The 576,716-nt window shown below is 38.3% G+C and overlaps 9 protein-coding genes, 2 long non-coding RNA genes, 3 other non-coding genes and 2 pseudogenes across 33 annotated transcripts; 5 read left to right on the top strand and 11 right to left on the bottom strand.

Moving 5' to 3' along the window:
- Positions 1-9,816, bottom strand: part of LOC137770984 (potassium voltage-gated channel subfamily KQT member 1-like) — a 16,914-nt pseudogene extending 7,098 nt beyond the window's left edge.
- Positions 9,817-42,541: 32,725 nt separating this feature from the next.
- LOC137770511 (pre-mRNA-processing factor 40 homolog A pseudogene) lies at positions 42,542-45,315 on the top strand (annotated as a pseudogene).
- A 29,751-nt stretch (positions 45,316-75,066) lies between these two features.
- On the bottom strand, positions 75,067-103,456 carry ZNF484 (zinc finger protein 484). The gene is made up of 5 exons (XM_068553214.1): positions 103,303-103,456; positions 93,397-93,441; positions 85,191-85,317; positions 84,820-84,915; positions 75,067-78,363 (listed from the first exon to the last, which is right to left on the bottom strand). The coding sequence occupies exons 1-5, from the start codon at positions 103,321-103,323 to the stop codon at positions 76,139-76,141; spliced, it is 2,514 nt and encodes an 837-aa protein (XP_068409315.1). The 5' UTR covers positions 103,324-103,456; the 3' UTR covers positions 75,067-76,138.
- Positions 103,457-154,205: 50,749 nt separating this feature from the next.
- Positions 154,206-154,796, top strand: LOC137770983 (zinc finger protein 883-like). The gene has a single exon (XM_068554010.1). The coding sequence runs from the start codon at positions 154,206-154,208 to the stop codon at positions 154,794-154,796; it is 591 nt and encodes a 196-aa protein (XP_068410111.1).
- Positions 154,797-177,494: 22,698 nt separating this feature from the next.
- IARS1 (isoleucyl-tRNA synthetase 1) lies at positions 177,495-257,267 on the bottom strand. Of its 7 annotated transcripts, none has more exons than XM_068553775.1 (34): positions 257,183-257,267; positions 250,510-250,635; positions 249,802-249,958; positions 249,124-249,243; positions 247,932-248,014; positions 244,409-244,526; positions 240,070-240,217; positions 231,466-231,553; positions 231,137-231,197; positions 228,166-228,261; positions 225,078-225,200; positions 224,468-224,559; positions 223,414-223,512; positions 221,131-221,257; positions 219,805-219,878; positions 219,231-219,425; positions 217,221-217,307; positions 215,426-215,509; positions 214,149-214,293; positions 212,414-212,534; positions 207,667-207,758; positions 206,814-206,891; positions 205,769-205,890; positions 205,221-205,323; positions 204,890-204,973; positions 202,497-202,671; positions 200,056-200,183; positions 198,169-198,264; positions 197,162-197,338; positions 196,287-196,392; positions 188,499-188,624; positions 186,427-186,570; positions 185,548-185,700; positions 177,496-178,064 (listed from the first exon to the last, which is right to left on the bottom strand). In XM_068553775.1, exons 2-34 carry the CDS (start codon positions 250,626-250,628, stop codon positions 177,982-177,984), a joined length of 3,804 nt encoding a protein of 1,267 aa, XP_068409876.1. In that variant the 5' UTR covers positions 250,629-250,635; positions 257,183-257,267; the 3' UTR covers positions 177,496-177,981. The 7 variants fall into 7 exon arrangements, with proteins under 7 accessions (XP_068409880.1, XP_068409876.1, XP_068409875.1 ...); XM_068553774.1 differs by having other exon boundaries at positions 257,088-257,259; XM_068553776.1 differs by having other exon boundaries at positions 257,150-257,259.
- Positions 209,650-209,758, bottom strand: LOC137771075 (small nucleolar RNA SNORA84). Its single transcript, XR_011075291.1, has one exon. It is a non-coding gene; the product is annotated as a small nucleolar RNA SNORA84 (small nucleolar RNA).
- LOC137771073 (small nucleolar RNA SNORA84) lies at positions 254,074-254,206 on the bottom strand. Its single transcript, XR_011075290.1, has one exon. It is a non-coding gene; the product is annotated as a small nucleolar RNA SNORA84 (small nucleolar RNA).
- A 3,171-nt stretch (positions 257,268-260,438) lies between the features above and the next one.
- NOL8 (nucleolar protein 8) lies at positions 260,439-285,418 on the bottom strand. 4 transcript variants are annotated; one of them, XM_068552415.1, is made up of 17 exons: positions 285,224-285,418; positions 284,018-284,241; positions 283,239-283,301; positions 281,778-281,856; positions 280,252-280,387; positions 279,661-279,729; positions 276,153-278,030; positions 274,759-274,872; positions 274,154-274,273; positions 273,777-273,867; positions 270,810-270,948; positions 270,081-270,158; positions 264,918-265,189; positions 263,256-263,382; positions 262,617-262,687; positions 261,406-261,485; positions 260,439-260,933 (listed from the first exon to the last, which is right to left on the bottom strand). In XM_068552415.1, exons 2-17 carry the CDS (start codon positions 284,154-284,156, stop codon positions 260,883-260,885), a joined length of 3,507 nt encoding a protein of 1,168 aa, XP_068408516.1. In that variant the 5' UTR covers positions 284,157-284,241; positions 285,224-285,418; the 3' UTR covers positions 260,439-260,882. The 4 variants fall into 4 exon arrangements, with proteins under 4 accessions (XP_068408516.1, XP_068408517.1, XP_068408515.1 ...); XM_068552416.1 differs by having other exon boundaries at positions 284,018-284,183; XM_068552414.1 differs by having other exon boundaries at positions 284,018-284,183; positions 285,129-285,227.
- Positions 285,419-285,635: 217 nt separating this feature from the next.
- CENPP (centromere protein P) lies at positions 285,636-514,102 on the top strand. 2 transcript variants are annotated; one of them, XM_068553294.1, is made up of 9 exons: positions 285,636-285,988; positions 307,659-307,840; positions 310,431-310,519; positions 326,928-327,016; positions 359,089-359,185; positions 496,439-496,552; positions 512,150-512,229; positions 513,366-513,457; positions 513,804-514,102. In XM_068553294.1, exons 1-9 carry the CDS (start codon positions 285,882-285,884, stop codon positions 513,932-513,934), a joined length of 981 nt encoding a protein of 326 aa, XP_068409395.1. In that variant the 5' UTR covers positions 285,636-285,881; the 3' UTR covers positions 513,935-514,102. The 2 variants fall into 2 exon arrangements, with proteins under 2 accessions (XP_068409395.1, XP_068409396.1); XM_068553295.1 differs by lacking the exon at positions 496,439-496,552 and having other exon boundaries at positions 285,639-285,988; positions 513,804-514,099.
- On the bottom strand, positions 362,299-378,020 carry OGN (osteoglycin). The gene is made up of 7 exons (XM_068553297.1): positions 377,864-378,020; positions 376,599-376,847; positions 375,071-375,167; positions 369,558-369,716; positions 367,328-367,530; positions 364,943-365,038; positions 362,299-364,133 (listed from the first exon to the last, which is right to left on the bottom strand). Exons 2-7 carry the CDS (start codon positions 376,770-376,772, stop codon positions 363,963-363,965), a joined length of 900 nt encoding a protein of 299 aa, XP_068409398.1. The 5' UTR covers positions 376,773-376,847; positions 377,864-378,020; the 3' UTR covers positions 362,299-363,962.
- On the bottom strand, positions 389,120-426,027 carry ASPN (asporin). 5 transcript variants are annotated; one of them, XM_068553291.1, is made up of 9 exons: positions 425,756-426,027; positions 418,615-418,887; positions 415,345-415,457; positions 412,939-413,152; positions 411,770-411,880; positions 408,138-408,231; positions 407,609-407,747; positions 393,318-393,363; positions 389,120-389,255 (listed from the first exon to the last, which is right to left on the bottom strand). In XM_068553291.1, exons 2-9 carry the CDS (start codon positions 418,856-418,858, stop codon positions 389,173-389,175), a joined length of 1,044 nt encoding a protein of 347 aa, XP_068409392.1. In that variant the 5' UTR covers positions 418,859-418,887; positions 425,756-426,027; the 3' UTR covers positions 389,120-389,172. The 5 variants fall into 5 exon arrangements, with proteins under 5 accessions (XP_068409392.1, XP_068409393.1, XP_068409391.1 ...); XM_068553292.1 differs by lacking the exon at positions 389,120-389,255 and adding an exon at positions 392,915-392,988 and having other exon boundaries at positions 425,756-426,026; XM_068553290.1 differs by lacking the exons at positions 389,120-389,255; positions 393,318-393,363 and adding exons at positions 404,054-405,322; positions 422,200-422,249 and having other exon boundaries at positions 425,756-426,023.
- LOC137770550 (uncharacterized) lies at positions 424,241-428,266 on the top strand. The gene is made up of 3 exons (XR_011075189.1): positions 424,241-424,374; positions 425,178-425,272; positions 428,180-428,266. It is a non-coding gene; the product is annotated as an uncharacterized lncRNA (long non-coding RNA).
- On the bottom strand, positions 439,092-475,416 carry ECM2 (extracellular matrix protein 2). 3 transcript variants are annotated; one of them, XM_068553282.1, is made up of 10 exons: positions 475,333-475,416; positions 464,201-464,513; positions 460,318-460,506; positions 457,578-458,147; positions 455,155-455,270; positions 453,368-453,503; positions 447,773-447,930; positions 445,453-445,592; positions 443,771-444,097; positions 439,092-440,154 (listed from the first exon to the last, which is right to left on the bottom strand). In XM_068553282.1, the coding sequence occupies exons 2-10, from the start codon at positions 464,487-464,489 to the stop codon at positions 439,986-439,988; spliced, it is 2,094 nt and encodes a 697-aa protein (XP_068409383.1). In that variant the 5' UTR covers positions 464,490-464,513; positions 475,333-475,416; the 3' UTR covers positions 439,092-439,985. The 3 variants fall into 3 exon arrangements, with proteins under 3 accessions (XP_068409383.1, XP_068409384.1, XP_068409385.1); XM_068553283.1 differs by having other exon boundaries at positions 457,578-458,144; XM_068553284.1 differs by having other exon boundaries at positions 457,578-458,078.
- LOC137771091 (U6 spliceosomal RNA) lies at positions 470,539-470,645 on the bottom strand. The gene has a single exon (XR_011075306.1). It is a non-coding gene; the product is annotated as a U6 spliceosomal RNA (small nuclear RNA).
- A 1,122-nt stretch (positions 514,103-515,224) lies between the features above and the next one.
- Positions 515,225-570,028, bottom strand: IPPK (inositol-pentakisphosphate 2-kinase). 3 transcript variants are annotated; one of them, XM_068553285.1, is made up of 13 exons: positions 569,806-570,028; positions 561,967-562,014; positions 559,754-559,849; positions 556,759-556,825; positions 554,547-554,668; positions 553,073-553,162; positions 544,811-544,869; positions 544,314-544,386; positions 540,549-540,828; positions 538,469-538,619; positions 537,623-537,725; positions 519,100-519,179; positions 515,225-516,690 (listed from the first exon to the last, which is right to left on the bottom strand). In XM_068553285.1, the coding sequence occupies exons 1-13, from the start codon at positions 569,884-569,886 to the stop codon at positions 516,465-516,467; spliced, it is 1,476 nt and encodes a 491-aa protein (XP_068409386.1). In that variant the 5' UTR covers positions 569,887-570,028; the 3' UTR covers positions 515,225-516,464. The 3 variants fall into 3 exon arrangements, with proteins under 3 accessions (XP_068409386.1, XP_068409388.1, XP_068409389.1); XM_068553287.1 differs by having other exon boundaries at positions 538,469-538,557; positions 540,682-540,828; positions 569,806-569,988; XM_068553288.1 differs by lacking the exons at positions 515,225-516,690; positions 519,100-519,179 and adding an exon at positions 535,127-535,212 and having other exon boundaries at positions 569,806-569,988.
- A 180-nt stretch (positions 570,029-570,208) lies between these two features.
- LOC137770744 (uncharacterized) lies at positions 570,209-573,780 on the top strand. 2 transcript variants are annotated; one of them, XR_011075218.1, is made up of 4 exons: positions 570,209-570,312; positions 570,533-570,607; positions 573,244-573,384; positions 573,642-573,780. It is a non-coding gene; the product is annotated as an uncharacterized lncRNA (long non-coding RNA). The 2 variants fall into 2 exon arrangements; XR_011075219.1 differs by having other exon boundaries at positions 570,533-570,731.
- Positions 573,781-576,716: the final 2,936 nt, after the last annotated feature.

Here is a 576,716-nt window from a genome sequence, read left to right as displayed (position 1 = left end):
GCAAAGATCAATAAAACTAAAATCTGTTTCTTTGAGAAGATAAACAAAATTGATAAACCATTAGCCAGACTCATTAAGAAAAAAAGGGAAAGGATGCAAGTCAATAAAATTAGAAATGAAAAAGGAGAAATCACAACTGACACCGCAGAAATAGAAAGGATTACAAGAGACTACTACAAACAACTATATGTCAATAAAATGGACAACCACGAAGAAATGGACAAATTCTTGGAAAGGTACAATTTCCAAGACTGAACCAGGAAGAAGTAGAAACAGACTTATCACACGGAATGAAATTGAAACCGTAATTAAAAACCTTCCAAAAAACAAAAGCCCAGGACCAGATGGCTTCACAGGCAAATTCTATCAAACATTTAGATAAGAGCTAACACCCATCCTTCTCAAACTCTTCCAAAAAATTGTGGAGGAAGGCACACTCCCAAACTCATTCTATGAGGCCACCATCACCCTGATACCAAAACCAGAAAAAGATATCACAAAAAAAGAAAATTATAGACAAATATCACTGATGAACATAGATGCAAAAATCCTGAACAAAATACTAGCAAACAGAATCCAACAACACATTAGAAGGATCATACACCATGATCAAGTGGGATTATCCCAGGGATGCAAGGATTCTTCAATATATGCAAACCAATCAATGTGATACACCACATTAACAAAGTAAGGAATAAACACCATATGATCACCTCAATAGATGCTGAAAAAGCCTTTGACAAAATTCAACACCCATTTATGATAAAAACTCTCAAGAAAGTGGGCATAGAGGGAACCTACCTCAACATAATAAGGGCCATATATGACAAACCTACAGCAAGCATCATACTCAATGGTGAAAAACTGGAAGCATTTCCACTAAGATCAGGAACAAGACAAGGATGTCCACTCTCGCCACTCTCATTCAACATAGTTTTGGAAGTCCTAGCCATGGCAATCAGAGAAGAAAAAGAAATAAAAGGAATCCAAATTGGAAAAGAAGAAGTAAAACTGTCACTGTTTGCAGATGACATGATACTATACACAGATAATGCTAAAGATGCCACCAGAAAACTACTAGAACTAATCAATGAATTTGGTAAAGTTGCAGGATACAAAATTAATGCACAGAAATCTCTGGCATTCTTATACACCAACAAAGAAAAATCAGAAAGAGAAATTAAGGAAACAATCCCATCTACCATCACTACAAAAAGAATAAAATACCCAGGAATAAACCTGCCTAAGGAAGGGAAAGACTTGTACTCAGAAAACTATAAAACCCTGATGAAACAAATCAAAGATGACATAAACAGATGGAGAAATATACCATGTTCTTGGACTGGAAGAATCAATATTATGAAAATGACAATACTACCCAAAGCAATCTACAGATTCAATGCAATCCCTATCAAATTACCAATGGCATTCTTCACAGAATTAGAACAAAAAATTTACAATTCACATGGAAACACAAAAGAGCCCAAATAGCCAAAGAAATCTTGAGAAAGAAAAATGGAGTTGGAGGAATCAGGCTCCCCAACTTCAAACTATACCATAAAGCTACAGTAACCAAGACAGTGTGGTACTGGCACAAAAACAGAAATATAGATCTATGGTAAAGGATAGAATGCCCAGAGATAAACCCACGTATATATGGTCACCTAATTTACAACAAAGGAGGTAAGAACATACAATGGAGAAAAGACCACCTCTCCAATAAGTTGTGCCGGGAAACTGGATACCTACATGTAAAAGAATGAAATTAGAATACTACCTCACACCATACACAAAAATAAACTCCAAATGGATTAAAGACCTAAATGTAAGACCTGACACTATAAAACTCTTAGAGGAAAACATAGGAAAAACACTTTGACATAAACCACAGCAAGATCTTTTTTGACCCACCTCCTAGAGTAATGGAAATAAAAACAAAAATAAACAAATGGGACTTAATTAAACTTAAAAGCTTTTGCACAGCAAAGGAAACCATAAACAAGACAAAAAGACAACCCTCAGAATGGGAGAAAATATTTTCAAATGAAACAACAGACAAAGGATTAATCTCCAAAATATACAAACAGCTCATGGAGCTCAATATCAAAAAAACAAGCAATCCAATCCAAAAATGGGCTGAAGACCTAAATAGACATTTCATTAAGGAAGACATACCGATGGCCAAGAGGCACATGAAAAGATGCTCAACGTCACTAATTATTAGAGAAATGCAAATCAAAAGTACAATGTGGTATCATCTCACACCAGTCAGAATGGCCATTATCAAAAAATCTAGAAACAATAAACGCTGGAAAGGGTGTGGTGAAAAGGGAACCCTCCTGCACTGTTGGTGGGAATGTAAATTGATACAACCACTATGGAAAACAGTATGGAGTTTCCTTAAAAAACTAAAAATAGAACTACCATATTTCCCAGCAATCCCACTACTGGGCATGTTCCCTGAGAAAACCATAATTCAAAAAGAGACATGTACCACAATGTTCATTGCAGCAATATTTACAACAGCCAGGACATGGAACCAACTTAAATGTCCATCAACAGATGAATGGATAAAGAAGATGTGGCACATATATACAATGGAATATTACTCAGCCATAAAAAGAAACGAAATTGAGATTTTTGTAGTAAGGTGGATGGACTTAGAGTCTGTCATACAGAGTGAAGTAAATGAGAAAGAAAAACAAATACCGTATGCTAACACATATATATGGAACCTAAAAAATAAAAAAAATCGTACTGATGAACCTAGTTGCAGGGCAGGAATAAAGATGTAGACATAGAGAATAGATTTGAGGACATGGGGTGGGAGGGGGAAGCTGGGGTGAAGTGAGAGTAGCATCGACATGTATACACTACCAAATACTGAATGTAAAATAGTTAGCTGGTGGGAGGCAGCCTCATAGCACAGGGAGATCAGCTCGGTGTTTTGTGGTGACCTAGAGAGGTGGGATAGGGAGGATGGGAGGGAGGCTTAAGAGGGAGGGGATATGGGGACATATGTATGCACATGGCTGATTCACTTTGGTGTACAACAGAAACTAACACAGTACTATGAGGCCATTATACTCCAATAAATCTGTTAGAAAAAACAAAACCAAACAAACAGAAAAACTGAATTACCAGTTCTTAACCTTTATATTTTAGACATTTAGATTTGCCCAGACTTCTCAAGGTCTTCACAGATGGAAAGCTATTACCTAGTTATCCCATTACATCTCATTAAAAAAACTAGTGGAACAAATCAAAGCTTTCTTACACGCAGACCCATGTGGTGATTCACCACAGCCTTATTAAGCCATAGTTTTGTGAAAGGAGGCTTTAATATTTCCCATGAGGGAATATGCTCTATCTGCATTCCTGACTGAAAACTGGACAAATGAGAGATATCTAATAATCTGTCAACTGGTCACTCAAGGACGGACTGGGGAGAAGAGGACTTAGGGAAGGCAATCATGACAATGGCAGATCTGGGAGTACATTCCTGGAAGACACTCCAGTACCTATTTTCAGGACAAATAATAAAACATAGGAACTGAAAAAATTCAGGAAGTGACAATTCGAACTCACATGAGCCATAGCTTTCAGAATTTCAAGACTGATCTGTCTTTTGGGTGATTGTCCTGAGATGGCAGAGCTGGATAGAAAAAAAGAATTCAGTAGAGACCAGGCTTTCCTCAGAGAAGTCAAAGTATTACAATGACCTGTTCTCCTCATCCCTCCTTCCTTCCACACACATATTAACTGAGGGAGTTCTAAGAAACCACATACACAGCTCCATCCTAAACTCGAAGAACTTGGCTATAGCAGGAATGACAATCTTACTCAGGTGCTTTAGCAAAATGTCTTCATTCTAACCTCCCAAAGGAAGTTTCTTGAACATCCAAGTTCCTAGACCTTTAACTCTGTTTAAAATCCCTCAGTGATTATTTTTATATATTGCCTATAAATTACGGTTGTTTTCACTAACAGGTTGGTCAGAACATCCAAGTACCTCATTACAATATGTGGAAATGCCTTCTTTTGCCTTATTTTTTATTAACTGTGTTATTTTGGAGATCATTTTACATTGATGCATTAAATGCTACTTTATTCTTATTTTAGTTATTGAATTTTCCATCTTGAAAATGACCCATAATTTATTTAACTAGCTGCCTAATAATCAATATTTAGATTATTTCCAAGCAACTGCTATTTATTTTACATTGTATGATCCACAAATGAATCTGTATGATAACATCCATAAGTGGAAATGAAGGGTGTGTGTAATACAAATTTTGACACAAGAACTGCCAAACTGCCAACTATAAAGGCCCTATTATCATTTATTAGTGCTGAGAGTTCAGTGAATTATACCAACTTCTAGTCTACACCCACATTGAGGAAAGTCTTATGGGTTCATCTGGCAGAAGGAAAACAATCCTGGTTGGAAGCATGAGAATGAAGAAAAACATAAAGAGTAAATGATATGAGGGTAAATTTCATTGAGTATTCATCAGGAAAAAATATTCACGTTTAAATATGTGTAGAAATAACATTCATTACAAATAAATACTGGAAAGGATGGGGGAAGAGTAGGAAGCTGGCAAATGGAGTTTAAGACGTTCCAAAGTTCCAATATTGGGAAATAGTAAAAATAATAATTTGTATTAAGTCATAATACATCAAGGATGCATGTTGTAATCTTTAATGTAAACATTAAAATAAACATAAATAAATGTATAACTGACAGAGGAAATGGAAACATAAAAAATTCAATTAATCCAAAATAAGGCAAAAGAGAAGATAAAGCAGATATACTAAATGGAAAACAAATAATAGTAGGATAGACATAAACACAACTATATAAGTAATTGTATTTAATGTAAACTAGGTAATATAAACTAAGAAAAGACTAAAATTGTCAGAGCATATTTTAAAACAAAACCCAACTACATGCTATTTATAAGAGGCACCCTTCAAATATAAGGATAGAGAAAGATTGAAAGTAAAGGATAAAAAAAGACACAGCATGTATATACTAACCAAAAGACAGTAGGTGGAACTAGGGTAATACCAGAAAAAAATAGACTTTATGTCTATTAATTATTCTTGCCGTAAACAGGGATATTTCATTTTTACTATAATGTCAACTCAACAGGCAAGATCACAAAATCCTAAATCTATATGTATTCAATAACATAAAATCAAAATACATAAGACAAAAATTCACAAAAGTAAAAGAAAACTGACAAAATGCAAAGATAGTGAGAGCTTTAACATACCTCTCTCTACAGCTAACATAAGAAATAGAAAAAAAATCAGTAAAGATTAAAGACTATCTTGACTGACATAAATAACAAAGTTGATCTGACATATGTAGAATCAAATGACAGAATTCACATTCTTTTCAAGTGCATTTGAAATACTTACTAAAATTGGCCATATCCTGGGCTATAAAGAAAAGCTTTACAATATTCAACAAGGAAATCATTCAGAGTATATTCACTGACAATATGGAACTAATCTAAAGGTCTAAAAAACCACCAGAAAATCCCCAACTGCCTGGAAGTTAAACAGTGTACTTTAAAATTATCCAAGCATCAAAGAAGAAATCAAAATGCAAATTAGAATATATTATGAATTGAAAAATAGTGATGTATGACATATCAAAACTTGTGTGATGTGCTCAAAGTAGTGCATACAGAAAAATGTACAGCCTTAAAGATGTGTTAAAGAAAATGTATAGTCTTCTTACAGAAAAGAAGGCTAAAAGTTAAGTGTTTAAGCTTCCATCTCAAAAAGCTAGAAAGCAAAGGAAGAGCAAATCAAACCTAATGAAAGAATATAATAATAAAGATAAGACAGGATTATCAATGAAACAGAAATCAAAGGTTCCATCAAGAAAAATCAACAAAATCAAAAGTTGTTCCTTTATAAAGATTAATAACATTGATAAATCCCTAAAAAGGCCAAACAACAAAATAAGAGAAACATAGACAATAAAAGGGATACAAAGTTGTTCCTATAGAACCCACAGATACCAAGAGAATATTATGAACAACCTTAATAAATGTGAAAAATTGGATGTAAATGTACAAGTTTCTCAATTAATGCAACTTATCAATGCTGTCACAAGTAGAAAATAAGAATATTCCATTACATACCAAAGAAATCTGTCATTAAAAATTCCCACAAAGAAAACCAAAGCCCAGATGACTTCACTGATGACTTCTTCCAAACATTTAAGGAAGAAATGACACCAATCTTAAACTCTTTCTATGTGGTCAATATAACCTTGATTCCAAAACCTGACAAGGAAGAAAGAGAAATTACAGACCAATCTCTCTCATGAACAAAGTTGTAAAATCCTAAATAAAGTTGCAGTCATATAAAAAAAAGATAGACATCATACCCAAGGTGAGTTTATTTGAAGAATGTAAGGGATGTTTGACATTTGAAAATCAATGTAATTTACATCATTAATTTTAAAAAGAGAAATTCGTATGACCCTCTTAATAGATGCAGAAAAATCATTTGACAAAATTCAACATTATGATAAAAACTAAGCAAACCAGAAATCAAAGGAAATACCATCATTAACCTGATAAAGCATATCTTAATGTCACCTCAAATATCATAATGCTAATAAACTGAATGCACTCCCCTTAAGATTGCAAAAAGACTCACCACTTCTATTCAACTAGAGGTCCAAGCCAGTACAACAGGGCAACAGAAAAGAAACATGGGGCACAAGTACTGAAAAGGATGAAATTAAATTCATTATTCACAGATGACATGACTGTGTACATAAAAAAATCTAAAAGAACCTACAGATAAACTACTAGAATTGAGTGATTTTTATCAAGGTTGCTGGATACAAGGTTAACTTAAAGAGTCAACTTGATTTCTATAAATCAAGAATTAAATAGAAACAAATATTTTTAACTGATGCACCTTCAATAATATAAAAAGAATCCTCAGAAAACTAAGAATAGAACTACCATATGACCACTTCTGGGTATTTTTCTGAATAAAAACAAAAACACTAAATCAAAAAGATATCCGCACCCCTATGTTTATTGCAGCATTATTTACAATAGCCAAGATATAGAAAAAACCTGAGTGTCCATTGATGGATAGATGGATAAAGAAGATGTGGTATATATACACAATGGAATACCACTCAGCCATACAAAAGAATGAAACCCTGTTATTTGTGACAACACAGATGGACCTTGAAGGTATTATGCTAAGTGAAATAAGCAGACAAAGACAAATATTGTATGATTTCATAGATATAAAAATCAGATTAGGTTTACCAGGGGGAAGGGGGTTGAGGGTTGGGCGAAATGGGTGAATGGGGTCAACTGTATGGTGATGGATGGTAACTAGACTTGGGGTAGTGATCACTTTGTAGTGCATACAGATGGCGAATTATAATGCTATATACCTGATACTTACATAATAAAAAAAGAAAAGAAAAAATATACAAATAAAAAGATAGCTAGGACTGGGGCTTCCCTGGTGGCGCAGTGGTTGAGAATCTGCCTGCCAATGCAGGGGACACGGGTTCGAGCCCTGGTCTGGGAAGATCCCACATGCCGCGGAGCAACTGGGCCCGTGAGCCACAATTACTGAGCCTGCGCATCTGGAGCCTGTGCTCCGCAACAGAGAGGCCGCGATAGTGAGAGGCCCGTGCACCGTGATGAAGAGTGGCCCCCGCTTGCCACAACTAGAGAAAGCCCTCGCATAGAAACGAAGACCCAACACAGCCATAAAATAAAAAATAAATTAATTAATTAATTTAAAAAATTTAAAAAAAAAAGAATCAGAAGAAACATTTAAAAAATAATAATAATAAAAAAATAAAATAAAAAAGATAGCTAGGACTAAATTGAACAAAATAAGTTTAAGACCTCTAAATTTAAAGTGACATAATATTACTAAAAGGACATATAGCAGTAATAGATACACCATGTTCATAGATCAGAAAACTGTATTAGTAGATGTAAATTTTCTCAAAAACTTTGTAGATTCAATACAATTACAGTAAAAAAAAAAAAACAAGCGAATATTTTTATGAAATTGGCAAACTGGTTCTAATATTCTTATAGAAGTGCAAAGGTCCAAGAATAGCCAAGGCAATCTCAAAGGACAACAAAGGTCATCAACGCCTATTGTAAAGTTATGAAATTTAGAGACTATGAAACTGGAATTAGAATAAATTGACCAAGAGCTCAAAATGGAGAATACAGGAAAAGACACACATATGCAGTCACCTGATCTATAACAAAGGTATAATTTCTCTACAGTGAGGAAAGGATGGCTTTTTAATAAATGGTGCTGGGTCAACTTGCTATCCATATGGAAGAAATCAAACTCTAAATATCAGTTCCATATGGTTGCAGATATAAAGGTGAAAAGCAAAATACTAACACTTTTAGAAGAAAACATGATATATTTATGACCTTGGAATGGAAAGATTTTTTAAAATAGGACACAAAAAGCACTACCCATAAAGAAAAATTGATAAAATGGACTGTATTAATATTAAGAATTACTGTGCATCAACAGATACCTCTAAAACAACCTACAAACTGTAATAAGATATTCACTAGAATACATATGTCCAAAAAAGGATTTGTCTCTGGAATACGTTTTTAAATCTCCTAAAATCAATAACAAAAAGACAACCCAATAGAAAAATGGGCAAAAACTTGAACAGACACTTCACAAAAGAGAATACCCAAACAGCCAATAAACATAGGAAAATGTGCTCAACTTTATTAGGCATCAAAGGAATGTACAAACTCCAGAAAGGCTAAAATTAAAAACATGAAAAGTACTAAGCATTAGTGAGAATGTGAAGTAACTGGAACTTTCATACACTGACAGTGGGAGTACAATGAAAACCTGTTTGGAGAAAATCCACTGAAGTTGAACTTTTTTACCCCTTAAGACCCAGCAATTTCACTTCTAGGTATAAACCCAACAGAAATGCACATTTATGTGCATCAAAAAGCACCTATTGAAAAATCCATAGTAGCAGCATTTGTAACAGCACCAAACTAGAAATTGCAACTGCATCAGACAGTGGTATTATGTTAGAGTCACACAATAGAATAGTACAGAACAATAAGAATGGATGAACTGTAACAACAAGCAATAATATGAATCTCACAAATATAAACCTGAGCAAAGGAAGACAGAAAAGAGTACAGTGCGGAGTAAAAATAAAGTAAATATATAATGTTAAAGTCAGGATAACGGTTACTCTTAGCAGTAAGATGACAGGGCAGGGGTGTAGGAGAACTGAAATGCTGGCATTGTCCTTTTTTTCCTCCCTGTCTCAGTGCTGATTATCACCAAGGCCTCTTAGGTTTATAAAAATTCATCAATTTGTATAATCATACATAAGACTTTTTGCAGTATGTATAATGTACAGTACTTGAATGAGGACTACTAAGAATGTAACAAAAATACAAGTATAACAAATTGACAATAATAAAAACTTTGAAAACACCATGTGTTGGAAGAACCACTTTGAAGAACACTTAGGCAGCGTGTAAAAGTGCTTAAGACACTTAGACCTTTTAACACAGGAAACAGAGGTTCAGACCTGTATCAACCCTCAGAAACACATAACGATAGCACTGCAGCCACTCACGATGAAGGCGGGTGGTTACTACAGCTGCAAATCACACCCGCGCGCACACAAATGTGGCACAGCCGCCTGGCCCCTTCCCCTGCGTCCAACCAAGCCCAGCTTAGGCGCACACTCCGCGTGACCAGGACCAGCCAACCCAGCCTCTCCATGCGACTAGGCCCTGCCCCCTCCAGCTACGCCTAACCAAGCCCGCCCCCGGAACTCAGCCCACCACCTTCCCTTCCAGGTGCCAGGCAGTGCCCCGGAGCTAGGCCCCGCCTTCACCCACCAACCAGGGCTCTCGAACGGCGTGTGGCCCCTTTCCCGTGTCCCATCCCCTCATGCACAGTCACGCAAACAGCACATAGCCGCGCAAGCACGTTCACAGCCACTCCCAGACAGACGCACAGTGACCGCCACTATGACACCGTCATCCTCTTTAGCCCAACCCACACGCCAAGTCGAGAGGCAGCGCAAAAGAGTGACCATTCCTCCGGGGCCGAAAGCCTCAGCGCAGAGTCCGGGCGTCAGCCGCCAATCGGTGGCGGGAAGGCAGGCCGGGGCAGAAGCAGCTTCTGGCGCAGGGGTCTCCGGGAAGTGTAGTCCTGGGCGCCGGGGCAGGGACTGCCGGTAAGAAGTGGAGCTGGGCGGTAGGACGATTGGGTCAGTGTGCTGAGTTGCCTCCAGCCTGCGCTTTGCTGAGGGTGATGCACTCTCCAGAGGTGGACAGCCCAACGATGGGACCTGCGCGGAATACGTTGGACCCTTTGGAAACCGAGTCCAGAGCTGAGAAAGCTGTGGGCCCGCCTCCAGGGCGCCCTGATAATTCTCCGGGGGGAGGCCCACAGTGCTGTCCCCACCCAGACGGAATGGCGAAGGTCGCAGATTCCTGATGGTGCTCAAGGCGACTTTCACCTTAGCCTGGGCCTAGGAGGCCTACACTGAGGGAGCCACTTTTCCTGGATTCTGCAGGAGGAAATGTCAGCCCAGGGAAATTGAGGCAGGATTCCCGGCCAGCCCGATGTCTCAGGTCTGTGCGTTGTCCAGTGAGAGAAGCTTAACGAAAGAGGGGATGTTTAAGTTTCAAAGAAATATACAGTTGACCCTTGAACAACACAGTATTGAACTGAGTGGATCCACTTATATGTGTGTGTGTGTGTTTGTTTTTGTTTTGTTTTGTTTTGTTTTGTTTTCCATGCTGCATTACTGCAGGATTCCAGGTTGGTTGAATCCATGGATGGGGAACTTCATATATGGAGAGCAGACTATAGTTATACCGGATCTACTGCACAGAGAGCCAGAGACCCAAACCCCACCCCCACCTCCACCCCCACCCCCACCCTGCTTTGTTCCTCGGTCAACTGCATATGTTAATTTAAAGTACATTTAAAGGAAAAGAAGAAAATAATCATCACTTTTTACCCATAAATCTCACTAACTTCGAGGCAAACACTGTTAAAACTTATAGGCTTAACTTTTCATGTGCATATTTTATATCTAATGTTGTATATTTTCATGCACTCCTACCCACATTTTGAAAGTCTTTCCACTGCCACCCCCCCCCCAACCCCCCAATGTACTGATCCTACCACCTTCTCATAGCCCTCTATCTAGCTGTCTCTCTCCTTTCTTGTTAAATTCCATGGTCAATCTTTATATTCACTGGTATACTCTTGCTTGCTGTTCTCTTGCTTTGGTTAAATACAATACTGGTTATAGAAAAATCTCCTCCTACTTTGCACTTGTACCCATGCAGAGCAGCTGAATGTGACTGGAAAGAAAACACGACCACACTGACAGGTCTCACTTTAAATGAGAGGCCACTCTAGCTATCCTGTCCTACCTAAGGTGTAGGGGTAGTGGGGGAGACTGAGAAGCACATGTGAAGTTCATAGTCCAGAGGCACAGGTTCACTGAAAGACTGAGACCTAATCATAACACTATAGAATGGTTCCCCTCCCCCAGTACCTTACCACCGCATTCCTAAATGCTTATTTACAGCAGTTCCTTTTACTCAGTACATCATAACTGGCTATCAAAAATTTATAAGGCATACTAAAAGGTAAAAACACAGTTTGAAGAGATAGAGAAAGCATCTGTACAAGACTCAGATCTGGCAGGGATGTAGGAATTACGAGACTAAATATTTAAAACAACTATGACTAATATGCTACAGGCTCTAATGGAAAAAATAGAGAGCATGCAAGAATAGGCAGGGCTTCCCTGGTGGCACAGTGGTTAAGAATCCACCTGCCAATGCAGGGGACATGGGTTTGAGCCCTGGTCAGGGAAGATCCCACATGCTGCGGAGCAACTAAGCCTGTGCACCACAACTACTGAGCCTGTGCTGTAGAGCCCAGCCCAAGAGCCACAGCTATTGAAGCCCTCATGACACAACTACTGAAGCCCGAGTGCCTAGAACCCATGCTCTGCAGCAAGAGAGCCACTGCAGTGAGAAGTCCGCGCACCACAATGAAGAGTAGCTCCCGCTTGCCACAACTAGAGAAAGCCTGCACACAGCAATGAAGACCCAACGCAGCCAAAAATTAATTAATTAATTAATTAATTAATTAAAAAACTTATTAAAAAAAGAATAGATAGGCAGAGTTATGGAAATTCTAAGAAAGAACCAAAAAGAAACGCTAGAGATAAAAACACTAACAGAAATGAAGAATGCCTTTGATGGGTTCACTAGTGGACTAGGCATGTTGTGTGGAAAGAATTTCTGAACTTAAGGATATCAATAGAAACAAAAGAAAACAAAGACTGGAAAAAAAAAAACCCCAATATTCAAGTACTGTGAGACATAACAAAAGCAGTAACATACATGTATTGGGAATACCAGAAGGAGAAGAAAGAGAAAAAGGAATAAAAGCAATATGTGAAGCAATAATAATGACTGAGAATTTCTCCCAAATTAATACCAAATACCAAACCACAGATCCAGGAAATTCAGAGAACACCAAGGAGGATGAATGCCCCAAACGCTAAGCCTAGGCATATCATTTTCAAACTACAGAAAAGCAAAGATAACCTCCCCCCAGAATCCTGAAAAAAAAGCCAGAAAAATACCCACCTTACCTGTAGAGAAGCAAAGATAAGAATTACATTCAAATTCTCAGAAACTATGCAAGAAAGAAGAGAGTGGAGTGAAATATTTGAAGTATTGAGAGGAAAAAAACAACCAACCTAGAATTCTGTGAAACCAAGCTATGAAATTATCCTTCAAATGTGTAGGAGAAATAAAGACTAACAGACAAAACAAAAATCGAGGAAATTTGTTACCCGTAGATCTGCCTCAAAGAAATGTTGACGGAAGTTCTTTACAGAGAAAGAAAATGATATAGATTAGCAACTCCAGATCTATGTAAAGAAAGGAAGAGCATCAGAGAAGGAATAAGTGAAGGTAAAATAGAAACTTTTATTTTTCTTAATTGATCTAATGTAACAGTTTGTTCAAAATAATGATGGTGATACTGTATTTGACTGTGTATGCTTGCGTGTGTGTGTGTATGCTTATGTATAAGTGAAACAAATGACAGTATATTAGGGTTCTCCAGAGAAACAGAACCAACAAGATCTATCTCTATAGCTACATCTATATCTATCTATCTATCTACCTATCTATCTATTGAGAGAGATTGATTTACTATAAGGAATTGACTCACGTGATAATGGAGGCTGAGAAGTCTAAGATCTACAGTTTACAAGTTGGAGACCCAGGAGAGCCAAAATAGTTCCAGTCCAAGTCTAAGGGCCTGAAAACCAGAACTGATGATATAAGTTCTAGTCCAAGTTCAAGTCTGAAGCCAAAAGACCAAAATCCCAGCTCGAAGTGAGTCAGACAGAATTATTTCTTACACAGCCTTTTATTCTATTGAGGATTTCAATGGATTGGACAGGCCCACACACATTTGGGAGATCAGTTTGCTTTACTCAGTCTACTTATTCAAATGTTAAATTCATCTAGAAACACCCACACAGGCACACCCAGACATACCGTTCAATGAAATATCTGGGCACCCTGTGGCCCAGTCAAGTTGACACATAAAATTAATTAACCATTATGTATACAATTAATGATCATTAGTTTTATAATATTTGCTATTAAAATGACAGGTAGTTTTTCAGAATAATGTTTTATAAGCAACTGAAACAATTCAGTCTTAAAAAGCCTGTCCGAATGTGTGGAACAAAAATATAACTAAATTATATTAACAGTAGGAAAAATCTTATCTTCTTCCCCTGGAGAGTCAGGAACATCAAGGAGCTGAAATTGTGAAAATTCTGAGGTTTTGTACTCTCTGAGCATGGGTTTCTCCAAGAGCAGATCCTGAGCCAAGGGTTTAAGTTTGCAAGTAGTTTATTTGGCAAGTGGAGAAAACATTAGTAAAGGAGTAAGAAAATGGGACAAGAAGGTATCTCCTAAAGTGTGCATTATCAAGCAAGTTACCACTGTGGGTAATGGGAGTGTAATTCCATTGGGGAATTCTAGAGACAGTGTAGAACACACACCTCAGCATTTTCCCCCTGAGGGGTGAGGGAGCTGGGGTGTCTTCACACAATGCTGCCAGTAATTGGTTGAAGGCTACTGACAGAGGTGTTCATTGCTGGCACTTCCACTGCTGCACACTCAGGCTCTAGTGTAGGGGAACCAAAGTAGAGAGACACAGCTGTTGGCGATTGGCTGTGGGCATTGTGCCCTGGAGTGTTAGGGAATGTGCATGAGGAGACAAGAGTGTCTGCTACACAAGCCCAGTTCAGTAGCACTTTGATGATTAGAACTGACTTTCCTTTTGATCTTACATTTTCTTTCTTTCTAAGCAGCGTTTTATATCTTCCATTAGGACAAGAGTTTAAAGTTTGGAGATAACCCTCTTCTTTGATCAATATATGAGTTTATTTTAGTGACTCTATATTACCTTATGTGGAAGTGGTCAAAAATCTAAATTTGAGGCTGAGTAATATGAAGCTGTGCCAGGCCCTGAAATGTAGATGATTAATGTAATAGTGCCTTCAGGATCTCCCTATCTTCTGAAAGCATGGACAGGGAAAATAATGGTGACAATTGGATGCAGAATTACTATGACAGAATAAAGCTAGGAATCATTCTAGCACTGAGCCCAGAGGTTAACAAACCTCTAGGGTGTGTAATATTATAATCCCAATTTCACAAACGAGGAAATGGCCTCAGAGAGGTAACAAAACTTTCCAAAATGAACCGTCTAGCAAGTGGCTAAAGAAGGGTGTGTAGCAGGACTAGCTAAATTTCAACACCACATATTAAGGTCTATTCGAGCACACCTATGAGAGGAAAAGTGGCTTTTAAAAAAAAATTGTGTTTTCTTTCAGTAACTTCTTTTTACATTTTCACAGAGTAATAATTTTCTATTCTATTTCTTTTTCACTTATAATATACTCATTTTCCCAAATATAAATTCTTCAGAGAACATTTTTTAAATGTCCAGATATTATTTTTTATTGAGATATAATTGACACATATTCAGGTGTATAACATAATGATTTGATATATGTATATATTGCAAAATGATCACCATTATAAGTCTAGCTAACATGCATCACCACACATAGTTACAATTTTTTTCCTTATGATGAGAACTTTAAAGGTGTACTCTTTTAGCAACTTTCAAATATACAATACAGTATTGTTAACTATAGTCACCATGCTATACATTACATCCCCAGGACATTTGTAACTGGAAGTTTGGACTTTTTGATCACCTTCACCCATTTCACCCACCCCTTGCCCCTTGCCTCAGCAACCTCCAACCTCTGTTCTCTGTATCTGTGTGTTTGGTTTGTGTGTGTATGTGTGTGTGTGTGTGTGTGTGTGTGTGTTTCAGATTCCACATATGAGTGAGATCATATAGTATTTGACTTTCTCTCTCTGACTTATTGCACTTAGCACAATACCCTCAAGGTCATCCATGTTGTCACAAACAGGAGTATTTCCTTCTTTTTTAATGACTGAATAATATTCCATTGTATATATATATATACCACATCTTCTTTATCCATTCATCTGTTGATGGACACTTAGGTTGTTCCCATGTCTTGGTTATTGTAGATAATGCTGAAGTGAACATGGGGTTGCAGATATCCTTGAGATAGTGATTTTGTTTTCTTCAGGTAAATACCCAGAAGTGGCATTGCTGAATCATATGGTAGTTCTATTTTAAATTTTTTGAGGAACCTCCATATTATTTTCCATAGTTGCTGTACCAAGTTACATTCTGACCAACAGTACACAAGGGTTTCCTTTTCTCTACATCCTCACCAACATTTGTTTTTTTTTTTTAAATTGGAATATAGTTGCTTTACACTGTTGTGCAGTTTCTCCTGTATAGCAAAGTGAATCAGCCATACATATACATATATCCCGTCTTTTTTGAACATTTGTTATTTCTTGTTTTTTTTTTTATATAATAGCCATTCAAACAGGTGTGAGGTGATATCTCATTGTGGTTTTGATTTGCATTTCCCTGATGGTTAATGATGTTGAGCACCTTTTCATATACCAGTTGGCCATCTGTATGTCTTCTTTGGAAAAATATCTGTTCAGATCCTCTGCCCATTTTTAATTGGGTTGTTGGGGGAAGGGGTTGTTTGTTTTTTGTTTTGCTGTTGTATGATTCTTTATGTATTTTGAATATTAACCCATTATCAGATATATGATTTGCAAATATTTTCTCCCATTCTGTAGATTGCCTTTTTATTTTGTTGATTATTTCCTTTGCTGTATAGAATCTTTTTAGTTTGATGTAGACCCAGTTGCTTATTTTCACTTTTGTTGCCTTTGCTTTCAGTGTCAAATCCAAAAACTCATTGCCAAGACTGATGTCAAGGAGCTTATGCTTTCTTCTAGGAGCTCTATGGTTTCAAGGCTTATGTTCAAATCGTTCATCTATTTTGACTTGATTTTTGTGTGTAGTGTAAGATGGGGATCCACTTTCATCTTTTGCATGTGACTGTCCAGTTTTCCCAGCATCATTTATTGAAGAGACAGTCCTTTCCCTATTGCATATTCTTGACTCCTTTGTCCATATATTAATTAATTAACCCAAAATTAAATTAATTATATGTGTGGGTTTATTCTCCTATTTTGTTCCATTTTGGCTCTCTATTTTGTTCCATTCATCTGTATGTCTGTTTTTATGCCAATACCGTATTATTTTGGTTACTTATAATTTTATAAGATAGTTCAAAAGTAGAAAGCATGGTGTCTCCAGCTTTGTTCTTCTTTCTTAAGATTACCTTGCCTGTTCAGGATCTTCTGTGGTTCCATACAAATTTTAGGATTGTTTTATTTCTGTGAAAAATGTCAATGGAATTTTGATAGGGATCGCATTGAATCTGTAGACTATTTTGGGTAATACAGACATTTTAAACAATATTAATTCTTCTGATCCATGAAATAGAATGTCTTTCATTTATTTGTATCTTCTTCAATTTATTTCATAAATGTGTTATAGTTTTCAGTGTGGAGGTCTTTCACCTCCTTGGTTAAACTTATTCCTAGCTATTTTATTCTTTTTGATGCAGAGAACATTACTTTTAATAGTCATATAACATTACACCTTGCAGAGCACATTATTTTTAACCATTCCTTTACTGTTCGAATTTTAGATTGTGTTCCATTTTTCACTTCACTGAACATCCTTGTGAAAATATTTTTTTCTGCATTTATGATCATTTCCTTAAAAGACATTCCTATATGTGAATATGTTCCAACATACACAAATATATTTTCCTTATCTATTTCCAATCTGATACCGAAAATCATCTACCTTTTCACTTCCACCAGCAAAAAACAAGAGTACTCAGCTGGCACCATGCCCACTAGCACAAAGCATTATTTCTTTTGAACAGTCCTTGCTAATTTGATAAATAAAAATGGGTAGTCCAAAATTGTTGTTTTAAGATATGTGTTTTAGATGTCTAAAGAGGCTTATGCTTAGTAAATATTTGTTGAGGACTTGTCCTTCCTGTCTTTCCAGCCCACATTTATTCATCTCCTGTTCTCCCTCTTCCATTCAAGTGTGGGATGAACCTTCCTGAAGCACCACCTGTACCTGCTTGACCTTGGCTGGCCAAATAAAAATGAGAGAAAGGCATCAGGTCCAGGCTCTTCTCTGAAGAAGCTTACAGTCCAAAAGAGACAATCCAGGAAAAAGGGCACAGGGACCTCAGGGAAGCTTCAGCCAAGGGCCTGCCTAAGCCACATTTTTCAGATAGCTAGTTAATCAGTCAGAGTTGGAGGAGCATTACAGAAGGAAGGAACAGTGTGGAAAAAGTTCCAAGTGGGAAAGGGCCTTTGGAGTGTAGCTGAAACTCAAGAAATGAGTTAACAGCAGGAGTTGAGGCTAAAGAGGTTGGCTGGGGCCTTGAATGCTACGTGAGAACGATGCTTGTCATTGATGAGCCCCTGAGCTCAGAGCTGTTCTCAGGAGATTCTGTATTCTATACTGATATGGAATAGATCCACTATCCTTTTTCTACTTTTTCCAGAGATGCTAGGACACTCAGAGCAAAGTAGTGTTGTATGCTCATAGTGACTTCCCTCAACCTAGTTTTCTGACTCACCAATTGCTCCCTCATCTCCTCACACTTTGCATTTTCTTCCTCTGTCCCCATTTCTCTGTACCCAATTCTGTCAGAACCTTCCTTGAGTCAACTCTGAAAGCTGTGGAAAGTAAAGAAAGAGCACATTTGTGACTTTTCTCAAAGCAGGAAGTTTCTATAGAGACAGACATTGTATCACTTTCATTATAAAGTTGAGGAACCTGGAAATCAGTGGTCTGAGGTGACACAACCTACTATGGCCAAGTTAAATTCACCTTAGGTCTGTATAACTCTTCATCTAACACCTTTCACCTTTCATCATTGTAAATGACTGTCCCCAGAAGACAGAGGGTTGTGGTTATGGGTAGTACTGAAGAGGAGGAGGGCCTCTGCATGGAACTGTAAAGAGGAAGATTCTGGCTCCACTGAGGAATGTCTTCTCAAATCAGAGTGGTCCTCAGGGCTACTATCTGTCTCGCAAGAGAACCTTCTGGTGCAGGAGGAATCCAAACAAAAGCTGGACCACCACTTACCTTGGCTGTAGTAGAAAAATCTCAATTCTCCTGGAGCCTCTTAAGTTTCTGGCTAGTGTACTAGTAGAATACTTTCCTCATTTTGTTGCGTCAGGCTAGCTGCAATGTTGGCTTTCTCGATTGTTTGACACTAAGATCACTATTGTTTTCACCATCAACTCTGTATACTAGTTTTTCCAAGATCAAATCAAATTATCTCCCTTGGCAGGGAGGCTGCTGGTCCACAAGGTCCTGCCCTGACCTGATAGAACCACTGTGTCACAAAGCTGAGGGTGAATGGGAATATTCCCTGGATAAAATGCTGCAGATACCCACTTTTCTTACTAAGTTTTAGTAGTTTTTCTTGAATAAAAGGCTTTCAATTTGTTGTATGTAATTTCCAGGGTCCTAAAATGGTTATTTTGGACTAATTTTTCCAGTTTTATCATTGCTTTTTGGGGAGAGAATTTACTGAGCTCCTTAGCCATTAAAAATTCCCACCTGAAGTCCACCATTTCTGATCACCATGTATTTGTTTACCTTTCTGCTCCCACTTACAGAGGGCGCTCAACACCTTCCCAAGAGAGATTCCAAATTCTTCCTAGTCACTGCTTCAAGCTCAAAACCCAGAATTTCTGGGTGATGGCTACTAGTCTCTATATCAGGTCCAGATGTGACTTCTCATTATCAGGAGGTCTATGAACTAAAAAAAGAAATTGTCTCCTCCCCAAATTCCACCTTTAATCGTTTTAAAAGGAGAAGATAACCTTAATAAACACTCCAATTCAGAAAAGAGGATAATGGGGGTATCCAGAAATTGCTGATATTCTAAAATCCAGTTTGGCATAAGGTTTAACCCTCCTATCCTTAATTGGATTCTGACTGTATTCCCTGGGAACATATCCCCTGTTCATTGTTTTCCTTTATTTTCTTTTAGCATTTCTTAAGGAAAAAAAATATTCCTTTAGATATTGCAGAAGAAGAACAATCTCAAAAAGAACTTAGTCTCTCACCCTAGGAAAAGAAGAGGAAATTAAACACAAAGCAAGCAGAAGGAAAGAAATAATAAAATTAGAAAAGAAATTAATAAAATAGAAAAATAATACAGATGTAACCAAAGTTGTTTTTTTTTTTGAAAAGATCCAAAAATAGGCAAACTTTTAGCTAGATTGAGTAAGAAAAAAATTAACAAAATACAGAGATTAGCTCAAGATGGCAGAGTAGAAGGACGTGCACTCACCCCTTCTTGCGAGAGCACAGGAATCACAACTAACTGCTGAGCAACCATCCATCAATGGAAAAATGCTGGAACCTATCAGAAAAGATACCCTACATCTAAAGACAAAGAAGAGGCCACAGTGCGATAGTAGGAGGGGGACAGTCAAATAGAATCAAATCCCATACCAGCTGGGGGGGGACCCTCAAACAAAAACAATTATACCACAGAAGTTCTTCCACTGGAGTAAAGGTTCTAAGCCCCATGTTGGGCTTCCCAGCCTTGGGGTTCAGCAATGGGAGGAGGAATCCCCAGAGAGTCCAGCTTTGAAGGCCAGCAGGATTTGATTACAGGACTTCCACAGGACTGGGGGAAACAGAAATGCCACTCTTGGAGGGCATACACAAAGTCTTGTGTGCACCAGGACCCAGGGGAAGAAAGCAGTGACCCCGTAAAAGACTGGGCCAGACCTACCTGCTAGTATTGGAGGATCTCTTGCAGTGGTGGGGTGGGCCAGCTGTGACTCACTGCAGGGACAAAGACACTGGCAGCAGCAGTTCTGGGGAGCACTCATTGGCGTGAGCCCTCCCAGAGGCCACTATTAGCCCCACCAAACAGCCTGTAGGCTCCAGTGCTGGGTCACCTCAGGCCAACAAACCAACAGAGAGGGAACACAACTCCATCCATTAGCAGACAAGCAGATTAAAGTTTTATTGAGCACGGCACTGCCCACCAGAGGAACAAGAACCAGCTCTACCCACCACCAGTACCTCACGTCAGGAAGCTTGCACAAGACTCTTAGATAACCTCACTCATCATGGGACAGACAACAGAAATAAGAAGAACTACAGTCCTGCAGCCTGCAGAATGAAAACCACAATCACGGAAAGTTAGATAAAATGAAACAGCAGAGGATTATGTCCCAGATGAAGGAACAAGATAACCCCCGCCCCCAAAACAACTAAGTGAAGTGGAGATAGACAACCTTCTGCAAAAAGAATTCAGAATAATGATAGTGAAGATAATCCAGGATCTCAGAGAAAGAATGAAGGCAAAGATCAGGAAGGTGCAAGTAATGTTCAACAAAGACCTAGAAGAACTAAAGAACAAACAAACAGAGATGAACAATAACTGAAATTAAAAATACACTAGAAGGAATCAATAGCAGAATAACTGAGGCAGAAGAATGGATAAGTGACCTGGAAGACAGAATGGTGGAAATCACTGCCATGGAATAGAATAAAGAAAAAAGAATGAGAAGAAATGAAGACAGCCTAAGAGACCTCTGGGACAACATTAAATGCACCAACATTCTTATTATAGGGGTCCCAGAAGGAGAAGAGAGAGAGAAGAAACCTGAGAAAATAGTTGAAGAGATAATAGCTGAAAACTTCCCTAACATGGGGAAGGAAATAGTCACCCAAGTCCTGCAAGCACAGAGAGTCCCAGGCAGGATAAACCCAAGAAGGAACATGCTGAGACACATAGTAATCAAATTGACAAAAATTAAAGACAAAGAAAAAATATTAAAAGCAACAAGGGAACTCCCATAAGGTTATCAGCTGATTTCTCAGCAAAAGCTCTGCAGGCCAGGAGTGGCATGATATATTTAAAGTGATGAAAGGGAAGAACCTACAACCAAGAATACTCTACCCAGCAAGGCTCTCATTCAGATGTAACAGAGAAATCAAAAGCTTTACAGACAAGCAAAACTTAAGAGAATTCAGCACCACCAGACCAGCTTTGCAACAAATGCTAAAGGAACCCCTCTAGGTGGGGAAGAGATCAGCAACTTAAAACAACTTTGTACATATGTAGACTGCTATATCAAAACCTCATGAGACATCCAAGATGGTGGAGGACATGGAGTTCATCTCTCTCCATGGATGCCTCAGGAATACATCTACAGATGCAACAGTTCTCACAGAACACTGGTTGAACATTAGCGGAAGACCTTGGACACTGGAGGGGACTAAATATCCCCACATAACTGGGTAGGAAGAAAGAAAGAAGGGAGAAGGAGGAGGAGAGGAAGGGGGATGGGACATGCACCCTGGGGCAGGTCAGCTGAAGCAGAGGAGAGACTCCCGCATCTGGGGAAGCCCCCTCTTCAATGGGGAAATCGGTTGGGACAGAAGGGAAGCATTTGAGGCTGTTGGAGGAGGGTGAAGCAGCTGATCTATGGCAGACAGGACAGAGTGAGAACTACACAGACGGTCCATGCTCCAGCACTACATGCCCCGGACTGGGACATGTGTTCACCGGTGTGCAAGGGGTCTGGGAGCTGGAGCGTGGGGATTGGAGAACAGGCCCAGGGCAAGGACTGCTGTTGGCTGTGGGGAGACTGAGGGGACCGGAGGGAGGAAATCTGCAGCAGGAGATGCCTACGGACGAAGACCAGACTGCCATGGAAGCAGGGCACTACTGATGAGTCACACACAGGGGGTGGAGCCAATATTGTAGCCTCTCTCTCCCCACACACTGGTGCCTGCTGATGGGCAATAGAAAAAGCCCTCTCAGGACTGGCCCTCGTGCACCTGCTGCCAGGCAATAGAAAAAGCCCTCCCAGGGCTGGCCCTTGCACGCCTGCCACTTGACTCCAGAAAAGGCATTCACTAGGGCCATATCTCTTGTGCCTGTGGTTGCCAGCTTCCCTGCACATCTGGTGTCGCCAGGCCTCCCTCGATTGAAGCAGTCATACCACCTCCACACCCTGCCCTCGCTGGGGCAGACCCAAGTGCTCCAGGGCAGCCTCAGGACCAGACTCCTGTGGGTGGCCCACACGCAGAGGTGGGGATAAAACCAAAGCTGAACCCCAGGAATGGGGCGAATAAGGAAGAAGATCGAAAATCTCTCCATCAGCTGCACAAGCTGCAGGATAAATCCCCATGATCAGCTAGGTAGACCCTGCATCTATGGAATATCTGAGTAGACAATGAGTGTTCCCACAAAAAACAGTCTGGCTTTGGCAGCTGTGGACTTTGGGGGCAAGTGCACGTGGGAGTTGGGCCATATCAGAGTCTTAGTGGTCCCCACAGTGCCCACAACAGGTCCAGAGACCAGCCCAGAGGCAGTGGAGGACCACTTGGGGCAGCGGAGGTGGGCTGCATCTCACAGTGGGTGAAAGGACACTAACGGTTGAGACCCCAGGGAAAACATTATTATTACTGGTACTTTCCTTTTTTTTTTTATTTATACTTTTGTTTTAACATCTTTATTGGAGTATAATGCTTTACAATGGTGTGTTAGTTTCTGCTGTACAACAAAGTGAATCAGCTGTATGTATACATATATCTCCATATCCCCTCCCTCTTGCGCCTCCCTCCCAACCTCCCTGTCCCACCCCTCTAGGTGGTGAAAACAACACCAAGCTGATCTCCCTGTGCTATGCAGCTGCTTCCCACTAGCTGTCTCTTTTACATTTTGTAGTGTAAATATGTCAGTGCTACTCTCTCACTTCGTCCCAGCTTACCCTTCCCCCTCCCCATGTCCTCAAGTTCATTCTCTATGTCTGCATCTTTATTCCTGTCCTGCCCCTAGGTTCATCAGAACCGTTTTTATTTTAGATTCCATACATATGTGTTAGTATACAGTATTTGTTTTTCTCTTTCTGACTTACATCACTCTGTATGACAGTCTCTAGATTCGTTCCTTTTTATGGCTGAGTAATATTCCATTGTATATATGTACATGTACTTTATCCATTCGTCTGTCAATGGGCATTTAGGTTGCTTCCATGACCTGGCTATTGTAAACAGTGCTGCAATGAACATTGGGGTGCATGTGTCTTTTTGAATTGTGGTTTTCTCTGGGTATATGCCCAGTAGTGGGATTGCTGGATCATATGGTAATGCTATTTTTAGTTTTTTAAGGAAACTCCATACTGTTCTCCATAGTGCCTGTATCACTTTACATCCCCACCAACAGTGCAAGAGGGTTCCCTTTTCTCCACACCCTCTCCAGCATTCATTGTTTGTAGATTTTCTGATGAAACCCATTCTAACTGGTGTGAGGTGATACCTCATTGTAGTTTTGATTTGCATTTCTCTAATAATTAGTGATGTTGAGCAGCTTTTCATGTGCTTCTTGGCCATCTGTATGTCTTCTTTGGAGAAGTGTCTATTTAGGTCTTCTGCCCGTTTTTGTATTGGGTTGTTTGTTTTTTTAATATTGAGCTGCATAAGCTGTTTATATATTTTGGGGATTAATCCTTTGTCTGTTGATTCGTTTGCAAATGTTTTCTCCCATTCTGAGGGTTGTCTTTTCGTCTTGTTTATGGTTTCCTTTGCTGTGCAAAAGCTTTAAAGTTTCATTAGGTCCCATTTGTTTATTTTTGTTTTTACTTCCATTACTCTAGGAGGTGGATCAAAAAAGATCTTGCTGTGATTGATGCCAAAGAGTGTTCTTCCTATGCTTTCCTCTAAGAGTTCTACAGTGTCCAGTCTTACATTTATGTCTCTAATCCATTTTGAGTTTATTTTTGTGTATGGTGTTAGAGAGTGTTCTAATTTCATTCTGTTACATGTAGCTGTCCAGTTTTCCCAGCACCACTTGCTGAAGAGACTGTCTTTTCTCCATTGTATATCCTTGCCTCATTGTCATAATTTAGTTGACCATAAGTGCATGGGTTTACCTCTGGGCCTTCTATCTTGTTCCATTGATCTATGTTTCTGGTTTTGTGCTGGTACCATATTGTCTTGATTACTGTAGTTTTGTAGTATAGTCTGAAATCAGGGAGTCTGATTCCTCCAGCTCCATTTTTTTCCCTCAAGACTGCTTTGGCTATTCGGGGTCTTTTGTGACTCCATACAAATTTTAAGATTTTTTTTTCTAGTTCTGTAAAAAATGCCATTGGTAATTTGATAGGGATTGCACTGAATCTGTAGATTGCTTTGGGTAGTATAGTCATTTTCACAATATTGATTCTTCCAATCCAAGAACACGGTATATCTCTCCATCTGTTGGTATTATCGTTAATTTCTTTCATCAGTGTCTTATAGTTTTCTGCATACAGGTCTTTTGTCTCCCTAGGTAGGTTTATTCCTAGGTATTTTATTCTTTTTGTTGCAATGGTAAATGGGAGTGTTTCCTTAATTTCTCTTTCAGATTTTTCATCATTAGTGTATAGGAATGCAAGAGATTTCTGTGCATTAATTTTGTATCCTGCAACTTTACCAAATTCATTGATTAGCTCTAGTAGTTTTCTGGTGGCATCTTTAGGATTCTCTATGAATAGTATCATGTCATCTGCAAACAGTGACAGTTTTACTTCTTCTTTTCCAATTTGTATTCCTTTTATTTCTTTTTCTTCTCTGATTGCTGTGGCTAGGACTTCCAAAACTATGTTGAATAATAGCGGTGAGAGTGGACATCCTTGTCTTGTTCCTGATCTTAGAGGAAATGTTTTCAGTTTTTCACCATTGAGAATGATGTTTGCTGTGGGTTTGTCATATATGACCTTTATTATGTTGAGGTAGGTTCCCTGTATTCCCACGTTTTGTAGAGTTTTTATCATAAATTGGTGTTGAATTTTGTCAAAAGCTTTTTCTGCATCTATTGAGATGATCATATAGTTTTTATTCTTCAATTTGTTAATATGGTGTATCACATTGATTGATTTGCATATATTGAAGAATCCTTGCATCCCTGGGATAAATCCCATTTGATCGTGGTGTATGATCCTTTTAATGTGTTGTTGGTTTCTGTTTGCTAGTATTTTGTTGAGGACTTTTGCCTCTATATTCATCAGTGATATTGGTCTGTAATTTTCTTTTTTTGTAGCATCTTTGTCTGGTTTTGGTATCAGGGTGATGGTGGCCTCATAGAATGAGTTTGGGAGTGTGCCTTCCTCCACAATTTTTTGGAAGAGTTTGAGAAGGATGGGTGTTAGCTCCTATCTAAATGTTTGATAGAATTCACCTGTGAAGCCCTCTGGTACTGGACTTTTGTTTGTTGGAAGATTTTTAATCACAGTTTGAATTTCATTACTTGTGATTGGTCTGTTCATATTTTCTATTTCTTCCTGGTTCAGTCTTGGAAGGTTATACTTTTCTAAGAATTTGTCCATTTCTTCCAGGTTGTCCATTTTATTGGCAAACTGTTGCTTGTAGTAGTCTCTTAGGATGCTTTGTATTTCTGTGGTGTCGGTTGTAACTTCTTTTTATTTCTAATTTTATTTGTTTGAGTCCTCTCCCTCTTTTTCTTGAGGAGTCTGGCTAATGATTTATCAATTTTGTTTATCTCTTCCAAGAACCAGCTTTTAGTTTTATTAATCTTTGCTATTGTTTTCTTTGTTTCTCTTTCATTTATTTCTGCTCTGACCTTTATGATTTCTTTCCTTCTGCTAACTTTGGGTTTTGTTTGCTCTTCTTTCTCTATTTTCTTTAGGTGTAAGGTTAGATTGTTTATTTGAGATTTTTTTTGCTTCTTGAAGTAGGCTTGTAGAGCTATAAACGTCCCTCTTAGAACTGCTTTTGCTGCATCCCATAGGTTTTGGATTGTCGTGTTTTCATTGTCATTTGTCTCTAAGTATTATTTGATTTCCTCTTTGATTTCTTCAGTGATCTCTTGGTTATTTAGTAACGTAGTGTTTAGCCTCCATGTGTTTATGCTTTTTATGTTTTTTCCCCTGTAATTCATTTCTAATCTCATAGCATTGTGGTCAGAAAAGATGCTTGATATGATTTCAATTTTCTTAAATTTATTGAGGCTTGATTTGTGACCCAAGATGTGATCTATCCTGGAGAATGTTCCATGCGCACTTGAGAAGAAAGTGTAATCTGCTGTTTTTGGATGGAATGTCCCATAAATATCAATTAAATCTATCTGGTCTATTGTGTCATTTAAAGCTTCTGTTTCCTTATTTATTTTCATTTTGGATGATCTGTCCATTGGTGTAAGTGAGGTGTTAAAGTCCCCCACTATGATTGTTTTACTGTCAATTTCCCCTTTTATAGCTGTTAGCAGTTGCCTTATGTATTGAAGTGCTCCTATGTTGGGTGCATATATATTTATAATTGTTATATCTTCTTCTTGGATTGATCCCTTGATCATTATGTAGTGTCCTTCCTTGTGTCTTGTAACATTCTTTATTTTAAGGTCTATTTTATCTGATATGAGCATAGCTACTCCAGCTTTCTTTTGATTTCCATTTGCATGGAATATCTTTTTCCATCCCCTCACTTTCAGTCTGTATGTGTCCCTAGGTCTGAAGTGGGTCTCTTGTAGACAGCATATATATGGGTCTTGTTTTTATATCCATTCAGCAAGCCTGTGTCTTTTGGTTGGAGCATTTAATCCATTCACGTTTAAGGTAATTATCGATATGTATGTCCCTATGACCATTTTCTTAATTGTTTTGGGTTTGTTTTTGTGGGTCCTTTTCTTCTCTTGTGTTTCCCACTTAGAGAAGTTCCTTTAGCATTTGTTGTAGAGCTGGTTTGGTGGTGCTGAATTCTCTTAACTTTTGCTTGTCTGTAAGGCTTTTGACTTCTCCATCGAGTCTGAATGAGATCCTTGCTGGGTAGAGTAATCTTGGTTGTAGGTTCTTCCCTTTCATCACTTTAAGTATATCATGCCACTCCCTCCTGGCTTGCAGAGTTTCTGCTGAGAAATCAGCCGTTAACCTTATGGGAATTCCCTTGTTTGCTATTTGTCATTTTTCCCTTGCTGCTTTCAATAATTTTTCTTTGTCTTTAATTTTTGCCAATTTGATTACTATGTGTCTCAGCGTGTTTCTCCTTGGGTTTATCCTGTATGGGACTCACTGCGCTTCCTGGACATGGGTGGCTATTTCCTCTCCCATGTTAGGGAAGTTTTCAGCTATAATCTCTTCAAATATTTTCTCGGGTTCCTTCTCTCTCTCTTCTCCTTCTAGGACCCCTATAATGCAAATGTTGTTGCGTTTAATGTTGTCCCAGAGGTCTCTTAGGCTGTCTTCATTTCTTTTAATTCTTTTTTCTTAATTTTGTTTGGCAGCAGTGAATTCCACCATTCTGTCTTCCAGGTCACTTATCCGTTCTTCTGCCTCAGTTATTCTGCTATTGATTCCTTCTAGTGTAGTTTTCATTTCAGTTATTGTATTGTTCATCTCTGTTTGTTTGTTCTTTAATTCTTCTAGGTCTTTGTTGAACATTTCTTGCATCTTCTCGATCTTTGCCTCCATTCTTTTTCTGAGGTCCTGCATCATCTTCACTATCATTATTCTGAATTCTTTTTTCTGAAAGGTTGCCTATCTCCACTTCATTTGGTTGTTTTTCTGGGGTTTTATCTTGTTCCTTCATCTGGTACATAGCCCTCTGCCTTTTCATCTTGTCTATCTTTCTGTGAATGTGGTTTTTGTTCCACAGGCTGCAGGATTGTAGTTCTTCTTCCTTCTGCTGTCTGCCCTCTGACCATCACTTTACTTTTAATTTATCTGTGTGTTTAAAATGGATTTCCTCTTGACAACATATTATTTTGTCTTGCTTTTATCCATTCCATCAATCTCTTCTTTTAATTGTTTTATTTAGACTATTCACATTTAATTTGATCATTAATCAAGTTGGTTAATATCTATCATATTCGTAACTGTTTTCTATTCACTGCCCTTGTCCTTTATTTCCTTTTTATGTTCTCCTGTTTTTCTGCCTTCTCTGCTTTTAATTGAGATTTATATTGTTCCATTTACTCTCTTCCCATAGCATACGAATTATAACTCTTAAAAATGCTTTTTTCCATGAGTAGTACAGGTTACTTATAATAGTATTTACAATTTCTCTTGTTACATTGCTGTCATTTGTTTCAGTTACCCAAATGATGGAAACATTCAATACATTTTTATCAGTACATTTGTAAGAGTTATTTATTAAATCAATTAAGAATCAAAAACATGAAACATTTTATTTTAACTTATTTAATGCTCATTTTTAATATAGATCTGAGTTTCTGACCTATATCATTTACCTTCTCTCTGAAAAACTTAAATCCTTTCTTGCAAGGCAGATCTACAGGGAACAAATATCCTCAGATTATATTTGTCTGAGAAAGTCTTTATTTCTCCTTGACATTTTTCATTACAGTAAATACATATAATATAAATTTTACCATTTTTAAATGTACAGTTAATGTTATTAAATACAGTTATAATGATGTGCAATATACTTATGGTATATGTATATACAATCCAGCTCTGTAAATCTTTTCATCTTGTAAAACTGAAACTTTATGTCCATCAAACATTATCCTCCATTTCCCCTATCCCCAAGCAATCACAATTCTATTTTCTGTCTCTATGATTTTGACTACCCTAAGTACCTCAAGTAAGCAGAATTGTATTTGAAGTATTTGTCTGTTTTTAAAATTGCATATAGTATTTTTTTATTAGTTATCTATTTTATACATATTAGTGTGTATATGTCAATCCCAATCTCCCAATTCATCCCACAACCACCACCACCACCACCACCCCTGCTTTCCCCCCTTGGTGTCCATACGTTTGTTCTCTACATCTGTGTCTCTATTTCTGCCTTGCAAACAAGTTCATCTGTACCATTTTTCTGATTCCACATATATGCATTAATATACGATATTAGTTTTTCTCTTCCTGACTTAACTTCACTCTGTATGACAGTCTCTAGGTCTATCCAGGTCTCTACAAATGACCCAATTTCGTTCCTTTTTATGGCTGAGTAATATTCCATTGTATATATGTACCACATTTTCTTTATCCATTCATCTGCTGATGGGCATTTAGGTTGCTTACATGACCTGGCTACTGTAGATAGTGCTGCAATGAACATTGGGGTGCCTGTGTCTTTTCGAATTATGGTTTTCTCTGGGTATATGCCCAGTATTGGGATTGCTAGGTCTTACGGTAATTCTATTTTTAAGGAACCTCCTTACTGTTCTCCATAGTGGTTGTATCAATTTACATTCCTACCAAAAGTGCTAGAGGGTTCCCTTTTGTCCACACCCTCTCCAGCATTTGTTGTTTGTAGATTTTCTGATGATGCCCATTCTAACTGGTGCGAGGTGATACCTCATTGTAGTTTTGATTTGCATTTCTCTAATAATTAGTGATGTTGAGCAGCTTTCCATGTGCCTCTAGGCATCTGTATGTCTTCTTTGGAGAAATGTCTGTTTAGGTCTTCTGCCCATTTTTTGACTGCACTGTTTGTTTTTTTAATATTGAGCTGCATGGGCTGTTTATATATTTTGGAGATTAACCATTTGTCTGTTGATTCGTTTGCAAATATTTTCTCCCATTCTGAGGGTTGTCTTTTCATCTTGTTTATAGTTTCCTTTGCTGTGCAAATGATTTTAAGTTTCATTAGGTCCCATTTCTTTATTTTTGTTTTTATTTCCATTACTCTAGGAGGTGGGTCAAAAAAGATCTTGCTGTGGTTTATGTCAAAGAGTTTTCTTCCTATGTTTTACCCTACGAATTTTATAGTATCCAGTATTACATTTAGGTCTTTAATCCATTTGGAGTTTATTTTTGTGTATGGTGTTAGGAAGTGTTCTAATTTCATTCTTTTTCATGTAACTGCCCATTTTTCCCAGCACAACTTATTGAAGACACTGTCTTTTCTCCATTGTATATCCTTGCCTCCTTTGTCATAGATTAGTTGACCATAGGTGTGTGGGTTTATCTCTAGGTTTTCTATCCTGTTGTATTGATCTACATTTCTGGGTTTTTGTTTTTGTTTTTTTTTTTTTTTGCCTGCATTGGTTCTTTGTTGCTATGCGCGGGCTTTTCTCTAGTTGTGGCGATCAGGGGTTACTCTTTGTTGCGTTGTGTGGGCTTCTCATTGCGGTAGCTTCTCTGTTGCAGAGCATGGGTTCTAGGTGCAAGGGCTTCAGTAGTTGTGGCTCACAGGCTCTAGAGTCCAGACTCAGTAGTTGTGGCACATGGGCTTAGTTGCTTATCAGACCAGGGTTTGAACCTGTGTCCCCTGCATTGGCAGGCAGATTCTTAACCACTGCACCACCAGGGAAGCCCTACATTTCTATTTTTGTGGCAGTACCATATTGTCTTGTTTACTGTAGCTTTGTAGTATAGTCTGAAGTCAGGGAGTCTGATTCCTCCAGCTCTGTTTTTTTTTTTCCCTCAAGATTGCTTCCGCTATTTGGTGTCTGTTGTGTCTGCATACAAATTTTAAGATTTTTTGCTCTAGTTCTGTAAAAAATGCCATTGGTAATTTGATAGGGATTGCATCTGTAGATTGCTTTGGGTAATATAGTCATTTTCACAATATTGATTCTTCCAATCAAAGAACGTGGTATATCGCTCCATCTGTTTGTGTCATCTTTGATTTCTTTCATCAGTGTCTTATAGTTTTCTGAGTACAGGTCTTTTACCTCCTTAGATAGGTTTATTCCTAGGTATTTTTTCTTTTTGTTGCAATGGTGATGGGATTGTTTCTTATGTTTCTGTTTCTGATCTTTCATTGTTAGTGTATATGAATGCAAGAGATTTCTGTGCATTAATTTTGTATCCTGCAACTTTACCAAATTCATTGATTAGCTCTAGTAGTTTTCTGGTGGCATCTTTAGGATTATCTATGTATTGTATCATGTCATGTGCAAGCAGTGACTGTTTTACTTCTTCTTTTCCAATTTGTATTCCTTTTATTTCTTTTTCTCCTCTGATTGCCGTGGCTAGGACTTCCAAAACTATGTTGAATTATAGTGGTGAGAGTGGACATCCTTGTCTTTTTCCTGATCTTAGAGAAAATGTTTCAGTTTTCACCATTGAGAATGATGTTTGCTGTGGGTTTGTCATATATGGCCTTTATTATGTTGACGTAGGTTCCCTGTATTCCCACGTTTTGTAGAGTTTTTATCATAAATTGGTGTTGAATTTTGTCAAAAGCTTTTTCTGCATCTATTGAGATGATCATATGGTTTTTATTCTTCAATTTGTTAATATGGTGTACCACATTGATTGATTTATGTATATTGAAGAATCCTTGCATCCCTGAGGTAAATCCCACTTGATCATGGTGTATGATCCTTTTAATGTGTTGTTGGATTCTGTTTGCTACTATTTTGTTGAGGATTTTTGCATCTATATTCATCAGTGAAATTGGTCTGTAATTTTCTCTTTTTTTGTAGTATCTTTGTCTGGTTTTGGTATCAGGGTGATGGTGGCCTCATAGAATGAGTTTGGGAGTGTTCCTTCCTCTGCAATTTTTTGGAAGAGTTTGAGAAGGATGGGTGTTAGCTCTTCTCTAAATATTTATAGAATTTACCTGGGTAGCCATCTGGTCTTAGACTTTTGTTTGTTGGAAGATTTTTAATCACATTTTCACATTCAGTGCTTGTGACTGGTCTGTTCATGTTTTCTATTTCTTCCTGGTTCAGTCTTGGAAGGTTATACCTTTCTAAGAATTTGTCCATTTCCTCCAGGTTGTCCATTTTATTGGCATAGAGTTGCTGGTAGTAGTCTCTTATGATGCTTTGTATTTCTGGGTGTCTGTTGTAACTTCTGCTTTTTCATTTCTAATTTTATTGATTTGAGTCCTCTCCCTCTTTTTCTTGATGAGTCTGGCTAAAGGTTTATCAATTTTGTTCATGTTCTCAAAGAACCAGATTTTAGTTTATTGATCTTTGCTATCATTTTCTATTTCTCTTTTGTTTATTTCTGCTCTGATCTTTATGATTTCTTTCTTTCTGCTAACTTTGGGTTTTGTTTGTTCTTCTTTCTCTAGTTCCTTTAGGTGTAAGAATAAATTGTTTATTTGAGATTTTTCTTGTTTCTTGAGATAGGTTTGTATTGCTATAAGCTTCTCTCTTAGAACTACTTTTGCTGCATCAGATACGTTTTGGATAGTCGTGTTTTCATTGTCATTTGTCTCTAGGTATTTTTTGATTTCCTCTTTGATTTCTTCAATGATCTCTTGGTTATTTAGTAACGTAGTGTTTAGCCTCCATGTGTTTGTGTTTTTTACGTTTTTTTCCCTGTAATTTATTTCTAATCTCATAGCGTTGTGGTTGGAAAAGATACTTGATATCATTTCAATTTTCTTAAATTTACCCAGGCTTGATTTGTGACCCAAGATGTGATCTACCCTGGAGAATGTTCCGTGTGCACTTGAGAAGAAAGTGTAACCTGCTGTTTTGGGATGGAATGTCCTATAAATATTAATTAAATCTATCTGGTGTATTGTGTCAGTTAAAGCTTGTGTTTCCTTATTAATTTTCTGTCTGGATGATCTGTCCATTTGGTGTAAGTGAGGTGTTAAAGTCCCCCACTATTATTGTGTTACAGTCGTTTTGCTGTTTTATAGCTGTTAGCATTTGCCTTATGTATTGTGGTGCTCCTATGTTGGGTGCATATATATATATGGGTGCAAATATATATAATTGTTACATCTTCTTCTTGGATTGATTCCTTGATCATGATGTAGTGTCCTTCCTAGTCTCTTGTAACATTATTTTAGTCTATTTTATCTGATATGAGTATTGCTACTCCAGCTTTCTTTTGATTTCCATTTTCATGGAATATCTTTTTCCATCCCCTCACTTTCTCTTGTAGACAGCATATATATGGGTCTTGTTTTTGTATCCTTTCAGCAAGCCTGTTTCCTTTGGTTGGAGCATTTAATCCATTCACATTTAACGTAATTATCGAGATGTATGTTCCTATTACCATTTTCTTAATTGTTTTGGGTTTGTTTTTGTAGGCCCTTTTCTTCTGTTGTGTTTCCCACTTAGAGAAGTTCCTTTAGCATTTGTTCTAGAGCTGCTTTGCTGGTGCTGAATTCTCTTAGCTTTTGCTTGTCTGTAAAGCTTTTGATTTCTCTGTCAAAGCTGAATGAGATACTTGTCAGGTAGAGTAATCTTGGTTTTTGGATTCTTCCCTTTCATCACTTTAAATATATTGTGCCACTCCCTTCTGACTTGTAGAGTTGCTGCTGAGAAATCAGCTGTTAACCTTATGGGAGTTCCCTTGTATGTTATTTGTCATTTTTCCCTTGTTACTTTTAATAATTTTTCTTTGCTTTTAATTCTTGTCAATTTGATTACTATGTGTCTCAGCATATTTCTCCTTGGGTTTATCCTGCCTGGGACTCTCTGCACTTCCTGGACTTGTTGGCTATTTCCTTTCTAATTTTAGGGAAGTTCTCAACTATAATCTCTTCAAATATTTTCTCAGCTCTTTTCTCTCTCTCTTCTCCTTCTGGAACCCCTATAATGCGAATGTTGGTGTGTTTATTGTTGTCCCAGAGGTCTCTTAGGCTGTCTTCATTTCTTCTCATTCTTTTTTCTTTATTCTGTTCTGCAGCAGTTTTCCACCATTCTGTCTTCCAGGTCACTTATCCACTCTTCTGCCTCAGTTATTCTGCTATTAATTCCCTCTAGTGTATTTTTCATTTCAGTTATTGTATTGTTATCTCATTGTTTGTTTGTTCTTGAATTCTTCTAGGTGTTTGTTCTTTAATTCTTCTAGGTCTTTGTTAAACATTTCTTACATCTTCTCCATCTTTGCTTCCATTCTTTATTCGAGGTCCTGGATCATCTTCACTACCATTATTCTGAATTCTTTTTCTGGAAGATTGTCTCTACTTCATTTAGTTGTTCTTCTGGTGTTTTATCTTGTTCCTTCATCTGGTATATAGTCCTCTGCCTTTTCAGTTTGTCTATCTTTCTGTGAATGTGGTTTTCGTTCCACAAGCTGCAGGATTGTAGTTTATTTTGCTTCTGCTGTCTTCCCCCTGGTGGATGAGGCTATCTAAGAGGCTTGTGCAAGCATCCTGATGGGAGGAACTGGTGGTGGGTAGAGCTGGGTGTTGCTCTGGTGGGCAGAGCTCAGTAAAACTTTAATACACTTGTCTGCTGATTCGTGGGCTGGGTTCCCTCCCTGTTGGTTGTTTGGCCTGAGGTGACACAGCACTGGAGCCTTCAGTGTCTTTGGTGGGGCTAATGGCCAACTCCAGGAGGGCTCACACCAAGGAGTACTTCCCGAACTTCTGCTGCCAGTGTCCTTGTCCCCGCAGTGAGCCACAGCCACCCCTTGCCTCTGCAGGAGACCCTCCAACACTAGCAGCTAGGTCTGGTTCAGTATCCTATGGGGTCACTGCTCCTTCCCCCTGGGTCCTGGTGCACACACTACTCTGTGTGTGCTCTCCAAGAGTGGAGTCTCTGTTTCCCCAAGTCCTGTCGAAGTCCTGCAGTCAAATCCTGCCAACCTTCAAAGTCTGATTCTCTGGGAATTCCTCCTTCTGTTGCCAGACCCCCAGTTTGGGAAGCCTAATGGGGGGCTCAGAACCTTCACTCCAGTGGTTGGACTTCTGTGGTATAAGTGTTCTCCAGTTTGTGAGTCTCCCACTCAGCGGTTATGGGATTTGATTTTATTGTGATTGCACCCCCTTCTACCATCTCACTGTGGCTTCTCCTTTGTTTTGGATGTGGGGTATCTTTTTTGGTGAGTTCCAGTGTCTTCCTCTCGATGATTGTTCAGCAGTTAGTTGTGATTCCAGTGCTCTCACAAGAGGGAGTGAGCATATGCCCTTCTACTCCACCATCTTGAACCAATCTCTGAAGTATTTGTCTTTTTGTGACTGGTTTACTTCACTTAGCATAATGTCCTCAAGGTTTACCTATGTTGTAGTGTATGTCAGGATTTCCTTCCATTTTAAGGCTGAATAATATTCTGTTTTATATATATATATACACACACATATATATATATATACATTTTGCTTATCTATATGTGTATATATATATAACACATTTTGCTTATCCATTCATCTGTCAGTGGACACTTGCATTACTACCACGTTTTAGCTATTGTAAATAATGCTGCTATAATGTGTCTAGGGTGGGTCTCTTTGAGTTCATTTTACTTGGAGTTTGTTGAGCTTCTTGGATGATTATATTCATATCTTTTATCAAATTTGGGAAGGTTTTGGCCATTATTTCTTCAAATATTTTCTCTGTCCTGTTCTCTCTCTCTTCTTCTGAAGTCCCACAATGGTATGTTGATCTTCTTGATGGTGTCCCATAGGTCCCTCAAGTCTGTTCAATTTGCTTCATTCTTTCATCTTTCTGTTCCTCAGACTTGATAATTTTAAATTCACTGATTCTTTTTTCTGCCAGCTCAAATATGCCTTTGAATCCCTGTAGCATATTTTTAATTTCAGTTATTATACTTTTCAGCTCCAGAATTTCATTTTGGATAATTTTTAGGTTTTCTGTCTTTTTACTGATATTTTCATTTTCTTCACACATCTTTTTCTTGATTTTCTCCATGTCATTATTTATTTCTTTGATCATCATTAAGATAGTTGTTTTAATTTTTTTTCTAGTGGTCCACCGTCAGGTCTTTTTTGGGACAGTTTCTTGGTTTATTTTTTCCTTTGAATGCACCACACTTTTCTTTCTTTATGCCTTGTGATTTTTTTGTTGTTGAAAACTGGATGTTTGGATATAAAAATTTGTTAATTCTGGAGATTCAATTTTCCCCTTTCCCAAGGGTTTGCTGTTTTATTTTTGTTCTGTTGTTATTGTTTTCATTGTTGTAGACTGTCTCTGTGCTAAGGATAAGTCTGAGCTGAAAATTGATCTTCTTGGGTCTTTTCTGAGCTGCACTTTCCCTTGGGCAAACTCCCCTATATATGCAGTTAGTTTTTAATGTCCTGGTCTTTGATGTCTGGCTCCCAAAAGGAGGAGGGAAATGAAGAGGAAAAAAAGGGCGCTAGCTCTTTAAATCTCCAGGAAGCCACTCCAGCTAGAGAAATAGATGCTTATAACAATGGGGGGAGGTTCGATGATAATGGCACCACCTCTTTTTCTGCATCTCTGTTATCAGAAGCAACAATAAGTGATCAGAGCACAGATCCCAATATTTGGAGGACAGCATCCTCTTTGCCTAATCTGGTTCCCACAGGCTATGTGCAAGGCAACCCAAGAACATGTGCACAGCTTGCCTGCCCCAGGGCTGGGAATGAGAAATGGGTAACTGCTACTGTGTTCAGAGGTGAAATTGACGGAAGTTAATTGCAATTTACCATACAAATCTTCCGTTGGAAGTTGCAAACTTTCAGTAGACTCCAGTATAATTACATCTGACAGATTCTGCCATTGTAAATGTTTATGTGGGGAGACAGATTTCTGATATTTTCTACTCTCCCATCTTCCCAATCTTCTCTGCCTGTTTTTGATTACTGTTACAATGATTTATCTTTCTCCATTCTTCTTATTTTTAATATGTGTCAATATTTAAAGTAGGTTCATTTTAGAAAACATGGGTGTTGGTTTTTTATCCACTCTGACAATGTCTATCTTTTAATTGATGTATCTATACCATTGATATTTAAAGTGATTATTGATATATTTGGATTAATATCTAACTTTTTTTTTTTACATTTTCTATTCATTGCTCTTCTTCTTTGGTCTTATTATTGTCCTTCACGTTTTTCTTCACTTTGTGGTTTTAATTGAGCATTGTATATTATTCCATTTTCTCTCCTTTCTTAGGATATGTATTATATATATTTTTAAACTTTTTTGAGTGGTTTCCTTAGAGCTTTCAATATACATTTACAACTAACAAAAGTCGACCTTCAAATAACACTATACTGCTTCACAAGTAGTACAAATACTTATAATAACAAACGTATCTTATGCTCTCTTCCTGTCCCTTGTTTTATTGCTGTTATTTATTTCACTTACACATACAAAATTATACATGACATACATATATTTAAACACATATAAGCATACTTAAGCTATTATTATATTGAACAAACTGTTAGGTTAATTATGGATAAAAAATACAAGATTTTATTTTACTTTTATTTTTCCTTTCTCTAACACTCTCTTTTCTTTATATAGATCTTAGTTCTGAATTTCATTTTCTTTCCTTCTAAAACATTTCTTGCAAGGTAGGTCTACTTGTGACAACTTACCTCAATTTTTGCTTTTCTAAAAACGATTTCTCCTTCACTTTTCAAGGATCATTTCACAGGGTACAGAATTCTAGGTTAGTGGGTCCTCTCAACATTTAAATATTTCACTCTACTCTCTTCTTGTATGATTACTGAAGAGAATTCAGATGAAATTCTCTTCTTTCCTTCTCTATAGGTAAGTTGTCTTCCTCTGACTTTTTAGAAGATTTTCCTTCATATTTGATTTTCTGTAGTTTTAATATGAAATGTTTAGGGGTAGTTTTTTGGCATTTTCCTGCTTGAGGTTCTCTGAGATTCCTGGATCTGTGGTATGATGTCTGACATTAATTTGGGAAAATTCTTGGTCATTATTGCTTCACATATTGCTTCTGTTCTTTTCTCTCTTTTTTCTTTTTCTGGTATTCCCATTACATATATGTTCCTTTTTAGCAGTAGTCACACAGTCCATAGATAGTCTGTTCTTCTTTGTCTCTTTTCTCTATGCTTTTGCATTTTGGAAGTGTCTAATAAGATATCCTCTAGCTCAGAGATTCTTTCCTCCGTCATGTCCAGCCTAGTAATGAGGCCAACAAAAGCAATTTTCATTTCTGTTACTGTGGATTTTAATCTCTAGCATACTTTTTGATTCATAGAATTTCTATATCTCTACTTACATTGCCCATCTGTTCTCTCATGCAGTCTACTTTTTCCATTAGAACCCATGGCATAAGATCATAGTCGTTATATTTTATATTTTTTTAATTTTTTTAACATCTTTATTGGAGTATAATTGCTTTACAATGGTGTGTTAGTTTCTGCTGTATAACAAAATGAATCAGCTATACATATACATATATCCCCATATCTCCTCCCTCTTTCGACTCCCTCCCACCTCCCTATGCCACCCCTCTAGGTGGACACAAAGCACCAAACTGATCTCCCAGTGCTATGCGGCTGCTTCCCACTAGCTATCTATTTTACATTTGGTAGTGTATATAAGTCCATGCCACTCTCTCACTTCGTCCCAGCTTAGCCTTCCCCCTCCATGTGTCCTCAAGTCCATTCTCTATGGCTGAGTCTTTATTCCTGTCCTGCCCCTAGGTTCTTCAGGGCCTTTTTTTTTTTTTTTAGATTCCATATATATGGACTCTTGATGAGTCTGGCTAATGGTTTATCAATTTTGTTTATCTTCTCAAAGTACCGTTTTTAGTTTTATTGATCTTTGCTATCATTTCCTTCATTTCCTTTTCATTTATTTCTGACCTGATCTTTATGATTTCTTTCCTTCTGCTAACTTTGCAGTATTTTTGTTCTTCTTTCTCTAATTTCTTTAGGTGTAAGGTTAGGTTGTTTATTTGAGATGTTTCTTGTTTCTTGAGGTAGGATTGTATTGCTATAAACTTCCCTCTTAGAACTGCTTTTGCTGCATCCCATAGGTTTTAGGTCATCATGTTTTCATTGACATTTGTTTCTAGGTATTTTTTAATTTCCTCTTTGATTTCTTCAGTGATTTCTTGGTTATTTAGTAGTGTATTGTTTAGCCTCCATATGTTTGTATTTTTTACAGATTTTTTCCTGCTGTTGATATCTAGTCTCATAGCACTGCGGTTGGAAAAGATACTTGATGCAATTTCAATTTTCTTATATTTATCCAGGCTTGATTTGTGACCCAAGATATCATCTATCCTGGAGAATGTTCCATGAGCACTTGAGAAGAAAGTATATTCTGTTCTTTTTGGATGGAATGTCCTATGAATATCAATTAAGTCCATCTTGTTTAATGTACCATTTAAAGCTTGTGTTTCCTTCTTTATTTTCATTTTGCATGATCTGTCCATTTGGTGAAAGTGGGGTGTTAAGGTCCCCTACTATTATTTTGTTACTGTCGGCTTCCCCTTTTATGGCTATTAGCATTTGCCTTTGTATTGAGGTGCTCTTATGTTGGGTTCATAAATATTTACAATTGTTAAATCTTCTTCGTGGATTAATGCCTTGATCATTCTTTAGTGTCCTTCTTTGTCTCTTGTAATAGTCTTTATTTTAAAGTCTATTTTGTCTGATATGAGAACTGCTACTCCATCTTTCTTTCGATTTCTATTTGCATGGAGTATGTTTTTTGATCCCCTCACTTTCAGTCTGTATGTGTCCCTAGGTCTGAAGTGGGTTTCTTGGGTCTCCTTTTTGTATCCATTCAGCCAGTCTATTTCTTTTGTTTGGAGCATTTAATCCATTTCATTTAAGGTAATTATTGATATGCATGTTCCTATTACCATTTTCTTAATTGTTTTGGGTTTGTTATTGTAGGTCTTTTCCTTCTCTTGTTTTTTCCTGCCTAGAGAAGTTCCTTTAGGATTTGTAGTAAAGCTGGTTTGGTGGTGCTGAATCCTCTTACCTTTTGCTTGTATTTAAAGGTTTTAATTTCTCCATCGAATCTGAATGAGATCCTTGCCTGGTAGAGTAATCTTGGTTGTAGGTTCTTCCCTTTCATCACTTTAAATATGTCCTTCCACTCACTTCTGGCTTGCAGAGTTTCTGCTGAAAGATCAGCTGTTAACCTTATGGGGATTCCCTCATATGTTATTTATTGCTTTTCCCTTGCTGCTTTTAATTTTTTTTCTTTGTATTTGATTTTTGATAGTTTGATTAATATGTGTCTTGGCATGTTTCTCCTTGGATTTATCCTGTATGGGACTCTCTGCACTTCCTGGACTTGATTGACTATTTCCTTTCCCATATTAGGGAAGTTTTCAACTACAATCTCTTCAAATATTTTCTCAGTCCCTTTCTTTTTCTCTTCATCTCTGACACCTCTATAATTCGAATGTTGGTGCATTTAATGTTGTCCCAGAGGTCTCTGAGACTGTCCTCAATTCTTTTCATTCTTTTTTCTTCTGCTGCTCTGTGGTACTTATTTCCACTATTGTATCTTCCAGGTCACTTATCCATTCTTCTGCATCAGGTATTCTGCTATTGATTCCTCTAGAGAATTTTAAAATTCATTTATTCTGTTGTTCATCACTGTTTGTTTGCTCTTTAGTTCTTCTAGGTCCTTGTTAAACATTTCTTGTATTTTCTGCATTCTATATCCAATATTTTGGATCATCTTTACTATCATTACTCTGAATTCTTTTTCAGGTAGACTGCCTATTTCCTCCTCATTTGTTTGGTCTGATGGGTTTATACTTTGCTCCTTCATCTGCTGTGTATTTCTGTCTTCTCATTTTTTTTAACTTACTGCATTTGGGGTCTCCTTTTTGCAGGCTGCAGGTTCGTAGTTCCCATTGTTTTTGGTGTCTGCCCTCAGTGAGTAAAACTGGTTCAGTGGGTTGTGTAGGCTTCCTGGTGGAGGGGACTGGTGCCTGTCTTCTGGTGGATGAGGGTGTATCTTTTCCTTCTGGTGGGCAGGACCACATCTGGTGGTCTGTTTTGAGGTGTCTGTGAACTTATTATGATTTTAGGCAGCGTCTCTGCTAATGGGTGCTGTTGTGTGCCTGTGTTGCTAGTTGTTTGGCATGGGGTGTCCAGCACTGTAGCTTGCTGGTCGTTGAGTGGAGCTGGGTCTTAGTGTTGAGATGGAGATTTCTGGGAGAGCTTTTGCCATTTGATATTATGGGGGGCCGGGAGGTCTGTGGTGGACCAATGTCCTGAAGTCGGCTCTTCCACCTATCAGGCTCAGGCCTGACACCTGGCTGGAGCACCAAGACCCTGTCAGCCACACGGCTCATAAGAAAAGAGAGGGAAAATAAAAGAAAGAAAAAAGAAATATATAAATAAAATAAAGTTATTAAAATAAAAAATTATTAAAAATTTAAAAATTAGAAAGTAATAAAAAAAAGAAAGAAAGAAAAAAGAGAGTAGCCAAACCAAAAAAACACATACACCAATTATAACAAGTGCTAAAATCTGTACTTAAAAAAAAAAGAAAAACCGGACAGACAGAACCCTAGGAGAAATGGTAAAAGCAAAGCTATACAGACAAAGTCTCTCAGAGAAGCATACACATACACACTCACAAAAAGAGGAAAGGAAATGCAAGCTCGTGCCCCGGCAGCCCCAAAGCCGCACCTCCCCAATGCTCGGTCCTAGCGCCCACCCATGCCCCTCTAATACACATTCCCGAACCTATTTGCTTTCTCCCTTCTTCCCCTCTACGCCTGCACTCGCCCCGGCTTCCCTCATTAACGGCAGCTCAGCTCCCCACGCCCTCGCCTCCCTTAACTGCCCTTTCCTCCTTCCTTGTCGCATTGTTCTCCCTGCCCCTACCACAACTTCCCTCCACGCCGCTCGGCACGCCTCCTACCCCCACCCTGGCACGCGCTCGCCAGCTGGTGCGTACTGAGCTCGAACACGCTCCTCACAACCCCTCCTCTTGCCTTCCCCGCCCCCTCCCTCCACCTCGAGCCCAGCGTGCGCGCATCCAGCCCCGGCCACCGCTAACACTAGAAGCTGCTTACTCCACCCCTATCCCACCCTACCCAACCCTTGGTGGCCTCAGGCGACGCCGAGTGAGGCTGAGACTGGGGGCGAATCGCCGAAGAGCTGTGTGTCGGCAGTGCAGTCTGATTGGACAGCGGGGAAGTCTGTCAGCTTATTGGCCCTGCTGATCCTGCCCCGTAGTGCAGGGCAGCCTTTAACCTTTAGCCCCAGTGGGCGCCAGCCACTCAGATCATTTCTTGTTGGTATATGTAGTGGCAGTGGCTGCCAGTGGAGCAGTCTGAGTCCAACGATGAGGCTGGGGATGGGAGCCGAGCATGGAGGCCTCATGATGGGGCACCCTGGCATGCATTATGTCCCAATGGGAATGCATCCTATGGGTCAGAGAGCGAATATGCCTCCTGTACCTCATGGAATCATGCCGCAAATGATGCCCCCAATGGGAGGACCACCAATGGGGCAAATGCCTGGAATGATGTCTTCAGTAATGCCTGGAATGATGATGTCTCATATGTCTCAGGCTTTCATGCAGCCTGCCTTACCACCAGGAGTAAATAATATGGATGTAGCAGCAGGTACAACATCTGGTGCAAAATCAATGTGGACTGAACATAAATCACCTGATGGAAGGACCTACTACTATAATACTGAAACAAAACAGTCTACTTGGGAGAAACCAGATGATCTTAAAACTCCTGCTGAGCAACTTTTATCTAAATGCCCTTGGAAGGAGTACAAGTCTGACTCTGGAAAGCCTTACTATTACAATTCTCAAACAAAAGAATCCCGCTGGGCGAAACCTAAAGAACTTGAAGATCTTGAAGGATACCAGAATACCATTGTTGCTGGAAGTCTTATTACAAAATCAAACCTGCATGCAATGATCAAAGCTGAAGAAAGCAGTAAACAAGAAGAGTGCACCACATCAACAGCCCCAGTTCCTACAACAGAAATTCCAACCACAATGAGCACCATGGCTGCTGCAGAAGCAGCAGCTGCTGTTGTTGCAGCAGCAGCTGCAGCAGCAGCAGCAGCTGCTGCAGCCAATGCAAGTGCTTCCACCTCTCCTTCTAGTACTGTTGGTGGAACTGTTCCAGTTGTTCCTGAGCCTGAGGTTACTTCGATTGTTGCTACTGTTGTAGATAATGAAAATACAGTAACAATTTCGACTGAAGAACAAGCACAACTTACTAGTACCCCTGCTGTTCAGGATCAAAGTGTTGAAGTGTCTAGTAATACCGGAGAAGAAACATCTAAGCAGGAAACTGTAGCTGATTTTACTCCCAAAAAGGAGGAGGAAGAAAGCCAACCAGCAAAAAAAAACATATACTTGGAATACAAAGGAGGAAACAAAGCAAGCATTTAAAGAATTATTGAAGGAAAAGCGGGTACCATCTAATGCTTCATGGGAGCAAGCTATGAAAATGATCATTAATGATCCACGATACAGTGCTTTAGCAAAGTTGAGTGAAAAAAAGCAGGCCTTTAATGCTTATAAAGTCCAGACAGAGAAAGAAGAAAAAGAAGAAGCAAGATTCAAATACAAAGAGGCTAAGGAATCCTTTCAGCATTTTCTTGAAAATCATGAAAAAATGACTTCCACAACTAGATACAAAAAAGCAGAGCAAATGTTTGGAGAGATGGAAGTCTGGAATGCAATATCAGAACGTGATCGTCTTGAAATCTATGAAGATGTTTTATTCTTTCTTTCAAAAAAAGAAAAGGAGCAAGCAAAGCTGTTGTGAAAGAGAAATTGGGAAGCCTTAAAAAACATACTTGACAACATGGCTAATGTGACATACTCTACTACTTGGTCTGAAGCCCAGCAGTATCTGATGGATAATCCAACTTTTGCAGAAGATGAAGAATTACAGAACATGGATAAAGAAGATGCATTAATTTGCTTTGAAGAACACATTCGGGCTTTAGAAAAGGAAGAAGAAGAAGAAAAACAGAAGAGTTTGCTTCGGGAAAGGAGACAACAGCGTAAAAACAGAGAACATTTTCAGATATTTTTAGATGAACTGCATGAACATGGACAACTGCATTCTATGTCATCTTGGATGGAATTGTATCCAACAATTAGTTCCGACATTAGATTCACTAATATGCTTGGTCAGCCGGCATCAACTGCACTTGACCTTTTCAAGTTTTATGTTGAGGATCTTAAAGCACGTTATCATGATGAGAAGAAGATAATAAAAGACATTCTAAAGGATAAAGGATTTGTAGTTGAAGTAAATACTACTTTTGAAGACTTTGTGGCAATAATCAGTTTGACTAAAAGATCAACCACATTAGATGCAGGAAATATTAAGTTGGCTTTCAATAGTTTACTAGAAAAGGCAGAAGCCCGTGAACGTGAAAGAGAAAAAGAGGAGGCTCAGAAGATGAAATGAAAAGAATCTGCATTTAAGAGTATGTTGAAACAAGCTACTCCTCCAGTAGAATTGGATGCTGTCTGGGAAGATATCTGGGAGAGATTTGTAAAAGAGCCAGCATTTGAGGATATAACTCTAGAGTCTGAAGGAAAACGAATATTTAAAGATTTTATGCATGTGCTTGAGCATGAATGTCAACATCATTATTCAAAGAATAAGAAACACTCTAAGAAATCTAAAAAACATCACAGGAAATGCTCCCGCTCTCGATCAGGGTCAGATTCAGATGATGATGACAGCCATTCAAAGAAAAAAAGACAGCCATCAGAGTCTCGTTCTGCTTCAGAACATTCTTATAGTGCTGAATCTGAGAGAAGTTATAAGAAATCAAAAAAACATAAGAAGAAAAGCAAGAAGAGAAGGCATAAATCTGACTCTCCAGAGTCAGACGCTGAACGGGAGAAGGATAAAAAAGAAAAAGACCAGGAAAGCGAAAAAGACAGAACTAGACAAAGATCAGAGTCAAAACACAAATCACCTAAGAAAAAGACTGGAAAGGATTCTGGTAATTGGGATACTTCTGGCAGTGAACTGAGTGAAGGGGAATTGGAAAAGCGTAGAAGGACCCTTTTGGAGCAACTGGATGATGATCAATAAATTATACCAAATATGCTTACAGTATGATTTAAAGTCTAATTCAGACCAGGGATTCTATTTTAAGTTCAATTGAAATAACACTGGGTTTTAATTATATCACAGGAAAAAAAGTGCATTTAAGTATTGTTATTGTGGACTTTATAAAAAGCAAAGGAAATTGAAAATAACTTTTGATTCTGTATCAAGAATCATATTTTCATACAGTCATAACTGTCTTTCTGTGACCCTTTCATAGGGCACTGCAGAATGGATTAAAGGTGGCAATTTACTGATAACTGCAGGTGTCTCTACTTTGTTCTAAAGTCTAAGTCACGAGGTGATTGATTTGATTTACTTTATAGAAGTTGGATTTTGAAGATATATTGAAAATTTTTTGATATCTAGTAGTACAAAAAAAGCACCAGCAACTGATAAAACTGCTTTTTTGTGCACTATCCAACTGATTGAAGCTGATATGATCTTTTAAGGTGAACTCAGACATAGGTGTTCTTAATGGAAACCTGGTAGACCCTTAACTATAGTGGTGCTATTGAGCACTACTATAATAAAGCCACCATTATTTTTTATGAAACATCTAAATACATTTTAAAAAGGCTATTGTGGGGACATTATTTTGAAGTGATGTTTAAAAAGTTAACATCAAATCAAATTGTAAATTAGCTTAAATATATTGCCTTAAGGACCTACTAAAGAACGTGCCACCAAACTTTAAGTAATGGTTGCAATATCCATGTCTAAAACAAATCAATGTTGACTTAAACGATTTCTTTAACAGTTGTCTTTTTCTTTTTTTTTTTTAATCCGACCTTTCTCTTGGATTTTTTCATTGAGGAAGTCTTTTACCTTCCCTCCTCACTGAGAAGTACTGATTTCGTGGTACACATTATAAAGCATTTCTGATTTGAATATTTTTGTACATTTTTATCAATTATTAAATCTTCTCTTCTAGAAAAAAAAAGAGAAAAGGAAAAATATGTGTATATATATGTATATATATATATGTGTGTGTGTATATATATGTATATATATATATATATACACACATATATATATATAAAGGAAGAGAGCAACCAAATCAATAAACAAATCTGCCAATGATAATAAGCTCTAAATACTAAACTAAGATAAACATAAAACCAGAAACAAATTAGATGCAGAAAGCAAACCCCAAGTCTACAGTTGCTCCCAAAGTCCGCCATCTCAATTTTGGGAAGAAATTTCCCTTTCTCTTCTTTGTTCGCACAGCTCCTGGGTTTCAGCTTTGGATTTGGCCTCGCCTCTGTATGTAAGTCGCCTGAGGGCATCTATTCCCCGCCCAGACAGGACAGGGTTAAAGTAGCAGCTGATTAGGGGGCTCTGGGTCACTCAGGCAAGGGGGAGGAATGGGTATGGAATGCAGGGCGATCCTGCGGCAGCAGAGGCCAGCGTGACGTTGCAACAGCCTGAGGCGCACTGTGTTTTCTCCCAGGGAAGTTGTCCCTGGACCCAGGACCCTGGCCATGGCAGGCTGCACAGGTTCCTGGGAGGGGAAGTGTGGATAGTGACCTGCACTTGCACACAGGCTTCTTGGTGGCTGCAGCAGCAGCTTTAGTGTTTCATGCCGGTATCTAGTGTCCATGCTGATAGCTGCGGCTCATGTCCATCTCTGAAGCTAGTTTAGGCGGTGCTCTGAATCTCCTCTCCTCGCGCACCCTGAAACAATGGTCTCTTGCCTCTCTAGCAGGTCCAGACTTTTCCCCCCACTCCCTCCCGGCTAGCTGTGGCGCACTAGCCCTCTTCAGGCTGTGTTCACACAGACAACCCCAGTCCTCTCCCTGGGATCTGACCTCTGAAGCCCAAGCCTCAGCTCCCAGCCTCCACCCACCCTGGCGGGGGAGCAGACTCTCAGGCTGGTGATTGCTGGTCAGCACTGATCCCCTGTGTGGGAATCTCTCCACTTTTCCCTCTGCACCCCTGTTGCTATGCTGTCCTCCATGGCTCTGAAGCTTCCCCCTGGTCCACCCCCTGTCTCCACCAGTGAAGGGGCTTCCTAGTATGTGGAAACTTTTCATCCTTCACAGCTCCCTCCCAGAGGTGCAGGTCCCGTCCCTATTCTTTTGTCTCTGTTTTTTCTTTTTTCTTTTGCCCTACCCCAGTATGTGGGGGAGTTTCTTGCCTTTGGGGAAGTCTGAGGTTTTCTTCCAGCATTCAATAGGTGTTCTGTAGGAGTTGTTCCACATGTAGATGTATTTTTGTTGTATTTGTAGGGAGGAAGGTGATCTCCACATCTTACTCCTCCACCATCTTGAAGGTCCCCCCGATCATAGTCATTTTAAATTTCAGGTCTGATAGTGCCAACATCCCTGCCACATCTGAGTCTGGTTCTCATGCTTGCTCTTTCTCTTCAAACTGTTTTCTCCCTTTTAGTATAATTTTATACTTTTTTCTTGATAGCTGAACATCATGTACTGAGTAAAAGTAAGTGTGGTAAATAAGCCCTTAATAATGTGGTGGCAACGTATGGGGAATGGAAAGCATTCTGTAGTGTTATAATTAGGTCTCAGTCTTTTAGTGAGCCTGTGCCCTTTGACTGTGAACTTTACAAATGTTTCTCAGTTTTTCCTCCCTTAGATGGGAAAGGATGGCTAGCGTGGACAGGAGTTGGGTATTTTCTTTCCTCATGTGGAAGGGTAGAGAGGGCTAGGGTTGGTATTTCCTATCCCCTGATGTGATTAAGCTCTGAAAAAATACCAGTCATTTAGGCTGTGGTAAGAGTTTCTCTGGAGGGCAGGCCTTGTTAAGAAGAACAAAATGCTCTGGGCAAGTTTCAAAATTGTTCCTTTTCCCCTTCTCCTACTGGAAGTATGAGGGGCTTTTTCTCTGAAATGTACTGTGAGAATTTGGTTAGGTTTCTGGAGATAAACTCACAAGTTTGTGGGAGTTTCCTTTTGACTGAGTCCCACTGGATTTTTTAACTCTCAGACTTGTCCACACTGCATTTCCAGCAATTCATCAATTATAGTTTAGGTTTTCCTACATGTGTACTGGTTCCCATAAAAGTTTCTCCTTGTGGGTTTCTGCTCTGGTAAGTTGTGATAATTTGTTTCTCCAATTGCCTGTCTGTCTCTTCAATTTGGGGGATAATGGTTTGCCCTGTGACCTCATTTCTCTGGAAGATCCAATAATAGTTTTTATTATTAAGTATGTTCAGCTTTTTATTTATTTATTTATTTATTTTTTAAAGGTAATTTTAAATTTATTTATTTATTTATTTATTTTTGGCTGTGTTGGGTCTTCGTTTCTGTGCTAGGGCTTTCTCTAGTTGCGGCAAGTGGGGGCCACTCTTCATCGCGGTGCGCGGGCCTCTCACTATCGCGGCCTCTCTTGTTGCGGAGCACAGGCTCCAGGCGCTCAGGCTCAGTAGTTGTGGCTCACGGGCCCAGTTGCTCCGTGGCATGTGGGATCTTCCCAGACCAGGGCTCGAACCCGTGTCCCCTGTATTGGCAGGCGGATTCTCAACCACTGCGCCACCAGGGAAGCCCGCTTTTTATTTATTGTTAGGACAAAATGACGACTTCCAAACTCTTTACATGCCAGATCAAAAACAGAAAGCTTCTGCTGTTGTTTTTTGTTTGTTCCTATGTACATAAGGTGTCTTTTTTCCTCAGTCAACTTTTCAGATTTTCTATTGTCACTAGTTTTAAGAAATGTAGTTATGATATATCTTGGTATATTTTCTTCTTCTTCAGGTTTGTGAGGTTCTTGAATCTATGGGTATATAGAGTTCATCAAATTGGGGGAAATTTAACCATTATTTCTTTAAATATTTTTGCTTGTCCCCCCTTTGGGCATGCTAAATATTTGTATATTAGGATGCCTGAAACTGTCTTGCTGCTCACTGATGCTCTGGTCTCTATTTTTTCTATCCATTTTCTGAGATTACTTTTGGACAGTTTCCATTGCTATGATTTTTAGTTCAGTATTTCTTCCTCAATGTAATCTAATATTAATCCAATACAGTGTACTTTTGATCTCAGGCATAGTGGTTTTCTTATTATGAAGTTTGAATCATGTCTTTTTTATACCTTCCATATCTATTTAATTCATTTAATTTTCCCTCTATCTCCTTGATCATTTTTAATACAGTTATAACTGTACTTCAATATTCTTGTCTACTAATTCAATCATGTCATTTCTGGGTTTATTTCTAATTCATTTTTCTCCTCCTTCTGGGTTACATTTATCTCTTTATTTTCATGCCTGATAATTTATAATTGTATGCCAGACACTGTGAATGTTACATTGTTGTATGCTGAATATTTTCATGTTTCCACCAATATTTTTGAGATTTGTTCTTAAATGCAGTTTAGTTACTTGGAAACATTTGATCCATTGAGTCTTTCTTCTAAGTTTGTTAGACAGGATCAGAGCAGCATTTGGTATAGGGCTAAATTGCCCCACTAGTGAGGCAAAACTTATCTATCTGAGTACCTTACCCAGTGCCCCACAGATTATGAGACTCCACTGTGGGTGGCCAGAACAGGAACAATTTCCATCCCTGTGCAGTTTGAGTTGTGGTGTGTGTGTGTGTGTGTGCAGCTCTCTCCTGTCTGGTTCTGTGTCCTGGAATGCTAGTCATTTTGACCTCCCTCAGCTCATCTCCCCATGCAACTTTTTAAGTAAACATTTTAGAATCATTTTAGATTTAGCAAAAACTTATGAAAAATAGTACAGAGTTTCCATGTACCCCACACCTAGTACTCTCTACTATTTACATCTTACATTAGTATGGTGTTTGTCACAAGTAATGGATCAATACTGACACATTATTACTAACCTCATTCAGAATCTACTTTTTTGTATGTTCTTTTTTGTGTTCCAGGAGCCCATCCAGGATTACATTTGGTCATCATGTTTCCTTCTGGCTGTGACAGACTTCATTTTTGATTACCTTGACAGGTTTAAGGAATACTAGAGAGGCATTTTGTAGGAGATCCCTGAATTGAGCTTTTTCTAATGTTTTTCTCATGATTAGACTGGTGTTATGTGTTTTGAGGAGGAAGGCCATAGAGGAACGTGCTACTCATTACATCATATCTTTAGTACATATCAACATGACTTATCACTGTTAATGTTAACCTTGATCATATGGCTGAGTCCCCAAGTAACTTAGAATACCATTTTGTGCTGTATGTCCTCTGTTTAGAGACAGGAAGAGCTATAAACAAATACTGAACTATAGTTTCTTATTTTGCAGAAGAGTAGATTAGCCATTCTGTACTTCTTATGTATTCAAGAGAGAGAATATGGAAATATATTGTGGATAATGGGAGCTGTGTTTCTCACTGTCAGAAAAGGGAGTTACAAATGTGGAAAGGGAAGTGAGCATAAACATTTTCATTTTGGATATGAATTGGGGGTATTAAAATGAACTCATATTTTTAAATATATAGATACTGAAACAGATCACATGTGCATGTACATGATATTTTAAGTGTTTATGGGAATGTATGTATAGTTATTCATCTATTAATTAGTTCTTCCCCTGATAGAGATAAGAAATTATATTTCAATAGCAATGTATACACAGCACCCAGATCTTGGTTTCTAATATTATCCTCTTCTATAAATAAAGATGATATTATATTCTTCTATTATATTATCCTCTTCTTCATGTATCCTTTATGACATTGCTAACTTGGGGCTAGGAAAAGGAAAATGATCTTGGAATGCCTTGTGGCAGAAAATAAGAAGTACTCAAAGAATAATGGGAATACATCCAAAGGACATAGGAGTTAGCCTGAAGGGATGCCCACTTGTCTAATATGGGATAATTTGAGCATCAAAATAAATAATGACATTAAGGTGAATAAAATAAGAATCCAGGATTCCTTATGGATATAACAAAAGACTAAATGAAAGCATGGATTAATTAAAAAAATTAAAGACAGAGAAAGGAAATATCTTTCTTATACCAGAAAATCATCTAGAAGAAGTGACATCATCAACATGGCAGGATAAGAGTTTCTACCATCTTCCCCCCAAAAGAAAACATATTTAGACAATTAACAATGGATAAGAGAGCATTTGTGGAAGTCCAGGAGTCCAGGAGGAAAGTTCTAGCACAGCATTGGAACAAAAAAAGAAAAATTTGAGAGTGGATGCATTAAACAGGGAAGATGAACAGTTTCACATTACCTACATCAACCCTCCCCCAAGGCAGTTTAGCTCAGTACCAAGAGGGAATTTCTTGGCCATGATTTCTCCCATGGGGAAAAGCAAGCATATAAATGAGCACCCAGCTTCTCCAGCTGTGCAAGATGCTAAAAAACAGACCTACTTCTTTTTCACCCCACCCAGAATACTGAGGTGTGCAGTGAGATGAGGACAAGGAATGACTGGGAGAAGAGTAACTAGGTCTCTCAGAGGGCATCAAAGAGATGTGGATCCTATTAACTGCATTACAGATTCCATCAGGGAACCCACCCGTGACTGCTGGTAATGCCTTGCCTACAGATTCCCGCAACTGACCCAATGCTTCATGTGCCTCACTCACACATACCCTCACACATTGTGACCATCTCCCTGTGCATTCACCCACCCCAAAATGGTGAGAGTGAGCCTGTGTGGAGGCCTAGTGAGCTTGCATAGGAAGCTGGCATAACTGCAGAATCAGGAGAAACCCCATAAACATAGGCATTCAGCACCACCTTAGGGAAAGCAAAAGGGAGGTTGTCCACACCCAACCTGGCTTTGCAGGATTGATAGAAGGCATACAATCTTATTGTTTCTCCCACAAGAGGCAACAAGAATTGTGGCACCAGCATATCCATAGAAAAAGTCTGAGAAAACCTCAGAATCCCTAACAGGGCTGATGGAAGGTATTTCTCTCCCAAAGCTAGTCAGTAAAGATGGGAAGATGTCACATCCTCTTCAATATAAAGATAGCAATGCAAGACTTCAAGGAACATGAAAAATCAAGGAAACAGGACGTCACTGAAGGAACACAATAATTTTCCAATAACCAAACCAAAAGAAATGGAGATCTGAAATTTGCCTGAGAAAGAATTCAAAATGGTTGTTTTAAGGAAACTCAGTGAGCTACAAGAAAACACAGAAAAACTATTCAACAAAATCAGGAAAACAACACACAAACAAAAACTTTACAGTTTAACAGAGAGATAGAAATCATAAAAAAGAACATCTCGGGCCGAAGAACACAATGCATAAAACAAACAAAAAATAGAGAATCAATAAGAGAGAGGATCAAACAGAAGAAACTGTAAAATAGAAGACAGGTTTCCTGAAGTTATCCAGTCAGAAAACAAAGAAAAAAGAATGAAAAAGAATGAAGAAAGCCTATGTGAACTATGGGATAAAATTAAGAGAAGCAATCTACGAACTACTGGAGTCCCAGAAGGAGGAGACAGGGAGAAAGGGGTAGAAAGCTTATTTAAAGAAGTAATAGCTGAGGGCCTCCCTGGTGGCACAGTGGTTAAGAATCCACCTGCCAATGCAGGGGACATGGGTTTGAGCCCTGGTCCGGGAAGATCCCACATGCCGCAAGGCAACTAAGCCCATGACCACAACTACTGAACCTGCACTCTAGAGCCCACGAGCTACAACTACTGAGCCCATGTGCCACAACTACTGAAGCCTGCGTGCCTAGAGCCTGTGCTCTGCAACAAGAGAAGCCACTGCAATGAGAAGCCTGCACACCACAACAAAGAGTAGCCCCACCTCGACAAAACTAGAGAAAGCATGCAGCAATGAAGACCCAATGCAGCCCAAAATGAATAAATAAATAAATTTATTTTTTAAAAAAAGGTAATAGCCGAGAACTACCCAAATCTGGGGAGAGATTTAGACATCTAAGTTCATGAAGTTCATAGGTCCCTTCAAAATTTAAACCCCAAATGATCTTCTCCAAGACACATTATAACAAAACTGTCTAAAATCAAAGACAAAGAGAGAATTTTAAAAGAAGAGAGAAGAATTTTTTACATACAAGGAAACTTCAGTTAAGCTATCAACTGATTTTTCAGGAGAAACCTTGCAGGCCAGTAGAGTGGGATGATATATTCAACATGCTGAAAGGAAAAAAAAAACTGTCAAAGAATTATACTTTACCTGGAAAAGCTGTCCTTCAGAAATAAAGTAGAGATAAAGACTCTCCCAAACAAACCAAAGCTGAGAGAGCTCATCACCACTAGACCTGCCTTATAGGAAATGTTGGAGCGTTTTTCAATGTGAAATGAAGGGCCCTAATTAGTAACATGAAACCATATTAAAATAAAAGCCACACTGCCAAAGGTAAGTATACATCAAATTCAGAATATTCTAATACTATAATATGGTGGTGTGCTAACCTCTTGGTGCTAGTGTTAAGGTTAAAGACAAAAGCATTAAAACTAACTATAGTTATAACAATTTGTTAATGGATACACAATATAAAAAGAGGTTTAGAAAAAAGAGGTAAATTGTGACATCGAAAGCAAAAAATGTGAAGGGGAGTAAAAGAGCAGAGCTTTTGCGTATTATTGAAGTTAAGTTGTTATCAATGTTAAATAGATGGCTACACGTATACTATGTTTTATGTAAGCCTCATGGTAATGACAAAGCAAAAACATATAGTAGATACACAAAAGATAAAGAGAAGGGAATCAAAGTATATCACTATGGATAATCATCAATACACAAAGGAAGACAATAGAAAGGAAATAAAGAAAAAGCAAACAACAAAAAAAGCCAGAAACAGTAAGATTGCATTAATAGGTGCTTCCCTATGAATAAGTACTTTAAATGTAAATGGCTTAAATTCTCCAATCAAAGCATATAGTGGCTGAATGGATTTAAAAAACAAGAACCAAGGATATGCTGCCTACAACTCATCTCAGTTTTAGGGACATATATAGGCTCAAAGTAAAGGGATGGAAAAAGATATTCTGTGCAAATGGAAACCAAAAGGAAGCAGGGAGTGCTACACTTACATCAGACAAAACAGACTTTAAGCCAAAAACTGTAACAAGAGACAAAGAACGTTATTGTATAATGATAAAGGGGTAAATTTATCAAGAGGATAAACAAATTGTAAATTTAAATGCTCCCAACAACATAGTACCTAAATATATTAAGCAAATACTAACAGATCTGAAGAGAGAAATAGACAATACAATAATAGTTGCAGACTTCAATACCCCACTTTTAACAATGGATAGATCATCCAGAGAGTGGAAGCAGTGGACTTGAATTACACTTTAGACCAAATGGGCCTAACACACATATAACAGAACATTCCATATTACAAAACCAGAATACGCATTGTACTCAAGCATACAAAGAACATTCTCCACAATAGATGATATGTTAGATCACAAAAGATGTCTTAGCAAACTTAAGATGATTGAAATCATACCAAGTATCTTTTCTTACCACAGTGATACAAAACTAGAAATTACTAACAGGAGGAAAACTGTAAAATTCACAAAGATGTGGAAATTAAACAGCCTGCTCCTGAACAACCAATGGGTCAAAGAAGATATCAAAAGGAATCAGAAAATATCTTGAAACAAACAAAACCAAAAATACAACATACCAAAACTTCTGAGATGAAGCATAAGAAATTCTAAGAGGAAAGTTTTAGCCTACATTAAGAAAAAAGAAAGAACTCAAATAAATAACCTAACTTTACACCTCAAAGAACTAGAAAAAGAAGAACAAAGCCCAAATTTAGCAGAAGGAAAGAAATATCAGAGCAGACATAAATGAAGTAGATACCAGAAAAACAATAGAAAAGATCAACAAAACTAAGAGCTAATTTTTGAAAACATACAGAAAATTGATAAACCTTTTAACAAAGGAAAAAGACTATATAAATAATATCAGAAATAAAAGAGGAGACATTACAACTGACAACACAGAAATACAAAGAATCACAAGAGGTTACTCTAACAATTATACATCAACAAATTGGATAACCTAGAGGAAATGGAAAATTCCTAGGAACATACAACCTATCAAGACCGAATCATCAAGAAAGAAAATCTGCATAAACCAATATCAATAACATTGAAGCAATAATTTAAAAACCTCCCAACAAAGAAAAGTCATGAGCAGATGGTGTCACTGGTGAATTGTAATAAACATTTAAAGAAGAATTAATGCCAATTCTTCTCAAACTCTTCCCCCAAAACTGCAGATGAAGAGAACACTCCCAAACTCATTTTACAAAACCAGCATTACTCTGATACCAAAGCCACTACAAGAAAAGAAAACTACATCCCTGGTGAATATAGATGGAAAAAAACTCATGAAAATATTAGAAAATATTAAACCAAATTCAATTGACACATTAAAAGGATCATACACCATGATGAAGAGGGCTATATCCCTGGGTTACAAGGATGATTCAACATACACAATCAATAAATGTGATACATCACATTAATAGAATTAAAGATAAAAATCACACAATCCTCTCAATAGATGCAGAAAAAGCATTTGAAAAATTCAATATCCTTTCATGATAAAGATTCTCAACAAATTGAGTATAAAAAGAATGTACCTCAACATAATAAAGGCCATATATGACGAGCACACAGCTAACATCTTACCCAGTGGTGAAAGGTTGAAAGCTTTTCCTCTAAGATTAGAAATAAGAAAGGCATGCCCACTCTCACCACTCTTATTCAAGAGAGTACTAGATGGCCTAGCCAGAGCAATTATTAGTCAAGAAAAAGAAATAATAGGCATCTAAATCAGAAATAAAGAAGTAAAACTATCTCTGTTTTCAGATGATCTTATATAAAAATAATCCTAAAGACTCTGCTAAAAACTATTAGAACTAATAAATGAATTCAGTAAAGTTTCAGGATAATGTAAAATCAACATACAAAAATCAGTTGCACTTCTATACACTAACAAATGATCAATCTGAAAAAAAAATTTAAAAACGAATCCTATTTACAATAGTATCAAAAACAATATAATACTTAGGAATAAATTTAACCAAGGAGGTGAAAGATCTGTACACTAAAAACTGTAAGACAGGGAATTCCCTGGTGGTCCAGTGGTTAGGACTCTGTGCTTTCACTGCCGTGGGCCCAGGTTTGGTCCCTGGTCAGGGAACTAAGATCCCACAAGTCACACAGTGCAGCCAAAAAAACAAAACCAAACAAACATTGACATTGATGAAAGAAATTGAAGAAGACACAAATAAACAGAAAGATGTCCCATATCCATGGATCAGAAGGATTAATATTGTTTAAATATCCATACTGCCCAATGCCATCTATAGATTCAATGCAATCCCTATAAAAATTCCAGTGGTATTTTTCACAGAAATAGATAAAACAATTCTAAAATTTGCATGGAACCACAAAAGACCCCAGGTAACCAAAGCAATCTTAGGAAAGAACAAAGCTGGAGGCATCATGCTCCCTGATTTCAAACTGTATTTCAAATCCATAGTAATCAAAACAGTATAGTATTGGCATAAAAAATACACATTGATCAATGGAACAAAATAGAAAACCCAGAAATTAACCCATGCATATTAAGTCAAATAATATTTGACAAGGGAGCCAAGAATACTCAATGGAGAGAGAACAGTCTTCAACACATGGTGTTGGGAAAACTATATAACCACATGCAGAAAAATAAAATTGGACCCCTCCCTCACACCACTCACAAAAATTAACTCAAAATGGAACTAAAGACTAAAGATAAGACCTTATATCATAAAACTTCTAGAAAATAACAGAGGGAAGAAGCTCTTGACATAGATGTTGGCAATGATTTTTTTATGACACTAAAATCACAAGCTACAAAAGCAAAAGTCAATAAGTGGCACTACATAAAACTAAAAACTTCTACATAACAACATAAACAATTAACAAAATGAAAAGGAAACCTACAGGATGGGAGAAAATATCTGCTAATCATACCTAGGATAAGGAGTTAACATTCAAAATATAGAAAGAACTCATACAACTCAGTAGCAGAAAAAAGAAACAATCCATTTTAAAAAGTGGGCAGAGAACCTGAATAGACATTTTCCCAAAGAAGATATCCAAATGGCCAACATGTACATGAAAAGATGCTCAACATCACTTATCATAAGGGAAATGCAAATCAAAACCACAAGATATTACCTCACACCTGTTAGAATGGCTATTACAAAAAACAAAAACAAAAACAAAACAAGAGATAACAAGTGTTTTTAAGGATGGGAAGAAAAGGGAACTCTTGTGCACTGTTGGTAGGAATGTAAATTGGTACAGCCACTATGGAAAACAGTAAGAAGGTTCCTCAAAAAAAAACTAAAAATTGAACTACCTTATGATCCAGCAATTCCACTTCTGGGTATTTTTTGAATATAACAAAAACACTAACTCAAAAAGATATATACACACATATGTTCACTCATATGGAGATTCCTCAAAAAATTAAAAATAGAACTAAGATATGACCCAGCAATTCCACTCCTGTGTATATATCCAAAGGTAATGAAATGAGTATCTCAAAGAGATATTTGCACTCTCATGTTCATTGCAGCATTATTCACAATAGCCAAAGTATGGAAACAACCTAAGTGTCCATCAATGATAAAGAAAACATTATACACACATACATACATACACACACACAATAGAATATTATTCACACATAAGAAAGAAGGAAATCCTGCCATTTGAGGCAACGTGGATGGCTCTTTAGGGCATTATCCTAAGTGAAATAAGCCAGACAAAGGCAAATACTGTATGATCTCACTTATATGTGGAATCTAATAAAACCAATCTCATAGAAACAGAGAGAGTATAGTGGTTGTTGCTGGGGCTGGGGGCCAGGGGAAATGAGAGTTTGTCAAAGGATACACACTTATAGTTTAATATTGAATAAGTTCTGGGGATCTAATGTACCTCATGGTAACTATAGTTAACAATACTGTATTATATACTTGAAAGTTGCTAAGAGAGTAGATCTTAAATGTTCTCATCACACAAAAAAAGGTAATTATGTGAGATAATTGAAGTGTTAACTGACCTTATTTTAGTAATCATTTTACAATAAATGTGTATACAATCATCACATTGTACACCTTAAATTTACACATTATGTATCAATTATGTCTCAATGAAGCTGGAAAAATAAAATATGAAGTTTTAAAAATAGAAAGTCATCTAATACACATACAAAAAATATGGAATTAGAAAGTTATCATTTTGCAGCCATCAGAATAATGGATTCATGCAAGAAGCATCAGTAAATGCTAAGTGTAGTGGATGAATCTATGAGGAGTTAAAGGATATTTACATAGTCTCAAAGATTCCCCCCTCCAGGGAACTTATTAATATTAATGGAAAACAGAAACTTGACAGGGGAGAAACCTGGTAGACAGCAACCTTAAATGCTCAAAGTTAATATAACTGGTAATGAAGTAAATCAATATCATATGACTTCTGATATGATGAACTGACAATACAAAGTCATTTCTATGGTTTTTTGAACGAAAATTATCAGAATCTAATTATGAGGAAACATCAGACAAAAACAGAGAGACAGTCTACAAAATAACTAGTCCATACTCTTCATTTAAAAGGTCATGAAGAGGAGGAGCTTCAAGATGGCGGAAGATTAAGACATGGAGATCACCTTCCTCCCCACAATTACATCAGAAATACATCTACATGTGGAACACCCCCTACAGAACACCTACTGAACGCAGGCAGAACACCTCAGACTTCCCAAAAGGCAAGAAATTCCCCACGTACCTGGGTAGGGCAAAAGAAAAATGAAAATACAGAGACAAAAGAATAGGGACGGGACCTGCACCAGTGGGAGGGAGCTGTGAAGGAGGAAAGGTTTCCAGACACTAGGAAGCCCCTTCGCGGGCGGAGAATGCTGGTGGCGGAGGGGGGAAGCTTTGGAGCCACGGAGGAGAGCGCAGAAACGGGTGCGGAGGGCAAAGCGGAGAGATTCCCGCACAGAGGAACGGTGCCGACCAGCACTCACCAGCCCGAGAGGCTTGTCTGCTCACCCGCCGTGGCAGGTGGGGACTGGGAGCTGAGGCTCCGGCTTTGGTAGGATCCCAGGGAGAGGACTGGGGTGGGCTGCGTGAACACAGCCTGAAGGGGGCTAGTGTGCCACAGCTAGCCAAGAGGGAGTCCGGGAAAAAGTCTGGAGCTGCCAAAGAGGCAAGAGACTTTTTCTTGCCCCTTTGTTTCCTGGTGCATGAGGAGAGGGGATTAAGAGCGCCGCTTAAAGGAGCTCCAGAGACAGGCGTGAGCCATGGCTATCAGCGCGAACCCCAGAGACGGGCATGAGACGCTAAGGCTGCTGCTGCAGCCATCAAGAAGCCTGTGTGCAAGCAAAGGTCACTATCCACACCTTCCCTCCCAGGAGCCTGTGCAGCACGCCACTGCCAGGGTTCCATGATCCAGGGACAACTTCCCTGGGAGAACACACGTTGCACTTTAGGCTGGTGCAACATCACGCCTGCCTCTGCCACCACAGGCTCGCCCCAAACTCCATATCCCTCCCTCCCCCCCAGCCTGAGTGAGGCAGAGCCCCCGAATCAGCTGCTCCTTTAACCCCATCCTGTCTGACCGAAGAACAGATGCCCTCAGGCGACCTACACGCAGAGGCAGGGCCAAATCCAAAGCTGAACCCCAGGAGCTGTGTGAACAAAGAAGAGAAAGGGAAATCTCTCCCAGCAGCCTCAGGAGCAGCAGATTAAATCTCCACAATCAACTTGATGGACCGTGCATCTGTGGGATACCTGACTAGAAAACGCATCATCCCAAATTGCGGAGGTGGACTTTGGGAGCAATGATATACATATTTTTTTTGCCTTTTTCTTTTTTTGTGAGTGTGTATATGTACGCTTCTCTCTGTGATTTTGTCTGTATAGCTTTGCATTTACCATTTGTCCTAGGGTTCTGTCTGTCCGTTTTGGGGGTTTCTTTTAGTATAGGTTTTAGCACTGGTTATCATTGGTGGATTTGTGTTTTGGTTTCGTTGCTCTCTTTTTTCTTTCTTTCTTTTTCTTTTTATTACTTTAAAAAAATTTCTTTTTAATAATTATTTTTATTTTTCACTTTAATAACTTTATTTTATTTTATTTTATCTTCTTCTTTGTTTCTTAATTTCTTTTCTCCATTTTATTCTGAGCCATGTGGATGACAGGCTCTTGGTGATCCAGCCAGGCATCAGGACCGTGCCTTTGAGGTGGGAGAGCCAAGTTCAGGACATTGGTCCACAAGAGACCTCCCAGCTCCACGTAATATCAAACGATGAAAATCTCCCAGAGATCTCCATCTCAAGGCCAAGACCCAACTCCACTTGATGACCAGAAAGCTCCAGTGCTGGACACACTATGCCAAACAACTAGCAAGACAGGAACACAACCTCACCCATTAGCAGAGAGGCAGCCTAAAATCATAATAAGGCCACAGACACCCCAAAACACACCACCAGACATGGACCTGCCCACCAGGAAGACAAGATCCAGCCTCATCCACCAGAACACAGGCACCAGTCCCCTCCACCAGGAAGCCTACATAACCCACTGAACCAATTTTACTCACTGGGGGCAAACACCAAAAACAACAGGAACTATGAACCTGCAGCCTGTGAAAAGGAGACCCCAAACACAGTAAGTTAAGCAAAATGAGAAGACAAAGAAACATACAGCAGATGAAGAAGCAAGATAAAACCCACCAGACCTAACAAATGAAGAGGAAATAGGCAGTCTACCTGAAAAAGAATTCAGAATAATGATAGTAAAGATTATCCAAAATCTTGGAAATAGAATGGAGAAAATACAAGAAACGTTTAACATGGGGCTAGAAGAATTAAAGAGCAAACAAACAGTGATGAACAACACAATAAATGAAATTAAAAATTCTCTAGGAGGGATCAATAGCAGAATAACTGAGGCAGAAGAACGGATAAGTGACCTGTAAGATAAAATAGTGGAAATAACTACTGCAGAGCAGAAAAAAGAAAAAAGAATGAAAAGAATTGAGGACACTCTCAGAGGCCTCTGGGACAACATTAAACGCACCAATATTCAAATTATAAGGGTGCCAGAAGAAGAAGAGAAAATGAAAAGGACTGAGAAAATATTTGAAGAGATTACATTGAAAACTTGCCTAATACGGGAAAGGAAATAGTTAATCAAGTCCAGGAAGCACAGAGAGTCCCACATAGGATAAATCCAAGGAGAAACACGCAAGAAACATATTAATCAAACCAACAAAAATTAAATACAAAGAAAAAATATTAAAAGCAGCAAGGGAAAAACAACAAATAACATACAAGGGAATCCCCATAAGGTTAACAGCGGAGTTTTCATCAGAAACTGTGCAAGCCAGAAGGGAGTGGCAGGACATATTTAAAATGATGAAGGGGGAAAACCTACAATCAAGATTACTCTACCCAGCAAGGCTCTCATTCAGATTTGATGCAGAAATTAAAACCTTTACAGACAGGCAAAAGCTAAGAGAATTCAGCACCACCAAACCAGCTTTACAACAAATGCTAAAGGAACTTCTCTAGGCAGGAAACACAAGAGAAGGAAAAGACCTACAATAACAAACCCAAAACAATTAAGAAAAGGATAACAGGAGCATACATATCGATAATTACCTTAAATGTAATTGGATTAAAGCTCCAAGCAAAAGACATAGACTGGCTGAATGGATACAAAAACAAGACCTGTATATATGCTGTCTACAAGAGACCCACTTCAGACCTAGGGACACATCCAGACTGAAAGTGAGGGGATGGAAAAATATATTCCATGCAAATGGAAATCAAAACAAAGCTAGGGTACCAATTTTCATATCAGAGAAAATAGACTTTAAAACAAAGACTATAACTAGAGACAAAGAAGGACACTACATAATGATCAAGGGATCAATCCAAGAAGAAGATATAACAATTGTAAATATTTATGCACCCAACATAGGAGCACCTCAATACATAAGGCAAATACTAACAGCCATAAAAGGGGAAATCGACAGTAACAAAATCATAGTAGGGGACTTAACACCTCACTTTCACCAATGGACAGATCATCCAAAATGAAAATAAAATAAGGAAACACAAGCTTTAAATGACACATTAAACAAGATGGACTTAATTGATATTTATAGGACATTCCATCCAAAAACCAACAGAATACACGTTCTTCTCAACTGCTCATGGAACAGTCTCCAGGATAGATCATATCTTGGGTCACAAATCAAGCCTTGGTAAATTTACAAAAACTGAAATTGTATCAATTATCTTTTCCAACCACAATGCTATGAGACTAGATATCATTTACAGGAAAAAATCTGTAAAAAATACAAGCACATGGAGCCTAACAATACACTACTGAATAACCAAGAGATCACTGAAGAAATCAAAGAGGAAATCAAAAAATACCTAGAAACAAATGACAATGAAAACACGATGGTCCAAAACCTATGGGATGCAGCAAAAGCAGTTCTAAGAGGGAATTTTATAGCAATACAATCCTATGTTAAGAAACAAGAAATATCTCAAATAAACAACCTAACCTTACACCTAAAGCAATTAGAGAAAGAAGAAGAAAAAAACCCCAAAATTGGCAGAAGGAAAGAAATCATAAAGATCAGATCAGAAATAAAAAGATATGAAGGAAACTATAGCAAATATCAATAAAACTACAAGCTGGTTCTTTGAGAAGATAAACAAAATTGATAAACCATTAGCCAGACTCATCACGAAAAAAAGAGAGAAGACTCAAATCAATAGAATTAGAAATGAAAAAAGAGAAGTAACAACTGACACGGCAGAAATACAAAGGATCATGAGAGATTACTACAAGCAAATATATGCCAATAAAATGGACAACCTGGAAGAAATGGACAAATTCTTAGAAATGCACAACCTTCCAAGACTAAACCAGGAAGAAATAGAAAATATGAACAGGCCAATCACAAGCACTGAAAGTGAAACTGTGATTAAAAGTCTTCCAACAAACAAAAGTCCAGGATCAGATGGCTTCACAGGCGAATTCTATCAAACATTTAGAGAAGAGCTAACACCTATCCTTCTCAAACTCTTCCAAAATATAGCAGAGGGAGGAACACTCCCAAACTCATTCCAAGAGGCCACCATCACCCTGATATCAAAACCAGACAAAGATGTCACAAAGAAAGAAAACTACAGGCCAATATCACTGATGAACATAGATGCAGAAATCCTCAACAAAATACTGGTGAACAGAATCCAACAGCACATTAAAAGGATCATACACCATGATCAAGTGAGGTTTATCCCAGGAATGCAAGGATTCTTCGGTATACGCAAATCAATCAATGTGATATACCATATTAACAAATTGAAGGAGAAAAACCACATGATCATCTCAGTAGATGCAGAGAAATCTTTCGACAAAATTCAACACCCATTTATGATAAAAACCCTCCAGAAAGTAGGCATAGAGGGAACTTAGCTCAACATAATACAGGCCATATATGACAAACCCACAGCCAACATTGTCTCAATGGTGAAAAACTGAAACCATTTCCACTAAGATCAGGAACAAAACAAGGTTGCCCACTCTCACCACTATTATTCAACATAGTTTTGGAAGTTTTAGCCACAGCAATCAGAGAAGAAAAAGAAATAAAAGGAATCCAAATCAGAAAACAAGAAGTAAAGCTGTCACTGTTTGCAGATGACATGACACTATACATAGAGAATCCTAAAGATGCTACCAGAAAACTACTAGAGCTAATCAATGAATTTGGTAAAGTAGCAGGATATAAAATTAGTGCACAGAAATCTCTTGCATTCCTATACACTAATGATGAAGAATCTGAAAGTGAAATTAAGGAAACACTCCCATTTACCATTGTAACAAAAAGAATAAGATATCTAGGAATAAACCTACCTAAGGAGACATAAGACCTGTATGCAGAAAATTATAAGACACTGATGAAAGAAATTAAAGATGATACAAATAGATGGAGAGATATACCATGTTCTTGGATTGGAAAAATCAACATTGTGAAAATGACTCTACTACCCAAAGCAATCTACAGATTCAATGCAATCCCTATCAAACTACCACTGGCATTTTTCACAGAAGTAGAACAAAAAATTTCACAATTTGTATGGAAACCCAAAAGACCCCAAATAGCCAAAGCAATGTTGAGAACGAAAAACGGAGCTGGAGGAATCAGGCTCCCTTACTTCAGACTATACTACAAAGCTACAGTAATCAAGACAGTATGGTACTGGCACAAAAACAGAAATATAGATCAATGGAACAGGATAGAAAGCCCAGAGATAAACCCATGCACATATGGTCACCTTATCTTTGATAAAGGAGGCAAGCATATACAGTGGAGAAAAGACAGCCTCTTCAATAAGTGGTGCTGGGAAAACTGGACAGCTACATGTAAAAGAATGAAATTAGAACATTCTTTAACAACATACACAAAAATAAACTCAAAATGGATTAAAGACCTAAATGTAAGGCCAGACACTATTAAACTCTTAGAGGAAAACATAGGCAGAACACTGCATGACATAAATCTCAGCAATATACTTTTTGACCCACCTCCTAGAGAAATGGAAATAAAAACAAAAATAAACAAATGGGATCTAATGAAACTTAAAAGCTTTTGCACAGCAAAGGAAACCATAAACAAGATGACAAGACAACCTCAGAATGGGAGAAAATATTTGCAAACAAAGCAACTGACAAAGGATTAATCTCCAAAATTTACAAGCAGCTCATGCAGCTCAATTTCAAAAAAAGAAACAACCCAATCCAAAAATGGGCAGAAGACCTAAATAGACATTTCTCCAAAGAAGATATACAGATTGCCAACAAACACATGAAGGAATGCTCAACATCACTAATCATTAGAGAAATGCAAATCAAAACTACAATTAGATATCATCTCACACCGGTCAGAATGGCCATCATTAAAAAATCTACAAACAATAAATGCTGGAGAGGGTTTGGAGAAAAGGGAACCCTCTTGCACTGCTGGTGGGAATGTAAATTGATAAGCTACTATGGAGAACAGTATGGAGGTTCCTTAAAAAACTAAAACTAAAACTACCATATGACCCAGCAATCCCGCTACTGGACATATACCCTGAGAAGACCATAATTCAAAAAGAGTCATGTACCACAATGTTCACTGCAGCTCTATTTACAATAGCCAGGACATGGAAGCAACTTAAGTGTCCATCGACAGATGAATGGATAAAGAAGATGTGGCACATATATACAATGGAATATTACTCAGCCATAAAAAGAAACGAAATTGAGTTATTTGTAATGATGTGGATGGACCTAGAGTTTGTCATACAGAGTGAAGTAAGTCAGAAAGAGAAAAACAAATACCGTACGCTAACAAAATTTATATGGAATCTAAAAAAACAAAAAGGTCATGAAGAACCTAGGGGCAGGACAGGAATAAAGACACAGACCTACTAGAGAATGGACTTGAGGACACGGAAAGAGGGAAGGTTAAGCTGAGACAAAGTGAGAGAGTGGCATGGACATAGATACACTACCAAATGTAAAACCAATAGCTAGTGGGAAGCAGCCGCATAGCACAGGGAGTTCAGCTCGGTGCTTTGTGACCCCCTAGAGGGGTGGGAGGGTGGCAGGAGGGAGACGCAAGAGGGAAAAGATATGGGGATATATGTGTATGTATAACTGATTCATTTTGTTATAAAGCAGAAACTAACACACAAGTGTAAAACAATTATACTCCTATAAAAATGTTAAAAAATAATGTCATGAAGAGCACAAAAAGACTGAGGAGCTGTTGTAGATTTAAGGAGACTAAATGGGCAGAAGACCTAAATAGACATTTCTCCAAAGAAGATATACAGATGGCCAACAAACACATGAAAGAATGCTCAACATCATTAATCATTAGAGAAATGCAAATCAAAACTACAATGAGATATCATCTCACACTGGTCAGAATGGCCATCATCAAAAAATCTAGAAACAATGAATGCTGGAGAGGGTGTGGAGAAAAGGGAACCCTCTTGCACTGTTGGTGGGAATGTAAATTGATACAGCCACTATGGAGAACAGTATGGAGGTTCCTTAAAAAACTAAAAATAGAACTACCATACGACCCAGCAATCCCACTACTGGGCATATACCCTGAGAAAACCATAATTCAAAAAGAGTCATGTACCAAAATGTTCATTGCAGCTCTATTTACAATAGCCAGGACATGGAAGCAACCTAAGTGTCCATCATTGGATGAATGCATAAAGAAGATGTGGCACATATATACAATGGAATATTATTCAGCCATAAAAAGAAACGAAATGGAGTTATTTGTAGTGAGGTGGATGGACCTAGAGTCTGTCATACAGAGTGAAGTAAGTCAGAAAGAGAAAATCAAATACAGTAACTGATTCACTTTGTTATAAAGCAGAAACTAACACACCATTGTAAAGCAATTATACTCCAATAAAGATGTTAAAAAAAAAAAGACATGATAACAATGTAAAACATAAACTAGTGTTTGCTTTAGCAATTAAGTATGTTATTTGATGAAGTAGTAAAATCTGAATAAAGTCTGTGGATTAGGTAATAGCATTGAATCCGTATTAATTCCTGTTTTGGTAATTGTGCTGTGGTTATATAAGAGAATGTCCTTGTTTTTAGAAAATAAAAATTGAAAAATTTGGGATAAAGAGGAATGATATCTTCAATATACTCTCAAAGGTTCAAAAAATGACGTGTGTATGTGTGTGTTTGTGGACGTATGCATATTTTAATGGGGAAAGAGTTGAAGTAAAGGTAGTTAAATATTAACATTCAGTGAATCTGGGTAAAGGATATATGAGAATTTTGTAATGTTCTTTCAAATTTTCTTTAAATCTGAAATTATATCAAAATAAAATTTGAAAGAAAAAAACGTATAGCTGAATGTATCACAAGGAAAATCAATAGAGAAATGACAGATTAGTAAGAACCATATGCATGGTATATGACAAAGGGATCATTTCCTAAGTATATAGAACAAACAAAGAAACAATAAGACAGTAAAACAATGGGCAAAGAAAATAAGTAGGCAGTTCATAGTAAAAGAAATAAAATGGCTTCTAAACACACAAAATTCTACCACATTCATATGAAAATATAATTTAAAAATATATATATAGTTACCTGTTTCACTTATCAAACTGTCAGAAAAATTTGACAATCTTTTAAGTTCTATGATGTATAAGTTTAAAATATCCCCAACCTGGAAATTCTCTTCATGAAAAACTATACACTTTCTGACATATAAAAATACTAGATACAAACAAATGCCCATCAGAATGTGATGGGGTAAATAATAATGGTACACCCATTATTAATGTATATATAGGATATATACAAGTAAGATTTTAAAAATAAGTGATACAGATATACGGGTTCTAATATCTAGACTAATTAACAAGCCATGCCTATTTTCTGCTTACATTTTCAAAGATTATAATCGGCAGAGGGATGTGGGGACCATGAAATAGTGGAGGTAGCATTTACCTGCACTTTCTTTTGTAATGTTTTAAATATTTTAGGCTGGTGCATATATTATCAGTAATAAAAAATGAATCACATTTTCTCATAGAATTAAATGCCATGTCTGCTGTTTTAAAACCCTCCTGCCACTAAAATTTATTCTTAATTCTGTTTCCAATGTTTGTATCAATACTTGCATTTTTCATCTTATTTCATACATCATATTTTCTAATAGTATGTTAAACAATAATGGTACCAGTGGAAATCTCTAATTACTGATTTTAATTCAACTATTTCCATTTAAAATATTTGTTGTTGCTATTAGAGAATAACTATATTTAAGTAGTTTTCTACTATGCCTATTAGTAAAGAATGATGAACTAATCACTTTACAGTAAATATTGATATCAACATATTGCTTTTCTCTTTTAATTTAATTACTTATTCTAATTTCTTGATATTCCATCACTGTTGAATTTTAAAATTAAAATAACTACTAGTTTTCATTTTATATACTGCAAGATTCTATTTGCTAAAATGCATGTGTAGTCATACATGACATGAGTCAATAATTATTTTTGTATTGTATTTACTATGATGGTTGTATAGTGATGGCATATTCTTAAACCACAATGGTGCAGTGAAAATAGTAAAATGTACTGGGAAACGCTATCTTTCTCTAGGACTTGGAAGATTTGAATAAAATTATCTTGTCTTTAAACGTGAGCTAAATTCATATGTAAGTCCATCTTTTCATGTTATTTTTTTAAATCAACTTTATTGATATAATTTACATACAATAAACTGCACCCATTGTGTTGAATTCAATGCATTTTGACAGTTGCGTACACCAACACAATAAAAATACAGAACATTTTCATCATCCCCAAAAGATTTCTTGTACCCATTTGCTGGCCATCCCTCCCTCTGCCCCTAGCCCCAGGCAACCACTGATGTGATTTTTGTCACTTCACTATATGTTAGTTTTCATTTCTAGAATTTCGTATAATTGCAACCATTCAGTATACAATACTCATTTGTGTCTGCTTCTTTTACTCAGAATGCCTTTGAAATTCATTTATGTTGTTACGTATATCAGTAGTCCATCCTTTTCATTGCTGAATAGTATTGTAGTATTCATTTATGAATATACCACATTTTGACTATCCATTCACTTGATGATGGACATGTGGGTTATTTCCAGTTTGAAGCTATTATGAATAAAACTGATATCAACATTCATGTACAAGTCTTTGTATGGACATAAGTTTTTATTTCTCTTGGGTTAAATATAGGAATGGGATGGCTCTGTTGTATAGTAGTTGTATGTTTAACTGTTAAGAATTTGCCAAACTATTTTACAGTGTTTGTGTCATTTTATATTCCCATTTGCCATGTATGAGTTCCAGTTGCTCCACATCTTTCAACACATGATGTCAATCCTTTTTAGTGTTTTTAATGAGTGTATAGAGGTGTCTCGTGATTTTAATTTGTATTTCCCTGATGGCTAACGTTGAAAATCCTTTCTTGTCCTTATTGGCTATTTCATATCTTTTTCATGAATGATCTCTATTTGAATTTGCTGCTATTTGTGTGTGGGGGGGTGCGGTTATCTGCCTTTTTACAATTGGGTTGTAAATTTCTTTATATTTTCAGAATACAAATCTTTTGTCAGATGTCTACTGCAAATATTCTCTCCCATTCTGTATCTTGCCATTTCATTTTCTTAACAGTGCCTTTCAAAGGACAAGTTTTTAATTTTGAAAAGTCAAACTTAACATTTTTTCTTTTATAGTTCATTATTTGTGTGTCCTATCTAAGAAGTATTTTCCTATGGTCCCGGTACATTTTAAATGGTTGCTCTATAATGGCATTAACAATTTTTTATGATTATTGACTTTTTTCAGTTTTTTCTTTTTCAATTTTGATCAAGTATGTGTTGCTAGGAAATCATTTACTCTTGGTAGTATTCTCTTCTGGTCCTATTGATTGACCCAGTATCTGTGGTTGTTTTTACTCATTACACATCTTGTTTAATTTTGGTATCTGTCTACTTCATTTTGGTTTCTGTGGGGTATCTAGTTTACTGGGGTTTTAAAAAATCTTTTCTATTTATTTTAATAGAGAAAAGATGGACTACTTTATAAATTTTGATGCCTGAATAAATTCAGGCATAATCTCCCATGCAAGAGAAATCTAAAATAGAATGGTTTATACAAAGCATGTCTATTTTTATCACATAGCAAAAGTCAGAAGGTAACTTGCTGCTAGTGTTGATTAAATATATGTCAGGACATGTCTCTGATTCTTTTGGTCTCTCCCCTATGAGAAAATGTTGCCTCTGCCCCAGGCATCATGTAAAAGGAAGAAAGGGTAAATTGATGACAGCAGCTAAGTCTGTCCTTTTCTTTAGGAAAGCAAAGGTTTTCCCAGAACTACCAGTGTTTTGCTTCTCCTGGCCTGAGTCAGTTCACTTGGCCACTACCAGCTTCAAAAGATGCTAATGGAGTAAGCAGTGAGAGAGGAGTATTGGAATTGCTCAGCAAACCAACAGTGTCTACAACTGTGAAAGTGACTATCCATATCCAAGAAAAAAGATATACAAAGTATACAAAAAAACCTCACAAACACTTAAAAATCTTATAATATGTGAAGCTTAACTAAGACTAGAAATTCAGAAACTGTGGAAGAATAGATGGGCATATTTAAACATGTAAAAAATAAGACGTGAATGGGAAAATAGCATATACAAAGTCAAGAGACAAACAATAGGCTTTTTTTTTTTAAAGGAGTTACTACCTTTAGAACATAAAAAGCTGTTACAAATTGACAAGACAATCCAAAAAGAAAAATTTAGGATGGTTTATAAAGGCAACTTTGCACATTAGCAAAGTGGCCAAGGAACTTTTAAAGAGGTCATGTCAATTAAAATAAAACTATCACTTTGAAATCATAAAACTCCTCAAGGTTAAAGAGTAACAGCTACTTTTAATACAGGGGAACGGCACATTTTTATACTAATGTTAGAAATATGAAACGCTAGTCTTATTCCAGAGAAATCTGGCAACATATATTAAAATAAGAAAACACAATTCAATCCATCAATCTCACTCTTACAGGGGGGAAAAAAAAAGCTCCAGTAGGTAAGGACATGATTATGCTTGTCCACTAACCTATTATGCTATGTCACCTCTTGAAGATGTTTATCAGATCATTTTTCCTAGTGACAAAAATGTCAATAAACGGTGGCAAAGTGGTTGAACAAATTATGGCATGTCTACACCATGGACTCTTCAGCTGGTTAAAAGTACTGTTGAGTGCAAAAGATGCAAAAATGTGTGTATAATCCCATATTAAGACAATTGAAACACACACTCATATATGTGTGCACAGATAGCATATTAATGTGTCTATATATGGTTATGAGTATAAAGAAAAATAAAAGAAGTGCATCAGCATTGCTTATCTGTTGACAGACTGTTGATGGCTGGAGTTGCTGAGAGTGGAGAAAGTACAAAATTCAAGAGATAAAATATAAGTCACATTTATACAAAGTTTTATGTGTGTGCACATATGTGTCTTTAAGTATTTTTTTTAATTAAAAGAAAGGCGATTTTTGGACTGACCTATTTGTCCCCACTGGTTCTAGAGACATGGGCATGAAATTAAAGCAATAAACAAGATGAATCATATTTCTTGAGGAATTTGCTTCTATAGGAAGGCTTCTTCCACTGTATCAAATATATAGTTTCCTCCCACTATGAATTTTGTGACATTTTAAGAAAATGATGTATTCTTAGAAGACTTATTTTTCTCAATTATTTATCTGATGTCCAGTAAGGTGTAACTCATGGACAAAGACTTTTTGACATATAACATACAATATACAATATCATAGGGCCTCTCTGTAGTATGAATAACTTGTAATTAATAATTTATAATTCTGACTTGTGTAAGAATACTTTCTCACTTTTAAGAAATACACAATTTTACTTGTGTATAAATACAGAATACTGAAAACTGATTTCTGAATGAACTTATTCCCATATTTAGTGCATTTTTCTTCCTCTAGCAGAAATTTTCTGATAACTTCCAGGTGTAGTGTTTTCTAGTGACTGCTTTTATAGGTTCTTCTCTCCAAAATGAGTTTCTGTAATGAAGTATGATTTGTGAATGCAGCCCTACCCACATTTAATCAAAGAAGTACTCTCCCCTATGAATTACCTGATGTATAATTAAATACTGGTCCGAGTGACCGTTTTCTTACATTTACTGAATTCACAGAACAAGATTCCTTTTTGAAAAATTAATATAAAGTGCATTTTTAATTTAAAAATTTATATTGTAAAACTGTCTTAAAATAGTTTTGCTCTAAATACAAGTGAACTGTATTATAGTGCTGTCATAAAAATATACAGCTGTAGAGAATGGACTTGAAGACATGAGGAGGGGGAAGGGTAAGCTGGGATGAAGTGAGGGAGTGGCATGGACATATATACACTACCAAAAGTAAAACAGATAGCTAGTGGGAAGCAGCCGCATAGCACAGGGAGATCGGCTCAGTGTTTTGTGTCCACCTAGAGGAGTGGGATAGGGAGTGGGGAGGGAAAGGCAAGAGAGAGGAGATATGGGGATATATGTATATATATAGCTGATTCACTTTGTTATATAGCAGAAACTAACACACCATTGTAAACAATTATACTTCAATAGAGATGTTAAAAAAAAAAAGATATGGCTAACTCACACTACTTTCCCAAGTCAAGTCTATACTCCACATTTCCCCCAATTAATTTATACTGACCTTGGGGTTTACCTACTTAAGATTTAGCTCTCATATTCCACTGATAATTTTCCACCATCCATTCCTCAGTCAAATCCCAAGTATCCCTTGAGATACATGGAGGTCCACAAAACACTCTTCCTTTCTCCTAGAGATTAATTGTGTGTTTACGAAAAGTAAAGTATCTTTTTTTTTTTTTTGGCTTGGTAATGTAGAATTGTATTTTTTTAAATGTACCTGAGAATAAAAAAGTTGAGAATCAAACCGCTGGGCTCTTAACACCAGTTTTCATTAACTTAATTTTCTATTAATTATCCAAAGGGGTGGGGGGGGGCATACTATCAAAGAAGGAATCTGAGAGGCTCTTAGTCAATCTCCTCCTTTTGCTAAAGTTTGGCAGCTACCGTAATAAAATTTCACACTACCAGAAGTAATTTTCTCATATGTATCAAAGTTTATAAAGTGTTTAACAAAAGAGTGAATGCCTTAACTTTTAGCAACAAAAATTGGGAATAAAGTCATGTTGCAAATCAGAGCACTTTCATTTTTTGGAAAGTTTGGAGAGTTTTGGTAATTAAAAAAAATATATTTCTGGACTCTGCATTCCTTAAGTAGCAACAGCTATCTCAGTGAATCGAAAACTTCTGTTAATGGCAATGTAGGTGGTCTGTACCAGTACTCCCTCTGAGAACTAAAAAAGGTGGAAGAAAATATTAAATACGTTTAGCTTTGTGACAGCACCAAGGAAGTGAGAAACTGCAAGAATAAGATTAAAGACATAACCTCTGGAATTTGGAACTATTTATTAAAAAGAGGTGTTTGCTAATTCTTAAAGCAAATACTGGGCAAGAGAAGCTTAAGACAGTTTTTTGACAAACTTATGGGACTAAAGGGACAAATAGTAGAATTAAGTTCCCTCTAAGGAGGAGGGGCCTGATAAATCTCCCAAAGTCCTAAGTCTTGAGGGTATTCCCTAAGAATAAGAGTGATAAAAAATAGACAAGCCTTCACAGGGACTGCAGCCCAGTTTCGAATAATCTCAGTACATGATTGGATGAAGGCAATCAGGGATTGCTCATGTTCCTAGGCTGGTCCCCTGTTAGAAGCAAAGGAAATCCTCTCTGAAAGATATCATCCAGACAATCTAATCATATCTACAATTTTTAATATATAGTGTCTAAGCAGTTCATTTAAAATCACCAGGTATATGAGAAAACAAGACATCACCAAAACTCAAAAGAAACAATAGTCAACAGAAAAATACTATTGGGATCTAGACAATGGGGTCATCACTAGGAGAAGGGGAGGAACATAATGAAGTAAATGCATAATTTGAATAAATAATAGCTAGAAATTTCCCCAAATGTGCAAAAAAAAAAAAAAAACCCAAAGAAAAAAACCATTAAGCTCCAGATTTTAAAAACACTGCAAACCCCAAGCAGGATAAATACATAGAACATCATACCTAAGCATATCACTGTCCAACTGTTGACAGCCTAAGACAAAGACATAGATTTTAAAGGAGTGAGAGAAAAGAAGAATTTTAAAAAGAACATAACCTTCAAAGGACACTGGATTGAAAGCTTACTTTTCAACAAAACAATGAAATACAAATCATAACAAAATATCTCAAAATACTAATAGAAAATAACTGCCAACTTAGAATTCTATACTCAGTAAAAACATCCTTTAAAAATGAAGGCAAAATTAAGACATTTTCCAACAAATGAAAACAATTTGTCACTAGCAAATATACACTAAAAGAAATACTAAAAAGTGTTCTTCAGTCAGAAAAAAAAATGATTCTAGAAGGAAAATTCAAGAGCAAGAAGGGAAAAAAGTAACAAAAAGGGCAAATATATGGATTAATTTAAATGCATATTGACTCTGAAACAGTAATGATTGAGTGTGTCAACTACATTCAGAATTAAAATGCATGCTACCAATACCATATAAGTCAAGAAGGAAATAAAGTTAATGTTCTAACTCTCCACCTTATACAGAAAGTGGTGTACTAATTTACATTAACCTTTAATATGTAAAGTATGCATATTGTACTAATATCTTACATAGTAAATTTTGAGACAAAAAGCACCACTAGAGATAAAAACAGACATTTTATAATGATGAAGTTTCAACTAACCAGAAAGAGTATAACAATTCTAAATATGAATGTATGTAAAGACAAAGACTTAAAATATATAAAACAAAAACTGGTAGCTCTAAAAGAGAGACAAATTCACAATTATTCTGGGAGATTAGTACACACATTCTTTTAGTATCTGATAGAATAAAAGATCAAAAAAAGTTTAAGAATACAGAGGATTTGAAACACAATTGATTAATTTGTAGAGATTGAAAGGAAATAGGAGTACTCCTCCAAATGTGCAACTATCTTCTAAGAATACAAGTTCAAATTCAAGACAATTGCCTCATAATAACCTAGTATGTAATAATAAATATGTAGAGAATGCATTAACAAAATTGGAAGGAAAGAATTCTAGGTTTTAAAACTCATTTTCTTAATTTGTCTCTTTTTCAAACAGAAATCAGTAAAAAGTAGGGGTTTCTGTGGAAGATGCTGAGAATCCAGAGTGCTAAATCTGTGCTACAGATTTAGCAGAGTGCTAAATTCCATGATCTCAGGGCCAGTTCTAGTGTGACAGGTAGTCTATGGGGTGCTGCTTACATCACTGATAACTTTTGGGATATAGGCTGGGAGCACTTTATACCTCTTGGGCATGAGTTATCTGCTGCCATGGCAGGGAATTAGTAAACGAGGGAACATATTGGTTACCTAAAGATGCCTGTGAATATTCAGGTAAGTCTGTGGTTCTGATTTGCCAATCTCAAAGTCAAACTGTAAATTTTAAATTTACTAATCCAAATTTCCACACACTGATAAACATTATAAACAATAAATAATACTGACTTCCCAAAGAAAAAAAAAGTAGAGTCCTTCTTTGTGCCTTTAATGTCAATTTTCACAAAAACTTCTAGCTTTTCTTCATTATAGACCTGAATTGTCTATACTGTTGCCTTGATTTCAGTGTCCTTAGGGTGCTTGGACTATGAAAATTTTTCTTAGAACACTGTTCTAAGAAACTGTTCTAAGAACACTGTTCATTAAGAAATTCCTTTGGTCAACATTGAATATTTTTGCTATGCAGGGCATGAAAAACTCAACAGCCCTGACTTATGAAGCTGCTTATCCAAAATGTAAAACAAGAAAGATTGCCAAGTTATCTCCTTCCATATGTATTATTATTTGCAGGGGCTTGACAATCCCAAGTAACCAAGCATGGCCATTAAACACTGCTTAAACACTTTCTCCAGAGTGTCTCCCCATATGTATAAAACTGGACGTCAGCTATGAGATCCAGATATTCATACTTCTGACTAGATAAAGTGACTTTGGTTACCTCTTGCTTCTTAGTCAAGCTATAGCTCCTCAAAACTTTTATCCCCACACCATGATTGTGGCACTGAGCATTCTACTTCCCCAGTATCAGATTTATGATGTATACTGAGTTGTGCTTTCTAGTTGAAGGCTTTCCTAAAGTCACTACATTTATAGGGTTTCTGTTTAGTATGAATTTTCTGGTGTTTAATAAGATTTGATCTGATGGTGAAGGCCTTTCCACATTCAGCACACATATATGGTTTCTCTCCTGTGTGAATTCGATGATGTTCAAGGAGTTGTGACTTCTTAATAAAGGTCTTCCCACAGTCACTGCATTCATAGGGCTTCTCTCCAGTATGAATTCTCCGATGTCGATTTAAGTGTGACTTCTGGATGAAGGACTTCCCACATTCAGTACAAATATAAGGTTTCTCTCCTGTATGAATTCTCTGATGCATAATTAGTGTTGATTTTCTTGCAAAGGCTTTCCCACATTCACTGCACTCATAATGTCTTTCTCCAGTATGAGACTGCTGATGTATATGGAGGCCTGACTTCCGAGTGAAGGCTTTTCCACAGTCATTACATTTATAGGGTTTCTCACCAGTATGAATTTTCTGGTGTGTAAAGAGATTTGATCTGTCAGTAAAAGCCTTTCCACATTCAGCACATCTGTAGGGTTTCTCTCCTGTGTGAATTTGCTGATGTACATGAAGCTGTGATTTCTTTGTGAAGGATTTCCCACAATCACTGCATTCGTAAGGTTTCTCTCCAGTATGAATTCTCTCATGTGTAATAAAATGTGACTTATGGAAGAAGGCCTTCCCACATTCAGTGCAAACATAGGGTTTTTCTCCTTTATGAATTCTCTGGTGCATACTCAGTGTTGACTTCTGAATAAATGCTTTCCCACATTCACTGCATTCATAATGTCTCTCTCCAGTATGACATTTCTGATGTATCCTGAGTCGTGACTTCCAGGTGAATGATTTTCCACAGTCGCTGCATTTATAGGGTTTCTCTCCAGTATGAATTTTTTGGTGTTTAATGAGATTTGACCTATCAGTAAAGGCCTTCCCACATTCAGTACATATATAGGGTCTCTCACCAGTATGAATTTTCTGGTGTATAATGAGATTTGTCTTGTGGGTGAAGACCTTCCCACATTCTGAACATATAAAGGGATTCTCCCCTGTGTGAATTCGCTGATGCACATGGAGCTGTGACTTCTTTATAAAGGACTTCCCACAGTCACTGCATTCATAAGGTTTCTCTCCGGTATGAATTCTCTCATGTGTAATAAAATGTGACTTCCGGATAAAGGCTTTCCCACATTCAGTACATACATAGGGTTTTTCTCCTGTATGAATTTTCTGATGCATATTTAGTGTTGATTTCCTTGTGAAAGCTTTCCCACATTCAGTACATTCAAAGTGTTTCTCGCCAGTATGAACTTTTTTATGTATATTGAGGTTTGAATTCTGAGAGACATTTTTCCCACATTCATTATAATTATAGGTTTTTTTCCCTCCAGTATGAATTCTCTGGTGTCTGAACAGATCTGACTTTTGGATAAAGGCTTTTCCATGTGGACTGCATTTACAATCAGTGTCCTCAGTGTGAGGAGTTTTCTCATGGTTTGAATTGAGGGAAAAGTCCTTCCCGTATTCAGTGCATATATAGGGTTTCTCTCTTGTATAAACCTGAGGTACAGCAAATTGGGACTTCCGAGTGAAGGCTGTTTCACATTTGCTGCACTCATGATGTTTCTCTTCAGTATAAATCCTTTGATGCACAAAAAGGTGTGACTTATGGGTGGAAAGTTTTACACAATCAGAAAATAAATAGAGGTTCTCCCCATGAAATTTTTGATGTTGAATGAGAGTTTGCTTATGACTCAGAAGTTTCTTACATTGATTATATTCACAAGCATTCATTTCTGTATGAGAATTCATATGAGTAAAGATATCATATCCAATAATCTTATCAAAATTTTCTGTTGCATTGTTTCTATTATAATTACACAGGCTTACAATAGGCTTCAAACTCTTTTGAAATGAGTCATAGTTATGGAGTCTTTTTCTTGAAGGAACAAGGTATGTGTTTACATGAAATATTTTCCTAATGTCTTTATCATATTCACAGTCTCCCTCATTAGTTAGTGTATCCTTGTTGATGAAGGCAACATGACTTAAATATTTGTTCTGGTTTTCCTCACATCTCCCTGTCTGTTCATCATCTTGCCACAATTCTTCTAAAATGGAATACAGGTCATCTCTTGTGAAGAGATTAATTTTCTCAAACTGGATTGAAACTTCTTCAGACATTCCCTGTTGTGACGTTTCAAAACCAATACCCTGATCTAAAAAAAAAAATAAAATAAAACACACAAAGAACAGTTAGCAGAACACAGAAGGGATGATACATAGAGTGGATGCAGGGTGAACACAGAGAAATGAAAGAGGTTTATATAAACATAATAATAAATATAGATAAATATAAAAAATATGAATAAATATATGTGTAGTAATCTCTTTATATATAATAATATGCAATAATAAAATAAGCATTAACATTACATTTACTGTCTGATAAACAATAGCATTTAGATTTGCCAGGCATTTTTCCAAGTTCTAACTCATTTAAACATCATCACAACCTTTTGCTATTGGTGTTATTATTGTCCCTATTTTACAGATGAGGAAACTGAGCCACAGAAGAGTTAAATAGTGTGTCCAAATCAAATGTTTAGTAATTGGGGAAGATGAGATTCAAACTGAAGTATATCAGTTCTGTGCATGTAGCAGAACGACATAATAAGGTGTCAGAGGAACAAAATGACAAACTATGTGGCTAAAAAGAAGTGTTTCTGAGTCTAGATTCTTACTATCCTTCATCTATAAATCCTAATATCCCTGCTTTCTCTTTTCCCTATTAACCACTCTGCCTTAAATACCAACTTATTTATGTTTAGAAAACTATTGTAGCCTCAGTCATCCTGAATTAGCTTTACCATTACAAACAATAAATGTATGTATATGATTCAATTCTTTATGTCCTGTTTGGGGTGCACATACATGCATCTAATAGAAAGAATATAACAGCAAAAAGGGCCAACTCTGAAGCAGAGACTGAAAGTTGTCCATCAAAATCTGTCCCCTTCCTTCAACAGTATTAAGCTTGTAGCCAAGCATGTGTCTACCTCAAAACAATAGGTCTGTAAAGCCTCATTTGTCATTAGGTAAAGCCAAGTAATTCAGTTATCACCAATCAAATGGGAGTAAAAATTATATTTGTTGTAATCAGGCCAAGGTCTTAAGGAAGTGGGTGTGTCTCCCAAAACCCTCTTCTCTTCCCACTGGCTATATTCCAGACTTGCAGCTGGCAATGCGCAAGGCAGAGATCAGAAAACTACAGCCCTCAGGCTAAATCCAGGCCTCTACCCAAAAGCTAAGAAAGGATTTTACAGTTTTGAATGGTTGAAAAACAAAAGAAGAGTAATACTTCATGGTACATGAAAATTATATGAAATTCAAATTTCCATGTCCATAAAGTTCTTATTGGAACACAGCCACATCCATTCATTGATGTACTGTCTATAGATGCTTTGGGGCTTCAAAACAAAATTGAGTAATTATGACAGCAATCACATGCCTCACAAAGCCTGAAATATTTACTTCTGGGCCTTTACAGAAGATGTTTGCTGACCCCTGCTCTAGGAGATGATGGTGCAATGACTTTCTAGAAAGTCTGTCCCTAAATAGTCATTGGAAGCAGAGTGGCCTGGCAGACCTGGACCACTCACTTTGGAACTGTCATGTGATGGGTCAATGTTTATATTCTCTAAGTCACTGTTTCTTGGGGGTCTCTCAGTGACAGGGGCTTAGTTTTACTCCAATATACCATTCTTGCCCAGAATAAGAATCACTAATATTCCAAATTCTGGAATAGTGTGTAAGACATAGTAGATTCTCAGTAAATATTTAAGTAAAAATTAGATTATTCTTGAATATAGACACAGTCTAACCTCATATCCATTTCATTCTATCTCTAGGGCCTTGTAATGTCCCCAGACACATTCTTTAATTTTTATATTACATTTTTGCTCACGCACATTAATGGCTTTCATTAATCCTGAGGACCTCTAATACTGATTTCTAAAAACGGATTTTCATCTTTTGCAACCTTTCACTTTCTTTAGCTTATAAACCCATTGCTACGCCTGACAACATTTACATTATTACCAACAATGTTCAATGTAAAAAATTTGCTCCTGTGGTAAAAAGTTTATCCATAATTCCTCTGTCACACATTGAATTACTCATTCAATAAAATACAGAGTCATAATTCAGGCCAATAAAATGAATGTATGCAAGCTATCTTTCCACCAGTCACTAAAGTCTATTTTATTACTGAATCCAAACATATATTCTGTTCCTTTGCCCCATTAAGCTTCCTTTTTCTGATCCTCTGTTCCTATTCAAAACTCATTTTCTTCATGGATCATTTAGGGTTCTATGCTCTGAAAATGAATCTCAAATCTCAGCACAACTCTAGGAGGGCTCTCTTTTCTTGTAACTTAAAAACAAACACAGATATTTCTGAGCCTTTCATAGTCATATTTAATCGGCATAGATTTGTACAATAACAAATGCTTAATGCTCAAAGCCTGAAATTTTAAACATTTCTTGCAGTTATCTTCCCTTTCTAATTACAATTATTGGCCCTTTGAATTACTCCTAGCAGAAAAATTTTCAAATCCCTCTGAAACAGCACAAAATAACCTCCTCTGCCTATCACATAAATTAAGGAAGTTAATTTCACTAACTATTCTCTAAGGAAACATTTTTAAAATGAGGTAAAAGACTCAAGTTATCACACAAATTAATGTCGTTTTCTCTGAATTTCTGGGGGTTGGAGAATTAGAAAAGGGAAAAAGCAATGTATGCTGTAATAGTTAGGTCCAATTCAAGGAGTAAGTGAAACCTGAGAGCAAAGCATAAGTATGTGGATTATCTGAATAGGCAGATAGGTTAGAAAATAAAGGGTCAGATGCAGGGGGATCATTAAAGAAAATGTTAAAACAAAGTAAACATGATTATGGAAACTAAACAGAGATAAATGTGAATTGCAAACATGAGGCATGTTCTTCCTTTAGTTTATAAACCCATTGAGAGAGGAATTTGTCATATGTTAGATAATATTTTGCACCATATAGCTATGACAAGATAAGCAGAATATTTTAATCAGCATCTAAGAAAAAAAGTTTAAAAAAAAAGGAAACAGCACATCCAAATAGGGTTAGAATAATCCGGGCATAAGTAAATACAGACATGATTTTGGTGATATCACTGGAAAGTAAAAGGAGGAGGGCATCTAACTGATATTTTCTAAAAGAGAAAAATTCGTAGAAAGAGCATAAAGAATTGTTTGAGAAGATGAGTCACAGGGAAAAGCAAAAAGCACAATAAAATATGACAAAATTTTGAAAGGTGCGCCATCTGCTGTCAGCATGCTGCATTGTAACTGCTCTTCCTCCACACAAGCAGCCACCTGATGGGCCCTTATATGTGTAAGGTATCAGTTGTTCCCCTGAAAGCTGTATACAATGGGGGCCAATGCCTCCTTGAGACACACAACCAACAGTGACAGGTTAAGACTTGTTCACGATTCTGGAGTCAGTCATGGCTTATGCCAGAATTGAGACACATGATTCAATCTGAGACACATAGATAGGTCTAGGTCACTTTAAGGAAGGCGTTGTCCTTTACATATGTCCCATAATGCCAATAACTTCCAACTTCAATTGGTTAAAAATATGACAGAGCATTATAATTTATTTATATTGTTTAAAATCTTATGAACACTGCTAAGGTCTGTGTGTACATTATATGTATTTAAACTGTGTTGATAGATTATTTGTTTTTGCTTCTTTCACATAACATTTCATAGTACATTTCTGTATATTAGTACTTCCTATACTTATAATTTTTTTTATAGCTATGGTAGTTTTTTCCTCTGTTTGGACCATTTGGGTTGTTTAGTTTATCCTCATACATAGTGTAGCCATAAACATCTTTGTGTCAACTTCTTGACTTTTCTTTTGCTTACATTCTTGGAGTATGTCCCCAAAGTAGAATTTCCAGGGCAGGAAGCATGTTCAGTTTAATATCACTTATTATATGTTTCCAGAGTTCTTTCCAGAAAGATTTGGCTAAACTTACAGAGCTTTCAGCATTGTACCTGTTTCTCAATGTACCTGCCATCATCGTTTTAATTGTTATTTGTTTTTTGCTGTTTTTATGTTTGTCATTTTTATTTCAATTTCACTTATTGCTAATCAGCCTACAAAATATACATATAAATGTGATTATTTACTCTGATTCTTATTTCCACTTATTAAGTATACTCTGAGAGAATAACTATATCCTCACCCACCCACAGAGAAAAAAAAAATATGACAGAGACTTGTGGGACTCAGCAAATGTAGCATAAAGTAGCACAGCTCAAAGTGTGTACTCACCAGAGAACAGTAAAGCCACAGAACAAGAGAAGAAAGACCCCTTGGTGGTGGTCATCGTCTAAAGATCCTGCTTACTACACCAACTGTGAAGTCACCTGTGGAGGAGGAATGGACTCCCACCCCAAATTTGGTTCAAATGTCAAGAGTAATGATTTGACACACATACCAATAAGGTGTGAAAAGGTTGGGATGTGGGGCTAAGCTGACTGATAGAGTGCAACTTCCCACTAGTACCAAGGGAGAGACCACCTGGGCTTTCTTGTCAGTTTTCCCAGATGTGGGGCAGAAGGTGAAGAGACAGTGGTGAAGTTTAGAAGGTGTCAGCAGTCAAATACCAAAAATGAAGTCAGAATCTACTACAAGGTACATGATAAGATGTTCAAAATATTTTGTTATTAGAGAAACACAAATTAAAACAATAGTTAGAAATTAAAATCCATCAGATTAGCCACCTTATGTGAAATTATTAAAAATATGGGCAGGGATGTGGAGAAACTGATGCCCTTGTATGTTCAGGGGATTGCAGACTAATACATCCAATCTAGAAAACAACATGTTTATACTTAGTGAAATAAAGTATTAGTATACTCAGTAATAAAACAATCCCACTACTCTTCCTCAAGAAATTCTCATTTCCTATAAGAATAGTTCATGAAGAAATTTATTACAGTACTAGTTGTAGTAGCTAGAAAACTGGACAAGTAAATGTGGCATATATACACACTATGGAATGTATGCGTCAATTAGAAGAAATGAACTAGAAAAGCACATTGTAACATGAACCAATTTAGTTCTGAGAGAAAAAAATAAGAAACTGAGTAGGACATACAGCACAGTACCATTTCTATAAATTAAAATGACCAACAATTTAAATTTTATAAATACCCCACAAATTCAAGGATAGATTGCAAACATATCAAATATAATAGAGCAGTTGCCTCTGGGAAGAATAAAAACAAGTAGGGAGTGAGGATTAAAAGGGATAAATAAAGAAATAAAATAAAATAATTTTTTAAATTGTAAAATAGGGAATTCCCTGGCCGTCCAGTGGTTAGGACTCTGAGCTTCCACTGCACGGGGGCACAGTTCGATCCCTGGTCAGAGAACTAAGATCCTGCATGCTGCAGGGTGTGGCAAAAAAAAAAAAAGAAAAAAGTTATGAAAGAAATAAAATAAGAAGGGAAGCTTAAACAGAGTGATGAATATATTGACTACAAACTGAGGACTGTAATTTACTCAATTTCCTGCACACAAGGTACAGAAACTTTTTGTAAAATATCAAAATTAATAAATTAATCAGAAAGACCTAGTGAGTGTTGTGTTACACTAGCCAGGTAGGAAGAAAATGTCAGGAAGCATAATTACTAATGTCACATACAGCAAAAAACTGTCCCCAAATGTAGGTAATGGTACCCTCAAAGTCAACAGTTGGAGGAGAGGCATGGGAGAAGATATAATAAGGCCATCTCTAGATGACAATTCTGAAGCACTAAGGGAAAAGAAAAAAAATGAAAAGAAATCAGCAGGAGTGTGACCCACAGTAATTTTTTAAAAAAACAACTCTATGAGCCCCTGAATATGTAAGAAAAGGATTTAAGACCTTGATGGAGGTAAAAAGAATAAAAAATGCTATAAAAAGGGAGAAAAAGCAAAAAAGCAGTATCCTAAATCCAATGTACCAGTAATTGTAGCACATCCCTCCTAAAAAGTCAAGCAAAGTGGGATGAAGAGAGTGGCATGGACATATATACACTACCAAATGTAAAACAGATAGCTAGTGGGAAGCAGCTGCATAGCACAGGGAGATCAGCTCAGTGCTTTGTGACCACCTAGAGGGGTGGGATAGGGAGGGTGGAAGGGAGACGCAAGAGAGAGGAGATATGGGGATATATGTATATGTATAGCTGATTCACTTTGTTATAAAGCAGAAACTAACACACCATTGTAAAGCAATTATACTCCAATAAAGATGCTTTTTAATTAATTAATTAATTAATTAATTAATTAATTAAATTTAATTAAATAGACAACCAGCAAGGACTTACTGAATAGCACAGGGAACTGTGTTAAAAAAAAAAAAAAAATTCAAGCAACGAAGACACTGATATTGGACGGGGCCTGAAGTGGGGATGGCATTTAGATGTCCAAGGGGAAAATATCAACTCTATCCATGCAGTTCCAAAAGTTCAGAATGTTGAGAAACATCATATTAGTAGCACTTCAAAGTTGTCAGCCTCTGCCAGTACAACTGCAGTTTGGTCGTACTATCTCTTATGCTTTTTGTTCCCTACTCACCTAGATAGCTCTGGCTTGAGATTTCACCATCCAACATACATGGCTCTTCTCCCCGCTCCAAGCTGAAAATGACTTCTGGTTTGGGAACTTGACACCCTAATAACAGGAAATGATAGAATACTTGATTTCAGAGGTCATACAATGAAATATTCCATTTACTTTCCAGAAAAGTTCATGGGGAACAGAAGTATATTCATAATATTGTTAAGAACATAGGACAAAAAATAAGGACAAAACTATTACACACTTCAGATGTCCTGCGGTCTTTAGAAGTCCCACGTACCTCAGAAACATTACAGATTTCAGAAATTCCACTGAGAAAGAAAATACACTCAATTAGGTACAGCCTTACCCAGCAGAGCTGTGCTTACCAACTGAGATCAAGTTGAAATAGTTTTCCAGCATTACATCCCTGTATAGACTTTTCTGAGCAAGGTCCAACTGTTGCCACTCCTCCCTGCTGAAGTCTACAGTTACATCCTTGAAAGACACTGATCCCTGGAAAAACACATGCTTATTCAATGTAAAGGATCAGGATTGCAGGACAGGAACAAGATATTTAGAAACTTGTTTTTAATAATTTTTAACATGATACAACATATAAGATTCCCACTAAACACCTAAATTTTACATTATTATTTCAAGAAAAAAATAAATATTAAAAGTATCATGCCATTCTTTCTATGGTTCTGATAATATTATGGTGTTTTATTTTGTTTTGTTTTTATCTGTGTGCTGGTTACAAAAGAATAAGCTGTGAAAACTCAACAAGCTGCATACATGATTTGTGCATTCTTTTCTATGTATGCCATATTTCATTAACACTTCACTTAGAATATATCTTCTGCTTTTCACTTTGCACTCATCAATCTACTGTCAATTCTTTCTTTAAAAAAGATAAATAAAATAGGCTTTTTTTCCAATTAACTGTGTGGTATTGGCATAAGTATAGACGATAGAATTCAACGGAATGTAACCAAGAATCGAGAAATAAATCCTCATATTTATGGTAAACTGATAATTCAACACAGGAGTCAAAACAATTTAAAAGGGGAAAAACAGTCTTTTCAACAAATGGTGCTAGGACAAGTGGACATCCACATGCAAAAAAATGTGGTTGGACTCCTACCTCATGCCATATTAAAAAAATAAACTTAAAATGGATCAAAACACCTAAATGTTCTTAAGTTTTAGCTAAAAAGGGTATATCTTTGTGACATTGGATTTGGCAATAATTTCTTTTTTTTTTTAATAGATCTTTATTGGAGACTAATTGCTTCACAATACTGTGTTAGTTTCTGTTGTACAACAAAGTGAATCAGCTATATGTATACATATATCCCCATATCCCCTCCCTCTTGAGCCTCCCTCCCACGTTCCCTATCCCACCCCTCTAGGTCATCACAAAGCACCCATATGATCTCCCTGTACTATGCTGCTGCTTCCCACTAGATAAGTATTTTATATTTGGTAGCATATATATGTCGATGCTTAGATATAAAATCAAAAGCACAAGCAACCAAAGAAAAAATTAGGTAAATTGGACTTTATCAAAATTAAAAACTTTGTGTTTAAAAGGATACCATCAAGAAAGTGAAAACACAGGGGGAATTCTCTGGTGGTCCAGTGGTTAGGTCTCTGCGCTTCCACTGCAGGGGACATGGGTTCGATCTCTGGTTGGGGAACTAAGATCTCACATGCCCTGCGGCGCAGCCAAAACAAACAAACATATAAAAGGTGTACTTTAAAAAAAGAGAGTGAAAAGACAACCCAAAGACTGGGAGAAAATGTTTGCAATTATATATCTGATAAGGGACCTGTGTATAGAATAGATAAAGAACTCTTACAACTCAATAAAAAGATAAATGATCCAATTAAAAATGGATCAAGAATCTGAATATACATATCTCCAAAGAAGATATACAAATGGCCAAAAAAGCACATGAGAGTGTCTCAATATCTTTAGTCATAAGGGATATTGAAATTCAAATCAAAGAGATACCCCTTCAAATTCACTAAGATGATTATAATTTTAAAAATGCTCTGTTTGTACCTATTTGTATTTTTATTATTATTTTGTAGCAAAATAATAAATGACATTAAAATTTGCATTCTGACATTTAAAAAACTACTTAAATCATTAGTCATTAGTCATCAGAAAAATGTACCCATTAGGATGGCTATAATAAAAAAAAAAAAAGGACACATAATAACAAGTGTTAGTGAGGAAGTGGAGAAACTGGAACCCTCCTACAGTAAAGGTGGGAATGTAAAATGGTGCAGTCACTTTGTAAAACAGTCTGATACTTCCTCAAAAGGAATAATATGACCCAATGGTTCCACTTCTAGGTACATACCCAATAGAAATAAAAACACTTATCCACATGAAACTTGTACAGGAATGTTCATAGTAGCATTATTCTTAATAGTCAAAAATAGAACCAATGCAATGTCTGTCAACTAATGATGAATTTTAAAATGTGGTATATCCATACAAGAGATTATTCAGCCATAACAAGAAATTAAGTACTGATTTATGCTACAATATGGATGAATCTTGAAAATACTATGCTAAATGAAAGAAGCCAGTCACAAAAGACCACATATTATATGATTCTATTTATATGAGATGTCCAAAACAGGCAAACCTATTGAGACAGAAAGAAGACTACTGGTTGCCCAGAGCTAGGGGGAATGGAAGGAATTGGGGGGTGGGGGGTGGTGACAGCTAAAAGGTATGAGTCGGAGTAGGGAGGGAAAGAAAATGTTCTAAAACTATGAAAAAGGGTGCACAACTCCATGAATATACTAAAACCCATTGAATGCACACTTTAAATGGGCAATACATATGGTATGTGAAGGAGACCTTTTTGAGGCACTGTCATTTCCAGATGGCATACAATAGTTTGTGGCAGTCCAGTGTTTCTTCCAAGAATAATTATAAATGCCAGATGAAATACTGAAATCATCTGTTTGGAAGTACTGGAAGCTTGTTAGGTACTAAGACTCTCAAGAGAACATTGAAGATTTAAGTTGATGTATGCAGCCACTTTTACACTGGGCATATTTACCAATTCTGGGTGTGGCAAAAGGTGAAAATCCAGCTTTGAACAAGTAGAAGGTTACAGTTGGGTGACAGAGAAACCAGAACTCAAACACATGGCCAATTTTCCCCTCAGGACATCTGCCAAATTCTAGGGCTGTATGGGCAGAAGACTAAACACTTAAGCAGAATAGCCTCTGAAAAGCAAAGCAAAATTTTAGTAGTCTGGTAAGAAGACAGAGTTGGCATCTATCAGGAGGAGGGTCCACAGAGGACAAACCGGGCTCTCAGCTGAAAATCCTAGATGGCCAGAGTGAACCAAAGGTAGACTATTATTAGGGCTTCAACTCAGCCTTGATTCAGCATAACATTGTGACTGACTGGATAAAGATGTTCATCTTCTACTCTATCTGCTCAGGGAAAGACGAATCCACTATTGAGAAAGATATCATAATCTAGATCTTCTACAATGCTTTATACATGTTTTGATACAATAAAAGAAATCCTCTGCCTATCAAAAAACAGGGCTGAATATCCAAAACCAGAGGGAAAAAATTCAAAAGAAACAGTCCTACAGCGCTTTGGAGTTAGAAGAAAAGATGGAGAATTTCATTAGAGAAAATGGGACTTATAATAAAGATATCAAATGAAAACTGAAAAATTCAGTATCTAAAATTAAGAACTGAGAGAGGTTTAATAGCAGAGTACAGAATTACTGAAATAGAAGACAAGCAAACAGAAAATATCCAAACCAGACCACAGAGTTTTTTCTAAAATAAAATAAACACAAGTGCATGTGACGTATCACATGTACAACACAGTGAAAAGGAATAACATATTGTAGTCTGAGAAGATAAAGAGGGAGAATATGAGGCAGAAGCAAAATTTGAAAAAGTAATGGTGAATGACAGCAACTCAAAGATTCAAGAACTTTCTCAAATCCCACTTTACAATACTGTAAATACTGACTATGCAAAAACAGTAACAGTAATACCTTGTGAAGTTTAAAATATGTGTAGAATTTAAATGCAGCAAATGGAATTAAGGTGTTTTAGTATCTACTGAGAAGGGGGCAAGGTAATAATGAGTTAAAAATGGATATTGTAATATCTAGGGAAACAAATAAAAGAATGTATAACAAGCAAGTTAACAAAATAAAAATTAAAATTCTGACTAATCTAAAAGAAAGTCAAGAAAGGAATGTAAAAATAATATTAAACAGACAGTTCAAATATAAAACTAATAAAAGTGGATATAGAACTTCCCTGGTGGTGCAGTGATTAAGAATCTGCCTGCCAATGCAGGGGACATGGGTTCAAGCCCTGGTCCGGGAAGATCCCACAAACCACGGAGCAACTAAGCCCTCGAACTACAACTACTGAGCCTGCGTGCCACAACTACTGAAGCCTGTGTGCCTAGAGCCCATGCTCCACAACAAAGAGAAGCCACCACAATGAGAAACCCGGGCACCACAACAAAGAGTAGTCCCCGCTCGCCACAACTAGAGAGAGCCCATGCGCAGAAACGAAGACGCAATGCAGCCAAAATAATTAATTAATTAATTTAAAAAGAAAGAAAGAAAGAAAAAAAACTGGATATAAATTCAAGTATATCAGGAATTGCATTAAATGTAAATAAACTAAACAATCAAATTAACAGCAAAGATTGAGACTTCCAGTTCAAAAAAAAAAAAAATGTTAAATGCATTCCACCCTATTCATCCTGCTAAATGCCTAAATACCTAGGTTTTTTTCTAAAAACCTAGAAAAATATATAAGCATCTATCCACACCCTTGACTTTCTCTCAAGAGCATACTTTCCTACAGTGAAACTAATTTTAGCATCTTTTGGAATCTTGATAGCCCCAAAATTTCCCAAAACATCAAGTATAGTTCCTTTTTGCTCAACAGTTCTTCCTCCAATCTATCTCTTAACATTCATATTTTACTATAAGCAGGAAGAAGAAACCAGGCTACATCTTCAACCTTTTGCTTGAAAATCTCCTCAGAGAAAAATACAAGTTCATCATTGACAAATCTGCTTTTCACATAACTACAGGACAAAATTCAGCTAAGCTTTCTGCCACTGTATAACAGAGATGTCCTTTTCCTCTAGTTTCCAGTAACATGTTCCTCATTTCCTTCTGAGTCTTCAGCAGCAGCACCATTAACACCCATATTTCTATCAATAGTCTGTTTATAATAATTGAAATATTCTCTAAAACAATATAGCTTTTTTCCTAGTGTGCTCCTCACTTCATTCTGAGTCCTCTAGCAGAGTTAACATTCATATTTCTATTATCAGTCTGTTCGAGGAATTCTAGGCTCTTGCTATTATACTCTTCAAAATTTTTACAGTTTCTATCCATTACCAAATTCCAAAGCCATTTGACATTTTTGGGTATTTGTTACAGCATCATTCCACTTCCAGGTACCAAAATCTGTAATGGTTTCCTATTGCTGCTGCAACAAATTGCCACAAACTTAAAACACAAATTTATTATCTTACAGTTCTGGAGGTCAGAAGTTGAAAATAGGTCTTACTGGGCTAAAATCAATGTGTTGGATGTACTCCTTCTGGAGGCTATAAGGGAGAATCCATTTCCTTGTCTTATCTGACTTCTAAGAAGTTCGTGGTCCCTTCCTCTATCTTCAAAGTCAGCAGAGTAGCATCTTCAAATCTCTCCTTGACTCTGACCCTTCTGCCTCCCTCTTTCACTTATAAGGACACTGTGATTACACTGGACCCTCCCAGATAACCCAGAACAATCACCCCATCTCAAAATCCTTAACTTAATCACATCTGCAAAGTCCCTATTGTCATGTGAAGTAACATATTCACGGGTTTCAGGAATTAGGATGTGGATACCTTTGGCGGTTATTATTCTGCCTACTACATCCAGTAAGAAAAGATGGGAGAGTAAAAGTAAAAAGAATGGCTTAAAATTTCTGAGTAAAAATGACTTACAATCTAGAATTAGCTATGAAATTACTGAGGGTAAAATAAAAATATTTCTGGACATGCAAGGTCTCAAAAAATTTACTTTCCACACAATACTTTCTAGAGAGCTACTGGAAAATATTCTCTAAAAATGAAAGCATAAATCAGGAAAGAGCCAGAAAGCAAGAGCTCCAATACTTGAGAGACATGAAAGGAATTCCTAGTATCATGCCAAAGGGAGACCCCCAAGTCAGTGGATGAGTATCAAACAGAGAGCAACTTCAAGCAGGTCAAAGACTCTAAAGGAAGCTTCTTTCAACAGCTGAAATAAATACCTATATTCTGGAGCCAAATTGCTTGGGTTTTACTTCTGGCTTCACCACTTACTAGCAGTGTGACCCAGGGCAAGTTACTTCTCTGTGGATCTGTTTCCTTCTCTGTAAAATGAGGATAATGATTATAGATACCTCAAAGGGGTTATGATTAAATCAGTTAATAGAGAGTGTTTATAGTGCCTAGCATATAGTAAGCACTATATTAATGTTTGTGATTACTGTTATTATCTAATATATTTTAACATATTGAGAAGATATTTATATACCTGGGAAGAATGTGAAGTTGAATTAGTGATCCAAATATGGAAAATGAAACAAATGATTCAACCAAACAATAATAAATTCCAGGTAAAACAAAAAATAGTGCATAAAAGGTAAAATAAATGGTTCAGCTGTGAATATAATTAAAATAATCATAATAATAAATACAGCCTATTGATTTACCCAAAATTATGATATACCTATATTAGAAGGAGGGGAAGAAGAAATGTGCATATAAGTGTTGAAGCCTTAAGTGTCTGAAAGAGAGTTAAATCCCTATTTTCCATTGTGCTAAGTCAGTAGAAACTGCCTAAAGCTGAAAACCAAAAGGTACCAATATAAACATGTTATTTAGACATAAGAACATAAATACTAAAAAAATTAGTTCAGTTGAGTTCAGAGTGATGTGATTACCTTTATGAAGCTGCAATTTGAGGGATAAGAGAGCAGCTAACAGGTGTTTTGTTATTTTTTTAAATGAAGCTTCAAAAAACTATTTGATTGAGTAAACATATCTATAACCTTAATGATACTCAAAATTAAATATTTACTTTTAAAAGTTAAAATGCAAAGAACAAAGAGGTAAAAAAATTGAAAAAAAGAAAGACCATGCTTAATATATAAATAACTCCTCCTTTTAAAAAAAATTCAGTGAACTGACTTCGACCCCTGGAAAAACAGGGTAGATGCACTTGTCCCTATTCACCCACTAAGTACATCTAGTAACCATAGACATTATCCATAAAGCAAACATAAGAAGACTGAAAGCTTAAAGAAAAAAAAGCAAACTGTCTAGGGACCTCAGGAACCAAGGAACTATACAGCATGAGTTTCCTGAAGTCTATTGACTCATACAGCCCTGTCAAGTACTAGAAAAGCCTACAACCCAGAAACACCAACAAGGGCACAACAAAAAAACTCAAAGAAAAGTCTGCTCTCTCTAGCTAAAAGACCAGGAAAGGGGCAATCTAGAAAGACAGAAAACCTTTAGGCAAAACATGCTCCAGCCAAACATAACAAATAAACAGAAAACTCTGGGCCTGATCCCATGCCCATCAGCAAAGACCCAGTGGGTAGCTTAGATTCCCACTCTTGCCTGGCTGAACAGAGGGGCCCCATCACACTCCAATGGAGTGGTATGGAAAAAGAAAAAAACCAAGTGGAGTTTTGGGACTTTCATCCATGCATAGCAGTAATGAAAGAAAAAAATAGAACAATATCCCTCCTAAACATGATACAAAATCCTTAAAAAATATATTAGCAAATACAAATATATAAAAAGAAGTGTATGTCATGACCAAGTGGAAATTATTCAGAGGTTGCAAGGCAGGCTCAATATGTGAAAATCAATCAATGTAATCTACCGCAGCAATTAGCTAAAAAGGAAAATCACCTGACCATGTCAACTGATGCAGAAAAAGCAACTGACAAAATTCAACATCCATTCACTCAAAACTTTGCTTCACAAGGTGGTCCTTGCACCAGCAGCACTAACATCCTGTGGCAATCCCAGTCCTATTAAATCAGAATCTGGAGTCATGTGCAAGTGTGAGAAGCACTGCTTTGTAAGTCACTATAGAAAACCTGTTAGTACACTTCTAACAGGGTTGTTAAAGACACTGTCCTATCTCCATTCATCTGAAGATCTATCAAAAATTTTCTCAAACATCAAGAACCAGGAAATAGTTACTATAGATGAAATAAATTACTTTTCAACAATATAAACCATGTATTTCACTTCCATCATTGCTATGTCTTTCAGGAAGATCAGAGGCAATTTTACAGTTCAAAGTTCATAACTGTGTGAAGCCACACAACTCACATATACCTATAATCCAAGCTTGACTTGGAGTTGATAATCTCTTCTTTACTTTCTCTGATCTTAGTTTTCATTTATTTATACTTACACATTTACTATATGGGTTAATAGATGCCTCCTAAAATCCACTAAAAAATAAAGAAAGCAACAAATAAATACATGAACAAATAAGAACTCACCAGGGACTTGGTCATTTCTGGTTCTTCTGGGAAAGGGGCAGAGATCTGAAAAAACAGATTGACAGAGGGACAGATGAGAGAAGGAAGTGTGTCAATGGCACACATGGACATATACATCATTTAGTGTCCATGCAACTGACCCAAAAACTTATTTCTAGAACTACATCATAAAAAAATCATCCTGTGTTGCACAAAGATTTAAATCCAGTAGTTTTACCACAGCTAATACCAAAAAAGAAAAAAAAAGTTTAGAAACATCTTGATAACAATAATTGTGGACAGCTTTAAATACTTTATAGGGCATCCATAGACATAATGTCATGTAAAATTAAACTACTGTAGAAAAATTATGTTAAAATATTAAGTAAAAATAAAAATATGTACCAAACAGTATGAGTCCATTTTCATTGAACAATATGTGTGTACATACACACATACACACATACATGAATGCATTAATGCACATAGAGAAAATTATCTGGAAGGAAATATATGTTAACAGATATAATATTTGGATAATGGTAAAATTATAAGTAATTTGAATGTTTATATTTTTCTTATTTGTTAGTAAAAAGCAAAGCAACTTTTTAATGATTTTGCTTTGAGCTTCTGTGACCAGCCCATCACAAGTAGTGAGAACATCCATAAGTAAGACCAAAAAAGGGAGACTGCTAGCTTTTTCACTGTTCTTTGCTTACAGTTCTTTTGGGGGGGGGCCACACCCCGCGGCTTGCGGGATCTTAGCTCCCAGAACAGGAATTGAACCTGGACCCAGCAGTGAAAGTGCTGAGTCCTAACCACTGAACCACCAGGGAATTCCCTCTTCCCATTCTTAAAAGGGAACTGTCAATGGAAACTTTGTCTTAACTACAATATAGTAAGTGGATTTGGTTCTAGTTAATAACAAACCTTAAGACCTAAGTCACTTACTGACTGAAGCCACTGTTTTCCAATTTTTTTATTGAGTTTTCTAACATAAAGAGTTGAATTATTAGTACAAGAAATACACATATACCTTCCATCTAGTTTCAACAATTAGTATTTTGCCATACTTGTTTAATCTTTCTATATACACATATAGTTACATGTAAATGCATACATATATATGAGTATACTAGTGTATATACATTTTTTTTTTGGCTGAACTATTTGAAAGTTGCAGATGTCATGACACTTCATGCCTAAATTCATAACATCAGTCTCCTAAAAGATTATTATCATGCCTGAGAAAATTATTAGCAATTCTATAACACTTTAATATTCAGCTCATATTCAAAACTCCCAGTTACTCAAAAAAACCTTTTCTTGTTGTTTTGTTGAAAGCATGTTCCAATCAAGACTCATACATTGGGGACTGTGTCCCTTTTACCCTAGACCTATCCTCCTCAGTATCTTTTTATGATGGACTTTTAAAATTTTTGCTTCTAACGTACACTTTCTAATATAAACAACATTTTGGTTACTTCTTTGCTAATTTTTTTGTGTGGTATAACTTATGTAAAGTACATGAATATTAAGTATACAGCATTTTCCCCTATTTTTCACATCTGCCATCCAGATCAAGAGAGAGAACATTTCTAGCACCTTTGGAAAGTATTAGGGAATCAAACCATTGTTTTTGAAACTTGTCAAAAAGCAAAAGAGTCAGTCAAGCATAACCAAACACTTCATGAATGAATTTCTTTTTCTGCTTATATAATTATTCCAGCCACAAGTTGCCAACTAAAAATTGGCACTTGCCATCTGCCTCTACAAGGGTTAAGCCACTAGCCACTGCAGTTGCTGACCTTCAACACATCCTGAAAGGAGTTCAGGGTGGAGATCAGGAATGAGGCACTTGATGCTCTGGCAAAAACTGGCAGAACAGCCCTGCAGATAGTAAGATATTTTCAGGAGAATATTTTATGAGCCCAAATTCTTGCATCTTCTCATATCTAGAAAGGCATTAAAATCATTAACAGAGACATCTGCTCCTTGTGACTAGCAGCAACCTTCACAGGACTAGCAGCAAGACTTTGCTAAAATGTGTGCTTGACTGTACGTACCACCCCTTTCACCTGAATCATATATAATACTGACCCTCTCTCCTACCTCTCGGAGCAGTTTCTCAGAGCTATATAAAACAGTCTCCTGGGCTATAGTCCTCATTTTGCCCCAAACAAGACAACTCTCAACTCTCACATTATGCATTTTTTTAAGTCGACAAAGTAAAGGAATGGTAGAAATAGAAACGTCCATTTTGCACACATAATGAAATATGGATCTAAGAAACAATCATCAATGGCTGCTCACATCACAAAACAGATAACCAGACATTATGTGCCTCCTGATCAAGTATATCACCTGGGAAGTAGTCTTGCTCCCCAAAAAACAAAAACAAAAAAAGGAATCTGAATTTGATCAAGCCTCTAAATCTTACCAATCCAATCCACATAAAATGATACTTCAAAATGTATTGTAATTTTTTAAGGTGTGATAATAGCACCATGGCTATTTTTATTAAAGGAATTTTACATATTGAAATATTTATGGATAAAATGACAAAATCTTTGAGATTTGCTTCAAAATAATCCAGCAGAAGAGAAGAAATGTTGGAGGAAGGGATAGATGACAAATGACTGGGCATGAGTTGATAATTGTGAAAACTGATGGGTAATTGCGGCGTGAGGGCTTCTCTCTAGTTGTGGCGTGGGGTTTTTCTCTTCTCTAGTTATGGCACGTGGGCTCCAGAGCACATGGGCTTTGTAGTTTGCGGCACATGGGCTCTCTAGTTGAGGCGCACAAGCTCAGTAGCTGTGGTGCACGGGCTTAGTTGCCCCGTGGCATGTGGGATCCTAGTTCCCTGACCAGGGATCGAACCCACATCCCCTGCATCAGAAGGCGGATTCTCTACCACTGGACCACCAGGGAAGTCCCCTAAATGAAGCTTCTTTATACTACTTTCTCTACATTTGTATGTTTTTAATTTTCATAGGAAAAAAGTTTTAAAAAGTCATTTTTTAGATAACATCAGCTGAAAAAAATGCACAACCTAAAAGGTGAAAATTATGTTTTATTCGGCGGACTTGCTGAGAACTAAAGCCCAGGATGCAGCCTCTCAGATAGCTCTGAGGGACTGTTCCGAAAAGGTAAGGGAGGAGCCAGGATATATAGGAGTTTTTACAAAAAAAAAAATAGGTAGTTGGAACATGAAAAGATTACTGTTAAAGAAAATCCACTGTAATGGCCTATATGGGAAAAGAATCTTAAAAAAGTGGATATATGTATATGTATAACTGATTCACTTTGCTGTACACCTGAAACTAACACAACATTGTAAATCAACTATATCCAATAAAAATTTTAAAAAAAGAAAAGAAAAGAAAAGAAAAGAAAAAGAAAATCCAGACATCTCAAGTTAATGAATTTAGCAGTTCTCTATGTATGGGAAGATTCGAGAGTCTGGGCTCATTGAATCATGGCTTTGATATGCACCTTAAATATCTAGGGCCAGTATCCTGGTTTTTTCCATCCTGAATCCCCTCAGGGTGCACAGTTGGGGGCGAGTGCAGTGGCTGATGGATTGTTAACCACAACATCCTTTGTTTACTGATACGGCAGGTGACAACTTTCTTTGTCCACAATAATCACAGAACTCTGACTACAGATTGAATATCAGATGACATTAGGGAGTTACTGTAACTTTTGTTAGGTGAGTAATGGCCTGGGGGTTATGTGGGGGGGGGGGGGGGGGAAGTCTACATCCGTTGGATTTGCATGCTAAAGTATTTGTGGGTGAAATGACATGGTATCCAAGATTTGTTTTAAGATATTCTAACTAAAACAAAGCAAGTGAGAAGAGATAGGTGAAACAACACTGGCAAATAGTTGATAATTATTGAGACTGGGTGATGAGGGCATTTGTAGGTTCATTACAACATTTTCTCTACTTTCCTGTATGTTTGAAATTTTCTATAATAAAAACTTAAAAAAATAAATCCTCTCCCACTACAGGGAACAGCCTTGGAGTACATGACATGAGCCATGCATTGTTCACATTGCAAAGGATCATGCTTTGTTTCAGCAAGTCCACCTCTGAGAAGATTCATACTTCTGGGCTTCCCCCTCCCCACTCACAGGAACTGTCACATTTCTGCCAAGCCAGGATTTGAACTGGATATGGAATCTATGAGACAAGCTCTTTTTGGCTGGCATGTTCACAATGAGCCTCACCTCTGTGTTTTCTTAAAACTCCAGTCTTCCCAGGACCCCTAAGTTGAGTGAGGGTCCAAAGACTGCCAGTGATTATCGGGCCAAGTTGGGCTGGAGTCTGAAAAAATGATCCTGAAGGCTCAACTAAGTGGTCTGACCTCAGGGCTCTGTGGAAACACAAAGGGATCCTGACAGAGAGAGTGCCACTCAGTGACAGCCTCTCAGCTGTCCTCCCAAGAGTGCATCAAACAGCGTGGAACAGGGGAAATATATGAGGTGTGGAGCCAAATCAATGTACATTTGAATCCCAGGTCTTCCACCTTCTAGCTGTGACAATCTGAAGAACTTACTTCAGTCTCAGTTTCCTCATCCTTATAAGATAAACAAACCAATTTTATAACATTTGAAAAGCACTCAGTCCATGTGTGGCACATAAGTGCTTGTTAAATATTAATTACTGCTATTACTACAAAATCAGTAATCCACATAGAATGCAATTACTGTATCAAACATTATCTGACTTCACCAGCCCCTCAAGTCATCACCAACCCTGACACTCAGTTCCTCACTCCCACTCCTCAATCTGCTTACTACAACTGTCAACTGCTGCACACTGACCTCACCCCAGTAGCCATTACTCACACATCAGAATCACTGGTTCCCTTGTCCTGCTTTCCACAGGCCGCAATTGAGGCAGAAGATAGATGGGTTCCAGGCTAGACGTTTACAACTAGCCTCTGTTTATATTTCTTGAGGCAAGAAATAGATGGGCTCCAGGTTAGACATTTACAGCCAGCTTCCTGTTTACACTTCCAGATAGAAATAACACAGGAACAGGGTAAACAGCTGCACTTTGCCTCCAGTGGACACTTTAAGATAACAGTAATGGCAGGGGCAGATAGGAGCTGAGTCCTGCCCAGATAAATGATAAATAGACCACATATTTCTCATGTTTGAGGTCAAGGAGACCTCCCCAACTACACATGCATAGAAAGGCTCCTCAGGGGTCAAAAAAGGGAGGGGGCGCCACCCCATAATAGGTGGTGTCAACCTTCCCACAGGCTTCTGCACTGGAATCCACCTTGGCAAAAAGATGTGCATGCATGTGACGGTGGGACCTAGGATAGGTCAGGTGTGGAAAAAGAAGTGAGATAACTGGTCAAAGATAAGAAAAGATCCAGACGAAATGCCTTATATAAATGATTTAACCACCTCTTTACTTCACTCCTCCTCATTAGGGAGGACGCCCATACTCTTTCTCTCCGGGTGTGTATCTCTGCCTTGCTTCTGTCTTAACTACACAAACTGTTTCTCTGTGTCTCTCCCATATGTTGTGCTGTGTCTCTAATAATAAACTTTGTACCTGTTTTTACGGTTTCTGCCTCCTTGAAACATTCTTGCTTTCAAACGGGGCAAGAGCCAGGGAAACTTTGCCCTTGCTGGTCTAGGGGCTAGGATTCTTGGTTTTCATCCAGGCTACCCAGGTCCAATTCCTGGGCATGGAACTAGGATCTCGCTTCAAGCCACCACTCACTGCTGTCTCCACGAGATCACAGTCACTCATTCTATAGTTCCTGATCACAGAACCTCCAACATCTCTACCTCATGGTCCTGGTTCTACATCAATCATGCCCTGAAAAGGAAAAACTCCTCTTGTGTGTTTTTCCTCTATTCTCAACACTTCTGGCCACCAAGTGTGTGTGTGTGTGTGTGTGTGTGTGTGTGTGTTGTGTGTGTTGGGAGGAGGGGTCCCCAAACCAAGCAATTCTACAACACCAGCTGGGTGTCCTACAATTTAACTCAGTTCTGACACCATCTACTTAAGAGTTAGCACTAGATCACACAGGTTAAGGGCTTAGTCCTATGAGACTGTCCCACCCCAACTTCAGATGCCAATCACAAGTTCAGGTTGTTACTTGTGCTCTGACCAATCGGTTATAATCAGAGGTTCCCATGACCTCCTCCTCAGTCTCCATTAATTTGCTAGAGCAGCTCATAGAACTCAAGAAAATATTTTACTTATTAGATTACCAATTTGTTATAAAAGAATATAACTCAGAAACAGCCAGGTAGAATAGAAGAGATGGTTATGGCAAGATACATCAGAAGCAGTGCATCACTCTCCCAGAATCTCCACATGTTCAATCCAGAAACTCTCCAAAACCCACCCTTTTGGGTTTTTGTGGAGGCTTCACTATGTACAAATGATTGATTAAATAACTGGCCATTAGCGACTGATTCAACCTCCAGCCAGGGAGTGGGTTTCAAGTTCTAAAACTCTAATAATTTGCTTGGTTCCCCTGGCAACCAGCCCCCATCCAGCAATTCACTAGGGGCTTTCCAAACATCACTTCAGGTGTGGTTGAAAGGAACTTTTTATAGCAAAAAACTCCCACTAATTTCACCCTATCCCTTTGGTGCTATTTCAAGACACAGGAACAAAAGAAGCCCCTATAGCCCTTATCACTTAGGAAATTATAAAGGCATTAGGAGCTATATGCTGGGAACTGTGGATGAAAACCAAAATATATATTTCTTATTATATCACAATACCACATGTACCAATAACTGGCCTCCACGCTTTTATCACTACTGTCGACTGAAAAAAAATGCACAGGCTAAAAGGTGAGGATTATTATTTATTCGGCAGACTTACTGAGGACTTAAGCCCAGGATACAGCCCCTCAGATAGCTCTGAGGGACTGTTCCAAAGAGGTAAGGGAGGAGCCAGAATATACATGAGTTTTTGCAAAACAAAACAAAACAAAACCAAAACCATCTAACTGGAACATCAAAAGATTACTGTCAATTAAAGAAAATCCAGACATCTCCAGTTAATGAATTTAGCACTTTCCTATATATGGGAGATGCAAGAGTCTGGGCTCACTGAAATCATTCCTTTGACATGCATCTAACTATCTAGGGCCAATATCCTGCTTTTCCCCATTCTGGATTCCCCTCTGGATGCACAGTTGGGGGTGGCTGCAGTGGCTGATGGCTTGATAGCCACACCATCCTTTGTTTACTGAAATGGCAGGCAGTGTTCTTTGTCCACACTACCCACAATGCATCTCCATCAGTGATCCCAAGACTGCAATTCCAGACATACCTGCACCTGCGATGGACTCTGAGAAATCACCCAAGGACTCCTACCACTATCCACACCATTCACTAGGCCTACACCATTAGCCTTTCCAACAAATTTACATGCAAACACGCACACCAGTTGGAGCTCAATCAGTGAACAAACCTAGGAATATTCTTGAATTTTAAAGGTAAATTTTAAAATCTAAAACACATCTAAATCTAAATCATGTGTGAAAGAACAGATTATTTACAGAAAAAGAATTAAGAAGATCAAGATGCCCCATCTGCAGTAATGAAAGCTAACTAACATCAGAAGTAGCATCTAAAGGACCACTTCTCTGTTAGGGCCAAAGACATTTTCAGAAATAAAACACTTGCAGAATATCTCTTATCATTACCTGAGGAAAATACCCACAAAAGTATTCCAAACAAATGTAAAATAAATCAGATGAGAAACAGCAAATAGAAAAATTGTTCAGCAATAATTTTTGCAAGAGATATATAATTATTAAAAAAAGATGATGACAATGTGATAAGGAGGCCATTAAATGGAAAATTAATAATACTATCCTATGACAAAACATTTCTAACTATCTCAGGAAAAAAACAGGAGTTATCTGGGGTGTAGAATGGAAACAATGAACAGAAATTTCATCAACCCAATAAAAGTATGAAAAAGGAAAAGAAAATGAGTTAAAATAAATAGTAAACATTAAAACAGAAGGTATAAAAATCAGGTAAATCATTATTACACTAAACTGAAAAGGTAAAATTATCCTATTGACAAACAAAGACTAGGTTATAGGTTGGATTTGAGAAAACCAAAATGTATCTATTATAAGTAGTTAACCTAAACAATGAGGCAAATAGAAATATAAAATAAAGCCCTGGGCAAAGGTAAATCATCCAAATGAAATGAACATGAAAGCAGGGATAGCAATATAAATACCAAAGTGAAATTCAAAATTGAAATTGCTTTGTGTTGAAAAGAGGGATCCTATAATAATAGCATCCAATAAATGAAAAAAATGATACAATATGCATTAACCATTAGGTTTATGCACGTCTCTCCCCCAAACACACACAAATAAAGCTAGCAAAAAAGCACATAGAACTACAAAGTGAATTATTAGTGAGAGATTACTATTATACCTTTTTCAGAATGTGATGAATCAAGTAGACCAAAAATAGGAAAGAAAAAAACTTGAAAAATACGAACAGGCTATATTTAATATACATCAAGAGAAGTTTGTACCACACAAACAGAAAACATACTTTCTCCTATAGCCATTGAACAAAGTTCAATGTAACTTGTGTAACTTGTCTTCAAGGAAAATCTTGATAAATTTTTAAAAGTTGAGACTATGTAGTCTACAGTTTATGACAATATAATAAAATTTAAAATAAACAATTAAAACATATCAATAATTTGGGAATGAAGAAACTCCAATAACTCAGGATCAAAGTGGAACATCAAACTGAAATTATACATTTCAAAGATAAAGATGTATATAAAAGAAACTTTATACCTCTAAACGTATCCAGTATAAAACTGGGAAAATAAGGGAAAGAATGACAATTTACATAAAACGGAGATAAAAGAGAAACTATCTAAAAAGAAAAAGATAAAATTAATATAAAAACAGTAGAGAGTATAAACACAATCGGTACTTCAAAATGACCAGTAAAGTAAACCTTGAGATGACTGATAGTAAAAAAGGGAAAGAAAAATGATACATAAATATTATGAATGACACAGTAGCTACTAATCTGGATATGGAAGGGATCAAAATAAGGTAAATTGAAATGCAACCCCATATATTTTTTAAATCTCTAGCAAAGTGTACCATGATAACGATAAAGAAAATTTTCACATATTGAGGTATGGGGAAGTCATTCTGGCTTATACATGATTCTGCCTGAACTTGCGTGAACACACACAGCACATCTGCTTTAACCATTAAAGTAAAGAAGTCTGTTTCGAAGATAAAAATAAATAACTCCCTTCCCATGGCATCCCCTTCCTAGACACCAGGGTCCTGCTGTCTCACTTTATATGTACTAAATCTGGTGCTCTTAAAACCTTGAAGGAATATATCCCTGTCATGTTTGATGTATGATTTTTGTTCTGATAAGGTATAAGACTATGCTGAAAATCATGCTTCAACCCAGCTGTTTCTCAGAGCCTTCTGAGACGCTATCTCCTGGGCTACAGTCCTCAGTTTGGCTCAAATAAAACTCTTTTCTACTCCTATTATGATTATTTATTGATTATTTCCATCGACAACTTTTAAAATATCAGGAATAGAAACAAACCAGTAAGCAGAAAAAAGAGAGGAAATCAATGAAGATCTAGCATCCTTCCCCCTCAGAGCCTTCATTACTCAGGCCCCACAGTTATCCTCCCCACCCCCCACAGACTCCGGGAATCCGTCCAGAGATCCAACATCAAAGATCCCACAGACCCCATCACTCCGCCTGGGAATCCACCACCATAGACCCCATCACTCCCACCCCATGTCTCCGCGGATCCACCATTAAAGACCCCACTATCAATCTGCCGGGAAGCCACCATCAAGACCACACCGACCCCTATTATTCCATCCACTGACCGCCTCCATCACTGACCCGATTGTTCTTCACGGACATCAGAGACACCTCTTCACTCAGCCCTCGGAAACTCCCGGCACTCACCAGCCCCTCACCCACGCTCTTTCAAGACAGTGGTCATTTAATCACTGGAACGGCAACAGCACCCACTTCCTTCTTCTGGATCCCTCCCTGTCCTTGCGGAATTCCTTGGGCGCCTCCTGGGTGTGCGCATGCTCAGTAGCGGCTTCTTTGCCAAAACTTGCCAGTATCCAACATGGCGCTCTGCTGAACCCCGCCCCTCTCTAAATGTCTTAAATTTGAAGTCATTATGGCTGCGCCCCTGTAGTCACTCAGGCCTGTGGGCGGCCATGTTGAAGTGACGTAGACTTGTGTGTAGTTAAAGAGTTGTCAGGAGGAAAGGTGGACCAGAGGTATGTATCCTGGAATTAAACCAGGAACAACCCAGAGTTCTGGGTGACCAGAGTCAGTCACCCCAAGCAGCCCCAGGCCTTTCCCCTACTCCTGTGGCTTCAAACACTGTCAAACAATAATATCTAATCAGCAATTATTAAACACTCCACCCCCAAGCAGTAGAATAAACATTCTATGCAAGCACCTATAGAGCATTTACCAAGGGATACCATAAGCTGGGCTGTAAAACAAATCTTATCAAATTTAATAGAACTGAAATCTTAGAGAGTATTGATGGAAATAATCAGTAAACAGTCTAACACAGGAATATAAAAGAGTTTTATTTGAGCCAAACTGAGAACTGTAGCCCAGGAGACAGCTTCTCAGATAGGTCTGAGGAACCACTCCCCTGAAACATGGTTTTTAGCATAAGCTTAAACCTTAACAGAACAAAGAGCATACATCAAATATGACAGGGGTATATTCCTTCAAGCTTTCAAAAGAGACAGATTTATTACATATACAGCAAGACAGCAGGACCCTGGTGTCTGGAAAGGGAACTTTATCTTCGAGGGAGTGTTAACACTGGATGCTATAGGAAGGGAGTTATTTATCCTTATCTTTGAAACAGACATTCTTTGCCTTAATGGTTAAAGCAGATGCGCTGTGTGTACTTGACAGGCCATGAGTCAGGCTGCTTTAGTTCACCCAAAGTTCAGGCTGAACCATGTATAAGCCAAAATGAATTCTCCATACCTCAGTATGTGAAAATTTTCTCCATCAGGAGTATGTTCCCTGGACACAATAGAATCAAACAAGAAATCAGTAACAGAAAGACAATGGGAAATTAACACTTGTAAATTAAACAACACAATTCTAAATAATCCATGGGTCAAAAGAGAAGACTCAAGGAAATTTTAAAAATATATTGAAATGAATGAAAGTGGGAAAAAAACATATCAAAATTTGTACTTTGCAAGTAAAGTAGTGGTGAGAGGAATTTTATACTGCTAAATGTTTACATTAGAAAAGAAGAAAATTCTCGAATCAATAACCTAAGTTCCCACATTAATAAACTAGAAGAGGAAGAGCAAAATAAAAACAAGAAGGAAGTAAATAATAAAAATATGAGCAAAAAATAATACAATTGAAAAAACAATAAACAATAGAGAAAACAAAACAATAAGCTAGTTCTATGGAAAGTGTGATAAAATTGACAAGCCTCTAGAAGAGATGTAAGTTACCAAAAACAAGAATGAAATATAAGATACCACTGTAGATCCTACAGATAACAAAAGAATAAAAAGAGAATACCAATAGAACTACCATATGACTCAGAAATCCCACTATTGGGCTTATACCCTGAGAAAACCATAACTCAAAAAGAGTCATGTAACACAATGTTCATTGCAGCTCTATTTACAGTAGCCAGGACATGGAAGCAACCTAAGTGTCCATCAACAGATGAATGGATAAAGAAGATGTGGCACATATATACAATGGAATATTACTCAGCCATAAAAAGAAACAAAATTGAGTTATTTGTAGTGAGGTGGATGGACCTAGAGTCTGTCATACAGAGTGAAGTAAATCAGAAAGAGAAAAACAAATACCGTATGCTAACACATATATATGGAATCTAAAAAAAAAAAAAAAAAATGGTCATGAAGAACTTATGGGCAGGATGGGAATAAAGACGCAGACCTACTAGAGAATGGACTTGAGGACATGGGGAAGGGGAAGGGTAAGCTGGGACAAAGTGAGAGAGTGGCATTGACATATATACACTACCAAATGTAAAATCGATAGCTAGTGGGAAGCAGCTGCATAGCACAGGGAGATCAGCTCGGTGCTTTGTGACCACCTAGAGGGGTGGGATAGGGAGGGTGGGAGGGAGATGCAAGAGGGAGGAGATATGGGGATATATGTATATGTATAGCTGATTCACTTTGTTATAAAGCAGAAACTAACACACCATTGTAAAGCAATTATACTCCAATAAAGATGTTAAAAAAAAAGAGGATACCAAAAACCATTCTACACACATAAATTTGACAACTTAGAAAAATACACCAATTGCTCATAAAAGCACAAACTCCAACAACTTTCACAGCAAAAAATAAATATGTTGAGTAGCCCTATAATTGAAGTCAAAATTTAAACATCTGAAAATGAAATCTTCAGACCCAGATGTCTTCATTGGAGATTTCTAACAAACATTTAAACATTAACACATATTCTACACAATCTCTTTCAGAATAAACAATAAAAAGGAACACATTCCAACTAACTTCATGAGGTCAGTATTGCCCTGATACCAAAATGAAAGACAGTACCAAAAAAAACAAAAAAAGAATGCAGATCAATATACTTCATGAATGTTGATAAGGAAAAAATCCTTAACAAAGTATTAGCAAATAGAATTTTTAAATATGTTAAAAATAAAATTCAGCTGAGTAAATTTTAAAGATCTTACTGGCTTTATTCAACGATTCATGAATCTGGCAGCATCCAACCTAGCAGATAGAAAGGAGCTTTCTAGCAGATAGAAAGGAGCTCTGAGAAGCTGTGCAAATGAAATTATTTTATGGGCAGAAGAGAGCAGAAACAAGGAAGTTACATTAGGCAGAAAGCAGATTGGTTATTGCAAGATTACTTTCCTTTAGGGAATGACAGGGATCTATCAGGTAGATTACCTAACAAATGCTGATCAGTTGATTCCGTATTGACTGGCTTAAGATTTTATTTCTTGGAGAGCTGAAACTGTAATTAAGGTATGTGTCAGTTTGGTGACATGAAGTTTAGCATAAGTGACTCCATTTTGGGCCTGTTATTTTGTTTTTAACAAATATATAAAAAATAATCACACACTATTACCAAGTGGTGTTTATTAAGTCATGGAATAAATTAAATCAATGTAATCAATCATTGTAATCCATCATATTAACAGGATAAAATTAAAGATATCACATGATCACATCAATTGATGCAGAAAAGGCATTTGACAAAATTGAACAGTCATTTCTTGTTTTCTTTTAACTGTCAGGAATTAAGAGTAGAGGTGAACTTCCTAACTTCATAAGTTAGGGGGGGAAACTATAGCTAATATCAAATTAAATTATGAAAGACTGAATGCTTTCCCCCTAAGTTTGGGAACAAGGCAAATATGTTTGTTCTCACCACTCTAATTCTACCTAGCCCTGGAAGACACAGCCAGCTCAATAAAATAATTTTGAGACAAAATAAAGTGGAAATCATTCTACTCATTTTTTAGACTTATTATATAGCTACAGTAATCAAGACAGTGTGATATTAGCAAAGAGATAGACAGTTCAAAGAAAAAGAATTGGGAACCCAGAAATAGTACACAAGTACAGCCAACTGATTTTTGACAAAGTTGCAAAAACAATTCAATGGCAGAAGGATAGTCTTTCCAACTGTAACAGAGGAAGAACAGAACTAACACCAAGTTGGAACAGCCTCCCTCATTTTTTAGCTTATACTCTATTACTCTAGTCCTGCACATAAAGAGTTAAATATTAGAGAAATATTGCTTGTGCCCAAATAGCTCATTAAGTTCCCTGAGGAAAGTTTCCATCCCCTGGTCCTGAGATAGTTATGACTACTACTTGTAGATAAGTTCGCTTTCAGCCCAGAAATCTTGCTAATAAGCAGAGATAAGAATGGTAGAGTAAAAATAACTGCTAACAATTTTAAGTTGTTACAGGAGGCTTGTGATCCAGCCTACATGAACAAGCAGAAAGACAACGAAATGTTATGCTTCACTTGAAGGCCAGGTGGCTCCAAGAAGTCTGCACTCCACTTTTACCCTTTAATCCTCCTGCTTCCCCTTTCCCTTAACATAAAAGAAGCCTGAATTCTATTCCAAGTTAAGATGGTTCTTTAGGACATTAGCCAGCCATCTTCTCGATTTTCTGACTTTCCAAATAAAGTCTCTGTTCCTTGCCCCAATACCTTGTCTCTCGACATATTGGCCTGTTGTGGGCAAGCAGTACAAGCTTAGACGTGGTAACACAACAAATGGTTCGGAAGCTGTGATATTGCGATTTATAAAAAGAAATATATATATTTGGTCTTTGGCCCCCCACTCCTGGCACAAAGCTACTAAAACATTTGGAATTTCCTGAGTGATAAGAATGAAAAAGTTGTCTTTTGTTATGTTAATGAGGTGACTTTGGGAAAACACCTAAGGATGGGGGCTAGTTATCAGGGGAGCTAACCAGGGGACCCTGACCTCCTACCTTTCAGTCTCACCCCACTGACCTCCAGAAAGGGGAGAGTCTGAATCAAGCACCAGTGGCCAACAATTTAATCAATCATGCCTATGAAATGACACCTCCATAAAAATCCAAAAAGGTGGGGTTCAGAGAGTTTCTGAATTGGTGAACACATGGAGATTTGGGAAGAGTGACGCTCTCAGAGAGGACATGGAAGTGCAGTGCTTATTCCCCATACCTTGCCTTTTTATAATAAACTGGTAATCTAGTAAGTAAAATGTCTCTCTGAGTTCTGTGAGCCACTCTAGCAAATTAATGGAAACCAAGGAGGAGATCACGGGAACCTCTGATTTATAGCCAGTTTGTCAGAAGTACATGTAACAAAAACTTACTTACCATTGGAATCTAAAGTCTGGGAGGGAGTAGGGGGGCAGCATAGGGGGGAGCACTTAACCTGTGAAATCCACTACTATCTCCAGGTAGAGAGAAAGGTACTCTTTAAACTTACACAATGTTATATATCAATTATTTCTGACAAGGGATTAATATCCAAAATATATAAAGAACTCATACAGCTCAATAGCAAAAAGACATAATTCAATTAAATAATGGGAAAAGGATCTGTATAGACCTTCATATGTATATATAATGGAAAATTATTAATCCATAAAAAGAAGGAAACCCTGCCATTTGCAACATCATGGATGGACCTTGAGGGCATTATGCTAAGTGAAATAAGTCAAACAGAGATAGACAAATACTGTATGATCTCACTTATATTTGAAAATTTTAAAAAGAAAGAAGGAAAAAATTGAACTCAGACAAATTCGTGGTTGTCAGCCATGGGGGTGGGGGTGGTTGAATGAGGTGAAGGGAGTCAAAAGGTACAAACTTCTGGGATTTCCCTCGTGGCACAGTGGTTAAGAATCTGCCTGCCAATGCAGGGGACACGGGTTTGAGCCCTGATCTAGGAAGATCCCACATGCCATGGAGCAACTAAGCCCGTGCACCACAGCTACTGAGCCTGCACTCTAGAGTCCGTGAGCCACAACTACTGAAGCCCACATGCCTAGAGCCCATGCTCCGCAACAAGAGAAGTCACCGCAATGAGAAGCCCATGCACCGCAATGAAGAGTAGCCCCTGCTAGCTACAACTACAGAAAGCCCACGCACAGCAACAAAGATCCAACGCAGCCATAAATACATACCTACATACATACATACACACATACATACATTTATTTTTTAAAAAAGGTACAAACTTCCAATTATAAAATAAATGAGTCCTGGGGACATAACGTACAGTATGGTGAAAATAGTTAATAATAGTGTACTGTATATTTGAGAGTTGCTGATGGTAGATATTAAAAGTTCTCATCACAAGAAAAAAATTGTTACTGTGAGGTAATGGATATTATTAGACTCATAATAGTGATCATTTTGTTATATATATATGCACGTATGTATACATATATATCAAGTCATTATGTTGTACACCTGAAACTGATATGTTATATGTCCATTATATCACGATAAAAAACTGTAATTGTGCGAGATGATGGATGTATTAACTAATCTTGTGTGGTAATCATTTTCTAATATATATGTGTATCAAATCATTACACGGTACAGCTAAAGTTTACATAATGTTATATATTAATTATTTCTAAATAAAGCTGTGGATTCAAACTAAACAAAAAAAAATTTTAAGACACAAATAGATCAAATTAAAGTAACGGAGAAAGATATAGCATGCTAACATAAATAAAATAAAGCTAGAGGTTTTGCACAGCAAAGGAAACCATCAAAAAAAAATGAAAAGAGGGGACTTCCCTGGCGGTCCAGTAGTTAAGACTTTGCCTTCCAGTGCTGGGGTGCAGGTTCGATCTCTGGGCAGGGAGCTAAGATCCCACATGCCTCATGACCAAAACACCAAAACATAAAACAGAAATAATATTGTAACAAATTCAATAAAGACTTTAAAAATGGTCCACATCAAACAAATCTTTTTAAAAAAATTAAAAGACAACCTACTGAATGGGTGAATATATTTGCAAATGCTATTGCTGATAAGGGGTTAATATCTAAAATATATAAAACTCACTATCAAAAAACAAACAAACAAACAACCCAATCTAAAAATGGGCAGAGGGAAATTCCCTGGTAGTCCAGTGGTTAGGACTTGGTGCTTTCACTGCCTTGGGCCAGGGTTCAATCCCTGGTCGGGGAACTAAGATCATGCAAGCCATGTGGCATGGCCAAAAAATAAAAGGGGGTGGGGCAGAAGATCTGAATAGACATTTTTCCAAAGAAGACTTACAGATGGTTAACAGGCACAGGAAAAGATGCTCAACATCATTAACCATCAGAGAAATACAAATCAAAATTGCAATGAGATACCACCTCACACTGTCAGAATGGCTACTATCAAAAAGAACACACAAAAAAAATAAAAAAATAAAAAAAATTTTTAAAAAAGAACACAAATAACAAATGTTGGCAAAGATATGGAGAAAAAAGGAACACTTGTACACTGTTGGTGGGAATGTAAATTGGGGCAGCCACTGAGGAAAACAGTATGGAGGTTCCTCAAAAAACTAAAAATAAAACTACCATATGGGGCTTCCCTGGTGGTGCAGTGGTTAAGAATCCACCTGCCAATGCAGGAGACGCAGGTTCGAGCCCTGGTCTGGGAAGATTCCATGTGCCATGGCACAACTAAGCCAATGGGCCACAACTACTGAGCCTGTGCTCTAGAGCCTGCAAGCCACAACTACTGAGCCCACGCACCACAACTACTGAAGCCCACGCACCTAGAGTCCCTGTTCTGCAACGAAGAGTAGCCCCCGTTCGCCACAATTAGAGAAAGCCTGCACCCAGCAATGAAGACCCAACACAGCCAAAAATAAATAAATTTATTTAAAAAAAAAGCTACCATATGATCCAGCAATTCTACTTCTGGGTATAAATCTGAAGAAAATGAAAAAACTTAATTCAAAAAGATACATGTACCCCAATGTTCATAGCAGCATTATTTACAATAGCCAAGATATGGATGCAACCTAAGTGTCCATCAACAGATTGAATGGATAAAGAAGACGTATGAATATATATTCACACAGATGTATGAATACATATATATATGTTCATACACATATACATACAATGGAATACTACTCAGCCATAAAAAAGAATGGAATCTTGCCGTTTGCAACAACACGGATGGGCCTTGAGGGTATTATGCTAAGTGAAATAAATCAGATAAAGACAAATACTGTATGATTTCACTTATCTGTGGAATCTGAAACAAATGAACAACAACAAAAAGACAAACCAGAAAGACTCATAGATACAGAGAACAAACAGATGGTTGCCAGAGGAGAGGAGGATGGGGGGTTGAGTGAAATAGGTAAAGGAGATTAAGAGGTACAAACTTCTAGTTACAAAATAACTGAGTCATGGGGATGAAATGTACAGCATTAGGAATATAGTCAATAATATTGTAATAACTTTGTATGGTCACCAGTGGTAGCTAGACTTACTGTGGTGATCATTTTGTAATGTACAGAAATATTGAATCACTAAGTTGTGTACCTGGAACTAATATAGTGCTGTAGGTCAATTATACTTCTATTTTTTAAAAGGATATATAATCACAGTATTCTAAAAGGTTCTGCAGTGAACTATATTTACATTGTTATAATGATGCAAACACTAATTATTGATATAATTTAAAGTATGATAAAATTTTTGGATAGAAGATGAGGAATGAGGGGAGGAGGTATTAAATTTTCATCTCATAATATTTATAAATTTAAAGATTGCTTTTTTCTTTTCTATTTATTGTATCTATGTGAGATAATAGATGTTAACTAAACCTTATTGTGGTAATCATTTCACAATATATGTAAATCAAACCACCATACTGTACACCTTAAACTTACTTATACAGTAATGTGTGTCAATTATTTCTCAATGAAACCAGGAAAAAAAAACTGGTAGAACTGAAAAGAGAAATAGTCAAATTCACTGTTACTATTGGAGACTTCAGTATTCCTCTATCACTAATTGAAAGATCCTATAGGCATAAAATCAGGAATGATATATTTGAACTCACCAGCACCATCAATCCACAGGACATAATTGACATTTACAAAATAATTCATCAAACAACAGCAGAATACACATTGAACTCAAGCTCACATGGAACATTCACCAAGATAGATCACATTCTGGGCCATTAAACAGGTCTTAACAAATTTACAGGAATACAAATTAAATAAAGTATGTTCTCAGACAACAGTGGAATTAAACTAGAAATCAGCAACAAAAAAGGAGCTGAAAAATCCCAAAATTTTTGGAGACTTTGCAACACACTGCTAAATAACACATGTATCAAAAAAGTCTTAGGAGAAAATTTGAAAGTATTTTGAAAGTATAATTCATCAAAATTTATGAGATGCAGCAAATTAGTGCTTAAAGGGAAACTTATGATATTAAATGCATAGATTAAGAGAGAAGAAACAGCTAAAATCAATAATCTAAACTTCCACCTTAGGAAGCTGCATGTAAAAAAATGAAACTAGAACATTCTTTAACACCATACAAAAAATAAATTCAAAATGGATTAAACACCTAAAGGAAGACCAAATACTATAAAACTCTTAGAGGAAAACACAGGCAGAACATTCTTTGACATAAATTGCAGCAATATCTTTATGAGCCGTCTCCCAGAGTAATGGAAATAAAAACAAAAGTAAACAAATGGTACCTAATTACACTAAAAAACTTTTGCACAACAAAGGAAACCACAAACAAAGTGAAAAGACAACCCACAGAATGGGAGAAAATATTTGATATGATGTGACCGACAAGGGATTAGTCTCCAAAATTTACAAACAACACATGCTGCCCAATATCAAAAAAACAAACAACCCAATCAAAAAATGGGCAGAAGACCTAAATAGACAATTTTCCAAAGAAGACATACAGATGGCCAAGAGGCACATGAAAAGATGCTCAATATCACTAATTATTAAAGAAATGCAAATCAAAACTACAATGAGATATCACCTCACACCAGTCAGAATGGCCATCATTAAAAAAATCTACAATAAATTGTGAAGAGGGTGTGGAGAAAAGGGAACCTCCTGCACTGTTAGTGGGAATGTAAATTGGTACAGCCACTATGGAGAACAGTATGGAGGTTCCTTAAAAAACTAAAAATAGAGCTACCATATGATCCAGCAATCCCACTCCTGGGCATATATCTGGAGGAAAACATGGTTCAAAAGGAAACATGCACCCCAATGTTCATTGCAGCAATGTGTACAATAGCCAAAACATGGAAACAACCTAAATGTCCATTGACAGATGAATGGATAAAGAAGATGTGGTACATATATACAATGGAATATTACTCAGCCATTAAAAATAATGAAATCATGCCATTTGCAGCAACATGGATGGACCTGGAGATTTTCATACTAAGGGAAATAAGTCAGACAGAGAAAGATAAATATCATATGATATTGCTTATATGCAAAATCACAGAAAAAATGAATACAGATGAACTTATTTACAAAATAGAAACAGACTCACAGACTTAGAGAATGAATTTATGGTTACCAGGAGGGAAGGGGGAGGGGGAGGGATAGATTGGGAGTAAGGGATTGACATGTACACACTGCTATATTTAAAGTAGATAACAAACAAGGACCTACTGTAAAAATAAATAATTAATAAAGTTTAAAAAAAAATAAACTTCCACCTTAGGAAATTAAAGAAAAAGAGCAAGGTAAAACTAAAGCAAGCAGAAGAAAAGAAATAAGAATTAGAGCAAAAATAAATAAAATTGAAAACAGGATATTAATAGAGAAACTCAACAAAACCAAAAGCTGGTTTTTTGAAAAGATCAATGGAATTGATAAGTCTCTAGCTAAGCTAACTAAGAAAAAGAGAGGACAAAATTACTAGTATCAGAAATGAAAGACAGAACATCACTACTGATCCCATGGATATTAAAAGGACAAAAAAGGAATTTTTTAAAAGAATGCCAATTTTTGAGCAGTTTCAGTTTCCTAGCAAAACTGAGAGAAAGCTACAGAGATTTCTCATATATTGCCTGCCCCATACCTGCATAACCTCCGCCATCATCAATATCCTCCACCAGAATTGTACATTTGTTATAACTGAGAAACCTAAATTGACACATCATAATCACTTAAATCCATAGTTTACATTAGGGTTCACTATTGGTGTTGTCCATTATATAAGTTTGGAAGATGTATAATTACATGTATCCATCATTATGATACCCTCTGTGAAAATCCTCTGTGCTCTGCCTATTCACCCATTCCCTTACCCTAACCCCTGGCAACAACTTGTCTTTTTCCTGCCTCCATAGTTTTGCCTTTACTAGAATTTCATATAGTTAGAATCATACAGTATATAGCCTTTGGCTTCTTTCACTTAATAATATGCTTTTTAAATCCCTCCATATCTTTTCATAGCTTAATAGCTCATTTCTCTTTAGTACTGAATAATATTCCATTGCCTGGATGTACCACAGTTTATTTATTCATTCACCTACTGAAGAACATCTTGGTTGCTTCCAAGATTTGCCATTTATAAATAAAGATGCTATAAGCACCCATGTGAGATTTTTGTATGGGCATAAGTTTTCAAGTCCTTTGCGTTGAAAGGAGCACAAATGCTGTCCTATGGTAAAGTGTGTTCAGTTTTGTGAGAAACTGTCAAACTGTCTTCCAAAGTGGCTGTACAATTTTGCATTCCCACCAGCAATGAATGAGAATTCCTTTTGCTCCACATCTGCATGAGCATTTGGTGCTTTCAGTGTTCTGGATTTTAGACATTCCAATAGACGTGTAGTAGTATCTCATTGCTGTTTTATTTTGCATTTCCCTGCTGACATATGATGTGGAGCATCTTTTCATACGCTTATTTAACATCTGTATATCTTCTTTTTTTAAATCATTGAACTGTACATTTATTTATTTATTTATTTTGTTGCACTGGGTCTTAATTGTGTCAGGCGGGCTCCTTAGTTGCAGCATGTGGACTCAAGTTGTGGCATGCAAACTCTTAGTTGTGGCATGCATGTGGGATCTAGTTCCATGACCAGGCAGGTATTGAACCCGAGCCACAGCAGTGAAAGCCTGGAATCCTAACCACTACGCAACCAGGGAACTCCCCCAAATAAAGTTTAGAATCAGTTTGTCAGTATCCACAAAATAACTTGCTGGGATTTTGATTGGGATTACAATGAATTTATAGAGCAAGCTGAGAAGAACTGACATCCTGACAATACTGAGTCTTCCTATCCATAAACATGAAATGTCCCTCCTTTTATTTAGCTCTTCTTTGATTTGATTCATCAGAGTTTTGTAGTTTACCTGGTATAGATCTTATGCATATTTTGTTAGCTTTATACGTAAGTATTTCATTTGGTGGGGGGGGGTGTTAACATAAATGATACTGTATTTTTAATTTAATTTCAAGTTCTGCTTTTTCATTGATGATATATAAGAAAGTGGTTGACTTTTGTATTTTAACCTTGTATTCTGAAACCTTGCTATAATCACATATTAGTAGTAGGAGTTTTTTGGTTGATTCTTTCAGATTTTCTACATAGATTATCATGTCATCTGTGAACAAAGACAGTTTTATTTCTCTTTCCAAATCTGTATAACTTTACTTTTCTTGTCTGATTGCATTAACTATGATTTCTAGTATGATGTTGAAAAGGAGTGGTGAGAGGAGACATCCTTGCACTGTACTTGATCTTAGTGGTAAAGCTTTGAGTTTCTCATGATTAAATATGATGTTAGCATAGGTTTTTAAATAAATATTCTTTATCAACTTGAGAAAGTTCCTCTCTATTCCTAGTTTACTGAGAGTTTTACCATAAGTTTGTGCTGGATTTTGTCAAATTATTTTTCTGTATCTATTAATATAGTCATCTGAATTTTTTAGCCTATTGATATGAAGGATTATATGAATTGATTTTCTAGTGTTGAACCAGCCTTACATATTTGAGATAAATCCCACTTAGTCATGGTGTATAATTCTTTTTATACATTGTTGGACTTAATTGGCTAATGTTTTGTTGAGGAGTTTTGCATCTATATTTATGGAAGATATTGCTCTTTAGTTTTCTTTTCTTGTAAAGTTTTTGTCTGGTTTTTGGTATTAGGACAATCCTGATCTCAAAGAAAGAATTAGGAAATATTCCCTCTGCTCTTATCCTCTGTAAGAGACTGTAAAGAATTGGTATAATTTCTTCTCAGAATAGTTGTTAGAATTTACCAGTGCAACCATCTGGACCTGGTGCTTTTTGATTAGGAAGGTTATTAATTATTGATTCAATTTCTTTAATAGATATAGGCCTATACTTCTTTAAGAGATATAGGCCTATACAGAGAGTCTATTTCTGCTTGTGTGAATTTTATCAGCTTGTGTCTTTCAAGAAGACACATAAAGGAAGGGAAATACCCAACTCCAGTTCCCTCAAGCCTTTCTGACCCACCTAAAGGATAAACAATCTGAGGAGATTGTGTGAAGGTCACAGCCCAGGAGCACAGACTCACTAAAAATGAAACCTAATCAGAGGGATATAGAATGAATACACCCTCACACACCTTTACCACCACATCAATAGCATTTTTGCACAAAAAGGGAGATAAAACCAAGGGCACTAGAGGAAATAGCCTCTGATACATTCAGCTACAGCAAACTCTAAACACAGCTTAATTCCTATCCTCATAAACATAAATCCTCATACTAAAGACCTATTCAGTTACTTTTACCCAGTACATCATGTCCAGCTTTCAAAAAAATCACAAGGCATACTAAAACAACAACAACAAAAAACAGTTTAAAAAGATAGAACCCAAGTGTCAAAACAGACTCAGATATAGCAGAGATGTTGAAAATTTCAGACTAGGAACTTAATACAATTTTGATTAATATGCTAAGGGCTCTAATGGAAAAAGTGGACAACATGCAAGAATAGATGAGTGATGTAAGCAGAGAGATAGAAACTCTTAAGAAAGAATCAAAAGAAAGTGCTAGATATAAAAAACTGTAACAGAGGTAAAGAATTTCTTTCATAGGCTAATCAATAGAGTGAACTCAGTCAAACAAGAATCAGTAAGGTTGAAGATATGTCAATATAAACTTTCCAAAATGAAAAGCAAAGATAAAAAGGAATGGAAAAGGGGTTTCCCTGGTGGCACAGTGGTTGAGAATCTGCCTGCCACTGTAGGGGACACGGGTTCGAGCCCTGATCTGGGAAGATCCCATATGCGCAGAGCAATTAGGCCCATGAGCCACAATTACTGAGCCTGCGTGTCTGGAGCCTGTGCTCCGCAACAAGAGAGGCCACGATAATGAGAGGCCTGCGCACCACGATGAAGAGTGGCCCTCACTTGCCGCAACTAGAGAAAGCCCTCGCACAGAAACGAAGACCCAACACAGCCATAAATTAATTAATTAATTAATTAATTAATTAATTAAAAAAAATATATACCACCCCAAAATACACCTCTTTGGTGTATGAAACATGAGAGAAGCTCTGAAAACTTAGTGTAAGTTACCTTTAAAAAAAAAAAAGGAATGGAAAAGATAGAACATATTATCCAAGAACCAAGGGACAGTTAAAAATGGTGTGATATCTGATTAATGGGAATAAAAGAAGAAGAAAGAGAAAGGAGCTGAAGAAGTAGTATACAGTGAAATTACCTCCAAAAGTAACAAAAATTGAGGGAATTTGTCACCAGAAGACTTGAGTTGCAAGAAATGTTAAAAGAAATTCTTCAGAAAGAATGGAAATTATGTATAGGTCAAAAGCTTGGATCTCATAAAAAAGGAAGAATATTAGAGGAGGAATAAATGAAGGTAAAATAAAATCTTTCATTTTTCTTATTCTTTTTTTTTTTTGACTGTATTATAAGGAATCAGTTTTCATTTTTTAAAAAATTATTTACTTATTTATTTATTTATTTATGGCTGTGTTGGGTCTTCGTTTCTGTGCGAGGGCTTTCTCTAGTTGTGGCAAGCGGGGGCCACTCTTCATCACGGTGCGCGGGCCTCTCATTATCGTGGCCTCTCTTGTTGCGGAGCACAGGCTCCAGACGCGCAGGCTCAGTAGTTGTGGCTCACGGGCCTAGTTGCTCTGTGGCATGTGGGATCTTCCCAGACCAGGGCTCGAACCCATGTCCCCTGCATTGGCAGGCAGATTCTCAACCACTGTGCCACCAGGGAAGCCCTCTTATTCTTAATTGAGGTAAGAGATAATAATTTGTTCAAAATGATAATAGCAACAAAATAATCAGTGACTATAGCCTATGGATAAGTGAAATGAATGACAGCAATGTTGTAAGGGATGAAGAAAGGAATTGGATATATAATACTCCATTATAAGGTAATTGCACTACCTGTGAAGTGGTATTGTGTTATTTCAAAGAGGACTTGGACTAGTCATAAATGTATTTTGCAAACTCAAATCAATCTCTTAAGAAGTCTTTAAAAAGAAATATAATTGACACACTAAGGGAGGAGATAAAATGGAATCATACTAATTGCTCAGTTAAACAAAAGAAGGCTGAAAAAGAGTAAAAAACAAACAAAAAGAAACAAAGAACAAAGGCAACAAATAGAAAGAAAACATATTATTCAACTATATCAATAATCACTTTAAACATCAATGGTTTAAATACACACTGAGTATACATAAAACACAAAAACTGTCCGAGTGGACAAAAAAACAAGACCCAACTATATGTTGTCTACAAGAAACTCACTTTAAATACAAAGACACAGATAGATTAAAAGTAAAATGATGGAGAAAGACACACCATGCTAACACTCACTAATGAAAAGAAAGCTGGAGTAGCTATTTTAATTTAAGACAAAGCAGACTTCAGAGCAAGGAAAATTATCAGGGATAAAGAGAAGCATTACATAATGATAAAAGGGTCAGCTCTCCAAGAAGACATAACAACTTATAACACTAATGGATGTAGACAAAATTGCCCCCAAGAAAAGCCAGCTCTATTTAGCAAAAAGCAAGGAAGAAGGCAGTCCAGCAGGACAGAAACATTTTGACCTGTCTTAGGCTGCTGTAAGAAATACCACAGACTGGGTATCTTATAAACAACAGAAATTTAATGTTTATGGTTCTGGAGGCTGAAAAGTCCAAGATCAAGGTGCCAGCATGTTTGCCTTCTGGTGAGGGCCCTTCCTGGTACATAGCCAGTACCTTCTTGCTGTGTCTTCACATGGTGGACTGTGTCCTCACATGGTGGATGAGGCTAGGGATCTCTCTGGGGCCTCTTTTATAAGGCACTAATTCCACTAATGATAGGTCCATCATCAAGACCTAAGCACCTCCCAAATGCCCACCTCCCAATACTATCATCTTTGGGGGTTAGAATTTTTCTAACTTCTCTTTATTTTATTTATTTTTTTCTTGAGGTATAGTTGATTTACAATATTATATTAGTTTCAGGTGTACACATAGTGATTCATAATTTTTATAGATTATTCTCCATTTAAAGTTATTATAAAATATTGGCTATATTCCCTGTGCTGTACAATATATCCCTGTAGATTATTTATTTTATACATAGTAGTTTGTACCTCTTAATTCCCTACCCCTATCTGGCACATCCCCGCTTCCCTCTCCCCACTGGTAAAAACTAATTTGTTCTCTATATGTGTAAGTCTATTTTTTTCCGTTATATTCATTTGTTTCTTTTTCTTAGATTATTTTTTAGGTTTATTTTTAGATTCTACATATAAGCAATAACACACAGTATTTGTCTTTACCTGTGACTTATTTCACTAAGCATACATAACACTCTCTAGGTCCATCCATGTTGTTGCAAATGGCAAAATTCCATTCTTTGGTCTGGATGAGTAGCATTCCATTGTGTGTATATATACAACATTTTCTTTATCCATTCAACTCTTGATGGACATTGAGGTTGGATTCATATCTTGGCTATTGCAAATAACGCTGCCATGAATATTGGGGTGCATGTATCTTTTTGAATTAGTGTTTTCATTTTCTTCAGATATATACCCAGGAGTTGAATTGCTAGATCATATGGTAGTTCTACTTTTAGTTTAGTTTTGTTTTGATTTTTAATTTTTTTCCCCAATCTTTAGTTTGCCTTTTCATTTTCTTTTTTCTTTCTTTTCTTCTTTTTTTTTTCCCACACCATGTGGCATGCAGGTTCTTAGTGCCTTGACCAGGGGTTGAACCCAAACCCCTGGCAGTGGAAGCATGGAGTATTAACCACTGAACAACCAGGGAATTCCCTATTTTTAGTTTTTAAAGAACCTCCATACTGTTTTCCACAGTGGTTGCACCAACTTACATTCCCACCAACAGTGTACAAGGGTTCCCTTTTCTCCATATCTTCACCAAAATTTGTGTTCTTTTTGATGATAGCCATCCTGACAGGTATGAGGTGATATCTCACTGTGGTTTTGACTTGCATTTTTCTGATGATTAGTGATGTTGAGCATCTTTTCATGTGCTTGTTAGCCATCTGTAAGTCTTCTTTCAAAAAATGTCTATTCAGATCCTCTGCCCATTTTTTAATTGGGTTGTTTGTTTTTTTGGTATTGAGTTGTATGAGCTGTTTATATTTTTTGGATATTAATCCCTTATGATCATTCACTTGCAAATATACTCTCCCATTCAGTAGGTTGTCTTTTTGTTTTGTCAATGGTTTCCTTTGCTGTACAAAAGTTTTTAAGTTTTGCTAAGTCCCATTTGTTTATTTTTGCTTCTGTTTCCTTTGCCTCAGGAGATAGATCTGAAAGAATGTTGCTATAATTTATGTCAAAAAGTGTTCTACCTATGTTTTCTTCTAGGAGTTTTATGGTTTCAGATCTTACATTTAGATATTTTTTTTTGAAATTCACGTTCTTATTTATTGATTTATTGATTGATTGATTGCTGTGTTGGGTCTTCGTTTCTGTGCGAGGGCTTTCTCTAGTTGCAGCAAGCGGGGACCACTCCTCATCGCGTTGCACGGGCCTCTCACTATCGCGGCCTCTCTTGTTGCAGAGCACAGGCTCCAGGTGCGCAGGCTCAGTAATTGTGGCTCATGGGCCCAGTTGCTCCGTGGCATGTGGGATCTTCCCAGACCAGGGCTCGAACCCGTGTCCCCTGCATTGGCAGGCAGATTCCCAACCACTGCACCACCAGGGAAGCCCCCTTACATTTAGATATTTAATCCATTTTGAGTTTATTTTTTGTATGGTGTGAAGGAATGTTCTAATTTTATTCATTTACATGTAGCTGTCCAGTTTTCCCAACACCAACATACTGAAGAGACTTTTTCCACATTGTATATTCTTGCCTCCTTTGCCATAGATTAAATGACCATAAGTGTGTGGGTTCATTTCTGGGCTCTCTATTTTGTGCCAATTATCTGTGTGTCTGCTCTTGTGCCAGTACCATACTCTTTTGATTACTGTAGCTTTGTAGTATAATCTGAAGTCATGGCGCACGATTCCTCCAGCTCTGTTCTTCTTTCTCAAGATTGTTTTTGCTATTCTGGGTCTTTTGTGTTTCCATACAAATTTTAAAATTATTTCTTCCAGTTCTATGAAAAATGCCTTTGGTATTTTAATAAAGGTTGCATTGAATCTGTAGATTGCCTTGGGTAGTATGGGCATTTTAACAAAATTAATTCTTCCAATCTATTAACATGGTATATCTTTCCAACTGTTTGTGTTGTCTTCAGTTTCTTTCATCAGTGTCTCATAGTTTTTCAAGTCCAGCTCTTTTATCTCTTTATGTAGGTTTATCCCTAGGTATTTTATTTTTTTTGATGTGATGGTAAATGGGATTGTTTCTTTAATTTCTCTTTCTGATGGTTTGTTATTATTGTATAGAAATGCAGCAGACTTCTGCATATTAATTTTATATCCTGTGTCTTTACCAAATTCATTCATGAGCTCTATTAGTTTTTTGTTGCTGTCTTTAGGATTTTCTATGTATAGTATCATGTCGTGCAAACAGTGACACTTTTACTTTTTCTTTTCCAATTTGGATTCCTTTTATTTCTTTTTATTGTCTGATCACTGTGGCTAGGACTTCCAATACTATGTTGAATAAAAGTGGCAAAAGTGGGCATACTTGTCTTGTTCCCGATCTTAGAAAGAACTCTTTCAGCTTTTCACTGTTGAGTATGATGTTAGCTGTGGGTGTATCATATATGGCCTTTATTATGTTGAGGTATATTTCCTTTATATCCACTTGATGATGAGGTTTTAATCATAAACAGTTGTTGAATTTTGTCAAAAGATTTTTCTGCATCTGATATTTGTGTGCATCTGATTTCTGCATCTAATTTTGTGTGTGCCCTTTAAGAATGGAGTCTCTATTCCCTACAGCTCTCTTGCTCCTCCAAAAGTAAGCCCCACTGGTCTTCAAAGCCAAATGTTCTGGGGGCTTGTCTTTCCAGTGCAAGACCCCTGAGCTGGAGAGCCTGATATGGGGCTCAGAACACTCACTTATTGGGAAGAAACTCTGCAATCATAAGTATCCTTCCATTTGTGGGTCGCCCACCTTGGGGTATGGGTGTTGACTATACTGTGACTCTGCTCCTCCTACCTGTCTCATTTTAGTCCCTTCTTTATATCTTTAGTTGTAAATCTTTTCTGGTAGATTCCAGTCCTTCTCATCAATAGTTACTCTGTAAATAGTTGTAATTTTGGTGTACCGTAAGAGGAGGTAATCTCAGGGTCTTCTTACTCCACCATCTTGGCCAAGCTCTGTTCCTCATTAGGATTTCAACATATGAATTTTGGGAGGTCGCAGATATCTAGGCCATAGTACTACCCAATTCCAAGTAAACACCACAAAAAAATCTGTGCCCTTCTCCTCATCATGTTCTGAGGCTCCGAGAATATGTGGGGTGCCCTTTATTTCATCCCTGCCCTATAATAACAAGGCAGCATTGAACCCCCTCCCTATTGATGGCCATGGCTACAGAGACATGGGTCACAAGCACCACTCTTACTTTGCATTTCTTATGTGTTTTTTTCAAACTAAAACTGTGCCTTCTGCACACAAAGCACCTACTCTCTTTCTGTTTTCTCACTCTAATGCTAATTCCTAAGTGTACCTTTCTAACGGGCACAATTAGACACCAAGAACATTTTGGAATTACAGTGGTCACTTTTGCAGAACTTGAATATGAACAAGTTGTTCATATGAGAGGTGCCTTAGAACAAGAACAACAAAATATTTTTACTGTTCAACTGTCTGTTTCATATGCGAAGGCTTCAAAATGAAGCTTAGACTCAAAAATTGCCTCCCTATAATATTATATAAATTTAATATGAGAATTATGAGGAAATATGAGAAACTGTTTCCCTAAACAGTAACTTTAGACAATATTCAGAACTAGCTTCAGCTGTTCACATTTCTAATGCTCTTTTGACTTTTTTTCTTGATAACTCAGAGCCAGAAATTGCAAATACGGTATGTAAACAAAAAATTGACTGAAAAATCATCCCATGGCATGAAATTCAACATTTTGCTAAACATTTTAGAGACTTGAGGTAACAACAACAAAAAAAAGGACCTGAGGAAAATATTTGTTCCCTTTGTCTAAAAAAGAGATCATTTTGTTTAATATGAGAGGAACCCCCTACTTCGTTTCCCTAATTGGGGATTAAAATACTGGCTTTAAAAAAATTGAGGTAAAATATACATATGTAAAATTTACCATGTTAACCATTTTTAAGTGTACAGTTCAGTGGCATTAAGTATGCTCACATTATTTTGAAAACATCACCATAATTTATCTCCAGAATTTTTTCATCTTCCCAACTGAAACTGGACCCATTAAACAATAACTGCTATTCTTCCTTAATCTCAATTCTGGCAACAATCATTCTACTTTTTTCTCTATGAATTTGACTACTCTAAGTACATCATATAAGTGGAATCATACAATATGTGTCCTTTTTGGGCCTGGCTAATTTCCCTTAGCATAATGTGTTCACATGTCATCCATGCTGAAGCATGTGTCAGAATTTCCTTCTTTAGGTTGAATAATATGCCACTGTATGTACAGTATATATCACATTTTGTTTATCTATTATATGAATGAACATTTGAATTGTTTCCACCTTTTTGCTGTTAAGAAAAATGCTGCTATGAACATTGGTGTGCAAGTATCTGTTTGAGTCTCTGCTTTCAGTTCTTTGGGATATATACCTAGAAGCGGTATTGATGAATTATATGGTAATGCTATGTTTTACTTTTTGAGGAAGTGTCAAACTGTTTTCCACAGTAGCTCCACTATTTTACTTTCCCACGAGCAATGCAGGAGTGTTCCGATTTCTCCATATCCTCTCCAACAGTTTTGTTTCTTAGTTTTTTGTTTTTAAACAATAGATATACTAATGAATGTTAAGTGTTATCTCACGGTCTTGCTTTTCATTTCCCTAATGATTGGTGATCTTTTCATGTGTTTACTGTCAATTTGTATATCTTCTTTGGAGAAACATCTATTCAATCCTTTGCCAATTTTAATGGCCTTACTTGTTGCTCTTTATGGCATCTGTATTAGGTGCTAATAACTGGGTAGCTCATTTTCTTGGAGTCCTAATTCCACCCTGGGTTTCTGGTGCTGTTATCTCCTTTACCCAGAGGCAGAAACAGGTCAGAGGCGTTGAGTGACTCTTCCAAGGAGGTGCAGGACTCCAAAACAGAAAGGTAATTAAGAGAAGACCCTACTGGAGAGAGTTTGATGGGATCAGAGAGTTAGGAGTGCCAGATTAAATATAGGATGTACTTAGACTACAAGACTGTTCGTGTTTATTGTTATATTTCTTCATATATTCTGAATATCAATCCCTTGTCAGATATATGATTTGCAGACATTTTATCCCATTCCATGATTTACTATTTACTTTGTTAATACAGTCCTTTGATTCACAAAAGTTTCTCATTTTGATGAGGTCCAATTTATTTATTTTTTCTTTGTTGATTGTGTTTTTAGTGTCATAAATGAGAAATCATTGCCAAATGTAATGTCATTAAGCTTTCCCCCCAAGTTTTCTTCTAGGAGGTTTATAGTTTAAGGTCCTATGCTTAGGTTCTTAATCTATTTTTTTCTTTAACATCTTTATTGGAGTATAATTGCTTTACAATTGTGTGTTAGTTTCTGCTGTATAACAAAGTGAATCAGCTATACATAAACATATATCCCCATATCTCTTCCCTCTGTGTCTCCATCCCACCCTCCCTACCCCACCCCTCTAGGAGGACACAAAGCACCGAGATGATCTCCCTGTGCTATATGTGGCTGCTTCCCACTAGCTATCTATTTTATGTTTGGTAGTGTATATATGTCCATGCCATTCTCTCACTTCGACCCAGCTTACCCTTCCCCTTCCCCTTGAAAGTCCTCAAGTCCATTCTCTACGTCTTTATTCCTGTCCTGTCCCTAGGTTCTTCAGAACCTTTTTTTTTTCAGATTCCATATATATGTGTTAGCACACAGTATTTGTTTTTCTCTTTCTGACTTACTTCACTATGTATGACAGACGCTAGGTCCATCCACTTCACTACAAATAACTCAATTTTGTTTCCTTTTATTGGTGAGTAATATTCCATTGTATATATGTGCCACATCTTCTTTATCCATTCATCTGTCGATGGACACTTAGGTTGCTTCCATGTCCTGGCTATTGTAAATAGTGCTGCAATCAACATTGTGGTACATGACTCTTTTTGAATTATGGTTTTCTCAGGACATATGCCCAGTAGTGGGATTCCTGGGTCGTATGGTAGTTCTATTTTTAGTGTTTTAAGGACCCTCCATACTGTTCTCCATAGTGGCTGTATCAATTTACATTCTCACCAACAGTGCAAGAGGGTTCTATTTTCTCCACAACCTCTCCAGTATTTATTGTTTGTAGATTTTTTGATGATGGCCATTCTGACCGGTGTGAGGTGATACCTCATTGTAGTTCTGATTTGCATTTCTCTAATGATTAGTGACGTTGAGCATCTATTCACTTGTTTGTTGCTAATCTGTATATCTTCTTTGGAGAAATGGCCATTTAGATCTTCTGCTCATTTTTGGATTGGGTTGTTTGTTTTTTGATATTGAGCTGCATGAGCTGCCTGTATATTTTGGAGATTAATCCTCTGTCAGTTGCTTTGTTTGCAAATATTTTCTCCCATTCTGAGGGTTGTCTTTTCATCTCGTTTATGGTTTCTTCTGCTGTGCAAAAGCTTTTAAGTTTCATTAGGTCCCATTTGTTTATTTTTCTTTTTATTTCCATTTTTCTAGGAGGTGGGTCAAAAAGGAACTTGCTATGATTTATGTCATAGAGTGTTCTGCCTACGTTTTCCCCTAAGAGTTTTATAGTGTCTGGTCTTACATTTAGGTCTCTAATCCATTTTAAGTTTATTTTTGTGTATGGTGTTAGAGAGTGTTCTAATTTCATTCTTTTACATGTAGCTGTCCAGTTTTCTAGCACCACTTATTGAAGAGGCTGTCTTTTCTCCATTGTATATTCTTGCCTCCTTTATCAAATATAAGGTGACCATATGTACGTGGGTTTATCTCTGGGCTTTCTATCCTGTTCTATTGATCTATATTTCTGTTTTTGTGCCAGTACCATACTGTCTTGATTACTGTAGCTTTGTAGTATAGTCTGAAGTCCAGGAGCCTTCTTCCTCCAGCTCCGTTTTTCTTTCTCAAGATTACATTGGCTATTTGGGATCTTTTGTGTTTCCATACAAGTTGTGAAATTTTTTGTTCTAGTTCTGTGAAAAATGCCGTTGGTAGTTTGATAGGAATTGCATTGAATCTGTGGATTGCTTTGGGGAGTATAGTCATTTTCACAATGTTGATTCTTCCAATCCAAGAACATGGTATATGTCTCCATCTGTTTGTATCATTAATTTCTTTCATCAGTGTTTTATAGTTTTCTGCATACAGGTCTTTTGTCTCCTTAGGTAGGTTTATTCTTAGGTATTCTATTCTTTCTGTTGCAGTGGTAAATGGGAGAGTTTCCTTAATTTCTCTCTCAGATTTTTCATCATTAGTGTATAAGCAATGCAAGAGATTTCTGTGCATTAATTCTGTATCCTGCTACTTTACCGAATTCATTGATTAGCTCTAGTAGTTTTCTGGTAACACCTTTAGGATTCTCTATGTATAGTATCATGTCAGCTGCAGATAGTGACAGCTTTACTTCTTCTTTTCTGATTTGGATTCCTTTTATTTCTTTTTCTTCTCTGATTGCTGTAGCTAAAACTTCCAAACCCATGTTGAATAATAGTGGTGAAAGTGGGCAACCTTGTCTTGTTCCTGATCTTAGAGGAAATGGTTTCAGCTTTTCACTATTGAGAACGATGTTGGCTGTGGGCTTGTCATATATGGCCTTTATTAAGTTGAGGTAGGTTCCCTCTGTGTCCACTTTCTGGAGAGTTTTTATCATAACTGGGTGGTGAATTTTGTCAAAAGTTTTTTCTGCATTTATTGAGCTAATCATATGGTTTTTCTCCTTGAATTTGTTAATATTGTTTATCACATTGATCGATTTGTGTATATTGAAGAATCCTTGCATTCCTAGGATAAACCCCACTTGATCATGGTGTATGATCCTTTTAATGTGCTGTTGGATTCTGTTTGCCAGTATTTTGTTGAGGATTTCTGCATCTATGTTCATCAGTGATATTGGCCTGTAGTTTTCTTTCTTTGTGACATCTTTGTCTGGTTTTGGTATCAGGGTGATGGTGGCCTCATAGAATGAGTTTGGGAGTGTTCCTCCCTCGACTACATGTTGGAAGAGTTTCAGAAGGATAGGTGTTAGCTCTTCTCCAAATGTTTGATAGAATTCGCCTGTGAAGCCATCTGGTCCTGGGCTCTTGTTTGTTGGAAGATTTTTAATCACAGTTTCTATTTCAGTGCTTGTGATTGGTCTGTTCATATTTTCTATTTCTTCTTGGTTGAGTCACTGGAGGTTGTGCTTTTCTAAGAATTTGCCCATTTCTTCCAGATTGTAAATTTTATTGGCATATAGTTGCTTGTAATAATCTCTCAGGATCCTTTGTATTTCTGCAGTGTCAGTTGTTACTTCTCCTTTCTCATTTCTAATTCTATTGATTTGAGTCTTCTCCCTTTCTTTTCTTGATGAGTCTGGCTAGTGGTTTATCAATTTTGTTTATCTTCTCAAAGAACCACCGTTTAGTTTTATTGATCTTAGCTATTGTTTCCTTCATTTCTTTTTCATTTATTTCTGATCTGATCTTTATGACTTCTTTCCTTCTGCTAACTTTGGGGGTTTTTTATTCTTCTTTCTCTAATTGCTTTAGGTGTAAGTTTAGGTTGTTTATTTGAGATGTTTCTTGTTTCTTGAGGTAGGATTGTATTGCTATAAACTTCTCTCTTAGAACTGCTTTTTCTGCATCCCATAGGTTTTGGGTCATCGTGTTTTCATTATCATTTGTTTTTATGTATTTTTTGATTTCCTCTTTAATTTCTTCACTGATCTTTTGATTATTTAGTAGTGTATTGTTTAGCCTCAATGTGTTTGTATTTTTTACAGATTTTTCCTGGAATTGATATCTAGTCTCATAGCATTGTGTTCAGAAAAGATACTTGATACGATTTCAATTTTCTTAAATTTACCAAGGCTTGATTTGTGACCCAAGATATGATCTATCCTGGAGAATGTTCCATGAGGACTTGAGAAGAAAATGTATTCTGTTGTTTTTGATGGAATGTCTTACAAATATCAATTAAGTCCATCTTGTTTAATGTGTCATTTAAAGCTTGTGTTTCCTTATTTATTTTCATTTTGGATGATCTGTCCATTGATGACAGTGGGGTGTTAAAGTCCCCTACTATGATTGTGTTACTGTCGATTTCCCCTTTTATGGCTGTTAGCATGCTTTTGCCTTAAGTACTGAGGTACTCCTATGTTGGGTGTATAAATATTTACATTTGTTATATCCTCTTCTTGAATTGATCCCTTGATCATTATGTAGCGTCCTTTTTTGTCTCTTGCAATATTCTTTATTTTAAAGCCTGTTTTGTCTGATATGAGAATTGCTACTCCAACTTTCTTTTGATTTCCATTTTCATGGAATATCCTTTTTTGATCCCCTCACTTCCAGTCTGTATGTGTCCCTAGGTCTTAAGTGGGTCTCTTGTAGACAGCATATATACGGGTCTTCTTTTTGTATCCATTCAGCTAGTCTATGTCTTTTGGTTGGAGCATTTAATCCATTTACATTTAAGGTAGTTATCAATATGTGTGTTCCTATTACCATTTTCTTAGTTGTTTTGGGTTTGTTATTGTAGGTCTTTTCCTTCTCTTGTTTTTCCTGCCTAGAGAAGTTCCTTTAGGATTTGTTGTAAGGCTGGTTTGGTGGTGTTGAATTCTCTTAGCTTTTGCCTGTCTGTAAAGGTTTTAATTTCTCCATCAAATCTGAATGAGATCCTTGCTGGGTAGAGTAATCTTGGCTGTAGGTTTTTCTCTTTCATCGCTTTAAATATGTCCTGCCACTCCCTTCTGGCTTGCACAGTGTCTGCTGAAAGATCAGCTATTAACCTGATGGGGATTCCCTTATAGATTATTTGTTGCTTTCCCCTTGCTGCTTTTAATATTTTTTCTTTGTATTTAATTTTTGATAGTTTGATTAATATGTGTTTTGACATGTTTCTTCTTGGATTTATCCTGTATGGGACTCTCTGTGCCCTCCTGGACTTGAGTGACTCTTTCCTTTCCCATATTAGGGAAGTTTTCAACTATAATCTCTTCAAATATTTTCTCAGTCCCTTTCTTTTTCTCTTCTTCTTCTGGGACCCTTATAATTCGAATGTTGGTGCGTTTAATGTTGTCCCAGATGTCTCTGAGACTGTCCTCAATTCTTTTCATTCTTTTTTCTTTATTATGTTCTGCAGTAGTTATTTCCACTATTTTATCTTCCAGGTCACTTATCCGTTCTCCTGCATCAGTTATTCTGCTACTGATTCCTTCTAGAGAATTTTAAAGTTCATTTATTGTGTTGTTCATCATTGTTTGCTTGCTCTTTAGTTCTTCTAGGTCCTTGTTGAACGTTTCTTGTATTTTCTCCATTCTTCTTCCAAGATTTTGGATCATCTTTACTAACATTACTCTGAATTCTCTTTCAGGTAGACTGCCTATTTCCTCTTCATTTGTTTGGTCTGGTGGGTTTTTACCTTGCTCCTTCCTCTGCTGCATATTTCTCTGTCTTCTCATTTTGCTTAACTTACTGTGTTTGGGGTCTCCTTTCTGCAGGCTGAAGTTCATAGTTCCCGTTGTTTTTGGTGTCTGTCCCCAGTGGGTAAGTTTGGTTCAGTGGGTTTTGTAGGCTTCCTGGTGGAGGGGACTGTTGCCTGTGTTCTGGTGGGTGAGGCTGGATCTTGTCTTTCTGGTGGGCATGACCATGTGCAGTGGTGTGTTTTGGGGTGTCTGTGAACTTATTATGATTTTAGGTAGCCTCTCTGCTAATGAGTGGGGTTGTGTTCCTGTCTTGTTAGTTGTTTAGCATAGGGTCTCCAGCACTGTAGCTTCCTGGTCGTTGAGTGGAGCTGGATCTTATTGTTGAGATGGAGATCTGAGAGAGCTTTCACCATTTGATATTACGTGGGGCCAGGAGGTCTCTGGTGGACAAATGTCCTGAACTCGGCTGTCCCACCTCCGAGGTTCAGGCCTGACACCCAGCTAGAGCACCAAGTCTGTGATTGTGGAGGTTTGGTGAATCCAAAATCTGATGTAGTAGGCCAGCAGGCCAGAGACTCTGGGAAGAGTTCTCTTAATCCATTTTTAATTAATTTATGTATGTAGTGTAAGTTAAGGGCTCAACTTCTTTGTTTTCATGTGGGTATGCAGTTTTCCCAACAGTATTCATTGAAAAGACTGTCCTTTCTCCCATTCAATTGTCTTGGCACCTTTTTCAAAAATCATTTGCCCTATCTTAGCCTATTTGGGCTGCTATAACAAAACTGCCATAATCTATGTGGTATAAGAACAAACATTTATTTTTGACAGTTCTGGAACCTGAGAAGTCCAAGATCACGGCACTGACAGATTCAGCATCTCGCTTCCACATAGATGGCTGTCTTTTCACTATAACATCACATGGCAGAAAGGGCAAGGGAGGGGACTTCCCTGGTAGTCCAGTGGTTAAGAATCGGCCTTCCAATGCCAGAGATGGCGGTTCGATCCCTGGCCGGGGAAATAAGATCCCACATACCACGGGGCAACTAAGCCCATGCACTGCAACTAGAGAGAAGCCTGCATGCTCTGGAGCCCGTGTGCCACAACTAGAGAGCCCACGCACCACAACTACTGAGCCTGTGCGCTCTGGAGCCCACATGTCACAACTAGAGAAGCCCACACGCTGCAACTACTGAACCCATGCACCACAACTAGAAAAGCTCATGTGCCACAACAAAGAGCCCATGCACCGCAACAAAGACCTAGCTCAGCCAAAATAAAATAAAAATAAATAAATAAACAAATACCTTTTTAAAAAAAAAAAGAAAGAAAGAAAGGACAAGGGAGCTTTCCTGGGTCTCTTTTATTTATTTATTTATTTTTTGCCTCACTGTAGAGTTTGTGGAAATCTTAGTTCCCTGACCAAGGATTGAACCCGGGCCACAGCAGCTGAGTCCTAACCACTGGACCACAAGGGAATTCCCTCTTGAGTCTCTTTTATAAGGGTATTAATTCCATTCATGAGGGCTCCACCTCCCAAAGGTCCTACCTCCTAATAACATCACACTGGGCATTAGGTTTTTAACATATGAATTTTGGGGGAGCATATACATTCAAGCCTTAGCATGAGCATATATTGGAGGGTTTATTTCTGGGCTCTCTATTCTATCCTGTTGGTCTATATGTATGTCTTTATTCCACTACCACAATGTTTTGATTACTACACCTTTAAGGTAAGTGTTGAAATCAGGAAGCGTAAGCCCTGCAGTTTTGTTTTTCTTTTTGAAGATTGTTTTGGCTATTTGGAGTCCCTTGAGGTTCCATGTGAATTTGAGGATAGATTTCTCTATTTTTGCAGAAAACATAATTGGGATTTTGATAAGGATTGCATTGAATTTGTAGATCATTTTGGATAGTATTAACATCTTAACGATGTTGAGTCTTCCAATCCTTGAACATGGGATGTCTACTTATTTGTCTTTGTTAATTTTTTTCAGCACATTTTGTAGTTTTCAAGTCTTTCACCTCCTCAGTTAAGTTTATTCCTAACTATTTTATTCTTTTTGATGATATTGTAAGTGGAATTGTTTTCTTAATTTCCTTTTTAGATTATTCATTGATATTTTGTAGAAATGTTCTGGCTAGAATTTCCATTACTATGATGACCAGATGTAGGGAAAGTCTTGTCTTGTTCCTGATCTTATATGAAATGCTTTCAGTCTTTCAATATTTGAGTATGATGTTAACTGTGGGGTTTTCATACATAACCTTTATTATAGATGGATTATTTTATATATCTGTTAGGTCCAATTGGTTGATAGTGTTGTTCAAGTCCTCTATTTCCTTACTGATATTCTTTCTGGTTTTTCTATTTATTATTGTAAGTGCAGTGTTGAGGTCTTCAAATATTATTGTAGGACTGTATTTCTCCCTTCAATTTTTTCAATGTTTGCTTCATAGCTAGATCTCAATGTTACTACAAGCTGGTCTGATAGTCACAGCCAGGTCATTTTGTTCTCTTGTTGGATATAAACTATCTCACAGAATACTAACTTCAGAGAAGATTACTCTGAGACCATGAAAAATTGAAACAAAAACAAGGACACTTCATAATGTTGTCTAAGCACAGACAAAAACAAGATTGCTTTGCCACTCACAAAATAATTATCAAATTGCCACTTCCGACAGATTCCAATCTAGAGCAAATCCCCCACTCCCTGAGACTCTACCCCAAAATCATTCAAAGCCCAAATCCTATGAGAGGTTCTAACTCCTCTTACTAAGACACCCTATGGTTCCCCATGATGTTCTTCATCCTATATTCATTGTAATTGTTTAACTACAGGTGTGTTCCTAGTGGTCTTTAACTGAAGGGCTGTTAAAGGGTCCCTGGTGAAGAGGTTCCTGAGCACTGAATCAGGCCCTACCTCAGGGCCCTGTACATGATAGGGAGGTCATATCTTTGTATGCAAACACCTGGGGAAAAAATACAGATTAGAAATGTGATCAAGAGAACTAAGACTGAATTTTATATTAACCTCAGATTTAATATGCACCTGCCATTTGGCAAAGGCTCAGCTTCCATGAAAGGAGTGGCTGACCTGAGATTTGGGGGAGTTAAGGAGAGGGGCCTGGGACAAAGAGGGCAGATAGTGGAGCTCATAGGAGGCCATAAGGCATATGCCTCTTGAGAGTTCAGAGTTCAGACAAAGTCTGATTTCCCAGATGCCAAGCTCTTTGCCCCTAGCCCTTACTTATCCAGTTTCCCTCTTTCCCTCTGCTGACTGGAAGCTGTATTTTTCATATAAAGTTGTATTTCTGGTATAAACATATCTCAGCTATTGGTTTTTTTCCCCTATTATTGAAGAAAAAATTATTTGGACACGTTAAAACAACAAGGCAGACTTTATTCTGGACCATAATGATAGGTGCATCATTTACACTGACTACTGCAAAGGGGTTTGCAGTAGGGGAGAGGGATTGGGCTCAACTCTGAATACACCAAGAATAAGAGGGGGATTTATAGCCAAGGAGCAGGATGATGGAAAACTACTAAGGAAATACCAAGCCTAGGGGGAATTCTTCTTCGAGGATGCAACAAGATTCTTGCCCAAAACCAGCCAGGGTGATAAGATATGGAGAGTGAGGATGAGTAATTTGATCAGATATTAAAGGTGATCAGATACCAAGGGTGGGAGGTTTTCGCTCTAGTGTTCTTGCTAATACCAGACTAAGCAGTCCAAGAACAGAGCCCAAGGTTGGGGCCTAGTGGAGAAGAGTGCTCAGAGGAGCCTCATTCAGGTTTGGTCCAGGAGGGACTTTGTCACCATCCTGATGGCTCTGGAAATCCATGAGGGTAATGAATACAACACAGAGGAGAGTTAGCCAGGTGGATTAACTGCTGGGCTTGGAAGCCTTTCTGATAGTCGGTTTTTCTTATGTGAGAAATGAGTCACGTATGGGAAGTGCTGAATACAGTCCCTGTTACCTGGGGCTCCCATCTGGACTGGTCCCCAGGCCCTAGCCTGTGTCCCTACAGAGCCCACCATCCTGCCACAGGTCTGACTTTTCCAGGTGAGAGATTTTCTTTTCCAGATCTTAATCCCAAACTTTCTCCTGAACGATTCTGGACCCGAATCCACCCGCCTCCCATTCTCCTCCCTCCAGAGAGAATCCTTGAGGTCCCCGGGAGACGCCTACTCCGTATGGAAGAATGGCCTTCCCAATATGACTGTCTCAAAGCAAAAACTATGAGTTGGGCGCTGTCGTCTTGTTCCTGGACACGAGCAGCAGAGAAGGAGGGCTGTGGGGGTGCGGGTGGGGGGCATGTTTGTTACTGTTGGCAAGGAGTCCTGCGGTCCCAGTGATCAGTGCACAGCCTCAGGCTCGTTCTGACAGAGGAGAGAGGTTCCAAAAGCGAGGGTCATTTTGGAATTCCGTGTTTGTTATTGCTGGGATCAGTGTAAGCACAGAAATCTGTGGTCCAGAGAGTGTGACGGTAACACTCAGTGATAGTCAGGCAGTGATGGTTGAGTTCGGGAGTCACTGAGGGTGTTCTGTGCTCGCTGATGGGGTGGTAAATTTTGGTTCCAGGCTAACCAATTTGTCTCGGTTAGCCCAGAAAACCCAGGTGGAGCCATGAACGTAGCTAATTCCATGCAAATCAGAATGACTGGTCTCTCTCGTGAGTGCATTGATTGATGGTGTCCAGATCACTGATGCAACACCTGTGAGGTCAATGTAGGCTCACTAAGGATGACTGTGTCTCCAGTGATTCAGGCTTCTGTGATGTGAGTGACAGGGATGTGTGGGCTTGGCGATGTGGGGACACTAATGTGGGGCTTCCTGCTCGCTGATGGCATGGATATCGGGCCAGGAATGTGGGCTCTATGGGATAGTAACACTGGTTTGGGGGCATCAGTGAGGAGAGTCTGTGCAATCAGTGATGGCTTTCACTGAGTTCAGTAATGAGAGATTCGTGGCTGTAATAATTGGGGTCAGGGAAATTTAGTGAGGAGGGTCCATGGGTTCAGTGATGAGGATCAGGTGAGGTCAGTGAATGGCTGACTGATTGGGGGTAGTCATTAACAGGGTCAGTTGGTAGAGACTTTCTTGATACCCTGATCACAAGTATAGATTTTAATAGTTATTAGTACAGTGCATTCATGTGCTTAGTGCTAAGTTATTTGTCTCCCTTTAACTCATCCCCAATTTTTTTCATAATTACCACCTATGAATTTTTTAAAAGTTATTTTTAATTTACATTCAATAAAATCAGCTCTTTTTGGTGTAGTATCCATGCGTTTTGTGTAACCATCACCACATTCAAGTTGCCTCATGAATTTTTTAGATCTTGGCTCCACCCTTTATGACCTTTGTGACCTTGGGCAGTTTTCTTTGACTCTCTGCATCTCCACTGAGAGAATTAAATGAGTTAATACATGTGTATGGCATAGAATAACTGCTCAACAAATGTTAGCTATTAAGCTAATATACCTTGTATTTTATTTTCTTCCTCACAGATGGTAATTTTTGTAACATCATCCACTATTTACTGAACTGAAATGTCAACTTTTATGTTAATTAACTTATGAGAATTTGATCACTTTATTTCCCATGTTGATGACTGAATGGATTATGAGCTGGATCTGCAGCAGAGGGTACATGGCAGCTTCACTTAAGTCAATGAACAGAAATATTTGCCTTCCTTGCAGTCCTTTGCTCAAACTCCTCTATTCAGAAAATATTTATTGTGCACCTATGTGAATCAAGAACCAGTGATCCCTAAAATTCATATGGAACAAAAAGGTACCCCGAATTGCCAAAACAATTTTGACAAAAAAGAAGAAAGCTGAGGTACCATCCTCCCAGACTTCAGACTATACTACAAAGCTACAGTAATCAAAACACCATGGTACTGGCACAAAAACAGACACATAGATCAATGGAACAGAATAGAGAGCACAGAAATCAACCCATGCACCTATGGTCAATTAATCTACATCGAAGGAGACAAGAATATACAATGGAGAAAAGACAGTCTCTTCAACAAGTAGTTCTGGAAAAACTGGACAGCTACATGTAAAACAATGAGATTAGAACATTCCCTCACAACATATACAAAAATAATCTCAAAATGGTTTAGAGATCTAAATGTAAGACCTGAAACCATAAAACTCCTAGAGGTGAACATAGGCAGAACACTCTTTGATATACATTGTAGCAATATTTTTTGGATCTGTCTCCTAAGGCAAAAGAAATAAAAACAAAAATAAACAAATGGGATATAATTAAACTTAAAAGCATTTGCACAGCAAAGGAAGCCATAATCAAAATGAAAAGACAGCCTACAGAATGGGAGAAAATACTTGCAAATGATGTGACTTACAAGTGGTTAATATCCAAAATATATAAACAGCTCATACAACTCAATATCAAAAAAAAAAACCAAACAACCCAATTAAAAAATGGGCAGAAGACCTGAAGAGACATTTTTCCAAAGAAGACTTACAGATGGCTAACAGGCACATGAAAAACATCCTCAACATTGCAAATTATTAGAGAAATGCAAATCAAAGCCACAATGAGATATTACCTCATACATGTCAGAAGGGCTATCATCAAAAAGTCTACAAATAACAAATGTTGGAGAGGACATGGAGAAAAGGAAACCCTTGTACACTGTTGGTAGGAATGTAAATTCATGTAGTCACTATGGAAAACAGTATGGAGGTTCCTCAAAAAACTGAAAATAGAACTACCACATGAGCCAGCAATTCCACTCCTGGGTATATATCTGAAGAAAATGAAAACACTAATTCAAAAAGATACATGCACCCCAATGTTCATAGCAGCACTATTTACAAGAACCAAGACATGGAAGCAACCCAAGTGCCCATCAATAGACGAATGGTTAAAGAAGATGTGAATATATATATATATATATATATATATATATATATATATATATTTAATGGAATATTACTCAGCCATATAAAAGAAGGAAATTCTTCCGTTTGCAACAACATGGATAGACCTAGAGAATATTATGCTTAGTGAAATAAGTCAGGTAGAGAAAGGTTTCTTTTTGAGGTCTGGAGACATGTTTCAACAGTAAAATTTTGTATTTCATTTCATCCCTATGTGCTATCAGCCAGACTTGTGGGAGCCTGTGTTCACATCTCTGCCCTACACATGAGGCAGGGTGGCAGGCCCATCTGGGGCAGGGTCAGGGTTTTGTTTTCACTGAAAGATGTTACATTTGCCTTAATAGGGCTTTAAGTATCAGGAGTGCTGGTTGCATGTTAAGTTATGTGGGTCACCTGTGACATGGACAATCTCTAAGTCAGGCTGTTTGGGGATTAAATGAGGTGCATCATACCCCATCATACAGAGGGTGTGGCCTGTGCCAGATGCTGTGCTGAGGGCCTCACAAGCTCTCACAAGGGCCTTATAAGCTCATCTTCCTGTTCTCCCGGCCTGTAAGTCCTTATCTTCTGGCCTCTCTTGGATCCCATCTGCCTGACTCCAGAATTGATTTGATGGTGTTCTTCTTGTTTAGTGACCTGCAGCATGCCTGCCTCTGTTATGTGATTGTTCCTGCAGAGTACCTGGGTCAGGCACAGCCCCCATGAAGCCTCTTCTCCTTTAGAGTACCAGGGATTCAGCCTGGGTGCTGGTGGCTTCCCTTGTCTCAAGGTCCACAGTAGAGGATCAGATAGGGTAAGGACCAGGGAAAGCCCAGGAAGACACCCTCACTCAGAGGCAAGGACAGTGAGGCCATAGTGCCCACCATTCCTCCAGATTGCAGAGGATGACCCAGACTCAGGTGAGTTAAGCTTTGTGTTTACACATCCACACCTACCACTCTTTGCTTGCCAATGGATTTCAGGAAGTTTTTGCAGTTCCATGCAAGGGAAAGGCAAAAACAGGAGGTCTTGTGATTGGGGAGTAAGTGGTACAGAAAAGGTGTATTTAGAGAACATCAACTCAAAGGAAAGACCAAAATCTCCTAGGAAATTGTGGGGGAAATTTTTTTTTTTTAATAAATTTATTTATTTATTTATTTTTAGCTGTGTTGGGTCTTCGTTTCTGTGCGAGGGCTTTCTCTAGTTGCGGAGAGCGGGGGCCACTCTTCATCGCAGTGCGCGGGCCTCTCACTATCGTGGCCTCTCTTGTTGCGGAGCACAGGCTCCAGACGCGCAGGCTCAGTAATTGTGGCTCACGGGCCCAGCCGCTCCGCGGCATGTGGGATCTTCCCAGACCAGGGCTCGAACCCGTGTCCCCTGCATTGGCAGGCAGATTCTCAACCACTGCGCCACCAGGGAAGCCCGGGGGAAATTTTTTATGAGACTTAATTTTGAAAAATCAACTGGAGATAATGAAACAAAGTTTATCTTTTTAAATAAAATCAGATTGCATTGCAACTTTGCACTAATTCTGAGAAAGGACAGAGAATGAAGGGGCTTGATTGTTCTTTAACTTTGTAATGGAAAATTTCAAACATACACAAAAGTTGAACAGTAACAGGAACCTCTGTGTATCATTATCCATCTTCAACCATTGTCAACTGTGTGATTGTCCTTTACTGGGTACAATTTCCCCCACAAAATTAGATAACCACGTCTGCAGAGGCACATTCAATGGTTTACATTGTTGGCAGTTCCGAGCAGTGAAATAAGGAACTTCCTCATACACATGTCAGGAGGCAAGTAGATTTTATGGTTGTTTCTGGCAGCAAGATTATGGCATTGAAGTGTTTTCAAGATGCCAATGGATATAGTCAACCTGACTTCCCATTAACAGTATGAGAAACTGTGCCTATGATACTAGCCATTGCGTTGAAAGAGGAGTGTTCATATATGCTATTATATACTTGAACTGTCCCTGTCAGAATATATAAGAAAGTGGTAAGAGTAATTGTTCTGATCACAGTTACCAACGAATGGGGCCTAGAGATGGGAGAAACAGCTTACTTTTTTCTGTACCCTTTTCTACTTTGTAAATTTTGTGGGTATGTTTGTGTGTTTGTGTGTTTTACTATGCATATATTATTCAAAAAGATGAATTAATTTCAAGAATTTGGCCAATCTAAAGGGTTATGTCTCATTTTAATTTGTATTTCCTAATGACTTTTGAGTTTGAGCCTGTTTTGTATGTATGTGTTAACCATTTGTATTTTTGTTTCTATTGACTGGATTTTCATGGCCCATTGTTTTGTGTTGTTTATTTTTATTGAGTGCTAAAAGCACTTACATATTTTGAATAGCCACCAGCCCTCCTTATTTTGAATGAGTTCCAGATGTTTTCTCCTTGGTAGTTATTTTATTTTATAGAGAGTTTGAATTTAAGTTGGGTTATCTTTAATCTTTTTCACTATTGTTGGTATACAGAACTCAATGGATTTTTGTATATCAATTTGACATCTAGCAACCTTGCTAAACTCTCTTGTTAAGTGTAATCATCTGTTCACTCTGTGTAGACCTTTATTTCTGTGAATCTTGAGTGTTTATTTCTTCCTTTGCAAACCTTTTTTATTTCTATTTTTTAAAAATCTTACTATGAAGTCTAGCACCTTCAATACCATGTTCTGTAGCCATGGTGATTATGGCTGTCCTTGTCTACTTTCAGATTTTTTGAACATTTCACTGTTAACTGTAATGATGCTGCTATGTTAACTATAATAATGATGATCTTTGCCTACCCAAAGTTTACTAACAAATTATCTTTTTTTTCTCTAGAAGCTTTATACTTTTAAACACACTAGTTTACATCTTGAATTAATTTTTGTATGTGTTATAATTATTTTTTCTTCCAGTTTTATTTAGATATAACTGACATGTATAATTTTAAGCTGTACAGTATAATGATTTGACTTAAATACATCATGAAACAATTATCACAGTAAGTTGTTTATTGAACATCCAACATCTCATATACATTAACATTAAAGAAACAGAAAAAAAATTTTTTTCCTTGTGTTGAGCACTCTTAGGGTTTACTTTCTTAACAACTTTTTATATATAACATACAGAAGTGGTAATTAAATTTATCATGTTGTACATTACATCCATAGTACTTATTTATCTTATAACTGGAAGTTTGTACCTTTGACTACCTTCATTCAATACCCCCTCCCACTACCCCCTGCCTCTGGTATCCATAAATCTGATCTCTTTTTCTATGAGTTTGTTTGTTTATTTATTTTTGAAGTATAATTGACCTACAACACTGTGTTAGTTTCTGGTACACAACATAGTGATTCAATATTTCTATACATTTCAAAATGGTCACCATAATAAGACTAGTTGTCATATGGCACCATACAAGATATTACATAATTATTGACTATATTACCCACACTGTACAGTATTTGTCTTTCTCTGTCTGACTTATTTCACTTAAATATTACCCTCTAAGTCCATCCATGTTGTCATAAATGGCAAGGTTTCATTCTTTTTTATGACTAATATTCCATACAGCATATATATGGGTCTTGTTTATTTTATACATCCAGATACTGTCTTTCAATTGGAGCATTCAGTCCATTTACATTTAATCATTGATAGGTATGTACTTATTGACATTTTATTCTTTGTTTTGGGGTTGTTTTTGTAGGGTTTTTTTTTTGTCCAACTATATATGCAATCACTTTTTTTCAAGTTTTTCAATTGAAGTATAGTTGATTTATCTTTTTTGTTCTTCTTTTGCTCTCTTCACTTATGATTTGATGACTATCTTTAGTGTTATATTTGGATTCCTTTCTCTTTTTTGTGTGTGTATCTTCTATAATTTTTGGTTTGTGGTTACCATGAGGTTTATACATAGCAATCTATACATATACATGATTATTTTAAGTTGCTGAACTTAATTTGAAATGCATTTAACAACCCCGCATTTTTACTCCTCCACCCCACTTTGTTTACTGTTTTTGACATCATATTTTACATCCTTTAGTTTTGTGTATCCCTTAACTATTTACTGCGGAGATAGATGATATCACTACTTTTGTATTTTAGCCTTCCTACTAGCTTTATATGTGGTTGATTGACTACTGTTTTTGCCTTTTCCAATGACATTTTTCCTTTTGAATTCTTCATATTTCTAGTTGTGGCCTTTTCTTTTTCACTTAAAGAAAAGATGTTTTGTGATGCTGAGCTCTTTTAGCTTTTGCTTGCTTGTAAAACTTTTGATCTCTCCTTCAAATCTTAATGAAAGTAGAGTATTCTTGGTTGTAGGCTGGGTAGAGTATTCTTGGTTGTAGACTTTTGCTTTTCATCACTTTAAATATATAGTGCCACTCCCTTCTGGCCTGCAGCGTTTCTGCTGAAAAGTCAATTGATAGCCTTATGGGAGTTCCCTGTACATAACTTGTTGCTTTTCCCTTGCTGCTTTTAATATTCTCTCTTTATCTTTAATTTTTGACATTTTAATTATAATGTGTCTTGGTGTGGTCCTCTCTGGGTTGATCCTATTTGGAACTTTCTGTGCTTCCTGGACCTGGATGTCTGTTTCCTTTCCCAGGTTAGGGAATTTTTCAGCTATTATGTCTTCAGCTATGTCCTATGCCCGTTTCTCTCTCTCTGCTCTTTCTGGTACCCCTATAATGTAAATGTTAGTATGCTTGATGGTGTCTCAGAGGTCTCTTAACTGTCTTCATTTTTAAAAATTCTTTTTTTTGTTCAGCTTCAGTGATTTCCACTACTCTGTCTTTCAGTTCCCTGATCTCTTCCTCTGTATCATCTAATCTACATTGATTTCTTCTAGTGTGTTTTGTATTTCAGTTATTGTATTCTTCACCGCTGTTTGGTTCTTCTTTATATTTTCTAACTCTGTTAAAACATCTAAGTTCTCACTCTGTTTATCCATTCTTCTCCCAAGTTCTTTGAGCATCTTTATTATCATTACCTTAAACTCTTTATTGGGTAGATTACTTGTCTCCATTTCACTTAGTTCTTCTTCTGGGGTTTTATCTTGTTCCTTCATTTGGAACATATTCTTCTGTTGCCTCATTTTGCCTAATTTGCTGTTTTTATTTCTATGTATTTAGTATATTGGTTACATTTTCTGATCTTGGAGAAGTGGGCTTATGTAGGAAACATCCTATGGGATCCACCAGTGCATTCCCCTCTGGTCACCAGAGCTATATGTTCTAGGGATGTCCTCTCTGTGGGCTGTGTGGGCCCTTCTGTTGAGGCAGGCTGACTGCTGTGGGTGTGCTGGTAGGCATGCCTGGCCCATGGTCTGGTTGGTTTCCAGGCTCTGCCTTGTGCAGTGGCTGCTGGCCACTGGTAGATAGGGCCAGGTCATGGCACAGCTGGCTGCATGGCCAACTGCAAAGGAAGAGAGTCCTGATCCTGATGCCAGCCTGCTGGTGGACAGAGCCAGGTCACAAGGTGGTTGGCTACAGAGCCCCAGGGGCTTCAAGGGCTAGTGCTGGCCCACAGGTGGGCAGGGTCAAAACCTGGGGACTCTGGCTGTGGGAGTGGGATCCCAGAGCTGGTGTTGGCCCACAAGTGGGCAGGACCAGTGTCCAGGGGGTTCCTGGGCTGGTACCCATGCCCTGTTGATTGAGGCTGCATCCTAGGGCTGATACCAACATTCCGGTAGTCAGTACTGGGTTCTGAGGTGGGTGAAGACTCAGGAGGTCCTACAGCAGCTTGTCTCCTGGTGTAGGGGAACACCAGGGAACACTCCTGTGTTCCTGCCCAACTAGCTCTTGGTCTGTGGCATCCCAGGACTGGTACCACGGGCTGGTGTGCAGGACTGGGTCCTGGCACTAATAAGTTAGAGGGAGGATGCCAAAATGCAATTGCTAGCACTAGTGTCCACATGGTAGAACAAGCTTCCCAAAATGGCTGCTGCCAGCGTCTGTGTCCTGGAGACTCTCCAGGATCAGCAAGTTGGTCTGACCCAGGCTTCTTTCAGATTACTGCTTCTGTCCTGAGTGCTGGAGTACGTGAGATTGTGTGTGCACCCTTTATGAGTGGAGTCTCTATTTTCCACAGCACTCCCCAAAGTCGCCCCACTGGCCTTCAAAGCCAAGTGTTCTGGGGGCTCATCTTCCCCATGCAGGACCCCTGAGCTGGGGAGTCCAATATGTAGTTCAGACCTCTCATTCCTTGGAGGGAACCTCTGCAATTTTAATTATTTTCCCGTTTGTGGATCTCCTACCCAGGGGTATGGGACTTGACTATACTATGTCTCCACCCCTCCTACCCATCTTGTTGTGGTTCTTTCTTTATATCTTTAGTTCTAGAAAATATTTCCTGCTAGTCTTCAGGTAGTACTCATCGATACTTGCTCTGTAAATAGTTGTAATTTTGGTGCATCATGGGAGAAGGTGAACTCAGGGTCTTCCAACACTGCCATCTTGGCCACCTTCCTCTGTATGTTGACAGTTTGGTTAAACTACTCCATAATATTGCTGTCTTAGCATCCATTTTGTGTGGCCACACAGCCTGCAGAGACCTTGTACTGACACTAGCCCCTCCCTCCAGCACATGTCCTAGAAAACAGCCCACAGAGTTAAATGTAAGTTGATGATAGAACTCCCCAATGGCCCTTGTGATAATCAGTCTCCTCGCCTCCCAGGGCCTTCCCCTTAGATACGAACCTCAAGGAACATACCAAACCTTTGCTCTTTTGGGGGATTGAATTGACCAATCTGGCTTAGTCTGGGAACCTCAAAGCATTTCACCCAAAGACCCTAATAAAGGCATGTACTAGGTAGTGTCAGGCTTTCTCTGCCCACACTCTGCTTTGACCTTGAAGTGTGACCCCTCTGTCATGTGAGTACTTCCTCCAGAACCTGTGAGAAATAAACTTCTGTTTTGATTTCCTTGTCTTTTGTTGAACCACAGCTCACCATCCAGACATCCTGGGGTTCTACTTAACAAATGTTAATTTAATAAAGTCACAATAGTTATATACTAGGAGTTGAGGCTTACATTTTCCCCCCATACTGATATCTAGTTGTTCTGGCATGATATTTTGAGATGGCTTTTCTTTCTCTATTCAATTGCATTGGTGTCTTTTAAAACAATCAATTGATCATATAATTGTGAGTTGATTTCTCTGTTCTATTCCAATAATCTGTTGTTTTGTTATGTCAAAAATTCACTTCCTTAATTACTGTTACTTTATAGTAATGATTTAGATTAATTAGCATAAGTCTTCCAACTTTGTTCCTCTTCAAGATTATTTTAGCTATTCTAAGTCTTTTGAATTTCCATATAAATTTCCAAATTGGCTTTTTTCTTTCAGTTTTATTGAGATATAATTGACATATAGCACTGTAAAAGTTTAAGGTGTACAAAATAATGATTTGACATATAAATTATGAAATGATTATCACAAAAAATTTAGTGACCATCCATCATCACACATAGATACAAAAGTAAAGAAATAAGAAAAAAAGTTTTTTATTCTTGTGGTAAATCCTCTTAGGATTTACTAACTTAACAACTTTCATATATAACATACAGCATTGTTAACTGTACATATGATGTTGTACATTACAACCTTAGCAATTATTTATAACTGGAATTTTGTACATTTTGACTGCTTTCATCCAATTTCCCCTCCCCTGACTCTGCCTCTGTAACCACAAATCTGATCTCTTTTTCTATGAGTTTGTTTTCTAAGAATACAGTAATTGACCTACAACACTATGTTTGTTCCTGTTACACAACATAGTAATTCAATATTTCTATGCATTTCAAAATGATTACCATGATAATTCTAGTTATGATATGTAACCATACAAAGATATTGCAGAGTTACTGACTATATTCCCTATACTGTACATTTCATACCTGTGACATTTATTTTGCAGCTGGAAGTTTGCACCTCTTAACCTCCCTCACCTATTTCTTTCTTCCCCAACCCCCTCCCTTCTGTCAGCCACCTGTTTGTTCTCTGTATCTATAACTCTGTTTCTGTTTTGTTATGTTTGTTCATTTGTTTTGTTTTTCAGATTCCACATATAAGTGAAATCATACAGTATTTGTCTTTCTCTGTCTGCCTTATTTCACTTAGCAAAATCATCTCCAGGTCCATCCATCCATGTTGTGTCAAATGGCAAGATTTCATACTTTTTTATGACTCAGTATACACACACACACACACACACACACACACACACGTATATCTCACATCTTCTTTATTTGTGTATTGATGGACACTTAGGTTGCTTACATATATTAGCTATTGCAAATAATGCTGCAATCAACACGGGGTACATATATCTTTTCTAATTAGTGTTTTTGTTTTCTTTAGATAAATATCCAGAAATGGAATTGCTGGGTCATGTGGTAGTTCTATTTTTAATTTTTCAGGAATCTCCATACTGTTTTTCATAGTGGCTGTATCAATTTACATTCCCACCAACAGTGCACGAAGGTTCTCTTTTCTCCACATCTTCGCCAACACTTGTTATTTGTTGTCTTTTTGATAATAGCCATTCTGATAATTGTGAAGTGATAGCTCATTGTGTTTTTGATTTGCATTTCCCTGATGATTAGTGAGGCTGAGCATCTTTTCATGCACCTGTTGTATGGCTTCTCTGAAAAATGTGTTCAGGTCCTCTGCACATTTTAAATTTTTACTTACTTATTTTTTGGCTGCATTGTGTTTTTGTTGCTGTGCTCGGTCTTTTTCTAGTTACGTCAAGTGAGGGCTACTCTTGGTTGCAGTGCACGGGCTTCTCATTGTGGTGGCTTCTCTTGTTTCAGAGCATGGGCTCTAGGCACGCAGGTTTCAGTAGTTGTGGCACGCAGGCTCAGTAGTGTGGCTTGCGGGCTCTAGAGCACAGGCTCAGTAGTTGTGGTGCACGGGCTTAGTTGCTCCCGTATGTGGGATCTTCCCAGACCAGGGCTCAAACCTGTGTCTGCTGCATGGCAGGTGGATTCTTAATAACTGCATCACCTGGGAAGTCTCATCCTCTGCCCATTTTTTAATCAAGTTGTTTTGATATTATGTTCTATGAATTCTTTATATATTTTGGATATCAACCCCTTAGATATATTGTTTGCAGATATTGTCTCCCATTCAGTACAAAAAGGGTGTTTGGATTTTGATTGAGATTGCATTTTACCTATGGATAAATTTTGGGAGACTTGACTTCAGTGATAATGAGTCTTTAATTCATTAGCTGACATACCTTCTATTTATTTAGGTCTTCTTTAATATATCTTAGTAATTTTTAATTTTCGGTGTGCAGGTTTTTTGTATCTTTGGTTAAGTTTATTTCTCAGTATATCAAAATATTTTTTGATACTTTTCTAAGAAGTATTGCTTTTTAATTTCATTTTAATGGATGTTGGTAGTATATAGAACTATAATCAATTTTTTATATTGACTTTATTCTACAGTCTTGGAAATTTTCTTTGGTAGTTCATTTGTAAATTCTTTTGGATTTTTTTGCATTCACAATTATATCATCTGCAAATAAAGCCAGTTTTATTTCTTCCTTTTTATCTTTACATATTTTATTTATTTTTCTTGCTGTAGTGTAGTAGCTAGGACCTTTGGTAAATGTTGAATTGAGCAGTGAAAGTAGACATGTTGGCCTTGCACCCCACCTTAAGGGATATTTAACCCTTAACTGTGATGTCAAATGCTTTTCTTACGTCTACTGCAATAATTATAAATTTTCTCCATTATTTTCTTAATTTGGTAGATTGTATTGATTGATTGATTTTTTTTGCATTGCTGGGATAAAACCTACTTGGTCGTGGTGTATAATTCTATTTTTTGTACATGGCTGGATCCAAATTGCTACTATTTTGTTAAGAAGTTTTGCATCAATGATCACGAGGTATTTTTGTCTGTACTTTTATTTTAATGCACTTGTCAGATTTTGGTAGGTAATGCTAGCTTCAACATGAATTGGGACGGACTCATTCTTTACTAATTCTTTTAAAAAGTTTGTGTAAGAGTCTCTAAATATTTTAAGGAAATTTACTATTAGGGCATCAGGGCCTGGTATTTTCTTTGTGGGAAAGCTTTTATTCAGATTCTTTTTCTTCAGTAGATATTAGTCACTAAGATTATTTTTGTGTCAGTTTTAGTAACTCAGTAATTTCTTTTAAGAAATTGTTCATTTTCTCTAAATTGTCAAATTTATTGCCAGAAAGTTGTTGGTGATGTCCTTTTATTATTTTTTAATCTGTGTATAATCGTTAGTGGTAATCTTTATTTTTATTTCTATATTTTGTTATTTGTATATTTTTCATTTGTTTAGGTTTGTTCAGGGTTTATCAATTTAATCATTTGAAGGAACCAACTCTTGGCTTTCTTTTAATCGATTGTTCATTTGTTTAAACCTTATTTTCTAATATACGTGTATTCATTTTTTGTTGTTTTTCTCTAACTACTGATTTAGCTGCATCTTATAAACTTCAATACGTTATGTTTTTATTATTCACCTCCAAATATTTCCCTTCCATTTAGAATTTTTTGCTCCATGTGATATATAGAAATGTCTTCTTTAATTTCTAAATATTTTGGTATTTTATAGTTATATTTTCATTGTTGATTTCTGTTATATCTTTATCATTAGAAAACATAGTTTGCATTATTTCAATTCTTTAAAATTTATTGAGACGTATTTTATGATCCAGCATATGGTCTATTTTGGTAAATATTTCATACATTCTGAAAAGAATGTGTATTACCTGAGTATTAGTTGTAATGTTCTATAAATGTCAATTAGGTTAAATTGCTTGATAGTGTTCAATATCTTTACTGACTTTTTGTTTGTTTGATCAAACAGACAAGAGAGTAGTAGGAAAATTTCTAACTGTGATTATAGATTTGCCTATTTTGCTTTTTGTTCTTTCAATTTTGAAGTGACATTTGTTGCATATACATTTAGGATTTTATGTCATCCAGATGACATTATCTTTTTGTCATTTGAAACTTCCCTCTTTGCTAGAAATACTTATGTCTTGATACCTACTTTTTCTCTATTAACATAACCGTACTGGTCTTATAATTAGTGTTTACATGGTATATCTTTTTGCATCCTTTTACTTTCAACATAGCTGTCCTTAAGTTCAAAATATGTTTCTTGTAGTCAGCATACAGTTGAGTCTTTTTAAAAATTGTGGTTAGATACACATAACACAAAATGTTCCATCTTAACCAATTTTAAGTTAAGTGGTAATAGGTACATTGACATTTTTGTGCAACAATTACCACCATTCACCTCTAGAATTCTTTTAATTTCGCAGAACTAAAATTCTGTATCCATTGTAAAATAACGTCTCATTCCCCCTTTTCCCAGCCCCTGGCAACCACCATTCTCCTTTCTGTCTCTATGAATCTGACTATGCTAGATATTTCACATCAGTGGAATCATACAATATTTGTCTTTTTATGATGGCTTATTTCACTTAGCCTAATGTTCTCAAGGTTCATCTGTGTTGTAGCATGTGTCAGAATTTTCTTCTTTTTTAAGACTGAAATACATTCCATTGTAGGTACATACCACATTTTGTTTATGCATTCATCTGTAGATGCACACCTGGGTTGTTTCCACCTTTTGGCTATTGCAAAGAATGCTGCTATGAACATATACAAGTATCTCTTCAAAACCTTGTTGTCAGTTTTTTGTGTATATACCCAGAAGTGGAATTGATATATGGTTATATAATAATTCTATTTTTAATTTTTTGAGGAACTGCCATATTATTTTCCATAGCAGCTGTAACATTTTATATTCTCACCAACGATGTACAAGGGTTTCAATTTCTCTACATCCTCACCAACACTTATTTTCTGTGTTTTTGATAGTAGCTATCCTAAATGGATGTGCGGGGGTATCTAATTGTGGTTTTGATTTGCAGTTCTCTAGTGATTAGTAATATTAAGCATTTTTCGTATCCTTATTGCATTTGTATATCTTTTGGAGAAGTGTCTATTCAAGTCCTTTGCCCATTTTTTAATCAGATGGGTTTTTTTGTTGTTGAATTACATGAGTTCTTTATATATTTTGGATATTAATCCCTTATCAGACATATGATTTGAAGATATTTTTCCCCTTTCATCAGTTGCCTTTTCACTTTGTTTATTGTGTGTTTTGATGCACAAAAGATTTAAATATTTATGTAGGTTTTTAAAAAATGTTGTTTTATAATATCTGTCTTTTAATGGCATTGTTTAATTCATTTTCATTTCATATAATTACTGATATGATTCAAGTCCACCAACTTGCAATCTATGTTCTATTTGTCTGATCTGTTCTTTGTTCCTCTTTTTCTGCTTTCTTTTTCTTAATCAAGCATTGACTTTTCAAGTGGTTCTCCCTTTTGAAAATTGTCTCAGGGAATACAATATGCATCTTTAATTTGTAACAGTCGATATTTAATTAACAACATACTATTTCACAAGCAACATAAAAACCTTCCAATAGTATAATTCCATTTAACCTTCTGATCTTTATGTTGTTTTCAAATATTTTACTTCTATATATACATAATAAACCCCATAATACTGTGTTATTTTTGTTTTAGATAGCCAGCTGTCTTTTATATTTACCCACATTTTAAATTTTTAGAAATTGAGTGTAAGTTACATGCGGTGAAATGTACATGAACATAGTATTTACCGTGTGATTCTCTTTTGTGTTTGGCTTCTTTCACTGCACATAACGTTTTTAACACTTATCCATATTGTTATATACATCAATTATTCTTATCTTAAGAGTAGAATTCCATTTTACTTGTATGCTATAATTTGTTCATTTTGTTGTTGGATATTTCAGATGATTACATTTTTTGATGATTATGAATAAAACTGCTATAAACATTCTTGTTCAAGTCTTTTCGTGGACATAAGATTCCTTTCTCTTGGGAATATAGGAATGGAATTGCTGGAATCATAGGGGAGGCTTATATTTAATATACCAAATCTGCCAGACAGATTTTAAGGTATCTGTGTATGCAACTCCCGCCAGCTATATATGAGCATTCCAGTTGTTCTTACACCATTACCAACACTTGGTTTGTTGATCTTTTTTTAGCTATCCCGGTGGTTGTGCAGTAGAATCTCATGGTGATTTTACTTTGCATTTTCCTGATGACTAAGGTTGAGCATCACTTGATGAGCTTACAGACATTTATATATCTTGGTATGAGTGCTCATTCAAGTCTTTCACAAAATTTTTGGATTATCTTTTTAATTATTTCTGACTTGAAGGAATCAGTTTTATTCTGGATACAAAAAATATTGAGAATATTTTTTCCAGTCTGTGATTTGCCTTTTCATTTAATTAACATTGTGTTTGATGAGTAAAAATTTTTAATTTTGAGGAATCCCATTTATTTTTCTTTCATGACTAATGCTTTTTATGTCCTCATTAATAGATCTGTCCTCTAAGATTGTGAAGATTTTCTTCTAGAAATTTTATAGTTTTAGCTTTCACATTTAGATTTATGTCAATCTTGAATTAATTTTCATATGTACTGTGATGTAGAAACCATTGAGTTTGTTTTAACTTAAAAAAGTTAATACATGTTTAAAGTAGTTGTTCCTTTGTGTGTGTGTGTGTGTGTGTGTGTGATATAAATGAAAGAAACACTTTTTCTGAAGGTCTGAAAGTCAGGGTTTCTTTCTTAGATGGTTTGGAAGAAGTCTGTGCTGGGTTCTATTTATTCTTTTGTTTGCTTAATGTGGCCTTCAAGGTGAGAGTTTGGTGTTTTTCTTTTTAAACAGATATTTAGTTGCTCCAGCATTGTTTATTGAAAATAAAGGTCTTTTGAATTAGGAGCCTATTCAATTTCATTTTCACCTTTGACAAAAATCTGTTGACCTTATTTGCATAGGTCTATTTCTAGATTCTATTATGTTCCATTGTTCTATCTATACTAATGCAACACTATGTAAGATTGCTATATAAATCTTGAAATTTCAAGGCTTGAAATCTGGGGGTATACATCCTACAACTTTCTTCTTCAAAAATTGTTAACTATCACCATAATTTTTGAAGGATATTTTTTCTGCTTATATAATTATAGGTTGACAGTACTATTCTTTCAACATTTCAAAGATGTCATTGTGTTGTGCTCTGGCTCCCACTATCCAGCTATCATTCTCATTGTTGTTTCTCTGAATGTCATATGTCTCACACTCCTACTCCCTGTTTTCTTTAAAAGATTTTTTCTATTCCTTCCTTCTCCCTTCATCCTTCCCTCCCTCTCTTTTCCTCCTTTCCTCTCGTCTTCCTTCTCTTTCTTCCTGCTTACTTTTTAGTAGTTTGACTGTCATGTGTCTCAGTATGCTTTTTTTCATTTTTTTTGTATTTTTCCTGCTTGGAGTTTTTGAACTTAATAGATACCAAATTAGTAAATGAATATTTCAAATGGCTTTTGAATATAGTAACTTGACTGTACATCCTTAGGAGAATATGCTCTCTGGACAAAAAAGAACTTCAAAGAAATATTAAACTTCATTTATTAGGTCCACCATTAGTAATTTGGTACTATAACTCTGAAACTATTATATGTATTTTGTTTAGAAAGCATATAAGAAAATATATTAGTAATATTTGCAGATATGATTTTCAATCTAAGAGGGAAAAAAGACATAAAACATTTGAAAGATTAAGGGGAAAAACTGTGTTAAATTTAAATTGGAACTGTTAATATTTGGAAAATTTAAATTTCTAGCTCCGTTTATTAAAAAAGCCTAGATTCAATGACACATCAGTAACAAAGTTCATACCTAATATGCAGATCTTGGGTTTGTCTTGCAAAGTAAAATGAAAACAACTCCTATGTAATGAATCATGGTGAAAATGAATAAAATTCATTTTTGGTACCTCCCTTTGTCATCACCCAATGCAGACAACCTCAGATTAAAGTGAGTTTTTCTATCACAAGGATCAACGTCTTTCAGGAACGTGATTGTGGGTTTCAGCTGGGAGGAATGGTAGCACCTGACACCCCTGTACAGGACCCTGTACAGGGACACGATGCTTGAGAATTACAGCCACCAAGCATCTGTGGGTGAGTGTCACTGTCCTGTGTAGGCTTGACTGTGCCTCGCTGACTGATGCTTTTGCTTTCTCTTGCTGACACTAAATGGGGGCAAGGGAATAGGGGCAGAGAACTTATGAAGTGTATATTGACTTTGTCCTCAAGTTCTCAATTTCACAGTCTCCCTTTGGATACTGAATTTATATCTCTCTCACTGATAAACTTTTTTTATCTTGCTAACATGCAAAGTGGAAACTTTACTATATGATCCTTAACACCATGTCTGAGGTGGTTTCTCATCAACAGGATCTTCAGTTCTTAAATCATATATGATCTTCAAGTTGGAGCAAGGAGAAGATCCAGGAATGTTTGAAGGGAAAATTCCAAGTGATCTCTGCTCAGATGAGTATGAGTCAGACACATGGAAGACAAAGGAAAGAGAGAAAATGGAGGAAGAAAACTGTTTCAAAATAATTTAAGAAAATTTTCTCACTGAAAGTGTCCATTGAATGATGGCTAGCAAAGTGGATGAAAGTAAACTGACATTAATCCAAATCATAAAATTTCAAAATGCTAATTACAAAAGAATATCTGTAAAGCTTCCTAAGAGGAAGAGAAAAGAACATAAATAAGAGACCTGCAACCAAATTGGCTTTAGACTTCAACAGCAATAATGGAACCTAGAAGATAAAAGAGTAATACCTTCAAAAATTTGTGGGAAAATTATTTCCAACCTAGAATTTTTCTACCATACAAAACTATTAATTATGTTTTGGTATACAATACCAACATTTTCAGACATACATGGTCTCAAAAGAATTTATCTCCTATTCACAATTCTATCAGGAAACTACTGGAAAAAGAAAACATAGAATCAAAGTATCAGGATCCAGCAAACAACATAAGTGAGGGAATCCAAGGCAAGAAGGAGGAGGTAGATCCCGTGGCCACAGTTGTGCAGGAGTTCTAGAGAACTTTCACTGCAGATTGGAGCAGCTCAGAATAAATATCTTCGAGAATATGAAATTGTCAAAATCAGTGTTATTGTTATTGTTAGGAATTCACAGAAAAAAGACCTTTGAAGGTAGTATGAAAAAGTTAGGAAAAATTATTATTTCAGAGCATGGTACACTAATTTCTCTTGGTTACATACCCTCACACACATGTTTTGAATAAGTAGTCAAGAAGAAGAAAAGCAAGCTAAGTGGTGCAGAGAGGCATTTGTATATACACAAACTTGCAATAAACCTGACTTTGTACAGAATAATTAGTATTCTGATCCTACTGGAACAGAATATATTTGTGGGTACTAGTGAAATACTGTAGATAACTGGATTTGTTGGCCTAAGAGTGTTACAGATGGGCTTTGAGCACAGGAATTACGTATATAATTTGAATATTGTGGCAGCACAGTCTAGTTAGGTTATTACTGGTTGATTTGTTTTGTTTGTTTTGAGGAAATGATAATAAAATTTGAGAAAAGCCTAAGTTTATAATAGTCACAGTAAGTGGAAGCGTTAAGTGTCAAGATTTAATATTAGAGTTAAAGGGAAATGTGGTTTCAGAAGCAAGAAAAGAAGTATCTAGGGATGAGGGCAATAGGAGAAGGAAGTAATGATCAATACAAATTCAGAGAACAGGAGCTATAATAGGATAAGATACTGATGTTTTTCACAATTGCTTATTAAACACCAACTATGTGCCAAGCCCCAGACCAGCATTCAGAAGAGTAGTACATCTGATTGTGGGCTGCATAGCTTGGTTTCTGTCTGATTTTATATGTCTTGTTGAGCCAATTTTATCTTCCTTCTCCTTTCAGATGAAGAATTTAGATTTGAAACCACAAAAGTGGGAATATTTGAAGAATATTTCTTCCCTTATGAGAAGTTGGATCATTTCACAAGGGATGCTTTGCTTTGCTCCATTTTAGAAAATTAACAAATTGTAGCAAATCAAGGCAAATTTTAAGTCAACTTAGAGGTAGTAATTCAGAACTTAGTATCCATCGGAGAAATTATACTCAGTTAAAACCTTATGAGTGTTCTCAATGTTTGAAAGCGTTCTCTCAGAAACTCATCTTGTAAGACATCTGTTAATTCATATTGGTGAGAAACCTTACGATAGCAAAATATGTGAGAAAGCCTTCAGAAGTAAGACAACATTCATTATACATCAGAGGGAAATAAATATGGGAGATAAAGCCAATGAATGTACAGAATGTGGAAAAGGCTTTTCTCATAAGGTAGATCTCAAGACACATCAGAAAATTCACACTTGGGAGAAACCCTATGAATGTGCTGAGTGTGGGAAAAACTTCTCATGTAAGCTAGATCTCTGCAAGCCCTGGACAATTCATACTGGAGAGAAACGCTGTGAATGTACCAAATGTAGAAAAGCTTTCTCCCTAAAAGCACCCCTCATCAGGCATCGGAAAATTCATACCGGAGAGAAACCCTGTGAATGTAATGAATGTGGGAAAGCTTTCACATTGAAGCCAGAACTCATCAGACATCAGAAGGTTCATTCTGAGGAGAAAGCCTATGAGAGTACTGTATGTTGGAAAGCCTTCTCCCAGAAAGGACACCTCATTAAGCATCAGTTAATTCATACTGGTGAAAAACCACATGAATGTGAATAGTGTAGAAGACCCTTCAGAAGTAAAACAGAACTTACTATTCATCAGAAGATTCATACTGGGGAGATACCCCATGCATGTGCAGAATGTAGAAAAGCCTTATCTTGTAAGGCAGGTCCCAAGACACATCAGAAAAATCATACTGGGGAGAATCCCCATGAATGTATTGAATATTGGAAAGCCTTCAGCAGGAAATCAAAACTCATCCGATGTCAGAGGATTCATTCTGAAGAGAAACCCCGTGAGTGTAATGAAAGTTGGAAAGCCTTCTCTCAGCAATCATACCTAATTAATTCATAGTGGTGAGAAGCACCATGAATATAATTATGGGAGACACTTCATTAGGAAGGAATAGCTCATTAGACAGAAGAATATTTGTGCTGAAGAAAATCCCTCTGAACATACTGGATGTTGAAAAGTCTTTTCCTGTAATGCACAATTTGTTAAGGATCATTTAATTCATACTAGTGAAAAACCTCATTAAAGCAATTAATATGGAAAAGACTGAAAAGCCAGAACTCATGCATAAGAGGATTCAATGTAGGGAAAACCTGTGCTTAACACAGGATGGCTTTTGCATGGCAGTGAGAGCTAATTACACAATATAGAGCTCCCACAAGGGAGAAAAACCTATAAGTTTACTGAATGTGGAACAGTGAACAATATGGCTGAGGTCTTCTTAAACTAGAAAATTCGTACAAAGAGGAAGCTATTATGTTGATATATTTTAAAAGCAGTTTTATAGAAATTCTTGTTAGGCATGTAATTCCAAAATTTTTATGGAAAACTAAGGAAAGCAATTTAAAATCACAATTGTGTTCACTGTGGAGTATGAAGCTTGGGAAAGTGAAAACAAATGGAACCACACAGTAACCAACTTCATATATGGATGGTTCCAAATAATGTAGTGTTTATGCTGCTGAATACATTATATAAAACTAACTATCATAATGCAGGGAATTTCTTAAGTAAATTTAATGTGATTCTGACAATAAATTTTTTCTTCTCTGGAGTACGTACAATTCTTTTTTTAAATATTAAACCCATTTTATTGATGAGGAAATTAAGGTTATATAACTTACAATGTAATTTGAGAAAGAGGGGAAAAGTCAGCTTGACTTCAAAGCACTTAACCTCTATACTATGATGAGTTGTTTTTGACTTTTAAATTGAGATATAATAAACATATAAAATTGTATTAGTTTTAGGTGTACAACATAATGATTTGATATTTATACATATTGCAAAATGATCACCACAATAAGTCTAGGTAACATCTGTCACCACGCATAGCTACAAAAATTTTTTTCTTGTGATGAGAAATTTTAAGATCTACTCTCTTAGTGACTTTCAAATATACAATAAAGTGTTATTTACTATAGTTACCATGCTGAACACTACATGACATTTATTTTATAACTGGAATTTTGTACCTTATGACATTCTTCACTCATTTCACCCACCCACCTTCTCCTCTGGCAACGACCAATCTGTTCTCTGTATATATGAGTTCCATTTTTTTGTTTGTTTTTAGATTCCAGGTATAAGTGAGATCATACAGTATCTTTCTCCGACTTATTTCACTTAACATAATGCCCTTAGGGTGCATCCTTGTTGCCAAAAAGGGCAGAATTTCTTTCTTTTTATGGCTGAATAATTTTCCATTGTGTATATCACATTTTCTTTATCCCCTCATTATCAGCAGACACGTAGATTTTCTCCACATTTTGGCTATTGTAAATAAATGCTGCAATGAACACAGGGGTGTAGATATCTTTTCAAGTTAGTGTTTAATTTTCTTAGGATAAATACCCAGAAGTGGAATTGCTGGATTACATGGTATTTCTATTTTTAATTTTTTGAGGAAACTCCATGCTGTTCCATAGTGGCTGCAAAAATTTACATTCCCACCAACAGTGCACAAGGATTTTCCTTGAGGATGTGGAGCAAAGGGAATCCCTGTGCACGGTTGGTGGCAATGTAAATAGGTTTAGCCACTACAGATAATACTAGATAGGTTACACAAAAATTTAAAAATAGAACTATCACAGGATCCAGCAATCCCACTTCTGGGTATTTATTTAAAGAAAATGAAAACAGTAATTCAAAGAGATAACTGCACCTCCATGTTCATTGCAGCATTATTCACAATGGCCAAGATATGGAAACAACTTTAGTGGCCGTTAATGGATGAATGAATATATACATATATCTATATCTATATATATCTCAATTTTTCAGCCATAAAAAGAATGAAACCTTGCCATCTGCAACAACATGAATGGACTTCAAGGGCATTATGTTAGGTGAAATAAGTCAGACAGAGAAAGACAAATACCGTATGGTCTCTCTTATATGTAGACTATAAAATAAATAGAAACACACACACACACACACACACACACACACACACACACACAGAGACACACACACCAAACACCAAGCTAATAGATACAGAGAACAAATTGGAGGCAGGGGGTGGGAGGTTTTTTGTTTTTAGCTAAAATAAATTTTATACATAAATGCAATGAATGAACAAACCAATGAATATAGTATTTCTAACTTAATGGTACCTAATAAATACAAATATCTACTATTAAAGTTTAAAAAGCACATTTTCAGCCATCATTTATTAAATTGTCTTTTTTTTAAAAACATCTTTATTGGAGTTTAATTGCTTTACAATGGTGTGTTAGTTTCTGCTTTATAACAAATTGAATCAGCTATACATATACATATATCCCCATATCTCCTCCCTCTTGCGTCTCCCTCCCACCCTCCCTATCCCACCCTTCTAGGTGGTCACAAAGCACGGAGTTGATCTCCCTGTGCTATGTGGCTGCTTCCTACTAGCTATCTATTTTACATTTGGTAGTATATATAAGTCTATGCCACTCTCTCACTTCGTCCCAGCTTACCCTTTCCCCTCCCCATGTTAAATTGTCTTTTTATTTCTCCTCAGCCACAGCACAGCTCACATAGGCTGTCAAACTTCAGCCTCAAATATACATTCTCTGCAGTCTCTTCTCAACTTTGGGCAACACAGAGCATTTGGAAGAATCCTGACCAAAGGGATCCAAGACCACTAAGTTTGGGGCCCCCTCTGTCACATGGCTGGACCTGGGGATCCCTGGAGCACAGTCCCTCCTGGCCAGGTAGAGCATGAGTGAGAGAGCATTCCTGCTTTATTTCTTTGTATTAGTGTATCTAATGCCATGTCTCTCCATTCATTTTGGTGACATATGTACAGGGAAAATAAAAATGTTCTTCTCTCTCAACTTTCACTGTCACTGAATGAATTGTTAAATCTTAATTTAGTATTCAAAATCTTAACTTGAATTTTTAAAGCATTTATGTCTGTTATTACCCATCCGATTGTCATGAATCTGGGTTTTTAAAATCTGAAGCATATATCATTTGGGGTCCTTCTTTCAAGAATCCAGAAATAGGTACGAAATTGAAATATTTAGAAAACCACAAGTTAAACATTTTTAAAAATCACAAAAGCCAACATATGTAGTAACATTTAACTTCCTAAGACATCTAATAGTTGCCACTGTACATTGGCTGCACAATTTTTTCCTTTTTTTAAAAACAACTTTATTGAGGTATTATTTACATGTCATGAAATTTCCCATTTTTAGTATACAGTTCAATGAATTTTAGTAACTATAACAAATTGTGCAGCCATTACCACAATTCAGTTTTAGAACATTTCCATAACCCCAACAAGATCCCCTTGCCCACTTGCAGGTCCTGAAAACAACTAATCTACTTTCTGTCTCAATTGATTTGATGTCCAGACTTTTCATACAAATGCAGTTGTACAATATGTGGGGTCTTCTGTGTCTGGCTTCTTTCACTTATCATAATGTTTTTGAGATTCATCCATGCTTTAGCATGTACCAGTACATCATTCTTTTTAATTACCAAATAATATTCCATTGTATGAATATACCACATTTTCCTTGTCCATTCATTAGTTAATGAACATTTGTGTTGTTTTCACTTATTGACATTTATAAATAATAATACTGTAAACGTTCATGTACAAGTTTTTGTGTGGGTATTTTCATTTATTGCATACAGATACCTAGGAGTGGAATTGTGGGGTCATATGGTAAATTTATTGCATTTATCTTTTAGGGTGTGCCCCACATTCTACTTTCTAGTAGAATTATTTATTCTCTTGTTCTACCTTCTACACCAGTCTGGGAATACCTTGAGAGCAGGAACCAGGCTTCACTCATGATTGTTTCCCCCATTATGCCTTGTTTATTGTTTGGTAAATGAACAATGGGTTCTGTCCAATCACTCTGATGCAGGAAAGAAAACAATGTTACTCAAGCCTGGGCTCTGAAGTGTGAGGCTGAGGCACATAATGGGCCAACAAAAATTGAGGATCAGCAAAAGGAGTATAGGAAACTACGCTCAATTGCATTATTGTTGCCAATTCTTCAACCCTCTCCATATCTCTTCTCTTTGCTGTGTAACTTTCCATATGCTTCCACTGAAGGTACAGTGTATTTCCCTGCCCCACTGATGTTGGGCATGGTCATATGACTTGCTCTTGCCAATGAGGTAGGCACAAGTGACAGTGTACCAGCCCTGAGACTAAGCTTAACAGTCACGTGTTTCTACTGCCCCTCCAGAAGCTTCTGTCATCACTATGATAAGAACTTGTCCTGGGTAGCCCTGTGGTCTAGGGAGGATGAGAGAGACACATGGAAAAGACCTATATGTAATTTGCAGTTGGATCCAGTTGAGCCTGGACCAGCTGACTCCCAGCCAACCTATAGACTTAAGAATGAGAATAAATGATGGTTCTGTTAAGCTACTGAGTTTTGGGGTGTTTCATTATACAGGATTAGTGTGGCAATTGTTGACTGATATAGAAACCAAATAAAGATTATCCTACACAGGTATAAAGCCAGGATACTTCAGACTTGGAATTCTGAATGTAGATCTCATTGGCATAGAAGTGGAAGCTAGAACATATGCCAACAGGAATGGATAAAGACAGAGTGGTTAGGTGAGTGCTTGTCAGTTGAAGAGATTGAGAAGGGTGTGGAAGGCCAATAATAATATTTTATATTAATACATTATATATAATATAAATATTATTATACCAACAGTTATCCTTCATGGATCAAAATGCTAGGCACTGTGGTAGAAACTTTAGCAGACATTTTTCATTTATTCCTTACAATATTCTTGCTATTAGAAAATGAGGGTAAGCGGGAATTCCCTGGCAGTCCAGGCGTTAGGACTCGGTGCTTTCACCGCCGTGGCGCCAGGGTTCAATCCCTGGTTGGGGAATTAAGTTTCTGTAAGCCACACGGTGTAGCCAAAAAAAAAAAAAAAAAAAAGAGGGCAATCAAGCACTGAGAGAGTTATAAATAACTACCTTTGGTCAGATACCTGGCAAGGAGCTGAATTTGAACCCATAAATTTAAACCCAGGTACTCCAAAGCCAGTGGACTGGGCTGTCTCCCTGTGTGTGTGTACACGTAAGGCAAACAGACTAGTTAACACTAGTACTTTAGAATGTGGGGGTACTTCCTGAAATATAGAAGACATAAATTGATATTTACCAGCTCAAGAAGGGAAGAAAGGTTTTGGTAAGTAATAAGTCCTTAATATGTTATGCAAGAAAATGAAGATATCTGAGAAGTTAATTGAGTATTTTTGGTTTAATATCAGTAGAGTCAGGTCTAGGCTGGATAAACTGTCCCATCCATCCATCCATCCTCCACCCATCTGAGTTGTGTTCCCAAGGCGGCTGCCTAACCCTGATTTGCAGTTTTTTGGTTTTGTCAGGCACTGACATTTCCACTTCTCTTGCCTATGCTACAAACTTGTGATATGATTTCTATACTCCCAACTTCACCCCATTATCTTCTACTCTTATCTGCTTTTACAGCCCTCCACAGACCCCTTGATACTTATCCTTGATAGTGTAAAGAGATTATTAAGGTTATTAGGAACAACATTTGGAATTGGGAGACAGGGGCATTTAAAATGGAACCCTGAGGTTCATTAGTAGTTTGGCATCTGCCACCTGGATCTTTCTTTCCTTTGAATCCTCCTCAGGCCAGATCAGCACCTGGAAAATGTTGCTGATGCCTGATACCTGTATTTAGAATATTCTTTTTTCATGTACCTGCTTGGAAGCTTATATTAATGTCATCTTATTCTCCTTAAGGTCTGCTCTTTGGAAGATCCACAGAACTCTCTAGATTGAAAAGTTCTGTTGTGTGCTGGATAGTAGGCATTTATAAACTGCCTAGTGTGTGCAGTGTGCTGTGCTTGGTGCTCTCTGCTTACAGTATAGAAGCTTAAAATCTCTTAGCCTATAGTGTAGAAGCTTTAAATGTCCAGATTCTTGTCATATACTGATGTAAAACAACAGGGAAAAAACCTTTGATCTGTGGAGGCAGCTTGCTCAAATGCACATAAACATGTTTTTCTCTCATGATGGTAATGATAAATGGTGTCTAGTAGTTCATAACGTCCTTTCACAAAGTCACAGCAGGGCTTCTCAACCTTGGCACTATTAATATTTGGGGCCAGATAATTCTTTGTTGTGGGGAGCCATCCTGTGCACTGTAGGATGTTTAGCAGCATCCCTAGCCTCTACTCACTTAGATGTGAGCAGCACCCCCACCAACCAGTTGTGACAATCAAAAAAGTCTCCAGACTTTGCCAAATGCTCCCTTCCCTGGGGGGCATTATCACCTCTAGTTGAGGATCACTGCCTCACATAATTCTCAGAACAATTCTATTTTTCTGGAAAGATGGAGTAGATGTACTTTTTCCCTGTTCATTCCTCTAAGTACAAATAATTCCCTGGAAATTATAAATAAATCAAACATAAGAAGGCTCTGAAATGTGGAGAGAAGAAGGCAGAAAGGCAACGGTTCTTGGGACCTAAGGAGTCTGCACTTACTTTCAGTGTGTGGGAGGTGGGGTTTCCCCACACCATCATGCAATTCTTCCTTTTTTTTGGTAATTAATTAATTAATTAATTTTGGGCTGCGTTGGGTCTTCATTGCTGTGTGCCGGCTTTCTCTAGTTGTGGCAACGGGGGCTACTCTTCATTGCAGTGCGCAGGCTTCTCATTGCGGTGGCTTCTCTTGTTGCGGAGTATGGGCTCTAGGCGCACAGGCTTCAGTAGTTGCAGCATGTGGGCTCAGTAGTTGTGGCTTGCGAGCTCCAGAACGCAGGCTTAGCAGTTGTGGCGCACGGGTTCAGTTGCTCTGTGGCATGTGGGATCTTCCCGGACCAGGGCTTGAACCCGTGTCCCCTGCATGGCAGGTGGATTCGTAACCACTGGGCCACCAGGGAAGTCCCCCATCATGCAATTCTTGGACACCAGCTGGGTGTCCTACAATTCAACTCAATTCTGACACTGTTTACCTGGAGATAGCATTAGATTCCACATGTTAATGGCTCAGATCCACAAGACTGATCCCTTCACTTCAGATGCCAATCTCAAGTCCAAGTTGTCACCTGGGCTTCTGATAGGATATAGATTCCAATGACCCCTTCCTTGGGTTTGATAAATTTGCTAGAGCTGCTCACAGAACTCAAGAGAAACATTTTATTTATTGGATTACCAGGTTATTATAAAAGGATATAATTCAGGAACAGCCAGATGGAAGAGATGCATAGGGCAAGGTATGGGGGACAAATGAGGAGCTTCCATGCCCTCTCTAGGTGTGCCACTCTCCCCACATCTCTGAGTGTTCACCATCCCAGAAGCTCTCTGAACCTGGCCCTTTGGGCTTTTATGGAGGCCTCATTACATGGGCATGATTGATTAAATCACTGGCCACTGGTGATTGAACTCAATCTCCAGCCCCTCTCCACTCCCTGGAAGTTGGGGGGGTGGGGGTGGGACTGAAAATTCCAACCCTCTAATAACATGGTTGGTTCTCCTGGCAACCAGTCCTCATCATTAGTCATTGTCCAAAAGTCACCTTATTAACATAACAAGAGACACCTTTGTCTTTCATTTCAGGAAATTACAAGGATTTTAGGAGCTCTGTGCCAGAAATAGGGACAAAGACTAAATATATGTTCATTATAAATCACAATATCACAGGACCCAAGGAACAAAATGGTGGTCAGTTCTTTGGGTTTTCTTTTTGCCTTGTATATCCTAGACTTAGAGCTGAAGAAGCCAACAATCCAGGAATGCCACAGGGTGCAAAAAAAAAAAAAAAAAAAAAAGCCCCCCCAAAATCTCTAGTCAAAATGCTAGGGGGGAGCTTCAAGATGGTGGAAGAGTAAGACGTGGAGATCACCTTCCTCCCCACAAATACATCAGAAATACATCTACATGTGGAACAACTCCTACAGAACACCTATTGAACGCTGGCAGAAGACCTCAGACCTCCCAAAAGGCAAGAACTCCCCACGTACCAGGATAGGGCAAAAGAAAAAAGAAAAAACAGAGACAAAAGAATAGGGACGGGACCTGCACCAGTGGGAGGGAGCTGGGAAGGAGGAAATGTTTCCACACACTAGAAGCCCCTTCACGGGTGGAGACTGCGGGTGGTGGATGGGGGAGGCTTCAGAGCCACAGAGGAGAGCGCAGCAACAGGGGTACAGAGGGAGAAGCGTAGAGATTCCCACACAGAGGATCGGTGCCGACCAGCACTCACCAGCCCAAGAGGTTGTTTGCTCGCCTGCTGGGGCAGGTGGGGGCTGGGAGCTGAGGCTCGGGCTTCAGAGCTCAGACCCCAGGGAGAGGACTGGGGTTGGCTGGGTGAACACAACCTAAAGGGGGCAAGTGCACCACAGCTAGCTGTAAGGGAGTCCGCAAAAAAGTCTGGAACTGCCGAAGAGGCAAGAGACTTTTCTAGCCTCTTTGTTTCCTGGTGCGCGAGGAGAGGGCCACTTAAAGGAGCTCCAGAGATGGGTGTGAGCTGTGGCTATCAGTGCAGACCCCAAAGACGGGCATGAGATGCTAAGGCTGCTGCTGCCACCACCAAGAAGCCTGTGTGCAAGCACAGGTCGTTATCCACACCTCCCCTCCCAGAGCCTGTGCAGCCCGCCACTGCCAGGGTGCCGTGATCCAGGGACAACTTCCCAGGGAGAACACACGGCGTGCCTGAGGCTGTTGCAATGTTACGCTGGGCTCTGCCACCGCAGGCTCGCCCTGCATTCCGTACCCCTCCCTCCTCTGGCCTGAGTGAGCCAGAGCCCCTGAATCAGCTGCTCCTTTAACCTCGTCCTATCTGAGCAAAGAACAGACACCCTCAGGTGACCTACATGCAGAGGTGGGGCCAAATTCAAAGATGAATCCCAGGAGCTGTGGGAACAAAGAAGAGAAAGGGAAATCTCTCAAAGCAGCCTCAGGAGCAGTGGATTAAATCTCCACAGTCAACTAGATGTACCCTACATCTGTGGAATAACTGAATAGACAATGAATCATCCCAAATTGAAGAAGTGGACTTTGGGAGCAACGATATATATATATATTTCCCTTTTTCTCTTTTTGTGAGTGTGAATGTGTATGATTCTGTGTGTGATTTTGTCTGTATAGCTCTGCTTTTACCATTTGTCCTAGGGTTCTGTCTGTCAGATTTTTGGGTTTTTTTAGTATAGTTTTAGTGCTTGTTATCATTGGTGGATTTGGTTTTTGGTTTGGTTGCTCTCTTCTTTCTTTCTTTTTGTTTTAATTACTTTTAAACATATTTTTAAAAATTATTTTTTAATTTTTATTTTAATAACTTCATTTTATTTTACTTTATTTTATTTTATTTTATCTTCTTCTTTCTTTCTTTCTTTTCTTTTCTCCCTTTGATTCTGAGATGTGTGGATGACAGGCTCTTGGTGCTCCAGCCAGGCGTCAGGGCTGTGCCTCTGAGGTGGGAGAGCCAAGTTCAGAACATTGGTCCACAAGAGACCTCCCAGCTCCATGTAATATCAAACGGCGAAAATCTCCCAGAGATCACCATCTCAATGCCAAGGCCCAGCTCCACTCAATGACCAGCAAGCTACAGTGCTGGACACCCTATGCCAAACAACTAGCAAGACAGGAACACAACCCCACCCATTAGCAGAGAGGCAGCCTAAAATTATAAAAAGGCCACAGACACCCCAAAACACACCACCAGACATGGACCTGCCCACCAGAAAGACAAGATCCAGCCTCACCCACCAAACACAGGCAATAGTCCCCTCCACCAGGAGGCCTACCCAGCCCACTGAACCAACCGTAGCCACTGGGGGCAGACACCAAAAACAACAGGAACTACGAACCTGCAGCCTGCGAAAAGGAGACCGCAAAAACAGTAAGTTAAGCAAAGTGAGAAGACAGAAAAACACACAGCAGATGAAGGAGCAAGGTAAAAAACCACCAGACCTAACAAATGAAGAGGAAATAGGCAGTCTACCTGAAAAAGAATTCAGAATAATGATAGTAAAGATGATCCAAAATCTTGGAAATAGAATGGAGAAAAGACAAGAAACGTTTAACAAGGACCTAAAAGAACTAAAGAGCAAACAAACTGTGATGAACACCACAATAAATGAAATTAAAAATTCTCTACAAGGGATCAATAGCAGAAAAACTGAGGGAGAAGAAAAGAAAAGTGACCTGGAAGATAAAATAGTGGAAATAACTACTGCAGAGCAGAATAAAGAAAAAAAAAAAAGAAAAGAATTGAGGACAGTCGCAGAGACTTCTGGGACAACACTAAACGCACCAACATTCGACTTATAGGGGTCCCAGAAGACGAAGAGAAAAAGAAAGGGACTGAGAAAATATTTGAAGAGATTATAGTTGAAAACTTGCCTAATATGGGAAAGGAAAGAGTTAATCAAATCCAGGAAGCACAGAGAGTCCCATACAGGATAAATCCAAGGAGAAACACGCCAAGACACATATTAATCAAACTATCAGAAATTAAATACAAAGAACAAATATTAAAAGCAGCAAGGGAAAAACAACAAATAACACACAAGGGAATCCCCATAAGGTTAAGAGCTGATCTTTCAGCAGAAACTCTGCAAGCCAGAAGGGAGTAGCAAGACATATTTAAAGTGATGAAAGGGAAAAACCTACAACCAAGATTACTCTACCCAGCAAGGATCTCATTCAGATTTGACAGAGAAATTAAAACCTTTACAGACAAGCAAAAGCTAAGAGAATTCAGCACCACCAAACTAGCTTTACAACAAATGCTAAAGGAACTTCTCCAGGCAGGAAACACAAGAGAAGGAAAAGACCTACAATAACAAACCCAAAACAATTAAGAAAATGGTAATAGGAACATACATATTGATAATTACCATAAATGTAAATGGATTAAATACTCCAACCAAAAGACATAGACTGGCTGAATGGATACAAAAAGAAGACCCGTATATATGCTGTCTACAAGAGACCCACTTCATGCCTACGGACCCATACAGACTGAAAGTGAGGGGAAAGAAAAAGATATTCCATGCCAATGGAAATCAAAAGAAAGCTGGAGTAGCAATTCTCATAACAGACAACATAGACTTTAAAACAAAGACTATTACAAGAGACAAAGAAGGACACTACATAATGATCAAGGGATCAATCCAAGAAGAAGATATAACAATTGTAAATATTTATGCACCCAACATAGAAGCACGTCAATACATAAGGCAAATACTAACAGCCATAAAAGGGGAAATCAACAGTAATACAATCATAGTAGTGGACTTTAACACCCCACATTCACCAATGGACAGATCATCCAAAATGAAAATAAATAAGGAAACACAAGCTTTAAATGATACAATAAACAAGATGGACTTAATTGCTATTTATAGGACATTCCATCCAAAAACAACACAATACAGTTTCTTCTCAAGTGCTCATGGAACATTCTCCAGGATAGATCATATCTTGGGTCACAAATCAAGCCTTGGTAAATTTAGAAAAACTAAAATCATATCAAGTATCTTTTCTGACCACAACACTATGAGACTAGATATCAATTCCAGGAAAAAATCCGTAAAAAATACAAACACATGGAGGCTAAACAATACACTGTGTAATAACCAAGAGATCACTGAAGAAATCAAAGAGGAAATCAAAAACTACCTAGAAACAAATGACAAACACGACGACCCAAATCCTATGAGATGCAGCAAAAGCAGTTGTAAGAGGGAAGTTTATAGCAATACAATCCTACCTTAAGAAACAAGAAACATCTCAAATAAACAACCTAACCTTACACCTAAAGCAATTAGAGAAAGAAGAACAAAAAAACCCCAAAGTTAGCAGAAGGAAAGAAATCATGAAGATCATATCAGAAATAAATGAAAAAGAAATGAAGGAAACGATAGCAAAGATCAATAAAACTAAAAGCTGGTTCTTTGAGAAGATAAACAAAATTGTTAAACCATTAGCCACACTCATCAAGAAAAAAAGGTAGAAGACTCAAATCAATAGAACTAGAAATGAAAATGGAGAAGTAACAACTGACACTGCAGAAATACAAAGGATCATGAGAGACTACTACCAGCAACTATATGCCAAAAAATGGACAACCTGGAAGAAATGCACAAATTCTTAGAAAAGCACAACTTTCTGAGACTGAACCAGGAAGAAATAGAAAATATGAACAGACCAATCACAAGCACTGAAATTGAAACTGTGATTTAAAATCTTCCAACAAACAAAAGCCCAGGACCAGATGGCTTCACAGGCGAATTCTATCAAACATTTAGAGAAGAGCTAACATCTATCCTTCTCAAACTCTTCCAAAATATAGCAGAGGGAGGAACACTCCCAAACTCATTCTGCAAGGCCACCATCACCCTGATACCAAAACCAAAGATGTCACAAAGAAAGAAAACTACAGGCCTATATCACTGATGAACATAGAGGCAAAAATCCTCAACAAAATGCTAGCAAACAGAATCCAAGAGCACATTAAAGGCATCATACACCATGATCAAGTGGGATTTATCCCAGGAATGCAAGGATTCTTCAATATATGCAAATCAATCAATGTGATAAACCATATTAACAAATTCAAGGAGAAAAACCATATGATCATCTCAATAGAAGCAAAGAAAGCTTTCAACAAAATTCAACACCCATTTATGATAAAAACCCTCCAGAAAGTAGGCATAGAGGGAACTTACCTCAACATTAATAAAAGCTATATATGTCAAACCCACAGCCAACATCGTCCTCAATGGTGAAAAACTGAAACCATTTCCACTAAGATCAGGAACAAAACAAGGTTGCCCACTCTCACCACTATTATTCAACATAGTTTTGGAAGTTTTAGCCACAGCAATCAGAGAAGAAAAAGAAATAAAAGGAATCCAAGTCGGAAAAGAAGAAGTAAAGCTGTCATTGTTTGCAGATGACATGATACTATACACAGAGAATCCTAAACATGCTACCAGAAAACTACTAGAGCTAATCAATGAATTTGGTAAAGTAGCAGGATATAAAATTAATGCACAGAAATCTCTTGCATTCCTATACACTAATGATGAAAAATCTGAAAGTGAAATTAAAGAAACACTCCCATTTACCACTGGAACAAAAAGAGTAAAATATCTCGGAATAAACCTACCTAAGGAGACAAAAGACCTGTATGCAGGAAATTATGACACTGATGAAAGAAATTAAAGATGATACCAACAGATGGAGAGATATACCATGTTCTTGGATTGGAAGAATCAACATTGTGAAAATGACTCTACTACCCAAAGCAATCTACAGATTCAATGCAATCCCTATCAAGCTACCAGTGGCATTTTTCACAGAACTAGAACAAAAAATTTCACAATTTGTACAGAAACACAAAAGACCCCGAAGAGCCAAAGCAATCTTTAGAAAGAAAAACGAGTGGGAGGATTCAGGCTCCCTGACTTCAGACTATACTACAAAGCTAAAGTAATCAAGACAGTATGGTACTGGCACAAAAACAGAAATACAGATCAATGGAACAGGAGAGAAAGCCCAGAGATAAACCCATGCACATATGGTCACCTTATCTTTGATAAAGGAGGCAAGAATATAGAGTGGAGAAAAGACAGCCTCTTCAATAAGTGGTGCTGGGAAAACTGGACAGCTACATGTAAAAGAATGAAATTAGAACATTCTTTAACAACATACACAAAAATAAACTCAAAATGGATTAAAGACCTAAATGTAAGGCCAGACACTATTAAACTCTTAGAGGAAAACATAGGCAGAACACTCCATGACATAAATCACAGCAAGATGCTTTTTGACCCACCTCCTACAGAAATGGAAATAAAAACAAAAATAAACAAATGGGACCTAATGACACTTAAAAGCTTATGCACAGCAAAGGAAACCATAAACAAGACGACAAGACAACCCTCAGAATGGGAGAAAATATTTGCAAATGAAGCAACTGACAAAGGATTAATCTCAAAAATTTACAAGCAGCTCATGCAGCTCAATTTCAAAAAAAGAAACAACCCAATCCAAAAATGGGCAGAAGACCTAAATAGACATTTCTCCAAAGAAGATATACAGATTGCCAACAAACACATGAAAGACTGCTCAACATCACTAATCATTAGAGAAATGCAAATCAAAACTACAGTGACATATCTCACACTGGTCAGAATGGCCATCATCAAAAAATCTACAAACAATAAATGCTGGAGAGGGTGTGGAGAAAAGGGAACCCTCTTGCACTGCTGGCGGGAATGTAAATTGATACAGCCACTATGGAGAACAGTATGGACGCCCCTTATTAAACTAAAAATAGAACTACCATATGACCCAGGAAGCCCACTACTGGGCATATACCCTGAGAAAACCATAATTCAAAAGGAGTCATGTACCAAAATGTTCATTGCAGCTCTATTTACAATAGCCAGGACATGGAAGCAACCTAAGTGTCCATCATTGGATGAATGGATAAAGAAGATGTGGCACATATATACAATGGAATATTACTCAGCCATAAAAAGAAATGAAATGGAGGTATCTGTAGTGAGGTGGATGGAGTTAGAGTCTGTTATACAGAGTGAAGTAAGTCAGAAAGAGAAAAACAAATACAGTATGCTAACACATATATATGGAATCTAAGGGAAAATAAAGGTCATGAAGAACCTAGTGGCAAGATGGGAATAAAGACACAGACCTACTAGAGAATGGACTTGAGGATATGGGGAGGGGGAGGGGTAAGATGTGACAGGGTGAGAGAGTGGCATAGACATATATACACTACCAAATGTAAAATAGATAGCTAGTGGGAAGCAACCGCATAGCACAGGGAGATCAGCTCGGTGCTTTGTGACCACCTAGAGCAGTGGGATAGGGAGGGTGGGAGGGAGGGAGATGCAAGAGGGAAGAGATATAGGAACATATGTATATGTATAACTGATTCACTTTGTTATAAAGCAGAAACTAACACACCATTGTAAAGCAATTATACTCCAATAAAGATGTTTAAAAATAAATAAATAAATAAATAAGTTAATTAATTAATTAAATTTAAAAAAATACTGTAGAAGGAATCAATAGCAGAATAACTGAGGCAGAAGAATGGATAAATGATCTGGAAGATAAAATAGTGGAAATAACTGCCATAGAGCAGAATGAAGAAAAAAGAATAAAAAGAATTGAAGACAGTCTCAGAGACCTCTGGGACATTAAATGCACCAACATTCGAATTATAGGGGTCCCAGGAGAAGAAGAGAAAAAGAAAGGGTCTGAGAAAATATTTGAAGAGATTATAGTTGAAAACTTCCCTAACATGGGAAAGGATATAGTCAATCAGGTCCAGGAAGCGCAGAGTCCCATACAGGATAAATCCAAAGAGAAACATGCCAAGATACATATTAATCAAACTATCAAAAATCAAATACAAAGAAAAAATATTAAAAGCAGCAAGGAAAAAGCAATAAATAACATACAAGGGAATCCCCATAAGGTTAACAGCTGATCTTTCAGCAGAAACTCTGCAAGCCAGAAGGGAGTGGTAGGACATATTTAAAGTGATGAAAGGGAAATACCTACAACCAAGATTACTATACCCAGCAAGGATCTCATTCAGGTTTGACAGGGAAATTAAAACCTTTACAGACAGGCAAAAGTTAAGAGAATTCAGCAGCAACAAATGAGCTTCAACAAACGCTAAAGGAACTTCTCTAGGCAGGAAACACAAGAGAAGGAAAAGACCTACAAAACAAACCCAAAACAATTAAGAAAATGGCAATAGGAACATATATATTGATAATTACCTTAAAAGTAAATGGATTCAATGCTCCAACCAAAAGACACAGACTGGCTGAATGGATACAAAAACAAGACCTGTATATATGCTGTGTACAAGAGACCCACTTCAGAGCTAGGGACACACACAGAATGAAAGTGAGGGGATGGAAAAAGATATTCCATGCAAAGGGAAATCAAAAGAAAGCTGGAGTAGCATTTCTCATATCAGACAAGACAGAGTTTAAAATAAAGACTATTACAAGAGAGAAAGAAGGATACTACATAATGATCAAGGGATCGATCCAAGAAGATATAACAATTGAAAATATTTATGCACCCAACTTAGGAGCACCTCAATACATAAGGCAAATGCTAACAGCAAATCGACAGTAACACAATAATAGTGGGGACTTTAACACCCCACTTTCACCAATTAACAGATCATCCAAAATGAAAATAAATAAGGAAACACAAGCTTTAAATGACACATTAAACAAGATGGACTTAATTGATATTTATAGGACGTTCCATCCAGAAACAACAGAACACACTTTCTTCTCAAGTGCTCATGGAACATTCTCCAGGGTAGATCATATCTTGAGTCACAAATCAAGCCTTGGTAAATTTAAGAAAACTAAAATCGTATCAAGTATCTTTGCAGCCCACAATGCTATGAGACTAGATATCAATTACAGAAAAAAACTGTAAAAAATACAAACACATGGAGGCTAAACAATACGCTACTAAATAAACAAGAGATCACTGAAGAAATCAAAGAGTAAATAAAAAAATATCTAGAAACAAATGACAATGAAAACACGATGACTCAAAACCTATGGGATGCAGCAAAAGCAATTCTAAGAGGGAAGTTTATAGCAATACAATCCTACCTCAAGAAACAAGAAAAATCTCAAATAAACAACCTAACCTTACACGTAATTAGAGAAAGAAGAACAAAAAAACCCCCCAAACTTAGCAGAAGGAAAGAATCATAAAGATCAGAGCAGAAATAAATGAAAAAAGAAATGAAGGACACAAAAGCAAAGATCAATGAAACTAATAGCTCGTTCTGTGAGAAGATAAAAGTGATAAACCATTGGCCAGATGCATCAAGAAAAAACGGGAGAAGACTCAAATCAATAGAATTGGAAATGAAAAAGGAGAAATAACAACTGACACTGCAGAAATACAAAGGATCATAAGAAACTACTACCAGCAACTATATGCCAATAAAACGGACAACCTGGAAGAAATAGACAAATTATTAGAAAAGCACAACCTTCCAAGACTGAACCAGGAAGAAATAGAAAATATGAACAGACCAATCACAAGCACTGAAAGTGAAACTTGTGATTAAAAATCTTCCAGCAAACAAAAGCCCAGGACCAGATGGCTTCACAGGTTAATTCTATCAAACATTTAGAGAAGAGCTAACACCTATCCTTCTCAAACTCTTCCAAAATATAGCAGAGGGAGGAATACAAACTCATTCTACGAGGCCACCATCACCCTGATACCAAAACCTGACAAAGAAGTCACAAAAAAAGAAAATTACAGGCCAATATCACTGATGAACATACATGCAAAAATCCTCAACAAAATACTAGCAAACAGAATCCAAGAGCACATTAAAAGGATCATACACCATGATCAAGTGGGGTTTATCCCAGGAATGGAAGGATTCTTCAGTATAGACAATTCAATGAATGTGATACACCATATTAACAAATTGAAGGAGGAAAACCATATGATAGGGGCTTCCTTGGTTGCACAGTGGTTAAGAAGCCTCCTGCCAATGCAGGGGACACGGATTTGAGCCCTGGTCTGGGAAGATCCCACATGCAGCAGAGCAACTAAGCCTGTGCACCACAACTACTGAGCCCACATGCTACAACTACTGAAGCCCGTGCGCCTAGAGCCCGTGCTCTGCAACAAGAGAACCCACCACGATGAGAAGGCCGTGCACCGCAACGAAGAGTAGGCTCTGCTTGCCACAGCTAGAGAAAGCCTGTGCAGCAACTAAGACCCAATGCAGCCAAAAAATAAATAATTTATTTTTTAAAAAAACCCACATGACAATCTCAATAGATGCAGAAAAAGCTTCTGACAAAATTCAACACCCATTTATGATAAAGACTCTCCAGAAAGTGGGCATAGAGGGAAACTACCTCAACATAAAAAAGGCCATATATGACAAACCTACAGCCAACATCGTTCTCAATGGTGAAAAACTGAAACCATCTCCTCAAAAATCAGGAACAAGAAAAGGTTGTGCACTCTCACTACTATTATTCAACATAGTTATGGAAGTCCTAGCCACGGCAATCAGAGAAGAAAAAGAAATAAAAGGAATACAAATTGGAAAAGAAGAAGTAAAACTGTCACTGTTTGCAGATGACATGATAGTATATATAGAGAATCCTAAAGATGCTACCAGAGAACTACTAGAGCTAATCAATGAATTTGGTAAAGTATCAGGATACAAAATTAATGCACAGTAATCTCTTGCATTCTTACACACTAATGATGAAAAACCTGAAAGAAAAATTAAGGAAACACTCCTATTTACCACTGCAACAGAAAGAATAAAATAACTAGTAATAAACCTACCTAAGGAGACAAAAGACCTGTATGCAGAAAACTGTAAGACACTGATGGAAGAAATCTAAGATGATACAAACAGATGGAGAGACATACCATGTTCTTAGATTGGAAGAATCAACACTGTGAAAATGACTATACTACCCAAAGCGACCTACAGATTCAGTGCAACCCCTATCAAACTATCAATGGCATTTTTCACAGAACTAGCACAAATTTTACCATTTGTATGGAAACACAAAAAACCCTGAATAGCCAAAGCAATCTTGAGAAAGAAAAACGGAGCTGGAGGAATCAGGTTCCCGGACTTCAGACTATACTACAAAGCTACAGTAATCAAGACAGTATGGTCCTGGCACAAAAACAGAAATATAGATCAATGGAACAGGATAGAAAGCCCAGAGATAAACCCACACACATACGGTCACCTTATGTTTGATAAAGGAGGCAAGAATATACAATGGAGAAAAGGCAGTCTTTTTAATAAGTGGTGCTAGGAAACTGGACAGGTACATGGAAAAGAATGGAATTAGAACACTTCCTAACACCATACACAAAAATAAACTCAAAATGGATTAAAGACCTAAATTTAAGGCCAGTCACTATAAAACTTAGAGGAAAACATAGGCAGAACACTTTATGACATAAATCATAGCAAGATCCTTTGTGACCCACACCCTAGAGAAATGGAAATAAAAACAAAAATAAACAAATGGGGCCTAAGGAAACTTAAAAGCTTTTGCACAGCAAAGGAAACCATAAAGAAGACGGAAAAACAACCCTCAGAATGGGAGAAAATATTTGCAAATGAAGCAACTGACAAAGGATTAATCTCCAAAATATACAAGCAGCTCATGCAGCCCAATATCAAAAAAACAAACAACCCAATCTAAAAATGGGTGGAAGACTTAAACAGACATTTCTCCAAAGAAGATACAGATTGCCAACAAACATATGAAAGGATGGTCAACATCACTAATCATTAAAGAAATGCAAATCAAAACCACAATGAGGTATCACCTCACAGTGGTTAGAATGGCCATCATCAAAAAATCTACAAACAATAAATGCTGGAGAGGGTGTGGAGATAAGGGAACCCTCTTGCACTGTTGGTGGGAATGTAAATTGATACAACCACTATGGAGAACAGTATGGAGGTTCCTTAAGAAACTAAGAATAGAATTACCATATGACCCAGCAATCCCACTACTGGGTATATTCCCTGAGAAAACCATAATTCAAAGAGAGACATGTACCACAGTGTTCACTGCAGCACTATTTACAATAGCCAGGACATGGATGCAATCTAAGTGTCCACTGACAGATGAATGGATAAAGAAGATGTGGCACATATATACCATGAAATATTACTCAGCCATAAAAAGAAATGAAATTTGAGTTATTTGTAGTGAAGTGGATGGACCTAAAGTTGGTCACACAGAGTGAAGTAAGTCAGAAAGAGGAAAACAAATACCATATGCTAACACACATATATGCAATCTAAAAAAAAAATGGTTCTGATGAACCTAGGGGCAGGACAGGAATAATGACGCAGATGTAGAGAATGGAGCTGGGATGAAGTGAGACAGTAGCACTGACATATATACACTACCAAATGTAAAATGGATAGCTAGTGGGAAGCAGCTGCATAGCACAGGGAGATCAGCTTGGTACTTCATGACCACCTAGAGGGGTGGGATAGGGAGGGTGGGAAGGAGGCGCAAGAGAGCGAGGGGATATGGGGTTATATGTATCCATATAGCTGATTCACTTTGTTATATAGCAGAAACTAACACAACACTGTACAATAAAGATGTTATTAAAAAAAAATGGTCAGAGCACAGGGAACTATATTCAATACCCTGTGACAAACCATAATGGAAAAGAATATGAAAAATAATATATATATAACTGAATCACTTTGCTGTACAGCAGAAATTAACACAACATCGTAAATCAACTACGCATCAATTAAAAAAAAAAAAAAGAGTATATGCTATCATGCCTGATGATGTTAACCTGTCCAAGGTAGTGTTTGTCAGTTTTACTGTGAAGTTACTTTTTGCCCCCTTCACATACTCTACTCTTTCGAAGTAAGTCACAAAGTACAGCCCTCTCTCAAGGTGTGGGGAGTTAAGGTACACCACCTTGTGAAAGAGTATCTATATACATTATTTGGAATTTTATATAGATTTGTCTCACCTCTCTCATTTATTTATTCAATCATTTATATCAGCATGTACTCATGGATATTTATTTTATACTTTGGATTTTAATTCAATACTACATTATATGTTTGTTCAAACTGTTCCAGCTTTGGCCACTGGGAGCTCTTTCAGGTTGGCTTCTGTCCCTCTGACATTCAAAAATTTTTTTTTTTTTTTTAAAGAAATTCACGTTCTTTTATTTATTTATTTATGACTGTGTTGAGTCTTCATTTCTGTGCGAGGGCTTTCTCTAGTTGCGGCAAGTGGGGACCACTCTTCATCGCGGTGCGCGGGCCTCTCACCATCGCGGCCTCTCTTGTTGCGGAGCACAGGCTCCAGACGTGCAGGCTCAGTAATTGTGGCTCACGGGCCCAGTTGCTCCGTGGCATGTGGGATCTTCCCAGACCAGGGCTCGAACCCGTGTCCCCTGCATTGGCAGGCAGATTCTCAACCACTGCGCCACCAGGGAAGCCCCAAAAATTTTTTTTAAATTGTGGTAAAAGATACATAAAATTTACCAACTTAGCTATTTTTAAGGATCAAGTTTAGTATGTTAACTATGTTCACATTTTTGTGCAAAAGACCTCTAGAACTCTTTAAAACTTGCAAAACTAAAACTATTCCCATTGAACAACTCCCCATTTCTCCTTCCCTGCAACACCTGGCAACCACCATTGCATTTTGTTTCAATGAATTTGACTACTTTAGGTACCTCATACAAGTGGAATCACACAGTATTTGTCTTTTTGTGACTGGCTTATTTCACTTTGCTTAATGTCCTCAAGGTTCATCCTTCTTTCTTAAGACTGAATAATATTCAATTGTATGTACAGATTACATTTTCTTTATCCATTTATCCCTCAGTGGACATTTGGGTTGCCCCACCTCTTGGCTGTTGTGAATAATGCTGCAATGAACCTGGGTGTGCAAATATCTTTTCAAGGCCCTGCTTTCAATTCTTTTGGATATGTACACAGAAGTTGACTGTTGGATCATATGGTAGTTCTAATTTTTGAGGAACCTCTATACTGCTTCCCATAGTGACTGCAACATTTTACATTCCCACCAACAGTGCACAAGGGTTCCAGTTTCACTGATCCTTGCCAAAACTTGTTATCTTGTGTGGTTTCCTCCAACTTTGTGGGTATGGATTTGAATGCGTTTATTCTAGCAGCTAGAGATGCACCATTCAGAGCTCCTTTCAGGAGAATCTGATGTAGGGAGTATAGTTGGTTGACAGCTTCTAGCTACTAAATTTTCAGATCAATGGATCCATCTGTGCTGAGGCCATGGTCCCCCTCAGCTGCTCCCAGCCACTGACTGAGCAAGGCATGGGTCCAAAGTCAGGTCATTTCCGCCTGAAGGCTCTCTCTACCTTTGCCTTTACCCTCTCCCCTTTATCTTTCATGTATGCTTCCCCCAATAAATTCTTGCACATCTAATTTTGTCTTGGCATCTGCTTCTTTGACACAGGATTTTGGGAAGAAGTGAAATTAGATATTTAGTCTAGTGTCTTAATATGGAAGTCACTATTAAGTTTTTGTGTTCTTTAAAGATTGCAAATTCCAAGTTTCACTGAACTATGGGAGAATGAATTACTTCTAACATGTTTATTATCTGTGAGAAAGTTTATTGTTCTGATTTACTAAAACTTAAAATATTCCATCAAATTACCCAGGAAAATCCAGGTAGCAAAAATATATAACACTGTCCATTCCTTCAAGAGATTTCAAATAAGTTTTAAAAGGCCATAGAATGATATATATATATATATATATATATATATATATATAGATAGATAGATAGATAGATAGATAGATATATATACAAGTGCGTGCACACACACACACACACACACACTATACCATTTAAACTACTATGTTCTATACTTAAAAATTCAAGTATAGAAATATACTCTGTAGTGCTGAGGTAACACTGTAACTTTTCCTCAACATGACTACATAGGTGTTTACGGTTAAGTGTGACTATTACTGTGAAGTCTCAAGTCACTTGATCAATTCCATTTCAATTTTAGACCAAAAGCAGTATATTATACATGCACCTGAAGGAAATATCAATATGTCTGTGTCCGTGTGTGAGTCCAGGGTTGGAGGGAGGGGAGAAGAGGTATATGCCAGGGAAAGGTTGACTGAACCACACAGATAACTGAATGTTAGAAGTCTCCTGTAGTCGGTAATACAGAAACATACACAGTCTTCGTGTTCAAAGTCTTCATGGGGATTTCTTCTGTAATTTCTAGAATGAAAAGAAGAAGTTTTAAAGAAATCATTTTTCTACCTATTCTGGATGAATATTAAAAATATGTTAACCACCTGGATAGTAAGAAATTCGGCCTCATCTTAAGAGAAACCTAAACTTTGTCCCAGCTACTGGGGGTACTTCTGAAACCCTGGGATTTCCTGAGTAATAGGAGCATCTTTTGTTATTTATTGTAGGCCCCTGAACACACCTGATGGTTTATGCTAATGAGATGACTCAGGGTGGAGCTGGCTACACCAGAAAGACCAACCATATGAGCAATCATATGTATGTAATGAAGCCTCAATACAAACTCTGGACACCAAGGCTCAGGTGAGCTTCCCTGGTTGGTAATACACTGTACGTACTACTGTCATGTATTGAGGCTAGAAGGTAACACTGTCCATGCCTCCTTGCGGAGAGATAATCTGAAGTTACATACTTGGACCCCCTCCCAGATTTGGCCCTGTGCATCTCTTCCCTTTGCCTGGTTCTAGTTTTTATCCTTTCCCTATAATAAATGTAGTCATGAGTACAATAGCTTCCACAAGTTCTGTGAATCCTGCTAGCAAATTATCAGACCTGAGGGTGACTTTTGGAAACCCTCTGAACTTGCAGTTGGTGCCAGAAGTGACAATGGTCTTGTGTGAACTCTTTTGTCTGAGCTTGTAGTTGGAGCCTAACTCCTTATACTTGGGGTTAGAAGTTTTGGGCAGACTTGTGGAGGACTGTGCCCTTAACCTAACTAACTCTGAGTACTGCCCAAGATGTCCCCACACTCCCACCCAGACAATATTTCCTATGTCTTCAGAAAAGGCCTAGAAGCAATGCTAAGCAAGCAGCTCAGATTTGTGGTTCCTAAATATTAACACCCTATAATAGGAAAAACAGCAGTCGTTTCCATGTTTGGGGAAGAAAGAGTATACATGATAAACCTAGGACAGCTTGCAATGTCAGAAAGCAAGAATTTATCAAAGACTCAGGTCAAAAAACACAGGAGCCAATACAGCTAAAGATAAAAAAAATTTGAGCATCCAAAAGTATAACACAAATACTATAGATCAAAACACACTGAATATATTAAAGCTCAGAAAAAGAGTGGGGCACTGGTGGGAGAAGAAGAAGGGAAAGGAAGGAAGGAAGGAAGGGAGGAAGGTAAGAGAAAGGAAAGAAAGAGGGAGGAAGGAAGGAAGGAAGGAGAAAATTTTAAAAAGTTCTCTGCCTACTGTGGGGCATTTTGCTTCTAGCCAGATCTGAATTCAAAGGGAAAGACCAACTTTCTCTAAAAATGGCTCCTGTCCTACCTAACAGGAACCCTGGATAAGAAAATACTCTCAAAAGCTGCCTCCTTAATAGATAACTACAGGAGCTGGAGAAGATATTTAGAATCTAGTGGAACAAGCAAGAAGGCATCAGTGAGTTTCTAAAACTGTAAGCCTTATGAGATCCTTCTAATTTACCAAATTATTAATATTTTATGAAAGATAATCTTGAGAGGAAGACTACAGTGAAAATGAGGCAAGAGATATCAGATTGGGAAAAGATACTGGATTGGAAAGAATACCAGGTTTCTCGATAATCTTGGGTGAATAAGTTAACTTTCAAGCTTTTACCTACTAAACTTGCCCAGTCAACCTTACAGAGCAAAAAGAAGGTAATAAGACATTATAGGTAAGATCTGGTTTGTGAATCATAGGTAGTAGTACTAATATGTAATTCACATGGATATGATTCTATCCTTGATCAGTTTCAACCAGGTACCTACACTTGCATAGAACAAGTAAAAATGACACTTCTTCATTTTCACTGCTCAACTGCACTTGGTGACCAATGGATTTGAGGGCTAAGAAAAAGAAGTTAAGAATGTCTTTGAAGTTTCACACAAGGTTATCAAAACAGGAAGCTACACCTACTTGTTGATGTTGACTACCAAACCATCATGAAAGAGCTAAATGTGTTGGAAGGAGAGTGAAAAAAGCCTTCTGATAGAATGAAAGCTTCATGGACATAACTGGAAAGACAGATAAGGACCAGAACAGGAAGGATTTTATGTGTAAAGCTAAGGATTCTGAAGCATTAGATAATGGTGAGCCTTGGGGGATCCAAGCAGGGGAACATCATCAAGGGAGGAATGTGCATGAAGACAATCTTGGTGGAAGAATATAGCCTGCAGACAGGCTGTCTCATTAGATGATGAGGCCCTAAAACTAGTGAGGGGTAAAGAGACAAAGGAAAGTTATTGAAAATAAATCTCAAGTACAATAAATGTGCTTCATTAAAGAGAGAAATGCAAGTAGAAAAGAAGGCTTTCGTTTTTAATAATGTAGCAGAAAATGTTAAAGTACAATATAAAACATTAATTAAAAAAATTTTTTTTTAAAAATTAAAGAAAAAATAGCTGAGCAAGGGAAGAAAATGAGAGAAATCCACAGAGTCCAAAATATCATGAATCCCAAGAGGTAGCTGAACATTAAGATTTTCTGGTGGGCCTGGAGGCTTAAAGACTTGGCACTAATAGGCTATGAAAGTGAGAGAAGAAAAAGCCTAGGGTCTACACAAACTGGGGAGTCCAATGAAATCCCTCTCAAAAAACTGAGACCTCAAATAAGGAGCCCATGGCAAAAGGGTAAATTTCAAAAAGATCCTTCACCACAGAGAAAAACAGTTAAGAGAACGTTATGGGTTTAATAATGGCCTTCCAAAAGATATGACCATGCTTTAATTCCTGGAAACTGTGACTGTTACCATTTTTGGAAAAAGGAGAAACAGACAGAAGAGGTGGCAATGAGGCAGAGATCAAAGTGAGGTAGCCACAAGGATGCCTGGAACCACCAGTAGCTGGAAGAGGCAAAGAACAAATTCTCCCCTAGAGAATATAGTCCTGCTGACACCCTGATTTCAGACTTCTGGCCTCCAGATCTGTGAGAGAATACATTTCTGTTGTCTCAGGCCACCCAGTTTTTGGTAATTTATTGCACCAGTCACAGTAAACCAATATAGAGACTTGTCCCACTTAGCCTTGGTTTGGGGAGAGATAGACAGAACATGTCCCCATGAAAATTCTGGCCCCTTGCATGACTGGGGCCAGAACTTTCTAAACACTCTCTGTGGCCCAAAATAATTGAGTTTAAAGTGGGCCAGGGTAGACAGTGTCCCCAAAGAATTAAAGAAATGTTCCCTTAAAGTGGACATCAACTGAAACATTACAAAACAGCCAGCCAGAATCAACTTTGTCAGAACTCTAGAAAGCAATCAAACGTTTACAGCAACCAAGTGAATGTTGAATTAAAGAAAAGGCAACTTGAAAATGGCAGGAAAGATCTGTGTTTTTACTTGTGCTTTACCAGCTCCTTCCTAGCTTGGTGGTGGGCTTAAAGACAGTAGCCCGAGTTTCCAGTGTGGGACCCTGGTTCCTAGTTCCAGGAGGAAGAGAGCAAAAGTATTGCGTTTGTTCTAACCTGTCTGGGAGCTACTTGAAGGGCTTACATAAGGTGCTTGTCTCTGTTTTGCCTACTTGGAACTCACTCAGGGTGGAAAAGTGATGGGCACTGCATGAAAACCAAAGGCAAACAAAAAACCCACGGCTGCCTGGGGCAACCCACGGCTGCCTGGGGCAAAAGATTATGGATGAGACAGGCAATGGATTGCTTAAGGCCTGGGAGGAAAAGTTTGGGCAATTAGGGCATTAAAAAGTGCCTCTGTATGCTGAATAATTTAGAAAGCCACATTCATGCCCAGGGCAGTATGCATACACAGAAAGACCTGAGAAGACCCTAAGCATTTGATTCTGATAAAGGTAAAAAGCTTTTTTGGCCAAACGTGGCTGATCTTCAGGGCTCAGTGAAAACAGGAAGAGAAGCCTAAGGCAGAACTGTAAACAGCCTGGCTGAGCTGAAGGAGTGGACCAGAACAGAGCCAATCTTTAAAGACTGGGAGAAGTAGGTATTCTGTTTTTAAATTTTTAGTTCCTGGAGGTCAAGGAAATCTCTTGTCAAAATAATAGCTGAACATAAGCTAAAGGAACAGAGACTTCAGGGACTACATACAACCAGGAATACAGTCTTTGTAAAAATAGTTTGGAAAAGTCATAAACAAACAGAAGACTGTAGCCTTCAACCATCAAACACAGCAAACCCTGGGGAAGAGAACCTGATTTCCAGAGTCACCACATTCAAATATCCAGTTTTCAAAGACAAAAAAAATTACAAGGCATACAAAGATATAGGAAAGTATGGCCCATTCACAGGAATAAATAATTAACAGAATCTGTCCCTGAGGAAGCACAGATACTTGGACTTACTAGACAGACTCTAAATCAACTCTCTTAAATGGAAAATAACTGACTAATGGAAAGGTCAATGGAAACCACATACAAAGAACAAGCCAAGAAAACAATGTATCAACAAAATGAGAATATCAACAGAGAAATTATAAAAGGAACTAAACAGAAATTCTGGAGCTGAAAAGTACGATAACTGAAATTAAGAAGTCACTAGAGAAGCTTAACAGCATAATTTAGCATACAGAAGAAACAGTGAACTCGAAGATAGGACATTTGAAATCATCCAGTCTGAAGGAGAAGAAAGAAAAGAGAATGAAGAAAAGTGGACAGAGCCTAAGAGGCGTCTGAGACACAGGCCAAGTGGACCAACATACACACTATGGGAATTTCAGGAAGAAAAGAATATAAAGAATATTTGAAGAAATAATGACCAAATCTTGAACGCAGCAAGAGAGAAGCAAAATACCAGGATACTCAATAAGATTAAAAGATTAATTTCTAATCAGAAACCATGAGAGCCAGAAGGCAGTGGGACCACATATTTAAAGTGCTGAAAGAAAAAACTATCAACAAAGAATTCTCCATTTTGCAAAACAGATTTTTTTCTTCTTAATTTTTCTTCACAAATTAAGGAGCAATTAAGACATTCCCAAATAAACAGAAAGTTGAGGGAGTTCATTACTGCTAGAACTGCCCTCCAAGAAATGCTAAAGGGATCCTTCAGGTTGTAATGAAAGGATGTTAGACAGTAAGTCAAAGCCATATTGTTGTTGCATTTATTTTTAACTCCACTTTTTGTTTTCTACATGATTTAAAAGTAAATACATAGGGGGCTTCCCTGGTGGCGCAGTGGTTGAGAATCTGCCTGCTAATGCAGGGGACACGGGTTCGAGCCCTGGTCTGAGAAGATCCCACATGCCGCGGAGCAACTAGACCCGTGAGCCACAACTACTGAGCCTGCGTGTCTGGAGCCTGTGCTCCGCAACAGGAGAGGACGCGCTAGTGAGAGGCCCGCACACCGCGATGAAGAGTGGCCCCCGCTTGCCACAACTAGAGAAAGCCCTCACACAGAAACGAAGACCCAACACAGCCAAAAATAAATAAATTAAAAAAAAAAAAGTAAATACATAAAACACAGTTAAGAACTTATGCTTTGGGGAACATAATTATGAAGATATAATTTCTGACAAGAATATAAACGGGGGCAGAGCTATATAGAAGCAGAGTTTTTGTATGTTATTGAAGTCAAACTGGTATCAATTCAAGTTAAATTGTTATAAATTTAGGATGCTAATTGTAATCCCCATGGTAAACACTAATGTCTTAAAAAACACACACACAAAAGGAAGTAAAAAAAGAAAACAGTAAACTGCAAAAAATGAACTGAATACAAAAGGTGGCAGTAATGGAGGAAATGAGGACAAAAAAGGTACAAGGCTTCTAGAAAAAAATTCCCAGTAAAATGGCAGAAGTTCTTCCTCATCAGTAACTATTTTTTTTCTTTTTAACCAAAGCCTAACTGACCCAGGGAAAGGGAAATACCCACCTCTAGCCCCCTTTACCTTCCTTTCTTACCTGAAGAGGAAAAATTTTAAAGCTGAGTAACACCTGTGAGGGTCACAGCCCAGAGGCACAGGTTTACTAAAGACTGAGAACTAATCATAAAATTATAGAACACTTCCCCCACTTCTCCTCCCCCCATACTTTACTACAACATCATATGGGCTCCTGTATGATAATAGGGCATTACAGCTGAAAGAATGGGCAAAGCTCCAACCATATTTAAAAAGGAATCTCTAGGGAAAACATAAGACAACAGAAGGAAATTTGAGCCTCTGGAACCTACAGCAACAGTAAACAATAAACACAGCCTAACTCCTAGCCAGATAAACATAAAACCTTACAATAAAGGCCTATTTACCTCAGTTCCTTTTCCCCAGTACATCATGTACTGCTATCAACCAAATACTACAAGGCGTTCTAAAAAGGAAAAAACACAGTAGGAAGAGACAAAGCAAGCAACACAACCAGACTCAGATATGGTAGAGATTTTGAAATTATCAGATTGGGAATTGAAAATAACTGGGATTAATGTTAAGGACACTAACAGAAAGGGTGGACAACATGCAAGAACAGATGGGTAATGTAAGCAGAAAGATGGAAATTCTAAGAATTAAAAGGAAATGCTAGAAATCAAAACTCTGTAACAGAGATGAATAATGCATTATACCAAAAAATTTATACCCAGGCACAGCATATTCAAACTGCAGAAAATTAAAAGACTAACTTTGGAAAAGATAATGCTTAGCAACTTTCCACCAGTGCTAGGAGACACAAATCTTGACTCAGAAAGTCCAATAAATCCCAGGCTTTAGGCTGAATAAATAAAAGGATGAAATGGTAAAAGGTTTATGAGTTGGGATGACAAGAAGGATGGCTATAAACAGAAAAACCCAGATCCCATCAGGGGAAGCTGTTTGAGGAAATGATTCCAGTGGCAGCAGCATTAAAATGAACACCCATGTGTAATAGGGAATCGAATATAGAACAGAACTCGGGGGAGGGCTAAAATGTCACTAGAGAAGTTGTCAGAACAGCCACAGAAGCTGAAATCACAGTACTGGATGATATAAGTGGGAGAAAGAGAAAACATATCCTCGAAGACACTAGCCTGTGCCTTATCCTGACTCTCTGTTTTCTGAATTATGGAATGGAGAATATGTCAACTAATGACCTAGCTCTTCACATTTTTATGCAGCTCACCGAGAAAAGGTATGCTTTATAAGTTGTAAAGGAGGAAGTACAATGTCAGTTATGTTTCCTTCAAGCTGTTATTTTAAAATACAGTGATCATTTTGATTCTCGGGGAAGAGGACAATTTTAGGACCAGCAAATAAGCTAATTTACCTAGAAGCATGTATTTTAACATACCAATATAATTTTTAGATTATTTCCAAAGCAAAAAAGTAATCATCCTTTTAATTATTTTTTTTCTTATTATCTATTTTATACATATCATCCTTTTAATTATTATTATTTTAACATTTATAGTATGGCAAATTTCTGGAGAAAGAGCAAAAAAAGAAAAAAAGATAATAGTACTATCTCTTACACATATAATTGATGGCATCACAATCTATTTTCAATAAAATAAAAACAAAAATGAAAAACAATTAGCATGTTCTATAATCTCCTCACCTTCTGTTTGAGCCTCATTCAAAAACAGTTTTAGCTTCCTGCTCCGAAGGCCAAACACCTTGGCTGTTTCATACAGAAGACCTTGGTGGGTCAGTCCATTCTGCCCTAGTGGATTTTCAAGCAGAAGAGTGCCTACTGTTCCCATTAAACACTCTACAGAAAAAAAAAAACCCAAAATGGATTAAATCCTGAGAGTTCACCCTCTAGCTAGTGGATCCCTAATGGAGGTAGTGAGTAGACAGTTCTAATGGGTAGAGCTAAAGGCTTTGAAAGCCAGCAGTGGGAACAAGAGCAAGAGTGGGATTAATTGTACAGTCTGCAAAAACAGTCTTAAATATTTCACAGGGGGAAAGGAGAAAGGGAAGAAGAAAAAACAACTAGTATAAAAGCCCAGTAGTTTAGGGAAGAGATATTCAGTAAACAGTCAAATGAAGAGCCTGAAGACAGTAATAAATGTGCACAATGAGGCCCCTAAAATATCAAGGAAAAATAAGTATTGATCTAGTCTGTTGATTAAGACATGGATATGTACAACAGTTCTCAGAACATTTTCCAAGAAAAAAAGAAGGCAAAATTTAAGACTACAATGTTCTGACATTTAAACAGTTCAGCTTCATTTAGCTGTAATTTTTACCTAACCAATTTACCTCATTTCCTGACCATGTCAGATGGAGGGGTGTTTCTACATAAATACACCAAAAGAAACAAGCCGTGAGTATTCCCCAAAGAAGTGTTGGAGTCTACATTTTAAATTACTAAGTTGAAGTTGACTTAAAAAATCCATATAAATCAGAGATACTGAACATTAAAGGAAATCTTAACATCTAGCACACCATAACCTGCCTGCTGAGGGTGTTCACAGCTGGGGGAGGCACGCACCTTGTGGGTCTGCATTCCAGAGCTGTAGGTTGATATATTGACAGAGAAGAGTACTAGGACTGTCGACCACAGAGGGAGTTGATCCTGCAGCCACGCAAAGTGTTTTTCCACTAAGATTCAGTAAGTTGGTTTGGTTTTTTATTTCTAAAAATAACAACAAAACAATCATTCTTTCAGGGGGAAAGTTCAGAGCTGAAGTCATTCACTTTTTCCTATTTAATTATTAAACTATCATGTATCTTTACAGTGATGCTTTCCACTTTATTTCTATTTATCAAAGGATACTGTCTTTTCTACAAAATCAGGCTTTAATGACATGCAAAAAGTAGGAAATCTTAATGTTGCAAAATAGCATAATATTCATAACTTATAAGGCAAATTGTTTTTTCCCCTTTTAGTATTTTTCCTCCATATTATAGCTCCTTTTAAAATTTCCTCCTATATCAGAATCCTAAACTTTACCATGAAAAGAACGCTTATATTAAAAAAAGATAATTATGATCAGAAGATAAGTTGACTAATGAACATATGTGGAAAAGAGCAAGACACACAGAACACACACAATGTAATTTCATTTATATACAATTAAACATTGCTTAGGGTAGAAGATGAGTTACAGCCACTATGCCACTAAAGGTTAAGTAATGCTCAGGCATTACTCAGCTTTCACAGGCTGCCGCATGCTGAGTCAGAGGGGACAATGAGCTAGACATATGTGAGTTCCAGTATGTCCTTGCTTCTTATTCTACAGTGACTTGAGATAGAGATCCAAGCTGTCCACTGACTTACTTACCAGCTCCCCTTGGTGGATCCTGGTCAGAGATTTTTCTCAGAGCCCCCAGTGAACCATCTGTCTTCCAAACCTTAACTTCCTCAGTTTCCCCACATCATGTTTGCTTCCCTTATCCAGCCCTTAACAGATAAAACAGCAAATGGCTGTCCACAGTGTTTCTATCAATTTACAATCCAACAGGGAATGACAGTTCCTATTACATAATATCCCTGACATCTGATACTGTGAAATTTTTCTAGTTTTTGCCAATTCGGTTGCATGTGATAGTACCTCATTGTGGTTTTTCCTATTGAGGTTCAGCAATTTTCCCTTTATTTATTGGCCATTTAGATTTCTTCTTTTAAGCTATTGATATTTAAAAGTTTCTGAAAATGAACATTCAGGTTTGTTGATGGTATTAGTTTCCTTTGTCTAATGTAAGAATCACAAACTGGGGAGGGAGGTGGGGTGGGGTGGGTGGGACGGTTTAAAACAACAGAAATTTATTGTCTCACAGTTCTCTGTAGGTGAGAAGTCCAAAATCAAGGTGTCAGTAGGGCCATGCTCCCTCTGAAGCCTGTAAGGGAATCCTTCTTTTCCCCTTCCTAGTTTCTGGATGTTCCCAGCAATCTTTGGTGTTTCTTGGCTTGCAGGTTTGCCTAATTCCAATTTCTGCCTTTGTCACCACATAGCCTTCTCCCTCTTTGTTTATGTCTTCACATGGCCCTCTTCTTATAAGGACACCAGTCATATTGGAGTAGTGCCCACCCTATTCCAGTATTACCTTAACTAATTATATCTGCAATGAACCTATTTCCAAAGAAGGTCACATTAGATGGTATTGGGGGTAAATATAAGGACTTCAACACATCTTGGGGTAGAGGTGGGGGATTGGGTGGTGATGTCACAATTCAACCCATGACAGTGGGAGGAAATGTACTTATAATTCTTTAAAATTTTATTTAGGCTTGTCTCATTGAGAATCTGGATTTAGCAAGACGCAGACACTATGTTTAATAAAGTTAAAACACAACAGGGAAGTCTCTGAAGCCTAGAATGCATCACATGGCTAACAGGAAAGGGTAGGATTAGAACCTTCATCTCCTAGTAAGTCTAGTGTTCTTTCAGCCATATCACACAAAGAAGGCACAAAGAGACACTTGCAGGCAGGCACTACTGTAGAGGCTGGTCCTGACCCAGAGTCAGGAAAAAGGCAAAGGTTATGTTACCAAATTAAGATCCTCAATGATCAATCTCGTGTCAAAGGACATAGATGAATATCTTTTGACTTTCTACATACCTGTTTCACCATGGAAGACAGCCAGCTCTGTATTTTTTACACCAAAAATGCTAGTAACAACACTCTTCAGCTTTAAAAGGTCCAACCTATTATCTCCTTTTGGATTTTCCAGAAGTAGTACTCCACCTAAAAAGCCAAAAATATAAGTGAAACTGAAGAAAAAAAAAGTTAAATTTGAATAAAAAGTCAAGGGGAACACATCATTTGTATATTTTCTTTGGTAAATGTCTTTTCCCATTTTCTAATTAGATCTAAAAAAAACTGTTGAGTTTTGAGACTTCTTCATATATTCTAGATACATCCTTTGTTGGATATGCAGTTTGCAAAGATCTTCTCCTAGTCTGTAGCTTGTTTTTTCATCCTTTTCACAGGATCTTTCACAAAGCAGAATTTAAAATTTTGAAGAAGTTCAATTTATCAGTTTTACTTTTTATGGATTGGACTTTTGGTATAAAGTCTTAAAAACTCTCTGCCTAATCCTGAATTCTAAAAATTTTCTGTTTTTTCCTAAATGTTTTATGTTTTTTTCTTTTTATACATTTATTTATTTTATTTATTTATTTCTGACTGCATTGGGTCTTCATTGCTGCACGCGGGCTTTCTCTAGTTGCGGGAGTGGGGGCTACTCTTCGTTGCGGTATGCAGGCTTCTCATTGAGGTGGCTTCTCTTGTTGCAGAGCACGGGCTCTAGGTGCGCGGGCTTCAGTAGTTGTGGCGCACAGGCTTAGCTGCTCTGCGGCATGTGGGATCTTCCTGCACCAGGGCTAGAACCCGTGTCCCTTGCATTAGCAGGCGGATTCTTAACCACTGAGCCACCAGGGAAGCAAGTCTGTGATCCCTTTTAAGTTAGTTTTTGTAGAAGGTGTAAGACTTAGGTCTAGGACATTTTTTTGCATGTGGATATCTAACTGCCTAGTACCATATAATGAAGACTACTCAATTAAGTTGCTTTTGCTCCTTTCTCAAAAATCATCTGGCCACATTTTGTGGTCTATTGTGAGTCTATTTCTGTATTCTGTATCTGTGACAATGATTTTTGTGTCTATTCTATGCTCATGCCACACAAGTCTTCAGATAAGTCTTGAAGTTGGGTAGGGTGATTTCTCCCACTATATTCTTATTTTTCCAAAGTGTTTTAACTATTTTATTTTTTTTCTCTTTCAAGAAAATCTGGCTATATCTACAACAAAATATTGCTGAGATCTGACAAGACTGAGTTAAACTTATACATTAACTGGGGGAGAACTGACACGTTTATTATATTGAATTTTCCAACCCATGATTACAGCATGTCTCTCCATTTATTTATTTATTTAAATTTATTTATTTATTTTTGGCTGCATTGGGTCCTCGTTGCTGCACGCAGGCTTTCTCTAGTTGTGGCGAGCGGGGGCTACTCTTCGTTGCAGTGCGCGGGCTTCTCATTGCGGTGACTTCTCTTGTTGCGGAGCACAGGCTCTAGGCACGTGGGCTTCAGTAGTTGTGGCACGTGGGCTCAGTAGTTGTGGCTCATGGGCTCTAGAGGGCAGGCTCAGTAGTTGTGGCGCGTGGGTTTAGTTGCTCCGCGGCATGTGGGATCTTCCCAGACCAGGGCTCGAGCCCGTGTCCCCTGCATTGGCAGGCAGATTCTTAACCACTGCGCCACCAGGGAAGCCCCTCTCCATTTATTCTGATCTTTGGTTTTTTCATCATTATTTTGTAGTTTTTGGCATAAAAGTCCTGTACCTGTTTTATTAGATTTATACCGAAGTATCTCTATTTTGAGCAATTGTAAATGGTATTACATTTTAAATTTCATTCTCCATGTGTTTATTGCTAGAATATAAAAATTAATTTTTGTATGTTTATGTTATATCCTGTGAATTTGATGAAAAACTTTTTCTTTTTATAAGCAATATGATTTTTTAAAAAGTAATATGATTTTATTCAATTACTTTGGAAACAAACCTTCCCAATTAAAGTTTAAACCCAAATGGTATATAAAACTAGCCAAAATACTTTAAAATAATATAAAGATCATTTGTAGATTTTTCCTCATAACATGAATGCTTTCAGTCAGACAGTAAATTACAAACCATATCACATCATGTTGATGTAGATGATAAATTGTGGTTGCATTTGAAATCAATCCTGGGAAAATAATCTTGTTGGAGTTGTGAACTCTTCCTAGTTGTTTGGTCAGTTGGTCCAGAAAGGAGCAGTATTGAAGTCAGCAGATGGGGCAGCTAGGCCCCAACTGTTTTGTCACTGCTCATTCTGCTGGCCTGCTGTGACTAAAGCTGACAAAAAACCCTGGCCCTGTTGACATTTCTTATGCACATCCTCTGTTCCTGCGACTAATTCCTTCCACAGGATCATCTGTCTCCACCTAAGACAGGCAGAATGTTGGCAATGATGGACCAGCTCACAGGCCACACATCACTGAACTTGTGCAGCAGTGTAGAGGACCACGTATTGCCCGAGGTATCATCACAGGTCCAAATGGATACACAAACATCCTGGGAATAGCTGGTAACAGTGCTGGTGGGCAAAGCAATGGAGGGGTCCCAGGATACATCTCAGTCTGTAGATTCCTTGCAATTTTCTATGTAGGCAATCATGCCACCTTCAAATAGAAACAGTTTTATTGCTTCCCTTCTGATCTGCATGCCTTTTCTTTTCTGTTCTTTTTTTTCTTTTCTTGCCTCATTCTACTGGCAAGAACTTCTAATGCAATGCTGAATAAGAGTAATGAGAACAGGTATCCTTGCCTTGGTTCTGATCTTACACAGAAGACATTCAATCTCTTCCAATTAAGTATAATGTTAACTATAGGTTTTTTACATATGCTCATTATCAAGTTGATGAAGTTCCTCTCCCTATTTTTCTGACAGTTTTTTTTTTATCATGAATGAACACTGAATTTTGTCAAATGCTTTTTCTAACTGGTATAATCTTATAAGCTTTTAATCTGTTAACATGGTAGATTATACTGATTGGTTTTTGAATACTGAACCAGCCTTGTAACCTTGGAATAAACCTCATGTGTTATGATACATAATTCTTTGTATATACTGCTATATTCAATGTCATGACTTTTTGGTAAGAATTGTACATTTATATGCATGAGAGATATTAGTAGTTTTCTTTTTTTGGTATTGTTTGTATCTGGTTTTAGTGTCAATACTTTATTATGGAATAAAGTGAGCTAGGGAGTATTCCTTCCTCTTCTATTTTCTGGAAGATCTGTGTAGAACTGGTGTTTATTCTTTTAAAGTCTGGTTGAATTCTCTAGCAAAACCATTTGGATCTGGATTTCTTGAGAGTTTCATTACTTTTTAAAAATTGCCATCTCTTTTATTTTTTTCCTCAGTTTCCCTTCCTCCCTTTCCCAAGACTTATTATGAACTTTGTTTTTCAAGTCCATGTTCTCATATTTCATAATTCTATATGTTCATAAACAATGTGTAATGATGTATTTTTAAAATTTACATGAATGCTCGCTATTGTATATTTAATTGTGAAACTTGCTTTTTTCATTGAAAATGTTTTTTAAATATAGAAAAATTTATACATAGAGATACATTTCATTACTTTTAACTGGTATGAGGAACCGACTTTATGAATATGTCTATGTCCTTTTTGATGGACATCTGTATTGTGCAACACCATCAGTGATGGCATTAAACTCAACTAGAAAATCAAATTTACAATCAAATTTTCTAGGGAGTTTTAAAATTATGAATTCAATCTCCTTAATAGCTATAGGGCTACTGAAATTATCTATTTCATATGAGTGAGTTGAGGCAGTTTGTGCTTTTTGAGAAACTGGTTCATTTCATCCAAGTTGTCAAATTTATGTGTAGAGAGTTATTCACAGTATTTGCTTATCTTTTTGACTTCTGCAGTCTGTATTGATGTCCTATTTTATTCTTTTTTTTTTTTTGATGTACAGTAAACTTTTACTACTTTATTCTTTTTTTAAAAAAAAATTTTATTTATTTATTTAGTTTTGGCTGTGCTGGGTCTTCGTTTCTGTGCTAGGGCTTTCTCTAGTTGCGGCAAGCGGGGGCCACTCTTCATCGCGGTGCGCGGGCCTCTCACTATCGCGGCCTCTCTTATTGCGGAGCACAGGCTCCAGATGCGCAGGCTCAGTAGTTGTGGCTCACGGGCCTAATTGCCCTGCAGCATGTGGGATCTTCCCAGACCAGGGCTCGAACCTGTGTCCCCTGCATTGGCAGGCAGATTCTCAACCACTGCACCACCAGGGAAGCCCACTATTTTATTCTTGATATTGGTAAATAGTGTTTTCTTTGGTTCTATGTCAGTCTCACTAGAGGTTTACTGATTTTATTAATTTTTTCAAAGAACCACATTTTTTGTTTTATTATCTTTATTGTTCTATTTTCAATTGCTTTGATTTCTGCTCTTATTTTTATTTTCCTTCTTTCTGCTTACTTTGTTTTTTTAGATTCTTGAGGTTGGAACTTAGATTATTGATCGAAACTTTCTTCTTTTCTAATGTTAGTCTTCAGAGATACAAATTAGCTGTAATCCACATATTTTGATACTGTATTTTCCTTTTCATTCAGTTTTACGTATTTGTTTTCCCTTAACACTTTTTCCCCGATCATGGATTATTTAGAAGTATGTTTTTTAGCTTTCAAATGTCCTGAGATTTTGCTTTTACCTTTCTGTTATTGATTTGTAGTTTGATTCCATTGTGGTCAGAGAACATACTCTATATGATTTCAACTCTTTAATTTGATTAGGTTTATTTTAAGGCCTAGGCTATAATATACCTTGGTAAATGGGAACTCGAATAGTATGTGTAGTCTGCTGCTGTTAGGTGGGGTGTTCCATAAATGCTGATTAGATTCTGATTTTCTGTCTAACTGTTCTCTCAAACTATAATTAAGGATTTTTCTGTTCTTGTTCAAGGTCTAACAGTTTTTGTTTTACGTATTTAAGCAGCTCTGTTGTTAGGTACATATACCTTTAGGATCATTATATTTTCCTTTGGGTTGACATTGTATCATTATTTAATATCATTGGTAATTTTCTTTGCTATACAGTGTACTCATTGAAATGAACACAGACACCCTGCTTTGAGTAATGCTTGCATGGTATATCCTATTCTAGCCTTTTACTCTCAACCTACCTCTTTTGTTATATTTAAGGACTTTCTTGTACGCAGCAAAAAGCTGGGTAATGTGTTTTTATCACTCTGCCAATCTCTATTAATTGATGTATTTACACCATTTACATTTAGTGTAATTACTGATGTTAAGTATAAGCCTTCCATTTTATTTTCTGCTTTGTATTTGTTCTACTTTCTTTTTCCATGCTTCCTGTGGGATACTTGAACATATTCTAGAATTCCATTTTTATTTGCTTAGTGTTTTTGTATGTATCTTTTAGTGTAGGCTTTTATAGTGGTTGCATTAGGTGGTACACTATATATACATAACCACTGGCGCTGACATTTTACCAGTCTGAGAGAAGTGTAGAAATCTTAACTCCCTTTACATCCCTTTGCTCTTCCCTATTTATAACTATCTTGAATATTCCTTGCATATGCATTTAGAGGTTTTAAGTTTTTGTTGCAACCATCAAACATAATTTTAAAAATTCAAGAAGACAAGTCTGTTGAATTTATCTATATTTTGACTCTTTCAATTTTTTTTCCCTCTGTTCTGATGTCCCTAGATTTCCTTTTATCATTTTCTGTTTTAAGAATTTCCTCTAGCTATTCTTTTAGAGTAAGTCTTGCTAGTAACAAATTCTTTTAGTTTTCCTTCATTTGATAATGTCTTGATTATCCCTTTACCTTGAAAGATATTTTTGCTTGATATAAAATTGTGGGTTGACAATACTCATCTTTTAGCATTTGAGAAATGTTGTCCATTCATCTTCTGACCTCTACTGATTTCTAATGAGAAATCCAGTATGATTCAAATTGTTTTTCCCCTAGAAGTTAGGTATTGCAACATCTCTGTCACTGCTTTCAAGATGTTTTCTTTGCCTTAAGTTTTCAGAAGTTTTACTATGTTATGCCTGATGCAAATTCTTTTGGATTTATCCTGTATGTTGGATTTATCCTGTATGGTGTTTTCTTAGCTTCTTGAATCTGTAGGTTTATGTGTTTTGCCAAATTTAGGAAGTTTTCAGACATTATTTCTTTGAATACTTTTTCAGTCCTGTCCTTTCTTCTCTTCCTTCCAGAATGCAGTGACAAGAATATTAAACTTCTGTTATTATCTCACAGATCCTTCAGGCTCTGTTCATTTTTTTCAGCTTTTCTGTTTTTAACTCTGTTATTCAGAATGGGTAGTTTCTATTGTTATTTCTCCCTGTTTATGGATTCTTTCCTATCTCTTCTATTCTGTTGTTGAGCCCATCCCACTGAGTTTTTGCATTTTAATTATTGTATTTACCAGTTCTAATATTTTAATTCTATTCTTTATATCTTTTACTTGTTTGCTGAGGCTATTTTTCACTTGTTTCTATTGTGTTTGTAATTGCTCTGTGAAGCATTTTTATTATGGCTGCTTTACATTCTGTCAGATAATGTCAACATTTCTGTCATGTTAATGTTCCTATGTATTGACTGACTTTTTAAATTCAGTTTAAGATCTCCCAGTTCTTGGTATAATGAGTAATTTTCAATTAAAACCTGGACATGTTAGGCATTATGAGACTCTGGTTCTTATTTACATCCTCTATTTTAGTTGACTTTGTCTGACATTATACTGGCGAGGGAAAGGGAACACTGCTTCATCACTGCTTAGTGAGAGAAGTCCGGGTTCCCTATTTAGCTTGCATTGACACTGAGGTCTGGACTCCTTGTTACTTCTGGGGCAGGGGTGGGGGGGGTGGTGAGGGGTAAGGTGATGCAAGAAAGGAGTTCCTGCTCTCCTCTAGACCTCCACTAATACCTCCCCTGGCCACAAAGAGTAGGAATGCCTCCTTACTGCTCCCCATGTGGCCTTCACTGACATCTTGACAGGGTGGTGGGATATGTGGCCTCACTACTGCTGGGCAGTGGTGAGGGGAAGGGATGCCTTGTTACTGCCTGATGGGGATAGAAGTTTAAGCTCTCCACGTGGTCTTCAATGACACTACTGGGCAAAAGAGCTTGTTATCACCCAGGTAGGATGAAAGTCCCAGCTCACTGCTTGGTCTTCTTTGACACCACCATGGCAGTGAGGGCTTGAGGGTCCTCAGCCTGGCAAAGGTCTAGGTTCCCCACTTGGCTTTTGCTGGTGTGAATGGTAGTAGAGCCTAGTTTCTTCTGTCTTGCTTGGGTGGAGTAGAGCAGTTACTGTCCGGAAGTTTTTTTGTCTTGCTAGGTTGCCACTCTCCTGGTCCCACCTGCAGAAAGCAGGATTTTGTTGGGGTATTTACATCCATGCCCACTGGCATTTCCAGGTTGCCAGCTTCTTCGGCTCCAAGCCTGGGATACATGAAGCAAAAAGAAAAACCAGGGAACTCTCCACTGTTTTCTTACTTGTCCCCAAGATCCCTAGTTGGTCTGCCTTCTTCCCTCCACCATTAAGAGTCTTCTTATGCTTGTTTTTATATATCATGTCTGGGGTGTTTAGCTGTACTTTGTGGGAGGAATAGGGAAAAGTATGTCTACTCCATCTTTCTAGAAGTGCTAGTTCGATCACTTACTTTTGTGGATTCATTTTGATGACAATTAGAAAGAAAAAGTTATCCAATTTTACCAATTCTCTTGTAATAGCCTTAAAAACATTCATAGGCTTAATTAAAAAATAAAATACAAACAATGGAGTTCACTCTTACCTTGCTCACTGCCATCTGTACAAATGTTAAGATTGACATATGCACAAGCAGGGCCAGGCATGGAAGATCCTCTGGTGAGTGTAATTTCCAGGTCAGACCCTTTTAACTAAGCACATGAGAATATGTGACCAGGTAACTGTAGCATCTGACCACAGTGTCGAATAAGAGCTCTATACAATTCTGAGAGCATATTCAATCTCAACACTAAAACAGTGAAGAGCTACAATTTTTCCCCTCTTTTTCCTTTGTTCCTTAAAAAACATGCAAAATAGAAAATGAATCCATCTTGTAACTTGTGCCACTGAAAGACAGTCACATTCAGGTCCTGCTTTTCTATTCCATTTGTCCCATACAAAGTAGAACAAGACAAGGAACATATATGCCTAAATAAATGACTAACTGATATAGAAAAGAATTTTTATCAGACATACTTCTGAATCACTGACCAATACCTTTCATGTCTTGGTCAGATTTTCAGAGTTACATCTAAAACGTAAGAACAGGAAATGAAATTGTATTTTTATGTATAACCTACTACCATAAAAGTAAACTGCTTTTCAAGTCAATTGCTCTTTATGTTTAACAGTAAGCACCAGAATCCACAATACTGACTTTTATAGTTTTAGATAAAACAGCACCATACAGTCATCTAACCTGGCAATTCTTATGTATATCCTAGTTACCTTCCCAAGGAGAACAGCTCTAATTTCCTTTTTTTCTCTTCTGGACTCTACTCACTATCTCCAGAGCAATACTTCAGGACTGTGTACTATACTAATTGCTACCGGGGGACAGAACATCGAGATATAACTACATAAACTTAACATAAAATCTAATCCTAAATCTCTTAATGTTCAACAGAACTCAGAACTCACCTGCATTTTTTCTTGAATAAGGATTTCATCTGATGTAGGAACTGGATATGGTTTTAAAGGAGACTTTATGGTGGCAAATATGAACTCTGTGTGGCTTTTGATAACATTATTCAGATACTTTCCCTCAGATTTTGCTTTATAATAAACTGTTATTTCATCAGTTGGAACCAGATTGCACTGAAAGCACATGGAGAAAATTTAAAAGGGAAGCACATTTGTCAATTAAAATGTAAGGCGCTGTTAAACAGGGCTGACAATCCCACACTGAATCATTACGGAAGGGTACAGTATCCTGACCAATTCTCTGAAAAAAGGAGTGATCAAGTAACAACTCATAAAGCTCTGAACTGAGACAGAGGTTACAAGTATCCCATTATCTGCTGGAGTGGCCACCTCAGACACTGAACTACAGGTCTCAGAAACCTGGCCAGAGGAGGAGGACTTGTGGGAGTCCTCCTTGGGACAGAAGCTCCCTGGCTCTCTCACCCAGTAGGGGCAGGCAATATGTTCTGTGCACCTGTCCTGGCTCCCAACTTCTGAATGAGGAAGAACCACCTCACTCTGTCCAGATCCAACAATCTCTCCCTGAGCTAGGCGTCCTTCCACACTGACTGCATCTCTGCCCTTCCTCAGAGACACTCGCTGTCAGCTCTGATGACCTTATGTGCCAGTCACGAGGACTATCTATCCAGAAGATGGTTTTGTGGAAGCCCTAAAGAACTGAAAAAGGAGGACAAGGAGCACATGTTAGCTGAAAGCTTCTAATCAGAGAAACAAAAGAGCCACATCCAGCTTGGGAGTGAACAAGGAGAGAAAGGAAGTGGCCTACGTCTCCTAAAGAGTACAATCTGAATGGACCACAGATCAGTAACTAATCATCATTAATGAATTACTATGGCTTATATTACCTGCCTCTCCTCTCCTCCCCTAAAACCAAAACAAATACCAAACAAAAAACCAAAACAAAACTCCCAAACAGTAGCTTGTTCTTAATCTGACAAGCTGACCTTTTTTCGAAGTTTCTGGATACGATTGATGACTTCCCGAGCCACTCCTTCATCCACCATTGACTGGTCAGGGGTGATGTCTAAGAGAACCAAAGCCTGTAGGAATGAATGGTGCACACCATGACAATCAAATATAGAAAAACGGTTCTTTCAAACTCAGCAAAATGGTGTTTAAATTCTCAGAAGTCTATAATGCAGCACTCTTTAGTCACACAACTGAGCCAAAGACAAAATTAACGTAGTTTCTTTATGTTTGGGTCCTCCTTTGTAAACAGCTATTCTTTCATCTCTGGAGAAAGGTGAGACTTTTCATTTTTCTTCTGTAGGGTGCTGCTCACAGGAGATGTCCTGAGACCGACTTTCAAGAGAGTCTCTCATGTAACTCTGCTTTTTGTCTATCTAATGAATCATATCAACTCTTCTAATAAATAAAATCACCAATCATGAAGCTCTTACAGCAGCACAACTTTTCACAATGGATCCACCATAAACAAGTGGACTGAAGAGCTCAAAGCAGCCATCTCTGTTGTTTTCTTTAACCATGACTCTATTCTTTGGTTTGCTGGTGTGATTCAAGACACAATTTCTACAATGGGCCACCATACTTTTTTATATGGTTTAGTTTAAATTGCCACCTTCTTGTCAACTTTATCTACTTTTTTATCTCATTGGTCATAAAGGCTGTCAATGATGATGTGGTAATAATGACAGTGTCCCTTCTATTATAAGAGGGGAATATACGTATAAGTTAGGCATCATCCCCATTTACGTTTTTGAGGACACTCAATCAGAGAAGTTAACAAACTTGCTCCACTTCATGAAGGCACAGGAGGCAAACTGGAAGTGGATAATGTGTCATGGCAGGGCAACCATGGCCCACAATACACAAATCATGTCAAGAAACTCAGAAGCATCACAGACAACACTTCCTTAAGTATAGACGACTTCAGGACTCTCTAATTCGGCTGTAATCAGAAAGGACTGCACCCTCTCACTGTTTACAAATCTCCTTCCCTGGCCCCAATTCCTTCTTTCCTAGTTTCCTCACCTTTGGCTCCTTACCACTGTCTGCCCACATGGAGTTCTGTCTACATCATATTTAAGACTCTGTGTATGGGAATTCCCTGGTGGTCCAGTGGTTAGGACTCGGTGCTTTCACTCCTGGGGATCTGGGTTCAATCCCTGGTCGGGGAATTAAGATCCTGTAAGCCACATGGCACGCCAAAAAAAAAAAAAAAAAACCCTGTGTAAAGGCTCGAGGAGGCTGGCTTGCCTCATACGAGGTACTCCCCATCTTCCCCTATATGTGGCATATTAAGCACAGAGGGACTCCAGCAGGTCCCTCACTCTCACAATGGAGACCTTACAACCTATCTGCCTGGAGAAGACTGGTCAAGAGTGAAGAGAGATGCTATGATCCATTACAACAAAAAAACACAGACCCCAGAATGCAAAACTGCTTGTACATCCTCTTCAAGGGGTGCTCTCTAACCACCCCCACTGCTACCCCAGACTTCAAATAGGAGCACTTATTTCTACTAGATAACTTATCAAGTAGAGTAATAAGAATTGACTTACTTTTCTATCTCCATGACAGACTCATTCCTTGAAGGGTGGGATTACATCTTACTCATTTTTGTATGACCCAACACTTAGGACAACTGCATGCATAAAGTCACAAAATATCTATTTATGTATTCATTAAAGAAATGCATATGTCAAGAAGTTATAATAGAGAAGTTTAATAAGGCCAATCTAAAATAAATAACTCGTTTATTTTACCCTGAGACAAGCTGCCAATACTGTCAGGAGAGGCATAGGTAAATGTTTTCTCCTCTTATGTTCTTATCTTTTGGTAAAGAAATATTCTAGGGAACAGAAAAATACCTGAGCATCTGAGTGTGCTTCAAACTGTGCCGTTCCACCTGTTGCCTGATCAAAGGTGTACATGAGGCGGATATCTTCTTCATGCAATTCATGGCCTTCCACAACAATGGTCCCTATTGGGGAAACAACTGCCACTGTTACTCAATCAGTACCCCACTCCTCAAGCTGCCCTGCTACCAATATATTTTGCCACTCTTTTAATAAAACCTTCATATAATCAAGCTACACAGTCTTCAAGAGATCATGTCCTCTGCACTCATGTCATTGTTGAGGTCAAGGATGAGACAAACTTTCTTTAGACTGCACCAAGCTATCCTGAGGACACTTAAATCACCACTAATATCTACCGTTGTATATAAGCTCCCAGGTCCAAAGACATGTGCCAGAAGGCAACGAATCTCCATCATAAACATGAGCAAGCATGTTTATGATGGAGAAAGCATGCTATAATGAAGAAAGCACAGTCTGTAGAGTCAAACTGGACTTAGGCCTACCACTCACTGGTTGTAGGACCCTGGTGTTCTATTATCTGCCTATCAGAGTGCAGTGAGGGTGAAAAGAGGTAGACAATGTGAAGTTCTGAGCATCATGCCTATTCATGGTAGGCAGAATGTATAAAGAGCTAAGGATGGCAGTTCCCATCTTCAGGAAAGCCTACTATGGTAACTCACAAATGCTCTTCTTGGTCTTTGAGCAACTGGCTGTCATTTTCACTTTATGTCACTGCATTCTGAAAACTACTTTGCTTTCCATCAATGCAGAACAGTCCATTCAGAAACTACAGCTTAGAAACTGTAGGCTTTCCGTTTCAAATAAGGTTTATTTGAGGAATTTTTAATATTTTGACTAACTGGTGAAACAACTTAAGATTTGTGACTTGAAGGCTGATCCTTTGATTAATTTTGTTAATTTAACAAATCAAGTTAAATTAGTACTGACTCAACTTTTAGTTGCTAGCCTCTTATGTTTTATAATTTTTACCTAAAAATTTGGGGAATCTTCGGGACATTTCCCCCAATTTCCATAACTACCCATCTGATTTCTGAATCCTTAAATCTTTCCTCATGACACTTCCATGCTTATGATTTTCATCTTCAGAGGGAACCCTAACAATCAAACAACTCATGCCCTAGGATTGCTATAGGATGTCAAGTGGCCATAATTAGACCACATATGATTCTAATCATGGCAGAGCTGAGAACTCCTGGGCACCAGGAAAAGCTCCCTAAAGATTTCCTTCAGTGTACTTATCAAAACTATGATTATGTCCATAAATCTTTAGTGTCTGCCAGCACCATGAGGGTAAGGACAATGTCTGCCTTACTTAACTCTATGTTCCCAGTGCCAAACAAACAGAAGGACCTTAAAAAATATTTGCTGAATGAATGACTCCAGTCTTGCTCAACTGAGACCAACATAAGTATTCTAGATATTTTAGAGAAACTATGATAAGTTCTGACCCAGTCCTCCTTCGCAAGAAGCCCCAAACCTCAATGTTAAATCCCTTTCTCTAAAAATACATAAGTATTTTAAAATTTAAATTTAAATTTTGAATTAATATTAAAACATAACTTTTTTCTTTTGAATATCTTCCAGTCTTCATTCTGGCACCTCTAAAAAGTCACCATCTTTTTCTCTACAAGCAACATCTGATAACAATAACACTCTATACCACTGGCTGGTGAATCTCAGGGGGTTCTGTTCTCTCACTAGGGTAGATTTTTCTAGGCCCACATTAGCATTTATAGAGTTCAATGGTAACTTAAGGTCTACCCCTCTGACTCAGTAATTTCTATCTAGAAATCTAGCCAAAAGGAATCAATTCCACAAAACACTTACATGTGAAAATATTCACTGAAATATTAGTTATACTATTAAAAGAATGGAAACAACCTAAAGCACCAACAATCAGAGACTGGTTAAAGGCACTATCTGGTATCCACAGGAAGGAAAGTTTTTTCAGCACTTACTGAAACAGCATTTTAAAGACTAATAACACACAGAAATGTTTATAATGTAAAGTGAAAATGCAAAATAAAAATATAAATAAAAACAAAATAACATAAAATGTAAAAATATATGAGTGAAAAATGTGAAATTTAAAATTATAATGTGATTTCCATTTTGTAAAGCTGTAATTATATAAATCAGAATTTTAATAGCACTCCAGCACCTAACATAACAAATACCAGACAGTACGCATTCAATCTACATTAAATGGATGGGTGATCGGTTATGGGTCATTTTTATTCTCTTCACTTTTTTCTAAATTATCAGAATTATTCATAATAAATATTTTTATGAACAGAAGAGAAAAGCTCTTATTTAAGAAAAAGCTGTGACAGTAGAAATCAAAGAGGAGCCTAAGTATGAGAGCTTAAGTATGAGACACCCATCAGGTTGAGGACACAAATGGTGCCCCCAATAAAACAGATACCCACCACTCTCCTGGAACTGCTCTAGCTCCTCACTGCTCAGCTGCTTGATGGATGTCATCACCATCTTGAAGGCTCCCTTCAGACGCTTCCCCAGGACCATGTGATCTGGTTCTGCCCTTAGGCGAATGCCATACTTGTTTTTATCTGTAGATAATGTAACTTTTCGAACATTCAATTCCTATATTTGGTAGACAAGATGAAATAAAAAAGAAATGAAAACATGTCCACAAAAAGTTGCACAAACATTCATAGCAACATTATTCACAACAACCAAAAAGTGGAAATAACCCAAATGCTGATCAACTGTGAATGAATAAACAAAATGTGGTATATCCATATAATGGACTATTATTTAGCAATATAAAGGAATGGAGCACGCATACATGTTATAACATGAATGACCCTTAGTGCTAAGTCACAGAAGCCAGACACACAAGACCACATATTGTATGATTCCATTTATAGAAAATGTCCAGAGTGGGCACACCCAGAGACAGAAAATAGATTTATGTTTGCCAGAGGATGGTGGGATATTGAGGGGAAAATGGTGCGTGAATGCTAATGGATACTGAGTTTCTTTTTGGGACGATGAAAATGCTACAAAACTTTGGTGATGGCTGCACAGCTCTATAAATAATACTAATAAATAATTGTATGGTATGAAAAAAACCTGTCCAGATCAATCAAGTTGAGCCTAACGCAACTAACAAGGACTGTAGCATTAGAAATATGGACTTCATGTTTAAGGGTAACATTTGCTCAAGAAATTTCAAAGCACCACAAATCTAACTATCAATTAACCAGAAGAATCAGTTAATCAAAACATTTCGGGACTTCACTGGTGGTCCAGTGGTTAAGAATCTGCCTTCCAATGCAGGGGACGTGGGTTCAATCCCTGGTTGGGGAACTAAGATCCCACATGCTGCGAGGCAACTAAGCCTGTGAGCCACAACTAGAGAAGCCTGTGCGCCACAATGAAGAGCCCACACACTGCAACAAAAGATCCTGCATGCCACACTGAAGATCCCACGTGCCGAAACTAAGACAGGACGCAGCCAAATAAATAAATAAATAAATAAATATTTTCGGAAAAAATCTTAACCTTTCATGTCTCCATCATACTAGTTAGTTAAGGATTACTAACGTAGCAGGAAATGGTGACTGCACAGTAGGAAATATGAAAATGAGATATCATGGAACTGTCAACTGAAGCAAATTATAGGGAAATTTCTGGTTTTGCCATTATACATTACTATATTATTTGCTCTCAGAGTGATTAAGATATTCTATTTAAATATATTCTTTTATCATCCATATCTTAAGCATTAATTATAGAATTTATAGCTCTTTAGTTTTAAACTCTAAGTTTCTAAACAGTTATAAACTCCTTGGTTTCTAATATTTGTCCGGAATTCTCAGGCAATTCAAAACCAAATATAGAAATTAATTATTTTCTATCATAAAGATTTAAATATTACCTGTGAAAGGAATAAAAATGAAATTTGAAATATATTTCTTTTTAAAACATCACAGGGTAAAAGCTTTTTGGGAGGATAACTGACATGACAGTTTAAAATTCTGACCCCAAAACTCCACTTCCAGGAACCTATCCAACATCCATACTGTGACATATTTGCACATGTACACACGCACACACACCCCTTTTGTTTGTAATCAGAAAGCTAAATTTCCAACAATATAAGAGTAATTAAATAAATTATGATGCAGCCAGGAAGTGAACAAAAAGAATAAATTAGATCTCTATGTTTTGACATGGGATGTTGTTTAAGAAACACTATAAAGTGAAAAAAAAATAAGTTAAAAACTACATATATGATCCTCTCTATTCACAAATAAAACCAGTGATGTGTGCATGTGTGTATATGTATGTACAAATGTGTGTACACGTATGTAAAATGCTAGGAACAACCCAGCAGGAGATAACCTAGTGAACAAGTGGGTGATGAGACACCAGGGAGTGGCCAGGGTAAGAGGAGACTTGCTTTGTACTCGATGCTAGTGCTTATTTACAACCAGTGTGTGTTTACTTGATACTTGTATAATCTGAAGGAACAAAGATTTTTTTGGTGTTAGTTATCAAAAAGTACTTTGGGGAAGAGAAGTGGATGAAAGGACAAATGATCCAACAAAGGTGAAAAATTCATGGACGTTGAAATCACTGTTAAAGAATTACAATTACATTGTAAAAAGTCATGATGAGTCTAAAAGCAAAGTGTAAAATTCCGTGGATGGTTAAATTTATGTACATACTGATATAAAAAGGAAAAGGACAAATGATACACTCAAAGTGTAGTTGACTAAAGAGTACTAACCAAAATAATCTTCCCAAGGAAAGAAGTCTGTTTGGACCAAATCAAACAAATCAACTGTCTTACCTCAATGATATACTTCTCCAATGACTTAATTTCATTAAGAGCTTCTGGATCCTGATGAATAACTACAACTTCTTTCAAAGGATACTAGAAAGAAAATGGAAGGGAAAGTTCATAAGCATCCAGTCCTCTAAACTGCAGAAAAATGAATGTTAAATGTTTTATCTGAATCTCAAGCTCCAGACTAAGCAGGCACAACTAGTACTAAGTCATTCACACCCTTATTGCAGAAAAGAAATTTACACCATTGCTGGCAGCTCTTTATATTAAGAAAATACTCCAAACCATAATTAGCTAGGTATGTGCAATGCAAAACAGAAATAAAATCTCAAACCTTTATCGGAATAGTTTTGCGGTCTCGAATCACTCGCCCGAGTTCAATCACAGACTGCATTCTAGATACTGCACTCTCGGTTTTCTTGTCAATCAATTCCTCTCTGGTTGGTAGAGGTAGGGATTTGAAAGAGATTAGATTCAAAAGGAGAAAATTCCAAAGAATAGGCATGCTTAAGTGAGGAAGAGGGTCAGGCTAGAGATGCGATGGTGTAGCTAGGCTTCCCAGGGAGGCTCTTGGGAAGGACAGCACATGCCTGCCTTTGGGGCACGCGCTGAGAAGCAGGCAGCAAGCTTGAGCCTGCTGCTTAGTGCCTAGCAGCTCCCCAAAGCGATCCCAACAGGCCTACCCACCCCTACCTGCCACAGCTCTACAGGGGATTCCACACTAAGCATCCCTCCTATCCATTCTGTAGCCTGAGGAGCAGCTCAGGGGGGAGGCAGGGCATGGAGGGGCTGGAGCAGGGAGCTGGGGGCCCCACTTGAGAGCATCTCTGGCAACTCTCCTTCCCCTGGCCCAGGAGAGGCTTATGTATATTTGATTCTTACCGAACATGGGGCAGCATGAGATAGTGGATACTGAATGTGTCCTTGTCCTGGACAGAAACAGGGTCAATCAGCGTCTTCAGATTCTGGTACATCAATTCAGTAAGAAAAGGGGTATAGGGGGCCTGTGTAAGGACAGAAGACATCGGGTCATTCATACGTAGCCATCATTAACTGATCTCAGAGTGAGAAGCAACTACATAAACATTTTAAAGAAATGATATGGGAATATGCACAGAAGTGAACATGAGGTTACAAAACATGCCCTATGAAAGAGAAATGACCTCATTTTGAACTTGGCGAGCTAGACACTCATGAAACACAGCAGCAGGACTACAGCCAGAAGTGCCTAAAACATTCTTGAGGATGTCTATAATAAAAACAGGAGTCCCTGACCACATGCAAGTCAAGTCAACATGCAGAGGAATCAATGTCCCTAAACCTCTGTAAACTGGGGAAACACCACCTGCTTCACAGGATGAAGGGGAATGAGGTCAGACATGAGACACCAGGCAGGGGACCTGGTACAAAGCAGGTTTTCATTCCATGTATGTTTAGGAAATAAATAGAAGCCTTATAACATTAAACTGGAATAGCAGAAATAAGATACAGGAAATTAAAACTGGAATTTTTACTTGTATGTCATTTAATTAATATTTCAATTGATAGGAACATGTCTCAAGTAAAATACTGTTTGCAATATATTTTTGTTTGGTTAGCTATTAGTTCAAAAACTTCCCCACTACTCACAGACAATTACAGGAATCTACATTAAGATGAGGTATGTCGCTCTTGAGTCTAGATGCAAGGACCTTGACCTGAAATGTACTGCCAGGAGTGAAAAGAAAGAATCCAGCTTTTAAAGCTAATGTTTTTTAGCCCTTATTTGACATACATAAGCTAAAGAGATTTCTGAAAAGAAACTAGAAATTTAGATTATTTTAACACTTCTGTTCCTATTTTTAGTGGAACAAATACAGAATAGATACAGATGGAGGACAGTGTAGCAACCGGGCACCACAAGCAGCCCACAGGGCTAGCATCTTACCATAAGTCTGCACAGAGAAAGCAAAACACTAAACAAGGTCTCCAGGGCCATGACACAATCCTCTATCCCGTTTTCACCCTAGTGAATAAAAAACACACATTAAACTGTTAAAACCAATAGTTCATTGTAAGAAAAGAAAGATAATAAAAAGGGGAAAACCCAACCATAATTAAGTTACCCAGAGATAACTGCTTTAAACATTTTAGTGTATGTCCTTCTAGATATATGTACATATACACACATACATGTACATGTGTGTTTAATATATTTTAACAAAAACAAAATTATTGTTTTGATACGGGATTTTATCATTAACACATTTGAAGGCAGTACTGATGGACAGTGGTCTGGGCATCCCTCACTCCTTGTTTTCTACCATTGTTGCTTATGTACAGCTTAAGTCCTGGGACAGGATCCATGCTTCACTCATCCTATATCTCCAACAGGCCTAAGGACGAGTCTTGTCAATAAGTAACTGTCCCTCTAGAGGTAGAAGTGAGGAGGTGCCCCTCTCAATATCACAGCTCTACCTAAAAACATCTGCAAAATACCTGCATGAATTTATTTCAGATTTTAAGAGGTCTGCTCAGTACAGTCCTGTTTGGCCTGAGACTTTCCCTCTAATGTGAATGTCCATAATTGTGTTTTGAAAATATGCAAGATGTCTTCTAAACTTATGGGTTCCCCCATCCATCAAATGGCAATACAGTTAATATTCAATTAAAAGGAAAAAGATAGCTTAAAAAAGTGAGAGCATTTGAAAATGCTCTTTTTCCTTTTGGCTGTTCTCATTTTTCCTCAACTCTCATACTTCCTACACTTTCTGCTCTTCCCAACAGCAGCCTGCACTTACCTTTAATCTTCTACGGTTCATCCTGACATACCAATTTGTCAGAACATCCACAAACTTGACCAGGCGAGGAACCACAGTATAGAGTCTGTAAGCTAAAAGTAACAACCAATCAGGCAGTGAGAACACATAAGCATCTTGGGTGCTTAGGACAGGGCTGGATATAAGAGCGAGCAAGCAGCCCCTGCCATCCAAGGGCTGTCACACCTGTTAAGGAGGCAGAAGTACCAAAGTGAAACAATCAAAACTGAGGACGTACTATATAGCTGTCAAGGTGTCTAGGGGCATGCACAAACCACCCTGTGAGCTACATGCAAACTCCCAGTGTCAGTGAGAAAACAGGAAACCCCGTATGTGTGGCTGAGAGGCCGAGGCTGCCCGCCAGATGACTCCACGAGGCACCATTTATCTGGAACTGTATCAGGTGGTAGTACCACAAAAGCCTGACTTCTTCCATTGTGCTACCTTGACCTCAACTAAGACAGACACTTAAAAAGCTCTAATTAGATTCTAAGAGGCATAGCATAGATAAGGGCTTCTCAACCAGAGCAATTTTGCTCTGCAGGAGACACTGACAATGTCTACAGAGACATGCTGGTTGTCAAACTGGGGAGGTAGGCACTCTTGGCATCTGGTGGGTGGACTCCAGGGATGCTGCTCAACAACCTACAATGCACAGGCCAGCCTCCACCACAGAGAATGACCCAGCTCAAACTGTCAGCAGTGCTGCCACTGAGAAACTCAGGCAGGGGCTGTGCATAAAATAGAACGGGGTTTCTAAAGGTTAAAATAGTCAAGGAAAGAAAGCTAAAGGAGGTATTGGAAGGAGAGAAGAACCTTGAAGAATCAGAAAAATTTGAAGGCTCCCCTGAGGAACTCAGAGGGCAAGCAGGAAGTTAAGGGCGTCTAGCCAACTTTGTTTGAGGCCCAGACTTATCTTCAGGATTTTTGCCATTCACCTCCCCTTTAACTGATACTCTTTGTTGCACAAAAACAAACACCAAAAACAAGGAGGGTAAGACCAAAAATCATAAAAAAAACCACAATTTATATTAAGAGTTCAGTGACTGTTAATGAGGTTCCTAGTCTAAGCTAACACAGTGGTTAAGTTGCCAAGGGCAGAGTTGTTCTCTGTTGCAGTTCAAAAAGACTAGCACTGAGGTGCTGCTAGACCAACAACTGGACCCCAGACCAGAGGCACTCGCTGGTCATACATTTCTAGAGAGGCAATTTTTGTGATCAGAGGCCTGTTCTGTAAAGACAGAGGCCCATCTAAGTTATTTCTAGGGTTCACTACACTTTTCACCTTCTAAGAAGCCAGAGTGTTCAAGAGTTTCAACTCTTATAAGGTAAACAAAGCCCATATATAATAAAAGGGAGCAGCAGCTACCACTGAAATCACTAATACCAACTGCAGACTCTTCAAGGATTTAGTTCTCAGAATTCTATTTTGATGAGGGAGGCAAGGGCACTAAGCTGACAGGTTGGTGGAGTGGGAACTGCACTGGGCAATCTGGGTCTGAAACCCCTCTCATCAGTTCAACGTGCACCACCTAGCCTCTTGCACCTGGCCCTTACCACTCGGCTGTGTGCACAACTACTGCCAAACCTCTAGTTCCCAGGCAGAGCAGGTCCCAGCCAGGATATACATTCTCAGGTCACAGCCGCTGCTGTCTAAAGATGGCAAGGGCCCCCAGGCAACAATCCCATTCATTTATATCACTCAGGAGGGAAAACTGGACACAGCTATGAGTAGGTATCCCAGGGAGTGTGGTGAGAACGCAAGTGCCGATGTCTGCTTTGCACGCTCATTTCCATCTTCACTTATGTCAATCTGTCCAACAGTCTGACAGTCATATGACCCTTATTACATATGTTTAATAGAGTGGGTGCAGTCCTTCAGGATGACTGATAAAACATTCAAAATTTCCTGGACTAACCATCCTATTGTGCCAAGCACAGAGGCACCAACTATTCCAGGAAGAGCTTTGTACCAGCTGAGGAAGGGAAGACCCCTGTATGAACCAGATTGCTCTGGCCCCTCGAATCCACTGGAGTGCTGTACCTGAACAACAGCACCTGGTAACCACAGGACGCTGGGGGAGGCTGGTTTATGTCAGGAGGGTGCACACAGGGATGCCATCTTTTCTCCCCTGCCCACAGACTTTATCAGACCCATATACACTCAGACCCATCTCAGGTATCCAGGTTAACAGTTTCTGGAATTTCTCACCTTGACTTACAGTTGTTCCATCTCCAACTTCTAGGAAACCAACATAACCTACTTTTCCAACCTCTGTCTAAAATCAAATTCATTGTTGTTAGGTAAGAGAAATGTGAGGAAATGTCAACTTCATTATTGTTTTTCTGTATTTCCTAATTTTTCCAGGCTGAACAGGGACTACTTATTTAATAAAGTAGACCTAAAAATAAATTAAAAACATATTAATAACAACTACTACTTATTAAGTACCTATTATCTGCTAGCTACTGTATGTACATAATCTCCATCTGAGCCTTATATTTACTTTTTTTTTTTAATTTTTTTTATTTACTTATTTATTTTTTGCTGTGTTGGGTCTTCGTTGCTGCACGTGGGCTTTCTCTAGTTGCGGCGAGCGGGGGCCACTCCTCGCTGCGGTGCGCGGGCCTCTCACTGCAGTGGCCTCTCTCATTGTGAAGCACGGGCTCTAGGCGTGCGGGCTTCAGCAGCTGCGGCACGCGGGCTCAGCAGTTGTGGCTCACGGGCTCTAGAGTACAGGCTCAGTAGTTGTGGCACACGAGCCTAGCTGCTCCGCGGCATGTGGGATCCTCCCGGACCAGGGATCGGACCTGTGTCCCCTGCATCGGCAGGCGGATTCTCAACCACTGCGCCACTGGGGAAGCCCAGCCTTATATTAACTCTTACCAGGCATTTTTCGGAGAAAGAAATTGAGGCTCATAGATTAGGTAACGTTTCCCCCAGGGAACAAGTGGTGCAGTTGGGTTTTGAACTCATGGGCATCCACTACTGAAGCCTGTGATTCCATGGGCCTGTGTGGTATCTGTGGAGGGGTGAGGTCGCTAGACATCCCCCCAAGACAATCTCTAAGGCCTTGGAACAACACATTTCTACAACTAACAAGCCTTAAAATTATATTTGAGAGGTAAAGAGAAATATTTATCTATTTTTCTGTATCTCTCAAAATTTCTATAAAATTTCCTCTATGTTTAGAGTGCCCAGACATAAACCCACACACCTACAGTCAATTAATCTTCCACAAAGGAGGCAAGAATATACAATGGAGAAAAGACAATCTCTTCAGCAAGTAGTGTTGGGAAAGCTGGACAGCCACATGTAAATCAATGAAATTAGAACACTCCTTCACACCATACACAAAAATAAACTGAAAATGGCTTGAAGACTTGTAAGACATGACACCGTAAAACTCCTAGAAGAGAAGATAGGCAAAACATTCTCTGACATAAATCGTACCAATGTTTTCTTAGGTCAGTCTCCCAAGGCAATAGAAATAAAAGCAAAAATAAACAAATGGGACCTAATCAAACATAAGCTTTTGTACAGCAAAGGAAACCATAAACAAAATGAAAAGACAACCTATGGACTAAGAGAAAATATTTGCAAACAATGCGGCTGATAGGGCTTAATTTCCAAAATATGTAAACAGGTCATACAACTCAATACCAAAAAAACAACCCAATCAAAAAATGGGCAGAAAACCTAAATAGACATTTTTCCAAAGAAGACATACAGATGGCCAAGAGGCACATGAAAAGATGTTCAACATCGCTAATTATTAGAGAAATGAAAATCAAAATTACAATGAGGTATCACTCACACCAGTCAGAATGGCCATCATTAAAAAGTCTACAAATAACAAGTGTTGGAGAGGATGTAGAGAAAAGGGAACCCTCCCCTACGCTGTTGGTGGGAATGTAAATTGGTGCAGCCACTATGGAAAACAGTATGGAGGTTCCTTAAAAAACTAAGACTAGAGTTGCCATATGATCCAGCAACCCCACTCCTGGGCATATACCTGGAGAGAACTTGAAAAGATACATGCACCCCAATGTTCACTGCAGCACTATTTACAACAGCTAAGACATGGAAGCAATCTAAATGGCCACTGACAGATGAATAGATAAAGAAAATATGGTATGTACACACACACACACACGTATACATATACAGTGGAATACCACTCAGCCATAAAAAAGAATAATGCCATTTGCAGCAACATGGATGGACCTAGAGATTATCACACTAAGTGAAGTAAGTCAGAAAGAGAAAGACAAATACCATATGATATCACTTATATGTGGAATCTAAAATATGATACAAATGCACTTATTTACAAAACAGAAACAGACTCACAGACATAAAAAAAAAAAACTTATGGTTACCACAGGGGAAAGAGGGTGGGGGAAGGATAAATTAGGAGTTTGGGATTAACAGATGCAAACTACTATAAATAAAATAAACAACAAGGTCCTACTGTATAGCACAGGGAACTATATTCAATATCATATAATAACCTACAGTGGAAAAGAATATGAAAAAATATATATATACACATTTATATTTCTGAATCACTGTGCAGTACACCAAAAACTAACGCAACATTGTAAATCAACTATACTTCAAAAAAAAAATTCCTCTATGTTTATAAAGAAAAACAGTTAAATATCAAAAGGACAGTTATAAAGAGAAGACTCCTTATTCCTGGGAGAAGGCCCAAGAGAGACACACCTGCCATTTCAGTCTCAAAGAACCCAACGAGCGACTGCATAAAGGACAGGACCCACCGGTCTGTGATGTTGGTACTTTCTTTAACCATGTTCTCGTTGTAAAGGAATTCCATTTCTTCCTCCTAGGAAGTGACAATTATTGAAACATTCTGCATGCTTGGGGGAAACTACTGTAGAGAAATGAATTTTTTAAATTATTTAAACTGAAAGTATCCAAACAAATCAAAAAAACACCACAAAAACCCAGACCCTGTTGGCAATCTAAATTTCTGATTCTTAGCAATATTTTCCAAGTAAACTCTAAACTTGGAACATTAAGTCCTCTATTAATGAATTACATTTTTGAGTGAACTAAAGAGAATTTAGGAAAAAATGATTCCTATGCACCAAAGAGTAATTACGAATTAAGAAATATTCCAACATCTTGTCGTTAAGTAGGCGGTTTAGTTACTTTAAACCTGAGGAAGGAAGGACAGCAAAACTGGCTAGGACTGGACAACTGTCTGTAAGTTGAAAATGAGTACTAGGAATTAATGTCTTTGCTTAAATTACTTATTTTACCCAGAATGCTCTATTCCACCCCTGCTTTTTCTTTGCAAATCCTCCTCGATCCTGAAGGCCTACTTTACCTGTCCCTATTCAACGGCATCACCATCAGGATGGCAAGGCAGTGGCCATGCTGACTCTTGCTCTGATGCTGGAGCCTGCATCTTTCTGCCATGCCCAGATGAGCCCCAACTATGAGTGGTTTGACCCAGCCTGTGTTCCTGAATCCCACACCAGAAGAAGCCTGCAAAGTAGACCCACTTTAGGACTGCTGGCCTGAGAGGTGGTGGGATCCAAAAGATAGGAACACTAGGGGTGTTGTTCCCAAAGACCTTGTTCTTCTTGGGAGGGTTCATTAGCAGACTGAGATGAGCCAGAGGCAGCAAGAAGTGAGTGACCAGCCTGCTGGAATGCGATGCTCAAAGCTCAGCTCTCCAACCAGTTTCTCAGGAAGGAATAATATCACATGTTTAGTCAAAAGTAGTTTACTAAGGAATTCTACTTTTAAGGTGTTGGAGATAAAAAGATGAGTGTTACCTGAGCCCTGACCCCAAATGGAGTCTAGGAAGCATGCACAGGCACATGTGCAATGAAGCCTGCTGGCCTGAGAGCAGTTAGTAGAGGTAAGGGAAGGGGCTTCTCAGAGGATGCCTCCCAGGCCAGCAGGTAACTGCTCTGAGGCACTTTCATATATATCACAACCACTATTTTTCATCCCAGCAACCCAATGAAAACTTCTCTCACTTCCAGAGTCTCAGGCCAAATGCACTCAACAAGTGGCCTTCCCTGACCACCCATCTGCAGCAGCCTTTACTAGGCACTCACTCTGATAGTAGCTGACTCTTTACTGGCTCCCCCATCACTAAGTCCCCAGCACCAATTTGGCTGGCTAAATGAATATCCAGTGCAACTCTTCTTCAACAGGTGAGGCTTCTGTGTCTTGCAGAGGTGAGCATCTACCCAAATGGTGAAGTTCCGGTCCTGTGCTCTTGGCCCAGCATGGACCCCAGACACCTGTCACACTTTCATCTATGGCCTCCCCAGTGGCTCTGAGCCCCCACCCACGGGGCCTGTTAGCTCCTGTCTCCCATGGAGCTCTGCTTCACAGCTGACCCGTGACCATCTTTTGCAAACCCAGCTCAACCCAGCTCAGTGGGGCAGACCCTACCCCACAGCACTGCAACCCACACCTTCTGTAGCCTCAGGACGTTCTGGATGAAGAAGCGATAGGCATTGTACCAAGGTAGCAGCACATCCTTCAGGACATCTCGAACACCCTCCTCCTTAAAGCGGAGGTTTTCTGCTCTCACCACAGGGGACTTAATCAGGTATAATCTGGAAGAGGAGAAAAATTACATGGAAAAGGGACGTAGACAGTAAACCAAATATTACTGACATGTTGACAGGGCAATACCCAAATCAGCCCTTTTTCTACAAAAGTGAGGAATTATAAATAAGCTTCTAACAGTCAATTTAAAACCGACAAAATTCTTATTTTGTGTAAGAGACCTAGCAAATTATAAAGGGGAGACCAAAAGTGCCACACCAAAATATGGCACTGAACTAACCTAGAAGCATGCCCTGGGCTGGTCCCAGCACAGGCCTCAGGCAGTATGGCAACACTAAGAGGAAGAAGCCAGGCCCTCTTTACAGGACATATGTGCAGGCATCAGGGATTCACAAGGAACAGCCACATGTGCTCTGCCAGCACAGAGGGACTCAGGGGGCAGAGACCAGGGATGCTGTTAAACATCTTACAGGACAGCCTTCAGCACAAAGAATTAAGAGGCCCAGGTTGTCAGCTATGCCAAGGTGAGTCTAACAGATAACTGGGGGCTGCAGGACACCCCACTAACTGCTCCTGGGCAACATGGCAACCGTGAACGTGCTTGCCCACAGCCCCTGGGTGTGGGTCTCTGTGTTCGTAACAGGAGGATGCTGAATAAGATCTCTGTGGTGCCTTTTAACCTGAGCACTCAACGTTTATGACTACGACTATCTCAAGCAGTATCTCACATTTCTCTAAAAACTTTTCAGTATTTTTATTTGCTCTAGCATAAATTGTACCTCATATGGCTATTTGAGGAGTAAGTGTAAAATTGAAATAAATGATATAAGAGAATTCTAATATCAATAAGACAGGGAACCTACAGAAGGAATGAGGCAAAGGCTCCAGCAACTAGCCTGGGAGTACTTGTGCTGCTTAATAAAATCCAACACAGAGCCTCTTCTTCCAAAAGACCTATAGATATAGAAACATCTTTACTATTTAGAAAACCACCTTGGGGATTTAAAGTCAACACCATACCAATGTAATTCTCCATGTAACAGACGTGCATTTTTTTAAAAAAGCTAATTATAAACCAAATTAATAGAATGATTAATATCACTGAAAACATGATTAACAGAATGTAAGATGCTTAATAAGAAATGACAAATACACACAAGGCAGAACACTGGTTTGTACCTGAGGGCATCAGCACCATATTTATGAATGACTGACAGTGGATCTGGATAATTCTTTTTGCGTTTGCTCATTTTTTGGCCATCACTTGAAAAACAGAAGGGAAACACCAATTAAATAAGTCAACATCACAGTTTATATGTGGTTACAGATTATCTACAAATTGGAATACGTAAGTGCAAATGGGACACAAGCTACTACTAAGGCACAACAATAGGTTGTTTTGTTAATGTCTGTTTAAGCTTCTTTTTGAATACTGCAGCGAGTCAATGGAGAAGTTTTGGGATAAATGGCAGCAGGAAGATGCCAGAGTGTAACAGTGAAAAAACACAGCCTTGGCATTTATCCCAGAGAAGCGAAAACTTATAGTCACACAAAACCTTTATTTTTGGAAGTTCACAGCTTATTCATAGTCAGCAAACACTGGAAACAACCTCAATGTCTTTCAGCAGGTGAAAGGTCAAACTGTGGGTCACCATAGAACACTGCTCAGCAATGAGAAAGAACTATGGATCCATAAACCACCTGAGGTATCTCCAGGGAATTACAGTAAGCAAAAAAAGCCAATCACAAAAGGTTATATATGATATGAATCCATTTATATAACATACTTGAAATGACAAAATTACAGAGATGGGGAATAGATTAATGGTTGCCAGGGGATGGGGATTAGGATTGAAGGCTGAGGTGGGAGGGGTGTGAAGGGGTGGGGTGGGTATGGTTATAAAAGGGCAACAGAGGCATCCTGTGATGTTGAAACAGGCCAAGTATCTTGACTGTGCTGGTGGATACAGAAACCTATATATGAGATAATACTGCATGCAATAGCAAATGAGTAAAACTGGGGAAATTTGAATAAGACTGGTGATTCAATCAACATCCTGATTATGACAATGTGCTACAGTTTCAAAAACGTGACCATTGGGGGAACCAGGCAAAGCACACGAGGGGTCTCTTAATTTTTACAACTATAATTCAGTAAGATTTTCAATTAAAAAAAAAAAAAGTACAGACTATAGAGCCAGACTGCCTGGGTATAGAACTAGAATTTCACACTCTTTTGCTGTATGACCTTAATTTTTCTGCGCTTCAAATTCCTCAAATGTCAAAATGGACAATGAAAGGACCCATTTCAAATAGTTCTGGGGATAAATGAGTGAAGACGTGTAAATGCTCAAAACAGAGCCTGGTACAGTGCCAGGTGTCATCCCCCGCCTTGAACAGCACATGAAGCAAGGTATCTAGGTATAAAAATTTCATTTTCTTCTTTTTATTTGTTTTTACTTTTAATGACTAGAGGCAGTAGAAGCAAAGGAAAAAATAAGACTCCTCTATAATAAGCCTCTAAAACCAACAGCTTCCTCATATATTAAAAACAGGATGACAAAAATCTATACTAAAGGACCAGTGTACAGATTTAATAAGAGCTATAAGCAAAAGTACTTTATAAAATTCTAAATGACAAATGTTATTTTATCACTAGTAGTATCATGGGACACATGTCCTCCCCTCTGTCCTCCTCCATTAGGCTTAGCTCTTAATGCAGTCCTTCTCCTAAGACATAGGAACACGTAGAGACAGAATGTTACAGGTTGAGAAGAGCACAAGACAGGAGTTGGATGAAAAGGGAGAGCAGGAAGAAGTATAAAGGCAGAAGGAAGGAAGAGAATAGGAACAGAGCTGGGGCATTCCTAAATTCCTCTATTCACAAAGAATGGTTAGATCCAACCAGAACATGCTGTAAGAATAAAGGAGATCAGGAACTGCAACTCATTATTACACAAGGGAGTGCACCTGCCTTGCCAGGACGAGCCCATTTACAATCACATTTTTGAATGGCGGCCGTCCAAAGAGAGCTGTGGCCAGCACCAACAGGGTGTAAAACCTGGAAAAAAACCCACAAACAAAGAGTTCAATAAAATAAGAAAAGGAATTCAAGCATAGGAAAAAAAACTGTGTTTACTTATTGGACTGAATTTCTATTTTAGGTAAGTTACACTTCTTGATAATCACAAAGCAATGGTTCTTGATCCTGGATACATCAGAATCATCTGGGGAGTGCTGAAAAATTAGGCACAGGACCCACTGCAGACCAGTCATATTAGAGCTTCTCACTAGAAAAAATAAAATGAACTTTATTTAAAGCAAATAAAGCCCTGGAGTGAGGTACTGACCCCCTGCTGGGGACAGTACTATCACCTTCCTTGGGGAGCTAGTTGGACAGCCACAAGGCAGAGCAGGGCAGCACTGGTGGCCTCTCAGGACCTCCCAGAAATGCCAGGCTGGAAATCCAGAGATGTGTTGCCTTTAGCACAAGGTCATATGGGACAGTCTGATGACAAAAGATGAAAAAAGCACTCTCACCCAAAAGTTAAAAGCTAGTCTATATGAACATAGAAAATGTTTTTATTCTATCAGATATCATGCATGTTTATATGCTAGCTAGCTAGTTCCCTAAAAGAACTCTATCACATCCATGTAAGCTGTCCCAGTAAGTAATGCACTTGTGTCATCTCTGACCTGATTTTGCATCCCAAGAACATCACCAGACACAACTAATGAGGACGGAAATCAGACAGGTCAGGAGGACCCTGGTTCTTATGAGAGGCAGCCCATACCTGACAGAAGGCGAGGGAGGCAATGTGCACATGGGGACCCACGTGAAGGCTTTCAACAGTTGCCAGACATGGCAACTCCTCAGAGAAACAACTTATTTGTGAGTCATCTGGCCCTCCCTAAGAACAGGAGTTTGTATATGGTAGCTGTTTCTATAGAAAAATGGATTGGAAGCTGAAAACATTAAGAACATTAAGGCTGGAATTCCATCAGTTTGTGATGACTACAAGTTGTAAAGACAGAAAATGATACCAACATTCTCTAAACACTCCTGCAGAAACATTACTAATGAAAGTATAATTAGAACCTGGGTCAGCCAAGCTCATGCATGAAGAGAAGGTAATTCATCTTTTTCTAATTAAGAGAATGAGGGTACTGCTTTAGGTAAGGCATCAGATAAAACCAATGCCAAAGTCCTCCCCACCATGCTTTTTTTTTCTTTTTTAAAATTTTAAACCTGGATTTTTTAGAATGTTATGAGGCTAGCCTTAACATCTTAGTACATTTTCAACTAACCCTCCAATTTGTAGCACCCACTCCAGTATCCTGTATGAAATACCCACTAAACACTTGTGTAAATGATTTGAAGTAAACAAACTAAGGACACATTAATTGTTTTGTATCACTTAATCTTTCCATACACCAAAATCTCTGTATTTCAAAATGTCAAAGAAACAATTCAAACTCTAAAACTACAGCCCTAATATAGTGTGAGATTCCTGCTCAAAAGACACTTTTATGGTATGTTTAGTGGTGAGGGGCAGAGGGCAGGAGCAGAGCCTGTCTTGTTTGACACAATCTCCCCAGCACCCAGCTGATGTTAAATGCTCAGTAAAATACCTGTTAAATCAAATCAATAAAACACTTTAAAGAGGGACCTTCCCTGGTGGCACAGTGGTTAAGAATCCGCTTGCCAAGCCTGGGGACACAGGTTCGATCCCTGGCCCCAGGAAGATCTCACATGCCGCAGAGCAACTAAGCCCGTGTGTCACAACTACTGAAGCCTGCGTGCCCAGAGCCCATGCTCCGCAAGAAGAGAAGCCACCGCAATGAGAAGCCCGCACACCGCAATGAATAGTCCCCGCTCGCCACAACTAGAGAAAGACCACGCGCAGCATAAAGACCCAACGCAGCCAAAAATAAATAAATAAATAAATAAATATAAAAACGCTTTAAAGAACAAGAAACATACCATCCTCTGGTTTGGTCAATGCCTTCAGCAATGAAATCTGCAGGAAATGCATCCTCAAACTCCCTCTTGTTTTCAAATGGATAATGAATTTGAGCATAGGGCATGCTGCCACTCTCGAACCAACAGTCAAACACTTCAGAGATGCGATGCAACAATCCCTTCCCACAGCGTGAGGGAATGGTCAGATGGTCAATGCTAGTAAACAAAGAAGTAGCCACTTCTATTAATTTTAAGCAAAACAGAAATTACAGTTTAATTGCCAAGAGGAAACACAATGCCCTCACAGCTCTTTCATACGCATCTGCAAACAGAAATATCGGCAGTTCTCACAGGCTTTCAGAGAGCACCATCAGGGCTCCATCTGGAAGGTTATATACCAAAGTCTCCTGACATCTAACTCAAGGACAAGAGGCCACCTTTCCTTAATATGACATGAATCATCAACAACAAAGTAATTCAGCAAACTAGTGTTTGATTTCTACATGTAGCTCTGTGATCTGATACAGAGACCATGTCTTAACAGGCTACCTAGCCCGATACTGAACTGAAGTGAATCAAACATTCAGAAACTGACCTCTCTCTGTGGAGATCTGAGATCTTTGCTCCTGACAGTTCTCCCAGTTCTGCCATTGACCCAACACACACCACCTGTCAAAACAAAGTTAAAAGACCTCAGAGCCAAAGATCAAACAGAGTTAATTTATGTAACATTCATGTTTAGGTTTAGAAACCTTTGATCTTCATGAGTTATCATCAAGGTGGCTTACCTCATGATAGACTATAGGTCACTGTCTGAATTGGTGAGCAGACTTCACTTCTTTGCTACCTATCCCTATATCAGAGGGATTCCCTACAAGGAGAGAATTTCACAGCCATCATCTCAACGAGTATTTCTTGAGGGTCTACTATGTCCAAATCTCTGCCGAAAATAACCAGCATAAGTGAAATGGCTAGACTGTTACTCTAAGGCATCTTAGTTTGTTCCTGGCACTTGAACTTGGCTCTTTAATCTGAAATCTTCTCAAGTCAAAGCTGGAACTAATTTATTGTGCATGAACTGGACCAAATAGTCAGATTGCAAGACATTAGGATTATACTCGTGTAAGGAGGCTGGGAGATGGGCCCAGCAGGGGCATTCAGAACAGGGTGAGTCATCTAACAGGGGCCGTGTAGCTGGGCTGCACCAGCAGGAGCTGCTGTGGGTTCACACCCAGAAGTCATCTGCTACCTACTGAATACCCACAGCCTCTTTCTCTGCCCTTCCTGCTCAGTCCTGAAAAGTCCTCTGATTCAGCTAATTCACTGTTGCCTTTCAGGTCCCTACTGGAAATTTACTGAGGTCCCTGGGCTGCTGCTGCTGCTCATGACTGTTCTAATGCTGTCAGCATTGGACAGAGGGAATACATCTATATACCTATGTATGTATTTATTTAGACACACACACACACACATTTGATTTTAAATTAAAGGTCTGCAATGCTTTGGTAATTTTTTTCAGTTGTCCTTTTTTATCACTATAAGGCCGTTTTAATATGCTGTGACTTAGTGCAGGGGGTGGAGTCTCTGTTCTGTTCATCAGAAACTCAAAAGGAGAAAAAGAGTTCTGAGCAAACAAGATAAACAATGTGAGGAGTTTCTCGAGAAAAATACAAATTATATTTTTCACTTTTACACAGAGGGAAATTTAAAACTATATTTAATTAAAGTAAAAATAAATTAAAATCTTAAAAACATATTCTTATTTATGTCATAATTCTAGGAAGGAACAAAGAAAAAAAAAACTGATGCAATAAGAAAGGGGCAAAGAAAAAAAGAAACCATATTCTTTTACCCCATACTGAGATGCATGAATGAAGTGCTTTAGCAAAAATCAACACAAGTAAACACTGCCCTGCCTCACCTCCTCGAAGTCATTGCTGACCCACAGTGGGATAGGAGTGCCCCAGTATCTGTTTCTGGAAATTGCCCAGTCACGTGCATCTTTCAGCCAATTTCCAAATCGCTTTTCTCGCACAAACTCTGGGACCCTGCAATAAACAGATCAGATAACCAATCACATAAAAACATTAGTAAGTAAATTTGTAAATTAGATCTGCATAAGCCTTTATGAACCTAACATTCTGGAAATGCTGAGCTCACTCCTAGGAGAATGTCTTCCAAATGGACAGCACGAGAAGACCCACAGAGGCTGTTTCTGCTATGAATCCATCCCAGGAAGATGCTCTGTAATATGAAACCCCACAGCACACAAGCTTCCCTGTCCTGCTCTCCAACTGCAGGACTGCCACAATCCTTTAATCAATCACCATGACGACAGCTAGCCTGATCTTACTTAGATCTAGTCTTCAGGTCATCCATACAATAGCGCTTTTACTGAAACTCATTAGCAAGGGCTCTTAATCACCTACAAAGTAAGAGTCTGAATAGGTGGGGGTTATGTGTAGCTGGTGGGAAGCTGCCTCTCCAGGCTCACCTGCAGTCCCCCTGCCACTGCACTTTAGGCTCTAGCAATAAGGCAAGTTCCTTAGAATGCAGCTTCTTACCTCACTGCCTCTGTCCATGCCATCCCTCCACTTCGATAACATTCACCCCACCACCCTCCTTCCCTCAGCCACTCCCCTACCCAAGGCTCTTATAGCTTCTGACTGGTAAATGACTCCTTATTCTTTAAGGTTCAGCTTTGTAGGAAACGCTGCCAAGCTCAAGGCTGAGTTAGGGCACACCTAGGCTCCAAAACATTCTGTCCTCTCAGGTGCTGCAGTTACCATCCTAGGTCAGTTTACAGGCCTGCACACCTCCCGCCACCACCCCCAATGAGGCAGCCATATGAATATTCTATACTCAGCACTCCACTAGGAAACTAAAGAGCTTCTTAGGTATAAAAATGAAAAAACATTTTGCTCTTGAGAAATTCAGTTTGCTAAGAAATATAGAAAGCTATAGTTTTCTTTTACTGCCCTGAGATTCTTCCCATTCTTCCAAAATCAAATGCACTATTTCTTATTTCCCCAGAGAACACAACTTAAAGTCAAGTTGGATTCTTGGGGAAAATAAGAAATAGTGATTACCCTCAAAACTCTCAGGGAAAAACATTCTTCTGGAATACACAGATTTAGTTTTGTATCATTTTTGCACCTACAGGTTGAAGTACAGTAGTCCCCCCTTATCTGTGGTTTCATTTTACATGGTTTCAGTTACCCACAGTCAACCGTGGTCCAAAAATATTAAAAGGAAAATTCCAGGAGTAAAAAGTTCTTAAGTTTTAAACTGCACACTTCTCTGGGTGGCATGATGAAGTGTTGCGCCCTTGCACTCCGTCCTGCCTGGGAACTGAACTATCCCTTTGTCTAGTGTATCCAGGCTGTATATGTTACCCGCTCATTAGTTACTTAGCAGCCATCTCGGCTACCACGTCAGCTGTTGATTATCTCAGTGCCTGTGTTCAAATAACCCTTTTTACTTAAAAATTGGCCCCAAAGGGCAAAAGCAGTGATGCTGGCAATTTGGATATTCTCTTACCGTGCTTAATTTTTAAATTAAACTTCATCATAGGTATGTAGGTATAGGAAAAACACAGTATATACAGTATAGGGTTTGGTACTATCTGCGTTTTCAGGCATCCACTGGAGGTCCTGGAACATACCCCCTATGGAAAAATGGAGGAACTACTGTAACACCTCTCTGCAGTTTAGATATTAGCTGAGGAGAGAAAGGCTTCTGTCCCTGCAGTGTTTATCCATGAAACCAGTGTACACAAGACATCGCCATATTTTAGGAACTCAACAACTGTCAAAAATAGTAAGTGTAAATGGCTTTTGTAGGTATATCCAAAAATAAATGTATATCCTGAAAATGACTATTATTTAAAGCTAATGGACTCTGAGAGTACAGCCAGTTTTCCAAAGTCATTCCATTCTTTAAATCAAATAAATGGCAACTTCTCATTTCCATTGGGTTTAAAAAAGAAAAATGTTCCCCTATATGTCCTGTCATAAGAGGGCTGTTTCTTCTGTTATATAATATTATCTAAATTATTTTGTGTTCCTGAATAAACAGAAAAATAGCTATTATTACAATATACAATAAAAGATGGCTTTTAAAATTACTATAACTTGAGGGAAGTATAAACCAGTACTAACTACATGACAAAGGACATTATGAAGACACACATCTTATTGCTCACCAGTAACATAGGTCATTGTTCCTCAGCAGCTGGTCTACCATATGCTCCACCCGAACGAACCAGCTAGGCACTGCTTTGTAAATGAGGGGAGTGTCTGACCTGCGGAAGCAAAAATGCAGAACGTGGCTGGGCAGACTGAGGTATGCAGGGGCAAAGGGTAAGACTGACCTTTAGTTTCTTACTGATATCACCACCAACTATTAGGCCTTCTACTGATATTTATTTCTATTGCAAATACTAATGTCTATGTCATCTCCCTCCATCTTTCACAAGAGGGTGAAAGCTAATAAGAGAACAAGAAAAAATATAGTTCTGCTTGTGTGACAGTTGACTAAGAAATGATGTCAACCTCAGCAAAGAGGAAACATGGGAACAAAACGTGATGCCATTGAACATTCCATTTTCACCCACATCTTTATAGTATGATGTTATATTAAAACTTGCATCACAGGGACTTCCCTGATGGCATAGTGGGTAAGAATCCGCCTGCCAATGCAGGGGACACGGGTTCGATCCCTGGTCCTGGAAGATCCCACATGCTGCAGAGTAACTAAGCCCGTGCGCCACAACTACTGAGCCTGTGCTCTAGAACCCATGAGCCACAACTACTGAGCCCACGCACCACAACTACTGAAGCCTGCATGCCTAGAGCCCATGCTCCACAACAAGAGAAGCTACCACAATGAGAAGCCCATGCACAGCAACAAAGACCCAATGCAGCCAAAAAAAAAAAAAAAAAAATTGCACATTATATTTCTCACTAAATTCCATTACAAAATTTTAGAGATATATCTCATCCTAGAGAACTGTGATCCCAACACAATACATATTGGTATATGCCTATGTTTCTTACACCTAAGTAATGAAATAACTATATATATGAATTCATAAAATTCTCCTTAAAACAAGAATGAAGTTTTTTTTTTTTTAAGAATGAAGTTTTCAAACACTAACTCTAAAGGATACAAATGAGATGGGAACCATGAATTGATGGAATGGGCACACATATCAAATGTATCCACAAAGCTGAACCTCGAGCTACATTTCATCTCACCTCCAGCAGAAAGGGTAGCTGTGGGTGAAGGTGCTGGCAACAAGAAGTCGACCTTGTTCCTTTAGGGTCCTGATGATATTTTTGTCAGCATCCTTTAAAAAAAATTTAAAATCTAGCCATTAAAATATCCTACAATACTTAGTAATACAATATAATTAAGTATATTACTAAACTTTGTTATTTTGATACCTTTACTATGAATAAAAGGCACAAATAACAAATGTACTATAAAAATACTTGGTCCACATTTCAGCCACTGGGTAACTTTAAGTACTTTTAAAGTACGTTCCAGACCACTTAAGGTAGTGAAGTTTTCAATCAGCAATGATTACCCCAAGGTCACAAAGCTGTTTCCGGAGTCACAAACCAGAGCCCACTTTTTCTGATTCCTACCTTTGAAATTACAGCATGCTTCCTCTGAAGATACTAGACCCTTGGAATGCAGCTGATAATATGTCTGTTTTTTCTGATTTTATGTGCTCAAACAAAACAAAACAAAATCTACTTCCTCGGGAAAAAAATCCCACATATGGAAGCTATTTAACAAAAAACTGATTAATGAAAGAAGTACGATGAAACTGACACCTTTCTAAGCCATAAAGATACAGACCTTCACATACTGTCCTGCAAAATCTGTCACTTCCCCTGTGAAACAGCCTGAAGCATCCACAGGGCAAATAGGGACAGAGTCTTTCTGAATGATGTTGAAATCCATACAGACCCGATAGTCATCCTGGGGAAAAGGAGAAAGGTAGAAGGGAAGAATAAAACAGTTAAGAGTGGGTGTGGCAAGAGAGGAGCATATGAGGCAATAGATTTATAGGAGAATTTTTCAGTATTCTGACATATAAATGTATCCAACTTTCATTATCCTCTCAACTGAAGTTAACTCAAGGATCATTCAGAGAATCCAGAGCCCTATAGCAGGGTTAGGGGATTAGATCAGTCTTCCCAGCCATTACTCACAAACCCCTAATATAGCTGAGTATCCACTAAGTAAGAAGAAAGATGCCACATATGAATACATTAGAACAAAATCAAATTTGATTTATAACAGCAGCATGTATATACATACATGTATGCACAAAGCAGAAGAACATACACATGTAAGGCATGAACTGTTTAGTACTGCACAATGCCTGATGTGCATATGGATCTGCATCCTGTCAAGGAGTGCCTGAAAGGATGGCAACAGTGATCTAAATCCAAATTATTCATTTTACGGGAATTCCCTGGTGGTCCAGTGGTTAGAACTTGGCGCTTTCACTGCCAGGGCCTGGGATCAAGCCCTTGTCGGTGAACTAAGATCCCGCAAGCCGCGTGGTGTGGCGTGCATAAATAAATTAAAAAAAATAATAAAACAAACAAACAAACAAACAAAAAAACCCCGAACTATTCACTTTACAAATAAGTAATATGGGCCCCAGGCAGGCTGGGTACACCACAATGCTTCAGGAATACATTTTGAGCAATGTTAACAATAATCAGGGCAAACACATACAGTGCTATATCAAACAGTGCTCTGAACATCTGACTACATTACATTAGCTCATTTAACCTTTACAACGATCCTGTGAGGAAGGCAGATAGATGTACTAGGTTTTCATCATGTGTTCCCCTCAGACAAACCAGCAAGTATCTCCATTTTACGGATGAAGAAGCTGAGGCACAAAGAAATAACTCAGCTGCAAAGTGGCAATGCTCACATTCAGAACCAAACAGCCTGGCTCTAGAGTCCAAGGTCTTTACCTCCGTGCTATGCTGTTTGAATCTAAAATTAAAGGGACTGTCTTGGACTAAATAGTGAAACCATACCCTGGTTTGACGCCAAGATAAACTGGAAAGCCAGTATGGCTCCACCTGGGCCTATGTTCAACTCTCGCTATGCTGAGAGGCTGCCTAGTGTGATGCGACATGTGCGTGTGGCACACGACAGCCAAAGGCAATGACAGCCTGGCCATGAAGGAAGACCCTGAAAAAAAAACACTAAGTAACACAGACAGGACAAGCCCCAAAGTCCAGCAATTTGAACCATTTAGTATAGCGCAAACAGCCCTACTCAATTTGACTAGCTAAGAGCAGCATTCCTGAGTGGAGCCAGAATAACAGGTGACGTTCAACATGGTCATGTAGAAGTGCATAGACTCTGTGGAGAGATCACATAGCACATTGTCTGGCAAAGCCGCAACATGGAAGGTCTCTTGGAAAACGTCTACCAAGTGGGGTTAAAGGCTGAAATTTAAAGATCTGATCTTCTATAACATTAACCTGCCTGGCATTCAGGACAGATACATACCAAGAAGTTACCTTTTCATTATTTATTATCAGCGGAACAATGACACCAGTTGACCCTAAAATTACAATGAATAGCTGAAATCTGACTAGTTCCTAAAACTCAATAAATAGTATTATCAAGAATGCTTACTTTCCATCTAATTTGAATACTGACCAGGTATTAGGTGATATTAAGCAACTGTTAATTTTATTGGGTATAATGGCATGGTGGCTATGTTAAAAATAAAAGTCCTTATCAGTCAGAGATGCATACAGAAGTATTTGTAAATGAAAGATATGATGTTGAGGATTTGCTACAAAACCCTCCAGCCAAAATAAAAAAGGTGTTGGGGAAGGGGACAGGGAATGAGACAGATATAACAGAAATTCCAAATTAATAATTAAAGCAGCTGGATAATGTGAACATAAGGAATTATTATATTTTCTTTACTTCTGTGTATGTTTGAAGACTTCCATAATAAAAATCCCTGCAGAGGTTAAGTATAAAAAAAAAAAAAAAGACCAACGGAGACAGACTAGCTTCACTGCCTCTCTCACTGACAAAATGATCAAGCCAAGAGGAATTTGTAGGTCCCCAGTGGGTGCTACACCCCAAGCAGTGACTGTACACACTCTTACAATGGTCAGGCACTGTGCTAAACGCTCTATATGGATGATTCCATTTAATCCTTGTAGTTACCCAGACGGGCAGATACTATCATTCCATGTCACAGAGGAGGAAAAGGAAGTCCAGACAGGCTAAGTAACTTACCCAGGGATGGCCTGTTAGTGGCAGAGCTCTGACCTAAGGTGAGGTCTGGTTCTAAGTGTGTGCCCTTAATCCCTATGCTCTTGTTTTATTCATATACAAATTACATTAAAAAGATTACATTTTTTGAAAAATTACTCTGGGCAAAACTTAAAATTAACCGCACTGCACAGCTTTGAGGAAAGAGGTCAAATTCTCCCTTCTGATCATATAGTATTTATTTAGTCAAGAACACAGCAAAGGTGATGGAACCTTTCAGCGTTTTGATGGTTGTGGTGACTGTATGACTCTATGCCCTTGTCAAAACTCCCAGAACTGCATATCATAAATGGAAAAGCGTATAGCAAGTAAATAGTGAATGAATGAAAACATAGCATGCCTTTTAGAAAGACTAAATGCCCAGCAACACTCAGGATTTAGCACACCATTTTCAAAAATCAGCTCAGGGTGAAGGAATTACAGATGCAAGTTTTATAAGGTATCTCCGGGGGCAGTGAGCCTGAAACGAGGTTAACTCCATAGTGTGAACAACAGTGAGAAACATCTCTCTTCTCTCTCCCTGTCACACACACACACACACACACACACACACACGACTCAGTGGCCACTGACGTTTACTTCTCATAAATGCATTTGCAAGACATATACTACTCACAGCACCAAAGTAAGGAGCTTGGTGTACAACCCCAGTGCCTTCTTCCTCCTTCACATAGTTGTCAACAAGCACAGTAAAAGCACCATTCTCTTTACACTGGAAAAGAAAGGTTATCAGGCTTAAAGAATAAAACAATATCATACCATAATATTAATTTAATAACAGTTTTTGGTAAGAGCCTGAAAAATCTTTTAACGTGCAAAATTATTTTCAGAAATAGAAAAGACAGAATAATTCAGATTGGGAAGAAACATGCTAATTCAATACATCGTTTCCATGAATAACAGTTCATCACTTATAAATGAAATAATTATTTGAAGACTTGCAGAGAAAAATTTCTAACTTCCTTCGCCACAAAACTGTGCTTTTTCATCAGTTCTTCCAACCTCACCCCTGCCCAAGAATGCAGTTTATCGTGAAAATGTCTCAGACAATGTGCTTCCTTAATGATTCGCTTCCTGGTATATTTTCAATCACTGCATATGCTTTGCTGCTCCTTTTCCTTTCAGTCCAGATCAGGTTATTCAGTAATAAAAGGCAAACCTTGGAAGAATCGGGATGGGAGCTGAGTTACAAGTTCTAGTTACAGGTATTCCACCTACTGTAACACTGAAGGGAAATGTTTTCAGTTTGATTTTCTTTGTAACAACAATAAAGTCAGGTTCATACACATAACACTACAGACCTACTTCTTCTACCTTCATCTCTTAATATTTCTTTTCACATACCCTTTGTTTCAGCCAAACTGACCCTTTGCTTTCTTACCTCTCTGCCTTTGCAAAAAGTACTTTCAGAAATTATTTTCACATTTAATCCTATAATCCTGTGAAAAATCCTATAATCCTGCATCAGCAGTCTCATGTTTTAAAAATATTCTGGTTGTATTTGAATTTCACAGATGAACAAACTCTGAACAAAGATGAAATGGTTTGCCCAAATCATACAACTAGTAATGACCTGAAAGAAGGTCTTCTGGTTCCAAACGCAATTTTATTTTCAACTATATCACAACTCTTTAATTCTTTGGCATTCACTTAAAACTAAACTTGAAAAATAACTATGAATTTTTAATTGCTATAACCCAAGTCACCTGGAAATATTTTTGGTGTGGTATGATAGGTGCTAAAAGGTATGTCTTCAATAGTTTAAACATGGAGAGATAATATGTGGGTTCTTAGATGTAAGAATAGGGAATACAAAGGTATCTTACTGTTTCTAACTGTAGAGGGTTTCTAACAAAGAAACCCTGCATTGCATTCCTATCTCTCAAAGTCCAGTTTTAGATCCTTCCCCTGCCAAGGCTGAACTGGGTCAGCATTCACACAGAGAGCTATAGTGCTGTCCTTCAGACAGCATCTACTCTCATAGCTCCCACTTAATATTTCAGAACATGTGTATTTTAGGTATACACCACATGATTTTTGTCTTCAAAGAATTTGCAGCATCTTTCTAAAACTCACCAAACGTTCCAGAAATTTCAGGAAGCTAAATGAATGGATAGTTGTTGTTCTTAAATAACTGAGGTCAGTATGAACTGAGTGCATATTCCAGACAGACTTCTGATTTAACCTAAAGTTCCTATCTATTGTGTCCATGTGCATTTTCTGAGAGGGTTAAACTTTCCTTAGGTTCTCAAAGGGATCTAGTGTAAGAGGTTTTAAGACAAATAAAAACAAATACAAGAAAAAACAAAACATGTTATGATATAGAAGAGAAGAATGCAGGAATGATATTTTTCAGAGGGAGAAACCAAAGAAGCATTTCAAAAAATACTTTTTTTTCAGATGGCACCTGAGTTTAGCCTTGAAGAGTGTCAAGCTGATATGACATTAAAGAAAGGTGAGGGTTTTTTTAAAAAGAGGAGGAAGACAATAAAAACAAAGGCAAAGGCAGGGAGGGAGGAAAAGAAAGGGTCAGTGTGATAGAAGCAAAGGATATGTTTAAATCAACATTAGGGAATGTGGTTAGAGAGTAGGACTGCCTTGTGTCAAGTGGAGAATACCCAGTGAGGAATGTGCTGGCAAATGACTGCAGGCTCACAGGGAGGGACCAGACCAGGTAAAGTGTTTGGAAATCCATCAGCAGCAACATGGAATGAGGAGGAATGCCATTAGTTAGGAGATAAGAAACATGGGAAAACACTGAGGTGCACAAAAATGTAGAGGCAGATGTGACGTTGTGGACAGAGCCCAAATGGCAGAGATCACCTGCATCAGCCAAACTCTATCCCTACACTGAATCAGAACGGAGGTAAGCAAATATTTTATCCTGGGCTATGGTGTAAGGTTTTGCTGGCTAATGCTACGTCCAACTGAATATAATTTCCACATAATGTGTAAAACCAGGTCTGAGAGCGTTGCTCATTATTTCACTCCAAGACCTAGAAATAAGAACCAACAGGAAATTCCTGCTGACTTTATTCTTTTGTTGTTGGTGGTGGGGTTTACAGCTACAGCTGTGGATTCTGTTGCCAGGAAATGGAAAACCACATAAAATAGCTTTGTGATTCTTATAAGAACTAAATTACTAAATGTCTGAGCTTAAAGCACCCACCTCATCAATTCCTTGAAATGAACTCTGTTTACTTTTACACACACAGTTTTGTAAAAGCACTATCTGAGCACTATCTTAAATTTGTAAAAACAAAACTCAAAAAACAAAAAACACCTCAATGACTTTCCTGGGTGATATGCAGACTATAAACAATACAAATATACACACATTAAATCTTATCAATGTAACTGATTCCTTATGTAATTTGAGAAAAGTATTTAAAAATTCCTATAGGATTTTAATTACTGAAACAAGAAGGCAATACAAACAGAATTTAATTTTTGTAATACTAAAACAGATTTTTTGGATTTAGGCACACTTGTATGAACAATATAACAATAAGAAAATATAAATACCACTCCAGTTATCAAATACATGGGTTGTGGAGAGCTCCTGTGGTAGAAGTCTCTAAGCTCACCTTTATAAAATAGTCAAACAGGGGTCTGTATTTCTTGCCTTTGAGATAGGCACCAGGAAATCTAGAAAAAAGAGAAAGGCAAACTCACAATTAAAATCATCAAAGAAATGAGGCTGCAGCCACATCAAGTTACCATTCCCTTCTGGTTTCCCTGTTCCTAAATCATTAGTGCTGGAACGTGTGACCTGAATGTACTTGGTATTAGTACTTAAAACTAAACTTGAATGATATAGCTTTTGGGCAATAAGGTATCTCACTTTTTAAAGCTAAAGACACACACATGCACGTGCACACACACACACGTACAAATCAATGATTTGTATATTCACCTTTCAAGGATCTCATAGTCACTCTCCAATTTATAGAGGGCTGATAATCTGGCTTCCATTAAAATGTATAATTTTCCTCTGACAGCATCTATGAGAGCAAGGGAAAAAGTGGACTTCAATGATATTCAAGCTTTGGCTTACGCTAAAGACACGCATCTGCATATTTTTCCCTCCAGGGGCTCCTATATCACCTGCATCCAATGTGCTCAGCACTGACAGAGGAATACCACAAAGAACGCTAGGGCACACGTGCTTTCCAAATACGAAAAAGACAAAAACATCAAATGCTGTTAAGGCAGCTCATCAGTTGTTGTTAACTATACCTCTATTCATTTTAAGTAAATTAATCTTTATTTTCTCCTACCAAAAGTAATATATATGAGTGTTTAAAATCCGTAACAATAGCAAACCAAGAAGATCACAAAGTAAAAGTTTCCCATAATCTCAAAATCCCCACCCCACCCTGCCCCCCGCCTCGACACAGTGTCTATTCCTCCAGGTGTTTTTCTATGTATATATTAACATACATATTATGTAAACATGTAACTTAATAATTATGGGATATAACTCAATACAGTTTTGTAATTTGTTTTCACATAATACGTTGTGAATATTTTCTCATATGTTAGCACATATAGATTTTCTCATTCTTTTAAATAGCTCTATAGTATTCCATCTTATGGAGGTACAAGTTATTTTTAACATACCAATTCATGCTAGACAATTAAACTGTTTTCAAATTGCTACTGCTATGAACACTGGGATAACGAATATCCTTATACATGTCTTTGTACCCATACTGGAAACATTTCTGGAGGATACTATCCTAGGAAGAGAAAAGCTGAAACAAATGCATAAACATTTAAAATTTAATAGATACTAACAAATTGCCTTACAAAAATTTAGGTTAATTTAAATGTCCACATGTAAAGTATGACATACCCAAGAATATACTAAAGCTATACCCAAGAATATACTAAGGCTCTAAGAAAAATGAGCATCTATGGATCATTGTGAAGGCCTTTGCAATTCACTGAAAAACTACCACAAATAATGTTGCCACCCACCAGTTCTGACCTCACAGGAATTTCATTATAAGTGGAGTCTATATTTTCTGAAAAAAACACAGAACACATGGTCCAAGAAGTAAAAGAGTTGTATGCAGGCAGATGAATGACATGATTGAAATCTCAGCCAGATGGCCTTTAAGGCTGTCAGGCTCACTACGGAATGACCATGACCCACAGGCAACACAGGAAACTTATAACAGACAGAAATGCACTTGCAGGGAGAAGCAGCAGTAGACACCAGAGCCAGGCTCTATATGGAAACAGTTCCTTCCCAGTTGATATCGTAAGAAACCAACTCTTGGTCTTAGCTACTCCTAAGGCACAGCTAAATAATGATAAAAATATCTGACACCCAACACTTTCCCATTCCTTTCTCAATATTCTTCCCTTGATAGCACAAGCTATTGTGAATCAAGTTAACTGCCTTGTAAGACAGATTCTTTTTCTGGCTATGAGTTTTTCTTTTCTTTCCCTGACTTCCCCCTGCTCCCCATAAACTATAGAAACCTGAAGGTACCAACCTTCTTTTTTCATATAAATCTCTACGGAAAGGGCCTCTTTGAAACTATGGGTAACTTGACACCAAGGAATATTTGAAAGGTACAAAGTTCTCAAGTTCTGGTACCAATTCTATGATACTATGATATATAATAAGAAATATATATTTGGTCTTAATCCCTGTTCTGGCAGAGCTCTTAAAACCCTTGGAATTTCCTAAGTGATGGGAACCAAAGGTGTCTTTTGTTACGTTAATGGAGTGACTTTTGTAAAACCCCTAGGTAACCTAAGGATGGTGAACCAAGCACATGGCTACAGGGTTGGAACTTTCATACTCCACCTCCAGCCCCCTCTGGGGAGGAGAGAGGGGTCAGAGATTGGGTTCAATCACCAATGGCCAATGATTTAATCAATTGTGCCCATGTAATAAAGCCTCCATAAAAACCCAAAAGGATGGGGTTTGGAGAGTTTCCAGGTTAGTGAACGTATCCACATGCTATGAGAGTAGCCCACCCCAGTTCTGGGGAGAGAAGTTCCTGTGCTTGCTACCCTTCCAGATCTCACCCTATGCACTTCTTCATCTGGCTGTTCATGTGTATCCATTACAATCTCCTTTTATAGTAAACTGGTAATCTAGTAAGTACAATGTTTCTGAGTTCTGTGAGTTGCTCTTCAGACCCAAGGAGGAAGTCATGGGTTGGTGAGAAGCCCAGGTGACAATCGGAACTTGTGACTGACATCTGAAAGGGGGGGGTGCAGTGGCAGGGGGCAGTTTTGTAGGACTAAGCTCTTGACCTGTGATATCTGACTCTAGATCCAGATAGCTAGTGCTTGAATTGATTTAATTGCTTGGTGGTGTTGAGAAAACACATACTGGAGATTCCTAATAGCAATGATACGCCAACCCCTTTGAATTTCAGGTTCTTCATCTGTAATAGGAGCATGATGCATAAAAGTATTATAATCTGAAAATTATATGAAATTTTTACTTTTTTATCTCTATACAATTTTTTTGTGTTAATTTTAATTTTTATTTTTGTGTTAATTTTTCAATCAGAAATGAAAATGCTCTTAGAGGTTATTTTTCTGATTAAATCTAATACTTTTTCAAAAACTTCTATTTTTACTCCAAAAAGAAATGTAGGACTTCCCTGGTGGTGCAGTGGTTAAGAATTCGCCTGCTAATGCAGGGCACGCAAGCCCTGGTCCAGGAAGATGCCATCTGCCACGGAGCAACTAAGCCTGTGCGCCACAACTACTGAGCCTGCACTCTAGAGCCCGCGAGCCATGACTACTGAGCCCATGTGCCACGACTACTGAGCCCGTGTGCCACAACTACTGAAGCCCACATGCCTAGAGCCTGTGCTCTGCAACAAGAGAAGCCATCGCAATGAGAAGCCCACACACCACAACGAAGAGTAGCCCTGGCTCACCGCGACTACAGAAAGCCCGCGCGCAGCAACAAAGACCCAACGAAGCCAAAAATAAATAAATTAATTAATTAAAAAAAGAAAAGAAAAGAAATGTAATTTTTTTTCTTTTTAATCATTGCATCAAATAGGATAAAATGCCTAGGAATAAACCTACCTAAGGAGGCAAAAGACCTGTACTCAGAAAACTATAAGACGCTGGTGAAAGAAATCAAAGGTGACACAGATGGCAAGATATACCACATTCTGGGAGTGGAAGAATCAATATGGTCAAAATGACTATATTACCCAAAGCAATCTACAGATTCAGTGCAATCCCTATCAAATTACTAGTGGCATTTTTTGCAGATCTAGAACAAAAAATCTTAAAATTTGTGTGGAAACACAAAAGATCTCGAATAGCCAAAGCAATCTTGAGAAACAAAAATGAAGCTGGAGGAATCAGGCTCCCTGACTTCAGACTATACTATAAAGCTACAGTAATCAAAACAGCATCGTACTGGCACAAAGACAGACTTATAGATCAATGGAACAGGAGAGAAAGCCCAGACATAAATCCACGCACCTATGGTCAATTAATCTACGACAGAGGACGCAAGAATATGCAATGGAGAAAAGACAGCCTCTTCCTAAGTGGTGCTGGGAAAACTGGACTGCTATGTGTAAAAAAATGAAATTAGAACACTCCTTAACACCATACAGAAAAAAAACCCAAAATGGATTAAAGACCTAAATGTAAGGCCAGATACTATAAAACTCTTAGAGGAAAACACAGGCAGAACACTCTGACATAAATCACAGCAATACTTGGATCTACTTCCCAGAGTAATGAATATAGAAACAAAAACAAACAAATGGGACCTAATTAAACTTAAAAGCTTTTGCACAGCAAAGGAAACCACAAACAAAAGGAAAAGACAACTCACAGAATGGGAGAAAATATTTGCAAACGAAGAGACCGCCTGGAGATTAATCTCCAAAATACAAAAAACAGTTCATGCAGCTCTACATCAAAAAAACACAAACAATGGAATATTATTCAGCCATAAAAAAGAATGAAACAATGCCATTTGCAGCAACACGGATGGATCTACAGATTATCATACTAAGTAAGTTAGAGAAAGACAAATACATGGTTATCACTTATATGTAGAATCTAAAAAATGATACAAATGAACTTATTTACAAAACAGAAAAAGACTCACAGACTTAGAAAACAAACTTACGGTTACCAAGGGGAAGGTTGGGGGGAGGGATAAATTAGGAGATTGGGATTCATATATACATACTATTATATGTAAAATAGATAATCAACAAGGACCTACTGTATAGCACAGGGAACTCTACTCAATACTCCGTAATAACCTATATGGGAAAAGAATCTGAAAAAGAATAGATATATGTGTATGTATAACTGAATCACTTTGCTGTACACCTGAAACTAACACAATGTTGTAAGTCAACTATACTGTAATGTAAAATAAAAATTAAATAAAAAACTAAAAAAAAAAAAAACAACAAAGTAGTATTTACTTCTACGCTGGACCAAGAAGGAAATTCTGGGTAAAAAAATAGTCCTTTTCCTAGGCCAGGGGAAATAAGTAGATAAACTAGCTGCTTGGACACGTAGAAGAGGGGAGTAGGAATCAGTAAACTAAGACGTGTTCCACATGTTTTCTTATATTATTTTCCTCTAAACTCCTGAAAATATACTCTTGACCTTCACTCTGTCCACTTCTTACAGCTTCCTTTCTGGATCCCTTGCCTCAAGCCTTGGAATTCACCAACGTGAAACAGGCATGGTTATCCTTTCAGGAGGCCCAAACAGTTGGATTATTTCCAGCTTTAGAAGTACACTGGAAGCTAACTGGCTTTGTTGTGCTATTTGAAACTCATTATCAGATTTCTCCTTCCAAAACATATCCTGCTACATAACACCATACCTATGTATTCACCACTAGAAAATTATTTGGTAGAGGCTTTCTGGGTTTCTAAGAAATTTTATTAAAAGGCAAATTTCCCCAGGGTTATTAGCACATATGAGTGATTATGACATACCTAAGAACAGATTCCCAAACAATAAATCATAAGACACGTGACCAGAGAGTTCATGCTACCTCCCAGCCCTAACAGCTTTACTGATTCTAGTAAATACATTTATTTTTTGTATAATTTGTAATAAGTTTATTAAGTTATAAGTATAAACTATGTCCTGATTACTAATACTGATGTCTATTTAAAAATCAAAGTAAAGAATATTTTTAAAATAATACTTAAGCATGACTTAAGCAACTTTCTGAGAAAATTTCAGATGTTCTCTAATATTATATCCAACTCAGTTTTCCTTAATGAATTAACTGTGTTCTATTTCTAGTGTGACCCATCTATTGTCTATTTATTTCCTCCTATCTATCATGATAAGACTTTTAAGCATTCATTCATTTAGTTGATATTTATTGAATACTTATTTTGTTCTAGGTAATGGGTTATAAGGGCATAGCCCTAAACAATACATATCCAGGCCCTGCCTTCCACAAACCCAGGGAGTTAAGAGATTTTTTTCGTTACTTGATAATAACAACATCCTTGGGAATTCCCTGGTGGTCCAGTGGTTAGGACTCCATGCTTCCACTGCTGGGGGCCCGGGTTCGATCCCTGGTTGGGGAACTAAGATCCCATAAGCTGTGTGGTGTGGCCAAAAACCAACCAAACAAACAAACAAAAAACCCCCAACTTTATCCTGATAATCTCTTTGGAGCTAGATAAAATTACTTGAACAACTTCTACTAAAAATGCCTCTTTTAGAGGGCATGTACTTCAACATAATAAAGGCCATATATGACAAGCTCACAGCTAATATCATACTCTTTGGTGAAAAACTGAAAGCTTTTCCTCTAATATCAAGAACAAGATAAAGATGCCCACTCTTGCCACTTTTATTCAACATAGTATTAGAAGTCCTAGCCGGAACAATTGGGCAGGAAAAAGAAATAAAAGGTATCCAAATTGGAAAGGAAGAAATAAAACTCACTATTTGCAGATAATATGATAGTACATATAGAAAACTCAAGACTCCACCAAAAACTCAGAACTAAAAAATAAATGGAGGGACTTCCCTGGTGGCACAGTGGTTAATAATCTTCCTGACAATGCAGGGGACACAGGTTCGATCCTTGGTCTGGGAAGATCCCACATGCCGCAGAGCAACTAAGCCCGTGTGCCACAACCACTGAGCCTGCGCTCTAGAGCCCGCGAGCCACAACCACTGCGCCTGTGTGCCACAACTACTGAAGGCCATGCACCTAGAGCCCATGCTTTGCAACAAGCGAAGCCACTGCAATGAGAAGCCCGTGCACTACAATGAAGAGTAGCCCCCGCTTGCCGCAACTAGAGAAAGCCCGCGCACAGCAACGAAGACCCAACACAGCCAAAAATAAATAAAAATAAATTTATTTAAATAAATAAAAATAAATAAATGCAATAAAGTTGCAGCATACAAAATCAATATATTGAAAGCTGTTGCATTGCTATACACCAATAATGAACTATCAGAAAGAGAAATTAAGAAAACAATTGCATTTACAATTGCATCAGAAAGAATAAAATATGTAGGAATAAGCTTAGCAAAGGAAATGAAGGACCTAGACACTGAAAAGTTTAAAACATTGATGAAAGAAATGGAAGACACAAGTAAATGGAAGTGTTCCATGCTCATGGATTTGAAGAATTAATATTGTTAAAATGTCCATACTACTGAAGGAAATCTATAGATTCAGTGCAATTCCTATCAAAATTTCAATGGCATTTTTCACAGAAATAGAATAAACAATCTTAAAATTTATGTGGACCCACAAGACCCTGAATAGTCCATGCAATCTTGAGAAAGAAGAACAAAGCTGGAGGCACAACACTCCTTGATTTCAAACTATATTACAAAGCTCTAGTAATCAAAACAGTATGGTATTGGCATAAAAACAAACACATAGATCAATGGAACAGAACAGAGAGCCCAGAAATAAACTCACACATAAGACAATTAATTTACAATAAAGGAGCCAAGAATATACAATGGGGAAAGGAGAATCTCTTCAATAAATGGTGTTGGGAGAACTGGACCACTCTCTTATGCCATATACAGAAATTAACACAAATGGATTAAAGACTTTAACATAAGACCTGAAACCATAAGATTCCTAGAAGAAAACATAGTTGATAAACTTCTTGCCATTGGTCTTGGCAATGTCTTTTTTTTTTTTTTTTGCTCTGACAACAAAAGCAAAGGAAACAGAAGCAAAAATAAAAACAAACAAAAAAAAAGTGGGACTACATCACACTAAAGCTTCTGCACAGCAAAAGTAATCAACGAAATGAAAAGGCAACCATCTGAATGGGAGAAAATATCTGCAAATCATATAGCTGATATGGGGCTAATATCCAAAATATATAAAGAACTGATACAACTTGATAGCAAAACAAACAAACAAAAAAACCCACCAAACCAATTTAAAAAATGGGTAGAAAATCTGAATAGACATTTTTCCAAAGAAGACAATCAGATATCCATCAGGTACATGAAAAGATGCTCAATACCACTTATATCAGGGAAATGCAAATCAAAACCCCAATAAGGTATCACCTCATGCCTGTTAGAGTGGCTGTTTTCAAAAAGACAAGAGACAGCAAGTGCGGGCAAGCATGTGGAGAAGAGAGAATCTCTGCACTGATGATGGGAATGTAAATTGGTGTAGCCACCATGGAAAAGAGTATGAGAGGTTCCTCAAAAAATTAAAAATACAACTACATATGATCCAGTAATTTTACTTCTGGGTATTTATACAAAGAAAATGAATACACTAACTTGAAAAGATATCTGCACCCCATGTTCATCGCAGCATTAATTATGATAGCCAAATTATGGAAACAACCTGTGTCCATCAATGGACAGATTGATGAACAAAATATGGTATGTATATGTACAATGGAATGCTATTTGGCTGTAAGGAAGAATGAAAGTTTGCTGCTTAAAACATCATGGATGGACCTTGAGGGCATTAGGCTAAGTGAAATAAGTCAAAGAAAGACACATAATGTATTATCTCACTTATATGTGGAATAAGAATGAAGTCAAAACAACAAAAATAAACCTCATGGATACAGAGAACAGACTGGTGGTTGTTAGAAGCAGGGGTGTGTATGCGTGTGGGGGAGGTGGAATGGGTAAAGGGAGTTAAAAGGTACAAACTTCCAATTATAAAATAAGGCATGGGGATATAATTTATAGCATGGCAACTATAGTTAATAATACTATATTACATATTCGAAAGTTACTGAGAGAGTAGATCTTAAAAGGTCTCACCGCAAGAAAGAGTTCTGCAAATATGTATGGTGATGAATGTTAACTAGACTTACTATGGTGTTCATTTCATGATGTACACAAATGTTTATTTTGTTGTAAGCCTAAAATTAACATAATGTATGTCAATTATACCTCAATAAAAAAAGTAAAAAAAAAAAAAAAGGGAAGAAATGTAAGCTTTCATTCTTTCCCAAAATTCATTAAAATTATTTTATTCATATTTATCATAAGTAACCAGGCTCACACTTACCTTTTATCTTCACATACTGCATATCTGGATTAACACACAGGGCAAGGTTACTAGGTAGAGTCCAGGGAGTAGTTGTCCAGGCAACCAAAGATATATTTTCATCTTCCTCCAAAGGGAAAGTTACAAATACTGAAGGATCTTGAACATCCTGAAATAAAATGAGATAAAGTATTTTTTTACAGACTCCATAATAGTAGACATGGAAGAAAAACGAACTGATCCTAAAGAATAAAATAAACTTTTATTTTCAGAATAAACTGAGCTTTAAAAAAAATCTGCCATATTTGTAAAAAGAAAATACAAAGTGAGAAATTCCAAATACATTTTTTACATAAAGAAAATGCTTTAATAATTACCTTAGTAGTCACAAATAAAACATTTATAGTGTAGCAAGTGGGATACATAAATGAGGTTTCACTATTACAATGATCTATTTTATAATAAGTCCATAAAGAATTAGGTCAATAAAATAACGATTTTGGAAAACAGTGTTATTCTTTATTTGAATTGAAGGGTATATGAGAATTCTTTTCAACTTTTCAGGAAGTCTGAAATTATGCCAAAAATTAAAAACAAACACAATCCTTAGTACACACTCATAGTATGGCCAAAGTGAAAAAAGACAGAAAATACTAAGTGCTGGTAAGGATGCAGTGTAATCAGAACTGTCTAGTGGAAGGATAATCCCTTTGGGGTTAGAGTGGGAGGCAATGAACCATGGTCCATGGGTCAAATCTGGCCGTTACCTGTTTTTATAGAGCCCAAGAGCTAAGAATGGTTTTGACAGGACTGACAGATCATCTGGCCAACAAAGTCTAAAATATTTACTATCTGGCCCTTTACAAAGTTTGCCAACTCTTGTACTAGGGCTAAATTTAAGTATACCTTATGACTCAATAATCCCACTCCTGGGAATGTGTATATATGCTCCCCAAAAGACAAGTTCCAGAATGCTCACAGTAGTACTACTGATAAGAGCCAAAAACTGGATATTACCCAATGTCCATCAACATTAGAATGGATAAGTTAAATACTATACAGTAATTAAAATGATGATCTACAACTACACACAACATGGATGACTTTCACAAACATAATCTTGAGCAAGAGAAGCCAGACGCAAAAAAAGAACAAACTGGACAATTCCATTTATATTTAGTACAGAATCAGCAAACAATGAGGTTGGAAGTGAGGACAGTGGTTGCTATACAGGAGTGGGGGGATACATGCTAAACTGAAGGGACCATGAGAAGGGAGAGCTTTTGACAGGTTGACTGACAAGGTTCTTCTTTAACTTTATCTGGGTGTTGGCTTCACATATATATTCATTTTGTGCAAGTATATGGAATAGAGCAAGTAAATGGAGGAGCAAAAAAGTGTTGTCTTATTAAGCCAGGAAATAGGTACTAAGATATAAAAATTATTAATTTTAGTATGTATAGTAATAAACATAAAAAAATTAAAACGCCTCTAAAGGGAAATCTAAATAAAACATTAACAGTGATTTCCTTTGGGTACTGGGATTATAATTTTTTTCCCTCTTCTTTATATCTTCTATGGCTTCTCAATTTTCCACAATGAGCATAAGCCTCAAAAATAATCACATCAACCAGACTTCCAAAAACTAAAAATTTAGGCAATATAAAAAATAAATATTTTTATATACCACAAGTTGGTTTACCTTTTGGAAAAGCTGGAAGGACTTTCTTCTGTAACTCAATTTAGTTCCGTACAGCTTGCTCTTTCCCAATAAGAGAATGTATTTATTTACTTATAGAAGAGTATAAACTTTGAAAACCCTAGGACCTAACAAGCTATAATGGGGCTCTAACATGTAAAAATTTAGTTACCAAAGAAAATTCCAGCATAGTACACAAGGATTTATATTACAAAACGTTTGGAGCAACACCAATTGTTACCATTTAAAAAGAAAAAAAAGGCTGTGCCCTCTGAACACCTCAAATATCTATCAAAAGAATGAATAGATAAATTGTAGTCTATTTGTTATATGAAACACTGTACAGCAGTTAAAAATAAACTTAAAGCTACATGTATCAATATGAAGAAACTTTAAAACATAATGTTTAGTATAAAAGGCAAGGTGCAGAATAAGTACAATGAATGAGATTTAAAAACTTGCGAACAACACTAAATACTGTTTATGGATACTTATACAGATAACAAAAATATAAAAATATGCATGAAAAAGAAACACCAAATTCAGCATAGTGGTTACCTATCAGGATGTGAAGAAGGAAATGCAAAAGAGAAATGTGCTGTAAATAAACAAACTGTGGTATATTCACCTACACAGAAATTAGAACAAAAGATCCAAAACTACACATAACATGGATGACTATCACAAACATAATGCTGAGTGAGAAAAGCCAGAAACAGAATACATAGTGGATCTTTCCACTTCTTCAAAGTACAGAACCAGACAAAACTAATCAACTGCTATCTGTGACATTTGATGTATTTGAAATCAACAACAACAGATGCATTTAGTGAAACCCATGTTTCGTTTTTTAATTTTTTGGCCATGCCGCGAGGCTTGCGGGATCTTAGTTCCTTCCCCAACCAGGGATTGAACCTGCGCCCTCGGCAGTGAAAGCACAGAAGACTTGCCACTGGACCACCAGGGAATTCTCCTCGTGAAAGTCATTAAATGGTATATTTAAGATTGGTGCATTGAATTATAGGTAAAATTTAACCCACCCCGCCAAAAAAACCATAAACAAAACAAACATAAAAATGAAGTACGTATTTCTATAAAATGCAGAGGACAGAGAAAATGTTAAATTAGATTATGGAGATGTAATCATCAAAACTCAAGATTGTGGGAAACTACAAGATAATATCTGTTTCCCAAACAACAATTTGCAAGGGGGAAAAAAAAAAGAAAAAGAAAAACATGGAAAGAGAAATGGAGACCTACACATTAAAACAGACCTAAAAGACAACTATTACCATGTATGAACCTTCCTTATGTCTCGATTAAAACAAAACAAACAAGAAAAAACAAACAAAAAAAACCAACTAGAAATAACCCGAGGGAAAAACAGGATGCTGTTTATGAGACAAATAGAAATGTGAACACTGATGATATGCAGGAGTTAAACAACTACAGAATATTTAATATTAAGAATATTAAAAATGATTGATGATGACTTTTTAAGGTGTGATAATGGTACTCTGGTAATGTTAAAGAAATATTTCTTATCTATTAAAGATATATAATGAATTACTTATTGATAAAATGATATGTCTAAAATTTGCTTTTGAAAAAGGGTCTGGGAGAAATAAGTGGAGTGTGTAGATGGGGCAGGATTGACCATAGAGATTGTAGGGGATACATGATAGGACATGGGAGTTAATTATTCTGTTAATTAACTATTCTGTCTACTTTTGTATATGCTTGAAATTCTCCATGTTAAAGTGTTTTTAAAAAGTAAGCAAATACAGCAATATTTTAAGATTTGACAAAACTTCAGTCTTTGGTACTCAATAGTTAGTATATTATTCTCTACATTTTTATGTGCTTAAAATATTTTATTAAAAAAAACATAACATGAGTACCACCATAGAAGGGTATTTAGGGGACAACAGGCAGGCATCATCATGCCGACCTCACAAGGATATGCAACGATCCAATGGGATGTTGAAAGCATTCTGTAAGACGAAAAGTGCTTTTGAAACGTAAGTGTTAATAATAATGATATGTAGGTAAATATACCACATTTGTTTATTTACAGCACATTTCTCTTTTCCAAACCTTAGCCATGAGATAGAATTCCAAACAAATCAACATCCTTTAAAAACAAAGAGGGTTAGATAAACTCAGAAATAAAACACCCCGTGAATATACATACAAGAGAACAGATAGTTCTTATTCCTGAAGACTTACAGTCTTTACTATCTCCCTGGATAAGGTAAAGCAGTACACTTTGTAAACAACAGACACGTCTAAACTCTTATACCAATGACAGCAAGTTATTCCATTCATCAAAGATCATAACACACCACCAATCGCAAATCAGATTTTCCTCCAAGTACTTTTAACAAATAAATGATATTACAAAGCCTCAGATGAGGCACAAAAACACCCTAAGCAATAACCCTTATGAAACAGTGACTGGAGGAAAATAGAGCAGAGTTGGACTTATTAAACAAAGAGAGGCATCAAAATATGGTTAAAACAAGCAAAACCTATCACATTAAGACACATCATTCACATCACTCCCCAGGCTAACATTCCACACTGGGACTAAGTTACCATGATCACCACAGCCATTTAACTTCTGAGTACATAACTTAACGCCAATGACATCTCACATACCCTGTAATTCTGGTGAGATTCAAAGTTGGAAAGTGGAGTATTGCATGCAGTGGAAAAGGGCATGACTTTCACTCCTCTATAAACAAGGCCTTTATCATAGAGCTGTTTGAAGACCCACCTGGCAAGTAAAGAGACAGAATTTTACAGTTACATAACCATAATTCTATTTTCCCAAATGCAAACATTTATGCCAGTTTCTGTTTGTAGTTTCTCACAGCCGAAGAAGTGGAAACACAATGTCTCTCAACTGGTGAATAGCTGGTAAATTACAACACATCAGTATAATGAGATATTATGTAGACATTAAAAGTGCAAATATCTGTTGACATGGAAAGGTGTTCATGACTTGATGTTGACTGAGAAAAGCAACTGACACCATACTGTACAAATACCAATTATGTAAAACTGTATGTATCAGTATACATATTTACATTTTTAGAAATGCTAAAAAAGTAGATTTTCACCAATATGTTAACTATGGTTGGGATTTCAGACTTTTTTTTTTTAATTTAAATTTACTTACTTATTTATTTATTTTTGGCTGTGTTGGGTCTTTGTTGCTGCGCGTGGACTTTCTCTAGTTGCAGCAAGCGGGGGCTACTCTTCGTTGCGGTGTGTGGGCTTCTCATTGCGGTGGCTTCTCTTGTTGCGGAGCACGGGCTCTAGGCGCACAGGCTCAGTAGTTGTGGTGCAGGGGCTTAGTTGCTCCGTGGCATGTGGGATCTTCCCGGACCAGGGATCGAACCCGTGTCCCCTGCATTGGCAGGTGGATTCTCAACCATTGCACCACCAGAGAAGCCCAGACTTTTTGTTTTTCTTAATAGTCTTCTAGTATACTGCTTAAATTTTACTGTAATGGACAGTTTTACAGAGGCAATTTAAAAAGTATAAACCACTGGGATTAGGATCAGATCTCTCTCCTACAGTCAGTCAAAAACTTTTATTAAACACTTAAACATGTTGCTTTAAGCTAAACGTAGCAAGACACTGGAAAACAGTCATCCCAGGTTCTCCTGTGGTGACTACTCATCTTTCCCAATTGGGTGCCAGAATTCATTTGGTAGGAATCCTTACTTGTCTTTAACTCATTTTTACAGTTCGATTCCTATGTACTTGGCACAATAAATGAATTAAATTCTCTCCCATTTGTTAAAATACATTTTTATGTAAAACTGTGCAAGTATTTTCATGGTATTCCTTTGGCTTTGGACAAAGCCTAAAAGGTGACATCTTGTAACAAATTTCCCAAGTTTAAACTCAATCTTAAATTATATTCTCTGATGCAAGGACATTAACAGGAGACCAGAGGAAAAGTGTCAGATTTGTATCATAAGACCAAGATTCAAGCCTAAGAGCCATAGAGTTAGTTGAGTGATCTCAAGCAAGTCACAACCACTCGCCTTTACCTCAAAGAGGGTCCTAACCCAATCCACAGGACTTTCTAGATCATCTGGGAAAATTCATGTGGAAGTACTTTATATACTTAAAAGCACCAACTCAATCTAAATTATCACCATCAAATTAATGTTATCATTTTAAATGTATCTCCTACTATTTTTTTAATATTCACCCTAGGTCTATATGCCTTATTTATATGTCAACATGTTCCTCAGGAATAACTAACATTCTAATAACAAGAGGCTTTGAAAACGGTTTTCCCCCGATTCAAGTATGTTTTATGTAAATTAAGAAGTCTGATGTAGAGCTATATTGTCCAACATGGTAGCACTAGCCACATGTGCTCATTTAAATTTATTAAAATTAGAAATTCAGTTTCTTGGTCATACTAACCACATTTAAGTGCTAAACTGTCCTGATCTAGAGCATAAAGAGTACCTTCTTTTTCAGAAGTTTAAGAGAAACCCTGCTTTTTAGAATGCCCTAATCATGAGAACTCCAACTACTCAGAGAAATGGGAAGCCTCCCTGTCCAAAGTTTCTGCCATGTCAGAGAGTTTAATCAGCTCTCACCCTTGGGTACATGGGTCTGGAGATGCACCCACAGGGGCACATCAGAGTCAGAGGGTCTGAGAACTGTCCCACGGTATCTAGCTCCTCAAAGGCAAAGGCATGTGCCAAGCATGTGCAACAGATCTTGACTAACAGAAATGTAATCAGGTAGATAGGACGACAGTAAGAGGCACAAGCACCTACAGTACAGCACAAAAATATGTATCCTACAAAAGAGCTTTGCAACTCACCTGTAATCTTGCATAATTTAACAAAAGTAGGACTCCCTCAAGGCCTGAGTTATGTACATAGGTCATTTTGCAACCATAATAACTATTTGCCCATTAATGATACATAATGATTCTCAGACTATTGTAGGAGGCTTAGGTTAAATCACCTATCAAGACTGGCATTGGGCTTCCCTGGTAGTGCAGTGGTTAAGAATCTGCCTGCCAATTCAGGGGACGTGGGTTCGAGCCCTGGTCCGGGAAGATCCCACATGCCACGGAGCAACTAAGCCCGTGTGCCACAACTACTGAGCCCGATGCCTAGAGCCTGTGCTCTGCAACAAGAGACGCCACAGCAATGAGAAGCATGCACACCGCAACGAAGAGCAGCCCCCAGTCACTGCAACTAGACAAAGCCCACATGCAGCAACAAAGACCCAATGCAGCCAAAAATAAATAAAATAGATTAAAAAAAAAAAAAGACTGGCATTGCAACAGCTGTCTTGTAATAGTAAAAGGAAGCAAAATTCATTTCGAAACTCATGAAACAGTGACTGCATATACAACTTCTCTTAGTAAAAAATTCAAGTACACACCTCTTAGACTTAATTCCTTCAAACAAACAAACCCATTTCTGAAACCTAATTTTCCTAAAATTTGGTACTAGTTAATTTGACAAAAAAACCTTTAACTCACATCAGGCCATTTATATTCTTCATTTATTTTACTTAGTGTGAATAGTTATATGTTCTGATATAGAAACACTAATGAAATTGATTACAGGTTGCTGCTCAATCTGCTAGGGCCATTATATACTACAGAACATATGGATAACCTAATACCTTTCTAGAATCCAAAATTTACTGAATTCAAAAATAAACCTAGGGGTGGAAGGGACGAATAGGTGGAGTACAGTGGAATTTTAGGGCAATGCATAATTCTAGAATTATGGATATATGTCATCACACATTTGTCCAAATCCACAGAATGCATAACAAGAGTGAACCCTTATGTAAACTCTGGACTTTGGGTGATTATGATCTGTCAAGGTAGGTTCATCAATTGTAACAAATGTATCCCTCTGGTGGGGGATGTTGATAATGGAGGAGGCTATGTATCTGTGGAGGCACAGCGTATATGGGAAATCTGTATAGCTTCCTCTTTTATTTTTTTAGAGCATTTTTAGGTTCACAGCAAAATTAAGTCTTTAAAAACAGAAACAAAACAAATACATCCCCAAAGATTTCAGATAATTGTGGATCTGAAAACAAGCGGATTCATGCTAGAGCATCTCTACTATCTAATATAACAAAATAGTCATTATATTTCAACTTCAAATAAACTTACCAGACAGATTCCATGAATTGTGGATAGAGAGTTTTGTAGTCATTGTCAAAGTCAATCCATCGGCCAAGTCTGGTAATAGTAGACTTAAAAAATATGAATATTAGAGTTTTTAGACAATGGTATTTGTTATTGTATAGCAATTTGTTTTACTTCTATTATCACTACATATGATGATTTTGGAAAAACAGAACAATCAATGGTTCAAGTAAATGTATACTGTAAACAACACATTTTGTAAGGTTAAGAACAAGTTTTCTTGGCATTCATCCTACATGCAGGGAATGTTATTTACAAGTATTAACATTCTTTTATAAAAGTCTACCAAAACTACCATTTGGCAAACACCACAAGTCTAACGGTTGCTGGCATGAATCATCAATGGTTGCTAAAATTACTGAGTCATAGTATGATAAGGAACAGGGTACTTACTAATTACAAAGGAAAAACTGCAACTTTACAATGGAGAAACCTGACAGAATAACCTTAGTGAACAAAGTGAACAACACCAATGAGACTTATCAGCATCATAGGCCTTCTGATATGATACACTGAGAAGGGGATGATGTTACTTCTGAAGAATAGCAAATTTGACAGTCAAAGTGGTAAGAGAGTAAAGATGGAAAAAAATAAAAGCCAGACATGTTTTTAAGTTGTACATATATATTAATCTGAGAGCCACGGAGGAAAGGGGGAGTTGAGGACCTTTGTTCCTAAGCACATCAGAATAAGAGAGGACAAGAGCTCTGCTGGCACCAGACAGTTACTAAAATGTACCAGTTGTGGGAGCTCTATTACTAAGAGAAGCAGTGGGCAAGATGGGAGTCAATATAAAACAATGTGTACAAATGTGAATTGTTTTTTACATCTGAATTTTTTTATTGCCAAGATTCAAGCCAATCTATTTGCTAGGACAGCATGATTCCTGTCATATACTGTGGGTAGGTAGGAGATTAAACATGGAAGACCAATCAAGCACATAGAAATCAGAAAAGAGAGGGTTCAGTTTAAGCTAACAGTTTAAGTAATGGAGTTGAAGATGGAAGCTAAACACTCATTTAAAGAGGATTATCAACCCCTCTTTTGTTACACTTTTGGACACATCTCATAAAAAGCACAAGGAACCATAAAACATTTCAACCCCCATTTAAAGGCTAGAGTTTTTTTTCATTCTACTTAAAGTAACCAAAAATACCTTCCACTCAGTAGAATATCGCATCACAATTGCTCGGCACTGACTGTTATATTCTGCAATCCCCAATTTGGCTACATCCTCTGGTCCTCTGATTCCCAGTGTCTTATCAATTTCATATTCCTGAAAATTTGCAGTAAGATTGTTAACATCCCTGCCCTATGAAACAAATGCAATTCGACAAAACTAGAAAATAAAACAGATTAAAAAAAATTAGTTCTCAGAAAATCTACAGAGAAAACAAACTATAAATAGTATTATAAAAATGAAGAGGGCTTCCCTGGTGGTGCAGTGGTTGAGAATCTGCCTGCCAATGCAGGGGACACGGGTTCGAGCCCTGGTCTGGGAAGATCCCACGTGCAGCGGAGCAGCTGGGCCCGTGAGCCACAATTACTGAGCCTGTGCATCTGGAGCCTGTGCTCCACAACAGGAGAGGCCGCGATGAAGAGTGGCCCCCGCTTGCCACAACTAGAGAGAGCCCTCGCACAGAAACGAAGACCCAACACAGCCATAAATAAATAAATAAATAAATAAAATTAAATTAAAAAATAATAATAATAAAAATTAAAAAAATGAAGAAAGTCTGATTATAGCAAAAATTCATACTTTAACATATTATGTAATGAAATCTAATGCTTATTAAAAAATCAAAACATTATGAGGCTGGTGACTCAAACATACCACAGGTAAACCATGACAATCCCATCCAAATCTTCTGTCAACGTGAAGCCCACTCTGGTGAGCATATCTTGTAACTATATCTTTAATTGTCCCTGCAAGTATATGTCCATAGTGAGGCAGTCCAGTTGCAAAAGGAGGCCCATCATAAAAGGTAAATCTAAGAGGTAATAAAAATACGTTAAGTTACTTTAAAACAGACAGCAAAAATTTAGGACAGCATTTTTCTATAGATAGCTCCTGTAACTGTAGAGCCTTTGGGGAGAAGAAAAGCTGCGAGGCTAGGAAACTCAGACATAACTGATTAGATATCTACTGGAGGCCCTGCCTTTAAAAAAGCTAATTATGACAGAGTTGGAGAGACCTGTATTGGACCATCCATCCTTCATTAATTAGTTCCATGATATAAGGGAAATTATTCATCCTGATCCTGAGTTATCTATAAAATAGGGCAACAAACACCTATGATAAAGTTTTTGAGCACAGGAGACACATGATGAAAACAGTAATTAAAGAAAGGACTGGTCTTTAGGTGAATGAAGACTAGAGGCAGGAAGTACCCCAATAGGAGGCTATTACACTACTAGTCTAAATGCTTAAATGAGGGTAGTGATAATGAGAAAAGTGGAAAGGAAGAGAGTGATATAAAAACTCTATTCGGAAGACCTCTTATTCTTAAAGACTCTACCTTTACCAAAGAAATTCACATACTTTGGCCTATGTTTTGATTGCTTTAAGCATTCCTGAAAACAATTAAAGTCGGACCAAAACTGCAAGATTTTCTCTTCTTCAGCAGGAAAATTGATGTTTTCTGGAACTTGCTGAACCATTTTGTTACTGCAAGAGAAATCAAATTTATTATTCTCAAAAGAGAAATCTAGGAATAACATACATTAAAATAAATGTACCTATCACTAGCCATGATACTACCTGGTACTTAAAAAAAATTCCCCTTTCTTTAAGGTAAAGTTCACATACCATAAAGTTCACCCTTTTAAAGTATATAATATGGGACTTGCCTGGTGGTCCAGTGGCTAAGACCACACTCCCAATGAAGGGGGCCTGGGTTCGATCCCTGGTCAGGGAACTAGATCCCACATGCCACAACTAAAAAAAGATCCCACGTGCTGCAATGAAGGTCCCGCATGCTGCAACTAAGACCTGGTGCAGCCAAATAAATAAATAAATATTAAAAAAAAATAAAGTGTACAATTCATTTTTACCTTTTTTTTTTTTTTTAAAGTATATTCACAAGGTTGGGCAACCACCACCACTCACTAATTCCAGAACATTTTCTTCACTACTCCCTCTTCTGCCCTCCAAGAACTTGTACACATTAGCAGTCACTCTCTATTCTCCTCTTCCCCAGCCTCCTGGAGACCATTAATCTGCTTTCTGCCTCTCTGGATCTTCCTATTCCGGACATTTCACATAAATGAAATTATGTACATACAGCCTATTGCGTCCGGCTTCTTTTACTTAGAATTATGTTTTCGAGGTTCATCCATGTTGTGATATGTACTCATACTTCATTGCTTTTTATAGCTGAATAATATTTCATCATATGGATATGCCACTTTTTGTTTATCCATTCATCAGTTCATGGACATTAGCATTGTTTCCACTTTTGGACAGAGCTGCTATGAATATTCATGTATAAGTTTTTATGTGGACATGTGTTTCCAGCTCTCTTAAGTAAATACCTAGGAGTACAACTGCTGGGTAATATGGTAACTGTATTTAACTTTTTGAGAAACTGCCAAAATGTTTTCCAAAGCTGCTGTGTCATTTTACATTCTCCCCGCAGAGAATAAGATTCCAGTTTTTCTACATCCTCACTCCTTATCGTCCATCTTTGGATTATAGGAAATCCTAGTGGGTATAACATGGTATCTCATTGTGGTTTTGATTTCCATTTCCCTAATGATTAGTAATGTTGAGCTTATTGGCCATTTCATACCCTCTTTGGAGAAATGTCTATTCATCCTTTGCCCATTGTTTAATTGGGTTGTCTTTTTACTGTTGAGTTGTAAGAGTTCTTTATATTCTAGATAAAATCCCCTTATCAGTTACAGGATTTGCAAAAATTTTTTCCCATTCCGTGGCTTGTTTCTTATTTTCTTCATGGTATATTCTTTGAAGCACAAACACTTTTAATTTTGGTGAAGTCCTGTTTATTTACTGGTTTCGCTACTTCAACTTTTGGTGTCATATCTAAGAAACCACTACAGATAACAAGGTTGTGAAGTTTTAGCTCTTATATTTAGGCCACTGATCCATCTTGAGTTATTTCTGTATATGGTATGAAGTAGAAATATATGGTACTTTTAAATTTATTTCAGAATTTGTGTCCAATTCACACTCTTCACTTATTCTACAACTACAGTATAACATTTAGTAATTGCAGACAACACGCTTAAAAAAAAAAGAAAATCTTGGCAATTCTATCTAATGATACAAAAATTCATTAATAATCTGAAAAAATAAATCTCAAAGTAGGTAAAAATTCTTACCTACATTCACAGGACAGAAAGTACTTCTGCTGAATCAACCTAATCTTTCTGAGGAAAACAGGCAAAACCTAAAAAAATTGTGAAGCTAAAAAGATGAGAATCACATTCAAATAATTCCTAGCTCATTCTAATTTTACATTTTATCACTTTTGTTGCTTACTCATGATTTTTGTAAAAGACAAACTCTATATCTCTCTGATTTAGTGCCTGGTGAGATAAGTCTTAAAGTATCTTTTTTCAGAAGTTTGTTAATAACCTCTTTCAGAAACACTTGATCAGTCGGGGCTTAACTATCTAGTGAGCATCCTCGAGCCCATTCCTCCTCAAAGCCTATTTATTCTCACTTTATAATTCTAATAAGGCTGGTGACCAGATTTCCAAGCCAACATCAGATTAGAAGGGGACAGAATTGCTAATAATGAGAAAACAACAGAGAAGGTGGAAAACCTTAAGAACACAAGAACTGTAACAGTCTGGGATAACTGACTCTAGGAGCAAAGAGACTTACATACCTCAACCAATTCTGAAAACATCAAAGCCTAAGTACAGTAATTGACCCATGCCATCAAAAAAATTTTTTTTATAAAAAACAAATAAAAAATAAATTTATGCTAGAAATTATGGAGTTTCAAAGACAAATACAGTCCTTACTATGTTAACTCATTTCTATTCTATTTTATTTGACAGAGAATGTGAAGAGACTAACCAAAAGATTAACCATGAAATGGCAAATACACACATTGATTAAAAATAAAATTAGGGAATCTAAAAATTATATGGAAATTCAAGATCAGGGAAAATTTAAATCATGCAGCTCCTATGCTTTTATCAATTAGCAACACTGATTCAAAATATGACTGTGAGCTTCCTAGCAGCCAAGACAAGGGATAAAAAGTTAAAAGGATATTGATTTTGCACATAAGAGAAAAATCTATAAAAAATGAGATTTATGCCACTGAGGTCTGAGTCACACATGGAAATGAGTGATCTGTTTAATAAACATTTTTAACATCAGAAAAAACATTTTTTTAAGTTTGTTACAAGCGGTGTCTTTCCTTTTGTCCCCCTGTCATTTATTTTTGAGATGTGAGAGTACCTTTGAGTTTTATATAGGAAAAAAATAAGGAAAGAACAGGTGGGCCATTTAACTCAACTATCCATTTCTGATTAGAGTGTGCCATTAAATGTTATTAAACAGAAGTTGAAAGGCATTTTGGATCTTCAGTTCTTGTTATAATTTCCAGCCTTTGAAGGATGGAGAGAGGTGTTTGTGCATTTACTGATTTAGTAGGAGTCCTACTGGTTCAGTGACAACCTTACTAGAGGCCAATTGAAACTTAAGGGGTTACATTTGAAGACTAACAGATCTTTAGATATCAACATATTTATTTCTGTCACCCCCTAATGCTTGTCAAGGCTGGTCCTATGATTGCCAGCATCTATGGAAGTTGATTAGAGCAGACTCACCAGCCCCACCTTGGACTGACGAGTCTGAACCTGCTTTTTAACAAGATCCTAGGGGATGAGCATGCACATCAAAATTTAAGTCATTCTCTTAAACTGTTCTGACCATTATTCTGGAATATCTATCTGAACTTTTTTTTTTTTTTGAGAAAACGAGATTTAAGCTTTCTGTGAAGATGGCTTTTAACTTTTATAAAATTTTCTAGAGAGCTTCTACTCCCCCCAAAGATTAAGAACCACTGCATTATTAGGCCAAACACAAAGACCCATGCAATGGTATAGACTATTCCAGGAAGAGCCATGTATCAGTGACCGGGCTATGGCGGCTGCCGAGGAGAAACAGCCCCCATGCATAAATCACAGGATTGCTCTGGCCCCTCACATCCACTGGAGAGCTGTACCTGCACAACAGCATCCAGTAACCACAGGGCTCTTGGGGGAAAGGGGGAGCAGAAAGAAGAGGGAGATTAACCCTGCCAGGTCATGCTCAGGGAAGCAACCTCCTCTTCTTCCCTTTAACTATAATCCAAGGCCTCCACTATCTTCCTTATTCCATGACTCCTTCAGACCTCTTTAGCCTCAACTTCCTGTTCAGCAATTTCTAGATACCCTCCTTCACCTTTACTTGTATTTACCTCCACAGATCTTGGAAAAGCATACCAAAAACATTTTTGTTTAAAATAAATCTCATGATCTTCCTTGCCACACTTGCTCCCATTTTTAATTCCACTGTACTAGTAGTTCCACTATTCCTTCCCGTTACCTGAAATTTCTGAGTCACCCTTAATACTACCAGATGATCCCCACATCCAGTTGATCACCAAGTCATGTGGGTCTGACTTCTAAGTCTATTTCTCTATTCCCTCTTCCTCATTCTCAGGTCTTCATAACTTGTTACATTAAGTCAAATTTAACCCAAGAGGTGGGTCCATCTCCAGCCTTTTCACAGACTACTTATATCCTATTAACATATAACCCAGAGATTTACTTACACAAATGTATAAAATATGTACAAAGATATCAACTGAAGCGTTTCTATAGACAAATATCTGAAAACAACTTAAATATCCACGAATAAATTAGACTAAAATAAATTGTGGTACATCAATACCATGCAGGCATTAAAAATAATAAATCATAATATATCAAATATATATATTCCTTATACATACTGAGAAAGAAAAGAGCAAGTCACAGTTATAGCAATTTATACTATGTGTATTATAATATTTTCAAGAGATTAAAAATACACTAAGTCTATGTTTAAGTAATTCTGTATTTAATTTAGAAGGCTACCCACCAAACTTAACAATGGCTACCACCAGAGAATAGGATTAGATGAGGAAGGCGTGAAAGAACAGATTTTTATTTACTTCATATTACTCTGTTTTGATTACTTTTGAGTATGTATTAACTTTATCATAAAAAGTTTAAAAATAAAGGGAAAAATAAATACTATACATCCTACACACCACCTTTCTAATAGAAAAGTTCTGAAAGTATCACTTCTGTATTAAAAAAAGAAAAATGCAATGGTTCCTCACTCCCAATGGTTTCTGTCTTTTCAGTGGGGTAGCATGATCTTACCCACAATTACTACTCCTGGCCTTTACTCTTACAAAACTCAAGCTCCAACTACATCACATTCTTGACACTGCTGAGAAACAAAACTGCTTTGCTGACATACTGCTTTGCGTTCAGGCCCTTTCTCCAAACACTCTAGAACTACTTAGCTTAAATGTACTCTGCTCTATGGGGATTTACCAATCCCCTTTTTACAAAACTAATATCCCCCTCCCCGGAATCTGCTCCTCTCCTACACATTATGGTTTATTTGTATTGCATGCCCATGTCTCTCCAATTCAACTGTAAACTTATTGCTGGCAAAAGCATTTTACTATCTAACCTCTTACTATCCTACCATGTGCTTACACATGGTAGTGCTCAAAAAGTTTGAACAAATCCCTTTGTCAGCATCCTTAGTTTCCATCAGTGATATTTCCCCCACCTGCCTTTCCAATATCCCACTCCGGGGGCTCCTCTTGGCAAGGATAATGGTTAAGAGGGTTGGCTTTGGAATTTGACAGTTTTGGTGCCACAACTTAGTATGTGACTTACAGGAAAAGTTACTCAACCTTTAAACCTCAATTCTGCCACCTGTAAAATAAAGTCTGTAAATACAATGCTAATTTAACGTTAAGTGAAATAATGGCTATCAGAGCAATCACATGTCATCTATGGAAATTATTATCATTACTCCTTTGTCCACAAATTCTACTCTATTGCCTTTGCCCAGTCACTATATCATCTTTCTAAAAACATTTAAGAGTGCAATCTGCATTTAGCTGCCTTCTCTTCCCTACAATTCACTCTCTAATCACTTATGAAGAAGATATACTGTCCACCATTTTACTGATATTTACTCTGTAAAAGTTCATCGTATTACTTAGAAATCCCTAAAACAATTGCTTTGCCTCTAGTTTCATACTTCCTGACCTCTCTGCAACACCTGAATGAATGCTAGAAGTAATACTGTCAAACCTAATAAAAAACTTATCTTCTCTTCTGGATTCATTTCAAACACCACTTGACTCAAGAAGGAAACCACAAATTCATAAGGCTGGAAGCCAAGCATCATCTTCCACTTGTTCCTCACACGAAGCTGCTGCAGTGACTACAACAACTCCCCATCTCCTGAATCACACACACTTTAAAATCCTGCTATACATTATACTACAGTCCCCTGCACCATATCCCCAAGTTCCTTCTCATCTTCAAGGCTCCAAACCCACTGCAGTTCCTGAGAAGCCTTCTCCTTCTCCCACTTCCAAATCCCACTTAGGAACTGTCTTCCTCCTCTGTGCACTTGGAATACTGTGTTATTAGACTGTGTAAGAGCCGAGGACGGGGGATTCCCCTCTAATCCCAGGCACCCAGCAATAAATGCCCATTCGTGGGAGCCTAAGACTTTGTTCTTATGAATACCTAGACTTCCAAGTAATATCGTCCATCTTCTGAACTCCAGTAAGCTCGATCACACCAAATTCTCAGAACCACCCAACAGTTCAAGTGTTACCAGGATACCAGGCTGAAGCTGAGAAACTTCCAAGAGTTGTAATCCTCGGCCCGAGAGCCAAGCCAGGATTGGTACCTGGTGCTGAGTTCTTTCGCCCCACTTAGACCCCCTCCCAATGTTTTCCTTGGAAACGGATATGCACGTAACTAACCCATAGCCCAAAATAAACATTAAAAAAAAAAAAATCTTGTGTACCGGAGGGGACCGTGGATCCCAGTGGGCAGTAAGGGGCGTACCTGAGGGGCCCGTGTGCAGGACAGGTTGACCTGAGGGGCCCCGCGGGCAGGATGGGGAGTACCTGAGGAGCCTCCGCGAGCAGTACCAGGCGTACCTGAGGGGCCTCCGAGCCTGAGTACCTCGGAATGAGCCGCGTCTACGCCTTGGTCAAGAGTCTAGAGGTGATGCAACTCCCCAAAAGCGTGAAGCTAAGAGGAAGTGGCTTGGTTTGCATCGGCCAATCAGCGTCCGTCGTTTGACACGCGTCAACAAGCCGGACGCCGATTGGCCGCGTGGGTTCCAAGTCACGACCACCCGACCAAGCGTTGCTCTGTGACCTAGCAGGCTGTGCGATTCCGTGGCGTGGCGGCGACGCGCTGCGTCCTTCACGCAGCTAGGGCGACGGTGGCGGACACGACTATTTTGTGGCCTCCGGGGTGGGGACTGACTGGGAGGGGCACAGAGAGGAGGCTGTTGTGCGTCCTGGGCGTTGTTACACAGCCTTTGTCGGTGTTCACTGTACACAAGACGTAAGTGCATTTCACCAGGGGTTAACTAAATCCAACGATAGTAGCCTCAGTAATTATGTTGCGGGGCCGTGAGTGCGCAGTCTCAAGGCTCCTTTACTAGATGACCGTTAAGGAAAGCAGCCCTAGGCACTAGGACTATGTTTTCTGGTGTAGTGGAGACCTACACCAAACCACCTTGGAGTCTGCAAAAATGCAGAGTCCTGGGGCGTGGACTAGGCCTGCTGAGTCTCTGGAGGTGGGTCACAAAAATATGCATTTTAACACGCATCCTGGATAATTCTGTTGCATACTAAAACTCTTGACCCACCTATCTGAAGAGACCCTCCTGTTCCTCAGGGAAATGCAGAGGCCACAAAATGGTCTGTGAGGAGCTGAAGCACTGGTGGTCAGTGGTGTTCAGAGAAGCCTCTCCTTTTGTGTCCTTCAGTGCCACCTGCAGAGGTCTCATGAATTTTACTGCAGAAGTGATGGTAACAGCCATATGGAGAGAGATAAAAAGGAAGGAAATGCCTGACAACCAGCTTTAGAATTATTGTGTGTTTCCTGTATTGGAAACAAAATTATTTGCATATTAGTCTGCTTACTTATGTATTTATTATCACTGCTGTGAGTCTGCCCAGCACCTTTTGGATCTGCTGGTTAAAAACCAAGGAATCCAGGGGCTTCCCTGGTGGCGCAGTGGTTGAGAATCTGCCTGCCAATGCAGGGGACACGGGTTCGGGCCCTGGTCTGGGAGGATCCCACATGCCGCGGAGCGGCTGGGCCCGTGAGCCACAACTACTGAGCCTGCGCGTCTGGAGCCTGTGCTACACAGCAGGAGAGGCCGCGATAGTGAGAGGCCCGCGCACAGCGATTAAGAGTGGTCCCCGCTTGCCGCAACTGGAGAGAGCCCTCGCACAGAAACGAAGACCCAACACAGCCATAAATGGATAAATAAAAACAAATACTTAAAAAAAAAAAACAAAAACAAAAACCAAGGAATCCAGAGCCATGCAAAGGACAGTAGACCTCACCAGAGACTATGACGGAAATTTTAGCCCTTGACAAATTGAGAGTAATTCTGTATGTAACTGTTTAGTGTATCCAATAAAAGGACAGAAAAAAACTGATCTGAGAATATGTATAAGGCATTCCTTGATAAGTTTAAGAACACTTTGATAGTCTGTGTAGCATTCATTCAAGTCATACATGGTTTAGGAGCACCATAAAGGGATTAGAGTAGGGGATTTTATGTCCTTGCCCAAAGGGATGACTCTCCAATAACTTAACTTACTTCAACACATATATTTAGTAGTGTCTTTACCTTATTAACTATAAGTATTTCGAATGTTTTAATTTTCACATTCCTCAAGTTGCCACCTTGTTCAGTTCATTTTTATAATCTGTCCAGACAGCCCAGATTAGAGCAGGACAGAGGGCTTCCAGACAGGTGTGTCCAAGGGAAAAAAAGGTGGGGATGATAGGTCTAATTATTGGGTTGGCCAAAAAGTTCATCTGAGTCTTCCATAAGACGGTATGGAAAAACCCAAACAAACTTTTTGGCCAGCCCAGTATTTTAAAATGTCTGATGTCTAAATTTAATGTCTAAAACTGAAAAACCAAGGAATCACAGCATAAGCATGTTAGGTAGAAATTCAGAGATAAATATCAGAGGAAACAAAGTTTTTGAAGGTGGTTGTATCTGGGGAGCAGAAACGGGATGCAGAAGGCTACTTGATGTTACTTGTCTGCTCTGGAGAAGGGAGGGTGTAACATTGAAACATGGCCAAAAACTCTGGACACTTCTCACTGAGAGGTGAGGATCTATGTCCCCTCACTTTGAGTCTGGGTGGGCTCAGTGTGTTTTAACCTGTAGAATACAGTGGAAATAACTGAGCCAATTTCTGGACTAGGCCTTAAGAGACTGGCAGCATCTGCTTCCTACTCCTGAAACCTATTTGCCATGCTGTGAGGAAACCAATGGACAGGCACTGAGTGAGCAGTCCATTTTAGAAATAGATCCTTTAGCCCCAGCTGGGCCACTCCCATGATATTACACGGAGTAGAGATGAGCAGTCCCCATTGAGTCCTGACCAAGTTGCTTATTTGTGAGGAAAATGAACGACTGTTAATGGGATGGCTTGCTATGCAGCAATAGATAAGAAGGTATAAATATAATCAACATCAAGAGAAGGTGGAATATTTGGATTATTTATCCTCCTGAGTGGTGGTTTCCGTTTTACACAAAGTCTGAAGTCTTGGAAGCACAGGAATCTTGAATGACTTTTCAGCTACTTAGTTCCTTGGACCCTGTTTACTAAGCACCCACTTAGTGCTAGACATAGTTCTAGGCAGTGTGGACGTAACCGTTAACAAACCAGGTGATATCCCAGCCCTCAAAGAGTTTATATTTGATCAAGATGTAAATCAATAAATACTTAATTTCAGATATACACAGTATGGCTCAATGATAATCCCTTGGGACTTTATATATAGCATAATTTTGTACAGAGCCCAGTTTGATAGAGGCTTATCTGTCTTGAATCCTAGCCACAGTGATTTAATGAGGTATTAAATCTGCTTCCCTATCTGGACCCAGGGTCTTGACTCCTAACTGTGACTACATATCTTTCAGACACTTGGATTTTTCAAAAGCCTCTAGTCTAATTAGAATTTTGGGATTTAGAATTTTGGCCTCAATTCATGGAGGCCAAGGACAGGAAAACTCTGCATTTGGCATCCTTTTCTGGTCCTCACAGAACTCTCCCATGATGTTGGTCTGAAATATCCTGCATTTCAGTTAGCTTATTCATCAGGACACAAGTACAGAACTCAAGGCTGATTTGTTTTCAACCTCTTAAACAAAAACCACAAGATGGAGGTAAGGTGTATTTGATACAATCAGAAATATTTCAAGTATAATTCACACGAAATGTAACTTGGAAAATACAAGTGCTCTGATCCATATATTTTAAAAGGCTTTATGTAAACCTTGTGTCAGAAGATAGCCATTAGTTATGGAAGATGGAGGGCAAAGAGATTATATACGAAAAGTATTTTGAGGGACTATCTTGTGCTTCATTAAAAAAAATGTTCAGGTTAATTATTTGAAGTAATTAGTTAGGAACAAATGAAGAGGAAATCTACAGAAAAAGAAAGCAACCAGAATGATATCCACCAGATAAGATTCTGAATATTCCTTCACTCTGAATTCTTCTTTGTCAGCTAAACTTATTTTCTAGATCACTCCAATTTCCACAGGTGAGCCTTGTTCACATTCAGTATCAAAACTAATGATGACACTTATTATTTTGGTTTCACTCTCCTTTTGGCATCTTTATGTTTCTTCCGACAGTCCTAGAAAAACATAAAACCAAAAGCCTTTGTTAAAAATAGAGGTAAATACTTTCCAAGGTGTTTAGTAACTATAAGGTAAAATTTAGGTTATTCAATGTCAGGGTTGTAGAAGCCATTTTGGAAGTGCTCACTTGGAATGTACAGGGGATATTCAAACTTTTGCCTTTAAGTGTTTACAATGGAAACTGTAATTCAGTCTTTCAAAAGTCTTATGATTTCCTGCTACTTAATAAGCATGGCCAGAACTCGTTCCAGTCACTCAGTGAGGCCACTCTTCAGTCTCCTTACTGCACCATGGGTTGATTGAAGTAAACAACTTAAAACTTCTCTTCCAGCACTATAATTCTGAGCATTTAAGTCATGTTCTCAGTTATCTTAAGTTTCATGCCCTCCTATATTCTTACACCAGGCAAATATTAACACAAAGATAACACCATATCTTTTAAATTAATATGAAGATACAACTACTCACCATACGCAAGCTGTTTGTTCTGGCCTCCCAAGAATTCCTGCTAATATTACTTCCCACTCCTCTCCAGAATAAGTCAGAACCTAAAAGGGGAAAATAAAGAAGGACAAGACAGCCCATTAATATTAAAACAGACAATATTCTAGTGCTGGCATTATCAAGGTCTTCAATTCTAGTTAAGACCATTTCCCCCCTGCCCCCGGCCAATTTATGCTAATTTTAAAAAATATTTTGTTTTCTTTACAAAATGAAAATGTAGAACTACTAGGATTTTACTGTTTATAAACCATTTACTATTATGTAACTTGGTTTCTGTTTGTGTTAGGCTTAAGAAATGAGTTCATTGGGCCTTCCGTGGTGGCGCAGTGGTTAAGAATCTGCCTGCCAATGCAGCGGACACAGGTTCGAGCCCTGGTCTGGGAAGATCCCACATGCCGCGGAGAAACTAAGCCTGTGCACCACAACTACTAAGCCTGTGCTCTAGAGCCCGTGAGCCACAACTACTGAGCCCGGATACTACAACTACTGAAGCCCGCATGCCTAGAGCCAGTGCTCTGCAACAAGAGAAGCCACTGCAATGAGAAGCCCACACACCGCAATGAAGAGTAGCCCCCGCTCACCGCAACTAGAGAGAGCCCACGTACAGCAACAAAGACCCAATGCAGCCAAAAATAAATAAATAAAATAAATATATTAAAAAAAAAAAAAAGAAATGACTTCATCAGCAGCCTCAGAGTTTTCATGTGAACTTTTTTTTCTATTTCTTTTACTGAAGTATAGTTAATTCACAATGTTGTGTTAGTTTCAGGTGTACAGCAAAGTGATTCAGTTATACATATATATATTTTTTCAGATTCTTTTCCATTATAGGTTATTACAAGATATTGAGATAGTTCATGTGAACTTTTTAGGGTACTAAAGACTTAGGAGTTTTGTACGTCTAGTATCTCAGTAAGCCCCTGGAACAAAACAAGCCCTTGTTGAGGATAGTGAACAAGTGAGGGAAGTGGCGAGTGGGAGCTTTCAGTTTTCCAGAGCTTTGCAAGTCAACATGCATCTGTCTAACAGAGGGGGCTAAAGCACATGACATTGCAAAGGATCAGAATTTTTCCCAATCAGTTCTTACTTGGACGCATGTTAGTGTATCAGAATGCGCTATGGTGAGAGCTGTACTATTACCTGTTCTATACCATTTAACCAAAAAATTGACTTACCATGAAGTCTCTCATCATTCTTAGAGAAAAAGAAAAATCTAGTGGTCTCTTTCTCAGGTAATGATACTTCTCTGAAGTGAGAGAGAAAGAGAGAATTGGCCACTTAATTTCAATATTTAAGAAATGTTTACACTGTAAGTATAAATGAACTATTCCTTAAATATATATGCGTTGTGTTTTGCTCATTTTTCTTTCCTGAGTTAAAGTGATACCACCCTTTCTCTATTCAACATTCTTCTCTTCTACCTGAAACTCTGGTAATGAAGACTTACTTAAGTACAAGCTCTATCTTCCCTGTGCCGATTGTTGATATTCTCACCCCACCATTGCTACCCAATTTGCCAGTGTTTCCCACGGGGTAGGAGCCAACGAGCTGAAGCTACTCTTTCCAGATCAGGGACTTCAGTGGCAGGTTTTCTTCCCCATGCACGTCATATCCCCCACCCAGTCTATCCAAATTTCAAAGAAAAGGAAACATGCTCCCAATTACAAAAAGGCTACAGAACTCTCTAAAGGAGCCAAAAAAAAGAAAATTGTCTTGAGAAGCTAAGCTTAGATACTTCTATAACATTTCTAAAGCATGTCTAACTCAGATTTTATGAATTATGAAATAAACCTGGACAGAAACACATTACTTACCCAGGGCTGGGCTTTTTGTCATCTGTTTCTTCAGTAACATCTTCCTCTTCTGAACTGCTGTCTTGGAAACGAGGGTCTCCCTGCCAGGCAATCTTCCCAGGTTTCACTGCCTCAACTCTATAGGTCTCTATATCGTCATGACAATGAAAGATGACAGAATTGTAACCTAACGACCAATTATTTGTGGACACACTAATTTGTTTACTTTCACCATGCACACATATTTCTAAATTTCAAATATCTTAATCATTAATTCAAAATATGTAGTATCTTTTTAGATTTTCAAATATTGAGAGAAGCTATTATCATATTTTTGGGCATTGCTACGGTGATCTGGTAAGGAATATAGTAACACTATAAAAACATATACAAACTAAAGGTTTATAAATGAGCAACACAATTTAAAAGAAAAAAAAAATAAGCATGGCACCTGTGCTAGCATGAGAAGCCTAAACTGTAACATGATGCAGTGAAACCAGGTTGCCTTCCTGCTTATTCATAAATGAGAAAAGGAACATATCTTTATATTTTCAATTCCCAAAGCCTCTTTCTAAAACTGCTGAAAAAGCTTCTGCTATAAGATGTGGGTGATCACCTCACAAGTCCTCATAATTTTCTAAGTACACAAAACACATCTCCCAGGTTGCTGAGGTGTCTTAGTACTCATTTCAAGGCCAATTTCTCACACTTGGCTCTCAAAGTTAGAAGAATTAAAGACAGTATCTATATCATATCAACTCTGTTCAACAGTTTAGGGCTGACCTTGGTACTCAAATGGACAACACAGGCAAGAGAATGAAGTAAGCAGAGCAATGATATATTGTGTCTTATTTAGAACAATTCTGGAAAAACTACTAGATTGCTATACCTCCTTTCGGAGCACTACAAAGCTGGCATTTAATACTCACCTGCTAAACACATGGATACTACTTTAACTGCTGATCTTTAAAATAGAGCTTATTGTTAGCTGTGCATGTATTCTCCTGTATAGGTATATCTTGCTTTTTACAATGAACTTCCAGAAAAGCTACACTTAATCTTAAACACTAGGTGAGGAGCAACTTCCTAAGGAATAGGTGTTTTTAACTTTTAGACTATGTAGGACTTCAGAGGTAAACCTCCTGAAATGGAATGCCAAATTGTTTATACTGGTGCTGATACTTTTCTCTAGGTTCTGGCAAATCTCCAAGGATAAAGTTTGAAACAACTGGTGTATTGATGACATAGCTTATTTGTATAGAGCCAGGGTTACCTATTTCTTCCCTTTCCCTACCATATAGCACTGGTTTTCCTGAAGTCATGGCTTCTCCAACTGCATCTAAGATACAAAGCTATTTAAATATATGACTTCTTATACTTCTTCGTGACTATTTCTACTCAACATTAGAAGGGATGCTGCACATTATTCTCTGGCTTCCCTTCATATGGCAGCTATCTAGAAGTTTGCTTCCAAATGCAAGAACAATTTCTTACTGTGTTAAACACAGCTCTAGGCACAGTACATTTATGGTCATGTAATGCTGACTATAATACTGTAATACTGTTTATCTAGATGGAAGAAAGAATCCTTTCTTCAGCTAAGGTTAAATCATTACAGTTACAGTAGATTCAGTCAATTAAGTTCAAACCGCTTGAAATGAAAACGTTTAAAAAAAAATGTACCTTCCTTTACATTTTTAGTGTATGAATCAAAAAAGGAGAATGTGAACCCGCTGGGCTGTTCATCCCCAGTCATCAGAGCTGTAGGGTCCTGGACTACTGCGGCTTTCTCTCCATCAGAGTCCTCATTCCAAGGTGTGTTGTCTTCCTTTTCAATGGTATCTTTTGTAGATTGGAATATTTGTTTTAAATCCGTAGCAATGTTATAATACATTTCTTTAGATACCTCAGGTAGCTTCTCAGCTTCCTCCCTTTTCTTCTTTCGTTTTGCTTTACTGCATTGACATATATAGAGATATGTGCATCACAAAAAAAGTCAATTTTTGGAAAATTTCCAGAAATCAGGAAAGAAAAACACCTTGGATAACTTTAGTCCCATCCTTTCAACAACCAAGAGGATCTACATATAAAACTCATAAAGGTAGAACCTTAACCAAAAAGCTTTTTATAGACAAAACTATTTCAAACAGCTCCAAGTATTAAACAAGAATCATATTCTCCTATCTCTTATCCTCTGAACTACATTTCAGAAGTCACACCTAAGATATTAGCTATGAGTAAGAAAATCACTTAACTGCAATGGGCCTCAGTATCCTCATTTGTAAAATGAACCACGTTAAACCACATGACTTATAAGACTTTTTCAAATTCTAAAATTCTATGAGTTTTATGACACTGACATTAAAGGATTTAGTCATAATTCTGTTTTAGAAATGCCTTATAAATGTGCTAAATCTAGTCTGTTTGGGAATGAAATTTTTCTATTACCATCAACCTGCTCTATGTTTAGGAATATGTTTTTCTTTTTGATCTTAAACCAGAGTTACATGGCAGTCTCCAATATTGAGTTTTTAGCTAGTAAAAGATTAAAATTCTCTTTTCTATTAGAGTCTACTCTATTTACTAGGCCAAATATTCTAACTATATTACCTAAAATAATAATGTCCTAAATGATCATCTTATTGGTGGAGACTATCTTACAGAGAGAAAGTTTTAATGCTTCATTAAACCATTGGTTAGAATTTAAGGCAGATACGCCTCCTATGAAACTGAGCTCTATGATAAATGGTGTTCTTTAGACAGTTCCAAGTGATTATCATTGAACCATGATGTAGTCGTATTAAAAGTGGCCCAAAGGTCCTTTGATACTTCCTTCTTTAAGATGCAGAAGTTAATTCCCCCATCCCTTGAGTGTGGGCTATACTTAATGACCTCTTTTAAGGAACAGAATAAGGCAGATGTGATGGTGTGTGACTACTGAGAGCAGGGTTATAGAATGCACTGTGGCTTTCTCCTTGCTCTCTCCCCTTTCTGGATCACTGGCTTTGGGAGAAGCCAGATCCCATGTTGTGAGGGCACTCAAATAGCCAAAAGGAGAGGTCAGTAAGGCAAGGAACTGAGGCTTCCTGCCAACAGCCAAGTGTGTGAACCATCTTGCAAGCAGATTGCAAGCTTTCAGAGACTGCAGCCCTAGGTGACATCTTTTTTTTTTTTTTTTTTTTAATTTTTATTTTTTTAAATTTATTTATTTATTTTCGGCTGTGTTGGGTCTTTGTTTCTGTGCGAGGGCTTTCTCTAGTTGTGGCGAGTGGGGGCCACTCTTCATCGTGGTGCGCGGGCCTCTCACTATCGCGGCCTCTCTTGTTGCGGAGCACAGGCTCCAAACGCGCAGGCTCAGTAGTTGTGGCTCACGGGCCTAGTTGCTCCACGGCATGTGGGATCTTCCCAGACCAGGGCTCGAACCCGTGTCCCCTGCACTGGCAGGCAGATTCTCAACCACTGCGCCACCAGGGAAGCCCCCCCTAGGTGACATCTTGACTGCAACCTATTGAAAGCCTCTGAGCTAGAACTACCTGGTGAAGTGCCCCCAAATTCCTGACCCACAGAAACTGGGACCTAATAAAAATTTAGTTTCAAGCTGAGTTTTGGGGCAATTTTTTACATAGCAATACCTAACTGATACATATTTTGGTACCTAGAAGTGGGGTACTGCTATAAAAGCCCAAAATGTAGGAGTGACTTTAGAGCCCAGGCAATAGGCAGAAGTTGGAAGGTCAGTGAGGCGGGTGTTAGCAAAAGCCTGAAGAGCCCTGAAGAAACTGTTAGTAGAAACTACACGGCCATTGAGGCTTCAGGTAAAGAATTGCAGAAATGTGAGGTAAATGCTATTGGAAAATGGAGGAAAGGAGGTCATTGCTACATAGTGGCAGAAGGTTTAGAAATACTGTCACCTTTATTAACTGGGAAGTATAAAATGTACCTAATGAACGGGTGAACTAGCTAAAGACATGTCCAGGAAACTGTTGAAGATATTTTCTGATTTCTTCTTGCTGCTTACAGTAAAATATGAGCAGAGATAGTGAAACTAAAGGCATAATTTTTTTTATAAGGAGCTAGGACCTCATGGTTTTGAAGACTCCTACTCTCTAGAAGGCAAATGACATGAAATTTAAGAAACGTCTTCTAAGCAAAGAACAAATCTAAGACTCTCAGGAAAATATGGTGTAAAGCAAGTATTGGTAAAGCTTGGGTCAGATCCAAGCTGCTGCCTATTTATGTACAGACTGCAAGTTAAGAATAATTTTTATAGTTTGAAATGATTGGAAAAATATAAAAAGATGATTTCATAACATATACAAATTATATGAAATGCAAATTTCAGTGTCCTACTAATAGTTTTATTGGAACACAGTCTCCCTTATTTGTTTTATGTATTGTGTATGGCTGCTTTTCTACTACAAAGGCAGAGTGGAGTCACTGCAACAGAGACCATCTGGCCTAATATATTTACTATTGGACTCTGAAGAGAAAACTTTGTAGACCAGTCTAAATATAAAATAAAATCCTTTGTTAAGACCCTAAACATAGCTCAGAAACTTCAATTGTTCAAACAAGAGGGCTTCTGAGGAGTTAAACTCCTTTAAAAGGTATTGACTCTCAGCAGTCTCAGCAGAACCCCACAGTAAAAAAGGCTTATCTTACTTACAGTGATTTGTGGGTGTGACTTTTGTCTAATGGAGTGAACCCCAAGAAGATTCACAGGAAACCCACAAGTATTTTAAGAGAATTATATTAACAGAAACACTACTAGATTGGACTGATAGGTACAGAGACATTTCACAATGAAGAGCCTTTTGGACTCCCACATTTCTACAAGCAAAGCAGGCTGAGAAAATTACTCAGCTGCAAACATGGGCTACCATTCATAAACAAGGAAGGATAAGCCAAAAGGCAGAGGCAAGAACCATGGAGAATTATTCCCAGGCTTTCAGTTCTAATCAAAGAACTCCCAACATTTGCCTGCCTAGATTTCAGAACTACTATGGACCAGTGACTCCTTTGTGCCTCCTGTGTTCCTCCAATGAATAGTGTTTACAGTGGTTATCCTATGTTGTCCCACCACTATGTTGGGGGAGGGGCAGACAACTGTCTCTTTAGTTAGCAGGTATTCCGATGAAAAAGAACTGTATTCAAGGTGCTGTACCCAAGAAACTACAACATATAAGCCTCATCTACACCAAATCTAATTTGGATGACAACATCCTAGATTTTGAACTGACACTATAAAAAGGTGAGACTTCTGGGGAGTCTAGAGCAGGGTTGTGCATATTCTGCATATGGTAGGAATATAAAACAATTTTCGACCAGAGGACAGGTTGTGGTAGTTTAAAATATGTCCACAAATTCCTCAATGCCTCTCTCTTCAGGAATGAGTGCTTAATCTCCCCTTCCCCTATAAAATTATGGGTTGGACTTAGTGACTTATTTCAAGAAAATTGAATAAGGCAGATGTGTCACTGTGTGACTTCTAAGACTATGTCATAAAATATACTGTGGCTATCTTTTGGGTCAGTGTTATGAGAACACTTAAGCAGCCTAATGGAGAAGCCAACAAGGTGAGGAACTGGCTAACAGCTATGTGAGTGAGCCATCTTGGAAGTACATCGCGAGGCTTAGTCAGGCCTTCGGAGACTGAAGCCCCAAGCAACATTTTGACTGCAACCTCTCCAGAGACTACTCAGAATCACATTGCAATGTGGAATCCTACATTGCAGGGAATGTTTATGTTCTACTTTGGTCTGGTATGTGATTCTTTTTAAAAGAAATCTTTAATTTTGGAATAATTTTAGATTTATAGAAAAACTGGAAACAGTGCTCCCAAATAACCTTCACCTAGTTTCCCCTCATGGTAGCATCTTACATAGATATGATACAATTGTCAAAACTAAAAGATTAACACTGGTACACTACTATTAACTAAACACAGACTCTGTTCCCAATTCACCAGTTTCTCTACAAGTGTCTTTTTTGTTCCAGGATCTAATTCAGGATACCACAGTGCCTTTAGTGATTTTAAATAGTAGGAAAATCAAAAAATTAAATCAGGCAAAGTTACTGGTTGCTCCATATATTTGCCATATTTATCAAAATGACAGCATATCTATAAGAAATAGACGCTCCTACCACACTAGAGTAGTGCAGTGGATAGAATGGTTGCCTCCAGAAAGATATGTCCGGGCCCTAATTCCTGGAATGTGTGAATATTTCCTTATTTTGAAAAAAAGGTCTTTGTAATAAAGTTAGGGATTTTGCAATGAAGAGATTATCCAGGCAGACTCTAAATGGAATCACAAGTGTCCTTATAACAGACACAAAGATGAGAGACAAATAGAAATGAGAAGCCCACGTGAAGATGGAGGCAGAGACTGGAATAATATAGTCACAAGCCAAGGAATACCACAGATTGCTGGCAGTCACCTGAAGCTAAGAGAGAGGCATGAAATGGAGTTTTCCCCCCCGAATCTCCAGAGGGAACACAGCTCTTCCAATAATCTGGATTTCAGACTCCTAGCCTCCAGAACTGTGAGAAAAATTTTTGTGGTTTTAAGTCACCAATCTGTTACAGAAGCCACAGGAAACTAATATAAGTAGAAGACACCTACTAGAGAAGGGGCACATATCATCATTTCTATGCATGAGATTCCTTTGTCAAAAGTAAGACTCTCTCAACCACATCAATAATTCCTCTCTTTCCCCCTTCCCTGTTCTTAAACTAAATACAATGGGGACCAATGGATGTGATACTTGTTACTATCCACTTTTCTCACTGTCTGAAATGAGATTAATTCAAATGAACCTGCTACTAGAAGTAGTAGCTTAATATACCTTTCTTTTGGTTTATCACCTCTTTTTCTTTCGTAAGTGGCATGGTCATGCCTTGTTGGATCATAACGTATGATGTCCCTATTAAAAAAAAAGAGAGTGATAAGTTGGAAGAGACAATTCAGAACATTAATGCAAAAAACTAATAGCAAATTATAATGCAATACCAAGGCAACTCCACTTTTTGAGCAAGAAAAAGCCACATAATATCAAAGAAGTGTATTAGGAGTTCCTTAGAAGCAATCATATTTTAAATTATCTAGTTTTGACTTGTCCTGGATCTTTAAAAATGTTTAATATTATTTTAAACATACTAAAATATATGGATAAAATGATATGCTATTGGGATTTGCATAAAATATTTCAGTGAGGAAAGTAGGGGGAAGTGAGTAAAGGTGTCAAAGAGAAAACTGGTCACATGTTGGTGATTGTAGAAGCTGGGTGATGGTACACAGGGGTTTCATTACACTAGTCTTTCTAAGTTATATGATGGAAATTTTCCATAGTAAACAGTTACATTTATTAATATTTAAACAGTTTTCCAATTTTTTTACTAATAATAAATACAGAAATAATTTAAGATTAGTTTCTTGAAGTGAATCACTAGGTCAAGGTAAGTATAATTTTAAGGGTCTGATACATGTTACTAACTGCTCTCCCCAGGAAGTTTAAAATGGCCTCGTTTTATGGCAAAGGAAAAGAGGGCAGGATGGGATGAAACATAAACCATACTTAAATTTCTTAGCAGCTACTGATCCTTTGCTTGTAGAACTGCTTAAGTTGATGTGCAAAACACTCTGCACAACATTCAGGGCTTTCAACTTTTCTGCAGCAAGCTCTTCTTCCTCAGCAGTTTTCTTTTCATTTATTTCTTAGAGGGAAGAGGATAATTAGTAATCTCTTGGCAAACATAACTTGAGAAGTCTCAATAATCAAATATTTATCAAGCACCTAAACATGTGCAAAGCACATTAAGATATGAAGAAGAAAAGTTAAACCTTGTTTTGCTAACCTCCCTATCCCCAAGATCCCCAATGTCATAGTGAATCTAGAAACTGCATGACCAGCAAACAAAATTCCCATTTCTGTTTGTAATTATAAAAATGAAATCTGAATTTAATGGCTTTCAGTGGCAAGTCTAAAAGTTCTTAAGGTAAAGATTGACAAATGTAATAGAGCAAGATACTAATTATAAAACTAAAGTGATTAGAGATTCTTTGATTTTTTAACTTTCTAAAAATTAATCTAAATTACATGTAAATCTAAAAATGAAAGATAGTGAAAGATGCTAATTTTACTGACTATTAATATGATGTTAGTAGACAGTTACTTTAGCCTTTAGATTCAGTAATAAATATTGCAGGAAGAAAGCCTACACACAGGGCACTGTGGAACCCTAGAAGCTTGTTATCCTTAGCTACTAGAAACAGACAAATATCAGAGAACAAAGTTAAACATTTAACAGCTAGTCTGGATTATAGATAGAAATACAAAAGAAGTCTAAGTGAGCCTTAAAGACCTTTTCAAATTACTGCAGGATATAAACAACCAAGTAACAGAAATAAACAGAATAAAATGCTGATTTGAATAAGTTCTCTATAGAGATGACCCCAAAGTGTCTAAGGGTTCAAAAGAGGTAAAGATTATGTTCAATTGGATTAAGAAATGTTTTATAAACCAGGTGGAGTCTAAGGTAGGAAAGACAATGTAGATCCCCTGAGGAGGGAGGAGAGCATGCCAGGCAAGGGAAGAAATGAACACATACGTTGAAATAAGAAAGTGCAAAGAGTTTACATTGCATTAGGTTAAACCATATGAAACTGCTAATATTCAACAATTTTTGACTTTAGAAAATGGTACTTTCAATTTTACCCTAATATTGACCATTAGGAAATAGAACACAATGCTAGAAAGGGCTCAAGGTATTTGTAGACTGGCTGCAAGGTATTTGTAGGCTGCTTACCTGCAGGACAGTCTTTGTGCAACTCACAAAAAATTCAGCCTCAAAAGCTGGGAAGGAAAGAAACAAAAGACAGAGATTCTATGTCTGACTGCCCTAAGAATGGAAGTACCATCAACAGAAACAGAAGGGTCCAGAGCACCTGAGAGAGAGTAAATTCAGTTTGGGATTTGCTGCGTTTTAACACGCGTTCAGGGACGCCTGTGAGAAATATCCATCAGGCATTGAAAAAAGAATAATTGGGAGCTCAGCAGAACAGTCAGGAGCAAAGATGACCCAGATTTGGAAAATATTCATGCACAAAAGAAGGTTAAAGCCACAGGGACTTAAAGAACCTTTACATACCTAAAGGCAAAGGGAAAATTAGGCACAGAGAATTAAGAAGAAAATAAGGAAGTTATAGTGCAATGGAAGCCAAGGGAAAAGAACAGTTCAAGAAGGATGATCAACAGTGACAAATGGTACAGGCAGGCTGAAGAAGCTTGAGAAGGTGCCACTGCATCTGGTGAACCAGTTAGTATGTGCAGGGAATGCATACTAAAGAGTTGTAAAGAGACAGACAAAAGTGGCAGAAGTTAGAAAGTAAACTCTATGTATAGCTTCTAGGCTATTCCCAAGGTTCTGTCCATTCCTGTTTTCAACATGGAATTTTGAGTGAGAAGCTCTGAAACATAATTTGCTGTGGATCCTGGAGAACTTACTCTCTGAACACTTGTTTTCAGAAATGTACAATATACACAATAATCACCTGAAAGAATCAAGAGCATCATTTCCAGAGGTTGTATTTTCAATAAAAAGCCAACTGCTTCTAAATTAGGTGCAATTTATTTTTTCATTTCAGGTTTAGAACTGAAAAAAGATGGGAGTGGCAACTTGAAAACTGGCAGGGTTGAAGAAATGGCTTTTTGAACCTATGAGACCTATGTCTGTAGAAAGAGGGAAGAGATAGAAGAAAGGGAAAGTATGAAGATGCGCATAAGAAAGGAAGCTAACAGGAGGTATGAATGAGGAAGATTAAGATGCAGATTAGATTAACTCATGAAGAGGAAAAAAGTAAGGACAGAGTAGTTCTGAGATTGGAAAGGAAAGCAGGGAGCTCACTTGAGGTGGCCATCCTCAAGTGAGGATGGTAGGAGGTACGAGGTAAGGTCTTTTGCAAAGGATAAGAGTAGAAGATCTTGTAGAGAAAGTCTGGAACCACTGGTGTAGAAAACAGTATAGGAAGTAAGAGCAGAATCAGGATGCTTCTGGTAGCATCACTGCTGTTAGATATATTCACATGGGATGAATTTACGTAGAGTGACATTTAATGGTACATTGTTTTTAAAAACCTGCACCCAGCACACACGCTGGAGGGAAGATAAACACTTCCTTTAAGTAAGCCAAGCGTGATGTAACCGTCTTCCACAGCCTCACCAGGACCTGATCTACTGACAGGTAGGGTCCTTGCCTTCTCTCTAATGCCAGGGACAGGATGATGGAAGATGGTATCTTTGGTGGATGCTAACTATTCCTGTCTTTTCTGGCAGCTTCAGGTAATTATAATTTTATAAATAAATTAATATGTACCAACTCAAGAAGTATTGAGTAAGCTAACTATTGGATTACAAGCTCCACAATTCAGTGTCTTGGGGTACAGAGTTTCTCTATGTGTTAAGTGAAGAAGCTAGACTACATGACTTCTCAAGGTCCCCCAGCTCTGACATCAGGACTGTTTGTTTGGACAATAAGGCATTTACCTTCCTGTTCCTCTTCACTATCACTTTCTAGAAATCGGGAGTCCATGCGAAATCTGTCATCAGTGCCAAAGTGAGACTGCAAATCCATGAGCTATAAGACAAAACACAAAGACAACTGACAGCCATATTCCCAAGAAATAACTTACAAACAAGACCTTCCAAGTATACCTCCATGCCATGAAATTCACTACATTAATGTTTGCATAACCTCACCTACCCATGAACCAATCAGAGAGGGTCATGGAGGACTCACTATCAAAATAAACACCTTAACACTGGAGTGTGGGTCAAGGTCTGCCTGCACTAGCATAGATTTAAGGACTATGTCGAAAAATAAGGACATGTTGCAAGTTTTATTATTTTCAGCCTTCACTAACCTTCTGTCCAGCTCTGCCCTCAAACTGAGGTTTAATTCTGAACCTGTTACTGTCATCTTCGGAACCAGATTCATCATCGCTGCTGTCAAAGAGCTTCCCAGAGGCTCCACCCATGGCTTCCTGTTACATAGGTAAAGATAGAAACGTTTATTAATAACCAAGACAGTATTTCCTTCATTATGTAATCTTCCTCCTCACATGTATGGAACAACAACCCAGATGCATCTCCCAGGAAAGACTGGATGGTGGTTAGAAAGGAAACTTCTGACTCAGTGATATCTACTTGGCCCCTTGGGTCACTAAATCCAGAGGCTCCTAATGCAGCCTGGAATGGGGGGAGTTATTAAATGTGTGAACACTTTCTGCAGGGTTTCAATAATATTGATGTCACTTTGCAGATGATGTGGATAGATTTATGTAGGAGAAAATCTCTAAGGCCCCTGTGGTATCCATGTGTGATGGTCAGGGGAGCCCTGGGTTTCACTATGGCTCCCAGAGGATTTTATGTTGAGCCCAGCAGTTGTGTGCAAGTCTTGGTATGCAACACGCAGAAATGGATCTGCAAAAGTATAGGAATGCCGACATGGACATCCTAAATTTCTTACTTTTACTGGTTCCTCTCCTGGATGGTTTTGCTCCTGAGTGGATGTCTCCTCTGTTTCACTTTCACTGTTGGAACCAAAGATGATGTGCATTGGCTTGTCCTCTGAATAACCATCCTAGAGTGGGCATCAAAAGCATTACCCTTAAGACAACCCCTCATCTCCTTCCCCTAGCAAGTCTATTTCTGACCCTATTTTCTTATATAGTGAATGATGCCATCATCCCAAGATAGAAACTTCTCTTTCTCTCCATTTCCAGTTTATTACCAAGTCCCATCAGTTGGACCTTCTTGCTATTTTAAAAATATATTCCCACTGTCACTGCCTTGGTTCTGGCTCAAGACCTCCCACAGGCTGTCTGTCCCATTTGATTTGTTGTTCTCATCATGTCCTGAACCATCTTTCCCAAACAGAAGTTGGCAAACTTTTTCTGTCAAGGACCAGAGAGTAAATATTTTAGGCTTTGCAAGCCACATATAGTTTTGGTTCTGTATTCTTCTTCTTTTTTAAACCCTTTAAAAATGTAGAAACCATTCTTAGCTTGGAGGCTCTTCCAAAATAGGCCATGGGCTAGTGGCTTGTGAGCTCTAGTTTGCCACCTCCTGTTCCAATATATACACAACTAATCTCCATTCCCTTGCTTCAAGTTCTTTAGTCTTTTCACAGCTTTGAGAATAAAGTCCAACCCCTGTAGCCTCTTCACACCTCACCCCTACTTATCTCTCTCATCTCATTTCTCACCATCTTGTACTCTATACATTTAATCACACTGATTGCAAATATTCAGTTTTGTACAAACTATTCCTTTATCTTGGAATGCCTTTCCTCTCTCTTCGTACCCTTTTACCTCTGCCAGACCAATTCCCACTGATGCTTTCACACTAGAATCAGTTCAGCTGAGGAAGCACTGGCTCCCCACCCCCCTCCCCCCCACCACTGCCAACAAATTGGTATGCCTCCAGTGTGCTGTCAGAGCACACAGGCGTACTTCTTTCTCATCCCATGGAACTGAACTGTGACCTTCTGTCCACCACACTGTAAGCCAATACCGACCACCTAACAGTGATCCTCTCTGTAAATCTAGCACTTGCTGTGAAGGCCTGGAATTTCACAGGTAGTTAACAATTGTTGAAAGAATGAATAAAGACTCATTACAGTAAATCTTGGTAAGATATGAATCACTTGGCAAGTGATTTATACGTACATTCAGACATATTAGGACATATCACTTAACTATATCAGTTACAGCTTCTAAAGAGATATCCGGATCTACTAAAGATACAAGGACACAAAACACAAACATTCAGCTCTAAAGGAGCCTGTCTACCTTCGTGGGAAAGAAAGGTTGGACTTGGAAACAAGTTCTTGTTAAATTCCTAGACTGAAAATATACTCACCAAATTTGCCAGAGCATTGTGAACCAACTTCTTTTGTACTTCTTTTGCTTTCTGCCTTGCCTCTAAGGCTGCCAAACGCTTCTGATTATCTTCAGCGTGCTTATCCTTAGCATTAACATCTGATGAACTATTAACAGAAAGTGGGAAGTCAGTTTTGCTTCCCTGAGGGTCTCTCCTGGAGGAGACCTCTGGTGATTTCTCAGGGGCCTTGCGGCTGCACAGATCAGGCCTCTTTTCGGAGCTCTCTCCTGACTTTCCAGTCCTGCGGCAACAGTCTTCATCAAAGCCTCTCCTGGGAGTCTTGGCACCAAGACTCAAAGATTTCTTATCTTTTAGTGGCAACAGACTAGAAATAGGATTTCCATTTCCCTTTTCTGAACTGCTAGGGGATACCACCTTGTGAGCCTGGCTCTCAAAAGTAGACTGTCTCTTTTGAGGCTGAATTTGGTTTGAGTCATTTGCCTTCTTTGCATGTTGGAAAAGAGTCAGTTTACTTGATGGGCCATTAGCGTACAGGGACCATTTTTTCATGGACATGTTCCTGGGATCCTCAAGTTTCAAGGATTTATGATCTTCATTAATATTGTTAGAGGCAACACTCTCTTTCAAGGATTTTTTCACTGATTCCTTTCCATAGAGACAGCCTACTCCCTTGAAAGCCTGGAATTTTGGCTTTAAGGTATTTTCCTTTGGTTCCTGTTTTCCACGTGTGTTCTCTTTTCCTTCTAAAAGGGAAGCCACAATCTCCTCAGGATGAATACACTGTTGGCCTTTGTGGAGGCCACCTGGAGTTCTGTGGCTCTTGGAGGCCCTGTCAGACTTGGCAGTGGTTTTCCGGCCATTGTTCTCAGTATCCTCTTTTGGCGCCTCCTGGTTACTGCCAGCCAACTGTTCCAAATCAGCTAAAGTGAGATTCATGTGGAGACAGTTTTTCATCATGGTGTTATAATCCTTATCTCCTTCAGACTCGGTTGATTCTGATACAGAATCAGCATCTTCACTGCTACTGGACTCAATCGGAGATTCACAACTAAGAGGCTTAATTCTGTGACTGAGGGCTATCTCTTTGTTTTTTCTTTTTTGTACTTTAATACAATCAACAGAAAGATCACATTTTTTTCTATTTTTCAAATAAGTTTTCTTGTGCATAGACTTTTCTGTTTGTGAAAATTCTACACTGTTTTTGATCTTATCAGAATTTTTTTTCATTGCAATGATTTCATCTGTATCTCCTGAATCAGAGTCACAATCATTTCCCATAACATTATCTTCACTACTGAGGCAAAAGACATTATTTTTGATGCCTAAACATGTTGAAGTATGAAATTTGTGAAAATGTGATTTAAAATCATCTCTTACAACTTCAAAGGGATCATTTTCAGATCCATTTATTGAGGACCATGTAGTTTTCTCTAGGTTTTCCTCTCTTGCAATCATTAGTCTTAATTCATCTTCAGAATCAATATCATCATCAGACATGCTATTTCTCTTTTTGGTAGTTTCTAAGTCAGACGTCTGAAAAAATACATTTTTAAGTTTCTGACTATCAGAATCAGGTACATAGGGTGATTTAGGAGTAATGGAATTATGAGGTGTATTTTGTGCAGCCTGTTGTTGTATTAAATGCGGACTCCCCATTATGCTACTAGGTTTTGGTCTCAAAGCCAGAGATGCAGTGAAACCCTCATTCTTCTGCACTTTTATTATCTTCTTGGCAGGGCTGTGAAAGTCAGAGAATTCTCCTCGTCGTTTCTTACTCACAGGATCATTCCCTCCTTCCAATTCCCAAGTGAGGCTGGATATAGGGATAGCATTTGTGAAATCCTCCCCTATTTTCTTTAGGTTGTGGCAGTATTTTGAGGGATCATACTTTATGATGTCACCAACAGTCAAGGAAAAAAACAAAGGCAATAGGTTTTAGAAAAACCTATCAAACTGGTAAAGCAAAAAGAATACTGTTTAATCTTGAGCAAGTCATTGACTCATCTTACCCTGTTTCCTATCAAACAAAATAAGGACTTCATTAGGTGACTCAGGGTCTTTGGAACTGACATGTCCATGGCATGTCCAGAGTGAAAACCAAGAACCATCACTATTAATTGGCAGAAATTACTTGGGCTGCATGTGTATATCACAGCAAACCGATTCAGATTATATTCTAGGTACAAGAGGCCACAAGACTTTTCTGTAAATCTGAGAAGTCTATCCACTGAGCTAATACCATAAAGCGGAGTATAGAGAGGAACCCAGAGGGGGCACAGCTAGATACTAAGTGTTGGTATCTCAAACCTGAGACTCAAAGATTCTCAAACTTTTTGGCCATTCCTGTCTTCTCAATGCTGGCTCATCCTAGATCTGATTCTCTTAGCTCAATGACATCCATTTCACATTTTACTCACTCTCTGCATTTTGCAGGTCTTTCTTAGAAGACTAATAATTCTTTACCAGGTCTTTGTTGCTGACATTGTCCAGAAAGATTCTAGTTAATGTCACTGTGCTGTAGTGACAGCTGGCATTTGCTGATTTCCTAAAACATATGAATAGACAAGTATAAGTTGCTTTAATCTATCACTACTGAAAAGTCCCTTTGTTCATTTAGTAACTACTGAATACATGGACAACTATATGTGAGTTGTGCCAAACAGTGTCTATTGTCTCTTGGCTTTACACTGTCCTTCCAAATCCTCCTCTTTGCTGTCAGTGGTACCATTGGTCGGAAGCTGGAAGGTGAAGAAGAAAGAAGTATTTCCCTGACTTTAGTGCCACTGGCAGGGACAGCAGAAGCAGCAGCTGTGGCCAGGGCTCCAGGGGCCTCAATAGCCATGAACAGTGAGGACACACCTCTGTTCGAAATACCTGAAATTGCTTCTGCTTCCCATGACACACAGGGTTAGAGCTAAAAGAATACAAAAAACACCCTCTGCCCAGAAGTCCATGACACTAGGAATTCAAGGTCTTAGACAATCTGACCTCATTTCCTCAGGGGAACGGGCATCTGAATTTGCTCATACTGGGTTCCATACTATTTCCCCATCCACCATTCTTCTGCCTGTCTACACATTTCTACCTACTATTTTCCTCTCTCCTAGACTCCTTCCTATCTCTTTTCAATTAATGTGAAACTTATCCCACTTCCTCTAAAGCCTTGTTTAATGATTGTGCTGTGTTCCCTTGTCCTTCTTTAGCTCCTTTGGCAATGGCTTTGAATCCATGTCAAACAAGAAGAATGAAGTATAAATTAGTAAGTCAACGTGCTTCTTTAACAATCATCATTTGTATCACTTGCATAAAACCTCATTACATTCTCTCATTATCCTCTAATTGTTTCATACATGTAGTTAGGTGGGTCTTACCTTACTTAGAAATTGGGAACATAAAAACTGTTACACAAACATCTAAAGATTTACTGACAGAGGCAGTGAAATTCTAAAGGTATGAAGTAAACTTTTGCAAATATCCACATCGTAGTAAACAATAATTTCTCTGAAAGGCCAATTGCTAAGGATATTTTACGTTTATGTTGATTCTTTAGGTGAAGGACAGGTAAGACTCTTCCAAATTTACTCACAACCCAATTCTAAAAGAAAAAAAAAAAAGAATATATTTACTATACTTGTCACAAATGGAAAAGATTAACCACACTGCATAAATATCACTTAAAAATATTTGAACTCATAGTGGACCACGATTACTGTTGGGTTTAGTTTTCTGATAATGAAACACGAGTGCTCAAAAATGTGTATGAGGAAAGGAAAAAGAAAGAAGGAAAATTGGGGCAGTTATTCATCCCATATAAACCATGTAGGATGCTACACAAATAACAGCCATTAAAAAGGCAAACGTGGGACCTACCTGCACTCCTCACCACCTATGCCCCCTGGGAGACCTGCCTCCACTTGGGTTTTGATTTCTCTTTCTAAAATGGGGGAAAACTGTGCTTTCCCAAGAGTTGTAAATGCATCTGAAGACCATAAAGCACTATCTATGTTAACTGCTTCAAGGCAAGAGAAAAAAGCAATTGCTTTAAAACATGATGCTCATGGTCACCTGGTCTCAGGAATTGGTTCCTGAGCTACTCAGGCTACCAGAGGAGACTCACTTTGTGCCCTGGTACTTCTGTCCCTGGCACAGCTTTCACATGGAAATCCACCACTCCCATCTTTTCTAACAAGTTGGTGTTGCTTGTTGTTGATTTTCCTTTCTTTGCTTTTGCTTCTTTTCTCTCCTGGGCCAATCTGAATCAAACAGAAAATATAAATAAGAGTTAAAATAACCAACCACACTATTAACAGTGCTTCTGTTTTGTTTTTTAATACTGTAAAGCTGTTTAACTTTATAGAGATCATTTAGGGTCTCTCAGTTTTTCCCTTTCAACTTATGTACTTTTGGCATTTTATCTATCCTTAATCCTTTCACTCTTCCTTATGAGGAAGAGGTGTCTTTCAGAGCCTAATATGCTAAGTCTTGAATACTTCTACTCTCACAACAAAGAGAATGCAGAACGCCAACTCAATCTTCCAATTCAAACTCCGCCACCTTATACAGGCCTGGTCAACTGTGCTGACCAATTCTCATTGGCCTCTTTGCCTCTGGTCTGTCTCTCTTACATTCCAACTTCCAAGATTCATGCTCCCCAGGCATAACTGCATAGACACTCCAAGGCAGCAGCACTGTGTGCTCACCTGCTCAGGCCTAGGGCCCCAGTTCCTGCACATAACAGGCAGCAAAGTGCTGCTGAATGAAAATCTCATCACTACCCTGTTCACAGAGGCCCCCAGCTGAAGAACAAAATCAAATCCTCACCTTTGTCACCAGACCACTCCCTCAAAACTTGGTTTAGACCTTATTTTTCCTTGTGCCATTTCTTTGGCCCACAACAATCTTAAAACGCTCTTGGTCACTCCATCTGTACATTCCTAAAATGTCTCCTATTTTGGAAGCACCCAATCTCATACAATCTTTTCTCCCTAAGAATACTTTTAGGATCTTAAAATGCTTTAATAGTTTTTACATTGCCTTGTTCTTAAATCACATGCATAATTAATCTTATGCCTCTCGTACAGGGATTTCCTATTATCTTTATGTTTTTGTATGACACTTTCATTAACAGCCTAAAGTCAACTTAAGCAATTTGGTACTGTCTATTAAAATTTTAAATGTGCATAACTATGACATAGCAACTCCTTTTCTTGACATAAACCCCAGAGGGACCATCCTCAAGAGTCTTCTCTTATCAAGAGGAAGTGGAAATGTTCTAAATGTCCATGAGTGGGGGATGACTAACTACACTGTGGCACAGCCATTTTCTAAAATAGTACTAAACAGTCATTACAAGAAGGGGGAAGACCTACATCATCACAAAAGGTTGTGTTTAAAAAGCTGAAATAAGTATATATTTTTATGGGTTAAAATATATGTATATATGAGCATTACATTATCTTCTTTGGTGGGGTCTGGGGTCACAGGGAGTCACAGTTAAGAAGGATTTTAGCTCTACTTGTAATGCATATATTTGCTAAAACTGTAATAATACATTATTTGATAGCTTCAAATCAATTAAGTGAACATATAAAACCACTTACAATATAAAAAACATTGGGTCAAATCATGTAGAGCAAATCTTACCTGTGCAAAAAACTTTCCTTTGCTAGCTGAATTTGTAGTGTTCCACCTTTCCATTTTGTTTTATTTAAAACAGACATACCTATAAAGCAAAGAATTAGTACCCAAGTACATGGCAATGCAAAAATATATAGCAGCATGTGCTTTTACTAATTAGTTAGTACCAAAAAAAGAAAACCTGCTTACCACAAAGACACAGAGGAAATAGAATAAAGAAAATGAGACCTGGAAGGAGAAGGCTTAGGTCCCATTCTCATCTTGACCACTTATTAGATCCTTACACTCCCTACCTCCCTGTGTAATTGAAAGATTTGAATGAGGCAAATGTGTAAACCATAAAGCAAAATTTGTCATTTGTTTATAAAGTAACGTCAGGAATCTGTGGCAAATGGCTGGTATTTATTTAACATTTCATTGTTATTTCCCACACTAAAACTATAAAACATTAATGTAATTTTCTTAGAGTGAATCAGAGGACACTGGAATCCTGCAGCACCTCACTTTTATTTATCACCTCATACTAATTATCACTGTGAAACTTGCAAACATATTAGCTGCAAGTAACTAAACTGTGTTTAAACTACTGTGCCCTAGTAGTTGATTTTTCTCAACATCTGCTATCAGCTTCCTTAATAATTACCACTAACAGAAATTTCTATAAGGTAGGTACTATGCTAAGTACAAAGGTATTATTCAACTTAATCTTCACAGTAATATTATGAGATAAGCAGTATCTTGGTCATACATCAGATAAGCAAACCAGGTCTTCTAGTTTAAATAAACTGCTAGGTCACACAGCAGAACTGATGTGTTCTTAACTGCAACATATTTGTCATATCTATTTCCTAACTGAACGAATCAATTTTTTGAAAATGAAATTACAAAAGGCCAATGGCCCTCTTTCTCTATTAGCATGTTTCCTACTCAGTGTCTTTTGACTTTTCAGTCTCCAAATAATTAGAACGCATTACTACATCAGTGGCAGTATGAATTATCTCCCCCTCTTTATTCATTGAAGGTCACAGGTGGCCCTCAGCTTTACTAAACTTATCGATGGAGATTTCACAATTTCAAGGATATGATCTTATAAGGGCATATTCTAAAATCCTCTCCTAACAGCATTTAATAACAAGAATTAGTTGCCTGAGAAATGAACACACTGGGGAGGTGGGTATTTCATAATATCCAGTGGGATATGTGTAACAGGCAGTTTCTATTAAAGTGTGGTCCCTTGTCCAAAATATTTGAGAATGCCATTTTTGAGCAAACTCACTGGCAATGTGCTACCGTATGTCATTCATTATGGAATGAACCTAAACCTCCTGAATTGTAGGATATGGAAATTCTCTTGATCGTGGTTGTCCCTCAGGATGAGTTAAAGGTGGATGTTTAGATTTAGAACGAAAGTTATTCCAAATTACATGGTGACATGGACTGGTAAATAGTATAGAAAACATTCATTACATTTTTTCAGGTCTGCTTCTGCTACTCTGATGTTGACATATGCAAAGACTTTCTGTGGGTTTCCTAAAAAAAAAAAAAAAAATTTAAATTCTTACCCAGAGAACAATGTAAAAATTATTAAGTTTCTAAATTTAAAAAAGAGCTCTTAGAAACTTACTCTTTCAAAGGAAAACCTTGTTTATTTATCATTGGATACAAAGATTGCATTTTTTTAAAGCATGATTATCTAAATATTCCAAAAGAAAATACGTAAGAGAAAAATGTCAAGTACTCAGTTAAGGAAACACTTTGCATGTTTGTATGTTAGTGATATTCTACTTAATAGGACCCTACTAATTATTAGAATTTTAGCTCTGAAAACTGAAAGCTACATGTTTCAGAAATTGGATGTTTGGAAATTCCCTGGCGGTCCAGTGGTTAGGACTCCGCGCTTTCACTGCTGAGGGTCTGGGTTCAATCCCTGGTTGGAGAACTAAGATTCCAGTAAGCCGTGTGGCCAAAAAAAAACCCACAAAAACAAAAACTGGATGTTTGGGAATTTAGAATCTTTTGATTTCAGAAACGTAACTCTGGGCAAGTTCCAGGTCACACATAACACCTCCAGAGCATAGGAGGGGGAGGGATGGGGGGTGGGGGGTTAGTACAACAGTATCATGTAATGAGATACATATCACTTTCAGTGTTCAGGGCTAACATTCATCTCTTGGGTTCCTTTATTTTGTGATACTTGACTTCAGTTATATTTGCCTTTAACTACCCATGAAGAACTATAAATTTACCTTGGTCATCTTTCCGAGTGATGATTTCCACATCAGAAACTTCTCCAAATCTGCTGAACTGATTTTGTAGGTCTGCCTCAGAAATATTCTGGCCAAGGCCACCCACAAAAAGGCGCTTCGTTTCTCTGTTGGCTTTCATCAAGGCTGGGCATACACTCAAGTATTTCTAGTGGAAAAAATAATTATCTACAGAGAAGAGCTCTTTCCCTTAAATCTTCTCAAATCTAAACAAAACAAAACAAAACAAACAAAAACCTTCAACTCCTTTCCCTGAACCTTCTATGCCAAACTGGTTGCCTGGAGCTGTGTTTCACTTCCTATTGTATTGCTCCAAATTTTATCTCTGGAGACTCTGTTCAAGGCCTACATCCACATTCTTCATGAATGCATTTTGGAACAGCACCTCTACACACAGACACAGGTACAGGCACATACTTTCCCTCTCAATGACCACAATATTACACGCTACTCCTCCCGATTTTACTTATCCATATTGTTAGGTGTTTTCCCTTTATTCATTCACTTTAACAAACGCTGACAGAAATGGGATGGGACAGGTTAGCAGACGAAAATATAAAAAGCTCTCAATCCTCAAGCTCCTCAAAGTCACATGAGAAGTAAGCAAATGCTGCAATTACAATACTATGTCACAACAGAAATATCTACAAAGTGCTGTTCAGGCATAGAAAAAGCAACTGATATAGCTAATACAGACTTTTTAAAAAACACTATGTGCCAGCGTTGTACAAAATAGTTTGCAGGCATCTTTTTTCAGATTAGCAGGAGAGGTTAAGTCACTTTCCCAATGCCATTCAGAATTAGCGGTGAAGCCAAGATTATAACCCAAATCTAATTTCAGAACCTGTAATTCTTTATACTAGGGAAATTGCTGGATTAGAAGGGACTCAGGAAAACTCTTCCAGAGTACTGAGATTTGAGGCTTTTCATGAGATCTCTAATCTCGTTTACCACCCGGCTGGCGCTCAGCTCCCAGACTCCTCCCACGCGCGACCCCAAAACAGCGCCAAAAGCCCTGAGCATCGCTCCTGATCTAGGCGTGAGCCATGGCCTACATCTTCCTGGTAGCTTCCTCCGCCCCCAACCTACCCACCCTAGCCTTCTTCCTCTGAGAAGACTCAAAGACGAGAAGGGAGAAGGTAGGCCAATTGGCCTCGGCACATCCCATGCCACAAACCCACTCCTCACCACTTCGTTTTTTACATCCCGCGCAGTTTAGGGCCGTAACTTCTAGTCACGTGTCCCAACAAGTGTCGCCTCTCTTCCTTCCTACTGGATTTCCAACCCAGCATCCTAAGGTTCCACTACCACGCACAGTTCCCCAGTGCTCTTTATTTCGTTTCCAGGCTTCCGGGCGACCGCGATGCCTCCGTCCCCTGCCTCAACATCCGCGAAAGAACCCAAATTAAAATTCCCTAATTCATACTGAAGAGGGTTATCACCTTGTGTTCTCCTGGATATGGTCGGCGGAAGTGAGGGAGGGGAAGAAAAATAAAGAGACTCCACCCCTTAAGTGCTCCCGGAACCTCCTCTTCTGTGACTTGCTCGTCCTGGTTGCTCCAAGGCGCCACCAAGTCGGGGTGGGTAGGTATGCCCTCGGGCTTTGGGTTCGAGGGAGTCAACTCTCTTGAAGCGTAGGGACTGCTGGGGGACAGCTGTGGAAAAGTAAGCAGGGATGGCAACGAGGCTGGGATGCTTGCGAGCGCGGGTTATAAGCGCGGGAATCGCGCGTCATTCCCCTGCCTCCCCCGCCGAGTTCCGGGATGGTCCACGCCAGCAGCGCGCGAGGCTTGAAGAACAGGACGTGGCGCGCCTCTGTCAGGCAGCTTCCCGTTAGCGCGGCCCTATGGATTCTCAGCGGGCTGAGGCCCGCGCTTTGGAAGCCGAGATCACCGCTTTGAGGCGGGCGTGCGTGGAGCCGCCGGCGCCCGGGGAAGACACCTCCCGAGTTCGGTACGTGGCCTTCCTCAGGCCCAGTGGGAAGGGTGAAGATCTCTACTCCAGGCGCCCCGGACCTCCCCACAGACTTTTCCCGAGCACCAGACGTGGGCGGGAACTCGTTATCTGTCTGTTCCAACAGGGCTGAGAGTGATGAGTACACGCGTGGACCCCGTTGTAAACGTATTACCATATATTAACTGATTTAATCACACTCACGGGGAAGGTGTTTTCATTTAAGGTGTTTCATTTCATTTCATTTTAAGGTGTTCTCTTGCTAGTAACTATCAAGGTGAAAGTTTGCTTATCTCCTTAGCAATCTTGCCTTTAGTGGGCAGCAGTATCTAGTTGGAATTTAAAAACTCTGGTTTCATGGTATTTGTTTTTGTGAGTCACCTAACTGTGGCAAGTGATACTGATTTTTCGCTTACGGTAGTGATACGAAATTTCCCTTGAGAAATAATTTAGGTAAAAGAGTAAGTTGATATAAAGAAGACTAGGCAATGTAGTCTATAGGAGAATTTGGCAAAAGCTGCGAAGGTGATTGTCATATACTGCAGGAGGGGAAGCATCCCTGTAAAGGAAGTGGGGGAACTCCCTGTTTAAAGGCGAACAGAGCCATATGCACTAATAGGTAGAAATAACTGAAGAGTGCCGTCTACCATAGAGCGGTGGCATCATAACGTCTTTGTTACTACCAATAGCCATGGTCTGTCTATTACTTACTAAGTGCTAGGCTGAGAGATGCAAACGTCTTTACGTACATCATCTCTTTTTAATACCTACGACAATCCTCTGAGTTAGGTGCTGTTGTTAACCCCGTTTTAGAGTTAGGAAACTGAGGCTCAGAGAAATTAAGTTGCTTTCCTGAAGTCTCAGAGAAGGTAAGTGTTAGAGCTGGATTGGAATCCAAAAATCAAACTTCAAAGCCCAGGCACTTTTCTTAACTGGAGAAGGAGAGAAGGGGGTCCATGACAGTTAATTATGTACCTATTGTCTCAAGCTTGCAAGCTGCTTGAAAAGCAGAAACTGTCTTCATTTTTTAGTCAATTCTAATTTGACATAGATGCAGAGAGAATAAGATTTTCCTGAACTAACTGGACAAGAGTTGGTTGAAATTGGGAAGGAGGAGTTCTAAAGAAAATGTTTGCATGCATGTTGGAAGGGATCATGAAGGTAGAGGAAGCTGTAACTAGTAAGAGAGAAGAGGAGAGGGAAGTAGGTGAACAGGGAACAAATATGTTCCTCCGCAAGTGAGGGTGTAAATGTATCAGAATGCTTGCTACTCCAGGGGTGCTCCACAGATTGGAAGCTTTAGCATCACTTGGGTTGAACAGAAATACAGATTTCAGCCCAACCCTGACCTACTGAGTCGGAATCTACTTTTTAACTTGACCGTTGATGATTTTATGCACTTCAGAAAGTCTGAGGAAGCACCATGATGAAAGATGATTTCTTTACTGGCCACAGTATGTCATTTTTAGCTCAGGATAGTATGTAGACTATCCATGTAATCTGAGTCTCCTCAATGATCAAGTTGAGAAAGTCGGAAGAGTCCAAGGTGTTTGGATTTAATATAAAGTTTCTTTTCACTATGATGGAGAAAGAAGTTTAGGACCTGTGTACCAAGATTTTTTTTTTTTTTCAGTTCCAGTAAAATACATATAAATGTATCATCTTAACCATTTTTCAGTGTTCATATCAGTAGTATAATGTTCATAATATTGTGCAACTATTACCTCCATCCCTTTCCATAAGTCTTTGCATCTTGTAAAACTAAAACTCCATACCCGTTAAATAATAACTTCTCATTTCCCAACTCCCGTTAGCCCCTGACAGCCACCATTCTATTTTCTGTCTCCATCGAATTTGACTTCTCTATTGCTTCATATAAATGGAATCATACATATTTATCTTTTTGTGACTGGCTTATTTCTCTCAGCATAATATCCTTAAGTTTCATCCATATTGTAGCATATAGCAGAATTTCCTTTCTTTTTCAGGCTGAGTAATATTTTCTTGTATGTATATACCACATTTTACTTATCCATTCATCTGTCAATAAATACTTCGTTTGCTTCCATGTTTTAGCTATTGTGAATAATACTGGTATGAACATGGGTGAACAAATATCTCTTTGTGACCCTGCTTTCAATTCTTTGGATATATACCAAGAAGTGGAGTTGCTGGATCATATGTTAATTCTATTTTTAATTTTCTGAGGAACCACCACACTGGTTCCCACAGTGGTTCTACCATTTTACGTTCCCACTAACAGTCCACAAGTTTTCCAGATTCTCCACATCTACATCAACACTTGTTGTTATCTCTTTTTTGATAGTAGCCATCCTAATGGGTATGAGGTGGTACCTCACTGTAGTATTGTCTTGCATTTACCTAATGATAGGTGATGTTGAATATCTTTTCATGTACTTATTGGCCATTTGTATATCTTCTTTGGAGAAATGTTTATTTAAATCCTTTGCCCATTTTTGAATCAGGTTGTTTGGGTTTTTGTTGTGGAGTTTTAGGAGTTTCTCTATATATTTTGGATATTGATCCTTTATCAGATATACAATTAACAAATATTTTCTCCCATTCTGTGAGTTGCCTTTTTACTCTGTTGATAGTGTTTTTTGATGTACATTTTAAAATTTTTTTCATGAAGTCCAATTTGTCTATTTTTTCTTTTGTTACCTGTGCCTTTGGTATTGAATATATCCATGAAATCATTGCCAAATCCAATATCGTGAAGCTTTGTCTTACGTTTTCTTCCTAGAGTTTTATTGTTTTAGGTCTTATGTTTACACCTTTGATCCAATTCGAGTTAGTTTTTGTATATGTTAGCTAATGGTCCAATTTCATTATTTTGCATGTGGATATCCAGTTTTCCCAGCACAATTTGAATGGTATTGGCATGCTAGTCAAAAATCATTTGACCATATATGTGAAAGTTTATTTCTGGCTTCTATAAGTATTCTATTACGTTGATCTGTATGTCTGTTTTTATGCCAGTACTACAGTTTTGATTACTGTATCTTTGAGATAAGTTTTGAAATCAGGCAATATGAATCCTTCAGTTTTGTTCTTTTTCAAGATTGTTTTGCTATTGGGAATCCCTTGAGGTTCCATATGAATCTTAGGGATGGCATTTTCTATTTTTAAAATAAAAAACCTCATTGGGATCTTGATAGGGATTGCATTGAACCTGTAGATTGCTTTGGGTAATATTGACATTTTAATAACATTACCTCCTAATCCATGAACATGAGATGTGTTTCCATTTATTTATATCTTCTTTAATTTCTTTCAGTGATGCTTTGTAGTTTTCATTGTACAAGTCTTTTACCTTCTTGATTAAGTTTACTGCTGTGTATTATATTCTTTTTTGATGGTATTGTAAATGGAATTGTTTTTGTAATTTCCTTTTCAGATTGTTCATAGTTGTATAGAAATTCATCTAATTTTTATGTGATGACTTGTTATCCTGTTACTTTGCTGAATACATTTATTAGTTCTAACAGTTTTTTTGTAGAATCTTTAGGATTTCTTACATTTACGATCATACCGTCTGCAAACAGAGATAATTTTACTTCTTCCTTTCCAATTTAGATGCCTTTTATTTCTTCTTCTTGCCTAACTGCTCTACCTAGAATTTTCCGTACTATGTTGAATTGAAGTGGTGAAAGCTGCATCTTTACCTTGTTCCTAATCTTACAGGAAAAGCTTTCAGTCTTTCACCATGGAGTATGATGTTTGCAGTGGGTTGTCCATATATGGTTTTTATTATGGTGAGATAATTTCTTTCTGTTCCTAGTTTTTTTGAGTGGTTTTTATTATGAAATTTTCAAATACAGTTTCCCCCCCACTATCCGAAAATAAAGCATTCCAATGAAACCTTTTGTAAGTCAAAATGGTGTAAAGCAAAGAAGCAGTTACCTCAGGACACATTTTGCTAACGGATGCACAAAATAAATCAAGATACAGCACAAATGCTCACAGACACAGTTCAAAGCTATGGCAGTTTTGATGCTGAGATGCTGAGTGTAGTTTCTGGGGTAGGAGCTTGGTGGTGCCACTCTCACTGCTCAGGGTGCATGTTGCCTCTGTGATGTCTCGCTGCAAAACAAACCCCAAACGCTGTTTTCACTTTTCACCTTCTTTTTGTAAAAGTGAAAATTCTTTTCAGATTTTATTTCAAAGAGCTAATTTTTAGTTTCATTGATTTTTCTCTATTTCTTAATGTTTATTTCACTGATCTCTGTTCTAATCTTTATCATTTCCTTCCTTCTGCTAGCTTTGGGTTTAATTCATTCTTCTTTTTCTAGTTTCTTAAGTTTTACCATTAGGTTGTTCATTAGACATCTTTCTTGTTTTTTTAATTTAAGTGTTTATAGCTATAAAATGTCCTTAGTGCTATGTTTGCTATGTCTCCTAAGTTTTGATATGTTGTGTTTTCATTTTCATTGGCCTTAAAGACGAATAAAAATATATTTTCATTTCCCTTGGGATTTCTTCTTTATTATTGGTTATTTAAAAGTGTGTTGCTTAATTTCACAATTTTGTGAATTTTTCAGTTTTCCTTCTGTTACTGATTTCTAACTTCAGCTCGTTGTGGTTGGAGAAAATACTTTGTAGAATACCTGTCTTTTAAAATCCACTGAGACTCAATTATTTGCCCAGTATATGATCTATCCTGGAAAATGTCCCACCTGCATTTGAAAATAATTTGTATTCTCTTGTCGTGTAGGGTGTTCTATATATGTCTGTTAGACCTAATTGGTGTACTGTGGTGTTTAAATTTTCTGTCACTTATTAATCTGTCTGGTCCTTCTATACATCATTGTAAGTGGGGGATTGAAGTCTCCAACTGTTATTTTGTTTTCTACTGAGCTGTAATTGACATATAACATTACTTTACTTTCAGGTGTACAACATAATGATTTCACATTTGTATATATAAAAAAAATGATCACAAGAAATTCTTAAGATTCATCACCATTCATAGTTACAAAAATTGTTTGTGATGAGAACTTTGAAGATTTACTCTCTTAGCAACTTTCGAATATGCAATACAGTATTATTAACTATAGTCACCATGCTGTACATTAGATCCCCATGACTTATTTATTTCATAAATGGAAGTTTGTACCTTTTGACCACCCCACCCTCACCCATTTCCCTTACCGCCCCCTCACCCCCTTGCCCCTGACAACCACCAGTCTATTCTCTATATCTATGAACTTGTTCTTTTTGGTGTTTCTTAGATTCCACATATAAGTGAGATCATATAGTATTTGTCCTTCTCTGTCTGACTTCACTTAGCATAATGCCCTCAAGGTCCATCCATGCTGTTGCAAATGGCAAGATTTCATTCATTTTATGGCTGAGTAATATTCCATGTATATACAGGCCACATTTTCTTTATCCATTTAACGATCAATGGACGCTTTGTTTGTTTCCATGTCTTGGCTATCATAAATAATGCTGCAGTGAACATTGGGGTGCATATATCTTTTCGAGTTAGTGTTTTTGATTCCTTCAGATAAATACACGGCAGTACAATTGCTGATCATATGGTAGTTCTATTCTTTTTTTTGTTGTAATTTTTTTAAACATCTTTATTGAAGTATAATTGTTTTACAATGTTTTATTAGTTTCTGCTGTATAACAAAGTGAATCAGCTATATGCATATGTATATCCCCATGTCCCCTCCCTCTTGCATCTCCCTACCACCCTCCTTTTCCCACACCTCTAGGTGGTTGCAAAGCAGCCAGCTGATCTCCCTGTGCTATGCAGCTGCTTCCCACTAGCTGTTTTACATTTGGTAGTGTATATATGTCCATGCCACTCTCTCACTTCGTCCCAGCTTACCCTTCTCCCTCCCCGTATCCTCAAGTCCATTCTCTACGTCTGTGTCTTTATTCCTGTCCTGCCCCTAGGTTCATCAGAACCATTTTTTATTTTAGATTCCATATATATGTGTTAGCATATGGTATTTGTTTTTCTGTTTCCGACTTACTTCACTTTGTATGACAGACTCTAGGTCCACCCATCTCACGACAAATAACAATTTTGTTTCTTTTTATGGCTGAGTAATATTCCATTGTATATATGTGCCACATCTTCTTTATCCATTCATTTGTCGATGGACACTTAGGTTGCTTCCATGTCCTGGCTATTGTAAATAGTGCTGCAATGAACATTGTGGAACATGACTCTTTTTGAATTATGGTTTTCTCAGGGTATATGCCCAGTAGCGGGATTGCTGGGTCATACGGTAGTTCTATTTTTAGTTTTTTAAGGAACCTCCGTACTGTTCTCCATAGTGGCTGTACCAATTTATATTCCCACCAACAGTGCAAGAGGGTTCCCTTTTCTCCACATCCTCTCCAGCATTTATTGTTTGCAGATTTTTTGATGATGGCCGTTCTTACCGGTGTGAGGTGATACCTCATTGTAGTTTTGAGTTGCATTTCTCTAATGATTAGTGATGTTGAGCATCTTTTCATGTGTTTGTTGGCAATCTGTATATATTATTTGGAGAAATGTCTATTCAGGTCTTCTGCCCATTTTTACATTGGGTTGTTTGTTTTTTTAATATTGAGCTGCATGAACTGCTTGTATATTTTGGAGATTAATCCTTTGTCAGTTGCTTCATTTGCAAATATTTTCTCTCATTCTGAGGGTTGTCTTTTCATCTTTTTCATGGTTTCCTTTGCTGTGCAAAAGCTTTGAAGTTTCATTAGGTCCCATTTGTTTATTTTTGTTTTTATTTCCATTCCTCTAGGAGGTGGGTCAAAAAGGATCTTGCTGTGATTTATGTCATAGCATGTTCTGCCTATGTTTTCCTCTAGGAGTTTGATAGTGTCTGGCCTTACATTTAGGTCTTTAATCCATTTTGAGTTTATTTTTGTGTATGGTGTTAGGAAGTGTTCTAATTTCATTCTTTTACATGTAGCTGTCCAGTTTTCCCAGCCCCACTTATTGAAGAGGGTGTCTTTTCTCCATTGTATACTCTTGCCTCCTTTATCAAAGATAAGGTGACCATATGTGGGTGGGTTTATCTCTGGGCTTTCTATCCTGTTCCATTGATCTGTATTTCTGTTTTTGTGCCAGTACCATACTGTCTTAATTACTGTAGCTTTGTAGTATAGCCTGAAGTCAGGGAGCCTGATTCCTCCAGCTCCGTTTTTCTTTTTCAAAATTGTTTTGGCTATTCGGGGTCTTTTGTGTTTCTATACAAATTGTGAAATTGTTTGTTCTAATTCTGTGAAAAATGCCATTGGTAGTTTGATAGGGATTGCACTGAATCTGTAGATTGCTTTGGATAGTATAATCATTTTCACAATGTTGATTCTTCCAATCCAAGAATGTGGTATACCTCTCCATCTGTTTGTATCATCTTTAATTACTTTCATCAGTGTCTTTTAGTTTTCTGCATACAGGTCTTTTGTCTCCTTAGGTAGGTTTATTTCTAGGTATTTTATTCTTTTTGTTACACTGGAAATGGGAGTGTTTCCTTAATTTGTCTTTCAGATTTTTCATCATTAGTGTATAGGAATGCAAGAGATTTCTGTGCATTAATTTTGTATCCTGCTACTCTGCCAAATTCATTGATTAGCTCTAGTAGTTTTCTGTTAACATCTTTAGAATTCTCTATGTATAGTGTCATGTCATTTGCAAACAGTGACAGTTTTATTTCTTCTTTTCCGAATTGGATTCCTTTTATTTCTTTTTCTTCTCTGATTGCTGTGGCTAAAACTTCCAAAATGCTGTTGAATAATAGTGGTGAGAGTGGGCAACCTTGTCTTGTTCTTGATCTTAGTTTAAATGGTTTCAGTTTTTCACCATGGAGAATGATGTTGGCTGTGTTATTGTTGTATATGGCCTTTATTATGTTGAGGTAGGTTCCCTCTATGCCTATTTTCTGGAGAGTTTTTATCATAAATGGGTGGTGAATTTTGTCAAAAGCTTTTTCTGCATCTATTAAGACTATCATACGGTTTTTATCCTTCAGTTTGTTAATATGGTGTATCACATTGATCGATTTGCATATACTGAAGAATCCTTGCATTCCTGGGATAAACCCCAGTTGATCATGGTGTATGATCCTTTTAATATGCTGTTGGATTCTGTTTGCTAGTATTTTGTTGAGGATTTTTGCATCTATGTTCATCAGAGATATTGGCCTGTAATTTTCTTTTTTTGTGACATCTTTGTCTGATTTTGGTGTCAGGGTGATGGTAGCCTTGTAGAATGAGTTTGGGAGTGTTCCTCCCTCTGCTATATTTTGGAGGAGTTTGAGAAGGATAGGTGTTAGCTCTTCTCTAAATGTTTGATAGAATTCACCTGTGAACCCATCTGGTCCTGGGCTTTTGTTTGTTGGAAGATTTTAAATCAAAGTTTCAATTTCAGTGCTTGTGATTGGTCCTTTTATGTTTTCTGTTTCTTCCAGGTTCAATCTCGGAAGGTTGTGCTTTTCTAAGAATTTGTCCATTTCTTCCAGGTTGTCCATTTTATTGGCATATAGTTGCTTGTAGTAATCCCTCATGATCCTTTGTATTTCTGCAGTATCAGTTGTTACTTCTCCTCTTTCATTTCTGATTTATTGATTTGAGTCTTCTCCCTTTTTTTCTGGATGAGTCTGGCTAATGGTTTATCAATTTTGTTCATCTTCTCAAGGAAACAGCTTTTAGTTTTATTGATCTTTGCTATCGTTTCCTTCATTTCTTTTTCATTTATTTCTGATATGATCTTTATGATTTCTTTCCTTCTGCTAACTTTGGGGTTTTTTTGTTCTTCTTTCTCTAATTGCTTTAGGTGTAAGTTTAGGTTGTTTATTTGATATTTTTCTTGTTTCTTGAGGTAGCATTGTATTTCTGTAAACTTCCCTCTTAGAACTGCTTTTGCTGCATCCCATAGGTTTTGGGTCGTTGTGTTTTCATTGTCATTTGTTTCTAGGTATTTTTTGATTTCCTCTTTTATTTCTTCAGTGATCTCTTGGTTTTTTAGTAGTGTATTGTTTAGCCTCCATGTGTTTGTATTTTTTACAGTTTTTTTCCTGTAATTGATATCTAGTCTCATAGCGTTGTGGTCAGAAAAGATACTTCATATGATTGCAATTTTCTTAAATTTACCAAGGCTTGATTTTTGACCCAAGATATGATCTATCCTGGAGAATGTTCCATGAGCACTTGAGAAGAAAGTGTATTCTGTTGTTTTTGAATGGAATGTCCTATAAATATCAATGAAGTCCCTCTTGTTTAATGTGTCATTTAAGGCTTGTGTTTCCTTATTTATTTTCATTTTGGGTGACCTGTCCATTGGTGAAAGTGGGGTGTTAAAGTCCCCTACTATTATTGTGTTACTGTCAATTTCCCCGGTAGTTCTATTTTTCACTTTCTGAGGAGCCTCCATACTGTTTTCAGTAGTGGCTGTACCAATTTAAATTGCCACCAACAGTGCACAAGTATTCTTATTTCTCCACATCCTCACCAACACCTGTTATTTCTTGCATTTTTGATAATTACCATTGTAAGAAGTGTGAGGTTATATCTTCTTATGGTTTTGATTTGCATTTCCCTGGTGATTAATGATGCTGAGCACCTTTTCATGTACCTCATGGCCTTCGTATGTCTTCTTTGGAAAAATATCTATTGAAATCCTTTGCTCGTTTTTGATTGTATGTGGATTTTTGCTATTCAATTGTATGAGTTCCTTATACATTTTGGATATTGACCCCTTAGGGGATAAATGAGTTGCACATATTTTCTTACATTCCATATGTTGCCTTTTCACTTTGTTGATAATTTCCTTTGCTGTCTAGAAGCTTTTTAATTTGATGTAGTTCCACTTGTTGTTTATTTTTGCTTTTCTGGCCTAAATTTTTGGTGGCAAATCCAAAAAATCATTGACAGGACCAATGTCAGGGAGCTCACTGCTTATGTTTTCTTCTAGGATTTTTATAGTTTCAGGTCTTTAATCCATTTTAAGTTAACTTTTGTGTATTGTGTAAGATAGTGGTTCCTTATCCTTTTGCTTCTGGCTGTCCAGTTTTCCCAACCCATTTATTGAAGAAACTGTCCTTTCCCCATTGTGTATTCTTGGCTTCTTTGTCATTAATTAATTGACCATATATGAATGGGTTTATTTCTGGGCTCTTTTTTCTCTTCTGTTGATCTATGTGTCTGTTTTTATGCCAATACTGTATTGCTTTCGTTACTATAGCTTTGTAATCTAGCTTGAAATCAAGACTTATGATGCCTCCAGGATTGTTCTTTCTCAAGAATTCTTTAGCTATTCCAGGTCTTTTGTGGTTCCATACAAACAGTAGGATTATTTTCTACTTCTGTGAAAAATGCTATTGGAATTTTGTTAGAAATTGTATTGAATCTGGTGATTGCATTGGGTAGTATGGACATTTAAAGAATATTCTTCTTATCCATGAGCATGGAATATCTTTTCAAATATTAGTATTTTGTCAGTTTCTTTTTTCAGTGTCTTATAATTTTCAGTGTATAGGTCTTTTACCTCCTTTGTTAAATTTATTCCTAGGTATTTTATTCCTTTTGATGCAGTTATAAATGGGGTTGGTTTCTTATTTTCTTTTTCTGATAGTTTGTTATTAGTGTATAGAAACACAACAGATTTTTGTATTGGTTTTGTATCCTGCAACTTCACTAGTTTGTTTCCTAGTTTTAACAGTTTTATGGTAGAGTCTTTGGGGTTTTCTCTAAATAATATCATGTCACCTGCAAATAGTTACAGTGTTGCTTCTTCCTTTCTGATTTGAATGCCTTTTATTTCTTTTTCTTGTCTAACTGTTCTGGCTAGGACTTCCATTACTATGTTGAATAAGTGTGGTGAAAGTGAGCATCCTTTGTCTTGTTCCTGAACTCAGAGGAAAAACTTTCAGCTTTTCACTGTTCAGTATGATGTTAGCTGTGGACTTGTCATGTGGCCTTTATTATTTTGAGGTAAATTTCCTCTGTACCCACTTTGTTGAGAGTTTTGATCATAAATGGATGTTGAATTTTGTCAGACACTTTTCTGCATCTATTGAGATGATCACATGGTTTTTATCCTTCATTCTGTTAATGGGGTGTATCACACTGATTTGCAGATTTGAACCATTCTTGCATTCCTGGACTAAATCCCAGTTGTTCCTGGTGTATGTTGCTTAACGTATTGCTGAATTAGCTTTGCTAATGGTTTGTTGAGGATTTACGTTTATGTTCATCAGGGATACTGGCCTTGTAATTTTCTTGTCTTGTAGTGTTCATGTCTGAGTTTGGTTTCAGGGTAAAGGCCTCATAAAATGATTGGGTAAGTTTTCCCTCTCCTGTTTTTTGGAAGAGTTAGAGAAGGATTGGTTTGCTTCTTTAAATATTCGGTAGAATTCAGTAGTGAAGCCATCTGGTCCTGGACTTTTGTTTGTAGGTAGGATTTTAAACACTAATTCAATTTCTTTATTATTAATTGTCTGTTCAGTTTTTCTGTTTCTTCATGATTCAGTCTTGTTCTATGTTTCTAGAAGTTTTTCTGTTTTTTTTGGATTGTCCAGTTTGTTGGCATATAATTTTTCATACTTTCTTATGACGTGAGTGGTTTCCTTTGTATTTCTGTGGTGTCTGTTGTAATGTCTCTTCTTTCATTTTGATTTTATTTGTATCTTCTCTCTCTCTCTCTCTTTTTTTTTTTTTTTTTGATTATTCTAGCTGAAGTTTTGTCTATTTTGTTTACTTTTTGACTAACCAGCTCTTGGTTTCCTTGATCTTTTCTATCACCTTTTTAGGCTGTACTTCATTCTTTTCCTTCTCTGGTCTTTGATATTTCCCTCTACTAACTTTGGGCTTCATTTGTTTTTTATTTGAGATTTTTTGTTACTGCTTTTTATTGCTATGAACTTCCCTCTGAGAATGACTTTTGCTACAGCCCATAGTTTGGTGTGTTTATTTCTGTTTTCATTTGTCTCATGGTATTTTTTTACTTCTCTTTTGATTTTTCTTTTGACTCATTCAGTCATGTTTAGTAGGATGTTGTTTAATCTCCATATATTTGTGAATTTTCTAGTTTTCTTGTAATTGATTTCTAGTATAATATCATTGTGGTTGGAAAAGATGCTTGATATAATTTCAGTCTTCTTAAATTTATTAAGACTTGTCTTGTGGCTTGACATATGACCTATCCTGGAGAATGTTCCTTGTGTGCTTGGGAAGAATGTGTAGTCTTTCTTCTGAGTGGAATATTCTGTATATGTCTGTTAAGTTCTTAGGGTCTAAATGTGTCATTTAAGACCAATGTTTCTTTGTTGATTTTCTCTCTGGATGATCTACATGTTGATGTAAGTGGTGTGCTAAAATCCCCTACTATTGTATTGCTGTCTATTTCTTTCTTTAAGGTCTGTTAATACTGTTTTATATATTTAGGTGCTCCTATATTGGGTGCATAAATATTTACCAGTGTGTCCTCTTGTTGGATTAACTCCTTTATCATTATATAACGACCACCTTTGTCTCTTATTACAACTTTGTCTTAAAGCCTTTTTTTTTTCTGATATAAATATGCTACTTTAGCTTTCTTTTAGTTTCCATTTGGATGGAATATCTTTTTCCATCCCTTCACTTTCAGTGTGTATGTCCTTACATCTGAAGTGAGTATCTTGTAAGCAGCATGATGGGTCTTTTGTTGGTTTTTAAATCTAGTTAGCCACTCTGTGCTTTTTGATTGAAGAATTTAGTCCATTTGCATTTAAAGTAATTTATGATAGGTGTGTGCTTATTGCCATTTTATTTTCTGGAAGTTTTGTAATTCCATTGCTCCTTTCTTCATCTCTAGCTCTCTCCTTTTGTGATTCGGTGATTTTCTATAGTGGTATGCTTAGATTCCTTTTTATCTTTTTGTGTCTACTGTAGCTTTTTGCTCTGTGGGTACCATGAGGGTTACATAAAACATGTTTATAACTGTCTGTTTTAAGCTGACAATAACTTAAGTTCTAACACATTCTAAATCTCTGCATTTTTACTACCTCCCCCAATGTTTTATGTTTTTGATGTCACAAATTAGGTCTTGTTATATTGTGTATACCATAACAAATTGTTGTATTTATCGTTATTTTTACTACTTTTGTTTTTCAACCTTCATATTAGCTTTTAGGTGATTAACCTACCACCATTGCACCATTAGATTATTCTGAATTCTTCTATATATTTACCTTTACCAGTGAGAACTATACTTTCTTGTTTCCTGCTTCTACTTATTGACCTTCTGTTTCAGAGAAGTTCTTTTAACATTTCTTGTAAGGCCTATCTGGTGATGATGAACTCCTTTAGCTTTTGGTTGTCTGGAAAACTATCTCTGCCTTACTTCTGAAGGACCACTCTGCCAGTAGGGTATTATTGGTTGGCAGTTTTCGTCTGTCAGCCTTTGGATATATCATAACACTTCCTTCTGGCCTGCAGAGTTTCTGCTGAAAACTCTGATAGTCTTTTGGGGTTCCCTGGTACATAAGTTGTTTTTCCCTTGCTGCTTTTAAGAATCTCTCCTTGTCTTTAACTTTTGATATTTTAATTTTAATGTGTCTGATGTGGGTCTCTTTAGGTTCCTCTTACTTGGGTCTCTTTAGGTTCCTCTTATTTGGTACTCTCTATGCTTCCTAGATCTGATGTCTGTTTCTTTCCCCAGGTTAGGAGAGTTTCCTGCAGTTATTTCTTCAAATAAGTTTTCTGCCTCTTTCTCTCCTCTCCTTCAAGGACCCCTATAATTTGAAAGCTGGTCCATTTGTTGTTGCCCCATAAGTCTTTTAAGCTATTTTAGCTTTTTTTTTTCATTCTTTTTCCTTTTTGCTGCTCTGATTGGATAACTTATATTGCCATAATTTCAAGTTCACTGATCCTTTTTACTGTTTCATCTAGTCTGATGTTGAACCTCTCTATTGAATTTTTCAGTTCAGTTATTGTAGTCTTCAGGTCTATGACCCCTACTTGGTATTTTCTTATAGTTTCTCTCTCTTTGTTGAAATTCTCATTTTGTTTATCCATTGTTCTCCTGAGCTCTGTGAGCATCTTTATGATCATTATTTTGAACTGCTTATACGGTAAATCACTTACCTCCATTTGATTAAGGTCTTTTCTTGAGGCTTTATCTTGTCCTTTCATTTGGAACATATTCCTGTGTTTCTTCATTTTCTTGACTCTCTGTGTTGGTTTCTATGTATTAGATAAAACAGTCCTTTCTTGCAGTCTTGGAAGAGTGACCTCGTGTAGTAGATGAACTTTATTGTTCAACTCTGTCTTGGTTTTCTCTCATACCTTGGTGTTGTCCAAGCAACCTATTTATTCTTAGCTGCTCCCAGTAGTTGAGGGTACCTCAAGACTTGTCAGTGTTGCAAAGGGGAGGTTCTCAGTCAGCAGGTAGATTCAGGCTGATTGGCAAGAAGAAGCTCAGGGAGGAGCTTTTAAAGTACGCAAATATACCTCTTTCAGGGAAGACTGCTCCCTCTGCCCTGAGCCCTGGTAATAGCCAGGTAAGAAGTGTTTCTTCATTTGTTACTTTTCTTTCGAACTCATGAACGTAAGCCCTCTGGCCACCAGAGCCAGGCTATAAAGGGATGTGTCCTCTGGACAGCATTCACAACAGTTGGGGTGCACAAGCCCCTGTCTTGGAGACACTGATGACTTGGGGCCTGGTCAGATGGGAAGCATGAAGGGTAGCATCCCCTGGCCTCCTCAGTCTCTGCAGAGGATTGTAATTGGGCCCTGAATGTGTGTTTAATGATAAGCCTGCCACTCAGGCTCCAGTTCTGAAGATAAGCTTATTTGTCTCTTTCACAGTAAGATTAAGAGTGCATTTTAGTCTGCTGTATCTCCACTGTGCCCTGGGGCCATTAGTCATTTAAGAACTATTTCTCCTTTTGTTACAGTGCTACGGGACCCACAATAAGTTCTGCTGTAAGTTCTGTTGACTGCCAGAGGCCAGTGAATAAGAGGTGTCCAACTGGGCAGCAGCCACAAAAATCAGGGTTCCAGAGGGTGCACAAACTCCTTTCCAGGAGATACTGGTGATATGGAGTAAGACAGAGAGAGTACAAAGGTGATGCTCTGGCCTCTTTCTTTGAAGGTATTTAAATAGGCTCTTGTATGATGTTAAATTAGAAGCCTTCAGGCCAAAGCTTTAAGGTAAGGAAGTAGGCCTCTTAAACAGAAACACTGGTTGCTTTTTTGTTGGCTGCCTCTGTGCTGGGTTCGGGGGTAGGTGAGTCTGCATGCATGAGCCCTTTAAGAACTGTTTCTCGGTTCCCTATAGTGGGGGTCCCCAACCCCTGGGCCACGGACCACTACCGGTCTGTGGCCTGTTAGGAACCGGGCTGCACAGCAGGAGGTGAGTGGTGGCCGAGTGAGTGAAGCTTCATCTGTATTTACAGTTGCTCCCCAGCTCACATTACCGCCTGAGCTCTGCCTCCTGTGAGCATTATGGTGAGTTGTATAATTATTTCATTATATATTACAATGTAATAATAATAGAAATAAAGTGCACAATAAATGTAATGTGCTTGAATCTTCCCGAAACCATCCCCCACCCCCCGCCCCAGTCTGTGAAAAAATTGTCTTCCATGAAACTGGTCCCTGGTGCCAAAAAGTTTGGAGACCCCTGCCCTATAGCCTTGTAAATCTCATGGGCACAAGGCTTGTTGGCTTTCAAAGCCAGATATTTTAGGGGCTTGCCTCTCAGGTGCTGGTCTTAAAATTTGGGGTGCCAGCTGTGGTGTTCACACCTTTCACTCCTCAGGGAGCAGGTCAGAGTTGTTAGTCCCTCTTGATTGTGGGTTGCCATGCAACAGGTGGCTTTTATGTGGATTGTGTCTCAGCCTCTACTATCCATTTCAGCGTAGGCTTTTTCTCATTTGCCTGATGTGTAGGAGTTGCTCAGCTAGTTTTTGGGTTTCTTTCAGAGAAAATTGTTTCATATGTAGGTGTAGATTTGGTGTGACTATGGGAGGAGGTGAATTCATGATCCTCTTATGTAGCCACTTTGAACGTTTAATGTAGAACTATTTCTCCCTTCAACTGTCTCAGTTTTTGCTTTGAAATATAGTCAGCTCTGTATCTGCAGGTTTCATATCCACAGGTTCTGCATCCATGGATTTTGGTATTTGTGGTGAGTCAAGGAACCAGTACCCTACAGATACTGAAGGAAAACTGTATTTTGATATCTGTCATTAGGTTTGTAAATGTTTATAATTTTTATGTCTTGCTGTATTGAACCTTTCATTAATATATATATATATATTTTTTTTCTTTGTCTCTTATAACCTCTTTTGACTTAAAGTCTATTTTGTTTGATATTAGTATCCCCAGTCCTGCTCTCTTTCGGTTTCTTTTTGCATGGAGTATCTTTTTCCATCCTTTCACTTTTAGTCTTTTTATCTAAAGTGATTCTCTTATAGACAGCATATGGTTGAAGCCTGTGGTTTTATCAGTTCTTCCAAACTCAGTCTTTTGTTTGGAGGATTTAACCTCTTTACATTTAAATAAGTACTTATAAGGAGAGATTTATTTCTGTCATTTTGCTCTTTGTTTTTTTTTGTGTGTGCCCTTAAGCTCTTTTGTCCCTCATTTCCTGCATTTCTGTCTTTTGAGAAGTGCTTAAATTTCTTTCTCATTTGCTTTGATATATATTCTTTAGCTATTTTCTTTGTGGTTATCAGAGGGATTATAAATAATATGCTAAAGTTACAACACTCTTTTTTTTTTTTTTTTTTTTTTTTTTTTTTTTTTTTTTTTTTTAAAATTTTTTTTTTATTTTGTATTTATTTATTATTTTTATTTTTGGCTGTGTTGGGTCTTCATTTCTGTGTGAGGGCTTTCTCCAGTTGCGGCGAGTGGGGGCCACTCTTCATCGCGGTGCGCGGGCCTCTCACTATCGCGGCCTCTCTTGTTGCAGAGCACAGGCTCCAGACGCGCAGGCTCAGTAGTTGAGGCTCACGGGCCCAGTTGCTCCGCGGCATGTGGGATCTTCCCAGACCAGGGCTCGAACCCGTGTCCCCTGCATTGGCAGGCAGACTCTCAACCACTGCGCCACCAGGGAAGCCACAACACTCTTAATTTGAATTTATACCCACATTTCAATAACATACAAAAATTCTGCCTGTTTACAGCTCCATCCCCATTGTTTTTGTTTTTTTTATGTCACAGAATTACATCCTTATACTTTTGTGACCCCTGAACATAAACTAATAATTCTGTTAAATGCATTCATCTCTTAAATTTTGTAGAAAACGTGATTTGGAGTTACAGATGAAAGTTATAGTACCTTTAGACTAATTTTTTAAAATGTTAAATCATGTAGGAAAAGAAGTTCAGTTACAAGCCATTGTTACAATACTAGTAGATTTTATAGGCTCATATACTAATTTTATTGAGATCTTTATTTCTCCACATGGCTTCATGTTACTGTCTAGTGTACTTTTATTTTACTTTACAGGACTGCCTTGAGCATTTCTTGGAGGTCATGTCTAGTGGTAACAAACTTCCTCAGCTTTTGTTTATTTGAAAATGTGTTGATTTCTTCCTCACTTTTTTTTTTTTAATATTTATTTATTTGGCTGCACTAGGTCTTAGTTGCGGAACACAGGATCTTTAGTTGCAGCATGTGAACTCTTATTTGCAGTGCGTGGGATCTAGTTCCCTGACCAGGAATCAAACCCAGGCCCCCTGCATTGGGAGCTCGGAGTCTTAGCCATTGGACCACCAGGGAAGTCCCACTTCCTCACTTTTGAAAGAAAATTTTGCCAGAAGGATTGTTGGTTGATGGTTTTCTTCTTTTAGCACTTTGAATATATTGGCCCGCTGTTTTCTGGCCTCCAAAACTTCTGATGAGAAATCTGCTCTTATATTATTGAGGATCCATTGTATGTGATGATTTGCTTTTCTCTTGCTGCTTTCAAAATCTCTCTTTACCCTTGGCTTTTGAAAATTTGATTATGTCTCATTATGACCCTCTTTGAGTTCACCTTGTTTAGAGTTAGTTGAGCTTCTTGAATGTTAGCATTCATGTCTCTCATCAAGTTTGGGACACTTTTTACCATTCTTTCTTTTTTTTTTTTTTTTTTAATTTTTGGCTGCATTGAGTCTTTGGTGCTACATGCAGGCTTTCTCTAGTTGTGGCGAGCGGGAGCTACTCTTCGTTGCAGTGCGCGGGCTTCTTATTGCAGTGGCTTCTCTTGTTGCGGAGCATGGGCTCTAGGTGCGCAGGCTTCAGTAGTTGTGGCATGCGGGCTCAGTATTTGTGGCTCGTAGGCTCTAGAGTGCAGGCTCAGTAGTTGTGGCGTGTGGGCTTAGTTGCTCCGCAGCATGTAGGATCCTCCCGGACCAGGGCTCAAACCTGTGTCCCCTGCATTGGCAGGTGAATTCTTAACCACTGCGCCCCCCAGGGAAGCCCTTTACCATTATTTCTTCAAATAGTCTCTCTTCCCCTTTTCCTCTTGCTTTTCCTACTGGTACTCCCACAATGCATACGCTGGTCCTTGTGGTTGTGTCCCACTGGTCCCTTAGGCTCTGTTTGCTTTTCTTCAGTGTTTTTTCTTTCTGTTCCTCAGTCTCCGTTTCCAATGTCTTATCTTCAAGTTCACTGATTCGTTATTCTGTCTGCTCAAATCTGCCTTTGCATTCCTCTGGTGAATTTTTCATTTTAGTTATTGTACTTTTCAGGTCCAGAATTTCTTTTTGGTTTTCTTTCTTTATACTGATGTTTCCATTTTGTTCACACATCGTCTTATTAACTTTCTCCACATCTTCCTTTATTTCTTTGAGCATCTTTAAGACTTCTGTTTTAAAGTCTTTGTCTGATATATCTGCCATTAAGTCTTTTTCAGGGACAGATTCTTTTGAATATTTTTTTTTCTTTGAATGGGCCATGCTTTTCTGTTTTTTGTATGCCTTTTGATATTTTGTTGAACACTGGACATTTTAATTTAATAATGTGGTAACTCTGGAAATCAGATTCTCCCCCCTTTTCCCCAGTGTTTACACTTTTTTGTTATTGTTTTAGGTTGTTTTGTTGTTGTTGTTGTTGTTGTTGTAGGCTGTCTGTGTGCTGAGGATCAGCCTGAAGTGTAAACTTAATGTCTAATTATGTCTTTTCTGAGCTTTTACTTGGGTATGTGCAATCATTTTCTAACTTTCCCCACATATTTAGTTTGATTTTTCATGTCCTAGTCTTTAATGTCTGACTCCTGAAAAGGAAAAGGCAAAAATGACGGTGGGAAACAAAAAGCAACAGCTCTTTAAATATCCTTAATGCTACCTCAGCCAGAGGGTAGCGGCTTGCAGCAGTGACAACCCTCCTCTTTGTCTGCATCTCTGTGATCAGCAGCCGCAATCAGCAACTGGAGCACAGATACTCAATATTTGGGGGACAGAGTCCTTTTTGCCCACTCTTGCTCCCCTAAGCTGTGTGCAGGTGGCTTCAAGAACATGTGCACAGCTGCCTGCCATGTTGTTGGAGGGGGCATGGGTAGCTACTACTGTGCTAAGAGCTGAAATTGCCCACGCTTTACTGTAATGTACGTTTAAGCCTTCTCCATGAAGTTGCAAGCCTTCAGCAGTCTCCAGAGTTCCAAAAAAGTTATATCAGACAGATTCTGCCACTGCAATTGCTTCCTAGTTGGGGAGATAGGTTCCTGGTGCTTCCTACTCTGCCATCTTCATAGAATCCTAGATCATTGAGTTTTAAACTCAAGTCTTGTGTAGATTTGCTTTAAAAGAAAAAAATCTTCTTGTGAACATCTAATTTTGGGCAAAAAAATATATGCTACTAAGACAAATTTGCAAATAATAAATAAAACTATAAAACCATAAAACCCATGTCCCCAATTCATTCAAAATAGCATCATTAATTGTAATGGACCAATGATGTTTTGCTCAAAGTAAGTTACTGCTATGAATGAGAATATGCAGGTTATCTTTTTATTTTGTGGTAATATATACATAACATAAAACTTACCATTTTAACCCTTTTAGAGTATATAGTTTAGTTCACATTGTTGTGCAACCATCACATCATTATCCATCTCTAAAATAATTTCATTGTCCCACAGAGAAACTTTGTACCCAGTAAACAATAACTCCCCATTTTTCCCTTTCTCAGCCACAAGTTCTTTCTTGAGTTCTGCATATCTATCCTTTAATGTGATTACTTAGTTCTCTTATCAGTTTGCTCTGTTGGAAATACCTTGAAATTTTCATCCGTAGTTTGCTGTGTCATTGTTTAATATTCACTTGGAAGGAACTCATTTATATGAAGATTACCTCTGTTCTTTTTTTCATTAGCTTTATCTATTTAATTTTCAAAACACAAATACAAAAGAGCATGTTGTAGTCTCTCAGATGACATAGAATATACTTATAGTGATATTTTAAATTAGCATTAAAACAAAGTTTAAAAAGTTTCTACAGGCTTTATACAAGTTTTGAATTACCAGTGTGAAGATATAGTTAGGTTATTCTTTATAGACATGGTATATGGTCATAAGAACATAGGCTAATGTAGTGGAATTAGAAATAGAAAAGGAGGGATAGCTATGTGGGGGAGCAGAAAAGATGACCTTAGATCCAGATGTGAGAGGAGTAGTAGAGCAAGGGTGACCCTCAAGAAATGGAACCTGCTATATCAGGGGACAGATTTTATCATTAACAAGAGTAGGGAAATTTGAAGGAAAAACTAATTTGAAGAAGAAAACATTTGATGCTTTATCAAGTTAAATCTACCTTGCAGGAAGAAGAGAGATGATTAAAGGTGTGTTTTAGGAGTTACTGGCATAAAAGAGCTAAGATTAATCATCAAATATTCTTCTGGAATGAGAGAATGCATATTCAGAAGAGCAGAGGCAAGAGTGTTAGGGTTTTCTTGTAACACCGGAGACAAAAGGCAGGGACAGTGGAAGACCCAAGATGTAAAATGAGAATCAGGATAATCATACCCCAGAAGGAAAGGAAAGCATGTTTAAGATAGTGGGAGTCAGCAGTGTAGAATGTGGCTGATAGCATGATGGCAAGAAAAGATTACAAAAAATAAAATATCATTTATTGTGATTATTTGCTGAAATTTTACTTTTTTCAAGGAAAACAGAGCTATATGTTTTCAGTGCAGAATATCTGATTACAGTGTTGTTTAGAGATTATGCTATTTGTTATTCGTTTGGAATTTTTGCCTCTATTCTCTTCAATTTCGCAAGAATCTCTTTCTTAGTATAAAATGCTCTGTGATACTTCACTTGTTTTAGAAGTTGAAGGTAGCTGATTTATTTTGTTTTTAGGTTCATCATATCTTTTAAAATAGTTTGAGGTGTCTTGGGATATCAGACATTTAGGTTGGAACACTTTAAATATTCCAGCCTAAACAGACATTTTAATTTTACAAAGTACTCCTGTTATAATTTATTTTATAGCTGTTTCTAATATGTAGAAAAATGGTATTATAACTTGGTTAGCTTTGTTTTATATTGAGATTAATGATTGCAGTGTTAGTAGCCACATTGGTTTTAAGAAAAATCTTACTAGTTTTAATGGGAAGAGAGTAAGAAGGATAAAATGGGAATGGTTTGAAGAAATTTATAGATATTAGTTGAAACTCTTGTTAGTGGTTTCTTAATTGAAGTAATTATTTGTGGCATTTGCTTTTTAGAAAATCATTTCGAGAAATATACCAAGCAGATTCTGAAGGATGGGAATTGTCAAAAGATCTGAGAAGTCATCTTGGACATTTAGAATCAGAACTTCAGTTTCTAAGTACGCTTACTGGCATCAGTATAAGACATTACTCCAAGAAGACAGAGGACCTAACGAGCACTGAGATGACAGAAAAGAGTAAGCATTAGTTTTTTTCTTTTTTCTTTTTATTTTTTTTGGCTGCGCTGTGTGGCTTGTGGGATCTTAGTTTCCCGACCAGAGATTGAACCTGGGCCCACGGCAGTGAAAGTGCTGAGTCTTAACCACTATGCATCCAGGGAATTTCCAGAGTAAGCATTAATTTTAATCTAGAAGTGGTATTGAAGTTTACCTTATTATACATAGGAAATTGGTTGTCTTATCATTGAATTAAAATTCTGCAAGATAACGATTTGAATGTGTGGTTGTGGTAAACTTGTTTTGTCAAGTGTCTATTCAATATCACAGTGTGTGTAATACTCTTAAAAGCTGCCTGAGGTAGATATTAAAGAAGACACAGTCTGTCATTAAGTAACTTAATAGTCAAGTAACAGCCATAAGCAATTTTAAGAACAGTAGCAGCATTAATTTGCAAATCTTAGCTGTTGTTCACTACTGACATGAGAGCGGTGTCATCTGTGGTGCTCTGCTGCTAATGAACATGGCCTTGTGGCCAAGATAAATATTTCAAGAGCTGGACCATTTAGCAGAGGAGGGTTTCTGGTCCCAATGACTTACGTTTTATTACCAAGGATCTGTGATGCACTAACAAGTAAGGGGAAGCTAATTCAGCTGTGCGATTGGATGTTGGGAACTTGGTTTAGAAGAAGGAATCACTTTAGGAAATGCTTCCTGATTTTTCCACCAAAATAACCCTCATGACCAGGGAGAGGAAGAGTGACCCTCAGAAGGTGGTGGGCAGCTCACCTCAGTGAAACTTTGAATTACATGTAGAAATGAAATTTAGACACTTCAAGTACTTGAAAGGAATAGATGGAATACAGAGAATATGGAGAGTGAGATTTTACTGTACAAAAGTCTCAGTCTTTCTATTTTGTGCCCCAGGTTTACCCCATCTGTAGAGGTGCTCGGTGGTGCCCATTCAGAATGCCTTTGAATGGGCTTGATTCTGAGCTTTCCCCATTGCTGGCTTAGGTTTTAATTTTCCTGGATCTGCCAGGTTAGTTCCACTTTTTCGTGTAATATCTAGCTTATCCATCTGATTTTCAGCTTCTAAAATTAGGTTACTCTCATCTTTTTCTCTTTATCCTTGTAAAATTGTGCCCTTCTGGGGGAAGGGGCAACATAGGGGTAGATTAAGAGGTACAGACCATTAGATATAAAACAAGCTACGAGGATATATTATACAACATGGGGAATATAGCCAATATTTTATAATAACTGTAAATGGAGTATAACCTTTAAAAACTGTGAATCACTATATTGTCCACGTGTAATGTATATGTATTGTACAGCAACTATACTTCAGTTTAAAAAACAAAGAGAATCGTGGGGACTTCCCTGGTGGCACAGTGGTTAAGAATCTGCTTGCCAATGCATGGGACACGGGTTCGAGCCCTGGTCCCGGAAGATCCCACATGCCGTGGAGCAGCTAAGTCCATGTGCCACAACTACTGAGCCTGTGCTCTAGAGCCCGCGAGCCACAGCTACTGAGCCCGCGTGCCACAACTACTGAAGCCCACTCGCCTAGAGCCCGCATGCCTCAACTACTGAGCCCATGTGCCGCAACTACTGAAGCCCGCGCGTTCTAGCGCTCACATGCTGCGACTACTGAGCCTGCGTGCTGCAACTACTGGAGCCTGCATGCCTAGAGCCCATGATCTGCAACAAGAGAAGCCACCACAATGAGAAGCCCTCGCACTGCAACGAAGAGTAGCCCCCACTCACCACAACTGGAGAAAGCCCATGCGCAGCAATGAAGACCCAACGCAGCCAAAAATAAATAAAATTTAAAAAAAAAGAAGCTCTACCTATTTCTTTAAAAAAATAAATAAATAAAAATTAAAAAAAAGAGAATTGTGCCCATTTGAACATACCTTCATTAGCAAAAGTAGATGGTAATAAAGTCAGAATAATGGTTATCTCTTGCTGGGGACATAGTGTATAGCCTGGAAAGGGCATGAGGGAACGTTATGGGGTACTTTAAACTTTCTGTATCTTGATCTTAGTGGTGGTTACATGGGAAACACTTGTAAATATATATATAAATATATATATATATATATATATATATATATATATATATATATATATATATATATATATATATATCATGCTGTATACTTAAGAATAGGGCATTTTATGCATTTGAGTGTATTCATGTTATACCTAAAAAAAGTACTTTTGCTGTCATTTTAGTAAAGTTTTGAGAGTTAACTGAGGTAAATACATGGATTTAATTTATTGTCTAACTAGAACCAGATAATGTTGAAAAAATGAAAGATATCTAACAGTTATCATGATTCAAATTTGTCTAGGGTCATACTAGCATATTTCTGTTTCTTACCTTAATCTTTGGTATAATCGATAACTAGAAAGTACAAGTTGTCTTTAATCTTATTTTGCAAAGGCGATCAATTTGGTGTACATTCTTCCAGGTATTTTCAATGCAAATACACTCTCACACATACACCCACGTATATTATAGGTATCCACACAAAATTAAATAATAGATATTTAAAGGAAATTGTTTTTTGCAAACAAAAATATTTATTTTTCTGATTTACAGGTATAAAGAAAGTTCTGCAGAGACACAGATTATCAGGAGATTGCCACATGATTACGTTTCAGCTTGAATTTCAGCTTCTGGAAATCCAGGTAAATTAAGAATACACTGTGATAGATAACACAGATTCTGCTGCTATGAAATAAAAACTCCCACACCCCAGTCTTCAGCAGTGGCTGAGTTGAGGAGACGTTCTTGAGCTAGGGCCCCCTTGTAGCACATTTGTGCAAAGTGGTACCATTAAAAAAATTTTTAAGTATGAATACCCCAGCAACTGCATACAGTAGGATTGTTGCTGAGAGCATAGTGCTTTATTGGAGGGCAGGTAGTAAGATGTTCCTGGGCTTCCAGTGCAAGCCCTGAGGTCATGGGAACAGTCTTGGATGCCCTCAGTCGTCAGCTGATATCTCAGTCATCTATTATCTATTATCTATTGCTGCTTAACATTTTCTCCCAAATTTAACAGCTTAAACCAATAAAACACATTTATTATCTCACAATTTTCTGTGTGTCAGGTATTTGGGAGCAGCACAGTTGGTGTTCTTGCTCAGGGCCTCTCCTATAGTTGTGGCCATGTGGGATCACTACAATCTGAAGACTGCTCAGGGCTGGAGGGTTAGACTTCAAGGTGGTTCACGGTTATGCCAGCAAGTTATACAGGACTGCTGAGACACAACATGGGAGGAAGATACTCTTGGTTAGGATTTTCACATAAAATCAGAAAGCAGACAGGATATTAACATGCAGCCCCTGGCCAGGATAGGGCAGAACAAGACTCAGACATCTTCAAAGTCTGGCTCCAAGAAGAATGGGATCCAGGCATAATTTTGAGAAATGATCAATCCTGGGCACATGCTTTGATAGCAAAAGGCAATTTCAACCCGTTGGTTTTATGAGTTTGGGCCTACAGGGAGTATGTGTAGAGGAGAGGAACAGGGAAGGGCAGGCACGCTGCCTTGGCCTCAGTTCATCAGATAACTAAAGTGGATGTAGACCAGTTGTCACAACCAAGTCATATGGATCTGCTGCTTGCTTGCCTTCGCAGTCATGTGCCGGGGTTCCTCATGCTTATCCTCAGCCACAGAAACATCCTCAAGTTGTCCCTTTTTGTATGCAACAGGAGTTGATGTCACATATCAAAAACTGCCCCCAACTAGTCAGGAGTAATTGGGTCCAGGTATCTGGGCTAGAGGTTTTGCTTCTTGAGTACTCTTTGCAGTCTATGTCCCTGGTTGTCACCACAGACCCTGGCAGGCTGAGAACTGACTGAGGGATATCTAGGCCTCTCATCTGATGGCAGAGTTTCCAGCTTGCTCCCACCTCAGAGTATCCCCTTTTAGTCTGTCAAAGTGACCAAGAACATCCACAGTGTGGCATTGCCAAAGCCGGTTGAGTAGGATGTCATGGACATGGGTGATGAGTGTCCCTAGGGAAGGTAAACTGTTCCCAGGTTGGCACCAGGCCTTGGAGCCATGCAGAGTCACCAAGATGATATTGTAGTTCTGTATGACCTCAAAAATCATCTGCTGAAGACTAAAACAGAATATGGACCCAAATGGGTTGATCTCGTTTAGGATGAAAAGCCCATGCCAGGACTCCAGACTCTCCTTTGTGTGGCCCAGGAATTCCTGGATGTTGTCTCATTGCATAAGGATGCATAGTTGGACAACTGCCTTTTCTTTCTTTATGCCTAATGTGATCCTAAGCTCAGAGTGGTGAGATACCAAATGCTTACCTGCATTCTGGCCTCCATTAATGCCCAGGCCTATAATCTGTGTCGGGTTGGCAGAGTCAGACGTCTGAGGTCTAGTTCCATGTCTGAGAACATCTGCACTATCAGTGTATACATTGTCCAGGAAACTGCTCAGGGGCATCCTAGTAGCCTTGGGGTCCTACAGGCTTTTTCTGCTGTTGGCATTCACCTTTTTTATAGTCACTCCCTGACTTATCTGGAGAGAAGCTAGACTGCTAGCAAAATTACGCTTATCCTTGGGAGGCTGTCCACAAGTCCAACTGAAAAAAGAAAGACCATCTGAAGTTGAGGTGAACGAGCTGCTCAGTGGAGCTATACATTCCAGGATAGGTTGTGGCCAAAGATTGATTAGTGTGCTCATTAGTGGGACTTTGGCCTGAGAGATAAAATAGACTGGAATATTTTAATTTCATTTTGTTGAAGTTCCATACTGTGGTCACCTTAAGCCTCTGAAGAAAAGCATCAAGTGGTAATTTGATCACATCATGAGTTAGATCAAGGATGAGGTTTCAGTTTGGGGGCATTTTTTAGAATGTAATGTGCTTCTGAAGAATGGCTATTACCTGACCAGAGGCATTCCCAGCATGAACTGGCACTGGGCCCCTGCAGCTCCCACAGTAGCTTAGCTTGATGGTCCTGGGTGGCCACCATGAAGCCACATAGACAGGACCAGAGCCATGTGGGCCCTACCATACAGGACGTGCTACCCCTGCTATAGTGGCTATGCTTCCTATCTCCTACCAGGCAGTAATGGCACCAGCCCAGACCTCACCTTTTAAGCTAATATTCTGATCCTCATACCACCAAAGCATGATTGAAAATTTTGTAACCATTTAGTATTGGCCTAAAGTTATACTGTTAGCTCACATGCTGAATGAATTAGAATTAGTTGAGCTGCACATAACAGAAAACTTAAAAATAAGGAAGGTTCAAAGTACTAAAAGTTTATTTCTCTATTGCTTAAACAAAATTGCAGGATATGTTTTCAAGGGCTAGTATGGTGGTTTCATGATCATCAGGCTCTGCCATCACCCATGTGACTTCCAAATCATGGTGCAATTATCACTTTAGCATTTCAGACATCGAAAAAGGGCTGGGCAAACCAGGGCTCATCTTTTCCATTGAAGGACACTTCTCAGAAGTTGTAACACCCATCATTTTCACCTACATTCCATTGGCCATTAAATTAGTGCAAGGGAGGCTGGGAATTTAGTCTTCATTATGCATGGCCATGTAGCCAGTGAAAAAATTGGAGCAAGAATGAAGTACAAATATTGGGGACTACCAGCAGTTTCTGTCCTACATGCTTTAGGGGATGCAGGGAAAAAAAATCTAAGGAGAGGAACAATTTATATTCTTTGAAAGACATAGAACACAGTAATTGCTGACTCTCTAAAGGGACATAAGTTGTCATTATATACATTTCGAAGTATGTAGGTGCTTTTCAACTGCTTGGTTTTACCTAATTTGCTACAAAAAGAGCATGCTGTCCCAGGCTATGTTAAGAACACTCCCTTTCTCTCTGCACCTTTCCAGTTTTATGATTTTTTTTATTTATTGGTAAACCCTCAGATGTTCTAGACCTACTTGGGTAAGTATATTTTTAGAACTATATCTCTAGTGGAATTGCCAGCTTAAAGGAGATTTACATGTAAATTCTGATTGATAGTACCAAACTGCCTTCTAAAATAATTTTACCATTTTACGTGTTGAGCAGATTTTTATAGTTGAGACTGATAGAAAAAAAGCAGTCGTAAATAAATAGCAACCTTCTGTGTTCTAAAACACTTTTTAAAACAAAATTTCCACTAGAGGGAGATGTTTAACTATCAGAAAATTAAAAAGTAACCTAAACAATAAAATTATCTTACTTATAGAATACTGTTATAATAAAATCATGGTAGTACAATGTTAGAAACCAAAGTGACCTAAAATCATATTAATAGAATGCTGGCACCAAAAGTGACCTTATAGATTATCTAGGTCAACCCTCTTATAGGGAAATACACCCAAATACACCAAATACACCAAATACATGTTTGAATGATTACCCATGTTGGCACAGCTGTTATTGTCAGATGCAGTTGGAGCATACAACTCTTTTCCCCAGATTTACTCTCTGGTGTTGTTAGTGCTATTGTACTGTTTGTAAGGAGTTACAAGAACGTGAGAATTAACATGTGTCAGCATTCATAGTCCATGCAGCATAATAAGTCAAATGGGTGGCAGTTTCTGGGGGAAGTGACAGTTAAGTATGTTTTCATAACTACTCTCCCTGAAATGCAATGAAATGAAAAAAAAGATTCAAAAATAGGGAAAATTTTAAATTAAAAAGAATATTTGGTCCTGGCACAACTTCAACTACTGGGAGCTATAAAAAATAAAATTGGCAGCTTGGATAATCACAAAGGTTTGAGAGACAACCAAGAACTAGGGCAGGGTTGAACAGTAAGGTTCATCTCCTACACAAGGCCAGCCCTTCAAGACTGGAGAGGTGACTGTTTCATCTAATGCATAGAAACCAACATAGATAATCAAGTAAAATGAAGAAACAGAAGAATATGTTCAAAACAAGAAAGAACAAGATAAAACCTCAGGAAAAATCCTTAACGAAACAGAGATAAGTAATTTACCTGATAAAGAGTTCAAAGTAATGGTTATAAAGGTGCTAGCCAAACTCAGGAGAAGAATGGATGAAAACATGAACTTCAACAAAGATATGGAAAATATAAGAAAGTTCCAAACAGAAGTCCCCAAGCTAAAGAGTATAGTAACTGAACTGAAAAATACATCGGAGATTTTAACAGCAGACAACATGAGGCAGAAGGAGAGATCAGTGAACTCAAAGACAGGGCACAGGAGCTCACCAAATCAAAGCAGCAAAAACGAAAAAGAATGAAAAAAAAGTGAAGATAGCTTAAGGGATTTATGGGACAACATGAAGTGTGCTAACATTCACATTATAAGGAGTCTCAGAAGGAGAAGAGAAAGGGTCTGAAAACATATTTGAAGAAATAATGGTGGAAAACTTCCCTAAACTGTAAAATCAGTTCGCCAGATCCAGGAACCCCCGAGAGTTCCAAATAATAGGAACCGCAAAAACCCCACACCGACACATTAAAATTAAAATACCAAAATTTGAAAACAAGGAGAGACTCTTAAAAGCAGCAAGAGAAAAACAATTGTTATGTACAAGGGAACACCCTAAAGACCTTAAGCAGATTTTTCAGCGGAAACTTTGCAGGTCAGATGAGAGTGGCATATGTATTCAAAGTGCTGAAAGAAAAAAATTTCCAACCAAGAATTATCAACCTGGCAAAGTTATCATTCAGAATCGAAGAAGAGGTAAAAGAATTTTGCAGATAAGCAAAAGCTAAAGGAGTTCATCACCACTAAACCAGCCTTAAAAGAAATGTTAAAGGGATTTCTTTAAGCTGAAAAGAAATGGCACTAATTAGTAACAGGAAAACGTGAAAGTATAAATCTCACTGGTAAATGTAAATATGTAGTATAGGTAGTGAATTCATCACTTATAAAGCTAATACAAAGGTTAAAAGACAAAAATAGTAAAAACAACTAACTACAATAATTATTTAAGGGATATACATGATAAAAATATGTAAAATGTAAAATCAAGAACATAAAACGTTGAGGGGGAGAGTAAACATGTAGAGCTTTGGAATGTGTTTAAGTTGTTATCAACTTAAAAGAGACTGTTATAAATGTAAGTTGTTATTTGTAAGCCTCATGGTAACCATAAAACTGAAACCTATAGTAGATACACAAAAGGTAATGAGAAAGGAATATTAGCATACTACTAAAGAAGGTCATTTAACCACAAAGGAAGAAAGCAAGAGAAGAACAGAGAAACTACAAAACACTAGAAAACAATGAACAGAGTGACATTAAGTACATATCTATCAATAATTACTTTAAATGTAAATGGACTAAATTCTCCAATCAAAAGAAATAGAGTAGATGAACAAATAAAAAACAAGACCCCTCTGTACGCTGCCTGCAAGAGACTCACTTCAGGGCTTCCCTGGTGGCGCAGTGGTTAAGAATCCACCTGCCAATGCAGGGGACACGGGTTCGAGCCCTGGTCTGGGAAGATCCCACATGCCGCGGAGCAACTAAGCCCGTGCGCCACAACTACTGAGCCTGTGCTCTAGAGCCCGTGAGCCACAACTACTGAGCCCGTGTGCCACAACTACTGAAGCCCATGCACCTAGGGCCTGTGCTCTGCAACAAGAGAAGCCACTGCAATGAGAAGCCCATGCACTGCAACGAAGAGTAGCCCCCGCTCGCCGCAACTAGAGAAAAGCCCTCGTGCAGCAATGACGGCCCAACACAGCCAAAAATAAATAAATAAATAAAATTAAAAAAAAAAAAAGAGAGACTCACTTCAGGTGTAAGGACACACACAGACTGAAAGTGAAGGGGTGGAAAAATATATTCCATGCAAATGAAAACCAGAAGAAATCTGTGGTAGCTATACTTATATCAGACAAAATAGACTTTTAGGAAAAGGCTATAATAAGGGACAGGAGGGCACTACATCATGCTAAAGGGGTCAATTCAATAAGAGGATATAACATTTATAAATATTTATGCACCCAGCAGAGGAGCACCTACATATACAAAGCAAATATTGACAGACCTAAAGGAGAAACAGACAGCAATATAATAATAATTGGGGACCTTAAATTGATCACACATCAATGGATAGATCAGGGAGAAAATCAATAAGGAAACATTGACCTTAAAGAACACGTTAGACCAGATTGACTTAACAGAATTATATAGAACATTCCTTCCAAAAGCAACACCATACACATTCTTTTCAGGTATATATGGAACATTCTCCAGGATAGAACATATATTCTTAACTTATATGTTATAAGTCTTAAATATAAGAAAGTTGAAATGATGTCAAGCATCTTTTCCAACCACAGTGGTATGGCTAGAAATCAATTACAAGAAGAATGCTGGAAATTTCACAAATATGTGGAGATTAAAAACATGCTACTGAACAACCAATGGGTCAAAAAAGAAATGGAAGCAAAATAAAGAAATACCTTGAGACTAATGAAAATGGAAATACAACATACCAAAACTTATGGGCTGCAGTAAAAGCAGTTCTGAAAGGGAAGACCATAGCAATATATGCCCATCTGAAGAAACAAGAAAAATCTCAAACAACCTAACTTCATACCTCAAGGAACTGAGGTATAAAGATAAATAAGAACAAATGAAGCCCAGAGTTACCAGAAGGAAGGGAATAACATAGATCAGAGGGAATTCCCTGGTGTTCCAGTGGTTGGGACTCTGTGCTATCACTGCCAAGGGCCTGGGTTTGATCCCTGGTGGGGGAACTAAGATCCTGCAAGCCACTTGGTGGGGCCAAAAACAAACAAATAAACAAGGCAAACAAAAAACCTATGAACATAGATCAGAACAGAAACAAATGAAATAGAGACTAAAAAGACTTTAGAAAAGATCAATGAAATTAAGAGCAGATTCTTTGAAAGGATAATCAAAATTGGTAAATCTTTAGCTAGACTCACCAAGAAAAAAAAAAAACTCAGATAAAATCAGAAATGAAAGGTGAGTCATTACAACTGCTACCACAGGAATACCAAGGATCATAAAAGACTACTGTGAACAATTATGCACCAACAAATGGATAAACTCCTAAAAACAACCTTCCAAGACTGAATCAGGAAAAAATAGAAAATCTGAACAGACCAGTTACTAATAGGGAGATTGAATCACTAATTTAAAACCTCCCAACTAACTAAAATCCAGGACCAGATGGCTTCACTGATGACTGCTACCAAACATTTAAAGAGGAATTAATACCAGTGCTTCTCAAACTCTTCCAAAAAGAGGAGGAACACTTCTGAACTTACTTTACAAGGCCAGCTTACCCTGATACCCCAAACAGACAAGGGCACAGAAAAGAAAATTATAAGCCAATATTCCTGGTGAACATAGATGTAAAAATCTTCAACAAAATATTAGCAAACTAAATTCAGCAATACATTAGAAGGATCATTCCCAATGATCAAGTGGAACTTATTCCAGGGATGCAAGGATGGTTCAACATTTGCAAATCAATTGATGTGCTACACCACATTAACAAAAAAGGATAAACAATCATATGATTATCTCAATAAATGCAGAAAAAGCATTTGATAAAATTCAGCAACCATTTATGGTAATAACCTCAACAAAGTGGGTATAGAAAAGCTTTTGCACAGAAAAGGAAACCATAAACAAGACGAAAAGACAACCCTCAGAATGGGAGAAAATATTTGCAACCGAAGCAACTGACAAAGGACTAATCTCCAAAGTATACAAGCACCTCATGTAGCTCAATATAAGAAAAGCAAACAACCCAATCCAAAAATGGGCAGAAGACCTAAATAGACATTTCTCCAAAGAAGATATACAGATTGCCAACAAACACATGAAAGGTTGCTCAACATCACTGATTATTAGAGAAATGCAAATCAAAACTACAATGAGGTATCACCTCACACCGGTGAGAATGGCCATCATCAAAAAATCTACAAACAATAAATGCTGGAGAGGGTGTGGAGAAAAGGGAACCCTCTTGCACTGTTGGTTGGAATGTAAATTGATACAACCACTATGGAGGACAGTATGGAGGTTCCTTAAAAAACTAAAAATAGAACTACTATATGACCCAGCAATCCCACTACTGGGTATATACCCTGAGAAAACCATAATTCCAAAAGAGACATGTACCACAATGTAGCACTATTTACAATAGCCAGGACATGGAAGCAACGTAAGTGTCCATCGACAGTTGAATGGAATATTACTCAGCCATAAAAAGAAACAAAATTGACTTACTTGTAGTGAGGTGGGTGGACCTAGAGTCTGTCATACAGAGTGAAGTAAGTCAGAAAGAGAAAAACAAATACCGTATGCTAACACATATATATGGAATCTTAAAAAAAAAAAAAAAAAAAGGTTCTGACGAACCTAGGGGCAGAACAGGAATAAAGACTCAGACATAGAGAATGGACTTGAGGACATGGGGAGGGGGAAGGGTAAGCTGGGACGAAGTAAGAGAGTGGCCTTGACATATATACACTACCAAATGTAAAATAGATAGCTAGTGGGAAGCAGCTGCATAGCAGAGGGAGATCAGCTTGATGCTTTGTGACCACCTAGAGGGGTAGGATAGGGAGGGTGGGAGGGAGACACAAGAGGGAGGGGATATGGGGATATATGTATATGTATAGCTGATTCACTTTGCTATACAGCAGGAACTGATACAACATTGTAAAGCAATTATATTCCAATAAAGATGTTAAAAAAATAAAAAATTAAAATAAATAAATAAAATAGATAGCTAGTGGGAAGCAGCCGCATAACACAGGGAGATCAGCTCCATGCTTTATGACCACCTAGAGGGGTTGGATAGGGAGGGTGGGAGGGAGACGCAAGGGGGAGGAGATATGAGGATATATGTATACGTATAGCTGATTCACTTTGTTGTACAGCAGAAACTAACAACATTGTAAAGCAATTATACTCCAATAAAGATGTTAGAAAAAGATAAAGTTATTATTAAAATGTTAAAAAAAAGTGGGTATGGAGGGAATATACCTCAAAATAATAAAGGACATATATGATAAGCTCACAGCTAACTTCACACTCAATAGTAAAAAGCTGAAAGCTTTTCCTGTAAGATCTAGAATAAGACAAAGGATGCCCGTTCTTGCCGTGTTTATCCAACACAGTATTGGAAGTTTTAGCCAGATCAGTTAGATTAAAAAAAAGAAATAAAAGGCATCCAAATTGGAAAGAAAGAAGTCATACTGTCACTATTCATAGATGACATGTTATTATTTATAGAAAACCCTAAAGGCTCCACTAAAAAAAAAAAGAACCAAAAAAACTGTTAGAACAAATGAACTAATTCACTTAAGTTGCAGAATACAGAATCAATAAATCTGTTGCATATCTATACACTAATAATGAACTATCAGAGAAATTAAGAAAACAATTTCATTTACAATAGCATCAAAAAGAATAAAATACCTACAAATAAGTTTAACCAAGGAGGTGAAAGGGCTGTGCACTGAAAACTATAAGACATTGATGAAAGAAGTTTATAACACAAATAAGTAGAAAGATACTCCATGCTCATAGATAGGAAGAATTAATGTTGTTAAAATGTCCATACTGACAAAAGCTATCTGCAGATTCAGTGCAATCCCTACCAAAATTCCAACGATGTTTTTCACAGAAATAGAAGAAACTCTTAGAATTTGTTTGGAACCACAAAAGATCCCAAATAGCCAATGCAATCTTTTTTTTTTTTTTTTAATAAATGTATTTATTTATTTATTTATTTTTGGCTGCATTGGGTCTTCGTTGCTGCACGTGGGCTTTCTCTAGTTGCAGTGAGCGGGGGCTACTCTTTGTTGTGGTGTGCAGTCTTCTCATTGCGGTGGCTTCTCTTGTTGCAGAGCACGGGCTCTAGGCATGCGGGCTTCAGTAGTTTTGGCACATGGGCTTAGTTGCTCCATGGCACGTGGGATCTTCCTGGACCAGGGCTCAAACCCGTGTCCCCTGCAGGCGGATTCTTAACCACTGTGCCACCAAGTACCTCCAAAGCAATCTTGAGAAAGAATAAGCCTGGAGCCATTACGCATCTTGAGTTCAAATTGTATTACAAAGCTATAGTGATCTAAACATATTGTGTTGGCATAAAATGGATACATATGTCAATGGAACAGAATAGAGAACCCAAGAAATAAACCCATGCATATATGGTCAATTAATTTATGTCAAAACAGCCAAGATTATAGAAAGGTGAAAGGATAGTCTCTTCAATAAATGGTGTTGGGAAAACTGGATAGCCACATGCAAAAGGATGAAACTGGACCACTCTTACATCATACATTAAAACCTAACTCAAAATGGATTAAAGATTTGAATGTAAGACCTGAGACCATAAGACTCCTAGAAGAAAACATAGGTGGTAATCTCCTTGACATCATTCTGGTGATGATTTTTTGGATTTGACACTAAAGGCAAAAATAAACAAGTAGAACTACATGAACCTAAAAAGTTTCTGCATAGCAAAGGAAACCATCAACAAAATTACAAGGCTGAATGGGAGAAAATATTTGCAAATCATGTCTGATAAGGTGTTAATATCCAAAACATGTAAAGAACTCATAAAACTCAATAGTGAAAAAAATATCTGATTAAAAATGGGCAGAGGATTTGATTAGACATTTTTCCAGAGAAGACAAACAGAAGACCAGCAGGTACATGCAAAGGTGTTCAACATTACACTATTCATTGAGGAAATGTAAATCAAAACCACAATTAGATATAACCTCACACCTGTTAGAATGTGTAATGTAAAAAGTACAAGAAATAACAAGTGTTGGTGAGGATGTAGGGAAATGGAAATTCTTGTGCACTGTTGGTCGCAATGTAAATTGGTGCAGCCACTATGGAAAATAATATGGAGGCTCCTCAGAAAGTTAAAAATATAGCTGTTACATGATCCAGCAATTCTTCTGGGTATTTTATTCAAAGGAAACAAAAACACTAACTCAAAAAGATACATGCACCCCCATGTTCATTGCAGCATTATTTACAATAACTGAGACATGGAAACAAATTTAGTGTCCATCGATGGACGAATGGATAAAGAAAATGTCTGTATATAAAATGGAATATTATTCAGCCATAAAATGAATGAAATCTTGCCATTTGTGACAACATGGATGGACCTTGAGGGCATTATGCTAAGTGAACTTGGACAGAGAAAGACAAGTACTGTATGCTCTTACTTATATGTGGAATCTAGGAAACAGCATAAACAAAAAGAAGAGCAAGCTTATAGATGCAGAGGATAGATTGGTGGTTGCCAGGGGAGGGGGTTGGGGGAAATGGGTGACGGTGGTCAAAAGGTACAGACCTCCAGTTAGAAAATAAATTAGTCATGGGGATCTAATGTACAGTATGGCAACTATAGTTAATAATACTTTATTGCATTTTTGAAAGTTGCTAAGAAAGTAAATCTTCAAATCATCACAAAGAAACAATTTTTGTAATTATGTGTGTTGTTGAATATTGACTATGTGATCAGTTCACAATATATACAAATATGTAATCATGATTTTGTACACCTGAAACTAATATAGTGTTATATGTCAATTATATCTCAAAAAAAAATTTATTTTAAGAATACAATCCAAAAAAAAAAAGAATACAGTCCCATATCATAGGCTCCAAAGAAAATGTACCTGATGTGATGATATTCAAACCCAAATGAAAGAAAACACTGAAATCTGATGTAGGGTATTTTGTGAAGTTACAGGACCCTTTTCTCGAATGTCTCTACCCAAAACCCTTAAGTTGTAGAGGAGAATGAGAAATGTGGGCTTACATTGACTGTGGTAGAAAGGAATGTGCTGCTGAGGCTCATGCAGGGTCTTTGAGGTCAGGTTGTTTATAAGGTCCTTCCCTTGTTTGCCAGCTGGGGTGGGTTGACCTCGTTAGCAGTATGACTGACAAGGAGAGAGATGGAGAAAAAATATCTTTTTTTATTTTTATTTTTTATTATTTATCTATTATTTTTATTTTTGGCTGTGTTGGGTCTTCGTTTCTGTGCGAGGGCTTTCTCCAGTTGCGGCAAGTGGGGGCCACTCTTCATCGTGGTGCGTGGGCCTCTCACTATCGCGGCCTCTCTTGTTGCGGAGCACAGGCTCCAGACGCTCAGGCTCAGTAGTTGTGGCTCACAGGCCCAGTTGCTCCGCGGCATGTGAGATCTTCCCAGACCAGGGCTCAAACCCATGTCCCCTGCGTTGGCAGGCAGATTCTCAACCACTGCGCCACCAGGGAAGCCCAAAAATATCTTGAAGAATTCACAACATACCAAAAATAAATGAATGAATGAATGAATAAAAAATGGAGGGGCCAGTAAGTCATAGGCTTTATGATGACAGGATAGTTTGCCTATTCTAATGGGTATAAGGCCAAAATCCAAAACACTTACACATACTCAAACAAAAGACAAGGCATTCCTCTGAGATTTTTTTTCTTTTTCCCTTTTTTTTTGTTATAACAGCTCTATTGAGATATAGTTCACATACCATATAATTCATCCATTTAAAGTATACATTCAGCAGTTTTTAATTTATTCAGCTTTGTGCAACCATCACCACATCAATTTTAGAACTTTTTTATCACCTCAAAGAGAAACCCCATGCTCTTTATCACCCCTCATTTGCCCTTCTTCTGCCCAGACCTAACTTATCTATCTTCTATCTCTATGGATTTGCCTATTCTCGGCATTTCATAAAAGTGGAATCATATAATTTGTATGATTACAAATTTTTTGACTGGTTTCTTTCACTTAGCACAATGTTTTCAGGGTTCATTCATATTGTAGCATATATCATTACTTCATTCTTTTTAAAATTTTTTTTTGGCTGCGTCTTGAGGATCTGTCACATTTTGTTTATTCATTCGTCAGCTGAGAAACATTTCGCTTGTTTTCACCTTTTGGCTGTTATGGATAACATTTCTGAAGATATTCATGTATAAGTTTTTAAGTGAACGTATGTTTTCATTTTTCTTGTATAAATCTAGGTAGAGAATTACTGGGTCAGATGGAAGTACCAGATTATGATTAGTATGTTGAACATCTTTTCATAAGCTTATTGGCCATTTGTATATCATCTTTGATGAAATGTCTGTTGAGATCCATTGCCCAGTTTTTAATTGGGTTATTTGTCTTTTTATTATTGAGTTGTAAGAATGTTCTGGAATTTGTTTTTGATGAGATATGGTGGTAGATGCCCACAAACAGTCTACTTTGACTACAGCTGCTCCTAACAATTCCCACTATATTCTTGAGCAGCTGAAAAAACTAAACAGTGATTATAAGCCATTAATATCCATTTCTCCAGCAGCTGAAAATACAGAAAGACAAGTCAGATATTACCCAGACAAATGGGAAGCAGTCAAGCATTATCTACTCACTCTATATCCTTAGGAAATAACAGAAATTGCTAGATCTACTCCTGTTAACAAAAAAGATCCACAGAGTACAGAACACAAAAATGGTACAGAATTTGTTAATCATCATTTAGAAACCTTACCATGAAAGGAATTAGAAAATGTAGATAAATTCTCTTCGAAATAATTAATCCAGGAAATAAAAGAACATGCTATATTATAACTGCAATCTCAAATGAAAGCATTCAAAGAAAATTGAATAAGAGGGAAAGAGAGCTGGGAGAAAGAAAGAAAGGAAGAATAAAATGATTATAGTGCTGAAAACTAAATTAGAAGTAGTTAGGAGTAGAATATGGAGGATAGGCTTGAGAAAAATCACCTACAAGTGCAATTGAAAAGAAGAAAAATCTGGAAGACAGACTATGAAGATTCATATGATTTTTCCAAAAACAAGAAAAAATGAAAGAGAAATTATAGGTAAATATATAATGGAAGAAAATTTACTAGAGTAAAGGAGAAAACCTGGATTTTGCAGATCAGAGTAGTTAACAGTTTATTTAACAATCCCCATTATTGAATATAGAGTTGTTTTTGGCTTTTTGTAATACGGAGCTGTTAGTCTTTGTCTTCATTCCGTATTTCTTTATGATATATTCTTAGAATTCAAATTGCTGAGACAGAGAATATAAACATTTTAAGGTTGCGTTGTCAAAACAGTGTTATAGGTAAAAGTGTCATCTCATTGTTTTAATTTACATTTATCTTATTACTTGTCAGAGCAAACATTTTTCTTCCATGTAACTTGTCTTTTGCCTCTGAGTTTTTAGTGCATGTTATGTGCCTTTTTCTTTTAAGTTTTCATATCTCCTTGTCACTTTTTTTTTAATAAGCAGATATTCATTTTTAATTAATTAATTAATTATTTGTTTATTTTTGGCTGTGTTGGGTCTTCATTTCTGTGCGAGGGCTTTCTCCAGTTGCAGCAAGCGGGGGCCACTCTTCATCGTGGTGCACGGGCCTCTCACTATCGTGACCTCTCTTGTTGCGGAGCACAGGCTCCAGATGCATAGGCTCAGTAGTTGTGGCTCACGGGCCTAGTTGCTCCGCGGCATGTGGGATCTTCCCAGACCAGGGCTTGAACCCGTGTCCCCTGCATCGGCAGGCGGATTCTCAACCACTGCGCCACCAGGGAAGCCCTCCTTGTCATTTTTATAGTACAAATTTTCCCGTTTATTTCTTTTCTTTTAGTTATAAGGTCATTTTATATCGATAGTTTGTGTTTTTATGTAATCATATTTGCTTTTTTGTTGTTATTGTTTGCTTAGAAAGTTCTTTCTCACTCAGTAATCAGTTACATGTCTATATTCCCTCCTAATACTTTATGGTTTCAGTGTTAACATTTAAGTAAGTAATTCACTTGGAGTTCATTTTGGTTTTTGGTATGGAGTGAGGATCTGATTTCACTCTTTTAAGAAGTAACCCATTTGCACAGCAAAGGAAACCATAAACAAAACAAAAAGACAACCCAGAGAATGGGAGAAAATATTTGCTAACGAAGTGACCGACAAGGGATTAATCTCCAAAATGTACAAACAGCTCAAGCAGCTCAATATCAAAAAATAAACAACCCAATCAAAAAATGGCCAGAAGATCTAAATAGACATTTCTCCAAAGAAGACATACAGATGGCCAAGAGGCACATGAAAAGATGCTCAACATCACTATTAGAGAAATGCATATCAAAACTATTTAGATATCACCTCACACCAGTCAGAATGGCAATCATCAAAAAATCTACAAACAATAAATGCTGGAGAGGGTGTGGAGAAAAGGGAAACCTCCTACACTGTTGGTGGGAATGTAAATTGGTACAACCATTATAGAGAACAGTATGGAGGTTTCTTAAAAAACTAAAAATAGAGCTACCATATGATCCAACAATCCCACTCCTGGTCATATATCTGGAGGAAACCATAATTCAAAAAGATATATGCACCCCAGTGTTCATTGTAGCACTATTTACAATAGCCAGGACATGGAAGCAACCTAAATGTCCATCAACAGAGGAATGGATAAAGATGTGGTATGTATATACAATGGAATATTACTCAGCCATAAAAAAAGAATGAAATAATGCCATTTGCAGCAACATGGATGGACCTAGAGATTGTCATACTAAGTGAAGTAAGTCAGACAGAGAAAGGTAAATATCATATGATATCATTTATATGTGAAATCTAAAAAAATGGTACAAATGAACTTATTTACAAAACAGAAATAGAGTCACAGAAGTAAAAAACAAACTTATGGTCACTGGGGGAAAAGGGGAGGGGAGAGATAAATTGGGAGATTGGGATTGACATATACAGACTACTATATATAAAATAGATAACTAATAAGGACATTTAGCACAGGGAACTCTACTCAGTACTCTGTAACGACCTATATGGGAAAAGAATCTAAAAAAGAGTGCATATCTGTACATGTATAACTGATTCACTTTGCTGTACGCGTGAAACTAACAGAACATTGCAAATCAACTACACTCCAATAAAAATTTAAAAAAAAAAGTAACCCATATTTGCAGTACTTTTTCTTGGTTACTTTTTCCTATTACTTGGTGACATTTCATTTTACATATTTTGAAAGTAGTTTTGTCTCTTTATTTTATTTAAAAGTTGACTGTGCTTTGATACAAAAAAGTTTTTTTGTCTCTGTTTTAGAATGAGGAGAGTTTATCTTCTGTTATTACTGACCTCAGCATAATAATGGAACCCACCGAATATTCAGAATTAAGTGAATTTGTGTCTAGGTAAGATATTTTCCTTTTTTTTTCTTAGGAATTTCTTTCAGTTTATAATTTTAAGTTTACCTGTTCTTTTTTCTTGATAAGTAAATATCAAAGTATCTCTGAAAGCATAACACCATTATTGTGGCTTATATTTAAGCCTATATTTTCTATGTCTCTCATTAACTCAATTAAAATTTATTTTACATTCACCATGTGCTAGGCATTAAAATAAAATGTAAGCAAAACCAGATATAATCCTTGATCCTCATGGAATTTATAGCCTAGTAGCGAAGTCAGATTAAATAATTGCAGAAATAAATCTAAAATTATGGTTGTGGCAAATGCTACAAATAAGCGTTGCACAGTACTGTTGAAGCATGTATCAGGAATTTGACTTTCAGGGAGAACATAGAATAATTTCCTGAAACTTGAGCTGATATCTGAAAAATGAGCAGGCATACACTAACAAAAGAGGTCCTAGATAGGATAGCTTATACCTAGGCACTGTGCTAGGGGGGGAACAGGAGGCCAGAGTGTCTGGGAGAGGGCAAGAGCAGGGGAGTATAGTATAAGATGAGGTTAGGAACGTATGTAAGGTCTACACTATGGATTTTGGTATAAGGAGTTTGACCATAGTCCTAAGACCAATGTGAAGCTATTGAAAGATTTTAAGCAGAGCCTAAGGAAGACAGAAGTGTGACATCCTGGAAAGAATTATTTTTGATGTTGCAGGGAGAAGGGATTTAAGGGGTGCAAAATTGGATACAGGAGGGTCAGTGACTAGCCTATAAAACAGTTCAGGGAAACAGAAGTTTGTAGTTTGGACTAGAATAATGGTGGTTGAGATAGAGGGCTGAATGGATTTGGGGGATATTTAGGAAGCACAATTGAATAGGCATGGTGTTGGTTAAATAAGAGGAGTCAGGAGTCACTGACAGGTGCTAACTCCTTGGTGATGGTGATTGCATTTGTTGAGATGGGAAAAGTTGGAAGAAGACCATGTCAGATGAGTTGGTGACTTCAGTTTGGACATGTTGAACTTAAGTGCCTTTGAAACACTGAAGTAAAAATAAGAAGTAGGAAGCTAAGAAGAGGTGTAGGTAGGAGATATAAACAATGGGGTTATCTGCCAGTGGGTGAAGTTAAAACTTTGAGCAAGAATGAGATTGCCTATGGAGAGAATATAGAGTGAAAATAGGAAAAGGACTGCCACTGAAGCTTAAGGAATTCTAAAATGTCCTGCTGAATAGAATTAAAGGATCATGCAAAGAAATTAGAAAACTGGGAGATGGGAGGAAAACCAGGAATGTGTTGTTGACCATTGACAATTGTATTGACAGTTTTTCTTTCACATCTTTAAAGCAATCCTTCCAGTGTTTACTGGAGTACATGGGTTGTGAAAAGAAGTCTGCTATATTGTTTTTGTGTGTGCATGCATTTTTTGGGCTGCTTTCAAATGTTTCTATTAATATTGTTTTTTGACAGTTTGTGCTCTTTCTAAGGTGTGTTTATGTGAAAATTCCCAACCACATCTTTTCAGATACTTTTTCTGTCCTGTTCTCTTTCTTCTTCTCCAACTCTGATTAGCCATATGTTAGAACATTTGATATATTGTCTCAGTGTTTGGATGCTCTGTTCTATTTCTTTCACTCTTTTTTTCTTTGCATTTCATTTTGGATAATTTCTATTACCCTATCTTAAAGTTCACAGATTCTTTCCTCAGCTGAAGTCCATTCTGCCAATGAGCCCATTGAAGAAATTCTTCATCTCTAATGTAATGTTTTTTTATTTCTAGTGTTTTCATTTGATTCTTAATTTTTCTCTCTCTGCTGAAATTCCCCATTTCTTCATGAATGTTATCTACCTTTTTTCACTAGATCTTTTAACTTATTAATCATAGTTATTTTTTTCTTTAATGTTTTATTATGGAAAATTTTAAATATAAGTTCCCCCACATCTGAAAATAGAGCATTCCTATGAAACCTTTTGTAAGCCAGAATGGTGTAAAGTGAAGAAGCAGTTACCTCAGGACACATTTTGCTAACAGATGTACAAAATAAATCAAGATACAGCACAAATGCTCACAGACACAGTTCAAAGCTATGGTGGCTTGATGCTGAGATGCTGAGTGTAGTTTCTGGGGAAGGAGCTTGGTGGTGCCACTTTCACTGCTCAGGGTGCATGTTGCCTTTGTGATGGCTCGCTCCAAAACAAACCCTGAATGTTATTTTCACTTTTTGCCTTTTTTCGTAAAAGTGAAAATTCTTCTATCAGATTTCTTTCAATTAGCAAAAAGAGGTAATAATGTAGGTCTTTGGTAAAAGTGAAGTGGTGTGAATCAAACTTTTGAAAAGTGGGGGGATACATGGATATGTAAAAATAATAGTATAATTAACCTGTAGCTACCCATTAGGCACCTTCAACAGTTATCTATTCTTACACATTTTAAACTTTCAATTTGGAAATAATTATAGACTCACAAGAAGTTGCAATAAAAACAATATACAAGGAGATTTCTATATACACTTCATCCAGCCTCTGAGAGTGATAACATCTTGCATAATTATAGTATACTATCAAAACCAGAAAATTGATATTAGTAAAATCCAGAGAGCTTTTGCAGATTTTACCAGTTTTGCAAGCACTTGTGTGTGTGTAACATTATAACATTATATATTAACATATATAATATATATTACCTTTTTAACCATTTTTAAATGTACAGTTCAGTGGTATTAAATACATTCGTAATGTTGTACAACCAACACTACCATCCATCTCCATGACTCTTTTCATCTTATAGAACTGAAAATCCATACCCATTAAACAATAGCTCCCCATTTCCTTCTTTGCCCAGCCCCACCATTCTTATTTCTGTCTCTGATTTTTAATCATAGTTATTTTATTTCATTTTAAATTTATTTGTTTGTTTATTTATTTATTTATTTTTGGCTGCGTTGGGTTTTCTTTGCTCCGCGCAGGCTTTGTTTAGTTGCGGCGAGGGGGGGCTACTCTTCGTTGCAGTGCGTGGGCTTCTCATTGCGGTGGCTTCTCCTGTTGCAGAGCACGGGCTCTAGGCGTGCGGGCTTCAGTAGTTGTGGCTCCCGGGCTCTAGAGCGCAGGCTCAGTAGTTGTGGCACACGGGCATAGTTGCTCCACGGCATGTGCGATCTTCCCGGAGCAGGGCTCGAACCCGCGTCCCCTGCATTGGCAGGCAGATTCTTAACCACTGCGCCACCAGGGAAGCCCAATCATAGTTATTTTAAAGCCCAAATCTGATATTACCAACATTTGAGTCATCTTTGAGTTCAGTTCTGGTGATTAGTCTACAATAGTTTGTTTTTTCTTGAATTTTTGTGTTCCATAATTTTTTATTGACTGATGGACATTGTCTGTGGAAAACAGTAGAGTCTGAAACAAATAGTATTTATGCCCAGAAATGGGTACATTTCTTTTATCAGGCTCTTAGTATGGGGTTTAATTCAGGGTAGTCAGCAGTTGAGCTGGGTTTGGGATTTTTGTTTCTTTCATTATTTTTAGGCACCAAAGGCTTCAAATTCTTCCAGCAGTGAATTCAAACTCAACTTAAAATTCAGTTCTTCCTTATGCTTAGAATAGGGTTTGGGGATCCGGAGGGTTTTCATCAGTGTTCCAGCTTCATTCTCAACTCTTAGTAGTCCCTGTATATCTGCATTTCAGAGGGGAATGTTTCTCCCTGCACTTGACACTCCCTCAGCAGCAGGTGTTGATGCTTGTTTCTTGGTGCTAGGCTCATGGTGGGAACAAAGGGAGATCTGTGTTCCATGGTCCATCCTTAGTATTGGGCAGGTCCTGTAGACCTGCACCTCAGGGGTTGAGAACACCAGTTTTCCTGCTCCTCCTCCCCAGTGCAGCCAAACTCGGCCTGGGTCTGGGGTTGATCTTGCGGGGAGAGAGTTCCTTGCCCCTCCCCCCACACCCCAGGGTTATGCTTGCCTTTGGTGTAGGATCATGCACCCAAAGGGTTTCATACCCCTCCCGTGCAACAGAGGGATTTAAGCTTCTGCCCCTTTTTCCAAAGCAATGGATCTTTCTCTTGGTAGCAGGAGTGTTTTCTGTCCCTCTCCCAGAGTCAAATGGGTTTGACTTTTACTCCTCCCTTGGAGGCAAGGGTTTTTTTTTTCTTGCACTGCTTTGCTGCTGCTTCTTTTAGCAGCTTAGGGTTTTTGCTTCCTCCAGAGAGAAGTTCTGGCTTCATTTTGTACCCCAGCAGCAGCTGATCACCTCTTTGTGCCTGTGCCACTGCCACTGAGGGGAGCTCTCTCTGGGCTCCTGCCATGATCTTTCTGGTGGAGTCCCTTTGTGTCTGAGGTTCCCATCTGTTCCAAAATGACATCCATCCCACATTTGTCCTTTAAGAATTTGTTGAAATTTTAGCTGATTTCTTGTTATCCACTTGTATGGTGGCTGCTTCCCTCCCCTATGTTTAAACAAGGGTGAATAGTTTGTGTCCTGTTTCTCCTTAGAGGGAGAAAAATTTTAATTTATTTGGTTGCCTTGTAACCTCAGGTCCTTGATGAGCTCAAGAAAGTTTATGATTTTATAGATTATTCAGATTTTCCATGATGTTAGGTTGAGAGTGGCCTTCTCTGCAGTTTTTTACATCTTAAGTAGAAGTGGAACTCTTTCTTGGTTTTCTCTGATTCTCATTCTGGAATTGGGGACATATTATTTTTTTATCTTCTGCATTCATCTTACCCTTTCTTTATATTTTCTATCTCTTCATATCTTTGTGCTTATTCCTGATTGTTCCTCAGATCTGTATTTCAGTTCAGTAATTATTTCTTCATTTTCTGACTAATCTGCTCTTTTAAAACAAATTTTTTTTTAATTTTTATTGGAGTATAGTTGATTTACAATGTTGTATTAGTTTCAGGTGTACAGCAAAGTTAATCAGTTATACATATACATATATCATCTCTTTATTTAGATTCTTTTCCCATATAGGCCATTACAGAGTATTGAGTAGGGTTCCATGTGCTATACAGTAGGTCCTAATTGGTTATCTATTTTATATATAGTAGTGTGTATATGTCAATTCCAGTCTCCCATAATCCGCTCTTAAACCCCTATCCATACTGAAGTATAGTTGATTTACAATGTTGTGCCAATCTGTGCTGTACAGCAGAGTGACTCAGTTATACACATATAGACATTCTTTTTGTATATTCTTTTCCATTATGATTTATCACAAGATACTGAATATAGTTCCTTGTCCTATCCATTAGGACCTTGCTTATCCATTCTTTTTTTTTTTTTTTTTTTATAAATTTATTTATTTATTTTTGCCTGTGTTGGATCTTCGTTTCTGTGCGAGGGCTTTCTCTAATTGTGGCAAGCGGGGGCCACTCTTCATCGCGGTGCGCGGGCCTCTCATTATCATGGCCTCTCTTGTTGCGGAGCACAGGCTCCAGACGTGCAGGCTCAGCAGTTGTGGCTCACAGGCCTAGTTGCTCCACGGCATGTGGGATCCTCCCGGACCAGGGCATGAACCCGTATCCTCTGCAATGGCAGGCAGATTCCCAACCGCTGCGCCACCAGGGAAGCCCCCTCCATTCTAAATATAATAGTTTGCATCTACCAACCCCAAACTCCCAGTCCATCCCTTTCCCTCTCCCCATTCCCCTTGGCAACCACAACTCTGTTCTCTATGTCTATGACTCTGTTTCTGTTTTGTAGATAGGTTCCTTTGTGCCATTTTTTAGATTCCACATATAAGTGATATCAAATGGTATTTGTCTTTCTCTTTCTTTTTTCTTTTAATTTTTTAATTTAATTTACTTTATTTTTTTATACAACAGGTTCTTAATAGTCATCAATTTTATACACATGAGTATATACATGTCAATCCCAATCTCCCAATTCATCACACCCACACCCCCACCACCCCGCCGCTTTCCCCGCTTGGTGTCCATATGTTTGTTCTCTACATCTGTGTCTCAATTTCTGCCCAGCAGAGCGGTTCATCTGTACCATTTTTCTAGGTTCCACATATATGCGTTAATATACGATATTTGTTTTTCTCTTTATGAACTTACTTCGCTCTGTATGACAGTCTCTAGATCCATCCACATCTCAACAAATGACCCAATTTTGTTCCTTTTTATGGCTGAGTACTATTCCATTGTATATATGTACCACATCTTCTTTATCCATTCATCTGTCGATGGGCATTTAGGTTGCTTCCATGACCTGGCTATTGTAAATAGTGCTGCAATGAACATTGGGGTGCATGTGTCTTTTTGAATTATGGTTTTCTCTGGGTATATGCCCAGTAGTGGGATTGCTGGATCATGTGGTAATTCTATTTTTAGCTTTTTAACTAACCTCCATACTATTCTCCATAGTGGCTGTATCAATTTACATTCCCAGCAACAGTGCAAGAGGGTTCCCTTTTCTCCACACCCTCTCCAGCATTTGTTGTTTGTAGATTCTGATGATGCCCATTCTAACTGGTGTGAGGTCATACCTCATTGTAGTTTTGATTTCCATTTCTCTAATAATTAGTGATGTTGAGCAGATTTTCATGTGCTTCTTGGCCATCTGTATGTCTTCTTTGGAGAAATGTCTATTTAGGTCTTATGCCCATTTTTGGATTGGGTTGTTTGTTTTTTTACTATTGAGCTGCATGAGCTGTTTATATATCTTGGAGATTAATCCTTTGTCTGTTGATTCGTTTGCAAATATTTTCTCCCATTCTGAGGGTTGTCTTTTCATCTTGTTTATGGTTTCCTTTGCTGTGCAAAAGCTTGGAAGTTTCATTAGGTCCCATTTGTTTATTCTTGTTTTTATTTCCATTACTCTAGGAGGTGGATCAAAGCAGATCTTGCTGTGAATTATGTCAAAGAGTGTTCTTCCTATGTTTTCCTCTAAGAGTTTTATAGTGTCCGGTCTTAGATTTAGGTCTCGAATCCATTTTGAGTTTATTTTTGTGTATGGTGTTAGGGAGTGTTCTAATTTCATTCTTTTACATGTAGCTGTCCAGTTTTCCCAGCACCACTTATTGAAGAGACTGTCTTTTCTCCATTGAATATCCTTGCCTCCTTTGTCATAGATTAGTTGACCATAGGTGCATGGGTTTATCTTTGGGCTTTCTATCTTGTTCCATTGATCTATGTTTCTTTTTTTCTGCCAGTTCCATATTGTCTTGATTACTGTAGCTTTATAATATAGTCTGAAGTCAGGGAGTCTATTCCTCCAGCTCCATTTTCTTCCCTCAAGACTGCTTTGGCTATTCGGGGTCTTTTGTGTCTCCATACAAATTTTAAGATTTTTTGTTCTAGTTCCAAAAAAATGCCATTGGTAGTTTGATAGGGATTGCATTGAATCTGTAGATTGCTTTGGGTAGTATAGTCATTTTCACAATATTTTTTTTTAAATTAATACATTACATTTCCTATTTAAAGTTTTCCATTTTTTTAAAAATTTTTATTTATTCATTCATTTATTTATGGCTGTGTTGGGTCTTCGTTTCTGTGGAAGGGCTTTCTCTAGTTGTGGCAAGCGGGGGCCACTCCTCAAAACGGTGCGTGGGCCTCCCACTATCGTGGCCTCTCTTATTGCAGAGCACAGGCTCCAGACACGCAGGCTCAGTAATTGTGGCTCACGGGCCCAGCTGCTCCGCGGCATGTGGGATCTTCCCAAACCAGGACCCGAACCCATGTCCCCTGCATTGGCAGGCAGATTCTCAACCACTGTGCCACCAGGGAAGCCCCCATTTTCACAATATTGATTCTTCCAATCCAAGAACATGGTATATCTCTCCATCTGTTTGTGTCATCTTTAATTTCTTTCATCAGTGTCTTATAGTTTTCTGCATACGGGTCTTTTGTCTCCCTAGGTAGGTTTATTCCTAGCTATTTTATTCTTTTTGTTACAATGGTAAATGGGAGTGTTTCCTTAATTTCTCTTTCATCATTAGTGTATAGGAATGCAAGAGATTTCTGTGCATTAATTTTGTATCCTGCAACTTTAGCAAATTCATTGATTAGCTCTAGTAATTTTCTGGTGGAATCTTTAGGATTCTCTATGTATAGTATCAAGTCATCTGCAAACAGTGACAGTTTTACTTCTTCTTTTCCAATCTGTATACCTTCTATTTCTTTTTCTTCTGTGATTGCCGTGGTAGGACTTCCAAAACTATGTTGAGTAATAGTGGCGAGGGTGGACATCCTTGTCTTGTTCCTGATCTTAGAGGAAATGTTTCTAGTTTTTCACCATTGAGAATGATGTTTCCTGTGGGTTTGTCATATATGGCCTTTATTATGTTGAGGTAGGTTCCCTCTATGCCCACCTTCTGGAGAGTTTTTATCATAAATGGGTGTTGAATTTTGTCAAAAGCTTTTTCTGCATCTATTGAGATGATCATATGGTTTTTATTCTTCACTTTGTTAATATGGTGTATCACATTGTTTGATTTGTGTATATTGAAGCATCCTTGCATCCCTGGAATAAATCCCACTTGATCATGGTGTATGATCCTTTTAATGTGTTGTTGGATTCTGTTTGCTAGTATTTTGTTGAGGATTTTTGCATCTGTATTCATCAGTGATATTGGTCTGTAATTTTTTTTTTTGTACTATCTTTGTCTGGTTTGGGTATCAGGGTGATGGTGGCCTCATAGAATGAGTTTGGGAGTGTTCCTTCCTCTGCAATTTTTTGGAAGAGTTTGAGAAGGATGGTTGTTAGCTCTTCTCTAAATGTTTGATAGAATTCACCTGTGAAGCCATCTGGTCCTGGACTTTTGTTTGTTGGAAGATTTTTAATCACAGTTTCAATTTCATTCCTTGTGATTGGTCTGTTCATATTTTCTATTTCTTCCTGTTTCAGTCATGGAAGGTTATACCTTTCTAAGAATTTGTCCATTTCTTCCAGGTTGTCCATTTTATTGGCATAGAGTTGCTTGTAGTAGTCTCTTAGGATGCTTTGTATTTCTGCGGTGTCTGTTGTAACTTGTCCCTTTTCATTTCTAATTTTATTGATTTGAGTCCTCTCCCTCTTTTTCTTGAGGGGTCTGGCTAATGGTTTATCAATTTTGTTTATCTTCTCAAAGAACCAGCTTTTAGTTTTATTGATCTTTGCTATTGTTTTCTTTGTTTATATTTCATTTATTTCTGCTCTGATCTTTATGATTTCTTTCCTTCTGCTAACTTTGGGTTTTGTTTGTTCTTCTTTCTCTAGTTCCTTTAGGCGTAAGGTTGAATTGTTTATTTGAGATTTTTCTTGTTTCTTGAGGTAGGCTTGTATAGCTATAAACTTCCGTCTTAGAACTGCTTTTACTGCATCCCATAGGTTTTGGACCGTCGTGTTTTCATTGTCATTTGTCTCTAGGTATTTTTTGATTTCCTCTTTGATTTCTTCAGTGATCTCTTGGTTATTTAGTAGCGTATTTATCCTCCACGTGTTTGTGTTTTTTATATTTTTTTCCCTGTAATTCATTTCTAATCTCATAGTGTTGTTATCAGAAAAGATGTTTGGTATGATTTCAATTTTCTTAAATTTACTGAAGCTTGATTTGTGACCCATGATGTGATCTATCCTGGAGAATGTTCCATGTGCCCTTGAGAAGAAAGTGTAATCTGCTGTTTTTGGATGGAATGTCCTGTAAATGTCAATTAAATCTATCTGGTGTACTGTGTCATTTAAAGCTTCTGTTTCCGTATTTATTTTCTTTTTGGTTGATCTGTCCATTGGTGTAAGTGAGGTGTTAAAGTCCCCCACTATTATTGTGTTACTGTTGATTTCCTCTTTTAGAGCTGTTAGCTGTTGCCTTATGTATTGAGGTGCTCCTATGTTGGGTGCATATATATTTATAATTGTTTTATCTTCTTCTTGGATTGATCCCTTGATCATTATGTAGTGTCCTTCCTTGTCTCCTGTAATATTCTTTATTTTAAAGTCTATTTTATCTGATATGAGTATTGCTACTGCAGCTTTATTTTGAGTTCAATTTGCATGGAATATCTTTTTCCATGCCCTCACTTTCAGCCTGAATGTGTTCATAGGTCTGAAGTAGGTCTCTTGTAGAGAGCATATATATGGGTCTTGTTTTTGTATCCATTCAGCAAGGCTGTGTCTTTTGGTTGGAGCATTTAATCCATTCACGTTTAAGGTAATTATCGATATGTATGTTCCTGTTACCATTTTCTTAATTGTTGTGGGTTTGTTTTTATAGGTCCTTTTCTTCTCTTGTGTTTCCCACTTAGAGAAGTTCCTTTAGCATTTGTTGTAGCGCTGGTTTGGTGGTGCTGAATTCTCTTAGCTTTTGTTTTTGTGTAAAGCTTTTGATTTCTCCATCAAATCTGAATGAGATCTTTGCCCGGTAGAGTAATCTTGGTTGTAGGTTCTTCCCTTTCATTACTATAAGTATATCATGCCACTCCTTTCTGGCTTGTAGAGTTTCTGCTGAGAAATCAGCTATTAACCTTATGAGAGTTCCCTTGTATGTTATGTGTCATTTTTCCCTTGCTGCTTTTAATAATTTTTCTTTGTCTTTAATTTTTGTCAGTTTGCTTACTATGTGTCTCGGCGTGTTTCTTCTTGGGTTTATCCTGTATGGGACTCTCTGCGCTTCCTGGACTTGGGTGGCTATTTCCTTTCCCATGTTAGGGAAGTTTTCGACTATAATCTCTTCAAATATTTTCTCTGGTTCCCTCTCTCTCTCTTCACCTTCTGGAACCCCTATAATGCGAATGTTGTTGTGTTTAAGGTTGTCCCAGAGGTCTCTTAGGCTGTCTTCATTTCTTTTCATTCTTTTCTCTTTAGTCTGTTCCGCAGCAGTGAATTCCACCATTCTGTCTTCCAGGTCACTTATCCGTTCTTCTGCCTCAATTATTCTGCTATTGATTTCTTCTAGTGTAGTTTTCATTTCAGTTATTGTACTGTTCATCTCTGTTTGTTTGTTCTTTAATTCTTCTAGGTCTTTGTTAAATATTTCTTGCATCTTGTCGATCTTTGCCTCCATTCTTTTTCCAAGGTCCTGGATCATCTTCATTATCATTATTCTGAATTATTTTTTTGGAAGGTTGCCTATCTCCACTTTATTTAGTTGTTTTTCTGGGGTTTTATCTTGTTCCTTCATCTGGGACATAGCCCTCTGTCTTTTCATCTTGTCTCTCTTTCTGTGAATGTGGTTTTTGTTCCACAGGCTGCAGCATTGTAATTCTTCTTGCTTCTGCTGTCTGCCCTCTGGTGGATGAGGCTATCTAAGAGGCTTATGTAAGTTTCCTGAAGGGAGGGACTGGTCTTGTCTTTCTCTTTCTGACTTACTTCACTTAGTATGATAATCTCTAGTTGCATCCATGTTGCTGCAAATGGCATTGTTTCATTCTTTTTTATGGCTGAGTAGTATTCCATTGTATATATGTACCACATCTTTTATTGATTCATCTGTTGATGGACATTAATTTGCTTCCATGTTTTGGCTCTTGTGAATAGTGCTGCTATGAACATAGGGGGGCATGTATCTTTTTGAATTATAGCTTTGTCTGGATATATTCCCAGGAGTGGGATTGCTGTATCTTATGGTAGTTCTATTTGTAGTTTTCTGAGGAACCTCCATACTGTTTTCCATAGTCACTGTACCAACTTCCATTCCCACCAACAGTGTAGGAGGGTTCCCTTTTCTCCACACCCTTGCCAGCATTTGTTATTTGTAGACTTTAATGATGGCTATTCTGAGTGGTGTGAGTTGGTACCTACCTAATTGTAGTTTTGTATTTCTCTAATAATTAGTGATGTTGAGCATATTTTCATGTGCCTCCTGGCCATCTGTATGTCTTCTTTGGAGAAATGTCTGTTAAGGTCTTCTGCCCATTTTTCGATTGGATTTTTTGTTTTTTGTTGTTGAGTTGTATGAGCAGTTTGTGTATTTTGGAGATTAAACCCTTGCCTGTCACATCATTTGCAAATATTTTCTCCCATCCGTAGGTTGTCTTTTCGTTTTTTTTTTATGATTTCCTTTTCTGTGCAGAAGTTTGTAAGTTTGATTAGGTCACATTTGTTTATCCATTGAGTCTTAAATATCACTGACAGTACTTGTCATCTGTAAAAGTTCTGTGTGTCTCATTTTCAAATTTTCTTTTCTTTTTTAAAAACAAAGAATCTTTTTTTTTTAATGGTTGCTTTTCCATGTAATTAGATTATCTCCTTAGATGTATATTCTAGTGAAGGATAATTATTGCTTCAAATTGTATCTAATCAGGTATTAAACCCATCCATTGATCTTTCAATCTCACTGTCAGGACTAGTCATTCCTCAGAGTTCTCTGTGTGACCTCTTTTGTAATTTTTCTCTTTTCTCTTCTTTCTGTTCTTTCTTTCTTTTCTTTTTCTTTCTTTCCTTTCTCCCTTCTCTTCCTTCCTTCCTTCCTTTCTCCGTTTCCTTCTCTTCTTTCTTTTTTCTTTCTTCTTTCCTTCCTTCCTTCCTCCCTTCCTCCCTACCTCCCTTGCTCTCTCCTTCCTTCCTTCTCTTCCTTCTTTCATGATTTTTTATATCTTTAAATTAACGTACAATAAAATTGACTTTTCTGTCATAGAAGTCTTATCAATTTAACACAAATATAAATTCATATAACTACCACTATAATCGGAATAAAGAACAATTCCATAATACTAAAAAAACTCTCATGCTGACCTTTTTAGATATGACCCCTACTTCCACTCCTATGCCCTGACAATCATTGGTATGTTCTTCATCAGTAGAGTTTTGCCTTTTCCAAATGGAATCACATGGTATGCAAACTTTCAAGACTAGTTTATTTCACTCAACATAATTCCTTTGAGATTCATCCATGTGTTTGCATGTATCAATAGGTTTTTTTCCCCTTTTCATTGGTGAGTAGTATTCTATTATATGGGTAATGCACAATTTGTTTATCCATTTACCCATTGAAGGACATTTGGGTTGTTTTCAGTTTTTTGCTTTTATGAATAAAGTTGCTCTAAACATTTGTGTAGAGGGTTTTGTGTGAGCATAAGTTTTCATTCCTCTTAGGGAGGGATAGGCAAACTTTGATTCACAGACAAACTGCCTATTTTTATAAAAGAAGTTTTATTGAAACAGAATCATGCCCATTCGTTAAGTATTGTTTATAGTTGCTTTCACTGTAAAATGGCAGAGTGAAGTAATTTTACAATATTACAATACAGACCACATAGCCTGCAAGCCTGATGTATTTACTATCTGACTTTTAAGGAAAGTTTGATGACTTCTGCTCTAGGATGAATACTTGGAAATTGGACAGGTGGGTCATATGGTAAGCACATGTTTTTCTTTATAAGTAATTGCCAAGCTCACAACATTGTAAATCAACTATCCTTCAATTAAAAAAAGAAGAAAGAAAGAAAAGAAATTGCTGAGCCATTTTCCAGAGGGTTTTACCATTTTGCATCTCCACCAGCAATAAATATATGAGTGTTCCTATTACTCTACAGGATCTCCAAGACTTTGTATGTATGTTTATTTTAAAATATTTATTTATTTATTTTTATTTTGGCTGCACCAGGTCTTAGTTGCAGCACGCAGCTTCTTCACTGCGGCATGCAGGATCTTTAGTTGTAGAATGCAGGATCTTTTTTTTTTTTTTTTTTTAGTTGCGGCATGCAGACTCTTAGTTGTTCAGTTTTTTTTTAGTTGTGGCATGTGAACTCTTAGTTGCAGCATGCATGCAGGATCTAGTTCCCTGAACAGGGATCGAACCTGGGCACCCTGCATTGGGAGCATGGAGTTTTACCACTGGACCAGCAGGGAAGTTCCTGTGTATATTTTTGAATTTATCCATTCTAGTAGAAGTGTAGTGTAATCTCATTTTCCTAACAGTTAATAATGTGAGCATCTTTACATGTGCTTAATTGCCATCTATTTATCCTTTTTGGTGAAGCTTATGTTCTTTTACTTATTGCTTCTTTAGGTTGTTTTCTCACTGTTGTTTTGAGAGTTCTTTATCTATTCTGCATGTAAGTCCTTTGTCATATATGCAGTTTCCAAATAATTTCTCCTGTTCAGTAGCTTGTCTTTTCATTTTCTTAACAGTATCTTTTAAAGAGCAGAATTTTTTTGGTTTCAAAATGACAGTTTACCTTTTTTTTTTTTTTTTAAGCTCATGTTTTTCGGTATGATGTCTGAAAACTTTTTGCCTAACCTCAGGCCATAAAGATTATCTACAAAATTTTTAGAAATTTTTATAATTTTACCAATTATGTTTAGATATTTGATTTATTTGCATTTAATGTAACTGTTGATCTGTTTGGATTGAGATCTACCCACTTAGCGGTTTTTATTCTCTTTGTTTTTTTCTTATATTTTTCCCTTTCATGTCTTTTCTGCATTCTTTGAGTACTTTTCAAAATTCCACTTTAATTTGAGTGTTTTTTAAAGGAAGTTTTTTTCTTATTTTATTCTGTTTATTTTTGGCTGCATTGGGTCTTCGTTGCTGTGTGTGGTCTTTCTCTAGTTGAGGTGAGTGGGGGCTACTCTGTTGCAGTGTGCGAGCTGCTCATTGTGGTGGCTTTTCTTGTTGCGGAGCACAGGCACCAGGTGCACGAGCTTCAGTAGTTGTGCCACACGGGCTCAGTAGTTGTGGCTCGCGGGCACTAGAGCACATGCTCAGTAGATGTGGTGCACGGGCTTAGTTGCTCTGTGGCATGTGGGATCTTCCTGGACCAGACAGGGATCGAACCCATGTCTCCTGCATTGGCAGGCGGATTCTTAACCACTGCACCACCAGGGAAGTCCCTCTTTAGCATTTCTTTCTGAGTAGGTTCACTTGGACAAATTCTTTTAGTTTTCTTTCATCTGAGAATGTCATTATTATACCTTCATTTTTTAAGATATTTTCACTAGATTTTTTTTGAATTTTATTTTATCTTTTTATACAGCAGGTTCTTATTAGTTATCTATTTTATACATATTAGTGTATATATGTCAATCCCAATCTCCCAGTTCATCACACCACCACCCCCCCCTCCCCTCCACTTTCCCCGCTTGGTGTCCATATGTTTGTTTTCTACATCTGTGTCTCTATTTCTGCCCTGCAAACTGGTTCATCTGTACCGTTTTTCTAGGTTCCACATGTATGCATTAATATACGATATTTGTTTTTCTCTTTCTGACTTACTTCAATCTGTATGACAGTCTCTAGATCCATCCACATCTCTACAAATGACCCAATTTCATTCCTTTTTATGGCTGAATAATATTCCATTGTATATATGTACCACATCTTCTTTATCCATTTGTCTATCGATGGGCATTTAGGTTGCTTCCATGATCTGGCTATTGTAAATAGTGCTGTAATGAACATTGGGGTGAATGTGTCTTTTTGAATTATGGATTTCTCTGGGTATATGCCCAGTAGTGGGATTGCTGGATCATATGGTAATTCTATTTTTAGTTTTTTAAGGAACCTCCATACTGTTCTCCATAGTGGCTGTATCAATTTACATTCCCAGCAACAGTGCAAGAGGGTTCCCTTTTCTCCACACCCTCTCTAGCATTTACTGTTTGTAGATTTTCTGATGATGCCCATTCTAACTGGTGTGAGGTGACACTTCATTTTAGTTTTGATTTGCATTTCTCTAATAATTAGTGATGTTGAGCAGCTTTTCATGTGCTTCTTGGCCATCTGTATGTCTTCTTTGGAGAAATATCTATTTAGGTTTTCTGCCCATTTTTGGATTGGGTTGTTTGTTTTTTTAATATTGAGCTGCATGAGCTACTTATATATTTTGGAGATTAATCCTTTGTCCGTTGATTCGTTTGCAAATATTTTCTCCCATTCTGAGGGTTGTCTCTTCACCTTGTTTGTAGTTTCCTTTTCTGTGCAAAAGCTTTATGTTTCATTAGGTCCCATTTGTTTATTTTTGTTTTTATTTCCATTACTCTAGGAGGTGGATCAAAAAAGATCTTGCTGTGGTTTATGTCAAACAGTGTTCTTCCTATGTTTTCCCCTAAGAGTTTTATAGTGTCCAGTCTTACATTTAGGTCTCGAATCCATTTTGAGTTTATTTTTGTGTATGGTGTTAGGAAGTGTTCTAATTTCATTATTTTACATGTAGCTGTCCAGTTTTCCCAGCACCCCTTTTTGAAGAAACTGTCTTTTCTCCATTGTATATCCTTGCCTCCTTTGTCATAGATTAGTTGACCATAGGTGCGTGGGTTTATCTCTGGGTTTCTATGCTGTTCCATTGATCTGTATGTCTGTTTTTATGCCAGTAATATATTGTCTTGATTACTATAGCTTTATAGTATAGTCTGAAGTCAGGGAGTCTGATTCCTCCAGCTCCGTTTTTTTCCCTCAAGACTTCTTTGGCTATTCAGGGTCTTTTGTGTCTCCATACAAATTTTAAGATTTTTTGTTCTAGTTCTGTAAAAAATGCCATTGGTAATTTGATAGGGATTGCATTGAATCTGTAGATTGCTTTGGGTAGTATAGTCATTGTCACAATATCTCTCCATTTGTATCGTCTTTAATTTCTTTCATCAATGTCTTATAGTTTTCTGCATACAGGTCTTTTGTCTCCCTAAGTAGGTTTATGCCTAGGTATTTTATTCTTTTTGTTGCAGTGGTAAATGGGAGTGTTTCCTTAATTTGTCTTTCAGATTTTTTCATCATTAGTGTATAGGAATGCAAGAGATTTCTGTGCATTAATTTTGTATCCTGCAACTTTACCAAATTCATTGATTAGCTCTAGTAGTTTTCTGGTGGCATCTTTAGGATTCTCTATGTATAGTATCATGTCATCTGCAAACCGTGACAGTTTTACTTCTTCTTTTCCAATTTGTATTCCTTTTATTTCTTTTTCTTCTCTGATTGCTGTGGCTTTAGAGGAAATGCTTTCAGTTTTTCACCATTGAGAATGATGTTTGCTGTGGGTTTGTCGTATATGGCCTTTATTATGTTGAGGTAGATTCCCTCTATGCCCACTTTCTGGAGAGTTTTTATCATAAATGGGTGTTGAATTTTGTCAAAAGCTTTTTCTGCATCTATTGAGATGATCATATGGTTTTTATTCTTCAATTTGTTAATATGGTGTATCACATTGATTGATTTGTGTATATTGAAGCATCCTTGCATCCCTGGAATAAATCCCACTTGATCATGGTGTATGATCCTTTTAATGTGTTGTTGGATTCTGTTTGCTAGTATTTTGTTGAGGCTTTTTGCATCTATATTCATCAGTGATATTGGTCTGTAATTTTTTTTTTGTAGTATCTTTGTCTGGTTTGGGTATCAAGGTGATGGTGGCCTCATAGAATGAGTTTGGGAGTGTTCCTTCCTCTGCAATTTTTTGGAAGAGTTTGAGAAGGATGGGTGTTAGCTCTTCTCTAAATATTTGATAGAATTCACCTGTGAAGCCATCTGGTCCTGGACTTTTGTTTGTTGGAAGATTTTTAATCACAGTTTCAATTTCATTCCTTGTGATTGGTCTGTTCATATTTTCTATTTCTTCCTGTTTCAGTCACGGAAGGTTATACCTTTCTAAGAATTTGTCCATTTCTTCCAGGTTGTCCATTTTATTGGCATAGAGTTGCTTGTAGTAGTATCTTAGGATGCTTTGCATTTCTGTGGTGTCTGTTGTAACTTTTCCTTTTTCATTTCTAATTTTATTGATTTGAGTCCTCTCCCTCTTTTTCTTGATGAGTCTGGCTAAAGGTTTATCAATTTTGCTTATCTTCTCAAAGAACCAGCTTTTAATTTTATTGATCTTTGCTATTGTTTTCTTTGTTTATATTTCATTTATTTCTGCTCTGATCTTTATGATTTCTTTCCTTCTGCTAACTTTGGGTTTTGTTTGTTCTTCTTTCTCTAGTTCCTTTAGGTATAAGGTCAGGTTGTTTATTTGAGATTTTTCTTGTTTCGTGAGGTAGGCTTGTATTGCTATAAACTTCCCTCTTAGAACTGCTTTTGCTGCATCCCATAGGTTTTGGATCATCATGTTTTCGTTGTAATTTGTCTCTAGGTATTTTTTGACTTCCTCTTTGATTTCTTCACTGATCTCTTGGTTATTTGGTAACATATTGTTTAGCCGCCATGTGTTTGGGTATTTTCACTGGATACTGAATTCTGGGTTGACAGTTCTTTTCTTTCAGTTCTTTGAAAATGTTGTTTTACTTCCTTCTGGCCTCCATTATTTCTGTTGAGAAATTCACTGTCTTGGAATCCTCGTTCTTCTATATGATATGTATCTGTTTTCCTCTAACTGATTCAGGAAGTTTTCTTTTTCTTTAATTTTCAATAGTTTGATTATGATGTGTTTAAGCATGGATTTCTCTGATTTTATCCTCCCTGGGGTTTTCTCAGCTTCTTGAATTGTAAGTTTATGTCTTTTTACCTAGTTTGAGAAGTTTTCAGCCATTATTTCTCCAAATATTTTTTTCACTCAACACTTTTTTCTTCTTTGCTTCTGGGTCTCTGATGACATGAATGTAAAATCATTTGGTATTGTCCTACGTGTCCCTGTGGCTCTGTTCATTTAATTCAATTTTTTCCTTGTGTGTTATTCTGATTAGATCATTCCTGTGTACTCATGACTACAATCAGGGTATTAAACAGTTCCATCGATGCAAAAAAGCCCTTATACCCTCTCCCCACTCTTAAACCATGGCAAAACTTGCTCTGATCTTCATTACTAGAATTTTTCCTTTTACAAAATGTCAAATAAATGAAATCACACAGTGTGTAACCTTTTGAGACTGGCTTCTTTATTTGGCATAATGCCTTTGAGACTCATCTGTCTTTTCATTTCTGAGTAGTATTCCATTTTATGGATAATAGTTTGTTTATCCATTCACCTATTGGAGGACATTCAGGTTATTTCCGGTTTTGGTGATTATGAATAGTGCTGGTCAATAGAGGTTTTTATGTGAATGTAAGTTTTCTTTTGTCTAGGGTAATAACTGGAAGTGGGGTTCCTGGGTCATGTGATAAGAACATGTTTAAATTTATAATAAACTGCCAAACTGTTTACCAGAGTGACCATACCATTTTGCATCCCCACCGGCAGTGTGTGAGAGTAACTGATAATATTTTAGTGAATTAAGTTGTGATAATCATTTGATTTTAGACCTAATATTCCTAGGAATTTAATTTTTAAATAAAAGTTTTAAAGTGTTATTCCAAGTTCTCTCTATGCTTTGCTTTATCCTTGAGAAAGAGACATGTGGAGTTACTTTACTTTTTTGATTACTCTAGTTGCATTTGAAATGTGCCACTGTCAACATTTTGTGAAGGAAATACATAACATCTGTTTTACATTTAGTGAAGTTTGAACTATGCTTGGGAAAATAGATAAATTGCAATCACTCTTACAGCTCTAAGAGCCGATACACACACACACACACACACAAACACACACACTCTCTCTCTCACAAACACATACACACACACACACAAACACACACACTCTCTCTCTCACAAACACATACACACACACACACTTTCTTTCTATAATGGAAGACTGTGGAGATGTGAATGGGGGTGAAGGAATTGTGACTTAATCCACTTTTAAATACAGTTCTTTTAAAAAAGTTATGTAAGAGAACAGTCTTTTTCTTTCTCTGGGTGTCTGTAGTGTGTGTGTGTTTAAACTTTGGCCATTGTAGTTTTTAAGATTTATTTCTTGGCTCACTCCCTCATCACATGATTAAGAGCTTATTTTTTGCTCCCTTGTTTAATGGAGATTAAAACATCTTGTCATTTTGGCCTTGTAAGCTCTAATGAAGTAACTACTGCTCTTTATGGACCTATATTCTTTGGAGAGTAATTTCTTCTGTCAGACGTTAAAAAGTATTATTATTATTATATTATTATTATTATTGGCTGCTGGAGGGATTTCAACTGCATAAGCTAACTTTTAACAGTCTACTTAGATTTAATACTTTACCACTGCAATTACGGTCTGGGAATCCTTATAACAGTATAGATCCCTTTCTCTCCCTGCTTCATGTTATAGTTTTTATATGAATTACATTCATATGTATGCACTGAAAACCCCATCAGACAGTAATGGTTTTTTACTCTCAACCATGATACATAATTTAAAGAATTTAAAAGTGATAGATTATTATATTTACCCAGATTTTTACCATTTCTGTTTTTCTTCCTGATGCATATATCATGGCTGTGTTCTCCTAGATACTTTGGTGTGCAATCTGAGTAGAGGTATTCTCTTATAGTACTGTGATTGACTCCATAAATTGACATTGATATAATACTTTTATCTACTTTGCCATCCATATTCCAGTTTGGTTATTTGATCTAATAATGTCCTTTATTGTATTTTCTTTTCCTCTGCAATACGTGATCCAGGCTAGAGTCAAGTATTGCATTTAGCTGTCATGTCTTATAGATTTCTTTAATCTGGAGCAATTCTAGAGCCTTTTATGACTTTGCCATCTTTAAAAAATACAGTTCTTCCACCTCCCCCTCCCTGCCACTCATAGAATGTTTTTAATTTAGTCTTTGATTTTTTTTCTCATCATCAATTACTGTTATGTATTCTCAGGCAAAATACTGTATAGGCGATGTTTTGTCTGTCTCAGATAGCTGTCCCTCACAGGTGATGTTAATTTTGATCATCAGTCAAACTGTTGCCTGATTCTCCACTGTATCATCACTGCTTTTTTTCCTCCCTTACAACTAATAGACAGTCTATGGGGAGATACTTTATGATCACGCAGATACTACTCTTTATTAAAATTTCTGCCTATATTTAGCACCACTGGTGATTCATATCTGATCTACTTTTTACTGTGGTGGTTGCAAAATGATGATTTTTCAACTCCAGCACTTCCCTTTACATTTCTCAATAAGCATTAGTCCTTGTGCTTAAGAAATATATCTCCCTTCACCCCTGTGTGTCAATATGTGTGTATATGTGTACGTATCTATTTGCTATAGATATGATATCATTCATTCTTTTTTTTAAAGGTTTATAATTCTTTACTCTTCTTTTCATATTTTTGAGCACTTCCTTATATTCAGGGATAAAAAGACTTTCCAGGCTTAAAATATACCTCTCCTGCCGCAGTATGAAAACTTAAAAATAAATAAATACATGCATGTTGAAAGCATATTATGTACTTTGTACTGTATTAGTCTCTAAGAATATAACTGAACAAAAGATACATAGTTTCTGACTTCATGAAGCTGACAAACTAATAAATGAGCAAAACCAATAACATGTGGTAAATGATAATGGGATAAATGCTATGGGAATGTAAGTGCATACCTATTACGTGGCAAACATTGTATGTGCTTAATATGTAGCAGTTAACAAAACAAAACATCTCTGCCCTCATAAACTTATTTTCTAGGAAGAGGAAAAGGCAATAAATAAACTGATATATAAAATGAATAATATATTAGATAGAGATAAATGGTATGGGAGAAAATAAAGTGAGATGGGAAATAGAGAATGTACAGGATGAGGGAGAGGTGTCCATTTTTAAAAAGCATGGTCAGAGAAGGCCTCACTGAGAGGGTGACTATGAGTAAGTCAGGGAGCTAAACTTGCCTAATTGTACCCAGCTGGTTACCAACTCTAGGTACTCTCTAAAAATGAATCCTATTTTGCCTTGCATTATAATCACTTAGTATGCATATCTTATCCTTAGTGTAAATCACAAATATGTGATAACAAGGACAGTGTACCTTCATATAACACATTTCGTTGGGTTTTTTCCTTTAAACTAATGACTAACCACTGAATTAGGAAAGATATTTAAACTCTGTGGAGTTCTATCTGCAAAATGAAGTAACTGGATAAAAGTATTTGCAAGCTTCTGCCCCATTCCAAAAGTTTATATGAAGAATAACAAATCAAAGAATAAAAATATTTCTGAGAAATACTGGAACTTATTGGAATTGGAATAATAGAGCTATTTGAAGAATATCCATGAGCTAGGTCTCCCCTTTACAACATGGAGTGATTGCCAATATTTGGGGAATGCTTCTCAGCGAAACTGGATCTACAAAGCACTGTTTCTCTGGGCCACCCACTCTACATGGAATTACTTCATCTTACAGATTCCCTATTGTGTGATATTACTTGTGGCATAGATTCCTAAACTCCTTCAGTAAGAATACATGTTCACCACTATTTACAATATACTCAACTGATCGAGTTACAAGGATTCTTTGAGAATGAATTCTATGTGCCAGATGCTTTCTTCACTATTTCTGTTGTTATTTTTGAAGAAAAAAAAAAAAAAGCACAGAAAAGCGTAAAAAGCTGTAACTGGAAGGGATTTAGGACAAAACTACTCCTCAGATTAGTCATTGTACAGGTAAGCTGAATGATTATTATGCAGACATGCTCGTTTTTCATATGTCTGAGGCAATTTAGGTCATTTTCCAAGAATCACAATTCAATTAATCCCCTTATTGACTTCCACAAGTTACTTACTATCCCAAGTTCTGATAAGTTCACCAAGATTAGCTTCAAAGCAGCTTCAGAGGGCCATTTACTCAGTGATTAAGAGCTGCACCAAATTAGTTACCTTCACAGAAATATCACTATAGCTTCCACGAAGACTTGTTGGTGAGGTCCCTCTGAGAAGCAGTTCCAATGAGTTTATTAACTCATGGTTACAGGACAATTTGGCTGAGTGACCAAGTATGGAGAGAATAAACCTCACCACTTCTGTTTATGTGTTCTGGGGTAGTCTTTTTGCTATCTACAGGAACTAACAGCTTACATGTGAAATAAACATCTATGCTCATATATACTACATGGCTAATGTTTAAAAGTTAGTAATAAATGCATGGGAACCTATTTTAATAGGTTTTTTAAAAAATTATTTGAGTATGGTAAGGCCAACAGATCAGGAAGACGATTACCATTGAAAAGATAGTTTGTTACTTAGTTGGTTCCTAAGAGGGAAGGGTACATCATGCCACTGGGGACCACAGGGAGAAGCACTAGAGTAGGTCAGGAGACGGAGAACGGGAAACTGGTCAAGAGCCTTTACTCTGGTTTCTGAGGTAAGGAAAAGGTGAGTCAGGGTGAGCAGGCTTAGGTTGGCTAGTTTGAATAATTTCAGGAGGCTGTGGGTCATAGGGGCTGTCACTAGATGCCTCTGGTACCTAGCCCTGAGCAAGTGGATAGGGGAATAGCAAATATAAAGGAGGTGGTTGAGATATGGGTTCTGGACTGGTTGTATCACGTTAGAAAAGCATTCAGGAGCAAGTTGTTTACTATCTCTAGGAATGGGCTAATCTTGGGAGGCACAGTTTCTTCAGGGTCAGCAAGGCCCCAGATGTCAAAGCATCAGAATACAGAAAATAAAAGACATGATTAATACAGAGCCCTGGCTGAGTCCTTTTAAAATTCAAGGCATAGATGTCAGTGAAACTAGCAGAGTAAGTAAGTACCTTTGAAGATTCTCTCCTCTGTAAAAGCAACAAAAAACCTGGCCAAAACTGTCAGAATCAAATTTTTTGGAATCCTAGAAATGAACCAAAGGGTTGTAGCAATCCAGGGAGCATTTATTCAGGAAAAACGGCAGAATCTTGATAACAAGAGTGAGCTTTGTGTTTTTTAAATGCCCTATACCTATCTCTCCTTTACCAGCTCTGTGTTAGCCTTGACAACAAAAAGCCTGTAATCCTGGTGATAACCAGCAAGCCTGGCAGCCACCAGAGGGAGCAGAATAGGTTCAAACTCCTTCAAAGCCACATTCCCAGTAAATTGTCATTGTTTGACCTGTTTCTTTATTCCCTGGAAGATCTCACTTTCAAGGCTGTGTTTATTTGACCTGACTCAGAACTAATCTAGTGTGAAAGGCTTTTCTCTGGGAGAATTTGTTGAAGATATTTGGAGGCTTTTTTTTTTTTTTTTTTTGGTCCACGCTATGAAGCTTGTGGGATCTTAGTTCCCCGACCAGGGATCGAACCTGGGCCCCAGCAGTGAAAGCGCTGAGTCCTAACCACTGGACTGCCAGGGAGTTCCCTGGAGGCAATTTTTAAACTTCATGGGTGCCTGAGGCGGTGGATAACAGCTGGGGCAATTAATAGGTTAACGAAAAAGCTTAAAAAGAAAAGCTGTAGAATGCAATGGCTAGGGACTTCAAAAATCTCTGACCTATCCCTGGGACTCTAGAAGGTCCTGCCCATGTGTTGGGTTGTGTGCATGCTCAGGAAAGACCTGAGATGGCCTAAGTTCTCACTACTGGCTGACCGTGAGGCTGTGCAAAAGCAGGAAGTGAAAGCTAAGGTAGTATTGTCATTTGCCTTGCTGAGTATTGAAGCTATGCCCAAGAGAAAGCCCCTTGGCAAAGACTTGGAGACATGGGTTCAAGGTGTTTAAGTAAATCTCTGTCAAGATATTAGCTAATGGAGCAGACTTACGTAGTCATGCACAACAAAAAATAGACTATACAGATTGGCTCAGAAAAGTCACTAAACCAACAAAAGGAACAAGAAGCACAACAGCAAACCCTGGGGAGAGGGAGAATCTGATTCCAGGAATTGCCACACTATAGTGTTTAAAATGTTCAGTTTTCAACAAAAATTACAAAACAGGCAGAACGAAAAACAAAACAAGAAAGTAAGGCCCATGCACAGGGAAAAAAGTAATCAATCAATAGAAACTGTCCCTGAGGAAGCCCAGACTTTGGATTTATTAGACAAAGAAACTGTTTTAAATATGCTCAAAGAGTTAAAGGAAACTAAGTGAATGATGGCTCTGGCAGCAAGTTTTCTTAATTTTCTTCATGTGAGAATGTCTTTACTCTCATTCTTGAGGTAGATTCTTTCTGGATATAGAATTCTAGTTTGACAGTTCTGTTCTTTCAACACTTAAAAAATGTTGTGCCACTTGCTTCTGGCCTCCATGGTTTTTGATGAGAAATAGACAGTTATTCAAACCATTGTTCCCTTATTTATAATGCCTCATTTCTCTGTGCCTGCTTTCAAGGACTTTCTTTGTCTTTAATTTTTAGAAATGTGATCATCATTTCTCTGGGCTTAGACATCTTTGGGAATCTGTAGGTATATTTTTTTAGTCAAGTTTGGGAAGTACTCAGTCCTTATTTCTTCAAATATTTTTTCAGTCCCAGGCCCTTTCCCCTCTCCTTCTGAGACTGATGACATGAAGGTTAAACCTTTTGTTATTATTTCACAACTCTCTGAGGATCTCTTACCTTTTTTTCCCCCAATCTTTTCTCTCTCTGTTGGTATTAAATAATTCCTATTGGTCTATCTTTAAGTTTCTTTCCCCTGCCATCTCCATTCTGCTATGGAACACTTCTGATGAGGCTTTTTTTTTTTTTTTTTGGCTGCATTGGGTCTTCGTTGCTGCACGTGGACTTTCTCTAGTTGCGGTAAGGGGGGCTACACTTCGTTGCAGTGCACGGGCTTCTCATTGCAGTGGCTTCTCTTGTTGCAGAGCACGGGCTCTAGGCGCGCAGACTTCAGTAGTTGTGGCACGTGGGCTCAGTAGTTGTGGCTCGCGGGCTCTAGCGTGCAGGCTCAGTAGCTGTGGCGCACAGGCTTAGCTGCTCCACAGCATGTGAGATCTTCCCAGACCAGTGCTCAAACCTGTGTCCCCTGCTTTGGCAGGTGGATTCTTAACCACTGCGCCACCAGGGAAGCCCACTGTGATGAGATTTGTATTTAAGTTATTGTATTTTGCAGTTCTAAATTATTTGAATCTTCTTATTATCCTTTATTTCTTTGTTGATATTTTCTATTTTTGTATTTCTCTAAACCATGTTCATGATAGCTTGTTACAGCATTTTTACGATTTTTACGTTGAGTTTTAAGAGTTTTCTCTATATTTTGGGTTCTAGACCCTTTTCAGATATATATTTTGCAAATACCACTGTGTAGCTTGTCTTTCCACTCTTGATAATGTCGTTTGATGCACAGAAGTTTTAATTTTTATGATGTCTACATTATCTATATTTTATTTTGATGTTCATGATTTTATTGTCATTTGAGAAACCACAGCCAAATCTAAGGTCGATATTTGCCTCTGTGTTTTCTTCTGAGAATTTATAGTTTTAGCTTTTATATTTAGGTCGTTGATCCATTTAGAGTTTAGAGCATATGGTGCAAAGTAAGGGTGCCACATCACTCTTTAGCATTTGGATATCTGGTTGTCACAGTACCAGTTTTTGAAGAGACTATTCTTATCCCCATTGAATGGTTTTGGCACTCTTGTTGAAAATCAGTTGACCATAGATCTATGATTGTATTTCTGGACTCTCAGTTCTCTTCCCTTGATCCATATGCTTATGCTTTTGCTTATTACCAGCAGTACTAGTTGCCTAATTGGGAGGATTAGGGACACGGCTCCTCTTTGGCATTAGGGTTCTGTACTGCATGGTTTCCCTTTTCTCATCTTTTTTTTTTTCTTTTTTTTAACTGCATCAAACATTTTATTGCCTAATTTTTGAAAACTTTTGCTCTTAAGTAATAAACCACAAAAGAAACTTTATTAATATTATGTCCAGTAAATTAAATTGCATGATTTTGAACATTGGTTTTGTTCTGTTGAGATATAGTTGATATATAACATTATATTAGTTTCAGGTGTACAATATAATGACTAGATATATGTATAAATTGTGAAATGATCATTACAATTACTCTAGTTAACATGTATAACCACACAGTTACTTTTTATTTTTTCTGATGAGAACTTTTAACATTTTCTCTTCTAGCAACTTTCAAATATACAATACAGTATTATTAACTACAGTCACCATGGTGTATATTACATCCCCATGACTTACTTATTTTATAACTAGGAGTTTGTACCTTTTGACCACCCTCACCCATTTTGCTGACCTCATACCCCCTGCCCCTGGCAACCATCAATGTGTTCTCCGCAACTGAGTTTGTTTTTTGTTTGTTTGTTTTTTAGATTCCACATACTAGTGAGATCATACAGTATTTATCTTTCTGTCTCTGACTTATTTTACTTAGCATAATGTCCTCAAGGTCCAGCCATGTTGTTACAAATATCAGGATTTCCTTCTTCTTATGGATGAATAATATTCCATTAGATAGACAGATAGATAGATAGATAGATAGGGATATTTATCTCTATGTGTGTGTATATCTATCTGTCTATCTTGGAGGAAATTAAGAGTAATATTCTAGTGAACACACAAATAAGAAAGTGAAACAGCTTTATTGCACCTATGGAGAAAGTTTTAGTGGTCTGGATAGAAGATCAAAGCAGCCACAACATTCCCGTAAAGCCAAAGTCTAATCCACATCAGGGCCCTAACTCTACAATTCTGTGAAGGATAAAAGAGGTGAGGAAGCTACAGAAGAAAAGTTTGAAGCTAGCAGAGTTTGGTTCATGAGGTTTAAGGAAAGAAGCCATCTCCATAATATAAAAGTACAAGGTGAAGCAGCAAGGGCTGATGTAGACACTGCAGCAAGTTATCCAGAAGATATAGGTAAGATAATCCATGAAGGTGGCTACACTAAACAACAGATTTTCAATGTAGACAAAACAGCCTTGTATCGGAAGAAGATACCATCTAGGACTTTCATAGCTAGAGAGGAAAATTCGATGCCTGGCTTCAAAGCTTCAAAGGACAGGCTGACTCTCTTGTTTGGGGCTAATGCCACTGGTAACCTTACGTTGAAGCCAGTGTTCATTTACCATTCCAAAATTCCTAGGGCCCTTAAGAATTATACTAAATCTCTTCTGCCTGTGCTCTATAAATGGAAAGCCTGGATGACAGCATGTCTGTTTACAACATGGTTTACTAAATATTTTAAGCCCGCTGTTGAGGCCTACTGCTTAGAAAAAAGATTCCTTTCAAAATATTATTGCTCATTGACAATGCACTTGGCCACCCAAGAGCTCTTATGGAGATGTACAATGATATTAATGTTGTTTTCATGCCTGCTAACACAACATCCATTCTGCAGCCCATGGATCAAGGGATAATTTCAACTTTCAAGTCTTATTATTTAAGAAATATATTTTGTGAGGCTGTAGCTGCCATAGATAGTGAATTCTTCTGATGGATCTGGGCAAAGTCAGTTGAAAACCTGGAAAGGATTCACCATTCTGGATGCCATTAAGAACATTCATGGGACTTCCCTGGTGGTCAAGTGGTAAAGAATCCACCTTCCAATGCAGAGGACGTGGGTTTGACCCCTGGTTGGGGAACTAGGTTCCCACATGCTGCGGGGCAGCTAAGCCCACGCACCACAACTACTGAGCTTGTGCGCGCCTCAACTAGAGAGCCCACATGCTGCAAACTACAGAGCCCACGTGCCCTGGAGCCTGCACACCACAACTAGAGAAGAGAAAACCCCCACGCAACAGCTAGAGGGAATCCTGTGTGCCGCAATGAAAGATCCCGCATGCCTCAACGAAGATCCCGCATGCTGCAATTAAGGCCCGACGCAGCCAAAAGAAAAAAGAAAAAAAAACAAAAAAGAAAGAACATTCATGATTCATTGGAAGAGGTGAAAAGATCAACATTAACAGGAGTTTGGAAGAAGTTGATTCCAACCCTCGTGGATGATTTTGAGGGGTTCAAGACTTCAGTGGAGGAAGTAACTGCAAGTGTGGTGGAAGTAGCAAGAGACCTAGAATTAGAAGTGGAGCCTGAAGATGTGACTGAATTGCTACAATCTCATGACAAAACTTTTAATTGATGAGGAGTTGCTTCTTATGGATGAAGAAAAAGAAAGTGGTTTCTTGAGATGGAATCTACTCCTAGTGAAGATGCTGTGAAGATTGTTGAAATGACAAAAAAGGATTTAGACTGTGACATAAATCTAGTTGATAAAGCAGTGGCAGAGTTTGAGAGTATTGACGCTAGTTTTGAAAGAAGTTCTGTGGGTGAAATGCTATCAAACAGCATTGCATGTTACAGAGAAATCGTTCATGAAAGGAAGAGTCACTTAATGCATCAAGCTTCATTGTCGTCTTATTTGAAGAATAAAGGTGGTGGTTGCCACAGCCATGCCAACTTTTAGTAAACATCCCTCATCAGTCAGCATCCATCAATGCCGAGGAGAGACCCTCCACCAGCAAAAAGATTTGCTGAATGCTCAGATGATGGATAGCAGTTTTTAGCAGTAAAGTGATCTTTTTTCTTGTGAACTTTTTCCTCTTTATTGTGAACATTAGATCAGTTTAATATTCAGGAGTCCTCAATCAGACATGGACTGATTGGGTCCAAATATATAGCGAGTGTATTTATATCTTATAGAAACTTAGTTATTTTTTTTTATTTAATAAATTTATTTTATTTTATTTTATTTATTTTTGGCTGTGTTGGGTCTTCGTTGCTGCGCACAGGCCCTCTCTAGTTGCGGTGAGCGGGGGCCACTCTTCGTTGCGGTGCGCGGGCTTCTCATTGCGGTGGCCTCTCCTGCTGCAGAGCACAGGCTCTAGGCGTGCAGGCCCCAGTAGTTGTGGCACGTGGACTCAGTAGTTGTGGCTTGCGGGCTCCAGAGTGCAGGCTCAGTAGTTGTTGCGCACGGGCTTAGTTGCTCCGCGGCATGTGGGATCTTCCCGGACCAGGGCTTGAACCCATGTCCCCTGCATTGGCAGGCAGATTCTTAACCACTGCACCACCAGGGAAGTCCCAAAACTTAGTTTTAAGTTGAAATATAGTAGACATACAATATTATGTTATTTTCAGGTGTACTACATAGTGTTTTGACATTTTCATACATTATGAAATGTTTACCGTGGTAAGTCTAGTAACCATCCATTCCCATACAAAGTTATTGCAATATTATTGACCATATTCCTTATGCTGTATATTACATCTCTGTGGCTTATTTATTTTATAACTGGAAGTTCGTACCCTTCACCTATTTCTCCCCCACTCCTAAAGTATTTTTTAATTAAGATATATGCCTTGTTTTTTTAAAATTAATTAATTTATTTTTATTTATTATTTTTGGCTGCGTTGGGCCTTCATTGCGGCACGCGGGCTTTCTCTAGTTGCGGCGAGCGGGGGCTACTCTTCATTGCAGTGTGTGGGCTTCTCATTGCGGTGGCTTCTCTTGTTGCAGAGCACAGACTCTGGAGTGCACGGGCTTCAGTAGATGTGGCACGTGGGCTCCATAGTTGTGGCTTGTGGGCTCTAGAGCACAGGCTCAGTAGTTGTGGCGCACAGGCTTATTTGCTCCGTGGCATGTGGGATCTTCCCGGACCAGGGCTCAAACCCGGGTCCCCTGCATTGGCAGGTGGATTCTTAACACTGCGCCACCAGGGAAGACCTGTACCTTGTTGCTTTTTTTTTTTTAGACATAAAGCTATAGTGTAACATAACTTTAATATGCGGGAAACTAAAAAAATATGTGCAATTCGCTTTATTGCGATGTTTGTTTTATTGTGGTGGTCTGGAACTGAATCTGCAATATCTCTGAGGTATGCTTATATTCAGATCCTCTGCCTGTTTTATCTGATTGTTTGGGTTTTTTGCTATTGGGTTATGTGAGTTCTTTATATATTTTGCATATTAACCCCATCAGATATTTGGTTTGCAAGTATTTTGTCCCATTCGCCAAGTTGCCTTTTCATTTTGTTGATGGTTTCCTTTACTGTGCAGAGACTTTTCAGTTTGATGTAGTCCCGTGTTTATTTTTGCTTTGTTGCCTTAGCTTTTGATGTCAAGTCCAAATAATCATCACTAAAAGCAGTGTCTTCACTCCTCATCTTGTATGACTTCTGCTGGCTAGAAGGAGCAGTCTTCCCCTGGGCCTTTTTGTTTGTTTTTTTATTTCAGTCTGATCTGGCATCCAGATTGGGATGTACAAGAGGTAAAAATGAACCCCAAGGAACTCATTATCTGGTCCTCCCTTAATTCCTGAAGTCTCTACCTGTTTTGCTTCTTCTGTCCACATATCAGAATCTTCCAATATTTGCTTTATGTGTTATTTCCATGTTTCTAAATTGTAATTAATGAGAGCCTTCAGGTTCAATGTGCTTACTCTACTGTGACTAGAATGGGAACTCTACTCCCACAATCATTTATCGAATGAATAATTAAATGAACACATGCATCTTGCCTATAAGTTGCTCAGAAGTGTTTGTAGGTGTCAATATAACAATAGGTATAGTATTAAGAGAATTGAGCTAAATTCCTATGGGAGCTCATAGGCATAGGAATGAAATTATTTCTAGCTATTTTGAAATAGGACATATGGTGTGGTGGTGAGACACAATAAATCTGTGACACCAACTGGGTGTCCTGTAATTCAGTTCAATTCTGACACTACCCAGATTTAGCAGAGACCCACAGGTTAAGGGCAAAGTCCTCCATAAGACTGCTAGACTTCAGTAAGAGTTACAACCCAGAAACAGCCAAATGGAAACAATTCATAGACAAAGGTCTAGGGGTGGGGTGGGGTGCCGTGGGGGCTGGGGGAGGAGGATAAACATAGAGCTTCTGTGCCCTCTCTTCATGGAATCTGGGCACATCAGCCTCCTAGCACATCCACACGTTCACCAACCTGAAAGTGCCACTGAGTTTTGTTGTCCAGACGTTTTATTGGGGTTACCTTACATAGGCATCATGATTGGCCATGTGATTAAACTCCTCCAGCTCCCCTCTCTTCCCTGGAGAACTGGTGAGCCCACAGTTCCAACTTTTAAATCATGTGGTTGGTCTTTCTGGTGAACAGTCCCCATCCTAAGGCTACCTAGGGACCACCCTGATTCACCTCATTAGCTTAAAAAAGGCACTCTTGTCACTCAGGAATTCCAAGAGTGTTAGAAGCTCTGTGTTAGGAACTAGTGACAAAGCCCAGATATATTCTTTATTATACCACAGGTCATCAAATGAGACATCAAGGAGAAAGTGGCATTTGTGTGATATCTTGAAAGATGGGTAGGATTTAAACATTTGAAGATGGAGAAAAGGGAATTCTAGCCTGAGAAATCACACAGGGGCACATACTCAAAAGGGCAGAGTTCAGTGTATAGAAATATATTAAGTACTTTTTTAGCTTTAGTGTCAGATCTATAAAAAACAATAATAAGATAAAGCCAGATGGAGGGCTTAAATGAACGATAATAAACAATATTTATTAATCATAGAGCCTTTTATTTCTACAGAGCAGAAGAAAGAAGAGATTTGTTTATGTTTTTCCGAAGCCTACACTTCTTTGTGGAATGGTGTGAATATCGTAAGCGCACATTTAAACGTTTCAAGGTAGAGTCTAAAGTCTTTCAATTTAAACGTATATGGAAAGTGAAGCTGATGTTAATTTGGGGGTTTAAGATAACATTCTTAAAGTTTTCAAACAATAGAAAATGTTTTTATTGGTTTCTAGATTTGTAGTTATTTGGTATAAATGAAGGAGGAATTCTTCTGTACAAGTCAGTTAACCATTTATATTGAAAGAATATAGTCTTATTTATTTTACAGTACACATTTTGAAAAATTAATCTGTCAAGGACACTTGAAGTAAAATGCCAAATGCTAATAAAGGACATAGGCATAGCAGCCTTGTAACGTCACAGTGCAATCTTTACTTCCTGAGCCACACTCTGTATTTTGAGCTTCTTATTTATTGTATATTTCAAGTTTAAATATTGAAGTCTGATTCTTGTAAAGTAACGCTTCTTAGGTCTGATACAGATACATTCAGAGACTTTTTTTTAATTGCCTTTGTTTTCTGTCATAACTAGAACTATATTTGGCTGCATTGTAATCCCCCAGGTCCTACTTAGTTAGATAGTATCAAATTATTGACAGCAGTGATGCACACAGAAACCACTCTGAAAGAGTTAACATAAATAATATCTCAAGATTCAGGTTCCCTCAAAATCCTGAGTGACTATTGTTTTTATGACTGGTACTAATTCTCATTTATTTTGGATTTTTTTTTTTTTATCATCATCATCATTATTTGCATTTTATTCGGTTGAGCTAGTAATATCTGTCAAGCATAAGATTTTCTTTAGAATGAAACATGTCAGTACCTGTACTGTACCTGTACTGTGGTCCCTTGCGGAGTGCTCAGGATTATGTTGTTTACTTGCAGGTGCTCTTGCACCAGAACAATTAAATAGCTCTTCTTCAGAATTGGTAAAATACAGTAATGATTGAGAAGTCTGCTGGCAGTTATGGTAATGAATCACCTAATACGGCCATTTACTTATACATTAGAATGGGTTGTGGGAAATGTGAGCACTAGTCCCATTTTCAAACTGATTTTCCTCTAGGTGCTTTTAAGGCAAGTGTAGAAGTATAATTGGTGTGTTTTTCCTGTAGAGGATAAAGTGCTTCTTTGAGCTGGTCCTTTGCTGGTGACAAGGTTACTAGAATGGAAAGAAACATCACATTGTCGTGCAACCATCACCAGTAAAAATCTGTTCCATTAAACACTAATTTGCCATTCCTTCATTCTCTCAATAGTGTCCTTTGATGCATAGAAATTTTTAATTTTGATGAAGTCCAATTTATTTTATTTTCTTTTGTAGCCTGTGCTTTTGGTGTCATATCCAGGAAATCATTGCCAAATTCAACATCATAAAGAATTTTGTCTTTATTTTTTCCTGAGAGTTTTATAGTTTAGCTCTTAAGTTTAGGTGTTTAATCCAGTTTGAGTTAATTTTTATATATTCTGTAAGCCAGCAGTCCAACTTCATTCTTATACATGTGGATATCCAGTTTTCCTAGCATCACTTGCTGAAGAGACTGTCCTTTTCTCATTGAGTGGTCTTGACACCTTTGTCAAAAATCATTTGACTATGTATGCAAAGGTTTGTTTCTGGATTCATTATTCTATTCAGTTGGTCTGTACGTCTGTCCTTATGCCAGTATCACACTTTTGATTACTGTAGCTTTGTAGTTACATTTTGAAATGAGGAAGTGTGAATCCTCCAATTTTGTTCTTCCTTTCAAATTTCTTTTTGGTGTTTGGAGTCCCTTGAGATTCCATATGAATTTTGGTGGGTTTTCCCAGTTCTTTTAAAAATGTCGTTGGGAGTTTGTTAGGGATTGCTTTTGAAACCACTAGGTGGCGTTTCGGGGGGTTCCAAGGAGCTCCAGTCCTTTATGTCTCATCGTGGAAAGAATTCAGCAAGAGACAAAGTGATAGGTAAGTTAAAAGCAGATGGGCTAGAGGGTGCTGCGCCCTGAGAACTTAGTTGGCTACAGTTTTATAATCAAAGGAAAAGTGGGGAGGAGGAAAAGACCACCATCTTCCTCATTCTTGAGTTAGACGTCAAGTTTCCATCATCAGCTAGTCCTCCAGGTTGGACAGGGGAGTTTTCTTGTCCCTACGTGGTCAAGCCAGGACTGTCATGGCGCTATGGAAACATTATTTCAGGTCTCCATACAATGAGGGTCTTTCACTTTGAAATGCCACTTTTCCATAAATTATTGTTTTTTATGTGTGCAGAGAGCATGTCCTAGGGGTCATTAACTTACTGAGCTCACTGGGCAGGATATGGGTCTCATGCCACCATTGTATATTGTTTGGGGGCATGTCTCATGTTTCTGTTGCATGGTTTTGTTGCTAAGCAGGCATGCTTGGTTTTGTGGTTAAGCAAACCTGCTTTCTTGAGCGATCATTAACTTACAGGGGTCTCCCATACTTTTCCTTTACTTACAGTCCCCTAGTGGGATTAACTATTTAATCACCTGCTTCGTCCCTTTACTCTGTTCCTATCATTTTGAAGTTGTTTTGGGTAGCACTGACATATTAACTATTCAGTCTTCCATTCATGAACACAAGATGTCTTCCCATTTATGCATATCTTGTTTAGTTTCTTTCAGGAATGTTTGTAGGGGTAAAATATTTTTAATTTTAATCCTCTGTTTCATTATCAGTGTCAAGAATGAAGCAATATCTATTTAAGATAATGGGGATCAGCATTATTTTACTTCATTATTTTATTTGTGACTTAAGGGTGTATATAAGGTTGTCGGGTACCTAGGTTCATATCTTCTTATCTAGAAGTCTCAAAACTATTTTTTAAGATAATTCCATAATTCAGACTTTTAAACCAGTGCTCTTTCCTAATTGCTATTTTATATAAACCACTGGCTTTTAAATTCTCTAAAATTTGAGAGTTATTTTATGGTGCTTTTCCCCTTTAAGTTTAGTAATATAAAGAACATAGGAATACATTATTATTCTGACATCTGGAAATGGGAAGGAAGTCTTTACTGACCCCTTTCCCCAGTGTTGGTTCCACCACTCAGCAATCCTTTATTAAGTTTGTTTTTCCAGATAAAGTTACAATTTATTTCTATTGATTTATTCAAGATTGTGATAGTTTAAATATTCTATTTTTCCAAATAAAACAGAGCCCTTCTGTTTAAATGGATTTTATTTTGCACTATTTACTATATATTCAATTTAGATGTGCTCACTATTATGCTAGCACTTTGAATGTATAAAGGGGATATTGGATGTGTTCAATGCGCTCAGTGAGCTTTCAGTCACAGAGAAATGAGGCTCGCACACAAAATGAGAAAGCAGTATAATAGTTATTGTTACCAGTTACCAAAATAAAATCAGTGAACGCGTTAGTGTTGTAGCAGTAATTATTGTGGCGTTAAGAGATCACAGGTGTTTTAGTGAAAAAATTTCATCTTGGGGTCAACCTTGACAAATGGGAAAATTGAAAAATAGGAGGTCATTCTAGGTACGGAAAAAACAGAAGCAAATGGAAAACCACCAATAGTGTTTGTTCTGGGAATAGTATACAGAGACCAACTTGATTCTAGTGCATAATTTATGTTGGAAACAATGTCGGCAATTTTTATATACACATTCATACTCTTGTTTCTAAAGCACTGATCATTTTATATGCAACCCCAAAGCATTGTGGAAACTAAGACTTTTGAGTGGGGTTTGTGCAAGAGGAAAGTAATTTTAGGAACTTTATCATCACTATTAGATTGAAGATGAACTCTCATCTTTAAACATACCAGTTAATCATGGGTCTCTAGAAAATGTTGCTGAGATGCTTTCTTGTGAATGTGTGGTCTGTTCTCAAGAACATGGATGTGTATGGGTGGGTGGGAAGGTGGTGTGTAGTAGTAACACCACAGAATTCACTTTGTTTTCATGTCTTACATTTGGATAAATTTATTGATGAGATTCTCATTCCTATAGTATAAAAAGAAAATATTTTGCAGTATATATCATAATTGAAAGCCTTTACAGTGGAGAATTTTATGGCTATGTTCTGAGAAACAGGATGGACTTTCAGGTTTTTTTATAAGCATACTGATTTTGATGTGCTTGGCTTCCTAAAATGTTTTATGGTGGACTTAGAATGTTAATATTTAGATTAAAGAAAATTTTGTACTATTTTACTAAAGGCTTTAATTGTGTGATCACAAAGCAGAATAACTGAACATTACTATATTAGCTCTTTATCAGAGAGTAAAATTATGCTTTATTTGGAAAGTTTTGCCTAGGTATGAGACTATATTCCTATTTCTGAGGCTAAGTAAAAATATAGTAGCTGCCTTAATAGAAAGAAAACAGAGTTCCTGCTTCATAATGAATAATGTATGAATGATAAAAGAAAAGTGAGAGATCCCTGGAAATATTTAGCTTTTCAAAGTTTTTGGAACATATGCCTTAAATGCTTTAGGGATCCAGTAGAAGCCAGGAAAGACAAACAGTTGAAAGTTTCTTGGACTTATCCTTTCACTTCATAATACGTCTTAAATGTGGGTATTTATATAAAAACATACCTTTTAAATGGTACTCTAGTATAAACTGCAGGGATTTTGTAATGCTGTTCAAATATTTTCACATGACTTTGTTTTGAACTTAGAGATTCACTCTTACTTTTTGCTCGTTGTTATATGTAAGGTTTTTTGAACATCTTTGCTTAAAACATAAGTTCCTTCATAGTAGGATACAAAATTAATATTAAATACTTAAGCTCCTTTAGACATTGTTGAGACAGATTATAAGTATGTGTGTACTTTAGCTTATGTGCTGCATTGATAGTGGTTAAATGTATGACCCTACAGGCAATCTTTTTAAGCAGATAAAACTGTTAGGATGTTTTCCCAGGATGATGGGATTGCCCTCCAAGCGTATCTCTTCAATGCGGTCCCGAATATAACTGGTGTCATTAGCCTTGCAGAATGTATCATCTGTAATTGAAGTTATGTTGTTAAACTAGAAAATAAAAGGGAAAAATTGTTTAGAAACCCGAAATCATTCTTTTGTATGTTGTGTAATGAGATCTCACAGAATATTTTATCTAAAAAGTGATTTTTAAAATATTGTACATACTGTGCATATATCTTCATGGTAATAAAAACCCTTGCTGAGCAATCTGAGCCTCCCCTTTTAAAGTCTACAGTATTACTTTGGAAGAACAGACTACTGGCTATTTCTAAGAGCAAAACCCATATAACAGAAATTTCTGAGTATAAATAAGATTATAATAGCTGGATAAAGTATCCTATTCTAGAGTGTCAACTCAAAATGGGTACTGTTTCCTTAAATATACTTTAAAGAAATAAAAAGAACAAATGGGAATTCTTATGATGATAAAAGACCACTTTTAGTTTATTTTTATTCCCTTTTCACTTTTCTATTACCCTAAGTTGATGTTGGACAATAAGGTCAGCTGGGAAGTCTCCAAAAGCAAGTGTTTACTGCTATTTGGAGAAAGAAACATAAACCAGAGGTCTTAGTGTCCCCTAACTTCAAATCCACATGTCAGGTTAACTAGGAGATGCCAAGTGCACACCTGGAGACAAATCCTACTATAAGAGCAGACCTCACACCTCTTGTTACTGGTCCTTTGGTTGTACTCTGGATAGAACTAGGGCTTCTGGGCAGGAGAGAGCATTTGGCTAAATATTAATACTTTTGATGGGCAAAATTTACATGTAAATAAGTGATCTTCCTAATGAATCGTAAGATTGACCCATAATAATTTGAATTAAAGTCAGATAATGTGAAAGGAGCAATCATACCTGAAGATGAATTACACGCAGACTTTCTGGTAAATTAAGAGGCACAGATTCCAGGGCATTGTGGTCCAAGTAGAGGAAGGAGAGGTTATTCAATTTCTGTAAGGAAAAGGTGCTTTTGCTTAAGTGTTATTGAGCTCATTGCATTTCTTCACATGATTCAAGCTATATACACACATATACATATGTATAAATACATAGGTATAGATATAGACACATATCAATACTATTAATCATTGGTATGGTAGTTTTAGGTTTGTTGGGATTTTTTTGTTTGTTTTGTTGTTGTTGTTGTCGTTTGGTGTTTTTGGTTTTACAAGTAGTATATTTGGTCCTTTACGAAGGGCAGTAGAGCCCTGATGCATCCCCACATTTCTGTCCACTCATCTCACTTCTGAATACCATCATATTCAGCCTCAGCCCTCATGCCAATTTCTGGGGCCCTTTAAATTTCTCTTGGGAGCAGGTAATAAGGTTAATTCTTATGCAGGATTGTATTTGCATCCTGGTACTGCCATAACCTCTCTTGAACCTTCAGAACTTTCCATTTCAGCTCCACCAATTTGTAGTAAAATGAATATTCCTAAGAGACGTGTATGCTTGTTAGTAAGATGTCTCCCAAAGCAGTTTATTAAATACGTAGCTAAGTATGACTTTTTTATGCCCCAAGGACTCTACATTGGATTACTCTTCATGATCAGTAATCCATTATTGTGTATAATTTTATAATATGATTTCAAGATGTAGTTTCCCCTGACAATAATCTTTTACCTTACCTTTGATATGCATCCTGTGACAGAATTTGGTAATTTTTTTTTTTTTTTTTTTAGAATTAATTTGCTGTTATTTTAATCCTTTCTTAAGCATCCTACAATTCACCATATGGGCACCAAGCTCCTGTCTTCCCCAGTGGGCCTCTTTAACATGGATTAGAGTAACCTGATTTTACCAGTGGCTTTGGCAGCCTAGGGCATTAAGCAAAACTAGAAAATATCTGAGTTTATCATTTTCATGCCAACTTGTCATGAATCCCTTCTGTAATCCACGTGTAAAATCCAAAATATTCAAACATTCCTTTTGTGAAATGTTGATTAGCTCCTGTAGGTCTTTTTTGTTTGTTTTGTTTTGTTTTATAAATTTATTTATTTATTTATTTTTGGCTGCATTGGGTCTTTGTTGCTGCACGTGGTCTTCCTCTAGTTGCAGCAAGCGGGGGCTACTCTTTGTTGCGGTGTGCGGGCTTCTCATTCTGGTGGCTTTTCTTCTGGAGCACGGGCTCTAGATGCACGGGCTTCAGCAGTTGTGGCTCACGGGCTCTAGAGTGCAGGCTCAGTAGTTGTGGCACATGGGCTTCGTTGCTCCACAGCATGTGGGATCTTCCCGGACCAGGGCTCGAACCCGTGTCCCCTGCATTGGCAGATGGATTCTAAACCACTGTGCCACCAGTGAAGTCCCTACTCCTGTAGGTCTTTAACATGCCAGTTATTCAAAGGTTTACCTGCTCAAATTGCATATCTTCAAATTACAAGCATTTTTTTGTTTTTAAAGTGAGTCCAGTTTTTAAAAGTCCCCTAAGAGTCCCTTAACTTCTGAGGAACTGCTAGGAGTTGTCATAAGGAGCTACAAACCTTCCTTTTTAACGAGGTCTTCTGTTGCCAACAGTAGCGTGATTGTCTCATCCTTTTATCTGGGGTTTCTTCCAGGACTGGGAATGAGTACACCAGAGCTATGGAAGTCCTGGGCTGAAGTTGCTTCCCTGTAGACTCTGCATTTTGAGACAACCTGGCTATCTAAATCAGAGTAAATCACCTTGCCCTTTTCATGTGCATTTATTTTCTTGATTTACTAAATTAAGAAATACATGTAATTTTTACTACATACAGAATTTTGTATTAGGTGCCATCACAGAATTCAAAAGAATGTCTACCTACAGAATTCTATGGTCTAATACTTTTAAGTATTAAAAATAAAATTCAGTGTTTACTTTAGAACATGATTTTTTCTGGTGTTTGTAAATTACTAATATTGTAAGGAAAAAAGAAACACAGGAACACTCCCATTTTGAGATTTTGCAGACTGTTGGTGCCATGAGGGTGCAAACCTTGTCTGTATAAATAAATATTGCTGTGTGAACAAGGGAAAAAGATGTGACACCAGGTAGTCCCATGAAACAAGATAAAGGTATTTTAAGTGAGGTACAGGCATAAGCTAGACTGAATAAGCCTAGTAGTATCACTATTTATCATGTAAATAATATCTTCATTTATTACATTAAAATAGTTTTAAAACAAAATTCTAGACCATAGTTTCTTTTTCTTTTATCATGTTATTATTGGCTGTATAACTGATATTTTTATATTGTGCTCAGTCATACTATAAAATACTTACTTTGAAAGCATTTGCTTTGATTCCTCTACTCTTGATTTTGTTGTATTTTGCATTAAATAAAGTAAGCTTGGGAGGGAGAACTGGAAGTTTCAGTAGTTGATTTTCAGCTAGTGTAAGTTCTTCTAACAGCGAAAGTTTTGAAAAAGTACCATCTTCTATATCTTCAATCAAATTTCCCGTAAAATCAAGTCGCCTTAAGTTAGCTTGAAGGAAAAATATACAAAAAATAAGAAAATTTTTAAAAATATATGAAGTTAAATTCTTAATTGCCTGGACTGAGGAAAAGCATTTGTTTATCAAGTCATTCAAACGTCTTTTATTTTTAGTGCCTAGCAGAGTGTCTACAATTAGTAGCTCAGTAAGTTTTGTTGAACACTGAGCATCTACTCTGTGCTTGACACTGATGGTGTTTCTCACTGAAGTTCTAAAATCTCAGGTTTGGAAGGGAACTTAAAGTTAATAGAGTCCTTCCATCCTTTTTTGTTTGAATTCTCAGTATGCTCAAGTAGTTTGAAAGAAACTCTTTGTTGCAAATTATGGAAAGTAAGCATTACATCTGATTGAATAAAATCATGTAAATATTTCTGGATTTTTTGCCAGCCTGTTGTATTGTGACTGTGGATATCTTATCTTAATCTCTCCATGCCTTATTGCTTGACAACAATAAAGGCAAAAAGGTTCCCTAATTTATTACCGTGATGCATACTGAGAGATAGAGAAATTCAATATGTGTATTTATGTGTGCATCACTTTTGTCCGTCTGGGATGATTAGAAAATATGGTCCCTTCTCACTATTCAAGGTGGTCATGTCTATAAGGTCAATGCAAATGCTGAATTAGTGAATATGGAACCATTGCTCCTAGGGAATATACAGGGTTAGAGCCTCTCATCACACATTTTCATCAGCCAGTCAGTAGAAAATGTTATGTGTGTTTCTTTTTAAAGGCATCTTACTTAGTATATATTGTTGATACATTAACATTGAACTCACAGCCATCAGCACTGTAACTCACACTTAAAGATTACCTAACATGTGTTTTCTCTGTAAGGCACATCACAGCCTTCTTGCAGTTAGGAACACTAGACGGGATTTTAGCACTATACTTAGGGAGCACTTTAAACAGCAAAAAGCACAAAAATGTGAAAAACGTGGCACTAAGTAGACTGTAAACAGGATACTTGTTTACAGTATAAAAGCTGAAACAAAAGGCCAAGCATCTCATTCAGCCTATCCTGGATGGCTCAGATTTTTTGCCACTGTGCATATGTCTGCGAATGACCATGAAAGTGCCGGAAGTATTGATTTTGGGGGTTACAAATAAATGTTATCAAGTAGGTGAGTTTGAAAACATGGAATCCACAAAAGAGGAACAACTGTATTCAGTCAGTTGGGAGCTACTGGTGACAGCATGAATTCAGTTATGGCTAATCTTGTAAATGTATAGTGGGGGCAGTGTGCATTTCTTGGTGTGACTTTCTTCAGAAGCCCTTGACAGCATTGCAGTCTAGAAAATTTATGACGGATTAGTGATCCAGACTTGGACTTCATACTGCAGAAGTAGGGGATTTTGGTGTGCTCATGGCAACACCCTCCTGGCAGCTGTTGTAAGCTTTGATTGGACACCAGAAGTCCAAGATTTTTAATGACCTGGGAAGGAGTTAAATGGTACTGCTCTCAGCATTAGTTCCGTATTAGAGTCATCTGAAGAGTTTGGTTGTGGTTAATGACAACACCTGGGCCTCTAAATTTAGAGACCTAAATTAGAATCTCTGGGGACTAGGACCTGGTATCAAAAATACTTTAATATGCAGCCAGATTTAAGAACCATGAGTTAAAGTAAGAAAAAGCAGTTTCTATGTTTTCATAGTGAAGGTAGAAAATAAAACATTGTCATTGGAGAAATATCCTGATTATATTTGTACTGCTGACTGGCTGAGGCAAATGGATCTTGAAATATTGGGGTTGAGAAGATATAGTTGCCCATATGTTAGATGGGCTGTCAACATAGACTCCGAAGTCACCAGTAAAGAAAGGTGACAGGGAACATCTGAATGGAAAGGAGATTCACCAGTAAACCAGTGGATTTTTGTGAAGTGTGGTGGATACTTAAAATACCTCAACAGTCACTACCGTACATGTGATAGGCCACAGGTACCTAGAAACTTGTGTTTATATGAGTTAAATACTAACACGAGTTAACACTAATATCTTATTTAAAATTAACTTACGTATGTCTGCAAAATCTTTGGCAGTCAACTTTTTAATTTTGTTGAATCGTGCATAAAGATAGGCTGATTCCTTTGGCAAGGGTGGTACAGCATCAATGTCAACTTCTTCACAGTATACAGAGCCACTTAAACAAACACATAGCAGGCATGTGGGCATTTCTAAATTGGGAAACAAAATCATAAAAATCAGTAGTTTAAAAATATTTGACCTCTAGTGCTAAAATCCTTGCTATCATGAATGTTATTACCAATTTGAAAAGATCCTTTACAGAATTACGGGTGATAACAGGAAAGACGTTATGGCCATGATAGCTAGTAATCTATATTGTATCTGATAACTCACCAGAATTTTATTTTAAATTCTGTAATCCACAATCTCTTTTATTCTCCTATCTGTTTTAGCAGTGATCATTTAATTGCTGAATTGATTGACAGTTACATTGCTTCATTGGAGTATCAAAAATCATAAAGCAGGACTTAAGGTAAATATTAGCTTGATTTATCACTTGGAGTGGTGCAAACACATTTCTAATGAGTTTAGAAACCACTTAGTTAAATAAGCAAACTATTAACTTAAAAATTGGAGTCATCATGGGCACTGTTAGAGTCCCTATTGTACCCTACGTCATTCATTGCATTTCCTTGTCATGCATCTTTCATCTCCTTCAACCTGCAACAGTTCCTTAGTCTTTGTTTTTCATACCTTTTACTGTTTAGGAAATTTTTGAATTTTTTAAAACTTTTATTTTCAGGGCATTTATTTTGCAGAATGTCTTTCAATTAGGGTTTATATGAGGTTCCTCATTTTTTGGCAGGAATACCATGGAAGTAATGTTACATCCTCAGTGTCATGTATCTGTCTCATTCCTTATGATGCTGTCTTCGGTCACTTGGTTCAGTTAGTATCTGCCATGGTTCTCACTCTGTAAAATTACTGTTTTCACTTTGTAATTTGTACCTTCTAGAGGAGTACTTTGAGATTCTAAACATCAGGTTTGTCATCAAACTTTCACCCTCTAGTTTTATCATCTGTTGAAGATTCTTACTTGAATCATTTATTACTAGGATAATTGCCAATTATTTTCTAATTCCATCATTTCTTCTACATTTGTTAGTTGGCATTCTGATATAAGGTGGAACATTCCCTTCTTATTTGTTTATTTCTGTCAGTATGAACTTATGAATTCCTCATTCCATGGGTAACGTATCCCATAATACGTTACTGTCTTATTTATTTTGATAATCACATTGTCACAGATTAGTCAGTGAGAACTCTTAAGCTCTGTTTATCCTCCCACAGCCTTTTTATGGTTCCATGATATACAGTAAGTTGCACATATTTAATTTGTATAATTTATAAGTTTGGACATGTGTACATGCCCATGAAACCATCACCACAATCAAGATAATTAACATATCCATCACTCCAAAAGTTTCCTCATGCCCTTTGGTAATTTCTCCCTCCCAGCAACCACTAATCTCCTTTCTGTCATTATATGTTAGTTTGCATTTTTGAAACTTTTATATCAAAAGAATCATGCAGTATACACTCTTTTGTCTGGCTTCTTTCACTCTGCATAATTATTTTGAGATTCATCTGTTTTTGTATGTATCAGTAATTCATTCCTATTTATTACTGAGTTCATTCTAATTTATTCCATTGTCTCAATAAACACAATTTATACTGTCATCTCTTACGGACATTTGGGTTGTTTCAAGTTTTTGGCTATATCAAAGAAGGCTGCCATGAACATTTATGTATGGACTTAATGCTTTCATTTCTCTTGGATAAATACCTAAGAGTAGAATGGCTGGGTCTTATTATACGTATGTATTTTACATTTTGAAGAATGTCCTAAACTGTTTTACAAAGTGGTTGTGCCATTTTACATTCTCATTAGCAGTGTGTGAAAGTTCCAATTGCTCCACATTCTTGTCAACATTTGGTATGTATGGTTGGACTTTTTTATTTTAGCCTTTCAAGTAAGGTTTGTTGTGGTATCGCGTGTTTTAATTTACATTTTCCTAATGACTAATGTGCTGAGCATCTTTTTATATACTTATTTGCCATCCACATATTTTTTTGTGGTGAAGTGTCTATTCATATCTTTTGCCTGTTTTTTTAAATAAGTTTTTGTATTATTATTTTTGAATCATAAAAGTATATTCTGTAGATATAAATCATTTGTCAGATTTATGTTTTGCAAATATTTTCCTTCAGTCTGTGGCTTGTCTTTTTATTTCCTTATCAATGTCTTTTGAAGAGCAGACATTTGGGGCCTTCCCCAGCAGTCCAGTGATTAAGACTCCACGCTTCCACTGCAGGGGGCACAGGTTCCATCCCTGGTTGGGGAACTAAGATCCCACATGCCGCATGGTGGGGCCAGAAAAAAAAAAAGAAGAAGAGCAAACATTTTTTATTTTAATGAATAACAATTGATCCCTTTATATTGTCTGGATTTCAATGAGCAGGTCGTGTACATCTTTTACACATTTATACCTATGTATTTTTTATATTTTGATTAATTTTAAAAATTAGTTGTCCCCACTGTTCTTTGAGAACTTACTTATTTTCTGGCATGCTAAGATGTCCCAGACCAATCTTGCCCTTTCCTTGCCCCAGGCCTGAAATCAGCTATTATTTCCAGGAGTACTGGTCCCCTTTAGTGGAGAATGGTATTCAGAAACCAACATTTGGGTGTGGATGTGCTCATTGCTACTGGGATCTCATTGCTTCTGGGCTTTTTCAGCAAAGAGGCCTGGGAAATATATGTATTTTTATTTGGCGCTCTCTTCATATATAATACACGTACATACACATGAGTATATGTATATAGACATGGACATAATAATACACAAGTACACACATGCAGACATATATACATGTATATATGTGTCATATGCTCATATGAAAACATAAACACATCATATGCATATTTTCACATAAACACTCATACAGGGAGGCAAACATGTATATATCTATTTCTGTATCTCTGTATACAAACCAGGAGTTGATCCTGATATCTTTCATTCCACTCCATCTCCACAGTGTTCATTCTAGCCTTACCCCTTACCATATTTGTAACACCCTTCTCTGACAATGAGAAACCTGGCTCTCGTGATCCACTGTGCATTTACTTTACTCAGTCCCAGAACACACATTAAGTAGTTTCATTATTGCTAACCTATAATACTATGGAAAACAAACCTACCCACTAGGATTTTAGTATTTGCCTATTTTATTTTGTCTTTAGCCTGAAAGTATACAGTCAAAATACTGTGTTTAAGGGTTACTTCAATTAGATTTTTCCCCCTGTAGTGTGGTATGTTATTGATTTGAAATGCAATTAAGTTTCTATTTTTCTGTTTGTTTGCCAATTTGGGTTCTTTTTATCTTATCCTAGTTGGTTTTATTTATAAATGTATTTGTTTGCTTATGTGAATATAACATTCTAAAATCAAATCTACACAACAAGTGTATACTCCAAGAAGTTCTAACACCTTCCCCCAGTACCCCTAGTTACCATCTCCCCCTCCTTTCCACCCCTAGTCCCATCTGTAACCCATAGGTAACTAGTCTCAGTTTTTTAATTCCCCTTCTTGAATTTCTTTTCACAAGGTGGGCTGATGTATGTATATTCTCTTACATCCCCTTCATTCTTAGGTGAAAGACAGCATACTGTAGGTACTCTATTGCATTTTTTTTTTCACATAATCTCTTCTGAAAATCACTCCATATTAGTTACAGAGATCATCCTCCTTCACTTTTACAACTGCACAGTATTCCCCTGGGTGGACGTACCATACTTTATTCAACCACTCTTCAATGTATGGATAATTAGATTGTTTCCAATATTTTGCAATGCTTCAGAGAGTTTGCATATGTGTTTTCTTAATTTTGGAGGTATATCTTTCGGGTGAATTCCTAGAAGTCAATTGCTGTGTCACAAAGTAAATGCATATTAGGTTTCGTTAGACATTACCAAATTCCTGTCCATTCTACCAATTTGTATTACCACCAGCAACGTATGTCAGTGTCTGATACCCTACACTTTTGCCAATGGAATATATTAATATATTTGTCAGATAGGTTAAAAAATTTTATCTCAACATAATTGAAACTTACATATGAGATTGAACACCTTTTATGTGTTTAAGGGTCATTTTTATATCATTTTGTGAATTGTCTGTTCATATCTTTTGCCCATTTTTCCAATGGATTTTTGATCAGTTTCTTTTTCCTGGATTTTTACTTGTTCTTTAGAAATTAGAGATATTAACTCTTTATCAGTGATATATATTACAAATATTTTTCTCAGTTTTCAGTTGCCTTTGGCTTCGCTTATGATGGTTTTTGCCATGCAGATGTTTCATTTATAGAGTCAAATTTATTGATCTTTTCTATATTATCGTCTCTGGATTTTGAGATACCCCACACCCAGGTTATCTTCTACTATTTGTATGGTTTCACTTTTTGCATTTAGACCCTAATTTATTTGGAGTTTTTCTGTGTAAGATAGGGATCTAATTGTATCCCTTGTCAGTTGACTACTTAGTTGTCCCAGCCCCAGTTTTTTAAAATATCATCTTTGCTTCAGTGATTAAAGATGTTACCTTTATTATTTACTAAATTTCTACATATATTTCTTTCTGTCTGTGGACTTTCATTCATGCACCAGTATTACACTTATTTTAAGTATGCAGGCTTTAAAGTATGTTCTGATAGGTGATTTCATGCAGGTTTGATTTTCCTTCTGAACTTGAGGATCAGCCTTACCAGCTCTTTAAAGAAGTTCATTGTTGTAAATTTAGGGAGAACTGACATCTTTATGATATTAAATCATCCTATTCAAGAGCAAAGAATGTCCTTCCATTTCTTCAAGTCTACTTTCACTATGATACTTCTCAAATTTCTTAAGATATATTTTCTGGTTTTGTCCATTTTAATTTTATTGTAGCAATATAGAGATTAGTGTGTGATTTTTTTTTCATATTGTCATGTGAAGTAATGTTCTGTGATAGAGCAAGAATAAACCAAATAGAAACTAATAAGTAGGACTTTGTAATTTTATAAGTTTTCTATTGTTTTAATTGAAATGTACATTATTTATATATATAACTATGTCTCTCTTCTGTGAGTTTCTTAAAGGCAAGAATTATATTTTATTTACTTTATACTCAGGCTACATAGTATTTGAAAATAACTGGTGTTTAACAAGTATTTCTTCAACTGATTTTATATAGACAGAAGCACACACTTTGTAGAGGCTAAACTTAGACTAAACTTTGTTCTTGAATGTTCCTATTCCACGTTTCTCACTCATAATGTGGGATGGCAAATGATGAAAACTCACAATATACCTGTTTGACTTTATCATTAGAGATAAAATTCCACTGTTTGGATCTACTATATCCTGATGCAATTTTTGATTACTATAAGGAATAAAGTTCCATTATAAGCTATTTTTTAAAGCTCCTTTAAAAAAATTTGATGATAGAGTATTCATACTTACCATCATTTTCTTTCTTGGGGGATAATGGTTTTATACTCTCATCTTTTTGTAATTGAAAACCTTTCTCATCGGGTATTATTATCATAGTTTCTTTTTCCTATTGAAAAAATAAACATTTATTATCAGGTGTGACAAAGACCAATTTGGACTGTAAAACTGAGGGATTACAGACAACATTCTCCCATAAGTGTTCTGGTTGAACAGCCTCTCCCCTTTCCATTTGTCTATTAAATGTCGTTGAATTCTACTCCACTTCGCAAATATCTTGGTCCCTGCATTTATATTAAGTTAGAGAGACTCCTAAAGCAATGTAAAGAGAAGAAGCAGATAACTTTTTACTTACTACTTTTTAGGGACCAGGAGATTTTTGAAAGTATTCTTTAAACTGATTGATAGATTCAAATCAGCCATGTGAGCCAACGACTTGTTGTTATAGTGGGCCTTTTTTCTCCCTAAGCTATAACTATATATACCTATATTATATATATGTGATAATAATAATACTAGCATATTAACGAACTCCATTGAAAGAAATTGTAGTGTTAACATTTGCTCATCTGTACTAAAAAAAAGAAAGAAGCAATTATAACTGTTCAGTCTTAAAATCTTTGTCATCTTATTTATAGTGGAGAACTTTTGAAGCAATCAACATTGTTATATATTTGGCTGCATTACTCATTTTCCATTTGTGTGTGTGTGTGTATGTGTGTGTGTGTGTGAGAGAGAGAGAGAGAGAGAGAGAGAGAGGGAGAGAGAGACACACATACAGACACACGGTAGGCAGGCAACAGATACTTATGTGCTGTATTAACTTTTTCCTTTCCCAGTGTTCATTTCTGTGTGCCAGTAAAACCACAAGTAATTACTTAGCCCCCGTACAAGTAGAATATGAAGATGTGGTATGAAAGTCATCCCTGTAGACAATAACAGTTACAGTTACTTGGTAAAGTGATGGAGTCTGAATTGTTAAAACCGATTAAAAATTAAGCTATATTAAGTAGTTTTCATTTTTTGATACTGTGTAGTTGACATATGTGAATTATTGTGAAATGCTGTAGATACAAAATAAGCAGTACTCTTTATTTCCTTGAACCACTTCTTCCTAAAACAATAAACCTTAAGCTGGTGATTCATTTTTATTTCTCCTAATACACATTTCTCCTATTTTATTTTAATATGCATATATAGGACATTATGTCATATTACTTAACATATAAATCTCAACTGGTCAGAGATCATCTTAAAGTTTAATTTTCTTTAAATTTTATGTTTTAAATTTTAGTTTTCCTTAAATCTTATGTTTTGGTTGCTATAGATACTGTTTGGTTATCATGGATTCTATGTATTAATTTCGGAAGCATGCATACTTTAAAAATATCATCTTAGGACAGTTATTTTGAATTATTTTGAAGCATTTAATGTGCTTTTCCTTTCCTCTTACCTTATCAGACACATTCAGAAAAAACAAAAACATACATTTAAATGGGCGACTATTTTAGAAATTAAATTTAGAGTAGAAATAAAATACCTTAATACTTTTTCCATCCAGGGATTTATCCTCATAATCTCGGCTAAATAAGCTTTCTTCAAAATTATCTGTTCCATAATCATAGATAGTGCGTGAGTCCTGCTGAGATGGTGGTGCTGGCTTTATCAGAGGCACAAACAGGAACAGGAGAAGTGTAGATTGCAGAGTCTTCATTTTAGCAAAAATGAAAGTGACTGGAAGTTAATAAGCTAGTGGCCTGCTGACTGTGGGACAATACTCCCTTTTTCCCTGGAAATAAAAACGTAGACCATTGAAGCAATATTTAAAAGCTTAGAGGACTTTTTGGCAGGGTATACGCAGTAGGGACCAGAGAACAAGTATTTAACCCTTAGTGATCTTTAATTAGATGCTAAAAGTTTTTGTGTATCAGCCACATTCTGAAAAATAGTTTCAGAAAATGGTTTTGGTTCCTTTTCTATCAAATATCCAAGCAATGTTGATAATTTCAGTTTTTTAATAATTAGGTGCCTTGAACAAAGGTACTTGTTTGTAATTGAAGTCTTCTTAGGATACCTGTAATATAAACAGTTAAAATGAAGTCCCATGATCCTGTCTCATGTGAGTTAAAAAATATCATATTTCAACTTTGCTCCTTTATACACACTCTTGATTGTATTGGTATGAGCAGAAACAAGTTCCAGGAACAGTTTCAAAATTTAAATTTTAAATTTAACATTATGAAAAGTAGTCATTAACACTTACTTTTAAGTGGTACAGAATATGGGAAAAGCCATAATTTAAATTTTCTTAGTTTTATAATTTTTATAGATATCATTTCTTTTAGTTAATAGCATTTCTTTTAAACTATGAAAAATGCAAAAATAGTATTGCAGGCTAGAAAAAATATAGAACTTTAATCAAAGATTTAGAGGGAATGAAATGGGAAAGATTCTTTTAGGCTCACTGCTGGATTTTATCTGGTGGTGCACATTTTACACTTTTTCATAACTAACTTCAGACAGAATCACTCATAGTTGCTGGTGCTGCATTGTAGATACCAGTTTGTCAAAAATCAATGGTTGAAAATTAAGAATAACATGGTTTTGTGACTTTTGCAGCACCTTGTTCTTGCCTGCATGGACATTAAAGTTATGCAATGATATATTTAAGTGCTTGTTAAAAAATAATTGTTCAAAGTAACTGAAACATAAAAAAATGAAAGGTGGCCTTTACATTTACTAAGATTGTTAGATGTCACATTTTAACAAATGATATTTAAAATAATATGTGAAAAAAGAGCCTACCGTTGTAGCTGTTTTGAAGTTTTTTGTGGTTTTCCTCAGTAGATGGTCATGGCTTGCATTAGCCCCAAGTGGGAGGGTGAATGAGAAAAGCTGTGGATTGATTTCAAACTGCTGAATAGAATTTCAGGGCCCAACAGCTTTAAAAGCAGTTTCCATGTGGTAGAGATCTTTGCCAACATTCTTTCTCTAGGATGAAATGTAGTGTGTTGTACTAGAGAACTGTGCTTAAAATATTTGTAACTGCTGTACTCAGATTGCTTCTACTGATTACCATAATTCTGTTATTTTTACCTTGTGTAATAAATACTCATGTTTTTGTGAATATTAGTTTATGAAGATGACATAGTTTAAAAATCATGCTTTTCATTTTAATGCTTTCCCAGGACATAAAACATCTGCTTTTTGAACGAAATAAAACACCAAACTAAAGCATAATCTATGCTCTTAATTTTATGAAGAGTAAAAATGTTGTTCTAGTACTTTAATTAGTATATAGCTAAAAAGTTTCTGGTGTAGAAATTAGTTATAGCACAAATTATTTTTTAGTTTAGTCATTTGGGGTCCCTCTCCCCCTTTATTTTGTTACATATAACAAAAACTCAAGTGTCAGAATTAGCTTTTTAAAAATAAATTTTATTTATAATTTGGGGTTTGATAGTAAAATATATTTTTGTTTGCTAAATGAAGGAAGCTGTTTTAATTATTTTAATATTAAATTTGATTTTTTTAAGTTGAAGTGGTATTTAGATAACTGTGTGAACATCTTTAAAGATTTGTTTAAATTTTACCACTCTTTGGTACTTTTAGCAGTCAAGGTAACATTTCTTTCTCCTCTAAGCTAAAAATTCAATAAATATGGATATGGATAAATACTTTATTAAAAAGTAGAAAATGAAAGAATACTAATTTGTTCTCTTTTCTATTCAAAATTGGCTTTAGAGTTTTTTGAGTTAAAGCTTGGATAAACTAAGACTTGAATACTCATGTTTTTTTCTGAATGTGAATTATTTTAAATTTATTTGTGATATTCTCTGGTTTTGGTTGATGTAAATTGTCAATTTTATGGCCTTAAAATCTTTGAAAAGATCTAATAATGAAACAGCAGATATTGATTTGTTTTCTGTTGTGTGGCAGGTTTAATGGGATGTTGAGAAATGAACTGCATAGATGTTGAATAGATTTAGAGAATCTTAGAGATTCATGGTTTACTAATGAGCACAGTTTGACACTTTGTACTAATGAAAATTATTTTGTGGATATAACATTTTTTTCTTGAAAAATTATGACCAGTAAATATAGTTTTATTGGCATTCATTTATTTAGTAGAAGTTTATTGAGTGCCACTTCTCTGCCAGTACTACAGAAAAATAAACTCAGACAAACAAAATTCATTTTCTCCCCTCAAAAAGGAAGGGTTTGTAAGTTAGCAAGAAGGGCAGCAAACAAGCGACAGAATGCACAGTGAGAGACCTGCTACACAGAAATGTGCACAGAGTTCTGCAGTGGCCTGGGAAAGGGTGAAGCCACAGAGGCTGCACCATACTGACTTCTCTAGAGAAAATGAGGGGCGGGGGCGGGGGCGGGGGGCAGGCCGAGGGAGAAGTGCTCTAGGAATGGGAGCAGCACACAGGTGGGGAGGGTAGATCATTAAGGAAATGGATAATTAGTTGTATATGGCTGGAGCTTGGAGGGAGAGAGAGAAGAGATGAGGCGGGTGGCGCATATTAAGAGATCAGACAGGGGACTAGAGGTCAGATTAAGGAGAGTCTTTTATACCTTGCTGAGGTGTTTGAGTTTTATTTGTAGCCAGTGAGAGACCACTGAGAGATTTTTAAGCCAGGGAGTGACATGATTCTATTTTCATTTTAGAAGTATCCCTCTAATGTTGCATTTCTGAAGAATATCACTGCTTATCTATTTTATTGGTTATTTATTACAAGTTTAATGGTCTAAAATAACACACATTTATTATCTCACAGTTTCTTTGTAGCAGTCATGCACCCATAATCATATATATGCCATCTCTTTGCAATATTGTGTTGGTTAGAAGCAAGTCAGAGGTCACATCCACACTTGAAGGGGAGATGACTACACAAGGTAAGATTCTAGAAATATTCAGAATTACACTGGAAAATATGTATGTTCCCACCCACAGTTAGCCAGACTTTAATGTTTGAGAGCACAGTCCCCAAAACCATCCTCATTTCTTATACCAACTGAAAGTTTGGGGGGTTCCCCAAACTACCCTCACATTTGATAATTTTCTAGGACTCATGGAACTCACTGGAAGCCATTCTATTCATGGTTATGGTTTATCACAGGGAAAGGATACACATAAACATCAGCCAGAGGAAGAGACGCATTGGACAGAGTCTATGAGGGTTCCAAGTGCAGAGCTTCCATTGTTCTCAGGATGCATTACCCACCCGGCATTGATATATGACAAGGAATATGGGTATTGCCAACCAGGAAAGCACTACTGAGCCTCACAGTTCAGTTTTTACTGGGACTTCATTACATACGCATGATCAGTTGATTGAGTATCCCACATGGTTGAACTCTGCCCCCAGGTTGACTGATACTATATGACACATCCTAAATCACATGGTTGTCTTTCTGGCATGGCCAACCTAAGACTATTTGGTATGGCCCATCCCACCCTAAGATTGGATGTGTTAACCCCCATTCTAAACAGAGATAGAGATTACCTCCTAGAAGCTGACAGCAAAGCCCAAACCCCTCTTTGGGGTCAAATTCTTTACTACATAGTTTCCAGTATAAAATATGTTTCAAAGTTAGATTGTTTTCTACTCCAGAAAGAACTATTGTATCCTAGTAGAAAGCTATTTAGCTTTCACTGAACAGTAATAAAAGATGAAAGCTAAGGCTCAAGAGCAGGCATTTATCCAAAATTGAGAGGGTTATCTCTGTGGAGTTTTTCTTGGTGACCCTGTCACATTATCCTTGGTATCTTTATAGGGTTTTATATCTTTGAAGGTGTCCCAGAATTTTGCCTTGTGTAGTCATCTCCCCTTCAGTGTGGGAATGACCTCTGACTTGTTTCTAATGAACATTCTAGGGTTTTATGGGAAGTCTATGATTTGAATCTCCATCTCAAATCTCTGCCTGTGCCTGAAGCCTAGTTGTTTGGTCAAATGAGATAAAGATGCGAACCCAAGTACTTCCCAGACTAAAGGCTTAAGTTTAAAGGGAGGGGAATTATGACTCAATATAAAGAAGGGTTAATGTTAAAAATGTATCGTATTTGTGATTTTAATTTTTCTGAGTAGTACATAAGTCTACGTATAATAAATTTGCAACCTAAGCATGCAGTGACAGACATATCCATAAATGCCGTGCTATTTACTTGCTAAGCATACCAGGTTATACTTATTTAGTAAATTGGAACATGTAAGAAACTTTGGATTTTTAGCGGTTGCTGTTATTCTTTATTTCTAAGATTTAGAAAAGATGGATTTGGAATCAGGAAATTGGGGTTTTAGTTCTAGCTTTCCTTGGGTCATATGAATCCTTTGCTACAGTAAAAGTATACAGAAGAGACAGGTTTATTTCTTCTGTTTTTTTCCCCATGGAATTGGTTTAGTATGTTACATGATATGTATACATCTGCATTTTGGGTTAGTGGTTCCAACTTGAGGAATAAAGTAAAAATGTATAGTTTTCAGGTAATATTTAAACACATGCTAAACATTCTCAACCAGTATTATTGTAAGCAAATTTATTAAATATCCTTTATTTTTATTTCCTTTCTAATATGTTTGCTAATTAAGCTTGGGTTCATGGTATGATTTGGATTTATTTGTTAGTGGTCACAAACACACAGCCTCAGAGCTAATATAGCTAATACTTTGAAGTGTAATGAGAAAATTGATGAATTTTCATCTTTTTCTTTCCTGATATAAATATATCATCTGGTTTTGTTTGCAGCTCTGGTAGGAGGTAGAACTTTATTCTTCCATCCTCCTAGGGAAAGCATTGGTGGTTATTTGTTTTGTTTTCTTTTTAATGAGAAATACTTGGGGTAAGCATGAGTTCCTCTGGACATTTTTGAGTAACAAAAGATGGTTGTTAACCTGCCTCCTTACTTGGCCCTGCAGCTGGGGGACATTTTGTGACATGTTTATATATACATGCCTTTAAAGAGAGAGCAGAGGTGACCTCTTCTTCCTAATAGACAGGAAGAGTTTGACTACTCTAGCCAGAGGAGCCAGGCAGCCAAGTGCCTTCTGAGGGGTGGAGGGAACTCTGCTTCCCACCCTTGTAGGCCATCTAGAGGTGCTTTGGAAAGCTGAACCATCAAATAATAACTTGGAATATGTTTGTTGTGGGTATATGATTTAAGCTCCCTCCTCTCTCTCCCTAATGAAATCTTTAGTAAATTCTGTCTTGTTTACTAATCTTTTGTACAAGTGGAACCTTGCAAGGAACCTGAAAGATGCTAACTCCATTCTAGAGGGTCCCAGAGAGAGCGCCAAGGCATGCGAAGCACAGCTGATGGCTGGCGGCACATATATCCAGTGGGCTGCTGGGCTGGACATACTGCAGTAATTACTGCTTGTAGGGTACCTGTAACTGGCATGCAGTTTGTTAAATGCTTTGGTATGTACACTATCTCTGCTTGTCCTTATAACAGCCCTGTGAGAACCACCTTCCTTATAGAAATGCAGAAAGGGAGGCTTCAAGAAGTAACTTACTGAGAGTCATCTTGCTTAGTTACAAGTGTGAAGTCAGGCTTCTACCAAGGTATATCTGATTTCAAATTCCTTGTTACGAACTGCTAAACTGTGCAGTTTTTTTCTTCACTAAGCCTATTCATTGAAGATTTAAATGCATTTTCATTTGTCAATTTAGGAGGAGATAAAAATAGGTGCTCCAGAATTCTGAAAATTTGGAGGGTTTTAACTGTGCAAGAGTTGAAATAAGTAATTACCACATCTTTATATTAATCTCACCTTGGGACCTTGTTTTCTCCACTCTTGCCAATCAGTCCCTACTCACACATCAAAGTACCACCTCTTTGAAGCCTTCAACTGCTTCACATCCTGGCCAGAAATAAAGTCGGTATATCTGTGTTCACATCGTGTTTCAGTTACTGCCACATTGTATTTCTTTCTTCCTTTTGTTAGAGTGAGTTATTAGATCTTATTGTCTATGTTAAATTTTTAAATAACAACTTTATTGAAATAATTCACATCTCATACAATTCACTTTTTTGAAGTGTACAATTCAATAGTTTTTAGTATTTCCAAACTTGTACAATCATCACTATAATCAATTTCAGAATATTTTCATCACCCCCAAAAGAAAGACTCTATCCATTGTCAGTCGCTCCCCAGTTTCCCTTTATTCTCCTGCCCCCCAACCCCAGGCAGCCAATAATCTTTCTGTCTCTATAGATTTGCCTCTTCTAGACATTTTATATAAATGGAATCATACAATAGGTGGTCTTCTGTGACTGACTTTTCACTAGCATAATGTCTTCATGGTTCATCCATGTAGTAACATGTATCAGTACTTCATTCCTTCTTTTGGCTGAATAATTTTCCATTGTGTGGATATACCACATTTTGTTTATCCTTTCATCAGCTGAAGGACATTTGAGTGGTTTCCACTTTTTGGCTATTAATGAATAATGCTGCTATGAACATTTGTGTACATGTTTTTGTGTGAACATATGTGTTCAGTTCTCTTAGGTATATATCTAGGAGTGGAATTGTTGGATCATAGGTAACTAACTTTTTGAAGAACTGCCAGACTGCTTTCCAAAGCAGTTGCACCATTTGACTTCATCACCAGCGGATTCCACTTTCTGTACCTCCTCATTAATACTCATTATTTGTCTGCCTTTTTGATTATAGCCATCCAGTGAATGTAAAGGAGTATCTTGCTGTGGTTTTGATTTGCATTTTCCTGATGGCTCCTCATTAAATTTTAAATTGTTCTGGGTAAGAAATAGTCTTCTCTTTCTGATCTCCTAAAACACTCACAGTATTTTCCACATATTAGCTCATAATAAATGTTTAAATTTATAACCCTATTTTAAAAAATTTCAATAAAGGGGGAGATGGTCCTTAAAGTTTTTTACCTCTTTGGAAAATGTGCTTTACCCACATCACTAACGTTTTGCTCTTACCTTTACCCTCACACCTGTGTCTCATAGCGTCACAGGTGCACATATGTATTCTGTTTGACTTCTCATTACTAAGCCCTGCATACCAAAAGACTTGCTGAATGTTAATTAAATGAATGAATGAATGGAATGTTGTTCATGTTCATTCTGGGTTGTTGAGCTTGTCCCTGGGGACATGTGGGTGTTCTGTTTCTGCTACATGCTAATAACCTACTCAAAGATATAAAGAGCATTAGAGGCTTCATTTTAAACTGTCATCTCCAGAAAAATAGAGTCACCACTAGAAAACTGCTTTTAAAATATAGTTTTAATTTGTCTTTTTGCATACTGTTTAAATTGTTACTGTTTGTTTGAGGGGTTTCCTGTGTAGGCAGTTCCAGATTTGTGTTTATTCCTTATCTGAGGAATTCTGTGAAATATTAGCCTGGTAAATCAAGAAAGTTCATCATAGAAGTTATACTTCATTATAAGGCATACTTAAAATGCTTCAAAATGATATATTATTTTTAAGGATTTAAAGAAGATATCAAAGCCTGTCATTCAAATTTCAAAGGAACTCTATTCAACTTTAACACTGTGTAAATAAACATTGACTGATATACATATATGTTTCTAATATATTGTGCTAGGAAAATAGAAGTGTTTAATTATGTTGATATACTTTCTTGTGCTAACATTAACTTAACCTTGTGAACAGAGCAGTTATTTATTAGCAAATCTTTATGTAACTAAAACCTTTCTCTAGTGAATTTACTATAGAAACACTGGAACGCAGTCAAGATTGTTTTGTACAATTGCTGAAATTTGCTAAAATACGAATTGTGATAAGATGATTTGGTGTTTTTTAGGTGTCCAAATACAGGGTTTAAATATTTGTTGCTTTCGTGCTCTGAGAGAAAAACAAGACTAGTTGATTTCATAAGTCTGTGTGCCTTGGATCCTTAGTACGGTAGCCTCTTTTGAAAATCAAGAATATCATTCTGTGCTCTAAGTGGTAGGACCAGGGCGGTGGCTGTCATGGTGATGATATTCAAATACAAGTGTGAAAGCTTTTCTGGACATTAGGTCAGAAAAATAGTCTATTCCTTAAATGAGTAGCTGCTGTTACATTAATATAACCTTCTGGCATTTAAACACTATGCTCATAGTGATTTGAAGCACATGTTCTAATTTACATTTCTAAAGATTTGTATCATTTTGAGTAAGTTCTAATCCTGTGTAATGATGCAAATGTTGTCAACAACCTAAATTCAATCTGATTTCATACTAGTACACAATTCCAGGTATATTACTATGAGCTATGCATATTTAGTTAAATTTATATTGAATAATAAGATTTTGTGACGTTATAAATGTATACTTATATAGTTTCTTGCCATTCTTGACTTCCATAATAGTGAGGGTCAACGTTTTCTTCTGTTCCTTCTTCTTCTGGGGCTTCATGGTGATCATCGTGATCTTCACTGTCAACATCATCTTGAAATCTCCTGAACACTTGGGTCTTCAGTTGTATGGTTTGACCATTAGTGCTTCTTTGTTCACCATAATAAATAGTGTGTATATGAGGGAAGCAGAGGAAAATGTATGAGCTTATTGGCTCTTTTAGCTTATTTTGATCTACACGAATGTATGTTAAATGATGGTAATGTAGTGGGTCAACAGATGAACACATCAATGTGACATTGATATCTGAAAAATACAAATTAAAAATTAATCCTGCTGTATTACATCCATAATCCTATATTGGATTTTATTTAAATGTTTATGGGGTATAGTTTTATTAATTAAAATACTTGTAAGTGGAATTAGGTTTAATTATTTTTTACAGTAATCAAATAAAATAAAAATGAAACTATAAATGAATTTTGTATTATCAAAATAAACGATGGCTTCACTGGCTATTAAGTAATTATTTAAGTATTAAATAAATTATTTAAGTAATAAATTCTTAGTAGAAACAATCTCAAAAAGAAAAAAGTGAAAATCATCTATAGTTCCACTACTCAGGATCTCATATTTCTTTGTATACCCTACAGTACTAATTCTCAATGTTCAAGGTGATAACATTTAATAGAAAAGACTATAAACCTTGGAGTACACCTTTCTCTGGGGCCAATTTCTGCCATTTCCCTAGCCAGCTTGAAAGCAACCATTTTCAGCAATTTGTAAAGCATAAGTTTTCAAAGATTCGTTCTTTAAAAGGTCAAAATACTCTTCTTTCTGTCTTTAAAAGACAATGATGTTCATCAATGAATTCAGTAAAGTTGCAGGATACAAAATTAATACACAGAAATCTGTTGCATTTCTGTACACTAACAACGAAAGATCAGAAAGAGAAATTAAAGAAACAATCCAACTTACCATCACATCAAAAAGAATAAAATAACTAGGAATAAACCTACCTAGGGAGACAAAAGACCTGTCTGTACTCCGAAAACTATAAGATGCTGATGAAAGAAATCGAAGATGACACAAACAGATGGAAAGATGTACCATGTTCTTGGATTGGAAGAATCAATATTGTCAAAATGACGATACTACCCAAGGCAATCTACAGATTTGGTGCAATTCCTATGAAATGACATTTTTCACAGAACTAGAACAAAACAATCTTAAAACTCATGTGGAGACACAAAAGACCCCGAATAGCCAAAGAAATCTTGAGAAAGAAAAACGGAGCTGGAGGAATCAGGCTCCCTGACTTCAGACTATACTACAAAGCTACAGTCATCAACATGGTGTGGTACTGTCACAAAAACGGACATATAGATCAATGGAACAGGGTAGAAAGCCCAGAAATAAACCCACACACCTATGGTCAATTAATCTACGACAGAGGAGGCAAGACTATACAATGGAGGAAAGACAGTGTCTTCAGTAAATGGTGCTGGGAAAACTGGACAGCTACATGTAAAAAAATGAAATTAGAACATTCTTTAACACCATACACAAATTAAACTCAAAATGGATTAAAGACCTAAATGTAAAACCAGATACTATAAAACTCTTAGAGGAAAACATAAGCAGAACACTCTTTGACATAAATCACAGCAGTATCTTTTCTAAGCCATCTCCTAGAGTAATGGAAATAAAATAATAAATAAACAAATGGGACCTCATTAAACTCAAAAGCTTTTGCACAGCAAAGGAAACCATTAAAAAAATGAAAAGATAACCTACAAAATGGAAGAAAATATTTGCAAACGATGCAACTGACAAGGGATTAGTCTCCCAAATTTATAAAGAGCTCATACAACTCCATAACAAAAAACCAAACAACCCAATTAAAAAATGGTCAGGAGGCCTAAAGAGACATTTCTCTAAAGATGACATACAGATGGCCAAGAGGCACATGAAAAGATGCTCAACATCGCTAATTATTAGAGAAATGCAAATCAAAACTACAATGAGATATCACCTCACACCAGTCAGAATGGCCATCATCAAACAATCTATAAACAATAAATGCTGAAGAGGGTGTGGAGAAAAGGGAACCCTCCTACATCGTTGGTGGGAATATAAATTGGTACAGCCACTATGGAGAACAGTATGGAGGTTCCTTAAGAAACTAAAAATACAGCTACCATATGATCCAGCAATCCCACTCCTGGGCATATATCCAGAGAAATCCATGGTTCGAAAGGATAGAGGCACCCCAAATGTCATTGCAGCACTGTTTCCAATAGCCAAGACATGGAAGCAACCTAAATATTCATCGACAGATGAATGGATAAACAAGATATGATACATATATACAATGGAATATTACTCAGCCATTAAAAAAGAATGAAATAATGCCATTTGCAGCAACATGGATGGACCTGGAGATTATCACACTAAGTGAAGTAAGTCAGAGAAAGAAAAATATCATATGATATCACGTATATGCAGAATCTAAGAAAAAAATGATACAAATGAACTTATTTACAAAACAGAAACAGACTCACAGACTGAGAGAACAAACTTATTGTTACCAGGGGGGAAGAGTGGGGGGGAGGAATAGACTGGGAGTTTGGGATTGACATGTACAACAAGGACATACTCTATAGCACGGGGAACGCTGCTCAATATTCTATAATAACCTAAATGGGAAAAGAATTTGAAAAAGAATAAATACATGTATATGTATAACTGAATCACTTTGCTGTTCACCTGAAACTAACAACGTTGTTAATCAACTATGCTCCAATATAAAATAAAAATTAAAAATAAATAAGTAAATAATTAAAAATAAATAAATAATAAAAATAAAACCAATACACACAAAAAAATGAAATTTTACATACTTTCAATTTCATTATTTTCTAGGTATAGGTGTTCTAAATTTCTTGGAATATAGAATGCTTGCTTCAGTTTGTTGTGTCCAACATTGAGCTCTATAAGGTTGGAAAGATTAAAAATATAATATGGGATGTCTTGTAGTTTATTGTGTGACATTCTTAGAGCATGAAGTTTTGGGAGTTCATTGAAGTAATTTTCTGGTATAGCAGATATTGAATTATTTTCTAAAGACAGATACATAAGTGAAGAAGGCAAACCAGGAGGCATTGATTCTAATCTGTTATTACATAAGTTAAGCTGCATTAGTTTTTCCATTTTCGCAAGGATTTTTTCTTGTAATGTAGAATCATCAATTTGATTATAACAAAGATCAAGCATGGTCAAGTTTACTAGCCCATTCACAGCATTTGTCTGCAGTCTGGAGATCTGATTGTAACCAAGAAGAATCCTTTCCAAAGACTTAGGAAGAGGAAATGGAAAGTCTTCTAAATTGTTATGCTGTAGGTGAAGTTGTAGTAGATTTGACAATTTAGCAAACACACCATGATCAATCTTTTGAGATTTAATTTTGTTGTGGCTGAGGTTGATTTCTTTAAGATGAGTGGCATTGATGAATGAATCTGCAGTCACAGCCTCAATTTCATTAAACTGAAGATAAACTTGCTGAATGTATGCTGGAATATTTGGGATAGCCTTGAGTTTGCGATCATCACAGTACATTGATGATGGAAAGTTAGGTGGACAGAAGCATTCACTGGCACAACCTAAAGTATGCTGATGAAATGGAACTCCATAATCTTCATTTTGATGAAATTGGAATTCTGGTTGGTAGACATCATCTGGTTCTTGGTCATAATCTTCATCCCATTGATAACTTTCATACTGGCAATATACTTTGACTCCAAGAAAGAAGAAAAGGACACATACTGGACTTGAAAAGCCCATGTTCCTTTTTTTGTCCTATTACAAGGCAAAAAGGAAATATATTGTGGGAAAAGTGAGTAAACTTAGAATAATTTGTATATAAATTGACAGTTATATAAAATGCATAATATCTATATCTGTATTGAAATATATAAAAGAATGTCCAGAATTAATGGGTGCTGCTCAGACCAAAATTAGTGTATAAGGTGGTATTTTTTAAAAAGTCACATACTGCATTGAACCAGACTAAGTAACCATCTTTTAGGAGAATCTCGATTTGTCTTGCTTACTAGACTATAGATTTACAATGATAGCATGATATCTCTCCACCCCAAAGCCAAGTGCTCTTTCCGTATAAATGCTGGATGTTCTCACTGACTATTTGGCCCCTTCAGTGATGTTTACTGCCTATGAGAAGAGAGACTCTATGTTTTAGTTACTTAGGAGATTCTTGATATTAACCAAAATTTTCCCGCTGCACCTTTTGTTTGCTGATGTTCTTTTCTGCTCTTTGGAAGAACATAGAACACTCCATTTTATGTGAAAGCTTGAGATATTAAAAATAACTATCATGTTTCCTGTTAGTGTTTTCTGTCCAAGACTGTGACTTCACATTTTCCCTGTGAAATAGTTTGCAGAATCCAATTATTTTGTCTCTGACTTTACTTGAATAACTACTTTAAATCACAAACACACACAATATTTACATTCTACAAAATTAGTTTCTAATTGGTTATTCTATACAGTTTTCCTATTACCTTCCTAGCTTCTTTTTTTCCACTAATATTTTGGAGTTAATTTCTAGATGCACAGATATTAAAAACACACTGTCCTGTCTCCCAGGAGTTTAGGTCTTAGTGGAGAATCAGATGATGACCTTGCCTCTTTTTTCACCAAGAAAATAGAATAGACAATCATTTACTCTAATATATTGACTTCTATTTAATCTTATCCCTTCCTACGTAAAATGCCAAAATGGTAATGGTTTCATCTTTTAAACAATTTTGATTTTGAAATTCATAAAGTTTCCTTTCGCAAATCTTAATAGACTCCATCCATTGTTCCTTTTTATCCATGTGATTCATGGAGGACATGGCATTTGAATTACACTTTGAAGGAATATGAGGGTTCTCACAGAGGGAAATAGGGAAGATTTGCAGATAGAAGAGATGAGCAAAAACATGTAAGCAACAAAGGGTGAGATGTTTGGAATGCGCTGGTTAACTGTTGAAGGAGCAAAATAAGACTGTTACAGCCAATCTCAACCAGAACCTAGAGGCCTAAATTGTGACCTCAGGAATTTGCACTCTGGGAATGAACACCTAGTTTAATTCATTAATATAGCTGAGCCATAATCTTCACACTGCAGTGTTCATGCATGAAGTAAGATAGAGTCCTGGGAGGAGAAGTGAAAGAGTGTGGTCTCATCCCAAAGGGCAGTGTTCAGTGCTGGCTGACCCAGACAGGGCACTGGGAAGCTCCCAGTGGGTATGATTAGGAGTGCTTTTTCACCTGCTATAATTAGTGACCCTGTACTAGATGTTGTGTGGAGACATGGTTAGAAAAGAGCCTTGCAAATATTACTAGTGATTTAGTTAGTTTGATTGGGTTACTTGATGATTGTCTTGAATTTTAGGGGTGAGGCACTGTGCTTGGTGGGAAACACGGAAATGAAGAAAATATGAAGACATGAGCATACAATTTAGTGCATACAATTTAGTGGACAAGAGAGGCACAGCACAGTGAACCATATTCTCAGGCAGAGGGAAATATGGTTTGCAGCAGAGATACCAGTGCTGTGGGAACCAGTGGCTTAACCCTGCTTGGGGGAGACAGGGAAACCTTTGCAGACATCATTTGGCCAAGACTTTGGGAGATTCCCAGGAATGGGTATAGAACACCCTATACATATTACTCTCTAGTTGATAATATTTTATGTATTAAAAGTATATTATTATACTCATTATACTATAACATATCAACTTTTTTTTAAAGTGCTTGTCATACTTCATTTAAAGTACTGCACCATGGAGTTGAGATGAAAATAGAAGCAAAGAGGCAGAGACATTCAGCTGTGCGGGGTCAGGCCATGTAGGGGGTCTCAGAAGCTGACTGATACACAGTTGAACTTTGAAAAGAGTACTGCTCATCAGAACTCTGAATTTTATCCTTGTGTTAGAACATCATTAATCATCAGTTAGTAACCTTACATTTGAGAATTAAAGTCATGACTGTTCAACAACTACAAGAAATTGTTGGGGAAAAAGGAGACCTGGATGATACTTTTGGTTCAGCACTTACCTTTGCCTAGGAATCAAGACCTCATGACGAGGGCCTCTCTGAAAATAAAGGGATTCTTAGTATTATCTGCTTTTGGTCTTCTTGGCCACCTAAGAAGAAAGGTCTTTCCCTGAAGACAGTTTCTCTTCTAAATCTGAGCTCGTCATCATTGTCCTCATCCACTGAGGACCTCGGCCCTGTAGCTCAACCTTGTCCCACTCCCTTTTCAATAAGTGCTGTTTTCTGGTCTGAAATCCATTCCATCTCCATTGATATACCCATTATTTTCTATTTTTCTTACTCCTCAACTTCACCCCTGATCATTTTCCCTGTTATAGTGCTCTCTTATTTCTTTTTATCCAAATTTTTCATTCAGCTAATCTTTTACCAGCCATTTGCAAGGCATATTTTTATTACTTCTGCCTTTTATGTTCGGCAATTTATGCCTTGTCTCCTATAGGATAACTCACAGCAAAACATTATAACTCACTGTCAATCATCTCATTTCTCACCCTCTAATTTTTGACAGACTCTAGTACAATGCACAGTTTGTAAGTGCTCACAGATTTGTTGAATGCATGATAGATTTTTTGTTATAGATTACATCTTGTTAGTGATGTTTATTGCTACTAATGTTGATTATTTCTAGGCATTTATTTCACCACAGTGATTTCTCTAAGTGAACATTTTCACAGAGAACATGGCTGTTCTCTTTTCTGTTGAATATTTCTCTGTCACAATATACTGTATTCACTTTCCTACCTGTATTCCTTACTTTGTTTAGTAGAAAAATCACAAATGTGAAAAAGAAAGTTTAAAGCAAAGTGAAATATGTTACCAGGTTTTTTAAATTACTCATTAATATGAATTTTTCATATTATAGCTAAAAAAGTTTCTATGTCATAACATTTCTCTTACCTGGAAAAAAGCACTCGTGCTTTCATCAAGAAAGTTCTAATTTAAATTACTAATCAAAATGAGATGGAACTTTGTCCTGGAAAGTGTAAAGTAATTGGAAAGCTTCATAGCATTTTATTATTTTAAAAACTTAATTGTTTTATTGGTATGCCACAGAAACTAAAATATAAGAAACCAAGTATTAGGATATGATTCAGAATTTTTTCCAAAGCAGTTTTAAATTTAACTCTGTAAAATTAAAGTTGTGTACATCACTATCACACACAAGGCCTAAGGAAGTAAAACTCTTTTGCTATTAAAAATATGAAAGTCTCAAAATTATTTTTAGCCATAATAAATTTGGATCTTAATTAACTGAAACCCAAGAAACTAGAACCTTCAGTGCTAGATAGAGTACTTGTATTTTCTCTTTGAGGAAGAGGCAAACACATCGTAATATCAGGGATTTGGTTAATAAAGAAATTTTGATAAAATTTCTAGTGAAATTTGTACAAATACCCATTTCTCTAAAACCAGAATCTCTAGCATTGCTCAGATGTATGGCTCAAAGGCGTTCGCCGGTTTTTTGTCACTTAAAGTTGAGAGAGAGAGAGAGAGAGGGAGAGGGAGAGGGAGAGAGAAACAGAAAATTATTCCATTAACGTGAGAATCTTTCATTCAAAGTAAAAAAAAATCTAAACAAAGATCATTTATTGGGTAAATTTTAAGTTAGAAAATTAAATTCCCTATATTATTTCCCTGAATATTTTTGCTAATCAAATTTTAATGTAGCTTTTACCAGATATTGCTTATAAAAATGTGCATTTATGATGGCTACAATCTATTTTAATGTTAAATCAAATATATTTTTAACAGTAGGAATATTTTCTTTAAAAATTGAAAATTATTTTATCATCATACCTGTTGAGTTTGCTTTAGCTTTCAGGGGCTGATGAATTTGCAAATCCTGTAAATGAATCAGAAATTCCTAAATTCTTAAACTGAATCTCTTAAAAATCCACAGTAACTGTGTGTCCAGGCAGGGCTGTCCCTTGGATTGCTATAGCAATTTAAGCAAATATAATCTACTTGGAAAATACTTGGGTTGAATTAAAATTATGTATTTCTTTTCATTATCCAAAACTTTGTGGACTCAAATTAAAATGCTTGTGTTCTTGGTCAGATTTATGTGGCTTACTTCTTTCTTTTCCCCTTAATTTTGGTTTGAGGTATGGCAAGAATTTCCTCTAGTATGAAAGGCAAACAGAACTAAATGAAACAGCATGTACTGATTACTGTTTTTATTTTCATTTTCATGCCAAAGAATTCTTCAAAGTAAGGTCCACTGTAACATGGAGCTCAGTGTCTTGGCATTTTAAGGTGGAACTCAGAGTCATCTTGAGACCTCGGTTGTCTGATACCGTGTGTTCACACCAGTGCTTCCCTTTATTAAGACAAGGAACCGGGATTAGAAACATACAGCATTTCACATCTAGTTTATTTTAAAAATGAAATAGATGGTCATTGGTGACACAGATTAAATATATTACTTTTCCATACAAAGAAGTATACCTTCTTTTCTATCAGCTATCCCCTTTCTCACCTTCCTCCCAAATACATCCACTAGCATGCGTTCTAATAACCTTTGAAATAAAATTAATCTCTTAGTTATGGAATTCACTCAGAAGACAAATCTCTGATTTGTCTGTCTTCACTAGTCCAAAAAGTAATTTTATAGTATTGAATAAGATGGAATTAGGAACTTCTGTTGACCAGCTATTATTGCCTTTATTTTGCAGATGTAGAAAATTTACAAATTTCACTGAGTTGTCTCTCTTGAAGAGTGGCAGTTAACTACTTAAATGCTATATTTTTATACCAATATTTTCATATTTTAAATAGAGAGTTAACTTGTATCTCTTGGCAGTGAACTTTGAGTTCATTCTTTGGGAGATTCTTTCAAGCTTGTACAAACTAATAAGGTAAAGTGATTCCTGGAATTTGTTTTTGTTTCCTCAAAATAGTATTTTCCATTAGGTTTTTATAAAGAACGCACAAGATTTATTTCATTATACTTCAGATTTTTAAAAAGTGTACAGTGTTTCAAGAGATGTTTTGGCAATACTGTAAAAATCTCATCTATTATTTGAGACACTGGTATGTAAAACGTGGCAGACCATATTTGGGCCAAGATTTCATCTTGTTACTGATCTTTTCCATATGTTTCCTTTTAGTGTTTGTTCTTAAAACTCAGACTTCCACACTAAGGAAAAGAGAGCAAATCTGTACTTTTTCCAAAAATCATTCTACATGCCCTCACAGTTCTTTTGGAAGGTTAATGTAAAATTAACAGCTTAATTTTTATTAAATTATTCTTTTAACTCTGTGATTTGAACTTATGATAGTGATTATGTTGTTCATGTTCCTAACAAATGTGAAAATATTTATCAATAGATAGCTACAACACTCAAAATTGAAAGTGTCTAGGAAATTTAAATAAGGTTGATGGTGTCCAGGAGGTTTAGGTTTGGCAGGGGGTGGGAAGGGTGGTTTGAGTCAGGCCTTAGAGGAAAACTAGAAGATGCAAGTGATTGTGATAGTTCACTGTTTCAGTTGGTGGTTATTTTATTTTATTTAAAATTTTTAAAAAATTTTATTTATTTATTTTTGGCTGTGCTGCACGGCTTGTTGGATCTTAGTTCCCCGACCAGGGATTGAACCCTCACCCTCGGCAGTGAAAGCACAGAGCCCTAACCACTGGACCACCAGGGAATTCCCTCAGTTGGTGGTTATAATTGTAGCAATTAGGGAGAGAAGTCAGTTGAATTGATGAAAGTCTAAATTATATTCTATGATTATAATTTGACTGAAGTAGATAAACTATCTCAGAGCCAAATAACTAGTGCTGGCTAGGAAAGGTCTGACTGAGACTGGTAATTATGGTAATAAACCATAATAAAGATTTTTAATTCATTTATTCATCCAGCTAATATTTGTTGAGCACCTACTTTGTTCAAGGCAGTTTTAGGTGCTGAGAACCCAGCAGTAAAAGTCCCTGTTATCACTGAAGAGGAAGAGAGAAAATAAACATATCAAGTGGTGTGGAATGCAATGGAGAAGAACAAAGCAAGGCAGAGGGGTAAAAATGAATGAGCACAGGGGTTTAAGTCAATAGTTCTGACACTACTGTGATGTATGCTGGAAAGGAATGGTTATGTAACTGTGTGGTGAATGGGGGAGCCAGGTGTCTCACTGCTGGAGGGAGGTTACAGGTAAGCAAGTGGAGGTGGTGGGAATGAAAGGCTACAGTTGTTTTAGATCTCATTAATACTTGACATTATCTAACTTTCCCCCCAATTTTTAGGTATATGATGGTATTACTTGTGATTTTAATTTCCATTTCCCTGATTACTAAAGAGGCTGAACATTTTTTCAAATGTTTTTCAGCCATTTGGATTTTCTCTTCTGAGGTATGCCTGTTAATGTTTTTTGCTCATTTTTCTGTTGTGTTATTTGTCTTTTTCTTATTTATTTTTAGGGGTTTTTTATATGTTTATGGATACCCATTTTTTGTTAATATGTGTGACACTCATCATTTTTCAGTTGATTCTCTTGGGTTTTTCAGGTACATACGAATCATATGCAAATGATATTGTACCTTCTTTCTAATTGTTTTTGAGAAGATAGCTCTTATTTCAAGAAGATATTTTGCAAATCTTTACTCTTCAGACAATTGGACTGTTGCTTTGTGTTTCTCCTGGTTAACTCCTAAGTAAACCACATGAGATAAAAGTACAATTCAAATCAATAAGCCACATGATAACAAAACTAGAAGACATCATAGAAACTTCACCAAATAAGGAGGTATAGAGAGAAGAATTTAAAAAGACCAGCATACTACCAGCCACAGACGGCAAAGAGAGAGCAAGGAAGCACTCAAAGGCTCATGGAGCAGCCAGTACTTTCCACCCTCACAGAGTAAAGTTCCAAGATAATATACACAATTAAAAAGTAGTTGTCTGTATAATCCATTAAATTTTTTTTTTTTCACTGACTGGGACTGAGTACAAAGCAATAGCGTTTTCAGACTCAGGAAAGGGTTATAAGATGCATTTCCCTTGCCAAATTAATGGGAATGCCAAATTAATGGGAATGTTTTCTTTTTTGTTAAAGGAGAGAGTGGGCCATGTGGATCCAGGAAGCAGAATTCCTATTACTTATGTTTACTCAAGTTAACAGTTATTAAGGAAATTTTTAGGAGAGGGTTATACAGGAGTGAAGTACTGACACATACTGAAATTTTTAGGAGAGGGTGGCAAGGTTCTGGGATGTCTGCTTGGTGGAGTGAGTGAATGAATGGATGTTTGCTGGGTGAAGTGGGAGTATGAACTGGGAAGGGGCACGGAAGAACCTTCTGGAGTGATAGAAATCTTTTATATCTTGATCTGCTTTGAACGAATGGTGCTAAGACAACTGGAACACATGCAAAAATTTACTGAAAATGGAACAAAGACCTAAGTGTTATAGCTAATATGGTTAAATTTTAGAAGAAAATATAATGTTAGTCATTATGACCTTGGGTTAGGCATCAGTTTCTTAGACGTGGCACTAAAAGCGCAAGAATCAGAAGAAAAAATAGGTAAATTGGATGTCATTAAAATTTAAATTGTTTTCTGTGCCAAAAGATACTATCAAGAAAGTGGAAAAAAAAAAAAACCAACCCACACATGGGAGAAAAATTTTGCAAATCATATATCTGATTAAGAACTTGTGTCTAGAATAAATAAAGAACTCGTACAACTCAATAATAATAATAATAATATTAAAATGAGTGAAGGATCTGAATAAATGTTTCTCCAAAGATAACAAATGGTCCATAAACCCATGAAAAGATGCTCAACATCACTAGTCATCAGGAAAATGCAAATCAGAGCCACAATGAAGTACCACTTCACATTCTCTAGGATAGCTGAAATAAAAAATATGGACAATTACAAATGTTGGTGAGGATGTGGAGATATTGGAATCTACATATATTGCTGATGAAAATTAAAAATGGCACAGCCACTTCAGAAAACAATCTACCGTTCCTCAAAAAGTTAAACATAAAGTTGCCGTTTGACCCATCTGTTTTGCTCCTAAGTATATACCCAGGAAAAGTGAAGACATACGTTCACACAAAAACTTGAATGCACATATTTATAACAGCCAGAAAGTAGAAACAACTTATATGTTGATCAGCTGGTGAATGGATGAATAAGTGTGGTCCATCTATACAATGGAATATTACTTGGCAATAAAAAGGAGTGAAGTACTGACACATGCTACAACATGAATGAACCTTGAAAACATTATAAGTGGAAGAAACCAGTCACAAAAGACCACATATTATGTGATTCCATTTATATGAAATGTCCAGAATAGGCAAATTGATAGAAACAGTAGATTTGCGGTTACCTAAGGCTGGGAGTAAATGACATTAATCAGGACAGGGTTTCTTTTTGGAGTGATAAAAATGTTCTGAAATTGGTTGTGGTGATGGCTGCTAAGCTTGAATATATTAAAAACCTTTGAACTGTATACTTTAAATGGTAAATTGTACAGTATGTGAATTATATCCACAATAAAGCTGTTATTAAAAATAATAATAGCGATGGGAGTTTAAATGAATAAGATTGGCTTAAGTTGGTAATTTTAAAAACTGAGTGAGAAGTAGATGAAAGTTCATTGTAGTGTTTTGTCTACTTTTGCTTCTATTGAAAATTTTCCTTAATAAAAAGGAAATCTCTTTTTTACATTTGGTAGTGTATATATGTCCATGCCAAGATAGCTAGTGGGAAGCAGCCACATAGCACAGGGAGATCAGCTCGGTGCTTTGTGACCACCTAGAGGGGTGGGATAGGGAGGGTGGGAGGGAGATGCAAGAGGAAGGGGATATGGGTATATATGTATAAATATAGCTGATTCACTTTGTTATACAGCAGCAACTAACACAACATTGTAAAGCAATTATTAAAACTAAAAACTAAAAATTAAAAAAAAAAAAAGGAAATCTCCAGCACTCAAACTGCAAGTTTTAATATTAGGAATTCATATGACTCATTGCACCCTCCATGTAGAGCTGAACATGGCACATGCTTTTGCCCCTTGGCCTAATTTGTCCTTGTGTTTCTGCCCCTTCCAGCCTTTGTAACCTCTTCCCCTCTCTATGGAAGGGCTCGTTTTAAAGGTCCCTCAGTAAGCCCTTCCCCTTTCTTTAGAAGGTCTCATTTTAAAGGGCCCTCTGTAAGCTCTTTCCCTTGACTATGGAAGGGCTCATTTTAAAGCAGTTATCTTTATTTTCATGCTGTTATTTTACCAAGGGAGAGATGTCACTGCTGGGAATATGTACCTTGTTACAGCACTGGTCAGAGCTGATGGGGTGGGGGGATCTGTTTTAGAGCTCCCCAGAGCCTGTGATAGAAACTGTATTGAGAAAAAATGTGCAATGGGAAAAAATGACATCTGCCCCTACTTCAGAGTAATGTGGAACACACAGTACATCTGCATCAGGTGAGTATAGGTCTGTGGGAGAACTGGAGCGGGAGGAGGAGCTTCTAGGATGAAAGAAAGATATGTAGGATAAAAACACATTGCCTTGTTAGAATGAGGATAAAGGCTTTTTCTTTCCCTTCGATAAGCACCCTTTGCTGATTTAATCCAGAAGAATGTTTTGAGCCAATGAAGTGTGGTAGGCTTTGGTGGGGGGGGGGAGAAAAAGGGGATGCAAAGATGACTTTGCAATCAAGTGCTCACACTCAAGATATCTACAATCCTCTAGAGAATGTGAAGAAAACAACCCATGTATAAATAGCTATAATAAGTTAGATTGTGATAAGTACAAAAGAGAAGCACATCAAAATACTGGGAAGATTTGGAGGGTGGGGTGTGAGAAGCCACATCTGTTTATGGGAGAATCAGGAAGATGAACTGAGATGGGTGACCTTTGACACAGACATTTGAGGTTGGATAAGACTTTGATAGATGCAAAGGACAGCATTAATAAAGACACAGAAGCCGGAAAATACAGACCATATTTGAGAAATAGCAAGTAATCTTCAGCTGGAGTATAAAAAGATGTAAACATGAACTAAAAAGCTCAAAAAGCATTACTTAAATGTATATCATGGAAGTCTTGAAAGATGGGTTAAGCACTTTTTTTAAAAATTAATTAATTATATATTTTTGGCTGCATTGGGTCTTAGTTGCTGTGCACGGGCTTTTCTCTAGTTGTGGTGCGTGGGCTTCTCATTATTGTGGCTTCTCTTGTTGTGGAGCACGGGCTCTAGGCGCGTGGGCTTCAGTAGTTGTGGCTCGCCGGCTCCAGAGCACAGGCTTTGTAGTTGTGGTGCACGGGCTTAGCTGCTCTGCAGCCTGTGGGATCTTCCCGGACCAGGGCTCGAACCTCTGTTCCCTGCATTGGCAGGCGGATTCTTAACCACTGCGCCACCAGGGAAGCCCTAGGTTTGCTTTTGAGAGTTTGTTACTCCCCAGCAAGGTCCGCTTTTTTTTCTTTTTTTTTAACATCTTTATTGTAGTATAATTGCTTTACAATAATAGTGTGTTAGTTTCTGCTTTATATCAAAGTGAATCAGCTATACATATACATATATCACCATATCTCTTCCCTCTGCATCTCCCTCCCTCCCGCCCTCCCTATCCCACCCCTCTAGGTGGTCACAAAGCACCGAGCTGATCTCCCTGTGCTATGTGGCTGCTTCCCACTAGCTATCTATTTTACATTTGGGAGTGTATATATGTCCATGCCACTCTCTCACTTTGTCACAGCTTACCCTTCCCCCTCCCCATATCCTCAAGTCCATTCTCTAGTAGGTCTGTGTCTTTATTCCCGTCTTACCCCTAGGTTCTTCATGACCTTTTTTTTTTTTCTTTGATTCCATATATACGTGTTAGCATACCGTATTTGTTTTTCTCTTTCTGACTTACTTCACTCTGTATGACAGACTCTAGGTCCATCCACCTCACTACAAATAACTCAATTTCGTTTCTTTTTATGGCTGAGTAATATTCCATTGTATATATGTGCCACATCTTCTTTATCCATTCATCTGTTGATGGACACTTAGGTTGCTTCCATGTCTTGGCTATTGTAAATAGAGCTGCAATGAACATTGTGGTACATGACTCTTTTCGAATTATGGTTTTCTCAGGGTATATGCCCAATAGTGGGATTGCTGGGTCATATGGTAGTTCTATTTTCAGTTTTTTAAGGAACCTCCATACTGTTCTCCATAGTGGCTGTATCAATTTACATTCCCACCAACAGTGCAAGAGGGTTGCCTTTTCTCCACACCCTCTCCAGCATTTATTGTTTGTAGATTTTTTGATGATGGCCATTCTGACTGGTGTGAGGTGATACCTAAGATCCACTTTTGAGACGTGGATTTCAGAGGCCTTCACATGAGACATTATGGCTAATGTTTAGAAATGGATGAGATTACCAGGGGCAAAGTGAAGAGGCCAAAACAATATTGGGGAACACTAGCCATTAAAGAGCAACCCTGGTGGCACAGTGATTAAGATTCCGCCTGCCAGTGCAGGGGACACGGGTTCGATCCCTGGTCCGGGAAGATCCCATATGCCACGAAGCAACTAAGCCCATGCGCCACAACTACTGAGCCCGCGTGCTACAACTACTGAAGCCCGCGCGCCCAGAGCCCGTGTTCCACAACAAGAGAAGCCACCACAATGAGAAGTCCGCGCACTGCAACGAAGAGTAGCCCCCGCTCACCGCAACTAGAGAAAACCCACACACAACAACGAAGACCCAATGCAGCCAAAGATCAATAAATTAAATAAGTAAATTTTAAAAATAAATAAAGTACAATGGTACATCTTAACTATTAAAAAAAAAAAAAGAGCAACCTGAAAGGCATGATAGGTGGAAGCCAAGTAAGCAAAGAATGTCCAGGAGGAAGCACTGTCTACCTTTTTATAAGGTTGATCACTGACTAAGAAATTAGTGTGTCATCGTGGTTAAAACCTGGAACCAGACTGCTGGGATCAAATCCTAGGTCTGCCACAAGGTATCCAATCTTTGTTTTCCAATTTTCACACCCCCAAAAAATAGGAATAAGTAAATGTAGCTCCCTCATAGGGCTATTTTTTTTTTTTACACTGTATATCTTAATTTTATTTTTTTTTTGACATCTCTATTGGAGTATAATTGCTTTACAATGGTGTGTTAGTTTCTGCTTTATAACAAAGTGAATCAACTATACATATACATATATCCCCATATCTCCTCCCTCTTGCATCTCCGTCCCATCCTCCCTATCCCACCCCTCTAGGTGGTCACAAAGCACGGAGCTGATCTCCCTGTGCTATGCAGCTGCTTCCCACTAGCTACCTATTTTACATTTGGTAGTGTATATATGTCCATGCCACTCTCTCACTTCGTCCCAGCTTTCCCTTCCCCCTCCCCGTGTCCTCAAGTCCATTCTCTTTGTCTGCCCCTAGGTTCCTTAGAACCATTTTTTTTTTTTTTTTTTTTTTAGATTCCATATATATGTGTTAGCATACGGTATTTGTTTTTCTTTCTGACTTGCTTCACTCTGTATGACAGACTCTAGGTCCATCCATCTCACTACAAATGACTCAGTTTCGTTTCTTTTTACCTCACAGGGCTATTGTGAGGATTAAATGAATAAATGCAAGTAAGGCTTTTGGAAGAATGTCTGAAAATATTCTTTACATACCACCTATTACTATTAAGTATTATTCATATGGTACAATTTGGGGAAAATAAATTCAAGAAAATTAAGTCCGTTGCAGTAGGTTAAGGACCATGTGAGTAGAGAAGTAATTAAGGCCAAGGTAAGACAATTCTTTTCCCAAAAGATGGAATTAAAAACAAAAGAAAAATAATGCAGTAGTTTAAGGAGGAACAAAATTGATTTAGGAAAAAAGCTTTAGTTTTAGTGACTTCAAGTGATTTTCTAAAAGTATTATATTTGTTTCATGAATTCAGTGATCACTTTTATTGTAGTATTTGGGAGGAAATAAGGATAGATGGTCAATGAGATTTTTTTTTTCTACCTTGAAGTCCTTAATAAACCCAGTAAGTTGTAGTAATTCATTTGTTTCCAAACTTTAATGGATTTCAAGTGGGTAATATTTTGTATTTACCATAAAATGGGATTGTGGCAGAAGCTTTAATGCAGTTTTGGTTGCTTATGATTTTTATTAGTGATTTGTCTTTTGCAAACATATAACCAAAAATGCTTAACAGCTGTGGGATGAAAAACACAAACATTAAATACAGGAAATTAATTGCAGTGATTTCAGGAATCATTTCCAGTATTTTAAAAATTTTGCTGTCTTTTCTTTTTAGAAAAGGTTAATTTAGCTACTTTAAGCTTCTCTATTCAGATCATAGACTAATCTATTTGTTTAGATGATTCTAACCTTAGCACTAACCTTATGAATTTAATTTAATTTCAAGAACTGGCTTCTTACAATTTCAGTGAACATTTCACTTCTACTTATGTTCTTATAAGTGGCATGATGTCACAATTTTATTTTTATGATATATTGTAGAAAATGGATTTTAAAAAAGAAAGAAAAATGAATTTTATTTATTAAAACTATTAAAACTTTAGAACATTTTAATTTTAGGATGATTATCATTGTTAGGTATTCTTCTGTTTTTAAAGGACTTCTTAATCTTTAATTTTTCTTGCAGTAAATTATTGTCCAGTGTAACAGTTATGCATGTTTCATGAATCTTTATGGTTTACAAAGCATTTTCACATATACTTTTATTATTCAGTTCTTATAGCAACTTATTTGATCAGTATTCTCATCCCTACCCTTTATAGATGAGAAGACAGGTTCAAAGAGATTGTGATTTGCCCAAGACTATAAGTGGAACTGGACTTCTGTGTATGTTTTTCCAACTCAGAGCTCTGTATCCCTGGGCTCTTTCTGTTACATCACTACTGGTGCTATTATTTTAATCACACTTTAGTCTTGTCCCTACAGTTTTACCAAACAAAAATACTAACTATTTTGTTTCAGGTTTCCAAATTTGTGTCAGAATTTAGAAATTAAGTAAATTTTCTATAAAGCAGTAGTTCTCAACCAGCTGCAATTTGGCTCCACCCCTTCCCCCGGGACATGGGTGTTTTGGGGAGAAATTGTTGATTGTCACACTGTGGGGCCGGCGTGCAAGTGCTGCTGGCATCTAGTGAGTAGAGACCAGGGAGCTGCCAGACATTCTGCAAAGGATAGGATAGCACTCCCCACAGAGAATGATCCAGCCTAGAGTGTCAGCAGTGCCAGAGTTGGGGAACCTCACTATGAAGAAGAAGACCTATTTACCCATTCTTGACCTGGATATCCAGACCCTCCACCCCATTTTACATATCTGTAAGGTACTGCTCTCCCCAAAATTATTTAAAGTCTAGTTTTTGAGGTGGTTTACCATAAAGGTGATTATCTTTCATGGCACAGGTATAATTTGGGATATTTCGGTACTATTATTAAGAATAAGCATTAACACTTTAGTAAAAATGTTTTAGTAAAAATATAAGAGTTTTATGAAAAATAGTTTATGTTCCTGAATGGGAGAAGAAAAATTAAACCAAAGCAAAATATTTTATTTCAAACCAATATTTTAATGTTTTCCTTATTTTCTAGTTTTACTTATGTTGAACACCAACAAAAATATATGTAAGTCCTCTTAATTTTTATACAGAGCTGTGCATTCTGTTTAATGCTCTGCCTATTCAGTTATACCAGGTGTGTTTTTCAGAGTTATCCAGTTTGTGCATATTTAAGGAGACAGTTTGGTGTAGAGTTGATAGTATCCAGTCTCTTCCAAGGAAGGTCTTACAAAGGGACATCTCAAAAATATTCCTCAGCATTGAGGTGACAGTGTTATATAACCTAACAATTGATACACTGTTAAAAGCTTATAATAACTGTGATAATAAAAAGTGTGAGATTTTATATAAACACTCACTATGCATTTCTATAGAGGTTTTATAATCAGGTAATAATAGTTAAAAAGAAAAGCATGTGCTACAGCTTGAAAAAAGCTGTTATGAATAGCATCTGTTGAGTTGGTAGTAAACACTTACTGAAGGCTTTATTATAAGGAGTTTTAAACATAAAGACAGTAAGGCTCTAAGGCATGAGAATTTGAATAAGATTATATCAAACCATACTTAAACATTATTCGAAATATTACAGTAATACCCAAGTTTTTAAAGACAGAATAAGAATAATATAACATACTCTTTATATAACCGTACTTGTCAATTTTCTTTTTCTAATAGCAGATGAAAGAGCACAAAGTTTGTTAAGTCAAGTATTCCATTTACAGTACAGTTCTTTTTTAAATGCACTTGATAACAAAGTGTTAAATACTGAATGTCTTATTTTTTGTTACTGAGAAAGAACATTCAAGCATGAGATTTATGCAAAATCATTTATATGTAAAAGGAAACTGCAACAGATACTTATTTCCTTTATTCCTGATGTATCAATAGTTTTTGCAAAATTCTGTTGAAATTTTTTGTCGTACAGTAAGTCAGTGGACTTACCACATGGGAATAGATTTTTTGCTTATGTGCATAATACCACCATTTTAAATAGAGTTCAAGTATTCCAAATGTAACAATTTTTGAATTTTACATTAAATGGATATCACTAATTACTAATTATTACTTTCTGAAGTTCCCAAGCTGAACACTCATTCTGCTCAAAACACAACGAAATGTTGCAGGTTGTACTTCCCAATACTTCACTGGGTTGTTGAATAAACTTATTGCACTGTATAAAGACTTCTTCATCTTTGGCACTGTTGGGCAGAAGTCATTCACTCCCACTTTCGTAATTGAATTAGAATGAAGGAAGATTATCTGTTGTAGTGGGAAAAGAGTGGATTAAAAATACATGATAAATGTAAAAAGAAGATATTCTGTTTATAGTCAGCATTTGTTCATGGGTTTGTCTCTTTATTTTACACTGATTTGAATATATTTTGCTTAAAGTATATGTGCCTGTTTATGCCTGTTAAATACTTATTACAAGGACTCAGGCTCCTGTGTTATATACAAAAGTGCTCTATGTGTGAAGTGTGGCGTAGGATTCATGCCAGTGCCCAGGGCACACTGCCTGGTCAGCACATGCCACTCTCCTCTTTCTCTGTCTCTCTGTCTCTATGCACACACACACACACACACACACACACACACTCACGCACACACGTATAGGTGTGTGCGTGTCTGTGTGTGTATGGTTACTTCAGTGCCATATTTACAATAATGTGTTTTAAAAGTATTAGAAATGAGCAGAAGAATGAAATTTAATGCTCTAAGAATTAGACTTGCAATATGAATGTGAAGAATTTTTAGCCAGCATTTTCTGTGATCAAAGGGAGAAGTGTAGAGCTGCTTTTTTGTAAATTTTATAGAAAAATATGTCTATCGACATCTTAAATATGTATCTATAATACAACATCAATTGTTGAATTTTTATTTGCACCAATGGATAAAATACAATTTTATAGGCTGTGTATGTGTCTTATTAAATTATTACTCAGAAAGAATGGACAATATAGGACCTTCCCTTCATTCCCTTTAATAGCCCTTTAAATTTCTTCTTTGGATTTTTTTGGCAACTGAGATTTCTGGGAAGTAAAAAAACAATCTGCTTAATTAACAGTGTTTTGGCATATTAGAAAGAAGGAGCCTTTTGCTGGCAAGGCTAAGATACCAGTTCTAGCCGTTGTTACCTCTAGATTTTGCCTTGGTGAGATTGATCTGAGCCAGTCATGAGAACTGTAGGCACTGCTAAAACCTCTAGTTTTCTGTTGGAGTCCCTGCCGTCCTCTATTAATCTTGGAGATTTTGTGACAGATGCATCATATGGTTTCCTGGCAGCCCAGCAGCAGTGCAAGATGTAGTTTACCACAGCATTGACCTCATTGAGAATGGGGAACAGTGCTGAACATGAGTGTGTTTGCTTTGTGGACATCCGTTGAATTGTATCCTTATGACTATGTGTTATAATTCTGTTCATTTTTTAAAATGCTAGCAATAGTATGGATAGATTTAAGACACCCAGAAGCTGGGATCAGCGTTGTGGAGTAAAGTACTCAAAGACTGGACAGCTTGAGGGAGGAAAGACTCTGGTCGTGCTCACTGGTTAAATAAACATTTAAACGCAGCATTTGAAAAAATCAAAGCAAAAGTCATAATCTTGAAATGAGCATCTGCCTATGTAGTACATCCATTTTGATGGCTTCTATTTCACAGGCTTCTATTTGTGTAGTGAACAAAACTTGTTTAAAGAAAAATTAGAAAGAAATCTAGACGCAAGTGGCTCAAGGCCCAGTTTTGTTCTCAATGTGTTTTTCCTTGGAAGATGAGGAATTGTATGTATATCAAGGAAAGCACATGAGAAATATGGACTAAGGTGACATGAGATTAAGTAGGGATTCTTAATTTGAGGTCCACAGATGGGAATCAGGAGGATCTGTGAAACTCCTAAAATTATGTGAAAATATTGTCTCATTTTTGTTCTTGGGAGTATCTAAAGCTTTATCAGATTCTCCAACAATTCTGTGGCCCCTCCCAGCTAGTCAAGAGCTGCCAGATTAGAAGGAAAAGTTTTCTAGTAATGAAGAACAAGAAATGTGCACCCTTAATGCTCCAAATACTGACTTTTGATTATATATTCTGGCCTGAGTTTTTAAAAAGCATGCGCACTTCTAATGTGGCACCACATTGATAGTGAAAATACCTGGGACTTCATCCACATGCTCTGCCTTTGTGAAATGTTTCCAGAATGAAAGGTTATATAATTCTACTTGATTTCCTCCTGACCGGTCCTGCCTTTACATAGCCACTGCCACCCCAGAAACCTGAAATTAGCTGTGTCCGTACCTTCACCACAATGGCCTTAGCAGTTTCAGTAGAAGAAACAGAGGGATGGAAATGGGTACCTGAGCGTTTTAGCTGATATCTCAATAGAAACTGGTATTCTAACACTCTCCTTGGCATAAAACACCTCGGGCAACCTGGAGGGTCTTTAGTGTGTGAATTACCATTGCTACTTGATTGGTCTTTGCTCCAGATACTAATATGTTTCGTAAAAACAAAGAAAAGTACTAATATCTGCAAAACACAAGTAGAATGTTTTACCTGGAGGTACTTCAACTCTTGTAATCCTGAAGGGATTTTTTTCAGTTTATTGTTTTCCAAGTGTATTTCTCTCACACGCGGTATGTTAGCAAGACTTCCATTTTCGATATCTGTGATTCTGTTGTTTCCTAGACCCAGCCTAAAAATAACATAAAATGCATCAACTCTTGAGCAGATGGTATGATATACTTAGCTGCAAACACCACAACTGAGTTAGAAATATTTGTATATATGTTCAGAGAAAGGTATTTCATGGTTTCCTTTAATAACCTATTTCAGGATGTAACAGCCCTCTCCTCCACTGTCAGAAAATTTTCTATCTAACCTATATGCAACAAAAGGGACATTTGGAAAGTGTCCCTTTTCTCATTCCACTTGCTGTCCCTCTTCCATTACTGAGACAGAATGATAGCAGTTCCTTCTAGTTTTCCCTTAATTTTATGTCCCTGTACACATTCTCCAAGAAGTTTCATTAATATCTTCATCATATGGACTACCACTTCCAAGTTAGGATTTGGCGGATGTTTACCTTTGCAGATCTTTGTATCGTTTAAAATCCTCTAGTTCCACAGTTGAAATTTTATTATAATCTAAATGTAGCTCCAGTAAAGTTGAAGGTAGTTCTAGTGATAAGAAAAGACATATGTATGTTAGATCAGGTTAAGACCAAGCCCTATTGATTATTTGTTTACTTGTCAAGTTTCACATTATAGGCTTAGGCAGTTTTGGGGGAATCTGCTTTTTTTTTAAACTTTTTATTATGGAAAATTTCAAACACATACAAAAATAGAAACTAGTATTATGGGACACCATGCTGTTGCCCATCTTCAACAATTATCTCCATTTTTCCAATCTTGTTTCATCTACGCCAATAGTTATTTATTATTGATTTGTTTATTGACTTGTTTTTGCTGGAGTACTTAAAATCAAATTTCACACACATAATGTCATTTCACCTGTAAAGACTTCACTAGACATCTCTAACCCATAAGGTCATCTTTTTTTCCCCTTACATAACCATCATGTTAGTATCACATCTAACAAAATTAGCAACAATTCTTTACTATCATCTAGTATTCCGCTCCCTAATGATCTCAGGTGTATTGTTTTACAGTTGACTTGCTCAGGTCAGGATCCAAATGAAGTTTACAGGGTATATTTGGGTCTTATATCTCTTTAAATCTCTTCTTCTATTACTCTTTCCTTTTTCTCCTTCTTCTATTGATTTGTTTCAGATATTAATTTGCTTGAGATACTCCTTTGTAGATTGGGCTGTTGGCTTCCACATAATATAGTTTATCATGGTTTCTAGCCCCCTTATTTCTTATGACCTGTAGTTGGATATAGAGACCAGATTAGATTCAGCAAATCACTCTTTCATCTGACGGTCTTTGCACTCATTCATTGATTACTGCTACCTAGATTTATTATTTCATTAAGAATGGGAAAAGGGTGATTTTCTGATTTTGTCATTCGTTATTCATTTATTAGGTGAGATTGTTCTCTAAAGAATTTTCTTTCATTAATTATTTACTTACTTTATAATACAGTTTTTATAGAAAAAGCAGCATAAATGCTTGATTTTTTTTCAAGTAACGAATTGGTGCAATGCCCAGAGGTGACCAATGAATTTTTTTTATATCATTATGAACATATGGATTTTTTCCCTGTTTGATATGTTTGATCCACTGCAGTATTTATTCTTTTCAATTAATAGTAGTTTCTGCATAAATTAAGAGAAGCATCTTTAGTGCCACCTGGCACATGGCAGGTACCTTGTGAATGTTTGCACCTTCTCTTCTCACACTTTCATGTCTGACCCCAGCCCTCCCCAGATTAACTGAAGCTGGAATGAAAGAGACTAACCAGAAAATTCAGTCAGATCTCATTTTCTTAATCCTACACATAAGATATTATTTTTCAGTCAAAAGTTCTTGTTAGCTAGCTAGGAAATGCATTCGTTTTTCAACTCTTGCTGAAACATTTCCTTATTTTATTAGTAGTAATGACTGTTGAAGGTAAGTTTGTCTTCAAAGACCTTAAACACTAATTGAGCAAGTCTATCATGTATACAAAAATCACTAGAAAAATATTATAGAGTGTGCCAGTCTATTCTAGAATATGCTGTAGCAAGTCAAAGACAAGAGAAATCTCTGTGCATGTTGAGTCAGGAAAACTTCTTGGAAGAGGGTTTGTAGAATTTAAGGGGACTGTCCTCTCATGGATTTGGGTAGCTCAGTGACTGCCAACATATATAGTATACTTTCATACAGATATTTCTATACCTACCCTATCTTCAAACAGGTCTCTCCTCCCCTCAACACAATACTATTATGTAACAGAATTTTCCAAATGAATAGGAAGGAAAACAGTTTCACTCTTCTTATGTTAACTTGTCAGGTCTGGTAAGAACCCTCTGGACCTCGGCCTAATTCATCCTGTCACAATGGGTAGTGATGATTGAATTATAACATTTGGGCAGTCAGCCTTAACATTTGAGCAAATAAGTCATAAAAACAAAAAACTGGCTTTTGAATGTCATAAGGATCTTAAAGCAGTAGTTATGTAAATTTGGAGATTTGAAATTTAAATTTCTAAAGACATAAAATGTTCCTTTATAACTTCGGAAGAATCTTGAGAATTTCATGAGGAGTTAAAACTTCATTTTTAAGCTACACTTTGAAACCTGAAGAGAATTACTCTCAGGATGTTTTGTAGTATAAGAAATCTGCTGATGTAAATATAAAGAGCAATGATAACTGCGGGACCTCAGAGCCACAGCTCTGGGGTGGCGCCCTACTCTTCTGCTCCAGTATATCCTCTTATCCTCTCTGCCTCTACTCTGTCCTGTCCTCTTCCTCTTCCCCCTCACTCTATGTCAGCTTCCAGCTTATGAAAGGGATTTTATTTAACTTGTTAGGTACAGTATGTATTTTTGTTGTTGTTGTTCTAAAGATTAGAAGGTAAATATAATATTTTAGGTTTCTTGTAGAGAAACAGCCATCTCCTTGAACCTAAATTAAGGTTGTTTTTAATTGTGTAGTTCTGAATTAAACTGATTTTTTCTATACTAAAAGAAATTGTCTTTCCACTTTTACTTTAGATAATTTTCCTCCTAAATGAAAGATTAATAATAGCAGCTTTGCTTAATTAATGATAGCAGCTTTGCTGGGTCTTTTAAATTATCAGCATATATTTGTTTTGTTAATCTTCTGGATCATCTGAGTAGTAGAAAAGGGGTTATAGTAAACTAGAAGAAAACAGGTTATTGCTGCTTTTACTGTGGAAACTGAAAGACAGGGCTGTTTGAAAGGAAAATGTGTTATTAATCATAGGGGTTATTTCTGATCCAGGTGTTAGCATAGAAGAGAGAGAGAACTTGTCAGGGAGGAGGAAGGTGTGACCTTGAGCATGGGTTTGGAGAAAGGCAAATCCAATCTAGTTAATCATCAGGCTGGAAGCTTAGAAATAATGCATTAGAAAACTGGTCCAGTAGCAAACTTAAGAAGCATTTTACTTTGAGGCACCAGCTTCAGCTCATATGATAAAGAGCACAGTGCTCATTCTGGTATTGGTTATGTCACGAGAGAGCGTTTACTATGTGCCCAACATTGTCTTCAGACCTTTCTGTGCATCAGCCCATTAATCTGCACAGCACCCCTGTGGAAAAAAAATGAGGTATGGAGTGCCTTGCCCAGAGTATACACCTATCCCTGCCAGAGCCAGCGTCTGCCCCAGTCCCTCCTCACAAGCCCCACCCTGAACCACTGCTGCAAGGCTGGGAGAAAGGTCTCTGGCCCTGTGCTTCTTCCTCTTTCTTCTCTACAGAATTCTCACCTGTAACAGACACTTCACAGAATGACAAGTGTAGATGAGTAAATGTTAGGAAAGAGACAGAAAATAAGAAGTTCTTTGCTTCTTAATGTTTGTTCGTACTGGGAAAAAAAGATTCTGGTTTCATACTGTCAAAAAAAGAAAAAAGAACTACATATGGCTCTTGATGTGTACATGAGAAAACACTAAATTTCATACTACACTGACCAGATATACTGGTAAAAAGGATTCTAACTGCACTGTGGTTTTGACAGTGTGTACACTTTACAACCTTACGTTTAATGGTCATTTTAAAATGACTGTTTAAAATACTGTATAAATACAAACCTTTAGGAATTGAGGTCAGTTTTGCTTCTGCAATTCTGATATGAAACACTGTTACCCCTTCAAATGCCCCTGGTTCAATCCCATTGTTATCAAGAGGGTTTGCACTCATTTCTGTGGGGGGAAATTATATAATTTAGCATACATATGTTGTATGTGAAGGAAACTCACAATGCAGAGAAGCACATCCCAAGAAAATTCTAAGAAATGTGAGCATTATCATTCACTCTCCTTCACTCAGTATATCTGTTTCTGTGTCTATCTACTCTCCTTTCTGTCAGTCTCAGAAAAAGACTGCTTTGTATTACATAGGCTGGAATGTATAACAGCTTTACTATTTTGCTTTGAATTACTAAGTCAATAACTTACTTATCACTCTTTTCCAACCATGATCATAATCAAGGTTTCGTTATAGTAATGTAACATAGGAAAAAAGACCATCCTTCATATAATTCAAAACCTTTGTGTTTTCCAGTGTACATTTATTTATTTGTCACCTAAACTTTTAAAATTGTAAGTCAATTAGAAATTACTTGACTAACAGAAATATAACTGAGGAATGCCAGAAAGTGAAGCTATTTGGTTAAGTGCCAGGCACTTGGTTGAATTAAATGAGTAAATAAATGAATGAGAATATTGGTTAGGAATTTTGAATGGATATAGTAGGGGAAGATGACATGGTTATACCATGGGTGTTCGAAGTAAAATAGTGTGTAGAATTGGAAGTATACAATTAAAAACGCCTTAGCTGAATAATCTTCAAAGCAGATAATGAAAAGTTAGACGTACATTCCAAATAATATCTGAATTAATGTTGTAGGTTGTATTTGAGTAGTTTTTACAATACATTAAAAATGATACCTTTAAATTAAATAAGAATAACAGATTGTAACCAGTTAAGAGCAGTCAGAACACAGAAACCACACTAAGGGATTCTTGAGAGTGCAGAGTGCATGTGTATTTATATTGCAAAAGGTGTATTTCTTTAAGTGCTATAAATTTTGTTTGATACTTTCATTGATTTATGAATCGCTTATCTAGGTACAGCTTATTAGATTCAAAAAATTAATTTTGGAAATTATCAGTCCTAAAGTTGTTAATGATGATAAAGATCTCTACATCTGCATATTGCTTATAATTTTAAAATGTTCCATTTATTTGCAAAAACTTACCTAGCACATGTAAAGAATTCATTCCTTTGAATGTCTCCTTTTGTATTTTCTTAACTTTATTGTCATGAATTCTGAGTTCTGCTAACGATTTGGGAAGATTAAGTGGTATTTCACTTAGTTGATTGTGGGACAGATATAGCCTTCGCAACTTCTTTGTGGTTAGAAAGGCTTTGGGGTGAATCTTTGTTAGCTTGTTGTTGTTCAGAATCAAAGCCTAGATAAAGCATAGAAAGTTACACCATATCAGGAAGTGGATTTGATTTACCAGTATTCTACAGTGATTAGTCACTCATGGAAATCAATGCAAATTATGTCAGTCATATACTTTATTAACCATGTAAATAATTCTCCAGCCCAATCTAAGCTTAAAAAAAAAAAAAAATTTACTACTGAGTTGGAACAGTGCAAAGCTTTAACGATTGGTTTCACACCTTTGGTTTGTCTTTGAGTTGGTGACACGTGTTTAAGGCTCCCCTCTCCCATTTCTCTTCATGGAAGTGATGGATAGTATTATCTTTATCTTATCTTTTTTTTTTAATTAATTAATTTATTTATTTGGCTGCGTTGGGTCTTTGTTGCTGCGCGCGGGCTCTCTCTAGTTGCAGCGAGTGGGGGCTACTCTTAGTTGTGGTGCGTGGGCCTCCCATTGCGGTGGCCTCTCTTGCTGTGGAGCACGGGCTCTAGAGCACAGGCTTCAGTAGTTGTGGCTCGCGGCCTCCAGAGCGCAGGCTCAGTAGTTGTGGCACACAGGCTTAGTTGCTCCGCGGCATGTGGGATCTTCCCGGACCAGGGCTCGAACCCATGTCCCCTGTATTGGCAGGCGGGTTCTTAACCACTTGCCACCAGGGAAGCCCTCTTTATCTTATCTTAAAAGCTATTCACTATACAAAATTAACTTCAGTACACAACAAATACATTTTTGCATGATTTTATCTACTCTTAAAACCTCACCTCTGTGTTGTTTACTAATGTTTACCATTTTCCCCAGAATAGAGGCCTGTAAGAATAAACTCTTACAAAGTGCCCTCAGCATTCTGGCATATTTTAGACACTGGGAAAATGGTAGTAGTTTCTGGAGAATGACTCAACCTCTTCTCAGTTCTGTGACTATTTCTCAGTGCAACGTGGCAGCACTCTCCAGAGAAGACACAACCCCAGAGTGAAAGAGCTTAATGCAGCCTGAATCTTTGTTCCCCACAGCCAAGCCCTTTGCGACATGTTGAGTGTTCTGACTGCAGCCATCTTGATCTGCTGGGGTGCGGAACTTCAGAACCAAAACTGGGAAAATCCTTGGTAACCAGGGCTTGCCACTCACCTAGTAACTATTTTCAAAACGTGCCAGATTTTGCAGAAACAATTTTCAATGTTTCACAAGGGCAATGGCACTCCTAGGACTTTTTATTCCTCTCTGCTAATCTGGATCCTCTCGTTCTTTCAGGGAGCAGCTCTAGATTCTTTCCTTTTATGATTTTTGTCCCTGGTTCCATTCTACAACAATCTTCCCATTGTTTCCAGAATGACTTCATATACATACGCCTTTCTGGTGTTATTCACATTGTTGCTGTTTCACAGAAGAAATACAAATACTTCGGCAGTTAAACTCCCTTTACTTATTATGTTTACTGGTTTCACCATAGGCCCTTAGTGTCTCCTTTTTCTTACCTTCCTTTCAGACACATCACTACTTTTAACAATTTCAACTGAGATAGGTTAAGCCTAGAAGAATTTAAAATACATCTTGTTACCACTGGTAAAATATACTCCTTTCTGTGTGTGCCGCACACCCCATGTCTGTGACGGTGTGGAATCAGGCCCTCCCTCAAACCCAATTTCAAATAGAATTAGAAATTTTACCTGCTAAAATCTAGAGGCTCAAAATGCTAAATAGAAAAATAAGAATCTTTTAAATCTTAGAAAATTGAAATATTAATGAGTATAGTAAGGAAAAGTTCTTTTTCATCTTTAGAGATCTAGAAAAAAAAGCCATACAGGTATATTTAGTCAATTACGTTATATTGCACGTGCTGCTGTTAGAGCTTTGTGGGTTTGGGTACTGCTTTTCTTACATTGTACATTAATGAGTTCCTGAAAATAATCAGTTTTATTATTTTAGTGTATAATGACTATGATTACCTAAATAGAACCTAAATAGATCATAAGGACCACTTATATGAATTCTTAGCCCACTGCCTTTCCACCTGGCTGTTATTCAGTAAACATCAGTTGAATTAAATTATTAATTGAATTAAATCTATAATTTTTCATTAACTAGACCACTGCTGAATAAGAGGGATTTTGTCACTCATCATACACAGAAAAGTAAGACTTGTTTACGCAAACACAAATACAAGCAATCATTTTAGCAGTGACAGAGATTTTCACTTAAATATTTGCATATATTCTTACATAAAGTGAGATGAGTCCTTTAAAATCATTTTCTTTGATTTCCATAATTTTATTGTTTTGAAGGTCAACCATTCGGGTATCAAATGGAATGTTGCTTGGGACAGAGGACAAACCTGAGAAATAAACAAACACATTGCATATATGTTACATGCTAAAGATGAAATTGCTGATATGATAGAAATGTGCTTTTTTAAAAAATTCATGGTTACCATTAAGTAATAGATGACTTAACATGTAACAGATGACAAAAACATTGTTCTTTGGAAAGGCCTAAAGATCTTATCAAGTAACTTTATTTTTACAAGATGTCTAGCTGGTTCTAGCTATCACCATTCAGTCTGCTGCAAGGTGACATTAAATGGAGCTAAGTTGGGGGGTTCTAATATGACTACAAGGAGGAGACCTACGGCTGAGGCACAGCTTCTGCTGATGCACTTTTGACTAAAGAATATTAACATTCTTTGCAGATTTTCAGGCAGTTGTAGTGCTAAATTGGAGCCTGTGGGTTTTGATCATTTTAAGAAGCATCAACATGTAGAAAGTTGTGCTTAGAAAATAGATAAATTATTTTCGTGTACACTATCAAAAACTTTACTACCCATTTCCTTTAATAATGAGCTCCTCTAATTAGTCCTAAATTATTTGATTTATGAAAACTTATTCATCCATAACATATCATTAACATCTAGGCGTGTAGTATACCTTTACTGAATTTATCACCCACAGCCTTAGCTCTTTTCGAGCTGTGTACTCTAGTAATAGCTTTCTTTTCTTTCATCTCAGCAGCTGCATCTTCCTTTTTGTGCAGGTACTCAGTAAATGTTAATTACATTATTTAAAGACTTAAATGTGTTTTTCCTCTCTTAAAGAAGCAGAAAATTGCCAGGAGCTGTATGTGGCGCATTTCTTCCTTACTTTCCTTGCTTTCCCTAAATGGCTGAACATGTGCACCTCTGATTGTTGTCAGACATTCCATATGGTATTTATGCTTGACGAGCATGGGGCCTTCTTGGTTTTCCCCAACATTTTATTTTTGAAATGTTCAAGCATACAGAAAAGTTTAAAGAATTTTACAGTGAAAACTCATATTCCTTTTTCTCCCATCAACATTTTACTATACTGTACTTACTGTCCATCCGTCAATTTATCTTTCTTATGTATTTTAAAGTGAGATTCAGATATTACTACACTTTTAGTGGAGCCATCCTTACTCCTGAAGAGTAGTATTATATTTAATAACCCCAAATTGAAGAATTCAATATTGAAATACTGTGAATATCAACATTCTACTTGACAGCCCTCAATACTTTGCCCTTTATACTTTAAAATTGACAATTCTTTTAAGAAGTTTGACATAGATGGAAAGGGGGGAAAGGGGGTAACTTGATGGGTTACCAAGGTAACAGCAGTTTTGTTAGGAGATTACTTTGGTTTTAGAAAATGAAGTGGAAGGTCTTATAGGAAGGTAGAGGTTCTGCAGACAGGATCTAGTAACATAAACTTTGACAAACCTTCCCCTACACTACCCCTGATGAATTTAGAAGCTCTGAAAAAAATTTCCTTTCCTGCGGGAAAAAGATTGTTAAGTGTCCTTTTCATCTTCAGTTGTCATGGGGGACCATTATATGCTGCTAACAGTGCTGTGTCCTTTTAAAGGTATGTGTCATACTATTACAGATATTCTTGGGTGAATTTTATTTAGATTTTTTTCAAAGCTAAATATTCAAGAGACCATGTAAGTAAAACACTATTTGCAACCAACTGTCTGTCATGAGGCAGTTTGGTTTTTCTCAGTTCTTTGATGACAGTCACATACTGGAGCAGAGCTATGCAGTGTTTCCTTCAAGGTCTTTAAGTTGAAGTAGATGACTTTGTGCTGGAGTGAACACAAGGATGGTGTGTGCTAAAGGTGAACATCTCCTTAGTCAAAGTCTTACCCAGAACCAACCCAGTTTACATCCAGCAGTATCAAAGTAGATACATAACATTTTTATCCTGATCTTTGTTTAGCAAAGTGTTTTCTCAGGCTTCAACTCTACAAATTGATAGTGAAGTTTTTTCCTGCCTGGGATGCAGCTTAAAAACGACAGTACCAAAAGAAAAAAAAAAAAAGACCTTCCGATACTCCCTAATCTAACCTTTTCTCACACCAAGGTCTGTTTCAGCTTCTATATTTCTCCTTCCTGCCACTCTTCCCACAGTCATTCTTGCCTGTGCTTCCAGACCAGCAAACGTTGTTTGCATCTTGTCATTTCTTTCTCACAAGAATGCCAAAGGTAAAGCTTAAAACCCATTTTTTCCTGGCCTGTATATTCCATTAAGACTTTACCAGCGATTCTAGCTCATAATAATATCCTCTTTTTTGGATGTTTTTTGTTCACCTTTCTCATTATGTCCCATAATAACACACTTTTTTAAAGTCTCTGGAGTTCACTGTTACAAGCTTTGACTATTGCCACGAATGCTGTGGCAGTAGGAAATGAATCTAAAGCTTTCAGAGGCACTGTCTGCTCATATGCACTCTGGAAGTGGCCTTAATGGGCCTCCAGGTCCAGAATGGGAGGTGCGTGCCATACTTTTGGTTTCCCACCCACAGTGGGTCAGGTCTGAGCCATCTCCTCTTTTGCAAATAGCTGAGTACAACAATTCTTGATGTGCATTCCTGTTACACCTCTCCCTGAGTATGCCCTTCTATTTGAGAGCACCTTCATTAGAAGTATTAAAAGAATAAAATACTCAGCAGAGAATTACACATTTTTAAGAGACTTTAGAAAGTGGTTTTTAGTTCAACCATTTATTTTCTAGATAGTTTTAAACCCAAACCATTCAAAACAAATAGAGTATTTTCTTTAAAATGTCTAGATTAGAGATGTCACAAACTCTATAACCTATTTATTGTTCTGGATGGGCAACTTATTTTGTTATGGTAGAATTTTGCTAGGAAGCACAGTTTCAACCAGCTGACACTCTATAAGATGAAACCACAGTGACATCCATTCTCTCTAAAGGAAATTAAAATGAAATACTGATTCAAATTTGGGAAGAGAAGGAAATGTTCTGTATATGAAATTTCCATTGTTTTCCTCTGATTTTCTGGATTTTAAAAATAAGTTTGGATGTACTTTGGGGTTTGTTATACTTTTCAAAAATTTAAATGAAAAATTCCTTTACAATCAGCTGATTTTTGAAATTTCAGTGAGGTCTTTCCCTATTCTTTAAATTTTGTCAAAACGACATTATTCTACAAAACAAGTTGACGTGTGTCCTTACCTAGATCAGAACAGTGTACAACTCTCGAGTAGCACTGGCATCCAAACGGACATGTTGGAAACAGATCGAATGGGAAGAAGGGGTTAATTGGCTCTCTTGTTGGAAAAAGAGAGTTGTCAGCATCACCATCACCTTCGTCTTCCATGTCCTTCAGCATCATATTCTTCAGTGTCAGGTACGAAGGGTGAAGTAAGGGTTTGGCAGAGCACAAAGTCAAGAACACTAGCAGCACATACTCCTTCATGTTGTCCTGTGTAGGGGACTAATCTAGAACTAAGTAGACATTGAGGATTAAGTTAAAGTTTAAATAAATACAGTTCCTGCTGCTGTACATTTCTCAGAGCTGGCAAGAGTACACTGAAATGGCATTCTAATTTATTACTAGTGTGAGAGTAAGTTTATTAGAAGTTTTTGGAAAGCAGTTCAGCAATATGCATTGGAAGCTTTATAAATATCTTTATTTTTCATCTAGCGGTTCTACTTTTGGCATCTAGTCTCAGGAAACAATTCTAATGTGCATAAAGGTGTTCATCAGAGAATTATATATAATAGCAAAAAAATTAAAGATAATACTAATAGTTAAAGAGAAATAGTAAAATAAAATAGGGTTTATTTATTCCATGAAATACCTTGGAACCCACAAAATGTTTGCAAAGATATTTAAAAATATGAAAAACTGTTTTTTGAAATAAAAGAAAATATAAAAAAGCTATACATAGTATACTTACAAACACACACACACACAAAACCTGGCACAAATATACCTAATTGATGATAATATTTGGATGGTAGAGTCATGAATTACTTGTATCTTTTTTTTTCTTTAATTTCTATACTGAGCAATAAGAACTACATTTATACTTAGTAAACTAATAAATGTTTTTAAAAACAAAAACAGATTATCATACCTGACTATTTATTCCTAAAATCCTTCCATTGCCTTAATATCTATGTCACTTTTAAAGTAAAATCCTTCATGTCCACTTAGTACGTCTGGAAGTTTTCTTTAACTTCTCTCGCACCATCCTCCCCAGCCTCAATCTCAGAGTTGGTTACTTTTTCCACAGTGTTATTGGATTTCTTCCTTCCAATCTGTTCCATTATCTAATACTTGATCCAAAGCATCTGAGGTCCAGGCTATTCTTTCTTACTCATCTTTCCACTGAGTTCCTTTTGTTTAGTTTTTTTGCAGGGGGAGGGCAGGGGGTGCTTTCAGTTGTATTTTTTAAAGCCCACACAAAACTGGAATGTACGAGTGAGAACCTTCTGAGAATAGATTTGTTGTCATCTGATGGTGGATATTCCCACAGGTATGTTTACATATCATGGTTTCTTAACCATCAACTGTGAAACATACATTCTTCGTAATTTTCAAAAATTAAAAGCATTATGATATCATCTAAAACAGACTTATGCCTGTCTTCTCTTTGGGGCATGCAGTTAGCTTCACATAATGCCCATTGGTGAGGCTGTATCCTGGCAGGAGGGAGTCCACACCCAGCCAGGTCATCCAGCAGTGTAGCTGTCCTGCTATGCCTAAGCACCAGATAGCACCTTAGCCACAGAGGGCTTCTAGAGTCAGTCAGAATTGGTCCAGCCTCAGTAAGACCTGGCTCTCCAAATCCTTGAATTATGCCAGCTTCTTACAATTTTCTAGAACCCAGAAATCAGCTTTAATATCTCTCCACAGCCTTGCTTTTTTTTGGACTTAAGAATCAGAAATGAATTAACTAACTTAATTAAAATATTCATTTATATATCTTTTAATCATCAGAGAAAGGTTTTTTAAAAAACCCTACTGTCATCAGTGATTAACCTGATAACTAACATTATTTAACTCTTAGAAATCTATATGGCAACAAGTACATTTTGCCCACTGGGTGGCTGGACATGACCAGCCTTATCAGGTTTCCCTATGAGAACTCACACTCAATTGTGCTAGGAAAGGGGAGATTACAGGACACAGAACAGCAAAAGCTTTTTATATTTTTATAATCTTATTCTGAATCCCACTTCAGAACCAGTTCTGTCCTTCCATCTCTACACTGCCTTGTGGAATTGTCAATTCAGTTTATTCTAGATACGTCTCTCACATTAGCCAGGAGGCCTGAGAGGTGCAAAGAGCTTCAGTGGCTTCCCCAAGGCCACATAACCAAATTGAACTGGAAATTGAGTTAGAGCTCATGTGTCCCAACCCATTCTTTGCATCTTCTACTGCAACCCACAAAGGAGCACTCTCTTTTATCTTCTTTTATCTAGTGGCCTCTGTCATCTCCTCCTTTCCAGCCAGTCCACACGTTGCTGTCCTGTATACATCTGTACATAAAGGAGTGCACTCACAGCTTTCGGAGGGTGGAAGTGGGAGTGGTTGTGTGGTCAGATTTGTATGGTACAGAGAGAGATTGTGCTGGCAGCTCAAGGGCCAGCAGCTTCTGTCAGCCGGCCCTGGGGACAGGCAGGTTACTGTTCCAGTCACTCTGGAATCCTGGCACAGGCACCTGGTTTTGGTCAACTAGGCTTCATTTGCAGCATCACTTTGGCACATCATTTCTGCTTCTTAGCTGCCTGCCTAACTATGCTCCATTATGTTTCTTGACCATAGGCTTCTTTGTGGTTCCTGGCTCCTTAATGCTTGGTGCCCTGCCTTGCCTTGACTTCCACAATTCTCATTCTTGAGCTAACTTAGCTCTTGGTCCTTAGCAAAACCAAAGCTTGTCTCTGGTACCAATTTATTCTTTAAGATTGTTCTGCATCGCAGCTCTGTCTTCTAGGTCCATAGCTGCCCCTGACCTTATTTGACCTTGGTAGAGAAGTTAGTGAATTAAATGTCATTTGAGGTCATGTCTCTGGCTTTCTTTGAGGTTGCTGGAGTTTTTCATTGGGCATTTATCAAGTACCCACTGTGTACCAGGCACAGGGTTAGGATACATAATCCATGAAGTAGAACATGTTTGGATGTTCAATGGACATGCTTCTCCCTATCCACTTCTCCCACGCTTCCTTGCTCAAAAAACAACCACAGCTCCTAATCCACTACTCTCAGGTAAGTGTGGGATTGTTGTAAAAGTTAATACTTGAATGTTAGGTACGCTAATAGGAAAACTAAAAAATAAATGCTCAAGTTAGTAAATAGAACTAAACTGTGGGTGGTCAGTGCTGGCTGTGTACACTGTGGCTCTAACATTTTGGAAGAATCTCCAGATGTGTGGTCCCCAGACTCTGAAAATAAAATTCTTCACCATAAGTTTGTGTACTCCTCATAAATCTCAGTTTACTATTTGAGACCAATAGAAATAAAGACATCTATAAAATATACATACACTAAAAAAAGGTTGAAATAGAATACCGAAATCTAATAAGAGGGGTAGTGGGCTTATGAGTGAAGGATTATTTTGTCTATGGTGCATATTTTTAAAATTATTATTTTGCTTTTTAAATATTTTAAATAGCAATCTGCAAGAAAATTGTCTTTGCTCTGGTCCTCCATATACTTTTGCCTTTTCTTAACACTTCTAGAAACATTAGACAGTACAATTAAAGGTTTCCCATACACTGCCCCCTCAAAATTCAACCAACAGTGCCTACCTTCAAAATAGTCTGGAGCCACAATTTTTTGAGGGCTAGCACCATTTACTCTGGTCCATGGGAGATAAAAGAGTTTTAATAAAAAGTTATTTTTGAGTTGGTTCGTTGTTTGAGTTTCATTATTTTTATAGAAACTTAGAGATAAATAGGCTGTAGCTTCCCTGTCTAGACCAGAAAAATCTATGTAATGCATAATATACGAGAAATATAGACCTAAGAAAACTGTAAAACTTTAAAAAATACATATAGCAAGAGGAATATGTTAGAGATCCAAAGTGGGAAGCCAGGATGCAATGTCTTGGCTTTCCCTGTAGCCTGGCAGCAGGGCCAGGGATTTGCCTTCACTCCTGCAAACCCCATTTCCTGCTGCAGTCATGTTGCCCTATGATGTAGGAGAGCCCTGGAGCGGGGTGCAGGCTGGGATGAGGGGGAGCAGAGCATTTGTGACAGACTTAGAGGGACACTGGTATGAGGAGCAGAGCTGGGAGGAGACACGGAAGACCAGTGCTCAGGTGAAAGAGAGGAAGAAAGCCAAGCATGAGGGAGGGGGCTTATTTCTCTTACATGTCCCCTCCCAAAGGGCTGCTGGTCAGCCTACCTGTGGGGTCAGGAGGAGCTTCAGCCAGTGTCCCTCCCTTCCTGTCTCTCCTTTCTTACACTGATAAGCTACATGAGTTCATCCCTGCCTTAGATAAGATGGCGACTCTGGCCTGCTATGTTAGGCAGTGGCTTGTCTGTGGTAGTTGGGAAGCTTTCCAGTTGCTGGCTGGTGGGGGCAGCCACCAGTCATGCCCTCCTGGACCCTTCCCTGGTGAGTGAGAGAGGAGACATGTGGAAGCAGGAAATGTCATTTAGTTGAAACTCCCTCCCAGTGTTGAAGTTTCCTCCAGAACATTGTGGACCAGGTGGTGTGTCTGCTCTCTGATTGCATGACTCCAGTGAGAGGACTCTGGGAGCACACCTCCTCAAGAGGCATCCAGTTCCACTGCTGTCCATTTGTGGTTGACAGGAAATTCTTTATATTGAGACCAAAAATGCCTTCTGTCATATTCTTCTCTCTGTGCTACTTCTGTCTTCTGTTAGTTATATGAAATTAACCTGATCTTTTTGCATTCTCTTATCCTGTTTACTTGAAAAGAGAAGTCATGAGAACCTTGATTCCATGAGGAATTAACCATTTATTCCCTTCATTTGAGATGGCAAAGCCTTGATAAAAAAAAACAGGTGATTATAGACCCCAAACCTTGCCCTATTCTAGTTAAGCAGTTTTTTATCAGTAGAAAAATATTGGAATGTCCAAGAGGGAACACTAAATAGCAGTGTTTTTCCCCATTATTCAGAGAGTGTAGGGAATATTGTTTCTCATTTAAATGATGACTCTTAGTTGTTTGTCTTATTTTTAAATTTTGAGTTTATTAATATGGCTCAAGCTCTTATTCGTTTAGTTTTGGCAGTATTTAGATTATGTTATTTTTAAAACCTTTAAAAATGTTTATGTCTTGTTCTCAAGAAAGCTCAGTATTTCCCTGATTTAGATGTTTTGCCAGAGTTTCTTACTCATGGAAAACTTTGAATTTTGGTTTCAAGTTTCTCTTACTCTGAATAATATTTGAAATATTATTTCAGTGCTACTGCTGTTATTACTAAGCCATGGCACATTAGAGCCAGGAGAGGCCTTTGAGACTTTGCTACCATGCCCTCTTTTATAGCAGAAGAAGCCGAAGCTGGCCTCCTCACTGCTGCATTGTCCACCCTTCTGCTTGGCCTCCTCTAAATGGGTCTTATTCCCACAGTGACTTCCAGACAGTAACCAGACTCTCCTCGGAGAGGATGGGGTGAGAGGCTTGGCCACGTTCTCAGGACTGGAAGTGTAGCTTGAGAAGTGTCTTTCTGAACTTAAATAAGCTCCTATTTTCTGCTTAAATGTTCCACAAACTTGAATGGAAAATTTGTCTAAGTGCAATGGTATTTCCTCTCAGACACTATTATTAGGAAAATAAGTCACTGTGCTTTTAAATCCTATGCTTAAAGTTCTGCTTGGCTGAAATTCCTCTCGATTCACAAGTACCAATAATAGTTTTCAGTATATAAATGTGATATAACATGCTCTGTATTCGCAGAAGGAATCCGGACTAAATTCAGGTGTAGTCAAGGCGCAGCCTTGTAAATGGACAAGTAAGTTAAACTTTGGAAACTTATTCACAGTACCTTTTTGTCATGGAAACTGATACTTTTAAAGCCTATGATTTCCTTAAAGAAATACTTAACTTTCCCTTGAAAGTATAAATAGCAGCTGATTGAAGAACTTGCTGGCTGCTTTTCCTTTTATATGTTTTGTCCTTCATCAGTTTTTCAATGCATCTAGCAACCTAGCTACTGTCTTTAAAACAAAAAACTCCTACCTCTTCATTTTTCTGTTGTTTCCTATGCTTCCTTAAAACTTGTGCTTGTAAAGTTAATCTCTTTCATCTCAAACTTCAGATCAGATATCTGAATATTCTTTTTTAATTAAGTAGTTGTAACAGAAGACTGCATATCCTCAATTCTTTCCACCACTACCCTATATGGCTAAATACTAAAAACATCAATATGCTTTTACACGTGTGTGGGCTTATGATTTTTTTTTTAAACAACTCGATTCTTGGTGGGATTTTTAACTTATTTTTAGAGAGCTATAGACCCCCTCAGATTCTTTGTGACTTAATCCTATATACCATGTGGCTACTGTTTATGGCTGCCACACCTCCAAATAGGTTAACAAGAAAGAATGCTGTGTTGTATTAGATTACGAGGGAGTAGAATATCAAATACATTGTTTAATTTTTTAAAATCTCATATTAAATGAAAAATTTACTTTGGGAGGGGACAAAGGAAGTCTTTGTTTTACATTCTGACTGTATTTTGTGAAAAGAAGTTTCTAGTCTTTCACATTGAATACAGGGCTAATTAAACTATTGCTGATAAATATTCTTTCTTAGAGTTATATGGATCTCCATTTTAACTGTCCAGTGTCATTTCATTACATAAGAATAAGGAAGACATTTATCAAGGCAAAATATGAATATTCAAATATGTAAGTAAAAACATTTGAATAACTCGTATATTTTTAAAATACCTTAGAAAATATCATAGTTTCACATTTTGAAAATTTTTTTTACTGTTTTCACTTAATGTATTTGTAATATCCCCAAACTTTCTTATCATTCATTATTAAGGTAATGTTATTTTCTTAAAAGAACATATTCACAAGATATTTGTTTAAATGATTTTAAAAATCAATCATGTTAACTTTTATGGTAAAGTATAATGACAGGTTATCATTTAGCTATTTAAAAAAGTCGCAATTATGTTGAAAGTAAATCCATTATATGTAAAACATAAAAGCTAGAGTAATTTTAGATATGTATTTAAGTGCTATTTTTTAAGAAATTATACAGATAAACTTTAAACTATATTGTATAATTTACAAGCATTTATGTTAATAACATTAATGTCCCCTTAGTATTGACTAAAACAATTGTACACTAGTACATGAAAAAAAGACATGAAAACATACCTTGTAAGAAGAGAGTAAGTTCTCTTGAAAGTAGAATTTTCCACCATGTACTACTTATCTATAACGTAAATGTTCTCAGCTACTATTTAAGAAGAAAATATGAGAAGGTATTACATTTAAAAGAAAAACACCCTTCTGCAGAGCCTGGTGTGGCTGCACCCTGGGTGACACTGGAATAAGCTGCTTCCACAGATTAGCCCATGTTAGTACTGAGAAGCGAGATTAAAACTTGTTACTGCTCATATGTTTTCCATCACTGTTTGTATCGTAGCCAAGACTTCTAGCTAAACTCTAGACGTCTACTGGAAGATTCTGAAGAAAAAAAAAGAGAGAGTTTAATAATTCATGGCAACTGGCCATTGAAAATGCAGTCAAAGTCATTCAACAAATACCTGATTTGAAAAAAAGACTTTATGAAATTCTTAAATGAATGAATACTTATAAGTTACAAATTTAAAAATCACTCACTCTATATAGACTAACAAAATATTTACCAGTTTTAGGAAGGAGTACTAAAAGAGTACATTATTGAAATGTAAACCCAATCTCCAGATGTATGTAAGAAAGGAGCCATGCTGTTAATTTTCTTCTGATGACTGAAGCTGTTACATCAAGCATACATCTCAGGAATTTCTTTAAAAGCTTTTAGCCCTGCCACAGGCATGTCAGGGGAACTGCAGACCAGGCCCTATATAATGCTTCTGGCCCCAGCCTATATGCTGTGATACAGACATTGATGCAAGGATACAGGTGAAGCCTGCTTGGACTTTCACTTTTCAAGAGAATATCACCTATGACCACATAGCATTTAGGGAGGACATGGGAGCAGGAAGACAACATTCACAATTAGGCCTGAGAGAATGCCCAATTCCCACATCAATTAAGACATCATCCTTCAAGAGGACATTTTTCTAAGTCTGGGTACCTAAGTACTAGGTAACGCCAAACTAACATCTTCATGACGTGCAGATTTGGGGGGCAGCCTGTTTGCAAAGAGTGTTTCCAGTAGTTTAGCAGAGTCTGGTCTCTCCTGCCACAAAGAATCTGACTGTCATTTGTTCCTGATTCCCAGAGAAATGGCACATGTGGAAGCAGGCCATAGAAAAAGTACTGTACCTCCAAGTGTGCAGGACACCCAGCCCCCACTTAAATAAAATATACTTCTGTGGCCCTCACATCAGACAGTCCTGTATACTGGCCTCTGCAGATCTTTAGGCCTGCTCTGGGTGCAGCATCTGAGGTTTGGCAGGCCTCCTGTTTGGTTATAATGCTCATGTTCCCATTTATTCAGCTATGTTTAGTTCAAAACATTTGTCTGTTACCTTGATGAATTGGGACATCGTGAGTGTTGAACTGGATTTTATTAACCTGAGCTCCATCAAAGCAGTGGCCATAAATGGGAAGCTCCTTGGGCAAAAATCTGTGTCCTTCACAGTGTTTTGTTTTTTTAACCTTTAACTGAAGTATACATTACAAAAAAATAAACATTGTAATGGTACAGCTCAATTAATTTTCACAAACACCTGATCCAGAAATCCCAGCACTCCCAGACCCCTCAGAATCACTCTCTCTTCAGAGGAGGCCGCTGTCTGACTTCAAAAACCATAGCTTTCTGAACTTTATATATACAGTGCATTCTCTTCTGAGTCTGGCTTTCTTCATTCAGCGTTATGTTTTAGAGATCCATCCAGGTCATTGTGGTTAGCAATAGTTTGTTCATTCTCATTATAAGCATACCTTCTTGTATTGCGCTTCACTTTATTGCATTTCACAGATACTGTGTTTTTTTACAAACTGAAGGTTTGTGGCAACCCTGTGTCGAGCAAATCTATTGGTGCCATTTTTCCAACAGCATTTGCTCACTTCATGTCTCTGTGTCACATTTTGGTAATTTGCAATATTTCAGACTTTTCCTTTGTTATTATATTTGTTATGGTGATCTACGATCAGTGGTCTTTACAACTTGCAGAAGGCTCAGACGATGGTTAGCATTTTTTAGCGATAAAATCTTTTTAATTAAGTTTTGTTCTTTTTTTTTAAGACAGAATGATATTACACACTTAATAGATCACAGTATAGTGCACTGGGAAACCCATAAGTTCGTGTAACTTTATTGAAATATTTACTTTATCACAGTGGTCTGGAACAAAATCTGCAATATCTCCAAGGTATACCTATATTATATGACATTCTTCTGTATGAATATGCCAGAAATTATATATTTTATATGTATATACATATATATATACATTCATTCAGCTGGGTTCATTTCCATTTGGAGTGTAGCTATGAACTTTTAAGCATTCCTTGATCTGTCATTTGAGGCTCATGTGTATGTGTTTTTGTCAGGTAGAATTGCTCTATATTTAAAAATGTGGGGCTTCCCTTGTGGCACAGTGGTTAAGAATATGCCTGCCAATGCAGGGGACACGGGTTCGAGCCCTGGTCCGGGAAGATCCCACATGCTGTGGAGCAACTGAGCCCATGCACCACAACTACTGAGCCTGTGCTCTAGAGCCCGTGAGCCACAACTACTGAGCCCACGTGCTGCAACTACTAAAGCCCACGCACCTAGAGCCTGTGCTCTGCAACAAGAGAAGGCACCTCAATGAGAAGACCGTGCACCGCAACAAAGAGTAGCCCCCGCTTGCTGCAACTAGAGAAAGCCCACACGCAGGAATGAAGACCCAACGCACCCAAAAAAATAAATAAATTAAATAAATATTTAAAAAAAAATTATGAAGTTTCAACTTCTCTTGATAAGTAAAGCCTTGCCACTGGGTGGCTCCTGTTTTTGCATGGCAACACTTGGCTGGGGCTGAGTGGCAGCTCCTCCTCTCAGTGGGATGTGTGCCTCCCACTCTCTACCTTTGCCTGTGCTCACACAGTGTTCCTCTCCCATGTCACTCTCCCAGCCTCTCCTCACCTCTCCTCTCAGTCATGGCATCTGCCCCGCCACCATCCGTCTAGGCAGGGTTCTGCCACCTTGTCTAGAGAGCTGGGAGGCACTTCCTGTGAGATTGTTTTTCTAAAGATGTGTTGCAGCCTCTCTCCTCTCCTCACTTGTGAGCCCTGAGCTTGTCTTCCTCCAGCATGTTGCTGTGATCTTTAGTCAGAAGGCTTAGGGAAAGAAATGGGCCCTGGAGTATAATGCAGGTGGTCTTTTTGGCTTACTCACCCTATTCTGCTGACATTGTGACTAGAGGTACAGCCCAGGGCCCAAAACTTCTCCCACAGTCTTGGAGCTGCAGGTGGGAAGCTTTACCTCACAACTGCAGAGATAGCCCAGCGTGCACAAACACACCATTTGGATATAAACGGGAGTTTTTTCTCCACACCTTTGCAGGTTGTCATTCCAGACACATCAGTGTACCTCCTCTTCCCTAGAGTATTGTGAGGAAAAAAATCTTCCTTTTATGGTTCCTATAAGGGTCCTATGAAGGGGACCTAATTCTTTTCTACATGTTTGTTTTTTATTGTTTGGGTTTTGCCTCACTGGGGCTTGGTCTAAATACTGGAGAATTAGTGTTACTATATCAAACAGTGTATTTGGGAATCATGAATAATCTGCACATTATTATGTTTTAAACAAGATAAGTTTCAAAATTAGAAAAGTAATATTTGCTCTACTGACATTTTATGAACAGAAACATTGATCGCATAGAAGGAACATCAACACAAATTTCTTGCATGGCCCAATATATTCCAATCATGATGAAAATAAAAATAAATTGCTTAAGCCAAGCTTGCATATAATTTTTAAGACCCTTTCCTGACCTGCTAATGTAGAAATGGAGAACAATGGTCAAAGCCCAAACAAATGAGAACTGGAAAGGACCTTAAAAATCATCTCACGCAAATTAAAACTCCAATGGGTGAGGAGTAGGGGTGACTGTGGTCACATGAGACACCTTCCCAAGCTCAAGTATCACTAGGACGATTGAGTTTTATGATGTTTGTCAGCTGGTATCTGGTGCTTCCTCCCCTGTTTACCTTAACCTTCTGAGTACATTGGAATGGATTGTGTAATAGTCTCTCATAGTAGAAATTACAAGGAAAATTTTGTCCATCCGTTTATTCAAAGAACGGTGTTAAGTGCCATGAAGAAAAGCAAAATGGGACGGGGGATTGTCAGGGAAACCCTGAGGGAATGAGGAGATGTGCCTTCCAAATACCTAGTTTAAGAATGTTCTAGACCATCAAATCCCAGGGTGTAAATAATGTATGCTCTTTATGCATAACAGAGGTTGTATATAGTAGGCATTCACAAAGACTTCTGAAAGAAGTGAATTCATGGGTTTGATATGATTTTATGGGTTGTTTTGAATGTTCAAGCATCCTTCATGGTGGACTAGGCTCTGTGATTTATAATGAGAATTGACTTATGACAGTAGATCATGACCCATGGGCAGTATTCAGCCCACAGATATGGTTTGTTTGGAGCATATGGTATTTTTAAAAACCAGGAAATTTTATATCAAAGTCTAAATTTACCATATCTTAAAAACTCAGTTTGACAAAGCCGGCCCTGAATTCCTGTGCAGTTCTAGCAATTGGCTGAGCTCATGGCAACAGCCTTCTTCAGATGGGCTTCTGGTCCCTGGTTCTCAGCTCCCATTCTTCTATACCCTGTGCTGGTAAGGACTTGCTTCTGCAACTTGCAGGCTGAGCGCCTGTCATCATCCCGTTGGATGTTTTGCTCTGAAGATGAATTAATGCCATAAATTGTCATTTAAAATGAATTGAGTTGAATTTATAAAAATGTAGGTATCAAATATTTTTAAGTAATGCCTCAAAGGTCAGTTTGCTTTCAGGAATGGGTGCAAGTAATGGTTTTGTTTTAAATAAATTTCCAGGCTCTTTCAACTGAGAAGACCTAAAAGCAGTGAGCGCATCTAACTTCCAGATCTGTGTTTCTAAGGGCCGTTTTTCATTAGAAGGAGCAAGGCCCCTGAGAAAAATGTCAAGTAATAGATCAGGGCCAGGGAATCTGTAAAGTGTGCCTGAAACATTTCATCATACCAGCAGGCACAAAAGCACTCAGAGATTACTGCGGACTGTGAACAGAACATAGAAGCTAGGTGAAGGCACAGTTTGAATACCTCAAATAAGAATGGCAATGGATTATAACACATCAAATGCAAAATCCTTTTTATAACAGAGGGAAGAGGGTCAAAAGGGTCATAGCTTTTTCTGTAGAGGAATGCCAACTAATGAATACAGAAGGAATCACAGAGTTAGAAAATCACCACTGTGAAACCTCCAGCATAGTCACTGATTTAGGCAAAGATGGGACCTAAAACCACTAAGTGAAAGGTTATTGGATGGCAAGATATTCACACAGACCTAAAGTCTTACCTTGCAGGATATTTCTTTATTACAAGGAGATGAAGACACTACCTTAACCAATGTCTCAGCATCACCAATAACACGCCAGCCCGACATTTTGTGCCTCCTGATATGATACAAAAGGAAGTACATGACATCACCTATGTGGGATTCTTGGCAAAAACGTTTCACCTAAATCTAATCATAAGGAAACAATCAGACAAATACATATTAGGGGACATTCTACATGATAGCTGGCTTGGACCCTTCAAAAAGTGAAGGGGTGAAACACAGGCAGAGAATTGCTACTCTAGATTATAGGAGACTAAAGGCAAGTGAACTCTGATTAGATCTTGAGCCACATATACACACACAACACACACAGCAATTTAGGACATTGTTGGGACAGTTGGGAAAACCTGAATATGGACTGTATGTTGAAACTGAATTGATGTTAAATTTCTGGGGGTTGATAGTGTGAGAGAATGTGATCATTGTCTCATGGTTATGTAAGAAAATGTCCTTGTTCTTAGGAGACTTATACTGAAGTACTAGGGTGACATGATATCTGCAACTTACATTCAGATGGTCCAGCCCCTGTACCCCACAAATACATATATATGTATAGACAGGGATATGGAAAGAGTGAAAAAGATAAAATGAAGGTGATAAAATATTAATTGGTGAATGTAGGTGAAGAATATGTAGATGTTCACTGTATTCTTTCAACTTTTCTATGGCCATAAAAATATTGCTAAATAGATGCTAAATAGTTGTGGGAAATAAGGCAATTTGCCTTAAATTAATTTTAACTCTTTGATTTATCTTTGACTCTAGTGCAATATTTACATGTAAAATTTATTTTAAGTTAATTAAGGTGTTACTCTACGTACAGATTCTTAGCTATTGTACAAGAATCCCTAGAGGATTTAGGATGGGTTTTATGAGCCTTTTGATACATGCAGAGTGTTTGTATATGTGTATTTTTCTGCATAGAAGGTCCATCATAGCTTCTATCATATCCTCAAAGGGAGGAGTCCATCCTTCAAATAGTTAAGAACTACTGACCTAGATTTACAGTTTATAATGCATTCTTTATTCTGAGTATCACATACTAGTTAGCATTTCAGACAGTTCATGTATAAATTTTGTAATTGTGAATGTAATTCTCAACTTATGTAAAGCAAATGAACCTTCAGCAGATTCCAATTTATAAAAAGATTTGCTTGTATCAGCTGATAGTTCAATGTAAGTTTATTTGACCACAGAGATTCTGTTACTTAGAAACACACCATGACATTCTAATAACATGATGTATTCCTTTTCTTTTCCAAACTAATATGCGTTTAGAGCAATCACATGTTATTTTTAATGCAGTCTGCTTTCCCTTGTGTGGATTCTCATTCTTCACATTTTGTGCAAAGGGAAAAATATGCTAGACTGTAAGTTTTTTAATCCATTTTCATGTAGAAAGGGAAACATAATGTCAAAGAAGAAACAGTCATGCCTTTATTTCTTAGTTGTGTTTTTTAATCCATTTTCATGTAGAAAGGGAAACATAATGTCAAAGAAGAAACAGTCATGCCTTTATTTTTTAGTTGTGTAATCACTAAGCTCTATTAATCTAGTTAGAAACATTCACCTCTTTGCACATAACAGTGTGTGACAGACCAAATTCCAACATGACTTATAGTTTCAACTGTTCCTGTACAGCATGTTGAAGCAACGACATGTGAGTAATATGTTAGATAGAATATGCCAAAGCGCTGTTTAAGACATATAGGATGAAATGTATACTAACACATATCTATACTGTTTACAGTAGATTTTAGTTGCTCTGAAAATCCTTCACAAATGCCTCTGGGTCTGTTGGAGTAGGTTTAGTCAGAGCTGATGTTTACAAGGATAGTAAATACTTAAACTCCCCAGGAGAACCATCTGCCCAGAGCATGCTGCACCTGGCCAAGGCTTACATGCAGACTCTTACTGTATCCCCGTAGACCCACTTGTGGGTTATCTCTGAGGTAGGAATCCATCTGCAGGACAGGTTTACTGATCACGTATTCTTCTAGTTTGGCTATTTTAAATACAGTTTTTTCTCCCTTTTTGGTGTTATATTATTACAGTGAATCACACTTATAAGTCAGAATTACTTTTGTTTCCTATAATCAGGATTTTTTTTTAATCTGCTTCTAAACTATTGCCATATCTATGACAATAAGTAGTTTAGATTCTATGAGTCCTGGTTTTACTCTGTGTTTAGAGAGTCCTTGCTCAAGTAAGGCTCGAGCCCTTGCTTAGCCCTTGTTCTAAGCTGGTTTCATTCTGTTCTGTCTGATGAATATGAGCATGCAGTGACACAGCACAAAGACTGCCAAGCTCAAGAGAGACGCTGATATGGCTGCAGAGTCCCACTTGAGTGCAGCCGTCTACAGAGAGCATTTGCTGACTCCTGCCCTACTGTAATAGGCCCACTCCTTTTTCCACTGTATATCACAATCTAAGGAATCAATCTCCTTTAATAGTTAATATCTACCGTATTATGAGACTTGGCAGCCTTGAGCAAGTCACTGAACCTTCCTACCTGCTGGTTTCCTATTGCCTATCCATGAAGGAATGGACACTCATCTGACGTCCACCCTGTGCTCAGTACTGTCATGGACATCACCTTATTTAACCTTCCCAGCAGCCTTGGTAGGCAGATGTTCTCCTCAGTTTCATGGGCAAGGAAACTGGAAATCAGAGTCTAAGTAACTTGACCAAGCCCACAGCTAATAAGGATTCCAGTTCAGACCCAAGATACTCGTTCTTGTTTTTTCATTTCAAGAGATGGACCTCATGTTTCACAGACTTCTAGGGTTTAAGGGCCCCTGGAGTCATCTGGTATATGTTAGAGCTGGCCAGAAACTTCTATTTTCATAAGTACTTTTAATATTTTTGAATTTTAAGTTGACTGAGAGTCTGAATTCAACTATGGACAGATGAATAATTCAGTTATCACCAACTTGTAAGTACTTCTCCTATGAGGAAACTTTCTGTTTTCTAAATAAGGGAAAGAGATGGAATAGATATCATAGAGGGTTTTACCCAGCCCTTTGAGGTTTCACTTAAAGAGCAGAACATGAGTATTTCATTCTTTTATGTCAGCATCTATGAACCTAGTAATTCATGTTGTTTAAATGATGGCTTTGGAAAACATCGTCAAAGTTGCTGTTATGGAGAACAATCAGTTGATTACTAAGTATTAACAGTTGTCAAAGCATGACTTAATTTTTTATAAAATACACTCTGTGCCTTCTAATGTCCATGTCAGGAAATATTAATAAGAGAAATTATTCCTTATTAATTTTATGACCCTATATAAATCTTTATTGCTTTTCCTTTAAAAATCCTTAAATTTTGCAGATTTCTTTTTGTCTTGTTTAGGAGTAGTATTAATATCAACTTTGGACAACTCATGAGCTGATCGTTTAGACTGAGGAATCAACAGTCATTTTAGTACCTACTTTGTACACAGAATGCAGGGATCCAAGAAATGAATTGTCTCTCTTCTAAATTTTACAATCTTTTGGGGAAAACAAGATACACCTCCTACCCATCTACCGTACAACACCCCACATGCAAAGAAATAATCAATGCAGACCTAACTCATAATACCAGATCTGTCTTTCACGAGGTTGGTGGAACAGATGCCAAGTGCCGAAGGGAGGGGTCACTTCCCAGGGAGCTGGGCTTCTAGGCACAGCTTGTCTTGTGCCTTGGAAGTTCCTTGAGGTCAGATCATATGGCTCAAGTCAGATGGAGACTTATGGTGTACTTGCTCCCCTTGAAATTGGAAGTCGGTGCTCATTAGGGTTCTGCTCCCCTGCCCTTCTCTTCACCTGCCCCTCAATGTGTATCCTTTCCTTTGGATTCCACTCCAGCTGAGTGCATTCCCATCCTCCTGCCTGAATTCCATGGTGACCACCCCCCTCAACTTCAACATATTCTCACCCAAACTGTCCCTTTCTCACAGCTTCTCAGCAGTATCAATGAGACTCAGAACAGTTCTCCTTTTTGTCTCTTTTTCTCTTCTTTGTGTGTGTCCCTTACAGGGTAGATCGCTATCCACTAGTAGTTCTTCTCTTTTCTTTTCTTTATTCTCTTTCTTTCTTTTTACATTCAATCAGTTCATTTTATTTTTAATATATTCTCAGTTATTCATGGCTCATAATGTCCTTCTGAGATTGAGCCCCTCAGAAGACCACAGATGGTCACTAATTATGGCATACTTTCCCTCAGACTTAATCTCCACGATGAGAATGTAGATATTTTTTTCTTTCTTTCAAACTCTCTGTCATACTTATTCCTGTTCCTGCTTGTTCTTCCTGTCACCTGTGCTGTGTGGGTCCCACTTATTCTGTTTCTAGATTATTACAGTGGTGGCTCTTTTTCCTTCCTGAAGCCATTGCTTTCATGACATACTCCTCCCTTCAGAGGTTTTTGGTGGTGCACTACATTTCTCATCACAGTAAGTCTGGTCTCTTCTTACTGGCCTTCCGAGCCATCCCAGGCCTCTTATTTCCTGTATAATCTTTCCTCCATTGGTGAACCTCAACTATGCTTGGCTCATGCCTCTTTTAGTCAGTCATTCCTTCCCCCTCAACTGATTCAAATCCTATTTCAAGGCCCAGCTCAAGCCTGTTGATCTTTTCTTCTCCAAACTCAGTGCTAGTTATTTCCCGTATCATATATACCACAGGCTTTCTTTATTACTCCTGATCTAAATTTGTCAATTCAGAGAAGCCATTTTTGCCTATAGCACACAGCATTATGCTTAACATAATGTGTGGCACCAGTAAAAATTTGGGATTTTATCCTTTAGCCATATACCCATCATCTGTGGCTTAAGTTTCCACATACTTACCAAATCTAAAATTATCTTGAAACAAGCGTTATAATTTATTAACACTTCCCAATGAATTTAAAGGTTTATACTACATAGTTTGAACAGTTATTGGAATAATCACATTCTTATGTGTGAATGGGGTATCATCCTCACTGCTCTTAGTGGTGTCCATGCAGACCGGGGGCAGATTTCAACTAGTGTAGTGGGTGGTGTTTTCCATGTTAATAAAAGCAGTCATCCCTAAGAGTAGTTAACTTTAACCTCACAAGCCTGACTCCTAAGGGATGTGTGTAGGGTCATTTGACAATACAAGCCCAGGGAGAGATTGTTGTATCTTCTTGCTCCTGTTGGCAGCGCCTGCCAAACCAGGTGCCCTGCACCCTCAGATTTAGAGGTGTGCCATACGCACTCTCAGGTGTCCAGACTTTCCACTTTGGGGACTTCATTCAGAAGATGCATGTTAAGTCCAGACTCAGCCACCTACTCCCTGTCATTCCCAAGTGCCACACACTCACCCTCAGGATGCTGGGGTCATCCTCTCCTGCCTGCTCCATAGGGAGTGACACAGTCTGACAGAGACGAGGATGTGAGCCCAGTCTGTGCACGCTACAACACTGTGCCATGTTGTGCCTGTCCTACAGAACACGTACTCATGCTGACTGCCTTTCGGGGTGTTTCAGGTTGGAGGTCAGTAGTCTTTGGTTGTGGCAGAAGTGCTCAGGGCTGATCCCACCCTAGGAGCTCCAAAGGAACAGACACATCTACTAAACTTCCTTGCCCTGGCATACTCAGAGGTTGGCTGTGTCCAGGCAGCTGTAATCTGCATACCTGAGAAGCGTTTCTTCAGACCAGAGCTCTCCAGCGAAGTTCTCTGAAAGTGTGGGAGGAGCTGAGCAGAGGATAAGGACCAGGGACTTTGGCTGAATGTTCCTTATGATTCTTAAAACTTGATGTGTGATTTATATAGTACCTTGTCTACTGGTTTCAAGAAATAAGGGTGGTTAGGGAGGCAGGCAGGAGCAGTGGCAGCTAACCCTTTCTGATGGTAGCAAAGCTGTTTTGTCTGAAGAGAGTCTGTGTACTTCCTCTTCAGGGACACTTCCACCCCAGGGCACCATGAACTCCTAATGAGCCATGCTTGAAAACCACTGATGTGTTCATCAATGCATTTATATTCACACAGCATGCTATTTTATAATTGAATCAAGTGATCTCAGAAAAGTAAAATGACTGCATAATTATTGGAGACCAAGATGGGCACCCAGGTGTCCTGATTCCTGGTGTAATTATTTCCTTATGATTCTAGGCTATATGTTTTTTTTAACCACATCTTATCTGTAGTGCTTTTTGAAATATTTTAATCTACAATAAGCCAAATCTCAAAATTGAAAAGTTAGTTAGTACTCCTTGTACTTATGTGCAAAGATGACACACCATTAATATTTTCAGACCATAGCTGGGCCAGGATTTCCTTAGTGTACATATGTATTAGTAATTACAGCATATTTCTGAAGCCAAACAGAACACCTCTTTATTTTAAACATTATATATCATGAAGAATGTTTGCTATATGGACATTTATCACTTTTTTAAAAATGGAATTAAAGCTTCTATCCAGAGCATGATGAACTTTCAAAGCAAACAAGTTCAATGCTAGACATATTTTATATTTTAAATTATAAAATCAGAAATAAAAGCATCTTCCAACTTAAAAACAAAGCTTTCATCAGTCATTCTGATTTTTAGCCTTTCTAGAGATTCCGCTCCCAACAGGGTGTCCCTGAGTGCACGATAGGGTCTCAGTGTGTTCCTGGGCCTGGTATTACTCCAAGGCTTCCAGGGATTGCTGTGTCTTACTGCAACTTGTGCTGTTTGCACACTCTAGAAACCCACGATCTGGGAGTACCCCCAGGGCCAGGCAGAGGGACCTCAGGAACCCAGCATGCTTCATTGTATCACCAACCTGTTCTGCTGACTTCATCACACTTGGCCTGTTTTGATTGTCTATTTGATTTCCTGCTTATTGCCCCTAACACAGTATGCATCGCCAGAGGGCAGAGACCTCATCTGATCTATTCATCCCTGTCTCTGTAAAACAGCACCTGGGACACATCTGATTAAAGTCAGAATGAGAAATGAATGCTGGAGTGTTTCAGTGTTGTCCAGGATGCTAATTCTTTTGACTCACCTTATTCAGTTTGAGTCAGTTTGAGTCCCCTCTGACACTAATTTTGTTTACTGTTTAGTTTGCCACTTATGTCAATGTGTTCATATTCACACGGCAAGAAGCATTGCACAGGGGTTCTTGTTGATTAAATGAATAACCATATCTTCTTGTTTTCATCTGTCTCTTACATTCAACTTGGCCAATTTAAATTAGCAATGCTTCTACATTCCTAAACTAGTTATAAATCTCAACTTTTGTTCCATAGGATTTTATTTCTCTTCTTAGCCACTTGGCTTAAGCCTTTGACCCTTGATTCTAACAGTTTGTATCATATTATTATTCTTGTTCATTTGTAATCTCAAAAACCTAGATATTAAGAAAAGGGGCTTAGAAATAACATTAGCTTAAATGGGATAAATCAAACTTACACATCTTGAAAGCTGTCCAAATAATAATCAACTTTGGTTGAATATGCTGGTTTGCTGGTTGCTGTCAATTTTATATGAAAGGTTGGCAATTATAAGTATACTCACCTTTCATACCGCGCTTCCCAGATGCTTTTTATTCTCTGGTTCTCGTAATGACCCTGTGAAGTGGGGCTGGAAGGTTCTGAGGATGGTGAGGGAACTATTAAAAAATTGAATAACTGAAGTTTGAAAAATTAGAGTAACCTGCCCAAGGGGGCCAAGCCTAGAACTTAAGTTCCTAATCTGGTGTTTTTTCAAGGTACACAACTGAGAGTAACAAGAAAAGTCAACGTGGTTTCTGTATGTGTCTTTTAAAAATTACTTTAGAAATAAAGATAAAAGATCATTACATAATGAAAAGTTTAATATATTGTATGGTTTTGTTAGGGTCTAGTATATAGTGAATACTAATAGCTTTATGTTAAATTGAACTGAGTAAAAGGATACATTTGAGCAAATTAGGGCAAAGAAAAGAGGTACTAACAATGACCAGAGGAGCAAAAATTTTTTTTAATTTATGCATTAGGTTTACATTTACAAGGTTTAGTCAAGGAAAATTAACATATATTTTAAGCAAACTCCACTGCTTCCCATAAAATCTTTTGATCTTGAGCAAAGAATAATGAGGGTGCTCTTAAAATACTGTTAAACTTTTTAGACTTACAGAGAAATTTTAGACTTACAGAAAAATTACAAAAATCATATAGAATTCACATATACCCTTTTCCCAGCTTCCCCTAATGTTAATAACCACATACTTAGCCATAGTACAATTCTCAAAACCAGGAAATTAACTTTATAGTAGTGTTTTAGTTCCACACGTGTAATTAATAGAAGGAACTAAAGCTAAGACAATAATTAAGTTTATTTATACCAGTAATTGTATCATAGGGTCTTATAGAAAATTAATAAATTATTGCTTTAACAGTAGAATAATAAACAGAACACTAGTTCATAAATTCTACCTATTATTTTTTCCTGTTATCAACTTCTTGGTCTTGAACCATAATATACATAATTTTTAAAAGGACTCAGGGAGTTCTTAGCTAATAGCAATACTAAGATCTGTTGTAAAGGACATGCTTATTTTGTTCTAGATTCTCCCAGTCTAGTTCAGTAGCACACAACATCCTATTCTCATGAGAAAACTTTGCAATGAGATGGCTTCTTTCTAGAGTGTAAAACTGAAACCTTCACTAAAACTGCTAGAGGACTAAACCTTGTAGATATGTCTGGTTGTTCTTATGTGCGTTGGCGAATCAGGTTGGCTAGCATAATGATACTAAGTATAACATGACATTATATCTCTCTCGTTGATGAAAGATGCTACTGAAACAGATATGTGAGTATAATTTACAAATAACAAAGAAAAATGTGGAATTACTTGATATTTTGTGGTTTAAGAATGACACTTGAATATGATCTTATGCATGAAAATGCGTAGGATGATATTTCTCTTGTTTTAATATAGTTGTTTTCAAGATGAAGATGTTCCAGTGTTGAATCACCATCTTCTTCAGAATTGCAAATTTGTTCTGGAAGAATATTCCTAAGGAAAAATAGACATGCAAGTCATAAATGATCCAAGTAATATTCTGCCTTCATAATTTAGGAGCTAAATTTTATATTTCTTTTAAAAACTCTTTTGTTTTTAAAATAAAATTGGATCCTTTTCTTATACACCAGAAAAAAATTCAAATATGTCAAAGATCTACATGTGAAAAAATGAAGCCATAGAATAGTAGAATAAAACATGTTCATATCCTGGAAGTGGGGGAAAAATCTTCCTATGTGTGACTCAAAAACCAGATGCACTAAAAGAAAAGATTAATAAATTGACTACAGGTGTTTTTTTTTTTTAAATGCAAAGTTAAAAGACAAATCACAAACTAGGAGAAAGTGTTTGCAACTTATATTACAGATAAAGGGCTAATATACAAAGACCTAAAAACCTAGGAGGAGAGGGAAATGAGAAAAAAAAAAGATACCTGGGTAACCAGTTTACAGAAGAGAAAATGAAATGGCATGTAAACGTGATGCTTAACTTCATTCATGATAAGAAAGATGTAAATTGAAATGATACTGGCATACCACTCTCACTTACCAGATTTGCCCAGCACCCTCCCAAAAAAATCCAAAAGTTCATTAACATGTTCTGATGGTGAGGCTCGATAGGATCAAACATCATTGAAGGAAATTCAAAACAGTACAGCCCCATGGATAGGAATTTGGCAGTATCTAGCAAAATTACATGGGCATTTTATACCTTTCACTCAGCAATCCCACTTCTAGGGATCTATCCCAAAGTTAGATTGGAAAAATACAAAATTACATTTGAACAGAGTTGTACATTGTGGCATTATTTATAGTATAAAAAAATGGAAACAATCAAATGTCTATCAATAAGGAACTGGCTGAATAAAATGTCCATATAGTGGAATACTATTCAACTGTAAAAAGGAATGAGGAAATTCTCTACATACTGATATGGAGTGATAGCCAGGATATACTGATAATTTTTAAAAGTGAAGAACAGAAAAAATATACACTCTTTCCAGAGAGAGAGAAAAAAATAATAATCCTTTTGTGTAATAATTTGTATAATAATTGTGAGAGGCAGTGGGGAATATGAATGTGTGTATGTATGCTTATATTTAAAAAAAAAATAACACTGGGATCATCAATGGGAAATTAATTTAAAAGTTTAGGGGCTTCCCTGGTGGCACAGTGGTTAAGAATCCGCCTGCTAATGCAGGGGACGTGGGCTCGAGCCCTGGTCGGGGAAGATCCCACACGCCGCAGAGCAACTAAGCCCGTGCGCCACAACTGCTCAGCCTGTGCTCTAGAGCCTGTGTGCCACAACTACTGAAGCCCACGCTCCTAGAGCCCGTGCTCCGCAACAAGAAAAGCCACTGCAATGAGAAGCCCGCGCACTGCAACAAAGAGTAGCCCCCCCTCACCGCAACTAGAGAAAGCCCACACGCAGCTACAAAGACCCAACACAGCCAAAAATAAATTTCAAAAAACTTAACCTATGGGAAAGGGTGGAATATGGTATAAGGGACAGGCATAGAAAAATATTATATAGAAAGTAGCAATTCCTAAAACCCAAAGCAAATTGAAGACCTATCTGAATATTAAGTTGTTGACCTATTGTTACAGAGAAAACTTCTGTATTTAAGCTATACATCCTTCGTGGAACATATTCTAAGGACAAATAGAACTACTAAAAACATAATAAACTTAATTAAATACTTTTGTTGTTAGTTGTAATAATGGTATTATCATTTTGAAACTATTGTTTATAGTAAATATAGGTTATTGTTGGGAACCTAGATTTTCAGTGTAAGATAAGCAAGTTTAAAACAGAAGGACTTCTCTGTAACATTAAATTTGACTTGGGAATATCTGTATGAACTCATTTTTTTTTTCTTCACAAAATATATATTTCTGGCAGTCCACTGAAAGGCCTTGAAACAGTAACAACACATTTGAAAGGAAGATGCCTGGTGCCCAGATTGGGGCCTCTGAACACGATTCCCCAGTGAGAGGAGCTAGGGCTCTTTGGAAGAAGGCTGGCATCGGGCTGTAGTGGGGAATATAAAAGTGAGCCATCCAAGATCTACGGAGGCCTATCCAAGGACACAGGAACCAACTCGAAGGGCTACCATTGGCCAAAGATGGGACAGTTTAAGAACAATAATTGCAGTTGATTGAAACATTCTTAATATATAAAGCCATAAGCTCATATTGATCCTCCAGAGAAAGAGAAAAAGCCAAAAACAAAATAATAAAGCAAAAATATTTAGGCACTAACTTCTTTTTTATCCTGAGACAGCCACTATTAAAATTTTCATATATTTTATAGTCCTTTTCATTCATGTTTAATGCATATGTATATTTTTTTCCAGTTTTATAAAGATTGGCATAACATTGTATTAGTTTAAAGTGTACAACGTAATGGTTTGCTGTATGTGTATGTGGTTGAAATGATCACCACCATAAGTTTAGGTAACATCCATCACCTCACACAGTTACAAATTTGTAACCAACTTCTTACTCTGCTAGGCAGTTTAAAGGAAAGAACTGAGCCTACCTTTCAGAGTAACAAAGTTGCCCTAGTTGAAAAGAAAATATTATTTACAGACGAAGTCCAGCTATAAAATGTGGAAAGAATGACAAAAATAGAAATTCACCACTTTATTACCCCTAAGGAAATAACAGATGCAAGCAATAAGCATCTGTGAGTGAAAAAACCATTGGTTCAGTGGTGGAGGAGAAAGGTTATAATGGAGATAACGGGCCATGACCACCTAAATCTCACCAGAATGGGACAGATATTGTATGCCTCCTGATGCAATGCAATAGGAAGCATATAAGCATGACCTAGGAATTATTTTGGCCAAAAAATTTTGACTCTGAATCTTTAAAGCCTTTCCCATCCCCACCTTTTCCCCTATAAACTCTTGACTCTTTCTTTGTTTTATTTTTCAGGAGTTTATGTTTGGAATTGTAGAGACAGGTAAAAGAGTAAGGGGTATAATCTCCAAGGACAGGACCACAGAGCTCTGGGGTCTGCCTCCCTCGTTGGCTGCACTAACAAAGCGTTCCAGATTAATTCTTGAGACATTCATACTTTCTAGGCAGGGGTGATGACTCTGTCAGCAGATGGAACACACACAGAAAAATGTATCCTCAGAAGTGAGGGAGCTGAGTCTCAATAAATTTATTCAGAATTTTGTCTTCAGAAAAATCTAGATAGAAGCAATTTTAATTTTAGCATATACTTAGGTTTTGTGTTCTACAGATTACAGTGTTTGAAATTACATATGGAGGTGGGATTAGCACCATAGTCTACTGCCTTGAAGCCTCACTTGAACATGCCTCTAAGGTTCTAGGTATTATATAATCATACTCTATTTTTACATTTTTTTACTATGGAGGTTTGCATACATAGAAAAGTAGAAAAAACACTGTAGTGAATCCTTACATACCTATTATCATCCAGCTTCAACAATCATTAACATTTGCCAATCTTGTTTAATGCAACCTCTTGTCACTTTTTTTCTTTAAAGTAAATTCCAGACATCATGTCATGGTTGTTTAATCCTATATTTTGTCACCCATGACAATTTAAATGTATACTTGAAAAGGCCAGAATTTACCGTATCTTGTTGTTGTTCAATCTCAGAAAATGTAGTGCTTTCATTTCTTGTACCCCAGGTGGTATAGATTTTAATTCATTATGATCCAGAAACAGCTCTCGCAGAGAATGGTAAGCCCCATAGAAGGAAACTCGGTCTATGCCATCATCCACAAGATTATTAAATGACAGGTACAGGTATTCCAGGCCTGGTTCCATGTGGCCAAACACAAAGCCAGGGATGCGCTCAATCTGGTTGCCGATGAGCACAAGGTGCAGCAGCGACTTGGGTAGATAGGAGGGGACGTGGTAGAGCTTGTTGTAGGAGAGGTCAATTGATTCTAGATTTCTAGAAAAGAGTAAACAGAGTGGGGACATCAGAGCAGTGACTGTAAGCTCAAAGTTTTGACAAGCCAGTCAAGATGCTTGTCCATTTTCCTGCCAGTACTCAGTGTGCTGTAATGATTCCCAGCGCAAGTGTGGCTGTATGGTGGTCTGGCTGCAAGGCTAGTGCTCTTACCCGGGTACCACAGAGCTGCTTGAGTTCCTCTCTAATAGAGGAGCACCAGAGTTCAGAGAGAAAAACTCATATCTCAGGGGTAATGCTCAGACCCAAAGAGGTCCCCCAAATATCTTGAAGGTCAAACTTGTATGAGAAATGAAGTCCAGAGTCCTAGCTGACATCAAACCCTAAAATCATCTCTGGTTCCAGCAAGAAAGTAGCAGTGTTGAGGGGTTATTGCATTCTTGTTCCACATTTGATCTGATGACCTGGGATCTGGGACTTGGGGTGAGAATGAGGCATCTAGAAAAGGTTGTTAATAAGCCAGAAGATCTGGGAAATGTGGTGAGCTATCTGGCTTTTTTCAGAGCCTCACCTGCGGCTTCTGCCCACCCCATGAAGACTTTTCACCTGATGAAGACTCAGTTGCCCTGCCACTGCCACATCCTGCTAAACCTAATTGGCCCTCAAGGCCTCTTTTCATCTCTGTCCTGCTTCTGAAAGATGCCTGTCCCCATGGTGCCACTCAGATCCCTCATTCCCTCACCACATGACCATAGATCTGCTCTGATGCAGCTGCTGCCAGGGCCTGACCCTGTTTCCCTGTGTAGCTAATCCTCTCCTTCCTGATGAGCAAGGCCTCCACACTTTGCCCTTCACTGAGGCTACAGCCTGGGGCCACTGATTCCTCTCCAGGAAGATGGGCTCTGCTTTTTGCTTCCGCTATCGGGTCACGCATTCTTTAGTCTGTTTTGTAGCACTTGAAATAGAGAAATAGTTTGAAGGAATGAAGACAGTGTGGTATAGAACAGTGAATGCTGGTGCTTCCACCTAATGGTGAGGGAGAAAGGGAGAGGAGGGCAGCTTCCTTCCTCACTATGGGAAGGGGTTATCTCACTTAAACTTCATGACTGCCTGTGAGGTCAGCAGAGAGCAGAACAGTGATCAGACCTAAGGTCACACTGCTTGGGCTTAGCACTTGCACACTGTAGGGTGTCCCCAGCAGCAGTGACCATGGCCATCCTAACATCAGTCATATCATGAATGGTTTGAAGTCTATGCAAATAGCCAAGTTTTATGTAGGGGGAGGTTCACTAAGAAAGAATGCTGTTACCTCCCTCACTTGCCCATGTTCATACCCTGTTTAATAATGGCAAAGGAAAGAAATCGTCTAAGAAAGTCCGATTGTAGCATGTACTTACTCTTGATTTATCCAGGCTAAAGGAGCAATTCTATTTTCTTCAATTTTATTATAACGTAGTACAATGACATTGATCTTTCTGGTATGATTAAAAGAAATTTCAGTTATTTCTTCAATTTGGTTATTTTCTAGGTATATTTCCTATAATTAAGAGAAGAGACTTATTTTTTTCATATTAGTTGATAAATATATTCAGTCTCACAGAATTGAAATCAGGTTATAGACTGTTGTCACTAGTGTTAGCTAAAGAGTATTGCAGCACTTCAAAACGAGTTCATATTTTTAAGTTGTCAGATTTTCTAACTAGTAAAATAAAATGTACTATCTGTCATGGTTATGGAATTAAATGAATTTTATTTAATTATTTTTTAACCATAAAATGATATATGATATAGCATACCATAATAATTGTATAAAGCTTTCTAATTTACAAAACAACTTATTCACATAAATTATTTCATTTGGGCTTCAAGATCCTAAAAAGTAGGAAATAAGTAGAAATTATCCCCATTTAGCAGTAGAGAAACTCAGACCTGGAGAGATGGCAAGATATTTGCAAGGTTACACAGCTAATACATGAGGGAAACTCATGCTGGCTGGCCCCAGCTTAGGTCAGCCTGCTTCCTACCAGTCCATGCTGTCTGTAATTTTTTTAGGCTCACATTTTTTAGATTTGTTTGTATTATAATTACTTTAATTAACAGTTAATTAAGAGCCTTCATTTAACATCAGGGTGAAGTTTGCTAGAACTATTAGTAAGTTTTCAACAGCTAGCTGCCTTCAAGTTAAATTCATTTAGCATTACAAGGAATTTTTCACTCAGGGATCTTGTTGGAATTCAGAAGTACAATTGGTATATATATTCAGAGTAACTTTCTATTCCTGTTGTAGTAATTTCCCCCTCTTTGTCATTTAATTTTGGTATTGTTGGAAGTGGGTAAAGTGATTTTTAGCTTTTTGCTTTTACCTTCATACATATTTCGGGGTGAACTAGATCAGTGGTTCCTAAACTTGATTGTATATTAGAATCACTCGTGAGCTTTTTAAAGTATAAATTCCAACCTAAATCAGAGCACACTCATTTATACGTTGAAACTGCAGCTGTGAAGCAGTGCATTGGAAGGATTCACAGCACATGTACTTGCATGGACAGCACCTCCAAGAAGCTAGCGAGAGGGTCTTTGGAAAGAGAAACCAGGGATGAGAGGGTCAGACGTGGAATAGAGACACATTGCTCTTTTGTACTATTCAAGTGTTGTGTGTGTGTTTTACTGTGTGCATGCATTATCTATCTAAAATTTTAATTTTTTAAAAAATTATAAATTGTTGACCCCATTCTCCAAAGAACCTGATTTAGCATGTCTGGGATAGGTCCAGGAATCTGTATTTCTTTAGAATCCAAGTGATTCTGAGGTAAAGCCAGGTTATAGAACCTCAATCTTTACAATTTTGGTAAATTCTAAAGGTCTATCTTAATCTGGAAGTAGGAAGAGGAAGCATGGTGGCTGTGGTAGCAGCAGTATCATATCGAGATTAATGGCCCTCTCTTGGCTCACTGCGTCCACAGCAGTGGGAAGCTTCGTCCTGCTGCCTGATTGTGTATGTGGCAGAAACAGAACTCAGAGGAGGTGGCCTAGGAGTCAGCTGGATCTTCCAGGCCTCTGTTCTTAATGCAGGAAGTTGGGGCATACACTCAGCAGAGAAGGCCCCCCAGAGTCCCCCCTAATAAGGACTTAATTAAAGTGTGTTCCTTGTTGTAGCAAGGGAGACCACACACTTGGGCAGCAGGGAGTGTCTCCAGAGGGGATGGAGACAGGACAGTGCTTGGGCCCTTGGTAGGAGCTAGTTAGAACTAGTAAGCTGTGGGAAGAGGGTGGGGGGTGGTGCTGCTGGCACAGTCAGCAGCCTTCTCTGCAAATCTTGTCCATTTTCACAGGGTCACTGCTAGTCCATGTGGGACTCTGGGTGGAACAGACTGGGATGAACGTCACAGTTCCAGTTTGGGACAGTTTTGCAAGTCAAGGTACTTTTTGCAAGTTGTAGTTTCTGTTTGAATACTCAGTTCATCTTCCCTGTTCTCTCCCCAAGAGCCGTCGGCAGAACCAATTTTCACTTTATCAAGATTTTCTACTAGTAGTTATAATTTTGATTCATAATTTTGTATTGTTTGAAAACAGTGCTCAAATTATAGTAAATTCTGTATATAGCACCAAAACTACTGAGTTTAATATGCATCACAATAACCTTTTAAAATATATTGTTTGTTTTGTCATAGTATGCTGTATTTAAAATATAAAATATTATAAGTAAGATATTGGTACCTCAATAGAAGCAGGAAGACCCTGTGGTATAATTCTAAATTTATTTCTTCCCAGACGCAGGTAGGATAGGCTCTTCAAAGGTTTGAAAGCTAAAGAATTGACATTGGTTTCACTGAGACTGTTTCCTTCCAATTCTAAGGTGACCAATTGATTTAAGTCTATAAAAAAATAAAATTATTGTAATATTAGGATAACTAAAAAACATGTAATTTCTATAGGCTTTCAAAATTTCATGTGAAATGTTCAGTTTATTTGGAGGGCTGATGTTGTAGCTTCTTTATTTGTATCCCCCTGCCCCCTTAGAGCCTTTTCCCTAGTACTTTGCAAATCCCAAATGCTCAGATCAGCCAGGACTCAATGCTGAATGCTTGGTCCAGGAGAGGCAGACCTGTAGAGAAATCACTGTTGTGCTGTATGATGAAAATTTGTAACCCTCATACAAAAACCAAAACGCCACACACACAAAAAAAGAAAAAATTATAGGCAAATATCACTGAAGAATGTATATGCAAAAAACCTCAACAAAATATTGGCAAACCAAATTCAAAAGATCAAGTGGGATTTATCCCAGGGATGCAAGGATGGTTTAATATCCACAAAAAAAATCAATGTGATACACCACATTAACAAATTGAAGAATAAAAGTCAAATGATCTTTTATTATGGATGCAGAAAAAGCTTTTTACAAAATTTAACATCCATTTGTGATAAAAACTCTCAACAAAGTGGGTATAGAGGGAACATACTTCAACATATAAGACAAACCTACCACCAGTATCATACTGAACGGTGAAAAGCTGAAAGCATTTCCTCTAAGATCAGGAATAAAATAAGGATGCCCAAACTCACCACTTTTATTCAACATAGTGTTGGAAGTTCTAGCCACAGCAATCAGACAAGGAAAAGAAGTGAAACGAATCCAAGTTGGAAAAGAAGAAGTAAAATTGCCACTGCAGGCAACATGATACTATATACAGAAAATCCTAGAGACTACCACCAAAAAACTATTAGAACTAGTACATGAATTCAGTAAAGTTGCAGGATACAAAATTAATATACAGAAACCTGTTGAGTTTCTATACACTAACAACAAACTATCAGAAAGAGAAATTAAGAAAACAGTCCCATTTCCAATTGCATCAAAAAGAATAAAAACCTAGGAATAAATCTAAACAAGAAGGTAAAAGACCTGTACTCAGAAAACCAAGAGACATTCATGAAAAAAAACTGATTGAAGGCAACACAAACAAATGGAAAGATATACCTTGTACATGGACTGGAAGAATTAATACTGTTCAAATGACCATACTCCCTAAGGCAGTCTACAGATTCAGTTCAATCCCTATCAAAATACCCTTTTTCACAGAACTAGAAAAAATAATTCTAAAATTTTTATGGAAACGCAGAAGACCCCAAATAGCCAAAACAATCTTGAGAAAGAAGAACAAAGCTGGAGATATCACACTCCCTGGTTTCAAGCTATAGTACAAAGCTACAGTAATTGAAACAGTGTGGTACTGGCACAAAAACAGACCCATAGATCAATGGGACAGAATAGAGAGCCCAGAAATAAACCCATGCATTTATGGTCAATTAATCTATGACAAAGGAAGTCAAGAATGTACAGTATGGAAAGGAAAGTTTGTATAAGGAGCCAGAGGAGGGAGTTGGGGGGCCAGGGCACCCCACAGAGGAAGCAATGGCCAAGCAGGGACTTGGAATGCAGGCAGATGAGAAGTAGAAGGTTGTAGAGGGTCATTCGAAGTATTTGCAAAGACAGACAGGTATGAAATGGCAGCATAGTCAAGGATGTATGAGGAATGTAATGCAATGGGTGGTTCCTTTTTCCAAGACACTGAAGGAGCACTCTGCCTGGCAAACCCTCAGTCTCTGAACAAGGGAGTTATAGTAGTGAATTCCCATCACAGTGTTCACTCCTGTGCACTCTGACAGTGCAGCCAGATGGACGTTTTGAAAGGAGAATGATCAAAAATTCTCCACACATTCAGATTGAGCTACCAAGAAAGGCCTTTATACAAACAAGATTTTTCTAAATTGTTTCTACTGGTCTCAGGAGTGGTATGACCAAATCAACTGGAAACTTAAAGGAGAATGGACAGCTCAGCAGTGAAGATACCCAGAGGTGTCTGAGTCAGACATTCAGGGTGTAACTTTGGAGTTTGTTCAGTGGCCAAAATTTTCAGAATAGGGGATGTTTTCACATTCAACTCAAGTCATGGGTACTGCACTGAAATGCTCTGTGCAACTCAGATCCTACTCTTAGGCATATCAGAGAAGTAAGACATAGTCTAAGGATAAACAAAAGACACTACCGTCAGGAGTACAGATCATAGATTCTAGAACATGACAAGGAGGAGGTGGCAGTGTAGACTTGAGTGGTACGGAAGTGTGAGTGGGGCTAGATTCTCAAGACAGAAAGATGTAGGTAGACATGGGAGGGTGAGGCAGCCAGGTGAACTCATGGAAGCATGAACTCACATGGGTGTGCTCAGGAGTAGGAAAGAGACCAGCCCTGGAGTGGGCCATATGCAAGAGGGGATGAAGGTTGTTGAGAGGGCAGAGGTGGGCTGTGCAGGGCCTTTGTGCACCAGAAAATAAGGTCTGACTTTCCTTCTCTAGGCAACAAGCAGCCTCTGGATAGGGAACAGCATGACAAAATATTAATCTGCTGGTGTTTAACATCAGCTGAAGGACAGAGAGGAATTATGGAGGCCAACTAGTAAATTATAAGTGATTCTATTTCCTCATATAAACAAAACTCCTTAATTTCCGCAACTAAAGATACTGAGAATCCAGCGTAATTATCTAGTACATAGTTGAGGTTTTGGAATGTAATAGAAGTTTTTCAGAGGAAAACAGATAATAGAAGTAGACTGGTGGTCATTACATGACCTCACAAGAAAGAGAAACAAAACACAACAATGTAAATTAATATTATACATTACTTTACGGTTATTCTCTGGCTTATGTGTATATTGTGTATACATAGATAGTATGTACATTCCTATATGTAACAGGCAAAAGGATGGAGGTAGAGAAGGTTCTTGTAGGTTAGACTGTGGCAGAAAGAGGATTTATTAGCAGAAAGTTGGTAGGAAGTCCTTCCCATTGTGGGCGGGGAGCTACATGACAGGTTATAGACATGGATAGACCTTGTGTGAGAACTTGATCTCATAGATATTCTGACTGGATAGTCACACCACCATCATTGCTAGAAAGGCCACCATGATCATGGGTTTTGTTTTGTTTTTAACATTAATGAAGACAGGAACATTTTTTAGCATGTCCAGTTTTCTCCTGCTATCCCTCCCTTCTATTTTTTCACCTTCCCTTCAATTTTAAGACCTTCCTTTTCTCTATAGTGGGTATGCACATCTCTCAGTGGATTCTGGATGAACTCCCAGCACCTCGGCATAGCATGTGCAGAGCTGTCTGTTGTGTGGTTCCTTCCTACCTTTTCACATCATCTTTTGTTCTTCACTCCCCATCACACGCTGCATCCAAGATCCATGAAACTGGATTTCCCATAGTATCCAAATTGTTTTGTTTCTTCACACCTTTGTACATACTGCTTCTCTCCCTGGAGTGCCCTTCTTCCCCACTTCTCTGGAACTATATATATAAAACCTGAAGGGTCATGAGGGAGCTAACAGAAGTGCTACAGGCCACTGATGGTCAAGCCAGGGGCTTCCACCCAGAAAAGTAGTGTCACAGTACTGGCAGTGGCCTGTGCTTGGGCTTGCCTTGCTCACTGCCAGCCAACCTGACCATCCACAGCAGTGGGACTCACAGGAGCTGAGGAGCCCCAGTGACTACAGCAGTCGAGAGAAAACCCAGTACCTGAGGGGCCAGCATTAGAGCAGAACTAAGAACTCAGTACCTGAGGGACCAGCCCTGGAACGGGACTAAAGACACAGGCCAAAGAGAAGAGGAGCCTTTGGGCCACACACTACAGGGGCCTCTCTGGACAAGGTGACAGTGCAGAGGCTCCTCACTGGCCGCCTGCACAGGGCCAAGGCCTGTGAGGTGCTCAGACTGTAGAGATGGGAGGTGGATCGAGGAAGAGGCCAGTTCACCCTGGAACACAGTCAACCCTCTGGGAATATGGAAATTTTTTTATGAGGGAGAAGTGCGTGTGGAGAAGCAGTTGTAGGAATGTGTGAGAGCACCTTCCAAATAAGGACTTAAAACATGTCATTTTGATAACACTGCTAGAAATACCATCTCACATGTAGATCACATATAACCCATTAGTACACTTGTCCTAAATTAAGTGTTCCTTTGGCTGTTTCACCTAGCAGTTAGAAATTGAACTTTCTAATGTCTTTTCCATATGACAAAAGACCTTCAAATTTTGTTTGTTAAGTACCCCGAAATCCATCTGGAAATAGAGTATTTCCATAACTCTGTAATCCTCAGATTTGGCAGTTCTCATTATTGTTTTTTCCCCATCACCAGAAGTGTTTTGTCCTTATGAAGTTTTTTGAGGAGTGAAAGGAAATAATGGAATTGTTTTATTCCTTTAAAGGCTTGGTTATCAACATTAACCTAATAAATATATTTCAAATCAAATAAAAAATGTTAAGCACTATACCTCAAGAACTACACTAGACTGTTAGGAAGATAAAAAGAAAAATTAGGCAGTTTTTGTCTTAAAGAAGCATATAATCTAATCAAAGACATAGCTAGAATTCACGAAAAGGTAAATATAATACTGCCTTTTTTATACAGAGTTCATAATATGACAACTTTAGTTATCCAGCTAGTCCAGGAACAGTCTTAAGAAGAGTAAATTCCAGTTGTATCAAATGTACAGAATGTGGGGCACCTTCACTAAAGCACATCCATGGGAAAGCCAGGCTGTCGTGGCAACCACACACCCATGGACATCATTTGTCTTGCCCTGTGGGGTGCATGTGCCTCATGGACAAGTGCCAGAGCAACTCTCTAGGGAACAAGGCTGTCAAAGCCAAAGTGACTGCCATATAGAGTGCATGTGCTAAAGTTTATGTACTTTGTTTGTAGGATTACCCCTCAGCCTCACATAGTATGCTCATTTACTTATATTTTATGCATAATTCTCATTTGCCAAAACATGTCAAGTTAAAAACTGCAGAATGTTGAGAGGCAGTGGGAGTTGTGTATGGGGTGTATTGAGCATCTAAGGGTGATTAAAGGAGACCCGTTCAACAGCCATGATACTGTGTTATCACCACTGATACCAAAAACATCGGTACAAACACAGCACCAGAACACTTGGCTGTGTGGGGAATGTTAGTGTAACTCTTAGGATATTATGGATTTGTAATTTAGTTATTGTATTGTGAATGATGAAAACCTGAAATCACTGTAAGTTTATTTATAAAATGCATTTTTAAGACAACGGGCAGTTTAAAATACATTTTTTAAAGTTTCACCAGTCAATAGTTAAAATAAATTTTATCAACTTAAATGGTAACATGACCTAAAAAAATTTTACTAGCTATTCATTTAGCAATATTGCAAATAAAATTTCCACACAACTACAGAAGAAAGGTTATATGGACACATATCATAAAGTCAAATGTTAAATACCTGATAAACTTTCTTCATCAATAAACTGAAGATTGTTCTCATTGATTTTAAGTTCTTCTAATGTAGATGGTAGTTCTGAAGGAATCGCTACCAAATTGTTTCCATCCATATTCAGGCGCATTAAATTCTTTAGAAGCTTAAAAGGCAAATCTCAAAATTACTTTTTTATCTTGTCACAGATGTACAGTCATATATGTCATTTAATGGTCAATTTACGGTAGTTACTAAAGTTTCACAAACCTTCAGTTGCTCAGGTTTAGACAAGAATCCCCATATTCTCCCTGCCAGGTAGATGTTGGTCCTGTTAATAGCATTTATTCCCTGGTATTTTCAGCAAACTACGTTTGGTGATTTTTGCATCACACTCACCCATATTTTTATGGTGACTTTAGAAAGCAAGAGAAAGCTCCTATCGCCACTGGACCAGTCATATTTTCCTAGATCTTAGGTTTTCAACTTCTCAGCAGTAGACACAAAGTTAATTAAATCATGCAATAATCTGAATCTGTCATAGATGCTAACAAGACAGCAATTTGAACCCTTTCAATGTGTTTGTGAACTCAGTTTTCCATCTATACTAAGTAGAAACAGAGTCATAAAACAGCACTAATGATTGTGGAAATTCTTCAAAATTAAATGCTACAAATGTCACAAACTGTTTCTGTATGGTACCCAAACAGTTTTGACTGTCTGGAGAGTGCATTTCCACATTTGTAGTCACATGTTTGTTGACCAAACTAACCTACACTACCGAAGTTACAGAATGATTTACATCAGTGGTGCTCAAAGTCAATTTCAGCAGTTTGGAAATGGGACAGAGAATCCCAAAACAAGAAAAAGGTAATTTCCTGCAGTGTCCTCTTTTTTGATCAAATACAGGAAATGCACAAGTCTCAACTGTTGTTCTATCAGAACGGCTAGCATGAGGCAGGACTCCAGGTCTTTCACATGAACGTGGACACCAAGTGTCTGGAGCTCTCTCGTCTGCAGTCCAGAATCTATATGAGAACCAGGAACTGAGCTTGTAAGAGGCCAGTGATTTGTCCAAAGAGTGGACAGAAGACCATCCAAGGGGATAAAGGTTGACCTCCTGGCATGTAACTTGTTTTACTTGGGCTTCTTTAAGCGCACACATTTATGAGTATTTGTTTACACACACAGACCCCTCCTTTCTTCTGCCTTTGTTTTTCTGAAAGTCCTTGATACTCTGTTTTCTCCCTTTTAGAAAAAATTTTTAATTAAATCTGATTCTTTCAAAGGTTTACTCTATGCTTTTCTCTTTCCCTAGCGTATCCCCATGTTAATTTTCATCTGAGCCCATTTGTTTTTCTAGAACCCCCTCCTGCTGAAGTATCCTTTATCAGATTTTGCAGATAGCACAAAATAAGGAAGCTTTGTCTTGCTGGCCTGAAAATGTTAATAGAGTTTCCGGATAAGCTCTCCTTTTTTCCCAGAAATACCTCATGTACTAAGAGACCATATTTCAACATGTTTTCTGCTACTTAGGGAGAAACTCCTCTATAAATTCAAAACATTAGTTTTGTCATTCATGCTGTTGTGGGTGCTTTAAGGACAAAGCATAGAATAAACAGCTAGAAACCTATAAAACAATATACTATATTCAAGATAAAACTTGAATACAGTTTAGGGACATCAGAAACTTTCTTCAGAGAAAACTCCAGTAAAACATTTTACTTTTCCTTCCTTCTCCATCTCCACCCACTGACAGTACAAGTCATGAGAAAGCCATCCACGTGGACTGTTAGAAGTCAGAGCATGTTATTTACCTTGAATGCTTTTGGACCTATGCCTGAAGAGGTGACATTATTTTTGCTCAGATCAAGCCTTTCCAAATTCGGTAATCCATTAAATGCTTCATCCGGAATGGAGGTGATAGAATTGCCTAGGACACGTAGCAATTGTGTTTTAGGCCTATGTGCCTATAAATACATGTATACATGCACATGCATAGATAGCAAAAGAGAGCTTTATCTGGAGGAAAACGCAATACTTATAGCAAGGACAGTATGTATTATATAAGAAAATGAGTGTTTAGAAAAAAAACAAGACTGGGACTAGACTATTTCATATGGTCAAAATTTTCACTCTTAAGGACTTGTCATGCTCTAGTACATCATCTTTTAGATGAAGCTGCTTTAAAACAGCCAGGATGTGGTTTGGTAGACAATTCTGTTAACGTTATGCATTTTACAGCAAAGATGTGTTTATGGAAGGTGCTATAGAAACTGATTTTTATAGTTATTTGTATTTCCCTAATGACATTTCCTAGACCCTGGACCAGAAATATACTGTTTTTTACAATGAAATCTTGGGCATGTGACTTGCCTTCTTTGAGCATCAGTTTCCTCTAAGTAAGAAGCTTGGGGAGATAATCTCTCAGATTGCCTCTAGATCTTATGTTATAGTTCTGTGACTTCAATCTATAGAAGTTCCTGCATGCTTTAATTTATGGGGTTTTGGTTTGGCATTTAATTAAGTACAGTAGTCAACGATTTTTAAATACAGAAAATGAGCTTATCAGAAATAGTGAGTACTATAAAAATCATGTGGTGACCTTCTTATAAAACCAAGATACTGTGACTGAGCATAGGTCATTCATCTTTCATAAGACTTTAGACTTTCACAAATTGTTTTGTTTTGTTTTGTTTTGTTTTGTTTTGTTTTGTTTTAATGGCAGAGCACACCTGGCATGCAGGCTACAGAAGGAGGGGGCGTTGCTGGAGCAGGACACTCTGGGCATGAGAAGAATTCCTTAGGAGATCATGTGAACATGGTATCAGGAAGGCCATAACACCAGAAGTGTCCTATTGCAGACTGGCTGTCCTGATTAAAGGGGTCAGGCTGTGACTACTGAGTATTTATTTATACGATCATTTATTATTTCTGTGGTAGTTTATTTCTGTTACTTCCCCCAAGACACATCTGAAACCCCACTCAGATTCTCTCACCCCTGCATCTTCAGAGCCATCCCCAGCATGGGCCTTATCGCCAAGACTCATTCATTGTCCCAGTCTCCCCACCAGCCAGCCTTACACACGTATCTGTCCTGCCATTCCTCCACTCAGAGCTCTTCCTGGCCCTATAAGAACATGGGCAAAAAGTCTGGACCACTCCATGCCTACCACAATGGCTAAAACAAGGGGGAAAACAACAGGAACTCTCTGATATTGCTGGAAGGAGTGTCACAGCCATTTTAAGGAACTGTTTGGTAGTTTCTTATAAAGTTAAACATGCTTTTACTGTATCACTCGGCAATCCCACTCCTGGGTATATACCCTAGGAAAAAGAAAACTTAGGTCGGCACAAACATCCATATGTGGATGTTTATAGCAACTGTATGCATAATTGCCCCAAACTGGAAATAATCCAGATGTTGTTCACCTGAGACCTGTGGTCTATCCAAACAATGGAACGCCACTCAGAAGTAAGGAGGAGCCAGCTACTGATAAACGCAACAACCTGGATAGCCCTCAGAAGCATTATGATAAATGAAAGAAGTCCAGCTGAAAAGGCTACATACTGTATGATTCCATTTCTATGACATCCTAGAAAAGGTACTCTAGAGACAGAAAACATCAGGGCTGGTGAAAGGAGGGACATGAGAGAATTTGGTGAGGTGATGGAAATGTTATATTTGGTGAGGTGATGGAGATGTTATATCTAGATTATTGACTGTAAGCATTTGTCAAAACTCAAAGCATAACAGGGACTTTCCTGGCGGTCCAGTGGTTGAGACTTCACCTTCCAATGCAAGGGGTGCGGGTTTGATCCCTGGTTGGGGAGCTAAGATCCCACATGCCTTGCAGCCAAAAAAACAAAACATAAAACAGAAACAATATTGTAACGAATTCAATAAAGACTTTAAAAATGGTCCACATCAAAAAAAGAAATCTTAAAAAAAACCTCAAAGGATAACATGCTAATAATGTTTTACTATATATAAATTATACCTTATAAAGCTGGCTTTAGAAAAAAGTCAATGGGAAATCATGGTTTGATTTGGAGGAATTTACTTTATACCTGACGGTGCTATTCTGCAGTAAACACCTATCTCTTCTGCAAAGTTTTTATGTTTGAAGATTGTGAAATTAATCTGTTTGGGGTCAATTTATATTATAAAATTAAAATATAACATTCATAGGACAATGGGAGTTAACCACAAAATCAAGCGAACGTCAACGTCTCTTACCTATGAGCTCCAGACTTGTTATCTCTGGTGCTGTTAGCGGTGGTATTTGTGTGAGGTCGGCGCTGATACAGGAGATGGTTTTGTATGACAGAGAGCACCTGCTTGGCAGAGGTGGTATGCCTCTGGGGGTAGCTGGGATTGGGAGTTGAGAGGGCATCCTGAACATATCTCCTCTGACGGTGTCATCGTCATCCTCGTCCTCGTCCTCATCCTCATCCTCATCCTCATCCTCATTCTCCCTTGCTGGGTTTCTGTGTTGATGGGCCTGCCTCCCCTCCTCTCCAGGTCTCTGCTCTCCCCCTTCTCTGCTCTGTCCCTCATTGGGAGGTCTCCCCCAATCTCCAGGTCTAGGGATCTTTTCCTTTTGCTCCCTATCTTCATCTTGTTTAATTTCTTCTTCATCCTCCTCAAATTGCAGTTCCTCTTTTCTCAGTGCTGGATGCATTTCCACCCAAGGAGACGGCTGTTGCTTATGAAGTAAACTGGTATGTTCTCTTTGTTCTGAAGAATCACCAGAAAATTCAGTTCTGTCATTTAATGCTATACTACTGAGTAGCAAATAGGAGGCTACTGACCACATAAGGAGAAGACAGCAGGGGCAAGTTGTGGTATTAATGAAAGGAAAAATCATAGTGAAAATTAGGTTAGTAAATAATATTCTCTCTAGGTATATGAGTGCAGTTTAAATGTGAAATGCATCTTGAAATCTTTGTTTGAAGTTTTAATAGAAATAAATAAACTTTATTTCTGTTTTGTAAGACTTTATAGGCAATTCTTGTTTTTCCTTGTGAGCCTTAATACTTATTTTTACTAAAGTATCATGCTATCTGGTGACTAAAGAGGGAATAATATTACCATATGTTGCTTACCATAAGCAGTCCTATTGTGAGATTGTAGTATGATCATATGTGATAACTTTATAGTAGATACTGTTCAGTTAATTGGGCTTATTGATAATGTAAGAATTTGTACACTGTCAGACATAAAAAAGTGAAAGAGATGTACATTTTACTTGTTTATGGTAGTGAAATCGGCTTTTATTTATAGATTTATTATATCTGTCTGATTTTCTTTCAGCTCCATGGGCCTAAAAGCATCCTCTGAAATTTAGAGTTATAGAAAATTCTCTTCTGTTTTCCTCCCAGACTCTGTACTTAAATTATTTTTACTGCTTGAGACCTATAGAAGACGTCCTGGACTTAAATGATGTTTCTTTAACCTAGACATATGCACAAGAGTATTTTTTATTATTCCATGATGATGATAGCATAATATATAATCGTAGAAAGTTTATCTACATTTGTATTTAGCTGTTATTATCTTTGGCAGAAAGTGGGGAAGACTTGACAAAGACCAGACTTCAGACTCACCCTCCGAATGAAGAGTTTTAGGGAAAAGTGAGCTCAGTACATAGATTTTCTTTCATCAAAATATAAAAATTTACTTAATCATTTCCATGATTTTATTTAATGCCATACGTAAATCACCCCAAAAAAAGAACTCAAAATATAATTATGTGAAGGAATTACTTGAAATTTCAATTCAGTATATATTATAAAGTTTGTGAGTTATTTTTTTCACATCTCTGACAGAACATGCAAAAGGAGAATAGGAAAAAATTAGCAAAGTGAAACTAAAACTATCATATTGAAACATTTAAAATCTTTTCTGTATATCCAAGTTTATTTTTCCAAAATAACCACAGCATTTCAAGAATAATAGTTCAAGTCCTTTGAAAAATGTCTGAGAATTTCTGGATCTTGCCTTTATAAATCTTGTGTTTCATATCCCAAGGAGTCCGTTTCATTAAACACTTTTGTTTTCTAACATTTTCTAAAGTCATAATAGCTTAGTAAAATAATTAGTAGTATACACCAAAATACAGTTCCTAAATGTTCTGAAGTTCTTCCTGGTAGGAGACTTTTGTAGGTAACCACCCTGTGATCATCCTGTGTGCGTGGAAACAATCTACCTTGATCATAGGCAACAGAAAATATCTGTATCCCTTCCCATCGAATTATTTAACACGTATTTATTTATTTCATAAGCTATCGGCCAGGCTTTTCTTGCAGGAGTCCTGAGGCTTCCTCCCTAGAGTCCTCTACTGCATCAGCCTCATAGGATAAGGCACAGTGAGCAGCCAACAAAACCTCATAGTGTGATCTTTCTGTGCACAGCAGTGCCACAAAAGAAAGCCACTGCTCCAGGGCCATTGCCCTTTATTTCCCTAGGATTACCTGAGCAGTAATGACTGCACATAGACTGGGAAAACTGGGCTTTATTCTCTCTAGATGCAAGCCACTCCTCCCTTTGTTCACCATGAGTTCTTCATCTTCATTTGGGTTAATAACTGTAAACACACTGAGTTGAATTAAGTGAGATAATGCATGTAAGGAACTAAGCAGAGCTCTTCACGCATACTAAGAACATGGGAGCTGTTTGCTATGTAAATTCTATCACTACATCTGTAATGCTGTGAGTCAAATGTGGAATGTGATCTGGTCTGAGTTTACTCATTCTAATAGAGCTAGAACTCTAAAGCCAAGACGTTTTATTTTTCTCTCCCCTATCATGCAATTTCCCAAATAATTTCCATGTTTATCATCATTGTGCCAATATTTTAAGTACCCTGATGACTAGTTTATCATAATTTAAAATTTAAGGTAGTGACAAAATAAAAACAAATGGAAGTTAAAGACTAAATCACATGTAATATTTTGTTTGGGCTAAATATTTGTACCAGTATCAGAGCAGACGGGGCAGCATTCTCCTTCAGGTGTAACTGTTTGGGGGCACATCTGAGGGTGGCACTTGGTCTCATCACAAAGGACTCTTCCATTTGAGCAGAGGCAGGTAGTGCAGGGCTCAGGAGACCATACAGCTTTGTTATACATGGTCATCCCATTTGCCAAACAGTGTCCTTTCTTTCCTAGAAAAGAACAGTAACATTTAAATTCCTTGTATGGTTACTAGCACTTGTGAATGGAAGTGAGCCCAATGTGATAGAGCCACACAAGAATAACATTCTATGTTCTTTCATGCATAGGATAAAAGTATCTTACAGATGTAACCCTCTGAAATGCTTTTCACATGCTGTATTCTCAACCCCTCTTACTTAGGCTCTGAGAGTGACCTCCTCATGGTAACTTGAGCCTGAATCGTACTTCCATCCTGCATCTGTCAGGATGGCTAAGTTATACAACAGCAACAAACAACCCCCAAATCTCAGTTATTTCTTGTTCCTGCTAGGTGTCCAATGTAGATATTGTTTGTCAGGACAAAAAATAGGCTTCATCTCCAAGCAGGCTGCCCTGATGGCCGCAGCAGTGGGAATGTGAGGTTGCAAATAACACACAACCTCTAAACATGTCTAATTACATTGACCAAGGCAAATTATATGGCTACATCTAACTTCAGAAGAGAAAAAGCAGTATAGTTCCATCACGTGCCAGAGAGCAGAGAGCTGGAACAGCACTAATGATGAATGAGCCCACATTGTACCCTTCCTGATGTGCAGATGGAGAGGTGAAATCAGACTGTATGCTTGTGGTGCTTTTTACGTTGAATTCTCGATGAGACATTGCATCAATCTTTTTTTTTTTAGAATTGTTGTGTTATTGAAATACAATTCAAATACCCTTTTAAAGTACACAGTGCAGTGGGTTTTAGTATATTGTTTTCTCTACATATGGTGTTGTAGATACATGGATAAGTGTGTCAACTAAGCAGGCCATTAGACAGTCAATTTGAATATTAGAGGGGATGTTTTCCTTCCAATCCTAGTGTTATTCCTGATAACTCTTTTCCATCTGTTGAGCCACTGTCCCCGCAAATGAGCTCTCACATTTGTCCCCTTCTTTCCCTTACTGCTGTGTCAGCCCTATTCAAGCCCTACCCATCTCTCATTTGGATACTTACAGTAAACTAATCCCACCCATCCAATTTCTCCCCTGGAAAAAAAATAGATATAATCAGGAGTTGTCTCCTGATTATAAAAGTACTATAGTGTATCAAAATTCCAACAGCCTTTTTTGCAGAAATGGAAAAGTTAATCCTCAATTTCATAAGGAATTATAAGGGGCCCCAAATAGCCAAAAAAAATCTTGAAAGAAAAAAAAAAATTTGAGGACTCACACTTCCAGATTTCAAAACTTACCACAAAGCTACAATAATCAGCTTATATCAGTATGGTACTGGCATAAGGATAAACATATAGACCAGTGGACTATTGAGAGTCCAGAAATAAACCCATTACATCTATGGCCAATTGATTTTTGACAAAAGTGCCAAGCCCATTCAATGGGGAAAAAAGTTGTCTCTTCAACAAATGGTGCTGGAACAACTGTATATCCATATGCAAAGGAATGAAGTTGCCCCCTACCTCATGCCAAATATAAAAATTAACTCAAAATGGATCAAAACCTAAATATAAGATCTAAAATATAATATTCATAAAATAAAGCATGACCTTGGATTTGGCAATGGATTTTTAGATATGATTCCGAAAGCACAAGCAACAAAAGAAAAAAATAGATGAATTGGACTGTATCAAAATTAAAAATTTGGTCCATTGGAGGACATTGTCAAGAAAGTGAAAGGACAATGTACACAATGGGAGAAAATATTTGCAAATAATATCTGATAAGGGTCTAATATCTAGCATATACGTGAAGAACTCTTATAACTCAACAACAGAAAGCCAGCCCAATTAAAATATGGGCAAAGGACTTGAATAGACATTTCTCCAAAGAAGATATACAATGAACAATAAGCACATAAAAAGATGCTGAACATCATTAGTCATTAGGGAAATACAAATTAAACCACAGTGTGATACCACTTCACATCCACAAGAATGGCTATATTTTTTAAATGGAAAATAATGGCAAGGATGTGGAGAAATTGGAGTCTTTGTATATTGCTGGTGGGTATATAAAATGATATAGCTTCTGTGGGGAAGATTTGGCAATTTCTCAATAAGTTAAACATATAATTACCACATGGCCCAGCTCCTAGGTATCTTATATTCCACTTCTAGGTATATACCCAAGGGAACTGAAAACGGGAATTCAGGTAGAAACTTGTACACAAATGTTCATTGCTGTGCTATTCACAGTAGCCAAAAGGTGGAAACAACGCAGTTATCCATCAATGGATGAAAGGATAAACAAAACATGGTATTTCTCTGCAATGAGATATTATTCAGCCATAAAAAAGGAATGAAGTCCTGATACACCGTACAACATGAGTGAACCTTGAAAACGTTATGCCAAGTAAAAGAAGTCAGACACCAAAGGCCACATATTATAGGACTCCTTTTATGGTAAATATTCAGAATAGGCAAATTCATAGAGACAGAAAGATTAGTGGTTGCCAGGGACTGGGGGGGAGGAGAAAATGGGGAGTAAGTGCTTAATATATATGTAGTTCCCTTTTAGGGTGAAGAAAGTGTTCAGGAACGAGATAGTGGTGATGGTTGCACAACATTGTGAATATACTTAATGCCACTGAATTGTACACTTTTAAATAGTTAAATGATAAGTTTTATGTCATGTGTATTTTACCACAATTTTTAAAAAAAGTACTGTAAGACCACTGGAAAACATTTTAGGACAATTTAGAAATCTTTAGTATACATCTTCTATACATTTTAATGCACATCACCCTATACTGCATATTTTTTAAAACAGATTTCAGATCACATTATGCATACTACTTTTCAACCTTTTTATTTTCTATTATTATAGCTTGGATATCTTTCCACTTAATTAGGGAAATTGACCTCATCGTTCTTTAAGAGTTATGGGTTCACTATAATCATCATTTTAAATTCCCTGCCTCTAGTCTCTTTCTTCTCTCAATCATGTTGTAAATGTGACCTAAATCGTCTATTTTCATGGTAATTGTATGTTATTTCTGTTAACTTCGTGGAAATAACATCATTTAGAAGCATTTGGTTTTCTTGAGACAATGTATGAAGTATTGGTCACAGAACATTATGTGGTGATACATTCTTTTGTCTTTTGAAAGTTTTATGTAATGGTACCATATGTATAATACAATTACTTTTTCCTTCCAAACCTGGAAAAATGTGGACCATTAAATATTAGTGTTTAAAAATGCCTAGTTGAAATCTTCGGAAGAATTTCCAATCTTTTCAAACTTTAAAAATTCAGTAGTTTGGTCTATATAAAATAAATACAGTGGCTTAACTTCATGTTTGGTTGAAAATATTTAATAGCCATGAGTTCATAGACTTATCTGAATCATTTATTTCTATATCCTAGATGATCTATCATGATAAATGAAAAAGCAGTTTTGACATGTATATTACTATATTATGATTACAACTATTTTAAATACATGGCATAGTAAACAGACTAGAAATAATAAACCAAAATAGTAACTATGATTTTATAAATGTAGTTATAGGATAAGTAATATTTTTTCTGTTTTACAATAATTTGTATTATAAGTATATTCTATAAATGGTTTTTTAAATTATTTCAAAATTTATCTTTGTAGATTAAACCAAAAGATAATATAATAACTTGAATTTTTTTTAAAAAAATTTAACTCTTTTTGGAGTTTTTCTCTCTTCCTCTCTCCTACTGTTTTCTTACCTGGTAACACATTATAGCTTGATTCTACTCCAGGAAATCTTAAAAAGGATTCAAACTTTTCCTCCGTACTATAATCCAAGTTAACCATGGGAAGTGTTGCTGCTGGTGTAACTATCCTCATTTGCTTAATTCCAAGCTGTCTACTGGATCTGTGGATGGGCGAGGAACTTTTTCTCTGTCTTCTATAATACATCTTCCTTCTTTCCTTCCTAGAAGTTTCTTCATTTTGTCCAAAGTCAGTTTGAAAAATGAGAAGCAGAAGAAAACAATACAAGCTTGAAAACTTCATGCTTGCTTTTTCACTATTTGATTCCTAGGATGAGAATGAAACAGAATTTCAGAGTTAGTGACTAAATTTTTACCTCTGAAAATTGGCCTATAATTGCCTATATCCCTCAGCAGCAAGTCTGTGAGATATAACACATATAATATATGGGCTCTATGCTATAGTATTACTGCCAAGTCAGAATTTAGAATTTTTCTGTCAGAATCAAATAATTTTTAGTACTTTATTGCTAGACCAGACATGAGCAAACTTTTTCTATAAAGAACCATATAGTAAATATTTTAGGTTTTACAGGCCATGCATTCTTTGTCATAACTGCTCCACTCGACCCTTGTAACATGAAAGTAGACAATATGTACACAATTGTGTACACAAATTCCAAAACAGGCAGTGGGTCAGACTTAGCCCCCAGGCCATAGTTTGCCGACCCCTCTCTGGACCACTGTGTTGTAGGTTTTCAGAGGTTACTCAGGAGGTTTCTCTCCACCTCTCTGCCAAGTCATTCTGTGACTAACATCAGCCACAATTCATTTTCCCAGCTCTTATATTTTATTATTTTATTCTCTAGTGTTATAATTTTCTTTGTTGGGGGGAAAGAGCATAATTGCACCAAATAAAAATAACAGCAAACTAGTATCAGTTATAAAGAGGTAAGAGGGACAAAGAGTAACTTGTAATCAGCTGGTCTCAAGAGCAGTACAGGGCCCTGCACATGGTGAAGCTGAAAAACATATTTGAGAAATGAATACTTTTTCAAACCTTAACCATGGATTAGCACAGAACAGAAGTCCCTGAGAGGGGGAAAATCCAAGTTGAGCTCCTGCTCACTGCCTGGAGGGAGTTCCTGCCGAGGCTGAAGCCCAGGGTGAGGACCCAGTCAGAGCCCAACAATCTCCCTGAGTTGAAAAAAAAAAAAAAAACCTGGGGTCCTGGGGATGCCAGAGAGGCAAGAGTTTGCAGAGCAGAGCACAGGGAGGTGAGAGCTACCCTGAAAAAGACTTCCAAAGATACCAAGTCTTCAACCGAGTATGATTAGCACATTTGTATGAGTAAACTACTCAACACTTGAGAAAGAACTACCATGAAGGACAAAAAGAAAAAATCCTTTGGGCTAGAAAAGGCTGGGCAGACTCTGTGTGTCCACCAGTCATAGTGGAGAACCTGTACTGCAAAGGGCATCAGGCAGAGTGCTCAGAAGGGCATCGGCACATCAGAGAAAACAATTTACCCTAGACTAATGGCTGATCTGATCCCATTTACAGAACTGAATAGCAAGCCTCCAGAAAGGATCAAACTGTGTGCAACAACTTAACTATGTCCCAGAGCACCCAACAAGTACTGGGAAATCCAGCAAAAATGTACTAGGCACACAAAGAAACAGGAATTGTTGACCCATGATGAGAAAAATCAATCTATTGAAACCCATCCATAGCACAGCTGACATCATTATTCAGTAGGTCATTAAAAGTTATTAAAACCATAATCTGTGTGTTCAAGACGTAGAGGAAAGATATTTAAAGAAATCCAAATTGAACTTTTAAAGATGTAAACTACAGTGTGAGAGAGGAAAAACTATACTGCAAGGGATGAATAGCACATTAGACATTGCAGGAAAAAATTAGTAAACTTGAAAACATAGTCCCAGAAATTATCCGAAATGAAACACACACACACACACACGACCAGTAAAAAACATGAACAGAGCATCATCAAACTGTGGGACAACTTCAAGAAGATCAATTTATGTCCAGTTCCAGTCCCTGAAGGACTAGGGAGGCACAAAAATATTTGAAGAAATAAAGACTGGTCATTTTCCAAATTTGATGAAAACTATAAACCCACATACCCAAGATCAGTAAACCCCCAGAATAAGAAATATGAAGAAAATTATGTCAAATATTCATCATAATCAAATTGCTTGAAAACCAGTAATAAGGGGAACATCTTAAAAGTGACCAGAGGAAAAGACACAAAGTTAAGAATAGAATAAAAGACTTCTCATTCAAAACAGTACAAGCCAGAAGACAGTGGAACAATGACTTTCAGGTACTGAAAAAAATCAACTTAGAATTCTATACTCAGTGATAATGTCTTTCAGAAACACAGGCAACATAAAGACTTTTTCAGACATAGAGAAGCTGAAGGAATTAATCACCAGCAGAATTGCACTGTGAGAAATGCTAAAGTAGAAGGAAAATTATATCAGATAGAATTATGGATCTACACAAAGGAATGAATACCACAGGAAATGGCATATCTGTAGATAAATACTTTTTTATTTTTAAATCTCTTTAAAAGATGCTAGTTTAATACAGTCATCTGTTTAACAGTTGTGTTGATTAATACAATAATACTGTATTTTGGGGTTTCTACCTTAAGTGAAAGTAAAATGTATGACAACAGAAGCAGAAAGGAGGAAAGAGGAAGTGTAAATATACTGTTGTAATGTTCTAATACTATAAGCAAAGTGGAATATCAACTGAAGATAAGATAATTGTAATAAGTTAAAGATGCATACTATAAGCCCTAAGGTAACCACTAAACAAAAAAAGAGTTACAGCTGATAAACCAATAAAGGTGATAAAGTGGAATAATAAAAATAATCCAAAACATAGTACATGTAAATCATATTAAATGTGAATTCATTAACTGCCACAGAGACTGTCCAGATTGAATTTTTAAAAATTAAGACCCAACTCTAGGGACTTCCCTGGTGGTCCAGTGGTTAAGACTCCATGCTCCCAATGCAGGGGGCCTGGGTTCAATCCCTGGTCAGGGAACTAGATCCCACATGCATACCACAACTAAGAGTTCACATGCCACAAGTAAGAAGCCCGCAAGCCTCAACTAAGACCCAGCACAACAAAATAAAATAAAATAAAACAAAACAAAATAAAATAAAATCCCAACTCTATGCTGCCTATAAGAAACTCATGCTAAATAAAGATACAAATGGGTTAAAATTAAAAGGATGGAAAAATATATACTTTGGTAACACTAATCAAAAGAAAAGTGGGGGCTTCCCTGGTGGCGCAGTGGTCAAGAATCTGCCTGCCAATGGAGGGGACACAGGTTCAAGCCCTGGTCCGGGAAGAGCCCACATGCCGCGGAGCACCTAAGCCCGTGCACCACAACTACTGAGCCTGCGCTCTAGAGCCTGCGAGCCACAACTACTGAGCCCACGTGCCACAACTACTGAAGCCCACATGCCTGGAGCCCGTGCTCCACAAAAGAGACGCCACTGCAGTGAGAAGCCCGCGCGCTTCAATGAAGAGTAGCCCCCGCCCGCCTCAACTAGAGAAAGCCCACGCGCAGCAATGAAGACCTAACTCAGCCAAAAAAAAAAAAAAAATGAATAAATAAAGTTTTAAGAAAAGACATATTTAACTCAATAAAAAAAAGGGGATGGCTATATTAATATAAGATGAAGAAGAATAAAGAGAGCCATTATGTAATGATAAAAGGATCTATTCATGAAGATGTAACAATTCTAAGCCTTTATACACTGAACAGTACAGATTCAAATTACATGAAGAAAAAAACTGGTATAGCTGCAAGAAGAAGTAGACAAATCCACAGTTATCATCCAGAATTTCTACTTTCTTCTCCCAAATATGGATTTTTAAAATAGTAGATCACAAGCTAAAACAACAAGATAGCACTGTACCCTGTTAGAATGGCCAAAGTCAAAAACACTGACAAATTGTGAGGTAAGGGTGTGTAGCAACAGGAACTCTCATTTATTGCTTGTGGGAATACAAAACCATACAGCCACTTTGTAAGACAGTTTGGCAATTTCTTACAAAACTAAACATACTCTTACCCTGCAATCCAGCAGTCATGCTTCTTAATATTTACCCACATGAGCTGAAAACTTATATCCACACAAAAACCTGCACATGGATGTTTACAGCAGCTATATTCATAATTGCCAAAGCTTGGGAACAACCAAGACATCCTTAAGTAAGTGAATGGATAAATAAACTGTGTTACATCCAAACAGTGGAGTATTATTCAGCGCTAAAAAGAAATAAGCTCTTAAACCATGAAAAGACATGGAAGAATCTTAAATGCTTATTACTAAGTGGAAGAAGCCAATCTGAAAAGACTAGTACTGTGTGACTGCAACTACATGGCATTCTGGAAAAGACAAAACTATAGAGACAGTACAGACATACTTCGTTTTATTGCACTTTATCATGCTTCACAGATACTGCATTTTTTAACAAATTGAAGGTTTGAGGCAACCCTGCATCAAGCAAGTTTATCAGCTCCTTTTTTCCAACAACATTTGCTCACTTCATGCTGTCACATTTTGGTAATTCTCACAATATTTCAAACTTTTTCATTATTACCAAATTACTATATTTGTTATGGTGATCTGTGATCAGTTATCTTTGATGTTACTGTTGCAAAAAGATTATTATGCTCTGAAGGCTCAGATGATGGCTAGCATTTTTTTTAGCAATAAAGTATTTTTTAATTAAGACAGGAACATTGATTTTTTTTTAGACATAATGCTATTGCACACTAAATAGAATATAGTATACTGTAAACATAACTTTTATATGCACTGGGAAACCAAAAAAAATTGTGTGACTCCCTGTGTTGCAATATTAGCTTTATTGTGGTTGTCTGTAACCAAACACACAACATCTCTGTGGTATGCTTATATGCTTATTTAGTCAGAGTTGCATGTTCATTGATTTATGATCCTACTTTCAGCTTGTGTTTTCATTGTGGCCAGGTGATGCTTTTGCTTCCTAGCAATCTATATCATTTATAATGGTGCTTCACTGTATAGAACTCAGATTTTGAATGAATCTTTGAAGTCATCTGCTTTTCCAGTAATGGGAAGTTCTTTATCTTCCATGTTCAGACAGCTCTGTCAGAAAAGTCTTCCTTAGATTGAGCTACAATTTGTTGTTCACATCATGACCCATAAGAGATTTAAAGATAAAAGCCATGTTCACACAGTTTTCTTTCTCCTGAGTTCTTAATCTTTTTTTATCAATGCTTTTTAAGATGTGTTTAAGTTTCTAAAGCTAGTACATAATTTTTAAAAACTCAAAATGATACATAGGCATAAAAAACAAGTTGCCTTAACCATAATTCATAGTTTAGTACAAGGGTAGACATACTTTTTCTTCAGGGTCCAGAGAGTAAATATTTTTAGCTTTGCAGGACAACAGTCTCTGTTAAAACTACTCAACTTTGTTATTGTAGCCAAAAATAGCCATAGACAAGAAGTAAATGGATGGCCATAACTGTATTCTGATGGCACTTTGGAAAACAGAATTTGGCCTATGGGCCATAGTTTCCCATCCCCTAGTTTAAGGGTATCTTTCATGATACCTTCTAAACATATATGAACATATATATTTAAACATAAATGGAATTGTTCGATATACTGCAATCTGTTTTCTTTCCATTCAGTAATAAATTGTGGTCATATGGATATATATGTCAATGTATGTAAATCTATCTGGTCTGTGCACTCTATTTTCGTTCCATAAGTTATGTAACAAACAATTTGGTGATGGATATTTAATTTTTTCCACTTTTCCTCTGTTGTAAACACTCTTGTGGGAATTCCCTGGTGGTCCAGTTGTTAGGACTCCGAGCGTTCACTGCCAAGGGCACAAGTTCAATCTGTAGTCAGCGAACTAGGATCCCACAAGCTGCGTGGCGTGGCCAAAAAACGAAACAAAACAAAACACTCTTGTGCATATATCTTCTGGAAATATTTTTTATGTTCTTTTTTCTTTTTTTTTAAATTGAAGAATAGTTGATTTACAATGTTGTGCCAATCTCTGCTGTACAGCAGTGTGACTCAATTATACACATATATACATTCTTTTTTTATATTCTTTTCCATTATGGTTTATCACAGGATATTGAGTATAGTTCCCTGTGCTATACGTTAGGGCCTTGTTGTTTATCCATTCTAAATATAATAGTTTGCACCTACCAAGCCCAAACTCCCATCCCATCTCTCTCCCTCCCCTCCTCCCCTCCTCCCCCTTGGCAACCACAAGTCTGTTCTCTATGTAAAAATATGGAACGCTTCACAAATTTGTATGTCATCCTTGTGCAGGTGCCATGCTAATCTTCTCTGTGTTGTTCCAATTTTAGTGTATGTGCTGCTAAAGTGAGCACTTTTATGTCCTCAGTTGTAATTTTTAATTTATAAATAATGTAATAATAGATTTTCTGTTGTTTTTAACTATATTGTCTCTTGGGTTTATTTTTGGATGAAATTTAATATAAGTCACTTTGGTTATATTTATTAATATATTTTGAGGCCATGGTATAGGTATATACACATTTAGAATTGTTATATATTTCTGGTGCTTTTATCATTAGGTACTTTCTGTATCTCTAGTAGTGTGTTTTGTCATAAGATCTACTTTGTCTAATTAATGTAGCTGCTTTCTTTTTATTAATGTTTGCTTAGTATATTTTTTTGCATCATTTTACTTTCAGCCTTTCATATTTTCAATATATTTTCTATTAGCATATCATTTTTAGTGCAATATGACAATTTTTATCTTTTAATTGGAATAGAAAGTCTATTTGTATTTATTGTAACACTTGATACGTTTGAATTTAAATATATTTTCTGAATATTTGTATTCTATTTGTCCTGCCTGTTCTGTGTGTGTTTTTTTTTCCATTCTTGCTTGCTTTCTTTTTAATTGATTGCTTAGTTTTTATTATTCCATTAGTAATTGTATACTTTTTGCTATTAAGTTCTTTGTAGAGATTACCATATACATCCTTGACTTATCAAATCTAATATAAATTAGTACCTTTACCTCTTTCTGGATTTTAACTTTACTTACCTCATCCTAGAACATAAACTACTTTTGTCATATATTTTAATTCTTTATATATGTTAAACCCTCAAAAGATTATTATTATTATTATTATTTTATGCTAAAAGTTCATTTAGATCAGGCTCTCTCAACCTTAGCACTATTAACATTTGGGTTGGATAATTCCTTTTTGTGGTGGGGGGCTGGCCTTTGTATATTTAGTAGCATCCCTGGCTCCTACCCAGTAGATACCACTATCACCTTCCTCTCAGTTATAACAACCAAAAATATCTTCAGATATTACCAGATGTGTCTTGGGGGTGGAAGGAGTCAGCCTGCCTCCAGTTAAGAACCACTGATTTAGATATTCCTAAACATTTATCCTTTTTCTTTCTTCTTATTTCTTTCTGCATCTCCAGTCTTCTATCAGGATTATTTTCTTCCTAAAAGAATACCTTTTAGTAATTCCTTTAGTGCAGGACTGCTGATGACCAGTTCTTTTGTTTGTTGGTCATATGAAAATGTTTATATCTTATGTTCATTCTGAAAGGATGCATTTGCTAAATATGGAATTCTAGGTTGACAAGTGTTTTCTTTCAGCATTTGGAAGATTTCATTCCAGTGTCTTCTTGTTTCCATATTTTGTGTTGAGTAGTCATCTGTCAATCTAATTATTTCTCCTTTAAAAGTAACTTTTTTGGTTGCTTTTAAGATATTCTCTTTGGCTTTGGTTTTCAGCTGTTTTACTCTGTTGTACATAGATATGATTTACTTGTTTTTATCCTATGTAGGATTCATAGCACTTCTTGAATCTGTGGACTGATATTTATCAAATTTGGAAACTTCTTAGCCCTTACCTCTTCAAATAATACTTTCCTACTTCTCTCTCCTCTTTCTTTTCAAAACTACAGTGACACGTATGATAGCCTTTTCATTATGTCTTTAATGTCACTTTCCCTCTCTTGTATTTTTTATCCTTCTCTCACCCTGTGATTGATCCTGGTTATTCCACTAACCTCCCTTCCATTCACTAATTATCTGTTCAGCTGTGGTTTATCTGCTATTAAATCCATCCATTGACTTCTTTGTTTCTGTTATTGTGTTTTTTTTAGTTTTTCGGCTTTTCAGTGGGTTCTTATTGTTTCTCTACTGAAATTTTCAATCTTGTTTTTCACGTTTTGAACATATTAATCACATTTATTTAAGTCTGAGTCTGAAAACTCCATTTCAGGACATTCTGTATGTCTATTTCTATTGTCTGTTATTTCTTTCTAGGTTTTTAGCCATTTTCTTCTGTTTCTTCCTATGCCTGATGGCATTTGATTGCCAGCCATTGTATATGAAAAATTGTGAATATACTTTGAAGCCTACAATGATATATTTATTATTTATCCTAAAAGGATTTACATTCAGACATGAGGTTAAGGGCACTATCAATCATAAATTGAATGATTTGAAGCTGAGTTTCACTATAACTAATTATAATTATACTTTAAGTCCCAAACCAAAACCTGGTGATTTCATCTGCATCACTTTTCCCTGCCACCCCTGCTACTTGATTGGCCCCATTCCTTGAGTTTTGTTTCTGTCTTGACTTGAGAGGCTGTTTTAAAGCTATACTAAGCTTCTCAGTCACCTCTTCTGGTTCCACAGATGCCTCCAGAAGAAAAGCTGTTCCAGACCTCTTAGGATTCCAGTCCTATCCCAAATATTGGCCCTGTTATTTTTCCTATTTTTTTCTAATTATTCTCAGCAGGCTGAATGGTCTGAATTGCATAGTCTGCCATTATAAGAAGCATGAGTTCCATCAGATTAGTTTTATTTCCCTGAAATATATCATTTTTCTCTAAGAGAATGTTTTGGGTTGTAAAAGTTTTGAATTCTTATATGTCAGAAAATATCATTTTGTTTAGTTGGAAATAGAATTATGATTTTAGAATAATTTTCCTTCAGTACTTCATAGGTATTGTTCCATTTGTTTCTTATATCTGTTACTGATGAAAAGTTTAAATTGAATCTGATTCTCATCTCTTGTAACAAATCTTTTTTCCTCTCTCTGTAGAAGTTTTTTTTTCAGATTTTGAACTCATTTTTAATATTCAGAAGTTTTACTATAATGTATGGGGTGTTTTTTTTTTTTTTCCTTAATGTATCCTTCTTAGGATCTTTTACTCTAATAACTTCTTTCTTTTCCACAGAAGCTCTTTTTACACAGTTCTCTCCCATACCTATTCAAGGCTATGGTTTTCCTCTTTAAATTCATTCCCATCTTCTCTCTGTATTTGAAGGATTCCTCACAGTTTCTGTCTCACCAGAAGCTCCCCTTCTTATTTCCTACTGCAGCTATATATCCATGTGTGTATTTGTTTGTAATATATCTTCTCTTATTTCTAGGTATTTGGTAAGAGGAAAAGAGTGATATCTGCTTAGTTTGCCCTGTTGAATCTCAGTTCTTTTTATAACTTCATCTGCCAGAATTATCCTCCTGTAGTCAGGATGTACTTGGATCATATGCTGACTTGTCACCATTTTACCTTGGCTCAACAAATAGCAGCCTCTAAGTTATTTTCATGTCAACTAACCTCAGCATGCAATCTTTTTTTCAGTATATAGGTACATTAATTACTGCAGTCATTTCAAACCCTTTACTGTAGGTCACTGAAATGAAACTATATTAGAACAACTTTTTGTAATCTATATTAGTTTTAGAAAAACTAACATGCAAAATGTAAGGGAGGAGCAAATCCCCTAGCTGATTGGCGGCTAAAATTGTCAAAGTCCATTCAGAGAGCAAGGTAATATGTTGGGAAGAAATAGCAACAGCAGCAGGGGAAAGCAATATGAAAAGTTGCACTGTGAGACAGGGTAGAAGTAGAATTTGCTGAGTGGCAGGAGAAGTGAGCTCTGACAAAGAGCATAAATTCTGTGCTCTACATAAAATCTGTACATGGAGATATTCTTGCTTTGACAGTCATATATGTGACTCTCCATCCTGTGGTAGGTGAGAGTTATGAGGAGTCAGGCCCTGGATCTAAGGGCTCTGGAGATAAACTTCCATGAGGGTCTCAGGCATCGTGTTGTCCCTGAGCCTCTTACTTAGCAGAACTTTGCCCAAGCTCACCCTTCTCCCATTATCCCCATCCCTCTTTGTCTTCCACCCCCCTCCCAAATTGGCTCACTTTTACTTACCCAGAAATCTAAATAGATACGTACAAAAATAAATTTACAGAGCTATCTTAATTTTAACAAAATCAGAATCTAAATAGTCTAATTGAAATGTTTAAATAATGTTTATGAAATGGCCTCTCAATACTAATTTTATCATTGATGCCTAGGCCTTTGTTATTTTCAGTGATTTATAGAATTTCACATTGCCTTTAATATTTACTCCAAAAACAACTTTATAATCGAGTGAATATGTTTCTAGGGGTAAACTTTTATGAAACAATAGGTCTAATCACTGTATGTATTATTTTGATCAAGTAAAATTTTCTTTCTTTTTAACATTTATTGTGTTTATCCCAACATTAAATATCATCTGTAAATCTTGGTTAACTTATTGGTTTTTTTTCCATTAAAATTCTTCGTCATCTGTCTTAAGTAAGCTTTAAAGGGTTTAAATTAAATTTTAAACTTTTACACAAAGCCATGAGATGCCTATTATCCCTTTTAACTTCACTCTATAGGCTTAAAATGAAAAACATTTTTAATTAATCCTTTATGCTCTTTTAGGACTTAAAAATAGAAAAGAATGAAATTTTCAAACCAACTTATACTTCTATTGAGCATGTAATTCTATTTAAACATATAAAAATATATTGAATCCTAATTTCATAAAGTTTTAAATACTTAAGAAGTAGTCATCCTGAAAAAAACAAGTAAACAAAATAATGTACACTTTAAACTTTAAAAATCTATTAGTAAGAGCTTATTTCCTCAAGGGTTAAACATATTTGCAACATAAAACAGCCAAATATTAAAACCATTCCACATGCTTTAGTAGAAACTTAAAATTTAAAACATTTTACCTGGAAATCTAAACTAAGTAGGCTTTGCTTGGTGTCATTTAAGTCTCCAGATGAAAATGAAACAAAACCAGAGCTTTCTTTAAAACAAACAAGGGAATGTTGAAAAATGTTAACTGACTTCTTTGCAAAATCTAAAATAACTGCTTCCCTTGGGGATACATGCCTTTCGGTTCTTTGTGCAGAAAATCAGCCAAGAGAGTAACCAGGGAAAATAGTTACCAAGGCAAATATTTGTTCTAAATCATGGGAAAAGTGGAAAGCAGCAGAGGGGGAAAAAAGCATTAGTCTGTAGGCTGAGAAGGTGGAGTTGGAAGCACAAAAGTGGAGCTTGATTAAGAAATGAGTGATTTTCATAGACTAATTACATTAAAAATCTTAACGTTCATACTAGCTTGCATATCACTTGAGCTTTGTCAGACTGCAGAGATGTCATCGTTGCCAAGTTAGAGGACTGTGCATTCCTGGAATGCCTTTAATTGGGTTAATGTTATTTAACTCTCTCATCGGCTCTCTGCCGGCCACACCAGTCTCACACACAATATTGTTAACAAAACAGCATGCTGTTACATATTAATGTCATTGAAATTATGCAACTTCCAACCTTAAGCAATAAGAAGAAAATATGCAAGGGAGCTATGAGGCTTCTGATTAAGGTAACTGGCAAATTAGTTATCTACCTCAGCCTCAGTTTCTTCATCTGCAAATAAGCAGGTTGGAGACAGATCAAGGTTCCTGGCCCACAGTGCTGCTTATAGGGGACCTTGGGTGAGTTACTGCTGTTTGTGACTAAAGTTTTTTCTTTGTACAGCTGGGATCGTAATACCTATCTTTCAAATTTTTGTGCAGATAGAATGAATAGCACATACAAAATGCCTGTCGTAGACTAGGTAATTATAATATCTATTTTTTTAAATTCTTACTTACCTCATGGGTCTAAATTATTTGACAGAGAGAAGCTACATTTTTGTTTTTCCAAAATCTTAACATGACCTGGATAGATCAAATCAAGATGATGGACTGAGCACATGGGCCACCCAAATTCCTAAAAATAACAAAAACTATGTTTGTTTTTAAAAATGTAACACTGCATTACAAAATAATTAGTACTATTAGAAGACAAGAAATGTTGAGAAATTCCTTGAAGACTGAAGGTAGATAGGCTCTGTCTGGCAGATGACAACAAAATATGTGTGAGACAAGGTAACTCTGAGGGTGTTCCAGGTTTAGAAATTATAGATCCTGGGAATGGCGAGATTCGTTGGGAAACTGTACTCAAGAGAAGCAGGGCATATGACCCCAACCTTCCTGATGTCTCCATAATTTGTTCCAAGTATTAGGCATTTACCCCCAAATTGAACCCATGTTCTCATCCACTTGACCTTGGGTGTCTAGTAGAAATGGGAACCCCCATGTTCAGAATCCAGACTAGCTCAACCCAGTACAAGCACAAAGTTGACTATCTATCTCCACCCACACATTCAGAGCTTTGGGTCAGTGTTTTTAACATAAGCAGGTAGCCCAAGATTACCAAACATTTGCGAAGATTCTAACATTAGAGATAGGAGTTGCCCTCATCTCCCCCCCAAAATACCTACCCACAATCAGGAAAGAGCTTTGGAAATTTAATCAAGAATGAGAAGCCACTACACACCTATTAGAATTGCAAAAACCAAAACACTGATAATACCAAATGCGGGTGAGAATGTGAAGCAACAGGAATTCTTATTCATTGCTCGTGGGAGTACAAAATTGTACAACCACTTTGGAAGGTAGTTTAGTGGTTTCCTAGAAAAATTCAGCAGTCTTGCTCCTTGGTATTTACCCAGATAAGTTGAAAACTTACTTACGTCCACACAAAAACCTGCACACAGATGTTGACAGCAGCTTTATTCATAGTTGCCAAAACTTGGAAGCAATCAAGATGTCCTTCAGTAGGTGAAAGGATAAACTGTGGTGCATCCTACAATGGAATATTATTCAGTGCTAAAAAGAAATGGACTATTAAGCCATGAAAAGACATGGAGGAACCTTAAATGCGTATTACTAAGTAAAAAAAGCAGTTCGGAAATGGCTATGTACTATGTGATTCCAGCTATGTGACATTCTGGAAAAGGCAAATCTATGAAGACAGTAAAAAGGTCAGTGGTTGCCAGGGGTTGGTGGTGGGAGGAATGAATAGGTGGAACACAGAGCATTTTTAGGGCAGTGGAAATACTCTGTATGATATCATAATGATGGATACACGTGTTTATACTGTTGTCTAAACTCATAGAATGTACACACCAAGAGTGAACCATAATGAAACTATAGACTTGGGTGATTATGATGCGTCAGTATAGGTTCATCAGTTACAACAAATGCACCACTCTAGTGGGGGATGTTGATAATCGGGGAGGCTGTGTGATGGTGGGGACTAGGGATATATGGGAAACCTCTGTAACCTTTCTCTCAATTTTTCTGTGCATCTGAAACTGCTCTAAAAAAATGTCTTTAAAAAAAATGTGGCCTGATTTGAAATATATACATTGTTTTGAGAGGAAAAAAAATGTGGATGACATGCAGTATTGGACACATTGCTTAGGGCAAACAGAAACTTATGTTCTTTTTTTAAAAACTTTTTATCTTATATTGGAGTATAGCCATTAACAGCGTTGTGATAGTTTCAAGTGCACAGCAAAGTGACTCAGCCATACCTATACCTGTATCCATTCTCCCCCAAACTCCCCTCCCATCCAGGCTGCCACATAACATTGAGCAGAGTTCCTCGTGCTATGCAGTAGGTCCTTGTTGGATATCCATTTAAAATATAGCAGTATATACATGTCAATCCCAAACTCCCTAACTATCCCTTCCCCCCACTCTTCCCCCGTGATAACTGTAAGTTTGTTCTCTAAGTCTGTGAGTCTGAGAAACTCTTCTATAATGGATTCCTAGAAGTGAAATGTTGGGATAGAGTATAGCTATTGTTAAGTTGTCCTCAAAAGAAACAGGACAGGGACTTCCTTCGTGGTCCAGTGGTTAAGACTCCACGCTCCCAATGCAAGGGGCCCAGGTTCGATCCCGGGTCAGGGAACTAGATCCCGCATGACGCAACTAAAAGTGCCCGTATGCCCCAACTAAAAGTGCCCACATGCCAGCAACTAAAGATCCCATGTGCCGCAACTAAGACCCGGCAGAGCCAAATAAATAAATAAATAAGAAACAGGACAAATTAACAATAGCTATACTCTGTCCCAGCATTTCACTTCTAGGAATCCATTGTAGAAACACATCTTTCTCTGCACAAGTGTGCCTCTAGGAAAGTACTTTGAAGCATTGTTCCCAAGGTGGGAGGGGAATTAACCAGTTACACACTGATAGGGAACAGTAGGCTGCCATAAAGCTACGTAGAGAGACTGAAGTAACTGTTATACAGACATGCAAAATTGTCCACAATATACCAAGAGGAAGAAAGAAATTTTAAAATAGTACACGTGCTATTATGTTCCCTTCTTTTCATGTATACAATTTAGCATCTTCCTAGAGAACAAATTGGAAGAAATAAACAACAAACTGTTAGTGGTTATCTTTGGGTGATGGAATTATGGGAGGATTTTAGTATGTAATTCTGTACTTTTATAATGTTTTGAGCTTTTCATAACCAGATCAGAAAAAAAAGAATAACTTAAAAAAAAAAAAACTTTAAACAATCAGAAAAAGAAGAAATTTAAATAGCAGCATAGAGGAATAGCCAAGATTATCATACCAAGATTGGCAAAGTTGCGGAGAACCAGATTATACAGTTTCTGAGGTCCCTGCTCTAAAATCTTGTGGGTTAATGGACTGTTACATGAGTCCTGCAGAAACTATGTTAACCACAGTAGTACATGGGAAATGCTGGTATTGGTGTTCTCCTCCTTTTTATTACTGCAGCCACAACTATGTTCTAAAGCTTGGCTCTGACAGCCTCTCTGCAGAGTTTGGTGTTGGTCACCAAACAGGGTGTCAGCAGGTCCCTGAGTGCCCAGGCTACAAGCACAGCCAGCATGGGTTCCAACTCCAAAACATGTGTTTGAGTAAAGTCACCTTTTCAATATTTTCAATGAGTTAGTCTTTCTTTTAAGGGTGTAGTTGCTCAGATAAAGCTAAATTTCCCCTCTCAGAAATGGGAGTCTTATCTTGCTTCAGGCCTAGTCTATATCCCTTCCTGGTGCCATAGTTAAATGCCTTTTCAGCTAACTCACACTGAAGTGTGACAGTGCTTCATTTGCTTTCATTGAATTTACCCTCTCAGAGGAATATTTACATTTAAGTGGAGTACTAATGTATGCATATGCCATGATACATTCCCCTATCAGTGGACATTTGGATTTTTCCCCTTTTTGAGTTTTGGTGCATTTTTCCAGATTGCTTTCCAAAAACATTCTAGTAATGTATACTCCCACCGGAAATATGTAAAATGTCCATTTACCTGCCACTTCATTTTTTAAATGATTTTCGTATTTTTGAATAGGTAATATATATAAGTAGCATAAATTTTTTAAATACACAGTTAAAATTTTCAGTTTTTTATATCTAATACTGGAGGATTGGATGATTCTACCAACCTTCCCATCAAAGACAACTAAAAAAACTGGATCACTATTTAAAAACATCTTAAAATCGTCGGTGAGGTTAAAAAAAAGACCATAAGGAATCACTGGGTTTAGATCTGAGAGGGTTCATGAGCACCTTTTTGCCCTGGCGGTGTTTGCCAAAAAATCAATGAAATAGAAAAATTCATGCAGGAGACAGGATCAACAATGCCAAAAAAAATTTTTTTAACAAAACTAATAAAATATGTAGCAAGACTGATGCAGGAGAAAGGGAAAAAGCACAGGTCACCAGTATGAGGACTAGGAAAATTTCTATTACTACAGAGTGAAAACAGTTAAAATAAGAGGATATTATGAACAACTTTATGCCAGCAAATTTAGACAGTATGGATACTTCCTAGAAAAAGACAATTTAATAAAACTGTCAGAAGAAGAAATAGAAAATCTGAATTGTCTACTATTGAATCCATCATTTCAAACCTTCCCACAAAGAATACTATAGGCCTATATTAATCAACAAATTCTACCAAACAATTCTTTAAGGTCAGCATAACCATACCATACTGCAACCTGACAAGGACATTACAAGAAAGAAAAATTATAGATCAGTCTGACTAGTGAACATAGATTTTAAAAAAAGTAAAATATTAGCAAACCAAATCTAGCAGTATATAAATAGGATAATATATCATGACTACACTAGGTTTATTTAAGAAATACCTGGTTGATTTAAGGATAAAATCCAAACATTATATTATCACCTTAATGTTTAAAGAAGGAAGAGAGAAAAAGCTGTTACCATACTAGAAATAGAATGGGACTCCTTAGTCTGTCAGAGTTATCTACAAAAAAGCAACATACTTCCACTCCTAGCTATATACCTAAGAGAAGGAGAAACATAAATCCACATGGAAACTTATACACGAATTTTGAATTGTGTAGCTACACTATTCATAACAGCCAAAATGTGGAAACAACTCAAATATCCATCAGCTGATGAATGGATAAAGTGTGGTCTGTTTCTACAGTGCAATTATTATTCAGCAATAAAAAGGAATGAAGCACTGATGCATGCTACAACATGGATGAACCTCAAACAGATTATGCTCAGTGCAAGAAGCCAGTCACAAGAGGCCACATATTGTATGACTCTTTTATATGAAATGTCCATAATAGGCAAATCCATACAGGCAGAAAGTAGATGAGTGGTTGTTGGGGTGAGGAGGGTAAGAGTTGGGATGGCACGATGGGGAGTGATTGCTAATGGGTACAGGGTTTCTTTATAGAGTCACCAAAATGTTCCAAAAGTAGGTAGTGGTGATGGCTCCCAACTATGAAAATACTAAAAACACTAAATTGTATACTTTAAAAGGGTGAATTTAATGATATATAAATTATATCTCAGTAAAGCTATTATTAAAAAATACTCAATGTTGAAATATTGAAATTTTTCCCTTTCTGGGAATAAGACAAGCAGGCCCACTGAAGGTCCTGGCCAGTGCAGTAAAGCAAGAAAAAGAAAAAAATGTTTTAAAGGTATAAGTAGAAAATTAAGGACTTCCCTGGTGACACAGTGGTTAAGAATCCACCTGCCAGTGCAGGGGACACCGGTTCGAGCCCTGGTCCAGGAAGATCCCGCATGCCACGGAGCAACTAAGCCCGTGGGCCACAACTACTGAGCCTGCGCTCTCGAGCCCATGAGCCACAACTACTGACCTCGTGCACCACAACTACTGAAGCTTGCACGCCTAGAGCCTGTGCTCTGCAACAAGAGAAACCACCGCAATGAGAAGCCCACGCATCACAACAAAGAGTAGCCCCCGCTCGTCGCAACTAGAGAAAGCCCATGCACAGCAATGCAGCCAAAAACAAATAAAGAAATAAATTTATTTTTAAAAAAAAAAATTAAGTAAAGGAAGGAAAAATCTCTGATTAGCCCAGGTAAAATCGTTGTATACATAGAAAATCTGAAATGGTGGCGGGGAGGGGTTGGGGAGAGTGAAATGAGTAAAGGGGCTCAAATGTGTGGTGACAGACGGAAAATAAATTTTCAGTGGTGAGCACATTGCAGGGTATACAGGAGTAGAAATATAATGTTGTACACATGAGACTTATACAATGTTAAAAATCAATGTTACCTCAATAGAAAAAGAAAAGGAAAATCTGAAATAACTTTCAGAAAAATTATTAAATCATCTAACATGTTTTCCAGATATACAATTAATAAATAAAAATGAATTGTGTCTTTCTATGGTTAGAGAATTAAAGAAAAAGATGTATTTTTTTGTTTTTATTAAACTAGACAAATTCTAAAATGTACATGGAAATACAAAGGCCAAAGAATAGCCAAGCCATTCTTGAAGAAGAACAAGGCTAAAGGACTTTCTGTCCTAAATATCAAGTCTTATTATAAGAAGCTACAGTAATTAAGACAGTTTGGTAATAACACAAGGAAAAACAATAGACCAATGGAACAGAAAGTAGCACAAGAATTCATTCACATTCGGCTACTTGGCTTTTGAGAGAAGTGGCCCTGCCAGGTGAATTTAGAGGGACTGAGGAACAAAGACAGAAGAGACTGTAGATATTAAAACAGGCCATGGACTTGTTCTGCTGTGCTCCAGAGACTAGAACCAAAATCAATGGACAGAGGATACAGACAGGCTGATTTGGGTTGATTTTAAAAAACAAAAGCCCTTTCTCATAACTAGAAGTGTCCAACTGAGCTGCCTACTGAGATGCTGAGTCCACTAGACTGAAAGTATTCTAGTAGAAACCAGATGACATTCTATTGGAAATGCTGCAGAAGGTAATTCTCAGACACTGAACTCGATGATATCATTTTTTTTCTGGGCTAAGGGATTTTCTTTTTTTTTTTTAATTTTTATTTTATATTGGAGCATAGTTGATTAACAATGTTGTGTTAGTTTCAGGTGTACAGCAAAGTGATTCAGTTGTACATGTATCTATTCATTTTCAAGTTCTTTTCCCATTTAGGTTATTACAGAATTTATTTATTTATTTATTTATTTATTTATTTATTTAGGCTGCTCTGGGTCTTAGTTGCAGCACGCAGGATCCTCGTTGCTGCATGCAGGATCTTTAGTTGTGGCATGTGGAATATTTAGTTGCCGTGTGTGAGATCTAGTTCCCTGACCAGGGATCAAACCCGAGCCCCCTGCATTGGGAGCACTGAGTCCTAACCACTGGCCACCAGGCAAGTCCCTAGGTTATTACAGAATATTGAGCACTGTTCCCTGTGCTATACAGTAGGCCCTTGTTGGTTATCTGTTTTAAATGTAGCAGTGTGTACATGTCAATCCCAAACTCCCAATCTATCCCATCTCCCCTACCCATCCCCCCTGGTAACCATAAGTTGGTTCTCGAAGTCTGTGAGTCTGTTTCTGTTATGTAAATAAGTTCATTTGTATCACTTTTTTTGAGATTCTGCATATGTGATATCATATGATACTTGTCTTTCTCTGTCTGACTTACTTCACTTAGTATGATAATCTCCAGTTCCATCCATGTTGCTGCAAATGGCATTATTTCATTCTCTTAATGGCTGAGTAATATTCTATTGTATGTATGTACCACATTGTCTTTATTCATTCATCTGTCAATGGACATTTAGGTTGCTTCCATATCTTGGCTATTGTAAACAGCACTGCAATGAATATTGGGGTGCCTGTATCCTTTCGAACCATGGATTTCTCTGGATATATGCCCAGGAGTAGGATTGCTGGATCATCTGGTAACTCTATTTTTAGCTTCTTAAGGAGCTTCCATACTGTTCTCCATAGTGGCTGTACCAATCTACAGTCCCACCAACCATGTAAGAGGGTTCCCTTTTCTCCACACCCTCTCCAGCATTCATTGTATAGATTTTTTGGTGATGGCCATTGTGACAAGTGTGAGGTGATATCTCATTGTAGTTTTGATTTGCATTTCTCTAATAATTAATGATGTTGAGCATCTTTTCATGTGCCTCTTGGCCATCTGTATGTTGTCTTTGGAGAAATGTCTATTTAGGTCTTCTGCCCATTTTTTTTTTTAATTTAGTTGACATGTATCTTCATTTATTTGTTTATTTATTTTTGGCTGCGTTGGGTCTTCGTTGCTGTGCGCGGGCTTTCTCTAGTTTCAGCAAGCGGGGTCCACTCTGGGTTGCGGTGCATGGGCTTCTCATTGCGGTGGCCTCTCGTTGCAGAGCACAGGCTCTAGGCGCACGGACTTCAGCAGTTGTGGCACGTGGGCACCAGAGCACAGGCTCAGCAGCTGTGGCACCTAGTTGCTCCGCGGCATGTGGGATCTTCCCGGACCAGGGATCAAACTCATGTCGCCTGCATTGGCAGGCACCAATTCTCAACCACTGCACCACCAGGGAAGCCCTGCTGAGTCTTGATAAGAGGAAAAATCTAATGAATTAGTGCCGTTCCTTGTATTAAGATTTGAGTAAAGTGTAAGAGGTTACATTTGATATAACAAGTGTTCCTAGGGCCTATCATTTCTTCATTTCATCTTCGTTTGATTTCCTATTGTGCTGCAGTAACAATCATTTGGGGAGGCTGGAAAGGATGAAGGGATTGAGGCAAGAGTACAGATGAAGGTTCATATATGATATTACAAATGTGCAAAATTATAAATCAAGCTAGGAAATAGTTAAATAAATTATGTTGGGGCTCCATTCTCTTACCTTGTCCAGCATCCTTTATAACTACCTGGAAAGCTGAACTTCTCAGAATTTGCCTCCACAAGAATATGGTGGCTCAGGAAGGAGCAGGATGGTGGCCATTTCCCTCCTACCCCATGCCATGTTCTGCCCCAAGTTTTGACCTGCTTGTGTGGACACCCAGCCCATGCTTCCAAGTTCCTCCTCAACTGCATACAAGCAAACCCTTTGAGCCTAGGGTTGCTCACACTAGCAGCTGGTGTGTCCTTAGGGTGATAGAGCCAGGGAAGAGGCCTGCATGGGCCCTGGAAACTAAGCCACTAGGGCAGGAAACTCTGGGGTGTTAGGTGCATGCCCAGAGCATGACCTTGATGGGGAGGTGCTAGCTGTGAGAAAGCATGTGGGCCCCTTGCTTAGTGGGAAGGGGAGAGCCAGAGGAGGACCAGTGTGGAGCCCATTTCAGAGACTCCAGAGATACCCTGTCACCCAGGTCTAAGTGTGGGACTAGGATTACAAACCAAGAAATATCATGAGTGGAAACCATAGTTTTCAGAGAAGGAAATATTCTGAGTGGAGAAATCATATGGTAAGGACTTGGGTGTAGTGGTTTCATGATACACCACAATTCCCAAAAATGATGTCCTCTGTGATATCGTATGTTTCTAAATGTACTTTGCTCTTGAGATAAGCAAAGTACTACTGTAGTGTAATACAAATCAAGGAAACTATTCTGAAATAATCTGATTTGGGTACAAAACGTACAGCAAATAAATATGTGAGAAGCAAGTAGGTTCTCATACATGACTGAAGAGAGCATCTTCATAAACTTATCTGTGGATCGGGAGGAGACCTTTAATATTTGCCAGTCTAGTCTTGTGTATGAATTCACACCTCCCAGGTATCCATTCTTTTGTATTCATGACCTAAACCTAAATGATTCAACTGTCTCGAGAGTGTGACATTCATGCCCAGGTGTTCAGTGATGGCAGTGACTGTGTCTCAATGGAATCTTGGTGTCCTTGAATCAGTATCATGGCATTTTGCATAATCATAATTTGTTCTTCTTCACCTACTAATATATTCAGCTTCTGTAAGCCAGAAAGAATCTTACTATATCCTGTCTGGCTGTCCTCAAACTGCCATCTATTTTATCTTTCCATTTTCTCCTTAATTTCTTAAAAGAATATCTACAGGAAATGCCTCCATGTATTCAACTTCTCATTTGTTCCTTAACAAATTCTGCTACTACTGCGATTCTGCTGTGGCATTTACGGTTGTTGTGAAAGTGTCCTCTCAAATGTCCAGTGGCCCCCGGAAGCTATCTAATCCGCCTTCTTTTTTTTTTTTTGTCATTTTCTTATTGATTGCCCTATTCTTGGAAGTCAGTCTGTTCTTACTTCTATCTTTCTTACTTTCTTTCTCATCATCTTTTACTGCCCTCACCCCACCCACTTACACATTGTAAACATTGATGTTCCCCATCCTCCATAGCCCTCTTCTCTATCTGTCCTTGCTCTCCCTCAAGATCTTGTTCATCCATTAAGCAAACATAAACGAGCAGTAATCACATTGCTTTAATATATGCCATTGAGCTACGGATCTATTCTAAGCTCTAAACTGTTTCCTGAGATTTATATTCAAATTGCCAACTTCCATTTGTTCAACTTGGCTTAGATCTCTCCCACACATTGCATCAGCACATCCAGAAGAACAAGATGTACTATCTACCCTCCAAAACTTGTTATTCCTCCTGTATTCCTTATTGTAGATAACTCATGGAAATACAGAAATGCAAGGTCTACCTAATTACTGGTTTTACTGCTCAGAGGGGTTTTAAATTTTGGTTTTTTTCTCTACTTTTTATAGATGTTTATTTAAGTTTAGGCTTGAAAGGAGATGTGAGTTTATATCATGTCCCTATAGCCAGGATATTGTTTTGCTTATCCAAACTAACCTGTTTTAACACTTGTAATATTCTGACAAGAGTTCAAGAGAGTTTAGGTTAAATTTTGTAGAGGAGAAATTTTGTGCAAAGAAAATCACATTTGGTATTTATGGTTTAATTTCCATTCTTAAAAACTACAGTAAGTCATTTTTTGCCATAAGAGTGTGCATTCAAAGCTAAAAATATAACGCATGTTATTATAACACTTAGTTTTGTAGAGTTGCAAAATAACCTAGGAATAGACATTTTTAGTATGTGCATTGGCAGAATCAGGTCCTCGCCTGTTCCTATACATGATGGGGATGGAAGAGAAACAAAGGAACCAGCAGCATTAACTAGTTCCACTGTGTGCCAGATGCCTAGTTCTCTGCTGGACACAGTGCTCAATAAATCCTTCAACCCAATGATGTACCTTGTTATCCTCCAGTTTACAGAGGAAGAAAGCTGAAGTATTACAGAGGCTAAATGAGGAAACTAAAGCTTCACAGAGTTAAATGATTTGCCTGACTTGCTGAGAAATGGGAGAACAAAGAGTGACTTCAAGTTAGTCTGATTTCTTTCTTTCCACAACAGTCAAGCTAGAGTCACTTTACAGCTCACCCCTGCAGTGCTCCTTCCCCCAGCAGAAATGGAAGGATGGGTAGAACTATGTTCTGCAGCCCACATCAGCAGAAACCGACTCTCATCACCATTATGGCTCCACACACCCATAAAGCCATAGGAGTCAGACGCCTTCGAGATGAAAACCAGATTGCCTGAGTGTTTGGAGAGCAGACGTGGTAAACGTCACTTCAGAGGCATCAGGGCCAGAATTCATCTTGGCCTCTTGCCTCCCAGGGAGGACTGGGTGAGTCACATCCTTCTCTGGGACTAGGTTCTTATCTTTAAAAAAGTCCCCTGTTGACAACTCAGGTGTTTCTCTCTGGCGTTCTGGATATGGCGTTCCCACTTTGGGATGAGTCACCGCAGACACAGCCTCCAGAACTGGTCTTTTCCTATAATTTTCCTCCTGCAAACCCTGAAACCCATACTTAGCGTGAGGTTTGTGAGACGATTACACATATGGTTGTTTTAACATTTGTTGGGAAAGGGATTCTTTTCTACTGATACACTGTCTGAAGGAGATGGCTATAAATCAGAGTAACCACAATATTTACAAAGGTATTTAGTGGAAAAGAAGACTTTGGCAACCGGTTAAGCCATCACTCATGGGGGATGAAGTGAAGCTTGCTTGCGGTTTAATAAATCAAAACACAGTGTGTTTGTCCATGGCCTCATTTTTTCCCTATTACTGGTGGGTGATCTCATCTTTTTCATTTCCATTAGAATCTTTCAGCATCCAAGAGTAGGAAAAAATTAATGTTAACTTCATTTATTATGTTGTATTTCCATTTTTAAACAGAAATTTAATTTTAATTCTGCCAGATTTGTGAATGCAGTTTTCAAACTCTTCTAAGGTTTATGGAATTTTTATGAATAGTATTCTGGAAATTACTGACTTTTTTGTGTATGTACAAAGATATCGTTTTTGAATTAAGTTCTTTTCTCAATTTGCCCAGATGAAACTCTGGTCTTAAAAAGAATAAAACTAAACCCCTCCCTGCAAATTATAGCAGAATAGTAAATTTAGAAATTGCTAGAAAATGTAAAGAAGACTAAAATTATCCATGGTCATACCCTGTTGAGATAACTAATGCATAAATAATAGTATTTTTAAATACAATGCTCATCTTTACCCTGCATTTCTGCCAGAGTGAAGAGTTTGAGTGTTGCCACTCACAGGAACATACGTAAATAACCTCTGCCTTGCCACAGTGGGGTAATTAACAACAACTTTTTATTGTTTTAAAAATTCAAGCCTCAGAGATATGGGGACATATATATATGTATAACTGATTCACTTTGTTATAAAGCAGAAACTAACACACCATCGTAAAGCAATTATACTCCAATAAAGATGTTAAAAAAACCCCCAAAAAACCTCAAGCCTCCACTTTCTGATAGCCTGCTCTTTTCTTCAGTCCCTAACTTCAGTATCATCTTTTCCAGGAAGCTTTCTCCCGTTCCACAGTTCAGCCATTGCACGCTGGCTGTACTACTTTGCCAGCACTGATTACACCCTGCTTTGTATTATAAATAATGGTTTCCATATGTTTTCCCCAAATGTATGTAAATTCCTTGAGGACTTACACGTATGTGTGCCGGTGATTAAGTCATTCAACAAGTTTTTTTTACTGAGTGCATCTTGAACTCACTGCTGAAATCTGTAACGATAAATAAGGTTGGCAAAGTTCTTACTTACAGTCAATTAAAGTCAGTTCTTACTACTAAGGGATCAGACAAATGGCTGCCTCGGTATTAAACAGTATGATCACTTCTGTGGCTGGGTTGTGGGGTGTTATTGGAAATATGCAGGAGATACCCATCTGGAGCTGTCAGGGCAGTTTTTAGCAACATTCAGCACAGATGATTCTCCCCCTCTTTCCAACGCTCATATCTCTTGGTCTTTACAGCCCAACTCCCTTGCCTCACTTAATAATCTCCTTTGCTGATTCCTCCTCTTCATCGACTTGATCTCAGGCCTGAAACCTCTTCTCTAGCTATAATTTCTCTCCAGGTAAGTTTGATCATCTGTATTACCATCTGTATGCTGGAAATTTCTAGCTGCTTTCTTGACATATCTGTTTCAGTGTCTAGGAGTCATCTCAAACCTAAGATTAAATATGACTATAGACATATTTAAACTGAAACTTAAAAGTTAAATAAGAGTTTGGATACAGAGGGATAAGGTAAGAGAGAATGTTCTAGCCAGAGAGGATAGCGTAGGAGAAAGGCCCGATAAAACTGGCATCTTTTGGGAAGCGAAAGTGATTGTGAGGTGTGGAGGACTGAGTGCAGGAGAGAAGCAGCCAGATCTCCACAGGCTCTAAAAGGGATGTTGGAGGTTTGGAGCTTTACCCAAAGGCCACAGGAGAGGAGCATAACCAGTTTGGCATTTTATCAATAGATGGATAACTCTGTAGTTTGGCTTATGAAGTGAGTGGAAGGATCAAGTCTAGGGGCAGGGCTCCATTTAAGAAACGATTACAGTAATTCAAGAGAGGGAGAAGATTTCTCTATGAGGGTAGGGGGGATTTCAAGACCTAATTAGAGGATGTTTTGCCAATGTTCGCCTCTAGGAGTTCTATGGTCTCTTTTTTTTTTTTTTTTTTTTTTTTTGGCTGTGCTGCATGGCATGTGGGATCTTAGTTCCCTGACCAGGGATCAAACCCGCACCACCTGCATTGGAAGTGCAGAGTCCTAAACACTGGACCACCAGGGAATTCCTGGTGTCATGTCTTATGTTTACGTCTTTAAGCCATTTTGAGTTTATTTTTGTGCATGGTGTGAGGGTGTGTTATAACTTCATTGATTTACATGCAGCTGTCCAACTTTCTCAGCACCACTTGTTGAAGAGACTGTCTTTTTCCCATTTTATATTCTTGCCTCCTTTGTTGAAGACTAATTAACTGTAGGTGTGTGGGTTTATTTCTGGGCTCTCTATTCTGTTCCATTGATCCATGTGTCTGTTTTTGTGCCAATACCACTGTTTTGGTTATTGTAGCTTCGTAGTATTGTCTGAAGTCTAGGAGGGTTATGCCTCCAACTTTGTTCTTTTTCCTCAGGATTGCTTTGGCAATTCTGGGTCTTTTATGGTTCCATATAAATTTGAGGATTATTTGTTCTAGCTCTGTGAAAAATGTCATGGGTAGTTTGACAGGGATCACATTAAATCTATAGATTAGTTTGGGTAGAATGACCATTTTAACAGTATTAAGTCTTCCAATTCAAGAGCATGGGATATCTTTCCATTTCTTTGAATCGTCTTCAATTTCCTTTATAATGTTTTATAGTTCTCAGCATATAAGTCTTTCACCTCCTTGGTCAGGTTTATTCCTAAGTGGTTTTTTTTTTTTTTGATGCGATTTTAAAAGGGATTGTTTTATTTCTTTTTCTTGTCTGATTGCTGTGGCTAGGACTTCCAATACTATGTTGAATAGAAGTGGTGAGATTGGGCATCCTTGTCTTGTTCCAGATTTTAGTGGGAAGGCTTTCGGCTTTTCACTGTTCACTATTTTGTTGGCTGTGGGTTTGTCATAAATAGCTTTTATTATGTTGAGATATGTTCCCTCTGTATCCACTTTGGTAAGATTTTTTATCATGAATGGATGTTGAATTTTATCAGATGCTTTTTCTGCATCAATTGAGATGATTGTGTGTTTTTTTTTCTTTTCTTTTGTTGATATGGTGTATTGCATTGATTGATTTGCATATGCTGAACCATCCTCATGACCCTGGGATGAATCCAACTTGATTGTAGTGTATGATCTTTTTTATGTGTTGTTGGATTCAGTTTGCTAATATTTCGTTGGGAATTTTTGCATCTATATTCATTAGAGATATTGGCCTGTAATTTTCTTTTTGGTAGCATCTTTGGTTTTGGTATCTGGGTGATGCATTCTCTGACATAAATCATAGCAATGTTTTCTTAGGTCAGTCTCCCAAGGCAATAGAAATAAAAGCAAAAATAAACAAATGGGACTTAATCAAACTTACAAGCTTTTGCACGGCAAAGGAAACCATAAACAAAACGAAAAGATGATGTACGGACTGGGAGAAAATATTTGCAAACGATGTAACGCACAAGGGCTTAATTTTCAAAATCTACAATCAGCTCATACAACTCAATAACAAAAAAACAACCAACCCAGTCAAAAAATGGGCAGAAGACCTAAATAGACATTTCTTCAAAGAAGACGTACAGATGGCCAAGAGGCACATGAAAAGATGCTCAACATTGCTAATCATTAGAGAAATGCAAATCAAAGTTACAATGAGGTATCACCTCACACCAGTCAGAATGGCCATCACTAAAAAGTCTACAAATAACAAATGCTGGAGAGGGTGTGGAGAAAAGGGAACCCTCCCCTACACTGTTGGTGGGAATGTAAATTGGTGCAGCCACTATGGAAAACAGTATGGAGGTTCTTACAAAACTAAAAATAGAGTTACCATATGATCCAGCAATCCCACTCCTGGGCACATAAGCGGAGCAAACTCTAATTCGAAAAGATACATAAAGCACCCCAGTATTCATAGCAGCACTATTAACAGTAGCCAAGACATGGAAGCAACCTAAATGTCCATCGACAGATGAATGGATAAAGAAGATGTAGTGTATATATATATACACACATACACACACACACACACATACACACACAATAGAATACTACTGAGCCATAAAAAAAGAATGAAATAATGCCATTTACAGCAACATGGATGGACCTAGAGATTATCATAGTAAGTGAAATAATTCAGAAAGAGACAAATACCATACGATATCACTTCAATGTGGAATCTAAAAAATGATTCTTTTTTTTTAACATCTTTATTGGAGTATAATTGCTTTACAATAGTGTGTTAGTTTCTGCTTTATAACAAAGTGAATCAACTATACATATACATATATCCCCATATCTCCTCTTTCTTGCGTCTCCCTCCCATCCTCCGTATCCTACCCCTCTAGGTGGTCACAAAGCACCAAGCTGATCTCCCTGTGCTATGTGGCTGCTTCCCACTAGCTATCTGTTTTACATTTGGTAGTGTATATATGTCCATGCCACTCTCTCACTTTGTCCCAGCTTACCCTTCCCCCTCCCCGTGTCCTCAAGTCCATTCTCTACATCTGCGTCTTTATTCCTCTCCTGCCCCTAGGTTCTTCAGAACCTTTTTTTTTTTTTTAGATTCCATGTATACGTGTTAGCATACGGTATTTGTTTTTCTTTCTGACTTACTTCACTCTGTATGACAGACTCTAGGTCCATCCACCTCACTACAAATAACTCAATTTCGTTTTTTTTTATGGCTGAGTAATATGATTCAGATGAACTTATTTACAAAACAGAAACAGACTCACAGACATAGAAAACAAAATTATGGTTACCAAGAGGGAAAGGGGAGGGATAAGTTGGAAGTTTGGGATTAGCAGATACTAACTAGTATATATAAAATAGATAAACAACAAGATCCTACTGTATAGCACAGGGAACTATATTTAACATCCTGTAATAAACCATAATGGAAAAGAATATGAAAAAGAATACATATATATATATGTATATATATTTATTTATATATCCATTTATATATAATAAAGGCTTTATCCAGGCCTTTGGGCAAGGTTTACAAGAATTACAGGAACTAAGAGAAGAGAATTTTCAAACTCTTTCCAAAATAAGCACTTTTACACATTGTTGGTAGAAATATAAATTGATAGATTTTTTTTATATAGGTCATTTTATCAGCCTTTACTCAACATTAAGCCATTCTGCTTCTACAAATGTACAAAAATATCTTAGAAGGATATTCATTGTAGTATATAAAATAGTGAAAAATTACAAAGAACCTAAAAGATTATCAATAGACAATTGGTTAAGTTACAATATATTGTATATCTATACAGTGGCCTGCCTTATTGCCTTAAAAATAACAAAGTAGATTTGTGTTTACTGATATGGGATATATCTTGGTACATTAAATGGCAAAAGCAATCATAAGTAGTTTATATGGCAAGTGTGTTTTATTGAGAATTTGGTATATCCCAGGCAGTATTTGTAAAGAACTCCAAAAACTGATAGGGAAAAATGGGCAAGCAATTTGAACAGACTGATCCCAAAATTCAAATGGCCAATAAATGCATGTAAATGTTCAACTCCACTAGTCAAATGAGGGAAAATCTATTTTAAATCACCATCAGATACCATTGCACACCCACCAAAATGATTAATAGTAAAAAGACTGATAGTACCAATTGTTAGAATATGGAACAATAGCTATTCTCATATACTGCTGTTTGATGGTAAATTGGTACCAACACTTTGATATTATCTATAAAAGTTGAAGATACACATACTCCTAGGTATATATTCGAAAGAAATGTGTGCACATGTATATACAGAAACATGCATTAAAATGGCACAGCAGTGATCAGTTTGCAATATATACATATATCAAATCATGGTACACCTTAAGCTAATAAAGTCTTATATGTCAATTATATCTCGATAAAACTTGGAAAAAATAAAAGTGAAAGTCATACAAGTAGAAACTGAGAGAATTTACCTCTAACAGATGTTCATGTTAGAATTAAAGGATATTCTTCAGGCAGAGGGAAAATGATCTAAGAAAGTTTGAGATGTAAGAAGCAATAGGAGCAAAGAATATGGTAAATACAGCAAACAGTGACCATATAATAAAGTCATAATAATGTCAAGTGAAGTCTTTTTTTTTTAAGCTAGAATTCAAAAGTACAAGTGTGACTGAAATTAAAACGCTGTAAAGTCCTTTGTTCGTGAGGAGGATTGAGACATGGATTAATTTGGACTTTGATGAGTATGCATGATAAAATATCTAAGGTAACCATTTGACATACAGAAATAGAGCATGTGACATCCCAACTAATATATGGGAAAAAGCAAAATTTTAAAAAGCTAATCAAAAAGAGGCAAAGAGATAAAAAAATTTTTAATAAAATTTAAAAAGTCAATTGTGGTGGAACTTCCAACTACGGCAGAATGAAGAGGTCACTGAATCGTCTCCATAGGAAAATAAGTGTAAAGCTGGAAAAAACTGTTTAAAAAGAACTGTTTCAGGACTGAGGAGATTGACCAAAGGCAAAGAACAAATAATTCAGAGCTTGATTCTGCCTCTCTTTTAATATCTATGTTCACTCATGATGACCTAGATAGTCTTTCTGCAAAAATATCTCCCTTATCCATCCCATACTCTTTATTGTCACTAATGGAATTGAAATGACCATTTTGTTTGTAAATACATTTTGATTGCAAGTAATAGAAACTTCAAATAAGCCTAAGTACAACATGGGTGTATTGAAAGGACACTGAGAATACCCTCTTATTGAAGGGCATTAGGGGTTCCCAAGGGCCTGGGACCAGGAATGAGGTCACCCTCATGGTCCAGGCAGTCCTCACGGACTCTCATCTTGCTTTCTTTTTCTGAGTTAAATCATCTCTACCATTTTCTGTATGTTCACTTCATTCTCCTCTCAGTAGGTCTTGCCTTCTGCAGGACAGCTCCCACTGTGTTGGCAGGCATGTGGCCAATGGCCCATCTCAAAGAACCCAAGCCTATTTACCTTCAGTTCAAGCAACTTCCCAGATTGGTGGTATGGCCCTCAATTTCAGATTTTTCCAGAAAACCTGATTTAGCCAGCTTGGGTCATGTGTTCACCCCTGGTCCTATCAACTATGATCTCTAGGGCAAGTGCAGGTCATAAAAGCTTGGCTGGGTGTTGGTGATATAATATAGTACAGAGTTAAACATATTTAACAAAAGTATTTTCACATAGACTATCCCAGGTAAAGCTTTTGTAAGAAAGAGAAAAGTTATTAAAATTTAATATAACTTTCTTCAATCAGCATGTATTTATCTTTACTTCCTGAAGAGAACATCTTTGTACTGTTGGAGTGCTCTATTGTGTAGCCTAAGGCAAGCTTTGTGCCTATTAATCTGTCAGTAAATATTTACTGATTATTTCTTTTTAGTTTGTTTCATTTACAACAATACTTATAAGTGATTATTGAGATTTTTAAAAAAATTTATTTTTGGCTGCGTTGGGTCTTTGTTGCTGCGTGCAGGCTTTCTCTAGTTGTGGCGAGCAGGGGCTACTCTTCATTGAGGTGCGTGGGCTTATTGCAGTGGCTTCTCTTGTTGCTGAGCATGGGCTCTAGGTGTGCAGGCTTCAGTAGTTGCAGCACGCGGGCTCAGTAGTTGTGTCACGCAGGCCCTAGAGCGCAGGCTCAGTAGTTGTGTTGCACGGGCTTAGTTGCTCTGCAGCATGTGGGATCTTCCCGGACCAGGGATCAAACCCGTGTCCCCTGCATTGGTAGGCTACCAGGGAAGTCCCAATTATTGAGATTTTATATAATTTTTAGCTCTTTCTCATGAGAATTGTCCTTTAATTATTATATACAATGTTCAAGGACTGTGGTTGCTTTATTTAATTTTTTCTGAATATATACTTAAATTACTGAGAGGTTTTTTTTTTCTTTTTTAGAGGTGGTTAAAAACCATTTGTTATAACACACAAAAAGCAAATTCCTCTCTGGTTAAGAGTTGTTTTGCTTTTAAACTGACGAATTTCAAGCAGGCTTTAGTGAAACAAACAATATTTTCACTATGAAATCACCAGCACGATTGCAGGAGGAGCCATGCCATCATCTATTTATGTTGGTATGCCATTTGATATCTGTAATTCAGAACAGTGAAAGTAAATTTTAACTGCTTTCATGCTGAAAATGGCTTATTTATGTCTTTGGAAGGGAGAATTAGCAATGATCAAGCACTTAGCAGTGACCATGTTTTCTGTCTACAATTCGATGACTCTCCTTAGTTCAGTTTATTTATTTATTTAATACAATTTTTAAAGGTTACTTTCCATTTACAGTTATTACAAAATATTGGCTATATTCCCTGTATTATACAATACATCCTTGAGCCTATCTTACACCCAAAATTTGTACCGCCCACTCCACCACCCCTATATTACCCTTCTCCCCATGCCCCCACTGGTAACCGCTCATTTGTTCTCTGTATCTGTGAGTCTGCTTCTTTTTTGTTATATTCACTAGTTTGTTGTATTTTTTAGATTCCACATATAAGTAATATCATATAGTATTTGTCTTTCTCTGTCTGACTTCTTTCACTTAGTGTAATGCCCTCCAAGTCCATCCATCTTAGTTCAGTTTCTTGAACCATCACAAACCCTATGCAAGCATTATGCTCCATGTCAGATAGGAATCAAAGACTGAATCAAACCATTGTAATTAATCCTGCTTCCTCATATTTTCTCAGGGACTCTTCCTCACCACTCCACTGCCCCCCGCCCCCAGTATCAACTTGGCTCATTTCATGACTGTCATCCACAGCTGGACACTAGCTGCCCTTCCCTCCCAGAATCCTCATTATGTGAGTAATAAATCTCTTCACACCCTCTTGCAATGTGTGGAACCATCAATGTCGACATCCGACCCCAAGTTTGGTGGGGGGTGTCCATCATGTTCTGTGGAATGATCTCAACACCATACTTAGAGTATGTAGCAATGAGTGCCTGGTAGAACATGGTAGTAGAGGGTGGACATCAGTTGTCTGGTGCCCAACACCTTCCCTTCCTTCTTCTGAAAGCACCCCCTTCCTTTGAGGAACTTTTCCCTCATAGGCTGACACACCCTTGAAAATTATTCACAGTGGAATACTACACAGTCATTAAAAAGAACACAGCAACTCTATCTTCACAGGAAAAGCTCTTCAGTACACATTGTTGAGTGAAGAAAAGAAATGTGAAAACAATATGGTGTAGTATGATTGTATTTATTAAATTTTCTCTATTGAGGTATTTTTAATTGAGGTGTAACTTTCCTATTTGCTGTGGGTCCATAGAGATCTGTAATATGAGAAGAGATCTGCAAGATACTCATCCAGGGAGAGAGGGGTGGAGACTAGAATTGGGCTTATATCAAAGAAGAGTTTAACTTAGCTTTGACCATTTAATTTTTATAGTGAGACTGCATTTGTTAATTACTTGTATAATTAAAGAGAAATGAAAATGTGATATTTCTCACCAAAAAGAAAGCAAGAGGAGACTTAAAGAAATACGGCAGGGACTTCCCTGGTGGTCCAGTGGTTAAGACTCCACACTCCCACTGCAGTGGGCACAGGTTTGATCCCTGGTCGGGGAACTAAGATCCCTCATGCCTCGTGGCACGGCCAAAAAAAAAAAAAAAAAGAAATATGGCAGCCCGAGATGACCATATGTACCCTCCCCTGCCATTTTAATCTTACAGAAATTCTGGATTAAGTACAACATGTTTTAAGTACATAGTCAAGCTCAAAAGAAAGAAGTAAAAATGTCCTGAGAGCCAGAAATAAGGAGAAAAATCAAAGCGAGAGCAGGAGCTGGTGTTGGCCAGCCCACAGCATCTCAGAGCAGATCTGGGCCCTGGGTCAGAGATGGAGGACAGACTGGGCTGCATCAGATGCTAGGGTGGATCCTCCTCCCAGAGCTTGGGGCCTCAAAGACTTCCGTCAGTTGAAAGAGGAAGAGGAAAAACTGCCAGCCACCCCAAAGAAGCTGCAGGGAACTTGGCAGGTGGAGAAACTCACCTCTTCAGATCCCTGACATAGATATATACAGGGTCTCAGTTTACCCTGCCTACGTGTGGGCTAGGTAGAAGCCCAAGTCTGGAAAGGAATATAAATTGTAGATACAGGGACTCCTCCAGGCTCTGAGAAAAGCCACCCTGAAACTTACCTGGAGGGAAATTCTCACACATACATAACTCACAGACAAAAATGACCCCAGATGAAGCAAGTGCACATTAAAAAACTGTACATTAATTGGGACTTCCCTGGTGGTCCAGTGGTTAAGAATCCACCTTCCAATGCAGGGGATGAGGGTTCGATACCTGGTCCGGGAACTAAGATCCCACATGCCGCGGGGCAGCTAAGCCCGTGCACCACAACTGCTGAGCCCATGCGCTCTGGAGCCCGTGCACCACAGTTAAAGAGCCCATGCGCCGCAACTACAGAGCCTGTGTGCCATGACTAGAGAGAAGCCCATGCGCCGCATTGAAGAGCCTGGGCGCCGCAACAAAAGATCCTGCGTGCCGCAGCTAAGACACAACGCAGCCCAAAAATAAATAAATAAATTTAAAAAATATTTTTTAAAAAATTATACATTAATTGCATAAAACAAACTTCTGTTAAGTGAGAATTATAGAACAATCTGGACAAAAACTACAAAGTACAAGGTTTAAGATATCAAAGTAATAACTAAACAAATAGATCTAATTTAAAATATAGGACAGTTTTTTTACAAAAGCCTATTGGAAAAAGAAACAAATTGACTCTAAATTTTTTAAATGTGATTAGAATTTTAAAAATGCAGAAACCAGTGGATAATTCAAACAACACGTTAAATATTACTAAAGAGAACATTAGAAGATTTATTTGAAGAAATCACCCAAAGAACAGAAAGGTAATTAGATGGAAAATAAATGAGTTCAGTTAAGAAGCGTGGGATTAGGTGGTTCAGCATAATCTAATGAGAGTTCCAGACAGAGAGAATGAAATAGATGCTATATTTAAAGAGAAGAATGTTACCTTGTCAGATATCCTCAGTTGTTTGTCCAGTGCAGAAAGATTTGAATGACAGGATTCTGTGTGAAAAGAGGGACTAGGTTTAAAGGAACAATTATAACTTTACTTTGTATGTGAATGTATCATCTCAGAATTTATAAAGGACATTTAAAAAAGAGGAAAAAGGGAACTGTCAAACTGTTTTACAAAGTGGCTGTGCCATTTTACATCTCACCAACAATGTCTGAGGTTTCCACTTTCCCCATTCTCACCAACACTTGCTACTGTCTGTCTTTTTTATAATAGATACTCTAGTGGATCTGAAGTGGTTCTGTATGGTTTTAAGGTAGATTTCAAACTAAGCATCCTGCAGATCTATTTTTCACCCTGAACTATTTTACTTCAAGCTATTTATGATAGTTCAAATTGTTGTTGAATGCATTTCTAAACTACCTTATCTTACAAAGTCTAGTTGTAATTTAAATTGAAAATAACCGTACGTTCGCATTTCCTGACTCTATTAGTCTTTTATCCAATCTTTGATTACAGTGTTTTTAACATGTTTAAAATAGTGTATTTTTCTGATAAGCACGAACTGCACAGTATCACCATCACTGCCCACCCCACCCCCCAAAAGAAAAGGCTGATTATATTTCTTGCCTCAAGAACTTGAAGATTGGTTACTTCGGAAAAGCATGTTTGAGGTAATCACCTTTCTCTTGTAATTAATTAAATGCTTTCAGACCTTCATAACCATGTTTGCATAAGTCAGGGTCTTCAGGCCAGTCATTTAGGAGCATCCTACCAGAACATCATCACTTTCACATACAAAGGTGTGGGCAGAAAAGCCCATATATTTGCAAGTGCTCTTGGAAGAAACAAGAGGGCCCTGCTTAAGCAAGTTCACTAATAGTGTGTCAGTGGAGGCATGCTTCAGCAAAGGGCTTTCAACTCCTCTAGTTCTGTTAGTATAACAAATTGTTAACCACTTGTTTTAAGATTTTTTTCAAGCTCAAACTTTGGTTTCTTCTCTGTATGTTTTCTTCTTTATAAGAGGCAGTAAACTACATCTGGTTAGTATTCAGTGCTTATGGCACTTGTAAATAAAGAACCCTCTTTCTGTTACAAATGTGTAAATGCTCTGCTTACAGCTTTTGATATTTAAAACAGCATGGAATATGTGTTTGTCTGAGGCTAAAGTATGACCTTTAGGAAATTAGAACCTGTTCTTTGGCTATTTTATCTTTAAAAAAAAAAAAAGCTTGGCTTTGTTGGCCCACATCCTCTGTTTCCATTTTCTCTTATTGCTGGGCGCATAATCCACATTGGACAGTTGTGCAAGCCTCTGGGGTCCTGGGGCCCGAGTTCCCCTCCAGCCCTTCAACACGATGTCTCTCTATTCCCAAATAAAGCTAAAGTTTGTGGAGGCCTTTTCCATTTCTTTGGTCAGCCTCAGCCTCTAGAAATTAGTATGTTTCTTCAAATATTATTTAAATGTACAAGTTAGCTGAACTTTAATAGAAAGAGATTAGGAAAGATAAGTAGAAAGCTTATAAACATTCAAACAAATGTCTTTACAAGTAAAATTTTCATGGAATAAAAATTTCTAAGCTGCATCTTTTGGCCCTTTTTTATTTCAAATGTGATTCAACTAATACCAGTTGAACAAAATCATGTGACCATATTTTCAGAATAGAGAAGTGTTAAACAATTGCACTTCTATGTAAATGAGCCAAGAGGGAGTCAACAGTAAGATCTCCATATTTTCAGACAACTTTAAGCATTTCCACACATTGAAATACCCAGAGGGTGGGAATGCACTGAAAACATTATCCAGAGCACACATAAAAGTAATAAGAATTTATTGTACATAAGATAAGACCTTCAAGAAAAAAAAAAATCCAGAAAATACTTATCAAAAGATGTGCCCTTGGGGACTTCCCTGGTGGTCCAGTGGTTAAGACTCCGAGCTTCCACTGCAGGGAGCCCGGGCTCAATCCCTGGTCAGGGAACTAAGGTCCCACATGCTGCGCAGCAACCAAAAAAAACAAAAAGATGTGCCCTTGGCTATTAATCGTGACCCAAGAAAAGACATATTGACTGCTTCCCAAAACAGTATTTCAGATACCTCTACATCAAGAAAGGCTTGCAGATTGCTAGTCTTAATTTAGGAAGATCAGGTAAAAGAAAATAGATTTTATGTTCTTTGTCCCAAATCCTGGAACATCTGTACACAATATTTCATGCATTTATGGTCACTGCTCTTCAGGACAGACATGACAAGAGTTGGAAAAGACGCAAAAGAGACAGCAAAGTACTCTTGATGGCTACAGAGCTTCCAGATGAAGAAAAGAACAAAGCATTCTCCACGCTGGATGGCAGTGGTAGAGGGGAGGCATTCGTGTATTTACTTGTTTAATGTTTGTCTTCTCCACTAGATCGTATGCTTCATGGGCTCAGGGATGCTGTCTTTTGTATTTTAACTTTTTGTTGAAATATATAGACACAGAAAAGGGCACACATCATAAATATACAGTTGGATAATTTCTTACAAAATCATAGAACCACCGGCCAGAAGAGGAAGCAGAGCAAGAGCAGCCCCCAGAGCCCCTGTGCTCCCTTCTGTCATTTCTTCCACAGCGCCAGGGCCAGGGCCCACCCACCTGCCACAGGACTCTACAGGACAGGGTTGGCACCTGTCACTGCAAACAGTGTCCATATGAGGTCCGTCCACGTGGAGTATAACTGGTGATCATTCACCTCGTTGCCATGTAGCCTTCCGTCCTGTGGATAAGCCACAAAGCATTCACCCAGTATTCTGTTCCTGGGCCCTTCCAGGTCCTGGCAATTGTAAATAGTGCTGCTGTGTGCATGTCTTTTGGTGACACATGTACATGTTTATGTTGGGTAGAGTTGCTGAACCTTGGGGCAGATGTATGTTCAGCTTTGAGGTGTTGCCAAACAGTTTTTCAAAGTAACTGTGACCATTTATACTCTCACCAGCAGGGTGTGAGGGTTCCAGTTGCTCAATTCAGTTTCAACACTGGTTTTGTCAGTTGTTTGTAGCCATTCAGGTGTTTATGTTGTGGTATTCCATTGTGGTTTTTATTTGTACTTTCCTGATGCTCAGTGTTATTTTGTTCACCAGGACATACCCAGCATTTAACAAAGTGCCCGTGGTTTTTATTAGAGCTCTTTCAATGCAAGTGAAGAGGATGGGACAGAATCTTAACTCACATTGGCTTAGCAAAAAAGGAAATTTAGGGACTTCCCTGGTGGTGCAGTGGTTAAGAATCCACCTGCCAATGCAGGGGACACAGGTTGGAGCCCTGGCCCGGGAAGATCCCACACGCTGCGGAGCAACTAAGCCCATGCACCACAACTACTGAGCCTGTGCTCTGGAGCCCGTGAGCCACAACTACTGGACCGGCGTGCCACAGCTACTGAAGCCCACGCACCTAGAGCCTGTGCTCCGCAACAAGAGAAGACACCACAATGAGAAGCCCACGCACCACAGCAAAGAGTAGCCCCCACTCACCACAACTAGAGAAAGCCCGCGCGCAGCAGCAAAGACCCAACACAGCCAAAAATAAATAAATAAATAAATAAATTTTTTTTAAAAAAAGGAAAGTTAGTCACTCCAGTAGTTGTAGAGGGCTGGAGTAGTTCAGACAATCAAAGAAAGGTTGCCTGCGCTTGGGGATCTCACCAAGATAAGAGGATTTTCCCTGCCGTTGAGAGGCCCTCATCTCTGCATGGTTCTCTGCTGGTTCTCTGTCAGGACAACACACAGGCCTCATACAGCCTGGAAGAGGCTGTCTGCTGAGCAACCGCTGTAGGAAAAGATTTTGTCCTCCCAGCATCTACCTGTCAGTTGGCCCAGGACACATCATACGCTGTTTGTGAGGAGCTGACAGTCTGTGATGACCTGAGCCAATCCTGTGAACAGGGACAGGTCTTTTACCAGAGGAGGGGTAATAAGAAAGCTTGCCAGGCAAAGAAAAACAGGTCTGACAGTCCACAATAGCTCCACACAGTAGACACTCTGCAAATCATTTTGAGTGAATGAATTAGTCAATCCAAGTTCATCATGTGTGTAGGCCTCATCATGTATGAGAGGATGATCTTGAAATACTTTTACTTAAGAGGCCCTCTAGGGACTTCCCTGGTGGTCCAATGGGTAAGACTTCACGCTCCCAATGCAGGGGGCCCGGGTTTGATCCCTGGTCAGGAAACTAGATCCCACGTGCATGCCGCAACTAAGAGTTCACATGCCGCAACTAAGACCCGGAGCAGCCAAAATAAATAAATAAATAAATAAACAAACATTAAAAAAAATAATAATAAAGAGGTCCTCTAGGAGAATAAAGCAGTTTCAGGACAAGGCAGCAAAGAAAATCCTTCTGCCCTCAATCAATTTAAGAGATACTCCATGCTGAAAATTTGAATTGTTACAAGATGCATTTTGCCAGTTCATGGATGGTCTGTAGAGAAATGCATAAATGAAAGCATTTTCCGTGTTTGCTACTCTCCTGTTACCTGTTTTGAATCTCAAGTCAAGCCCAGGATCAGCTGGCCCCTTCCTACTGCCCAGTCCTGAAGGGGATGCTTATATCATTTGTGGCCAGATGACAAGACGTGTGTTATTCTAAGACCCAAAAAACAACTATGCATTTTCTCTTGAGCCTTTAAGGGAAAAATGGGAGCCCCTTATTAAAAATAATAATAATAATAAGCAAAATACTTACACCCATGGCAGGACATAAGGAGGTGTATAGAGTAAGGATCTAGGTGAATTCTCCTATCTCTCTCACAAATGTCATGTGGGATCCTGGGTGGGAATCCTGAAACAGAAAAAGGACATTAAACAAAAACTAAGATAGCTGAATAAAGTATAGACTTTAGTTATAAAAGTGATGTCCCAAGATTGGTTCATTAATTGTAACAAATATACCACACCAATATTAGATGTTAATGATATAGGAATTCTCTACTATCCTCCCGATTTTTCTGTCAGTCTAAAACTGTTTTTAAAAAGTTTGTTTTTAAAATAAAAATTCAGTAGAGGGGCTTGAAAGCAACCCATGTATGGGGGGGGGGGTGTTGGTCCCTGAAGCATAAGCCTTATTGGTTTTAGGGTGAATTCACTCTGACCTCCCTCACTTTGATCAGCACTGAGCCAGACTGTGGGTCACCTGAAATTTGCTTCGAGAAAGGCATTGGGGTCAGGAGGCCAGGTCAGCTTGGCTTCTTTACTTTGGGCTTGGGGTCATTGGAGCAGCCTTGCAAGTCTCTGAGCCTTTTTTTTTTCTTATTTTTAAAATGGGCATAATTTTATATCCCTGACTCATAAAGTTATCCTGTGATTAAATGTGTAAAGACCTGGCAAAGTTAAAAGTATTGTGCAAATAGAATAAATTATTATTGTCCTTTGGACTATTTTACCAAGGTTTGTTTTCCCTCTCACGTTTTAATTCTCTTGCCTAATATTCATTTTATTTTATTTTTCCTTAAACCGTCAGGATTTGATGTAATACAAAATTTCAACCATTTATTTATTTATTTATTTATTTATTTATTTATTTATTTATTTATTTATTTATTTATTTATGGCTGCGTTAGGTCTTTGTTGCTGCGCGTGGGCTTTCTCTAGTTGTGGCGAACAGGGGCTACACTCTTCGTTGCGGTGCATGGGCTTCTCATTGTGGTGGCTTCTTTTGTTGCAGAGCATGGGCTCTAGGCGAGTGGGCTTCAGTAGTTGTGGCACGCCGGCTCAGTCGTTGTGGCTCGCGGGCTCTAGAGCGCAGGCTGAGTAGTTGTGGCGCACGGGCTTAGTTGCTCCGTGGCATGTGGGATCTTCCCAGACCAGAGCTGAAACCCGTGTCCCCTGCATTGGCAGGCGGAGTCTTAACCACTGAACCACCAGGGAAGCCCCCAAAATTTCAACCATTTAAAATTTTATTTACATAGATTATTTGTGCCCTATTTCATTTTGTCCCAGAGGTGGGGTGGGGGGTTTCTCTGTTTGTACGGACATGAGTTGACAATGGTTCATATATTTTCATATATTTTCTTCCCATTTTAAAAACTGAAGGCATTTTAACATAGGACTCTAGAATACAAGTTTAGACATATATCATTAGCTCTATATATAAAATGTAATTTAAATATTATTTAAACCTTAAATTCTGTACCCAAACTATTCATCAAGTATGAGGGAAAATTGAAAATATAAACATGGAAGGCCTCAAAAATGGACAATTGAAACACACTGCCTTTGTTGGGCACCCTGCTAAAATCCTTCTGAAATGACAGTAGAGAGTGTTTTAAAAGACATAATTTACAAGGATGAAGAATAGGCCAGAGGAAGGCAGCAGTGACATACAGGAAGCAGATAACAGTGTGTTGTGTGATGAGGACCAGAGAAAGTTGAGACCTAACCCTTGAAGGAAGTTGATTTGTTCTGTGGAAGCTCTGATAGAGCGACTATGGATAGGAGAAGAAGTAGTAGAAAGTCTATATGAGAGTCAGTCCGTCCTCACCCTGACAGAAGGCTTATGTGAAAAAGCTAGGAACCTCCAGAAAGGGCCTGGACACTGCAACCTGACTCCTCTGGAGAGAAAACTGTGGACTTCTAATAAAAATAAGCACAGGGTTGTTCCCTGGTGGCCTAGTGGTTAGGATTCCAGGCTTTTACTGCCGTGGCCGGGGTTCAGTCCCTAGCTGGGGAACTGAGATCCCACAAGCCACATGGTGCGGGCCAGCCCCTCTCCTCCCCAAAAAAAATAGACACAATAAGTTGCCTTCACTAGATCAGGAGCCCTTTACTGTTGGGGACTTAAGTCTTATACCACATGGAATATATGAACAAACCTGTAGGGGCTATTATGTTTCCCAACAAATATGTTTCTGTTGCTACCATCAAAATCAGTTGCCAGCATGAATTATGCTACAAGTTGATTGTAATCACACTTGACCTGTGTATTACAACTATATTTGAATTTAGAAATGTTAAATGGTAGAATTGTTTATGAAATAATGAGAGAGTTTTAACCTTAGTAATGATAAAATTGCCAGTGAATATCTGGAATATTACTTTCATTATCTGCTTGCATTTCATTATTTTGCTTGCATAATTACATATTAAAAACTTTACGAAGAGAAAGTTGTGAAATTACCTCTAAAGAGTTTCTAGCATTGGTTATTATGTTTATATGTGTGTGTGTGTTCAGCTTAATTATCATTTCTGACTATTTTAAAAGAAACCAACTTGGCTTGCCTTTTTAATTATCAGTCTGGGAGGGAACAGACTACATTTTTAAAGCATACAATTGCTACCCAATTAGCTTAGAACGAAAAAAACAATCTTAAAAACAGAACTACTGTTTGGACTTGTATCCCCACCTGAAGTGATGTTTACTGTCTAGTAATCTTAATGGGGTTGATCTTTTAAGGGTACACTTGCCTTCAGATTGATTGCATGGTGTATGTTTCTTGGCTGTATATATGACTGATTTTGCTTGCCTAACCTTTCCCTCTCCATTCTAAACAGGGAAGTTATAGAAGGATTATATGTGTAAACTTTATTCCTTCCTAGGAATAGAGTGATTTTAGAGCCACAGAAGAAAGAAGGCTAGAGAATTCTGAGGGGTGGACCGAGGTGTTGGGGTGATCTCCTGCTTGTTAATATGCATGTGCAGAAGGATTCCGAAGGGGCTATGGTGTGTGCGTGTGTCACACCAACCTGTCTTACCAAGCTCTTTCCCCTGAGAGGGCCTGGATGCACTGAAGCCCCAGGAGCAATGAGCCCAGGTCTTAGCTCCTTGGAGAAACACTGATACCTGTTGAATAAATTAGGGTCAATGCTGATAAAAAATAAATAAATAAGGGAGAAGTAAAAGCTCGTTCTTCTGGTGGAAATCTTCTCGTCAATGTGGAAGGAATGATGGAGACAGACTGTCACCCTTTGGCAACCCTCATGTGGTTGACTCAGCTGTGAGGCAGCAGCAGGCCCAGGCTGGTGAGTGGACATCTGGCTGAGGAGCCAGACAGTGGCCTGGTCTCATGATGTCCCCTTGGAAAATACCAGTTACAGAGGGAAAAGGGTGACTTTTGGGTCACCCCAAAAGCACAGCAGCATTTCTGTGGCACTCCGGATGTAGCATCATGAGGCGACGTCAGACCTGGACTGAGGCCCATCTGCAGCCCAAGAGGTCTTACTCTCCAAACCGCCAAGACTTGAAGCAGGGACAGACTGGGGATTGGGGGTGGGGGCAGGGGCTGTGACGGGCACAGAGGGGAGCTGGGAACATCTGAAATTTTCTGGTTGGAATGTTATGTTTTGGTAAAGCAGGAAGATGGCCCCATTTGGGGAAATGCCCACTGAGTGTCCAGGGGTGACGGGTATCGTATCTACTGCTCACTCTAGAAACGGACCACTGACTGTGGGTGTAATGGTTGTGGGTGAGCCTGCAGGGAGATAACAGAGGGTCCCACCTGGGCAGAATGGCCTCAGAGCCCCCGAAACTGTACACTTGTTCACTCCATAACATCATTATGTGACATCTGTGATTATATAGATGTAAAATGTGTGTAAAGAAACTGCACCTGGACAGGAATAAAGACGCAGACATAGAGAATGGACTTGAGGACACAGGGAGGGGGAAGGGTAAGCTGGGACGAAGTGAGAGAGTAGCATGGACATATATACACTACCAAATGTAAAATAGATAGCTAGTGGCAAGCGGCCGCATAGCCGCTTTGTGACCACCTAGAGGGGTAGGAAAGGGAGGGTGGGAAGGAGACGCAAGAGGGAGGGGATATGGGGATATATGTATAGCTGATTCACTTTGTTATAAAGCAGAAACTAACACACCATTGTAAAGCAACTATACTCCAATAAAGATGTTTTAAAAAAAAAAAAGAAAGAAACTGCACCTGTCACTGGCACAGAGGAACCACTTAACGTTTGTTAGCTTCATCTTTAAAATAAGAGCAAATTGTCTTCTAAGTGCAGATGTTGTAGGCATTTCTAAGCCTTCTGATGTTGGGAACAACTGGAACAGTTGTCTCAGGACTTTTGGGTGTGGGGCACAGTGTGGATGCCTAGCTTGACTCTGGCTGCACACCCTCCCAGAGCTGCACAGGCCCCCAGCCTAGAGCTGCTACAGGTGATGCCCCAACCCAGGCCTACAGGTAGATGGGCTCTCCCTCCTCTTCCTACACCCAGCAACTTGGAGTCCGTGTACTGTGTCAAATGACAAAAGCAATATAATTTAGTAACAAGTTTGATGTGCTTTATTCAAATTAAACAATCCATGAATTGGGGAAGTCCAGGGCCTCACAAGCAGGGGAACACTGTTCCCAAGGGAGTTTTATAGACTTGTTAAAGAGCCCACACAAAAACAAGGAAGGATTGGCTAGGAGATCCCATTTTCTAGGGTATTGTGAGCTCATTAAAGCTGAATTGGAGGACTATGATTGGGGTTAGGTGTTGTCCAGATATGCAGGCTGACTTAGCTTTAGATCTGTGCCGTGGGCCAGGCCTCAGGGGTAACTTCCATTTTATGGGTCCTGATTTACAAATTAACTTTATCAGCTGCCTCTGCCACCATCCACCTAAGTCTGTCCCAATGCCATGATGATTTGAGGATTGGCCACCATCCTTTGTACCCATTCCCGTCTGCACACACCCAATTCCAGCACCTCATATCCCTCAATGGCAGCTCCACTGTTTCCCTGCTTCTCCTGGCAACAAGGGCTCCTTGTGGAACAGCCTGTGTCTGTGTCCTTCCTCACCCTGGATTCTTCTTCATCCACCAGAATCCAGCACAAGTCCTCATGGCCCCACCAATACCTTTGTCCCAGCACCACAGATGGAGCTGCATAGTCAACCACTCCCTCCTCCCTGAGCCTTGCCTGTGGTCCCTGTCCCACACCTGGCCTCCACCTCTGCCATCTTCATGGGCACTTCCACAGACTGACCTGTGTTGGGAGTCCCACATCTTCCTACCCATGCCCACCTCTCCCCAACAGCACAGTAGCTAAAGGGAACAGGGATTCTTTACGGGGCAGGGGTGGGGGAGGCGGGGATGAAAATGTTCTGGAGTTAGAAACTGGTGATGGTTGCATAACCTTGTGAATATACCAAAACTCACTGAATTATACACTTTAAAGGAGTGAATTTTGTTAATGTGAATTATACCTCAATTTAGGGGAAAAAATTACTGAATCAGACAGACATAATCTTTGGGAAAATATTAAAGTCAAGATGAATGAGTATATCTATGGACACTCAAGGGTACATTTAAACTAAAGATTCAAGGTTTCCCATTCATTTAAGTGGGGGTGGTGGGTGAACCAGGATGGTATGACTGATCCGTAACACAAGGCTGGTTTTCTCTAAAGTTCTGTTTAAAATTCTCTTCCCTTTGGACCAGCATCCAGCAGACATTCCAACAGCAAAGTAGATCTCAGGTAGAAAACTGGGATGAATAACAAATTGGCAACTTTCTCACAGCTACCATTTTTTCTATCATAAACACCAGGAGAGTTCTTGACTGCAAAGTCCAGGCATATGGCAAGCAGCTAAATAAACACCCATTTTGAATCACCACTTAGGACAAGCTTCCTATGGAAGGCTGACAGGCCCAGTGTGTGCAAAGGACCTGCACCATGCAGCCTGTTCCCAGCCTTCCCAACAACACTGGGAAGCACAGGCCTCCCATTTGCTCCCTTTAGGTACCAGACCTCGACCTTAGTTTCACCAGTGGCAGCCTGTGAAGTATCTAAGGTGCTTTCCAGGTCAGGCTGATAACTTTCCAGTCAACTTTTTTTGTGTGAAGCTATTTTTTCATGTTAAATATTCTAAAATATATTGGCCAGATTGCTGCCTTATCAGAGTACATCATCTTAATCCTTTCTTGGTGATTCATTTGGCTTTTCTGAATGTCAAATATGGTAATATGTAAAACTTTCAATCGCTATTGAAATGTGCTGATCTTATGCTATGACCTTAGGCCCACTTTGCATTTAGAGTTGTATCACTTTTCACAGTTTATCTGTCTTCTCCCTTAAAGCCACCTGTACATGTCTCATGTGGATGAGACCCACCCTTTGTATTTCTAACTATCATTGACAGTATCTAGACTGTGCTTTTTATGTTGCGTCTCTAGGCTACTCTTCAGCCTTTAGTTGCTTTCTTTCTGTCAGCTTTGAATATTTGAGGTCACCAGACAAGTGAATGAAGCTGGATAAACAGGGCAATATTATTAACTTGTATAAAAGGGAACTTTCCACACAAGCCTCTAAAAGCTCTCCAGAAACACATACTAAAGGCCTGATCTCTTCCTAACGTTAGTGTTTCTACTTTTGGTTTTTTATTTTATAAACTAAAGGGAGTAAATTTTATTTTTTTTAGAGGAAGTTTCTAATCTAAACCCTCCTTTTGCTCATGAGGAGAAGGCCTAGAGAGGCTGTGAGGTCTGCTTGGAAGCAGACCAAGCCCTTGAGCCTCAGGCTGGAACTGGCCCAGGCCACGTGCTTCCAGCTCAGCCTGGAAGTTACACTGCCACATTCACATGTTCTCCTTTACATTCCTCATACAGCTGTTACTAATTTAGAAGAGCCTGAGGTTTAAAAATCAACCAGTACTCTTTCCATTTAAAAAACTTAGGTATACATTTTCTCATAAAAACTATTTCGCTGAAATTAGAAATCATCTAAGTTTAAACCAGGCCCAACCCAGCCTTTGGTCAGAATGGCTTGGTGTTTGGACGTGCTCTCGCTCCATCAGCATCTTTCTCACACAGGGGTCTGAGAGCACTGGCCTCACACGCTGACAACAAACCCACTGATATGTGGCTCGCCCTTTAGAAGTTATGACACATCTTTGTCCCCACAAGACCTCATTTGACGGAGCTGATTTTCTTCAGCCCATCAAGTACCTGCATCCTCAGGAAGGCCCCATCCTCTGAAGCAGGCAAGTTCTGCTCACCCACAGTTCCAGCCCTGCCCCTTGTCTTGCAGGAGGAGGGGTTTCTCTGACTGGCTGCTAGACCAGACATTTCTCAGAGGAAGCACACCTCACTTTCCTTCCATGAGGTTTGGGGCAGCCACGATGGCTGGGTTTGGGTTTGGATTTGGGACATGGCCAGGCTTACATGTGATTTCAGCATCAGTCCAGGTGTCTGTTTCTACAGCAGGAGCTGTGAGAAGAGGGAAAGAAAATGTGTCTTTCAAAAGCTGACCCTAAAAAAAAAAAAAGCTGACCCTTTTAGAACTTAGAATCTCACTGTGGAGCCTACTTTTAGTCTCTATCATATCACCCCAACCCCACAATCTGTTCTCACAAGAACAAACAAAAATAAGTTTTCCAAGAATTGACAAGCTGGGGCCACTCATTACTCTATATTTGTTGTGAACATTCTGCTCAGATTCCTGCAAAGCTTTGTTGTTCTTATGACCTACAAGTCAAGTCTAATACTAGAGGTTCCCAGAGCCCGCTACAAATAATAGAAAGAAGCAGACATTTCCAGAACTATTACATTACATGGAGGGAAAAGCCAACCCTACTTTAGAGTTGCAAGCCTAGAAACTCGTGAAATTCGACTTCATTTCCACTTTAGAGAGAATACTTTTGACTCCTCTAAAATGGTACACGATCTCATCATGAAGCTAACTTTTAGCAGAGCATGCTCCCTGAAACCCTGTTATCCAGAATAGCCAGACACCATGCCTGGGGGAGACACACAGGTCACTGGGGGAGTCCAGGTGGCCCCGCACTGGCTGTTCAGGAGCCATGTGCCCACAGTTACCAATATGCAGGCTAGGGCCATTCGGCAGCAAGTGTGAGGACAGATGGTGGAAGCATCCACTGTGGTGGGGGCCAACCCACAGGCCTCAGTTTGAAAGGCTTTTAAGGTCAAATGCTAGCACTCTAGAGAAAAACATTTGCTTTACAATGAGAAACCTGGCAGACAGCACCTCACTTCAGTCATCAGGATCAGCATCACCTTGGTGGGTCAGCTGGCCAGCATGCCTGACCAGCCTCCTCAAGCTGTCCAGGTCACAAGACAGACAAAGGAAGCAGGTCGGCCAAACGCTGTGGGGCCCTGAGTAGACAAGCCAGTGAAATCAGAATGGAGTTGTGTAACCTGTTAACACTGTGCACTTGATGGTGTGGAATCCTGGAGGCTGTGTGTCAGTGGAGATCTAGAACAGGCAGCGCTGATGACCACAGAAGGCAGGAGTGGGGATGGCCATGGCCAGGACGCCATGATGCCTGGATGAGAAAATGGCACACCTGAAAATTAAAGACTTTCAGGGAATGCAAGAGACACCTGAAAAGGGTTTCTTGCTTCTTTTCAGTCACCTGGAACAGCGTCCCTGCGCCCCACAGATTTCTCTAACCGTTTCTTCTCCCCACAGGAAAAGTACCCAGAGGCTGTGCACCTTTCAGAGGGGGCCTCCTCCAGCTGCATGGGCATCAGGAGCCCCAGCCGACCAGGGTGAGTGCACAGGCCCCACCAAGTCCCTCCCCAACACCCAGACGGTTGTTTCCTGTTAAAAATGAGGGTTACAAATAGAAAACAAATGTAAACCACCTAACTGACATCTTGAGATATGTCTGTGGAGTCATAACAGATAAGCAGCTGATGGCAGGAGAGCACAAGCGGGACCATGTGGGGACTGTAAACACAGAAGGGGTCTGTAAGGAAAAGGTGCCAGTCTCACTGCTGGGGTCCTTAGGAGGCCAAGGAGGGGAGGCCACGAGGGGTGGAGCTCTATTTTCACCAACTTATTTCAAGAAATGTGGGGAGTCAGCAAGCACTGAATGAGGGGAGAACTCATCTGGGTCTCCCTCCACCCACCATGGGCACCTTTATGTGCACATGGACAGGATGTGCTTCTGTGACCTGTGCCTAAAGATGTTTTGTTTCCAAGCCTTAAAATGGTGTTGTAGTTATGTAAGCTTCTGGAACTTGCCTTATTCAACATTATTTCCAAAATTCACCTCTGGTGGTGCATGTAGCTGTAGTTCATTCATTTTCAGTGCTTATACTCCATTAGGTGAATATATGTATTTCTGCATTCTTCAGGTCTTGGGCATTTGGGTTATTCATCATTTTCCACTATTTCTAACATTCCTGTTCATGTCCTCTGGCACACAAGTACACAAGCTTCTCTTAGGCATATACCTAGAAGTGAAATTCCTGGGTCATAGGGCAGATTCAGCTGTCACTGCCAAATTCTTTTCAAAGTAGTTTATCAATTTATGTTTCCCACCAGTAATTTTTAAGTTCTTATTGCTCTATATCCTGTACTTCACTTGTATGATCACACTAATATGCAGTGGGTACAAAACAGTATCTTACTATGGTCTTAGTTTCCATTTTCCTGTTTGTTCATGATGTTGAACATCTTTTCATGTTTAACTGGCCATACTCTCTCTTCATCTGTGGGTCTTTAAGATCAGGGGAGTCTGAGCACGGCCTTGGGGAAGGGCAGGAACTCCAAGGATGGTTGGGAGGAGAGCAGCACTCCTGCCTGGGTGGGCATTCTCTCCTCTAGAGAGAGAGGCAGGTGCTGCATACAGTTTAGTCTGATTTCAAGGGCACTTAGCAATGCATCTTACCTCTTTCAGGTTTGAACTAGTAATTGTTTGGAGGATACAAATAGATGAAGAAGGGAAGGTTTTGCCAAAGCTGGATCTTCTCACCAAAGTGCCACTGCAAGGTAGGGATGTTCTGGTGATTTCTCACTATGCTCAACACAGACACCTACTTATTTCATCTGGGTTTACATGGCAAGAATCAAAAGTCAAAAATTTCATTAATGTACTTTTTAAATCGGTTTTCAAAATATTTTTGTCCATAATCACTCAAAAAGCACAGGCAAGGGGGATTGCTCCCCCACGGCCCTCCTAGGCTGAGTGTTCAATGTCTCTGCCTCAGGCATTCGGGTAAGTGCTCTGTTCAAGGTCATGATTCAGTCATCCTGCCTTCCCATTCAGTGTGGCCAGCAGAGAATGAGGGCATTGTCTCGGTGAAGTTCCTTACCCAGTTGTTTGCTTTCTTTACAGCCCTGGAACTGGACAAGAACGGAGTCATAGAAACTGCTCCTCTCAGCTTCCGAACCCTACTGGGCGTGCTGGGCATTGAAGCCACTCTGGAAAGTCTGATTAAATCACTTCACACAGAGGCAAGCAACTAGTTCCCAAACAGTGAACAACTACACGTAGAAGTAAGATGCTGCACCTGGAGGCATGTGATTTTATTGAATATAAAAATTTGCTCTTTTCCACTTAGAAACCTTACCTCTAGAACATGTTTATGCAGTTATGGCACATTATATATAAGTTGTCAGGACATGAAAAATAAATACAGTTATTTAAATTCAAAATACCAAACAAGTGACACATATAGTGTATTTTTAAAAGTAAACTCAACATCTGAGGAAGTACAGGAGTGCTGTCCACCCTGGGATGTGGGGAGCCACTGTGCGCCCCCCTTGATATGAATATGAGGGCAGAGGTGGCCCCAGCCCATCTCAAAGGTCGGCCCTCCTCCTGTCACCCACCACCTAGGGACTCTTGGAGGCTTGCCAATGCAGCCTCATCTCTTAGACATTCCTCAGAAACCTCTGGGGAGCCACACCACCCGCCTCGCCTCCTGGCTCTGGAAAGCAGCACTGGGGAGGCTTTCACAGCACCTCTCAGCAGCAAGTCCTCTGACATTCACTCTTCTTGGTCTTCCACAAAAAAGTAGAGCGGTTAGCATAAAAAAACACAGTAAGACAGCAAATACGGCACTGTCCCTTCACACAGGACCTTAGCACCCCTGGTCCCTCCGCACAGAAGAAACAGTGTTTTCATTAAAGTCCCCCAGAGTCTAAGTGCTGCACTGACCTGAGTTGCCAGTTTAAAGTAGAATGGGTGAAAACATTGTTTCAATCAAATGAAAGCCTCCGAGCAGGGGCCGAGGTGGAGTGTGAGAAGAGCAAAGGATTGGGTCAAGACCCTCTAGCAGGGGACACTCATCTATCACCTCTTCCCCCCCAAGTAGAGGGTGATGGTTTTCAGACAGTCCAGACCAGCCAGGACAGGCAACAGGAGGCTACCCAGCCCACCTCCTTGAGGAGCTGGCGTTCCAGAGCTCTGCACACAGGCACTCAGGGTCCTCTGCACACCCTGGCCAAGACCATCCTCACCCCAGGCCAGCAACAAGGAACCTCAGGCCAAAACAACTCTGGCAGCTGCCTACTTCCACGCACTCTGGAGCCTGCAACTTGCCCACGAGAACGCGGCTCCATGCACATCCCTATGAGTGGAATCTCCAAAGCCCCTGTACCCCAACACACCACATGAATGAGAGATGTGTGTCATTTGAATATGTTTTTGAACCTCTGAGTGTAGAAGTTAAGTAGTAAGTGATAAATGGTAGTAAGAAGTAAATGATAGGACAGAATTGGAGAATAAATTCTGGAAGAGCTGGCTTGATTCTAATAAGCATAATTCTCAATTTATCACAAAATTCCCCACAAAAATTTACAATCAGCAAAATATTCTCATTTTTTGTGTAGTATTTTCATACAATCCCATGGTTTCACTAATATTATATTACAATAAGCCTTCATTAGTCCCTCAAAATGATGATATAAATAATCTATACAATCTACCATAGAATAAAAAACTGAAGCCAAGATTCCCAACAGTTTTCATAGCAGCTGGGCACACTTTTGGTGACCCCAACAAGAACCCTCTTAGTGCCAGCCAGGAGTCTTGCGGAAGCAGGGCTTTGGGCAGCCCCAACGGGGAGGTGGTCCAGCACCACTCAAGGCCACTATCACCACACATCTTAGTGAAACCCAAGGGAGGAACAGGTGTGGGGAAGGAGGGAAAACTCGATGCTGGCTCTGGCAGAAGTAGCTGAGGTTTCCCAAACACCCAAAAATGCCAGGAACACAGAGCTGGCAGGAGCACAGCCACCCCATGACACCCACGCTGGGCACAGCAGCTCAGAGTTGCAGCTCTGCTTCCAGCTCCCACAGCAGCAATTTCAGGTGGGAAAGAACACCTTGTCTCCCCTAAAGTTAAAGATGATAAAAATCATTCAGCACAAAAAAAAAGTCAGTGCTCGCATGAGTGGTGTCAACCCCTGCCCTGAGTCCCACGCTCCCTGCTGACCCTGTGCAGAGCGGTGGGTATGGCATCTCCACAGGGACTCCAAGTCCACTGCTCAAAACTGATGTCCATATCAACAACTTACTGCTTTCCACAGCAGGGAACCACTAAACCTGCACTGACACATGGCTTGCATTGGAAAAGTGACCAAGTAACTCAGCTGGGAATGTTCCAGTAGTATCTGTGTTTTCTTAAAAGTCCGAACTCTAAGGTATATGTGACAATTCAAGTTTTCTGTGTTAGGATTCTGGTGGTAGGAGATCCAAACCTTGTGTCTTATAAGGCTTTTTAGAGATGAGACGTGAGCCCTGGGTGGAAAGGGAGAACTGCCCAGAGGGGCCTCCTGGGACACAGCACACTGCTGGGCTCATGTCCAACATTCCTTGTCCTGGAAGATGTTTTTAGTGCTCTTCCATTCTGTGTCTCCCAGAGGCAGTCCCACCTGAACAGGGGTTGAAAAGCAAAAACATTCACAGCCAAAAGTCACCCAACACAACAGAAACTCTATCATTCAACCTTCACATTCTATGTTCAAGTTTCAAAACCACTACAGGAAAAAAGTTAGACCTTATGGAGAACTAATGTGCAATCTTCGCTTTCCTTGAACCTAGTCGACATCACGGTGGCGTCTTTGGCATGTACAGTCTTTAAATAGTAGTTGACTATCTTGCCATCCAGTTTATACTGATGAGGAATGCTCTCATAGGGCTTGAGGTCAAGATCCAGCACAGACACGGAGAAGGCAAACCTGGATCTCGATGAAGGGACAATGGGCCTTTGATCGGAGCTGGAAGCAAAAGAGCAATTTCAGAATACACAAACCTCCCAAATCCTCTCAACCCAACTCACAAAGAGCACCCATTCTGTGCATCAATATGCATTCCATCTCTGTCTATGCCAACTGTATGCACTAGTGCTAGAAGCTTCTGCAAGAGAGGCACCTACTGTGATACCCGCCAGCACACCAGACAAGAGAGAGTTAATGTGCAGAAAGATGGAAAAGCAATTATGTAGAATACTCAATTGATATTCACCATATCCCAGTAGTATATAAAACGAATGCTAAGAAAGTTACTTTATCGTGAGCCAAGTATTACAAAACCTAAGAAAATGCAGAAAGTAGATCTGGCTATTCAACAGCCAAATGGATAAAATGTTGAGGACAGACTTCTCTTTTCGTGTCCTTTAGCATGTCTGGTGAGAAACTCTTGCTCCTTTATACTTTTTCACATTTGGAGAGAGAGATCTAGTTTCGTGTTTTATTCTCAAATTGTATCTGCAGTGTTCGGTATTTTGTTTCTTAGGGTTTAGTTGTGGTCTTTCTAAATATTGTAATAGTTGTATGCTTATAACAAAATATGAACAATTACTTGTACTTAAAAAACACTTTCAGGCTAATTCTGAATTTTGTACTAAGATTGCTATATATATCACTTAGCTCTCAGAGTGCTTGATACATAGTATGCATCCAAATGATTGGTTAAATACATTATATAAGCTCAGTTTAGCCCAAGAGAAGTATTCAGGAGTCCTGGTTTCTCCATGTGTACTACTCTTCTAGATGTTGAAATTATTAAAAAAACAAAACAAGCCAACAAAATACCAATTTCAAAAGCTCCTGCCTGGGAGAGGGAAGGCAGGTAAAACACTCCTATTTAATGAGCCTAATCAAGGCCTAGACTCTAGCTCAATTCCTGCTCAGAAATACTATTTACAGGAAAAATGAATCCCAGGCTCAGTTGCTGGGGTCTTAGCTACTCCCTCCTGAACAGCAGAGAACATATGTACAAATTAAGGTCTTGCTTCTGAGTCTCAGTCACAAGAGCCGGAAACCCAAGCTCCACACAGCGGGGCTGGGACAGTGAACATCTCCGGCCCTCAACAGGGCTGCACATTTTATAGGATACCTCACGTCACATCAGAACCAACACCCAATAAGATGATGTGAATAAAGAGAGGAGTCCATCACACAGAGGCTGGTGGGAGCACGGCCCAAGAGCCACTGCTGAGGAGAGTCTGACCATTTGTTGACCTCAAGCTCCCAGTGAGCCCAGGCCTGAGGTTCCTGACACCTGAAATGCTTCTCTGCCCTGGGGATGACACTGGTGACCACATGGCTCAGAAGTTTCTAGATACGTGTCCCCGCTCCTCTCCCACCATGTCGGTTTCTGCCAAGCAGCTGGTCAAGGGTGTCAGGACTCCTGGCCCTCAGCCCCTCACATTTCTGTATCCTGACTGCATCCTTGCTTCAGGAAGGGCAACAGATAATCACATCTGTGTGGTTTTCTCTCATCTAATAACACTGCTTACTCCAAATGGATTCCTGTCACTAACCACTGGGGGCATTTTCTTAGGGGATAATGAGAGTTTTCAACTAAATAGAACAATCTTTTTTTTTTTTTTAATATTTCAGTTATGCCCTATAAATGTCCCTCTGTGTTTCCTATCAGAAAGTGGACAATTCTGTGCCTGCCAAGAAGCAGGACTCCTGGGAATGTTTAGTTCAAAAGCATCAGAAAAACGGGTGGCTGGCAGCCAGTGACGAGATCATCTTGACCCAGGAACACACATCAGAAGATTGTGAAACATTCTGCAAAACTGTGTGTGGGGTTTGGCACCCTGAAGATCAATGCTGAAGATGCCATCTAATCACTGAGAGAAGATTATCAGGTTCATCCCAAATTCCTAAAAAAGGCAGAGAAGGGACTGAATAATGATGTCCAGGAAAAGATGCTGCAAAGAGGAAGCAGAACAATGGAATGTTGTTTTAAAGGCTTCGAAATGACTATAAAGGTTGGCACATCAGGACCTGGTAAAAGGAGGAAAAATAAGGCCCACAGGAACCTACAGCTTCTTGGGCCTCTGAGCCATGATGGTAGCTTGGGGTTTTCTTTGAGAGAAAGGAATTTGGACCACAGTATCCAAGCCCTTGAGATATTTTCTTAGAAAATAATAGTAAACTTGAGTGAACAAGCTTTTAAAATTATTCTCAATAATGTCTTTTTGACTGTATTACAAACTTCTAAAGAGCAGGAGTTAATAATCCCCATGATATCAAGTAGGCCTTGGAAATCGGCCTCTGTTTAATAAACATGATCCTGCCAGAGCCTCTCTAAATATAGGGACACCAACTCTCTTGCCAATCCACAAAACCCTGCTAGACCAAGGACACACGACACAGTAGCAGGTGCCTCACCTTGCATCCTGCAGACAAGGAGAGAGTGCGATCATGATGGAGCAGTCTTTCGCAGTCATGGCGACCCGGTACTGCTGAACCTGCAGGGGAAGGAGAGGTCAGCTCCACGGCATTGCCACACACACCCTTCCCCACTGGAGAGGTCCAAGAACTGGTCCCAGACCTGGGGGTGGGTTAGGAAGACCCAGTCCCAAAGAGCTCATTAGAGGCCAGTGCTGCCCTCTGACCTCTCACTGCAGGCAGTGTATGGACCCTGATTCCAAAACCTGGGACCTAGGACTTGTCTTCGGCAAGACAGTCACAGCCCACCTTGGAAGAAAAAGCAGTAAGTGGCCTCAGCTATTGATGTGCTAGCCACACTGACGGCACTGAGCGTATCACTCTATACCTCAAGATAGCGGCACACAGACACACACCAAGGCCCTGTCCCCAGGTCACACAGCACACTAGAATGTCATGCAGCTTCCATGAATGACACTGCAAACAGAGGGATCACCAACTGTGTGTTAACTCACTTCATCCCCACAGCGACCCCACAGGCAGGCACTGCTAGTGTCCCAGTTTATGGATAAGGAAACAGACATAGATCGACCTGTCCACTCTGCACTGCTAGGCTAGACTCAAACCCAGGTGTTTTGACTCTGAAGTTCGTGCTCTTAACACTGGGCTACGAGCACATATAGATCTATGTGTAACGCCTGGAGCAACGTCCACTAGGGCTGCTGACTCAAACAACACAGAAATGGTTTGTAGGATCCAACACATAAAGCCATGTGTGCGCTCACATGCGTTTCACAGACATACAGGGAAAGAGCCAAAAGACGGTCACCTCTGTGTACAATTTGGGGGCATCTTTCCCCTTTCTTCTTTGAACTTTCATATAACATTTGAACTTTTTAGATTGAATACCTCTCACTTTTACAAAAATAAACTAGTTACAAAAAAGGATGTAGGCCTTACACATTATCACTGGCCTCAACATCTGTGTGATGGCAGATCATAACCTCTTGTCTCCCTTTCAGTCATTCCCCTCCATGTCACACAGCCAGGAGGACTGCCCTAAGACAACATTCAAGCTGTTTATTCCACAAGGCAGGAGTGTGTGGGAAGGAGAGGGAAGCACCCCAAGTGTGGGTTACCTGAGGCCTACAAAAATCTTTACAGTAGAAGGAAAAAGAAGCTCTTCTCCCAATAGTCTATTCATTTAGCTAAGAAACCAGGTATTTCACAATGTACACAAAAAAATCCAGTCCAAAAGAATTAAAGAGATAAATATTAAAAACGAAATATAAAATATTTATTATGTCCTAATCTGCAAGACACAAAACATAGAAGCCGTAAAAGACAGAGAGATTGGAATACCTAAAAATTAAAAGCTTTTATTTGATACAGTCATAATCCAAATGTAAAAGACTTGTTAAAGAATAGGAGAAGATATCTGCAACATATAACAATCAACATCAAGAATATATAAAGTGCTACTAGTCACAATACCAAGACATGGAAACAACCTAAATGGCCATCAACAGAAAAATGCATAAAGAAGATATGGTACATATATACAATGGAATGCTACCCAGCCATAAAAAAGAATGAAATAATGCCATTTGCAGCAACATGGGTCCAACCAGAGATTATCATACTAAGTGAAGTAAGTCAGAAAGAGAAAGACAAATACCATATGATATCACTTATATGTGTAATCTAAAATATGACACAAATGATGTATCTATGAAACAGACTCACAGATAGAGAACAGACTTGTGCTTGCCAAGGGGAAGGGGTTTAGGGGAGGGGTGGATTGAGAGTTGAGGATTAGCAGATGCAACTATTATATATAGAATGGATAAACAACAATGTCCTACTATATAGCACAGGGAACTGTATTCAATATCCTGTGATAAACCTAATGGAAAAGAATATGAAAAAGAATGTATACATATGCATAACTGAATCATTTTGCTGTACAGCAGAAATTAACACAACATTGTAAATCAACTATACTTTAATAAAATAAATTTTAAAAAAGAGAATATATAAAGTGCTAGATCAGTATGTAAAAAGAAAACTACCCAAAAAAGATATGGACCAAATAAATTGACAAAAGAGAAAAAATAGCCAGTAAGTATATGAAAAGATGCTCAACCTTACTACTAATCAAGGAAATGCAAATTATAACAGTGAAAATGTTTGCACTCATTGGATATATATATATATATCTGACATAAAATGAAAGAGCTAGACTTTCACTTCAAGCAATGCTGGAGTATATAATTGGAGCCAACCCAACTGCTGAAGTCAAGTAGAAAAAGCTCGACAAAATATCAAAAACATCTGCTTGAAGGCAGAGCTAATAAGACCAGCAAGAATTGCTGGACCAGGGGGAGGACAAAGACATTTGGGGGTTTTTTGTCCAGGGAGTGGGTAACAATTCTGGAAGGTCGGCCAAGAGGCACTTTTAACTAACTTCCAGGGCTTATGGGGACAGTAACCATGGTGAATTCCCGCTCTGGGTTAGTATCCAAAATGTTGCACCTTAAGACTGGGTGAGCCAGAATTCGACAGGCCTTACCAGGAACTGCAACTTTGCTTCAAAGACATCAGTCACCAAAACTGGATTAAGATGACCCTGGCTTGCTAGTGCTTCCCAGGTCCCTGGCAGAAGCAAACCTAAAATTCTCTGTAGAAGAAGACATCATCCTAGGCCTCAAATTATTTCTAAAATAATTATACAAATACAATTTCTGACACACAAGCAAAAATACCCAGGCCCAAAACATGATGCCATGAGAGAAAATCAGCAAAAAAAAAAAAACCAAAAATGAACCCAAAAAAACTCCCACGATAGTAGAAAGAGGTACATACACATGGACTCCAGGTATTGGAGGTACCAAACACACATGCTGCTCTGCTCAAAGGATAAAAGACAAAATTGAGAACTTCAGAGGAGAACTGGCGACTATAAAAATGAACTGTTTGAAAATTCTAGAACTAAAAAACACAAAATCAACATTAAGAATTCAACAGATAGTTTTAACAGCAGGTTAGAAAAAACTGAAGAGACTTGCTAAAGTGGAAGATAGGTCAAAAAAAAAAAAAAATCCAGAATGAAGCACAGAAGGGAAAACAAGCTGGAAAATATTGAGAAAAGGGCATGAGACATGGAAGATAAAGAGAATATGTTTAATACATATGTAATTGAAGTCTGGAAGAAGAAGAGAGAAAACGGGCAGAAACAAAATTTGAAAAAGTTAAGGCCAAAAACTTTCCAAAACTGAGGAAAGACATCAGGACACAGATTCAAGAACAACGCAAAAAAATCACTTATACATATCATTAAACAAAAACTAAGAATGAATCACCAGCAGACCTACAATAAAGGACACATTAAAGGGTATTCTTCAGAGAAAAACAAAAAATGATCCCCGATATAAGGTCAGAGATTCAGGACAGAATGAAGAGTAATGCAAGAGCTAAATATGTGGGTAAAAGGACACTGACTGTATAAAACAATAATAATAATAATGCCTTCTTGAGTTTAAAACAACAGAGTACACAGCAACAATAGCAGTGTAAGTAAGGAGTAGTAGTAAAATGTACTCTAAGAACTCTGCATTGTCCAAGAAGAGAGTAAAGGTATAAATATTAGACTTTAGTAAAAGACTTTTAATTAGACTTGCTGCAATAGCTAGGATAACCACTAAAAGAAAGTAAAAGACTAAAACCTCTGAGCAAACAGTGGGGAAATGGAACGATACAAAAATTAATCAACCCAAAAGACAGTTAAGAGAGGAGAGAAAAAGAAATCTAAGACAGGTGCAAAAAAATTAAGGTTTAAACCCAAGTATAAGTCCAATTAAATTATAAAGACAAATGTCAGAATGGATAGAAAACCAAACCATATTTTAAATACAAAGATTAAAAATAAAAGCATAGAAAAAGATACAGGGTGCAAAAGAATCTAGAGAAGTGACATTAATATCAGACAAAAGAAACTTTAAAGTAAAAACTATTACCAGAGACATGCTAAATGATGTCTTAAAAATGAAAAATTCAATTCACCAAGAAGATATAACAATTCTAAATTTAAGGCACCTGACAATATAGCCTCAAAATAAATGAGAAGAAACAGACAAATCCATAATTATTATGTAAAGTTTCAAAACATCTTTCTTATGGACCAAGCAGACCATAAAATCAGTAAGGTCACAGAAGATCTGAACAGTACAATTAATTTGACCTAGTGGGCAGATATAAAACACTGCAACTAATAATTTGAGATGCCTTTTCAAGTACACACAGAAGCATTTTCAAAAAAGGTTAATCTATAATGCAAATCACAACAAATTTCAAAGGACCAAAAAGCTGTCTCAACAAATTTTAAAGGCCCATATCGAGTATGCTCCCTGACCATAATGCAATTTTGCTAGTAATCAGTACAAAAAAGATAATGAGAATCCCCACGTGTTATTAAATCCCTTCCAAATGCTTCCATGGGTCAAAGAAGAAATCTTAATAGTAATCAGAATATATTTTAACTGAATGATATTGAAAATAGGCTTGTGGGATATAGCTATAGGCATGTGTACAGGAAAATATATAGCTTTATACATATTTTAGAAAATAAGAAGACCAAAACTTAATTAGGTAAGCATTCATATTGGGAAGAAATTATAGAAAGAAAAAATTATCTAGAAAAAAGGAAATAAGAGCAGAAATTAATGAAATAGAAAATGATCAGTACAAAAGGAACATAAGTTAATTTTTACAAAACTACCAAAACTGATAAACTCCTGGTGGGATGGATTAAGAGAGAGAGAAAACAAATACCATAGATCAGGAATAAAAAGGTGTTATTCAGATCTTATGAAACTTTGAAAGATAATAAAAGAATATTACCAAAACATTATATGTCAAAATTCTGAAAATTTTAGATAAATTTCTAGAAAAATACAACTTATCAAAACTGACAGAAGAAATAGAAAATCTAAAATTGAGGTATTTTAAATTATCCTACAAAGACAACTATGGGCCAAAATGTTTTCACATGTAATTCTACAAAATATTTAAGGAAGAAAAAATGCGAGCCTTACTTCACCTCTTCCAGAGAACAGAAAATGAGCAAACACTCTTCAAATGTTTTAGGAGGCAGGCATACCCCTGATACCAAAACCTAACAAAGACATTACCAAAAACTTGTACCACTCACAAATATATATGCAAAAACCCCTAAACAAAATATTAGCAAACCAAATATCATAAAATATAAAAAGATTATTACATCATTACAAATTGTGTGATTACAGGCATACGTTGTTTTTACTGTGCTTTGCAGATGTGTTTTTTTACAAATTGGTTTGTGGCAACCCTGCATCAAGCAAGTCTATTAGCACCATTTTTCCAACAGCATTTGTTTACTTCATATCTCTCTGTCACATTTTGGTAATTCTCGCAATATTTCAAACTTCATTATATTATATATGTTATGGTGATCTGTAATCAGTGATCTTTGATGTTACAATTGTAATTGGTTTGGGGCACTAGGAACTGGGACCACATAAAATGACAAACAATCCACAAATGTGCATGTTCTGACTGCTCTACCGACTGGCTATTCCCCCCATCTCTCTCCCTTCCTCAGGCCCCCCTATTCCCTTAGGCACAATAATATTGAAATTAGGCCAATTAATAACCCCACAATGGCTTCTAAGTGTTCAAGTGAAAGGAAGAGTCACACATCTCTTTAAATCAAAGGCTGGAAACAATCAAGCTTAGTGAGGAAGGCATGTTGAAAGCTATGACAGGCTGAAAGCTAGACCTCTTGCATCAAACAGCCAAGTTGTGAAAGCAAAGGAAACATTCTTGAAGGAAATTAAGTGCTGCTCCAGTGAACACACAAATGATAAGAAAACAAAACAGCCTATTGCTGGTATAAAGTTTTAGTGGTCTAGATAGAAGATCAAAGCAGTCACATTTCCTTAAGCCAAAGCCTAATCTAGAGCAAGGCCCTAACTCTCTTCAATTCTATTAAGGATGAGAGAGGTAAGGAAGCTACAAAGAAAATTTTGAAGCTACCAGAGGTTGGTTCATGAGGTTTAAGGAAAGAAGTAATCTCCATAACATAAAAGTGCAAAGTGAAGCAAAAAGGGCTGCTGTAGAAGCTGCAGCAAGTTATCGAGAAGATATAGCTGAGATAATTAATGAAGGTGGCTACACTAAACAACAGATTTTCAATGTGGACAAAACAGCCCTATATCGGAAGAAGACACCATCTAGGACTTTCATAGCTAGAGAGGAGAAGTCCATGCCTGGCTTCAAAGCTTCAAAGGACAGGCTGACTCTCTTGTTCAGGGCTAATGCCACTAGTGACTTTAAGCTGAAGCCAATGTTCATTTACCATTCCAAAATTCCTAGGGCCCTTAAGAATTATGCTCAGTGTACTCTGCCTGTGCTCTATAAATGGAACAACAAAGCCTGGATGACAGCACATCTGTTTACAACATGGTTTACTAAATATTTTAAGCCCACTCTTCAGGACTACTGCTTAGAAAAAAGATTCAAAATGTTACTGCTCGTTGACAATGCACTTAGCCACCCAAGAGCTCTGATGGCGATATACAATGTGATTAACATTGTTTTCATGCCTGCTAACACAACATCCATTCTGTAGCCCATGAATCAAGGAGTGATTTCACCTTTTAAGTCTTATTATTTAAGAAATACATTTTCTAAGGCTAAAGCTGCTATAGACAGTGAATTTTTCTGATGGATCTGGGCAAAGTCCATTGAAAACCTTCTGGAAAGGATTCACCATTCTAGATGCCATGAAGAACATTCATGGTTCATGAGACGAGGTGAAAAGATCAACATGAACAGTTTGAAAGAAGTTGACTCCAACCCTCATGGATGTCTTTGAGGGTTCAAGGCTTCAGTGGAAGAAGTAACTGTCGATGTGGTGGAAATAGCAAGAGACCTAGAATTAGAAGCGGAGCCCGAAGATGTGACTGAATTGCTGCAATCTTATGAGCAAATTTTACTGGATGAGGACTTGCTTCTTCTGGATGAGCAAAAAGAAAGTGGTTTCTTGAGATGGAATCTACTAGTGAAGATGCTGCTAAGATTGCTGTAATGACAGAGAATTGAGAATATGATGTAAACTTAGTTGATAAAGCAGCAGCAGAGTTTGAGAGGACTGGCTCCAATTTTGAAAGAAGTTCTGCTGTGGGTAAAGTGCTTTCAAAGAGCGTTTCATGCTTCAGATAAATCATTCATGGAAGGAAGAGTCAACCAATGTGTTAAACTTCGCTGGAGTCTTATTTTAAGAAATTGCCATGGCCACCCCAACCTCCAGCAGCCACCACCCTGATCACTACCCTGATCAGTCATTAGCCATGAACATCGAGGCAAGACCCTCTGCCAGCAAAAAGATTACTTGCTGAAGGCTCAGGTGATGGTCAGCACTTTTTAGCAATGAAGTATTTTTTAATTAAGGTATATACATTTTTTAAGACATAATACTCTTGTGCACTTAATATAGTGTAAACATAACTTTGATATGCACTGGGAAACCAAAAAATTCATGTAACTCGCTTTATTAAGATATTTGCTTTATTGTGGTGGTCTGGAACCAAACCCACAATATCTCTGAGGTGTACCTGTAATCACATTAACAGAAAATAGGAGAAAAGTCACATGATCTTCTCAACAGAAACAGAAAAAGCATTGAAAAACTCAACACCCACTCCTGATAAAAACTCTTAACAAATCAGGAATAGAAGGGAACTTTCTTAATTTGATAATGGTTATTTATTTTAAAAATAAACCAAGCAACACCCAAAAAAACCTACAGCAAACAATTTACTTAATGGTAAATACTTCCTCTTTGAGACTGGGAACAAGACTAGAATTCCCATAATCAAAAATTAACTACATGCAGTTAGGCAAAACAAAATAAATAAGTGAAAAGTATAAGGATCAGAAAGAAAAAAATCAAATTCACAAACAATATGATTATATATAATGAAAATCCAACAGAAGCTATAGATTGTTAGAATTAGTAAGTGACTTCAACAAGGTTGACAGATAAAGAGGTCAAGGTAGAAAAATCAATTACATTCCTATATATCCACATAGATACCATCTATATCTAAAACCATCAAATATCTAGGAATATATCTAATAAAATAGAAGATCTCTCTAAAGAAAATCATTAAATGTTTTATCAGATTTTAAATAACACCTAATAAAAAGAAAACGCCCATGTTGGAAGCCTTAATATTGTATGGATGTCAACTCTTGTCATCATTTTAATGCCAAATCAATCAAAATCCCAAAAGGTCTGTTGTTGCTTTTCCTTGTAGAACTGAACAAAGTTCATTCTTTTTTTAAAAAAAAATTTTTTAGGTGTATTGATGTACAATATTATATAAGTTTCAGGTGTACAACACAGTGAGTCACAACTTTTTAAAGTTATACACCATTTATAGCTATTATAAACTATTGGCTATATTCCCTGTGCTGTACAATATACCCTTATAGCTTATTTATTTCATATATAGTAGTTTGTACCTCTTAATCCCCAGCCCCTATCTTGCCTCTCCCTCATCCCTCTCCCCAGTGATAACCACTCATTTATTCTCTGTATCTGTGAGTCTGTTTCTTTTTTTGAACAAGTTGATTCTAAGATTTATATAGATAAGCAAAAGGTCAAGAAAAGCCAAGGCATTAATTAAAAGAAAGACATTCCTGAAGAAAGTAGAAGGATTTACTCTACTGGGTATCAAGATTCATCCTGACTCTAGAGTGATCAGGACAATTCCTATGATTCTAGGACAACTGCATATGAAAATAAAACCTTACCTCATGCCATACCAAAAATCAGTTGCAGAAGGTACCCACCAAATGTGAAAGGCAAAACAATAAAGTTTCTAAAATATCTGTGGGACTTTAAGGTAGATAAAACATAAAGATTGCTAAAGAAGGAAAAAGATGTAAATTAAAAGACCTTAAAATTATGACCTTCCCTTCTGAAAAGGACTTTATTAAGAGAGTAAAATGGCAAGTGGAAGAAGATATCTGTAGCACACATATCTGACAATGAGCTTCTATCCAGAATACATAAAGAATTCCTTCAAACCAATAAGAAAAAGACAGACAACCATACAAAAAACTGGTCAAGAGACTTAAATAGGTGCCTCATGGAAAAGAAAATATAAATGGCCAATAAACATATGAAAAGGTGTTGAATCTCATTACCACAATAAGCCACCATTACACACTCACTAGAATGGCTAAAATTAAAAAGACCCACAACCCAGTGGCAGAGAGGGTATGGGGCCACAGGAACCCCCTAGTCTGTCGAACTACCCTAGCCTGTTGTAGGGGATATAAACAGGTAAAACTATTTCATAGTACCTACTAAAGCTAAATATGCTCACACCTCTGACCCAGAAATTCCACTCCTAGGAATATACCCAAGAGAAACGTATGTGCATGTACACTAAGAGATCTGTACAAGAATGTTTTGCAGAAACTTTATTTATAAGTCAAAACTGGGAGCAACTCAAATATCCATCAACAGTAGAATGGGTGAATTGTAGCATATCCACTTAAATAGATCACTACAAAGCACTGAAAATATGGAAATGCAGGCAATAACATGAGTAAATCTTATACATGTTATATAGAACATAAAAAAAAACAAGACACGAGATATATGCATGATTCTGTAATAATACAGTTCAAAAACAGAACTAAACTATAGGTATGTAAGTCAATACAATAGTTAACTTGAGGGAGAAAGGCAAGAGGAGTAACTGTACAGGAAACCAACAGGGATTCTAATTAGCTGCCAGTGCTCCATATTCAGACCTAACTGGTAGTTCTCCAAGAGTTTTCTTTATGACAAATCATTGAGCTTTACCTCTTTTTCTGTGCACTTTTCTATATGTGCTATATTTCACATTACAAATGGTTAATGAAACAAAAGCTTAGAAAATTAAAATTAAACTTTTAAATACTAGAAATATCAAGTAATTTGGAGGGCATGTGGGAAACAGGACCCTCGACTGTTACAAGAATGATTATAAGTTGGCAAAATCTTTTCAGGAGGACAATATGACAGAATCTATAAAAAATAAATCTAGCAATTTAACTTCTAAGAATCACTCTGGAAGATATGCTTAAGTGCACAAGGGTTAAAGTACAAAAATGTGAATGTGAACATTATTTTTAACAGTAACAAATTAAAGATAACACCCAAATTAATGACAATTAATTATATGACCATGCTAAAAAGAACAACACTTTTAGGTGTATGGAGAACTTCCAAGGCACCTCCTACAAAACAATGATATCCCTGTTAACACTTTTAATGCACTGCTAGGCTTGCAGAAGGTAAAGGAAATCCCCAACCCAATCCCCTCTTCTCACACTCACTCCCAAAAGAGCTGAAACTAGAGTTTTGAGCAAGGAGCAATTGGAAGGCTAAGCTGCCCTGTAGGCAATGTCAGTGCAGGCATGGTTTCTAGGAATAAGCCATGGAGTACAGGGTCTAAACCTGAAACTTCTCCCTTAAGTCAAGGATCCATATTTTCTCTGGAGGAAAGCATCCCCTGTTTAGGTCCCCAAGATTCTCATAGATCAAAATCAAACAAATATGAGCTCACAATCATACATCATTAAAAACCCAAGCAAACAAAGCAGCAAGGATGAGTCAGCAAAATAACAAGAGATTTTTACCTGCAAAATTTTACCGTATCTTAGATACAGAATATAACTATTCATAAATTGTTTAAAGAAATAAAAGATGGCATTTAAAAGAGGGCAAGCAACAAGGAACTATCAAAAATACCAAGCAGATATGAAAATGAACCACACGGAACTTTGAGAAATTAAAAATATAACTAATGAAATGGAAAACTCATTGAACAAATGAATGAACAGATTAGACACAGGTGAAGAAAGAATCAGTGAATGGGAAGATAGAACTGAAGAAAATGATAAAAATAAGGTCTGATATATGTATCTAATTAGAGTCCCAGAAGAAGAGAATAGGATAATGGAGAAGAGAAAATATGTGAAGAGAAAATGGTTGAGGATTTTCCAGAACTAATAAAAGACACATCCACAAATAGAGAAAGCACAACATACACCAAGCAGAATAAATTAAAAGTACACCACACCTAATCACATTGCACTAAAATGTCAAATTTAAAAAGAGGAGACTTTAAAAGCAACCATAGAGAAAATAATCACCTCCTGAGGAAGGACAGTTAGACTGACAGTAAACATCTCAGCAGAAACATCCACAGTCAGATAATGTTGCATAAAATGGTTAAATGCTAATAGAAAAACAATCAACCCCTTCTTTGTACCTAGAAAAAATTACCTTTCAAAACTATGACAAAATATAAATATATCCAGATAAACAGATACAAAGAGAATTTACCAAAAGACATTCACTAAAGTAACTTCTAAAAGATATACTTCAAGAAGAAGAGGAAAACTGTAAACAACTGTAGGCCAATAAATTAGACAACTTAGATAAAATGGAAAAATTCCTAAAAAGGTACAAACTACAAAAACTGACTCAAGAAGAAATAGCACAATTTTCTATACCAAGTAAAGAGACTGAACTGGGTATCAAAACACTACCTACAAAGAAAAGCCCAGACCCAGATGGCTTCACTGGTGAATTCTATCAAATATCAATATTTAAAGAATTACCATCAATCCTTCTCAAACCTTTCCAGAAAAAAGAGGCTGAAATACTTCCCAACTCATTTGACAAGGCCAGTATTACAGACCAATACTTCTTATGAGAATGGACACAAAAAGCCTCAACAAAATAATAGCAAATTGAATCAGCAATATACAAGAAGAATCATATGCCATGACCAAGTGGGGTTTATCCCAGGAATGCAAGGTTGGTTTTAACATCCAAAAATAAATTAATATGTCATATCTACAGAAAAACAAAACACATGATAATAAATACCAATTGATGCAGAAAAGACATTTGACAAAATCCAGCATCCTTTCATGATAAAAACATTCAACAATTTAAGAAAAGTGGGGAGCTTCTTCAACCCAATAAAGGATATCTACGAAAAGCCCAAAGCTAACATTACACATAATGATGAAAGACTGAATGCTGTCCCAATAAGACCGGGAACAAATCAGACAGGGAGGTCTATTCTTGCATTTAGCATTGCACTAAAGGTTGTAGCCAAGGGCTGTTATGCAAGAAAAAGATATAAAAGGCAACCAAACTGGAAAGGAAGAAGTAAAACTATCTCTAAATGATCTTATATAGAGAAAATCCTAAGGAATTCACTAAAAAACTTTTAGAACTAATAAATTCAGCAAGGTTGTAAGCTATAAGATCAATATACAAAAACAAATTGTATTTCTATACACTTGCAATGATCAATCTAAAAATGGAATTAAGAAAACAACTTCATTTACAACAGCAAAAAGAAAACATTCAGGGATAAACTTAACAAAGTACAAAATGTATCTCTGAAAAGACTGTTGAAAGAAAAACAAAGATCTGAATAAATGGAACAGCGTCCCATGTTAACAAACTGGAAGACTTACTATTATAAAGATGGCCATATGCAAGCAATCTGCAGATTCACCACAATCCCTATCACAATCTCTGCTGGCTTCTTTGTAGCACTTGGCAAGCTGATTCTAAAATTCATAATGAAATTACAAGGGGCTCCTAATAGCCAGAACAATCTTGCAAAAGAACAATTTCAAAACTTACTAAAAAGCAACAGTAATCAAGGCAGGGTACAAGCATAAGTATAGACATATATATCAATGGCACACAATTGACTATCCAGAAATAAACCCATACATTTATGGGAAAAAATAGTCTCTTCAACAAATGGTGCTGGGACAACTAAATATCCACATACAAAGAATGAAGTTGGATCTCTACCTGAAATCATATATAAAGATTAACTCAAAATGGATCAAAGAACTAAATTTAAGAGCTAAAACTCTTTGAAGAAACAGGGGAAAATATTCATGACTTTGGATTTAGCAATGAATTCTTAGATATGACACCAAAAGCACAAACAACAAAAGAAAAACACAGACAAACTGGACCTCATCAAAATTAAACACTTTTTTGTGTATGGGGACAGACGGTTACTAGACTTGTCATGGTAATCATATCATAATGTACGCAAATGTCAAATCACTATGTAGTATACCTGAAACTAACATAATATTGTACATCAACTATATTTCAAATGAACAAATAAAGTTTTTAAATTGCAAATATTTTACAACAAAGAACATTATCAAAAAAGTGAAAAGTTCTCTGACAGAATATATTTGCAAATCATATATCTGATAAGGGCTTACTATCCACAATATACAGAATCCCTACAACTCAACAATGAAACAAATAACATAATTAAAAAGTGATCAAAGGACCTGAATAGATATTTCTCCAAAGAAAATATACAAATGGGCAATAAGCACATTAAAAAATGCTCTTAGTCTTCATGGAAATACAAATCAAAACCACAATGAGATACCATTTCATACCCACCAGGATGGCTAAACAAAAGGGCAGGTAACAAGTGTTGTCAAAGATATGGAGAAACTGGAAACCTGTACACTGCTGGTGGGAATGTAAAATGGTACAGCCATTTGGAAAGCAGTCTGGCAGTTCCTGAAACTCCTGAGCTCCTGAGCTCCACTCCTAGGTATATGCCCAAGAAAAGTAAAAATATGTCCACACAAAAATTTATACACAAATATTTATAGCAACATTATTCATAATAGCCAAAAAGTGAAAACAACCCAAATGCTCATCAAACTGATGAATGGATAAACAAAATACAGTATATCTATACAATGGAATATTATTCAGTCATAAAAAGAAATGAAGTATTGATACCTGCTACAGTACACATGAACCTTGCAAATATTATGCTAAAGTGCACGAAGCCAGTCATAAAGGACCATCTATTGAATGATTCCATTCATATGCAATATCTGGAATAGGCAAATCTATAGAGATAAAAAGTAGATTAGGGGGCTTCCCTGGTGGCGCAGTGGTTAAGAATCCGCCTGCCAATGCAGGGGACATGGGTTCTAGCCCTGGTCCAGGAAGATCCCACATGCTGCAAAGCAACTAAGCCCGTGCGCCAAAACTACTGAGCCTGCGCTCTAGAGCCTGCGAGCCACAACTACTGAGCCCACGCACCACAAATACTGAAGCCCGCGCGCCTAGAGCCCGTGATCCGCAGCAAGAGAAGCCCGCGCACCACAACAAAGAGTAGCCCCCGCTCGCCGCAACTATAGAAAGCCCGCGCACAGCAACAAAGACCCAATGCAGCCAAAAATAAATAAATTGATTTTTTAAAAAGTAGATTAGTAGCTGCTTAGGGCTGTTGGGGATGAGGAGATAAGGAGATGATGGCTAAAGGGTACAGAATTTTTTTTAGGTGATGAAAATGTTCTAAAATTGACTGTGATGCTGCTTACACATATCTGTGAATATAGTAAAAACCACCAAATTGCATACTTTAAGCAGGTAAATTGTATCGTATGTAACATATCGCAATAAAACTTTCATAGGAAAAAGAGGAAAGATCTGAGATGTAAGAATGTTAAGCAAAGATATGGGTAAACGTGGTAGATCTAAACAAACACCTGTATAAAATAATACCGTAAATTGCGATTTTTTTTTTTTTTAAAGAATAAGACAAATAGAGGGCAGGTAACAAGTGCTGTAAAAGATACGGAGAAACTGGACCCCTGTACACTGCTGGTGGGAATGTAAAATAGTACAGCCATTTTGGAAAACAGTCTGGCAGTTCCTGAAAAAGTTAAACATAAGTTACCACTTGACCCAGCAGCTCCACTACTAGGTATACGCCCAAGAAAAGTTATATGACAAAAACTTATATGACAATAACTGCATATAAGTTGGGAGCGATAACTGGAATTAAAGTATCCCAGATGAACTTTTTGGCCAACCCAATATTATGTGTTTGTGTGGCAGGTGTTGGGGTGGGAGTGGGGGTTAAATTATTAATTTTAGTCTATAAATATGCATGGTCAAATTGGACAAGTAACCAGAAAAATGACAGTAGCAGAATGTCTAACTTCCAAACAACAGAGAAAAAAATGAATATAAAAACTAACAAGCAAAAGTGAACAGAAGTCAGCAAACTACAGGCCAAGGGCAAAATCCAGCCTGCCACCTGTTTTTGTAAATAAAGGTTTACTAGAACACAGCCATGCTCATTTATATTTGTCTCTGGCTACTTCTGAGATATAATGGCAGAGCTGAGTAGCTACAACAGAGACCAGATGGCCAAAGCCTAAAGCATTTACTGTCTGCCACCCCTGCCTTTTTTTTTTTTAATTTAAATACATGTTATTTTATGACAAAATACTTTCCTTTTTTTTCTCCCCTCTTATATTACAGTTAAAACTATATTACAGTTAAGATGTGTTTAGGTAGGTTATATTATCTATGAATTTCATTTCAAGATAGTAAAGGGGGAGTTACAGTATTTGCTATAGTATTTGCTACAGTATTTGCTAGAAAAAAGTGTTGGATCTGCTAGGACTGAGAACCATCAGTTTAGGGGTCCAGAGATCATGTAAAAGCAGAACTTGGAAAGAAGCCCTAAACACATTTTGTCAACCCCAAACCAGGCCCCCTGGATATACCCTCCTCTACCTTCCAGATAAGACTCCTGTGCCTTGCCCATAGCAGTCACCGTATGGGCCCTTGCAGCCCATTCCAAGCCACTGTGCACCAGTATCAGTTTTCTAGATTGGGATGAGAGCTGTGGTGTCTGGCCCTTTATAGAAAAAGTTTGCTGACTTCCATTACAGAATACTAAACAATAGTCAAAAAGCAAGAATTACGCTGGGCTGCAGTTTCCTGAGCTTCGAAATAAATACAATATTCGCACCACTCTCATTTCATCAGAGATACAAAGTTCAATTAGATAAAGAGCATTCATGAAAGAACTTTTAATAGTCTGTGGCCTAGGAATATTCTCATCCTGCTCCCCCAGCTTCAGCTTCACATCCACCTTCTTCAGATTCCAACTAACAGAACCTAAATCCCTAAAACAAAAAAAGAGGCAGACCCTTATATTCCAACACAGACTTCAAGCCATGTTAGGTTAAATGCAAGCTAGTGAAGAATACATATAATGTGGATAATCCCCCAAATGGTATGAGTGAGTGTGTGTGTGCGTGTTAGTGTGAAGTTCTGAAAAGATACATACTGTTAACAGTGGACACCTATTGCTTGGGCAGGAATAACATCACATTTTATACAATATACTCACTGCTTGAATCTTTTTCATTATTTGTTTTGAGATAATTGTAGGTTCACATGCAGGTGATCCTGAGTGCCCTTTACCCAGTCTCCCCCAATGGTGACATCTTGCAAAACTATATAGTATAATATCACAGCCAGGATAGTGACATTGATACACTCCATGATCTTATTCCAATCTCCCAAGTTTTACATGTAGTCCTGTGTGTTGTGTATGTGTATTTTATCACACATGTAGGTTCATGCATCTACCACCACAGTTAAAATACAGAGCAGTTCCATCACCAGAAGATCCCTCTTTGTTGACCTTTTATAATCACACCCCCTTCCTTCCACCTCCTCCCCATCCCACAGCAACCATTCATCTTTGTCATTTCAAGAATGTCATTTAAACAGAATCATAGTGTGTGACCTTTTGGGATTGGCTTTTGTCACTCTGCACATTTCTCTGAAGATTCACCCACATTGTTGTGTGTATTGAGATTTCATTCCTTTTTACTGCTCAACAGTTCCAGTTTACATAACCTGTTGTAGGCCACCTGTTGACAGACACTTGAGTTGTGCCCAGTTTCTAGCTATCACAAATAAAGCTGCTATGAACACTCCTGTACAGGGTTTTGGGTGAGCCTGAGTCTTCCCTTCTCTGTGACAAATGCCCAGGAGTGCAGGTGCTGGGTTATGGGGCACATGCATGTTTAGGTCTGCAAATCTAGTTTCTCTGCACCAGCATTCAGTGTTATTTCAATGTTACTATTTTAGTCATTCTGATAGTTGTGTAATGATTGCTTGAATCTCTTACAAGATTATGTTTACATATGAGGTTTAAAACTTGCAATAAAATTAAAAAGTAATCCATGCTTATTTATTACAATTTTGAAAAATATAGAAATGTGTAAAAAAGGAAGTAAAGTCCTATGCTTCTTCTCTTGAAAAATGGAATACTGATACTTATTCCTAAATCAATGTACCCAAGTTGCAGACAATGCAGGGCAGTCCGCCACTTTATTCTGACAGAGGCTCCCTTTTGGGTCTCTCCCCACCTTGAGGACAGCTCTAACCCCAAGCACCTCAGCTTATTCCCTCAGGGCCCTTGGCTTTGGAGGGGACCTCCTCAAAAGCCCAACAGCTGCAGAAGAGGGAGCACCCAGCCAAAGACAAGAGTGAGGACTCTTAACAAGTGAGAACCACAGACACATTGTCAGGACCAAGACAGTTAAACTAAGGGCTCCAGGGCAGCTGCCCAGAGGATGTAGAGAAGGAGGTCACTCTGTTTTGTTCCTACCTTTTTGTCACTTTGCTCCCACTGGAACAGTGTTCCTTAACCGTTTTAGCAAAACCTTTGACAGCCCAATGAAGCCTATGGATCCCTCTCGGAATAACATTTTTTAATGCAGAAAATAAAAAATAGAGGCTTGACCATGTCAAATACCGAACTATTTTTTAAAACAAATATATTATGTAGTATTACATAACAAAATCTCAGGAGTGAAGAATATAAAGATATCATGAGATATCTGTAGCAACTACAGTGTGAAATTAAAAGGTCTGATTTCTCTTAATGGCAAAGTTGGGGGTCCTGCTGACCACACAGTGCTTGTTGCCACATTCTTAATGGAAGGAAACACTAATTTCAATTAGAGGTTAGTGAAAACAAAGATGTAATTTTTTTCCTATCCAAGTTCATGGAGCCCCTGAATTCCGATTTTACAGAACCGGAAAGAATAGGATCAGGCCTCTTCCCTAAGAGATTCTCCCAGGGTGCCCCTTGGCCTGAGGTATGGGGAGGAAGGAAGCCAGCCACACACAACCACAGGTAGGGTCTGGGCCTAGAGTCCCACTGAGGGCTGTAAGGAGAGGAATGGTTGGCGCTAGCCTGTTCTAAGGCTGCTAAGAAGGAAGCACAGAGCAGTGGCCTCAGGTCCTGGACCCCAGTACAGGGAGGGTGGAGAGAGGGCTGGGCCCAGGGTGGCCCGGAGCCAAGTGAACAAAGGGAAATGCTTCCTAGAAGCTAAAGTAACGTATTACCACCCGGCCCAGTCCATCTGGGGGAAACTTTAGCCACGTTTTTTTAATCCCCAATTTTTCTGCTTTCACCATCAGGGGTAGGTACTGGGAAACACTTCTTAGGAAAACCCCAAGTTAGTGTTAAGAGCCTAAGAAGCACACAGTGTGTTTCTGGAAGGATCTACCCACCTTTGTCAGTGCAAAAGCCACAGTGCCATCATCCTCAGTGGAAAGATCAAGCAGCCTCTGGTAAAATGCTTCATCATAAGGCCCATCTATTTGCAATGTTTTTCTGAAGGACAAAGCACAAAAAAACAGGATAACAAAGCTGCCTGGAAATCGTTTGTTAAACTGTTAGCAGTTTAAGAATCATTCATCTGGTTTTAAAGAACATTAATGGATTCATCTCTTCCTAATGCTAAACTTCGTTATGAAGCGTCCTGCAAGACCAGAACCAGGAGAGCCAAGGCTGAACGTCTCTTGTTTCTGACAAATGGTGTCCCGGTAAGAGATGCTAGTGAAGGGGTGCTAGGGAGGAAGCGAAGCCAGGCCAGGGCAGTGGCCCCAGCCTCCACCACATGCCACAGGTGTGGACCCTAGCAACCCCCATCAAGATGGCCAGGAGATGGACAAGGCAGTGCCTGAAGGCCAAAGCCCTGCGGCGGCTGGGTGAGCGTGGCTCACTGGCTGTGGAGCAGCACTGCCCCCTGCAGGCTCAGCTCCAACTCAGGACATGGAACTGCCTAATGCAGGGTTGTCAGGTTCACAAGATGTGCTTTCCTTTCTAGAAATGGGCAAGTGACCACAGATCTGACAGGACCCTGGTCCTCCTTCACATGGCACTGAATCTCTGGGCCGAGCCTGGCATCTGGGGGCAGGGAAGGGAGGTAGCTGTGGTGAGTCATCCTCCTGGGAGGCCAGTGTTGTCCTCCCACTGGGGCGACCTGCTCCCCTCATCCCCATCTTGCCCTTAGGGCTGCTCGGGGCCCCATGTGGGCCCAGAAAGGGCAGGGGAGCACTGGACCTGGGCCTCACCTCTCCTCAGGAAACTCCTCCAGGTACCGCTCAACCCGCCGGTACAGAGGGTAGAGGCCTTCGATGTCCAGCAGGTCCAACATCTGCACCTGGAGGGTTTTGTACAGAAGACAGCCCTTCGGTAACCCTGACCGCTCCGGGGTGTTTTTTCCTACCAAGAACATCAGGGGAAAACGAGAGGTTTACTGTCAAGGACTAAAGAAGGTGGCGGGCACAGGCCGCACCCTGCCTCACGGAGCTGCTGGGGCTGGGACAAGCGGACGTTCAGGACCAGGCACAAAAGAAAGGCAGGTGACCCACACCTCACTCTGTGCCTCTCCTTCCTCTCAACATCCTTCAACCTCCATCACACCAGCCCAGATCTGAGTTTAGAGAGATGAACCTCAGTCTAAATAAGACAAGGCACAAAATTTAAAACGACCATGTTGACATCGTCAAAACTGCAAGACTGCATCTGCGGAGCCCAGAGCCACAGCCCATGCTGAGAGACGAGTGGCCACACTGAGCAGGGAGCTGTCATGACAGGGATGGTGCGGAAACAAGGTCCATTCCACACTCGAGCATTCTCGGGCCCCTGCCATGCACCGGGGGCCTCGAGGGCTGGGGAGACAGAGTCCCAGCCCATTTATCCCACCCTTCAAAGAAACAGCCACGTCCTATGAACAAACAAATATTCCGAGTCACAGGGAGCAGCTGTGGCCATGTGCAGTTCTGACACTGTGACCTCTGACCTCCCCCACCTCTGGCAAAACATGCTCAGTCATGTAAGACAGAGCGAAAGTGCATAGGCCCAGCTAGAAGGGATTTGTTAAAATTATAGGCTATTCATACAGTGGAATATCTACCTCATGGTCAATAAAATTTCAAAAAATACAATTGCTGATACAGATACAGATTTATACTAATCAGGCAAAAACATCAGGTTACAAAATAGCATGTAGAACACATTGCACATCCCATGGGTCAGGTTTATGTGTGTGTACATACGCAGGGAAGGTCTGGAAGAAAAGTCCACAGGTGTCAACAGTGCCTCGGAGACCAGTGTCCATCTGTGTGTCCTTCCAAACACATTCCATCTACTTAAAAGCAGTTAAGTACCCAAATATGGGCATAAGTTTACCAAAATTGTCTGAAATGACTAGGTATCACTTTTGCAACAAGAAAAATACCCACAAAATTCATTTGTACTAAGAAAAATGTGAAATGGGGGACAGAAGAAGGGTGACTTGTGCTTAGGAAGCTGTGTGGCAAAACAGTAGCACCTAAAATCCACGCAGGAGCAGGGCTACCATCTTCCTATGTCATACCCCCATGGCCATCCTCAGAGGCTCTAAGAACCCACAGGGATCATCAGCACAAAAACTGAATAATCTGAATCTTCCTAGTTGGCCCCTCAAAATAAGTTCCTGGCTATGGCTCCGCATGCCACATACCTGAGTGTGTTGTGGAGCCCGCCAGCAGACGACAAAGGTGGCAAACGAGGAGGCCATGAACATTCATGGCAAAAACCCAAATCAGTCACCAGATCACCCTGAAGTCTGGATGCCCACTGAGTCAAAGCCAGCCCACAGCGAGTCTGTGAGGAACGGGGACTTGAGTAGGAGGCACTCAGAGCCACAGGTCCCTCACGTCTGTGTTCACAACTTGTCTGCAAACTGCCACCCACTGAGGCCACCCACCTGCCCTAAAGGGCCTTGCACTGTGGGACTGCAACATTCCGGGCCTCAATTCTCCCCATCTAAGAAAAAGGCCAAGGAAAACCTATCCCCAGGGTTGCAATGAGATGGAACAGGACAATGTAGCGAAAACACTCAGCAAACCACAGAGGATGCACAGATGTGTGGGATGATATTTAGGGAAAACCCTATAGCCCAAATGTATGCTGCAACTTATAAACCCAGATAAGAGATGAGAAAGGCAGTATCCCCACCTGGGGCTGAGAGACAGGGAGGCCCAGCTTTGGGGAGCCCTGATGAGACTGAGGCTGCTCCCACAGAAGCTCCGTGAGGCCAGGCAGGACCCTCGCAGGCCATGCCACAGGCTCCGCTCCCCCTGCACCCAGCCCACCCACCAGGCCTACCTTGGCAGCGCAGGCTCCTGCTGAAAGGGCTGGCTTCACAGACGGGTGGGCCCCGCAGCCCAGGCCCCGACCTGAGGGTGCCCGCCCGGCCCTTGTCCGAGCCACTCAGTAGCACCCGTGTGATGACACGCACCAGCTCCCGGATCACGGCCCTTGTGCAGTGGGGCCCACTGGCCAGGCCATTGGATGGGAAGAAGAATGGCTTCAGGTGGTGTGCAAGTTCACTCCAGTCAGCCACAGGGCTGCGGGCATCTTTACAACCATAAATCAGCTCACCATTCTGCAGGAAGGGAAAGAAACAGGGAAACGTCAACTCCAACAGGCCGGTAGGAAGACACCTCCGTCCCCATCCACTAGACAGGCCAAAGGACCAGACATTTTACATGCCCCCATTTGGGGTCTCTGCATACTGCAGCCCTCTGGGGAAACCCACCCTCATGTACCATGTCACTGACCAAGAGAAAAATCCCACTGGAACATGAAAAAGGAGAAAAGTTCTCAAGAACCAAAGATCAGAGCCCTGGGCCTGAGATACAAACCCTCAGACCAGAACACCTGGGATGTTAGCAACCTCAAGCAAACTCGGCCCAAAGCACAAACTCCCAAAGGTCCTAGCCTGTTACTCAAGAGGCCAAGTGACACTACTGTGCTACTGAGGGACACATGGTGTCATCTGACCCTGAGCAAACTTCTCGGCCAGTGTGGACATCGGCCGCCAGCATCCCAGAGGGCTTCTGTCCTCTGCGAAAGACTAAGCCAGGCTCCAGCCAGGGTGGGTAAGGCCAACAGCATCACTAGTATAGAAATCTTCATCTTTGAGGCCATCCTGCCTTCTAAAACCAAGTTCAGCAAAGAAACTCCTTATGGCACCAATGTTCCCAGGGCTACAGGAAGGGATGCCCAGTGGGTGCAACCCTGTGACTTTTACAGGGGTCTGTGGTATCTAGGAGGAAAACCCCTATGGGAATCCTGGTCCCCACACCCCTGAGCATCAGCCAATCCCAGGGGAGTGATGAATCCCTTGCCCCTATTGTCTGTGAGACAGTGTGGTCAGCAGCCTCCAGGTAGGTCCCCAATGGCCCCCATCCCTTGACACTCATACTCTGTAGTCCTCTCTGCACTGTGGAGGTTTGGTCTGTGTGACTGACAGAATACAAGCAGAGCAATAGCATACCCCCAGCAAGATTAAGTTATAAAGGATGCTGTGGCTTCTGTCCTGATGACTCTCTTCTCAGATCACAGCAGCCGCACTGAGCAGCCCCATGGAGTCCCACATGGCCAGGAACTAAGGCCTTCTGCCAATGGCTGTGGTGGCGCCATCCTAGGAGCAGAGCCCTGGCCCCAGCTGAGCCTTCAGATGGGATGCAGCCTCAAGAGGGACCCTGAGCCAGAACCAGCTATGTTGCTCCTTAATTCCTGGCCACAAAAACTGTGAGATGATAAGTGGCTGTTATGCAGTAGTAGATAATATGATGAGGACGATCCCTGCTCTGCCCCCAGGTGGCAGATGGGGGTCAATTCAATCCAGTGAGAAGTGTGGACTGGACATTCCTCCCTCAGCAAGTTCCTGGGATTCAGCAGCATGATGCCTCCCCTGGGAGCCCCGTTAGCACCATCAGAGTTCACAGATGTGGGTGTCCAGGGAGATGGGAACACAACTGATGCCACTGCTGGCCAAAGGACCAGGGGAAACCAACAAGAGATGCTGACCCTTGAGATGGCCTTACAGAGGGAGGAGGGTACACCAGGCAAAGGAAAAGCAGGAGCTCCCAGGAGGAAAGCAGGCCAAGATGAAGTACCAAGACAAAACCAGTCAACATGCGTTGCAACCAGGAGGTAGGGCCAGAGTTTGGCTTGCGGTCCAGTGCAGGGGCAGCCTTGGCCTACCGTGAAACTCTCTCCTCCAGGCCCATAAGCAGTTGAGTGAACCCTGGACAATAGAAGGCCTCTTCTCCCCAATGTCTGGAATCCAGGTAGATGGGCATTTTACATATACAAATATGGTTGCTCAAGCACCTCATGTGACATTTGGCAGAGAGCTATCGTCTTGGGCTCTGTGACAACCCCGCATGTCCCCCACCACATCTCACAAGTGTCCAGTATTAGTGGACAGAGCCACAGACATGGAGTCTGTGAACAACATTCAGACAGACAAGGAGAAGGCTCCAACAACAGACAGCACGGTGGCAGCACCGACCGTGGCCCAGGAAACTTCTCCATACTTGGAACTTCACAACAAGGGAAGGCGTGAGTTTCAGAACCAGAGAGCTTGCTCCTGAGAGGTGCTGGCACTTGCAATAATGTACTGACTTGCTCCAGGTATTATTTAAAAAAGCCATTCCATGTCACTTCTTTTAATCCATCTCTTTTGAAACTATTATCTCAACCTCTGGATTTTCTTCCTCAAGCTGAGTTCAACAGAAGCAGCAGATAGCCAGCGTTCTCAGTCCCAGGTCCCAGGCCCCAGGACAGGTCAGCTCATCCAGGGGCCAAGCCAGACTCACCACTCAGCTTAAGTGTGGGCCTGACAGGCCAGCCTAGGCGGGGGCAGTCAGAAAAGGGTCCATTTAGGACAAAATGCCAGCCTCATTATAGGTTCCAAATAAATCCCCAGATGAAAGGGAACTTATCTTTAGGATTTAAATATACAATTCCTGAAGTCTTTATAAGATTTAGAAATAAAAACTGATTTTAAAATTTCCTCTTTTTCTAGATTTGGGAAGGTGGAGGCAGACAAGGTAAAGTTGATTCACTCTGACCAGATTTTTGAACCATGGGGGGAAGCAAGGCAAGAATAGGCTTCCCTCCCAACTTCTCTGAGCCCACTTCTGAGGGGCATCCAGTGTGCAGAACAGCACTATCCACACGGAGCAGGACACAGAGGGCACAACGCTGTCCTGACCCAACAGCCCTGCTACTCCACACAGATCCAGAGCCTGTGAACCTGGAGCCTGTCACAAACTCTCGCTTATATGTCATACTTAATAAGAAGATAACCAGGACTGGGGGCAGTCAGTGGTAAGCAGAAAAGGAGGTGACAAGGGGGATCCCAGGGGACACATTTCCAACACAGGCCACACCAAGCCCTCCTCCAGATCTGGGCCAGCCCTCCTCCCCTCTCCCCGCACCCCCTCTCTCCACACTCCTGTCCCTCAGCCTCTCCACCTCCTCCTGCTAGCAGCAGGCCAGGGGACCACAGGGCCTCAGCAAGTCTGGTCAGGGTGCCAGCAGCAGGTGGCAATGAGGAAGCAGAAGGTGCCAGTGCCACATGGTGAATATTCTGCAGGCAGAACCGTTCCCACGATCAGGATGCAGGACTCTGAGAACTCACTAATTGACAAGGAGATCCCCAAATTACAAGTTCCCTAAGTTACTCGGGAGGAAAGGCACAGGTGTGGCCACCCTCTAGGATGCCCTGCCCCAGCTCCTGCTCCCATCTCAACCACACAGGACTCCTGGGACGCAGTCAGGGCCATCTTTCTCCAAGAACCAGAGTCAGGGTCTATGTGTCAAAGGAGCCCGAGGCCACCCAGTGGTCAAGGAGTCACCGTCACACACCCCAGGAGTCCCAGGATGACATGCCCATGAAATGAGGCTTGGAAAAAGGACCCAAAGTATCATGCTAAGCCAGCCCCAGCCCAGATGCCCTCACCTGCAAGGTCACAGAGCCCTGTCAGGGACCAAAGCACCATGGGTTCATCCAGCTCAGTTCAGACACCAATAGGCCCCACCCTAAAAGTGCCATAAGACAGAAGCAGCTCTTACCTTAAAGATCTTTAAGTTGTTCTGTGCCTCCTGTAACAAGCTTTTCAAAGCAAAGTACATTCTCTGTTTATTTCTAAAAAGAGAAAGTATTATCGACAGAATTAAAGCAGACTTTGCATTCACCTGCCCGTGGCTCAGGGGACATGCCCAAGAGCTGCCACTCGAGGTCTCTGAGCTTTGCAGATTAAGGAGCTGCATTCTCCCCAGCCCTCCTCACAGAGGCACCCCCATCCCTGCCCCTAATCCCCACCCTGCTCTCTGCCCCTTCCTCTGGCAATACCTCCCCAGCCACTGGCTCCCACAGGTAATCTGCAGGAACCTATGGAGGCAACACTGACCCTAGGCAAGAACCCTGGGCCCTGCCCAGGGCCCTGGCTATCTGCAGGCAAGTAGCCCCCACCTCACAGAATGCGGCCCACTCCCACCCCCCACTGCCCAGAATGCCACCCCCCACCAAGAAAGGCAGCACTAGGGACAAAGGAGAAGTGTTCGCTTACCCTGAGTAGAGATCGAGGGGACAATATTTACTTATCTGCTTCCACTTCCCAGTTGCTACCTGTTAAGAAACCACCATATGGTGTCAATGGGTGGATTGGGGGAGCACTCCAACTCTAACACACAAAACAGCCCAAGTGACTGTGAGATGACCAAGGCAGCTGAAGGGCCCAGCAGATGACACCACCTCCAAGTGCACATCACTAGCTGGGGCAGGGGGCTTGACTGTGACCCCAGGAAATTTCGGCCCTCCTCTGAGAGCCTCACGTAGCTGCCAGCCCCTCCACATGAACAGAGAAGCGGCAGCAAGCACCTTTATAAGATGACATGGCTGAATTTTGGTAATCAGATGAACAAATCTTTACAATTATAATATCCAGGAAGGGGAGGGTGCACCCAACTAGCAATTTCATGTTGTCAGCGAGAAGATAAATTGGTACAACCTTTTGAAAGGCAACTTGCTGGTTTCCATCAAAATTTTAAATGTGCGTGCCCCCTGATTTGGCAAATGTATGAGGAATCGCTGGGTCAAGGATTCACTGCGACCTAACTTTGACAGCAAGACCTAGAAACAACTAAATAAATCAAAGGACATCTGCTCGTATGGGCCAGGACACAGCAAGCCACATGTTGAATGAAGGAATGAATAAATAATATGCAGCCACTAACAGAAAGAGGCAGAGCTCAAAATCACCAATATTTATTCAAGGAGAAAAGCAATTGGCAGAACAATGCACATGAAATCACTTTTGCTTTAAAAAAAAAAAAAAGGATATGTGCATCTATACATGCATGTATCCAAATATGCATTGAAAAAGCCCTGAAGGATACACAACAATCAATCTCCAAGGATTATTTAAGTGAAAAAAGCAATTAGCAGAACAATATCTTATGGCAAGACTCCATATTTGCTTCATAAAAGTGTATGTGTGCACACATGAGAATATGTGTATGGAAAGGCATCACCTCACTTCCACTTGAATAACACGTATATTTTTGTTGGCACAGGAAGAAGTCTGTAAGGACATGCAAACTGACAATGTGAGTTACCTCTGGCAAGGCAGGAGACCTAATTCATAAAATTACATATTTTATCAATTAAACAAGCAGGTACAATTTCATAGCAAAAAAGAAAAAACAAAAAAACAGTTCTTAAAAATCCATCATATATGTTGAAAATGAATGGTAACAATGAAAACCATCTCCTAAAGGGAATGGCTCACATACCTTCTTTTTCCTAAGAGCCTAGAAAGTTATAACACCACAAAGAAAAGATGGACTAAGGACCTCTAGAAATTCTCTCCCCCATAAGGGCAAGGAGAAAACTGGCAAAAACAGTCAGGATCAAAATTTTCAGGAACCAGAAAATTAACCAAAGGCTTACAACAATATGGAAAGTATTATACAAGAAAAATGGCCATATCTAAATAAGAACAGTGAGCTATGTGGCACTTTTAATGCCTTATTCTTACCCCTTCTGTCTAGCACCAAGGGAACCCTAAAAACCAACATCCCCAATCACAGTGAAAACAGAAGTGTGGCAGCCACTGGAGAAGGCTAAATGGTGTAGGAGCTTCTCCAAAGCCTCATTCCCAGAGAGCTGTCATTATTTGACCTGTCTCTTGGTTTCCTGTCTTCATTGACTTGACTCAGAGCTAACCAATTACAAAAGGGGCATCTTCCCCCAGGGACACTTGTGAAAAATATTCAGAGGCAACTGTTTAACTTCATGACTTCCTGAGATACTGGATAACAGTTGTGGCAAACCTAAAACTAAAAAGAAAAAGCAGAGGAACGACATGTACACAGGGCTTTGAAAAGCTCCAGTATATCCTGGGCATCTAGGAGGCCATGCACTAGCTCCAGAAAGACCTGAAAAGGCCACCACCTCCTGGTGATCTGAGGCTCTGCAGAAGTGAAGGCTAAGGCAGAGTTGGAACCGCCCTGCTAAGTGTTGATGGCAGGCCCCAGTACACACACACAGAGCCCCTCAGTAAAGCCTGGGAGACTTAATGGTCTCAGGCATTTAAGAAATCTCTGTTAAACCATTAGCTGCTCACCTAAGCTAATGGAGCATCAGAGGCCACAAACAACAAAGAACAGACTTCTCAAACTTGGCAAAGAAAAATCACAAAACAATAACAATTACAACAAGCAGCAACAACAAATCCTAGAAAGGTTGTAGAAACTGATTTCCAGAGTGGTCACGTTATATTACTTAAAATGCCTGTATTCAACAAATCATTACAAGACATGCAAAGAAACAAAAACGTATGGTCCATACCCAGGAAAAAAATAATCAATAGGCTGTCCCTGAGAAATTCATACATTGGACTTACTAGACAAAGACTTTAACTCAACTATTTTAAATAAGCTTTAAGCTAAAGGAAACCAAGGACAAAGAACTGAAGGAAACAAGGAGAACAATGTATTAACAAACAGGGGATATTAATAAGGATAGAAATTATAAAAAGGAACCAAACAGAAATTCTGTCATTGAAAAATACAATAACTAAAATGAAGAAGTCACAAGAAGGGCTCAACAGCAGATCTGAGTAGGCAGAAGAAACAATCAGTGGATTTTAGGATAAAGTCCAAGAGCTCCACACCTAGACACATCATAATAAAACTGTCCAAAGACAAAGAGAGAGAGAATCTTGAAAGCAGCAAGAGAGAAGTGACTCATGATGTACAAAGGATCCTCCATAAGATTAACAGTTGATTTCTCACTGAAAACCATGGAGGCCAGAGGCACTGGGATGGCACACACAGTGCGAAAGAAAAAAGACTATCAACCAAGAAGTCTTGTCGGGCTTCTCTGGTGGCGCAGTGGTTGAGAATCTGCCTGCCAATGCAGGGGACACGGGTTCGAGCCCTGGTCTGGGAAGATCCCACATGCCGCGGAGCAACTGGGCCCGTGAGCCACAACTACTGAGCCTGCGCGTCTGGATCCTGTGCTCCGCAATAAGAGAGGCCACGATAGTGAGAGGCCCGCGCACCGTGATGAAGAGTGGCCCCCGCTTGCCGCAACTAGAGAAAGCCCTCGCAGAGAAACGAAGACCCAACACAGCCATAAATAAAATTTAAAAAAAAAAATTCTTAAATTAAAAAAAAGTCTTGTCTATAAAATTATCCTTTCAAATGAAGCAATAATTAAGACATTGCCAGATAAACAATAACGTAAAAAAACGTGTTGCTAGAAAACCTGCCCTACAAGAAATACTAAAGGGAAATCTTCAGGCTGAACTAAAAGGGCACTAGACAGTAACTATGATCCACATGAAGAAATAAAGGGCACTGGGTAAAGGAACTACATGGGTAAGTATAAAGGATAATATAAATATATTTTGTTTGTAACTTTTTTCTTCTACCTGGTTTAAAAGACAGAATGTCCCCTGCATGGCATAAGGCAATTATTATAACTGCATAAGGCAATTATACAAATCTGTATTGACAAGCGTACAATGCATAAAGATGTAATTTGTATGACAATAACAGCACAACAGAGGGGGAAGACAACAAAGCTATATAGGAGCAGAGTTTATGTATACTACTGAAACTGAATTGTTATTGAGTTAGATTGTTTAGGTTAAGATGTTAAATCAATAGGTAGAACAACTAGACAGAAAATCAACGAGGAAGCAGAAGACTTGTACAACATTATAAACCAACTAGACTTAACAAATATCTATAGAACACTCCACTCAACAACAGCAGAGTATATTCTAATCAAGTAAACATGAAACATTCTCAAGGAGAAACCATATGTTAAACCACAAAACAAGTCTCAATAAATTTTAAAAGATATGACTCTGCAAACTCAGTGGAATGAAACTAGAAACAAATAATAAAAGGAAATTTGAGAAACTCACAAATACATGAAAACTAAACACATTCCTAATCATCAATAAGTCAAATAAGAAATCAAAAGAGCAGTCAGAAAATAAATTGAGATAAATGAAAATGAAAATACAACATAAAAAAATTTATAGGAGGCAGAGAAAGCAATGTTTAGAGAGAAATTTATACTTGTAAACACCTATATTAACAGGAAGAAAGATCTCAAATCAATAACCTACTTTTCTACCCTAAAAAACTAGAGACCAAACTAAATCCAATGCAAACAGAGAAAAAGAAGTAGTAGATTAGAGCAGAGACAGATGAAACAAGAGCATAGAAAAGGAAAATTTGAGAAAAGAAACAAAACCAAAAGTTCTTTCTTTGAAAAGATCAACAAATATGGCAATCCTTTGGCTAGATCAAGAAAAAAAAAAGACAGGACTCAAATGACTAAAACCAAGAATGAAAGAAAAGACATTACTACCAACCTTGCAGAAATAAAAAGAATTTTAGAGGAATGCTATGAACAATTATATGCCAACAAATTAGATGAAATGAACAAATTCTTAGAAACATACAGCTACCAAAACTGACTCAAGAAGAAATAGAGAATCTAAACAGACATAACAAAAGGCTGAATCAGTAATCAAAAATCTTTCAACGGGGACTTCCCTGGCAGTCCAATGGTTAAGACTTCACCTTCCAATGCAGGGGGTGTGGGTTCAAACACTGATCAGGGAGCTAAGATTCCCACATGCCTTGGGGCCAAAAAAACAAAACATAAAAAAACAGAAGCAATATTGTAACAAATTCAATAAAGACTTAAAAAAAATCTTTCAACAAAGAAAACCCCAGGACCAGATAGCTTTGCTGCTGAATGCTACCAAATGTTTAAAGAAGAATCAACACCAATACTCAAACTCTTCCAAAAAACTGAAGAGTAAAAGATGGAAAACACTTCCTAACTCATTCTATGAAGCCAGTTATTACCCTGGTACCAAAACTAGACAAAAGCATCACTAGAAAACTACAGACAAATATCCCTCTAGAAAAAATCCTCAACAAAAACTAACAAACCACATTAGCAGCATATTAAAGAGATTACACACCTATCATCAAATGGGATTTATCAATCAAATACAAGCGTGGTTCAACATACGAAAATCAATCAATGTAATACACCATATTAATAGAAAGAGGAAAACAACTCATGATCATCTCAACAGATGCAGGACAAGCATTTGACAAAATCTAACATTCTTTCATGATTAATAAAAACAAAACAAAACAAAAAAACTCTAAAAGAACATCTTTCACAAACTCACATTGAGAACATTACATTCAACAGTGAAATTCTGAAAGCTTTACCCCTAATATCAGGAACAAGATAAGGATGCCCACTCTTACTATTTCTATACAATACTGTACTCATAATTAAAAACAGAATTACCATATGATCCAGCAGTTCAACTTCTGGGTATATACCCCAAAGAACTGAAAGCAGAGTCTCAAAGAAATATTTGTACACCCACGTTCACAGAAGTATTAGTCACAATAGCCAAGAAATGGGAGCAGCCCAAGTGCCCATCAATGGATGGATGGATAAACAAAATATGGTATATACATTCAATGGGATACTATTCAGCCTTAAAAAGGAAGGAAATTTTCACACAACCTACAGTATGGATGAACCGTGAGGACATTATGGTAAGTGAAATAAGCCAGTCACAAAAGGACAAATACTGTGTGATTCCGCATATATGAGGTCCCTACAGTAGTCAAATTCATAGAGAAAGAAACTACAACGGTGGTTGCCAGGGGTCTGAGAAAGGAAGAAATGTAGAGTTGTTTAATGGATGGAGAGTTTCAGTTTTACAAGATGAAAAATGTTCTGGAGATGGATGATGGTGACAGTTGCACAACAATGTAAATGTACTTAATGCCAGTGAACTGTACACTTAATGGTTAAGATGGTAAATTTTATGTCATGTGTATTTCATCACAATATATATATTAAAAAATCAGTTGTATTTCTATGCAATAAACAATCTGAAAATGAAATTTCTAAAAATTCCATTTACAATAGCATCCCCAAAAATAAAAAATTTAGGAATAAGTTCAACAAAAGACACATAGACTTAAAGGCTGAAAACTTTATCACATCGCTGGAAGAAATTAAAGACCTAAATAAATGGAAAAACATCCTGTGTTCACAGAATATGAATACTGTTAAGGTGGCAATACTTCCCATACTAATCTGCAATACATTGGAATCCTTATCAAAAATCCCAGCCGCTGTCTTGGAAATTGTGAAGCTTAAAGACATCTAAATTGGAAAAGAAGAAGTAAAACCCTATTCACAGATGACATGATACTGTACATAGAAAATTCCAAAGAATCTACAAGAACGCTACCAGAGCTAATAAATGAATTCAGCAAAGTTGTAGGGTACCAGATCAACACACAAAAATTAGTTGTGTTTCTATACCCTAGCAATAAACAAACCAAAAAGGAAATTAAGGAAGCTATTTATAACCACATTTACAATATTCCAAAATAATAAAATACCTAGAAATAAATTTAACCAAAGTGGTGAAAGACTTGTACACTGAAAACTATAAAATATTGCTGAAAGGAAATTAAAGAAAACCTAAGTAAGTGGAAAGAGAGCCTGTGTTCATGGATTATAAGACTTAGTATTGCTAACGTGGCAGTACTACCCAAAGTGACCTACAGATTCCTGGAATTTCTGTCAAAATTCCAAAGTCTTTTTTTGCAGTTATGAAAAATCCAATTCTCAAATTCATATGTAATTGTAAGGGGCCTCAAATAGCCAAAACAATCGTGAACAATCAATCTTGAAAAAGAAGAACAAAGCTAGAAGACTAACACTTCCTGATTTCAAAACTTACTACAAAGCTACAACAATCAAGAGTGTGGTACTGGCATAAGGACAGACATATAGACCAACAGAATACAAGAGAAGGCCAGAAATAAGCCCTCACATATATGGCCAATAGATCTTTGATAAAGGTGCCAAGACCATTCAATGGAGAAATGACAGTCTTTTCACAAGTGGTCCTGGGAAAACTGGATATCACATGAAGTTGGGCCCTTACCTAATATCAAACACATAAACTAACTCAAAATGGATCAAAGACCTAAACATAAGAGCTAATACTATAAAACTCTTAGGAGAAAACATATGGGAAAAGCACCATGACCTTGGTTTAGGTAAACATTTCTTGGATATGACACCAAAGGCATAGGCAACAAAAGAAAAAAAAGACAAATTAGACTTTATCAAAATTTAAAACTTTTGTGCAACAAAGGACACTATCAACAGAGTAAAAAGGCAACCAACAGAATGGGAGAAAATATTTGCAAATCACATATCTGATAAAGAGATTAACATCCAAAATAAACAGAGAACCCCTAAAACAACTAAAAAACAAACAACTCATTTCAAAAACAGGTAAAGAATTTGAATAGACATTTCTCCAAAGAAGATATACAAATAGCCAATAAGCACATGAACAGATGCTCAACATCACTAACCGTTAGAGAAACGCAAATGAAAATCACATGAGATACTACTTCACATCCATTAGGATGACTATAATCACAAACAGGGACAATAACAAGTGCAAGCGAGGATGTGGAGAAACTGGAGCCCTCATACATTGCTGGTGGGAATACAGAATGGTGCTATAGCTGTAGAAAACAATCTGCCATTTCCTCAAAAAGTTAAACAGAATTTCCCTAAGACCCAGCAATGCCACTCCTAGGAATATACCCAAGAGAACTGAGAACAGTGACTCAAATATGTACGTGTACATGCACATTTATAGCAACATTATTCACAATAGCCAAAAGGAAAAAACCCACATGTCCATCAATAGATGAATGGATAAACAAAATGTTCCCATACAATGTAGTATTATTCAGCCATAAAAGAATGAAGTGCTGATAAATGCTACAATGTGTATGAACCTCAAAAATATTATGCTAAGTAAGAGAGTCACAAAAAGCCATAATTTGTGTGATTCCATTGATAGGAAATGTCCGGAATAGGCAAATCCACAGAGATAGGTGGTTGCCAGGGGTTGGCAGGACAGGGGGTGACTGCTAATGGGCACAGGACTTCTTTTCGAGGTGATGAAATGTTTTGGAATTAGATAGTGGTGATGGTTGCACAACCTTATGAATAAACTAAAATCCACTGGATTATATACTTTAAAAGTGTAAATCTTAGGATATGCAAATATCTCAATTGAGAGGAAAAGGTGAACATGAAGTACTTTTGAAATAAAAAGTAAATAATATCTATGTTTTATTTTACTCCTCTGAAAACTCTAGGTGGCCCAGCCATTCACCACGAGGCTCTGTGCAGGGAGGGAACCCAGCTGGTCAACTCTTCTCACCTTGAGGTGCTGGTGCATGCAGTAACGACACACCTTATGCTTCATCTCATGCGTAACATCACTGGAGAAAGGAATAAACCCACATTTTGGCTGCAAAATAAACAAGTAAGGAAGAAAAAAAGCTTAGGGAGAAAACACATACCTTTAGGTAGACATATAACTACAGGATAATGAAGTGCAGCTCCCAGGAGAATCAGCAAGTGTTAGATATAAACATTCCCCAAAGTTGCTTTTATCTTCAGTCCCCAGTGGGAATTCATGCCTCCCCCACTGCATCACATAAATATCTCTTTGCCGCTAGAGAATCCAAAGCCAGAACTCTCACTGGGGAAGAACAGTGATGCCTCAATTGCTAGCTTGACAACACAGAGTAGCTTTGTGTTTTCATCATAGAACAAGACTGGAAAGACTCCAGGAGTCCAGATATGCCACACACTCCAGCCCCAAGAAGAAGAACCCTTGGTCCCTCTGATAAGAATGTGTGAATGGGAAGGTGCCCATCTGATGGTTGCTGGGCTCCCAGAACATCTGAAACTCTAGTTGCCTTTTAAAAGCCATGATTTCTGGGCACATACAATATGAAAGACCACTGCCTAGCGTCGGGGCACTGAAGATCACGCTGCCCATCATTTGTGACGCCTGAGACACTCACCCTCTGGTTGGAGAAACAGAACATCAATCCACACTGAACACCCAGGGATGTGAATGCTCAGGGCCAAGAGCATGATCCACAAGTCACCACCAGAGGTTTGGAGGAAGGAAACAAATAACAAGATATCTGGCAGGCTTCCTGAGGGAGACTCAGGTGGCCACTCTGGACACTGAGCCACAGAGCTGAAGCAGGGGCCTGGCCCTTATCCAGCAATCACTGCCCTGCACTAGACAAGCGACATCCTTTGTTGCCTCCTCCTGAGGATTCCTGCCATGACAAACCAGGGCCTTGAGAGTCACAGAGGCTTCTATGCCTCCTGGAGGGCTCTCCTGAGAAGCAAAGGAACAGAGTGTCACCCAGTCTAAAGGATGGTCCTCAAGCTGAGCTCTTGGAGCATGGCATGCAATGTCACCAAGCAGCCAAGTAGGCACCGCTGGGAAGGAGGTCAAGACAGGCCCTGGCAAGCTGCACCCTCCAAGGAAAATAAGCAGAGTGGAACCCATGCCTCCTTCTGGTGGCCATCGGCTAGGGCTTCTCCCTGGCTGGTTCCCTGTTATGACACCTGAAAACAAGCCGAAATCTGGGGGTCTGGGAAGCCATGCCCCTCAGGTCTGGCCAGGGTAAGGAACCAGAATAGCACGGTGCAAGAGGCACACACAGAAGGAGCAAGAAGTAAGCCTACTCTCTGGGAGTTGGGGGGCTGCCTAGGTCATGGGGCCCAGCATGGGCAAAGTGCACTCCAGGCAGATGACTTGTGGATTTACAGTCTGGACCCACCTTTCCCTTTTCCCCCACACCATTTCCCCCTTGACAGAAATTCACCTTGATCTCTACACACAGAATCGGCCGGTGCTCTGCAAAACGGTAGGTCTGAAGTCTGGCTAAATTGGGAAGGCACAGAGCATAACCACTGAGAGTGTCCAGGTCCTTGTCACAGCGAGATTCTGGAAAACAGAGCAAGGAAAATAACTGAGGATCAGTGCAAGAGAGACAAGATGACTCCATGGCAACTTGGACTCCTGCTGGGGAAGGATCAGCCTTGCCCAAGAGAGGGCTGGCCTTGGCCTCCACTCTTGAGAGGTCACCTCTAAGCCTTGGGATGTCTTGCCTGAGGAGTTTACCTGGGGACCTAGAGTCACATGAGTATAATGCTGTGATCTGTGGTAGGAGTTTGGGCCCTGTAGTATCAGCTTGACCTCCAGAGGGGCTGGAGGCTGAGGGCAGCCACACAGGTGGTCAGCTGTGTCTATATGCCCAAGCCCCAGCAAAAACCCTAACCCCTCTTATCTCAGCTGGTTTTAATCTGTGTCCCTTACCTGTAATAAGCCATAACCATGAGGATAACAGTGAGTTCTGTGGGTCCTTCTAGCAAATTATCAGACCTGAGATTGGTCCTGGGGACCCCCAAACATGCAGCTGTCATCAGGAGTGAGGGTGATCTTGGGAACTGCCCCCCAATTCTGTGACTCCCTTAACCCAGGAGCTCAGAGAGGAAGGAGGCAACAGCCACTACCTTCCTTTTAAAGCTTCCTTCAGAATATGCAAACACCAATATTTCCTCAGCACTGACTGCTAGAAGCTCTATTGTAGACAGTCACATAAGATATGGCCTCTTGGTCCCAGGAGAAGTCAGCTTTCCTCCTTCCACATAACAAGGCTGACTATGAGTCATTATTACAACAGGGGACGGTCTTATTACTGTTAAGTTGTATAACTGCCAATTATAAAACTAATGATGCTGTGTGGCACTAGTAACTAGATGGCAGAACCACAGCAGGCCTCAGTCTGTCTTTGTCTAGATGGGGAAAACAGAGCCAAGACACAGTCCAGGCTTCAAACAAAGCTGCTGCCTCCTTCCTCTTCGTTGGTCCTCTCCACCCATGAAGCCCTGCTCCTCACTGCTCCCCAAACTGAGGGCTCCAGGGCACAGTATCCTGTTATCTTTCATTTTCCTAATCAAATACAGAAAGGATTTTATATTGACTCACTGCACACCCTGACTGCCTGGCTGTGCTTTAGGAGGAGACATTTCACTCCTCAACAACATAGATTTTACATCTTTGCCTCTGACTGTGAAAGGAAAAGCTTTGACATGGTTACTGTCATTACTGCCACGATCAAGTGTAGGGAAGGTACCTGAGGTACTGAGAGAAAATATGTGAGGTGACGTGGGGCAGTACATGAGGTGACTGCGGGGAGGGTACGTGAGGTGATGGGGGAGGGTATGTGTGGTGATGGGGGAAAGGTGTGGGAGGTAAAGGGGGGCAAGGTTTGGGGGGTGATGGGAAAGTATGTGTGGTGATGGGGGAAGATATGGGAGGTAATGGGGAGAGGGTATGTTTGGTGATGAGTGGAAGGTATGGGAAGTAATGGGGGGAAGGTTTGGGAGATGATGGGGGAACGTATTTGTGGTGATTGGGGAAGGTACGGGAGGTGGGGAAAGGTACAGGAGGTGATGGGAGAAGGTCTGGGAGGTGACTAGGGGAAGGTATGTGTAGTGATGGGTGGAAAGCATGTATGGTGATGGGGGGTGGGGTATGTATGGTGATAGTGGGGAAGTACATGAGGTGAAGCGGGGAGGTACAAAAATTCAAGTCTCCCACCTTACCTCAAGAGGATGAGGAGGTTGGGTGGTGCCAGCTTCTGGGAGAAGGCTCTCAGGACTGCCACCCTCTAGGGCCTAGCCCACCCTCCATGGCTCAGGTCTACCCCGGTTTTCCTTTGGACTCCTCCAGGACCCCCCCTGGAGCCCACCTTCCCTTCCCTAAGTCTCCCTGAACTCCTTCAGCTCCCTCTTGGCTCCCAAATGCATTTTTATTTTTATTAATTTGTTCTTGGTCATATATTCCCTGCAGTGATCTGCAAATCTGATGCCCAGAATTGTATTCATGAGCTCCTAGGATTTCTACCCCTGATTATAAAGTTCCTGGCAAAAGAATTGCTAAAAACTATATCTATATCTACCTAACATGAGTAATAACGTCAAACACATTTCAAATGAAATATTATAAATTCGTAAGTTAGAAACTCTTACCTGGTCTTTCACACTGTATCTTTAAACAAAGCTGTTTCACAAAATCTAAAGGCAGCTGAACAACTTCCTGTAAGAACAAATAAGAAATACTCAGTGTGGGATGCACAACAATGTGAACATACTTAATGCCACAGAACCACACACTTAAAAATGGTTAAAATGGTAAGTTTTATGTTATGTATATGTTACCACATTAAAAAAAATACTCAGTATGTGGGTTTTAGAAATAAAAGCTGCTCTGTTATTTTAAGGACATGTCCAGATTAAACAGAGATGCTAAAGTTTCTGTGCACTAAGAGGAACAGGCCCTCCTCAGAGCAGCTGGTGTCCACAGTGGTGGTGGCCAGAAGCGTGCCCCATGTCACCCACAGTCAGTCTCCACAGGGCGCTCCTCACCCGGCTCCTCTGTTCTCACGGCGACCTCATCCTCATTCTCAGTGTCTGTGGACGGCAGAGCAGGGGCCTGAGGCAGTTCTCTGCCTGCAAGAAGTTCCTCACCAGCTATCTCCTCAGACAACCTGAGGCTCCTCACATTTCCATCTGAGAAGCAGCTCACGGAACAGGGTCTGATCAAATATTAATCTCTGGGTGAGACGTCCTGGGTGGCCATCAGCCACAAGACTCAGGATGGCCAATATTTGGTGCTTTTGGGCAAAAAACAAAGGAGCAACTACTCTCTAGTATTTCTTGCAGTCTCCCAAACTAAGAGTTTCTATTTAATCCACATTGCTCATCATCTTCCCCATGTTTCCAGGGTGGCAGAATTCTGACTTCTAAAGAAATCCCAGGGGGACACAAGATACCTGCCTAGAATGAGAATGCTGGGATCCTGTCCACTTACATGCCACACCTTCTCCATCATGCCCTGTCCCACCTAACCTCCAGCTCACATGAAGACAGGCCTAGACCAGTCCCCAAACCAGCCAGGCAGGGCCGGAGGCAGCACGGGCACAAGGGGTGCGTCTGTCACTCTGTCTGAGCCTTGCTCTCTCACCATTGTGCTAGTTATGTCTCATCCCAGGACACAGAAGAGGGAAACACTCTCCCCAGGGCTCCACTTTAACCCAGCTCGTGCCATCAGTCAGAGAAAACAGCATCATTTACAAATGCTGATTTTGCCTGAACATGGTCTTGTTCGGGCCAGAGATGTGCTCTGTATCCCACATTTCAACAGTGCTGGGCCTGAGTGGCAGTCCTCTCTTGACACTACAACCACCTGGAGGAAAAGCAGGTTGTGTTTCACTCTGGCAGTGTCTTCACGCGAAGGAGGTATGTCAACGGGATGAATATTCCCGAAATGTGACCTGGTGGGCTCACCTCATATGCCCAGAGCCTTGTGCACTGTGGACAAACAGAATCAAACCTGGAACTAGAGCACGCCCTGGGCCCTGGGGGGACATCCTAATGCTATTCCCACCTGCCGGGCTGCCACTGGCTGGAACCCCAAGCTCTTCACCATTCTCCTTCACTGCTGGCCCCTCCTAGAAGAAAGGTCTAGAGCCCCCAAGTGCTGTGAGACAGAGAAACACTTCCACTTGGTCAGATGAGCATGCTCTCTCCCCAAGAAGGACACTGGTAGTCGGCATACCTGCATTCACTCACACACCGTCCAGGCCAAGAAGTAGGTGGCACCCAGCATGCAGATAGCTCAGAGACTCAGGCTCTCACAGGTGGTGGGTTTCAGGCTTTCACAATTCAACAGGACAGCTGGGGACCTCACTAGGGGTGGTGCCAGCCCCCAGGATGGCCCCAGTGACCTCTGCCCCTGTGTAGTCCCACACTGCCTTGGGCTGACCCGTGAAGGGCCCAGGATGCCATGGAAACGACAGACACAACTCCCGAACATGTCATCTCTCAGATGGTGTACTGGGGGAGTCAGGGCCAAGTCACAAGGATGCTCAGAGCCCTTCAGAGAGTCCACACTGGGAGGTGCTGAGGCCCCCAGTCAACAGCCAGCACCACACTGCCAGCTCCATGGCTCTGGGTCACCCTGGAAGAGGATCCTTAGCCCCAGCCTACAGATTAGACTACAGCCCTAAGGGACCCAAAGCAACACCACCCACAGTACTTCCTAAGCTGTCAAAGGACGACCCTCCTTGGAGGATGTTTTGCCGTGGGAACCATTTAAATTCTACTTTGCTAGGCAATGCTGAAGCTTCAAAGAAACTTGTACTCAACCTTTTTGGTATCATTTTTCTCAGGATGGACACAAGGTACAGAATTTACAAAACAGAGGCAGTGCTCTCTCTGTTCAAAATGACAAACCTGCTAGTCTGTTCAGGGCTCTGATCTAAGACAAGCAGTCAGGCCAGCGTAAGCAGAGAAGCAGCAGTGATCAAAGTGGAGACAGAAGAATGGCTGTCCCAGGCATGGACCAAGGCCACTGGCTCTGAGGACTGCCAGGATCACAGGGCCAGTCCACTGTGGCTTCTTACGCTGCCCTCTCCATGAGTGTCCGAACAGCAGACTTTGCCTGTAACAGGCACTCCTCTCGGTCACTGAGACCAGAAAAAGCCAGCAACGCAGACCACCTGCAGGTAGGTGGAGGCCATCACCCCACATGGGCTTCAGCTGGGTTCTCCCACGAGACCAGGTCACACCTCCCAGCATGGGGGTCCCCTTTTCTCCCTAACTTGCTCAAAGGTGCCCACTGAAGGTCAGTGTTGCTGCCTGGACCTCACTAGAGAGCTCTCACCAAACTGAATGCCTCCATGAGGGCAGGATGGTGAAGACCAGGCGTCTCAGCAAGTGAAGGTCTGACAAAGTATCTCTGAACCTCGTGCTAGAAAATGGGAATAACACTATCTGCTCTGCTACTTCACAGTGCAACAAATGAGAAAAGCACTTGGAAACTTTGTAACTAACACAGTGGGGGTGGGGGGGGGGGGCGGTATCATTAAGCAACTTCCAAACTATAATTGAGAAGTTGGTACTTTGATACAGAACAGGCCCATGAATTTAGACTACATTTAAAAAAAAAAAAAAAATCACTTACCCCACAATGAACATAGTTCTCTCCCAAAAACTCTTTCATGACATTTTTGCCAAAGTCCACTATGTTCTGTAGGTGCTGAAATATTTCTTCCGAGGTCTGCAAAAGAGAAGGACAAGAAGACCTCAACGACCCGGACCTCCTAGACTCTGACACCACCACGAGCCCCCGTCACATACAGGGCTGCCATGTATGTGGCCACAAAAAGCCACCAGTGGCCCTGGACCTGGAGGAAGGTGAGCCTCACCATGAAGAATGCCACACTTACTGGAGCTTCTGTCCCACAGGGCCCCCAGGCCCACCTCTGCATTGTACTCAGGGCCCCATGTGATTGTGAAACCGTAAGTTTGAGAACCATATCTGTGCCCCTGCCTTCCTCCCCACCAGGAACACATGTGGATTCCGCCAGTGGCCCGTGCACACCTTCTGAGGAATTCGACTTTAAAAATCTGTCCCATCCAAAAATCAATAGATATTTAGATTTTATTCTTCAGCTTCTAGATGTAGAAATAAAATATCTTCTCCTCAGAGGTTCTTAAAGAATCAATAAGCTGTGAGATTTAGGTGAGACAGGAAATCATTCCTGTATCCCTCACTCTGACCCAAGGCGAGAAGTACAAAGGGTTGATCACAGGTCTCGCTCAGGAGTGAGAGGGCTGTCTTCTTCAACCGCAGGCTGGGAGGTGCCTGACACATGGCTCAGGCTCTGGGGAGGTCTCAGTCTGAGCTGCCACCCAGGCACCATAAAACAGGCAGACCACAGTCTGCATTCCGGGGGACTACTGTATTAGAACAAAGCCTGACAAAAAAACCCCAGAACACGCCCAGTGGCTCCATACGTAGAGCTGTGGACACAGGGTTTCTGACAAAAAGCTCTTCTTATTGACAGAATTAACACACACAACTCCCCACAAATAATGCAGCTGGCATCACACAGTGCCATTTATATAATAAAGAAAGGCGACTTGTTACCTTGGAAGACATTGCCTCAATAAATGTAAACAGGAAAAACTGAAAATAGAGGCATCCAGAGAACGCTGGCCCTTCACCGAGGCTAGGCTCTGTAGACCCTGAGTGGGGATAGAGGGGAGGGGAGGGGGGCTAGAGGCAGCCTCCGAGATGTTTCTAGTTTCCACCTGGATTCCACAGAAACAGAACCACCCTGCACAATTCTCTTCAGCCGCTGCACCCTCCCATCCTGTGCCATCTTTCTCTGCACTAACCACACTGTCCCCAGATCTCACTGCAGCCCCACTGTGATGGCAGCCCCCAGCTTTCTCCCACAGTCCCCGCTTTTCTTTCTATGAAGCTAACCTGCAAGTGTGCCCTTCATTTGCACAATCAGCCACCACTGATACCCATCAGCCATCCACCTCACCTTCTTTTCTGGCTGTTTCTCCATAACTCAAACGAGGTGAGGTGGTGACTCATGTCTCCTACACCCTTATCTTGAGCCCAATTTCTACTCACCACCCAGCAACTACCAGCCCTGCCCCCACTGTGTGGGTGCGACCTGCAGCTCCTGCCTTTTCTCCCCTTTTAAGATAAGAGCCTATGCTCATACCTAGCCCCTCTGGACCTCCCTCCTTCCCCCCAGACCATGAAAGAGGAAAGGATCCCACAGGGCTATGCCATATTGACCGCTGCGACCACTTAGATAAACACCACAATGAAATCCCGCCTCAATGTAGAGAGACACTGCAACTCAGTGGTCAGCGGGCATACAACAGAACAACAATGGCTTTCTGAGGGTGTCCACGGTACTCTGCCTGGTTGACTCAGTGAATAGAAACACAAGGCTCCATCTGAACTGCCTGTTGTGACTTGTAACACTGACTGTCTACCACAGCATCACAGACTTCATTTTCATTGATACAATTCCACAGATGGGGAAACTTAGGCAGCAGGGTGTAAGGAAATCACCAAGGCAAAGCCAAGACCTGGCCCTGGGTTCCCCAGCCACAAGCAGAGCTCTCTGAACTAGTCAGGGAGGCTCCTGGCTCAGTACCCAGGGACTAACCATGATGACCCACAGTGACCCCAGCAGGTCAAAGTGCTGATTCCAGCAAGAAAGATGGACACACTGCTTTCAGCATTGAATGCTTGTATCATATTCAAATTTCTAAAGTTAGCATTAAAACTTCTGCATCAGAAAAAAATCAAAGTTTTCTTAAATAATTATTTTAATGATTGGGTGGCAAATCCACTGATCTTACCTTCTTCCTATTAGGAGGAAACTTCAGAAAACGAAGCACCACACAACGCTATTGGAAAATAAAACAAAGTCTGATTAGTACCCACCCAAAGCCCGGGGATAAGGGTGGGTGGCTGTGGATAAGGAGCCATCCTCAGCAGTGCAGATGCTGGAAGCCCCACAGGCAGCCAGTGCCCCGGGGAGGAGGTGGGGGCCAGTACTGGGCCACACGTCTGAAGACACAGAGCAACCAGGAAAACCTGTGCTCTCTGACCTAGCCAGCCCACTCCCAGTAATTTATCTTAAAGATGCACAGAAGATTTTAGCTACTGCATATAAAAGTACTGTTTATAATTCCAAATAAAATGGAAACAACCTAAACGTCCAACATTAGTAGGATGGTTAAATACAGAGGGACATACTCCAGACCATGGAATACTATGCCGTCATTTACAAGAAAATAAGGAAGACCCATATTTACAGACACAAAGGTACAGTCATCATCTACTGATAAATGAAAAAGATGACAGAATAGGGCTTACAGAGTGAAGCTATCTTTATAAATATGTACATACACGTGTGTGTGTGTGTGTGTGTGTGTGTGTGTGCGCGCGTATTAGAGAATGATGTATGGGTATAGTTCTATTTATGTAAAGCTCAAAAACAGACAAGACTAAGATCTCTGGCAGGTGGGATGGTCCCTAAGAAAGGCTCTAGAAGCGGCTGGTCATGAGAACACGGGTCCATGTATTTTGTCATAATCAAGCTGTATAAACGCATATGATCTGACCACTTTTCTGTAGATTTATTACTCTTCATTTTTTAAAGTTTGCAAAACAAAAAATCTTAAATAAAGTATGTGCATGTTGAGTTTGTATGAACTGTCTGAAAGGGCTTCAGAATAGGTAACCGCGTGTCCAGGTAGCACCAACTGGGAACTTATTTTTTAAAGTTCTGTTTATTTGGGTTTTCCAATTTTTTACAATGTTCATATAACATACATTACAAAATTGTTAAAAAGAAAAAGTTTTAAAAAATGGAAAAAAATAACCTTTTAAACTAGTACAGCCTTTGAAATGGCCATTCTCCAAGGAAATAACCTGGATGTGTTGTGGAGCCTTGGTAATGGGGGAGATAACTCCATGTGGACAACTTTGGAAACCATTCCCATGGAGACAGGGAGTTCCAGGCAGAAAGGCTTGGGTCGGGAACCTGGACTGTGCCCAGAGAGAAGCAGTGAACAGGAGGAGGAGAGCAGAGGTGCAGGAGCTCAGGCACCGTCTGGAGCACTGGGATCTAGGCGGGGTGGGAGGAGCTGGTGATTGAAGAGGCTCAGAAAGTGCAGCTTTAGAACCCAAAACATGGCTGACAGCAAGGAAGGCCCATAGAGACGAGATCCATTTCCCTAGCCCACAGCCCCCCTGGCACTTCCTGCCCCACTCAGATGACGCACACTCCTCTCAAAACCCCAGACATCCATCACCTCCCTGAGCCCCAAGCCCAGACTTGGGGAAGCAAAGGTCGAGGACGTGCACATGCCCCTAACCCCTCCCAAATCCAGGCAGACATCAATATTCGATCATGGGCATCAACTGGCCAAGGAGTCCATCAAAATTCAAGGAAAAACAAAAGTTGATATGCAGAAACCCTAATTCTAGGCAACTTTCCAGAAACTCAGCCCCCCTAAAGCACCCTCACTTCTCACCTGGACTTCACTGTTTCTCAAGACCTGCTAAGAAATTCTGAGTGTCATGTTGTGTCTGCTTCAAGGAAAACTGCTTTCTCTAGGGACCCATTTAAAACCATCGCCAGAAACTGCCCACCTGCCCCATAGGAGCTGCAGTGTCAGCCTTGAAGGCCAGTCTCCACAAACACAAGCACTCAGTGGGCACACCTGTTCTGGACGGCGAGTGCTAACTGCCCCTTGTAAAGGTCTGACTGGGCTGGATTGGTGGCCCTGTTACATGCCACGAGGCTGGCCATGGGCCCAGACAACACCTATTCAAGGGGACGGCAGAGAAAAGGTGAGAAATCAACCTCACCAGCCCTGGTTGGCACAAAGATGCAGTTAGTCCAAGGGCCACCCATGGCATGGAGTGGGACTGATCCAGCCACCCACGGGGAGATTCCCATGAAGGAGCCGAAACCAACGCATAATCTGGTAAGCACCAGGGCCCTGCCAGCTCACAAGGTCTTAACCAGTTGTGAAGGAGCCAAAACCAACGCATAATCTGGTAAGCACCAGGGCCCTGCCAGCTCACAAGGTCTTAACCAGTTGTGAAGGAAACAACTCCTTTCCTCTTAAACTAAATATCTGAAACCAGATTTTAAAACATACCTTCTTCATAGTGTCTAGGATAAAATGCTAAGAACGTGAAGAGAAAAGGGTGAGACTAAGAAGAGGGGCTTAACAAGAGTTTCTGCACAGTCTGGGGCAGAGGCAGCTCTTCCCTGTTCCAAAGCAGGACAGGGAATCTTAGGCCAGGGCCACACCTTTTCTGTCCTTGAGGACAGAAAATCACGGTGTGCTCTCTCATACCGTGGAACACTAGATGAAAATCAAAGATTTTAACAAGCTGAAAAAGTCAGTGAATGGAGAAATGACACATATAAACACATACACATTAAACAACCTCAAAACGTATAACACGCCACTTATAAAAGGAGTAGAAAGCATTCAGTGCTGTGAGGGTCCCAGGCCATGGCGGGGGTGGGGGAGTACTGGCATGTCATGTGCCAGGAGGCCTAGGAGATGTTCCTTCGATCTCCTCTGAGAACCCACCCAAGTCCTCAAAACACCGAGACATCAGCAAAGCCTGGCTCACAACAGCTCAACAGTGTGAATGTCTGACAGCACAGGAACTCTGGCTGCCTAAGTGCTCTGCAGCCTTAAAAACTTGTTTGAAGAATTATCTACATATTTATGCTGTAGGGTTGAGTGAAAAAGCAGAAAACAAAAACAGACAGATAGGATGCTTAAGTACCCAATAAAAGCATATAATAGAAGGAAGTGCACCAAGTGTTAACAAAAATTATTTTCTTAGTAGGGAGACATTGGATGCTTTTTACTTTCTTCCTTCTAGTATTCTGTATTTTCTGGGGCAGAGAGAGGAACAAATGCTTGGTATTAAATAAAAATAAAAGACCACAAAAACAATATATAAAAGGGTCATCTGCCCATGTGAAGCCCAAGGGCCCAGGGCCTCTTGGCAAAGACGAGGTGTGAAGTGATCAATCGCTGAAGCCTCACTGCTGGAGGACAAGCCCAAGTCAGGTCTTCCACCAGAGTGAGGATATAACCCAGGATGGAGCCCCAAGAAGACCCCAGGGAAGCAGAGATCAGGCAACTTTCAAGGGAAAGGGAGACTAAGATAAACACAACAACAGAAGGAATCGACCCTCAGGGTGCTGCCCCAGGCATCCCAAAATGGCTCAGCCCTGCTTCTCAGTGAGGCCACCACCCACAGACACCCAACTCGGGCACAGCCCAGGTCTTCCATCAGAATACCCGTGACAGAATACCAAGCCAAGTCACTTGGCTCTGCTGACCAGAGGCAATCAGAAACACACCCCAGGGCCCACAGAAGGATAAGAGGGACAAGGTGTGGGATGCATTGTTGGGCTGACAGCCTCAGACAGAACAGATGGAGGGTGACTCGAGACATCTCATAGAGCAACTGTCCCCAACCTTTTTGGCACCAGGGACCAGTTTTGTGGAAGACAATTTTTCCACGGCAGGGGCCGGGGGGTGGGTGGTCCAGGCAGTAACGTCAGCGATGGGGAGCGGCAGATGAAGCTTCGCTCGCTTGCCCGCCACTCACCTCCTGCTGTGTGGCCTGGTTCCTAACAGGCCTCGGACCCATACCGGTCCACAGCCTGGGGGTTGGGAACCCCTGTCATAGAGGGGAGCCAAGGACTCCGAAGTGAGGCCAGACAGGAGGTGGAGACCACAGGTGGGGACAGCAGGTGTCTGGAATGGGCAGGACATTTTCCTTCCCAAGTTTCACCTGCCTGTATGGACCCACAGCTGCCTCAGGACTGAAGCAGACACAGATGCAAGTTGTGAGGTGGGGGACAGGACAGTGGAGGTGTAAGCCCAGGTGACATTTGGGGACAGGACACTCGGGGGCTGCAGCAGAAGAGGTGTTCAGATGGTCCCTAAAAGATGGAAAATCCAACAGCCAGAAGAAAATGAGAATGTTTTATAAAGACATACCACAAATGCATGGAACGCACAGTGAGGGTGTTGTAGAGGGGAGCCTTCAAGGACCCCAGGCTCTCCAAGGCCACATGATGGCCGCAGAGCAGGTGTCCAAACCAAGAGGTAGGTGACCCAGTGCTGTGGTCTCGTCCTTCTGCAGCAGACACAGAAACCTTCCTTACCTTCCTGGTAAAAGGGGCAGCTGCTGTCCTGAGTTCTGCTGAGGAGGAAGAAGGTATTGTCGGGGCGGAGGAAGTGACCATGCCACCTTAGGATACCAGGCCTAGACCAGCAGACCCCCACATGCTAGAAAGGCAGAGCTCAGCACTCACCAAGGCCAGGACTGGAAACCACCAAAGGGAATATATTTTGGAAATAACAAATCCTAACCATTCAACTGCAGGTGATCCCAGGAATAAAGACAGGGTTACATGCACAGCTCTCCAATGAGACATCACCAAGAAGTCACATCAGCTGTATCAACCTGTATGAATATCATTAAAAATCTCAAATGCAGAATAAGTTACTTGTTTAAAAAAAATACTACAGGCAACAGAACGTTAAGACTCTTTCTACTAGATTCAGGAGAAAATTAAGCCCAGGACTTGGGAATACGCCATTAAAAAAAGAAAGAAAGAAAAAAAAAAAAAAGAGAGAACAACTCATTTGCTTCCAACAGCTCCATTAAGAAGTATGATCTACAAATCCTAAAACACAAGAGAAGAGAAACACACAGCTCCTGACTGCCTGAACCCCATATCTTCAGGACAAACACCCCAGGGCATCAAAACAATTGCAGAAAGGATCTGAAGCCCGATCAGAATCTTAGAAAAGCTATAAAACCTGAAAGATCAGGCACAAACTTTTGATAAAAGATCTTGGTTGGCGGGTCTTTCATGTTACCTCTGTCAATAAGGAGGAAAACGTCACAACAGCTTAGTGTGATGAAGGGAGTGGGCCCCTGTTTGCCCTGCACCCCAGAGGCAAGGGCAGCTGGAAGGCAGCTCAGTGCCTGGGGAGGAGTCTCTGCCTGGCCTGCCCTGGGTGACTCTCCCAACTGAAGGCACATACGAGATCAAATGACAAACCAGACTTACAGTGACCTTCACAGGACAGGATGCCAAGCCAAAGCGAACAAGACCAAGGTAAAGAAGGGTCACTGCAGATGAAAAAGCAACACCACCACACGGAGAGAAATCCCACTTGGCAGCAGCGCACTTGAGGGCAGCGCCAGGCTTCGTGACCACAGCTCAGCATGAACACAAGTATGGCACAGCCACTAGAACAAGTGACAGCACCCTCAGGCTACAGTAAGGAAAGGAAAGTACGTGCCCACAAGGGAAATGTCCTTGCCCAAGACCCCCCGCAGGGTCAGTGCCGGGGACTCCAGGCACCCACTAGAGTACAGTGTCAGGTTGGCCACAGCCTTGGAGCACCTCAGAGGGTCAGTGCCAGGGCCAAGGGCCAGTGCCTGGGAAAGGGTTAAATTGCACAGCTGGACCCAAGGATGCTGAGCACTGGGCCACAGGAAAACTGACAGCAACCTGTCAAGAACTGGCATACCGTTCAGGTCTCACACTGTCGTCTCTTACTGCCCAACCCTGAGCACACCCCACACTATGGCCCTCCTTCAGCCTGCACTTAGCTCCTCCATATCCAGGCCCCATTTTCTACAAGTCCTGTGCTCCTGGAAGCCTCCCAACCCACCAGCCTGGAAGGCTGTCTGTCTGTGTCTTATCCCATGTTCCTCCAGTGCAGATGCCAGGCCTCAGGACTGGCTGGCTGAAGGTATGTCGGGTTCTGACACTGGAAAGGAGAGGGAACAGACTCATCATTTTTTAAGGACCTTTCAATTCTGAAAGTAGATGATGCCCCCTCTGAGAAAGAGATCGTCTCCCGATCTGAAAGAAACCTGGTGAGGGTCACCCTCTACTTCAGAATGAACGAGGTGGGTCTGGAGAGTCCACCCATGGGAGCAGAAATACTTGGTGCTCACCCACCTTCTTCTATCCCACTCACACACACACACCCCCTCTCCTTGGGCACAGCAGGGCCCTGAAAGCTGCCTTCCAGGGCTCTGTCCTCCCTCAAGGCCCAGGCAAAGCACAAAGGTTTCTCCACACTCAAGGGGCAGAGTTCTCCCTTTACTCAGCATCTTCACTTGGTGGGAACCTTTTCTTACAAGACTACTCGTGATGATAATCTTCAAATTCAAATGATGAGCTAACAACAACCAAGCAGGAATGAGCATAGTAAAGCAAATTTAGATTTAAAATAATGAAGAGAACAGGTACAGGATAGCCTGATGACTCAGTTTAAAAGTGGGGGGAAAAAAAGGAAAAAGAAACATGACCCTAACATCTGGGGCTGTGCAACAAAGGAAGGGGCCAGTTGTCCTGGAGGGTAGACACAAGCTTGTCAGGAACAATGGAGAAGGCATCTGAGTGCCCAAGGCCTGGTGTTCTTTTACACTGAGTCTGGAACTTGCTACTTCATCTGACGCTACTTTTGAAACTCAGTACATTAGTCAAAAGAAGCCTTAATTAGCTTTACATAAAGTGAAGATATACCATGCAATCTTACTGAGGAATTGGAAGATGAGCTCCCCGTAGGAGCTGTTGGGCTGGGTCAGAGCTATTAACCGCCAAGTCCAAGGTGGATGATAGTTATCACTTGCATAACTTGTCCAGCTTCTCATCTTTCTAGCAATTCTGCAAAGGGGATTCTGTTACTAGTTCCACTTTGCAAATGCAGAAACTGAGCCTGAGCCAGGCAGTGGTAGAACTGGGATTCTGCCCAGCTCTGTGTAACTGCAACTCCCATACTCTTAAGCCCTCAATGACACCTATCACTCCTCCCCCAGCCCACCACATTCCTGCCTGGTTGTATCAGACAGCAAGATGTCAGAGAGATCTGGGCCTTCACACAAATCCACAAGCTTCTCTTCCCGGATTCAACTCACTGGGAGTCCTCACTGCACTCTCAGAAACTCTCTTCCTTACTGAATTGAGAAAGGGAAATTCTTTAAATTCTAAAAGACTTTGGAGAAGAACCTGCAGACAATGCTCCATTAATATTAACAACAGCAGCAGGAGAACAGCAATTCCCTGCATCTCAGGGAGGTAACAGCACCCCAAGCACTTTGCTTCTTTCTCCTGACCTTGCCGGTACCCTGTATCTTCCCTAAGGCTACTCCGGACGGCCTCACCGCAGCTGGGCAGTCGGAGGCGGCACCGTGTGAGGCCGGGATGGGGCGCGTTGGAAGGACGCGGAACAAACCCGGGGGGAAAAGGTGACACTGGGGGAACAGGGAACCGATCTGGAGGGAGGAGAGTGCTGGGGAGACATGGCACCAACCTAGGCGGAGGAGATCGCTGGGGGGACGCGGAACTGCTCTGGGGGAAGGCGGTGACACCAGCGGGACGCGGAACTGACCCAACGGGGAGGGGTGATGCTGGGGGGACGCGAAACTTATCGCGGGGCAGTGACACTGGGGGAACGCGCGACCGACCGGAAGAAGGGCTGCTGGGGAACCGATCCGGGGGTAGTGGGTCCTGAGGGGATACAGAACCGACCTGAGCGGAGGGGGTGCTTGGGGGACGCGGAACCCACCGGGAGTAGGGTAAGGGCCCTGAACCGCGCCGACAGTCAACCGCTCACCTGTGCGTGGGCCACCACTAGGCTCTTGTTGCCTTCACCGTGGTACCCCCATTCATTTTCGTCCATCTTCCCCTCGTCCATCCCACGGTGCGGCCCTGGAGCCTCGCGGGGCCACGAGCTGGGGGCCGCTGGTTCGCCTAGGCACCAGCCGCAGCCGACCGGGGAGGAGCTCCTGTCAGCCGCCGCCTCAGCTAGACCCAGCCGCCCGCACTCGCAGGCACTGGCCGCCGGAAGCCACGCCCCCGACATCTCCCATGGCCGAGCCGGGCAACTTCCGGGTTCGCGCCCGCTTCTCCTCTGTTGACCACGGTGGTGGATGGACTGGCGGCCATCTTAGGTGCTGGCACAGTGACTCACTTCCGGAGCGCGATCTTGAGAACCGGAAGGGAGGCTTCCGGCCTGGGCGCCGGAAGTGAGGCAAGCGGGAGGAGTCGGCTGCTACCCGGCGAACAGGACTGGCCTGCTGGGGAGCATGAGTCCAGGCGTGCTGGGATTAGAGTGGTACTGGTGCGCTAGGAGCCAGGGGGTCCCAGTGGGGCTGGGGGCGGGGGACGTCCAGGCAAGCTGGGTGCTTGGAAGGGGACGGTCCAGGCGGGCCGGGGGTTGGGTGGTCCCTAGAGCTGGAGCCCGCTCAGTCGTGGGGCCTCAGCCTTCTTTCCTGCAGAATGGGATACATTTCTCACTCATCGGGTTATTAATATCCTCGTTTGCTCTTTACCTGATGCAGAATCACCCCAGTAGTCCCAGGAAGTAGAAACATTGTGGTCCACACCTTACAAATGAGGATACGTAGCTCAAAGAGGCAAGTGGACTCCTAAATGGCGCTCTTGTTGGGAGTGTTACCTGAAAAACTGGCTTTGCCTTTTGGTGGGTGTCAAGCCAGAAGACAAAGAGTGGGAGATGGAAGGATTTATTTCTTGCAACAAGTAAGGAGAATGCTGCGGCTTTTTCCCAAAGCAGTGTCTCCCCAGGTAGCAAAATTGAGGAAGTTTTAAGCTAAGGGAACATGCGTATTCATAAAGGGCTTGGGCAGTCAGAGTCCAAGCTTTAGTTGAAGTCATGAGGGTCAGAAAAGGTCTACATCATCCCTTAGGTCCAAACTGATCTGGTAGTTGAGCACTTCAGACTAATCTTTACCGTTGAAACAGAATTGAGAGTCTTTACTACTGATATATTATCTTTGCTACTGTTACTTCTCTTGCCTGATAACAGTTTGTTCTTTTTTTCTCTTAAGATCATTACTGAGACCTGTTGAAGGGCAAGCGTTGTGGCCAGGCTTAAAATGACTTAGGCCAAAAATGGCTTTTCTTATGTCGAGAAAGCCATGCCTGGATTTCTTTCTCCGGGGACCTCCCCTACCCTATCTGCCTACAGGAGGAGTAGGTTTCGTTGAATCTTGAGGGATAAACCTTGAGCAGGAGGTTTGAATTCTGCCCTTGCCACTTAATGACAGTGAAGCAAAGGGCAGATCTCTTCCTTTCTCTGGGCCTCAATTTATTCACTGTTGACGTGGGACTGATGAGACCACCTCATAGAGCTGCTATGAGGATTAAATTAGATTAGCGATTCTCAGACTCTTCCTCTCAAGACCATTTTATACTCTTTAAAAATGATTGACGGGAGTTCCCTGGCAGTGCAGTGGTTAGGACTCCATGCTCTTACTGCCAAGGGCCCAGGTTCAATCCCTGGTCGAGGAACTAAAATCCCTCAAGCAGCGTGGTGTGGCCAAAAAAAAAAAAAAGATTGAGGGCCTCAAAAAGTTTTTGCTAATATGGGTTATATCTTTCCATGTTTACCATATTATAAATTAAAACAAATTTTTAAAAATTATTTTCATTTTAAAATAAACATTACCTTTTTTAGAAAAGTAGCTATAATTCCCCAAAATATAGAGAAGAGTGGCAAATGTTTTACATTTTTGCAAATTTCTTTAAAGTCTGGCTTCATAGAAGATAGCTGGAGTCTCACATCTGCTTCTGCATTGAATCTGTTGCAATATATTGCTAGGGTTGAAGTATATGAAGAAAACCCAGCCTCAGGTATGTGGTTCAACAAGGAAAGACCTGCAGACCCTACTCTGAGAACAGCTTAGAGCACCTGGCAAGGCCTTGGGAATAGTAGTGAAATGAAGCCAGTGAGTCAGGAAAATGAGCTGATAGCTTTGAACATCTCCCCCACCCTGGGCCCCAAAGGACTGGCCCAGGTAGGCTCAGGCCCCACTCCAGGGATGGTTGAGAAATGGGGGCAGAAACAGGCCACTCCTGGAGGTAAGTAATCCCCAAGGGGTGGGGGTGGGGGGACACTCACAAAGGGTGAGAAGGCCTTCCTACACCACCACAAGGCCAGGGGACCCTAAACATGTCTGAGATTTTCTCAGCATCTGTGAATGCAGAATTCAGATTGTTAAGTATTAAAACATTTCCTTAAGGAAGCCTCTGTGGTGCTGGAAATGTTCTGTATCTTGGTTTGTTGGGGTTTTTTTTCAAGGAACATTTTATCACTGACACTGTTTAGAATTACTAGTGTATGGTTATTTAAAAGATTAAATCTTGATTTTATGATTGTTTAAAAATTCTCCACAGATGCTCCTAGGGTGGACCACACCCACCTTATCAAAGGGACAAGTGCTTTGAAAGAATCATGGTGGGGTAACAGTGAGGGACACAAAGGAGAGTGGGCTCATCTGCAGGGGTTGGGAGAAGGAAAGGCTGGAAAAGAAAGACATGAGAAAGGTGTCCCAGATAAACAGGGTTTATCAGTTGTTTTTCATACCCTGGATCCACACTCCCTTCTTTTTTATAGCATAAACCCAGTTTTTATTAGGGGAAGTACCTTTTCCTTTATTTAACCCATGTGGTCTGACTTAAATGAACTTGATTCTAACCTCAAGGCTGTGCAATCAAGAATTACATTCCCAGTGGTTGGTTCAGGAAGCGCAGGGAAGTAATCCAGGTTTATCCAACGAAGCGCACGCCTTTGGCCTGCACTGAAATGACTGTGGGGAGAATCAACCTCAGCTGAGAAGCTGGGGGGGGGGGTCACCACATGCTGTCAGCAGTGATCCAGGCACCACAGGTGGCAGCAACAGAGGGGAAACAGCTGGAAAGTGGCAAGAAAGGGGACACAGTGAGCCAGAGGATTGAGTCCAACTCAGTTGATTTTAATTTTCTGAGCTAGTGAATTCTATCTTTTGCTTAAACAATTTGAGTTGGGTTCCTTTCACTCAGATCCTAGAGTCCAAGCTAATAATAAGGGTACCCTGGGCTGGACCAGTCACCTCTTCAAGAAAAAGCTAGAAGTGAAGCAAAGACCAAAAGGCCATCATTAGCTGGGATTCCTACATGAGGACATTTTGCCTAGATTCTTTATGCTCCTCCATCTAGGTCCCAGCTAGATTCCCACCACAGTTAATCAGTGTCCCCTTTCTGTTTGAAAAAGGAAATGAGAGAGAGAGGAAGGAAGGAAAGAGGAGAAGAGAAAAGGAAGAAAGATGAGATGGGAAACTCATCTTCCAACCACATTGAAAAGCCATCCAGAACCAAAGTGGCAAAACACGAGTGACTGGGAGCCCAGTGATGAGTACTTACTCTATTCTTCCTATTTTTATGTGTGTCTGGAATTTTCCTTACTAAACAGTTTTTATTATTGAAGGAAGCATGCGATATCATGTATCCCTTGATATGACATGACATGATGAGAAAGGCACTTCACCTCTGTGGTATTCCCCTCACCCCTAAACCTATAATCCCTGTCTAAGCATTAGAGAAACATCAGACAGACCCAAATTGAGAGAAATTTGGCAAAATAACTAACCAAGAGTCTTTGTAACTGCCCAGGTCATAGGAGACATGGACAGACCAGAGGAGCCTAAGGAGACAAGACATCTAAATGCAACGTGGGATGCTGGAACAGAAAAGGACATTGGTGGGAACACTGGTAAAATCCAAATAAAATCTGGAGTTTAGTTAATAGTAATGGATCACTGTTAATTTCTTTGTTCTGGGAAATGTACCATAGTTAGGTATGTTAACATGGTGGGAAGTTGGGATAGGGCATTTGGGAACTTGGTACTATCTTGCAACATTTCTATAAATCTAAAATCCAAAATTAAAAGTTCACAAAAAGGAAGGCATTCATTGTTCAGCTTCTTTCATAATTAAATAATTAAAATAAGTATATATCTTAAAATATATATCAAACTGGCAAAATAAAAACAATTTTGCACAATGTTTGATATGGGTGGTATACAAGGGACAGGCAGGACGTGTGCACTGTGGAGGAGAGGGTCTGCATTGTTGGAGCCCAGTTTGGCCATATCATTAAAAGCATTGTAGCTATAGCTAATCCCCTTTGACCCATTTCCATGCCTACAAATTACCCTACAAAACCCTCCAGTGCTCAGAGATATGTACAGGATGTTTGTACAAACACAAGAGTGATGAACAGGACTTGGTTCCCAATGTGGGCACCTCAGGACAGCCTCAGGCTGCACCAGCCCACCCCAGCAGAAGACTTGCAGAGGGGCTTAGCAACCCGTGTTCTAACAACTTCCCCACATGAATCCCAGAACCACTGAGTTATGGTATACTTGAAAATTATACAGGCAGTAAGGAAATGAGTTAGGTATGTACTGACATGAAAGATGTTCAAGGTCTATGGTTAAGTGAAACAAGTGTGTGTGTATGTGTTGTGTCTGTGTGTAAATGCAAAGAAAAGGGAAAGGAAATTTTCCCATCTGGGAAGAGGAGAGCAGGAGAAACGAAAGAAGAATGTCACTTTCCTCTTATATTTGTATGTTGTTGACTCAGAGTATGTATTCATGTAACACTTCTGTAATAAAAATTTAAATGAATACATTCTCAATACTTTTTAAATTAGATAGATCTATCACTATGTATGAATATGGAAAGGTGGCCATGGTATGTTTAATACAGAAATAGGTGTTTGTCTTTGAATAGAAAAGAAAAACAATCAAGAAATAGGTGTCTGGGACTTCCCTGGTGGTCCAGTGAGTAAGACTCCGCAGTCCCAATGCAGGGGGCCCGTGTTGGATCCCTCATCCGGGAACTAGATCCCACATGCATGCTGTAACTAAGAAGCCCACATGCCACAACTGAAGATCCCACATGCAGCAACTAAAAGATGCCGCAACAAAGATCCCACGTGCTGCAACTAAGACCCAGCGCAGCCTACATACATAAATAAATAAACAAACAAACCACAACTAAGACCTGGCACAGCCAAAATAAATAAATAAACCTAAAAAAAAAAAAAAAGAAATATGTGACTTGCTGTGTACTGAGATTTTCTTTGGGGATGGGACCACAGGTGATGTGCATTGACTACACTACATGTGTCTGTAACGTTTGAATTTGGCATAAAATGTATGAGTTATCTTTGTAATTAGAAAAAAATAATAAAGCTCTGCATGCAGTGGCCTCAGGATGCTCAACTACATAGAATTAGGCAGGTGCTCCTGAGGGTGGACTCCAGGATATTCAGGCCACCTGAACTGCTGACCTCAGGTAATCCCACCAACTCCAAGGTATCCTGACTGGAAGGTGAGTCAAGAGTCCTTGGAGGGAACTTGGCCTCTTTCCACACAGGGATATGATGTTGGGCATACTGTTACCTGAATTAGTCACTCTCCTGGGGTCTGATGCCCAGAATTTCTGCTCCCCATCCACCTTCTCCTTTCTCCAGCTTTTACACTCCAGGAAAGTCCAGGGGAAAGGGTGATGGTGCCACAGCATGACTAAGGAGGCCCAACCCTTCCAATAAGGGCATCCCAGGACATCATTATCATCTTAGACAACACAGAAAAGTACAATCCAAACAAAAGATTGATAACTTTGTCTACATTAAAAATTAAAATCTTGAGGTATCAATACCTAGAGTAGTCAAATTCATGGAGACAAAAGTAGAATGGTGGTTTCGAGGGACTGGGGAGAGGGGTAACGGAATTAGTGTTAAAAAGCTACAGAGTTTCAGTTTGGGTAGAGGAAAAAGTTCTGGAGATGGAGGGTGGTGAATGTACATTATGAATGTACATAATACCACTAAAAAGAAAATCTCAGCACAACAAAAGTCACAAAACTGCATGCACATAACATTAAAAAAGAAAAAAAAGGAAGTTGAAAACATCTAAATTATCCATCAAAGACATACTATGCAGCTATTACAAAGGAAGAATGTCTCCAAGATACGTTGTTAAATGAGAAAGGTAAATTTTAAGATACTGTGTACATTATGATACCACTCATATAAAAATATACAACACAAACATACATATCTAATCAGCCAAATATTTCTATGAGCATAGGGTATCTGAAAGGATACAAGAAATTGGTAACATACTAGGAGTAAAATGTGATGGTAGCAAAAAAAAAAAAAATCCTGTATACTCTGTGTAACTTTCCTTTTTAAATTTTGTACATATGTATGTGCTGCCTATTAAAAATAGGACTTCTGGTTTCTGGTCTGATGTGTAAAAACCTTGGAAATTGTCACTATCTTAACAAGTAAACAGCTGAACAAACTGAAAATCAACAAATCTTAACTCTGTCGAAGAAATGAGGTCACAGGGCAAATTGCTGCCACAAAAACTGGGGAGACAGGTAGATACAGAGAATCAGCTTACTGGAGTAGAAACCCTCAGGCAGAGACATCTGCAGGAACCAATGTTGGGTAGGAAAACCTGAATTGTAATTGACTAATTGCTGGAGGCTCAGTGTGGACAAGTATGAGAGATTAAAAACTCCATAGGCCCCATTCACTGGGGGCCTCCACACTTTTTGTAAGTTTACCTCCAGGAGCACTAGCAGGTTTCTCACAGTGAATGTTGGAGAAAAATCCCCTTGTGCTTCCAGCAGGAGGAGGAGAAAAGTAATCATTTTGAAACACACAGAGCA

This window comes from Eschrichtius robustus, chromosome 10 (assembly GCF_028021215.1).
Source record: "Eschrichtius robustus isolate mEscRob2 chromosome 10, mEscRob2.pri, whole genome shotgun sequence".
NCBI lineage: Eukaryota > Metazoa > Chordata > Mammalia > Artiodactyla > Eschrichtiidae > Eschrichtius > Eschrichtius robustus.
Note: the sequence above shows the minus strand (reverse complement) of the source record. Positions and strands in the feature narration are given on the sequence as shown.

Excerpts from the sequence above, each read along its gene's own strand:
- ASPN (XM_068553290.1), bottom strand. The coding sequence starts at position 418,858 with ATGAAGGAGTATGTGCTGCTAGTGTTCTTGACTTTGTGCTCTGCCAAA. Across the intron at positions 415,458-418,614 it reads TGTACACTGTTCTGATCTAG|GTTTGTCCTCTGTCCCAAGC; the intron begins GTAAGGACACAC and ends TTTATTTCTCAG. Across the intron at positions 408,232-411,769 it reads ACTGACCTCAATTCCTAAAG|AACTACCTTCAACTTTACTG; the intron begins GTTTGTATTTAT and ends TCTTATCACTAG.
- ECM2 (XM_068553282.1), bottom strand. The coding sequence starts at position 464,489 with ATGAAGTTTTCAAGCTTGTATTGTTTTCTTCTGCTTCTCATTTTTCAA. Across the intron at positions 455,271-457,577 it reads AACAAGTCTGGAGCTCATAG|GCAATTCTATCACCTCCATT; the intron begins GTAAGAGACGTT and ends TACGTGTCCTAG. Across the intron at positions 444,098-445,452 it reads TTAGCCTGGATAAATCAAGA|AAATCTAGAATCAATTGACC; the intron begins GTAAGTACATGC and ends ACTCTTTTCTAG.
- LOC137770983 (XM_068554010.1), top strand. The coding sequence starts at position 154,206 with ATGTTTGAAAGCGTTCTCTCAGAAACTCATCTTGTAAGACATCTGTTA.
- IPPK (XM_068553285.1), bottom strand. The coding sequence starts at position 569,886 with ATGGACGAGGGGAAGATGGACGAAAATGAATGGGGGTACCACGGTGAA. Across the intron at positions 559,850-561,966 it reads TTCCTCCTAATAGGAAGAAG|ACCTCGGAAGAAATATTTCA; the intron begins GTAAGATCAGTG and ends TCTCTTTTGCAG. Across the intron at positions 556,826-559,753 it reads AGAACTATGTTCATTGTGGG|GAAGTTGTTCAGCTGCCTTT; the intron begins GTAAGTGATTTT and ends TTGTTCTTACAG.
- NOL8 (XM_068552414.1), bottom strand. The coding sequence starts at position 285,203 with ATGGGATGTGCCGAGGCCAATTGGCCTACCTTCTCCCTTCTCGTCTTT. Across the intron at positions 262,688-263,255 it reads GACAAAAAGCCCAGCCCTGG|AGAAGTATCATTACCTGAGA; the intron begins GTAAGTAATGTG and ends CTCTCACTTCAG. Across the intron at positions 260,934-261,405 it reads GAACAAACAGCTTGCGTATG|GACTGTCGGAAGAAACATAA; the intron begins GTGAGTAGTTGT and ends ATGTTTTTCTAG.
- IARS1 (XM_068553775.1), bottom strand. The coding sequence starts at position 250,628 with ATGGTTCAGCAAGTTCCAGAAAACATCAATTTTCCTGCTGAAGAAGAG. Across the intron at positions 249,244-249,801 it reads ATTGTCATGGTTTACCTGTG|GAATATGAAATTGATAAGAC; the intron begins GTATGTTTGAGT and ends GCAAATTTTCAG. Across the intron at positions 240,218-244,408 it reads AATCTCACCAGAATTACAGG|GATGTTCAAGATCCTTCAGT; the intron begins GTATGTGAGATG and ends ATTTTATTTCAG.
- ZNF484 (XM_068553214.1), bottom strand. The coding sequence starts at position 103,323 with ATGTCCGTGAAGAACAATCGG. Across the intron at positions 84,916-85,190 it reads TTTCAACTTGATCTCAGTTG|GGTGTCAAGTTCCCAAACCA; the intron begins GTAAGCACAGCT and ends TCCTGTTATTAG. Across the intron at positions 78,364-84,819 it reads CTCAAGCCAGAGCTATCTAG|ATCAGGGTATTGGTTTTGAA; the intron begins GTGAGTAGGGAA and ends TTTTTTTTTTAG.
- CENPP (XM_068553294.1), top strand. The coding sequence starts at position 285,882 with ATGGATTCTCAGCGGGCTGAGGCCCGCGCTTTGGAAGCCGAGATCACC. Across the intron at positions 310,520-326,927 it reads TTCAGCTTCTGGAAATCCAG|AATGAGGAGAGTTTATCTTC; the intron begins GTAAATTAAGAA and ends TCTCTGTTTTAG. Across the intron at positions 513,458-513,803 it reads CACCAAAGTGCCACTGCAAG|CCCTGGAACTGGACAAGAAC; the intron begins GTAGGGATGTTC and ends CTTTCTTTACAG.
- OGN (XM_068553297.1), bottom strand. The coding sequence starts at position 376,772 with ATGAAGACTCTGCAATCTACACTTCTCCTGTTCCTGTTTGTGCCTCTG. Across the intron at positions 369,717-375,070 it reads CCCCAAGAAAGAAAATGATG|AAATGCCCACATGCCTGCTA; the intron begins GTAAGTATGAAT and ends TTCCCAATTTAG. Across the intron at positions 364,134-364,942 it reads TGCGTGTAATTCATCTTCAG|TTTAACAACATAACTTCAAT; the intron begins GTATGATTGCTC and ends TTTATTTTCTAG.